The sequence below is a fragment of the Oncorhynchus masou genome, chromosome 30, assembly GCF_036934945.1.
Source record: "Oncorhynchus masou masou isolate Uvic2021 chromosome 30, UVic_Omas_1.1, whole genome shotgun sequence".
NCBI lineage: Eukaryota > Metazoa > Chordata > Actinopteri > Salmoniformes > Salmonidae > Oncorhynchus > Oncorhynchus masou.
Genome location: NC_088241.1, coordinates 25622806 through 26196356, shown reverse-complemented (window position 1 = coordinate 26196356; position 573551 = coordinate 25622806). Strand labels below are relative to the sequence as shown.

The 573551-nt window shown below is 44.1% G+C and overlaps 26 protein-coding genes, 1 long non-coding RNA gene, 1 other non-coding gene and 1 pseudogene across 65 annotated transcripts in view; 12 read left to right on the top strand and 17 right to left on the bottom strand.

Moving 5' to 3' along the window:
• Window positions 1-137534, bottom strand: part of znf407 (zinc finger protein 407) — a 260095-nt gene extending 122561 nt beyond the window's left edge. The window contains exons 1-4 of one of the 2 annotated variants that reach the window (XM_064948722.1): window positions 137459-137534; window positions 131035-134578; window positions 125011-125125; window positions 6666-6740 (exon numbers count right to left, since the gene is read on the bottom strand). In XM_064948722.1, coding sequence (XP_064804794.1) covers window positions 6666-6740; window positions 125011-125125; window positions 131035-134497 — 3653 coding nt within the window. In that variant the 5' untranslated portion in view covers window positions 134498-134578; window positions 137459-137534. Of the gene's footprint in view, window positions 1-6665; window positions 6741-125010; window positions 125126-131034; window positions 134579-137454 lie in introns of both variants that reach the window. The other variant, XM_064948721.1, reaches the window with a different exon arrangement.
• Window positions 137535-159033: 21499 nt separating this feature from the next.
• On the top strand, window positions 159034-160894 carry LOC135522450 (nuclear receptor subfamily 0 group B member 2-like). Its single transcript, XM_064948720.1, has 2 exons — window positions 159034-159793; window positions 160104-160894. Exons 1-2 carry the CDS (start codon window positions 159262-159264, stop codon window positions 160343-160345), a joined length of 774 nt encoding a protein of 257 aa, XP_064804792.1. The 5' UTR covers window positions 159034-159261; the 3' UTR covers window positions 160346-160894.
• Window positions 160895-168360: 7466 nt separating this feature from the next.
• Window positions 168361-175122, bottom strand: LOC135522447 (keratinocyte differentiation factor 1-like). Its single transcript, XM_064948717.1, has 4 exons — window positions 174806-175122; window positions 172943-174060; window positions 172515-172592; window positions 168361-169749 (listed from the first exon to the last, which is right to left on the bottom strand). The coding sequence occupies exons 2-4, from the start codon at window positions 174039-174041 to the stop codon at window positions 169658-169660; spliced, it is 1269 nt and encodes a 422-aa protein (XP_064804789.1). The 5' UTR covers window positions 174042-174060; window positions 174806-175122; the 3' UTR covers window positions 168361-169657.
• Window positions 175123-194248: 19126 nt separating this feature from the next.
• LOC135523130 (trophoblast glycoprotein-like) lies at window positions 194249-196131 on the bottom strand. The gene is made up of 2 exons (XM_064949856.1): window positions 195872-196131; window positions 194249-195263 (listed from the first exon to the last, which is right to left on the bottom strand). Exons 1-2 carry the CDS (start codon window positions 196129-196131, stop codon window positions 194249-194251), a joined length of 1275 nt encoding a protein of 424 aa, XP_064805928.1.
• Window positions 196132-199278: 3147 nt separating this feature from the next.
• On the bottom strand, window positions 199279-202702 carry LOC135523129 (transmembrane protein 222-like). Its single transcript, XM_064949855.1, has 6 exons — window positions 202531-202702; window positions 202175-202259; window positions 202022-202053; window positions 201715-201811; window positions 200776-200906; window positions 199279-199479 (listed from the first exon to the last, which is right to left on the bottom strand). Exons 1-6 carry the CDS (start codon window positions 202650-202652, stop codon window positions 199392-199394), a joined length of 555 nt encoding a protein of 184 aa, XP_064805927.1. The 5' UTR covers window positions 202653-202702; the 3' UTR covers window positions 199279-199391.
• Window positions 202703-203878: 1176 nt separating this feature from the next.
• LOC135522444 (WD and tetratricopeptide repeats protein 1-like) lies at window positions 203879-223173 on the bottom strand. Of its 4 annotated transcripts, none has more exons than XM_064948703.1 (16): window positions 223124-223173; window positions 222213-222349; window positions 221878-221961; window positions 221738-221784; window positions 221525-221636; window positions 221241-221428; window positions 220250-220432; window positions 219818-219912; window positions 219457-219572; window positions 219192-219264; window positions 218684-218777; window positions 218339-218509; window positions 217829-218064; window positions 217414-217582; window positions 206502-206694; window positions 203879-206048 (listed from the first exon to the last, which is right to left on the bottom strand). In XM_064948703.1, exons 2-16 carry the CDS (start codon window positions 222276-222278, stop codon window positions 205845-205847), a joined length of 2031 nt encoding a protein of 676 aa, XP_064804775.1. In that variant the 5' UTR covers window positions 222279-222349; window positions 223124-223173; the 3' UTR covers window positions 203879-205844. The 4 variants fall into 4 exon arrangements, with proteins under 4 accessions (XP_064804775.1, XP_064804776.1, XP_064804777.1 ...); XM_064948704.1 differs by lacking the exon at window positions 223124-223173 and adding an exon at window positions 223036-223114; XM_064948705.1 differs by lacking the exon at window positions 223124-223173 and adding an exon at window positions 222837-223029.
• Window positions 223174-225040: 1867 nt separating this feature from the next.
• Window positions 225041-226764, top strand: LOC135523128 (uncharacterized). Its single transcript, XM_064949854.1, has 5 exons — window positions 225041-225107; window positions 225506-225623; window positions 225706-225760; window positions 225969-226071; window positions 226160-226764. Exons 2-5 carry the CDS (start codon window positions 225514-225516, stop codon window positions 226513-226515), a joined length of 624 nt encoding a protein of 207 aa, XP_064805926.1. The 5' UTR covers window positions 225041-225107; window positions 225506-225513; the 3' UTR covers window positions 226516-226764.
• Window positions 226765-227799: 1035 nt separating this feature from the next.
• LOC135522984 (centrosomal protein of 85 kDa-like) lies at window positions 227800-237072 on the top strand. Its single transcript, XM_064949722.1, has 12 exons — window positions 227800-227839; window positions 230633-231402; window positions 231643-231776; window positions 232262-232373; window positions 232502-232681; window positions 232890-233042; window positions 233243-233397; window positions 235022-235139; window positions 235291-235338; window positions 235456-235566; window positions 235889-236132; window positions 236625-237072. Exons 1-12 carry the CDS (start codon window positions 227800-227802, stop codon window positions 236786-236788), a joined length of 2229 nt encoding a protein of 742 aa, XP_064805794.1. The 3' UTR covers window positions 236789-237072.
• Window positions 237073-237953: 881 nt separating this feature from the next.
• Window positions 237954-251388, bottom strand: LOC135522443 (UBX domain-containing protein 11-like). Of its 4 annotated transcripts, XM_064948700.1 has the most exons (15): window positions 251302-251388; window positions 250894-251023; window positions 250748-250782; window positions 250167-250289; window positions 249684-249784; window positions 247079-247133; window positions 246352-246431; window positions 245897-246020; window positions 245327-245547; window positions 244946-245023; window positions 244599-244746; window positions 244180-244283; window positions 244011-244084; window positions 243716-243865; window positions 240929-241294 (listed from the first exon to the last, which is right to left on the bottom strand). In XM_064948700.1, the coding sequence occupies exons 2-15, from the start codon at window positions 250962-250964 to the stop codon at window positions 241135-241137; spliced, it is 1524 nt and encodes a 507-aa protein (XP_064804772.1). In that variant the 5' UTR covers window positions 250965-251023; window positions 251302-251388; the 3' UTR covers window positions 240929-241134. The 4 variants fall into 4 exon arrangements, with proteins under 4 accessions (XP_064804773.1, XP_064804772.1, XP_064804771.1 ...); XM_064948701.1 differs by lacking the exon at window positions 240929-241294 and adding an exon at window positions 237954-238876 and having other exon boundaries at window positions 250894-251374; XM_064948699.1 differs by having other exon boundaries at window positions 250894-251374.
• A 2368-nt stretch (window positions 251389-253756) lies between these two features.
• si:ch211-154o6.3 (uncharacterized protein LOC563854 homolog) lies at window positions 253757-270331 on the top strand. 3 transcript variants are annotated; one of them, XM_064948696.1, is made up of 14 exons: window positions 255878-256087; window positions 256180-256289; window positions 257502-257620; window positions 258227-258462; window positions 261484-261607; window positions 261880-262001; window positions 262785-262871; window positions 263019-263108; window positions 263640-263728; window positions 266452-266671; window positions 266808-266930; window positions 267355-267520; window positions 269421-269509; window positions 269978-270331. In XM_064948696.1, the coding sequence occupies exons 2-14, from the start codon at window positions 256194-256196 to the stop codon at window positions 270064-270066; spliced, it is 1650 nt and encodes a 549-aa protein (XP_064804768.1). In that variant the 5' UTR covers window positions 255878-256087; window positions 256180-256193; the 3' UTR covers window positions 270067-270331. The 3 variants fall into 3 exon arrangements, with proteins under 3 accessions (XP_064804769.1, XP_064804768.1, XP_064804767.1); XM_064948697.1 differs by lacking the exons at window positions 255878-256087; window positions 256180-256289 and adding an exon at window positions 253757-254060; XM_064948695.1 differs by having other exon boundaries at window positions 255878-256289.
• Window positions 270332-271259: 928 nt separating this feature from the next.
• Window positions 271260-278933, top strand: LOC135522439 (uncharacterized). Of its 2 annotated transcripts, none has more exons than XM_064948691.1 (5): window positions 271260-271337; window positions 271581-271993; window positions 272637-272715; window positions 274771-274911; window positions 275474-278933. In XM_064948691.1, exons 1-5 carry the CDS (start codon window positions 271327-271329, stop codon window positions 275856-275858), a joined length of 1029 nt encoding a protein of 342 aa, XP_064804763.1. In that variant the 5' UTR covers window positions 271260-271326; the 3' UTR covers window positions 275859-278933. The 2 variants fall into 2 exon arrangements, with proteins under 2 accessions (XP_064804763.1, XP_064804764.1); XM_064948692.1 differs by having other exon boundaries at window positions 276596-278932.
• Window positions 278934-279966: 1033 nt separating this feature from the next.
• Window positions 279967-289695, bottom strand: cops7a (COP9 constitutive photomorphogenic homolog subunit 7A). 2 transcript variants are annotated; one of them, XM_064948693.1, is made up of 8 exons: window positions 289590-289695; window positions 288111-288233; window positions 287881-287956; window positions 286779-286867; window positions 284605-284807; window positions 284114-284219; window positions 283151-283320; window positions 279967-280566 (listed from the first exon to the last, which is right to left on the bottom strand). In XM_064948693.1, exons 1-8 carry the CDS (start codon window positions 289686-289688, stop codon window positions 280527-280529), a joined length of 906 nt encoding a protein of 301 aa, XP_064804765.1. In that variant the 5' UTR covers window positions 289689-289695; the 3' UTR covers window positions 279967-280526. The 2 variants fall into 2 exon arrangements, with proteins under 2 accessions (XP_064804765.1, XP_064804766.1); XM_064948694.1 differs by having other exon boundaries at window positions 288111-288274; window positions 289590-289673.
• A 6297-nt stretch (window positions 289696-295992) lies between these two features.
• On the bottom strand, window positions 295993-300629 carry LOC135522448 (C-type lectin domain family 4 member E-like). Its single transcript, XM_064948718.1, has 6 exons — window positions 300276-300629; window positions 299586-299696; window positions 298253-298384; window positions 297485-297636; window positions 297163-297284; window positions 295993-296815 (listed from the first exon to the last, which is right to left on the bottom strand). Exons 1-6 carry the CDS (start codon window positions 300358-300360, stop codon window positions 296653-296655), a joined length of 765 nt encoding a protein of 254 aa, XP_064804790.1. The 5' UTR covers window positions 300361-300629; the 3' UTR covers window positions 295993-296652.
• A 919-nt stretch (window positions 300630-301548) lies between these two features.
• On the top strand, window positions 301549-304236 carry LOC135522449 (CD209 antigen-like protein E). The gene is made up of 5 exons (XM_064948719.1): window positions 301549-301696; window positions 302120-302368; window positions 302884-303041; window positions 303205-303326; window positions 303759-304236. Exons 1-5 carry the CDS (start codon window positions 301672-301674, stop codon window positions 303925-303927), a joined length of 723 nt encoding a protein of 240 aa, XP_064804791.1. The 5' UTR covers window positions 301549-301671; the 3' UTR covers window positions 303928-304236.
• Window positions 304237-304259: 23 nt separating this feature from the next.
• Window positions 304260-334231, bottom strand: LOC135522445 (T-cell surface glycoprotein CD4-like). 8 transcript variants are annotated; one of them, XM_064948711.1, is made up of 12 exons: window positions 334147-334231; window positions 321368-321484; window positions 320918-321036; window positions 313815-313885; window positions 313465-313614; window positions 312937-313092; window positions 312342-312602; window positions 311764-312162; window positions 307512-307769; window positions 306109-306215; window positions 305932-305981; window positions 304260-305737 (listed from the first exon to the last, which is right to left on the bottom strand). In XM_064948711.1, exons 4-12 carry the CDS (start codon window positions 313870-313872, stop codon window positions 305707-305709), a joined length of 1470 nt encoding a protein of 489 aa, XP_064804783.1. In that variant the 5' UTR covers window positions 313873-313885; window positions 320918-321036; window positions 321368-321484; window positions 334147-334231; the 3' UTR covers window positions 304260-305706. The 8 variants fall into 8 exon arrangements, with proteins under 8 accessions (XP_064804783.1, XP_064804786.1, XP_064804780.1 ...); XM_064948714.1 differs by lacking the exon at window positions 321368-321484 and having other exon boundaries at window positions 334147-334219; XM_064948708.1 differs by lacking the exons at window positions 320918-321036; window positions 321368-321484 and having other exon boundaries at window positions 334147-334218.
• Window positions 334232-335803: 1572 nt separating this feature from the next.
• LOC135522438 (uncharacterized) lies at window positions 335804-341156 on the bottom strand. Of its 2 annotated transcripts, none has more exons than XM_064948689.1 (9): window positions 341037-341156; window positions 339697-339738; window positions 338990-339169; window positions 338683-338820; window positions 337947-338198; window positions 337757-337861; window positions 337214-337362; window positions 336735-336802; window positions 335804-336444 (listed from the first exon to the last, which is right to left on the bottom strand). In XM_064948689.1, exons 2-9 carry the CDS (start codon window positions 339731-339733, stop codon window positions 336375-336377), a joined length of 999 nt encoding a protein of 332 aa, XP_064804761.1. In that variant the 5' UTR covers window positions 339734-339738; window positions 341037-341156; the 3' UTR covers window positions 335804-336374. The 2 variants fall into 2 exon arrangements, with proteins under 2 accessions (XP_064804761.1, XP_064804762.1); XM_064948690.1 differs by lacking the exon at window positions 341037-341156 and adding an exon at window positions 340639-340986.
• An 803-nt stretch (window positions 341157-341959) lies between these two features.
• LOC135522437 (ubiquitin carboxyl-terminal hydrolase 5-like) lies at window positions 341960-353512 on the bottom strand. 3 transcript variants are annotated; one of them, XM_064948687.1, is made up of 20 exons: window positions 352998-353512; window positions 352234-352362; window positions 351609-351672; window positions 351147-351274; window positions 350438-350583; window positions 349895-350079; window positions 349536-349630; window positions 349016-349209; window positions 348758-348829; window positions 348030-348120; window positions 347713-347838; window positions 347456-347609; window positions 345522-345696; window positions 345102-345190; window positions 344645-344830; window positions 344144-344287; window positions 343765-343907; window positions 343360-343510; window positions 342952-343036; window positions 341960-342739 (listed from the first exon to the last, which is right to left on the bottom strand). In XM_064948687.1, the coding sequence occupies exons 1-20, from the start codon at window positions 353103-353105 to the stop codon at window positions 342646-342648; spliced, it is 2559 nt and encodes an 852-aa protein (XP_064804759.1). In that variant the 5' UTR covers window positions 353106-353512; the 3' UTR covers window positions 341960-342645. The 3 variants fall into 3 exon arrangements, with proteins under 3 accessions (XP_064804759.1, XP_064804758.1, XP_064804760.1); XM_064948686.1 differs by having other exon boundaries at window positions 351609-351675; window positions 352998-353511; XM_064948688.1 differs by having other exon boundaries at window positions 344702-344830; window positions 351609-351675; window positions 352998-353511.
• A 710-nt stretch (window positions 353513-354222) lies between these two features.
• LOC135521620 (prolyl 3-hydroxylase 3-like) lies at window positions 354223-366398 on the top strand (annotated as a pseudogene).
• A 4011-nt stretch (window positions 366399-370409) lies between these two features.
• LOC135522436 (guanine nucleotide-binding protein G(I)/G(S)/G(T) subunit beta-3-like) lies at window positions 370410-381892 on the top strand. Its single transcript, XM_064948685.1, has 10 exons — window positions 370410-370779; window positions 376634-376756; window positions 378012-378157; window positions 378719-378727; window positions 379246-379309; window positions 379533-379695; window positions 379856-379922; window positions 380409-380610; window positions 380877-381093; window positions 381283-381892. The coding sequence occupies exons 2-10, from the start codon at window positions 376700-376702 to the stop codon at window positions 381387-381389; spliced, it is 1032 nt and encodes a 343-aa protein (XP_064804757.1). The 5' UTR covers window positions 370410-370779; window positions 376634-376699; the 3' UTR covers window positions 381390-381892.
• A 616-nt stretch (window positions 381893-382508) lies between these two features.
• Window positions 382509-394149, bottom strand: LOC135522435 (cell division cycle-associated protein 3-like). The gene is made up of 6 exons (XM_064948683.1): window positions 394052-394149; window positions 393510-393667; window positions 387875-387992; window positions 386084-386986; window positions 385914-385993; window positions 382509-382855 (listed from the first exon to the last, which is right to left on the bottom strand). Exons 2-6 carry the CDS (start codon window positions 393645-393647, stop codon window positions 382763-382765), a joined length of 1332 nt encoding a protein of 443 aa, XP_064804755.1. The 5' UTR covers window positions 393648-393667; window positions 394052-394149; the 3' UTR covers window positions 382509-382762.
• Window positions 394150-402066: 7917 nt separating this feature from the next.
• LOC135522433 (peroxisomal targeting signal 1 receptor-like) lies at window positions 402067-430963 on the bottom strand. Of its 9 annotated transcripts, XM_064948682.1 has the most exons (18): window positions 425547-425960; window positions 424604-424720; window positions 423372-423528; window positions 422110-422148; window positions 421830-421950; window positions 421415-421564; window positions 421172-421256; window positions 420667-420757; window positions 420118-420240; window positions 419249-419362; window positions 418655-418738; window positions 414965-415084; window positions 413766-413909; window positions 413529-413599; window positions 406376-406588; window positions 405332-405497; window positions 403989-404146; window positions 402067-403714 (listed from the first exon to the last, which is right to left on the bottom strand). In XM_064948682.1, exons 3-18 carry the CDS (start codon window positions 423483-423485, stop codon window positions 403474-403476), a joined length of 2034 nt encoding a protein of 677 aa, XP_064804754.1. In that variant the 5' UTR covers window positions 423486-423528; window positions 424604-424720; window positions 425547-425960; the 3' UTR covers window positions 402067-403473. The 9 variants fall into 9 exon arrangements, with proteins under 9 accessions (XP_064804754.1, XP_064804748.1, XP_064804746.1 ...); XM_064948676.1 differs by lacking the exons at window positions 419249-419362; window positions 425547-425960 and adding an exon at window positions 429524-429880; XM_064948674.1 differs by lacking the exon at window positions 419249-419362 and having other exon boundaries at window positions 425547-425957.
• An 18474-nt stretch (window positions 430964-449437) lies between these two features.
• LOC135522432 (calsyntenin-3) lies at window positions 449438-489500 on the bottom strand. 2 transcript variants are annotated; one of them, XM_064948672.1, is made up of 19 exons: window positions 489215-489500; window positions 488104-488170; window positions 484938-485060; window positions 483823-484033; window positions 483383-483591; window positions 481949-482098; window positions 479225-479410; window positions 474460-474759; window positions 468068-468180; window positions 466983-467142; window positions 462710-462769; window positions 462044-462192; window positions 461492-461640; window positions 456956-457182; window positions 453781-453942; window positions 453172-453317; window positions 452787-452922; window positions 451226-451410; window positions 449438-451093 (listed from the first exon to the last, which is right to left on the bottom strand). In XM_064948672.1, exons 2-19 carry the CDS (start codon window positions 488168-488170, stop codon window positions 450944-450946), a joined length of 2883 nt encoding a protein of 960 aa, XP_064804744.1. In that variant the 5' UTR covers window positions 489215-489500; the 3' UTR covers window positions 449438-450943. The 2 variants fall into 2 exon arrangements, with proteins under 2 accessions (XP_064804744.1, XP_064804745.1); XM_064948673.1 differs by having other exon boundaries at window positions 474472-474759.
• Window positions 489501-490834: 1334 nt separating this feature from the next.
• Window positions 490835-509628, bottom strand: LOC135522431 (lysophospholipid acyltransferase 5-like). Of its 3 annotated transcripts, none has more exons than XM_064948668.1 (13): window positions 509485-509628; window positions 505265-505372; window positions 498111-498217; window positions 497641-497734; window positions 497258-497295; window positions 496040-496218; window positions 495831-495939; window positions 495611-495697; window positions 495178-495344; window positions 494690-494837; window positions 493892-494047; window positions 493496-493625; window positions 490835-492223 (listed from the first exon to the last, which is right to left on the bottom strand). In XM_064948668.1, the coding sequence occupies exons 1-12, from the start codon at window positions 509567-509569 to the stop codon at window positions 493506-493508; spliced, it is 1398 nt and encodes a 465-aa protein (XP_064804740.1). In that variant the 5' UTR covers window positions 509570-509628; the 3' UTR covers window positions 490835-492223; window positions 493496-493505. The 3 variants fall into 3 exon arrangements, with proteins under 3 accessions (XP_064804740.1, XP_064804741.1, XP_064804743.1); XM_064948669.1 differs by having other exon boundaries at window positions 493500-493625; XM_064948671.1 differs by lacking the exons at window positions 505265-505372; window positions 509485-509628 and adding an exon at window positions 503208-503320.
• A 1501-nt stretch (window positions 509629-511129) lies between these two features.
• Window positions 511130-511185, bottom strand: LOC135523249 (U7 small nuclear RNA). Its single transcript, XR_010452816.1, has one exon. It is a non-coding gene; the product is annotated as a U7 small nuclear RNA (small nuclear RNA).
• A 641-nt stretch (window positions 511186-511826) lies between these two features.
• LOC135522430 (triosephosphate isomerase B-like) lies at window positions 511827-516658 on the top strand. The gene is made up of 7 exons (XM_064948667.1): window positions 511827-512024; window positions 513986-514109; window positions 514279-514363; window positions 514647-514779; window positions 515319-515404; window positions 515667-515754; window positions 515976-516658. The coding sequence occupies exons 1-7, from the start codon at window positions 511916-511918 to the stop codon at window positions 516092-516094; spliced, it is 744 nt and encodes a 247-aa protein (XP_064804739.1). The 5' UTR covers window positions 511827-511915; the 3' UTR covers window positions 516095-516658.
• A 6726-nt stretch (window positions 516659-523384) lies between these two features.
• LOC135523127 (uncharacterized) lies at window positions 523385-525280 on the top strand. Its single transcript, XR_010452778.1, has 2 exons — window positions 523385-523608; window positions 524062-525280. It is a non-coding gene; the product is annotated as an uncharacterized LOC135523127 (long non-coding RNA).
• A 5550-nt stretch (window positions 525281-530830) lies between these two features.
• Window positions 530831-534567, top strand: LOC135521619 (histone-lysine N-methyltransferase PRDM9-like). The gene is made up of 3 exons (XM_064947327.1): window positions 530831-530930; window positions 531410-532308; window positions 534556-534567. Exons 1-3 carry the CDS (start codon window positions 530831-530833, stop codon window positions 534565-534567), a joined length of 1011 nt encoding a protein of 336 aa, XP_064803399.1.
• A 364-nt stretch (window positions 534568-534931) lies between these two features.
• On the top strand, window positions 534932-543490 carry LOC135522428 (prenylated Rab acceptor protein 1-like). 5 transcript variants are annotated; one of them, XM_064948664.1, is made up of 7 exons: window positions 534932-535044; window positions 535610-535704; window positions 536188-536211; window positions 536333-536578; window positions 536813-536910; window positions 540865-540966; window positions 542363-543490. In XM_064948664.1, the coding sequence occupies exons 2-7, from the start codon at window positions 535631-535633 to the stop codon at window positions 542452-542454; spliced, it is 636 nt and encodes a 211-aa protein (XP_064804736.1). In that variant the 5' UTR covers window positions 534932-535044; window positions 535610-535630; the 3' UTR covers window positions 542455-543490. The 5 variants fall into 5 exon arrangements, with proteins under 5 accessions (XP_064804736.1, XP_064804735.1, XP_064804733.1 ...); XM_064948663.1 differs by having other exon boundaries at window positions 534933-535044; window positions 535554-535704; window positions 536366-536578; XM_064948661.1 differs by having other exon boundaries at window positions 534933-535044; window positions 535554-535704.
• Window positions 543491-546760: 3270 nt separating this feature from the next.
• Window positions 546761-572716, bottom strand: LOC135522427 (sodium/potassium-transporting ATPase subunit alpha-3-like). 2 transcript variants are annotated; one of them, XM_064948659.1, is made up of 22 exons: window positions 572464-572716; window positions 572237-572330; window positions 559461-559580; window positions 558947-559006; window positions 558265-558468; window positions 557794-557907; window positions 557474-557608; window positions 557247-557364; window positions 556440-556708; window positions 555361-555559; window positions 552930-553174; window positions 552579-552771; window positions 551933-552245; window positions 551497-551647; window positions 550832-551000; window positions 550309-550463; window positions 549965-550088; window positions 549475-549620; window positions 549090-549220; window positions 548785-548886; window positions 548407-548498; window positions 546761-548252 (listed from the first exon to the last, which is right to left on the bottom strand). In XM_064948659.1, the coding sequence occupies exons 2-22, from the start codon at window positions 572240-572242 to the stop codon at window positions 548224-548226; spliced, it is 3075 nt and encodes a 1024-aa protein (XP_064804731.1). In that variant the 5' UTR covers window positions 572243-572330; window positions 572464-572716; the 3' UTR covers window positions 546761-548223. The 2 variants fall into 2 exon arrangements, with proteins under 2 accessions (XP_064804731.1, XP_064804732.1); XM_064948660.1 differs by having other exon boundaries at window positions 559461-559541.
• Window positions 572717-573551: the final 835 nt, after the last annotated feature.

Genomic DNA, 573551 nt, shown 5'->3' with positions numbered 1-573551 from the left:
AGTTGAGCCACGGGACAGGGTAAATTAAGCCGCCTACAAATTTCTGTACTGAATAAAATATGACCTCTTTTTAAACCCATGCCTACGTCATTTCCCAACTACAATTCACTTTTCTGTCTTTAATTCATTTTAAGCATCTATTAACACAGGCTTGGCGCCTAAACAAATACACTTTGGTATCTCATATCCCAGTGATAATTCCTTGCATTACACCTGGGAAGAAAACGCTTCAATTTGCCATTGGTTCAACCGTTGGCTCAATTTACCACATGGACTTTGGCTCAACTTACCCCAAGGTAAACATTTTGACTATATTAGCCCACTCGGCTACAGGAACACACTTTCATGCTATGTTTAGGACCTCATTTTGAAGCTTTTAGAGACTCCCAACTGATGTATAGAACCATCTTAAAATGATCTACTTTGGTTTAGACATAAGCATCATGGAACCTCTAACACAATAAATCCATTTGACATGGTGAAAATCTGTTTGTTTTTTTACCTAACTTGCTTACCACTATTCCCATGTGGTTTCCCATGTGGTTTCCCATGTGGTTTCTTCCTTCACAGAGTCCATGAAATGATGACCTCTTCCTAAATCTAGATGGTGATTCATTTTGTGTATGGCTTCCTAGAAACAAGGGCGGGTCAACGTACCCCTTTGGCTTAACTTACCCCACTGTCCCCTGTTTTACCATGGAGCAGGAGCCACGGGCGCAAGTCTATCAACATGCCAGAGTGCCAAGAAAGCCCCCAAATGTGTCTGCTGCAGAGGGACAGGCCAAAGCCATAAGAGTTTTGATCAGTCATATAGTGTTGTTGTTTTTTTGTGTGTTTTTTTTTACATATTTGCAGAAGAGTTGAATATTAGTTTCTAAATGACAAATCTGATTCAAATCAAAAAATGGTGATTTGTGGATCGCCTTATTGGCTAAATACAGTAAGTGGACATGAATGAACATACCCAGCAAAAGTAATGCTTGTTCTGTCGTGGTCAATTTTTCTTTTTCCAATGTTACTGCCCCACATTGATAGTTCTTATGAAAACCTTTTCACCAACTTTATCAGTTAAATAAATAGGACTCACTTGGCTGTCAACACGCCCATTTAATGAGTGAAGAGTGTATTAGTTCAAACAGGTTTATTATTATAAATGGGAAAATGGGGGGTAGTTTTACAATTGCCTAAAAAAACATGGGTACCTTAGACTGGTCAGTCATCTTTGAACACTTTGTTTTTAAATTGCTCAAAATTACGTTCAATTAAGGCGAGGTCACTGCCGTCAATCACAACAGCAAAACTCGTTCAATTGTTGGTTTAGGTGCATTTACATCTTTCAAACCAGCAACACACAAGCCTCTCTCACTCACAGACTCAAACACACACACACACGACACAGATACATGTCACGCACACACGCACGCACGCACGCACGCGCACACACACACACACACACACACACACACACACACACACACACACACACACACACACACACACACACACACACACACACACACACACACACACACACACACACACACACACACACACACACACACACACACACACGACACAGATACATGTCACACACACACGACACAGATACATGTCACACACACACACACGCATGCACGCGCACACACACACACACAAACATTTCTGTATACCCGCAACAACATCTACTAAACAATTGTATGTGAACAATACAATTTGATTTGACACGCATGTTGACCTAGGCCTACTCCACCAAGCTATTGAATTGTAGGTATAGATATTCATTATTGTTTCATTTATCTCACAAATTTCACTCTGTCAAATTGAAGGGATATTTCACCCAAATGACTTATTGGTTTCCTTACCCTGTAAGCAGCCTAAGGGGAAGGTAAGAAAACAACCCATGCCTTGGTTTTGTATCTCTGGCCACTGTCTTCAAACGCTAATGTTGTAGCATTTGTGGCCCAAAACCAAAGCAAGTCACTATACCTGATATTAGCATTTCTCGCACTTCAGCGAGCTACACACATTTTCTTAAGACACTTTTGATGATGATTTGGACATGAAACACGTCTTACATCGGCTCGGGGCCACAAATGCTACACAAAAGTTAGCAAAAACATATAAAATGACAATTGCACAGAACCCCACGCATCAAACCTTGGTTTAGTATATTCATAAATAGCCCAGAGCTTATTAAATCTCTTCTCAGGGACCTGCAACCATCTCATGTAATTTATATATTACCTGGCGGTGGTCTACCTCTTGGTCTTCCTCAAGAACAAGTTTTGTGTATTTGATATAGTCCAGACCTGCACTCCAAACAGCAAACGGTGCCAACACATTTGTAGTCACACGCTTGATGTAATCATTGCATGCTAGGAATATAGGACCAAATACTAGACTTTTGACTACTTCAATAGACATATAAGACTTTTGGTCCCCTAAAATAGGGGGACGACGTACAGAAAGTGACTACTTCAATAGTCATATAAGACTTTTGGTCCCCTGAAATAGGGGGACGACGTACAGAAAGTGACTACTTCAATAGACATATAAGACTTTTGGTCCCCTAAAATAGGGGGACTACGTACAGAAAGTGACTACTTCAATAGACATATAAGACTTTTGGTCCCCTAAAATAGGGGGACTACGTACAGAAAGTGACTACTTCAATAGACATATGACTTTTGGTCCCCTAAAATAGGGGGACGATGTACAGAAAGTGACTACTTCAATAGACATATAAGACTTTTGGTCCCCTAAAATAGGGGGACTACGTACAGAAAGTGACTACTTCAATAGACATATAAGACTAAAATTTTGGTCCCCTAAAATAGGGGGACTATGTACAGAAAGTGACTACTTCAATAGACATATAAGACTTTTGGTCCCCTAAAATAGGGGGACTATGTACAGAAAGTGACTACTTCAATAGACATATAAGACTTTTGGTCCCCTAAAATAGGGGGACGACGTACAGAAAGTGACTACTTCAATAGACATATAAGACTTTTGGTCCCCTAAAATAGGGGGACTATGTACAGAAAGTGACTACTTCAATAGACATATAAGACTTTTGGTCCCCTAAAATAGGGGGACTACGTACAGAAAGTGCTGTAAATTCTAAACGGACCCGATATGGATGAACATACCCCTCAAATTAAAGCTGACAGTCTCATAGTCATTGTATCATTTCACATCCAAAGTGCTGGAGTACAGAGCCAAAACAACAGCAAAAATGTGTTACTGTTCCAATACTTTTGGAGCTCACTGTATATTTGACTACCGAAAGGACAAATCCACAAAGAAATGGTTCATTCATTGTTTGAATTTAAGAGGCCAGTTCATAAGAGCAGATGAAGATATCAAGGATCTGGAAATATTATGTATGGAGGAATGGTCTGAGATCCCTCCCAACGTGGTCTCCAATCTCATAAAACATTATAGAAAAAGACTCAGTGCCATTATCCTCGCAAGGGGAGGGTGGCGGAGTAAACCGGGGTGCCAGGTATTTTGACCACTTTCTTTAAAAAAAAATTATAAATGTTTGTACTAGTTAAACTATATTTCCAAAATATGATAATTTTCCCACAAAATGTTGTGTAATATATATAGGTAACTGCCATAATTGAGGAAACACTAAGATAACGTGCCTTAACTGGGGGTTGCGCCGCCACCACAGCTTCAATGTACCTTGGCATAGATTCTACAAGTGTCTGAACTCTATTGGAGGGATGCGACAGAATTCTTCTACAAGAAACTCCATCATTTGTTGAAGGTGGTGGAAAACTGTCTCAGGCATCGCTCCAGTATCTACCATAAGTGTTCAATTGGGTTTGAAATTTAGTGACACACACACACACACACACACACACACACACACACACACACACACACACACACACACACACACACACACACACACACACACACACACACACACACACACACACACACACACACACACACAGAGAGAGATCTCTTCTAGGTTTGGAAGCCAAAATAATGGGCAACTGGGCATTTTGATACATGCTTAATTAACTCAGGAACCACACCTGTGCGGAAGTACCTGCTCTCAACATACTTTGTAACCCTCATTTACTCAAGTGTTTCTTCTATTTTGGCAGTTACCTATAGCTCAGTGTTTGTATTCTTTATTTGATGCAGTCTTTTTTGCTCATCTTCATCAAGGGTGCCAATCAATATAGACCTGACTGTATATCCACACATAGACAGACACAAAAGTAGGCAGACCTCCAAACTACCCACAGTGCCATACAGTGAAGAATAGTGGTGAATGAAACCGGGACCCAGATGTGTCATATTAGAACAGGCCAGAACTCCTCTCCCTCTCCCTCTCCCTCTCTCTGAACCTGTCATGGAGGCTAGAGTTTGTCATCTTACCTCCGGATCCTGTGCCCATCCTAGCCCAGCCCATTTCTCACCCCCACCCAAAATAACCTGCTTTTCCAGAGCCCAGACAAACCAAGCTAACTGGAGCTGGGCACTACGACTAGTCAGGTCTCTCCCCTCGTTCTCCTCCCATCCCTTCTCCTCTTCTCTTCCTTTGACTAACAGATCTCCCCAGTGTTCTAAAAATACCAGGTGAATAGGGCCGTGGAGATGGTGATGAAACAGCCTCTCTGACACTGTCCTGCTGCAATCCATCTCTCCCCTGCCTCCCCTGCCTGCCAGCCAGCATATGTTTGCAATTGGCTCCCCCACTCCCGCCAGCCCCCGGTCCCTCCCCTACCTCCCTCCCTCTCCCCTTATCCCCTCTCGCCTGGTCCCCAGTTACCACTCCAGTCCTCTCTCCCCTCCTCCCCCTTTCTCCAGTCCCCAGCTACCCCTCGAGTCTCCAAGTCTGGGCTTTTCAAACTGGTGCAGTTATCAATCATTGGGCCAGCACTGTCAAGAGCTGGCTAAAACCACTGCCACTATACACTCTCCACATTCTCCCTTTTCTCTTTTTCTCTCTTCATGTCAGTCTGTCTCCATCACCTCTCCCCCCCCCCTCTCCCTCTCCCTCTCTCTCTCCTCACTTACACTCACCCAAATTTGTTCCACTTAATAAGCCCTCCCCAATGACCTTGTGCTAATTAAGCACTGCTGCGTTGGAAATATGATGGTTAATTAATGATGAGATAAATTCTGTCTCCAGGACTGTCAGAAAAATGATGACACCGTGTTTTACAGGTTTAAATAGAACAAACCTCATGGCCTCTCGCTGTGTGTGTGTGTTTAAGAAAGAGAGAAGCAGTAGAAAATAATGGTACAACGCCGATGTCTGTATGCATACATGCACTTGACTCTCTCACGTGCACATGCGTGCAATATGTTTGTGTGTGTGTATGTGTGATGTAATGGTATTGTATGGCACTGCGGTATGTTTTATGGGGCAGCAGGGTGACTATAGTTAGTTTTGGCAGAGACACACTCTGAGGTAAACGCTATCAGGTAACACAAGCTCCACAAGGCCACTCCATTCATGCCTGTCGCTGGTGTGTGTGTGTGTGTGTTCGCGTTTGTGCACATGCGCGTGCTCTCTCCGACCTTTGCTGTAATGTCACCCTCTAATACCGAGCCAAGGACACAGAGGTCTTTCATTCAGACACAATACACCTACAAACCCCACTGTGATTTCACTCACATTACCAACCAGCATCCTCAAACCACGAAACAAAAAAAGCCCAAATCAACTAAATATGTGGCAATTCATCTTGAAGAACATTCAGGGCGGCAGGTAGACTAGTGGTTAGAGCGTTGGGCCAGTAACCGAAAGGTTGCTAGATCGAATCCCCGAGCTGACAAGGTAAAAATATGTTGTTCTGCCCCTGAACAAGGCAGTAAACCCACTGTTCCCCAGTAGGCCGTCATTGTAAATAAGAATTTGTTCTTAACTGACTTGCCGAGTTAAATAAAGGTACAAATAAAAAAATATGTGGTACAAACATTCCTGTCCTGGACAGTTTAGTTTGTCATGTGCTGTTTTACAAGAATAAAGCAGACAAGTGAAATAGTTGTGGGATATGAGAATTTCTCTCCCAACGAGCAGCTGCCAGTCTGAATCCAGATAATAATGAGTGTGTATTTACAGGGGAGCATATGATGCGCCTACTTTACTAATATCTCAAGCCCCTTGTCATATCTAATACGACATCCAATACGAAAAGTCTCAATTTGAAAGGCGGTTTTCAGATGTAACACAACAAAAAAATGCAAGAAGACTGGTTTCTCTTAGTGGGTCCGTTTGACAGATTGAGGGGTGTTTAACGTCTCATTCTCGCATGCCATGGAGACTTCGCAACTTTGTCTTCATCACACACACACACACACACACATACACACACAGCGCGGGCTGACAGTCGGGCCGCGTCGCTGACAGACAGACAGACAGGGGCGCACTGGGAAAGTTTTACACACAACATCACGGAGAGAGATGGAGACATCACATCTTCCCAATCATACAGAGAGAGAGGGAGAAGAGAGAGGGAGGAGAGAGAGGGAGGAGGGGAACAGATTGACAAAGAGGGTGTGATAGAAATACTGTGAGGGGGGGGGCAAAGGGGGGCGGGACAGAGAGAGAGCGAGAGAGAGAGGGAGAGCGAGCGAGAGAGAGAGAAATACAGAGCGAGACAGAGAGTGGTAAAGGGAGTCAGTCCTACCTCTCTTTGGGCTGGCCCAGTCCATGTTTCCCCAACAGGTGAGTGCTCAGGTGCTTCTTCATCACAAAGGCCCACCTGGTCAGAGAGAGAACACAGGGGGGGGGGGGGGCAAAGGGTTAACAAAGAGGGCCTCTTTACCACAGTCAATGAAAGGGTTAACGGAGGGGGGGGGGGGGCAGACAGGGATGACTTTTTACAATAACTAGTCACGATTAGGGTTGCAAAACTTTCAATAAATTCCCTGCCTTTCCAGAAATCCTGGTTGGAGGATTCCATATTTCCTGTTTATTCCTTCCTGATTCTGGAAAACTTCGTAGTCAGGACAAAGCACACAAGGATGCAGCAGGTTAACTAAGGCAATGGGTTTCAGCAGGTTAACTAAGGCAATGGGTTTCAGCGGGTTAACTAAGGCAATGGGTTTCACCCGTGTTCCTAAGGCCACACTGTAAAAAAAATCATGTTTTAAAACACTTCACAGAGGAAAAAGAAAAATGTTTTCTTATTGGTCTGGTAGTAACTCCCAGTTTTCCTCCGTTGAGTGCCTACTGAACACGGCCTTGTATATCCTGTTATTACAGAGGTTCAAAATCAAAGAGAGTGTGTCAACAATGACCCGGACTCATACACCCTCAAGTGCAAACTCACACAGACAGAAACAGGAAATATTTGAGACACCATTTCAAGACAATGTCCTGACCGTGTTCAAAGCCCTAAGTTTGTTCCATTCCCTAAACAGTTTGTGATGCCCTAATGGCGGGATGACAGGCCTAACTAGTCAGGGATCAGTCCCGTTTCTCTAGCGTGTCATCCTCTGGCCATTTAATTCACTAGTAATCACATCCTGTTACGGTGTGTCCTGCTGTCAGACAATGACCACATCTAAGACGACATGAAAGAGGAACAGGAAAGAAATAAAGAGAGAGAGAGATAGAGAGAGAGAGAGAGAGAGAGAGAGAGAGAGAGAGAGAGAGAGAGAGATAGAGAGAGAGAGAGAGAGAGAGAGAGAGAGAGAGAGAGAGATAGAGAGAGAGAGAGAGAGAGAGAGAGAGAGAGAGAGAGAGAGAGAGAGAGAGAGAGAGAGAGAGAGAGAGAGAGAGAGAGAGAGAGAGAGAGAGAGAGAGAGAGAGAGAGAGAGAGAGAGAGAGAGAGAGAGAGAGAGAGAGAGAGAGAGAGAGAAAGAAAGAAAGAAAGAAAGAAAGAAAGAAAGAAAGAAAGAAAAAGTTGAGCCAGCAGCTGTGTGATTTAGAGTGTTACTGAAGACACCGGTCTTCACTGTGGACTCCTGGACATTCTCTCTCTCTATCTCTGTTACCCTCTCTCTTTCTCTCTCCATTCCTCTATTTACCCAACTCTGGGTTGTTTGTTTCTCGTTCTCTCAAAAAGTCTCCCCCCATCTGCCTCTCTGACTTCCACTCTCTCTATTGGTAATTTTGTTGTAAAGAGCGTATAGCCTAATCCTTTCACCGTTCATTCATATCACAATGTCATCTTCCCCCTACTACTGGACACGCACGCACACGCACACACACACACACGTACGTCCTTCTGCTCTTCTACCATCGCCCCAGAGCCACATCCATCACCCCCCCCGGGGGGGCAGCCCATGCTAACACCCCATATAAATATTCAAACATGTTCTACTGTTTTGTTTTGTTATCATCATTCTCTCCCTCCTCTTTTTTCCTCTTCTTCTCTCTAGCTCCATCTCTCCATCCATCCATCCGTCCAGAATGGCGCCTGGGAGTATAACTAAACCACCCTCCTATCCACTGAAGGAGAATGACAAGATCAAACCCACAGGGGAGGGAGACACTCCGGGTGACTGGAGGCAGTGGCACTGCACTGCACCGCACTGCACTGACTGACTGACTGACTGACTGCTTCAACTAGCTATGAATAAACAAACGCGCTAATTAAGTTAGCATTTTCAAGCTTTTTATAGGTTGTTTAAGTCATTGGGGGGGTGAGAAAAAGAAGTGCTTGCAAACATGTCCGTTAATTATGGATTACAGCTGTCCTTCGTAAACCTAATTACCGAGTGCTGAAAGGCAACGGGGGCGATTTGCATATGTGCATGAAAGACATGAAGACATATGCAGAGATATGATTTAAATTTGCATTCTTTGATAGCGAGGGTTACAAATCAAACTGGCATGTTGTGAGATTCACATCACTCACTCTTACTTCTTTCCCCCCCACACATGTTTATTCTGAGCATGGCAGCAAGCAGTGATGGCACGACTGGCCAGGCCTGATGGAGGCACCTGGCCCGCTGAAGAGACGACAGACAGACACACACACACAGGCACGCACGCACACACACATACACACAAATGAACGCGCGCGTGCATAGAGAGTCACAGACAAGCTTGCATGTACGCGCCACGCAAACGGCAGGTTGAAATGAAGGGCAAGGCTAAGTGGGAAAAGAGCAAATCCATTTGTTGAAACAGGTTTCTAATTCCCTGTTCTCCATAGGTCCTCTCTCAGGTTAGGATCTACCTCCAACAGCTTTGAGGGAGCCGTCCTTTACTCAAACGACTGATTGCCTTGATTATTGCAACAAAGTGGACATTTCACCACGCCATTCATCCCATATTAATATTTCCCCAGAAGAATTTAACTAATAAGGCCTTATTTTAGCCTCGAGGGAGGCTCTCGATTTAAAGGGAGATAAAAAAATAAAAAAACTTGACAAAAATTACAAAATGGAGGAGTTTCACGTTCCACTCCCTTTAGATTAATTGGCGTGCCACACCTCGTTAGCTCTGTGACGCGCCACAGCTTTACCGATAAGCGGCGGGACACGGCTCAATTACCCAAGTTACACTTCTTTCTCTTCCCTCCTCCTGTCTCCATCGCCAGATAAAGAGATAACATGTCAACATGGGATCCAAACAACTTAATTTGCCTAACAGTATTCCTGGATGGTTCGGGGCGGGAATCTCAATCTACAATTCCGGAAGGGATGTTGGGAGATCTAAGGAGAAGCCTCTGGCATCAGCGAGGCGCAAAATGGCCCCATCCTGTGCAGAACATACAAAGCATTCTGGGATACACAGAGAAAATTCTGGGAGAGAGAGAGAGAGAGAGAGTGAAAGATGTATCTTGCTTTACTTAGCCTGTATTCATAAAGAGTCTCATAGTAGGACTACTGATCTGAGATCAGGTCCCTGTGTCCATAAACATATAAATTATTCTGTATATAAAAGGCCAAACTGATCCTAGATCAGCAGTCTGAGATGCTTTATGAATATGGGCCATGGACCTATTCATCAAACAATAATAGCACTTTGCTGCCATCTGTGTCAAAAACAGAAATCATGTAATTTGATTGTGTTATACGTATCAATGTCACCTGTACGATGGCCTTGACAATGGTACACACAGGAAGGTGAACCACGATAAAAACGGAGAGGATATATTTTTGTTACTCGAGTCAAACTAAATTTTTTCTCCTAAATGGTAAGGGCGACCAAGGAGTCATTAGGCAGAATGAGAGAGGTGCCAGATGTGTGAGTCGCTCAACCCTCACCAAACTAAGCAGCGTGCCCAGGAGAGAGAGCTCTAGAGGGGTCTGTGTGTCTGTGTTTCCTACGGAGCTATATGGAGCTACGGCTCAGTTCTCTCGGTGGGGTGAAGCCGCCTGAGACAGCTCTACTAGAGTGGGCCGCTGGGCCCTGTAGAAATGACTAGTGAGGATGCTCATCCTGCCTCGTGTGCCAGTCCTAACGATGGCATCCACCTGCTGTTTTAATGTCACAGCTGGAGTGCCCTCCATCCCTCACTGACTTCAGCATTAGCAGCAGGTATCTCTGCAGAACGCCTCCTCTTCGCCCTCCTCGCCCCCCCCCCCCTTACCTCACCATCCCCTTCTTACACCTCTCTACCTCCCCTCTTCACCAACCCTCCATCTCATTCTTCCACCTTCTCTGCAGCTCCCCCTTGCCACACCCTACTTCCCCCTCCATCTCCCCCTCAGCGCCTCTTCACACCCCATTACTCAGATGAACCCTGGTGAACTGTGAGGTCCTCTGTACTGGAAGCTAGATCCTCACAGTAGGCCCCTGCGCCAGGAGAGAGAGGGAGCGAAAGAGAGAGTGAGAGAGGGAGTGAGAGAGGGAGAGAGCGAGTGAGAGAGAGAGGGAGTGAGAGAGAGATGGAGTGAGAGAGAAAGAGAGGGAGTGAGAGAGAGAGGGAGTGAGAGAGAGTGAGAGAGAGGGAGTGAGAGAGAGAGAGAGGGAGTGTGGGAGAGCGAGTGAGAGAGAGAGAGAGTGGGAGTGAGAGAGTGAGTGAGAGAGGATGGAGTGAGAGAGAGAGGGAGTGAGAGAGGATGGAGTGAGAGAGAGAGAGGGAGTGAGAGAGGGGTGAGAGAGAGAGAGGGAGTGAGAGAGAGAGAGAGAGAGAGAGAGAGAGAGGGAGAGAGAGAGGGAGTGTGAGAGAGCGAGTGAGAGAGAGAGTGAGCGGGAGTGAGAGAGAGGGAGAGAGAGAGGGAGTGAGAGAGAGAAGGAGTGAGAGAGAGGGAGAGAGAGAGGGAGTGAGAGAGAGAGGGAGAGAGAGAGGGAGTGAGAGAGAGAAGGAGTGAGAGAGAGGGAGAGAGAGGGAGTGAGAGAGAGAAGGAGTGAGAGAGAGGGAGAGAGAGAGGGAGTGAGAGAGAGAAGGAGTGAGAGAGAGCGAGAGAGAGAGGGAGTGAGAGAGAGAAGGAGTGAGAGAGAGGGAGAGAGAGAGGGAGTGAGAGAGAGAAGGAGTGAGAGAGAGAAGGAGTGAGAGAGAGGGAGAGAGAGAGGGAGAGAGAGAAGGAGTGAGAGAGAGGGAGAGAGAGAGGGAGTGAGAGAGAAGGAGTGAGAGAGGGAGAGAGAGAGAGCGCATCCCTCTTTCTACCTTTCATTCTTACCATAATCTACTGATTTGAGCATATCTCTGCACAGAAACAACGGGTCAAACAGACTTCCACTATAGGGGCAATACAAAATGTACCCTACACTACACTAAAGCTATAGCCAGACATACACACACATTATACATCCTCATCTCATTCACTCTGTTTCCATAATTATAACCTACTTGGGTAAACATAATCTTGGCCCTTTTCATATAAATGCAGTGTGATGGGGGAAAGAGCAAGGTAAGATGACATGTCTAAACTGACAGCTTGACGGGCGGGTGAACTGACAAAGGATCCTGAAACACAGCCCCCTGACAGGAGCGTGGGGCGTCGAGACGTGAGGAGACGTGATGGCAATAACAGGAGACTTCCACCTCCCCTCCGTCTCCCCTTCATCTCCCTCCCTCCCTCTTTCTCCCTTCTCCACGTCCTCCTCCTCCAACCATTTTCTCCAACTCCCCTTTCCACACCCTAACTAGGGTTTCCGTTTCTGTTACGCCTGCTACATTAGGTTAGGGGTGGAAAAAAACCAGACTGCTGCAACCCGATTGGCTGAACGCGACACACAACATCCGGGATTAGCATTTAGCCACTCGAGCATGTTTCATAAAGAAAGCAGACGTATTTTAACACAAAAATAAATCGGCCTGCTCGCCATTAAATAAAGTTAAGGGGGAAACTCTAAGCCTTTACAGCCTGAATGAAGAATGCTTTAAGTACCAACCGGTTACTGGGGAACACAAGTATATTACCAGCTGGCCACATCAAGCCCAGATCAAATTGGAGATTCATAAAGCCCACTAGTGGCTGCCCAGGCATATCTCTGCACAGAAACAATGGGTCAAATAGACTTCTATTATATGGCCAATACAAAACTAAATAAACAAAAGCTATAGCCACACACAAATTATACAGCATATCTCATTCACTCTATAATTATACCCTACTTGGGTAAACATAATCTTTCCCTTTTCATTTAAATACAGCGTGATGTGTGTGTGTGTGTGTGTGGGGGTGGGGGGGGGAATAGCAAAAGGCCTGTAGCGCGTCTCACAGGTAAGTTGACATGTTTAAACTCGGATGGCTTGACGGGCGGGTGAACTGACAAAGGATCCTGGCACACATCCCCCTGACAGGAGTGTGGAGCGTCGAGACGCGAGGAGACGTGAGAGCAATCACAGGAGACAGATAGACGGAGGATTGAGAAGGGGCATTCTGCAAAGAATGAGCCCAGATTAGTGACTGGGGATCTATAGCTCGTCTAGGTGTTTAATGGAAGCCATAAGCTTGATGGGGAGAAAAGGGCCCCCAAAATGAACAGAAAAATAAATAAATAGGAGGGACAGTACGGAGGCAAATCTTTAAAGGCAGTGGGATACGTCCGTGGAGAGAGAGGGAGAGAGAAAGAAAGAGAGAGAAAGAGAGAGAGAAAGAGAGAAAGAGAGAGAGAGAAAGAGAGAGAAAGAGAGAGAGAGAGAAAGAGAGAGAGAGAGAGAGAGAGAGAGAGAGAACAAAAGAAGTGCAGCGCTGTCACTTCGTTTGACAGGAGGTAGGGTGACTTCACATCGATATTGCTCTGGCTTCTAAGAGATCCGCCTATGGAGATATCCCATAATGTACCAGCCATTAAATTAAATCAATTAAATGTCTGAATTGATTTTTACACCATTGCTGGTGTACTTGATCTTATTCTGAGATTCATTTGAATAAATATAAAATAAGAACTAAAATGATTAGTTGACCATCAAGACGGTGACTAAGACAGACACCTCTCAATTAAAACGGCACAACGCGTGCACACTGTTGTGTGTGTGTGTGTGTGTGTGTGTCTGAGGGAGCCAACATAAAGAGCTCTCCCGCTCTTTCTCTGTGTCTCTGTGTGTGGGTTGCATTGTGGATCAGTTGCCGAGGCAGGTATTGGGGCCCTGACGGATTGATTCAGCAGCCGTCCTCGCCGACAGCGGTAGCGCCCCACAGAGCTCACAGCACCTCGGCACACCGTCCCATTAAAGAACCATTTAGAGGGAGAAAAGTTCCACCTGCACTTTATGCAGAGAAGCCGCCGACCCTAAAGCTCCCCAACGCGAGATGAAACTACTTCGGCGACAGAAATAAAATCTCCTGTCTTCTTCCAGCACAGATCTGGTTTCTTTTTAAGAGAATGCCAATAAGATGTGAAATCATCTATTATTGATCTCATCGTTATGTTGCCAATGGCAGTTTAAACGTGAAAGAGCCCCTGGCTCTGAGCATCGTAGGAGCGCTGTTGGCACAATAGGCGATTCGACTTCATTATGTATTAACCGACTTAATGTGTAAGTAGTAAAAAGAAAGAGAAACTTGAAAATGCTGAACAAGGAGGAAGAAAGAGAATATATTGTATTTGGTTCCAAGATATAAAATATGATAATTATTCATAAGTGGTATCTGAACAGCAGTTTATAAAAAGACTTCTCCACTTCCAAAGAATAAGTGAAGAGAACAGGCCTCTCCACTCCCTAAGAATAAGAGAACAGGCCTCTCCACTCCCTAAGAATAAGAGAACAGGCCTCTCCACTCAATAAGAATAAGAGAACAGGCCTCTCCACTCCCTAAGAATAAGAGAACAGGCCTCTCCACTCCCTAAGAATAAGAGAACAGGCCTCTCCACTCCCTAAGAATAAGAGAACAGGCCTCTCCACTCACAAGAATAAGAGAACAGGCCTCTACACTTCCTAAGAATAAGAGAACAGGCCTCTCCACTCCCTAAGAATAAGAGAACAGGCCTCTCCACTCCCTAAGAATAAGAGAACAGGCCTCTCCACACCCTAAGAATAAGAGAACAGGCCTCTCCACTCCCTAAGAATAAGAGAACAGGCCTCTCCACTCCCTAAGAATAAGAGAACAGGCCTCTCCACTTCCTAAGAATAGGAGGAGAGAACAGGCCTCTCCACATCCTAAGAATAAGAGAAGAGAACAGGCCTCTCCACTCCCTAAGAATAAGAGGAGAGAACAGGCCTCTCCAGTCCCTAAGAATAAGAGAAGAGAACAGGCCTCTCCACTCCCTAAGAATAAGAGAAGAGAACAGGCCTCTCCACTCCCTAAGAACAAGAGGAGAGAACAGGCATCTCCAGTCCGTAAGAATAAGAGAAGAGAACAGGCCTCTCCACTCCCTAAGAATAAGAGAAGAGAACAGGCCTCTCCACTCCCTAAGAATAAGAGAAGAGAGAACAGGCCTCTCCACTCCCTAAGAATAAGAGAAGAGAGAACAGGCCTCTCCACTCCCTAAGAATAAGAGGAGAGAACAGGCCTCTCCACTTCCAAAGGATAAGAGAAGAGAACAGGCCTCTCCACTCCCTAAGAATAAGAGAAGAAAGAACAGGCCTCTCAAGTCCCTAAGAATAAGAGAAGAGAGAACAGGCCTCTCCACTTCCTAAGAATAAGAGAAGAGAGAACAGGCCTCTCCACTCCCTAAGAATAAGAGAAGAGAGAACAGGCCTCTCCAGGCACTAATAAGAAGAGAAGAGAGAACAGGCCTCTCCACTTCCTAAGAATAAGAGAAGAGAGAACAGGCCTCTCCACTCCCTAAGAATAAGAGAAGAGAACAGGCCTCTCCACTCCCTAAGAATAAGAGGAGAGAACAGGCCTCTCCAGTCCCTAAGAATAAGAGAAGAGAACAGGCCTCTCCACTCCCTAAGAATAAGAGAAGAGAACAGGCCTCTCCACTCCCTAAGAATAAGAGAAGAGAACAGGCATCTCCAGTCCGTAAGAATAAGAGAAGACAACAGGCCTCTCCACTCCCTAAGAATAAGAGAAGAGAACAGGCCTCTCCACTCCCTAAGAATAAGAGAAGAGAGAACAGGCCTCTCCACTCCCTAAGAATAAGAGGAGAGAACAGGCCTCTCCACTTCCAAAGGATAAGAGAAGAGAACAGGCCTCTCCACTCCCTAAGAATAAGAGAAGAGAGAACAGGCCTCTCCACTTCCTAAGAATAAGAGAAGAGAGAACAGGCCTCTCCACTCCCTAAGAATAAGAGAAGAGAGAACAGGCCTCTCCAGTCCCTAAGAATAAGAGAAGAGAGAACAGGCCTCTCCACTTCCTAAGAATAAGAGAAGAGAGAACAGGCCTCTCCACTCCCTAAGAATAAGAGAAGAGAGAACAGGCCTCTCCACTCCCTAAGAATAAGAGGAGAGAACAGGCCTCTCCACTTCCAAAGGATAAGAGAAGAGAACAGGCCTCTCCATTCCCTAAGAATAAGAGAAGAGAACAGGCCTCTCCACTTCCAAAGGATAAGAGGAGAGAACAGGCCTCTCCACTACCTAAGAATAAGAGAAGAGAACAGGCCTCTCAACTTCCAAAGGATAAGAGGAGAGAACAGGCCTCTCCACTCCCTAAGAGTAAGAGAAGAGAACAGGCCTCTCCACTTCCGAAGAACGAGAGAAGAGAACAGGCCTCTCCACTGTCTAAGAACGAAAGAAGAGAACAGGCCTCTCCACTCCCTAAGAACAAGAGAAGAGAACAGGCCTCTCCCCTCCCTAAGAACAAGAGAAGAGAACAGGCCTCTCCACTCCCTAAGAATAAGAGAAGAGAACAGGCCTCTCCACTCCCTAAGAATAAGAGAAGAGAGAACAGGCCTCTCCACTCCCTAAGAATAAGAGAAGAGAGAACAGGCCTCTCCACTCCCTAAGAATAAGAGGAGAGAACAGGCCTCTCCACTTCCAAAGGATAAGAGAAGAGAACAGGCCTCTCCACTCCCTAAGAATAAGAGAAGAAAGAACAGGCCTCTCAAGTCCCTAAGAATAAGAGAAGAGAGAACAGGCCTCTCCACTTCCTAAGAATAAGAGAAGAGAGAACAGGCCTCTCCACTCCCTAAGAATAAGAGAAGAGAGAACAGGCCTCTCCAGGCACTAATAAGAAGAGAAGAGAGAACAGGCCTCTCCACTTCCTAAGAATAAGAGAAGAGAGAACAGGCCTCTCCACTCCCTAAGAATAAGAGAAGAGAACAGGCCTCTCCACTCCCTAAGAATAAGAGGAGAGAACAGGCCTCTCCAGTCCCTAAGAATAAGAGAAGAGAACAGGCCTCTCCACTCCCTAAGAATAAGAGAAGAGAGAACAGGCCTCTCCACTCCCTAAGAATAAGAGGAGAGAACAGGCCTCTCCACTTCCAAAGGATAAGAGAAGAGAACAGGCCTCTCCACTCCCTAAGAATAAGAGAAGAGAGAACAGGCCTCTCCACTTCCTAAGAATAAGAGAAGAGAGAACAGGCCTCTCCACTCCCTAAGAATAAGAGAAGAGAGAACAGGCCTCTCCAGTCCCTAAGAATAAGAGAAGAGAGAACAGGCCTCTCCACTTCCTAAGAATAAGAGAAGAGAGAACAGGCCTCTCCACTCCCTAAGAATAAGAGGAGAGAACAGGCCTCTCCACTTCCAAAGGATAAGAGAAGAGAACAGGCCTCTCCATTCCCTAAGAATAAGAGAAGAGAACAGGCCTCTCCACTTCCAAAGGATAAGAGGAGAGAACAGGCCTCTCCACTACCTAAGAATAAGAGAAGAGAACAGGCCTCTCAACTTCCAAAGGATAAGAGGAGAGAACAGGCCTCTCCACTCCCTAAGAATAAGAGAAGAGAACAGGCCTCTCCACTTCCGAAGAACGAGAGAAGAGAACAGGCCTCTCCACTGTCTAAGAACGAAAGAAGAGAACAGGCCTCTCCACTCCCTAAGAACAAGAGAAGAGAAGAGGCCTCTCCACTCCCTAAGAATAAGAGAAGAGAACAGGCCTATCCACTCCCTAAGAACAAGAGAAGAGAACAGGCCTCTCCACTTCCAAAGGATAAGAGGAGAGAACAGGCCTCTCCACTACCTAAGAATAAGAGAAGAGAACAGGCCTCTCAACTTCCAAAGGATAAGAGGAGAGAACAGGCCTCTCCACTCCCTAAGAATAAGAGAAGAGAACAGGCCTCTCCACTTCCTAAGAACGAGAGAAGAGAACAGGCCTCTCCACTGCCTAAGAACGAAAGAAGAGAACAGGCCTCTCCACTGCCTAAGAACGAAAGAAGAGAACAGGCCTCTCCACTCCCTAAGAACAAGAGAAGAGAACAGGCCTCTCCCCTCCCTAAGAACAAGAGAAGAGAACAGGCCTCTCCACTCCCTAAGAATAAGAGAAGAGAACAGGCCTCTCCACTCCCTAAGAATAAGAGAAGAGAGAACAGGCCTCTCCACTCCCTAAGAATAAGAGAAGAGAGAACAGGCCTCTCCACTCCCTAAGAATAAGAGGAGAGAACAGGCCTCTCCACTTCCTAAGGATAAGAGAAGAGAACAGGCCTCTCCACTCCCTAAGAATAAGAGAAGAAAGAACACGCCTCTCAAGTCCCTAAGAATAAGAGAAGAGAGAACAGGCCTCTCCACTTCCTAAGAATAAGAGAAGAGAGAACAGGCCTCTCCACTCCCTAAGAATAAGAGAAGAGAGAACAGGCCTCTCCAGGCACTAAGAATAAGAGAAGAGAGAACAGGCCTCTCCACTTCCTAAGAATAAGAGGAGAGAACAGGCCTCTCCAGTCCCTAAGAATAAAGAGAAGAGAACAGGCCTCTCCACTCCCTAAGAATAAGAGAAGAGAGAACAGGCCTCTCCACTCCCTAAGAATAAGAGGAGAGAACAGGCCTCTCCACTTCCAAAGGATAAGAGAAGAGAACAGGCCTCTCCACTCCCTAAGAATAAGAGAAGAGAGAACAGGCCTCTCCACTTCCTAAGAATAAGAGAAGAGAGAACAGGCCTCTCCACTCCCTAAGAATAAGAGAAGAGAGAACAGGCCTCTCCAGTCCCTAAGAATAAGAGAAGAGAGAACAGGCCTCTCCACTTCCTAAGAATAAGAGAAGAGAGAACAGGCCTCTCCACTCCCTAAGAATAAGAGAAGAGAGAACAGGCCTCTCCACTCCCTAAGAATAAGAGGAGAGAACAGGCCTCTCCACTTCCAAAGGATAAGAGAAGAGAACAGGCCTCTCCATTCCCTAAGAATAAGAGAAGAGAACAGGCCTCTCCACTTCCAAAGGATAAGAGGAGAGAACAGGCCTCTCCACTACCTAAGAATAAGAGAAGAGAACAGGCCTCTCAACTTCCAAAGGATAAGAGGAGAGAACAGGCCTCTCCACTCCCTAAGAATAAGAGAAGAGAACAGGCCTCTCCACTTCCGAAGAACGAGAGAAGAGAACAGGCCTCTCCACTGTCTAAGAACGAAAGAAGAGAACAGGCCTCTCCACTCCCTAAGAACAAGAGAAGAGAACAGGCCTCTCCACTCCCTAAGAATAAGAGAAGAGAACAGGCCTATCCACTCCCTAAGAACAAGAGAAGAGAACAGGCCTCTCCACTTCCAAAGGATAAGAGGAGAGAACAGGCCTCTCCACTACCTAAGAATAAGAGAAGAGAACAGGCCTCTCAACTTCCAAAGGATAAGAGGAGAGAACAGGCCTCTCCACTCCCTAAGAATAAGAGAAGAGAACAGGCCTCTCCACTTCCTAAGAACGAGAGAAGAGAACAGGCCTCTCCACTGCCTAAGAACGAAAGAAGAGAACAGGCCTCTCCACTCCCTAAGAACAAGAGAAGAGAACAGGCCTCTCCCCTCCCTAAGAACAAGAGAAGAGAACAGGCCTCTCCACTCCCTAAGAATAAGAGAAGAGAACAGGCCTCTCCACTCCCTAAGAATAAGAGAAGAGAGAACAGGCCTCTCCACTCCCTAAGAATAAGAGAAGAGAGAACAGGCCTCTCCACTCCCTAAGAATAAGAGGAGAGAACAGGCCTCTCCACTTCCAAAGGATAAGAGAAGAGAACAGGCCTCTCCACTCCCTAAGAATAAGAGAAGAGAGAACAGGCCTCTCAAGTCCCTAAGAATAAGAGAAGAGAGAACAGGCCTCTCCACTTCCTAAGAATAAGAGAAGAGAGAACAGGCCTCTCCACTCCCTAAGAATAAGAGAAGAGAGAACAGGCCTCTCCACTCCCTAAGAATAAGAGAAGAGAGAACAGGCCTCTCCACTCCCTAAGAATAAGAGAAGAGAGAACAGGCCTCTCCACTCCCTAAGAATAAGAGAAGAGAGAACAGGCCTCTCCAGTCCCTAAGAATAAGAGAAGAGAGAACAGGCCTCTCCACTTCCTAAGAATAAGAGAAGAAAGAACAGGCCTCTCCACTCCCTAAGAATAAGAGAAGAGAGAACAGGCCTCTCCACTACCTAAGAATAAGAGAAGAGAACAGGCCTCTCAACTTCCAAAGGATAAGAGGAGAGAACAGGCCTCTCCACTCCCTAAGAATAAGAGAAGAGAACAGGCCTCTCCACTTCCGAAGAACGAGAGAAGAGAACAGGCCTCTCCACTGCCTAAGAACGAAAGAAGAGAACAGGCCTCTCCACTCCCTAAGAACAAGAGAAGAGAACAGGCCTCTCCACTTCCAAAGGATAAGAGGAGAGAACAGGCCTCTCCACTCCCTAAGAATAAGAGAAGAGAACAGGCCTCTCCACTTCCTAAGAACGAGAGAAGAGAACAGGCCTCTCCACTGCCTAAGAACGAAAGAAGAGAACAGGCCTCTCCACTCCCTAAGAACAAGAGAAGAGAACAGGCCTCTCCACTCCCTAAGAACAAGAGAAGAGAACAGGCCTCTCCACTCCCTAAGAATAAGAGAAGAGAACAGGCCTCTCTACTCCCTAAGAACAAGAGAAGAGAACAGGCCTCTCCACTCCCTAAGAACGGGAGAGGAGAACAGGCCTCTCCACTCCCTAAGAATAAGAGAAGAGAACAGGCATCTCCAGTCCGTAAGAATAAGAGAAGAGAACAGGCCTCTCCACTCCCTAAGAATAAGAGAAGAGAACAGGCCTCTCCACTCCCTAAGAATAAGAGAAGAGAGAACAGGCCTCTCCACTCCCTAAGAATAAGAGAAGAGAGGACAGGCCTCTCCACTCCCTAAGAATAAGAGGAGAGAACAGGCCTCTCCACTTCCAAAGGATAAGAGAAGAGAACAGGCCTCTCCACTCCCTAAGAATAAGAGAAGAGAGAACAGGCCTCTCAAGTCCCTAAGAATAAGAGAAGAGAGAACAGGCCTCTCCACTTCCTAAGAATAAGAGAAGAGAGAACAGGCCTCTCCACTCCCTAAGAATAAGAGAAGAGAGAACAGGCCTCTCCACTCCCTAAGAATAAGATAAGAGAGAACAGGCCTCTCCACTCCCTAAGAATAAGAGAAGAGAGAACAGGCCTCTCCACTCCCTAAGAATAAGAGAAGAGAGAACAGGCCTCTCCAGTCCCTAAGAATAAGAGAAGAGAGAACAGGCCTCTCCACTTCCTAAGAATAAGAGAAGAGAGAACAGGCCTCTCCACTCCCTAAGAATAAGAGAAGAGAGAACAGGCCTCTCCAGTCCCTAAGAATAAGAGAAGAGAGAACAGGCCTCTCCACTTCCTAAGAATAAGAGAAGAGAGAACAGGCCTCTCCACTCCCTAAGAATAAGAGAAGAGAGAACAGGCCTCTCCACTCCCTAAGAATAAGAGGAGAGAACAGGCCTCTCCACTTCCAAAGGATAAGAGGAGAGAACAGGCCTCTCCACTACCTAAGAATAAGAGAAGAGAACAGGCCTCTCAACTTCCAAAGGATAAGAGGAGAGAACAGGCCTCTCCACTCCCTAAGAATAGGAGAAGAGAACAGGCCTCTCCACTTCCGAAGAACGAGAGAAGAGAACAGGCCTCTCCACTGCCTAAGAACGAAAGAAGAGAACAGGCCTCTCCACTCCCTAAGAATAAGAGAAGAGAACAGGCCTCTCCACTCCCTAAGAATAAGAGAAGAGAACAGGCCTCTCCACTCCCTAAGAATAAGAGAAGAGAACAGGCCTCTCCACTTCCAAAGGATAAGAGGAGAGAACAGGCCTCTCCACTACCTAAGAATAAGAGAAGAGAACAGGCCTCTCAACTTCCAAAGGATAAGAGGAGAGAACAGGCCTCTCCACTCCCTAAGAATAAGATAAGAGAGAACAGGCCTCTCCACTCCCTAAGAATAAGAGAAGAGAGAACAGGCCTCTCCACTCCCTAAGAATAAGAGAAGAGAGAACAGGCCTCTCCAGTCCCTAAGAATAAGAGAAGAGAACAGGCCTCTCCACTCCCTAAGAATAAGAGAAGAGAACAGGCCTCTCCACTTCCAAAGGATAAGAGGAGAGAACAGGCCTCTCCACTACCTAAGAATAAGAGAAGAGAACAGGCCTCTCAACTTCCAAAGGATAAGAGGAGAGAACAGGCCTCTCCACTCCCTAAGAATAAGATAAGAGAGAACAGGCCTCTCCACTCCCTAAGAATAAGAGAAGAGAGAACAGGCCTCTCCACTCCCTAAGAATAAGAGAAGAGAGAACAGGCCTCTCCAGTCCCTAAGAATAAGAGAAGAGAGAACAGGCCTCTCCACTTCCTAAGAATAAGAGAAGAGAGAACAGGCCTCTCCACTCCCTAAGAATAAGAGAGAGAGAACAGGCCTCTCCAGTCCCTAAGAATAAGAGAAGAGAGAACAGGCCTCTCCACTTCCTAAGAATAAGAGAAGAGAGAACAGGCCTCTCCACTCCCTAAGAATAAGAGAAGAGAGAACAGGCCTCTCCACTCCCTAAGAATAAGAGGAGAGAACAGGCCTCTCCACTTCCAAAGGATAAGAGGAGAGAACAGGCCTCTCCACTACCTAAGAATAAGAGAAGAGAACAGGCCTCTCAACTTCCAAAGGATAAGAGGAGAGAACAGGCCTCTCCACTCCCTAAGAATAGGAGAAGAGAACAGGCCTCTCCACTTCCGAAGAACGAGAGAAGAGAACAGGCCTCTCCACTGCCTAAGAACAAAAGAAGAGAACAGGCCTCTCCACTCCCTAAGAACAAGAGAAGAGAACAGGCCTCTCCACTCCCTAAGAATAAGAGAAGAGAACAGGCCTCTCCACTCCCTAAGAATAAGAGAAGAGAACAGGCCTCTCCACTTCCAAAGGATAAGAGGAGAGAACAGGCCTCTCCACTACCTAAGAATAAGAGAAGAGAACAGGCCTCTCAACTTCCAAAGGATAAGAGGAGAGAACAGGCCTCTCCACTCCCTAAGAATAAGAGAAGAGAACAGGCCTCTCCACTTCCTAAGAACGAGAGAAGAGAACAGGCCTCTCCACTGCCTAAGAACGAAAGAAGAGAACAGTCCTCTCCACTCCCTAAGAACAAGAGAAGAGAACAGGCCTCTCCACTCCCTAAGAATAAGAGAAGAGAACAGGCCTCTCTACTCCATAAGAACAAGAGAAGAGAACAGGCCTCTCCACTCCCTAAGAACGGGAGAAGAGAACAGGCCTCTCCACTCCCTAAGAATAAGAGAAGAGAACAGGCATCTCCAGTCCGTAAGAATAAGAGAAGAGAACAGGCCTCTCCACTCCCTAAGAATAAGAGAAGAGAAAAGGCCTCTCCACTCCCTAAGAATAAGAGAAGAGAGAACAGGCCTCTCCACTCCCTAAGAATAAGAGAAGAGAGGACAGGCCTCTCCACTCCCTAAGAATAAGAGGAGAGAACAGGCTTCTCCACTTCCAAAGGATAAGAGAAGAGAACAGGCCTATCCACTCCCTAAGAATAAGAGAAGAGAGAACAAGCCTCTCAAGTCCCTAAGAATAAGAGAAGAGAGAACAGGCCTCTCCACTTCCTAAGAATAAGAGAAGAGAGAACAGGCCTCTCCACTCCCTAAGAATAAGAGAAGAGAGAACAGGCCTCTCCAGTCCCTAAGAATAAGAGAAGAGAGAACAGGCCTCTCCACTTCCTAAGAATAAGAGAAGAGAGAACAGGCCTCTCCACTCCCTAAGAATAAGAGAAGAGAGAACATGCCTCTCCACTTCCTAAGAATAAGAGAAGAGAGAACATGCCTCTCCACTTCCTAAGAATAAGAGAAGAGAGAACAGGACTCTCCACTCCCTAAGAATAAGAGGAGAGAACAGGCCTCTCCACTTCCAAAGGATAAGAGAAGAGAACAGGACTCTCCACTTCCAAAGGATAAGAGGAGATAACAGGCCTCTCTACTCCCTAAGAATAAGAGAAGAGAACAGGCCTCTCCACTACCTAAGAATAAGAGAAGAGAACAGGCCTCTCCATTCCCTAAGAATAAGAGAAGAGAACAGGCCTCTCCACTTCAAAAGGATAAGAGGAGAGAACAGGCCTCTCCACTACCTAAGAATAAGAGAAGAGAACAGGCCTCTCAACTTCCAAAGGATAAGAGGAGAGAACAGGCCTCTCCACTCCCTAAGAATAAGAGAAGAGAACAGGCCTCTCCACTTCCTAAGAACGAGAGAAGAGAACAGGCCTCTCCACTGCCTAAGAACGAAAGAAGAGAACAGGCCTCTCCACTCCCTAAGAACAAGAGAAGAGAACAGGCCTCTCCACTCCCTAAGAATAAGAGAAGAGAACAGGCCTCTCCACTCCCTAAGAACAAGAGAAGAGAACAGGACTCTCCACTTCCGAAGAACGAGAGAAGAGAACAGGCCTCTCCACTGCCTAAGAACGAAAGAAGAGAACAGGCCTCTCCACTCCCTAAGAACAAGAGAAGAGAACAGGCCTCTCCACTCCCTAAGAATAAGAGAAGAGAACAGGCCTCTCCACTCCCTAAGAACAAGAGAAGAGAACAGGCCTCTCCACTTCCAAAGGATAAGAGGAGAGAACAGGCCTCTCCACTGCCTAAGAACGAAAGAAGAGAACAGGCCTCTCCACTCCCTAAGAACAAGAGAAGAGAACAGGCCTCTCCACTCCCTAAGAACAAGAGAAGAGAACAGGCCTCTCCACTCCCTAAGAATAAGAGAAGAGAACAGGCCTCTCTACTCCCTAAGAATAAGAGAAGAGAGAACATGCCTCTCCACTTCCTAAGAATAAGAGAAGAGAGAACATGCCTCTCCACTTCCTAAGAATAAGAGAAGAGAGAACAGGACTCTCCACTCCCTAAGAATAAGAGGAGAGAACAGGCCTCTCCACTTCCAAAGGATAAGAGAAGAGAACAGGACTCTCCACTTCCAAAGGATAAGAGGAGAGAACAGGCCTCTCTACTCCCTAAGAATAAGAGAAGAGAACAGGCCTCTCCACTTCAAAAGGATAAGAGGAGAGAACAGGCCTCTCCACTACCTAAGAATAAGAGAAGAGAACAGGCCTCTCAACTTCCAAAGGATAAGAGGAGAGAACAGGCCTCTCCACTCCCTAAGAATAAGAGAAGAAAACAGGCCTCTCCACTTCCTAAGAACGAGAGAAGAGAACAGGCCTCTCCACTGCCTAAGAACGAAAGAAGAGAACAGGCCTCTCCACTCCCTAAGAACAAGAGAAGAGAACAGGCCTCTCCACTCCCTAAGAATAAGAGAAAAGAACAGGCCTCTCCACTCCCTAAGAACAAGATAAGAGAACAGGCCTCTCCACTCCCTAAGAACAAGAGAAGAGAACAGGCCTCTCCACTCCCTAAGAATAAGAGAAGAGAACAGGCCTCTCCACTCCCTAAGAACAAGAGAAGAGAACAGGCCTCTCCACTCCCTAAGAACAAGAGAAGAGAACAGGCCTCTCCACTCCCTAAGAACAAGAGAAGAGAACAGGCCTCTCCACTCCCTAAGAATAAGAGAAGAGAACAGGCCTCTCCACTGCCTAAGAACGAAAGAAGAGAACAGGCCTCTCCACTCCCTAAGAACAAGAGAAGAGAACAGGCCTCTCCACTCCCTAAGAATAAGAGAAGAGAACAGGCCTCTCCACTCCCTAAGAACAAGAGAAGAGAACAGGCCTCTCCACTCCCTAAGAACAAGAGAAGAGAACAGGCCTCTCCACTCCCTAAGAACAAGAGAAGAGAACAGGCCTCTCCACTCCCTAAGAATAAGAGAAGAGAACAGGCCTCTCCACTCCCTAAGAATAAGAGAAGAGAACAGGCCTCTCCACTCCCTAAGAATAAGAGAAGAGAACAGGCCTCTCCAGTCCCTAAGAATAAGAGAAGAGAGAACAGGCCTCTCCACTTCCTAAGAATAAGAGAAGAGAGAACAGGCCTCTCCACTCCCTAAGAATAAGAGAAGAGAGAACAGGCCTCTCAAGTCCCTAAGAATAAGAGAAGATAGAACAGGCCTCTCCACTTCCTAAGAATAAGAGAAGAGAGAACAGGCCTCTCCACTCCCTAAGAATAAGAGAAGAGAGAACAGGCCTCTCCACTCCCTAAGAATAAGAGAAGAGAGAACAGGCCTCTCCAATCCCTAAGAACAAGAGAAGAGAACAGGCCTCTCCACTCCCTAAGAACAAGAGAAGAGAACAGGCCTCTCCACTCCTAAGAACAAGAGAAGAGAACAGGCCTCTCCACTCCCTAAGAATAACAGAAGAGAACAGGCCTCTCCACTCCCTAAGAATAAGAGAAGAGAACAGGCCTCTCCACTCCCTAAGAATAAGAGAAGAGAACAGGCCTCTCCACTTCCTAAGAATAAGAGAAGAGAGAACAGGCCTCTCAAGTCCCTAAGAATAAGAGAAGATAGAACAGGCCTCTCCACTTCCTAAGAATAAGAGAAGAGAGAACAGGCCTCTCCACTCCCTAAGAATAAGAGAAGAGAGAACAGGCCTCTCCACTCCCTAAGAATAAGAGAAGAGAGAACAGGCCTCTCCAATCCCTAAGAATAAGAGAAGAGAGAACAGGCCTCTCCACTTCCTAAGAATAAGAGAAGAGAGAACAGGCCTCTCCACTCCCTAAGAATAAGAGAAGAGAGAACAGGCCTCTCCAGTCCCTAAGAATAAGAGAAGAGAGAACAGGCCTCTCCACTTCCTAAGAATAAGAGAAGAGAGAACAGGACTCTCCACTCCCTAAGAATAAGAGGAGAGAACAGGCCTCTCCACTCCCTAAGAATAAGAGGAGAGAACAGGCCTCTCCAGTCCCTAAGAATAAGAGAAGAGAGAACAGGCCTCTCCAGTCCCTAAGAATAAGAGAAGAGAGAACAGGCCTCTCCACTTCCTAAGAATAAGAGAAGAGAGAACAGGACTCTCCACTCCCTAAGAATAAGAGAAGAGAACAGGCCTCTCCACTTCCAAAGGATAAGAGGAGAGAACAGGCCTCTCTACTCCCTAAGAATAAGAGAAGAGAACAGGCCTCTCCACTACCTAAGAATAAGAGAAGAGAACAGGCCTCTCCATTCCCTAAGAATAAGAGAAGAGAACAGGCCTCTCCACTTCAAAAGGATAAGAGGAGAGAACAGGCCTCTCCACTACCTAAGAATAAGAGAAGAGAACAGGCCTCTCAACTTCCAAAGGATAAGAGGAGAGAACAGGCCTCTCCACTCCCTAAGAATAAGAGAAGAGAACAGGCCTCTCCACTCCCTAAGAATAAGAGAAGAGAACAGGCCTCTCCACTCACTAAGAATAAGAGAAGAGAACAGGCCTCTCCACTCCCTAAGAATAAGAGAAGAGAACAGGCCTCTCCACTCCCTAAGAATAAGAGGAGAGAACAGGCCTCTCCACTACCTAAGAATAAGAGAAGAGAACAGGCCTCTCAACTTCCAAAGGATAAGAGGAGAGAACAGGCCTCTCCACTTCCTAAGAACGAGAGAAGAGAACAGGCCTCTCCACTGCCTAAGAACGAAAGAACAGAACAGGCCTCTCCACTCCCTAAGAACAAGAGAAGAGAACAGGCCTCTCCACTCCCTAAGAATAAGAGAAAAGAACAGGCCTCTCCACTCCCTAAGAACAAGAGAAGAGAACAGGCCTCTCCACTCCCTAAGAACAAGAGAAGAGAACAGGCCTCTCCACTCCCTAAGAATAAGAGAAGAGAACAGGCCTCTCCACTCCCTAAGAACAAGAGAAGAGAACAGGCCTCTCCACTCCCTAAGAACAAGAGAAGAGAACAGGCCTCTCCACTCCCTAAGAACAAGAGAAGAGAACAGGCCTCTCCACTCCCTAAGAATAAGAGAAGAGAACAGGCCTCTCCACTCCCTAAGAATAAGAGAAGAGAACAGGCCTCTCCACTCACTAAGAATAAGAGAAGAGAACAGGCCTCTCCACTCCCTAAGAATAAGAGAAGAGAACAGGAATCTCCAGTCCGTAAGAATAAGAGAAGAGAACAGGCCTCTCCACTCCCTAAGAATAAGAGAAGAGAACAGGCATCTCCAGTCCCTAAGAATAAGAGAAGAGAGAACAGGCCTCTCCACTTCCTAAGAATAAGAGAAGAGAGAACAGTCCTCTCCACTCCCTAAGAACAAGAGAAGAGAACAGGCCTCTCCACTCCCTAAGAACAAGAGAAGAGAACAGGCCTCTCCACTCCCTAAGAATAAGAGAGGAGAACAGGCCTCTCCACTCCCTAAGAACAAGAGAAGAGAACAGGCCTCTCCACTCCCTAAGAACAAGAGAAGAGAACAGGCCTCTCCACTCCCTAAGAACAAGAGAAGAGAACAGGCCTCTCCACTCCCTAAGAATAAGAGAAGAGAACAGGCCTCTCCACTCCCTAAGAATAAGAGAAGAGAACAGGCCTCTCCACTCACTAAGAATAAGAGAAGAGAACAGGCCTCTCCACTCCCTAAGAATAAGAGAAGAGAACAGGAATCTCCAGTCCGTAAGAATAAGAGAAGAGAACAGGCCTCTCCACTCCCTAAGAATAAGAGAAGAGAACAGGCATCTCCAGTCCCTAAGAATAAGAGAAGAGAGAACAGGCCTCTCCACTTCCTAAGAATAAGAGAAGAGAGAACAGGCCTCTCCACTCCCTAAGAATAAGAGAAGAGAACAGGCCTCTCCACTCCCTAAGATTAAGAGGAGAGAACAGGCCTCTCCAGTCCCTAAGAATAAGAGAAGAGAGAACAGGCCTCTCCAGTCCTTAAGAATAAGAGAAGAGAGAACAGGCCTCTCCACTCCCTAAGAATAAGAGAAGAGAGAACAGGCCTCTCCACTCCCTAAGAATAAGAGGAGAGAACAGGCCTCTCCACTTCCAAAGGATAAGAGAAGAGAACAGGCCTCTCCACTTCCAAAGGATAAGAGGAGAGAACAGGCCTCTCTACTCCCTAAGAATAAGAGAAGAGAACAGGCCTCTCCACTACCTAAGAATAAGAGAAGAGAACAGGCCTCTCCATTCCCTAAGAATAAGAGAAGAGAACAGGCCTCTCCACTTCAAAAGGATAAGAGGAGAGAACAGGCCTCTCCACTACCTAAGAATAAGAGAAGAGAACAGGCCTCTCAACTTCCAAAGGATAAGAGGAGAGAACAGGCCTCTCCACTCCCTAAGAATAAGAGAAGAGAACAGGCCTCTCCACTCCCTAAGAATAAGAGAAGAGAACAGGCCTCTCCACTCCCTAAGAATAAGAGAAGAGAACAGGCCTCTCCACTCCCTAAGAATAAGAGAAGAGAACAGGCCTCTCCACTCCATAAGAATAAGAGGAGAGAACAGGCCTCTCCACTACCTAAGAATAAGAGAAGAGAACAGGCTTCTCAACTTCCAAAGGATAAGAGGAGAGAACAGGCCTCTCCACTTCCTAAGAACGAGAGAAGAGAACAGGCCTCTCCACTGCCTAAGAACGAAAGAACAGAACAGGCCTCTCCACTCCCTAAGAATAAGAGAAGAGAACAGGCCTCTCCACTCCCTAAGAATAAGAGAAGAGAACAGGAATCTCCAGTCCGTAAGAATAAGAGAAGAGAACAGGCCTCTCCACTCCCTAAGAATAAGAGAAGAGAACAGGCATCTCCAGTCCCTAAGAATAAGAGAAGAGAGAACAGGCCTCTCCACTTCCTAAGAATAAGAGAAGAGAGAACAGGCCTCTCCACTCCCTAAGAATAAGAGAAGAGAACAGGCCTCTCCACTCCCTAAGAATAAGAGGAGAGAACAGGCCTCTCCAGTCCCTAAGAATAAGAGAAGAGAGAACAGGCCTCTCCAGTCCTTAAGAATAAGAGAAGAGAGAACAGGCCTCTCCACTTCCTAAGAATAAGAGAAGAGAGAACAGGACTCTCCACTCCCTAAGAATAAGAGGAGAGAACAGGCCTCTCCACTTCCAAAGGATAAGAGAAGAGAACAGGCCTCTCCACTTCCAAAGGATAAGAGGAGAGAACAGGCCTCTCTACTCCCTAAGAATAAGAGAAGAGAACAGGCCTCTCCACTACCTAAGAATAAGAGAAGAGAACAGGCCTCTCCATTCCCTAAGAATAAGAGAAGAGAACAGGCCTCTCCACTTCAAAAGGATAAGAGGAGAGAACAGGCCTCTCCACTACCTAAGAATAAGAGAAGAGAACAGGCTTCTCAACTTCCAAAGGATAAGAGGAGAGAACAGGCCTCTCCACTTCCTAAGAACGAGAGAAGAGAACAGGCCTCTCCACTGCCTAAGAACGAAAGAACAGAACAGGCCTCTCCACTCCCTAAGAACAAGAGAAGAGAACAGGCCTCTCCACTCCCTAAGAATAAGAGAAGAGAACAGGCCTCTCCACTCCCTAAGAACAAGAGAAGAGAACAGGCCTCTCCACTCCCTAAGAACAAGAGAAGAGAACAGGCCTCTCCACTCCCTAAGAATAAGAGAAGAGAACAGGCCTCTCCACTCCCTAAGAACAAGAGAAGAGAACAGGCCTCTCCACTCCCTAAGAACAAGAGAAGAGAACAGGCCTCTCCACTCCCTAAGAACAAGAGAAGAGAACAGGCATCTCCACTCCCTAAGAATAAGAGAAGAGAACAGGCCTCTCCACTCCCTAAGAATAAGAGAAGAGAACAGGCCTCTCCACTCACTAAGAATAAGAGAAGAGAACAGGCCTCTCCAGTCCGTAAGAATAAGAGAAGAGAACAGGCCTCTTCACTCCCTAACAATAAGAGAAGAGAACAGGCCTCTCCACTCACTAAGAATAAGAGAAGAGAGAACAGGCCTCTCCAGTCCCTAAGAATAAGAGAAGAGAGAACAGGCCTTTCCACTTCCTAAGAATAAGAGAAGAGAGAACAGGCCTCTCCACTCCCTAAGAATAAGAGAAGAGAACAGGCCTCTCCAGTCCCTAAGAATAAGAGAAGAGAACAGGCCTCTCCACTCCCTAAGAATAAGAGAAGAGAACAGGCCTCTCCACTCCCTAAGAATAAGAGAAGAGAACAGGCATCTCCAGTCCGTAAGAATAAGAGAAGAGAACAGGCCTCTCCACTCCCTAACAATAAGAGAAGAGAACAGGCCTCTCCACTCCCTAAGAATAAGAGAAGAGAGAACAGGCCTCTCCACTCCCTAAGAATAAGAGGAGAGAACAGGCCTCTCCACTTCCAAAGGATAAGAGAAGAGAACAGGCCTCTCCACTCACTAAGAATAAGAGAAGAGAGAACAGGCCTCTCAAGTCCCTAAGAATAAGAGAAGAGAGAACAGGCCTCTCCACTCCCTAAGAATAAGAGAAGAGAGAACAGGCCTCTCCACTCCCTAAGAACAAGAGAAGAGAACAGGCCTCTCCACTCCCTAAGAACAAGAGAAGAGAACAGGCCTCTCCACTCCCTAAGAATGAGAGAAGAGAACAGGCCTCTCCACTTCCTAAGAACGAGAGAAGAGAACAGGCCTCTCCACTCCCTAAGAATAAGAGAAGAGAACAGGCCTCTCAACTTCCAAAGGATAAGAGGAGAGAACAGGCCTCTCCACTACCTAAGAATAAGAGAAGAGAACAGGCCTCTCAACTTCCAAAGGATAAGAGGAGAGAACAGGCCTCTCCACTCCCTAAGAACAAGAGAAGAGAACAGGCCTCTCCACTCCCTAAGAATGAGAGAAGAGAACAGGCCTCTCCACTCCCTAAGAATAAGAGAAGAGAACAGGCCTCTCCACTTCAAAAGGATAAGAGGAGAGAACAGGCCTCTCCACTACCTAAGAATAAGAGAAGAGAACAGGCCTCTCAACTTCCAAAGGATAAGAGGAGAGAACAGGCCTCTCCACTCCCTAAGAACAAGAGAAGAGAACAGGCCTCTCCACTCCCTAAGAATGAGAGAAGAGAACAGGCCTCTCCACTTCCTAAGAACGAGAGAAGAGAACAGGCCTCTCCACTGCCTAAGAACGAAAGAAGAGAACAGGCCTCTCCACTCCCTAAGAACAAGAGAAGAGAACAGGCCTCTCCACTCCCTAAGAATAAGAGAAGAGAACAGGCCTCTCCACTCCCTAAGAACAAGAGAAGAGAACAGGCCTCTCCACTCCCTAAGAACGAGAGAAGAGAACAGGCCTCTCCACTCCCTAAGAACAAGAGAAGAGAACAGGCCTCTCCACTCCCTAAGAATAAGAGAAGAGAACAGGCCTCTCCACTCGCTAAGAACAAGAGAAGAGAACAGGCCTCTCCACTCCCTAAGAATAAGAGAAGAGAGAACAGGCCTCTCAAGTCCCTAAGAAAAAGAGAAGAGAGAACAGGCCTCTCCACTTCCTAAGAATAAGAGAAGAGAGAACAGGCCTCTCCACTCCCTAAGAATAAGAGAAGAGAGAACAGGCCTCACCACTCCCTAAGAATAAGAGAAGAGAGAACAGGCCTCTCCACTCCCTAAGAATAAGAGAAGAGAACAGGCCTCTCCACTCCCTAACAATAAGAGAAGAGAGAACAGGCCTCTCCAGTCCCTAAGAATAAGAGAAGAGAGAACAGGCCTCTCCAGTCCCTAAGAATAAGAGAAGAGAGAACAGGCCTCTCCACTTCCTAAGAATAAGAGAAGAGAGAACAGGCCTCTCCACTCCCTAAGAATAAGAGAAGAGAGAACAGGCCTCTCCACTTCCAAAGGATAAGAGAAGAGAACAGGCCTCTCCACTTCCAAAGGATAAGAGGAGAGAACAGGCCTCTCTACTCCCTAAGAATAAGAGAAGAGAACAGGCCTCTCCACTACCTAAGAATAAGAGAAGAGAACAGGCCTCTCCATTCCCTAAGAATAAGAGGAGAGAACAGGCCTCTTCACTACCTAAGAATAAGAGGAGATAACAGGCCTCTTCACTCCCTAAGAACAAGAGGAGAGAACAGACCTCTTCACTACCTAAGAATAAGAGGAGAGAACAGGCCTCTTCACTCCCTAAGAACAAGAGGAGAGAACAGGCCTCTTCACTCCCTAAGAACAAGAGGAGAGAACAGGCCTCTTCACTCCCTAAGAACAAGAGGAGAGAACAGGCCTCTTCACTCCCTAAGAACAAGAGAAGACAACAGGCCTCTCCACTTCCTAAGAATAAGAGGAGAGAACAGGCCTCTCCACTCCCTAAGAATAAGAGAGAAGAGAACAGGCCTCTCCACTTCCTAAGAACGAGAGAAGAGAACAGGCCTCTCCACTCCCTAAGAACGGGAGAAGAGAACAGGCCTCTCCACTCCCTAAGAACAAGAGAAGAGAACAGGCCTCTCCACTCCCTAAGAACGAGAGAAGAGAACAGGCCTCTCCACTCCCTAAGAATAAGAGGAGAGAACAGGCCTCTCTACTCCCTAAGAATAAGAGAAGAGAACAGGCATCTCCACTCCCTAAGAATAAGAGGAGAGAACAGGCCTCTCCACTCCCTAAGAAACAGAGAAGAGAACAGGCCTATCCACTCCCTAAGAATAAGAGAAGGGAACAGGTCTCTCCACTTCCAAAGGATAAGAGGAGAGAACAGGCCTCTCAACTCCCTAAGAACAAGAGGAGAGAACAGGCCTCTCCACTCCCTAAGAACAAGAGGAGAGAACAGGCCTCTCCACTCCCTAAGAACAAGAGAAGAGAACAGGCCTCTCCACTCCCTAAGAATAAGATAAGAGAACAGGCCTCTCCACTCCCTAAGAACAAGAGAAGAGAACAGGCCTCTCCACTCCCTAAGAATAAGAGGAGAGAACAGGCCTCTCCACTCCCTAAGAATAAGAGAAGAGAACAGGCCTCTCCACTCCCTAAGAACAAGAGAAGAGAACAGGCCTCTCCACTCCCTAAGAACAAGAGAAGAGAACAGGCCTCTCCACTCCCTAAGAATAAGAGAAGAGAACAGGCCTCTCCACTCCCTAAGAATAAGAGGAGAGAACAGGCCTCTCCACTCCCTAATAATAAGAGAAGAGAACAGGCATCTCAACTCCCTAATAATAAGAGGAGAGAACAGGCCTCTCCACTCCCTAATAATAAGAGAAGAGAACAGGCCTCTCCACTCCCTAAGAACAAGAGAAGAGAACAGGCCTCTCCACTCCCTAAGAACGAGAGAAGAGAACAGGCCTCTCCACTCCCTAAGAATAAGAGGAGAGAACAGGCCTCTCCACTCCCTAAGAAACAGAGAAGAGAACAGGCCTATCCACTCCCTAAGAATAAGAGGGGAGAACAGGCCTCTCCACTCCCTAATAATAAGAGAAGAGAACAGGCCTCTCCACTCCCTAAGAACAAGAGAAGAGAACAGGCCTCTCCACTCCCTAAGAACGAGAGAAGAGAACAGGCCTCTCCACTCCCTAAGAATAAGAGGAGAGAACAGGCCTCTCCACTCCCTAAGAAACAGAGAAGAGAACAGGCCTATCCACTCCCTAAGAATAAGAGAAGGGAACAGGTCTCTCCACTTCCATAGGATAAGAGGAGAGAACAGGCCTCTCAACTCCCTAAGAACAAGAGGAGAGAACAGGCCTCTCCACTCCCTAAGAACAAGAGGAGAGAACAGGCCACTCAACTCCCTAAGAATAAGAGGAGAGAACAGGCCTCTCCACTTCCAAAGGATAAGAGGAGAGAACAGGCCTCTCAACTCCCTAAGAACAAGAGGAGAGAACAGGCCTCTTCACTCCCTAAGAACAAGAGGAGAGAACAGGCCACTCAACTCCCTAAGAACAAGAGGAGAGAACAGGCCACTCAACTCCCTAAGAATAAGAGGAGAGAACAGGCCTCTCCACTCCCTAAGAACAAGAGGAGAGAACAGGCCACTCAACTCCCTAAGAATAAGAGGAGAGAACAGGCCTCTCCACTCCCTAAGAATAAGAGGAGAGAACAGGCCTCTCAACTCCCTAAGAACAAGAGAACAGGCCTCTCCACTTCCAAAGGATAAGAGGAGAGAACAGGCCTCTTCACTCCCTAAGAATAAGAGGAGAGAACAGGCCTCTCCACTCCCTAAGAATAAGAGGAGGGAACAGGTCTCTCCACTTCCTAAGAATAAGAGGAGAGAACAGGCCTCTCCACTCCCTAAGAATAAGAGAAGAGAACAGGCCTCTCCACTCCCTAAGAATAAGAGGAGAGAACAGGCCTCTCCACTCCCTAAGAATAAGAGGAGAGAACAGGCCTCTCCACTCCCTAAGAACGAGAGAAGAGAACAGGCCTCTCCACTACCTAAGAATGAGAGAAGAGAACAGGCCTCTCCACTTCTTAAGAACGAGAGAAGAGAACAGGCCTCTCCACTTCCTAAGAAAGAGAAGAGAGAACAGGCCTCTCCACTCCCTAAGAATAAGAGGAGAGAACAGGCCTCTACACTTCCAAAGGATAAGAGAAGAGAACAGGCCTCTCCACTCCCTAAGAATAAGAGAAGAGAGAACAGGCCTCTCAAGTCCCTAAGAAAAGAGAAGAGAGAACAGGCCTCTCCACTTCCTAAGAATAAGAGAAGAGAGAACAGGCCTCTCCACTCCCTAAGAATAAGAGAAGAGAGAACAGGCCTCTCCACTCCCTAAGAATAAGAGGAGAGAACAGGCCTCTCCACTCCCTAAGAATAAGAGGAGAGAACAGGCCTCTCCACTCCCTAACAATAAGAGAAGAGAGAACAGGCCTCTCCAGTCCCTAAGAATAAGAGAAGAGAGAACAGGCCTCTCCAGTCCCTAAGAATAAGAGAAGAGAGAACAGGCCTCTCCACTTCCTAAGAATAAGAGAAGAGAGAACAGGCCTCTCCACTCCCTAAGAATAAGAGAAGAGAACAGGCCTCTCCACTCCCTAAGAATAAGAGGAGAGAACAGGCCTCTCCACTTCCAAAGGATAAGAGAAGAGAACAGGCCTCTCCACTTCCAAAGGATAAGAGGAGAGAACAGGCCTCTCTACTCCCTAAGAATAAGAGAAGAGAACAGGCCTCTCCACTACCTAAGAATAAGAGAAGAGAACAGGCCTCTCCATTCCCTAAGAATAAGAGAAGAGAACAGGCCTCTCCACTTCCAAAGGATAAGAGGAGAGAACAGGCCTCTCCACTACCTAAGAATAAGAGAAGAGAACAGGCCTCTCAACTTCCAAAGGATAAGAGGAGAGAACAGGCCTCTCCACTTCCTAAGAATAAGAGAAGAGAGAACAGGCCTCTCCACTCCCTAAGAATAAGAGAAGAGAGAACAGGCCTCTCCAGTCCCTAAGAATAAGAGAAGAGAGAACAGGCCTCTCCACTTCCTAAGAATAAGAGAAGAGAGAACAGGCATCTCCACTCCCTAAGAATAAGAGAAGAGAGAACAGGCCTCTCCACTCCCTAAGAATAAGAGAAGAGAGAACAGGCCTCTCCACTCCCTAAGAATAAGAGGAGAGAACAGGCCTCTCCACTTCCAAAGATAAGAGAAGAGAACAGGCCTCTCCACTCCCTAAGAATAAGAGGAGAGAACAGGCCTCTCTACTCCCTAAGAATAAGAGAAGAGAACAGGCCTCTCCACTACCTAAGAATAAGAGAAGAGAACAGGCCTCTCCACTCACTAAGAATAAGAGAAGAGAACAGGCCTCTCCACTTCCAAAGGATAAGAGGAGAGAACAGGCCTCTCCACTACCTAAGAATAAGAGAAGAGAACAGGCCTCTCAACTTCCAAAGGATAAGAGGAGAGAACAGGCCTCTCCACTCCCTAAGAATAAGAGAAGAGAACAGGCCTCTCCACTTCCTAAGAACGAGAGAAGAGAACAGGCCTCTCCACTCCCTAAGAACAAGAGAAGAGAACAGGCCTCTCCACTCCCTAAGAACAAGAGAAGAGAACAGGCCTCTCCACTCCCTAAGAATAAGAGAAGAGAACAGGCCTCTCCACTCCCTAAGAACAAGAGAAGAGAACAGGCCTCTCCACTCCCTAAGAACAAGAGAAGAGAACAGGCCTCTCCACTCCCTAAGATTAAGAGAAGAGAACAGGCCTCTCCACTCCCTAAGAACAAGAGAAGAGAACAGGCCTCTCCACTCCCTAAGAACAAGAGAAGAGAACAGGCCTCTCCACTCCCTAAGAATAAGAGAAGAGAACAGGCCTCTCCACTTCCTAAGAACGAGAGAAGAGAACAGGCCTCTCCACTCCCTAAGAATAAGAGAGAGAGAACAGGCCTCTCCACTCCCTAAGAACAAGAGAAGAGAACAGGCCTCTCCACTCCCTAAGAACGAGAGAAGAGAACAGGCCTCTCCACTCCCTAAGAATAAGAGGAGAGAACAGGCCTCTCCACTCCCTAAGAATAAGAGAAGAGAACAGGCATCTCCACTCCCTAAGAATAAGAGGAGAGAACAGGCCTCTCCACTCCCTAAGAACAAGAGAAGAGAACAGGCCTCTCCACTCCCTAAGAATAAGAGAGAGAACAGGTCTCTCCACTTCCAAAGATAAGAGGAGAGAACAGGCCTCTCCACTCCCTAAGAACAAGAGGAGAGAACAGGCCACTCAACTCCCTAAGAACAAGAGGAGAGAACAGGCCACTCAACTCCCTAAGAATAAGAGGAGAGAACAGGCCTCTCCACTCCCTAAGAACAAGAGGAGAGAACAGGCCACTCCAACTCCCTAAGAATAAGAGGAGAGAACAGGCCTCTCCACTCCCTAAGAATAAGAGGAGAGAACAGGCCTCTCCACTCCCTAAGAATAAGAGCCTCTTCACTCCCTAAGAATAAGAGAGAACAGGCCTCTCCACTCCCTAAGAACGAGAGAAGAGAACAGGCCTCTTCACTCCCTAAGAACAAGAGGAGAGAACAGGCCTCTTCACTACCTAAGAATAAGAGAAGAGAACAGGCCTCTTCACTCCCTAAGAACAAGAGGAGAGAACAGGCCTCTCCACTTCCTAAGAATAAGAGAAGAGAGAACAGGCCTTTCCACTCCCTAAGAATATGAGAAGAGAGAACAGGCCTCTCCAGTCCCTAAGAATAAGAGAAGAGAGAACAGGCCTCTCCACTTCCTAAGAATAAGAGAAGAGAGAACAGGCCTCTCCACTCCCTAAGAATAAGAGAAGAGAGAACAGGCCTCTCCACTCCCTAAGAATAAGAGAAGAGAGAACAGGCCTCTCCACTCCCTAAGAATAAGAGGAGAGAACAGGCCTCTCCACTTCCAAAGGATAAGAGAAGAGAACAGGCCTCTCCACTTCCAAAGGATAAGAGGAGAGAACAGGCCTCTCTACTCCCTAAGAATAAGAGAAGAGAACAGGCCTCTCCACTACCTAAGAATAAGAGAAGAGAACAGGCCTCTCCATTCCCTAAGAATAAGAGAAGAGAACAGGCCTCTCCACTCCCTAAGAACGAGAGAAGAGAACAGGCCTCTCCACTCCCTAAGAATAAGAGCAGAGAACAGGCCTCTCCACTCCCTAAGAATAAGAGAAGAGAACAGGCATCTCCACTCCCTAAGAATAAGAGAAGAGAACAGGCCTCTCCACTCCCTAAGAAACAGAGAAGAGAACAGGCCTCTCCACTCCCTAAGAATAAGAGAAGGGAACAGGTCTCTCCACTTCCAAAGGATAAGAGGAGAGAACAGGCCTCTCAACTCCCTAAGAACAAGAGGAGAAAACAGGCCTCTTCACTCCCTAAGAACAAGAGGAGAGAACCGGCCTCTTCACTCCCTAAGAACAAGAGAACAGGCCTCTTCACTCCCTAAGAACGAGAGAAGAGAACAGGCCTCTTCACTCCCTAAGAACAAGAGGAGAGAACAGGCCTCTTCACTACCTAAGAATAAGAGGAGATAACAGGCCTCTTCACTCCCTAAGAACAAGAGGAGAGAACAGACCTCTTCACTACCTAAGAATAAGAGGAGAGAACAGGCCTCTTCACTCCCTAAGAACAAGAGGAGAGAACAGACCTCTTCACTACCTAAGAATAAGAGGAGAGAGAACAGGCCTCTCCACTCCCTAAGAATATGAGAAGAGAGAACAGGCCTCTCCAGTCCCTAAGAATAAGAGAAGAGAACAGGCCTCTCCACTGCCTAAGAACGAAAGAAGAGAACAGGCCTCTCCACTTCCTAAGAACGAGAGAAGAGAACAGGCCTCTCCACTCCCTAAGAACAAGAGAAGAGAACAGGCCTCTCCACTCCCTAAGAATAAGAGAAGAGAACAGGCCTCTCCACTCCCTAAGAACAAGAGAAGAGAACAGGCCTCTCCACTCCCTAAGAACAAGAGAAGAGAACAGGCCTCTCCACTCCCTAAGAATAAGAGAAGAGAACAGGCCTCTCCACTCCCTAAGAACAAGAGAAGAGAACAGGCCTCTCCACTCCCTAAGAACAAGAGAAGAGAACAGGCCTCTCCACTCCCTAAGAATAAGAGAAGAGAACAGGCCTCTCCACTTCCTAAGAACGGGAGAAGAGAACAGGCCTCTCCACTCCCTAAGAACGAGAGAAGAGAAAGAGAACAGGCCTCTCCACTCCCTAAGAATAAGAGCAGAGAACAGGCCTCTCCACTCCCTAAGAATAAGAGAAGAGAACAGGCATCTCCACTCCCTAAGAATAAGAGAAGAGAACAGGCCTCTCCACTCCCTAAGAAACAGAGAAGAGAACAGGCCTCTCCACTCCCTAAGAATAAGAGAAGGGAACAGGTCTCTCCACTTCCAAAGGATAAGAGGAGAGAACAGGCCTCTCAACTCCCTAAGAACAAGAGGAGAGAACAGGCCTCTCCACTCCCTAAGAACAAGAGGAGAGAACAGGCCACTCAACTCCCTAAGAATAAGAGGAGAGAACAGGCCTCTCCACTTCCAAAGGATAAGAGGAGAGAACAGGCCTCTCAACTCCCTAAGAACAAGAGGAGAGAACAGGCCTCTTCACTCCCTAAGAACAAGAGGAGAGAACAGGCCTCTCCACTCCCTAAGAACAAGAGGAGAGAACAGGCCTCTTCACTCCCTAAGAACAAGAGAACAGGCCTCTTCACTCCCTAAGAACAAGAGGAGAGAACAGGCCACTCAACTCCCTAAGAACAAGAGGAGAGAACAGGCCACTCAACTCCCTAAGAATAAGAGGAGAGAACAGGCCTCTCCACTCCCTAAGAACAAGAGGAGAGAACAGGCCACTCAACTCCCTAAGAATAAGAGGAGAGAACAGGCCTCTCCACTCCCTAAGAATAAGAGGAGAGAACAGGCCTCTTCACTCCCTAAGAATAAGAGGAGAGAACAGGCCTCTCCACTCCCTAAGAACGAGAGAAGAGAACAGGCCTCTTCACTCCCTAAGAACAAGAGGAGAGAACAGGCCTCTTCACTACCTAAGAATAAGAGGAGATAACAGGCCTCTTCACTCCCTAAGAACAAGAGGAGAGAACAGACCTCTTCACTACCTAAGAACAAGAGGAGAGAACAGGCCTCTCCACTACCTAAGAATAAGAGGAGAGAACAGGCCTCTCCACTCCCTAAGAATAAGAGGAGAGAACAGGCCTCTTCACTCCCTAAGAATAAGAGGAGAGAACAGGCCTCTCCACTCCCTAAGAACAAGAGGAGAGAACAGGCCTCTTCACTACCTAAGAATAAGAGGAGAGAACAGGCCTCTTCACTCCCTAAGAACAAGAGGAGAGAACAGACCTCTTCACTACCTAAGAATAAGAGGAGAGAACAGGCCTCTCCACTTCCAAAGGATAAGAGGAGAGAACAGGCCACTCAACTCCCTAAGAACGAGAGAAGACAACAGGCCTCTCCACTTCCTAAGAATAAGAGAACAGGCCTCTTCACTCCCTAAGAACAAGAGGAGAGAACAGGCCTCTCAACTCCCTAAGAACAAGAGGAGAGAACAGGCCACTCAACTCCCTAAGAACAAGAGGAGAGAACAGGCCACTCAACTCCCTAAGAATAAGAGGAGAGAACAGGCCTCTCCACTCCCTAAGAACAAGAGGAGAGAACAGGCCACTCAACTCCCTAAGAATAAGAGGAGAGAACAGGCCTCTCCACTCCCTAAGAATAAGAGGAGAGAACAGGCCTCTTCACTCCCTAAGAATAAGAGGAGAGAACAGGCCTCTCCACTCCCTAAGAACGAGAGAAGAGAACAGGACTCTTCACTCCCTAAGAACAAGAGGAGAGAACAGGCCACTCAACTCCCTAAGAATAAGAGGAGAGAACAGGCCTCTCCACTCCCTAAGAACAAGAGGAGAGAACAGGCCACTCAACTCCCTAAGAATAAGAGGAGAGAACAGGCCTCTCCACTCCCTAAGAATAAGAGGAGAGAACAGGCCTCTTCACTCCCTAAGAATAAGAGGAGAGAACAGGCCTCTTCACTCCCTAAGAATAAGAGGAGAGAACAGGCCTCTTCACTCCCTAAGAACAAGAGGAGAGAACAGGCCTCTTCACTACCTAAGAATAAGAGGAGAGAACAGGCCTCTCCACTCCCTAAGAACAAGAGGAGAGAACAGGCCTCTCCACTCCCTAAGAATAAGAGAGAGAACAGAACTCCCTAAGAACTCCCTAAGAGGAGAGAACAGGCCTCTCCACTTCCTAAGAATAAGAGGAGAGAACAGGCCTCTCCACTCCCTAAGAATAAGAGAAGAGAACAGGCCTCTCCACTCCCTAAGAATAAGAGGAGAGAACAGGCCTCTCCACTCCCTAAGAATAAGAGAAGAGAACAGGCCTCTCCACTCCCTAAGAACAAGAGAAGAGAACAGGCCTCTCCACTCCCTAAGAATAAGAGAAGAGAACAGGCCTCTCCACTCCCTAAGAATAAGAGGAGAGAACAGGCCTCTCCACTCCCTAAGAATAAGAGAAGAGAACAGGCCTCTCCACTCCCTAAGAATAAGAGAAGAGAACAGGCCTCTCCACTCCTAAGAAAGAGAAGAGAACAGGCCTCTCCACTCCCTAAGAATAAGAGAAGAGAACAGGCCTCTCCACTTCCTAAGAATAAGAGGAGAGAACAGGCCTCTCCACTCCCTAAGAATAAGAGGAGAGAACAGGCCTCTCCACTCCCTAAGAACAAGAGGAGAGAACAGGCCACTCAACTCCCTAAGAATAAGAGGAGAGAACAGGCCTCTCCACTCCCTAAGAATAAGAGAAGAGAACAGGCCTCTCCACTCCCTAAGAACAAGAGGAGAGAACAGGCCTCTCCACTCCCTAAGAACAAGAGGAGAGAACAGGCCTCTAAGAGAGAGAACAGGCCTCTCCACTCCCTAAGAACAAGAGAAGAGAACAGGCCTCTCCACTCCCTAAGAACAAGAGGAGAGAACAGGCCTCTCCACTCCCTAAGAACAAGAGGAGAGAACACTCCACTCCCTAAGAATAAGAGGAGAGAACAGGCCTCTCAACTCCCTAAGAACAAGAGGAGAGAACAGGCCTCTCCACTCCCTAAGAATAAGAGGAGAGAACAGGCCTCTTCACTCCCTAAGAATAAGAGGAGAGAACAGGCCTCTCCACTCCCTAAGAATAAGAGGAGGGAACAGGTCTCTCCACTTCCTAAGAATAAGAGGAGAGAACAGGCCTCTCCACTCCCTAAGAATAAGAGGAGAGAACAGGCCTCTCCACTCCCTAAGAGAAGAGAACAGGCCTCTCCACTCCCTAAGAATAAGAGGAGAGAACTCCCTAAGAATAAGAGGAGAGAACAGGCCTCTCCACTCCCTAAGAATAAGAGGAGAGAACAGGCCTCTCCACTCCCTAAGAATAAGAGGAGAGAACAGGCCTCTCCACTCCCTAAGAATAAGAGGAGAGAACAGGCCTCTCCACTCCCTAAGAATAAAGAGGAGAGAACAGGCCTCTCCACTCCCTAAGAATAAGAGAACAGGCCTCTCCACTCCCTAAGAGAACAGGCCTCTCCACTCCCTAAGAATAAGAGGAGAGAACAGGCCTCTCCACTCCCTAAGAATAAGAGGAGAGAACAGGCCTCTCCACTCCCTAAGAATAAGAGAAGAGAACAGGCCTCTCCACTCCCTAAGAATAAGAGAGAGAGAGAACAGAGAACAGGCCTCTCCACTCCCTAAGAATAAGAGGAGAGAACAGGCCTCTCCACTCCCTAAGAATAAGAGAAGAGAGAACAGGCCTCTCCACTCCCTAAGAATAAGAGGAGAGAACAGGCCTCTCCACTCCCTAAGAATAAGAGAGAGAACAGGCCTCTCCACTCCCTAAGAATAAGAGGAGAGAACAGGCCTCTCCACTCCCTAAGAATAAGAGGAGAGAACAGGCCTCTCCACTCCCTAAGAATAAGAGAAGAGAACAGGCCTCTCCACTTCCTAAGAATAAGAGGAGAGAACAGGCCTCTCCACTCCCTAAGAATAAGAGAAGAGAACAGGCCTCTCCACTCCCTAAGAATAAGAGAAGAGAGAACAGGCCTCTCCACTCCCTAAGAATAAGAGAAGAGAACAGGCCTCTCCACTCCCTAAGAATAAGAGGAGAGAACAGGCCTCTCCACTCCCTAAGAATAAGAGAACAGGCCTCTCCACTCCCTAAGAACAAGAGAAGAGAACAGGCCTCTCCACTCCCTAAGAATAAGAGGAGAGAACAGGCCTCTCCACTCCCTAAGAATAAGAGGAGAGAACAGGCCTCTCCACTCCCTAAGAACAAGAGAAGAGAACAGGCCTCTCCACTTCCTAAGAATAAGAGGAGAGAACAGGCCTCTCCACTCCCTAAGAATAAGAGAAGAGAACAGGCCTCTCCACTCCCTAAGAACAAGAGGAGAGAACAGGCCTCTCCACTTCCTAAGAATAAAGAAGAGAACAGGCCTCTCCACTCCCTAAGAATAAGAGAGAGAACAGGCCTCTCCACTCCCTAAGAATAAGAGGAGAGAACAGGCCTCTCCACTCCCTAAGAATAAGAGGAGAGAACAGGCCTCTCAACTCCCTAAGAATAAGAGGAGAGAACAGGCCTCTCCACTTCCTAAGAATAAGAGGAGAGAACAGGCCTCTCACTCCCTAAGAATAAGAGGAGAGAACAGGCCTCTCCACTCCCTAAGAATAAGAGGAGAGAACAGGCCTCTCCACTCCCTAAGAATAAGAGAATAAGAGAGAACAGGCCTCTCCACTCCCTAAGAACAAGAGGAGAGAACAGGCCTCTCCACTCCCTAAGAATAAGAGGAGAGAACAGGCCTCTTCACTCCCTAAGAATAAGAGGAGAGAACAGGCCTCTCCACTCCCTAAGAATAAGAGGAGGGAACAGGTCTCTCCACTTCCTAAGAATAAGAGGAGAGAACAGGCCTCTCCACTCCCTAAGAACGAGAGAAGAGAACAGGCCTCTCCACTCCCTAAGAACAAGAGAAGAGAACAGGCCTCTCCACTCCCTAAGAATAAGAGGAGAGAACAGGCCTCTCCACTCCCTAAGAATAAGAGAAGAGAACAGGCCTCTCCACTCCCTAAGAACAAGAGGAGAGAACAGGCCTCTCCACTCCCTAAGAATAAGAGGAGAGAACAGGCCTCTCCACTCCCTAAGAATAAGAGGAGAGAACAGGCCTCTCCACTCCCTAAGAATAAGAGGAGAGAACAGGCCTCTCCACTCCCTAAGAATAAGAGGAGAGAACAGGCCTCTCCACTCCCTAAGAATAAGAGGAGAGAACAGGCCTCTCCACTCCCTAAGAATAAGAGGAGAGAACAGGCCTCTCCACTCCCTAAGAATAAGAGGAGAGAACAGGCCTCTCCACTCCCTAAGAATAAGAGGAGAGAAAGCCTCTCCACTCCCTAAGAAAGAGGAGAGAACAGGCCTCTCCACTCCCTAAGAATAAGAGAGAGAGAGAACAGGCCTCTCCACTCCCTAAGAATAAGAGGAGAGAACAACTCCCTAAGAATAAGAGAGAGAGAACAGGCCTCTCCACTCCCTAAGAATAAGAGGAGAGAACAGGCCTCTCCACTCCCTAAGAATAAGAGAAGAGAACAGGCCTCTCCACTCCCTCCAGGCCTCTCCACTCCTAAGAATAAGAGGAGAGAACAGGCCTCTCCACTCCCTAAGAATAAGAGGAGAGAACAGGCCTCTCCACTCCCTAAGAATAAGAGGAGAGAACAGGCCTCTCCACTCCCTAAGAATAAGAGGAGAGAACAGGCCTCTCCACTCCCTAAGAATAAGAGGAGAGAACAGGCCTCTCCACTCCCTAAGAACAGAGAGAGAACAGGCCTCTCCACTTCCTAAGAATAAGAGGAGAGAACAGGCCTCTCCACTCCCTAAGAATAAGAGAGAGAACAGGCCTCTCCACTCCCTAAGAATAAGAGGAGAGAACAGGCCTCTCCACTTCCTAAGAATAAGAGGAGAGAACAGGCCTCTCCACTCCCTAAGAATAAGAGAAGAGAACAGGCCTCTCCACTCCCTAAGAATAAGAGGAGAGAACAGGCCTCTCCACTCCCTAAGAATAAGAGGAGAGAACAGGCCTCTCCACTCCCTAAGAACAAGAGAAGAACAGGCCTCTCAACTCCCTAAGAATAAGAGGAGAGAACAGGCCTCTCCACTCCCTAAGAATAAGAGGAGAGAACAGGCCTCTCCACTCCCTAAGAATAAGAGGAGAGAACAGGCCTCTCCACTCCTAAGAATAAGAGGAAGAACAGGCCTCTCCACTCCCTAAGAATAAGAGGAGAGAACAGGCCTCTCCACTCCCTAAGAATAAGAGGAGAGAACAGGCCTCTCACTCCCTAAGAATAAGAGAGAGAACAGGCCTCTCCACTCCCTAAGAATAAGAGGAGAGAACAGGCCTCTCCACTCCCTAAGAATAAGAGGAGAGAACAGGCCTCTCCACTCCCTAAGAATAAGAGGAGAGAACAGGCCTCTCCACTTCCTAAGAATAAGAGAAGAGAACAGGCCTCTCCACTCCCTAAGAATAAGAGAAGAGAACAGGCCTCTCCACTCCCTAAGAATAAGAGAGAGAGAACAGGCCTCTCCACTCCCTAAGAATAAGAGGAGAGAACAGGCCACTCCCTCGAGAGAAGAGAACACTCCACTCCCTAAGAATAAGAGAAGAGAGAACAGGCCTCTCCACTCCCTAAGAATAAGAGGAGAGAACAGGCCTCTCCACTCCCTAAGAACAAGAGAAGAGAACAGGCCTCTCCACTTCCTAAGAATAAGAGAGAGAACAGGCCTCTCCACTCCCTAAGAATAAGAGAGAGAGAGAACAGGCCTCTCCACTCCCTAAGAACGAGAGAAGAGAACAGGCCTCTCCACTTCCTAAGAATAAGAGAGAAGAGAACAGGCCTCTCCACTCCTAAGAATAAGAGAGAGAACAGGCCTCTCCACTCCCTAAGAATAAGAGGAGAGAACAGGCCTCTCCACTCCCTAAGAACAAGAGAAGAGAACAGGCCTCTCCACTCCCTAAGAATAAGAGAGAAGAGAACAGGCCTCTCCACTCCCTAAGAATAAGAGGAGAGAACAGGCCTCTCCACTTCCTAAGAATAAGAGAGAGAACAGGCCTCTCCACTCCCTAAGAACAAGAGAGAGAACAGGCCTCTCCACTCCCTAAGAATAAGAGAAGAGAGAACAGGCCTCTCCACTCCCTAAGAATAAGAGAAGAGAACAGGCCTCTCACTCCCTAAGAATAAGAGAAGAGAACAGGCCTCTCCACTCCCTAAGAATAAGAGGAGAGAACAGGCCTCTCCACTCCCTAAGAATAAGAGGAGAGAACAGGCCTCTCCACTCCCTAAGAATAAGAGGAGAGAACAGGCCTCTCCACTCCCTAAGAATAAGAGAAGAGAACAGGCCTCTCCACTTCCTAAGAATAAGAGGAGAGAACAGGCCTCTCAACTCCCTAAGAATAAGAGAAGAGAACAGGCCTCTCCACTCCTAAGAATAAGAGGAGAGAACAGGCCTCTCCACTCCTAAGAATAAGAGGAGAGAACAGGCCTCTCCACTCCCTAAGAATAAGAGAAGAGAACAGGCCTCTCCACTTCCTAAGAATAAGAGGAGAGAACAGGCCTCTCCACTCCCTAAGAATAAGAGAAGAGAACAGGCCTCTCCACTCCCTAAGAAGAACAGGCCTCTCCACTCCTAAGAATAAGAGGAGAGAACAGGCCTCTCCACTCCCTAAGAATAAGAGAAGAGAACAGGCCTCTCAACTCCCTAAGAACAAGAATAAGAGGAGAGAACAGGCCTCTCCACTCCCTAAGAACAAGAGGAGAGAACAGGCCTCTCACTCCCTAAGAATAAGAGGAGAGAACAGGCCTCTCCACTCCTAAGAATAAGAGGAGAGAACAGGCCTCTCAACTCCCTAAGAATAAGAGGAGAGAACAGGCCACTCAACTCCCTAAGAATAAGAGGAGAGAACAGGCCTCTCCACTCCCTAAGAACTAAGAACAAGAGGAGAGAACAGGCCTCTTCACTCCCTAAGAACAAGAGGAGAGAACAGGCCTCTCCACTCCCTAAGAACAAGAGGAGAGAACAGGCCTCTCCACTCCCTAAGAACAAGAGGAGAGAACAGGCCTCTCCACTCCCTAAGAATAAGAGGAGAGAACAGGCCTCTCCACTCCCTAAGAATAAGAGGAGAGAACAGGCCTCTTCACTCCCTAAGAATAAGAGGAGAGAACAGGCATCTCCACTCCCTAAGAATAAGAGGAGAGAACAGGCATCTCCACTCCCTAAGAAACAGAGAAGAGAACAGGCCTCTCCACTCCCTAAGAATAAGAGAAGAGAACAGGCCTCTCCACTCCCTAAGAATAAGAGAGAGAACAGGCCTCTCCACTCCCTAAGAATAAGAGGAGAGAACAGGCCTCTCCACTCCCTAAGAATAGAGAACAACTCCCTAAGAATAAGAGAAGAGAACAGGCCTCTCCACTCCCTAAGAATAAGAGAGAGAACAGGCCTCTCCACTCCCTAAGAATAAGAGAAGAGAACAGGCCTCTCCACTCCCTAAGAATAAGAGAAGAGAACAGGCCTCTCCACTCCCTAAGAATAAGAGAAGAGAACAGGCCTCTCCACTCCCTAAGAATAAGAGAAGAGAACAGGCCTCTCCACTCCCTAAGAATAAGAGAAGAGAACAGGCCTCTCCACTCCCTAAGAATAAGAGAAGAGAACAGGCCTCTCCACTCCCTAGAGAACAGGCCTCTCCACTCCCTAAGAAGAGAGAGAGAACAGGCCTCTCCACTCCCTAAGAACAAGAGGAGAGAACAGGCCACTCCACTTCCTAAGAATAAGAGGAGAGAACAGGCCTCTCCACTCCCTAAGAATAAGAGAAGAGAACACTCCACCCTAAGAATAAGAGAAGAGAACAGGCCTCTCCACTCCCTAAGAATAAGAGAAGAGAACAGGCCTCTCCACTCCCTAAGAATAAGAGGAGAGAACAGGCCTCTCCACTCCCTAAGAATAAGAGAAGAGAACAGGCCTCTCCACTTCCTAAGAATAAGAGGAGAGAACAGGCCTCTCCACTCCCTAAGAATAAGAGAAGAGAACAGGCCTCTCCACTCCTAAGAAAAGAGAAGAGAACAGGCCTCTCCACTCCCTAAGAATAAGAATAAGAGAAGAGAACAGGCCTCTCCACTCCCTAAGAACTAAGAGAGAGAGAACAGGCCTCTCCACTCCCTAAGAATAAGAGGAGAGAACAGGCCTCTCCACTCCCTAAGAATAAGAGAAGAGAACAGGCCTCTCCACTCCCTAAGAATAAGAGGAGAGAACAGGCCTCTCCACTCCCTAAGAATAAGAGGAGAGAACAGGCCTCTCCACTCCCTAAGAATAAGAGAAGAGAACAGGCCTCTCCACTCCCTAAGAATAAGAGGAGAGAACAGGCCTCTCCACTCCCTAAGAATAAGAGGAGAGAACAGGCCTCTCCACTCCCTAAGAATAAGAGAAGAGAACAGGCCTCTCCACTCCTAAGAATAAGAACAGGCCTCTCCACTCCCTAAGAATAAGAGAAGAGAACAGGCCTCTCCACTCCCTAAGAATAAGAGGAGAGAACAGGCCTCTCCACTCCCTAAGAATAAGAGGAGAGAACAGGCCTCTCCACTCCCTAAGAATAAAGAAGAGAACAGGCCTCTCCACTCCCTAAGAACAAGAGGAGAGAACAGGCCTCTCCACTCCTAAGAATAAGAGAACAGGCCTCTCCACTTCCTAAGAACAAGAGGAGAGAACAGGCCTCTCCACTCCCTAAGAATAAGAGAAGACAACAGGCCTCTCCACTTCCTAAGAATAAGAGGAGAGAACAGGCCTCTCCACTCCCTAAGAACAAGAGGAGAGAACAGGCCTCTCCACTCCCTAAGAATAAGAGGAGAGAACAGGCCTCTTCACTCCCTAAGAACAAGAGGAGAGAACAGGCCTCTACACTCCCTAAGAACAAGAGGAGAGAACAGGCCTCCACTCCCTAAGAAAGAGAGAACAGGCCTCTCCACTCCCTACAGAACAAGAGGAGAGAACAGGCCTCTCCACTCCCTAAGAACAAGAGGAGAGAACAGGAACTCCCTAAGAATAAGAGGAGAGAACAGGCCTCTCCACTCCCTAAGAATAAGAGGAGAGAACAGGCCTCTCCACTTCCTAAGAATAAGAGGAGAGAACAGGCCTCTCCACTCCCTAAGAATAAGAGGAGAGAACAGGCCTCTCCACTCCCTAAGAATAAGAGGAGAGAACAGGCCTCTCCACTCCCTAAGAATAAGAGAAGAGAACAGGCCTCTCCACTCCCTAAGAATAAGAGAGAGAGAACAGGCCTCTCCACTCCCTAAGAATAAGAGGAGAGAACAGGCCTCTCCACTCCCTAAGAATAAGAGAAGAGAACAGGCCTCTCCACTCCCTAAGAGAGAGAACAGGCCTCTCCACTCCCTAAGAATAAGAGAGAGAACAGGCCTCTCCACTCCCTAAGAATAAGAGGAGAGAACAGGCCTCTCCACTCCCTAAGAATAAGAGAAGAGAACAGGCCTCTCCACTCCCTAAGAATAAGAGAGAGAACAGGCCTCTCCACTCCCTAAGAATAAGAGAAGAGAACAGGCCTCTCCACTCCTAAGAATAAGAGAAGAGAACAGGCCTCTCCACTCCCTAAGAATAAGAGAACAGGCCTCTCCACTCCCTAAGAACGAGAGGAGAACAGGCCTCTCCACTCCTAAGAATAAGAGAGAGAACAGGCCTCTCCACTCCCTAAGAATAAGAGAAGAGAACAGGCCTCTCCACTCCCTAAGAATAAGAGGAGAGAACAGGCCTCTCCACTCCCTAAGAATAAGAGGAGAGAACAGGCCTCTCCACTCCCTAAGAATAAGAGGAGAGAACAACTCCCTAAGAATAAGAGAAGAGAACAGGCCTCTCCACTCCCTAAGAATAAGAGGAAGAGAACAGGCCTCTCCACTCCTAAGAATAAGAGGAGAGAACAGGCCTCTCCACTCCCTAAGAATAAGAGAAGAGAACAGGCATCTCCACTCCCTAAGAATAAGAGGAGAGAACAGGCCTCTCCACTCCCTAAGAATAAGAGGAGAGAACAGGCCTCTCCACTCCCTAAGAAAAAGAGAAGAGAACAGGCCTCTCCACTCCCTAAGAATAAGAGAAGAGAACAGGCCTCTCCACTCCCTAAGAATAAGAAGAGAACAGGCCTCTCCACTCCCTAAGAATAAGAGGAGAGAACAGGCCTCTCCACTCCCTAAGAATAAGAAGAGAACAGGCCTCTCCACTCCCTAAGAATAAGAGAGAGAACAGGCCTCTCCACTCCCTAAGAATAAGAGAAGAGAACAGGCCTCTCCACTTCCTAAGAATAAGAGAAGAGAACAGGCCTCTCCACTCCCTAAGAATAAGAGAAGAGAACAGGCCTCTCCACTCCCTAAGAATAGAGAACAGGCCTCTCCACTCCCTAAGAATAAGAGGAGAGAACAGGCCTCTCCACTTCCTAAGAATAAGAGAGAGAACAGGCCTCTCCACTCCCTAAGAACTCCCTAAGAATAAGAGGAGAGAACAGGCCTCTCCACTCCCTAAGAATAAGAAGAGAACAGGCCTCTCCACTCCCTAAGAATAAGAGGAGAGAACAGGCCACTTCACTCCCTAAGAACAAGAGGAGAGAACAGGCCTCTTCACTCCCTAAGAACAAGACAACAGGCCTCTCCACTTCCTAAGAATAAGAGGAGAGAACAGGCCTCTCAACTCCCTAAGAACAAGAGGAGAGAACAGGCCTCTCCACTCCCTAAGAATAAGAGGAGAGAACAGGCCTCTCCACTCCCTAAGAATAAGAACAGGCCTCTCCACTCCCTAAGAATAAGAGGAGAGAACAGGCCTCTCCACTCCCTAAGAATAAGAGGAGAGAACAGGCCTCTCCACTCCCTAAGAATAAGAGAGAGAACAGGCCTCTCAACTCCCTAAGAACAAGAGGAGAGAACAGGCCTCTCCACTCCCTAAGAATAAGAGGAGAGATCAGGCCTCTTCACTCCCTAAGAATAAGAGGAGAGAACAGGCCTCTCCACTCCCTAAGAATAAGAGGAGAGAACAGGCCTCTCCACTCCCTAAGAACAAGAGGAGAGAACAGGCCTCTCCACTCCCTAAGAACAAGAGGAGAGAACAGGCCTCTCCACTCCCTAAGAGAAGAGGAGAGAACAGGCCTCTCCACTCCCTAAGAACAAGAGAGAACAGGCCTCTCCACTCCCTAAGAACAAGAGAGAACAGGCCTCTCCACTCCCTAAGAACAAGAGGAGAGAACAGGCCTCTCCACTCCCTAAGAATAAGAGGAGAGAACAGGCCTCTCCACTCCCTAAGAATAAGAGGAGAGAACAGGCCTCTCCACTCCCTAAGAATAAGAGGAGGGAACAGGTCTCTCCACTTCCTAAGAATAAGAGGAGAGAACACGCCTCTCCACTCCCTAAGAACGAGAGAAGAGAACAGGCCTCTCCACTCCCTAAGAACAAGAGAAGAGAGAACAGGCCTCTCCACTCCCTAAGAACTCCCTAAGAACGAGAGAAGAGAACAGGCCTCTCCACTCCCTAAGAACAAGAGAAGAGAGAACAGGCCTCTCCACTCCCTAAGAATAAGAGGAGAGAACAGGCCTCTCCACTCCCTAAGAACGAGAGAAGAGAACAGGTCTCTCCACTTCCTAAGAATAAGAGGAGAACAGGCCTCTCCACTCCCTAAGAATAAGAGGAGAGAACAGGCCTCTCCACTCCCTAAGAACGAGAGAAGAGAACAGGCCTCTCCACTCCCTAAGAATGAGAGAAGAGAACAGGCCTCTCCACTTCCTAAGAACGAGAGAAGAGAACAGGCCTCTCCACTTCCTAAGAACGAGAGAAGAGAACAGGCCACTCAACTCCCTAAGAATAAGAGGAGAGAACAGGCCTCTCCACTCCCTAAGAATAAGAGAAGAGAACAGGCCTCTCCACTCCCTAAGAACGAGAGAAGAGAACAGGCCTCTCCACTTCCTAAGAACGAGAGAAGAGAACAGGCCTCTCCACTCCATAAGAACAAGAGGAGAGAACAGGCCACTCCACTTCCTAAGAATAAGAGGAGAGAACAGGCCTCTCCACTCCCTAAGAATAAGAGAAGAGAACAGGCCTCTCCACTCCTAAGAATAAGAGGAGAGAACAGGCCTCTCCACTCCCTAAGAATAAGAGAAGAGAACAGGCCTCTCCACTCCCTAAGAATAAGAGGAGAGAACAGGCCTCTCCACTCCCTAAGAATAAGAGAGAGAACAGGCCTCTCCACTTCCTAAGAATAAGAGGAGAGAACAGGCCTCTCCACTCCCTAAGAATAAGAGAAGAGAACAGGCCTCTCCACTCCTAAGAACGAGAGAAGAGAACAGGCCTCTCCACTTCCTAAGAATAAGAGGAGAGAACAGGCCTCTCCACTCCCTAAGAAAGAAGAAAGCCTCTCCACTTCCTAAGAATAAGAGGAGAGAACAGGCCTCTCCACTCCCTAAGAATAAGAGAAGAGAACAGGCCTCTCCACTCCCTAAGAATAAGAGAAGAGAACAGGCCTCTCCACTCCCTAAGAATAAGAGAAGAGAACAGGCCTCTCCACTTCCTAAGAATAAGAGAAGAGAACAGGCCTCTCCACTCCCTAAGAATAAGAGGAGAGAACAGGCCTCTCCACTCCCTAAGAATAAGAGAAGAGAACAGGCCTCTCCACTCCCTAAGAATAAGAGGAGAGAACAGGCCTCTCCACTCCCTAAGAACAAGAGGAGAGAACAGGCCTCTCCACTCCCTAAGAACAAGAGGAGAGAACAGGCCTCTCCACTCCCTAAGAATAAGAGGAGAGAACAGGCCTCTCCACTCCCTAAGAATAAGAGAAGACAACAGGCCTCTCCACTTCCTAAGAATAAGAGGAGAGAACAGGCCTCTCCACTCTCTAAGAACAAGAGGAGAGAACAGGCCTCTCCACTTCCTAAGAATAAGAGGAGAGAACAGGCCTCTCCACTCCCTAAGAATAAGAGAAGAGAACAGGCCTCTCCACTCCCTAAGAACAAGAGGAGAGAACAGGCCTCTCCACTTCCTAAGAATAAGAGGAGAGAACAGGCCTCTCCACTCCCTAAGAATAAGAGGAGAGAACAGGAACAGGCCTCTCCACTTCCTAAGGATAAGAGGAGAGAAGAGGACTCCCTAAGAACAGGCCTCTCAACTCCCTAAGAATAAGAGGAGAGAACAGGCCTCTCCACTCCCTAAGAACAAGAGAAGAGAACAGGCCTCTCCACTCCCTAAGAACAAGAGAGAGAGAACAGGCCTCTCACTCCCTAAGAATAAGAAGAGAACAGGCCTCTCCACTCCCTAAGAACAAGAGGAGAGAACAGGCCACTCAACTCCCTAAGAATAAGAGGAGAGAACAGGCCTCTCCACTCCCTAAGAATAAGAGGAGAGAACAGGCCTCTCCACTCCCTAAGAATAAGAGGAGAGAACAGGCCTCTCCACTCCCTAAGAATAAGAGGAGAGAACAGGCCTCTCCACTTCCTAAGAATAAGAGGAGAGAACAGGCCTCTCCACTCCCTAAGAATAAGAGGAGAGAACAGGCCTCTCCACTCCCTAAGAATAAGAGAGAGAGAACAGGCCTCTCCACTCCCTAAGAGAAAGAGAAGGAACAGGCCTCTCCACTCCCTAAGAATAAGAGGAAGAACAGGCCTCTCCACTCCCTAAGAATAAGAGAAGAGAACAGGCCTCTCCACTCCCTAAGAACAAGAGGAGAGAACAGGCCTCTCCACTTCCTAAGAATAAGAGGAGAGAACAGGCCTCTCCACTCCCTAAGAATAAGAGAAGAGAACAGGCCTCTCCACTCCCTAAGAATAAGAGGAGAGAACAGGCCTCTCAACTCCCTAAGAATAAGAGAAGAGAACAGGCCTCTCCACTTCCTAGGAATAAGAGGAGAGAACAGGCCTCTCAACTCCCTAAGAATAAGAGAAGAGAACAGGCCTCTCCACTCCCTAAGAACGAGAGAAGACAACAGGCCTCTCCACTTCCTAAGAATAAGAGGAGAGAACAGGCCTCTCCACTCCCTAAGAACAAGAGAAGAGAACAGGCCTCTCCACTTCCTAAGAATAAGAGGAGAGAACAGGCCTCTCCACTCCCTAAGAATAAGAGAAGAGAACAGGCCTCTCCACTCCCTAAGAATAAGAGGAGAGAACAGGCCTCTCAACTCCCTAAGAATAAGAGAAGAGAACAGGCCTCTCCACTTCCTAAGAATAAGAGGAGAGAACAGGCCTCTCAACTCCCTAAGAATAAGAGAAGAGAACAGGCCTCTCCACTCCCTAAGAATGAGAGAAGAGAACAGGCCTCTCCACTTCCTAAGAATAAGAGGAGAGAACAGGCCTCTCCACTTCCTAAGAATAAGAGGCCTCTCCACTCCCTAAGAGAACAGGCCTCTCCACTCCCTAAGAATAAGAGAAGAGAACAGGCCTCTCCACTCCCTAAGAATAAGAGGAGAGAACAGGCCTCTCCACTCCCTAAGAATAAGAGAAGAGAACAGGCCTCTCCACTCCCTAAGAATAAGAGGAGAGAACAGGCCTCTCCACTTCCTAAGAATAAGAGGAGAGAACAGGCCTCTCCACTCCCTAAGAATAAGAGAAGACAACAGGCCTCTCCACTTCCTAAGAATAAGAGGAGAGAACAGGCCTCTCCACTCCCTAAGAACAAGAGGAGAGAACAGGCCTCTCCACTCCCTAAGAACAAGAGGAGAGAACAGGCCTCTCCACTTCCTAAGAATAAGAGGAGAGAACAGGCCTCTCCACTCCCTAAGAATAAGAGAAGAGAACAGGCCTCTCCACTCCTAAGAATAAGAGGAGAGAACAGGCCTCTCCACTCCCTAAGAAAACTAAGAGGAGAGAACAGGCCTCTCCACTCCCTAAGAATAAGAGGAGAGAACAGGCCTCTCCACTCCCTAAGAATAAGAGGAGAGAACAGGCCTCTCCACTCCCTAAGAATAAGAGGAGAGAACAGGCCTCTCCACTCCCTAAGAATAAGAGGAGAGAACAGGCCTCTCCACTCCCTAAGAATAAGAGGAGAGAACAGGCCTCTCCACTTCCTAAGAACAAGAAGAGAACATAAGAGGAGAGAACAGGCCTCTCCACTCCCTAAGAATAAGAGGAGAGAACAGGCCTCTCCACTCCCTAAGAACGAGAGAAGAGAACAGGCCTCTCCACTTCCTAAGAATAAGAGGAGAGAACAGGCCTCTCCACTCCCTAAGAATAAGAGAAGAGAACAGGCCTCTCCACTCCCTAAGAATAAGAGAAGAGAACAGGCCTCTCCACTCCCTAAGAATAAGAGGAGAGAACAGGCCTCTCCACTCCCTAAGAATAAGAGAAGAGAACAGGCCTCTCCACTCCCTAAGAATAAGAGAAGAGAACAGGCCTCTCCACTCCCTAAGAATAAGAGAAGAGAACAGGCCTCTCCACTCCCTAGAGAACAGGCCTCTCCACTCCCTAAGAACAAGAGGAGAGAACAGGCCTCTCCACTCCCTAAGAGAAGAGAACAGGCCTCTCCACTCCCTAAGAATAAGAGGAACAGAGAACAGGCCTCTCCACTCCCTAAGAACGAGAGAAGACAACAGGCCTCTCCACTTCCTAAGAATAAGAGGAGAGAACAGGCCTCTCCACTCCCTAAGAATAAGAGAAGAGAACAGGCCTCTCCACTCCCTAAGAATAAGAGGAGAGAACAGGCCTCTCCACTCCCTAAGAATAAGAGGAGAGAACAGGCCTCTCCACTCCCTAAGAACAAGAGGAGAGAACAGGCCTCTCCACTTCCTAAGAATAAGAGGAGAGAACAGGCCTCTCCACTCCCTAAGAATAAGAGAAGAGAACAGGCCTCTCCACTCCCTAAGAACAAGAGGAGAGAACAGGCCTCTCCACTTCCTAAGAATAAGAGGAGAGAACAGGCCTCTCCACTCCCTAAGAACAAGAGGAGAGAACAGGCCACTCAACTCCCTAAAAATAAGAGGAGAGAACAGGCCTCTCCACTTCCAAAGGATAAGAGGAGAGAAGAGGCCTCTCAACTCCCTAAGAACAGAAAAGGCCACTCAACTCCCTAAGAATAAGAGGAGAGAACAGGCCTCTCCACTCCCTAAGAACGAGAGAAGAGAACAGGCCTCTCCACTCCCTAAGAACAAGAGGAGAGAACAGGCCTCTTCACTCCCTAAGAACAAGAGAACAGGCCTCTCCACTCCCTAAGAACAAGAGGAGAGAACAGGCCTCTCCACTCCCTAAGAACAAGAGGAGAGAACAGGCCTCTCCACTCCCTAAGAATAAGAGGAGAGAACAGGCCTCTTCACTCCCTAAGAATAAGAGGAAGAACAGGCCTCTCCACTCCCTAAGAATAAGAGAAGAGAACAGGCCTCTCCACTCCCTAAGAATAAGAGGAGAGAACAGGCCTCTCCACTCCCTAAGAACAAGAGGAGAGAACAGGCCTCTCCACTTCCTAAGAATAAGAGGAGAGAACAGGCCTCTCCACTCCCTAAGAATAAGAGAAGAGAACAGGCCTCTCAACTCCCTAAGAACAAGAGAGAGAGAACAGGCCTCTCCACTCCCTAAGAATAAGAGGAGAGAACAGGCCTCTCCACTCCCTAAGAATAAGAGAAGAGAACAGGCCTCTCCACTCCTAAGAATAAGAGGAGAACAGGCCTCTCCACTCCCTAAGAATAAGAGGAGAGAACAGGCCTCTCCACTCCCTAAGAATAAGAGAAGAGAACAGGCCTCTCCACTCCTAAGAATAAGAACAGGCCTCTCCACTCCCTAAGAAGAGAGAGAGAACAGGCCTCTCCACTAAGAATAAGAGAAGAGAACAGGCCCTCCACTCCCTAAGAATAAGAGGAGAGAACAGGCCTCTCCACTCCCTAAGAATAAGAGAAGAGAACAGGCCTCTCCACTCCCTAAGAATAAGAGGAGAGAACAGGCCTCTCCACTCCCCTAAGCCTCTCCACTCCCTAAGAATAAGAGAAGAGAACAGGCCTCTTCACTCCCTAAGAACAAGAGGAGAGAACAGGCCTCTCCACTTCCTAAGAATAAGAGGAGAGAACAGGCCTCTCCACTCCCTAAGAATAAGAGAAGAGAACAGGCCTCTCCACTTCCTAAGAATAAGAGGAGAGAACAGGCCTCTCCACTCCCTAAGAATAAGAGAAGAGAACAGGCCTCTCCACTCCCTAAGAATAAGAGGAGAGAACAGGCCTCTCAACTCCCTAAGAATAAGAGAAGAGAACAGGCCTCTCCACTTCCTAAGAATAAGAGGAGAGAACAGGCCTCTCAACTCCCTAAGAATAAGAGAAGACAACAGGCCTCTCCACTTCTTAAGAACGAGAGAAGAGAACAGGCCACTCCACTTCCTAAGAATAAGATGAGAGAACAGGCCTCTCAACTCCCTAAGAACGAGAGAAGACAACAGGCCTCTCCACTTCCTAAGAATAAGAGGAGAGAACAGGCCTCTCCACTCCCTAAGAATAAGAGAAGAGAACAGGCCTCTCCACTCCCTAAGAATAAGAGGAGAGAACAGGCCTCTCAACTCCCTAAGAATAAGAGAAGAGAACAGGCCTCTCCACTTCCTAAGAATAAGAGGAGAGAACAGGCCTCTCCACTCCCTAAGAACGAGAGAAGAGAACAGGCCTCTCCACTTCCTAAGAATAAGAGGAGAACAGGCCTCTCCACTCCCTAAGAATAAGAGAAGAGAACAGGCCTCTCCACTCCCTAAGAATAAGAGGAGAGAACAGGCCTCTCCACTCCCTAAGAATAAGAGAAGAGAACAGGCCTCTCCACTCCCTAAGAATAAGAGGAGAGAACAGGCCTCTCCACTCCTAAGAATAAGAGGAGAGAACAGGCCTCTCCACTCCCTAAGAATAAGAGAAGAGAACAGGCCTCTCCACTCCCTAAGAATAAGAGGAGAGAACAGGCCTCTCCACTCCCTAAGAATAAGAGGAGAGAACAGGCCTCTCCACTCCCTAAGAATAAGAGAAGAGAACAGGCCTCTCCACTTCCTAAGAATAAGAGAGAGAACAGGCCTCTCCACTCCCTAAGAATAAGAGAGAGAACAGGCCTCTCCACTCCCTAAGAATAAGAGAAGAGAACAGGCCTCTCCACTCCCTAAGAATAAGAACAGGCCTCTCCACTCCCTAAGAATAAGAGAGAGAACAGGCCTCTCCACTCCCTAAGAATAAGAGAGAGAACAGGCCTCTCCACTCCCTAAGATAAGAGAAGAGAACAGGCCTCTCCACTCCCTAAGAACAAGAGAAGAGAACAGGCCTCTCCACTCCCTAAGAATAAGAGGAGAGAACAGGCCTCTCCACTCCCTAAGAATAAGAGAAGAGAACAGGCCTCTCCACTCCCTAAGAATAAGAGGAGAGAACAGGCCTCTCCACTCCCTAAGAATAAGAGGAGAGAACAGGCCTCTCCACTCCCTAAGAATAAGAGGAAGAGAACAGGCCTCTCCACTCCCTAAGAATAAGAGAAGAGAACAGGCCTCTCCACTCCCTAAGAATAAGAGAAGAGAACAGGCCTCTCCACTCCCTAAGAATAAGAGGAGAGAACTCCCTAAGAATAAGAGGAGAGAACAGGCCTCTCCACTCCCTAAGAATAAGAGGAGAGAACAGGCCTCTCCACTCCCTAAGAATAAGAGGAGAGAACAGGCCTCTCCACTCCCTAAGAATAAGAGGAGAGAACAGGCCTCTCCACTCCCTAAGAATAAGAGGAGAGAACAGGCCTCTCCACTCCCTAAGAATAAGAGGAGAGAACAGGCCTCTCCACTCCCTAAGAACAAGAGGAGAGAACACTCCACTTCCTAAGAATAAGAGGAGAGAACAGGCCTCTCCACTCCCTAAGAACGAAGAGAGAACAGGCCTCTCCACTCCCTAAGAATAAGAAGAGAACAGGCCTCTCCACTCCCTAAGAATAAGAGAAGAGAACAGGCCTCTCCACTCCCTAAGAATAAGAGAAGAGAACAGGCCTCTCCACTCCCTAAGAACAAGAGGAGAGAACAGGCCTCTCCACTCCTAAGAATAAGAGGAGAGAACAGGCCTCTCCACTCCCTAAGAATAAGAGAAGAGAACAGGCCTCTCCACTCCCTAAGAATAAGAGGAGAGAACAGGCCTCTCCACTCCCTAAGAAGAGAGAAGAGAACAGGCCTCTCCACTCCCTAAGAATAAGAGGAGAGAACAGGCCTCTCCACTCCCTAAGAATAAGAGAAGAGAACAGGCCTCTCCACTCCCTAAGAATAAGAGAAGAGAACAGGCCTCTCCACTCCCTAAGAATAAGAGGAGAGAACAGGCCTCCACTCCACTCCCTAAGAATAAGAGAAGAGAACAGGCCTCTCCACTCCCTAAGAATAAGAGGAGAGAACAGGCCTCTCCACTCCCTAAGAATAAGAGGAGAGAACAGGCCTCTCCACTCCCTAAGAATAAGAGAGAGAACAGGCCTCTCAACTCCCTAAGAACAAGAGGAGAGAACAGGCCTCTCCACTTCCTAAGAATAAGAGGAGAGAACAGGCCTCTCCACTCCCTAAGAAATAAGGAGAGAACAGGCCTCTCCACTCCCTAAGAATAAGAGAGAGAACAGGCCTCTCCACTTCCTAAGAATAAGAGGAGAGAACAGGCCTCTCCACTCCCTAAGAACAAGAGGAGAGAACAGGCCTCTCCACTCCCTAAGAATAAGAGGAGAGAACAGGCCTCTCCACTCCCTAAGAATAAGAAGAACAGGCCTCTCCACTCCCTAAGAACAAGAGAGAGAACAGGCCTCTCACTCCCTAAGAATAAGAGGAGAGAACAGGCCTCTCCACTCCCTAAGAATAAGAGGAGAGAACAGGCCTCTCCACTCCCTAAGAATAAGAGGAGAGAACAGGCCTCTCCACTCCCTAAGAATAAGAGGAGAGAACAGGCCTCTCCACTCCTAAGAATAAGAGGAGAGAACAGGCCTCTCCACTCCTAAGAACAAGAGAGAGAGAACAGGCCTCTCCACTCCCTAAGAATAAGAGGAGAGAACAGGCCTCTCCACTCCCTAAGAACGAGAGAAGAGAACAGGCCTCTCCACTCCTAAGAACAAGAGGAGAGAACAGGCCTCTCCACTCCCTAAGAACAACTCCCTAAGAAGAGAGGAGAGAACAGGCCTCTCCACTCCTAAGAATAAGAGAAGAGAACAGGCCTCTCCACTCCCTAAGAATAAGAGGAGAGAACAGGCCTCTCCACTCCCTAAGAATAAGAGAAGAGAACAGGCCTCTCCACTCCCTAAGAATAAGAGAAGAGAACAGGCCTCTCCACTCCCTAAGAACAAGAGAGAGAGAACAGGCCTCTCCACTTCCTAAGAATAAGAGGAGAGAACAGGCCTCTCCACTCCCTAAGAATAAGAGAAGAGAACAGGCCTCTCCACTCCCTAAGAAAGAGAGAAGAGAACAGGCCTCTCCACTTCCTAAGAATAAGAGAGAAGAGAACAGGCCTCTCCACTCCCTAAGAATAAGAGGAGAGAACAGGCCACTCCACTTCCTAAGAATAAGATGAGAGAACAGGCCTCTCAACTCCCTAAGAACGAGAGAAGACAACAGGCCTCTCCACTTCCTAAGAATAAGAGGAGAGAACAGGCCTCTCCACTCCCTAAGAATAAGAGAAGAGAACAGGCCTCTCCACTCCCTAAGAATAAGAGGAGAGAACAGGCCTCTCAACTCCCTAAGAATAAGAGAAGAGAACAGGCCTCTCCACTTCCTAAGAATAAGAGGAGAGAACAGGCCTCTCAACTCCCTAAGAATAAGAGAAGAGAACAGGCCTCTCCACTCCCTAAGAATAAGAGGAGAGAACAGGCCTCTCAACTCCCTAAGAATAAGAGAAGAGAACAGGCCTCTCCACTTCCTAAGAATAAGAGGAGAGAACAGGCCTCTCAACTCCCTAAGAATAAGAGAAGAGAACAGGCTCTCTCCACTCCCTAAGAATAAGAGAAGAGAACAGGCCTCTCCACTTCCTAAGAATAAGAGGAGAGAACAGGCCTCTCCACTCCCTAAGAATAAGAGGAGAGAACAGAACTCCCTAAGAATAAGAGAGAGAACAGGCCTCTCCACTTCCTAAGAATAAGAGGAGAGAACAGGCCTCTCCACTCCCTAAGAATAAGAGAAGAGAACAGGCCTCTCCACTCCCTAAGAATAAGAGGAGAGAACAGGCCTCTCCACTCCCTAAGAATAAGAGAGAGAACAGGCCTCTCCACTCCCTAAGAATAAGAGGAGAGAACAGGCCTCTCCACTCCCTAAGAATAAGAGGAGAGAACAGGCCTCTCCACTCCCTAAGAATAAGAGAAGAGAACAGGCCTCTCCACTCCCTAAGAATAAGAGGAGAGAACAGGCCTCTCCACTTCCTAAGAATAAGAGGAGAGAACAGGCCTCTCCACTCCCTAAGAACAAGAGGAGAGAACAGGCCACTCAACTCCCTAAGAATAAGAGGAGAGAACAGGCCTCTCCACTTCCAAAGGATAAGAGGAGAGAACAGGCCTCTCAACTCCCTAAGAACAAGAGGAGAGAACAGGCCTCTCAACTCCCTAAGAATAAGAGGAGAGAACAGGCCTCTCCACTCCCTAAGAACGAGAGAAGAGAACAGGCCTCTCCACTCCCTAAGAACAAGAGGAGAGAACAGGCCTCTCCACTCCCTAAGAACAAGAGGAGAGAACAGGCCTCTTCACTCCCTAAGAACAAGAGGAGAGAACAGGCCTCTCCACTCCCTAAGAACAAGAGGAGGGAACAGGCCTCTCCACTCCCTAAGAATAAGAGGAGAGAACAGGCCTCTTCACTCCCTAAGAATAAGAGGAGAGAACAGGCCTCTCCACTCCCTAAGAATAAGAGGAGGGAACAGGCCTCCACTCCACTCCACTCCCTAAGAATAAGAGAAGAGAACAGGCCTCTCCACTCCCTAAGAACAAGAGAGAGAGAACAGGCACTCCCTAAGAATAAGAGGAGAGAACAGGCCTCTCCACTCCCTAAGAATAAGAGAAGAGAACAGGCCTCTCCACTCCCTAAGAATAAGAGGAGAGAACAGGCCTCTCCACTCCCTAAGAATAAGAGAGAGAGAACAGGCCTCTCCACTCCCTAAGAACAAGAGGAGAGAACAGGCCTCTCCACTCCCTAAGAATAAGAGGAGAGAACAGGCCTCTCAACTCCCTAAGAATAAGAGAAGAGAACAGGCCTCTCCACTCCCTAAGAATAAGAGAAGAGAACAGGCCTCTCCACTCCCTAAGAAGAAGAGAACAGGCCTCTCCACTCCCTAAGAATAAGAGAGAGAGAACAGGCCTCTCCACTCCCTAAGAATAAGAGAGAGAACAGGCCTCTCCACTCCCTAAGAATAAGAGGAGAGAACAGGCCTCTCCACTCCCTAAGAACGAGAGAAGAGAACAGGCCTCTCCACTTCCTAAGAATAAGAGAGAGAACAGGCCTCTCCACTCCCTAAGAATAAGAGAAGAGAACAGGCCTCTCCACTCCCTAAGAATAAGAGAAGAGAACAGGCCTCTCCACTCCCTAAGAATAAGAGAGAGAACAGGCCTCTCCACTCCCTAAGAATAAGAGAAGAGAACAGGCCTCTCCACTCCCTAAGAATAAGAGGAGAGAACAGGCCTCTCCACTCCCTAAGAATAAGAGGAGAGAACAGGCCTCTCCACTCCCTAAGAACAAGAGAGAAGAGAACAGGCCTCTCCACTCCCTAAGAATAAGAGAAGAGAACAGGCCTCTCCACTCCCTAAGAATAAGAGAAGAGAACAGGCCTCTCCACTCCCTAAGAATAAGAGGAGAGAACAGGCCTCTCCACTCCTAAGAATAAGAGGAGAGAACAGGCCTCTCCACTCCCTAAGAATAAAGAGAAGAGAACAGGCCTCTCCACTCCCTAAGAATAAGAGGAGAGAACAGGCCTCTCCACTCCCTAAGAATAAGAGGAGAGAACAGGCCTCTCCACTCCCTAAGAATAAGAGGAGAGAACAGGCCTCTCCACTCCTAAGAATAAGAGGAGAGAACAGGCCTCTCCACTCCCTAAGAATAAGAGGAGAGAACAGGCCTCCACTCACTCCCTAAGAATAAGAGGAGAGAACAGGCCTCTCCACTCCCTAAGAATAAGAGGAGAGAACAGGCATCTCCACTCCCTAAGAATAAGAGGAGAGAACAGGCCTCTCCACTCCCTAAGAACAAGAGAAGAGAACAGGCCTCTCCACTCCCTAAGAATAAGAGGAGAGAACAGGCCTCTCCACTCCCTAAGAACAAGAGGAGAGAACAGGCCTCTCCACTCCCTAAGAAACAGAGAAGAGAACAGGCCTCTCCACTCCCTAAGAATAAGAGGAGAGAACAGGCCTCTCCACTCCCTAAGAATAAGAGAAGAGAACAGGCCTCTCCACTCCCTAAGAATAAGAGGAGAGAACAGGCCTCTCCACTCCCTAAGAATAAGAGAAGAGAACAGGCCTCTCCACTCCCTAAGAATAAGAGGAGAGAACAGGCCTCTCCACTCCCTAAGAATAAGAGAAGAGAACAGGCCTCTCCACTCCCTAAGAATAAGAGGAGAGAACAGGCCTCTCCACTTCCTAAGAATAAGAAGAGGCCTCTCAACTCCCTAAGAGAGAAGAACAGGCCTCTCCACTTCCTAAGAATAAGAGAGAGAACAGGCCTCTCCACTCCCTAAGAATAAACAGAGAACAGGCCTCTCCACTCCCTAAGAGGAGAAGGCCTCTCCACTCCCTAAGAATAAGAGAAGAGAACAGGCCTCTCCACTCCCTAAGAATAAGAGGAGAGAACAGGCCTCTCCACTCCCTAAGAATAAGAGAAGAGAACAGGCCTCTCCACTCCCTAAGAATAAGAGGAAGAACAGGCCTCTCCACTCCCTAAGAATAAGAGGAGAGAACAGGCCTCTCCACTCCCTAAGAACAAGAGGAGAGAACTCCCAGGAACAGGCCTCTCCACTCCTAAGAATAAGAGAAGAGAACACTCTCCACCCTAAGAATAAGAGGAGAGAACAGGCCTCTCCACTTCCTAAGAATAAGAGGAGAGAACAGGCCTCTCCACTCCCTAAGAATAAGAGAAGAGAACAGGCCTCTCCACTTCCTAAGAATAAGAGGAGAGAACAGGCCTCTCCACTCCCTAAGAATAAGAGAAGAGAACAGGCCTCTCAACTCCCTAAGAACAAGAGGAGAGAACAGGCCTCTCCACTTCCTAAGAATAAGAGGAGAGAACAGGCCTCTCCACTCCCTAAGAACAAGAGGAGAGAACAGGCCACTCAACTCCCTAAAAATAAGAGGAGAGAACAGGCCTCTCCACTTCCAAAGGATAAGAGGAGAGAAGAGGCCTCTCAACTCCCTAAGAACAAGAGGAGAGAAAAGGCCTCTCCACTCCCTAAGAATAAGAGAGAGAACAGGCCTCTCCACTCCCTAAGAACGAGAGAAGAGAACAGGCCTCTCCACTCCTAAGAACAAGAAGAGAACAGGCCTCTTCACTCCCTAAGAACAAGAGAACAGGCCTCTCCACTCCCTAAGAACAAGAGGAGAGAACAGGCCTCTCCACTCCCTAAGAACAAGAGGAGAGAACAGGCCTCTCCACTCCCTAAGAATAAGAGGAGAGAACAGGCCTCTCCACTCCCTAAGAATAAGAGGAGAGAACAGGCCTCTCCACTCCCTAAGAATAAGAGGAGGGAACAGGTCTCTCCACTTCCTAAGAATAAGAGGAGAGAACACGCCTCTCCACTCCCTAAGAATAAGAGAAGAGAACAGGCCTCTCCACTCCCTAAGAATAAGAGAAGAGAGAACAGGCCTCTCCACTCCCTAAGAATAAGAGGAGAGAACAGGCCTCTCCACTCCCTAAGAACGAGAGAAGAGAACAGGCCTCTCCACTCCCTAAGAATAAGAGGAGAGAACAGGCCTCTCCACTCCCTAAGAATAAGAGGAGAGAACAGGCCTCTCCACTCCCTAAGAACGAGAGAAGAGAACAGGCCTCTCCACTCCCTAAGAATAAGAGGAGAGAACAGGCCTCTCCACTCCCTAAGAATAAGAGAAGAGAACAGGCCTCTCCACTCCCTAAGAATAAGAGGAGAGAACAGGCCTCTCCACTCCCTAAGCCTCTCCACTTCCTAAGAATAAGAGAAGAGAACAGGCCTCTCCACTTCCTAGGAATAAGAGGAGAGAACAGGCCTCTCAACTCCCTAAGAATAAGAGAAGAGAACAGGCCTCTCCACTCCCTAAGAACGAGAGAAGACAACAGGCCTCTCCACTTCCTAAGAATAAGAGGAGAGAACAGGCCTCTCCACTCCCTAAGAACAAGAGGAGAGAACAGGCCTCTCCACTTCCTAAGAATAAGAGGAGAGAACAGGCCTCTCAACTCCCTAAGAATAAGAGAAGACAACAGGCCTCTCCACTTCCTAAGAATAAGAGGAGAGAACAGGCCTCTCCACTCCCTAAGAATAAGAGAAGAGAACAGGCCTCTCCACTCCCTAAGAATAAGAGGAGAGAACAGGCCTCTCCACTCCCTAAGAATAAGAGAAGAGAACAGGCCTCTCCACTCCCTAAGAATAAGAGGAGAGAACAGGCCTCTCCACTCCCTAAGAGAAGAGAACAGGCCTCTCCACTCCCTAAGAATAAGAGGAGAGAACAGGCCTCTCCACTCCCTAAGAATAAGAGAGAGAACAGGCCTCTCCACTCCCTAAGAATAAGAGAAGAGAACAGGCCTCTCCACTTCCTAAGAATAAGAGGAGAGAACAGGCCTCTCCACTCCCTAAGAAACGAGAGAAGAGAACAGGCCTCTCCACTTCCTAAGAATAAGAGGAGAGAACAGGCCTCTCCACTCCCTAAGAATAGAGAACAGGCCTCTCCACTCCCTAAGAATAAGAGGAGAGAACAGGCCTCTCCACTCCCTAAGAATAAGAGAAGAGAACAGGCCTCTCCACTCCCTAAGAATAAGAGGAGAGAACAGGCCTCTCCACTCCCTAAGAATAAGAGAAGAGAACAGGCCTCTCCACTCCCTAAGAATAAGAGAAGAGAACAGGCCTCTCCACTCCCTAAGAATAAGAGGAGAGAACAGGCCTCTCCACTCCCTAAGAACAAGAGGAGAGAACAGGCCACTCAACTCCCTAAGAATAAGAGGAGAGAACAGGCCTCTCCACTTCCTAAGAATAAGAGGAGAGAACAGGCCTCTCCACTCCCTAAGAACGAGAGAAGACAACAGGCCTCTCCACTTCCTAAGAATAAGAGGAGAGAACAGGCCTCTCCACTCCCTAAGAACAAGAGGAGAGAACAGGCCTCTCCACTCCCTAAGAACAAGAGGAGAGAACAGGCCTCTCCACTTCCTAAGAATAAGAGGAGAGAACAGGCCTCTCCACTCCCTAAGAGAAGAGAACAGGCCTCTCAACTCCCTAAGAACAAGAGGAGAGAACAGGCCTCTCCACTTCCTAAGAATAAGAGGAGAGAACAGGCCTCTCCACTCCCTAAGAACAAGAGGAGAGAACAGGCCACTCAACTCCCTAAGAATAAGAGGAGAGAACAGGCCTCTCCACTTCCAAAGAATAAGAGGAGAGAACAGGCCTCTCAACTCCCTAAGAACAAGAGGAGAGAAAAGGCCACTCAACTCCCTAAGAATAAGAGGAGAGAACAGGCCTCTCCACTCCCTAAGAACGAGAGAAGAGAACAGGCCTCTCCACTCCCTAAGAACAAGAGGAGAGAACAGGCCTCTTCACTCCCTAAGAACAAGAGAACAGGCCTCTTCACTCCCTAAGAACAAGAGGAGAGAACAGGCCTCTCCACTCCCTAAGAACAAGAGGAGAGAACAGGCCTCTCACTCCCTAAGAATAAGAGGAGAGAACAGGCCTCTTCACTCCCTAAGAATAAGAGGAGAGAACAGGCCTCTCCACTTCCTAAGAATAAGAGGAGGGAACAGGCCTCTCCTAAGAATAAGAGGAGAGAACACTCCACTCCCTAAGAATAAGAGAAGAGAACAGGCCTCTCCACTCCCTAAGAATAAGAGGAGAGAACAGGCCTCTCCACTCCCTAAGAATAAGAGGAGAGAACAGGCCTCTCCACTCCCTAAGAACGAGAGAAGAGAACAGGCCTCTCCACTCCCTAAGAACAAGAGAAGAGAGAACAGGCCTCTCCACTCCCTAAGAATAAGAGGAGAGAACAGGCCTCTCCACTCCCTAAGAACGAGAGAAGAGAACAGGTCTCTCCACTTCCTAAGAATAAGAGGAGAACAGGCCTCTCCACTCCCTAAGAATAAGAAAGGCCTCTCCACTCCCTAAGAACTAGAGAAGAGAACAGGCCTCTCCACTCCCTAAGAATGAGAGAAGAGAACAGGCCTCTCCACTCCCTAAGAACGAGAGAAGAGAACAGGCCTCTCCACTCCCTAAGAATAAGAGAAGAGAACAGGCCTCTCCACTCCCTAAGAATAAGAGGAGAACAGGCCTCTCCACTCCCTAAGAATAAGAGGAGAGAACAGGCCTCTCCACTCCTAAGAAAAGAGGAAGAGAACAGGCCTCTCCACTTCCTAAGAATAAGAGAGAGAACAGGCCTCTCCACTCCCTAAGAATAAGAGAAGAGAACAGGCCTCTCCACTTCCTAAGAATAAGAGGAGAGAACAGGCCTCTCCACTCCCTAAGAATAAGAGAAGAGAACAGGCCTCTCCACTCCCTAAGAATAAGAGGAGAGAACAGGCCTCTCCACTCCCTAAGAATAAGAGAAGAGAACAGGCCTCTCCACTTCCCTAAGAACAAGAGAAGAGAACAGGCCTCTCCACTCCTAAGAATAAGAGAGAAGAGAACAGGCCTCTCCACTCCCTAAGAATAAGAGGAGAGAACAGGCCTCTCCACTCCCTAAGAACAGGCCTCTCCACTCCCTAAGAATAAGAGAGAGAACAGGCCTCTCCACTCCCTAAGAATAAGAGGAGAGAACAGGCCTCTCCACTCCCTAAGAATAAGAGAAGAGAACAGGCCTCTCCACTCCCTAAGAATAAGAGAAGAGAACAGGCCTCTCCACTTCCTAAGAGAGAGAGAACAGGCCTCTCCACTCCTAAGAACAAGAGAAGAGAACAGGCCTCTCCACTCCCTAAGAACAAGAGGAGAGAACAGGCCTCTCCACTCCCTAAGAACAAAGAGAGAACAGGCCTCCACTCCCTAAGAATAAGAGAAGAGAACAGGCCTCTCCACTCCCTAAGAATAAGAGAAGAGAACAGGCCTCTCCACTTCCTAAGAATAAGAGGAGAGAACAGGCCTCTCCACTCCCTAAGAACAAGAGAAGACAACAGGCCTCTCCACTTCCTAAGAATAAGAGGAGAGAACAGGCCTCCACTCTAAGAATAAGAGAAGAGAACACTCCCTAAGAATAAGAGGAGAGAACAGGCCTCTCCACTCCCTAAGAACAAGAGGAGAGAACAGGCCACTCAACTCCCTAAAAATAAGAGGAGAGAACAGGCCTCTCCACTTCCAAAGGATAAGAGGAGAGAAGAGGCCTCTCAACTCCCTAAGAACAAGAGGAGAGAAAAGGCCACTCAACTCCCTAAGAATAAGAGGAGAGAACAGGCCTCTCCACTCCCTAAGAACGAGAGAAGAGAACAGGCCTCTCCACTCCCTAAGAACAAGAGGAGAGAACAGGCCTCTTCACTCCCTAAGAACAAGAGAACAGGCCTCTTCACTCCCTAAGAACAAGAGGAGAGAACAGGCCTCTCCACTCCCTAAGAACAAGAGGAGAGAACAGGCCTCTCCACTCCCTAAGAACAAGAGGAGAGAACAGGCCACTTCACTCCCTAAGAACAAGAGGAGAGAACAGGAGAACAAGACAACAGGCCTCTCCACTCCCTAAGAATAAGAGGAGAGAACAGGCCTCTCAACTCCCTAAGAATAAGAGGAGAGAACAGGCCTCTCCACTCCCTAAGAATAAGAGGAGAGAACAGGCCTCTCCACTCCCTAAGAATAAGAGGAGAGAACAGGCCTCTCCACTCCCTAAGAATAAGAGAGAACAGAGAATAAAGGAGAGCCTCTCCACTCCCTAAGAACGAGAGAAGAGAACAGGCCTCTCCACTCCCTAAGAACAAGAGAAGAGAACAGCCTCTCCACTCCCTAAGAATAAGAGGAGAGAACACGCCTCTCCACTCCCTAAGAATGAGAGAAGAGAACAGGCCTCTGCACTCCCTAAGAACAAGAGAAGAGAGAACAGGCCTCTCCACTCCCTAAGAATAAGAGGAGAGAACAGGCCTCTCCACTCCCTAAGAAGAATAAGAGAAAGAGAACAGGCCTCTCCACTCCCTAAGAATGAGAGAAGAGAACAGGCCTCTCCACTTCCTAAGAAAGAGAGAAGAGAACAGGCCTCTCCACTCCCTAAGAATAAGAGAAGAGAACAGGCCTCTCCACTCCCTAAGAATAAGAGGAGAGAACAGGCCTCTCCACTCCCTAAGAAACAGAGAAGAGAACAGGCCTCTCCACTCCCTAAGAATAAGAGAGAGAGAACAGGCCTCTCCACTCCCTAAGAATAAGAGAAGAGAACAGGCCTCTCCACTCCCTAAGAACAAGAGAAGAGAACAGGCCTCTCCACTTCCTAAGAGAGAGAGAACAGGCCTCTCCACTCCCTAAGAATAAGAGAAGAGAACAGGCCTCTCCACTCCCTAAGAATAAGAGAAGAGAACAGGCCTCTCCACTCCCTAAGAATAAGAGAAGAGAACAGGCCTCTCCACTCCCTAAGAACAAGAGAGAGAACAGGCCTCTCCACTCCCTAAGAATAAGAGGAGGGAACAGGCCTCTCCACTCCCTAAGAACAAGAGGAGAGAACAGGCCTCTCCACTCCCTAAGAACAAGACAAGAGAACAGGCCTCTCCACTCCCTAAGAATAAGAGGAGAGAACAGGCCTCTCCACTCCCTAAGAATAAGAGAAGAGAACAGGCCTCTCCACTCCCTAAGAATAAGAGGAGAGAACCTAAGAACGAGAGAAGAGAACAGGCCTCTCCACTCCCTAAGAACAAGAGAAGAGAGAACAGGCCTCTCCACTCCCTAAGAATAAGAGGAGAGAACAGGCCTCTCCACTCCCTAAGAACGAGAGAAGAGAACAGGCCTCTCCACTCCCTAAGAATAAGAGAAGAGAGAACAGGCCTCTCCACTCCCTAAGAATAAGAGGAGAGAACAGGCCTCTCCACTCCCTAAGAACGAGAGAAGAGAACAACTCTCCACTCCCTAAGAATGAGAGAAGAGAACAGGCCTCTCCACTCCCTAAGAAATAAGAGAGAAGAGAACAGGCCTCTCCACTCCCTAAGAATAAGAGAAGAGAACAGGCCTCTCCACTCCCTAAGAATAAGAGAGAAGAGAACAGGCCTCTCCACTTCCTAAGAACGAGAGAAGAGAACAGGCCTCTCCACTCCCTAAGAAATACTTCCTAAGAATAAGATGAGAGAACAGGCCTCTCAACTCCCTAAGAACGAGAGAAGACAACAGGCCTCTCCACTTCCTAAGAATAAGAGGAGAGAACAGGAGAACAGGCCTCTCCACTCCCTAAGAATAAGAGGAGAGAACAGGCCTCTCCACTCCCTAAGAAGGCCTCTCCACTTCCTAAAGAGGAGAGAACAGGCCTCCACTCCCTAAGAATAAGAGAAGAGAACAGGCCTCTCCACTTCCTAAGAATAAGAGAAGAGAACAGGCCTCTCCACTTCCTAAGAATAAGAGAAGAGAACAGGCCTCTCCACTTCCTAAGAATAAGAGAAGAGAACAGGCCTCTCCACTTCCTAAGAATAAGAGAGAGAACAGGCCTCTCCACTCCCTAAGAATAAGAGAAGAGAACAGGCCTCTCCACTCCCTAAGAATAAGAGGAGAGAACAGGCCTCTCAACTCCCTAAGAATAAGAGAAGAGAACAGGCCTCTCCACTTCCTAAGAATAAGAGGAGAGAACAGGCCTCTCCACTCCCTAAGAATAAGAGAAGAGAACAGGCTCCACTCCTAAGAATAAGAGGAGAACAGGCCTCTCCACTCCCTAAGAATAAGAGGAGAGAACAGGCCTCTCCACTCCCTAAGAACGAGAGAAGAGAACAGGCCTCTCCACTCCCTAAGAATGAGAGAAGAGAACAGGCCACTCAACTCCCTAAGAATAAGAGGAGAGAACAGGCCTCTCCACTCCCTAAGAATAAGAAAAGAGAACAGGCCTCTCCACTCCCTAAGAACGAGAGAAGAGAACAGGCCTCTCCACTTCCTAAGAATAAGAGGAGAGAACAGGCCTCTCCACTCTCTAAGAACAAGAGGAGAGAACAGGCCACTCAACTCCCTAAGAACAAGAGGAGAGAACAGGCCTCTCCACTTCCTAAGAACAAGAGGAGAGAACAGGCCTCTCCACTTCCTAAGAATAAGAGGAGAGAACAGGCCTCTCCACTCCCTAAGAATAAGAGAAGAGAACAGGCCTCTCCACTCCCTAAGAATAAGAGGAGAGAACAGGCCTCTCCACTTCCCTAAGAATAAGAGGAGAGAACAGGCCTCCCTCCACTCCCTAAGAATAAGAGAAGAGAACAGGCCTCTCCACTCCCTAAGAATAAGAGAAGACAACAGGCCTCTCCACTTCCTAAGAATAAGAGGAGAGAACAGGCCTCTCAACTCCCTAAGAACAAGAGGAGAGAACAGGCCTCTCCACTCCCTAAGAATAAGAGGAGAGAACAGGCCTCTTCACTCCCTAAGAATAAGAGGAGAGAACAGGCCTCTCCACTCCCTAAGAATAAGAGGAGGGAACAGGCCTCTCCACTCCCTAAGAATAAGAGAGAGAGAACAGGCCTCTCCACTCCCTAAGAATAAGAGAAGAGAACAGGCCTCTCCACTCCCTAAGAATAAGAGGAGAGAACAGGCCTCTCCACTCCCTAAGAATAAGAGAAGAGAACAGGCCTCTCCACTTCCTAAGAAGAGAGAAGAGAACAGGCCTCTCCACTCCCTAAGAATAAGAGGAGAGAACAGGCCTCTCCACTCCCTAAGAGAAGAGAACAGGCCTCTCCACTCCCTAAGAACGAGAGAAGAGAACAGGCCTCTCCACTTCCTAAGAACGAGAGAAGAGAACAGGCCTCTCCACTCCCTAAGAACAAGAGGAGAGAACAGGCCACTCCACTTCCTAAGAATAAGAGGAGAGAACAGGCCTCTCCACTCCCTAAGAACGAGAGAAGACAACAGGCCTCTCCACTTCCTAAGAATAAGAGGAGAGAACAGGCCTCTCCACTCCCTAAGAATAAGAGAAGAGAACAGGCCTCTCCACTCCCTAAGAATAAGAGGAGAGAACAGGCCTCTCAACTCCCTAAGAATAAGAGAAGAGAACAGGCCTCTCCACTTCCTAAGAATAAGAGGAGAGAACAGGCCTCTCAACTCCCTAAGAATAAGAGAGAGAGAACAGGCCCTCTCCACTCCCTAAAAATAAGAGGAGAGAACAGGCCTCTCCACTCCCTAAGAATAAGAGGAGAGAACAGGCCTCTCCACTCCCTAAGAACAAGAGGAGAGAACAGGCCTCTCCACTCCCTAAGAATAAGACAAGAGAACAGGCCTCTCCACTCCCTAAGAATAAGAGGAGAGAACAGGCCTCTCCACTCCCTAAGAATAAGAGGAGAGAACAGGCCTCTCCACTTCCCTAAGAATAAGAGGAGAGAACAGGCCTCTCCACTCCCTAAGAATAAGAGAAGAGAACAGGCCTCTCCACTCCCTAAGAAGAAGAGGAGAGAGAGAACAGGCCTCTCCACTCCCTAAGAATAAGAGGAGAGAACAGGCCTCTTCACTCCCTAAGAATAAGAGGAGAGAACAGGCCTCTCCACTCCCTAAGAATAAGAGGAGAGAACAGGCCTCTCCACTCCCTAAGAATAAGAGGAGAGAACAGGCCTCTCCACTCCCTAAGAATAAGAGAAGAGAACAGGCCTCTCCACTCCCTAAGAATAAGAGGAGAGAACAGGCCTCTCCACTCCCTAAGAACGAGAGAAGAGAACAGGCCTCTCCACTCCCTAAGAACAAGAGAAGAGAGAACAGGCCTCTCCACTCCCTAAGAATAAGAGGAGAGAACAGGCCTCTCCACTCCCTAAGAAAGAGAGAAGAGAACAGGCCTCTCCACTCCCTAAGAACAAGAGGAGAGAACAGGCCTCTCCACTCCCTAAGAATAAGAGAATAAGAGAGAGAACAGGCCTCTCCACTCCCTAAGAATAAGAGGAGAGAACAGGCCTCTCCACTCCCTAAGAATAAGAGGAGAGAACAGGCCTCTCCACTCCCTAAGAATAAGAAGAGAACAGGCCTCTCCACTCCCTAAGAAAGAGAGAGAGAACAGGCCTCTCCACTCCCTAAGAATAAGAGGAGAACAGGCCTCTCCACTCCCTAAGAATAAGAGGAGAGAACAGGCCTCTCCACTCCCTAAGAACGAGAGAAGAGAACAGGCCACTCAACTCCCTAAGAATAAGAGGAGAGAACAGGCCTCTCCACTCCCTAAGAATAAGAGAAGAGAACAGGCCTCCCCACTCCCTAAGAACGAGAGAAGAGAACAGGCCTCTCCACTTCCTAAGAACGAGAGAAGAGAACAGGCCTCTCCACTCCCTAAGAACAAGAGGAGAGAACAGGCCTCTCCACTCCCTAAGAACAAGAGGAGAGAACAGGCCTCTCCACTCCCTAAGAACAAGAGGAGAGAACAGGCCACTCAACTCCCTAAGAACAAGAGGAGAGAACAGGCCTCTCCACTTCCTAAGAATAAGAGGAGAGAACAGGCCTCTCCACTCCCTAAGAACGAGAGAAGACAACAGGCCTCTCCACTTCCTAAGAATAAGAGGAGAGAACAGGCCTCTCCACTTCCTAAGAATAAGAGGAGAGAACAGGCCTCTCCACTCCCTAAGAACAAGAGGAGAGAACAGGCCACTCAACTCCCTAAAAATAAGAGGAGAGAACAGGCCTCTCCACTTCCAAAGGATAAGAGGAGAGAAGAGGCCTCTCAACTCCCTAAGAACAAGAGGAGAGAACAGGCCACTCCACTCCCTAAGAATAAGAGGAGAGAACAGGCCTCTCCACTCCCTAAGAACGAGAGAAGAGAACAGGCCTCTCCACTCCCTAAGAACAAGAGGAAGAGGCCTCTTCACTCCCTAAGAACAAGAGAACAGGCCTCTTCACTCCCTAAGAACAAGAGGAGAGAACAGGCCTCTCCACTCCCTAAGAACAAGAGGAGAGAACAGGCCTCTCCACTCCCTAAGAATAAGAGGAGAGAACAGGCCTCTTAAGAACAAGAGAAGAGAACACTCCCTAAGAATAAGAGAAGAGAACAGGCCTCTCCACTCCCTAAGAATAAGAGGAGAGAACAGGCCTCTCCACTCCCTAAGAATAAGAGAGAGAACAGGCCTCTCCACTCCCTAAGAATAAGAGGAGAGAACAGGCCTCTCCACTCCCTAAGAATAAGAGGAGAGAACAGGTCTCTCCACTTCCTAAGAATAAGAGGAGAGAACAGGCCTCTCCACTCCCTAAGAATAAGAGGAGAGAACACGCCTCTCCACTCCCTAAGAACGAGAGAAGAGAACAGGCCTCTCCACTCCCTAAGAACAAGAGAAGAGAGAACAGGCCTCTCCACTCCCTAAGAATAAGAGGAGAGAACAGGCCTCTCCACTCCCTAAGAACGAGAGAAGAGAACAGGCCTCTCCACTCACTAAGAACAAGAGAAGAGAGAACAGGCCTCTCCACACCCTAAGAATAAGAGGAGAGAACAGGCCTCTCCACTCCCTAAGAATAAGAGAAGAGAACAGGCCTCTCCACTCCCTAAGAATAAGAGGAGAGAACAAGAATGAGAGAAGAGAACAGGCCTCTCCACTCCCTAAGAATAAGAGAAGAGAACAGGCCTCTCCACTCCCTAAGAATAAGAGAAGAGAACAGGCCTCTCCACTCCCTAAGAATAAGAGAAGAGAACAGGCCTCTCCACTCCCTAAGAATAGAGAGGAGAGAACAGGCCTCTCCACTCCCTAAGAACAAGAGAAGAGAACAGGCCCTCAACTCCCTAAGAATAAGAGAAGAGAACAGGCCTCTCCACTTCCTAAGAACGAGAGAAGAGAACAGGCCTCTCCACTTCCTAAGAACGAGAGAAGAGAACAGGCCACTCAACTCCCTAAGAATAAGAGAAGAGAACAGGCCTCTCCACTCCCTAAGAACGAGAGAAGAGAACAGGCCTCTCCACTTCCTAAGAACGAGAGAAGAGGCCTCTTCACTCCCTAAGAACAAGAGGAGAGAACAGGCCTCTCCACTCCCTAAGAACAAGAGGAGAGAACAGGCCACTTCACTCCCTAAGAACAAGAGGAGAGAACAGGCCTCTTCACTCCCTAAGAACAAGACAACAGGCCTCTCCACTCCCTAAGAATAAGAGGAGAGAACAGGCCTCTCCACTCCCTAAGAACGAGAGAAGAGAACAGGCCTCTCCACTCCATAAGAACAAGAGAAGAGAGAACAGGCCTCTCCACTCCCTAAGAATAAGAGGAGAGAACAGGCCTCTCCACTCCCTAAGAACAAGAGAAGAGAACAGGCCTCTCCACTCCCTAAGAATAAGAGGAGAGAACAGGCCTCTCCACTCCCTAAGAACGAGAGAAGAGAACAGGTCTCTCCACTTCCTAAGAATAAGAGGAGAACAGGCCTCTCCACTCCCTAAGAATAAGAGGAGAGAACAGGCCTCTCCACTCCCTAAGAACGAGAGAAGAGAACAGGCCTCTCCACTCCCTAAGAATGAGAGAAGAGAACAGGCCTCTCCACTTCCTAAGAACGAGAGAAGAGAACAGGCCTCTCCACTTCCTAAGAACGAGAGAAGAGAACAGGCCTCTCCACTCCCTAAGAACGAGAGAAGAGAACAGGCCTCTCCACTTCCTAAGAACGAGAGAAGAGAACAGGCCTCTCCACTCCATAAGAACAAGAGGAGAGAACAGGCCACTCCACTTCCTAAGAATAAGATGAGAGAACAGGCCTCTCAACTCCCTAAGAACGAGAGAAGACAACAGGCCTCTCCACTTCCTAAGAATAAGAGGAGAGAACAGGCCTCTCCACTCCCTAAGAATAAGAGAAGAGAACAGGCCTCTCCACTCCCTAAGAATAAGAGGAGAGAACAGGCCTCTCAACTCCCTAAAGAGGAGAGAACAGGCCTCTCCACTCCCTAAGAATAAGAGGAGAGAACAGGCCTCTCCACTCCCTAAGAATAAGAGAAGAGAACAGGCCTCTCCACTCCCTAAGAATAAGAGAAGAGAACAGGCCTCTCCACTCCTAAGAACAAGAGGAGAGAACAGGCCTCTCCACTCCCTAAGAACGAGAGAAGAGAACAGGCCTCTCCACTACCTAAGAATAAGAGGAGAGAACAGGCCTCTCCACTCCCTAAGAATAAGAGGAGAGAACAGGCCTCTCCACTCCCTAAGAACGAGAGAAGAGAACAGGCCTCTCCACTCCCTAAGAATGAGAGAAGAGAACAGGCCTCTCCAATTCCTAAGAACGAGAGAAGAGAACAGGCCACTCAACTCCCTAAGAATAAGAGGAGAGAACAGGCCTCTCCACTCCCTAAGAATAAGAGAAGAGAACAGGCCTCTCCACTCCCTAAGAATAAGAGAAGAGAACAGGCCTCTCCACTCCCTAAGAATAAGAGAAGAGAACAGGCCACTCAACTCCCTAAGAATAAGAGGAGAGAACAGGCCTCTCCACTTCCAAAGGATAAGAGGAGAGAACAGGCCACTCAACTCCCTAAGAACGAGAGAAGACAACAGGCCTCTCCACTTCCTAAGAATAAGAGGAGAGAACAGGCCTCTCCACTCCCTAAGAACAAGAGGAGAGAACAGGCCACTCAACTCCCTAAGAACAAGAGGAGAGAACAGGCCTCTCCACTTCCTAAGAACAAGAGGAGAGAACAGGCCTCTCCACTCCCTAAGAACGAGAGAAGACAACAGGCCTCTCCACTTCCTAAGAATAAGAGGAGAGAACAGGCCTCTCCACTCCCTAAGAATAAGAGAAGAGAACAGGCCTCTCCACTTCCTAAGAACAAGAGAAGAGAACAGGCCACTCAACTCCCTAAGAATAAGAGAAGACAACAGGCCTCTCCACTCCCTAAGAACAAGAGGAGAGAACAGGCCTCTTCACTCCCTAAGAACAAGAGGAGAGAACAGGCCACTCAACTCCCTAAGAATAAGAGGAGAGAACAGGCCTCTCCACTCCCTAAGAATAAGAGAAGAGAGAACAGGCCTCTCCACTCCCTAAGAATAAGAGGAGAGAACAGGCCTCTCCACTCCCTAAGAACGAGAGAAGAGAACAGGTCTCTCCACTTCCTAAGAATAAGAGGAGAACAGGCCTCTCCACTCCCTAAGAATAAGAGGAGAGAACAGGCCTCTCCACTCCCTAAGAAAGAGAGAAGAGAACAGGCCTCTCCACTCCCTAAGAATGAGAGAAGAGAACAGGCCTCTCCACTTCCTAAGATAAGAGAGAAGAGAACAGGCCTCTCCACTTCCTAAGAACAGGCCTCTCCACTCCCTAAGAATGAGAGAAGAGAACAGGCCACTCAACTCCCTAAGAATAAGAGGAGAGAACAGGCCTCTCCACTCCCTAAGAATAAGAGAAGAGAACAGGCCTCTCCACTCCCTAAGAATAAGAGAAGAGAACAGGCCACTCAACTCCCTAAGAATAAGAGGAGAGAACAGGCCTCTCCACTTCCAAAGGATAAGAGGAGAGAACAGGCCACTCAACTACCTAAGAACGAGAGAAGACAACAGGCCTCTCCACTTCCTAAGAATAAGAGGAGAGAACAGGCCTCTCCACTCCCTAAGAACGGGAGAAGAGAACAGGCCTCTCCACTCCCTAAGAACAAGAGAAGAGAACAGGCCTCTCCACTCCCTAAGAATGAGAGAAGAGAACAGGCCTCTCCACTCCCTAAGAATAAGAGGAGAGAACAGGCCTCTCTACTCCCTAAGAATAAGAGAAGAGAACAGGCATCTCCACTCCCTAAGAATAAGAGAAGAGAACAGGCCTCTCCACTCCCTAAGAACAAGAGAAGAGAGAACAGGCCTTTCCAATTCCTAAGAACGAGAGAAGAGAACAGGCCTCTCCAATTCCTAAGAACAAGAGAAGAGAACAGGCCTCTCCACTCCCTAAGAACAAGAGAAGAGAGAACAGGCCTCTCCAATTCCTAAGAACGAGACAAGAGAACAGGCCTCTCCACTTCCTAAGAACGAGAGAAGAGAACAGGCCTCTCCACTCCCTAAGAACGAGAGAAGAGAACAGGCCTCTCCACTCCTAAGAACAAGAGAATAGAACAGGCCTCTCCACTTCCGAAGAACGAAAGAAGAGAACAGGCCTCTCCACTCCCTAAGAACAAGAGAAGAGAGAACAGGCCTCTCCACTCCCTAAGAATAAGAGAAGAGAGAACAGGCCTCTCCACTACCTAAGAATAAGAGAAGAGCGAACAGGCCTCTCCAATTCCTAAGAACGAGACAAGAGAACAGGCCTCTCCACTCCCTAAGAACGAGAGAAGAGAACAGGCCTCTCCACTCCCTAAGAACAAGAGAAGAGAGAACAGGCCTCTCCACTCCCTAAGAATAAGAGAAGAGAGAACAGGCCCCTCCACTTCCTAAGAATAAGAGAAGAGCGAACAGGCCTCTCCACTCCCTAAGAACGAGAGAAGAGAACAGGCCTCTCCACTTCCAAAGAATGAGAGAAGAGAACAGGCCTCTCCACTCCCTAAGAACAAGAGAAGAGAGAACAGGCCTCTCCAGTCCCTAAGAATAAGAGAAGAGAGAACAGGCCTCTCCACTTCCTAAGAATAAGAGAAGAGAACAGGCCTCTCCACTCCCTAAGAACGAGAGAAGAGAACAGGCCTCTCAACTCCCGAAGAACAAGAGAAGAGAACAGTCCTCTCCACTCCCTAAGAACGAGAGAAGAGAACAGGCCTCTCCACTCCCGAAGAATAAGAGAAGAGAACAGGCCTCTCCACTCCCTAAGAATAAGAGAAGAGAACAGGCCTCTCCACTCCCTAAGAACAAGAGAAGAGAGAACAGGCCTCTCCACTCCCTAAGAATAAGAGAAGAGAGAACAGGCCTCTCCACTTCCTAAGAACGAGAGAAGAGAACAGGCCTCTCCACTCCCTAAGAATGAGAGAAGAGAGTGCAGGCCTCTTCACTTCCTAAGAACGAGAGAAGAGAACGGGCCTCTCCACTCACTAAGAATAAGAGAAGAGAGAACAGGCCTCTCCACTCCCTAAGAACGAGAGAAGAGAACAGGCCTCTCCACTCCCTAAGAACAAGAGAAGAGAACAGGCCTCTCCACTCCCTAAGAACGAGAGAAGAGAACAGGCCTCTCCACTTCCTAAGAACAAGAGAAGAGAACAGGCCTCTCCACTCCCTAAGAACGAGAGAAGAGAACAGGCCTCTCCACTCCCTAAGAACGAGAGAAGGGAACAGGCCTCTCCACTCCCTAAGAATAAGAGTAGAGAACAGGCCTCTCCACTCCCTAAGAAGGAGAGAAGAGAACAGGCCTCTCCACTCCCTAAGAACGAGAGAAGAGAACAGGCCACTTCACTCTCTAAGAACGAGAGAAGAGAACAGGCCACTCCACTCCCTAAGAACGAGAGAAGAGAACAGGCCTCTCCACTCCCTAAGAACGAGAGAAGAGAACAGGCCTCTCCACTCCCTAAGAATAAGAGGAGAGAACAGGCCTCTCCACTCCCTAAGAACAAGAGGAGAGAACAGGCCTCTCCACTCCCTAAGAACGAGAGAAGAGAACAGGCCTCTCCACTCCCTAAGAACGAGAGAAGAGAACAGGCCTCTCCACTCCCTAAGAACGAGAGAAGAGAACAGGCCTCTCCACTCCCTAAGAACGAGAGAAGAGAACAGGCCTCTTCACTCCCCAAGAATAAGTAACACTAAAGTTCCGCCCCTTATATGAGAATATGTACGAGCCCCATTTTCAAGAAGCAAAGCAGAAATGTATCAAAACTGATGGTTGTTAAAGGTGGATAGCCTTCCCTCGCTCATTTCATGTCTTCTTTATTGTCTCCCTCTTCCTTACCGCGGTGCCGTTAGAGAGATGAAAAATACATGGGCTTTTACTTCCTCTCCTTTCCTCTCCTCCGTCCGTGTTAAATCATTAAACGGGAGCGCTGCTCATTATATTTCTTAACAAAACTTCTCTTATACCAAATAAATCACGAGCAGCTAACAGCCGTGTAGGGATAAATTACGGTGGGCCTCACCGGCAGTATTGGTATTTTAAAAAGCTTGCTGTACCATCTCTATGATGAACCGTAGTTTGTGATGCTGGTCGGTGAACGTTAAGAGGACCTCTCAACAGTATAGGGGGTGAAGGAAAAACGACAGCGCTATTTGCATTGTTTGATTTGTTTTTTCAGCCTATGAATGTTATTTAAAGCCACGTATATTTTTGTATTTTTAATGATCCAAGGGTGTGCATCACCTACACATAGGGCTGCTATATCAACATGTGTGTAGATGTGTAGGCTACTGTGGCTGGATTTCACATACAGTGGCAAGAAATAGTTTGCGAACCCTTTGGAATGACCTGGATTTCTGCATAAATTGGTCATCAAATCAATGCTCAATGAGGTTAAGAAGAATCCTAGAGTGTCAGCTAAAGACTTACAGAAATCTCTGGAACATGCTAACATCTCTGTTGACGAGTCTACGATATGTAAAACACTAAACAACAATGGTGTTCATGGGAGGACACCACGGACGAAGCCACTGCTGTTTGCAAAAGAGCACCGGGATGTTCCATTGCACTACTGGCAAAATATTCTGTGGACAGATGAAACTACAGTTGAGTTGTTTGGCAAGAAGGAACACACAACACTATGTGTGGAGAAAAAAAGGCACAGCACACCAACATCAAAACCTCATCCCAACTGTAAAGTATGGTGGAGGGAGAATCATGGTTTGGGGCTGCTTTGCTGCCTCAGGGCCTGGACAGCCTGCTATCATCAACGGAAAAATGAATTCCCAAGTTTATCAAGACATTTTGCAGGAGAATGTTAGAATGTTTTGCATGAGATCTGTCCGCCAATTGATGCTCAACAGAAGTTGATTGATGGAACAGGACAACAACCCAAAACCCAGAAGTAAATCAACAGCAGAATGGCTTCAACAGAAGAAAATACACCTTCTGGAAGGGCCCAGGGTCTTGAACACAACCCGATTGAGAAGGTGTGGCATGACCTCAAGAGAGTAATTCACACCAGACAGCCCAAGTATATTGCTGAACTGAAACAGTTTTGTAAAGAGAAATGGTCCAAAAATTCCCCCTGACCGTTCTGCAGGTCTGATCCGCAACTACAGGAAACGTTTGGTTGAGGTTATTGCTGCCAAAGGAGGGTCAACCAGTTATTAAATCCAAGGGTTCACATACTTTCTCAGTCTCAGGCAGGCAGTTCTAATTCTGTCCCACAAGGAGCAGTAAGCGGCGGTGATCATGGGTAAGGTGAGAGAGAGAGAGAGAGAGAGAGAGAGAGAGAGAGAGAGAGAGAGAGAGAGAGAGAGAGAGAGAGAGAGAGAGAGAGACAGAGAGAACCACCTCCCTGGCCCCAGAGGGCATTACAAAACCAGGGCTAACAGGGCTGCGGGGGAATGACAGGGTCATGTTCATTAGTGAAACAATTTACAATAGAAAACCATTTATTACGCTTTACAAAACAAAACAAAAAAATGTGTGTTTCTTATTGGACCATTCCAGGTAGTACTTCCATTTTTCTTTCCATTTGGTGCCTAATGAACATGACCCAGGGCTGCCTGGGTCTGGTGCTCAGGTCCGTTTACCCAGACCTCCCCTCTCCCCCTCCTGGGAATTAAAACAAACACAACTCTTGATGAGACCAAGAAAAACAGCCCAAACATGACTTATTTAGTCTGTTTGCTGCTGTTCGCTGTATCTGCAGGTCCTCAAGAGAACAAATGAAATGTATAAAACAGAGAGAGGGGTAAATAAATAATTAAATCCCCATGGTATAGAAGAATTCCGGAAGCCCGGAGAGTTGGGGGGAAAAAGTATATTTTTCCCAGAAGGCTTTGTTCTTACCACACCTTAAGAACAGAACAGAGGCGTGTGGGTTTCACTGAGAGCAGATCAATTTACTACAATATATCAAATCAAGTAAAGGTCTGAAACAACGCTCTACAACGGAATAATCCATGAGAGTTCTCGATGAATCAAAGGATATGAACACGCCACGCTCAATTTGGAAAAGTCAAGAGATCTTGAAAGAGAGATAGAAAAAGGAAGAGAGAGAAAAGACCCTCTAACGTCAGCCTTGTTGTTTCTGAGTGATCTCACACATTAAAACGAATGGAAAGAACATGACAGAGAGAGTTGTGTTTCTCTCACAATAGCTTTCCTAAAGCAGATAATCCATAAAACATAAGGCCTCCATATTGACGTTTACCCCGGCCTGAGTGAAGGGTAATGCACTGATGGCTGGGCTGCCTGCCTGTCTCTGTGTGTGTGTCTCTGTGTGTGTGTGTGTGTGTGTGTGTGTGTGTGTGTGTGTGTGTGTGTGTGTGTGTGTGTGTGTGTGTGTGTGTGTGTGTGTGTGTGTGTGTGTGTGTGTGTGTGTGTGTGTGTGTGTGTGTGTGTGTGTGCATACGCGTGGGTACGTGTGTGTGTGTGTGTGAAATGCTCGCTACCACTCTCATTACTGCCGCGCTGAAGGGCAGCTAAGGTCACTCCCTGGAAGAGGAAAATAAACTATTTCTCTCATCAAATATGCACTTATTCCGTGAGAGAAAGTCTTATCGCATATTGAAAGTCAAGTCTGTATAGCAAAGCCAATGGAGGTCATGCAGTATGTATAGATTTGTAAGGTGAAAGTTCTGTGTTCCTATTGTTTTGACTCTCCAATCTTTTACCTGCAAGTTCAAGAAGTATAAAGATGTCTCCTCTCTTTCACAGAAGAGTGGGATTCTTTAGGCTGATAGTACTGCTTATGATTCTACACAATGTGCTGATGCATCAACATTATGGTGTGGACGATGCCTCCCACTCTACGGTCGCAGTCACATTCACACGTTGCACTACTCACGCCGCCGATGCGGTGTGGATACAAGCTAGCTAGCTAGCAGTCTAGAGCTAGGCTTTGACGCAGCACACAATAAACAACACTATTCTCTTGGGGTAGTGTAAATGTTACCTCATTTATGCCCAACATGGAGAGAAAGAAGTCTGTTCTACCGCCAAACAACGACAGTAGTCTGTTTACATTACTGAGTGGAGAGATGAAGAAAACCTTGAGAGGAACAGCGAGCTCTGCCACCACGGCCATTTAAAAGCCAGTCCCAGCATCGGGGGCCTTAAGGAGAAGTAGGCCCCATTTAAATTGCAAAGGTCCTCCTCAGTCACCGGCTTCACAGAATACAATATGTATCACCGGGTCCTCAAGAGTAAATGAATAAATAAATAAATAAGTAAATAAAGGATGACATGCAAATGAGGGTGACGGAGGCGCGGTCTCCGCCCGTTCGGTGGTGCGCCCGCCATTAATCAACCGGCACATGCAAAGCGTCCGCTCCCGTCCTTTAGCATCTTCGCATATTCTAATGAAGCCGCTGACATGCAAATGAGGACGACCTTTTCATTTGCTTTCCTGCAACTTTTACATGAATACCAGCGAGCGGAGAGGGTTGGCTGTAATGGCTGTTAAAGCCGAGGCTAGCGTGACGTCACGCGGCGGTCACCTGAAACTCTAAGACACTGTAATTAGGCCAATCTAATACCGCACGCCGCGTGTCACACCGCCTCTTTATGGCGTTGTACTTGTCGGACACCGTATTTATTTATTTGGGCTCGTTCTGAGGAATGGCGAGATGGTCGGATTAGTCGGTCGGTGGGATTTAGACCCAGACTAGACGTCCGTCCCCCCATTCGGCCCCCACCTCCCTGGCCCGCGAATGAATCCCACTGCTGGGGTTGGTCTGATGCGGAGACACAGTGGCGGCCGGGTGGGGTTCCTGCCACTGCCGCCGCACCCTGGCGTGACTCTCCCACTCAGGCCCCCTCTCTGTCGCCCCCACGATCTCCCCCTCTCTGAGAGGCCCTAGCCGGGGCAGAGAGAGAGAGACCATCCCTATCACCAAGGAAGCAGGCAGGCAGGGCAGCAGGGTCCAACACTGTCGACGGGGAGGCAGGAGGAGCAAACTGGCAGGGAAGGGGGAAAAAAGTTTAAGCCTCCTTACCATGACTTTGAACTTTCTCGGATGATGCATAAATATTGAAATGAAAGATGCGCTCGGCGCAGAGGGGAGGATGGGGGAGGGAAGGAGGGAGGATAGACGGATGGGAGGAAGAGGAGACAGGAGGCCCACTGAGAGAGGAGACAGGCCCCTCGCCCCTCTGCAAGGAAGCATTCTACTGGGCCGACAGTTATGGATAGGAAACATTACTGGGGCTGGTAATTAAAGCAAAAACTGATACTGTCTCTCGGATGGGGGATTTCAGACGCCGCATCCATTTGTCACTGCTGCGCACTCGCCAAGGCCAGATTGAATTACACATATTTAGTCCCACAGAGTACGCCAGCTTTTATCTCCCGATCTATCTAGATATCTACCGATCTATCTATCTATCTAGACATCTCCCGATCTATCTAGACATCTCCCGATCTATCTAGACATCTCCCGATCTATCTAGACATCTCCCGATCTATCTATCTATCTAGACATCTCCCGATCTATCTAGACATCTCCCGATCTATCTAGACATCTCCCGATCTATCTAGATATCTACCGATCTATCTATCTATCTAGACGTCTACCGATCTATCTAGATATCTACCGATCTATCTAGACATCTCCCGATCTATCTAGATATCTACCGATCTATCTATCTATCTAGACATCTACCGATCTAGACGTCTACCAATCTATCTAGACATCTACCGATCTATCTAGACATCTACCGATCTATCTAGACATCTACCGATCTATCTAGACATCTACCGATCTATCTAGACATCTACCGATCTAGACATCTACCGATCTAGACATCTACCGATCTATCTAGATATCTACCGATCTATCTAGACATCTCCCAATCTATCTAGATATCTACCGATCTATCTATCTATCTAGACATCTCCCGATCTATCTAGACATCTCCCGATCTATCTAGATCTATCTAGATATCTACCGATCTATCTATCTATCTAGACATCTCCCGATCTATCTAGACATCTCCCGATCTATCTAGACATCTCCCGATCTATCTAGATATCTACCGATCTATCTATCTATCTAGACGTCTACCGATCTATCTAGATATCTACCGATCTATCTATCTATCTAGACATCTCCCGATCTATCTAGATATCTACCGATCTATCTATCTATCTATCTAGACATCTACCGATCTAGACGCCTACCAATCTATCTAGACATCTACCGATCTATCTATCTACGATCTAGATCTAGACATCTACTGATCGATCTATCTATCTAGATCTATCTACCGATCTATCTAGACATCTACCGATCTATCTAGACATCTACGATCTATCTAGACATCTACCGATCTATCTAGACATCTACCGATCTATCTAGATATCTACCGATCTATCTAGACATCTATCTAGATATCCGATCTATCTAGACATCTAGATCTATCTAGACATCTACCGATCTATCTAGACATCATCTATCTAGATATCTACCGATCTATCTAGATCTATCTATCTATCTAGATCTACCGATCTATCTAGATATCTACCGATCTATCTATCTATCTAGACGATCTATCTAGATATCTACCGATCTATCTAGACATCTACCGATCTAGATCTATCTAGACATCTACCGATCTATCTAGACATCTACCGATCTAGACATCTACGATCTAGACATCTACCCATCTATCTAGACATCTACCCATCTATCTAGACATCTAGATCTATCTAGACATCTACCGATCTATCTAGACATCTATCTATCTAGACGTCTACCGATCTATCTAGATATCTACCGATCTATCTATCTATCTAGACATCTCCCGATCTATCTAGATATCTACCGATCTATCTAGACATCTACCGATCTATCTAGACATCTACCAATCTAGACATCTACCGATCTAGACATCTACCCATCTATCTAGATATCTACCGATCTATCTAGACATCTCCAAATCTATCTAGATATCTACCGATCTATCTATCTATCTAGACGTCTACCGATCTATCTAGATATCTACCGATCTATCTATCTATCTAGACATCTCCCGATCTATCTAGATATCTACCGATCTATCTATCTATCTATCTATCTAGACGTCTACCGATCTATCTATCTATCTAGACATCTACCCATCTATCTAGACATCTACCGATCTATCTAGACATCTACCGATCTATCTAGACATCTACCGATCTATCTAGACATCTACCGATCTATCTAGACATCTACCGATCTAGACATCTACCGATCTAGACATCTATCGATCTATCTATCTAGACATCTACCGATCTAGACATCTACCCATCTATCTAGATATCTACCGATCTATCTAGATATCTACCGATCTATCTAGAAATCTACCAATCTATCTAGATATCTACCGATCTATCTAGATATCTACCGATCTATCTAGATATCTACCGATCTATCCCATCAGTCAGGTCGTTCAGTTTGACATCAGAGCCACAAGAAGATGTTTCTGGTTTCCTGTCTGTAAACCTTTGTCTCCTGTCCGTTAATAGCTAACTCAATAGCCATTCTGATTACATCACACGACAATGGCTCTGAACATGCAAAAAACATATTGTTCTCTCTGTCCACATTCACTCAAAAGTGAGTGAGTGACTTAGTGAGTGATTCAGCGACGGACTTAGTGAGTGAACTAGTGAATGACTTAGAGACTGAGTTAGTGACTGTGTAAGCTAGTGGATGACTGAATGGCTGCATGGGCGAATGACTGACTACCAGGAGACGGGGAAAGGGCCAGCAGAGGACTAGGAGGATGCCATGTCACCAGGATGGGGGATCAGTGACACTGAGCGTGTCACGGGGTGATGGCTGCACTCTGCTAGGACTAGTTGCCCCTCCGGCGCTGTCACAGGAACCAGCCACTCCCGTTACTGACACTACCCCCTCTGACAGGCCAAACACGACAAACCTCATCTCTGGCTAGCGACAAGCCCTGACGGCACCACAGACAGATGGAGAGAGGGAGAGAGGAGAGGGAAAGGAGTGAGAGAGGATGAGAGATAGAGAAGGATGGAGAGAGAGGGAAGGATGGAGAGAGAGCCGAGAGAGAGAAGGATGGAGAGAGAGCGAGAGAGAGAAGGATGGAGAGAGAGAGAGAGAAGGCTGGAGAGAGTGTGATGTGAGAAAAATATGGGAAAAAATAAGAAAAAGGGAGAGGGTGAGGAGGAGGAGGGGGGGAGACAGAGGAGGTGAAGGGAGAGAGACAGCACGAGAGAAAGTGAAAGGAGATAGAGAGGGTTCAGCGAGCAAAAGAGGGGCGGCGAGGGAGTGGGGAGGAGAGAGGAGCAGAGCGAGCAGCAAGACTGATCGCTGTTGATCTTCACGATAAGCGCTCCCGACAACTTGTGACCAAAGTGGCGCTCCAACACTAATCGGCCGTGAAGGCTGACCCGCAGCTAGGCAGCAGAGTTCAGATCGGATAGGGCCGGCACTCGGGCCCAGACGAGATTGCCCCAGACAGGAGACATCTAGGCATCAAAACTCCATGAGAAATTGTGACATGGCTTCAGTGCACTGTGAGAAGAACATGAAGAAAAAAACTAGCGAGCAGTGATACTCGGCGCTCTTGGCAGTCAGGGCGGACTTATCAGGCTAAGATGAAAAGAGAAGGACAGAGGGAGAGCGGAGAGAGGAAGAGGGGGAGAGGGGAGGAGGGAAGGAGGAATGGAAAATATGAGAGGGAGGAAAAAAATATATACATTTTACTAACAATTATGTTTGAGCAATTTCAAAAGGAGTTGGACCTGTATCTGTCTGAAAGAACAACCTTGAAATGTGTTTGTGTTCACCCTCTAGCCTACTTTGAGCGTAAATGTGTGTGTATGTGTGTGTATATATATATATATACACACACACACACACACACATATACAGGGGAGTGTTATTATTATTAACAAATAAATAACAAAATGAATACAAATTGAGCAAAACATGTCTGAGGACTCTAAATCGTCAAAGTATGACTGAAAAACTTAAAATGGCCTGAAAATATCATCAAATCAAAAGTGTGGGCCACATGTACATAGCCCTAACTCATACCTATCAGTCAATAGATATGAAGTGCTTCACAACCACAATCCAAGCAACAAACAAATCAACTTCCCTCCATAGAAGACACTGGGACAAATTGTCAAACCCGAATCTCCATGTTTCCTTAACAGTGAAAACCAATGGCCTCAAAACTGAACCTTGGGGAGCGCCAAGTAATTAGATACTACCATACTTGACCGAGAAAATACACCGAAAAAACATAATAACTCTACTATAATGAACCAGTAACGACATGTGCAATGAATGACAGCTTCAATCAACTTCACTTTCAATCCCCTCGCAGGGAGAAGACCGGTCACTCGTAACTAGGTTTACTGAAATAATGCCTGAAATCCTTCACTGTCTTTTGACATACAGCCCTTTAAATGAAACAGAAGAACAGACATTTTATAAATTCTTATATAAATATTTTGCTGAGTGGGCGCCTTTATTGCCAAGGCGCTCCGTTGGTAGTCATGAGGAAACATGAAGCCCTATTCTAATACTGCCATGTTTTTACAGTCACTAATGACTACTGGCTCCCACTTAGAGCTCCGCCTGCAAAATGTGTCCATTGTATAAAAATACATATAAAATAATCATATCTGGCACCATAAATCATCATGGGCTAGATCCCTTACGGACAATTTACTGCACAGCGGAACACGAGGCAGAAGGGAGGGAGTTGAGGAAGGGACTGTGTGTGTGCGTCTATAGTGGAGGATGTAACCACTACGGTCCTCATACTGGAATAAGAATTTCACAACGTGTAGTGAGGGTGTCGGTGGATGGTGGTCACCTGGGTCCCTGGGGGGGGGGTATGCAACAAGGGCCAAAGCCAAACACAAAGGCTGTACTCTTTATTACACTCAATCAATTCTGGGGGCACTGAGCAGCACAGAGACTGTTTCAAACACTAAATGCGGTCTATGGTTCCACTGAGTCTGACAATATGCCAATAACTACGGGCTGCTAACCTCAAACCCCCCACCACCACCACACACACACACACACGCACTAACCTCAACCCCCTCGGCACACACAGTTACAGACACACACACCAGTAATGTGAAGCAGAAAGAGAGAGAGACAGTCACCGAACCCCCCCCCCCTCCCCCGACCAAAGCCCCCCGGGCTACAGGGGTCTCAGAGGGTGTGGTGTCAGAGCTGGTGAGGCCTGCCGGTCATCACCCACAAACCCTCACTGTGGAGAGGAGGGGTGGGAGCAATAATACTCTCCCTTATTGATCTGTTGTGGAGAGATGCTCTCTCTTTACACAGGGAGCAGACCACTGGAGCCAGGGCACAGAAACCACACACACACACACACACACACACACACACACACAAAAATATGCTAAGCTACATCAAAAAACACAAACACAAGTGCATACAGAAATATGTGTGCATGTCACGGCTGAGGTTGATTCCAATTAAAGGAGTATGATCCCTATTCAAAGTAAAGAAAGTGTAATACTGATCAATCTCAGAATCACACCCCGGGAGATCTCGAGGCTACAGTGTACATGCAGAATCTACAGAAACATTTGTACGGAACCATACAAACACAAAATAATAAACACCTAAAAACCCAAATATACGGCTTACTTATTTATTGATGAAGTTACTTGCTCATAAAAAAAAAAGTTTTTTTTTTTAAATGTATGCCCATTCTTCCACAAAAACTCCCATCAACATTTCATGTCTGGTCTAAGAGAACACTTTGGGAGGAATAGAACGCTTCTAAAAGCATGCAGAGAACAAGTCACAGACCTCCATTCACATTATCTCATAACAACAGAACAAAATAGTCTCCGGCCAACACTGAAAAATGTGGTATTTGCACCCGGAATCCAGAGGCATCTTTAACACGCCAAAGAAGTGTCTCCGCCACGCAGCACAGCTCTCTTGCCATTAGTTGTGACTGGTTCGGCTAACAATCTCCTCACTTCTCTATCACTTTTCATTACCGGCTGCTGCGGTGAAACCTCACTTCACTCTATCATTGACACAGTAAGGCTAATGGGATCTACCGTCATGTAAATTCAATTGTTTGTTTCGTTTGCTTCCTTCACTCCTGATTGTCAGCGCGACTCGCCAGGGAGCAGCAGCAGGTGTGTTTGTTTGTGTAGGAGGAGTGCACTGGAGGACTGCTTTTGTGTGTGTGTGTGTGTGTGTGTGTGTGTGTGTGTGTGTGTGTGTGTGTGTGTGTGTGTGTGTGTGTGTGTGTGTGTGTACAGGTATATGCAGAGGACGGCGTTGGAGGCAAACCAGATGTTGCACCTGACCCTTGGCTCAGCTGCGAAAATGCAAAATCCTGGTGCCTACTCCATGCTCCCGCCAGCACAGGTACAACCAACTGTCACAAACACTGGAGAATATGCATAACCGTGGGCTCGGGTTACTACAACATGGTCAGAATGTAAATTTGACAACCTTCCGGAGGCGAGTCAACCAGCCAGGTAGGCAGCGCTACAGCAGTGGCTGTTGGGTAATTGACAGCACCTGAAAACAAAACAACGTGCCCCTGTTTATGTGCCACAATATGGAAAGCTGCTATCGAGTCTCATGTGTCAACAGAGAGATATCAAATGACGACGGTGAGGAAATAAACACATCTCTGTGATGACTGATTAAGACGGACAATAATGACACAACACATGTAATTAGACGAGTGAACAACTTAGGCAGCGAGAATAAATATACTTTACATCCATGTAATGCCTGACAGGAGAAAAAAGTACTGTACATAAAATACTGTATGTGAAGAAAACAGATAACTCTTTATTTGAACGGTGGCCTACCTACATTAGGACTTAGCCTACCTACATCAGGACTGATCCTACCTACATCAGGACTTATCCTACCTACATTAGGACTTATCCTACCTACATTAGGACTTATCCTACCTACATTAGGACTTAGCCTACCTACATTAGGACTTATCCTACCTACATCAGGACTTAGTCTACCTACATCAGGACTTAGCCTACCTACATCAGGACTTATCCTACCTACATCAGGACTTAGCCTACCTACATCAGGACTTAGCCTACCTACATCAGGACTTAGCCTACCTACATCAGGACTTATCCTACCTACATCAGGACTTATCCTACCTACATCAGGACTTATCCTACCTACATCAGGACTTAGTCTACCTACATCAGGACTTAGCCTACCTACATCAGGACTTAGCCTACCTACATCAGGACTTAGCCTACCTACATCAGGACTTAGCCTACCTACATTAGGACATTCATAATCCATTCGTAATGCATTCATGTTAAGCCATATTACAACCTGTGTTGTGATAATTGCGTTGTTTGCTCTTTATTAACCTGTTAATGCATATGCCTTGCGACCGTGAGGCCTAAAGGCCCGAGGCAATGAGAAGACAGAGTAGTAGAATAAATTCAACCATTTCAACATCAACATAATCAAATCAACTCTGCTTAGTCTAATACAGTGACAACTAAAAGATACCAAAAACAATTTTGTCCAATCAACGCAAGCTAAATTTGATGTGGCTGTCCATGGTTCTGATTTGTGTGCATGTGTGTTTTGTTGACCTAGGCTACCTGGCTAAAATGTTTGCTCGCTAGGCTAACTTCCATTCTAGGGTTATGTTAAGCTAGTTAACATTAGCCTTCTACATCTGGTTACATATTGAATTTCCATCCTTTCAGGCCAGGGGCACGACAATGTATGAATTAATGGATGGATCAGAATCGGAAAGATGCATTATTATGAATTATTTCAATTAGTTTCTTTTTTTTGTCGATATTTTTGGGAAGCCTGGCTTCCCTTGGCATCCATGAATACACGCCACAGGACCTAACCTAGGTTTTTACCCTGCTGTAAGCGGTACACTGATGTAGATCTCTGGTAGATTTACATTGGAACATCCAGCCAGACTTACTAACAAAATATTCCAAGTTAAAGCCAGAGTACACTAGCCTGATCACAGATCTGTTAAGTGTTGTCTTGCCAAATTGCCAACTATGGTCATTGTCATGACGAACACCATGTTTGTGCCATGCAGCATTAACAGATCGTAAGAACACGCCACCCTTCACTGGAGCTCAGCCTCGTCTTGGGATTAATGAGTCGTTGAAAGCCAGCAGCAGCAGCAGAGACAGTACAGAGAAGAGACAATATTTAGAGGGGAACTCAAAATTGAAAAAAAAAAAAAACCCGACTTCCTCTTTATATCGTGACAACGTACGGTCCAAAAGTCCAACACACGCACCGCGCTCCTTTCCCTCTGCCAAACCTGTCTGTCACAAAACCATTCGCCCTCCGCAACCGGTCCAAACCCATCTTATTTTTGCTTTCTTATTTCCAAACAAAACAACTGAATACATAGCAACGTCAATTTGATCCCGGAGACAGATCTAAAGGAACGCAAACGCGGCTGAAACTTTTACGCAAATGAGGCCTGATAAGTAGACCGCGTCAGTCTCCCGGAATCACTCGGTGCCTGTCTAAAGCAAAGCAGATGCCATCAGAGGGTAGCGTGGAGAGGGGGGGAAACGTCGCACGATTGATGACAAAAACAATAGAGGGGTTTTCACATGGGCAAGCGTCTAGCATTCCGTGGCTGAACCCAGGATATTGTTTGAACAGATTGCGCTCTGTCAGAAACGATGCGATTGAGACGATCCTTTCGATGATCATTCGTTGTGTGTGCGTATTTCGGGTTACCATGGTTCACATGCTGATTATAGACAGGCGCCCTCGGGTTTCATCTGTCCCCGGCCAGGAGAATGGGACATTAATTCTGACACCACTACTAAGTACTGCTAATTTCACTGCTTCTGCTAATAAGACTGGGATTATTACTTCAATTAGTTGATAACAAACCCCATTCCTGCTCCTGATCATCATCATTTCGTGGATCATTTTTCCCATCCACTTTGGTGAGGGTTTACAGACCAGCACGTCTTTCAACCACCTTCACAGAGGCCCTCACAGACGAGCCTGGCCAAAACACACACACACACAGAACAAGAAATCAATGCTAAAAGCAGCGGGAAAGGAAGTGGTTTTGTTTGAGCGAACTGCTGACGCGTAATGCGTGGTGACAATCATGTTCGCCGGAATCCGTTTTCAAAATCGCCATCCTTCGAAAAGGGAGACGCCCGTCTCAGCCTGGGCTTCCAAAGCACTTTTATTTTCTTTCGGGGACGTCGGTTAGAGTTGCACAACGTATCTCAGTCCTGGCCAACAAAAAAAAAACAGTCTGAAGACTGGGGCTAATAACCATGTCACGTCTGCACCAGAGAGAATGGTCAAATAATGAGAGCGGCTTCGAGTTGCTAACTAAATAAGAAAACGGAGAGGGAGGAGGAGGTTGAGAAAGAGAGAGAGTAGGGAGAGGGAAATAGAAAGAATTAAGAGTTGGAAGAGAGACTTCCAAAGTAGAGGGAAAATGTCTTAAAAACAGCATTTAGAGGCTTTCATTAAAAAAAATGGCCTTTCAGTGATGGTGATGGCCGTGTTAGTTTAGCCAGTTAACACATTCCCTGAGCTACTGGTGATAAACAGTGTGGAGGCCCAGTGGTAACTAGAGACTGTTTCATCTATACTTTCCACTGACCCACCAGTTCTCCCAGGACCTGTTCATGCTAATGCCTGGAAAGAGCTCTTTCCGTCTCGCTCTCTTTCGGTCTTTCTGTCTTACTTTCTCGCTCTCTCCCTTGCTCCCCGTCTCTCTCTCTCTCTCTTCCCCCCCTCCTCAGAACTGACATTTACAGGTTTAATGGCGACGTGTAATGCAAAGAGAGAAGGAGAAAAAAAAAAACTCTTAAAATGATAAAGAATACTTTGTTTCAACATTGTTTGGAGAACAAATCCTAAAAACAACACATGTCCACTCAAGCATCCACTCAGAGAATCTTTTCGGTCCTGACTAATAAATAAAAAAAATCATATTCCGTTTTTTTGTTGTTTTTTTAAAGAAAAAAAGATTTATGTAGCGATCGCACTTCTCCATATGTTTGTGTAAGTGTGTAGGCTGTGGCGGGTCGATCCAAATCAAAGGTTTGAGTGGGCAGGTGTAAGTGTAGCTGTGTGGGTTGGTCAAAGCTGCCACCATGCACGCTGGCACAGGAGGAGAGATAGGGGGGAGAGAGAGAACAGCAGGACGGGAGAGTGTGCAATTACACTTTCGCACGCCGGAGAGAAGCAGAACAAACTCTTTTCCCAAACAACATTCACATCATGCCAAGACACCGTTGGACTCTATACAATCTCTCTCTAATCTAATCTTAAACTCATCTTTTCCCAAACCAACTCCTATTTCACCGCCCATACCTTTATATTTTCTATTATCCTGTTGTGGAAAATGGGACCAATGGAGGCGTTATTTGGATATAAAATACGAATCATCTTAAATAAAGATTATCGAGCGGCTCTTTTAATTCTCCTATCGCTGGAGACTTGCACAAGTTAGCCACCGCCTCTCAGGCTTCCCTTCCTTCACCTCTCCCTTTTAAGACCACAAACAGCGTCTTCTCTCCTCCGTCCCTGACACTCCTGTAACCAGAAAAGTCATTTGGTCCATGAACAACACGGGGTTACCCAAAATAAAATCATGGGTTGTTGACCCACCGGGCTGCGTCATATCCGATTTGTGACACCCGGACTCATTCTATATGTAATAATGTACAGCCTTTTGTCTGACTCCAACGTTGCAGCCGTGTAGAACAGGAAGAAAAGCAGGAAACAGGACGCTGTCGGCTCGTACCCACAACATTACATATGAGAGGAGATCCCATCGCACCGGCTCCGTATTTGGTCTGGTGAGTAATCTTTTGTCATTTTTATCACAGGAAATGAAATCATTTGGATGACGGCCTAATGAAAAATGAGGTTTGGAGCCGCGGCCTGGGAGAGTCAGTTCAGTTGGCAAGACAAAAGGAAAAAAAGCTAAGGAGGACAGTAAAGTCGTTAAATCCTAAATGTACAATATAGTTGTGCGTGTAGTGTGCATTTTAAGCATTAATAGTAAGCTTAAAAGACGAGTACCAGATGGATGAGTAGTAGAGGTTAGAACATAATATGTTGTTGTATCATGGAAAGGGCAAGGATATCAAGTAGACTGATAAATTAGATGGATGCATTTTCGGGACATTGGGAAACATCAAGTGAGTCTTGAAATAGTCAATCTACATGAAATTAGGCAATGCGATCTGTTTTCTTGCCATCTTAACGTAATTGCCAAGATGATCTCAAACAACAATAGTCATATATTCTCCTCTTCTGCCACAGGGAAGGTAAGCTAGTGTCATGGTCCTTTCTAGCAGCCAGATATGTTGGCTATTCCATCTTAAAAGTCAACATTTTCTCTAAATTTTGATTCTGTTATTTATTCCTATCCAAACACACACACACACACACACAGACCCCTCCTCCAACAAGAAAAAAGCAATTTTCTATCCACAAACACACTGAGTGTGTTAAGGGTCTTTCATCTCCTTCAATGGGATGTGTGGGGAGAATGTGGTTGTTGAAGTGTGTGTGACAGTCTCTCCTTCCATGCAGCCTGTGTTTAATTAGAGCAAGAGTTGCTCAAACCCAGCCACTGCCACGAAACACAGCACACACACACACACACACACACACACACACACACACACACACACACACACACACACACACACACACACACCTAAATATGCATAATTAACTTAACCCCCATCACTTGACTTTAAAGGGCTTTGGAGGACTGAGCTTTGCAAATGGAGTCTCATGGAGGCTCCGAGAGTGGCCCCTTTTTATGTCTAAAATATTCATTAATGCATTTCAGACATTTTCAGAAATGAGCGTCCTCTGATTTTTGTTTTCTTTTCAAGGGGATAGATTGTTGCTAGGCACCTACGAGGCGGGCGGAAGAACGTGCGAGCGAGAAAAGAAGACGAGCCGGTCACTCTGTGAAACGTAGCCCTGTAGAAACACACGCAGTCTGGGAAGATGTCATGTGATCACTCTGCCTCCGTCTCTGTAATAGGAGACCCAGGGAGAAACAGACAGAGAAAGAAGGAGACAGAGCTAGAGAGAGAGACAGGGAGAGAACGAGAGAGAGAGAGAGAGAGCGAGCGAGAGGGAGAGAGAGCTGTCATGACTCTCCAGCTCGTGAGGGGTAGTGGTTGGTTGGGGAGGTGCAGGGTAGGAGTGACCGGAGGAGAGAAGGGGGTGGGGGGGGGGCGTGACTGGTGACTGGATGAGAAATCTACCCCCCCCAGCCCTGGTCAACAGAGCCCCCCTCACCCCTTTCCCCACCCTGTGCCAGTCCTGACTGCTACCAGCCACGCACTTCACCTCCCATCAGGGTCAGCATGCCGGAGAAAGGTCAGCGCGCCGACAGCTGATTGGCTGAGGTGGGGTCCGGTCCTCCTCCGCTCGCTCGCTAACAGGCCGGTTGACACACCTGATGTGACACGCTCCGCTCCCAGCAGCCGGTACACAACAGGGCGGCTGCCCGCCGGCAACACCAACACCGAGGAGAGGGGGAAACAGAACAAACACACAGCAGCAAGGAAAACAAAGGGGATGGAGAGATGGATGAAGGGGGGATGAAGGAAGGAAGGATGCAGCCAAGGCTCTCTGAACTTGGGCCCACTGTAAAACCAACACAGAATATCATGCTGAATGTTCAAGGCCACACTGCACATCCTCTCTCACATATACCTCGACATCATCAGGAGGAGACTTCCTGAAGGATACAAGACGGCGATAAAGGATGAATTCACATTTCAGCATTTCAAAGTGGAATCTTTAAAAATTGCATATTCATGATTAGCTGATTACTAATTAGCAGCTAATAGCTGTGTGTGTGATGATTTAATGGGTAATTAGCGACAGATAAGGAACTAATAAGTGCCAGTTCCCCCATTATCGAATGATTCTAAATATTTTGGACACAGAAAAACAAAGATTAAAAAAGCTGCCACAGAAAAAGGCACACAGACACACACACACACACACATACACACGTCAGCACAACGCATCAACGCTTACACAGAGACATGGTCACACAGACACACACAAACCGGGCTATAAGAAGTGAATTCCGCTGAATTGCGGGACTGCTGCACGCGCCACCCGGCGGGAACTGTTCATGTGGCTTAGAGTGGAGATGATCAAGGCAGACGCATCATTTTGCGCGTGGGTCACCAGTCGCCCCCTGCCCGGGCCCCAATAACGGAGCACAATAAGAACCAGCTGATCCATCAGGGTCTGATGTGGACAGACAAGAGGAGGAAATGGATTTGGAAACCTCCTCCAGCGCTATGTCACATTCCTTTCTCTCGTAGAGTGTGTGCACTGTGACAAACACACACGCTCACGCACTCTGACAAACACACACGCTCACGCACTCTGACAAACACACACGCCCACGCACGACTCACGCACTCTGACAAACACACACGCTCACGCACTCTGACAAACACACACGCCCACGCACTCTGACAAACACACACGCCCACGCACTCTGACAAGCACACACGCCCACGCACTCTGACAAACACACACGCCCATGCACTCTGACAAACACACACGCTCACGCACTCTGACAAACACACACACACACACACACTCTGACAAACACACACACACTCTGACAAACACACACAGTCAGACACTCTGACAAACACACACAGTGACAAACACACACGCTCACACACTCTGACAAACACTGACAAACAGCCTGGCACACACAGTCAGACACTCTGACAAACACACACGGTCCTCTGACAAACACACACACACCCGCCTGTGAGAGAACACACACAGTCAGACACTCTGACAAACACACACGCTCATGACACTCTGACAAACAGCCTGGCAGCCGGTCGGTCCTCCTTTTCCCCCCCGCCTGAGAGATCTCTCTCACCCTCTCTAGCTCACCCTCTCTAGCTCACCCTCTCTAGCTCACCCTCTCTAGCTCACCCTCTCTCCCTCTTTCGTCTGTGATGTTGCCAGGAGACCGTACACTCAGTAAACAACCACAGGTTTTCTCATGCCAAGCTAGTTTAGTTTATTAGGATCCCCATTAGCTACTGCACACGCAGCAGCTAGTCTTCCTGGGGTCCACATAAAACTAACAAATACAGTACATGACAAAGTACAGAACAGTAATAGACCAAAACAACATAAGACAATACATACACTTCTGTATCCATTTTTTTTAATAAAAAAGAGTTATATATAGGAAAGAAACCAAGCGAAGAAATTATAATACTAGTTACACATTATTCATATATACAGTATATATTCATATTCTTATATACAGCAGAGTTGAATTAGATATTTTGAAAGAGGAGGTGCTGTGGTACAAGCGTAGCTAGGACGACTGAGGAAGTGTGTGTGGGTGGGACTGCATTGGGCAGTGTTGCTTTGCCCTTGAATAAGGCAATCGACCTGAACAGCACATAACCCAGCTGAATAAATGCACCCATGTGTTGACGGTGTGTTAGTAAGCTGCTTTGTTAGTTGTGGGCCTCTGTGTTTGCCAAGTTGGCGGTATAGCAGAGGGTTGCCAGTCTGGAATGTGAACAGTAAACATGCCAGTCTTACATTAAAAGGGGAGCAACCTCTGCCCCCCCCCCTTTCTTTCTCACACATTGTGGCAATCGACGATGGAAATTCATGTTTAAGCATTTACTATATCATGGTAGGGTTCATACAGTATGTCTTGGGCAAGAAGCACCGAGTGCCAGTCTCGTATGGCATCGCAGCATGTCAACCCCCCCCACCCCCGCCACTCCAGCACTGTAAGGCACCGCTAATATTTGCCCGCCTCACTTCTAATACACATCAGCACCACCAGTGTGTTTTCCCTGCTCTGTCGCCGGGCCAGAGAAAATATTTGCTTTTTTGTCTCTCCTCCCCCTCCACCCCTTCCATCCTCCTGCCACCCTGCCATCCCCCTCCTCTCTCCCCACACACACACAGTCTTCCCTTGATAGAGAAATGGCGAGTGGATTTGTTTAGCAAATTGTTACGCCGCCTAAAACGACAAGACTTGTGTGGTAAAGATACATGTAAATAGTTGACAGGGAGTAAATGATTTTTCCGTGATAGTGGGCCATTAGGAGGGGCTCTCCGACACAGAGGCGTGTTATTGGGGGAGTAATCCTACACGGCCCGTATCCCCAAAGACAAGGCTATACAACACGCTGTGGTTCCTTGTCATTAAAATGAGTGGCTAGGTTTAGGCCTCACACACGTGTGATGTGGAGACATCCACACGCCCACGCACACTTAGGCTACACACACACACACACACACACACGCTCAAACAAATGGTATGTTGTATGTCTTATTTTTCCAATGCAATGTGAAATCTCCTGACATACTGGTTCCAGACCCAGTTAGGTAGAGAACTTGTTAGAAAACATTCCAGTATCATCACACCACTTCGAATATCTCCTCCTCTGAAAATATCAAAGCCCAAATTATTCCATTTCAAATTGAACAGAAGATTGTCTCCTACTTTCCAAAAAAGTACAGATTCGGAGGCAATCTCTGAAACCTCTGGAAAAGAATTCTCCCCCCAGTTCGGGAATAAAAAAAGAGAGAAAGAGAGAAAGGGAGAAGGAGAGAAAACTGGGGTCTAATTAGAAGTAATTACGCCTTCTCATTTCCAACATGATGAAATCATTTGATTCTTTTTAAGACGGGGGTCTGGTTTGGCTCAACACAGACAAAGTGCTCCTGCGTTGAGTTAGAGGGTTGCTAGCGGGACAATGGCGCTCGTTCTCAGACTAGGAGCCCAGACGAGAGCCGCGGCCCATAAATCATTGCCAAAGGTACGCCTCAGACAGAGTTATTTGAGTGTTGCCTTGGCTGATGGCCGCCGTACAGGGTGACCCACATTAGCGAGAGAAAATAAATAAATACTGGCGATGACGCGTCGTCGGGCGAGGACTCAAACGGAGAGGCCGTGACATCTGAGATGCGCGTGTGTGTGTGTGTGTGGTCATCGTGACAAACACTATACAACAAAATAGACCTATGGATCTAATATCCATAGGCCCAGGTCTTGTGGTATGTGTGCAGTCTAATATGGTCTGTAGTTGGTGTAAAAAATATATGTTTTTGGTTTCATTTCAAGTTGTTGGATAAGGATGAAAGAGCCAATTTAATTTGATATCCAAACAAATACTTGCACATGTTTTACTCTAAAATGACAATGTATAACAGAGAAGCTAATGAGCAAACTGTCTGCAATGGATGAGAGAGGAAAAGAGAAAGAAGAAGATGGAAGCGGGTCAGAGAGGGAGAAAGGGGGAAGCAAGAGAAAGAGGAAGCAAGAACGAGAGCGAGAGAGAGCGAGAGAGAGAGAGAGAGAGAGAGAGAGAGCAAGAGAGACAGACAGAGACATAGATGATACTGGGGAACAATTACAAGCAAAGAGCTGAGACATTCACATAGAAAATGAGGGCTTCAGTGAGCCTCTCTCCCAGAGGCCACACCATTAAGAGGAGCCAAGGTAGGAGCGTTTATTTAAACTCCTCTTCATCTTCCGAAGGACAAAACCTATTTTAGGTCCCTCCCAGCTTTAAAACAGGGCAATTTAATCAACACAAACTCTTTTATGTTTCAGTCAGAAGAAAGACATCCCTTGCTGCTGTGACAAAAAAACATTTTTTTTTACGGGTTTGGGGCCTCTCTCTTCAACATTTCACACAACATTGGGATGAAAAAGTGATTTTAAAGAATAATAACCTAACACGAACGAACATCTAACACACAACCAGCGTAAGTAAATAATTCCCTCCATCCATCTAGGCTTACATCATTATCCCATGAATGAAAAGTTCCAACGGGAGGAGAGAGTAACCAGGACAGGAGAGGTAACATGGGGCAACCTCTGGCTGAATGAGCCCAGAGAGAGAGGGGCAACCCTGCTCAGTATCAGCAGCCCAGCTTGGAGCAATCTCCAGCACCTCTACCTGTCACTCATCCCCCTGCTCTCTCCTCCGGGGCCAGTAAGGGGCCCAGAGAGGGCCCCCTGTGTCCATGGAGGCCCGCCCCCAACGGAGGTTAAACAGGGATATGAAAAGGCAGCAAAACTAGGATAATGATACCACTCTCTGTCTGCCTGCCTGTCTGTGGTTCTGAGAAGGTGAGAGGGGTGAAGTTGACCAAGTAAACTCAGTCAGGTAAGGTATAAGCCGGAATCCTCTTGTCTTCCGAAATGGCGAGCCGTGTCAACATTGAAAGCAACGGCAATCCTAGAGATCTGGAATTCATGTGACATGATGTTTTGTCTTTCATTTTTTCCCGCCAATACCAGTTCAAATTGTGCATGTGCGTCCGGCGTGCGTACCTACACATGCACATGTACTACTGTATTTATCCAATTCCAAAAGGACCGTCAAATAAAAGCAACAGAGATGATAGGGGTCAGTGCCCTCTTTCATGCTTACAATCACAGCAGAGGCCCCACTGGGAGTGTAAAACTGAGCAGGGCATCCACCTGTCTCTGTCTCTGTCACACACACACACACACACACACACGGTTGTAGTGGCGGAGTGATATAGACGTAACTACCCGAGCGGGGCCTCGCTGCTTCCTGCCTGTCTATCCACCTGGCCGTTTGATGATGCCTCACTCGCTCATGACAACGCATCGATTTTACTTCTGCCCGCCGCGTAAGCCCTTCCGCCTGAAGGGATCCATTAAGGCAAACAGTTCTCGTCCACAGTGAGTGACAGCTGTGACAGGCCCGCACCGCTTCTCTCCACCCCTGCCCACCGCATCCTCCTCTCGCCTCCCAGTCTCTGACTGACAGCTCCACGCTCAAAACAGGCCTTTTTCACAGCTCCTCTAATGGTTTCAAACGCTTACCATTACTGGTGTCAGATGGTCAGGAGGGCTGGTTATGGAGGTGGGCTGGTGATGTGGGGCCTTCAGTCATCCATAATGTAGCCATCTTCCTGGCTAGTACAACCATATCTGTTGTCTCCATAGGACCTAGCCTTTCTATAGCAGCAGCCATCCCCTATCATTTCTATAGCAGCAGCAGATCCCTATCATTTCTATAGCGGCGTGATCCCTATCATTTCTATAGCAGCAGATCCCTATCATTTCTGTATCAGCAGCAGATCCCTATCATTTCTATAGCAGCAGTAGATCCCTATCATTTCTATAGCAGCAGCAGATCCCTATCATTTCTATAGCGACATGATCCCTATCATTTCTATAGCGACGTGATCCCTATCATTTCTATAGCGGCGTGATCCCTATCATTTCTATAGCAGCAGCAGCTCCCTAGCATTTCTATAGCGGCGTGATCCCTATCATTTCTATAGCAGCAGATCCCTATCATTTCTATAGCAGCTGCAGTTTCTAACCATGACCATAGCATCCGGTTCCACCGTATCAAATTGCCTCTCCCATGGCTGCATGGGGTGATATGAATACTTTCCTTTACTATGTCTGTGCATATCAGCCTGTTTGTTATTGAATCCTTAGAGATGTTTGTAGGTGTGTGTGTGTGTGTCTGTGTGCGTGGGTGGGTGTGTGATAAGCTATGTTTTCAACACAGCCAGGGCCACTACGGTAAGCCCACGTCATTTACCCGGTCTAATGCCACGCTGGGGGGGTATAGGTTACATGTTTTTTTTCTCACCCTCTCGCCTCCATGGTGTGTGTGTGTGTGTGTGTGTGGGGGGGGGGGACCTCTCTCAGGGTGTTTGTACAGTGTTTAGACACGGTCCCAGCTGAAGAACAGGAGAGGCTGGCCCCAATGCAGAAACCAAATCCTGCAAGTCCCCCCACCCACACACACACACCAACCACCCTGCCTGTTAAAGAGTGTAATGACTTGACCTGACAGAGAGTGGAGATTTTATAGGACCTTTACTGCTGCGATAATTTACACCAGCAGCTAATATCTAATATCCCTCCAAATCCAAACTCGAGATACCCAGTATATACTGCACTGAAACCTACTGCTCTGTCTGCAATTAAATCATTGTGCCAATTTTGATACATTTTCAGTTCCAAATGATGCCAAGTAAAAAATAAAAGTTTTCATGCAATCAGACTTGTCTTTGTCTTTTCCATCTGAGATGCTTGCTGCTGGCATCACAGTCCTACTTTACCAGAGGCCCTATACGGGCTCCCTTCATCTCAACAGCAGGGTTCAAATACTATTGGGAATCGTTCAAACTATTTTGGCATTTGCTTTAGCCTACCTGGAGCGCCAGATGGGTAACATTTGTACATTTGCAACTATTTTTCTGATTTCCTTTGCGCCAGGCAAGATAAATCAAGTTCAGCTAGAGTATTTGAAATGATTTCCAATACCACTTGAACCCAGATCTGAAAAAAGCATGACCTCACACTGGAATAACCGCGGGAGGAGATCCAAGTGAGGGTGTCAGACAACCAGGAATGTGCCTCCAAAGAAAACACTGAAACAAAGTGCCCTGCGATGAATTAGTTATTAATTAAGTCGCACGCGGGGTAATATGCATTCTTCAATTAATTAAAGTTGGGCCCGCACCGTAAATCAAGCGAAACTGTCAATGTTTCTACAAATTAAATATATGCTGTACTTTTCGGGTATTCGGTGAATAGTAATAAGTGTTGATTGCGTAACTAGAGGGCTCATCAGGAGAGAGTGTGACATGGGCTGTGACAGGCTGTGACTCAGTCCAGTGCCCAAAATACTCAGACAGGGGTCCTCCCCTCCCCCCACTCTTAATGCTGCAGGTCTCCCATATTAACACAGCAGCACACATCATACATCCCTATACGTCATAGGACTGATATAATTAAGGTGCCCCGATATTCATCGAAGCCTTGAAGTAAAGACTATTCATATATTGTATGTAAATACATACGTTGAGCGAGACGCTGTCCGTATTTTATGTGTTAAATGTGCCACTGTCACGTGAGACAAATTTCATATGCAGGTATTCAAAGTTATTGCTGTACCGATCACTGTTTCTAGTGGTTCGTTGCGTGGGAATCCGTACCCCATGTTCATGAATAAAGGAACAATACGTGGAATTGTAATCATTATCCAAAATGTATCGTTTGTCACGGTTACCAAATGAGAGGGTGTGATTTTTCCCCCCCCCCGGATGGTTCAGACATTAATTTGCAGAAACACATTTGTAAAATGACAAACAAACACAAGGGCGCGCACACACACACACACACACACACACTTATTCAAGCTGCTCTCTGACAACAGCCTGATATATAATGAAGCAATGACTGCCATCATTATTCTACACAATGTATTTCTTATCTCGGCGCCGATTATGAAGTGTCTATTTGATGGTTGGTACAGTCTTTTTACCGAAGTGCCTTTATGAAATGCACAGGAACAGGATATGCACACACACACACACACACACACACACACACACACACACACACACACACACACACACACACACACACACACACACACACACACACACACACACACACACACACACACACACACAGTAATCTAGTTGCAATTCATCTTAATTATTAATGAGTGTGTGCGTGTTTGTGAATGTGCATACTGTACGTACATACACACATATGTATCTGTGTGTGTGCATGTGTATGTGTGAGTATACGTGCAAGCGTGTGTGTGTGTGTGTGTGTGTATCTGTGCAAAACAAAATAGTGTTAAATACTTCTCACTAAATACTAACTGCATTGTTTCTCATTCTTTCTTTAGAGTAGTGTCTGAGTTGAGGGAACTTGGTCTTGCCGTAATCACTTTGCCCCCGGCGAGCATACTAATATGGCCCTGGGTGGGAATAAATTATAGCTCAGATTAGCAGGAAGGATGAAGTGGAGGTTTTATTTTTAGAAATTTGAATATTTGTTACATTATTAACGGGGGGGGGGGGGGACATCCTTTGATTCTTCTTATGTCTTGTTTTCCGTTCAGAGTACAGAGCCTAGTCCCCAAACTGCCTACCTGTGTAAAAAAAAAAGAGTACTCTTTAGTGGAACGTGAACATGCCTTCGGACATAAAAGTAGCATGTCTCCCTCCTCTCTCGCTCTCTCTCTCCCTCTCTCTGCTGTAGCTCCGTTCCGTTCTGCACGCTACAGAATCCTTTGGAGTAGCACATTTCTCCCTCACATCCTCCCAAAGCCTTTTCTCTCACTGTATCAAACCTTTTGTTGTATAGGATTATTGTGTTTGTTAATAAGGCAGCCACACGTACTGTACAATACAGGACATACAAACAATACACACATGCACGGCACTCAAACCAATCCAAGCACAAGGCCTCCCTTCAACCTTTTATGTCACTTTGTGAAATTATATTAACGACTAGGCCAGGTACTTAGGAATATTTGTTGTACTCAAACTGCTTCAATTCAGCCTTTCCATTTCCATCTGTATTTAATGTGTTTCCCTTCACAATGGGTTACAAAGTGAGATCTCACCAATATGTCTCTTTAGCCTCCGTTAATGATCATGTTGAAGGCTATTAGCCCAATAATCAGAATAGGGCACTCCGATGGATCACATTGGCAGTATGTTGAGACTGACCACACCACAACACACTAAGTGAGCCTATATGGTCAAACTACAAACTGCACCACCACCACCAAAAAGAAAATTTGCTAATGTTGTTTTTTTAACTGATTTTATGACAAGGGAGCAATAAGGCCTATACAGGATTAGTCCACTGTGTCCAAACCCATTTGGGAAAATTGACCACGCACTGATTTTTTTTCAATCGCAAAAGACAGTTTTAATTATTGGAGTAATTAGTCAAATATATGTGCCTTTACCTCTATTGATCTTTATTGTCTGTCCAGTTAGTAAGCTGGAGTCTGAGTATTGACCCCCCCACACCACCACCTCCCTTCACCCCCCTCCGCCCCTCGGGGCTTGGGTCAGACAAGAAGCTGCACTACTGGTTGATGGGGCCCGGAGAAGACAGATGACCAGCCGAGCAGAAGGAACTGCAGAGCAAAATAGCTCACACGTCTCGGGTGGCGTCAGGGGGAATTGGGCGCTGCGCGAGACTCTGGACCTAAATGTTCTGACGCCTAATTACCAGCCCACCACCCACCACCAAACATCACCCAGTGGCGAAAGCACAGCTCTCTCTCTCTTGTCCTCCTGCTCTCTCTCTCCTCTGGGTCTCTCTCACTTTCTCTCTCCCACTCTCTCTTTCTCCCCATCTCAATCTCTCTCTCTCTCTCTCTCTCTCTCTCCTCAATTCAATTCAAAGGACTTTATTGGCATGGGAAACATATGTTTACATTGCCAAAGCAAATGGAATAGACAATAAACAAAAGGGAAATGAACAAGGGAAACATTAGTAAACATAACACTGACAAAAGTTTTAAAATAATATATACATTTCAAATGTTATATTATTGGCTGTGTACAGTGTTGTAACAATGTGCAAGTAGTTGAAGTATGAAAGGGAAAATAAATAAACAGATATATAAATATTGGTGGTATTTACAATGTTGCCTGCCTGTGCTCCACTGTTTGCCCATTTCTCAGGGCAATGGGCCACAAATCTTGCTGCTATGACTCTGCATACGGAGGTATTTCGCCTCACAGATATGGGATTTTATTCATGTCTGATTTGTTTTCCACTTCTTTGTGGGCCTGTATGATCTGAGGGAAATATGTGCTGATACATTTGGCAGGAGGTTAGGAAGTGTCACTCTCTCTCTCTCGGTCTTGGTCTCTTATCCCTTTCATACACAGACCAAAATCCCACAAATGTACCATGCTTGCTTCTTTTTGCCTGCTTTGTTGTAAATCTGAAAGGGGTAGGTGGTAAAAAAAAAATTAAAAAACACCCAAAGACATTTTCATTTTCACAGATCCCGTAACTAAAATACAGGTATCAGGTCTGTGTGAATGGTTTTCTGCTACGATTGTTAAACACCTCCCTCATTTGAAATGCAAACAGCCCCAATGGTTGAACAGCACCTCCATGCCCCCACACACTGGCATGTATAAAAGAGGTATACCTGCCACAAAGTGGTAAATAAGCAGCTGTCTGAAAGGGACTCATATAAACATTGAAGTATATATATATATATATTTCTTTACAGGTAATATACCATGTATCCTGAAATGGGTCTCTCTCTCCTTTGTACTTCATACACTGTGTGGAAACGTGTGCTGGAGTGGGTGAGAAGAATGCGAGGTCTGTTCTAAGTTACCTCATTTTCACTCCCAAATTGCTTTTCCTGACTCATCAAAAATGTATTAGACATTTTTATCCCAAAGAAAATATTTCCTTTTTCATGTGACATCGTCAAAGTTTCCCTAGACAAAGCACCCCTATATCCCACACTGATACGCTCGGTGATTGAACGTACAGTGCTCAACGAGTCCGTGTGTGGCCACTCCGGCCAATGTGTGTGTGTGCCTCTGTCCTTCATAGGACATCACATACAGTATGCATATGTGCTGTGTAAGCGGTCAGACTAACTGGTCAGTCTGAATCAAACCCGAATGAAGCCTTCTTCGCTCTAAGGAGGGTTCTCTCCCAGTGCAGCCCTATGCCATTAGCTGAACAGCAAATGGGATTACACGGCAGCCATTGAGTCCTTCACCGTGGATTTGCGCTGAAGCGTCCAAGCAGGCTTTAACATAGAGAACAGAGAGGCCCATCAACAACTGGTACGTCTAATTGAGTGCTGGTATGTTTAACACAATCACACATACATGCCCACAACGAGCCTCTGTCCATTGCGGAGGGGTAGGGCCAAGCCTGGTCTTCCACTACGAGCTAATCGGCCTGACAGAAATAAAATAGAGGAGTTGGACTCCGTCAAAACATGTAAAGGGAAAACTCATGCAAAGAGCTAAAGCCGTGTCTTTTCAACTGAGCCTAGATCAGATCAGTGAACAGTCACATTATCTTATAAAACATGGGATTTCTCGGAGTAAGCGTCCTCTTGAGCAACGCGTGAAGTTAAACTGGGAATAGAAGATAAATCGGGTTTGCATATTCGAGGCAGGGCGAGTGTCTGCACAACAACAAGCACTGTCCGTTTCAATCAGGGATATATGGTGCAGTACGCAACGCAACTCAACGCAACTGCAAGCTGTCAGTGTATCTCTGTTACAGAAATTCTAAAAATACAAAAGCAGAGTAAGCCACTTCATCCTCTCTGCTGGTCAATACCTGGCGGCGCCACGAGAAGGGCACTGACACCAACAAACACACAGTGACAGACCCCCCCACCCACCACTCCACACACACACACAGAGCACAGACACAGATCAGACTCTATAGATTTTTAAAAAATGAAATCCTTTAACCACGGAGGTGGTCCTCGGCAGGTTTTTAACATAACACTGAGCCGTGTGTTAATGCACAGAGAGACATCGTGTCCATTGATCCACTGGTGCCTGTGTGTCTTTAAATGGCCTAGGGAAAACAGCACTGGGGTTTTTATGTTTCTGGACCAGTCGCTGCCTCTGTGGATAGAAACACATGTATATGATACGGAAACTTCTATTAGCCCGCTTGCATATTAAATACGGTTCAATTAGATTTATATCTGATCAATTGATCTACAATTACTACTATTATCATCCTCATCTTACAATAACTTTATGATAAAGGATGTACCATCTTTATCTGCCTTGAGACTCTCATACAATGTTGAAGCATTCGATGTAAACTTGGGTGGAAAGCGCTGATGTTCTTCCTACATACAGCAGATACCACAACAACAAACCATATTTGAGATTCAGCACAAAGTTTGGCCAAATGTACCTGCCTGCAACAGAGGGATAGGACAAAGAAACCACTTCACCCTCTGGTGTTGCATATCCTGTGTGCTAATTATTGTAAAAAAAGAAAAGAAAAATAATAATGAATAATACATTAAAGACATGGGAGAAAAATCCCAGCCATAAAACATATGTATTTTTAATATGAATCTCGCTGAATCAATACCCTCAATTAGCAACTGCAACCAAATTGCTAGGCGAAGCGTAATTACTGTAAGGTCACTAGGTATTATTCACAGTCACTTTAGTTTACCACATTAGAACAAGACAGGACGCCAGGCTAAAAATTATAAATTCTGTCCCCATAATCTGTCCTTTTCGGATTTAGATGGATGAAGAATAATTAACTGCTAATTATTCAGATCACTTAAGGCACTTTCTGGATCCACAAAAGCGGATGCAGCCGTGTCTGTCAACCCACTTCGTCTAGCGATCATATATAACAATCCTACTTGACCAGGGATGAGTCTTTAAAATTAAAATAACTGCCTGATTTCCCACCAACCCCGTTCTACCTCAGAGGGTCTTGGGAAGCACACTTCCTTTAAATTCGCCCATATGCAAATTTTGAGACGTGATTTGCATTTTAAAGTATTTAACTCCCCATATTTATTGGGCTCTGAGGCCTTGCTGATCATTGATTTATGTGCTTCCGGCAATCATATTTCCATATTTTGTGTGGTTTTAATGACAGTAATAATTCAAATATGCAAAAAGTTGTTCTTTGAACGATATCTTTAATTATATCCTCAAAGCATCATTCTCTTTTATTTTTTCAAACCAGGATTATCCTGAAAAAGGCAACATTTTTTTTTTTTTTTTTAATTGCAGTGAGGTCTCAGACATTGATGAGCCAAACATATAGGCCTAGTCGGTTACCGTATGTGCATGAAGACAACTTACAACTTCTCATATTTGTCAGTCTAGAAACCCACAAACAGACCGGTTGGGTGACGAGGGATAGTCTGTTGCAGAAAGGACCCACGTGACCTTGTCCCCAAAAACCCTTGATTAATGCTGACATTCTTTCACGACAAATCCAATCTCCGATTCCTGAAATTCATCTCCCTGCTCAAAAAAACAAGGACTCCTTCCCCCTCTGTTTTGCCGGTAAAATAAAACTTTATCCGTCTCGTCTGATTATTAGAGTTGTCATGGTCGCTGTGTGCTCTTATAAAAACCATCATGGTCTAGATGATTAAAAATGGCGGATTCCCGCCAACGTTTGGCCTATCAGCGCCTCGAAGCAGCCGTCAAACGTGTCCACGGTCCTCGCGCTGCCTGAGAGGGTCCTCGCGCGTATTCCCTTTGTCACACTTGCACGCGGCGGAAACTTTTTAGAATAATTGCTCACTCATGTACAAACGCGGGTGACTAATATATTAGATTAGTCGCGTATGGTTGCAAAGGGGGGTATATTTGATTATATTTTCAGTTGGTAGGCTGCATACTGTGACAGTCGACGTAAAAATAAATGAAGAGATAATTTATCTAAAGACTGCAATTGCCTACTATACATAGCAGATTTATGATGTGTCAGATAGTTCAGCAAACAGGCTATCAATAGAATTAACAACATATCATATTGCTCCTCTCCTCTGCATTAATTAAAGGATATTGAATAAATATACATCTCCAAATGATACAGTATATAGATGATACAATTTGAATATATCAGTATTAATTGGCATTTTCAATATGCATATATAGCGATTCCTTTAAAATAAAAATATATGGTATCGTTCTGGATGTCTATATCACATCCTTATCATAGTCAAGATGTCTTGTGTATAACCACATATTTACATTCATTATGTACATCTAGTTATGTATTTATACCCCTAAGACAAAACAGCCTTATTTGTTAAGAAGTTAACTTGTTAAACCAAATACAATAATTTGACATTTAATACTGCCAGCATAAATATTACCATGTTATTAAAATGCATGGGTAAACAAATTAACATAAACTGCACCAACACTATTTTGTATTATTATTATTAATAATTATTATCATCATCATCATTAGTATTATTATAATAATCGATCCACAATATGTGTGCCATTCAGCACCATTTGACCCTGTGTTATACATAGGGCATTCGTGTTTTAACTGGTGAGGACCGCAGTGGCTGAGTTTAAAACAAGCCCAACACATTAACACACAGCCCCTTAGAGGGTACACTTCACCCTAATGTTTAACTATCACTGCTGAGCCTTGCAACTGAGTGCACGCAACATATGTTTCAACCCCCTCTGCCCCTGAGAATGCTGGCCTACCACTCTCTCCAGCTCTCCATGCTCACACTTCCAAATATTTCGAAAAAATCATGCATATTTTTATCACGGAAAAATTCATTAACAAAACTAAATGGCAAAACAATTACGGATAAAATACCCTAGCTACTGCATTAAGGTGTAATTTCAGTTGTGATACTGACGAAGGCCAACATGCATGCCCACATGCAAACTCACACACACATAAGGCATGCGCACACACACTCTTTCGCTCCCTCTCTCTCTCTCACACACACACACACACACACTCTCTTTCGCTCTCTCTCACACACACACACACACACACACCAAGAGAGAAAGGAGTGGCCAGCCAACCCCGGTTAACATGGATGGTAAGGAATCGTCAATTTAACAAAGCAAAGACGGTGACGCCATACAGGTAAACAAACAATATCAACCATCTAAAACATGACATCACCCCCGTGGGTGATGGTCAATGTGGTAATTCTCAGCAAAACGGGGTTTATTTTTCTTTAGAAATCTGAATCTGTTAGAGGCAGTTAAATCTGTTCATGTACTGCACAATGCATCCACTGTGAATCCCACTGAATCAGATTGTAAACTATTCTCCTCTCCTCTCCCAGAAAGGTTATCGCATCGTATCTTATTGCCTTTACCTGGTCCTATTCACTCTGAACATGCAATGATTTGAATAAGCACTGCACCAGCAGCTCGCTTATCTGATCACAGACGTGTGTGTGTGTGTGCAAACACAGCAGTATCAAGTGCATCTCTCTCTACTGCATCTGGGATCTGTTGCCCTGATAACGGACTCTGAACATAATCAGAAACAGGCTGGAAATGCAAAGTGACCAAGAAATGGAGAAGAGCAATGCCTCTCTCTGAAAACGATTCGTTCACGACATTCAAAAACATGATTTTTTTTTATGAGCCAGTATGTGCAATATGTTACACTTATAATTTAGATCAGAAACATGCAGATGGGACTTGTTAGATTTTAAGTGAGAGATCAATATAAAATCCTTGTTAATTAAGTGTGTTCACACATAAAATGCATGTATTTTAAGGTGCAACAATGAGACACATATATTGGCAAATGTAATTCATTGTATCTATTTTTTTTTTTAATGTATTTTCTTTGATTAAGATTTTCTTCTGGCTCCGGTCATGGTGAAATGAGTCCCTAATGATGAGCAGGGTTTGAGTTTAACCCCGGCAATGTTTGGCTTTCCTGTATTATAGGGCATAGATCAGGTTAAGGAGGCAACAGTCAGTGAGGTAGGCCTGAGTGGTAGCAACACCACCTCAGAAAAATTATCCCCAGGATGGTTACACATACACACACGCACACACACACACACACGCACACACAAAATAGACCAATGCTCATTTCCCCACTCCTTGTAGTTGGCTAACCTGCTCTCTGCATTAGGGTGCCGCTGTGGGGACTTATCACTATGTAGTCTTTGTCCTTGCTGTAATTGCCCTCTCGGTACGTCGCCTCCCACCACACCCCTCAACCACCATGCACCCCCGCCACCCACCCAACGTCAGCCCCCTCATGACAGCCCGGCGCGGTGCTCTAGTGGGGGGGGGGCTCTCCTGAGACCTGCTGATCGGCCCCTGAGGTCCGCCAGCGTATAGGAGCTTGTCCTAGTTAAAGCAGTACCAGGAGGGACACCCAGACTGAGACAGATACCACTGCCTGCCTGTGCCCAGCCTCTCTGCCGCTCTCTCTACACTCACTTCTGTATCAGAGTATCAGACAAAGTCCAGGGATTGAGTCCATGAAAAATGTACCATATTGAAAGTAGGCCCCTTGTTAAGTATTAATGTGTGTTTTTTATGCATTTCTTTATGTTTTTGCATTTCATTATCTTGGTTGATGATGTTTTTTTTGCTGAATTCAATTGTGTATGAAAGCATTTTGACATTTTCATGTGGGTGTGATATAAAACAGTATCATAATTATGGTGAAAATATATACAGAAATAAAATTGCACGTAAACCATTCAACTGTACACTTATACTAATTATACTGTTACATTGTACATCTATTTTACTTCAATTGAATGCAAAAACGGAACAAATACAGATATTTTAGTATTCATAAAATTAAGCAAAATAAAGCCGATACGCACAGGCTACCTCTTTAACTTATAGAGGATGCATTACATGTTTACCTTAAGACCTACATGTATCACAGATTATGCATTTAGCACAACTCAGACAATAACATTAGAGGCTCTCTTGACGTTCTAAGAAGTAAAATGGCGCCATCTACTGTCCATTACAGACTGAAAACAACTCATCTACAGCTTCTCTATCCTACTGACTCCCAAGAAAAGGATACTTGAGAACATAAAACTCTCAAAGATCTTTTTTTTGCATTTGTACATGCTGTCTATATCAGGGGCTGGTGAAAGGAGGGAGTTTGGCCACGTGAAACTTGACTTGGAATGCAACCGTATGAGACAAATAATTATTAGTGCTTCACTGTAACACCGACCTCTGTTAGTTGACTGGATAAACTGAATTAATAAATAAATGGTTCTTCACAGAGAGCGTGACCCCCCCCCCCCTGGTCGCCAACCCCGTGCTGCTGTGTTCCTGCTCTGGTAATCGATGTGTCAGCGTTTTCACGGACGGCTGCAGGGTTCAGCACGCAACCCGCTTGGTAAGGGTTAACGTGGCAGGGAAAGAGGAAGACATTATGGCAGACTCTCGCTGTGGCGGGAACTCTGGTAGAATGCGCCACCTCCCTCTGACCCGTGTCTGCCTCTCCCCTACGAGAAGCCAACCAGGTCCGACACTTGTGGATGTCCGAGGGGGAACGTGCGTCTCGGCCACTGTCGCTGACCAGCACCCTCACAGCCTTGACACTTCCCCATGTCCCAAATTTAGCCCTCTCGCCCCTTGTGAGGAGCCGAGGGGCAATCTGATGGCAGTTGTGATGATGGGGAGATTTTAGAGGGAGCCGTAGACATAGCCTGTTGTAACCTCTCAGTGACCAGGGTCCTCCAACCCGCTAAACTCCCACATCAGCCCTCAGGCTAGAGGGGATAAAGCCGGACAACAGGCAGGCAAGTGCACGTATAGGACTAGATTATGCCTTTATCGCAAAACATACAAAAACACACATAGACACGTAGGAAAACAATGTGTGTGAGATATTAGCGATGCGCATACGAGTGTGCACAGAGTACACACATCGCACACGCAGGAATACAAGCACAGACACATAGACTATACAAATACACCCACACACACGCACATGCACACACACACGCGCAGTACAAAAACAGACATCGCACTACTGCATCCACATCTACAAGCCTTGGAGGAGTTTTTCTGGGGGTATTTTAGGTCTCCTGTGGGACCTGGAGCGAGTGAGCTGTAGCTATAGCTCACAGAGGATCCCAGTCAAGGACACGAGCAACATCACTCACCCGCCATTACTTCCTCGTATTTAAAAGATGGAGGCTGTGGGGCTACCTGGGGGGGCCGTATATACCCATCCAGGGAGCCGAGGCTGGCAGGGAGGCCCGGTGATTTCAGGGTCCGAGGGTGTGTTGAGAGAGCTAAAGGAGAGCTGGGCGGTGGGAGAGACGGAGGGCTTTATATGTCAGGCAGTGTTGCCAGGCTTTATGGCGGAATATTTTTGCTGTCAGAGTTGGATAAGGAATCGCCATAAGGAGAGGAGCAGGAATACGAGCCTCGAGGGCCACGCTGTCTGCTGATTGTGTTTACGGTTGACTTTCAATCATTTGCTGTAGGTACAGTAGAAATACAATAAATCTACAACTTTAATGAATCAATTAAGTGGGCAATGGAAAGCACTGGGCTAAGATGCTTGTGTCGTCTACCAGCTCTCACAGTCTCAGGTCAGAATGAGACGTTAATCTGTTTTTCTCAAACGTCAAATATCAAAGTTGTTCCAAACGTTGAATTTCAAAGTGTTTAAGGTTAAGTTTAGCCATTTACTTTGAATTTTTAAGGTTAGGCATTAACTCTGAATGGTTAAGGTTGGGTTAAGGGTTGGGATAGGCTTAAAACAAAAATATTTTAAAAAGGCAAAAAAACTTTCTATTAATGGATTTGAACTTGCAACCGTCGGAATCAGTGGCAAATGCTTATCCCCATCCACCATCCTCATCCACAACCACCTCCGCCATCCTCATCCACAACCACCTCCGCCATCCTCATCCACAGCCACCTCCGCCATCCTCATCCACAACCACCTCCGCCATCCTCATTCACAACCACATCCGCCATCCTCATCCACAACCACCTCCGCCATCCTCATCCACAAGCACCTCCGCCATCCTCATCCACAAGCACCTCCGCCATCCTCATCCACAAGCACCTCCGCCATCCTCATCCACAAGCACCTCCGCCATCCTCATCCACAAGCACCTCCGCCATCCTCATCCACAACCACCTCCACCATCCTCATCCACAACCACCTCCACCATCCTCATCCACCTCCACCATCCTCATCCACAACCACCTCCACCATCCTCATCCACAACCACCTCCGCCATCCTCATCCACAACCACCTCCGCCTTCCTCATCCACAACCAAAACCTACTTGAAGGCAACAGCGTTCACTGTTGCCCCTATTGGCCCTGTTTCCATGTCATCTCCCGACGTCCTCAGATCCAAGTCCAATCCTGACTTGCATCGCGGCTGGCCTGGCTGATTGGTTGTTTGAGCTGGCGTGTAATATCATTTCCAATATGAATCCCATGAATCATTATTGAATATTAACACCTTTTACAAAGAAAATGGTGGATATCGCCAAACAAAACTGAGGATCGGCTGGATTTCTTGAAGGTAAAATATGACCTAAAGCACATGTGTCAAACTCATTCCGCGGAGGGCCAAGTGTCTGCGGGTTTTCGCTCCTCCCTTGTACTTGACTGATGAATTACGGTCACTGATCAGTAAGGAACTCCCCTCACACACTCACCTAAGCAATACCAGCCTAATCCTAACTTGAGAATAGCATGCATAACTCTGACTTTGGAGTGAAATTCATGCAAGGTTCTCAAGTTAGGACACGTAACCCACTGGGCAAGGATGTCAGTTCAACATCTAGTTTTGATTTATATTTGATGAAGTTGTCAATAACATGAATTCAATGTGAAATCAACATACATTTGATCCAAGTCATTGGATTTAGGTTAAAAAATATAAAAAATTCCTTTACACTGATGACTTGTTGCAAATCCAATCAGTTTTCCACGTTGATTCAACGTCATCACAATACATTTTTTGGTTGAAATGACGTAAAAACAACGATTCAACAAGTTTGTACCCAGGGGGATCGGACTCTATCCCATCCTAACCTGGACTACTCACTCTCTCACACACACACACACACACACACACACACACACACACACACACACACACACACACACACACACACACACACACACACACACACACACACACACACACACACACACACACACACACACACACACACGTCCCACTCCTCCACTCCTCTCTCCTGTCAGGGTAGGGCCACCACAGAGCAGGTATATCAGCTCAATTATGATGATGGCAAAGAGTGATTGCATTTTGCCTCTCACCCATTTTAATAAGTCTGGCCCGTCACAGAGGGAGGGAGAGACAGAGGGAGAGGGAGAGAGAGAGAAAGTGAGAGATAAAGACAGGGAGAAAGTGAGAAGGAGAGAGAGATAGGGAGGGGAGTAAGAGACAGGCGACGGATGGGTGGCTCATCTCTAGCCAGCTAACAGCATCCCAGATGCCAGTCAACCGGATGGTATCAAACATCTCCACAGTGAACACACCATGAAATAATCTATACCTACAGGAAGTCAATTAAAAAGAGCCAGGGGAGATTAAGAGCAGCATGACAAGCGTTCCACTGGGCCACGGGTTCGCCTGGTGGCACCACGTTGTGTGTGTGTATACATGTGTGTGTGCGCATGGTGGGGGGACCAACCTCTCTCCAGCATCGCTGAACCCCCTTTTAAAAGCCCCCTCATGCATATTTAAAAGGCCCTCAGCAGCCGGCAGCTCCGACACAAGTTTGCAAACCATGTGCCTGTTTGTACTGAGAGGGGGGCTCACTCCGGATATCAATTAACTCAAACGCTGTCACTCTGATTGCCCGCTCAATGGAGGGACATCCCATTCCCCTCTACACTTCAACTCAGCTTTGTGTCAACCCACACAGTGCCAACCATCTCTCACACTTCCGCTCATCCTCCCCTCCTCTCTCTCTCCTTCTGCCCTCCCTCCTACCGACTCTCACTCCCTCTATCTTTATCAACCCATATCCTTCTTGCCCTCTTTCCCTTCACTCCTACCTCCCTCTCTCTCTCTCGATCTCTCTCTCTCTTTCACTCCCACTCCCACTCCCACTCTCTCCGTCTCTCCGTCTCTCAAGCAGCGATAACTGAATGCATAAATGACTCTCCCCTCCACCTTTAACTCCCACTAAATCTTTCCCCTTTTCCACTTTGCTGAGCCGGGATATTTTATTCCTCCATCAAATATGCATCCCATTAATTAAGTTAAATTACTCCTGACTGCCAAATATCCGCTGCCCCAATGGGTGTCAACACAGAAATGCATGAACGTGAACCTGCAATGACACGGCCGCACACTTAAACATGAGTTACAGCCTTCCTCAGCTTCCATCCGCGGGCATATTACCAGACACTTCAGGAGTGCTGGAATTAAGCACTGTTCTCTCCTTCCTCTCCCGGCTTTTAATAAGTGCACAGTGGATGGCACACACACTTTTGACAAAGAGAGGGACGGATATTTTAATTATACACTTTTTTCTCTCTGTTCTCTACTCTCTCTCTCTCCCTCCTCTTCATCTTTTAATTGCTGTGGTTAATCACTCATTAACTCCCCCCACCCCCATTGGTGCACAACTCCTAAATCTACCTATGACAGGATTAGCTCGATGGAATCAATCGCTTGGATTTTCTCTCTCGAACAAGGGATTTCTTCTTTTTAAACTAGGAGATTTGTTTCTGAGCCACAGCAGAGACTGTTGTTCTTCCTATGCATTAACTGCATGTAAATCTTTGATGGTCGCAATTCAACACGGGTTTCGTTCAACTTACAGACATCCCCATAATACCTAAGGGCGTGTGTTATTGTGTGCCATTTGCTATCCCCTTATACCAACACACAAAGAGAGCAATGCAATACTTTCTCTCCCTCTCCTCATCTTCCTCCATCTCTCTCGCTCTCCACCCTCTTCATCTTCCTTCCTCTCGCTCTCTTTTCTCACCATTCTCACCCCAGACATCCCTATAGGAGACGTTTCGTTGTGTATTAAACTACCTCGAGACATCAGGTCCACTCATTTCGTCTGGTGAGGACGGAGGTCCCTGTGTGTCGTGATTGGGAGTGACGTGTGCCAGACAGGCACCAAGCGGGGGGGACAAACTTACTCACAAGGACATTGAGCCTTTGGAAACTAGCCAAGCTCTCCCTTTCACTCAGAGCGAAGGCCAGAAGAGAATGCCAATCATGGATTGTCCGAATATTTAAGGACTATCTTGAACTGACTTTTCCAAAATGTCTAAGTGAACCAATAAAGCATGCCATTTCAGGGTGGAGAATTTTGCTCTTAACCACACAACAAGGCTGCAATCAGACAACCCCCTTCCATAAATCTCTATCATAATCATAACCCATTACAGCTTTCTACGCAAGTTTTCGTTGCACAACAGGGTACGGTGTAGCAAAGCCAATTGACTCCAACAGACCCATCCATACTCAGCCAGTGACAATGCAGCCTCTTTTGCTGATGTGATGAGCAAACCAGCCCTCCAGAGTGTATGTGCTGAGTTAGCTGCTTTAGCTAAAACACTGATCCTGCCGTTTATGGCGTCCGGCTTTGTTTGATTGTTTTCGTTTGATTAAAAGGGGAATGTTTTGATTATAAAGCCCCTCAGCCCCCATTTCGAAGCCACTAAAGAGCCTGACCGTTAACTGTCTGAGGATCTTATTAAGAGGTAGGCCTTAAAGGGTGGATGAGTTCAGAAAGAGAGCGTACGTATGCTAGATACAAAAGAGATGCTCAGTTGGGCCCATTCAGCCAATACAAAAACATACTCACAAATATGAGACCGACACAACACTTTCCCCCTAAAGTTGTCACAAAGTGTCATTTGTAATCTGGTAGTGGAAAAGAGGTTTGGGGTCGCATTACTAAGAGTAACATTGCTTCGTTTTGATTAACAGGTCTAGGACGGTCCCAGCTCATTAAATTATGATGGCTCTGATTGAATATCTCCTCAATAGCTGCATGCCTTATACCTGCATATAGGTCAGTGGAATATACTGTCAAATCTAACGCAAACTGACTGTGAAATATGTGCAAACTGTGTTACATATCGCATACGACTATTATAGATACTGTGTGTGTGTGTGTGTGTGTGTGTGTGTGTGTGTGTGTGTGTGTGTGTGTGTGTGTGTGTGTGTGTGTGTTTCTTCTGCGAAAACATTAATTTTACCAACATGAGCCCAAGGCTACTAAACACATCCAATCTATTATGGGGGTGCTTTATCGTGTTATGGCGGGCTAACGGGCTGTAAACCTGTCCCGGTCATAAAGAGCGATCGCGGCGCACACAAGAAGTCAGAAACATAACCCTGAGCTCTCCAAGCAGACGCACCCCTCCTCGTTATCATCCAAACAGCTCTGTCACATACTTAACCTTTCCAGACCAGCCTTTCTGCATTCTTTTCCAAATGACCTTTCGCGTTATTTCATTTTCCGATAATGCCGCACTAAATAAAGTGAAGCGAATCAAAGCCAAATGTGTTTCTTTTGGTCGATAAGGATCGCACACGCTAACTGACGTGATAGTGAAGATGGGTAACAAAACAGTAAACATTGATACTTCTTTTAATGTGGATAAACGCCATGTGTGTTTCTGATGGGGGGGGGGGCAATTAGTTGTTTTTCATATACACAGGACAACATGACCTAAAAAGCACACAAAAATATCCAGAGTTGAGTATAGGCGAGGAAAAATGTCTATTCAATCACGATACAAGCTCATTTAGAACTTTTTCTAACGGTTGCAAATGAATTATGCAAACATAACGCGGCTTGTGGTGTCTGGCTTGTTGGGAGTAAATATTCAATGTTTACATCTGTTATGTGATAATGAATTCAGTATTTTTGCATACCATTTCGCTCCGCTTGCACATGGATGGGTGATCCTTTTCGTTCACACGAACCTATATCATTTACTAAGGCAATGAGCTTTCAAATGTCATCTCCTCACATAAGAACAGAGCTATAGCCTGGGTGTTGTACTTTCAGACACAATCCAAAGCCTTAACAGTGAGAGAGAGAGAGCGCTTCACACCAGAGTGGAAATCCGACGAAGTCGCTAATGCACATGATGATTAAGTGTAACTCAAATACCGACTGTGTTGTTCACCGACCTGACAGGCCGTAATTTCCTGTATTATATTCGCCGGTTTTAATTGCACGCCACCAACACCCCTCTGACACGTTATGAAGCGATGATGTACAATTATTTCGGGGGCGGCGGAGAGATCGGGGGAGTGACGTTGTAATCGCTCTCAGAGGGATCCCTTTCTTCATCTGCAACGACCATTAACGTTAAAATGGGGGGAGAGAAAAAGAAACAGAAAAATAGTCAGAGTTAAAAAAACAGATTCTGTTTGAGGATTAAAGAGTATCACGTCAGGGAGGAAGAGGGGTGGGAGTGGTGGTGGAGAACACACAATGGAGGGGCTGAGTTAAGTGACGGCTTTCTCTGGATAAGCATAGCGCTAAGATGCTCCTCTCCTGTCAAAGCCCGGGCACACACACACACACACACACACACACACACACACACACACACACACACACACACACACACACTGGTACAGACCTGGGCATTAAGGCATACTACAGAGGATGAGCCGGGGGAAGGGAGGGGAGGGCGGAACTGAACTGATGGGGCTATTCTGGGACCAGCAGAGACACACTCACAGACGGGGAGACAAAAGCCTGACACGAGCCAACCCTATCCTGTTCCATTCAAATCACATGACACCAACATGAAATTATGACTAAATATACTCACTCCGGACTCGGCTACTAAGTCAACAGAGGGAGAGGGGGGGGGAAACTCTCAGATACCGGAAAGACGGACAACTTTTCTGGGAGATGGAGAGAGAAACCGTTAAAGTTTAAACTAGAGCTAGTAGACGGGTAGTTCCAACTATAGTGGCCGTCTGGCCGATATGATATGATAGAACCAGGTCCAATGGGAGGACCATCCAGGATGTTGTTAATACTTCCAACGCCTTGGCCCCCAGATATTAAACCAATGCTTCACAGCGTTTAGAGTCCTGATGCATAATTTAACACCTACAAACAGCACTGGCCGTCCACGGCATCTTTGGGGAGGTTGAGGCGAGAGCAGTGGGGACATGGGGGGGGGGGGGGGGGTAAAGGATGCTGAAATGCTGAATCCAGGGCCTTTTGGGAGGAGAGAACATGATGGAGGAGAGGAAGGGAGTGCTCATTAAATGGCCCAGGCCCACTGTGGACCGACACACACCACACACCACACACAGAGAAAAGACAAGAAACAGCCTTGTGTGTAAAATTCTTCTTTTTCCAATTAAATACAGTATGAAGAATCTTGCCGTACTGTATGTGCTAGGGGGGGCAATTTGTGTTTTTCTGCTGTTTTTGCAGGTTGTTTTTATGGCCAGTTTAGGACTACATCAATCAGTTAGGAGATGTCATTGCTGCAAGATTCAGTATTTTAATTCTTAAAAGTCTAAGCCGTTTGGAGGGGGGGGGGGGGTTCTGAGCTGAGATATGGAATTGTTATAAGATGGCCATACCATGGATCAATTAGCTATTTGATTTTGTATTTTAGGACCCCTTTATAGTTATCAAAAAATAGATGTAATTTATTTTGTTGAAAATATTTTATTTGGTCTTTACCACTTATAGCCCATAGAAATAAATGCATTATAGGCCATATAAATACATAACATATTCATAAATGGCAAAAAAGACAGTTAAAAAATACATCAGGGGCCTCCTGAGTGGCGCAGCGGTCTAAGGCACTGCGTCGGAGTGCTTGAGGCATTACTACAGACCCGGGTTCGATCCCGGCTGTGTCGCAACCTGCCGTGACCGGGAGACCCATAAAGCGGTGCACAATTGGCTCAGGATCGTCCGCATTAGGGCAGGGTTTGTCCCATTAGGGCAGGATGCCCTTGTCCCATCGCGCTCTAGCGACTCCTTGTGGCGGGCCGGGCGCATGCACGCTGACTTTGGTCGCCAGTTGTACGGTGTTTCCTCCGACACTTTGGTGCGGCTGGCTCCCGGGTTAAGCGAGCGCTGTGTCAAGAAACAGTGTGGCTTGGCAGGTTCATGTTGTGGAGGACGCACGGCTCTCGACCTTTGCCTCTCCCGAGTCCGTACGAGAGTTGCAGCGATGGGACAAGACTAACTACCAATTGGATATCACAAAATTTGGGAGAAAAGTAAAAAAATATATATACAATTAAGAAAAATATACCTCCAAAATGTACTTGCTGTAAAAGGCAGAGGATATCAGCTAAGAGACGTGTCTCTGAAGGACAAGAAAGACACAACAAAAGAAAAAGGAACAGAAACGGAGAAGCGAGTAACTGTTAGCTAAAAAAAGGGAGAGAGAGAGAGGGTGTAAAGGCATGGTGTACACACAACACAGCCTACCTATACGGAACAGCCTTCTCACGTTTGATTGGCAGCTGGGTCAGAGGTGCCTATCTGTCCTGGCCTTGATTTGCATTTGTTAATTAAATGCCACAACAATATGATCTTTAACTATCAACAACTTCCCAGAGTCCTCAGCGGAGACGAGCAGCCCTCCGAGGCTCTCGGCTCAGCTAAAGTGAGGTGGACAGCAGAGGTGCACCGCATCCATTTGGGGGCGTCTCAATCGTTAGCGCACCGTGTCAAAAGCAGGTAATATTCGCAGCCACGGAGCTCACCGGTGGGAGCGCCAATCGATTGGTGCAGGGAGAAAGACCACGCGCGTGTTTGGATCGAGTTAAACAACGCTGCTGCTCCTCAACATTCTAACGAGAGCAGGATGAGCTCACTCTGTGATAGCAATGGGAAGTGAATGAACAGACTACTGGTTAACGTTACATTGGCTTGTCTCACAAAGCAGGGAAGTCATGTAGAACCATAGAAATAGAACTACTGATGAATGTTCCAGTCAAATTGCCATGGTCTGAGGGGCTTGGTACATTCCAGTAATTGTATCTCTGTGTGTAAAAACCACCACATTTTGCTAAACATATGAATTTCAATTTTGTAGTTCCAGAAACTTCAGAAACTTAAATTAACACTTCAGCTATTGTAATCAAGATGATAAATCGTAATAATGAGAAACGATTTCATTAGATAAAGAGGGTTTTGTTTCGCAAAATATCACCTCACCCAGTGTGTGCAACAGAATGCCTAATGGCCAGCCTACATTGTAATCTCACTTTCTAGGTCAGCCCAAACCGAAAAAGGGAAATTGCATTAACTGAGACACGAACAACCATTAGCAACAGCTCTGCATTCAGATTAGCCACATATATGTGGGCCTATATTATCTAATCTGGATACTTTAGGAAGAGAGAGTATGTCTACTTTGGCCTTAATGAGGGTGTTTTTGGTCTGTTCTTTGTTTGCTGCTCTTTAGTCAAGAGGAAAGTTGCCCCGGTGATCAGTCAGTAGTGAGCGCACACACACACACACACACACACACACATGGCCGATTTGTCACCAGTGTCTGGCTCAGGCGGGAGATAGCTCCTCCATCCGCATGATTTGTGAATCCAGAAGCTGTATTTAGTAGACTCATTTAAAGGAAGTCAGGCACATTGGAGAACTGTGTTCGTTCTCTCTGTCTGTCTGTCTGTCTGTCTGTCTGTCTGTCTGTCTGTCTGTCTGTCTGTCTCACACACAGCTAAAGCCTTTTCCCCAAGTGCTATAAATGTGTTAAGGTTTTGACCAAGTGAATGTGCACACACACATACACACATTTGGGCACTTGTGTGTGTATGTGTGTGTGCAGTCTTTTTCCTCATTAGAGGTAGCTGTGCTTAACAACAATCTGTTTTCCCTTCTGTAAAACGTTTGTGAACGGCGGCGACTAAAAAACGCGTTCATTCCACTCGACTGTGGCAGAAGGAAAACGGAGCAGCCGAACTAAACGCGTTCATTCCACTCGACTGTGGCAGAAGGAAAACGGAGCAGCCGAACGAAACGCGTTCATTCCACTCGACTGTGGCAGAAGGAAAACGGAGCAGCCGAACGAAACGCGTTCATTCCACTAGACTGTGGCAGAAGGAAAACGGAGCAGCCAAACTAAACGCGTTCATTCCACTTGACTATGGCAGAAGGAAAACGGAGCAGCCGAACGAAACGCGTTCATTCCACTCGACTGTGGCAGAAGGAAAACGGAGCAGCCGAACTACACGGAAGACATTTAAACAGTTTACACGGAAGCATTGAGGGAGACTAAATAACTACACGCCCTCATCTATGTATCACAGAGGCGCAGAGAGCGTGGTACAAGCTGAAGATCCTGCACATCTAGCACATTCCCAAATGACACAGAAACAGTCCGACATGTCCATGTGAACACAGTAGGATGGTAGGAAGATCAAGGCCTAAATGCAGTACGAAAGAGACGCAGAAGCATTTTACTTTGAGTTTATAGGCCCTGCGCTGTCGCGCTATACATGTTGACTATGGTGAGACGTGACAGATTGTACTGAAACATATCACAATAAGAGAAACAATAATGGTTTGCAGAGCAAGAGGATCTTTTTCTTGTGATCCAACCTAAATGGCAAAAATGACTTAAAAACCCAATAAGACAGTAGCAACGTAAAAGGAAAACAAATGTTTCGTCTTAAGTTCAGATAGTACCTTGCGGTTTCTGACCTTTTTTCTTCAGTTTGGAACTTAATGAACCCAACCCAGGCATCCCCAGTTAAAAAGGTAGAGACGAGTCACGGACTGTGCTACTCACCCACAGATGTGGCACTTGTACTCTCTCATGCCCAGATGTCTCTTCACGTGGTTCCTGGCGTCACCCAGCTGGGCGGTGGCAAAGTTGCAGATTTTGCACTTGAATGGCTTCGATCCTGCAGAACAATAAGTGAAGTCAATTTATCCTACTTTATCAATTGCGGGAAAACACACACAAATTACTATAAACAGTATAATAAAAAGAAAGTAGTGGTTGTAGATGTAGGGGTGAAGGTAGAGTAGAGCCTTGAGGCCAGGGGGGGGGGGGCGACATGGAGGCACATTCTTTAATGGCATTCAAACTGAAAGATCTTTGCACAATTGCAGAGATGGTGAGACTGAACGATGACGTGTTGAATTCTTGTTGTTAGTCAGGTTGTTGAAATTTGGAATATTCTTCACTGCTACTGTGCTATTTTACTGCCCAAGATTGACTGTAAAACAACCAGACACCCTGAGCCCAGGACATACATCAAAACGATGAAATTAGCTAGTTGAGAGAATGCCAAGAGGGTGCAAAGCTGTCATGAAGGCAACGGGTGGCCACTTTGAAGAATGTAAAATATAAAATATTTTTGGAGTTACGACATGTATGATTCCATGTGTGTTATTTCATAGTTTTGTACATTATTCTACATTGTAGAAAATATTCAAAATAAATAAAAACCCTTGAATGAGTAGGTGTGTCCAAACTTTTGACTGGTACTGTATAAAAAACACAAGCTCCTACAGTGAGTACATGGCTTTTCTCTCCTTCAATCTCCTCCTCCATCTTTCCCCATCGCTCTCTCCATCTCTCTCTTCCCTACTCTTCCTTCTTTTGCTTCTGGATGCGTAAATTGGATACCAAAGGTCAGGCAGAACACGTAAATCAATTTTGTGTGCACTCACTACCACGTTCCATCACTAAAAGCACTAATCACTCTGCCTGGCTTTGCAGGGAGGTATCCTTCTAATTATTCTCGTTAATAAAATGGGGAGGGTGGGGTGGCAGTGGCGTTTGAGAGAGTGGCACAGTCTCTGCCCGCCATTTGTCATTTAAGAGCAGCAGAGCGAGTGAGGGGGCTGCTATGGATCGTCAGCGCCCATGATGGCCACACCACCCCCTAGGCTAATAGAACACACTGACTGGGGAAGGCCTGTTCAATCAAACAAGCGCTGCAGCATGCCGCAGAATAGTACTGTAGCATTGTAAATATGCCCCAAAATAATAGTCCAATGCTGTTTCAGTTAGCCTAGTTATAACATTTAAGCATAAGTCAACTCATGATTGCAACAACAGTGCTATTTTTCCTAAATGAATTGAGGTCCCATAAAGACAGACTAGGGCCAGGTCCCATGCAGACAGACTCGGGCCAGGTCCCATGCAGACAGACTAGGGCCAGGTCCCATGCAGACAGACTAGGGCCAGGTCCCATGCAGACAGACTAGGGCCAGGTCCCATGCAGACAGAGTCCTATAGACTAGGGCCAGGTCCCAGGTCCTATGCAGACAGACTGCAGAGGGGCCAGGTCCCATGCAGACAGACTAGGGGCCAGGTCCCATGCAGACAGACTAGGGCCAGGTCCCATGCAGACAGACTAGGACCAGGTCCCATGCAGACAGACTAGGACCAGGTCCCATGCAGACAGACTAGGGCCAGGTCCCATGCAGACAGACTAGGGCCAGGTCCCATGCAGACAGACTAGGGCCAGGTCCCATGCAGACAGACTAGGGCCAGGTCCCATGCAGACAGACTAGGGCCAGGTCCCATGCAGACAGACTAGGGCCAGGTCCCATGCAGACAGACTAGGGGCCAGGTCCCATGCAGAGAGACTAGGGGCCAGGTCCCATGCAGACAGACTAGGACCAGGTCCCATGCAGACAGACTAGGGCCAGGTCCTATGCAGATAGACTATGGGCCATGTCCCATGCAGACAGACTAGGGGGTCCCATGCCACTAGGGGCCAGGTCCTATGCAGATAGACTAGGGCCAGGTCCATGCAGACAGACAGCCAGGTCCCATGCAGACAGACAAGGGCCAGGTATGCAGACAGACTAGGGGCCAGGGCCAGGTCCTATGCAGACCAGGTCCCATGCAGACAGACTAGGGCCAGGTCCCATGCAGACAGACTAGGGCCAGGTCCCATGCAGACATGCAGACAGACTAGGACCAGGTCCCATGCAGACAGACTAGGGCCAGGTCCCATGCAGACAGACTAGGGCCAGGTCCCATGCAGACAGACTAGGGGCCAGGTCCCATGCAGACAGACTAGGGCCAGGTCCCATGCAGACAGACTAGGGCCAGGTCCCATGCAGACAGACTAGGGCCAGGTCCCATGCAGACAGACTAGGGCCAGGTCCCATGCAGACAGACATGCAGACAGACTAGGGCCAGGTCCCATGCAGACAGACAGACATAGGGCCAGGTCCCATGCAGACAGACTAGGGCCAGGTCCCATGCAGACAGACTAGGGCCAGGTCCCATGCAGACAGACTAGGGCCAGGTCCCATGCAGACAGACTAGGGCCAGGTCCCATGCAGACAGTCTCAAGCAGCAGTTCTCCAGTATGACACACTAATCTAACTGGAAACCTTCTATAATATACCCGCTATGCAATCCGCTCTCCCAGTGAATATCCCAAGACTCATTGCAATATTTATTTCAGGGGCAGCCGCTGATTTGATTAAGCACTTTGTGTAGATTACTAATTTGTTCATACACGGTTCACTTGCCGCGAGCTGGAAGTACGACACGTTGAATTCTAAGCTGGTAACGAAGATGGAAAGGCACACGCGTGCTAACAAGGCCTGCAAACAGGCGAGGGAGGGGCGTTAACACATGAGCGCCGGTGAATCGGGCCTCTTCCCTTAGCATCGATACACACCCCTATGATGCGCTCCCCAAAACAAACACACGCCCAAGCCGAGGTGAAGCGAGTGACAGGCGCAGAGGGAGAGGATCTGGCCAGTATGAGACATGGCAGGAGGAGATGGATGCAGCATCCCTCCCTTCTCACGTCTCACCATGTTAATACTCCACCACTCCACTTAAACAGCCTCCATGAAACTTAAATTGACCATCAATGCAGTGTCATGTTAAATTAACATTGCCAACCACATAGGGGCAATGTGGCTCCCTCACATTCCAGATGAGATGGGTAATGACCCGCAATGCTCTCTCTCTCTCTCTCTCTCTTCTCTTTTCCTCCCTCAAAGCCTTACTTGTTAGCCTCATTTTCAGAATGTTCAAGGGATACTTCAGGATTTTGGCAATGCTAGCAGATACCCATAGACTATCAGTCATTGCGTTAACGCTAGTTAGCATTAGCTTTCAAAAACTACCTCTAACTTCCTTCACACTGGACACAGAGACATAAACATGGTGTCCACGAGTTCACCTGACTCTGGGGGAGTAGATAAAGGGCATCATTGTCAAAATCCCGGCAAAATGGCAAACCCGTTTTAAAACATATTTAAAGGGTCCGATTTGTTTTCCAGTGTTGAATTTTCAAATCAAATATTGTGGGAACATAATATCCATGTCTGTCTACCACCCCAGGATAACGTTTTTTATCAAGACAGGCCCGATCAGACCAACACATACAAACCAAGCTCCTGTAACTAGTTTTGTTTATACCTTCAGAAACTCATTTTGTGTGTGTGTGTGTGTGTGTGTGTGTGTGTGTGTGTGTGTGTGTGTGTGTGTGTGTGTGTGTGTGTGTGTGTGTGTGTGTGTGTGTGTGTGTGTGTGTGTGTGTTAGAGAGAAAGAGTGTGTGTGTGCATATTTGGCAAGTGTGTGTGGTGATTATGTGTGTGTGTGCCCATTACTTCAACCCACCCCAGGCCTCAGAAGGTCAGACAGCTCTATCAATTGAAAAAGTGACCAATTTACCTCAAAATGCAAATCCAGTTGCATCCTCATTGGCAAAATGTAAGTGTTTTTTTTTTCAGGGGACAAATTAACAAAAGTGTGTGCAGCCTCCCACCATCTCCTGATTTCACTGATTAATCAAGTAAATAAAAATCTTGGTTTAATTAAAACCATCTGGACGTGCTCCCAGTCCAAACACTGGCGGACCCCACAGTCCTGTTCCACAGCACTGGAGAAGTGTACACGATAAATGACCACATACAAAGAGAGAATAACTCAATGTAATGAGGGAACTTAGCAATAATAATAACTAGCACACGGTGTCAAAATGCTAAGAAATTGGTGCATTCTACAAATAGGCAAAGAAAATTAGCAAAATAAAAGGAGATAATTCAATCGAAAAAGCCACCTTCAAAAGAAATAACGACAATACTCAAATCTAGACCTCCATGTGTGCCCTTGACTTTCATAAACACATCTTCTTAAAGTGTCACTGTTTTCATTTCCTTAAGTAACGCTTTTCCCTCAGCTGGAACCAGAGTAATGGTGTTGTTTACACAGCAATATGAAACACTGTAGTAGGCTCATAAACGGATATTACAAATTCAACAAAACATCACACAAAGGATCAATCAAAATGTTGATCATTTGGCCTCATAATCCCTCTCTCATCGATGTCCCATGTCCTTTCAGACTACTTGACTGTACAACAAACAGAATTTCAATTTCAGTCTTACTGTACCGTATGTGTGAGTCTCCCCGTGCCACGTAACCACAAAGTGTGGTTTTGTTGAGCCACAGAGGCATGAGGGGTAATGCCAAAGCAAAGACAGTTAGTTGCTCTGTTTGTGTTCTTTTATCTTTCTGAATTAAATCAATCGTAGGACGTACCCCAGCAAAACAGACCATATGCCAACCTGAACCGGTTTGCAATGGTGAAACGATGGCGACTCTCCCCCCCATATTAGACGTTGAGAGGTCATCACAAAGAGAAGTAGGCCTAATCATGTCGTCTCAGTGATGGGTAAGGGCACACACTTAGAGAAAGCAGCAGCAGCAGCCTGAGTATCTGAGCATTCTGACCCACATGACCAGACTACCATAGTGCATCGTGGCAGCACTCTCATTGACTCCCCCGTCAACTCTCCGAGACGGTCCAGACATCTAAACCCTCCTCGGCCATTAGTCAGTCACTCCACACACACAGAGAGAGACACAGACACACACACACAACCTCAGACACATAATACACCCAGAACGAGCATAGAGCTCTGCCTGCACTCCAATTAAAGTCCCATTAAAGTTTGGGCTGAAAGGGGGACGGACCGGAGGAAGCAGAGAAGGGCATTTATTGATGGCGCCCTCACTTCTCATTCCTACATTAAGCTGATTTTAAAAGCAATTAATACACATGGTCAAGGAAGAGTAATGGAGCGCCCTCTATTCTTAACCCGCCAGACATACCCCAGTCATAGACCTGACCAGCCGAACCCTGATTTGCATTATAAATGACAAGATAAATCTTAATGGATTGAGGATAATCAGCTCACCATGTAGGCTGACACATACACACACAAGTTACACACACACACACACACACACAAGGGAAATGAAGGGCTTTGAATACGCCTGCATTGATTATTTTACATTATTAGCCCACCTCTCTTTGGGTCTCCAATGCTTTTAGCCAAAGCTTTAACACATTTACAGAGACTTATTGACTATAATTACAAACGAGTCTTGGTAATGGACACATCAATTATGAGTCGCACATGTCTTTGACCAGGCGGTGCACAGGGAATCCCAATCCGCGGTCCATTAGCATCTCCGGCAGCTCAGTCTTTGCCTTCTCCTTTCCTCCAATGCATGGCTTAAGCTCACACCACTGCATGAACCATGCCTCCCCTCTGATACCCGGCCTGGCCTTGATACCGCTATATAGGCTCGACTACAGTATCTCAAAACCTCATGTCCAACACATGTAATGATTGACAACGCCGGCCAATTCTAAGTGGTGTATACACTGTATTATAACACCTATAAATATTAGTGATGCAGCTATCAATGACTTTAAAATAACCCTTTTTTTTTTTTATTGAAAAAGTATGTATCACAAAAAAAAAACAACAGCAGTGAAGGTTTTCAAATAAATGTTTTGTGAGACAACGTACCTGTGTGTGTGCGGATGTGAGCCAGGAAGGCCATGGAGTTGCTGCTCTTGCACACCTTGCCGCAGTGCTTACACACGCTGCCCTGGTTCTCCTCGCGCTCGCGGTTGATCTGCTCCGTGTCCTCCAGGACGTACTTGTTGACCTCGCGCAACAGCTCCTCGTGCTTCTCCTTGATGTGCACGAACAGCTCCTGCTCCGTCTCGAACGGGTCCGTGCACTTCACACACTTGAAGGTGGCGCCGCCCTCCGGAAGCTCCTCGATGCTGGCCTGCTCGTTGCGCAGGTGGGCGGCGCTGGTCAGGTGCTGGTGCAGGTTGCTCTCCGTGTAGAAGGACTTGCCGCACAGCATGCAGTGGAAGTGCTTCTCCTTGGACGGGTGCTTCATGGAGATGTGCACATTGAGGCCGCTCATGCCGTCCGCCACGAAGCCACAGTCCTCGCAGCGGATGCGGGGGTTGGGAGTTAACCCCTTGGACAGACCTGAAGACCCTACAGGTTTGGTTCTTTTGATCTTCTGAAAACTGCCCGCCCCGGCCAGGCCACTTACAGCCATGCCAGAGTGGCCCTCAACAGTGTGAGCCATGCGTTCTTCATGCAGAGCCAGCTCGGCTTCAGTCAAGGACTTGAGAGGTATGATGCAAGCGTCGAACGGCAGTGCCCTGGTGAGCTGTTTCTCTGGGGAAGAGATGTCAGGTTTCTCATCAGCCATCTCAACATCGTCGTCTGAACAGAATAGCTCTGGTTCCGCCTCGGGTTCGGCCCCTTCCTTCTGGCCTTCCTCAGGCGGTGTTATGATGATTTCTGCTGGAGCTTCGTTGCTGGTTTGCTCCGAGTCACCACCGGACGCCTCACCAGCCACCTGGATCTCTGTGTTTTCCTCAACAACAGTGCCACTAACTTCCACTATTGTAGCTGCATGCTCATTGCTCCAAACATCAGAAGTCTGTGTGGGGTTAGTGGTAATATGCTCTGTGTCTGTGGGCTGGTCTGTTGCTGTGTCTGTGGGCGGGTCTGTAGCTGTGGGCTGGTCTGTAGCTGTATCTGTAGGATGGTCTGTAGCTGTGTCTGTGGGCTGATCTGTGGGCTGGTCTGTAGCTGTGTCTGTGGGCTGGTCTGTAGCTGTGTCTGTAGCTGTGTCTGTGGGTTGCTCTGTAGCTGTGTCTGTGGGTTGCTCTGTATCGGTGATAGGGGGCTGGTCTGTGTCTGTGTTGTTGGGCTGCTCTGTATCTGTGGGTTGGTCTGTATCTGTGTATGTGGGTTGTTCTGTAGCGATGATAGGGGGCTGGTCTATGTCTATAATGTTAGGCTGGTCTGTAGTTGTGCCTGTGGGCTGGTCTATGTCTGTGTCAGGGGGCACTAAGGGGGAGGGATCCTCAGAGTGAGCATTGTTGTCAGCATCAGGGTCAGCTCTGTTCCCCAGCTCCATGGTCTCCTCCTCCGGCTGTGCCAGGTCTTCCACCACAAAGCTCTCCAGGTTCTCTAGGTAGACCTCACTCTTCTGCTTATGCTTGTCCGTGGCGGCGTGGCGAGACATCTCTCGACGCGTGACCGCGTAGTAGCTGCACGCCAGGCACACAAACTCAAAGTCCCGGGTGTGTCTCCTCTTCACGTGGAGGTCGAGGGAGGGGATCGAATGAGCTACGAAGCTGCAATGGCTGCAGGAGTTGACCAAGTCGTACTTGCTCTTTTTCGGGCTGCTCACTTGTGCTTTGACGCCGTCTTGTGACAGCTCCCCTGTTTTGTCCGTGGCCCGCTCCTCTCCTTTGGACCCTGCTCTGACTGGACTATTATGATGTATAGCCTCACCTTCGCTGGCCTGAGAGCCTGACTCCTTACTCACGACCTGCACTGATGTATCCAGGTCCACTTGGCCATCACTGCTAGCATCCTCCACGCGTTTAAGGTGCTTCTTTGTGACACAATGTCGGTCCATGTCGCCTTTCGTCACACAGTTGTAAGAACAAAGCCTGCAGGTGAAGCTGTACTGCCGGCTGTGCTTACGACGAATATGCACATTTAGATTGGTACTATTGGAGGCGAGAAGGCCACAGTATTCACATGTAGTTGCAGCGGGCCCCTTTGGCCTGCCTCTTCTCCTCTTGGGGGGGCTTTTCTCGTCCATGTGCTCTTCCATGTTCTCCAACACAACTTTCGCAGCCTCAACAGCTTCCTCGTTAACATCAGGTTGCAGCTCTCCATCGTGTCCGGTGAACCCTACTGCCACGTCATCTGTCAGCATGTCGTCACCGATCGAATCTCTGCTCACCTTCTCAACGCACTCCTCAAAGGAGGACCCTGTGTTTTTCTCCTCAGCCACATGCTGGTGGCTCTCCGAGGACACGTGCGTGTCCATCCACTCGGAGGTAGCGGTGTAGTAGTGGCATACGTTACAGAGGAAGCGATGCTCGCCATGGTGCTTTAGCCGAGCGTGGCTCTCCAGCAAAGCAGAGTTGCTGACCCTGAATTCGCAACTCCCGCACTGCAGCTGGAACCTGGCACCGAGCGCACGCTTGGACGCCCGGGTCTGAGTCGTCGTGGAGGCAAAGATTTGAGCCTGTTCGGCTGTCTTCTTGTCCGTGGGTGACGCGAGGCCAGAGGATTCCCTGCTTTCCGCGACTCGTTTGTTGTGCTTGTTACTAAGGCAGTGCTTTTCGTAGTCGCACTTTGCCACACAGGCGTACAAGCAGAATTCACAGAAGTAATTCATCTCTTTGGTGTGGCGTCTCTTGATGTGTGTATCTAGGCTTGGCTTGTCCCTAAACTCGTGACCACAGTAGCTGCAAGCATGTATAGTCTTGGGCTTGGGGCCCCGTTTACCTACTATCTTCTTACCGGGGGTCTTTTCTTGCTCCTCTTCTGCAGCTATTGTAGTCACCTTCATATCAAAAGTATCTCTCCCTGTCCCTTGTTTCTCAGCAATTTCCTCTTGGGCTATTATTGTAGTCACCTCCCCCTCAGAAACCCCTGGCTCTGTGCCCTGGCTCTGACTCTCTGTGGCATCCTGCTGTCTCTCACTGCTGCTCACTTTCTCCTCAGTGTCTCCACCTGTCGGTGCTGTTGCTCCGGTTGTGGAGCCATCTATTTCAACAAGTACCTCAGCTGAGCTCACACCCTTGGTCTTTCCTCTACCGGTGTGCTTCCTCTTGGAGTGAATCTTCAAGGCGGTTGGAGTTTTGGCTACAAAGCCACAGATGGGACAGGCACAGCCGTAACCTGTCTCCGGGGTAATGTTCACCTCAACCCGAGGGGGCTGGTCTGACTCCTTCCCATCAGCCACCTTACCGCCGGTGTCCTCCTCAATCTCTCCTGTGCTGTCAGCTGTGACATCATCAGGCCTGGGCCTATTTGCTAGGGGAGGAATTCCTCCACTTTCCATTTCCTCTGTGGAGACACGTCCTGTGTCACCATGATGAGGCACCGTGTCCTCATTAATCTCCTTCCCTGACCTTAATTCTCTGTCCATGTTAGACAACTCCTGATGCCTTTACATGAGAAGAGGAAATTGGACTCTGTTCCAGCAATCAATTAAGTTATGATCCTGTTCCTGTAAAGTAAAATTTAAGATGGGCAATCCTCATATAATTGACTGTGAAATTAGCTGAACAAAATAGATATAACTTAACAATACTGTGTTTCATATAACAAAACTGTGTTTCAAATTGTATAGCTAGAGTAGGCTACTCAGAGATCATTCTGCGTGTTCAAAAATGAAGTCGGCCAAATGTAGGTATCGGTCGCCATCTAGTGATTTTAGAATGAAACTGTTCAATGATAAGGTGGTTGACGTTGCATGCATATGATGTTACATTTGATTAAAAAATATATATTTTTAAAACAGGGAAAGGCAGTGAGTGATCAGTAGCATAAATTGAAGTAGGTTACAATTAATTAGGTGTAGATTCTATTTACCTCTCCCCTTTAAATCTATTTAACTTCAAAGACACCTAATTTATAAACATTATACAATAGACTTAGTACAGCTGATGGTTGACACAGATGAGTCTCCTAAGAAGAACTTAGCCGGCTTAGATATTTCACTCTCCCTTCTTGTGACCTGTCTACTGTAGTCTACATTTAGGCACCATCTGTCTGGATGGGGTGCCAATCGCTTGTGAGAATTTTGGTCAAAATCTCATTGCTATGCAATATCTTTTTCAACCTGAAGCCAAAAATATAATCCCCACCGTGACATTAAATGAACTCATTTTGTTCCCCATCGAATTTTATGACTACTCTCCTCAAACATTTCGATAATATGTCAAATGAATTATATGCGTAGTCAAATTTGCTTTAAAAGCTGGCAATGATTTATTTATTTTTAAATCTAAATGAACTAAACTTCACCTGAACCTCTTCCCACCTGCTCCAGTAGCCAATCTAGCCACCCTCTCACATGCCTTGCCAGGACATGTCTTCAAAGTATTGATTTATTTCAAGACAGTGTCCAAATTTTTTTTTTTTTACCTTTATTTTACTAGGCAAGTCAGTTAAGAACAAATTCTTATTTTCAATGACGGCCTAGGAACAGTGGGTTAACTGCCTGTTCAGGGGCAGAACGACAGATTTGTACCTTGTCAGCTCAGAGATTTGAACTTGCAACCTTTCGGTTAATAGTCCAACGCTCTAACCACTAGGCTACCCTGCCGCCCCAAATTGATGAGAGATTACACGGTAATAACAAAAATATAAACGCAAAATGGAACAATTTCAAAGATTTTGCTGAGTTACAGTTCATATAAGGAAATTAGGCCCTAATCTATGGATATTACATGACTGGGCAGGGGGCCTGCCATTGTTGGGCATAGGCCCACCCACTTGGGAGCCAGGCCCAGCAAATCAGAATTTGTTTTTCCCCACAAAAGAGCTATATTACAGACATAAAAACTCCTCTGCACCCGCCCCTCCCACAGGTGAAGAAGCCGGATGTGGAGGTCCTGGGCTGGCGTGGTTACACGTGGTCTGCGATTGTGAAGCCGGTTGGACACGCTACCATATTCTCTAAAACTACATTGGAGGTGGCTTATGGTAGAGACATTAACATGTAATTATCTGGCAACAGCTATGGTGGACATTCCTGCAGTCAGCATGCCAATTGCGCACTCCCTTAAAACTTAAGACATCCGTGGCATTGTTGTGACAAAACTGCTCATTTTAGTGGCCTTTTATTGTCCCGCACAAGGTGCACCTGTGTAATGAGCATGCTGTTTATTCAGCTTGTGATGTGCCACACCTGTCAAATGGATGGATTATCTTGACTAAGGATGAAATGCTCACTAACAGGGATGTAAACAAATGTGTGCACATTTTTTGAGAAATAAGCTTTTTGTGTGTATGGAACATTTCTGGGATCTCTTATGTCAGCTCATGAAACCAGCACTTAACATGTTGCGTTTATGTTTTTGTTCAGTGTAATTCAAAAGATTTGGAAGAAAGTCAGGCGGTTACTGGAGTGAGAAAATACAGTGTGTGACTAAAGTAAAATAATTAGGGAGTACAATTATTTAACGAAGTGTGATAATCACTTGACAGACAATCGGGTACATTTCCAATATAATTGCACGAATTCCAACTTTATTTTCCTGCTTAAAGACTCGTTTTTCAGTCCGTCTCCACGTTGCCCTGGACTGAGCGGAGTGTTTAGCAGAGCTAGGCTCTTGCAACTGGGAGTGGAGGCTTTCTTACCTAGTAACTAGCTTAGCTTTAGCTAGCGTTAGCCAGTTACAGCCACGAGGGTCTAACTAGCTTGCTAGCATGGTTGGTCCGGTGGTTATGCATGTACGAGACAGTTAAGGTCGATGTTCTACATATAAATTGGCAGCAAAATTACTAACGTCAGCTAATTTGAAGACACTGTTGGTCGGCTATCACACTGCCACTGGCTAGTTGCTACCAATGCCAGAGTGCTGCCAAAAGTAGCTAAAGTAACCTTAGGTACGGCGCGCTGCAAAACTTCTCAATGTATGGGTCATCCTTCCAAACTTATTTCTTATAATTTGAGAACAAGGGTGTCAAGTAATATTCGACTGTTGGGAAATTAGCGTCAAGGTCGGTTTGGATGTAGCTATTTCATTCCAACTGGTTCATATTTGTGTCAACCATCATTCCGTTACCAATATGTTCAAAATATTCATGAAAATACACAAGAGACAGACATTTGAGTTACGTGAAGCCAGTCCTATCAGATAAGAGTATTTTCACTGTCGTCCAATGAGTGCGGCATAGAGGTGGGACTTGTTTGCTCTTATGCCCTAAAAACGACGGCAGCACAGAGGCCCAAAAAGGAAGCTAATGTCGACCTTTGAAATACATGTGTTTATAAGCTAAACAGTTGCTGTACATAAATTGTAAATGTCCATAATACTTTAGGAATTACAGACCCGTATTTAAGTAATCAATATGATGGTAGTTTTAACAGCTTACCTACAATTTCCCCAGTATTCTCAATGTCCGCGCTTTTCCCCCTTGGTCACAAGTGGCGTACCGTAGCACGTACCATACGTCACTCTAGCAAGCTAATGCGGTGTTCAGGACAACTCGGAAAGTTCCGATTTAGATGGATGATGGACAGTTCAATTTGAAATTTCATTCGTCGTTATATCTTCTCCCGTTTTGGTGGCTTCAATTGTATGTAAATTCGTAACAATAACTCTGTAGGACTCTCATAAATGTTATCTGTTGTTCATAGAGAAGAATTCTTAGCGTGGTCGTTAATATATAAACAATTTCCCCCCCACATAGGTATTTCATTTGGAACAATATGGATATTTTGTATAGAAACACGTCTTTATTTTTTAAGAACTGGTTTACTAATCATATCCTGCTGTTTTTTGTTATTGACACAATTCCTTTAAAAACAGCTCATACATTTCTTACATCATTTATACACATAAAAACGTTGACAAAGCATAAAACACAGCTTTTGAAGGTTACATTTAAATTTGCTAAAAATTCCATGTTGTTAAAACCAATGAAAACAACCATGAATAAAAGTACTTTCCTTGTAAAAACATCAAATCTGTAAAAGCCATTTAAAATGTGTACTAATGAACTAACAAAGGTGAAACATTTTTAAGACATGAAAAACATGTTAAAAAGCCACTTTGTTAAAAGGCTGTCTTCGGTCCCTTGTACAGGAGCGGGGTGAGTCTTTATCAAGCTCACCTCATCCTGCTCTTCTGAATAGATCATCGTCCCGTCCTTCGGGGCCCAGAGGAGATCCCTCCCCTAGGCGCATCGCCCTAGGCGCCGCAGCGCTGTCAGGCCGTGGCCGCCGGGACCTAGGGTGTTGACCCTTCACCTGGGGTCGAGGCCCCCTTCCTTCCGTACCACCCCAGGGCTTCCGTGGCTACCATGGCCACTGCCTGGGGGGTGGTCTCTACGTTTTTCGCTACCAGCAGGTTACGGGAAGACCACAGTGCTTCCTTCAGGCATGTGAGGGTGGGCCAGAGCTTGGTGAAGGCCTTCGATGGAATGGGCCTTCAGCCCACCCCATACAGCACGAGCTGAGGTGTTAGGTCCTACCCTGCTGGCAGACACGAGGTGATCAGGGTGCCCGCTTCCTTCCACAGGTCCCTGGCGGCTCTGCACTCCCAGAGCATGTGCCTCACCGACTCTTCTTGGCCGCAGCCTGGTCGTGGGCACGCGGATGTCCTCACCATGCCCGTGAGTGCATAACGGCCTTGACCGGGAGGATCTCGTGGGCGACCATCCAGGACAGGTCCCGATGCCGATTCAGGAGAGCAGGATGGGCCACGTTGCGCCAAACCGTTGTGGGCTCACCTACAGCGAGCCCGCGCATTGGAAACACTGGTTCCCGATCCTGCACAAGAGAGAGAAGAGAGCGGTGTTTTGTTAAGACAGTGACTGTTTCTTTTTCCAGTTTAAAATGTCTTAAAAATTTCTGGAGCTGGGCGTAGTGCGGGGGTAGCAGGAAAGAGACCGGGGCTTGCAGGTCGACTGGGATCAGCCTCAGAGTCCTGAGGTAAGATCCCAGCCAGAACCGTGAGAGGGCCTGAGTCTTGTTGTTGGCCGGGGAGGTGGCAAGAGTCAGATGTAACGCTGTGTAGCGGCTGCCCAGGAACAAGTAGAGGTCAGGCAAGCCTTTCCCCCCCTTGGACCTGGGCCTCTTGACCACCTCCCTCCTCAGCCTCTCCCACTTGCCTCCCCACAGGAAGTAAAAAAGCATCCGCTCCAGTTCTAAAATACTCCTTCGAGGGGGATAAAAACAGAACTGATTAATAAAAGCACAGGTAAAATCACAGCTTTAATGATTAAAACCCTGCCCTCAAAAGTCAGCTGTCATAGTCCCCAAAAACCCAGTCTCTGTCTTACTGTCCCCAGGATTCCACTCCAGTTACCGCTCCCTCCTCCCCCCCGGTCAAACTTTACCCCCAGTACCCTTATGTCCGTCAGTTTAACTGTCAGAGGTAGTCTGGTCAAGTCTGGGTCTGCCCACGGTCCGAAGAATTGGGCCTCTGTCTTGTCTCTGTTCAGTCTCGCCCCAGAGGCTTGTCCGTACCAGTCAGTCCTGTCCAGAGTCCTGTCGACGGATAAAAGGTCGGTACATAAAATGTTGACGTTGTCCATGTAAAAGACGCACTTGGCGGTCATCCCCCCACTTCCCGGGATACCCACCCCACTGATCCCTTGGTCCCTTCGCAAGACCTGTGCCAGTGGTTCAATACAGGCCACAAACAGAAGAGGAGATAATGGACAGTCCTGACGGACGCCGCAGTGTTTTCCCACTGCTTTATGACAGATGCCCATTTACAAGGATTTTGCTGGTGATGTCCCCGTACAGCAGTCCCACCCAAGCTAAAAACCTGTCCGGGAAACCCATTTTTTGCAGTACCTTAAAGAGGTAGTGGTGCGAGACCCGATCAAAGGCTTTTTCAAAATCTAAATTTAGGGCTACATGCCGAATGTTTCTGTCTCTCGCATAACAGATGGCATCTCGGATCAGTATCAGGCTGTCCGTGATCTTCCTTCCGGGCAAGGCACAGGTTTGGTCCGGGTGGATCACCTCCCCTAAAACAGAAGACATTCTGAGTGTTAAAACCTTGGTAAAAAGTTTACAATCAAAGTTTAAAAGGGTTATCGGTCTCCAGTTCTTCAGGTCCGTCCTGTCGTTTTTCTTATATAAAAGAGTCACAATCCCCACTCTAAAACTGTTAGGTAGTCTGTCAAGATGTTCAAAGTCGGTAAAAACAGTCAGAAGTTCGTCGGCTAAAACATCCCAAAAGGTCAAATAAAACTCCAAAGGGAGGCCGTCCTCCCCCGGTGATTTACCCCTTTTAAAATGTTTCGGTCCTTGTTCGATTTCTGTCCTCGTCAGGTCTTTTGTCAGGTCGTCTGTATTGGGTAGGGTCTTGTCGATGTATGTTAAAAGGTCCACCATTGTTTCTTCACATAATTATTTTACCCCAAACAGTTCCCCATACAAATCCTTGACTACTTCTTTTATTCCTTTCCTTTAAATGAATCATTAATCTGCCCTTACTAACTATTTTCTTAAAAAAGTACCTTGTGCAATTCTCCCCCTCTTCTAATTCCCTTTCCTTGCTTCTTAAAATAACCCACTTGCTTCTCTGTTCTGCTAAAAATGCCATTTCCTTTTTTACTTCTTTAATGTCTTGGTTAAAATCAAGGCCCTGTTGGCATAGGTTAAAATACCTTTCCAGTCGCTTTTGCAGTCCCACCATGCGTCTATCTTTTTCTCTTCTTTTTTCCTTTCCTATCTCTCTAAAGAAGGTCCTCGTCCTTCCCTTCACCATTTCCCACCACTGTGCTCGTGTGTCAAAGAAGTCCTGTAGCGTCTGCCACTGGCTGAACTGATCTCTGTACTGACTAACTACTCTATCATCTTCTAGTAGGGAGCAGTTCAGTTTCCAGGGCCCTCTTCCCACAGTCACACCCGAAGATAGTGAAAGGGTGCACGTCAGCATTACGTAATCTGAGAAGAAAGCAGGGGTTATTCTAGCATCAGTTGGGGGACAGTCCCGGGTAAACAGATAATCAATGCAAGAGGCTCTGGTGCCGTCACCACTGGTCCAGGTGAAGCCCTCCTCTCCTCTACACATTTAGCACGTTAAAATCCCTCCCCATAAAAGTACAATTGGCTAAAAGAGCACGCCCACCTACCACCACCGTGCTCCCCTTCACCACCACCTGTGGGGTCTTAATTAAAATGGCAACACCGTCGTTCTTGTTAAAATTGGAACCACTCCAAATGGAGGGCCCGTGCTGCCACCTATCCTCCCATTTCCTGTAAGAGGATAAAAAGGGTAGACCAGACTCCTGCAATAAAAACACATCCGAGTTAAACCTTTCTAAAAAGGATAAAACCGACTGTGCTCTTGTTGCTGTTTTTACGCTCCTCACATTTATAGTGGTGATTTTAAAAGCCATAAAAGGGGTGAGTAAAAACAGTGCTAAAAGAAAAGGCATTGAACAGTTAAAAGGGAGTTAGTTTTCAGGGACATTTTCTCTCTCCCTCCGGGGTAAAGGGGTTTGGAAGGGAGAGGAGGTTAAAACAGGACTTAAAAAGGAGACTTGCCAAATGACTTAAATGTAATGTAATGTAAATGATTGGGGGAGTTGGAGGGGAAGGTTCTGGGTTCTTCCTCCCCCTGCGAGCTCTCCCACTCCACCTTTCCCTTTTTCTCCTCACCCTGTTAGGGGTCAGAGAGCTCCTCAGCATTTTTTTTTACGTGGGGGGAGGTGTTCCTCCAGAATCTCCCCCTCCTCCCCCATACCTTCTGACACCGTCTCCATGGTGCTTTCCGACACCGACCCTATAATATCTGACCCACTTGGGGAGCTTTCACTGAAAATCTCTCTGGGGCCGTCTTTCTCGGCACTTTCTCCTTCAGGGGTCACATTAGTCTGGGGCAGGGGGATTGGGGTGGGGAGGGTTTTGTCCTCTCCTCCCACTTCTTCCACCACTGCACCTTCCGCGCCTTCCACTACAGCCACCACCACTGGCTCTACAACTGTCTCCTCCACCACCACTACCGGCTCCACTACTACCTCCTCCTCCACCACCACCGGCTCCTCCACTACTACCTCGGCAACTGCCGTTCCAGCCCTCTGCCGCTCGAAAGCCCGGTCCGCGGCCGCCCACTCCCTCCTTCCAGCCTTGACCCTGTTGGCCCAGGAGGAGGGGCAGTCGCGGATGAGGTGGGACCGCTCGCAACAGAGGTTGCATGACCTTCCGTTCGTGCACTCCTAGTAGCGGTGGCCCACCTCCCGGCACTTCATGCAGACGACCTTCTGACAGGCATCTGCAAGGTGGCCCTGTTCTCTCCGAGGACTATGGTGGATGGGATGGCTTTCAACCCACCATAGCCCCCAGGTGACCCTCCAGGCCCCTGTCGAGATCCCATCGAGGTCTTTTACCTGGATCAGGGGACCTTTCACGTTGCAGTACCTGCCCAGCCATACTGCAACGTCCTCCGGCTGTACGGTTTCATTGTACATACGGATAATAACGGTTTTAATGCTATTATCCGTCAGCTTGGTCACCTCAAACATTGCTGTGAGGGACCCCTGGGTGTTCAGGGCATTCTGGAGTTTCCCCCAGAACCCCCCCAGGAAGCTGGCGTTGGCAAAACTGACATTGAAGCCCTTCCTATAGGGGAGGGCTAAGATGCAGTTTACCTGCGCGGGATGAAAACCGAGGTCTTTCTGGAGGAATTTTCTGGAGAAATCCAATCGGGATAACTCCATTATTTTTCCTCCCTTCTCCTTTAAAAGGAGGCGCACTGCATGGTGCCTCCTCATGCCAGCCTGTGCTGCTGACATGATGGAGGCCCACACCCTTTACAGCCCAACACCAGTGAGAGGGGAGGGGAGGGGGAGGGGAAGGGGAAAGGGAGAGGGAGAGGGGGGGGGTGTAAAACAGCCGAGGAACTAGCAGGCTCAGCTAGGCCGTGCTAAACAGGGCCTACCAGTACCACGGGACATTTTTTTTTTGAAAAGACAAAGACAAAAAAGACAAAAATAAACAAAACACGAACCAAACAAAAACGGGGGGGGGGGGGGCAAACTAGCAAACAAATTAACTTAGGTAAAAGGAAATAAGGGGATAACAAAAAGGGACACTGACCAACAAAAAACCTGCCAAACTTGAGGGCCGAGAGAGCTAGCAAGCCTCACCAGCAGGCCAGGCTACGCTAGCCAGCCAGCAAGCCGACCAGCAAAGGTTCCAGTTGACAACACGAAACAACAAGGAACAGAGAAAAAATACAATTTAGGGGGTAAACTAACAGGCACAAGGTGGATGGGAACAAGGAAAGTATAGTCAGGCAAAACACAACAATGCAATGCCTCTCACGCCTAAAGGGCCAGGAGGCTAGCAGTCCAAACAGCCAGAAAGCCCCTCCGGCGAGCAGGCAACACAAAACTCAAAAACAGTAGGAATAATTGAAGGGGGGAGGGTAGGATACAAGGGGGAGGAGAGGTACAAAACTGGACAAACAAGGGGAAAACTGAGAGTTAAATAAAATAAGAAAGAAAAAGGACCAGAGGGCCTTTAACTCACCCTACAGGTGCTGGTGCACCTGTAGTCCACCACCAGAACCACCACCTAACCCAGGACAAAAAAAACAATAGTGAAACAATATAACAATAATGATTTTAACAAAATAAATAGCACAATTTCCCGGCCGCCCTCCGGCCTGCAATCGCTTCTCTGATCAAGCGCAGCACTGTCAAAGACACTACACTTGATCTTAGCCATATCCTGCTGGTGAGTCAACTTTGTAATGCAGGAGGATTGTTACTCAATTATGATGAATTTTTATCTCGTTACAATATCCCGTTACACCTAGAGAGTTTGCCATGGTTTTTGATGCTATTCCATCAGGAACTCTCATGTTGTTTAGAGGTGTAACCAGACCTCACTTTCTTGAACTACCCTTGCTTAATTCAGTTGACTCTCCAATAGGAATAATGTGTTTCTCCTTGCTCCCTCAGAACAACAGATCTATACGTGCTTTATTTCAAATGGATATTGTATCCATTCCTTATGTCACAACTTACTGGAATACATTTGTCAATAATATCTGTTGGGGAAAAGTCTGGTTATTACCAAACAAATACCTGCTTATTAACAAGGTCAAAGAGGTCTCTTTCAGAATGATCAATAAGTATTATCCTGAAAATCATTACCTGAAGAAACTCAAAAAAGACATTAATATTAACTGTACATTTTGTGTTGAGCATCCAGAAAGAGTTTTGCATTTATTTTGGCATTGTCTACATGTAAAGAAATTATGGCAAGATATTCACAGTTTTATAATTGTTAATATTCTTGATGACTTTTGTTTTTTTTATGGGATAATGTGCTGCTCGGTTTCCTTAACTATAATAAGGATTATTTTTAAACAATTTTACCTCATAAATCTAATTGTGCTAAATAATTTTTTAAAAACACTTCATTTTTTCCTATAAGGAATTCGAGCAGTACATTGAGACCATTCTACGTTCTTCTAATAAGAAAGCTGTTAAAACAATCAATACGTGTGTATATTTTAATCTTTGTATAATCTGTAATTTGTTGTACCCCCTAGCCTAGCATATGTTATCATTGTCTGTTTGTATATGTCTTGTATGTACACTGGTTTTTCTGAGATTAAAAAAAAAACTTTAAAGAGAAGGATGATGGATTTGTGTTTAATGCCGCGTTCAATGCTAGTCGGAACTAGGAAATTCAGAATGTCTGATTTTCTGATTTGTTGAACGCAGCACGAGTATAACTACAACCAGTTAGCAAGTCGGACATTTCAGAGTTTCCTAGTTCCGACTAGCACATGAACGCGCCATTATGGTGGGGACATCCGAAGTATCACAGATAGCACTGACCAAGACTCAAAACAACTGGGAACCCGAAAATCTGTCCCCCAAGACATGATAGCCTGGGTAAAATATGGTTGTTGATTACCAGGCTTTCACTTGTAGACCTACATTCTTTACACATCATTAGAGATGGAAGAAATGAGATTGCAGAAAGGAAACTTGCCTACTTTTTAGACAATTGAGATGTTCAACAACAGGCATCAAATGAGTACACCTGTGAGCAGAGGCTCAATTCCAGCAAGGCGAGGGAGACAGAATCATAATCTAATAGTGTGTAGATTTGGGATGCAAGATGATTTGCAGATCAGTGTTCTGCACAGTCTGACTGCGATGTAGTTGATCTTAAACATACACTATTTACTTATATGCACTGACATTTGTTTTTGCACTGTCCCTGTATTCCATGCTCTATTTCAATGGAAATTGTATACAGCCCACAAGTGGGAGCATCACTCTAGACAGACACACAATGTGTCAGTTAACATTGGTCAGTGATTAATCACCGTAGCCATGTCACATCCCTGTTCGTTGGTGAAGTTTGAAAATGGATTAATGCATGTGCCTTAATTGATACGGTAGTCTATCAGGTCAGGAGATGATAAATGATACCCATGCATTGAGTACACTGTTTACTTTCCCAGTAACTTTGCTTAATTCATCACAGTCAAAATTATATGACATGGATGGTTAGAAACGCAGCCCCCGTCTCCAATTTTTCATTAGGTTCATTAGTCATTTGTACCTAGCTGTCTCTACTGAGAGAGGAAGGGCTGACTATGTTGGACACTTGCTGAAACTCTGCCCGATTTCCTTGCAGGATGCCTCGTCATCATCAATAAATAGATTTCACGCAACAAACCAACATTTGCTCTTTGGTCCTTTGATTAGTTATGTCAAAGAAGCATGATATAATTGCAAGTAGAAATGCAAATGGTTATTGATTTTTAACTGCGACGGCTTGATGTACATTTTGATGTAAACCTATTGCAAGTAATCATTTTAAAAAACACTGCATGAAAGGCTGACCAAGCTTCTCCTAGAAGAACACTAGAGGGTGCTAAAATGTTGTTCCCATAGTTTTTTCATTTTACCTTTATTTAACTAGGCAAGTCAGTTAAGAATAAATTCTTATTTTCAATGACAGCCAAGGAACAGTGGGTTAACTGCCTGTTCAGGGGAAGAATGACAGATTTGTACCTTGTCAGCTCAGGGATTTGAACTTGCAACCTTCCGGTTACTAGTCCAAAGCTCTAACCACTAGGCTACCCTGCCTTCCCAAGTAATACTTGTAATAATACATAACCCATAATACCTGCATTTACAGTGCCTTGCAAAAGTATTCATCCCCCTTTGCATTTTTCACATTTTGTTGTATTACAACCTGCAATTTAAATTGATTTTTATTTGGATTTCATGTAGTGGATATACACAAAATAGTCCAAACTGGTGAAGTGAAATCAGGGTTGGGTTATAAAAAAATATAAAAAACTTTCAACATCCCACAGAGCCCCATTAAATCCATTATTAAAAAAATGAAAAGAATATGGCACCACAACAAACCTGCCAAGAGAGGGCCACCCACCAAAACTCACAGACCAGGCAAGGAGGAGATTAATCAGAGAGGCAACAAAGAGATCAAATATAACCCTGAAGGAGCTGCAAAGCTCCATAGTGGAGGTTGGAGTATCAGTCCATAGGACCACTTTAAGCCGTACACTCCACAGCGCTGGGCTTTCAAATCAAGTCAAAGTTTATTTGTCACGTCCGCCGAATACAACAGGTGTAGACCTTACAGTGAAATGCTTACTTACAGGCTCTAATAGTGAGGAGAAGAAGAAAAGAATGTGTGTGTGTAGGTAAGTAAAGAAATAAAACAACAGTAAAAAGACATTTGAAAATAAGAGTAGCAAGGCTATATACAGACAACGGTTAGTCAGGCCTATTGAGGTAGTGTGTATATGTGGGTATGGTTAAAGTGACTATGCATATATGATGAACAGAGAGTAGCAGTAGCGTAAAAAGAGGGCTTTATGGAAGAGTGGATAGAAAAAAGCCATTGAGTAAAGAACAAAATAAGCAAACACGTTTGGTGTTCGCCAAAAGTGTCACAACTTCCTCCGAAGTTGGTCCCTCTCCTTGTTCGGGCGGCGTTCGGAGGTCGACATCACTGGTTTTCTAGTCGCCACCGATCCATTTTTCATTCTCCATTTGTTTTGTCTTTTTTCTACACACCTGGTTTCCATTCACATAATTATATGTTCCTTATTTAACCCACTGGTTCCCCCATGGACTTGTGTGTGTTTGTTCGTTGTAAATTGGTCTGTATTTGCGAGCTTGATTATTTTCCTTCTTGGAATATTTGTTGTTTTGAGTAAAGTTATGTGAATTACTCATCTCTGTGTCCTGCGCCTGACACCGCCTTACCTGCTACACCTAGACGCCTTACAGAAACACACATCACGAAATGGAGTCAGCAGGTGCACATAGCCCTCCTTTTGCTAGTAGAGGAGCGCGCCCAGCAGCACGCGACCATGTTGCAAAGTCTCGGCACAGCCATGGATCACGTGCTGCAAACAATGGAGCGATGGGAGAGAGGAGGTTGTCCAGCGTCCCCATCATCATCACAACAACACACACCACTGTCCACCCCTTCTTCACCTGGTCCCAGTGGGATTCGGCTCACGCTCCCGAGGGAATATGATGGGACGGCTGCCTTCGGGACGCGAGAGCGTGTCCGCCCTCGTCTCCTGTCTATCCGGGAAAGCCCTTGAGTGGGCCAACGCTGTATGGGGAGACCACTATTTTTATTTTATTTTATTATTATTTCTTTTTTTACCTTTATTTAACTAGGCAAGTCAGTTAAGAACACATTCTTATTTTCAATGACGGCCTAGGAACAGTGGGTTAACTACCTGTTCAGGGGCAGAACGACTATGAGGATTTCACCTGCCGCTTCAGGGCGGTTTTTGACCATCCACCTGAGGGTAGAGCGGTGGGGGAATGCTTGTTTCACCTAAGACAGGGGACGAGGAGCGCACTGGACTGGATGGAATGACAGGGCCCTGATCGACCATTACCAATGCAGTCTGCGTGAGGATGTCCATCGGGAGATGCCCTGCAGGGACATCATCCTTACATTCGGCCAGCTGGTGGACCTGTCCATCCGCCTGGATAACCTGCTGGCCACCCGCGGACGTCCGGATCAGGGTCCGTCAGTTCCATCCCCCAGCAACTCCGCTCCGACACCTATGGAGCTAGGAGGTGCTGCTCTTAGGGTGACCGGAGGGGGGGCCATTCCCTGCACCATCTGTGGCCGCAGAGGGCACACTGCTGGTCGGTGCTGGGGAGGTTCCTCAGGGAGTCGAGGCAGCAGGCAGGGCACTGTCGTGTCACTCCAGGTGAGTAGACACCAGACTCACCCAGAGCCTCCTGTTGCTCACAGGTTTGTGTTTATAGAATGTCCTGAGTTTTCCCAGCATTCCCAGCATAAGGCGCTAGTAGATTCAGGCGCAGCTGGGAACTTCATTGACCGTTCATTTGCCCATAGTTTAGGGATCCCCATTGTTCCTGTTGATATGCCCTTCCCTGTGTATGCCTTAGATAGTCGACCATTAGGGTCAGGGCTGATTAGGGAGGCCACAGCTCCAATATGCATGGTTACGCAGGAGGGTCATGAGGAGAGAATCAGTATCTTCCTTATTGATTCTCCTGCGTTTCCCGTGGTGCTGGGCCTACCCTGCTTGGCCTATCATGACCCCACTATTTTGTGGCAACAGAGGGCTCTCAAGGGATGGTCACGAAAGTGCTCGGGGAGGTGTGTAGGTGTTTCCATCTGTGTGACTACGGTGGAGAGTCCAGACCAGGTCTCCACAGTGCACATCTCCTTAGAATATGCCGATTTGGCTACCACCCCGATTCAACTACCACCCCATCGACGGGGGGATTGTGCGATAACTCTCCTGGTAGACGCAGCACTTCCCAGGAGTCACGTGTGGCAGCTATGGAAACATATGTGTCCGAATCTCTGGGGCAGGGATACATTCGGCCTTCCACTTCACCTGCCTCCTTGAGTTTATTTTTTGTGAAGAAGATGGATGGAGGTCTACGCCTGTGTATTGACTATCGAGGTATCAATCAGATCACTGTGAGGTACAGCTACCACTGCCTCTCATAGCCAGTGCGATCGAGTCAATGCACGGGGCTCGCTTCTTCACAAAATTGCATCTCAGGAGCGCTTACAACCTGGTGCGTATCCGGGAGGGGACGAGTGGAAGACAACATTTAGTACCACCTCTGGGCACTATGAGTACCTTGTCATGCTGTACGGGTTGATGAATGAACCATCAGTCTTCCAGGCATTTTAGACAAGATTTTCCGGGACCTGCACGGGCAGGGTGTAGTGGTGTATATCAAAGACATTCTGATATACTCCGCTACACGCGCCGAGCATGTGTCCCTGGTGCGCACGGTGTTTCGTCGATTGTTGGAGCATGACCTGTACGTTAAGGCTGAGAAATGTGGTTAAGGCTGAGAAATGTCTGTTCTTCCAATAGTCGGTCTCCTTCCTAGGGTACCGCATCTCCACGTCAGGGGTGGAGATGGAGAGTGACCGCTTTTCAGCCGAGGGTAATTGACCGACTCCAACCACGGTAAAGGAAGTGCAGCGGTTCTTATGGTTTGCCAACTACTACCGGAGGTTTATCCAGGGCTTTGGACAGGTAGCGGCTCCCATTACCTCACTGCTGAAGGGGGGACCGGTGCGACTGCAGTGGTCAGCTGAGACGGACAGGGCTTTTGGTCACTGTTACGAGAATTATGTTCTCAAGGTTCATAACCCAATTCAATTATACTACTCAGTCTGCAACCCAGAATTTGTAAGATACTGGTCGAATGAAACAGACGGAGGCCCAGCTAAAATAGTCAAAAAGGTTTATTCACGAGAGTGCTGGTTAGTTGTACAAAACCATTCATTTTATACTGGCTTTTTACGCACACACTTTCACACACAAACAGACTCCTTATGCACATACTTTCACAAACAAACATTAGGTATCCTACACACACACTGTCCTACTACCCAGCTGAAAAAGATTAGGGGAGGCCGTGAGAATCACTCCCCGTTCTCCCTCAAGATAGGGAGACCGTGGGAAGTACTTCCCGTTCTTTGCCCAATCTCTCACAGGCCCTAGCCAGGTCGGCACCGAATTCTGCTAAGACAGTCTGTGTTTAAAATACTATAAAGACATTCTCACGCCCTGAACTTAGAGATCTTTTTTTATGTCTCTGTTTTGGTTAGGTCAGGGCGTGAATTCTATGTTTTTTGTTTCTATGATTTTCTATTTCTATGTTTTGGCCGGGTATGGTTCTCAATCAGGGACAGCGGTCTATCGTTGTCTCTGATTGGGAACCATACTTAGATACCCTTTTTCCCACCTGTGTTTGTGGGAGGTTAACTTTGTTTGATGGCACATAGCCTTAAATGTCACGGTTTGTGTCTGTATTGTTTATTGTTTATATATATATTGTTTATATCATATATATATATATTGTTTATATCATCTATTATGGCTGCTGTCCCTGTACAGGGATCAACATCAGGGAAAATTTCAGAGTGACAACTAATAGTACTCGATAAAACTCAAACTTTCATTAAAACACACATGCAGGGTACTCAATTAAAGCTACATTCGTTGTGAATCTAGCCAACATGTCAGATTTTTAAAATGCTTTTCGGCGAAAGCATGAGAAGCTATTATCTGATAGCATGCAACCCCCCCGAAATACCTGAAGGGGACGAAAACAAAATAATTAGCGTAGCCGGCGCTACACAAAACGCAGAAATAAAATATAAAACATTCATTACCTTTGACGAGCTTCTTTGTTGGCACTCCAATATGTCATATAAACATCACAATTGGGTCTTTTTTTTCGATTAAATCCATCCATGTATACCCAAAATGTCCATTTATGAAGCCCGTCTGATCCAGGAAAAAACAGCTTTCCAAAACGCAACGTATTTTTTTTAAATTAAAAAAGTTGCCTTATAAACTTTGAAAAAACACTTCAAACTACTTTTGTAATCCAACTTTAGGTATTAGTAAACGTTAATAATCGATCAAATTGATCACGGGGCGATCTGTATTCAATAGCAGCAAGTCTTGAAATCATGGTCGATATTCTCTCTTTCATAACTTCCCCTGGTGTACCCGATGACAGGAAGTGCCTATTCCTCATTTCACCAAGGATTAACTTCAACTCAATTCCCAACACTTGCGACATCGTGTGGAAGCTGTAGGAACTGTAAACTGGGCGCTATCTATTTTCCCTTGCCATAGACAATACAGAAAACTGGCGGAGGGATATTTTGTTTTGTTTTTTGTGAACCATTTTCCTTGGGGTTTTGCCTGCTACACACGTTCTGTTATAGTCACAGACATGATTTAACCAGTTTTAGAAACTTCAGAGTGTTTTCTATCCACACAAACTAATAATATGCATATACTATATTCCTGGCATGAGTAGCAGGACGTTGAAATTTTGCGTGATTTTTAATAAAAAGCTGAAAAAATTCACACACTCTTTAAGAAGAAGTATGTATGCTCACCACACTGCACCTTGGTCCTCTTTTTCCAACGGCCGTGACAGAACCTCCCACCAACAAAGGACCAAGCAGCGTGGTAAAGAGGACTCCTGGACATGCAAGGAGATTCTGGATGGTAAGGGAATCTGGAGGTAGGCTGGGGAGTATCGCCATCCACAGGAGGAACTGGAGGCAGCTAAGGCGGAGCAGCAACATTATGAGGGAACACGGCTGGCAAGGAAGCCCGAGAGGCATGGCGAGCATGTGACTGGTCAGACCCCATACGCACTGTGTCGAGGCTGAGCATTCACAGGCCGGTGTGCTCAGTGCCAGCGTTCCGCATTTGCCTGGTGGAAGCGGGCATCCAGCCAGAACGGGTGGTGCCAGCTCTGCGCTTGAGACCACCAGTGCGCCTCCACAGCCCAGTGTATCCGGTGCCTCTGCCAAGGAAGAGGCCTCCTGTATGTCCCCCCAGCCTGGTGAGTCCTGTGCCTGCTCCCAGCCCGGAGCCTCCAGAGACAGCCTCCAGTCCGGAGCCCCAGAGACGACGGCCTCCAGTCTGGAGCCTCCAGAGACGACGGCCTCCAGTCCGGAGCCCCCAGAGACGACGGCCTCCAGTCCGGAGCCCCCAGACACGACGGCCTCCAGTCCGGAGCCCCCAGAGACGACGGCCTCCAGTCCGGAGCCTCCAGAGATGACGGCCTCCAGTCAGGAGCCCCCAGAGACGACGGCCTCCAGACCGGAGCCCCCAGACACGACGGCCTCCAGACCGGAGCCCCCAGACACGACGGCCTCCAGTCCGGAGCCCCCAGCGACGATGGCCTCTAGTCTGGAGTCCCCAGCGACGACGGCCTCCAGTCCGAGTGATGACGGTCGCCAGTCCGGAGCCCCCAGCGACGACGGTTTTGTCTTCACTGTACACACCTGGTTTCCATTCACATAATTATATGTTCCTTATTTAACCCTCTGGTTCCCCCATGGTTTTGTGCGTGTTTGTTGTAAGTTGGTCTTTATTTGTGAGCTTGATTATTTTCCTTCTTGGAATATTTGTTGTTTTGTGTAAAGTTACGTGAATTACTCATCTCTGTGTCCTGCGCCTGACTCCACCTTACCTGCTACACCTACACGCCTTACAAAAAGGCATGTGGGAGTCTCCCCGAACATATGGAAGAATGTACTCTGGTCAGATGAGACTAAAATTGAGCTTTTTGGCCATCAAGGGTAATGCTATGTCTGGCGCAAACCCAACACCTCCCCACAGTGAGGCATGGTGGTGGCAGGGTCATGCTGTGGGGATATTTTTATCTGCAGGGACTGGGAAACTGGTCGGAATTGAAGGAATGATGGACAACGCTAAATACAGGGAAATTATTGAGGGAAACCTCAGTCTTCCAGAGATTTGAGACTGGGACGGAGGTTCACCTTCCAGCAGGACAATGCCCCAAGCATACTGCTAAAGCAACACTCGAGTGGTTTAAGGGGAAACATTTCAATGTCTTGGAATGGCCTAGTCAAAGCCCAGACCTCAATCCAATTGAGAATCTGTGGTATGACTTAAAGATTGTTGTACACCAGCAGAACCCATCCAACTTGAAGGAGCTGGAGCAGTTTTGCCTTGAAGAATGGGCAACAATCCCAGTGGCTAGATGTGCCAAGCTTATAGAGACATACCCCAAGAGACTTGCAGCTGTAATTGCTGCCAAAGGTGGCTCTACAAAGTATTGACTTTGGGGGGGTGAATAGTTATGCATGCTCAATATTTCAATATATTTTTTTGTCTTATTTCTTGTTTGTTTCACAATAAAACATATATTTGCATCTTCAAAGTGGTTAGGCATGTTGTGTAAATCAAATGGTACAAACCCTCCAAGAATCCATTTTAATTCTTGAATGAGATGGTTATATTTTACAGGATTTGTCCCTCCAACGTAGACTTTGAAACAATAGGTTGCTTACTGTATAATAAAACATCTATTACAGATTGGCATATTTCTAATAATCCATAAAGTTATTTGAATCCATGAATTCTAACCTTATTTTCCATAAGGACGCTCTGTGTAAAACATAACAACACATGTCATGCAATGCGGTGAAAACCCATTTTAATTGTGACTAAGTCATAAACTATCAAATGCTTTCTGAGTTCCTTGTTACTACTGTCTTGCCCTAGACACAACTATTGTAGAATACCTGTAGGTTATCACAGTTCAGCAACCTGGAGACAACAAAGAGGAAGGCCTCTCCTTGGCCTTGAACTCTGCTTTTATGGTAGTATTTTTGAATTGGAGACAATAAAACGGGAAATATAGGTGGTTTCTGGGTGCTGACACCAAGTGACACAAAATCCACTTCAGTCTGAAAAGTACAGATAATTGGGCTGATGAAATGTGCTTTTCACAAGGGTCACTCAACTTTGAATTCAACTTCAGAAAGAGTTTAGAATGCAGATCATATTCAAATAGAGTTGGAGAAATAAAATGGTGGCAACAAATGTCTCCAAAACTGCAGCAAACTCGTGAGGAATTGAAACAAATACGTGTATTTTCCCATAAAACTGAATTTATAGGGAAATAAGAAAAAGCAAAAAAGAGTAGTCATCCAATCAGTAAAGCAATGAACATCACATCATTTAGGCAAGTGTCATGATATATGAATAAACATACTGACATTTTTAATTTATTTTTTACTTTAGTTTATTTTGTAAATATTTTCTTAACTATATTTTCTCAAAACTGTATTGTTCGTTAAGGGCTTGTAAGTAAGCATTTCACAGTAAGGTCTACACCTGTTGTATTCTGCGCAAATGACAAATAAAATGTGATTTGATTTGATATGGGCTTACTGTAAGTGATACTGTACACGTTTGAGGGAGCTCCAAGTCCATGGACAAGATCCTTCAGATAACTAGAGAACGTGCCGTTTTGGGAGTTCGACATGCTGTCACGAGGCGGCGATGTCACCGACCGGTTCTGGTGCCCATATGAATGTTGACTCATGTGAACCTTTGTGACATGCACAGTAGATCAAGGCCAATAAGAGTTGTGCCCGTCACACACAGAGTCAGAGAGGATGGTATATCCCACTCTAGAGTTCAATGACCCTGGTAGCAGAGAGGAGAGATGTGGCTGGTTAATATCTATCATTGTGCTTAATAAGTGATATTGTTCAGGGGGAAATGAATATGACAAAGAAATATACCAAGATAATTACAGTTGTATAGTAAGTTCATGACAATAATTTGATTCTTGGTTGAACTATGCAATTAACATCCTCACTAGAAAATGTTCCAGTAGTGATTGCTGTTACTATCAACTGTTTCTGTTTTTCCAACACAGTATAAACAGTGTAAGAAGCTGAAAGTAGAGGCATTAGACATTGGCTGGGGTGTATTAAAAGCAGTGTGAAAGCAATAAAGCATGTCAACAACTTGTTGCAAGGACATTCCTCAGGTGACAGCGATGTGTCACACGTCTCAGAGCAAATGAAGCACCTTCGGGATCTTGTTCTCCAAAAAGACCAAAGAATGCAGCCCTTACGACATTCTGCCGGTGTTTGATTTTTACTATCTCTGTGGTGATAAGCGTCTGTCCTCCGTGCCAGTCTCAGGCTGCTCCTCACCTCAATAAAAAAACAAGCCTTATCAAAGGCATTTACAACTGCCAGCATGCCTCAGGAGTTACAATGCCTGGATGCTTGGCCTGGGAAGTGGAGACCTGCATGTCTGACTATTTCCCTATAGAGAATGTATCTGGCAAAATATCCCCATGTTTTTGTTAAACTAGCTAGTTAGGCCCGTGAGCATACAGATACATTCCAAAAGCCCTAGAAGACACCACAATACCAATCTCACACCTCCCTGTGCAGACTGTAACAGGTTGTTGCCAGAGAAATGTTGTCTATCTTAAATTCAGTTTCCTTTTTAGCCAATTTGTCTCATCATTCCTTACTCAATAAGGACTATGTCTGAAATTATGGATTTCAAGTTAGATGCACACCAATTATGCACACCATTATGCACACCACTTCACCAATGTATTTCTGCAACCACATCTTGCATCAACCACATCTTGCATCAACCACATCTTGCATCAACCACATCTTGCATCAACCACATCTTGCATCAACCACATCTTGCATCAACCACATTTTGCATCAATCACATCTTGCATCAACCACATCTTGCATCAACCACATCTTGCATCAACCACATCTTGCGTGAGCACTGGCCTCCTGCGGAGAGGTTGAGGTGTTTGGCCTTAGTGCGAGTGGTGGAACCAGGGTGGATCCTCTTTGGTAAGGTGGATCCTCTTTCCACACCCTCCTCTAAAATCCTCCCAGCCACGTCCATGGGCCAAATCCCCTCCCCTTCTGAAATTCAGGTCTAGGTGTACCCCGACAAAATCGTGATTCGTCCAGATATTCATTGATGCAAAAACCTAGCACACCGGTAGAATAGTTCTTCATAACCCTCATATCCCACAAACGTAACATGTTGATGTTTTTTCGTCTGTTTGGGTAGACTACTCAAAATACACCAATGGGCACCGTCTCAGGTCAGAATTCTGTGAGTAAAAGTGGAAGTCATGCAAGCATTCAGGTGACTGGCGATACCATCGGCGGCCTGCACCTGCAATCTCTTTATTGCAGTCGCTCAGCTCATGACCTTGACCTTGACTACTTTCAGCAGGAAATCTATGATTTAGACATTTTGATAGCTATGAAACACTATTTGATAGTTGAAACAGTGTATCAGAAATATTTTGATAAAATATTATAAAAAGTATAAAAGATATTGAAGCAATAGTGTTGTGGTAACCAGGGTCCCCCTACTACGCCTCCTTACCCAAACACTTGCAGTGCATTCGGAAAGTATTCAGACCCCTTGACCTTTTTATTTTTTTTACATTATAGCCTTATTCTAAAATGGATTCAATTGTTGACCTACACACAATACTCCATAATGACAAAGCGAAAAAACAGGCTTTTAAAAATGTTTGCTTATTTATTAAAAATTAAAAACAGAAATACCTTATTTACATAAGTATTCAGACCCTTTGCTATGAGACTTGAAATTGAGCTCTTGTGCATCCTGTTTTCGTTGATCATACTTGTTTCTAAAACTTGATTGGAGTCTACCTGTGGTAAATTCAATTGATTGGACATGATTTAGAAAGGAACACACCTGTCTATATAAGGTCCCACGGTTGACAGTGCATGTCTGATCAAAAACCAAGCCTGGTTGTCAAAGGAATTGTCCATAGAGCTCTGAGACAGGATTGTGTCAAGGCACAGATCTGGGGAAGGGTACCAAGAAACGTCTGCCGCATTGAAGGTTCACAACAACACAATGTCCTCCATCATTCTTAAATGGAAGAAGTTTGGAACCACCAAGACTCTTCCTAGAGTTGGCCGCCCAGCAAAACTGAGCAATCGGGGGAGAAAGGCCTTGGTCAGGGAGGTGACCAAGAACCCAGCCGTCTAAGGCAGTCTAAAGAGCTGCGTCATGTCAGGAGGAAACCTGGCACCATCCTTACAGTGAATCATGGTGGTGGCAGCATCATGCCGTGGGGATGTTTTTCAGTGGCAGGGACTGGGAGACTAGTCAGGAACGAGGGAAAGATGAACGGAGCAAAGTACAGAGAGATCCTTGATAAAAACCTGCTCCAAAGCGCTCAAGACCTGAGACTGGGACGAAGGTTCACCTTCCAACTGGACAACAACCCTAAGCAAACAGCCAAGACAACGCAGGAGGGCTTCGGGACAAGTCTCTGAATGTACTTGAGTGGCCCAGCCAAAGCCCGGACGTGAACCCGATCGAACATCTCTGGAGAGACCTGAAAATAGCTGTGCAGCGATGCTCTCCATCCAACCTGACAGAGCTTGAGAGGATCTGTAGAGAAGAATGGGAAAAACTCCCCAAATACAGGTGTGCCAAGCTTGTAGCGTCATACCCAGAAAAACTTGTGGCTGTAATCACTACGAAAGATGCTTCAACAAAGTGCTGAGTAAAGTGTCTGAATACTTATGTAAATGTGATATTTCAGTTAGACTTTTTTAGTACATATGCGAACATTTAAAAAAATCTGTTTTTGCTTTGTCATTGTGGGGTATTGTGTGTAGATTGAGGAGGAAAAAAACATTTAATCACTTTTAGAACGAGGCTGTATCGTAACAAAATGTAGAAAAATTCAAGGGGTCTGAATACTTTCCGAACACACCGTATGACACATGCTCACATCCTGTTAATTTATCAGACTTATAAAGTAATCAGCTTATCTGGTTCAAACCTCTGTACTAGGCACTGCAAAGATAACAAACCACATCCATCAATTTTTCACGTTTGTGTTTTTTCACTATCTAATCAATGGCATGGGGTTGTTCAATGACAGACATGTTTAAAATCTATCAATTGATTATTTAAGTTCAAAGAGGCAAATAATCATGTTTTTTTAGCTTCAAATATAAACTTCAAATATATTTACATACTTTAAATGGTTGAGTTGGTTGAAACCAGAAATGGAATCTTGATCTTGTGGTTTTGGGATCACACAATGCCACATACGATAAATGTGGTCTTGGTCTTGGTCACTGGGTCTGGGTCCCAGCATCAATGTTCAGGTCTAGGTCGGGACCTCAGCTCATGGTCCCAGATCATAGTTAGTCTCTCAACTCGTGTGGTCAAGATATCGCTTGTCAGAGTTATGTGACTAAAAGTAGTGACACAACACAAAAGTGTCAGGGCACCTTGCTTTTTGTGGAAACCGGATGGGACTCCTTCAGATTGGTCTTACTCTTGGTCTCGTTCTGGATCTTGTTAATTCCACATTTTAACTGGTCTTGGGCTTGTCAGGCTCTCGATACACTTGGTCTGGATTTCAGTCTCAAGAGTTTGGTTCTTGGTGTGGGTCTCAAAAGGTTGTGTATTGGTTTGGTCGGGGTCTGCTATTAGTTTGGGTCTGGGTATCGAGAAGTCTGCTGGCCAGATTTTCCCAGAAAACACATCATTGGTGAGACAGGCTTCTGAGTCAGTGTGGAATATACGGTGGGGACACATGACTGGGATCAGAGTTTAGGGCAGAAGGGCTGTAGCTTCCAAATCCACACTAAATTCCATTATGTTTCACTATTATTCCGTCTGTCATTCCTGGCATTGTATAAAACAAATTCGTAAGCTTTTGTCCAATGGAAGATGTAATGTAACGTCCTTTTTAGTCAAGAAATCCATTCGGTTATGCAGGCCAACTGGTTTTGGTATATTTAGCCCTATGTAAGTCTGAACTAAACTAAAGGTTGGGTACATCTCTCAAGGACGTAGCTGACAGGTCAGTGCTCCCTTACCTGCTTATATTGGCCCGTGTTCAACTTAGGTGTGAGCTGGCAATGAGCATAAAGCCATATGCAGTGTGCTTGAGTACTCCCACAGTCCTTGGTAGCTTGGTACAGCCTTGGGTAATGACAGAGTCTCACAGATTAGGTTGACCCCGCCCACTATGGATATGCTCTATCCATTGGTTTTCAATAAGAATACCTTATCTGCTCTTTAGGGGACGCCGTCAGTCGAATTGTCTGCTCTTTAGGGGCTCTTTGTTTTTTCGCCGAGGGAGTATTGACAGGTCAAGGTGCACAAGTTTAGCTCAGTGGGTTGGCCTTATAAGTAGAAGCATGGTGTAAGGCATCCGCACCACCACACACACCACCTCAACAAGAGCCTGTCTTGGTAGGACAAGAGCATTTTAATGTATTTCAGCTTTTCATTTTGTTTTTGAGAGTTTGTTCTGTATCTCATCAAAATGGATAACGTATGTCAATGTACAGATTACAATGTCAGGCAGTCAAATGCTATCCTTTACAACATCCTCAATCAAGAAAATGTCAAGTCAAGCCACAACAACCTGAACTACAACTTGATACCTCATAGATGCAACTGCGAGATGCGACGGACAGTGTGCTTGAAAAGTCCAGCAGACATTTGCCAAGAGGCATCGGGAGTGCTGGTGAAAACAATTCACTTTATGAGGAACTTACCTGCTTTCAACCAACTCCCACCAAATGATCAACTATCGCTCCTCCAAAGTTGCTGGGTGCCACTCTTTATTTTGGGTCTGGCCCAGGAAGGCATGAACTTTGACGTCGTCGACACCCCTGCCGATAGCATGCTGAAAAGAATCCTCTTGAATTCTCAAGAGAGCTCAGAGACGGAAAGAGAGCAGCCCACATTGGCTGGTGTGAACAAACTCAAGTCATGCCTTAAAAAGTTCTGGAGTCTGGATTTAAGTCCAAAGGAGTACGCATACCTCAAGGGCACCATGATATTTAACCCAGGTGAGGTTTGCCTTAAAGCTTCAATATTTCAACCAGTCAATGGAAGTGTTTGTTCGGTAGGGATTTTACCTCCCCACAGTTGCTTGATGATCTAATAAACCTCCCTACATACAGAATTCAAACATTAAATAAGACTTTTTAAGGCTTAACACTCGCAGCAAAACATAAAATACTTTCAATGACTCCAGCTGACCACTAGGTTTACAAAAATCAATTGCAATGTCATATATAGTGGAACAGTACTGTACTGTACCACTGTGTATAAAACATAGCTTGTCCACTCATGATACATTTCTGTCCTCCTCAACAGATGTGAAAGACCTGACGGCAGCTCTATTCGTGGAGGGCTTACAGCAGGAGGCTCAGCATGCTCTGAGGGAGGTGGTCCAACCACTCCACCCTGGGGACCGAAGCCGCTTCGCTCGTATCCTGCTCGCGGCCTCCATGCTCAAGACCATCACACCCAACCTCATCACCGAGCTCTTCTTCCGTCCTGTCATTGGCCAAGCAGATCTACTGGACTTCCTGGTCGATATGCTCTTTTGCAGGTAGCTACTGTAAGGCTGATATACAGAGACCTGATATAATTTCCCGCTGGGACAATAAAGTTGAAGCTTAAGCTTGAGGGGTTTGGGCTCCCACTGTGAGGGATATTGAGCCCCCGGGACTGAGTTGGGGGTGTCTGGTCATGTGGTGAAGAGATTGACAAGTAAGAGCTCGTTATAAGGGGAAACAAAATAAATGTGTATTCTTTATTCGCAGTAATAAATGTCTGACCAAATAGGAAAATATTTTTTTTCTCTGGAAAATATGAGAACAGTTTGCTATTGTTTACATCCAACTATGAATTAGCAACATTTACTGTATATTAGCAACATTTTTGGTAGAAAATTGAGGTCACAATGGCTGGTAGTTATAACAGACATTTTACTGGTTATATCAGACTACACTACGGTCTACAATACACATTCCTTACAATCATGCATATTTTGCAGAATACCGTTTAGATACATTGTTTGTTTTGTGTATGTTTGCATGAATAATGTAAATCATTTCTGGGACACCCTCCAGAATATTTTTTATAAATATATTTTTATACAATTATTGGGTTATGTCTTTATAATTTAGAATATGGTTAGTGAGACAAGAATACAAACACCATTAGCCAAGCCACAGTAGATTAAACGTCTCCTGTTCAAGAGGTCTATATTACAGTTGGCATTGCCATTCAAGGAGCTCTTCAAGCTCAATTTAAACATATCTCTTCTAAAGTAACTACTAATAAGCAGGGCACTGGAATAATATGTGCAGACTTCGAAGCCCAGATTCTCCCTCCTAATCATTGGGTTAGAGGGAATCTGTGTTGGGAATTGGGAATGAGTGGTGTGGAGCATCAGTGATGTTTTCATGCCTAGACAAGGCTATCACAGTAGTGTGAGAGTGCTCCGCAAGTCTCCATCTTCCTGCTCCACTTCCTGTTGATGCATATTGTGTTTGACCCCAAGCTACAGCAAGCTTTTTCTGTATTACCTCACTGGTACAGAGGGCACTTTGGAAGGGGGTTTACCAGCTGGGTGCCCTGTTCCGTCATCTTGCTGCCTCTCTCCTCTCACGAGTGGCTCAACGCAGCAACGACAGACAGCCTCAACGGAACCGCATAGTGACTGTCTCAGCATTCTATAACAGTCACTCTCCTTATCGTACCAATAAGATATGAGGAGGAATAATATTTTCAGTCTAACGAAGCCAAGGTCGGGATTGAACGAAAAATGTCACGGTGTTCTGTATATCTTAAATAAAGAATACAATCTCAACATGTGTCGAGCGTCACACCGTCTAACATTAGGTTGTAATTTAGTTTCCCTAGGTTGGACATTTGAACAAATTTTCACACAAAAAAAATATATATAAGTGAAAATATTGCAAGTACGGTGTTACCGAAAAATAAGTCTCTTACTGCTCTTTGAATACACAGTACAGAGTGTTTATTTACGCTGCGATAAAGACAGATCTATCAGGTCTCAAAGATATATTACACATCATTTTATTCCTTCGTATTCACAAATGAGTATGAACATTTTTACAGAGCAATTCACAGATAGCAAAACCCTATGTCAAAACCAAGAAAAAGGCTTTGGAGCCGAGGGAAGTGTCTCCAGAAAACATCTAAAATATATGTATAATAAATGCATGTTCAAATCTTCCAAACATCATTTAATGTAGCTAACAGTAAAAGTAATAACATCAGTAAAGGACTTAATACAATCAATACATTGACAGTAGAGAATACGGCATCTTTAAGAGAGAACTGAGAGTGAGGAGGAGGAGCAGGACAACAGCCCAAGACTTGGTGCTCTGTCGCCTCCATGCCTGAAAAAAAAACTCTGCTTTTTGGAGGTCCCTCATTTTGGTGTAAACACCAACTATGACAACCATTAAGGGCAGTGTCACACAGAACCCTATGCAACCAATTGACATCACAGAGAGAGGACTTTGGTCTGAGAATGTTGGGGTGAAGTCAAGGAAGGTCGGGAGAGGCTTTAGATCTGCGCTGGTGTCGATGAAGAGATCAAAAGGACAGAGAGATAAACCAGACCACCCCCATATTTTGGGCCATATTCCATAAGCATAATGTTGACCGGTGTAGCGTCCAGCATCCTCAGCTTTGATATTATGAACAACCAGAGCACATCCAAGCCCCACACTCAGCATCTCTACTCTTTCTGTATTTTCAACACTGATCTTCCAATATGAGTCCACTTCAATAACGCTCTGAGATCCAGCTCTGTGGAACAGTCACTTAGTTGAGAAACAATCACCTTTAGGATACAAAGTGGCACATTGCAGGCTGACCTTACCTCCCACACTGGAGAGGAAGGGAGCGATATTGGGTGCTCCACTATATCCAAAGCCCCTCAGTAGCTCCTTCGGAAATACAATATGTGACATTTATCTCTGGCCATGACCTTTCTGTGCACTTTGAGTGTAGTTGTACCACAAGTCTCTCTCTACAGCCCCCTGATGTCTTCTAATTAAAGGTTGGTACGTGAACTTACTCTTTTGCTTTGACCAATGTGAACTAAACTGACTAAACACAAACCACATAAATGCATTGTGCTCTATGGACTTATCACAGCTGTAATTTCAACAGCTCTTGGATGGTGGGCAGTGATATATTTCAAACCTTACTTATTTGAGTCTGATGTTCATGCCATCCATTGTGTGGATCCTTCACAATGCGTTTTGAGGATTTAGGCTTGCAGATTTCTCCTAATGCAAGAGAGGGATCTATTAAACAAATGATATGGACTCAAAGCAACTTTTGACTATTAAAACCTGAGCACAACAAGGTTATGAGGTACTACAAGGTTTTCCACAATATACACTGAACAAACACATAAATGCAACATGCAACAATTTCAAAGAGTTACAGTTCTTTTTAGGAAATCAGTCAATTGAAATAAATTCATTAAGCCCTAATGTATGGATTTCACATGACTGGGAATACAGATATACATCTGTTGGTCACAGATACCTTAAAAAAAGTTCACAACATTGACATCAGCAAACCCCTTGCCCACACGATGCTATACACACTGTCTGCCATCTGCCAGGTACAGTTCAAACCGGGATTCATCCATGAAGAGCACAACTCTCCAGCGTGCCATTGGCCATTGAAGGTGAGCATTTTCCCACTGAAGTCGGTTACGACGCCAAACTGCAGTCAGGTCAAAACCCTGGTGAGGACGACGAGCATGGAGATGAGCTTCCCTGAGAAGGTTTTTGACCGTTTGTGCAGAAATTCTTCAGCTGTGCAAACCCACAGTTTCATCAGGTGTCTGGGTGGCTGGTCTCAGACCATCCAGCAGGTGAAGAAGCGGGATGTGGAGGTCCTGGACTGGCGTGGTTACATGTGGTCTGCGGTTGTGAAGCCTGTTGGACTTACTGCCAGATTCTATAAAACGACGTATGGTAGATAAATTAGCATTAGTTTCTCTGGCAACAGCTCTGGTGGATATTCCTGCAGTCAGCATGCCAATTGCACGCTCCCTCAAAACTTGAGACATCTGTGACATCATGTTGTCTGACAAAACAGCACATTTTAGGGTGGCCTTTTATTGTCCCCAGCACAAGGTGCACCTGTGTAATGATCATGCTGTTTAATCAGCTTCTTGATATGCCACACCTGTCAGGTAGATGGATTATCTTGGCAAAGGAGAAATGCTCCCTAACAGGGATGTAAGCAATTTTCTGCACACAATTTGAGATAAGCTTCTTGTCCGTATGGAAAATTTCTAGGATCTTTTATTTCAGCTCATGAAACATGGGCCCAACACTTTACATGTTGCGTTTATATTTTTGTTCAGTGTAATTTTACACACTGAGGTCCAAATCCTATGATACAAAAGCAAATATTTCATTGACATCAATGTATGATTTTATACAAAGTTACGTTCATGTAGCTTCCTGAGCCATAGACGTAAAATCACTCCAGGCTCAGAAAATACTGTAGCGTCACTGGGTCAGTGGTGTTTCCATGCAATCACACTTGTGGATTTCAAATTCAGATTTCACCCTGAAAAACAGAGCTTGAAATAGCCCATTCCTCCATACATAATCTTTCCAGATCCTTGATATCCTCATCTGCTCTTATGGACTGCCCTCTTCATTTTAAAACTACAGGTTTTCAATGGGGTTCAAGTCTGGGGGCTGAGATGGCTATTGTCAAATGTTGATTTTGTGGTCAATTAATCTTTGTGGATTTTTATATGTGCTTGGGGTTATTTTCTTGCTGGGAGATCCACTTGTTCCAGCCTCCTGCAGAGGCAGAGGCAACCAGATTTCAGCAGAAATGTCCTGGTACTGAGTAAAGTTCATGATGCCGTTGACCATAAAAGGGCCCCAGGAGCAGTGGAAGCAAAATAGCAAAAAAGAACATTGAAGCTCCACCACCATATTTTACAGTAGAGGTATGGGGTCATTTTCTGCATATGCATCTTTCCTTCAATGCCAAATCCACTACTGATGTGCGTGGCCACGGAGCTCTATTTTCATGTCATCTGAGCATAGCACAGGTTCCAATCCAAGTGCCAATGTTGTTTAGCAAACTCCAGGCATTTACATTTATTGTTTAACCTGAAAATAGAGCTCTTTGGCCACGCACACCAGCAATGGGTTTGGCGTCGAAAGAAAGGACGTTATGCAGCCTGCTTAGTGAGTACCACTTCCTCCTGACTCGGCTCATACCCAAGCTCGAACCCAGGACCTCTAACAAAGACCTCACCTCCAGCCTCACTTCTTTTATTTATTTGTTTAGAAGCATTTTTTTGTCACATGTAATTGCAACAGTGCAGGTCAAAAAGAAGTGAACGAAAAAATAATAATAATAATATAGACACTAAGTATACAGTACCAAACATTAGGAACCTTCCTAATATTGAGTTGTCAGATATTAACTAACTGCCATTTGTACTTATTATGGATCTCCATTAGTTCCTGCCAAAGCAGCAGCTACTCTTTCTGGGGTCCATCAAAATTAAGGCAGTTAGATACAACTACAAACATGACATTACATTTCACAGCACATTGGTAATAGAAGTGACTGTGTGTGTATGCGTTCACGGAAACATGTATGGAGCCAGCACATGGAGACTTCCAAGATGATTGGACTGACATACATGTACAGGCGAGACCTGGCATACACATACCCTGTGTATTCTGCACCAGGATCGGGGAACTCCTGTTGTATATGGGATACCACACAGGAAGATATAACTACTCCGACATGTCTGCCAAGACAGCTCCAATTACCACCAGACAAAATTGTCAATAGGCATAATACCTGTATCGGCTGGGAATATCAACGAATGATGCACACTTACATCAGCAGAACACTGCTTCTGTGGAACTATGTCATTTATTCAACATGAACCTGTTAATACATATGAAAGTTATCAAAACACTTAGTTTAGAATTGGTCGACATATTCAGCAATTGCATTCTTCTCATATTACTCTGTATGCTTACTGACCTATCCAAAGCTTCCTCCGGTGTCTCACCATACATCTGCCTGTATTTATTAAACTCAACCTGCTGGAGGTTTTGTTGGTGATTGCGTGAGGAGAAACAGCTGCGGGCAAGGTTCTGACAGATAGGTGTGTCTTGGTGTAGCAAGGGCAGAACCAAGAAACACCCATATCAAACCACACACCCGAGAAACACCCATATCCAACCACACACCCATATCCAACCACACAACCAAGAAACACCCATATCCAACCACACACCCATATCCATCCACACAACCAAGAAACACCCATATCCAACCACACACCCATATCCAACCACACAACCAAGAAACACCCATATCCAACCACACACCCGAGAAACACCCATATCCAACCACACACCCGAGAAACACCCATATCCAACCACACACCCATATCCAACCACACAACCAAGAAACACCCATATCCAACCACACACCCATATCCAACCACACAACCAAGAAACACCCATATCCAACCACACACCCATATCCAACCACACATCATAACCAACTCGCGTTTGGCTTCAGTCACGTCCGCCACCATTTCTTGAGGAGCAAGCCAAAAAACAAGGCCGAAATCAGCAGGTGCATTAGCCCTTTAAACTGGAGCAGGGCAACAATTTTCAGTTATTGTGGTATGCTGCTCCCTCCTGTGGTGGTCATTTAAACTGACACCAGGACAAGCAGGATTCGGATGTAACCTTCATTAGGTTAATGTTTCTAACACAATTCAATTCTTCCAAACATAATCAGGCATACATGAGTCAAGATGATAAACTCAATGACACAAATCCGTTATCCAAGGACAACTTGGGAGTTTTGTATGCTTATTGAAATGTGTCAACGTCCAAGAAAAGATACATTCTCTGTGCCAATCAGTTTAGAGAAGGTATGTATACGGTCATGTGACCTGGCAAGAGGTGTTAGTTGTGAAATAACTATAATTTCATGACACCTCACACAGGTAGAACTGGAATGCAGAGGGGGCAGAGCCAGGAAAAACAGGAACAAACCCCAACAGAGCTTTGCGACTGATTCATTCTCAAAAGCAGGTTCATTTTCTTGATAATGCTCCCCTCTGCGATGAACTACTCAGGACAGACGGTAGGATTTTATATCCTTTTGTCAAAACCAGTCAAACGAGTTTCTCCTTTTTCTCCGAGGGCAGCAATAGGCTGACAACACACTGACGGGGGGGTGGGGGAAATATAGGCCGACAACACACTTACCGTGGGGGGATATAGGCCGACAACACACTGACCGTGGGGGGGATATAGGCCGACAACACACTGACCGTGGGGGGGATATAGGCCGACAACACACTGACCGGGGGGAATATAGGCCGACAACACACTGACCGTGGGGGGGGGGGGATCTAGGCCGACAACACACTGACCGTGGGGGGGGAGGGCCGCCAACACACTGACCGTGGGGGGAATAGGCCGACAACAGACTGAGCGTGGGGGGGGGGGGGGGGGGAATAGGCCGACAACACACTGAGCGTGGGAGGGGAAATAGGCCGACAACACACTGAGCGTGGGAGGGGGGGGGGAAATAGGCCGACAACACACTGAGCGTGGGGGGGGGGGGGGAATAGGCCGACAACACACTGACTGGGGGGTAGGGGGATATAGGCTGACAACACACTGACCGGGTGGGGGGGATAGGATGACAACAATAATTTGAGAGAAAGGGAGAAATAGAGGTGCTGGTAAGGTAGCCCGACAACGTTGCACAGGTATGTTGCTGTGACAGGGTGAGCAGGCAAAACAAGTGTGCAGGAGTAGTTAGTGCTGAAATAATATAAGTTAACACATTACATGGGAAGGAAAAATTGAAAGCTTGACAATAAACAACCAGTACAGGCCTCTTCAAAACGTAAAGCCTAGCTCTTTTTGCCACCTTCTGCTGCATAGGTGACCATTAACATAAATCTGATCAAATGACAGAGAGACTAGCCCAACATCAAAAACACAAAATCCCAAGTCTTCCTCAATAGACATCTGTGCATAACCATAAGCAGCACAGAGCAATTTTCAAGACTCAATGGCCCAAATCCAATATTTGACTTGAGTTAAACACAGGTGTCAATGGAGCTCGATCTCAAGTTAGGATGCAATCCAATGTACATACCGAAACAATAAGCATACTGTATTAGATTTAAGTTAATATAGTTATCATGTGTTAGATATAGGATATAGGCCGACAACACACTGACCGTGGGGGGGGGATATAGGCCGACAACACACTGACCGTGGGGGGGGGGATATAGGCCGACAACACACTGACCGTGGGGGGGGGGAATTAGGCCGACACACTGACCGTGGGGGGGGGGAGTAGGCCGACAACACATTGACCATGGGGGGGGAATAGGCCGACAACACACTGACCGGGGGGAAATAGGCCAACAACACACTGACTGGGAATAGGCTGACAACACACTGACCGGGTGGGGGGGATAGGATGACAACAATAATTTGAGAGACAGGGAGAGATACAGAGGTGCTGGTAGCCCGACAACGTTGCACAGGCATGTTGCTGTGACAGGGTGAGCAGGCAAAACAAGTGTGCAGGAGTAGTTAGTGCTGAAATAATATAAGTTAACACATTACATGGGAAGGAAAAATTGAAAGCTTGACAATAAACAACCAGTACCGGCCTCTTCAAAACATAAAGCCTAGCTCTTTTTGTCCCTTCTGCTGCATAGGTGACCATTAACATAAATCTGATCAAATGACAGAGAGACTAGCCCAACATCAAAAACACAAAATCCCAAGTCTTCCTCAATAGACATCTGTGCATAAACATAAGCAGCACAGAGCAATTTTCAAGACTCAATGGCCTGAATCCAATATTTGACTTGAGTTAAATACAGGTATCAATGGAGCTCGATCTCAAGTTAGGATGCAATCCAATGTACATACCGAAACAATAAGCATACTGTATTAGATTTAAGTTAATATAGTTATCATATGTTAGATAAAAAGTTGAATTAAACAGTAGCAAGTTGGCATAAACAGGCAAGCGGATTAATTCCTTTTATTATTTTTATAAAAATGTACCGACAGATTGACTTTTTTTCTTCTTCTTTTTTTTAAAGTGACCAAATGCCCCATTTACATTTTCAAAGGAGATGTTTACACAAACCACGAAGCAACATTAACTTAAAAAAATGAAGTTTTGTACAAAGTAACTCTGACACTGAAAGTAAAGTATGAAGCGAAACCTGCTACTGGGTCCAAATTTGCCCTAACGCACTGTCACATGCACACTTAAACAGGGATGGTTATGCATTAGGATCAGTCACTTTACTGAGAACGGAGTTAAAATGGCATGGAGTGATTTTAGTGTCTCTGCTTGGAGTGGCAAGGCAACAACATAACTGGTATAAAAACAACTTACAACATAGCATGCAAATACAAAAAAGTCCATAGTTTTCCCATTAAAAAATATATTTTTTTTAAATCCCCTTGTTTTTCAGATGTTCAGATATGTGCCAATTGTGCACCCGTAGAGTGGTGCCACCATCTCTCCCTTCCCCATTGCAAGCAGGCCTCACTCACGGTTCCATGGTTTGGAAGGACATGCTAATTCCACACCAGAGTGAAGAGATGGCTTCAATAGTCGCACACTTAAGATCCTCTCTGTCTCTATAGGTGGCCTTCTACTACAATTCCAGGAAAGCATGACAGTGTTGGAGGAACAATAGGCTGATCAACAAACATTTCCCACCATCACACAACAGCCGGCCCCACTTCGGTTGAGGCCCGTGAGAATGTTGTGCCCTGGACGTTGTGTTGACCTTGTCATGACGTTCAGAGGACGTGCAGCAATGGGGCCCCTGACGAGTCAGTCTCTGTGTCATGCTGGTAGTGAGAGTAGGCTGCAGCTGAGCTGGAGGAGTCATCTAGGAGGGCCAGAATAGAGAGAAACATTTACCAGCCAGCATTGGAATGGACAGAGACTACAAGGTATAGCAATAGTTGAAGTTACCACGTTAAAATGGTTACTGAACCACACGATACCGGTTTCCTGGACACTGATTAAGCCTAGTCCTGGATCTAAAAGCTACATATTCTCCATTGAGCATTTTTATTTCCAGGACTAGCCTTAAAATCTGTGTTCAGCAAACTGGCCCTTCATCAAATAGAAATAGAAAATGACATTCTGACACATGATATCCTGGCACACTCCCACAGATGCATATGGTGTGAAACACCACAATGTCCCTCCATTCAAAAGGCGCTGTAACAAGACTCCCGCCCCTCACCTTCTATTCTCACCACCGTATAACAAAAAAAGCTGTAATCAGGGTTACTCCCCAAATTCCATAATAAACCGTTGACCATTATGTGGCAGGCATTTAATGTCACCTGATACGCTGCCTGAGGGGACGACATACACTACCTACCCTGTGCAAATGGGGGAACTGAGATTGGATGCAAGGGGTGTATAAGGTGGCAGAGGGGGGGAGGTGGTATAAAAGCCAGGAGAAAACAGCACATGGAAAAAGGAGGAATGCGAAGGCTTTTATTCTCCAGGAGTCACGTCAAAGCACGGTATGTCACTGGTGATCAGAGGTGTTAGAAAACGCCTGCAGCTGCACTGGGCACTACATTGTCCATAGACTTACCGGAACAGTCAACCCAGAGGTTAGGTCTACTTCCTCTGCTGCCTGCCGCATAGAACCCAGGGTTGCGTTCATTAGGGCACGCAGCTAGAAACATTTTAAAACCTTTTACAAGGGAAAATGAGCGTTTGTAACAAGTCGAGCTAGTCCTTCCCTGTTCCAGTCCGTTTTCTTCCGTTTGGTACCTAAATGAACACTGCCCAGGACAAGTAAAGATAACCATTCCATGAACCACAACAAGGAAACAATGTGTTATTGTTCTGAAAACATGTATTGGATCAGATATGGGAGATTGTTCTAAACTGGAAATAATTACATTGAAATGCTACAGAACCCACCACACTGTAAATAGATGCTGGCTCAGATTCGAGATATACAGTGCATTCGGAAAGTACTCAGACCCCTTGAATTTTTCCACTTTGTTACATTACAGCCTTATTCAAAAACGGATCAAATAGTTTTTTTTCCTCCCCTCAAATCTACACACAATACTCCATAATGACAACAGGTTTTTAGAAATGTTTGCTAATTCATAAAGAGAAATATCACATTTACAATAAGTATTCAGACCCTTTACTCAGTACTGTGTTGAAGCATATTTGGTAGCAATTACAGCCTCAAGTCTTCTAGGGTATGACACTGCAAGATTGGGAGAAAATCTCAAAATACAGATGTGCCATTCTTCTCTGCAGATCCTCTCAAGCTCTGTCAGGTTGGATGGGGCGCGTAGCTGCACAGCTATTTTCAGGTCACTCCAGAGATGTTCGATCGAGTTCAAGTCTGGACTCTGGCTGAACCACTCAAGGACATTGAGACTTGTCCCGAAGCCACTCCTGCGTTGTCTTGGCTGTGTGCTTCGGGTTGTTGTCCTGTTGGAAGGTGAACCGTTGCCCCAGTCGGAGTTCCTGAGTCCTCTGGAGCAGGTTTTCAACAAGGATCTCTCTGTACCTTGCTCCCTTTATCTTTCCCTCGATCCTGACTAGTCTCTCAGTCCCTGCGCTGAAAAACATAGCATGATGCTGCCACCACCATGCTTCACCGTAGGGATGGTGCCAGGTTTCCTCCAGATGGGAGTCTTGGCATTCAGGCCAAAGAGTTCATTCTTGGTTTCATCAGACCAGAGAATCTTGTTTCTCATGGTCAGTCCTTTAGGTGCCTTTTGGCAAACGCCAAGAAGGGCTGTCATGTGCCTTTTACTCAGGAGTGGCTTCCTACCGACCACTCCACCATAAAAGGCCTGAAAGGTGGAGTATTGCAGAGATGGTTGTCCCTCTGGAGCTCTGTCAGAGTGACCATCGTCTTTTTGGTCACCTTCCTGACCAAGGCCCTTCTCCCGATTACTCCGTTTGGCCGGGCGGCAAGCTCTAGGGAGAGTCCTTACAACTCATGCAGTGGTTTTTGCTCTGACATGCACATTTCAACTGTGGGACCTTATATAGAGGTGTGTGCCTTTCCAAATCATATCCACATGTGGACTACAATCAAGGTGTAGAAACATCTCAGGAATGATCAATGGAAACAGGATGCAACAGAGCTCAAATTAGAGTCAAATAGCAAACGGTCGGAATACTTGTGTCAATAAGGTATCTGTTTTAATACATTTCTAAAAACATGTTTCTGCTTTGTCATTATGGGGTATTGTGTGTAGATTGATGGGGAAAAACATTGTATTTATTCCATAATTGATTAAGGCTGTAATGTAACAAAATGTGGAAAAAGGGAAGGGGTCTGAATAATTTCCAAATGCACTGTATCTTATACAGTACACCATCTATGGTATAGGGAAGTACAGGGTCTTGATATAGTAGTAATCTAAGTACTGTAAAATAAGTGGCAAACAATGTTACCGTACGAGCAGGTTTGGCCTAGACTAGCTAGACTAGGGCACGTTTTCTAAAAGCATCTCAGAGGAGTGCTGATCTAGAGCCAGGTACCCCATGTCCTAGAAATCTCATTCATTATGATGTAAAAAATACTAAACTGACCCTATATCAGCCTACTTACTGTGAGACTTTGAAGAATTCATATCCAGAAGTACTTACTTATTCCACTGTAGTGCCTCATCTTCCTGGCTAGTTCGTCCGACCGTGTCAGCTCCGACACTTTCACCTCAGGCTCCACTGTGGTAAAAATACAATGTAGAGTTACTCAAACATAGATGTATATGAAAGAAAATGGAGACTCAATGATACCGAAGAGATGAGACAACAAACACTAGCGCACCAAAAGCATTTCAGCAGAGTCATCTATGGAGACTATGATTATTAGTTTTGGTTTGCAACAAACATGTGAAGTAAGAATAGGGGAAAAGTGGGTGGTTAAATGGGAAAGTAATTCAAAGAATTCATTATTGGATTTTCTGACTTAAATTGAAAGACAAAACTTTATCACCCTTATTCTCTCAAGACTCTCAATACCTGAAATGCACTAGTTATTTTGAATGTATAGATGAATGTGGTAACCCTCTTACTCTCACTGCTGTTAAAGGTGTACGTCATTGTTTCATTGCCACTGTCAGGAAGGAGGGTCCCTCGGTCGTTCCTCCAGTTTGCTCGCGGCTGCTGGTGCACTGGCTCCTGGGCCTGGGAGTTGGAGTTTTTGTTCTTCTTGCCTTTGCGCGTGCTGATGCGGATGACGCCATGCACCAGCCTGCACTCTGCCTCCTGCTGCTCCAGGTTGTAGTCCTGAGCAATGCTGCAGATCAGCTCGCTGATCTCATTGGTCTTCCTTGAGAACGACGAGTCCGACGTGCACTTGGCCAGTTGGTCGATCTGGTGCAGCGCGTAGAGCTCTAGAAGTTTCTTAGTGATGAGCGAGTCAATGTCTGTGCCGCTGTCGCTCAGGTCGTCCAGATCCAGGTCCTCCCGGGAGTAGATGGTGCTGGTGTTGCTGACGGGACGCTGGCTGTCGCCCTTGCCGCCAGGACGCGTCCGCTTGGGGCCCGACGACGTGGGATAGACCACCGTCTGGCCCCCGATGCGGACATCCTTGTAGCGGAAGCTGTCACTGGGAGGCAGCTTGGAGGGCTGCTTGGCAGGCTTGATGCTGGGCTCCAGGGGGATGCCGCAGGTGGGGTTGGACACGGCCACGCCGTTGGGGGGGTGGGGCTGCTCAGGGTCAGCCTTGCCGGGGTGGTCTGTGGAGCTCTCGTTGTTGACAGGCAGACAGAGATCCCGGCTGCCACAGAAGCCACAGGTGAGGACACAGCAGAGGAGAGCCTTGCAGCCACTCCAGCCCATAGAGGCACAGGAGCCACATGCATTTGTGCTCTGGGGTGAGTCCGCTGAGCCAGGGATGAACCCCAGTGTCTCTGACCCCCGCCCGCTGACGCGTCGTGTTGGGGGGGTTCCCCTGCGGCCTTGCTGGCCCTCAGAGTGACGGGTGTGGTCACCATTATACTGTTCCCGTGTATTGTGGTCGACATGGGGGTCCTTGTAGGGCTCTTGGCTGGCAGTACTGTCTCTAGAGATGGTGCGGCCCTGCTTGTAGCCGTCAGCCCTGGTGCTGTGTCCCCTGTGCTGTTTGTCGTGGCCGGACTTCTGAGGAGCCCCTGTGCTGTGGCCAGGCATGGCTCAAAGCACCCGGGACCTTTCAATATGATGGGAACAATGGAATATAAACACTTTATAGTCATATCTGGGGCAGCAGGGTAGCCTAGTGGTTAGTGTTGGACTAGTAACCTGAAGGTTGCAAGTTCAAATCCCCGAGCTGACAAGGTACAAATCTGTCATTCTGCCCCTGAACAAGGCAGTTAACCCACTGTTCCTAGGCTGTCATTGAAAATAAGAATTTGTTCTTAACTGACCTGCAGAGTTAAATAAATATCTAAACACAGTAATTATTGTGCTTACTAATCATCTCTTTTGCCAGTCACAGTCACATGAATTATTTCCTGTTGCAACAAGTAGACTATTGACGCCAAACATCGAACTAATACTGTATTTTGAGATACAGCCCATGGTTAGTTGTTGTATGCTACTTTGCTGATACATGCTTTAATCATGCAATTGGAGAGCATGCCATAGGAAAAAGTCAAAATTCTGATATATTTCAAGTCAATCTACATCGCGTATCAATTCGGCTTGTGGAATTGTCACAACGACTTTGTTTTGGATACATTTTCCGTGCGTGCACTCGGTCTGTTTTGATCGCGTAGGCTACCTAGGTATGCTACCTTTGTAGGTCAATAAAGAAATTGGAAAGTTTGTTAAATATGACTTTTCAAAAAACAAACACATCATCTATAAGGTCACTTTATGTCGGGCTAGAGTTAAGCTTGTTCGAAATTAGGATAAACTTCTTCATACGGTAAACATTTGAAAAGTCAACTTACCGCATAAATCGCTTGGGTTACTTTTGGCAACTCTTGACGCCAATAAAATGACGGAAGTCCGTAAGGAAAACGTTCTTGCTTTGAGTCGAGTTTGTGTGTATCGGTTTCTCAACTCTCCACCTGCGTTTTCTTCACAACAAAGTCAGCCGATTCCAATACATATAACTCCCTACCAACCATATCCACTGAAGACTAAGCTTCTTTTGGTAAATTCCACAGTGTTCTGTTCCTTCGTCTGCCCGTGTAGGTTATTACCTGCGGCTACAGGTAAATCCAAATTCTACAACACCCACCCAGAGGGAAGACGTGACGATCTGAAATGTTCAAAATAAAAGTCCCCCGCGTAATAGTAGAACATGTCAATAAACTAATAATTGCCTTCACATGAACAATATAAATATTTAAGTGACATTTGCAACACGTGTGTTTTAAAACATGTTCCAAGGCCAAATAACCCCAATGCAAATCACTGTATATGGAATATTATTGGCGTGTAAAACAAACTATTCTAGCTGCCACAGTAAAACAATATTGTAGGGAATACTATGTAGGGTCTGTGGAATGTAGGCTATATATGGTGTCTTTTCATGGGGCTCTGAATAATACAGAGTGTTGCTGGCCTTTTACTCCACCCATTCCATTGGCCACAATAAGAATCACTCCGCCCTCAAACTCAACTCTGGACCTGGAAGCTAGCGCCACTGTTTGTTTTCATTGTCAGGGACCGATTTAGACCTGGCACATCGGGTGGGTGCAATTAGTTATCAAGTAGAACAGAAAACCAGAGCAAAATCTATTTCTAGGTGTCGCAATAAATATATTGTAGGGAATACTCAGTAGGGTCTGTAGAATCCATATATGGTGTCATTTCACGGGGCTCTGAATAATACGGGGTGTTGCTGGACTTTTACTACGGACAATACATTGGCCACAATGCAAATCACTGTATATGCATTACATAAGGGCTCATAGAGAAAAAAGTATAATTTGTGCTGATGTAAAAGTGGAGTGAGGAGTACTCAGTAGGGTCTGTGCAATCTATATGTTGTATCATTTCATGGTGTACTGAATAATATGCCGTTTTGATCTACTTTTACTGTGGGCAAACATTTTAAAATGGGTTGTCTGAACACTATATGGCACAAATGTAGCACTGTACTGGAAAAACGATTATTTGTGCCGATGTTTCATTTTATTTGTGTGTATGTTCCTCAACACTGGTGTATCTACCACTTCTGTTCTGAGCAGCCAAACAGCGGAGGTTGGCATTGGCTATTAATTCCCTGTACACCTTATAGTATTATGAAATTACAATGCAAGTTTCTCCCTCTATGGAGCTATACATTTAAAAAATATAAATATATATATGTCTGAAAATGTATGATGTTGAAAATGTACTACACGGCAAGGATTCTACTCTTGAATCTTTCCTGGAAATAGGCCTACCCATGAGAACGTTTTGAAATACCTACCACTTCTCTCCGAAAGGACCCTCTCCCATTCTTCACGAGTCAATGTAACACGCCATTATTTGGAGTGCCTGAATTTGGAGTGGTATGCCTGAATTTGGAGTGGTATGCCTGAATTTGGAGTGGTATGCCTGCATTTGGAGTGGTATGCCTGAATTTGGAGTGGTATGCCTGCATTTGGAGTGCTATGCCTGAATCCAAAATGTGCCTCATCTGAAAGAACACATTTCAGTGTATCCTCTTATTTCGACATCAACCTCTCCAGTTACATGCTGCTCATGTCATTACATTTTGTCATAGAGCTTCATATTTCCTCATCTGATAAACCTTTACCACAACTTTCTGGTGTGGGTTGCACCAATATGGATTAACTCTTAAACTGGGTTAAATCAAGGTTGATCTATTCATCTTGTTGCACCAAATGTTAAAGCTAGTTTTAAATTAATCCTAGTTAAATTAAATCCTTCCTCTAATCTAAGTTTAGTTTTCACTTTAAACCTAGATATATTCTAAGCCTGTTGCTCAATGAATTAAAAATAATATATCAACTTAGATTGGAGATTAATTCTAAACAGCCACTTGAGGTGTTTAACCTGCTAAAATGGCAGCATATCTACTGTGGAAAGTTCCTCAGAGAATAATTAAAGACAGGTTTAATCCTGTTGAGTTTTATGATAATTAACTCATTATTAGTAGGCTATTTACATGCCCATTTGTACAACAATTGAATTGGAGTTCATGATATGCCCAGACTTGGTACGAATGATGATTTTATGCAACATGCTGTAACGGGCCTGATAACGGTAAGATTGTAGTGAAGTAGCACTAACATTAGTTTTGACATGCATTATACACAGTAAATTTGAAAGTGTTAAATCAACACTTTAAGTGTTAAATTTAACACTGTCGGCGAGTACATATGGTCCCACTCTACACAGAGTACAAAGTACACTGATCAAAGTGTTACATTTCTAGTGTTGATTTAACACTGAGGAGTGCAAAAAGTTAACACTCTACTATACTGGCCGGTGTTGATAAACATTTAACATTAAGAGGTAATCAACACTTTGAGTGTTATAGTGACACTCGCTAGTGTTGATCTACGATGACTCCTATTAGAGTAAAAATGTGTTAATGTATTTACTCTTCCCCTAAGTAAATGGAAATTATATTTTGTAAAAGCACTTGAAATTTCACAATAAATTCAAGCAAAGCTGTTTCAACATTCAAATATGTTTATGACCAAACCATAAGTCTCAGCCCTGGGTTAAACTGTCATAAAGTGACAGTAGAATGTAGTCAAAAGAATCCCATGCTCCATTTGACATGAGAAAATCAATAGGTTTGTTGGAAAATGCTGACGTTTACATTAAAAACAAATATGTTTCTCACAACCTAACCATAAGTATCAACTCTGGTTTAAACTGTTATCAAGTGACAGTAGGGGGCAATGTAGTCCAAAACAAATCCCTTGCTCCATATGACATGAGCAAATTCGTGGTACATGATGTCATTTACATGAAATACCACGCATGGTGGACTTTGCTTCAAAACAACTTTAAATGCATGCAAATGATCATCAAAACATAAAGTTTCAAGAGTTGACCCAACCAAAAAAAACATTTTCCTCTTTCTGAACAATAGCCTTCATTTTGTAAAATACTGGCATTTCGATGACTACTTCACCATATATGACCATTGATTTCTATCTGGAAACAAACACTTAAAAAGCCTATGATGTCCAGCAATTAAGTGCTTCAGATAGATTGTCATGCCCTCTTAGTATAGGAGAAAACACAATATTTACCATTTGTAGTAGTAACAGAAGCAGCTGCCAGTATTTATCATCTTTCTGTACCAGATAACCAAATATCAATGGCAAATTACAGAGCAGACACCAAGACTGAATAGCATTTAGACCCAAGTCATTGCTCCCATCATCCAATTTGAGTGCAGGTGGATGATTCCTCCTCTCTGTGTAGCCATAGTTAAATGAACGAACTCTACCTTACACATCTTCAGCAGTCACGAAGTTGGCTTGTATATACTGTAACACAAGTTTTGACCTTAAATGGTGTACCTCCTAAAATATAATGCATTATATCAACATAAAAATGGTCTGTAATATTGAAGTACTGCAGAGATGTCAGGACCCGGTTACGAACCTGAGTCTCCGGAGTGAGAAACAGTCACTTAACCAACTGAGCCACGAATAGCCAGCAGAACCCAGAAGATGAGGCAGACACAGCAGTACTTAAGACGGTGTATTTAATAAAGTAAAAAGGAGAAGTCCTTAAATACAAAAATGGCAAATCCAAAAGGTGGTAGGAACAGCACAAAAAAGCCTCAAGAGATACTCAAAAACAAAAACAGAATTCCACAAGAGCATCCACCGGAATCGACAAGAATACACAGAACACTAGGGCTGGGTGCTAACATACAAACACAGAGCACAGAACTGAGGGAAACTAAGGGTTTAAATACAATCAGGGGAAACGAGGCACAGGTGCAAATAATAATGGGGAACAAGGGAAAAACATAAGGTCAAAAAGCACAATGGGGGCATCTAGTGACCAAAACCCGGAACAACCCTGGCCAAATCCTGACAGAATCCCCCTAGGAACGGCTCCTGACATTCCTACCAGCTCTCTCAGGGTGGAGGGCCCTGAACTGACGAATGAGGTCAGGGTCCAGGATGTCTTTGGCAGGAACCCAGGAGCGCTCCTCGGGACCGTAGCCTTCCCAGTCCACCAGATACTGCCAGGACCGCTGCACCCGGCGGGAATCCAGTATCCGATGGACGGTATAAGCCGGCTGGCCTCCAATGACACGAGGCGGAGGGGGAGGTCTGTCTGCCGGGACAAGGGGAGAAAAAACAACAGGTTTTAACAATGAAATGTGAAATGTGGGATTAATCTTAAGGGATCTGGGTAAGTGTAGGCGATAAGAAACTGGGTTAACTCTCCTGGCAACCTTGAAGGGACCGATGTATTTTTGGGAGAGCTTGCGAGACTCCACCCGTAGAGGTAAGTCTCTTGTGGAGAGCCAGACTCTCTGGCCGGGGCGCAGGGTAGGCCCGGGACGGCGACGTCTGTTGGCTTGTTGTTGGTACCTCTGTGAGGAACGCATAAGATTAAGACGGGTCTTCCTCCACATAAGCCGACAGCGTCTGACGAACTTCAAGGCTGAAGGCACTCTGACTTCTGCCTCCTGGTCCGGGAACAATGGAGGAGCATAGCCAAACTGACACTCGTGCGGGGACATACCAGTGGAGGAGGAGCGCAAGGTGTTGTGCGCGTATTCGGCCCAAACAATAAAGGATGACCATGTGGACGGGTTGTCACGAGTCATACATCGGAGGGTGGTTTCCAGCTCTTGATTCATCCTCTCTGTTTGGCCGTTGGACTCCGGATGGTACCCTGAAGATAGACTGGCAGAAGCCCCATGAGTTGGCAGAAGGCCTTCCAAAACCTTGAGGCGAACTGGGGACCTCTGTCAGAAACCATATCTTGAGGAATGCCGAAGACTCGGAACACATGATTAATTACCAACTCAGCCGTTTCCTTGGCAGAAGGTAACTTAGTCAGAGGGACGAACCTGGCCGCCTTTGAAAACCTGTCGATTATGACTAGGATAGTAGTATTGCCATGGGATGGAGGAAGTCCAGTAATAAAGTCCAATGAGATATGGGACCAGGGTCTGTGGGGAACAGGTAAAGGGTGAAGGAGTCCTTGAGGGCAGAGGTGAGAAGATTTGCCCTGGCAGCACACGGGACAGGCATTGACGAAAGTGGCAATGTCTTCTCTTATGGTAGGCCACCAGAACTTACGCTGGATGAACTCCAAGGTGCGACCTACGCCCGGATGACAGGTGAGGCGAGAGGAGTGCCCCACAGAAGGACCTGAGTCCTCACTGCCTTGGGGACAAACAACCGATTGGCAGGACCTCCTTTCGGGTCCGGTTCGCTAGCTTGAGCACGTCTCACGGTATCCTCAACTTGCCACGAGATCGGAGCCACAATCTTAGCAGCAGGAAGGACAGGCATGTCCGTGTCATCTCGAATGGCAGGAGCGTAGACTCGGGACAGGGCATCCGGTTTGAGATTCTTCGACCCGGGCCGATAGGTGAGGATAAACTGGAATCGATTGAAGAAAAGAGACCATCTAGCTTGTCTAGAGTTCAACCGCTTCGCCTGCTGGATATACTCCAGATTTTTGTGGTCCGTAAGCACTTGAAACGGGTGAGAAGCCCCCTCGAGCCAGTGTCTCCATTCCTTCAATGCCATCTTAACCGCTAGGAGTTCACGATCCCCCACATCGTAGTTCCTCTCAGTCGGGGTAAGCCGGTGTGAGAAGAAAGCGCACGGATGAAGCTTCTTGTCTTCACCCCTCTGAGACAGGACAGCTCCAACACCAACCTCTGATGCATCTACCTCCACCACAAATGGTTCATCTGTAGTCGGTAGTATCGGGATGGGAGCAGAGAGAACGCGCTGCTTGAGTCCTTGGAAGGCCGTCTCAGCTTCTCTTCCCCACAAAAACCTTGCATTGCCACCCTTGGTTAAAGCTGAGAGAGGGGCTGCCACCAAGCTGAAGTTCTTGATGAACTTGCGGTAAAAGTTTGTGAAGCCCAGGAAACGCTGAACTTCCTTAACGGAGTTGGGGGTGGGCCAATCCGCTACCGCCCCTACCTTCCTGGGGTCCATTTGGACTCGACCGGGTTCCACTACAAATCCCAGGAATTGTACTCGGGATGAATGGAATTCACATTTTTCCGGCTTAACGTACAGATGGCTGTCCAGGAGGCGTTTGAGTACTTGTCTGACATGCTTAGTGTGTTCTTGAAGGGAGCTCGAAAAGATGAGGATGTCATCCAAGTAAACGAACACAAATATGTTAAGCATATCCCTAAGCACATCGTTTATGAGCGCTTGGAACACCGCTGGGGCGTTGGTCAGGCCGAAGGGCATCACCAAGTATTCATAGTGACCAGTAGGCGTGTTGAAAGCGGTCTTCCACTCGTCACCAGGTCTGATCCGCACAAGATGGTATGCGTTCCGCAGGTCAAGCTTAGTGAAAACAACTGCTTCCTGGAGCAGCTCGAAGGCTGTGGCCATAAGGGGTAGCGGGTAACGGTTACGGACGGTTATGGCATTGAGTCCCCGGTAGTCGATGCAAGGACGTAATCCACCGTCTTTCTTGGCCACAAAGAAAAACCCTGCTCCCGCCGGGGAGGTGGATGGACGCATGAGGCCTGCTTCCAGAGCGTCCTTGATGTAGGTATCCATAGCAGCTCGTTCGGGTGGAGATAGGGAAAAGATCCGACCCCTGGGGGGCAAGTGCCCGGAAACAGGTCGATGGGGCAATCGTAAGGTCTATGGGGTGGTAGCATGGTGGCCCTCTGTTTGCTAAACACCAGTTTGAGGTCATGGTAACACTCGGGAACTCGGGTCAGGTCGATGGATTCTAAAGACTCGGGAGTAGAACTCGGGAATTCTGGAAAATACAAGTAGCTTGGCACGTAGGACCCCACTGCTTGATAGTGCCCACAGACCAGTCGATGTGAGGGTTATGGCTGTGAAGCCAGGGGTATCCAAGGACGAGAGGGAACTTGGAACAGGAGATCAAATGAAAGTTCATCAATTCCTGGTGTTGTGAAACTGAAAGTCACAAGGAGGTAGTGACATGAGTGACAAGTCCAGATCCCAAAGGGCTTCCATCCAATGTAGTGACCCTCATGGGTTCACTTAGAGGTTCAGAGGGAACGCCATTCTCCTTCGCCCAGACACCATTCATGAAGTTACCTGCGGCTCCAGAGTCTACCAAGGCTTGAAGGTGAAGCTTGTGGTTGTCCCAGGAGAGGGTGACTGGAATGAGCAGACGGGAGTTGGACGGATGGGAGGAGGTTATGTTTCCCGTTACAGTTCCCCCTGGTCTGTACGGGACAGAGCGTTTCCCTGGAGCCCGGGACACGTGGAACGGAAATGGCCCGGTTTGCCGCAATATAGACAGCGTCGCTCCTCATCCAGCGGTCTCTCTCAGCCTGGGAGATGCGTCCAATCTGCATGGGTTCCGATGGAGCCAGCGAGGATAAAGGTGGGGACTCGGAGCTGGGACTGATAGGGGCTAGAGGTCTACGGTTGAGTTCTCTCTCTCTCAGACGCTGGTCAATGCGTGAGGCCAACTTGATCAGGGACTCGAGATTGTCCGGTGGTTCCCGAGTGGCCAGATCATCTTGGATAGTGTCGGAAAGGCCTTTCAGAAAGCACACCGTGAGCGCCTCGTTGTTCCAGCCACTTGCTGCTGCCACCGTGCGGAACTGGATGGCATAGTCCGTCACGCTGCGCCAACCTTGGTGGAGAGTCAGGAGCTGTTTGGCTGAGTCAGAACCACTGCTTGGGCCTTGAAACACTCGTTTGAATTCCTCAGCAAAGGCAGAGTAGCTGGCACAGCAGGAACTATGGGCATCCCACACAGCAGTAGCCCAGGCCAGGGCTTTTTCCGACAGCAGGGTGATGATATAAGCGATCTTAGACCGGTCGGTGGGAAACGACGAGGGTTGTAGCTCAAAGGAGAGAGAACATTGGGTGAGAAACCCTTTACAAGCACTTGGATCACCTGAGAACCGTTGGGGAGGTGGAAGACGAGGTTCAGCCAGGGGGTTAACTGCCATGGGTACGTGAATCTGAGGTACTGGGACGGGAACTGTTGCCGGGGTAAGACGATCAGATATTTGCTTAATGGAAGTCAGCATCTCCGACAGAAGATGAGAATGTCTAGCCATTAAGGCCTCTTGCTGAACCAGGGCGGCTTCGTGGCGTTGGACAGTCTCCTGGTGGTGGGACAGCATGGCAAAAGGTCCTGGGAACTGGCTGCCTCTGGGTTCATTTTTGGCTCTGTGTTTCTGTCAGGACCCGGTTACGAACCTGGGTCTCCGGAGTGAGAAACAGTCACTTAACCAACTGAGCCACGAATAGTCAGCAGAACCCAGAAGATGAGGCAGACACAGCAGTACTTAAGACGGTGTATTTAATAAAGTAAAAAGGAGAAGTCCTTAAATACAAAAATGGCAAATCCAAAAGGTGGTAGGAACAGCACAAAAAGCCTCAAGAGATACTCAAAAACAAAAACAGAATTCCACAAGAGCATCCACCGGAATCGACAAGAATACACAGAACACTAGGGCTGGGTGCTAACATACAAACACAGAGCACAGAACTGAGGGAATCTAAGGGTTTAAATACAATCAAGGAAAACGAGGCACAGGTGCAAATAATAATGGGGAACAAGGGAAAAAACATAAGGTCAAAAAGCACAATGGGGGCATCTAGTGACCAAAACCCGGAACAACCCTGGCCAAATCCTGACAAGAGAGTTCAATAATCCAGCATGCTTCACACCGTACACATGAGGTAGTGTTACGTTTGACTGAATAGTTTGACAATTTTCTTAATTTTAGATCAGTAAATCTATGATGAACGGTTTTAAACTATGATTAGTGACATGTTGCACCAATATAAGAGGTATTTTGTGAGTTGAAACGGAGTAGCTGGACAATTTGACAAATGAGGCCACACAGTTGCTGTTCCTTGATAAAATATTAACAATGTAAGGCTAGAACTTCTCCAACTCCATCGTGAAATGTTATCAAGGGTTGGCTGATTTGAAATAAAATCTGTTATTTGCCAGAACTAGACAGAAACCTCATTCGTTAGCTAACGTTAGCTACTGTAGCTAGCTAGTTTAAAAACCAAGCTAGACAGTGTAACGTTCGTTGTTGGGAGAAAGAGAGGAGGACCAATGCACAGCGTGGTAAGTGTTCATAGCTTTTAATGATGTACTAGAACACTGAACAAAACAATAAATAACAAACTAACAGTCCCGTAAGATGAAAGACAAAAAACACTAAACAGGAAATAACTATCCACAACTCAAAAGTGAAACCAGGCTACCTAAGTATGGTTCTCAATCAGGGACAACAAATGACAGCTGCCTCTAAATGAGAACCATACCAGGCCAAACACAGAAATCCCAAATCATAGAAAAAAGAACATAGACAACCCACCCAACTCACGCCCTGACCATACTAAAACAAAGACATAACAAAAGAACTAAGGTCAGAACGTGACAGATAGCATCAAATATTATTTATTATTGTCATTACTTAACGTTATTTCTACGTTAGCCACCTGATCATGGCCCTTAAAAAAACGTCACCGTTTCTCAAATCGGATGAAAGCGTGCTGGGAAAAAAATAAGCCAAAAAGGATGCAATAGACCGGAACCGAAGGGTGGTCTCCGTCCAAGTGAATTGATCCTATCACCCATAAGATATCCGAGACTCATCCCCAGCAGTTTGCCCCTCTTCATAACCCCTATGATAACGATGGACAACTCGACCCAACAATATTTATTTAGCAAGCATAAATAGCTGGTAAAGATCAATGGCTATAATAATGCACGTCAAAACTAACGTTAATGCAACTTTACTACAATGTTACCACCATCACGCGTAACAAATCAAAATCAAATCAAATCAAATCAAATTTATTTATATAGCCCTTCGTACATCAGCTGATATCTCAAAGTGCTGTATAGAAACCCAGCCTAAAACCCCAAACAGCAAGCAATGCAGGTGTAGAAGCACGGTGGCTAGGAAAAACTCCCTAGAAAGGCCAAAACCTAGGAAGAAACCTAGAGAGGAACCAGGCTATGTAGGGTGGCCAGTCCTCTTCTGGCTGTGCCGGGTGGAGATTATAACAGAACATGGCCAAGATGTTCAAATGTTCATAAATGACCAGCATGGTCAAATAATAATAAGGCAGAACAGTTGAAACTGGAGCAGCAGCCCAGCCAGGTGGACTGGGGACAAAAAGGAGTCATCATGTCAGGTAGTCCTGGGGCATGGTCCTAGGGCTCAGGTCCTCCGAGAGAGAGAAAGAAAGAGAGAAGGAGAGAGTTAGAGAACGCACACTTAGATTCACACAGGACACCGAATAGGACAGAAGAAGTACTCCAGATATAACAAACTGACCCTAGCCCCCCAACACATAAACTACTGCAACTTCAACCACCAACTTACCATCCTGAGACAAGGCTGAGTATAGCCCACAAAGATCTCCGCCACGGCACAACCCAAGGGGGGGCGCCAACCCAGACAGGATGACCACATCAGTGAATCAACCCACTCAGGTGACACACCCCTTCCAGGGACGGCATGAGAGAGCCCCAGTAAGCCAGTGACTCAGCCCCTGTAATAGGGTTAGAGGCAGAGAATCCCAGTGGAAAGAGGGGAACCGGCCAGGCAGAGACAGCAAGGGCGGTTCGTTGCTCCAGAGCCTTTCCGTTCACCTTCCCACTCCTGGGCCAGACTACACTCAATCATATGACCCACTGAAGAGACGAGTCTTCAGTAAAGACTTAAAGGTTGAGACCGAGTTTGCGTCTCTGACATGCTTAGAAATTCTAGGGACAATTAGGACGCCTGCGTCTTGTGACCGTAGCGTACGTGTAGGTATGTACGGCAGGACCAAATCAGAGAGATAGGTAGGAGCAAGCCCATGTAATGCTTTGTAGGTTAGCAGTAAAACCTTGAAATCAGCCCTTGCTTTGACAGGAAGCCAGTGTAGAGAGGCTTGCACTGGAGGAATGTCATCAAATATTTTGGTTCTAGTCAGGATTCTAGCAGCCGTATTTAGCACTAACTGAAGTTTATTTAGTGCTTTATCCGGGTAGCCGGAAAGTAGAGCATTGCAGTAGTCTAACCTAGAAGTGACAAAAGCATGGATTAATTTTTCTGCATCATATTTGGACAGAAAGTTTCTATATCATACACCCCAATTTAGTTGTTGTACAAAATGGGCACGTAAATAGCCTACTAATATTGAGTTAATTATCATTAAACTCAACAGGATTCAACCTGTCTCTAATTATTCTCTGAGGAACTCTGTCGTTTTGGTCTCTCCACAGTAGATATGCTGCCATTTGGTGCAACAAGATTAATAGATAAACCTTGATTTAACCCAGTTTAAGAGTTGGTTGGTGCAACCCACCATTAATCATAGATTTACTGATCCAGATTTAAAATTAATTTGTGCAAACACATCTCTGATTAATTATAAACCTAGATTTACAAAACCTAGATTAGATCTAATCCTAGATTCGTTTAAATTGTGTTGGTGCAACCCACCCTCTGTCTCTAAGTGATACTATTCATTCCCAATATCTTGCGTGTCTGAGATTTGATTGAGCTGCACCACTGACACTTCCTCATAAGAACTCTTGGCTACATCCGGATGAAAATCAGAAGCAAGTTCTTTATCCTCAAAAGTCTGAACACTTTGCATATTTAGTTGGCAGTCTGAGCGTCTTCTATGAGCAGTTGACATTCCCTCATTTAAACGCTCCACAGGCAATATGTTTTGAACCTGAGCCTCGTTTACATTCTCTGATTGTACTATTTTGTTTAATCTCACCTTGTTGTCACTAGCAACAGAATGTATAAATGTGTCACAGTCATACAGGTATGACAGCCAATCATTGTTGCAGTCTTTGAAGCAGTTGGCTTCTTAACAAATCCCCTGCTAATAATCCATATTTGGCACTACCATTAGCGCAAGGCAAGAGGGCATGAAAGTTGTGTATGGAATGGCAATTCATTTCAACTTGGGTAAGCAACAACAAAAAAGTGTTACGGGTTTTGTTTTTCCAACGGATATTCACAACACAAAAAGAGTCAATTCATTTATTGTTTTGGAATTAATTTAACATGCAGGACTCAATGTAGGCATTACAAGAAAGACAGAGTAATAACCAGCAGGCTGTTTGACACAGCCCCCTGAAAACGGAACATATTTGGTTAGTAGAACCGCAACTGAGTATTTTCCACCCAAGTTTATTTGAGACAGGTAATAACGTGTTCTCTTTACCAGTATGTGGTCTAGCAATGACTAAAATATGAAATCACATTCATATGCTTTTGGGCCACATATTTGGCTGACGGCGACAACATAACATGCTAAAATGGTAGCTGTCCGTGGTGCTGATATGTGTCTCACTGTTCAAATTTCAACATAAAGCTTCCTATGACCTGGCTTTTTGTTCAAACTCACCTGTTTTGTATTTTAGGGACTGTAGTGAGTAGACTGGACCCTGGTTTTATGAACACACAATCAATCATTGTACAGTGCTATATTTGTACTGCACAGTGTCCAGGCAAACCACTTTAAACTGTTTGACCACAGTAAAAGTCCAGCAACACTCCATATTATTCAGAGCCCCATGAAATTACACCCTATAGATTCTATTGACCCTGCTGAGTATTCCCTATAGTACTTTTACTGTGGCACCTAGAATCGTTTTTACTCTATAAGCCAATATGTATTCCATACACAGTGATTCGCATTGTGGTCAATGGAATGGGTAGAGGTAAAATCCAGCCACACTTTCATATTATTCAGTGCCCCATGAAATTACTCCATATATATTTTCTACAGAGCCTACTGATTATTTCTTACAGTACTTTTACTGCGGCACCTAGAATAGTTTCTGCTCTAAAAGCCTATATGTATTCCATATACAGTGATTCACATTGTGGCCAATGGAATGGGTGGAGCAAAAGTCCAGCAACACTCTGTATTTTTCAGAGCCTCATGAAATAACACCATATATAGATTCTACTGAGTACTCCTGACCCCACTTTTACATAAAGACAAAAATAATTGTTTTTCATGTACAGTACTATATATGTACCATATAGTTTCCAGGCACCCCATTTTAAGCTGACCATAGTTCAAACTCATCTGATTTGTATTCTAGGGATTCTGGTTAGTAAGTAGACTGGACCAATCAATAGTTTGTTCTGTACAGTGCAATTTTCTTTTCAATACAAAAACAATACTGTTACTTTTCTTAAACAGAATTGCATTCTTCAACAATAGTACCAGTAAATAAACTCGAATCCTACTATCAAAATAATTATATATTTTTAAAAAATGTAATTGTTGATTTTTTTTTACAAATAGGCTATTAATTTGTTCTTGATATTAATTTACTTAAGCTCCAACCATTTCTCAATGTGCTCCACCTTATAGTTTTCTTTATCTTATATAAAGTAGTAATTCTCTTTAGTTTTCTCTTTAGTTTTCCCCCGTGTAATTATAATTTTAACATTATGCACTATGCAAAGCTGCAAAAAATATTGATTTCGTATCATACACATAGCGTTTTACCGTGGACTTGTATTTTGAAGGCAACATTTGAAAACCGAAAGTCTAAATGCTAAATGCCATGATGCCGATCACAGAGTTTCTAAACCCAGAGGTACTACATCGCGAGACTTCCGGGAACGCCCAAGAAACAGACCAAACAGACCAGGCCGGTGTTTGGGGTTTATAAAGTCAATGAGAGAAGTGGAACGTTCTTCTTAGTTGTTAATTTTCTTGAAATGTAATGGCAAAAACTAGATTCGAGCCAACGTCTGTAGTAGTTGGGCATGTTATTACTCCAACCTCGTGAAAGTGGAAAACTAACAAGTTGTCATTTTTGGCAAAAACTACTTTATAAAGGAGTGCCTTTGATTTGACGGTCTGCACATGCGCAGTTCGATGCCAGACGACCGTTAGACCTGATGATGTGTATCGACACTACCGGTCAAACGTTTTTGAACACCGAATCCCTCAACGGTTTTTCTTTATTTTGACTATTTTCTACATTGTAAAATAATAGTGAAGACATCAAAAATCAAGGCAACGGTAAGAATCTCTGGATTAACTATCTAAGTATAGTAATGAATAAATTGGCGAAATTTCTTAAAAAATTAACAATTCTGTGAACTGTCTTGTGCAAGTTATAAATTAACACAATACCTATTAGCAAAGGTGTCAGTTAGACTTGCAGGAGCTTGCAGGGATTTGTAGTTTTGCATGATGTGTACTTTGATGCTAATTAGCATTTTAGAGTCTGAGAGTAAAGAAAGCTGAAAATATTGATATGTCACCTTGTCCAAGAGAGATTTGCATGGTTATCAAAATATCACGCCAGGGTAAGCCTACACGAATCACACCCTCATTTGAAGCCTTTCAAAATTATTATGTTATTGTGGTCAAATTGCAGTCTCAATCAAATCTTATTTGTCACATGCATCGAACACAACAGTGAAATGCTTACTTACAGGCCCTTAACCATCAATGCAGTTTTAAGAAAAATAAGTGTTAAGTAAAAAAAAAATAGATAAGTAAAGTGACTATGCATAGATAATAAACAGAGAGTAGCAACAGCATAAAAGAGGGGGATGGGGGTAATGCAAATAGGCTGGGTAGCCATTTGATTAGCTGTTCAGGAGTCTTGTGGCTTGAGGATAGAAGCTGTTAAGAAGCCTCTTGGACCTAGACTTGGAGCTCCGGTACTGCTTGCCGTGTGGTAGTTATAAACGTATTTGTAATTATATTCTGCCTGGGAGGGCATAGGTCCATACACTGGGGAGCCAGGCCCAGCCAATCAGAATTAGAATTAGTTTTTCCCCACGAAAGGGCTTTAATACAACAACAAAAAATACTCATCAGCACCCCCCTCCCCACTAACAGGAATGTAAACAAATGTGTGCACAAAATTTTAGATAAATAAGCTTTTTGTGTGTATGGAAGATTTCTGGGATCTTTTATTTCAGCTCATGAAACATGGGACCAACACTTTACATGTTGCGTTTATATTTTTGATCAGTATAGTTTTGTAATTGACTAAAACAAGCAGACAACAAGAAAATGTAGTTTGAAAGAGGTCAAGTTTTTGCTGTGAACCAATAGGGAAACCTAGGTGACCACAGGTTGTTTCCCCCACAGGCGGGAAGGGTCACAATGTTCTATCTAATACCGACTGAGTCTATCCCAGCTGCACTTGGATAGGGAGAAACTCATTAAAAAAACACAAGAACAGACAAACTCTTCTCCTTCCTGCCATTTACCATGCAATGAATTGTAGGTGCATCGACCACTCCATGAATCTAATTCCATAGAGCAAAGTCAAATTTTTCCGCTACTCCATAAATGGCAGGTGCCCTGCTTCGAAAATCAAAGCACGACACATCATATTCATCAGTTCCAGTGAGATCCAACAGACGTTTCAACTGATCAACACATATACAAGAAATCAAAACAAGCCCACGTCTCATCATTTTACTTTACCCATTGCTTTCTTCACCAGTTTCGATATTTTTTATATTTGAGTCATTTAGCAGACACTCTTATCCAAAGCAACGTACAGTAGTGGATGGGTACATTTTTGTCATTTTTCCCCACACTCGTCCCCCATGGGAATCAAGCCTACAATCCTGGCGTTGTGCAAGGGCCATGCTCTACCAACTGAGCCGCACGGGATCACTAAGTTGGGGTCCACACGGATCCACTAAGTTGGCGATATTTCCCCAAAACACATTCCTACTAGATACGATGGGGTATCTGAAGCACTAGACACATTTATCACAACAACTTTCCTCCCCTTTCCATTCTTTTGGACAAAAGTCCGCTCATCCTTTTTTCCACCGCCCTCATATTCAAGCTCCACATCCAGTTCCGCCATTTCGCAGTGTGTCGGCCACCAGGTGGATATCTATTCATATGACATGTTTATCATCCAGTAGTCGGCGCAATTTGTGAAGTATCTGACCAGAGATCTACTGATATGTGTAGCATCAGAGATATGGAACGCCCAGTGTCACTTGAAATATATACATTTCAGTCAAGAAATAATTAAACGTGGAAATTAAATAGAGAAATTGAACATGCAACACAAAAATAAATAAATAAATAGCCTAGACCGAGCAATTGGAAAATAAATTCTGAACTGGAAAATAAATATACAAAAAATAAAATACACAAATAAATAAATACATAAATTGAGGATTATACATGGCGTATGAACAGAGGCCCAAAATACACATCTTTCCAACTTTCCTCATCCAGACAGGTCTGCTCGATCCTGCTCTCTTCCCGCTCCCAAGCTCAGTTAGTCGGGTAAGAGGTTCTCCAAACATGGGTCCAAACCTGGGTATATTAGCATCTCTGATGGTATGGTGAGATCTTTGTCCGGTGGTGGACTGTGTCATTGTCCAGTGTTTGTAGATATTTCTCAGAACTGGCTGCGTGTCTATGTTGATGGGAGGGGTGCTGGCCCATTGCTTCGGGATCAAGGGGGGCATCAGGGTTTTAAACTGCCTAAACATCTGTAAAGCAAAACCCACCCAGATAACAATACTGACAAACTTCATTTCGGAGTCAAACTTCAAAGTAATTTGTCTATAACGAAGTACAAATTGAAAAGCAACCTTCCCTCAGGCGATTTGTGATGTTCATTTCGTTTGATGGGACTCTTGGAATTGGGTTGTTGTGTCGCTGCAATACAGTGTCACAGAAGGGTACATGTCATCCCTTTGTTAGATATGACAATAGAATTAGTGGCCTAATTATATGGTGATTTTTAACAGAGACATAGTGTATAGACTCATGCCAGTAGAGGGCACCCTCATACATTTGACTGATTTGACCCAAACGGGTTAGATTCCTGAAGAGTCCATTTTTTTAACCCTGGCCTAAACTCACTATAGGAGCTAGTCACACAATAATAGCCATGCCTCAGCCTAAAAGTGGCAGAACTTCTGTATATTTTTCACTTGACTGCATTAAATAACTGATGTGAGTGGAGCTTGCTGGTGTAAAACAGCTGCCTGGAAAATGTAGCTGGTGTGGTGAGGTGATTTTATTCCTTGGTAAAAGGGTGAAAAGGAACTGTTTAAACACATTCAATGTCGATATCATAGATTTCTGTTTCCAATTCAAATAAGGGTGCAAGCACCTCCAGTAGCTGAAAAGGCATAGAGCAAAACATGGGCTCATCAGTCACGTAAAACCATTGAAACGCTTCCAGGTCATGTTTGCTTTGAGTTTACAAACCTTTTATCTCCTCTCCTTTATTGTGCAGACTTTCTGTAGGTTATGACCCTCTCTTCCAACAAATAATGAGTGAGCCGGGAGGAATGCGCTGCCTCTTCTGCTCCAAGTGCGTGTAATTAGAGGACTGGCTTTGACCTTACTCAGTGCATGGTGAATATCAGCCCATTTACTGTCTTCAGTAGAGTGCATGTAGACCTTGCTGGGATTATTGATGATAGCCAGCGTTTCCAGGTGTTTTCGAAATCCTGCCAGTGCGCACCACGTCCTCCTTACACCGCCATCATTTTGACAGCAACCGAGGCTGTCACTAGTGTATCAGTGCAATACGTCACTTGCCTTGGGATGACTGAGCATATGTCCTTTTAGCTGAAGATACCACTTTAATAAATGACAAATTTAAAAGATGGACATGACATCCTTGTAGCAAGCAATCAATCTGTAAAACGATTTGCACTTTACATTACTGCAACCACGCATCAGACATCATTGCATGCTATGTCATATAATACGATCACTAAAATATGCTTATTGAATAGATAAACTCACACACACCAGAGCCAGTAGCATTGAGGTGGAGATTAATATATACTGTCAGTGTTGCTTTGGTCAATAGCGATCATTAGTTATAAAAGTCCTGCAACTAAACTCACACGCAGGATAGAGAGATGCGCCGATACCTGCAGAGCCAGCAGGTGCAACTCTGACTAGCATCCTTCATCTTGTCCCACTTTCCCCCTACAGACACACTTAATCATCTCCCTTTCCCCATCTGCGCTAAGCAGGAGAGTCACACTAGCCCTGCACAGAGTAACAGAATGGGGCAATGGAGCAGTGGTCATTCCAACAGCTCCCTGTAGAGTTGTAACGTTACTTTAAGACTAAATGGAAACTTACTACAAATGTGATTTGGATAACATCTTGAAAACATGTTTTTATTCAGCACCACAAAGGGGTTTTACAATTGTTTCATTTCAATTATCTTTACATAACACTGGTAAGTTATGCACGTGAGTTTAAACACCACACTAGATCCTGCTTCATCACTTCAATACCACATCACTTCTGCACTCTGGAGATATGTGCCCATTCTTTCTGTCTTGCCCTGTCACATCTGGTTACAAAGTCAGTTAAGGACGAAGATATGACTTAGTGCAGTGTACAATCATTCAATCTTCCCAAAAGAGTAGACATTCAAGGTTAGTTTTGCAGTCAAGACCCTTCAGATAGGCTATATTGCTTTGGTTCCATCTAGATATGTCAATAAGACCCACAAAGTATAATATAATAATACATACAACACCAAAGACGGATAGCAACTTGGTTAAATCTATGCAAGTTAGTAAAAATGTGGCCACAGCAAGAGAGGCATCAAGGTTATGCAGGTACCACGAGCCCGGCTGTTCACACTTAAAATAGTCTCTCCATTAAATAGTGTAATTCCATCACTTATGTAAGGATAAACTGTGGAACTGTTATACATTTTTATGCTTACATAAGTTATGTAATTATATTCAACATATTGTACAGAAATGTATGATACAGGTAAGTCCCTCACACGTGTGTGCATGGTTGGGCAGAAACTGATGATATGTAATCTGATTACAAAAGAAAAAAATGTACTTTTAATCAGTTATGTTACCAGCCCAAAATATCAGATTACAGATGCTTTTGAAAAACTAGATGATTACTTTCAAATTCATAAAGGATGTCTGCTGTTTTCTCAATGACATTTAATTCAGCATTGATAAAAAAACAGGTTTAAATTAGTTCCACCAGAGCAAGTCTGACCACAAGTCAGAGACCACTATGATGACACACCAAATGTGTGTGTATGGATAATTTTGATCTACTTCTAATAAGGGGAAAGTAAACCGATTTACATTACTGAGTTTGGGTAATCCAAAAGTTACGTTACTGATTACCATTTTGGACAGGTAACTAGTAACTGTAACAGATTACATTTAGAAAGTAACCTACCCACACCTGAATGCAAGTCCACTCCAGTTCAGTTCCATTCCAGGGAATGAGGAATCACAAATCCACCGAGATGGAGCCTGGTTTGAGCTGTGTGTCTGAGGGGATCTGAACTAAACAGGTGTCAGTGGGTAGCTGTGATAAGCGGTTATCTGAGTGAGCCTGTCCAAAACTACCGTTTGTCGGTGGCTTCTCTTCAACTCTGACGTCTTTTGAGAGGTATTCCCGGCGTGGGTCAGTGTCGATTTCATAGCGGTGGTGATACCCCTCCAACACTTCATGGCAGGCATCTCGCGTCTCCACCACCCACTTTTTAATACCTTGCCGGTTGAGGTAGAGCACGAAGAGGAAGACCATGCCCACAAAGCCCAGCACCAGACCCAGGAGGACGTAGGAGGTCTGTAGGGAGAGGTCGCCCACCTCGTCTCTGATTCCGACCAGAGGTGGTGAAATGGCATGGCATCCGACAACTGGGACCCCGAGCGCCCGCAGGGGCCTGTCCTGAAACTCCCAGGGTGAGGCGCAGGTCAGGGCTTCTGCATCCCCCACCTGAGCCTGGGAATTCTTAAGCCACACAGCAAAGTCTTGGATCTCACATGTGCAGACATAGGGGTTGTGGCTCAGCAGGATGCGGGGGGCTTGCCCCAGCCTTTCCAGCTCCCCCAGAGCATCACCTTGGAACGCCCTGAAAGAGTTGCGGGTCAAGTCAAGCAGCTCCAGGCGGCGCAGGCCAAAGAAGGTGCCGTTGTAGACCGATGCTAGGGAGTTGTTACCAAGGAAGAGGTGCTGCAGGCTAGGGAGGTGGGAGAACATCCCTGGGGGTAGGAAGATCAGGCGGTTCCCGGAGAGGTCTAGGCTGAGCAACCCTCCTAGGCCTCCCCAGCGCAGTGCGGTGGTGAGATCTGTCAGTGAGGTGTAGTTATAGAGGGAGCGGCTAAGGTTGAGCTCCTTTAGAGGACTCCCTGGGATGTTGAGGGCTTCAGGGTGGATGAGAGTCAGATGGTTGCAGCTCATGTCCAGGTAGCGCAGGTAGGAAAGGGTAGAGAAGCTGTGGGACGCAACCTCTGTGATCCTGGGAAGAAAGATGGACCATGTTTACAGTCCCCAAACCGCATATTGGACTCAGAATTAATGTTTGCTGAATTATTGTGATGCTCAAATAGGGTATCTAAACATTTCATAAGTTGGTGTGATGGCATTCAGGAGAACATGAAATAATAATTTTATTGTTTTCCTGCTATTTCTCCCCAATTCTGTGATATCCAATTGGTAGTTGTAGTCTTGTCCCATTGCTGAAACTCCCGTATGGACTAGGGAGAGGCAAAGGTCAAGAGCCATGCATGCTCCAAAACACAACCCTGCCAAGCCGCACTGCTTCTTGACACACTGCTTGCTTAACCCGGAAGCCAGCCGCACCAATGTGTCGGAGGAAACATTGTACAACTAGCAACCAGGGTCAGCTTGCAGACGCCCGGACCCCCACAAGGAGTCACTAGAGTGCGTTGGGACAAGGACATCCCGGCCGGCCAAACCCTCCCCTAACCCGGAGAACGCTGGGCCAATTGTGTGCCGCCTCATGGGTCTCCCGGGCACGGCTGGCTGTGACACAGCCTGAGATTGAACCCTGGTCTGTAGTGAAACATCAGAACACAATTCTCTTTGATGAGAATATCTACTCACCTATTGTTGCTCAAAATGATGGTGGTGACATTTTTCAGTTCTTGAAATGTCTCTGATCCAATTCTGAATATATTGTGTCCTGTGATGATCACATTCCTTGTGTATCCTGGAATATCTTGTGGTATGGAGCGAAGGTCCTTGGAAACGCATTTCACTGTGCGCGTCCCAGCAAAGCATTGGCAGCCTGATGGGCACTCCAGGCACTGGTGGGGCGCACAGAGTAGCGCACCAAAAAGTACAAGGATTACCAAATGATGCATAACTCAACAGAAACGTTATAAACTGATAAATACCAGAATATGCAGAAGGAGCAGTTAACGGTGAGTCATATTACGCCGTGTCATGCACATCAAGGAGAAAAAAAAACTCAAGACTCCGGCATAACGGTATAATGAGGTGTTAGCCTTTCTTTAGACGGTGCCAAATGATAGCCCAATGGTTTGTGTCTGCACTGAGTGAGAAGGATGTTTCGTCTGCTGAACAACAGGACCGTCAAGTTGTTAGCTTGACTTGAAATACCGGCGCAGAATCAAGGAGAGGAACAGTGAACGTTTTTTAAAGGCACAGACACGAAAAATATTATACTACACAGAAGAGTAGACCTCTGTGGTGTCTTTGTGTGATATGATTTAACAGTTTATAAACAATGAACAAGTAGGCTATGCATATTAAGTACATTTATTTATTTTTGTTCCAATAAATAACAACACTAAACAGAGGGTAGTGCCCAGGAACCAGTACATATAATAATTTCGCTGGTGCTTATATTTGTCCTGTTACACACAAGTGTGTAATGGAAATGTTTTTTGCGTGGCCAACTGAGGCACCCGCAGGGTTCCGGTATTGTGGTTCCGGTATTCGAACCCAACGTTCGAAATTCGAGGCTACGTGCCGCCCTCACTCGGGCGGAGCTCCCTGTCACCCAAGACCTCAATAACAGGCAGTTAATGACTCCAGCCATCCAAGTCATAGACTGTTCTCTCTGCTACCATACGGCAAGCGGTGCCGATGTACCAAGTCTGGAATCAACAGGACCCTGAACAGTTTCTACCAGCAAGTGGTAAGACTGTTAAATACAGTGCCTTGCGAAAGTATTCGGCCCCCTTGAACTTTGCGACCTTTTGCCACATTTCAGGCTTCAAACATAAAGATATAAAACTGTATTGTTTTGTGAAGAATCAACAAGTGGGACACAATCATGAAGTGGAACGACATTTATTGGATATTTCAAACGTTTTTAACAAATCAAAAACTGAAAAATTGGGCGTGCAAAATTATTCAGCCCCCTTAAGTTAATACTTTGTAGCGCCACCTTTTGCTGCGATTACAGCTGTAAGTCGCTTGGGGTATGTCTCTATCAGTTTTGCACATCGAGAGACTGAAATTTTTTCCCATTCCTCCTTGCAAAACAGCTCGAGCTCAGTGAGGTTGGATGGAGAGCATTTGTGAACAGCAGTTTTCAGTTCTTTCCACAGATTCTCGATTGGATTCAGGTCTGGACTTTGACTTGGCCATTCTAACACCTGGATATGTTTATTTTTGAACCATTCCATTGTAGATTTTGCTTTATGTTTTGGATCATTGTCTTGTTGGAAGACAAATCTCCGTCCCAGTCTCAGGTCTTTTGCAGACTCCATCAGGTTTTCTTCCAGAATGGTCCTGTATTTGGCTCCATCCATCTTCCCATCAATTTTAACCATCTTCCCTGTCCCTGCTGAAGAAAAGCAGGCCCAAACCATGATGCTGCCACCACCATGTTTGACAGTGGGTATGTTGTGTTCAGGGTGATGAGCTGTGTTGCTTTTACGCCAAACATAACGTTTTGCATTGTTGCCAAAAAGTTCAATTTTGGTTTCATCTGACCAGAGCACCTTCTTCCACATGTTTGGTGTGTCTCCCAGGTGGCTTGTGGCAAACTTTAAACGACACATTTTATGGATATCTTTAAGAAATGGCTTTCTTCTTGCCACTCTTCCATAATGGCCAGATTTGTGCAATATACGACTGATTGTTGTCCTATGGACAGAGTCTCCCACCTCAGCTGTAGATCTCTGCAGTTCATCCAGAGTGATCATGGGCCTCTTGGCTGCATCTCTGATCAGTCTTCTCCTTGTATGAGCTGAAAGTTTAGAGGGACGGCCAGGTCTTGGTAGATTTGCAGTGGTCTGATACTCCTTCCATTTCAATATTATCGCTTGCACAGTGCTCCTTGGGATGTTTAAAGCTTGGGAAATCTTTTTGTATCCAAATCCGGCTTTAAACTTCTTCACAACAGTATCTCGGACCTGCCTGGTGTGTTCCTTGTTCTTCATGATGCTCTCTGCGCTTTTAACGGACCTCTGAGACTATCACAGTGCAGGTGCATTTATACGGAGACTTGATAACACACAGGTGGATTGTATTTATCATCATTAGTAATTTAGGTCAACATTGGATCATTCAGAGATCCTCACTGAACTTCTGGAGAGAGTTTGCTGCACTGAAAGTAAAGGGGCTGAATAATTTTGCATACCCATTTTTTCAGTTTTTGATTTGTTAAAAAAGTTTGAAATATCCAATAAATGTCGTTCTACTTCATGATTGTGTCCCACTTGTTGTTGATTCTTCACAAAAGAATACAGTTTTATATCTTATCTGTATTGACCCAATTTTTACACTAACATTTTTGACTCATCACATACGCTGTTGTAACTGTTTATTATCTATCCTATTGCCTAGTCACTTTATCCCTAGTTATATGTACATATCTACCTCAATTACCTCGTACCCCTGCAGATCGACTCTGTACTGCTACCCCACATCAAGGTTAGCGTTAAGCTGTATTTATTATTACTTTTCTATATTTTCTGTCTCTCTGCATTGATGGGAAGCATTTCACTGTTAGTCTACACCTGTTGTTTACGAAGCATGACAAATACAATTTGATTTGATTTTACTAGCCTATGGTATAGCTTATTGCCCATCATTTCTGTAATTCTATCGAATGAGTGGTCATGCATATGGACTACTGTAGAGTATATTAACATTCCCAAGCATGTTGCTTCAGAGAACTTACTGCATGAAAAACGAACACTGTCTGATAAAATATAGTAAACAATTACAAAGTAAAATTATGTTGAGTGGCTATTAGCTGGGGGCATTTAAGAGTGACGGTTAAATGGGGTTTAGGAGTCAGTAAGAGAGACCAATTTGAATTTATGACCATAGACAATATATTTACATTTAAATAATCATCATTTAGCAGATGCTATATCAGTTCTATATATATAGTTATGACTATCCCAAGCCAAACATTCATTTATATGACATTCCTTTCTGAATCTAGTAAAAGGTACTTCAAAACAAGCCAGAACAGCTGGACATAACTGCCCTCATGAGAGTGTGAATGTCAGCACTGCACAAAGAAGTGTCCCATCAAAATGTTTATTCTTCTTCTTTCACTTTTTATGATTACAACGGAGCAGGAAAATCCCTAGAATTATCTCTCCCCTCCGTTTCCCTCTTCGTGTCCCTTGTGTGGTCAGGGCAGGTTGAGCGTTAGGATGAAGGTGACGAGGGCTCCAGTCAACATAAGGAAGGGCAGCCAGGTCTTGAGGAAAGACACACAGCTGGGGAAGGACAGAGGGAGAGAGAGAGCACAGTGAGAGTAGTAATGACAGTCATTAAATCCTCACATTTTGGTTGTTGGTCAAAAACACAATACATTTGTCGTCTATACTGCCCTACAAGGGCAAAACTCAGTAACTACACTTTTTTTTTGTCAAAATTGCGTTAAGACTGAAATCAGGCGTTGTAGTATCTGTTTTGTCTTGTGACATAATCAACTGTTTCAATTATGTTCCAATTCAGAGAAAATTTGAGTTTGAAATTTGCAGTTACTACAAAAACCAAGGAAAACCGCAGTAACTGAAGTTACTGCACTTTGGCTTTGTTCCACCATACAAAGAGCAGTAACTACGCAACAGTGAAACTGAGAAAAAGTGCTTTAAAGTTTATTTGCTTTTCCAGACATATGTTGTAGGTAGATAAGTGATAATGCACTGATGTATTATCTTATTCTGAATTGTTTATGCATATCAACCATGACCACTGATTTGACCTAAGTCAAATATTTTTTTATAGATATAAACATTCTATGTGATGAAACAGTCCTTACCTTATGGCAAAAAAATGTTTGAGGACTGCCTTTGGCTTTTGTAGGGCAGTATATAGAGACCGGTAAGCAAGTGCAGTCGGTTAAATTTCCCAGAAGCCAGGGTAATTTACACAGGCCACTGAGGGCAGACCAACTCTCTAATCTCCCAGAGGTTTACCCCACTCCCTTCACTCTCCTTCCCCGTTCTCCACCCTTGTATCCCCCTCCTCCCGATCCAGCAGTGGGAGCCCCGGCAGAGAGTTGATGTGGTGATGAGGGGGCCACATCTGGCAATGATGAATTACACGGCGCCCCACTGTTTAAGGACGTGGTGCCCTCGGACGATAATGTGTAGGCTGCACAAAGCAGTGACACTAGCTCCCTATGTGGGTCAGGGGAGAATAATGAGGGGGTTTCTCAACAGCATATGTTTCCCCGTGTCTGGAGCTCCTCTGTCCCTCCTGCAGAGCGTTGCCTGCTGGCAGGTGCATGCTTGCTTGTTCAGACTCTGTGCTGTTGCTGTTTTGCATAGTTTGCTTCTGCCCATTTCATCAGCATGTCTGATTCTACTTCCACACCAGTTAGTCAAATGATCCAGAGGGAATGCACATACACATAGAGTGATTGGTCAGTCAGAATGATGCTTTGTGAGTGGCAAGTATTGTTGTACAGAAGGTTCAGTGTTCACGCCTAGGTTAGGACAGGAATGAGCATACTCTGTTACATACAGTAGAGTACCTCTTCATTGCATGATTGCATGGTATCTCACCTGACATGCTTGCCGTGGATAAGGGACCGCAGGCATAGGTTGACCATGTTCCAGGACGTTCTGTTGTCGTAGCGCATGAGGTTAAGGGCCAGGGCCACGTGGGAGTGGCAGTTATCACAGCAGAGGTTGTGCTACAAGAGACAGAGGAAGAAGGCTAGTCAGGTCTAACTCTAGGCGTTTTTTTGTCAATATCACTACAATGGGCCTTTACAATCATTGTACAAAACATGTGCATATAAATACTTTTGCCCCTTACAATAGGCCTTTATTGGAGATGTTCAATAGGCCTTTACTGGAGATGTTCAATAGGCCTTTACTGGAGATGTTCAATAGGCCTTTACTGGAGATGTTCAATAGGCCTTTACTGGAGATGTTCAATAGGCCTTTATTGGAGATGTTCAATAGGCCTTTACTGGAGATGTTCAATAGGCCTTTACTGGAGATGTTCAATAGGCCTTTACTGGAGATGTTCAATAGGCCTTTACTGGAGATGTTCAATAGGCCTTTACTGGAGATGTTCAATAGGCCTTTACTGGAGATGTTCAATAGGCCTTTACTGGAGATGTTCAACAGGCCTTTACTGGAGATGTTCAATAGGACCTTACTGGAGATGTTCAATAGGCCTTTACTGGAGATGATCAATAGGACCTTACTGAAGATGTTCAATAGGCCTTTACTGGAGATGTTCAATAGGCCTTTATTGGAGATGATCAATAGGACCTTACTGAAGATGTTCAATAGGCCTTTACTGGAGATGTTCAATAGGCCTTTACTGAAGATGTTCAATAGGCCTTTACTGGAGATGATCAATAGGACCTTACTGAAGATGTTCAATAGGCCTTTACTGGAGATGTTCAATAGAACCTAGGAAGGAAATATAATTCCACTACTAGACCTGTCTGTCTGTCTGTCTTATTATGACACTGTCAATGTTCATACCGGCCTGCATTTGTACTCCTCCGATGCGTCGTGCACTGCCTTGTCCCAGGCAGCAGAGCCAGTGCCACACACCTTATCAACATCAAGCTTCCAGTACCTGTTAAGAGACAAGCAATGCCGCAGATGCCTTACTACCTAACTGCAATGCCTGCATGTCAATTTTCAGCACAATTTTTATTTTTTATTTTACCTTTATTTTACTAGGCAAGTCAGTTAAGAACAAATTCTTATTTTCAATGACGGCCTAGGAACAGTGGGTTAACTGCCTGTTCAAGCTCCAAGCATTGAACGAACAAAGCCAACTTACTTTGTTGGTCTTCCAAAGGCCATATTATCTTCCTGAATGGAAAGATGGGACATTTTGAGGAACTATCGAAACAGATGGTCCGATAATAACATTAGGCTTATGCACATAAAGCTGTAGGCCTACTGTCATAATGCATGATCTGCATATACTCACAGACACTAAGTACGATCCAGCGAAGTCTCTTATCACACCTGCAGAAGTACAGATCCCCATGTGACCAATGAAGGGGAGCAACCACCTGAACAAAACAGAGGTACGGCACTGTATTGGGGAGTCCTGGGAATAAAGAGTGCGTGTATATTATAGGGCATCTAACGGTATGGGCATTTTAAATCCAGCCCACATAGTATTTGGAAATTCACTAGCTATATTGCAAGCTAGTGATATAAATATCAAAAAGATGTGAAAGCCTACATGACCATTGATGTTTATCAACATGACCACGTAAATAGTGTCTCCATTTCAGATGGTGAGAGCAAAAGAAAACAACCGGAAAAGTGGCTACTCACGACAGTATTGGAATAGGTGTCCAAACGACGCAATAAGGATAACGGCTGTTTTTCCGGTCTATTTTTTCGAAACCCCCGTGATAATTAATCATTATATCTATTTCGTCCGCCTCCTGCGCCATCAGTAATTTTAACACTGTGCCGTAGCCTGTCGCTGCTCAACTGACATCACGAAAATGCGTAGGCGCGTATGGCGGCCGCGTTTGACGGCCTGCAAAGCAGTCATGCAAAAAAATCTCACAAAGCCAGTCTGGATATTAATTAAATGCCCAATGCAGACGTTTTTATATCAATATCAAATAATTTCTTGGTAACAGTTAAGTATCTTAGATTTAAATTAAAATTGGAAAATAGCTTTTTTTAGCAAAAAACTACTTCTCAAAGGTCCAATGTGGTGGTCCTGAGCTGGCACGGTTACACGTGGTCTGCGGTTGTGAGACCGGTTCCAGAATCCAGACACATTTTATAAAATGACTTTGGAGGCTGTTTAATGTAGCGAAATGAAGATTCAATTCCATGGAAACAGCTCTGGTGGATATTCCTGAAGTCTGCATGGCAATTGCATGCTCCCTTGAAATTTTAGACATCTGTGGCATTGTGTTGTGTGACGGAACTGCACATTTTAGAGTGGCATTTTATTGTCCCCAGCACAAGGTGCATCTTGTCATACTTGAGTAAAAGGAAATATTCCTTAATAGAAAATTACAAAAGTCACTGTGTACAATACTACTTGAGTAAAAGTCTAAAAGTATTTGGTTTCAAATATACTTAGGTATTTAAAGTCAATGGAATTTCTAAAATGTTTTTATTAATCAAAAGTACAAGTATAAACCCTTTCAATTTCCTTATATTAAGCAAACCAAATGGAACAATGTTATTTTTTTATTGACACATAGCTACGGGCACACTCCAACACTCAAGACAATTTATATATGAAGCATTTGTGTTTAGTGAGGCCGCCAGATCGGAGGCAGTAGGGTTGACCAGGGATGTTCACTTGATAAGTGAATTGGACCATTTTCCTGTCAAAATTAAAAAAAAATTTTTTTGGGGGAGTCAGGGAAAATGTTTGGAGTAAAAAGTACATTATTTTCTTTAGGAATGTAGTGTAGTAAAAATTGGCTAAATAGTAAAGTACAGGTACCCCAAACTACTTAATTAGTACTTTAAAGCATTTTTACTTAAGTACTTTACACCACTGCTGAGTGGATAGTTGTGGACCTGTGTGTAGCCTATATTTCTGCACCTGGAACAGTGTGCAGGTGGAAAACATTAGTAATACTATCCAAATCGTCATTACCCTGGTTAAATACACGTCGGAGGTGAAACACAAACTCAAGACAAGTGGTTCAACAATATTACACCTCTTTTATTTTTCTCTTGCAGCAAACTTTGTCATTTGATTTTTCCCAAATAAAACAAACAGATAAAAAAATGTCTTAGATTATTTTTTTAACAAAGAAATTATACATGGAAGCCTAGTGTTAGAGGATTCCATCCTTAGGTTTTCTTTGAATAAACGTCATCAGTGAGCTGGAGTTTTGCTGGTCGGCCAGAGGACCGAGAGGCTCATTGTCCAAATTTGTCCTTTACAATGTTACCTTTAGACAAAATCTCATATAACCTCATAAGCAAAACTCCAACTGCAGCAGAGGACTCATGCTGGCTCCAAAGCTACAGGAAGGGAAACATCCCTATCCCATTCTTCCCCCAAAACTTTCTGGGGAAAGCTGAAAGTGCTCGTGTAGGGATCCTGAACCCCAAAAGACACCAAATGGATAGCGTCTATGAAATTGCCTCTATGCCATGCATGAATGATATTAGGACTGGTGGTATTGCCCTAGGATAGTGAAATACCATTCTCTCGTCTTCACTTTCCCTCTCTCTGTTCAGAGCGTCAGTCCAACATAGGTTAACTTTCCCATAATTCCCAGGTTTTCTAGAAATACTGGTTGAAAGATTCACGATTTTGTGCTTATTCCATCCGAATCCCGGTTATCTACCGACCGGGATATCTCGAAAAACTGGGAAACTTGTGGAAATTACCAGAATTTTGCAACCTATAGTACAACAATGTTCGACAGATTTCCTGACCAATCAACACCTGACTATCAATTAAATCAAACCCCTAAACGTAACCCCACAACCATCCTTTAGAATTATCCGTCTCTACATTGTTATCAACAAATGACAGAGGAGCAAATGTCTAAGTGTTGGAGAAAATGTGAGGAGCTACTGCTTCAGTCTGACAGCTTTTACTTAACCTACATAATAAAAGTAAAAGGGAAACATTTTGCATACCTATCAATAAAATAGGCATATAGAGCCACAAGAACTTCTCAACAACAGACAAAGCAAAATGCAACATGGATCATTGGCCATTTTTACTCTCAAAACTTAGAACAAATGCAGAGAAAAACAAAACAAAAATTTGTCAGACCGAGTCTAAAAGAAACAAGGAGCACAATCCTATCAACACATTTAATTTGAGTTGGAGAAACACTTCAAGACTGGGTAACACTTAAAGTCAAGACTTCTTGTGCTCTCTTCCTGTTGACCAATATTCCAACAACTTAAAAAAAGGATTGTAGATCAAAAACTTTATGTAGAGACTTTCAGAGCTGGAGAGGGGCTGAGTGTGATCTCTTATACTCCAATTGAAAAACCCACTAGAGATTAAACAAAGCAACTTCCTGTGGCCTCAAATCTCATCCTCCAATGAGGACACCGACTATCGGGGCCTCGCTTTGACCTCTAACCTCTGAGCCGTCTGTAGGCTACACTACCAGAGGCCGGGGGCTTCTGCTTGTAGTGTTTCCCTCCAACGCGCTCCTCCTTGAAGAGGGTTTAGAAGTGGTTGACTCCTAGCTCATAGTGAGAGATTGGGGAGTGATGGAGTGCTCTCCTCTTCTTTACCGTATAGGCCCAATACCCCCAGCCTCGGAGCAACGGAGGGAGAGACCGAGGTGATGTCATTGGTGTTCTTAAAAAAAGGTGAAAGGTCGTCGTCGTTACACCCGTGGAATTCCCTCGCCAAACTGGTTTCCTCCAATCCTGCCTCGGGTTGTGAAAGAGGAGGGCAGTGCATAGTGCAGAGCTGTGACATGACATTCACTCAATGTTGCTTTCGTTGTAGAGGGGTGAATGAAACATTGACAAACAGAATATCTATGGTGCTTTTTTCCCCTCCTCACAGACACACACACAGACGTACACACACACAGACAGACAGCCTCAGGGTTTGGGAGGGGGTAGGGTAGGAGTGCCTTGCGTCCTGCTGCCTCCATACTGTATGTGGTGTTGGGCCCGCTAGTCTAGCTGGGCCGGCACTGCACCTGGCCGTCTGAGCTGTCCTCATCGTCCGAGCCCTCTGGCCCGCGGCCGCTGAGGCCCGTGATGCGGTAACCCATGTTGAGCAGCATGACCTCCAGGGGGTCGGCATTCATACGCCGCTGGTTGGCTGCAGCGGCGCCCTCCATGTCCTCCACCACGCGCCCGTTCCCACTCTCACTCTCCGTCTGGATGACAGAGGGGAAAGGATGGAGAGAAAGAAAGGTAAGAAAAGGGTTCACTTCTGGTGTATTGTAAAGTCAGCCTTTTATTTTTTATTTTATTATTATTATAATTTTTTTTACATCAGACTACTACAAAAGGAGGCCATAGGAAAAGATAGATCATACTGCAGCCTCAATTGTGACAATCCAATAACCAGATGTACTATTGGTTTCATTTATTGCGTAAACCTTGATAGTTTTTAATGCATTGGCATTTTTGCAACAAATACATTCAACCAAAGAATCAATCATGTTGGTGATTGAATGGATTGCTTCTTAAATGCATCTATTCTATGTATAGTGTCCTTTGTCCTGTTTCTCACTGTATATAGCCTACCATTCCACACAAAAGAAGTTTGCTCATTGGGGAAATTAAGTTATTTGAATTTAATAGAATTGAATAATGTTGATAATGACCTCCGGCCTGGGGTTCCAGAGCCGCACCACAGGGTCGATGCCGCTGGTAGCCAGGAAGCAGTAACTGGGGTGAGGCTGCAGGCAGTTGACTATGGACTCGTCCCCCTGGAGGATCCGCACCAGGTTAGCAGTCTCCTTCTCCCAGATGAAAAAGGAGCCGTCGTCGGAGCCGCTCACAATGTACTGGCCTTTACTGTGGGTGGGGGGATTATATATACACACACTAAACAAAAATAGAAACGCAACAATCTCAAAGATTTTACTGAGTTACAGTTCATGTAAGGAAAATCAGTCAATTTAAATAAATTCATTTGGCCCTAAATCTATAGATTTCTCATGACTGTGAATACAGATATGCATCTGTTTGTCACAGATACCTTTAAAAAACAAAGTAGGGGTGTGGATCAGAAAACCAGTCAGTATCTGGTGTGACCACCATTTGCCTCATGCAACGCGACACATCTCCTTCATCTGGAGTTGATCAGGCTGTTGATTGTGGCCTGTGGAATATTGTCGCACTAGTCCTCAATGATTGTGCGAAGTTGCTGGATATACAGTGGGGCAAAAAAGTATTTAGTCAGCCACCAATTGTGCAAGTTCTCCCACTTAAAAAGATGAGAGGCCTGTAATTTTCATCATAGGTACACTTCAACTATGACAGACAAAATGAGAAATTGTAGGATTTTTTATGAATTTATTTGCAAATTATGGTGGAAAATAAGTATTACAGGCCTCTCTCATCTTTTTAAGTGGGAGAACTTGCACAATTGGAATTGCACAAATACTTTTTTGCCCCACTGTAGGCGGGAACTGGAACAATCTGTCATACACGTCGATCCAGAGCATCCCAAACGTGCTCAACGGGTGACATGTTTGGTGAGTATGCAGGCCACGAAGAACTGGGACATTTCCAGCTTCCAGGAATTGTGTACAGATCCTCGCAACATGTGGCCGTGCATTATCATGCTGAAACATGAGGTGATGCCAGCGAATGAATTGCACAATGGGCCTCAAGACCTGTGTATTCAAACTGCCATAGATAAAATGCAATTGTATTCGTCATCCATAGCTTAAGCCTGTCCATACCATAACCCCACTTCCACTATGGGTACTCTGTTCACAACGTTGACGTCAGCAAACCACTTGCCCACATGACTCCATACACATGGTCTGTGGCTGGGAGGTCAGTTGGACGTACTGCCAAATTCTCAAAAACGAGAGAGCCGTCTTATGGTAGAGAAATTAACATTTCATTATCTGGCAACAGCTTTGGTAGACATTCCTGCAGTCAGCATGCCAATTGCATGCTCCATGCACGTTTTAATGTCCCCAGCACAAGGTGCACTTGTGTAATGATCATGCAGTTTAATCAGCTTCTTGATATGCCACACCTGTCAGATGGATGGACTTTCTTTGCAAAGGAGAAATGCTCACTCAGGGATGTAAATACATTGTGCAATTTTTGGTTGTGGAGAAATACGTACGTATGAAACATTTCTGGAATCTTTATTTCAGCTCATGAAACAGGACCAAAACTTTACATGTTTCTTTTATATTTTTCAAAGGGACTGAGAGTCAATACTAAACCTTGTCATTGTTGGATACTGCACACAGGTGGCAGAGACATTTCCGTAACATTTCATTTGAAGGGTACTTAAATAAGGACTTCATAATGCATTCATAATCAAAAAGTTCATAAGCAGTACATGAGCATTATTTCATTCTTATGTCAACTACCACAATTTGATACCTTATGAACTGCTCATGAACGTGTTATGAAGTTCTTCAGGAGGCACCAACGTTTCTATAGAACAGCATCATGTTTTCTTTAAAAGGTTAAACAAAATGCTGTACATTTATATACAGAGCATGTGAAAAGTATTCAGACACCTTCCCCTTTTCCAGATTTTGTTACATTACAGCCTTATTCTAAAATTGATTTTTTTTTTTTTTAAATCCTCAATCTACACACAATACCCCATAAAGACAAAGCAAAATACCTTATTTACATATGTATTTTGACCCTTTGCTATGAGACTTGAAATTTAGCTCAGGTGCATCCTGTTTCCATTGATCATCCTTGAGATGCTTCTACAACTTGGAGTACACCTGTGATAAATTCTATTGGTTGGGCATGATTTGGAAAGGCACACACATTTTGGGCAATATGCAGAGGTGGAATCTTTCCATTTGGAATATATAGGATTTAACTGAAATATGTGCAAATTAATATTAATACCATTTTTAAATGTAGATGTTTTTTGCATTGGCTATATGATATTTACCATATCATAAGTAGACAATTGGAAATGATTAAACCCTTCCAATAGAAAAATAATAAATTTTAACTTTAATTAAATAAGTTGACTCCACATGGGATGATTTCATGGAACAAAAGTAAGGAAATATTGAACGATCCATCACATCTCTCAAAAACATTTTCAACATACAGTGGGGCAAAAAAAGTATTTAGTCAGCCACCAATTGTGCAAGTTCTCCCACTTAGAAAGATGAGAGGCCTATAATTTAATCATCATAGGTAGACTTCAACTATGACAGATAAAATGTGAAAAAAAATCCAGAAAATCACATTGTAGGATTTTTAATGAATTTATTTGCAAATTATGGTGGAAAATAAGTATTTGGTCAATAACAAAAGTTTCTCAATACTTTGTTATATACCCTTTTTTGGCAATGACAGAGGTCAAACGTTTTCTGTAAGTCTTCACAAGGTTTTCACACACTGTTGCTGGTATTTTGGCCCATTCCTCCATGCAGATCTCCCTGAGAGCAGTGATGTTTTGGGGCTGTTGCTGGGCAACACGGACTTTCAACTCCCTCCAAAGATTTTCTATGGGGTTGAGATCTGAAGACTGGCTCGGCCACTCCAGGACCTTGAAATGCTTCTTACGAAGCCACTCCTTCGTTGCCCGGGCGGTGTGTTTGGGATCATTGTCATGCTGAAAGACCCAGCAGCGTTTCATCTTCAATGCCCTTGCTGATGGAAGGAGGTTTTCACTCAAAATCTCACGATACATGGCCCCATTCATTCTTTCCTTTACATGGAGCAGTCGTCCTGGTCCCTTTGCAGAAAAACAGCCCCAAAGCATGATGTTTCCAACCCCATGCTTCACAGTAGGTATGGTGTTCTTTGGATGCAATTCAGCATTCTTTGTCCTCCAAACACAACGAGTTGAGTTTTTACCAAAAAGTTATATTTTGGTTTCATCTGACCATATGACATTCTCCCAATCTTCTTCTGGATCATCCAAATGCTCTCTAGCAAACTTCAGACGGGCCTGGACATATACTGGCTTAAGCAGGGGGACACGTCTGGCATTGCAGGATTTGAGTCCCTGGCGGCGTAGTGTGTTACTGATGGTAGGCTTTGTTACTCTGGTCCCAGCTCTCTGCAGGTCATTCACGAGGTCCCCCCGTGTGGTTCTGGGATTTTTGCTCACCGTTCTTGTGATCATTTTGACCCCACGGGGTGAGATCTTGCGTGGGGCCCAAGATCGAGGGAGATTATCAGTGGTCTTGTAATGTCTTCCATTTCCTAATAATTGCTCCCACAGTTGATTTCTTCAAACCAAGCTGCTTACCTATTGAAGATTCAGTCTTCCCAGCCTGGTGCAGGTCTACAATTTTGTTTCTGGTGTCCTTTGACAGCTCTTTGGTCTTGGCCATAGTGGAGTTTGGAGTGTGATTGTTTGAGGTTTGGACAGGTGTCTTTTATACTGATAACTTCAAACAGGTGCCATTAATACAGGTAACGAGTGGAGGACAGAGGAGCCTCTTGAAGAAGAAGTTACAGGTCTGTGAGAGCCAGAAATCGTGCTTGTTTGTAGGTGACCAAATACTTATTTTCCACCATAATTTGCAAATAAATTAATAAAAAAATCCTACAATGTGATTTTCTGGATTTTGTTTCTCATTTTGTCTGTCATAGTTGAAGTGTACCTATGATGAAAATTACAGGCCTATCATATTTTTAAGTGGGAGAACTTGCACAATTGGTGGCTGACTAAATACTTTTTTGCCCCACTGTACATCTGTAAAATGACAGTCTAGAAACTAAAGCTTTGGTTGTCTTCCTCTCAGGCTTCCATGTCTTCTCCCTGGACCTCCCCAATGTCCACCTCTTGAACATCAGACTGAGGCCTCATCTTCACTGTCACTTTCCAACCTTGTTGAGGATGGCTTGTTGTCAGGCTCAAAAAGCCTCAAATTTTCCCGGATTGCCACCAATTTTTCAACCCTTGTATTGGTCAGCCTATGGCGTACTTTGGTGTGTGTGTTCCCAAACAAGGACAAGTTGCACTCTGAGGCGACTGATGTTTGTGGGATTTGGAGGATGGTGGAGGCAACAGGGGAACGAGCCTCAGATCTACAAAGTCCCTTCCACGAGGTGGCTGATGAGATATTGGCATGACTGCCATATTACATCTTCATCCCAAAGCCCTTGCTTGGAAGTGTACTTCGCCAGACTGCCAAGAACTTTGCCCTCATGCAGGCCAAGGTGGCGAGACACGGTAGTGACGACACCACAGGCCTTGTAGATCTCTGCACCAGACAGGATGCTCTTGCCAGCATACTTGGTGTCCAACATGTACGCTGCGGCGCGTATGGGCTTTAGGCAGAGGTCTTTACGCTTTCTGATGCATTTCAGAACTGAAGTTTCAACTGCTTGGAGCAACAGTGAAGTGGACAGGGCAGTACGGAATTCTTCTCTTAAATCTGCAAGCAGAGTCTGAACATCAAACAGGATGGCATTGTCTCCCTCAATCTGTGCAATTGCTATCGCTATAGGTTTCAGGCTGCTTACCACTCTCTCCCAAAATACATCATCCAGGAGGATCCTCTTGATAGGGCTGTCCATATGGGAATACTGTGATAGGGACATTTCTTGGAGAGACTTCTTCCCCTCAAGGAGACTGTCAAACATGGCAACACCACCCACTCCACCACCCACTCCTCCACTTTAGACCAAGCAGCCTTCATGTTCGCAGCATTGTCTGTCACCAGTGCAAATACCTTCTGTGGTCCAAGGTCATTGATGACTGCCTTCAGCTCATCTGTAATGTAGAGACCGGTGTGTCTCTTGTCCCTTGTGTCTGTGCTCTTGTAGAATACTGGTTGAGAGGTTGAGATGATGTAGTTAATTATTCCCTGCCCACGAACATTCAACCACCAATCAGAGATGTTTGCAATAAAGTCTGCTTTCTCTATGATGTGCTTGACCTTCACTTGAACTCTGTTGAACTCTGCATCCAGCAAATTAGTAGATAAAGCATTGGAGGGGTGTATGCTGGACAAAGAACATTCAGAAATCTCTTCCAATACCCGTGAGCATCAGAGGTGAACAAGTTGTATACACAGCTCAAGCAAGACATTCATAAACATTTCTCTGACTACGTTCATCCATTGAGTAAAAAAAACTTCTGATTCCTGTTGCTATCGATAAGGTGTCTGATTCATCATTTTCACCTTGAATAGAAGTAGAGGGACTTTTGTCAGAGGTTGCTTGCTGTGAGCGCTGAGGGAACTTTATGCACTTGGCCAGATGATTCTGCATCTTTGTTGCATTTTTCACATATGATTTGGCACAGTATTGGCAAATGTACACAGCTTTTCCTTCTACATTAGCTGCAGTGTAATCTCCACACATCACATAGTGACCCGTGGCATTTTCCTGTAAAGATTAGAAAACAATGAGTAAAAAACAAACAAATACAATTCCATGTACAGAAAAATAGTTAAGCAGTTAGATTAAACAACTCCTTTGTAAGATAAATATTTTTAAATGAAACATATGGAAACAGGTGAATTAACACTCCTCCGTTAGCAGGATCAAGCAAGCTAAAACCCACATGGTAGCAAAAACGAACTAGCAGAAATTGTTAACAAGTTAGAAATTATTTAAAAAACACACTGTTGTAGGCTACTATTTACTAGTTAACAAAAAAACATAGGTCATAAAATATATTCACCCCACCCAGTATTGTAATCAAAACTTACCAGAAAGCATGTAGTCTTTGGCTCAGACAGTGTAGTAGTGTGGGCTCAATAGCATCTCATTAGTGTGCAAGATCTTGAGAATCAGCTGTACACGTGATGGAAGAATGCACTGTGCATGCAGAGGGTTGCAATTCCATTGAATTGTGGATAGTTCAACCAAAATATGCCACAAGACCTAGAATTGCCTTGTGTATCCCACAAAAAAAGGTTCACTGTTGTTATAAGCTAACGTTTTTGATTAATTTAAGCAGAATTCCCCAAATTCACGGGCTTAACTTATCATGGAAAAATTCTGTAAATTTACCAGAATGTTTCTGACCATTCACAACCGTAGACACACCTGTCTATAAGGCCCCGCCGTTGACAGTGCATGTCAGAGCAAAAACCAAGCCATGAGGTTAAAGGAATTGTCCGTAGAGATCAGATACAGGATTGTGTCCTGGCACAGATCTGGGGAAGGTTACCAAAAAATGTCTGCAGCATTGAATGTCTCCAAGAACACAGTGGCCTCCATCATTCTTAAATGGAAGAAGCTTAGAACCATCAAGCAATCGGGGGAGAAGGGCCTTGGTTAGGGAGGTGACCAAAAACCCGATGGTCACTCTGACAGAGCTCCAGAGTTCCTCTGTGGAGATGGGAGAACCTTCCAGAAGGACAACCATCTCCGCAGGACTCCACCAATCAGGCCTTTATGGTAGAGTGGCCAGACGGAAGCCACTCTTCAGTAAAAGGCACATGACAGCCTGCTTGCCAAAAGGCATCTAAACAAGATTCTCTGGTCAGATGAAAACAAGATTGAACTCTTTGGCCTGAATGTCAAGTCTGGTGGAAACCTGGCACCATCCGTACAGCGAAGCATGGTGGTGGAAGCATCAGGGACTGGGAGACTAGTCAGGATTGAGGGAAAGATGAACGGAGCAAACTACAGAGAGATCCTTGATGAAAACCAGCTCCTGAGCACTCATGACCTCAGACTGGGGTGAAGGTTCACTTTCCAACAGGACAACAACTCTTAAGCACACAGCCAAGACAACGCAGGAGTGGCTTCGGGACAAGTCTCTGAAAGTCCTTGAGTGGCCCAGCCAGAGCCCGGACTTGAACCAGATCGAACATCTCTGGAGACGTGAAAATAGCTGTGCAGCTACACTCACCATCCAACTTAACAGATCTTGAGGATCTGCAGAGAATGGGAGAAACTGCCCAAATATAGGGTTGCGAAGATTTTAGCATCATACCTAAGAAGACTTGAGGCTGTAATCGCTGCCAAAGTTGCTTCAACAAAGTACTGAGTGAAGGGTCTGAATACTTATGTAAATGCAATGTTATTTCTATTTATTTTTTACATTTGCAAAAATGTCTAAACCTGTTTTTGATTGGTCATTATGGGGTATTGTGTGTAGATTGATGATGCATTTATTTATGAAAAAAAAACAATTTTTTAGAGTAAAGCTGTAACGTAACAAAATGTCAGCCGCGTCCTCAGAGCATACACAGACCAGCTGGCTGGTGTGTTTACGGAAATATTCAATCATTCCTTATCCCAGTCTGCTGTTCCCACATGCTTCAAGAGGGCCACCATTGTTCCTGTTCCCAAGAAAGCTAAGGTAACTGAGCTCAACGACTACAGCCACGTAGCACTCACTTCTGTCATCATGAAGTGCTTTGAGAAACTAGTCAAGGACCATATCACCTCCACCCTACCTGACACCCTAGACCTACTCCAATTTGCTTACCGTCCCAATTGGTCCACAAACAACGCAATCTCAACCACACTGCCCTAACCCATCTGGACAAGAGGAATACCTATGTGAAAATGCTGTTCATCGACTACAGCTCGGCATTTAACACCACAGTACCCTCCAAACTCGTCATCAAGCTCGAGACCCTGGGTCTCGACCCTGCCCTGTGCAACTGGGTACTGGACTTCCTGACGGGCCACCCCCAGGTGGTGAGGGTAGGTAACAACATCTCCACCCCGCTGATCCTCAACACTGGGGCCCCACAAGGGTGCATTCTGAGCCCTCTCCTGTACTCCCTGTTCACCCATAACTGCGTGGCCATGCACGCCTCCAACTCAATCATCAAGTTTGCAGACGACACTACAGTGGTAGGCTTGATTACCAACAACGATGAGACGGCCTACAGGGGGGAGGTGAGGGCCCTCACACTCAACGTCAACAAAACAAAAAGGAGATGATTGTGGACTTCAGGAAACAGCAGAGGGAGTACCCCCCTATCCACATCGACGGGACAGTAGTGGAGAGGGTAGTAAGTGTTAAGTTCCTCGGCGTACACATCACGGACAAACTGGATAGGTCCACCCACACAGACAGCATTGTGAAGAAGGCACAGCAGCAAAGAAGAAATTCCGCTTCTCACCACAAGCACTCACAACCTTCTACAGACGCACAATCGAGAGCATCCTGTCGGGATGTATCACCGCCTGGTACGGCAACTGCTCTGCCCACAAATGTAAAGCACTCCAGAGGGTACCGAGGTCTGCACAACGCATCACAGGGGGCAAAACTACCTGCCCTCCAGGACACCTACACCACCCGATGTCACAGGAAGGCCATAAAGATCATCAAGGACAACAACCACCCGAGCCACTGCCTGTTCACCCCGCTATCATCCAGAAGGCGAGGTCAGTACAGGGGCATCAAAGTTAGGACCGAGGGACTGAAAAACAGCTTCTATCTCAAGGCCATCAGACTGTTAAACAGCCACCACTAACATCGAGTGGCTCCTGCCAACATACTGACTCAACTCCAGCCACTTTAATAATGGAAATTGGTGGAAAAAATGTATCACTAACCACTTTAAACAATGCCACTTAATATAATGTTTACATACCCTACATTACTCATCTCATATGTACAGTGGGGCAAAAAAGTATTTAGTCAGCCACCAATTGTGCAAGTTCTCCCACAGACAAAATTGGAGAAAAAAATCCTGAAAATCACGTAGGATTTTTTATGAATTTATTTGCAAATTATGGTGGAAAATAAGTATTTGGTCAATAACAAAAGTTTCTCAATACTTTGTTATATACCCTTTGTTGGCAATGACAGAGGTCAAATGTTTTCTGTAAGTCTTCACAAGGTTTTCACACACTGTTGCTGGTATTTTGGCCCATTCCTCCATGCAGATCTCCTCTAGAGCAATGATGTTTTGGCGCTGTTGCTGGGCAACATGGACTTTCAACTCCCTCCAAAGATTTTCTATGGGGTTGAGATCTGGAGACTGGCTAGGCCACTCCAGGACCTTGAAATGCTTCTTACGAAGCCACTCCTTCGTTGCCTGGGCGGTGTGTTTGGGATCATTGGCATGCTGAAAGACCCAGCCACGTTTCATCTTCAATGCCCTTGCTGATGGAAGGAGGTTTTCACTCAAAATCTCACGATACATGGCCCCATTCATTCTTTCCTTTACACGGATCAGTCGTCCTGGTCCCTTTGTAGAAAAACAGCCCCAAAGCATGATGTTTCCTCCCCCATGCTTCACAGTAGGTATGGTGTTCATTGGATGCAATTCAGCATTCTTTGTCCTCCAAACACGACGAGTTGAGTTTTTACCAAAAAGTTCTATTTTGGTTTTATCTGACCATATGACATTCTCCCAATCTTCTTCTGGATCATCCAAATGCTCTCTAGCAAACTTCAGACGGGCCTGGACATGCACTGGCTTAAGCAGGGGGACACGTCTGGCACTGCAGGATTTGAGTCCCTGGCAGCGTAGTGTGTTACTGATGGTAGGCTTTGTTACTCTGGTCCCAGCTCTCTGCAGGTCATTCACGAGGTCCCCCCGTGTGGTTCTGGGATTTTGTGATCATTTTGACCCCACGGGGTGAGATCTTGCGTGGAGCCCCAGATCGAGGGAGATTATCAGTGGTCTTGTATGTCTTCCATTTCCTAATAATTGCTCCCACAGTTGATTTCTTCAAACCAAGCTGCTTACCTATTGCAGATTCAGTCTTCCCAGCCTGGTGCAGGTCTACAATTTTGTTTCTGGTGTCCTTTGACAGCTCTTTGGTCTTGGCCATAGTGGAGTTTGGAGTGTGACTGTTTGAGGTTGTGGACAGGTGTCTTTTATACTGATAACTTCAAACAGGTGCCATTAATACAGGTAACGAGTGGAGGACAGAGGAGCCTCTTAAAGAAGAAGTTACAGGTCTGTGAGAGCCAGAAATCTTGCTTGTTTGTAGGTGACCAAATACTTATTTTCCACCATAATTTGCAAATAAATTAATAAAAAAATCCTACAATGTGATTTTCTGGATTTTTTTTCTCATTTTGTCTGTCATAGTTGAAGTGTACCTATGATGAAAATTACAGGCCTCTCATCTTTTTAAGTGGGAGAACATGCACAATTGGTGGCTGACTAAATACTTTTTTGCCCCACTGTATATACTGTACTCGATACCATCTACTGCATCTAGCCTATGCCGTTCTGTACCATCACTCATTCATATATCTTTATGTACATATTCTTTATCCCTTTACACTTTTGTGTATAAGGAAGTAGTTGTGGTATTGTTAGGTCAGATTACTTGTTGGTTATTACTGCATTGTCGGAACTAGAAGCACAAGCATTTTGCTACACTCGCATTAACATCTGCTAACCATGTGTATGTGACAAATACAATTTTATTTGATTTAAAGTAAAGGGGTCTGAATACTTCCCGAATGCACTGTATCCTCCCAAAAATGTAATGGGGGAACATAACCAATGTTTTAGAATGCAGTGTCTTCTTTAGGGTTGACTATACATTAACCAGCACCTCTACAAAAAAAATGTGCGCCGTCAGCTCATGCTTTTTATTAGGTCAACAACTAATATTAACATAGTGTTTTTAGAATGTATAATATATCAGTGTCTAAAATGCTCCACTGACCTGCCAAAGAAGTTGGCCTCCTTGATGTCTGTGGTGGTGTTACAATGACCACAGTAGCGGTGTTTGTAGTCGTAGCTGCGCTCTCTCAAGACGACCTCGTCTTCCGGGATGGACTCCTTCCTGCTGAACGCGTGGAAGCGGATTGAGCTGTTGGCCTTTTTGTCCTCAGCTACAGACACGACATGGAAATAAACAAAGAAAATATCCGTACTCTAAATAACACTGTATTAATTTGCACAATTGCCCTTGTGGAATACATAAGGTATTTTGAATTGAATCGACATCATATAAAAACACATATTGTAAGTCAATGTGGAAAGGTGATGGGAAAAGTCAGGTCAGCCAAAATCACACTTTATTTGTGGGGGGAAACAGACGATTACCCAACCCAGCATCACCATTAACCCCTTCTCACCAGAGTCCATCTTGGAGAAGAGGGCAGCCTTGATATCCTTATCTAGGGCGTCGCAGGCGCAGCTGTGGGCTTGCTCGGGGAACTTGCCCTTGAAGTCATCCAAGCACTCCAGAGCCTCGGCCACATACTTCAGCTCAAAGAGGCAGCGTGCCAGCCGGAAGTGGGCCTTCAGGTGCCCAGGGTTGAGGGACAGGGCTTTCAGACAATCCCTCAGCGCATCATAGTGGTCACCATCCCTGGGGGAGAGAGAGAACACATCACACACAACAGTAAATACCACACAGTCACACACACACATACCAGCATAGTGGTAAACCGCTTTAAACGTGACGAAACAAGGACGTTATACCTGAACTCAAACGTTGTTTTTTTTTGTTCTTCCGTTGCAAAACATTTTGCTACAGTATGCCCTACTGAACATGACCGTGTTCTGTAATAGGAGAAACACAGAAGGAGAGTAAACACGGCTAATGGGTTAGCTCGGGCTCTAGGTCGAAAAAGCCGCCTTACCACTTGCGCTTCATGTAGGCGGCGGCGCGGTTCCCGTACAGCATGGAGTTGTGGCTGGCCTCGTGGATGCCCAGACTGTAGAACTGGATGGCCTGCGTCCACTGCTGCCGCGCAAACGCGTCGTTGGCCTGCTGCTTTATCCGCTCCAAGTGAAGAGGCAGCTCGCCAGAACTAGGGAAGAAAGATGAGGACGAGATGAGAACGTGATAAGAGAGAAACTAGGGATGTCACCCCCCCCGCCCAATACCGTAGTGTTTCTATAAATACACTGGGGCTAGGCTGTTGCGAAATGTAACATGTGGGTGAAAATGAACGATTAAAATCAAACATGAGAAAAAAGGTTACCCAGAGAAAACTCTGCTTTCTGCGAATCGAAGTCGGCTGGCTGGCAAGTGAATTCCATTTGACACACCGTTGGTTGTCTTTCCATTCTGAACATCTGTTGGGATATCAAGATTTTAGAAATCCCCATACAGTTCTGGGCATTACAAAGTTGTACTGCGGCACAGTAAAGAACATTTGCCGCAAAGTGGATGTAACTGCACTGACAGGAACATTTGTCAAAAATGCATTTCATTACATGGGTTATTGTCAAGTGATTGATAATGACCTTGGTGGTTGATGTCACCCTGCGAGAGAGTAATCTGTCACATAGACAATGTACCTTGATGGAGATTGCTGCTGCAAGGCATTTTGAAGAATTCACTTTTTAATGCCCAAATCTGCATATAAACTATGGGCAGACTTTCAGCGAGCAACTACCCCCTCCATTGGTCATAAATAATACATTCTGTATATGTCATTTTAATGGCCAAATACTGTAGTAAGCTTTGGGCTATTTACATAGTCATACCTGTTAATTGGCACTTTTTGGGAAGCAGATAGGTGTACGGCTTCTGTTTGAACGTCAAGTCAAATAGATACACCTGCAGGCAAGAGAAAACACATTCCCGGCAAAGTTACCCTTTTGAACCAACCACTGGTAATCATCAACTTTAATGATTTGCATAAAGTAGTATGCTTGTTGCAATTCAAACCTGACAATCTGAGAAAGAGATGGTGAGCTGACCTGGAGGTTTAACTTCTAGGACGTTTCCTCTTCTAGGAAGCAGCCTTACCTGTTCTCCTCCCATGTTAACTAGCAGCTCCGTGCCGTCGGGGCTGAAGGTGACGTAGGTGGCCACTAGGACCCTCAGGCGGTTATTGTAGTCAGGAAGCTTCACTGGCAGGTGCCCTGAGGTAACAGATCAAGGAGAAGAAGTTGGGTGAGAGGCATACAGAATCACCTTACCTGTCCCACTAGTTTAGTTCCATATACTGAAAATGACTGCGTTATAACCCATACATTGTCCATGTGTGTTTTTACTGTTATAATACATTGTAGATACTGTATGGGCTTCATAGAACGTGTTCACAGCGTGGGGGGGGTTATTAATACATTTTGTGCAATAAGCCAAACCATACGATCACTACACACACCTGCGACATAATACTGCCCTGCTCCGTCTGGGATGGGCTTCTGCCTGTCGCAGAATGTGTGCACTCCTGCCGATGTGCTCTGACTCGCAGACTTCCTGTGAATGGAAGTGGAGGAGAGAAACATAAATGATTACCAAATCATGCTCCATCTGTGTATATAAGAAGTCTCAAAGCTGAGAAAATAACATTGGTATGACTGATGATAGCCCAGAGTAGTAGGGAAACATATTAGACGTTCTATCCAATAGTCGTGCATATTCCTTACGTGATATAAAATTAAAAACGATTCAATTAAACTCAAATTTGACAGAAAAAGGCAGTGAGAGCTAAATCCTAATTTCAGACTTGAGATGACTTGGACTTTCAGGTCAATGGAAACATGAGTCACATGCATCGATCTCAAGTTAGGATTCAAGCCTGACTACTACACACCTGTGGTTGTGGATCATGCGCATGTCGTAGAGGCGTACAAAGGGCCCGTTGGCCCCCACTGCTAGGTAGTTATTATTTTGCGGGTTGACAGCCAAACACTTGGCCTCCACCAGCTGACCACAGTATTCCGTCAGGTCGATGAGCACTTCTGAACGCTTACTGCTCTCCCTCAGGTCATATTGCCTAAAATAGCAGTAGAAGAAAGCACATCATGAGGACATCAATCATCTCCAGAGAGTCAGAACTAAGCTCTTTAAAATATTGTTTGTTTTGAATTCTAATCAAATACTAGACTTTTGCAAGGTTTAATTGCAAGGTTTAATTAAAACTGCAATTTGTGTCCAAAGCCAGCTTGCTCAAAAAGAAACGACTAACTACTATACTATCTGTACGTGGGAGCCATATTTTGAAGTTGTAGACTACTGGTTAGGTTCGTCAAAAAAAAAAAAAACAAGCCACGATTGCAACATTGGCCAGTTGAGTCATAAGCAGCGGGGGCAGTCAGGCAGTGACGTACTATAGAGAGAGTAAGATACTAAAGCCCCCCCCCGCCTGTGTCTGAGCTTACCCCCTTATGGGAACCATTGCCTGTAGCCAACCACGCATCTGCAGTAGTCCCCAATGCCCACTGCGCACCTGAGCTTTGAAGGGTAGTTAATAGGTATTCTCTGGAGATACATTAACCTCCAAGACAGTGTGTGATGGAAGTGTTGCTGGAGGCATGTGGCCACAGAGACCCAGAGAAAAGTGCCTGGGAGAGCCAAGGAACTGGTAGGGAACAGTTGAGGTAAGAAAGGGGCCCATGGCATAACACTTCCACTCCAACCTTACTGTTTCATGTCATCTTTTCACCTTCAATATTCTACTACAAGCCAGTAGATATAACATGATGCATCTGACAATGTATCTGACACAGTGTCACCTTGACCAATGAACATCTTTGGATGCGACAAGGATGCTCCAATGGTTAGCTTGATACTGGGGCTCTGACCTGATGATGCCGTCCTCCGCAGCACTCCAGAAGGTGTTCGGCCACATGGGGGCCGTAGCAATGCGCTTGACGCGGTTGGTGTGGTCGGAGAACATGTGGATGGTCTCCTTGACCGACACATCGTGCACGTGAACCTTGGTGTCCGCTGCACCCGTCACGAGGATACGGTCACCTGAGTGAGGGAGAAACTGCAAGAGGGCACGGGGGAAAAAGGAGAGGATAAAATAAGAAAGAAGCTTCATTTCTACACAAATAGATTTTCCCATCAAACAGTTTGTTTTTACCTTCACAGAGAAGATGTTTGCTGCATGCCCTGTGTGCATAGTGGTGAGCTTCTTGTGTTTGAAGGGGTCCCAGATGATGCAATGTTGGTCATCTGAGCCCGATGCCAGCAGACTGCATAGAACAAGAGTAAACATTACAGATAGGCCAACATAAATGTAGGAGTGTTAAATATGGTCATTTAAATAGAACCCTGGTTTCAGCTCAGGACTTACTCTCCCTGTTCGTTCCATTCCAGGCAGTTCACACACCCAGTGTGGCCCTGTTGACACAACAGTAACAGGCTGTCAGATTGGCAAAGGAATTCATGTTGTATGTGTGCAGTAACACACACACACACACACACACAAATCACCTGCAACTCTGCCTCCAATCCAAGTCTGCTGATGAAGGGGTCTGTGACATGATACTGCCTTTGGAAGCCCAATGCTCTCTTGTCCTGCAGACATTAAGGCAAAACATCACCTGTCTCTCCCCAAAATCTCCTGTCTCACCCTGTCCAACATAATTAAAGCATTTTGGTGAATACTAGTGTTGATTATTGAATAGTTTGCAATGCAGATTGCATTTCAGAGTTGTTGATTTTGCTCATGTATCCTGAAAAGAAAATATGAAAATGTTAAATTCTGTGGGAATTATTTAGGGCAGTTTGTTTATTTCATAAAAACGGGCTCAAAACATTAGACTCACCCTGATCTGCCTGTGCAGGATATCTCTGGTGATGTTCACAGCAGACATGGCCTCACAGCAAGTCATAGAGCACGGACCAGAGGTGCAGGGTCCGAGGGTCAAAGGTCAGATGGCATCTGGAGTCTCTAAGGAATGGGCTGCAATTTGAGAAATAGAATAGAACGGACATCACACAAAATAACAAGCTTACTTAAATAGGATAAATGTGCAAACATAGATGTTTGTTTCTCTACTAGGTACGTCAGTCAATGGACACTGGAGTAATTTACACCTAAATTGACGAGGGGTTCCCAAGTGTTTGAGGTTTAAATACTGAAACATAACTGTTAGCTAACTAGAACAACAACTGGTTATATCTCAACTAGCCAAGCGGTGGTCTTCAGACAGCTATGTACACAAAATTCCTTCCTAATACTAGCCATTGCGACTGGTGATGTTTACATTAGCCAATTAACGTTAACGGTAGCTAGCTGGATTAGCTGCTGGGAAGCTAGCTACCAATAGCCAATAACAACAAGCCGTATACGCACAGTGACAGCAGTCTAGGTTAGCCTCCCAAGAAATACAGACACAGCTCCGTCATCTTAACTATATATTTCTAGCATTCCCTAAAAAACGTTGTACCTGTGTCGTCTGGGCTTCAACTCGAAATCGTTTTAAAAAATTGCCCAAAATGTCCAGATTACGATAGATCCAGCTATCCAGCCAGTTACTGTCTGAGCTACAATAGCTAGCTAGCTGAGCTAACATGAGATTATTTAGTCAAGGAACAGGGAATTCTCTATGCTCTAGTTCTCTATCTAGCACTTTAGCTACTCCTTACCAATGAAAGACAAACTGTAACAAGAGCGCTTCATATGACATATTTTTGGAAATAATTTACATAGTGTTGACTGTCAATGCTTACTTACATGGGTTTATCAACTGACTGAACACTCCCACTACCCTTACGTAAAATAGCTGACGTGAACTAGCCTTTGGATATGATTTTTAGGGAAAAAATTACGAGTACACCGCTCTGTGAATTGTACCGCTGTTTTTCTTCGTCGCACGACTGTACTGTTGAGTGTCAGGTCAATTCCACAAATGAAAAAGTTTTAAAAATCCTTTGCATATTTTTTTTCTCAAGTGGTGGAAAGTATTTTTTGTAAATACTTTAAAGTACTACTTAAGAATTTTTTTTTTTTTTGGGGGGGGTATCTTTTATAGAAAATGATGTACTTTTTACTCCATACATTTTCCCTGTGAAGCAAAAGTACTTGTTACATTTTGAATGCTTAGCAGGACAGAAAAACCTCCCTGGTTATCCCTACTGCCTCTGATCTGATGGACTGGCTAAACACAAATGCTTAATTTGTAAATTATGTCTAAGTGTCTGTAAATTTAAAAAATCATGAACATTGTACATCTGGTTTGCTTAATATAAGGAATTTGACATTATTTATACTTTTACTTTTGATACTTTAGTATATTTAAAACCAAATACTTTGACTTTTACTCAAGTAGTATTTACTGTGTGACTTTTACTTTTTACTTTTCCTCAAGTATGAAAATTGGATACTTTATCCAGGTCTGGATTTTCTACTTATTAACCTAATGCAACATGAGATCAGCAATGACATTCAGCACTGTTTTCCTGGTGAGATGTATGAAGGAGTGTGGCCTGTGGGACAAAATAATGAATTAATAATAAATTAATCTGGAAATAATTCATAAAATAATAGATATATCCTGATACATATGTAAATCAGGATATATAAATGTATCAAGACAGTCGTGAAGAGGTCACGACAAAGCCTATCCCCCCTCAGGAAACTGAAAAGATTTGGCATGGGTCCTCAGATCCTCAAAAGATTCTACAGCTGCATCATCGAGAGCATCCTGACGGGTTGCATAACTGCTCGGCCTCCGACCGCAAGGCACTACAGAGGGTAGTGCGTACGGCCCAGTACATCACTGGGGCTAAGCTGCCATCCAGGACCTCTACAACAGGCGGTGTCAGAGGAAGGCCCTAAAAATTGTCAACGACCCCAGCCACCCCAGTTATAGAATGTTCTCTCTACTACCGCACGGCAAGTGGTACCAGAGCGCCAAGTCTAGTACCAAAAGACTTCTCAACAGTTTTTACCCCCAAGCCATAAGACTCCTGAACAAGTAATCAAATGGCTACCCAGACTATTTGCTTTGCCCCCCCCCCCACCACCAACCTCTCTTTTATGCTGCTGCTACTCTTTGTTAATCATATATGCATAGTCACTTTAATCATACCTACATGTACATACTACCTCAATTAGCCCGACAAACCGGTGCCTGTATATAGCATCGCTACAGTTATTTTTCACTGTCTTTTTATTGTTGCTTTCATTTCTTTACTTATCTATTGTTCACTTAATACCTTTTTCTTTTACTTACAAATCACACTGTTGATTAGGGTCTGTAAGTAAGCATTTCACTGTAAAGGTCTACACCTGTTGTATTCAGCACACGTGTCAAATAAACTTTGATTTGATTTGAAATGGCATTTCATTACTCTCAATCATGATATTACTGTATGTCTTTGAGACTGGTCCAGTGGCATGGACAATCGTCTCATAAAGTGGAAAGCCCCTGTAGACATTCACCAGTGCTCACCGTTGTATCAACATTATGATATCAGATCAGTGCAGATGAGGAGAGCAAGAGGTTTTCGAGTATTGACTTTTTGAAATAGAGAAGCAGAGAACTTAGCTTCGCGGAAGTCACAGGTGAACCTTGCTGCTGTGCAATTAAAATAACAACCAAAGAGGTAGTGCTGAATTTCCCCAAACTTCTTTGCAGCTTCTATTTATTACAGCTGGTGGTCTGTCTTGGTCAGGCAAAGTGTTCCGTTCACAAGCTGGAAACAGACATCCAAGGGTAAGCACCCATTCTATAGATGTTCAACTTCTTTCTTAAGAGAAATTCTGAATGTGTGATTTAACCCTTGGCAAAGCCTGGCACAGAGGCTTCTTCTACACACTCTGAAGAAGGCATAGCAGCCAAAACACGTACGTATGTGCTTTTAATTATCCTTGTGGACATGACAAGATCATAAAGGCATTAACTTACCTCAAAAATGGGGAGTGACAATGGTATTTCTTCAAATATGAACATTTTATCACGAGTCATCCAAAGACTACCTTCAAAATGTTTTGTACACCTGTTTTTACCCAGGCAGCACCTGCCGCCTCTAATTCTATGATCGATTTGTTGTGCCATAAACTGAAACTTGGAACTAAGTGTGCTTTTCTTCTTCTTCTGTGTATGTGAGGAAGTCAATGCCATGGTTCTGGAGATTGTGTGGAGACTATTGTCACCAGTGCAGTGGAGCCTGTGTCTTCTATCCCTTCTGCTTCCCATGGTATCAATGATATGTGTGATCCGTTCAAAAAGGTAATACTTCTTCCTGTATTATGGCCCTTTATGAGCATTTTTTTTAGGTATTGCTGACATCCTGTCTGCATTCTTCCATTAGTAGAAAGACTTCCAGGTTGTCATTGGCTGAAATGGGACCAATCTCTGGTGAAAGGGTCAGTGTACAAAATACCTGGGAATGTCCCATTCACCTTACCAATTCATTTACATTACCATTAACTGTTGTTTGTGGATGTCCTGCTCCAGAAAATAGTAAATAAATAAAAACTTAATGTAAAGCTGGAATTCAAATGTATGGAATAATCGAACTGACCTGAAACCAATGGCTCCCTCTGCTGATACTTATATGATTGCTCATTGCAGCCCCCAGATTCAACTGAGGCCAAGACCTCAGAACTAAGGAAGAACGTCATTGGACCAGCATCCTCAAAAAGAATTTCAACCCAGTCCCAAAGAGAGCACAGAGGTCAGAGTCAGTTGTTCATCACACTTGGGAGTTGGACATGTTTCCCCACATCACACTCAGCTCACTGTTTATTTTTCTCTCTATGCAGGGTCTTTCCCAGGGCAGGATACCCCATGGCCGGTGAAGAAGGCTTTGAGGCAGTTGCCTCCCTTACCTGAGCTGGAGAAGAGCAGTGTCCGAAGACACAGCAGCTACACTGGGTCCGTAGTGTATGACGTTGTCGCCACAGAGGTTTGTAATCCATGGCCCACTACAGACAACAAGGCTTCTCAACAACAGACAGCAGACGGCAGCAAGCACCTGGAGGAGGTAGATGAAAAGGGGGAAGTTCCGTTCCCTGTCTATGCCAAAGTCAACAAAACCAAAGTTTGCTCGAACTCATCAAGACGTTCACCACTGTATGCCAAAGTGAACAAGACTAGCTCCCGGGCTGTGAAATCTTAACTACTGTTCTGCAGTGACTGATAAGTCAACACTGTGACCGACATGTCCTCCATATGCTAAATAGTCTACTATGCTTTATGCCAAACGTTTATTTGAGATAATTGCTTAACTCGTTTTGTTCTTTCTGAAATGTTTATATGCGTATGTCTTTCTTATGTTGTTTCTCAGGCCCGCAATGCTACAAAGGCACAGAAATGACTTCTGTTGTAATTTACTTGGGTCTCAAGACAATAAATGAAGTTTGTTTGCTCTATGTTAATTAATTCTACTGCACCATATACCAATTCTATCATAATCAGATCGAGACAAATGGAACGTTCCCATTCTATTTTAAAATGGACAGGACTCTGCAGTTGCAAGCAGCTTGTAGTGTTTGAGTCAAAACAGAGACGGTTAGCTAGCTAAACTCTAGAAGAGCAGCTGGCAGAGGAGAACGTATTCTCGACCCGAAATTACACATGTGCTAATCTCGGCACACTCAAGGAGTTCATTTTCAGGTATGGCAGAAAAAGGGTCCATGCTATTCTTCCGCCCTATTGAAGTTAACATTTTAAAATGTTTAAGATAAGGGGTAGGGTTTAGTGTATGCACGTCCCAAGGATCCTGGGTATTACTGACCGTGTTCGTTATGTAACGTTAACGTTATTTAGCTAGCCAATAGACCAATATCTAACTGGCATGAACTATCTAGGTAGATAGAAAGCGAGATCTGTGTGGCGAACTTAATCAGAGCGAGAATCAGCTGTTTTCCAGTCATTTGGACTAACGTCAACTGGAATATGGGATCTTCAGCTGATGTTGACACTGTGTTTCTGATACAACAATTCAGTTTAGACTCTCACACCCCTCCATTAAACCACTCAAACCCCCGTTATGTAATTTCGAGGTGCGTGTTCTTGCCAGCACAGTTGATCTGTCTGCCCAGAAATACTCACTGAAATTCCTGATGTTGCTGTGGCCCTACTTTGTAGCCTCTTGAGCAATTGCTGTGATATATAACAAGGGGAGGGAAGGGCTTGTGTTTTGTTCCTTCCTATACTTTTCTCTCACTGTTCTGCACATCACATTGCTCTAGGGCTAGAACCATTGTCCACTCAAGGAGCAGGTTCAGCAGGACACAACGTTTTGAAACGACCAGATATAAATATGTTATGTAGAACAAACATGCATCTCCAACATGTAGAACAAGGAGTCATGTTGGTTCTATTTATGGCATTTCTATCTGAATGTGGCCCAGAACTTCACACAGATACCCTTTATCACACTCTTTTCTTGACAGGTGGAATGACCACCTCACAGACATACCTGGAATCTAAGCTGACAGGTAAAGCTTCCCAGTCTAAACAGTTTGCGCCTATATTATGACATTTTGGTCTTTGGCAGGTCTTTTTCCGGCTGTTCGTGCACAAGTTTGGTAGCAAAAGTCTGCGCCCCTTCGTTGGTGATTGGTCAACAGTACTTCTCCAAGTGGGAGTGTTTGTCATTCAACCAGAGTACTAGTTTTCATGCAAAAAAAATAACTTGAGAAATACTGCATAACTAAGATGTCCTCGGCAAAAACGTCAAAATTAATGACAGTTTTCTTGATTTATCTTTATCCAACACTCTTAAACGCTAGGGTACCTGACCCCTTCCTACCATATCAATTTCAGAGCAGTCGATGTGAACGAAAAGGAGAAATCCACAGCAGCTTGCTGTTTTCTCTCTGCGACGGTTACGTTTGGAACAAGGGGTCGGAGGTCAGCATCCTCTATGTTGTTGTGTATAGCCTATTTATAGGCAGGGTGATGTGCTCATGATCCTTGGATGCTCAGGGGATTTACAGGGGTAGATTACATGCCTTTACCAGGTTGCTCTGCCAACCTAATTGGGGGTTAGGGGGGTGGAATGCTAGGACTGGATGGCTAAATGGAAACTCTGAACCCTTGCCCCCTTCATATTTGCTGAGTGATACATTTAATGCTTACAGATTAGCTGCATCCAATGGGGTTTATATTAGAACATAATTTGGGAAGTACTAGGACTGGAGGTGTATGTACTGTCCGTATGCCCGAGTGAAGGTGAGACTGGAGTGCTTTATTGGTATGTCTGTGTGTTTGCCTGTGTTAAGCCTATTTGTGAGTCTATAGTTTTTTTTCTAATAATTGGGGTGAGTCCATTAAACTATTGTAATAACGCCATGCCATCTGCATTCACAATTGAACACTAAAAGGAGAATTGCATTTAACGAGACACTTCTATTTGGGCCCAACTGTCAAGCAAGCTAGTGCCGCTGATACACCCGTGCTGTAACTGATAGGTGCTTAGCAACATGAGTCTTGACTCCTTCAACGCCCTTACTCCAGTCTAAACCATCAAAGGAAAGGGTCAGTGTAGTGTCAGAGTTCCAAGGTCACTCTGACAGGTCATCCTTCATAGGCACTGATGTGTTGTTTTTGGGGCCCTGGATGAAGTTGTTTGGTCTTTGAATGCACCTCATTGTATCCTACTTTCCAATTGTGTATTTCAGTGTGTGATATATTTATGTTTTGGTCACAGTTATTCCGGTACTGCTGGGGTAGCATATATTTGCCGAATTAGATTTTGAGTTAGCTTATAAACCATTACCTGCTGGAGAGTTAACTCTCAACTTCAATTCCACATAGGCTTAGTTTGATCTCCCTCTGTTTGGACTTGTCCTTGCCAGACACTCGTGAATCAGTCAAGCCTCGAGGGCACCTGAACATTTTTAATTTGAAGAATGTTTTCCATGTAAGAGCCTCTGTCTTTGCCAGTTCCTTCCCGTTGTGTGCTCACTAATTTGTTATTTCCCCCTGCCTTTTCTAAGCACGGCTCTGTCCGAAATGAGACACGTCATTTTGGGGGGAGTTTTTTTAGCCTCCCTCTCATTGTTTTTAGTCTCGCTTTTGGGGTGTACGCATGTGACGTGCATGGGACGATGGGAGAGGGCTATGTGCTTAAATAAGCAGCCAGCACAGATCACTCTGTAACCTGAGAGTGGGGCTATAAATACCCCTAACCTTTCCTGCCTGTGTCTGTTTGTGTGTGGAGGTTGCTCCGAGCTCTGTACAGGGCAGCCTGGCTTGGTTATTCTCTAGGACAATACTCCCTGCTGAACAAGGCCTTCCTGCCCGCGACATTACACTGCTGTCAGCCTAGAACCTTCGAGCCTCCAGAAAAAAAATGCATTGGAAGGAATTCTGCAACCGTCTATAACATCTTGCTGCTGCAGCTCACCGCTTCCGCTGGGCTGTTAAAAAAATGTCACGTCTAATAACACGTTTCTCCCAGTGCCAGGTGAGCAGTGCTCTGTCGGTTTCTCTTTAAATAGCTGTAATGAAGTAGGGCTTGTGTATGGGGTCTGCTGTTAGCTGTCACACAGGCCTAGTTGTTGTTTTTACTCGTTTTCAGTGCTTTAAATGCGGAGGTTTCTTAATTTGAAAACGGATGTGCCTAACGGTTTCCATTTCAAAATATAGCCATTATGACACAATCAAAATGAGTATCTTTGGTGTGTAGTCTAATGATCTGAGGTTAGGCTATTTGCCTGTCTGTTCTCGCATGTGGTAAGGAGACCGCAATGGGTTTCTTGGTTCGTGAATGAATGGTCTTTTCTGTCTGCAATGAATTCAAGCAAACACAACTGTCTTAAGATTTCTTTGAATTACACTGCCCTTTAAAGAAAGAAAAAAATGCATTGGAAAGGACCAGGGACGAACTCTAAGATGCATGTTCTAGTAACGACCTGTTGCTTTTAAGTTGGGTTGCTTAAGGTCTACTTACCAGGTCAGTCAGTACTAGTGGTGTCAACTGGGCCACACATTGACCCTAGTCACAGTGTGTAGTATGATTCACATCACCATCTGAAAATAGTGTGACTGGTGTTGGGTACGTACACCATACCAACTCCCTGTAAAGGAATATTAAGCCAGAGATTGTTTGGAGAAAGGAAGAGTTGTACTGTTTTCAAGGCCATTCACTGAATTCAATGCCACCTGAGTGACAGTTTTTGTTCACCACTTCCCAGTGAAAGCAAAGTACCTTTTATTGTTACTAAATGAATGCTGCTTCAAATTCGGACCCAACTCTAACGGTTCCTTTCTCTTACCCCACCCAGATTTCTGCAGTTCCAGCAACAGCCCCTCATTCCAGCCCATCGGCAGTCAGATTCCCATCCCCACTGCCCATGTCATGCCTTCCACGGCTGGACCACCGGCCTCCAATACCCAGCCCCGTTCTCAAGAAGATTCCCAGGCTTCTGCCGAGGCACACCGGCCCTCCTCGGGCTCCCGAACCTCCGGTGGAACCTCCAACTCGAAGTCGTCCTCCCTCTCCAAATCAGCCTCTTCGCCCAACCTGGATATGGCACAAGGCGGCGCGGGGCGAGTCGACCCCACCGGGCCCAAGCCGGACTGCCTGAGCCGCTGCCGCAGCCTGGTAAACAGACTAGACCACTCTCTGTTCCCCTCGGGGGACCACTCTTGCATGGATGAGGGCCAGAGGTTCAACATGCCCACAATGAACCAATCTGCTCTGCTGGCGGGCTACTGCCCCGACGTCCGACTCAGGCTCCAGATGACCAGCCTGGGGGAGATTCCAGAGGGAAGCAGGGAGGCCTACAGGGGTGCCATGGAGCACTCTTACAAGGCTCTCCCCGAGACATGGCCGGGGGTCCCCAGAGCTCCAGACCCCTACAGCCAGAGGAGCAGCCAGCCAGGTGGAACTGGGGCTGTGTCAGCAGGTGTGTACCCAAGCTCTCTGTATCTGCTGAGGGAGGCCAAGGCCTATGAACCCATGCTGCAGGAGAGATGCAGCAAGCTGCCCAGCTGGCAACAGCAGCACAAGCAGCAGCTGGAGAGTCTCCGCATGCAAATAGAGCAGATGCAGGTGAGCTGAGCAGTTGGACCAGAAAGCAGAAAGACGGACCCCATTTCACTCTGGATTACACATGTAGTTCTCAACATTAGACCTGCTCAAAATGCCCATGTCGGGACAATGGAATCACTTTTTTATGTGAGGAAAATGGTTGAATGTTGCCAAATTTAAAGAAGATGGCCTCCTCCTTGGTGATAAGGCTGTTCGGTATTCGTTATAGTTGAGTTGGGCATGTCCAATGTGTTTGCGCAGATGATGACTGCTGGGGTGGGCCAGTACCCTACTCTCTACTCCACCCCCCCCATGCCACCAGAGACCAGGAAGTGGGACGAGGTGATCAAAGCCAACGAGAGCATTCTGAAGGAGAAGGCGCTCGCCATAGAGAGGTACACACCTATTACCTCAGATTGAAAAGGTACCCAAACTCACTCCGGCGCTGCTTGAACAAAAGAATCAGGTGCGCGACTGTGCGGTAATCCCAAGAAAGTATTCCTCACCCCATGACACTTCAAGTGGTGACTATCCAGGAATATAAGGGAAAAAGTGCCTGCATAGAGCTGGGTTTTTTGGGGGGACAAACTGACTTATGTTCTGGCGTAGCACGCCTTCATCGGAGCCTTGGGTGTTGGGTAGGCTGAAAATGAGCTCTGATCCATGAAGACGCTCCTTTCAAGTGTCCTGGGGTAAGGGATATCTAATGCCCTACCCAGAAAAGCAAAATATTTTCTATACACTTACAGTGGGCTGTATCAGGGGAAGTGTGTGTGTGTGGTATCTGACCATGTAAGTCGCTCTGGATAAGAGCGTCTGCTAAATGACTTAAATGTAAATGTAATGTCACTGGGGTTTACTCTGGGCTGTGTTGTTGTAGACAGAAGCAGCAGATGTCTCAGCTGGAGCTGCGGGAGAGTGAGCTGCAGGTCCACGGAGCCCTGCTCGGCCGCGGCGCTCCTACTGGCGCCACGTGTCTGCTCCAACTGCAGGTGAGCTGAACACACTCGCACATTCTTTGGCATTTTTCATCTCTCTTATCCAGTGCCACACACATACTTCATGAGCTGATACCACACGGCCACGGATGACCTCGAAGTCTTTCCTGTGTGTCTTCCAGGAGGCTCAGAGGGAGAATGCCTTCCTACGGGCCCAGTTTGCAGAGCGAGGTGACTGCGCCGCCCTGGAGGAGGCAGAGCGCAGCCTCGGTGCCGTGGAGGCGGAGACGCGGCGTCTGAACGATGCGCTGAGGGAGACCAGCGAGAGGCACGCAGAGGAGATGAAGAAGCAGGAGGAGAGGGTGAGAACCTGAGCGCCGGGCCACAACATCACACTGCTACATTGATAGTCCAGTTGCTAATTATATAAGCTGATTCCCTTTTCGAATTACACAACGTGACAGTTATTTCATGTGACTTAATAACTGGGTGTGTGTGGTGTTGCAGTCGGGAAATGTTCTATTTTTTTTTTAAGTGACCGCTATTCCATACTTGACGTTGTGTGTGTAGATTCGCAGCCGGGACAAGCACATCAACAGCCTGAAGAAGAAGTGCCAGAAGGAGGCAGAGCAGAACCGAGAGAAGCAGCAGCGCGTCGAGACTCTGGAGTGCTACCTCGCTGACCTGCCCACAATGGAGGACTACCAGGGCCAGAACAAACAGGTCAAAATTGGCACAGACCGCATTACACACACATACCTTAATCTCACTCAATACAACTGCGTCCTACCTCGTCAAAATGACTGGGTGCTTCTACGGTCACGTCCCAGGTCGTCTTTTTATTGCTAACTGGCGTTCACTGTTTCAGGAATCACATTAATAAGATGTATAAATCTTCTGATATTCGTTGTGTGTGTTTTTAGCTGTCGGAGGTGGAGCAGCGGGCGTTCCAGCTGCAGGGCCGGGTCAGAGAGCTGGAGGTGTGTCTGGAGGAGGCTCCCTCACACACCCGGGAGAGGGACACCCAGCTGGAGGAGAAGAGACGCAGGGAGAGGGAGCTGCTCACCACTGTCATCAGGTACACAGCTATACACTCATTCGGACATGATCACATACCAGGTGTTGCCAAAAGTTGAGAATGACACACACATTAATTTTCACAAAGTCTGCTGCCTCAGTTTGTATGATGGCAATTTGCATAAACTTTTCATAACATTTTGGAGTAATCTGATGAATTGCAATTAATTGCAAAGTTCCTTTTTGCCATGCAAATTAACTGAATCCCCAAACAACATTTCCACTGCATTTCAGCCCTGCCACAAAAGGACCAGCTGACATGTCAGTGATTCTCTCGTTAACATAGGTGTGAGTGTTGACGAGGACAAGGCTGGAGATCACTCTGTCATGCTGATTGAGTTTGAATAACAGACTGGAAGCTTCAAAAGGAGGGTGGTGCTTGGAATCATTGTTCTTCCTCTGTCAACCATGGTTACCTGCAAGGAAACAAGTGCTTTGCACAAAAAGGGCTTCACAGGCAAGGATATTGCTGCCAGTAAGATTGCACCTAAATCAACCATTTATTGGATCATCAAGAACTTCAAGGAGAACGGTTCAATTGTTGTGAAGAAGGCTTCAGGGTGCCCAAGAAAGTCCAGCAAGCGCCAGGACCGTCTCCTAAAGTTGATTCAGCTGCGGGATCGGGGCACCACCAGTGCAGAGCTTTCTCAGGAATGGCAGCAGGCAGGTGTGAGTGCATCTGCACGCCCAGTGAGGCGAAGACTTTTGGAGGATGGCCTGGTGTCAAGAAGGGCAGCAAAGAAGCCACTTCTCTCCAGGAAAAATATCAGGGACATACTGATATTCTGCAAAAGGTACAGGGATTGGACTGCTGAGGACTGGGGTAAATACCTTTTCTCTGATGAATCCCCTTTCTGACTGTTTGGGGCATCCAGAAAAAAGCTTGTTCAGAGAAGACAAGGTGAGCGCTACCATCAGTCCTGTGTCATGCCAACAGTAAAGCATCCTGAGACTATTCATGTGTGGGGTTGTTTCTCAGCCAAGGGAGTGGGTTCACTCACAATTTTGCCTAAGAACACAGCCATGAATAAAGAATGGTACCAACACATCCTCTGAGAGCAACTTCTCCCATCCAAGAACAGTTTGGTGACGAACAATGCCTTTTTCTTGCACAAACAAAACCTCAATAATCAGGGTCCATGGCCATGAAACTCCCCAGACCTTAATCCCATTGAGAACTTGTGGTCAATCCTCAAGAGGCGAGTGGACAAACAAAAACCCACAAATTCGGACTATCTCCAAGTGTTTATTATGCAAGAATGGGCTGCCATCAGTCAGGATGTGGCATAGAAGTTCATTGACAGCATGCCAGGGCGGATTGCACAGGTCTTGAAAAAGAAGGGTCAACACTGCAAATATTGACTTTGCATCAACTTCATGTAATTGTCAATAAAAGCCTTTGACACTTATGAAATGCTTGTAATTATACGTCAGTATTCCATAGTAACATCTGACAGAAATATCTGACACTGAAGCAGCACACTTTGGAAATTAATATTTGTTTCATTCTAAAAACATTTGGCCACGACTGTACACACATACTCATTTTAACATGCATGCATACTCGTATAACCTACATTGTTTGTATAATGACCTGTTTTGGTTATTAGTTTTGTGTGTGTCAGTTTACAAGAGCGGGTGCAGGAGGGCCTGGAGGATGGGGCAAGGTTACCCTCCCTGGATGTGGAGAAACACAGAGGGGAGAACAGGAGCCTACGAGAGGAACAGCAGAGACTTAAAAAGGCCAGTCTTTTCATCTTGTTCCTTCTTTCTTGCCAACTATAGCTTTTACATTTGACATTTCACCGGTACATTACATTCTGGAATGTTGTGCTGCTTTTTGTGGTTGTCGTCTAGTGCTGGTTCTAAAACGTTCCATTCTCTCTTTCTCCAGGTCATAGAGAAGCAGCTGAGGATGACGACGAAACTGGGCACACAGATCGTAGTACGTGATACGAATTGAATCTGTTTACACCTTGGATGATATCTCTATTAGTAACCTATATGGTCTTACAAGCCATGCCTAACCCATATCCAACCGTGTGTGTGTGTGTGTGTGTGGACCCTGGAGGAGCAGGGGTCTCAGGAGGAGAGCGGCTCCCATGCTCTGAGAGAGGAGGTTTGTTCTAAAGAGCAGGGTTTGCTCCAGCTCCGCACAGCCATGAAGGAGGTGAGATGGTAGGACAGGACTACACCACTACTGGAAATAATAATCTGTTCCATGTTCTGAGTGGAATTGTCTTGAGAACCTCCAGAGCTCATGTTCTGTCCTAATGCATAAAATGATGAACTGGAAAACAGGTTAAATTTCAATACTTGTTCATTAAGCATGCACATAAGTATTGACATTGAACTGTCCATTTTTTATTTTACAAGCTGTAAAATAAGCTGTATCTCCAGCACCCAACTATTTTAGGTGTAGGAATAACTTTGAGTTGAATATGTTGCCTATTTCTGTCATTCCTAACGGTGTGTTTTCTGCGTATTCCCAGCTGTCGGCCCAGAACCAGGAACTAACGGAGCAGAACCTGACCCTCCATGAGCGTCTGGAGGACTCGGAAAAGGTGAACCTGGACCGGACGTCGTCCTCGCTGCGGCCGGCCGGGGCCCGCCTCACCCAGCGTCTCCACGGGGAGATGGCCTCATGCCTCTGCGACCTGCGCTCCCTCTGCAACGTCCTGACCCAGCGGTCACAGGGCCGAGACCCCAACCTCTCGCTGCTGCTTGGCGTTTCCTGTGAGTGATGATCACCGCGCCGCGACAGGTTTAGTAGCATTTTAAAGAACGAAAAAGGCTGCCGCTATTTTTCACTTAAACCTGAAACGCTTCTAATCAGTTGTAGCTTGAGCGATGGTACAAGTCAAAGATGAATGTTTGATCAATTTAAGTGTTGCAGCCACAGAATACCTCCAGCTATATACATGTGTAACATGGTTTTTCAAGTGTTGTAATACGTTGTCGTCATACTTCCAGGTCCGGTCACCTAATCCTGAAAATGTTTGGTGATTTAAGGGGTGTGTGTGTGTGTGTGTTATATATTATACACACTTATATTTGTGTTTTTTAGGATGAATTTACACCTGCCACATGCCTTATGTTTTTGTGCTGAAAACCATTTGCGCTACATTTTTGCCAATTGAAGACCGTTCAAAAATGAACCGGCTACATTCTGAGTGAAAAAATAAGTCACTATCATAGTGTGTAGTAACTGTTTCTTCTTCTTCCCAGCTCTCCGGCCCATGGCAGAGCAGGTGGAGGACTGGCTGAGTCCTGAGGTCCTCCAGAGGAAGTTGACTGAAGCCCAGCAGCTGCGTCGTGATGTGGAGGAGCTCCGCACCACAGTCTCAGACCGCTACGCCCAGGACATGGGAGAGAACTGCATTACCCAGTAGCCCCAGCTGCTAGCTTCTCTAAAACAGACTGAACCATCAGCCTAATGGGGTAAGGCTTCCATATTGGCCTTGCTTCTTCTACTCTCTTCATTGAGTATGAACTGGAATCTCATGTTGGCCCTTTGGGGAAGGAATCCTTGATCGGGGTCATGCATTTCAGTCAAAGGGCTTACGGTGGAAGAACTGTTCTCAAACCAGTGTGTTTTTTTTGTTTTTATAAATGTTTTACTGATACGTGTGTCTTTGTTGTCAAAGATGCCCTTCGCTCTTTTTATGACACACATAGATGGGGTTGTTATCTTTTTTCAATAAATAACACTTATTATTTAAATCTTCCCTCTGGGGAAATAATGTTGGATGTGGTTGACAATCAACTGAAAATATTTAATTCTGTTTTTTGAGTGATTCAACAGGGAATGTTACTAACCCACCATGATTTAAAATGGTACATTTGTAGCATTGAAGTCTGGCGTGTGGGTGGCTGTTAACAGTGGTAGGGCTAATACTGAAAAGACATTCTGTCAGCAGTATAACTGAGATATTGTTCAGAGACATCTGTCCCGTCTGTACAATAGCACAGTTAAAAAAAACAAATGTTTGCAGATATCTCTCTCGGGTAGTGGGCTTGCTTTGATGATCAATCTGTAGATCAAAACTGTTAAGGTTCTGCACTTTTGCTGTCGTCACCAGTTTTTTTGCTAGTTTCTTTCTCAAAACTTTACTTATTTTAGTGTTTCAAGCCAACAGAGCAACTCAATACATTCCTGAAACATTTCTTTGTGGGTTGTCCTCTAAGAAGAAGATATCTCACTCACAGCTAGTTTTGGGGATAACGGTCCGTGGCAATGAGGACTGAAGCCATTTTACACACTCCTTAACACTATTTGTGGTACTGGTTTGTTGGTAAGGGTCTATCTTACAGAGCAACATACTGTAATTTAACAGGTGATTCCCTGTGCCTACTTTGTCCTGATACACTGTGTTCACTTTGGTGCCCATATCTGCACTAGCAAAATGTCTCTGCCATCCGTGTTGATAGTATTATTATTTCCATCTAATAGCAAGAAATGTTTTGGTTCCAAGTTAATAACTAACTAATGGATGCCAGTATTTTGCCATGAAAAAAAAAAAGTGTGACATCACTAAACACTAACTTTCATCCAGTTTGTTTGAGTGTTCAAAGATAAAAAAAACAACAGTGGTTTGATTTATTGATGGAACGTCACGTCAAATGCTTTCCTTCAGTTGACGAACATCATGGCACTAAGTTGGGACAGACATTTGGATGTCTAACATTGTCTAGGTGAGACTAATGTGAGTTTTCATTTGAGCTTTAACAAAGTTAGACAAACTTGCCTTATGTCAAATGTTTTTCAAAAATGTAAATGTTTATATTGAATATATTTTTTTTATCCTTAATTGTATTTACACATTTTAGAAATAAAGTTTGTTTTCAATAAGTTGGCTTTGATCTTGTAATTTTCTTTGATTTAAAATCCTTACATTTTAAAGGTAGAGTCAGCGATATGACGTAAATGCATAGTGGGCCAATTTTCCACAACAACTAAGATCATTGGCGCGCCAGGCTAAACGTCTCTGCTGTTTTGGTCCCTAAGAGTATGAAGCGAACCCATGCCCATGTACAAATACTGTGTGTGTGAGAGTCTTGCATCTTGCTCATGCAATGTTATTTCGCTAACTCTACCTTTTTTATTTTATTTTTAAGCAGTCATGGTCCAAGGTGAATTATCTACATCAATAATTATGCAAGTGTCCCTATGGAAATTAGGATTTTCCCATGTCATGATGATCCTGAAAAGGATTGTTCTGTAAGTGTTGGCACCCCCTAGTGTCACATCCCTATCAGATCTGAATATACATGTTTATGAAAGTAAATACAGCATTTTATAACCATGAGGAGAGTGACAGGGTGATTTGTTGCTCTGTCATTGCCGAGGGCCTGGCCTAGTCCTAAGCAGCAGAGCAGCATTGGGAGTGAGCCCACAGGAGAGGAGTGTCTGAGAGTCCTCACTGTACCAGCGCTGTGGGAACGCACTGATGATATCATACGCTGTGGCATCTGTCCATCTGAAATTGTGAGGGAGACAGAGTTGATAGTGATGGAATAGCACAGGACAGGGCTTTCATAACATGTCAAACAGACTGGGATGCAACTTTGTTCTGCCATGCAGATTCTTCGTCACTGATCATTTGGACAAATTGCGATTCCCATTTAGAGGAGTGGATACTTCGCTTGCCTCGTTAGTACATTTTTCAAGCACATCTCCCCCAAGAATTTAATCAAGCATCTGACGCAATTATGCCAGGTGTGTGTGTGTGTGTGTGTGTGTATATATATATATATATATATATATATATATACATACAGTGCCTTGCGAAAGTATTCGGCCCCCTTGAACTTTGCAACCTTTTGCCACATTTCAGGCTTCAAACATAAACATATAAAACTATTTTTTTTGTGAAGAATCAACAACAAGTGGGACACAATCATGAAGTGGAACGACATTTATTGGATATTTCAAATTTTTTTAACAAATCAAAAACTGAAAAATTGGGTGTGCGAAATTATTCAGCCCCTTTACTTTCAGTGCAGCCAGCTCTCTCCAGAAGTTCAGTGAGGATCTCTGAATGATCCAATGTTGACCTAAATGACTAATGATGATAAATACAATCCACCTGTGTGTAATCAAGTCTCCGTATAAATGCACCTGCACTGTGATAGTCTCAGAGGTCTGTTAAAAGCGCAGAGAGCATCATGAAGAACATGGAACACACCAGGCAGGTCCGAGATACTGTTGTGAAGAAGTTTAAAGCCGGATTTGGATACAAAAAGATTTCCCAAGCTTTAAACATCCCAAGGAGCACTGTGCAAGCAATAATATTGAAATGGAAGGAGTATCAGACCACTGCAAATCTACCAAGACCTGGCCGTCCCTCTAAACTTTCAGCTCATACAAGGAGAAGACTGATCAGAGATGCAGCCAAGAGGCCCATGATCACTCTGGATGAACTGCAGAGATCTACAGGTGAGGTTGGAGACTCTGTCCATAGGACAACAATCAGTCGAATTTTGCACAAATCTGTCCTTTATGGAAGAGTGGCAAGAAGAAAGCCATTTCTTAAAGATATCCATAAAAAGTGTAGTTTAAAGTTTGCCACAAACCACCTGGGAGACTCACCAAACATGTGGAAGAAGGTGCTCTGGTCAGATGAAACCAAAATTGAACTTTTTGGCAACAATGCAAAACGTTATGTTTGGCGTAAAAGCAACACAGCTCATCACCCTGACCACACCATACCCACTGTCAAACATGGTGGTGGCAGCATCATGGTTTTTGCCTGCTTTTCTTCAGCAGGGACAGGGAAGATGGTTAAAATTGATGGGAAGATGGATGGAGCCAAATACAGGACCATTCTGGAAGAAAACCTGATGGAGTCTGCAAAAGACCTGAGACTGGGACGGAGATTTGTCTTCCAACAAGACAATGATCCAAAACATAAAGCAAAATCTACAATGGAACGGTTCAAAAATAAACATATCCAGGTGTTAGAATGGCCAAGTCAAAGCCCAGACCTGAATCCAATCGAGAATCTGTGGAAAGAACTGAAAACTGCTGTTCACAAATGCTCTCCATCCAACCTCACTGAGCTCGAGCTGTTTTGCAAGGAGGCATGGGAAAAATGTCAGTCTCTCGATGTGCAAAACTGATAGAGACATACCCCGAGCGACTTACAGCTGTAATCGCAGCAAAAGGTGGCGCTACAAAGTATTAACTTAAGGGGGCTGAATAATTTTGCACGCCCAATTTTTCAGTTTTTGATTTGTTAAAGTTTGAAATATCCAATAAATGTCGTTCCACTTCATGATTGTGTCCCACTTGTTGTTGATTCTTCACAAAAAAAATACAGTTTTATATCTTTATGTTTGAAGCCTGAAATGTGGCAAAAGGTCGCAAAGTTCAAGGGGGCCGAATACTTTCGCAAGGCACTGTAAATGTAGGGGGTGGATCAGCTTTAATATGGCAAATAGATTGATAAAATCCACAATGTAATTTTCTGCATTTCCCCATATTGTTTTAAAGAAATACAGTACCAATCAAAAGTTGACACCTACTCATTCAAGGGTTTTTCTTTATTTTTTACATTGTAGAATAATAGTGAATTCATCTAAACCACGAAATAACACATGGAATCATGTAACCAAAAAAGTGTTAAACATCAAAATATATTTTAAATTCTTTAAAGTACCCTTTGTTTTGACAGCTTTGCGCATACACTTGGCATTCTCTCAACCAGCTTTACCTGGAATACTTTTCCAACAGTCTTCAAGGAGTTCCCACATGCTGAGCACTTGTTGGCTGCTTATCCTTCACTCTGCTGTCCAACTCATCCCAAACCATCTCAATTGGGTTGAGGTCGGGTGATGCATCACTCTCCTTGGTCAAATATCCCTTACACAGCCTGGAGGTGTGTTGGGCCATTGTCCTGTTGAAAAACAAGTCCACTAAGCGCAAACCAGATGGGATGGTGTATTCTTGCAGAATGCTGTGGTAGCCATGATGGTTATGTGTGCCTTGAATTTTAAATAAATCAGACTTATGTATACTCCCCCTACCTTGTCACAACACAATTGATTGGCTCAAATACATTATGAAGGAAAGAAATTCCACAAATTTAACTTTCAACAAGACACACCTGTTAATTTAAATGCATTCCAGGTGACAACCTCATGGTTTAGAGAATGACAAGAGTGCAAATCTGTCAAGGCAGTGTGGCTACTTTGAAGAACCTAAAATATATTTTGATTTGTTTAACACTTTTTTTTGGTTACTACATTTTTCCATGTGTGTTATTTCATAGTTTGATGTCTTCACTATTATTCTACAATGTAGAAAATAGTAAAAATAAAGAAAAACCCTTGAATGAGTAGGTGTCAACTTTTGACTGGTACTGTATATGTTATCCTTTTATTTATACACACATATATATATACTACTGTTAAAGTTTGGGGTCACTTAGACATGTCCTTGTTTTTGAAAGAAAATCATGTTTTTTTGTCCATTTAAAATAACATCAAATTGATCAGAAATACAGTGTAGACATGAATGTTGTAAATTATTTTTGTAGCTGGAAACGGCTGATTTGTTTTAATGGAATATCTATATAGGCATATGGAGGCCCATTATCAGCAACCATCACTCCTGTATCAGCATTTGTGGGTTCAATTACAGGCTCAAAATGGCCAGAAACAAATAACTTTCTTCTGAAACTCGTCAGTCTATTCTTGTTATGAATACTTACGGAAATAAGTATTCAGAAAAAAAATTGACTGACGAGTTTCACAAAGTTCTTTATGAGACTCGAAATTGAGCTCCGGTGCATCCTGTTTCCATTGATCATCCTTGATGTTTCTCCAACTATAATAATAATAAGAGACTTGCTTGACATTAGACCGGTGGAAATCTGTTCTTTGGTCTGGACCCCAAATTGGAGATTTTTGGTTCCAACCACCGTGTCTTTGTGAGATGCTGTGTGGGTGAATGGATGATCCCTGCATGTGTATTTCCCACCGTATCGCATGGAGGAGGAGGTGTTATGGTGTGGTGGTGCTTTACTGGTGACACTGTCTGTGATTTATTTATAATTCAAGGCACACTTAACCAGCATGGCTACCACAGCATTCTGCAGTGATATGCCATCCCATCTGGTTTGAGTCTATCATCTGTTTTTCAACAGGACGATGACCCAACACACCTCCAGGCTGTGAAAGGATTATTTTACCAAGAAGGAGAGTGATGGAGTGCTGCATCAAATGACCTGGCCTCCACAATCACCCGACCTCAACCAAATTGAGATGGTTTGGGATGAGTCGGACTGCAGATTGAAGGAAAAGCAGTCTACAAGTGCTCAGCATATGTGGGAACTCCTTCAAGATGGTTGGAAAATTATTCTAGGTGAAGCTGGTTGAGATTGCCAAGAGTGTGCAAAGCTGTCATCATTGCAAAGAGTGGCTACTTGGAAGAATCTCCAATATATAAAAACATTTTGATTTGTTTAACACTTTTTTTTGGTTACTACATGATTCCATGTGTGTTATTTCATAGTTTCAATGTATTCATTATTATTCTACAATGTAGAAATTAGTTTTTAAAAATTAAGGAAACACTGGAATGAGGAGGTGTTCTAAAACTTTTGACCGGTAGTGTAGACAGGTGTGTGCCTTTCCCAATCATGTCCAATCAAGTTCTAGAAACATCTCAAGGGTGATCAATGGAAACAGGATGCACCTCAGCTCAATTTCGATTCTTATAGCAAAGAGTCTGAATACTTACGTAAATAAGGTATGTTTTTTATTTTTAATACATTTTCAAAAACCTATTTTCGCTTTGTCATTATGGTGTGTAGATTGCAGAGGATTTTTTATTTATTATTCCATGTGGAAAAAGTCAAGGGGTCTGAATACTTTCCGAAGGCACTGTATATAACATTCTATTGTTGCAAGAATTTTGTATAATTTAAATTGAAAAACTTGTACGTTTTGAATCTGGTGTTATTTTGTGTATCAGTTCATAAACCATGTGCCATGGAATTAGTACATCGAAAATCTCTTCCCAATTATTTTGCAATCTGTATGGCACAGCTGTCAATTTTTGGGTCCTTAAATTAAACTGGTATACTTTTTTTTATTTATCACAATTTTCTTTCACCTATTTTTGTCTTTAATGCAGGGTCGACATACAAGTTCCTTACTTTCTCCCCCTTCCATTTGCGGAATGCAAGATTTTAGTTCTGGGGGTCCGAGATTAACATGACCCAAAAGTCACTGTGACTGAGATGAAGTACTGTGAACGTGATGGACTTCCTGGGCAAAATACTCTGCACAGCATTTTGTGGCTCCCAACCCACCTGTGCTTGTCCAGATACTGGCGCAGATGACCTATGGTCTCTGAGAAACGCATCTTCATGATGTAGGTGTGCTCGCCATCCTCTGACTTCACCCTCAGTGTGGTGACATCGCGGACCGAGTTATGGGGATCAGTCTCATGCAACTCCAACCTGAGTTAGAGTAGAGAGAACAGGTTCATAATCCACATTAGCAAATGTGTGTCCCTCTTCCAGGGTCTCCTCTGTCACAAGGTCCCGCAAGGCCCCCTAGTGGTGGAAGTGGAGGTATTGCGAATACTTCTAGACAACTGCATACCTCTCTTTCATAGCCTGTAGCTCTGGTGTGTCTATGAGGGTCACAGCATGGCTGTTTGAAGCATCAGAAGAGCCCTAAACACAAGACACAGGCATTTACTAGCATATAGTATACGCGTGTCCATCATCTACAGGTATATGCTGAAACATGCAACAGATCTCAGTCTCACCTGTAGACTAGCTTTCACGGAGTCCCTGATGTCAATCACTCTACCAGCCTTCACCACCACCTTGGGCAGCCTGTTCAGGAATTGGTCCATTGTCAGTTTTCTGCCTGTGGGAAAGTCAATGTTCAAGTCAGAGCAAAAGAGGCTTGGGGTGAATCTCAAGTGATACACATATAGTTAAACCAACTTCAAATATGAAATTCAATTATTTCATTGATTCCTCGTGTCCTCTCCTCGCCTCCCCAAAGAAGATCCAAGGTTTCTCCCCATCTCATGCATGTTCAGGAGGAGGCGGGGAGAGAGGACTCGAGGAATCCCAAAAAATACAATTGAGATTCTACCCCTGCAGTTGGTTCAACTAGAGTGTAGCAGTGTAGCATTCGTTTTTGGGAACAAATTGAAGCGATACAGAGGGGACCGACCAGGTATCTGGGAGACGGTACAGTAGGCGTGTTCTAAGCTGTCTGTTGATTTCTCCCCCTCTGTGCATCCAACCACAGCCTGCCCCTTCCCAGGGAACTCCGCCCACGGTCGCCTCTCTTGGAACTCCTCCTCTCGCCTGTCGTGAACCTGTGTACACCGAAAGAGGACGTCCCACTACTCACCACAAAACAAACAGGAAATACATTGTCCATGTAGTCCGTTTTCCTACCGTAAGCACATTTGAAATTCACGAATGCACACAAAGCACACACACACACACACACACACACACACACACACACACACACACACACACACACACACACACACACACACACACACACACCTGAAAGGGCACCCCGTCTGCAAACCTGTCCTGTAGCTCAGAAGGGAAGTATCCGTCCATCAGGTCTTGCATGCACTGCTGCAAAGTCATGAGCGGCAGGGTGTCAGACACATTGGACTGAGATACAAACTGAGCTTTCTGTACTTATTCTGTCTGCTACAATCTGAGAGAGTCAAAACATTGAAATCAAAGAATCTTAAGTGAAAATGTATCAAAAATCATGCCTGGTTCAAATATCTAATCTGTTTCATTACCTGGTGTGTGTTGTACTCTCTCGTAATAACCTTAACAGTAGCTGATTTGGTTCTGGGTGCTGAGATTATGTACTGACTAGCCAGTTGGAGGTATAGCGAGTATTCCCTATATAGTCTCTATCTGTACCTGTGTGCTGGCTTCCTGGTAAGAGCGGAAGGGCCCATTGAACATGAAGATGCCATTGCTGTAGAGCCGTAGTGGAATGAGGTGCTGCTGGGCCAGCTGTGCCCCTGTGGACGTGACCCTGACGTAGGACTCTCCCTCCCCAGCCAGGATGTTCAACTGCTGGATGTTCTGGAGCACCAGGTCAAAGTTTATCTGGAAGTTCCTCCTGGCCACAGAGGTCTCTGCAAAAGACAGGCCACCATAATAAGTGAATGCATAATTAAGATTTTCTGTTTGAAAATCATCCAGGCATCACATGAGCACAGCTTGTGAAACTTTAACTGGTGCATTGAAACAATGGCAGCTCCTTTGTACTGTTGGAAGTTACCGTTTGAAGATGTGATTCGATTAGGTTTTACTTGGCTGCCTGTTAAGGAGGGTGTACTGTTAAAGCATGTTCAGATAGAAATGTATCACGGAGAAAGAATATGACTACCTGTCAGATAGAATAGGGAATCTTAGCAGCTCTATTAATTATATTTCTATCTGCAGCATAAGGCTCAGCACTTAATAACTCCCTGGTTCCTTTACCTGGTTGCCACACCCCTCTCTCGGAGCTCTGGGTCTGCTCAGCTTCCTCTACTTCCTGTTGACTGGCTGTGTCACGCTCCTCTCCGCTCCCCACCCAGATCATTCCGTAGTCGTTCAGAAACCGCTGAGTGGGGAAAAACCCACTGTGAGTTTAAAGAAAAGTTTGCAGTGACATCAGTTAAAGAGGTGAACTAAACTATTTAGAACAGACTTAGAGATGACTCAACCACCACAACTCAACTTCTCTGTTATACTGTATGTAGAAAAGTTCAAGTCTAAATTGGACATGCACTGACTTATTAAGATATATTGTAAATCACACAGACACAGGTTAGTGCTTCTATGGCTTTCAATACTGTGTGGTCCATCTATGTCTGTGCAATGTACCAAACTGTTCGCTGAGGACCAAAAAAAAACATTGCTCCGTTGTATTACCATGGCGATGATGATCTTACCTCCATCTCCGATACCTGGCCCTGAAGCCTGTGGCATGTTTTTATGAGATCATCCTCTCTGCTCCTATCACTGTTTTTCTCTAAAAATCACAGAAACAGAATGGTTTTGGTTAACCAAACATAACTTGTTCCATACTCTTAATATCTTTTATTTTCACTTAACAGAGATGAGGGTGGTGACAGAAGTAGAGAACACTGTATAGGCCTACATGGGGCTGTATTTCTATAAATACATGAATACTAGGCCTACATGGGGCTGTATTCCTATAAATACATGAATACTAGGCCTACATGGGGCTGTATTCCTATAAATACATGAATACTAGGCCTACATGGCGCTGTATTCCTATAAATACATGAATACTAGGCCTACATGGGGCTGTATTCCTATAAATACATGAATACTAGGCCTACATGGGGCTGTATTCCTATAAATACATGAATACTAGGCCTACGTGGGGCTGTATTCCTATAAATACATGAATACTAGGCCTACGTGGGGCTGTATTCCTTTAAATACATGAATACTAGGCCAACATGGGGCTGTATTCCTATAAATACATGAATACTAGGCCTACATGGGGCTGTATTCCTATAAATACATGAATACCAGGCCTACATGGGGCTGTATTCCTATAAATACATGCATACTCGGCCTACATGTGTTGTGACTGGAACTCTGTGGTTCCAGAACTGTATGATATATATGGTAGGCTGAAATAACTACCTGTTGACTTCTGAAGAAGCTTCATTTTCTCCTCCAGAGCTGTAATTATTTTTTCCTTCAAATAGAAAATAACAAAATAAACATTGATATGTTGTCAAGTCAAGAGCTTGGTCTGTACATATATCAATATTTGGGCATGTACTTCATGCATAGAATACTAGCCGGATGTGTATAGACTACTACTGTTTTTAGTATCCGTTTTCAGAGTTGGGGAAGCTACTCTGAAAATATAGTTTACCAAGCTACCAATTACTTCACACTGGAAGAAGTTGAGCTACAGTAAAGCTACCCTTAAGAGAAACATAGTTTGTTTAACTGAAGCTACTTTGAAAAAGTAATTCACTACATCAAAATTGCCTTGTAAAAAAGTATTATATCTAAGTCTGAAAAGTCATATAAATGTACTGGGTTGAAGAATATATACAGTGCATTCGGAAAGTATTCAGACCACATGACTTTTTCCACATTTTGTTACGTTACAGCCTTATTATAAAATGTATTAATCAATCTACACACAATACCCCATAAAGACAAAGCAAAATTGTAGCAAATGTATTAAAAACATGTAACTGAAATATCACATTTACATAAGTATTCAGACCCTTTACTCAGTACTTTGTTGAAGCACATTTGGCAGCGATTGCAGCCTTGAGTCTTCTTGCGTATGACGCTACAAACTTGGCACACCTGTTTTTGGAGAGTTTCTCCCATTCTTCTCTGTAGATCCTCTCAAGCTCTGTCAGGTTGGATGGGGAAGGTTGCTGCACAGCTATTTTCAGGTTTCTTCAGAGATGTTCGATTGGGTTCAATTTTGGACTCTGGCTGGGCCACTCAAGGACATTCAGAGACTTGTCCCGAAGCCACTCCTGCGATGTCTTGGCTGTGTGCTTCGGGTGTTTGTCCTGTTAGAAGGTGAACCATTGACCCAGTCTGATGTCCTGAGCCCTCACAGTCCTGAGCGCCCACAGCATGATGCTGCCACCATCATGCTTCACCGTAGGGATGGTGCCAGGTTTCCTCCATACGTGACGCTTGGAATTCAGGCCAAAGAGTTCCATCTTGGATTCATCAGACCAGAGAACCTTGTTTCTCATGGTCTGAGAGTCCTTTAGGTGCCTTTTGGCAAACTTCAAACGGCTGTCATGTGCCTTTGACTGAGGAGTGGCTTCCGTCTGGCCACTCTACTATAAAAGCCTGATTGGTGGAGTGTTGCAGAGATAGTTGTCCTTCTGGAAGGTTCTTCCATCTCCACAGAGGAACTCTGGAGCTCTGTCAGAGTTCTCATCGGGTTCTTGGTCACCTCCCTGACCAATGCCCTTCTCCCCAGATTGCTCAGTTTGGCCGGGTGCCCAGCTCTAGGAAGAGTCTTGATGGTTCCAAACTTCTTCCATTTAAGAATGACGGAGGCCACTGTGTTCTTGGGGACCTTCATTGCTGCAGACATTTCTTGGTACCCTTCCTCAGATCTGTGCCTCGACACAATCCTGTCTCAGAGCTCTATAGACAATTCCTTTGACCTCATGACTTGGTTTTTGCTCTGACATACACTGTCAACTGTGAGACCTTATATAGACAGGTGTGTGCCTTTCCAAATAATGTCCAATCAATTGAATTTACCACAGGTGGACTCCACTCAAGTTGTAGAAACATCTCAAGGATGGTCAATGGAAACAGGATGCACCTGACCTCAACTCATAGCAAAGGGTTTGAATACTTATGCAAACATTTCTATAAAAAAAAACAGTTTTTGCTTTGTCATTATGTAGAGTGATGAGAAAAAACTAAAACAATTGAATCAATTTTAGAATAAGGCTGTAAAGTAACAATGTGGAAAAAGTCAAGGGATCTGAATACTTTTCCGAATGCACTGTACGCTGTATATTCTTTTGGTGAAACATTGAATGGGTAATTGCAGTAGTTAGCTACACTGTTTACAGGGGTGGCTTCCACTGTTATAGAGTGGCGGCAGGTAGCCTAGTGGTTTGAGCGTTGGGCCAGTAACAACTTTGGAAAATATGCTGCTGCTTGAGGAGGTCTCTTATTACCTCATCATACAAACTATAATAAGTATCTTGCCAATCAAAATATGAGAAGCCTCTTATAGCACACACTTATAGTATAAGTATAAGTATAACTATAGTATACGTCTATTGTCATGCAAACTACAACGAACAAAGGTCCAACACAGAATACTGATGCAACATTCACACATTTGGCAGATTTCTTGTTTTTGTTTTTGTTTAGAAAACCTGTATTGGCACCATTTAGCTACTGTTCATACATACTGATACTTGTGTATGTATGTATGATACTTGTGTGACAGGCATCCTGTACGTGCAACTTCATCAGCATTCGGTGGTTGAGCTTTCCTTTAAAATGCATGCTTCTGATTGGTTGTTGCGGAGGATCACAGAGGTTGATGTGGTTGAGGTCCATTTCAGATCTAACCAAAACGCTGTCTCGCTGGAGGTGTTCACAGAAGCGTTGTTACCGTTTTTTTCCATTGATTGCACTGGAAGTCGCTCTGGATAAGTGTGTGCTAAATACCTCAAATGTAATGTACAATGTAATTTCTTTGTCTGAACGTGTGTGGTACTTGGCTCACCTTGTGGTCAATGTCCAGGGCTTGGGTCTTCACCTTGGTCTCCAGCAGGGTCAGCCTCTGCATCATAGAGGACATCAGCTCAAAATCACTAGGGGGTGCACCTGTAGGGTTCAGTCAGAGTTCACTAGATCAAGAAGCGTAATACCTGTATAATAAAGGCTACTGTATGACACTCGGCAGACGTTTTTCCCCCCAAAGTGTCTTAAGGTACAATGACGCATACATGTTTTTACTGATTCTGAGAACACTCTGTTTCAATGTTACTGTACATTATCAGAAACCCAAACGGGCTTTTTGGAAACCCACATTTGTGACCACAGTGCTGTATTAGGAAAATCAGACACATTATTTTGTGGCCAATGCACACCACATACTGATCTAACAACCATACATGAGATTTCCAGTGTTGTCGAAATGTGACGTTGGTTGTGGTTGTGAATATTTCAGCACAGGGCGAGTTGTAAGGACATCAAACAAACATACAACAACTGTTGCTTTTCCTTTGTTTGGCTTTTGATTTGGAAGGACAGACACTATCAGTGGCTTGAGCCTGAGGCGCAGGGTGATTCAAAGCAGATACATCATTCAGCAGAGTAGCTCCATATTCTAAAGGAAAGAAAAGACAAGAACACAACCAGAATGACCCCAGGTTTTTAAAGAGCTGTATTCAGAGGCAGTATATGTTTCAAATAATTGGATATCTCATAGTTAGACTATAGCATGGTTCTCCAACTGACGGCCCGCGTGGGTGATTTTATTTGACCATTCAAGTTTTATGAGCAAAAAATAATACTAACATGATATTTATTTTTAAATGTTTTATTGTTAGTTGTAAAAGACTGTAAAAACACCAGCAAATAATTTTGGAAATCTGTTCCAAAGTATTCCCATGCACAATAGAGAGATACGGTATGTGATCGTGAGGTTTGAAATTATTATGATTTAGTAAAATATTATATCTTCTTGTGGTCAATTTGCAGTCTACAAATTATTTGTAATTATGTTCTGCCTCCTGGCCATCTGCTCAAGAGAAATATCGTATTTGAAAGACCTTAATCCCATACCTGAAAATGGATTCTCCTTGAAAGGCACTCTTCTCCTATTTGAGAGAAATTACCAAACATCAGTAATGCAAATGAACATGTAAATCTATCTAATTTCAATACTTATTGTCTAGGAAAAGATCCACTTTGGTTTCTCTTGAACATACCCTTGCTGGTTCATGGGCCCGGGAAGAGGCACACGTCGGTTTTTCCTCAACATTGAAAGTGGTGAGCTCATCTCCTTACGTTCATAAAACACTTGGGGTCGATAGGGATGCACAAATGGCTAGCAGACTACTGTAGAGGTAATTTTGTGATTCAACAATGAACGTTTTTTCAAAACCACTATATTTATGAGCACCTTGTACTGAACAAGACTGGTTACTCGCATCAATGTCTCTGTCTCGTAATTTAATATTCAAACACCTGGCTGACATTGACATGGTTGACATGCAAGAACATAGCAGCTAAAAACGCTAAAAAATGTCCTGAAAGTGTACACTTGGTTCAATTAATAGGCTTAATAAACAAAATCAACTTTTATTTGTCATGCTAGGAATTTCTGAATTACTTACAAGTGAATGACTCCAGATTCTGTAGGTTGGAATATTGTGCTTGCTCTTCTTTTACATCTTGAGGATTGTTTGGAGTTCGTTGCCATTGGTAACGTGGATCGTGACATTTCATTGGCTCGTTGCTGGTTCCAGAATTAAATACACCCTCCTTCACACCGTGAAGAACCAGCCAAAGTGATACATTGTTATTCAAAGTATGACATTGTGATCATCCATCGACAAAACATTGATATAAATGGAATGATGTACCCAAACACTTGTCTACCTTTGTTTCAAAAGTTGTCACACACCTCGCCCTACTTCAGAACACATGCCATGCATGCTATACAAAACATAACAATACAATGCAATACAATACATGAAATAGGCTATTGGCATAAATGGAAAAAACTGAAGAATACAAAAATACCCACTAGTGCCAAATATCAAAACAATTATTTGTAGGCCCTATTAAAGTTCATTTACACTGCTCATGACTGAAAAACAGATCTCTGTACTTGTGCCCATGCAGTCATGGTGCACACACCCCTTCAGACCCATCCTCTTCTAGCTGAAATAAACACAGATAAACTATTCAGAGACTCAATTCTCTTCAACATTAACGAAGCTCTGGTCTGTGCTGTCTTCATCCTGTTGGTGCTGTCTGTGTTCACAGAGGCCAAGGTGAGGCATCCTTCAACCACAGAGGTCAAGGTAAGAACCAAAATATCAGTATTAGTAAAGTATTAAGTAGAGATTAGCCATATGAATTGTAGAGTTCAGCAATGTAGAGGTCAGAAATTGTATACATGTCATCAATAGCACTTACCTGTGATGATTCGTTTCCAGGTATTGTGTTAACGTTTAAGCAACAGCCTAAATTGTTGTGAAATGTCTAAAATGGTCAAATTTCCTTTGTCTTTCAGGTGAATGGAACCAAAATGCCAGACAAGGCACTGCAATTTTTTTACAAATTGATTGAGCTAATGTGTCTATAGGCCTACCTGCAATAAGGGTTGTTCTTGAATTGCAGTGGCATTTGGGTGTGGCCTTTTGGAAAAAAAATTACTTCATTTTTTTTTTTTTTATGTATTGGGTACATCTTCCCATTCTAAGTGAACTAATATGGCAGCTTAATGCCTTTTAATAATGTTTTACTATTATGATAACATCGTGTCACCAGCAGGAGTAGTTACACCAATGATGGTAACTCCAATGACAACATTTTGGTAATTGAGGATTTTCTTAAATGGAGGACACAGGTGCTTGAATCAAAGGCCATTAACCCTTTTAAAAATAATTTACTAAACTGTTTTTGTGTCATAATTTTGTAATTTCCCTACCTTTAAAAGGTGTAACACAAATTACACTCTTTAGACACACCAAATGATCAATGGAATCCTCAAATGTATGAGACACTAAAAGGGTGTGATGAACTAATAATTGTTTTTAATATAGACCTTCCCAGTGCAATGGTTTGCAACTGGAGGGAATGGAAAGTCCTTGTATATCTATGTAATGGGTGATTTTCAAGGTTGTTACACCAATAGGATAAAACTTAGGGACACATATTATATTTGTAAAAATAATAGTTCTTTTAATAGCCTGTTTTGTTTTTATTGAGCTATACAAGATGTGTAATACTTTTGTTTACTTTATAGAATTCTAAAATAATACATAGATTGATAGCTTTAAATCCCCCCAAAACATGTCACTATACAGTTGTACTGGGTCACTACTGATACAAGCCAATTTGCTTGGACAAAGTACTTTAAACAATGCCTAAACATAACGTTTTGCAGTATAAAGCACTTGCAGTATGTTTTATGACTGATAAACAGTTCATGTATGATGGGTAACTCTTTGTAATTTTGAAGTGTTTTTCGTGGATGTAAATGCCACCGCAATTCAAGAATGACCCATAAAGGGTTCTTCGGCTGTTGTATGATTTTACAGGGATTTTAATGCTTTCACACATACAATGCCTATAGAAAGTCTGTACCCCCTTGAACTTTTGGGGGGGGCATTACAAAGTGGGATTGAATTATATTTAATTGTAATTTTTTGCCATTGATCTACACAAAATACTTCATAATGTCAAAGGGAAAAGGAAATTCTACACATTTGTACAAATGAATAGAAAATGTTTAACTAAACTATAGTTGTCACATAAGTGTTTATCCCCTTCGTTTAGGCAAGACCGGGAGTCCCATAGGGCAGCGCACAATTGGCCCAGCGTTGTCCGGGTTTGGCTGGGGGGGCTTTACTTGGCTCATCGCGCTCTAGCGACTCCTTGTACCGATACAGTGTTTCCTCCGACACATTCTTCCGGGTGTTAAAGGAGCCCGGTTTGGCTGGTCATGTTTCGGAGGACGCATAACCGCACTGCTTCTTAACACAGCGCACATCCCAACCCGGAAGCCAGCCGCACCAATGTGCCGGAGGAAACACCGTGTACCTGGTAACCTTGGTTAGCGCGCACAGCGCCCGTCCCGCCACAGGAGTCGCTGGTGCGCGATGAGACAAGGACATCCCTACCGACCAAGCCCTCCCTAACCCGGACGACGCTAGGCCAAGTGTGCGTCGCCCCACAGACCTCCCGGTCGCTGCCGGTTACGCGAATCCAGAGTCTCTGATGGCACAGCTGGCGCTGCAGTACAGCGCCCTTAACCACTGCGCCACCCGAGAGGCCCGAGGACGCATGACTTGACCTTCGCCTCTCCCGAACCCGTTGGGGAGTTGCAGCGATGAGACAAGATCGTAATTGGATATGATGAAAAGTAAGTAAAATGTAACAAATCACATAATAATTATATTGACTGACTCTGTGTGAAATAATAGGGGTTGACATGATTTTTGAATGACTAACCCTTCCTCTGTCCCCCATACATACAACATCTATGAGGTCCCTCAGTCAAGTATTGAATTTCAAGCACATATTCAGCTAAAAGGACCAGAGGGCTTTTCGAAAGCCTCATCTCACCTCATCTTCTTCCTCATAAAGAAGAGCAGTGATTGGTAGATGGGTAACAATAACAAATCAGACATGAAATATATCTTTAAGCATGGTCCAGTTAATAATTACGCTGTGGATGATGTATTAAACGACTTAGGCACATCAAAGATGCAGTCTTCCTAATGAACTGAGCTGCAGGACAGGAAATAAAATGCTCAGGGAAGTCACTATGAGGCCGTTGGTGATTTTAAAACAGCTTCAGAGTTCAATGGCTGTGATGGTAAAAAAAAACGAGGATGGATCAACAGCGTTGTAGCAACCTAATTTACAGAGTGAAAAGAATAATACAAATATACAGAAAAAAATATTCCAAAACATGCATATGTACGCAGCAAGGCACTAAAGTAATACTGGGGAAAAATACACTGCAAAGGAATAAACACTTTGGCCTAAATGCAAAGCCTTATGTTTGAGGCAAATCCAACACATCACTCCGTAACTGCCTCCTTATTTTCAAGCATGGTGGTGGCTGCATCATGGTATGTGTACGCTTGACATCGACAAAGACTGCAGAGTTTTTCAGGATGAAAATAAATGTGATGGAGCTAAACACAAGCAAACTCCTAGAGAAAAACCTGCTTTACACCAGACTGGGAAATGAATTCACCTTTCAACAGGACATTAACCAACAACACAAAGCCAAATCTACAATGGAGTTGCTTACCAAGAAGACCGTGAATGTTCCTGAGTGGCCAAGTTACAGTTTTGACTTAAATCTGCTTGGCAAGACTTGAAAATGGCTGTCTAGCTATAATCCCCAACACCTTGACAATGCTTGAAGAATTTTGAAAAGAATAATGGGTAAATGTGGCACAATACAGGTATACAAAGCTCTTATGAGACTTACCCAGGAAGACTCACAGCTGTAATCACTGCCAAAGGTGTTTCTAAAATGTATTGACAGAGGGGGTATATACGTATCTAATCAAGGTATAGTAGTGTTTTATTTTTCTTCCACTTTGACATTATAGAGTATTTCATGTAGATAGTTGCCAAAGAGGAGAATTAGTCTAAATCTATTTGAATCCTACTTTGTAACACAATAAAATGTGAAGAAATCCAAGGGGGGTGTAGACTTTTATAGGCACTGTACACAGACGAGACATATACATAATATTTACTATGGATGTTATTACAACTAATTATAACAAATGGTGCATATTGGCGTAATGGTTGAGCACTTATTTGTTATTGAATTAAATAGCTATTTAAATGTTTTATCTCACAAACGGAATTATTGAAGACCAAGTCCTATTCTTATACACTGAATATAAATAATTATTCAGTTATAACACCAAACATTGTTAGGCTATAACAAAAGGCACATATTGGCACAGAAATTAAATCTTATCAAATCAGTCACTATAGGGGAGAAGTGAACGATTGTCGAAATGATTCAGCACATGTAATAAAAATGAAACGCTGCCTTGGTATTTGGATTTTTGTAAATTAAGTTCCTCTCCATTCCACCTTGTGTCACTGTAAACCAGAGCAATGTCGGTAACCGTCCGGGAGACCAGAGAAGAAGTTAATTAAGCGCCTGTGCTTGTTTGAGATCTACTACATTGCAGTCAGACTGCGCAGGATCACTGATCTACATCGATCATCTCCCGGGAAAAACAACTGCTCATTATGTGGTGAAGATTAGCGAATTTGCGCAGATCCTTGCTCAAATGTATCCCCTCAAACACGCTCACACAGGCTTATCCACCATTGTTGTCATCAGCGATGAGACACGTCTATGGGAACGATTGACTGGACAGAGAAAGGACAACAAACTAGTGAAACACGGTAGAAACACTTAAACATGAATGTTGCATGACCCACAAGCCTAGTGAAACATTGTAGACATACTAATCTGGACCAGTTGTTGGTGCTTGTAGAATAAGGGTTTCAGATGGGGGAGGTGAGAAAACTCCAGAAGAAACTGAGACAGATTGAGAATCTGGAGATCAACATTTCTCAATCTCTCACTCCAGAAGAAAGAGTTAAGGTACAGAACACGACTTTCACTTCTCATCTTCAGCCGTAGTTTTAATATCAGTCGTGTCATGAGCGCACCGGCGCTTATTCCACAATCCTGAATAGATTTCCCTTGGTACTAATACTCCCGGATATGACTGTACTCGCTCCCAAGAGAGATCTTGATGTAGCACCTTAATCCTCCAATACAATCTTGCAGGTTACATTTGATATTATTACAGTCTCGGTCGTGAGTGAGTTCAATTGAGGCCAACCTAGCTGGAGCACACCAAGACTGAACAGCTGATCATTAAATCATTTCACCCATGTGAGATAGAGAATAGGCTCGCTTGATCACAATCTTTAGAAATCTAGTGGTAAACAACTTGCGTTCTAATTGGGTTTTGGCCGAGTTTTAGATCAACCTCATCTACACTGGCACTAATTGAACACATCAAATGTAAGCATAACAATGATACCCTGCCTTTCTAATCTTGATTTGATTTGGGGTTTTGGCAATCTGAATCACCTTGTAAACTGTAGGGAGGGGGTTGCGTTTATAAACCTTGGATTGCTGATGCTGTGAGAGGATTTGAACCCACCGGTCGGCCATATTGGCACTCCCTAGCAGGAGACCTCCATAGGAATGAATGGAATTGTTTCTAGGACAAAATTACATGTATTTAAAAAATATATATTGTAGTGGGGACAGTAACATTACTGCTCGCAAAAAAAACAAACTTTGTAGATCTTTATTTTTTTTTCAATGATGTTTACCTCACATAATATAATTTGAAAGTATACATTAAGGTGCCTGTAATATAATAATTGTGTCAAAAATGAACATTAATAAATACATTTCTGTAGCTTCTGAAATATTATTTTACATTTGAGGAGTGCCAAGATTGCTGCGCGGTGGCTTCAATACAGTGCCCCCTGTCAGTCATTCAGGGTTTATACGAATCATTGGGGGGTACATATCAATAGTCTACATTGGTCATTTTGTCTCCTTCCCTTCATCTGCTCTGATCTGGAAACATAGGATCGGAGACAGTACTATAATGGACGGATGTCTACTCACTGTCTTTTATCAGTCCATCTCTTCTCAGATCAGTACAGATGAAGGAGGAGCGACGTTGGACTATTGAGACGTACCCAGGGAGATTTCATGCATGTTATTATTAACCTAAATCATAGGCTCAAACAAATCTAAGCCCCCCCCCCCCCCCCACACTATCTTCAGATCTCCAGGAAGGCGGAGCTCCGCACCAGATTGGCTGAACTTCTGCTGCAGCTTTCTGGCCCCCAGCAAACTCCGGGGATTGTGGGAGGAGGAAAACATGAGAAGATGAAAAGACAAGTGTAAGGAAAGAGAGAGAGGGAGGGAGAGCTAGAGGGAGATAGGGGAGATTAACATCCCTGTTCACAAGCTGTAACATTCACTTTGATGCTTTGATCTGGCTTGAGTCTAGCCGACATAGGTCAAAGTCAGTCAGTCATTCTTTCAAGGCATCCTAATGTATTGGAGTAGTAGAGGGGATAGAACGTTGTGTAGCCATCACTTGGGGATTCCTTCCACAGAGTTACGACTGGGTACTCTCTCGTAGGGCTTTGAAATATCAAGGGAATACCAGGGGAAATGTCATTATCACTAAGTAGTATAAAGACACGATAATGAAAAATGATAGTGATAATCTGTTAATCAAAGACACAACGACAACATCAATCTGTTTTTCCACGCCATGGCGACAACTATATTTATGCACTTTGAGATTATACTTGTATTGAAGTACTATAAAGTACTATGTAATAAAGGATTATCATTATTTGTAAGCTTGCTTGCGTGTCTATGGCTTAGCCTATGCACTGTTCTGTATGTCTGTGCACATAACATTTTCCTGAATGTGACTGCACTGTCAATTCACTCTTGGTGTTTGGTGTGTTTTTTTTGTTGTTGCTCGGGCACAGTGAAGCCACCTCTGAGGCTCTTCCATCACACAGCCCCTCTGCTACCAAGATCCCCAAGGGAGAAGCAGAGCCGACAGGCCGACAGAAGAAGACAGGCAGTCAGAAGGAGACGGTAACAAGGGGAGAGACAGGAAGAAAGGAGGAGACAGGAGGACGGAGAGAGACAGGAGCAGGGAAAGAGCAGTCAGAGCCCTGTCTAGCTGTGACCGACACAAGCCCCAAGGAAAACCAGGAAGGTGGGGTTATCTTTAAACTAGGGTTTGTTAGATTATGTAGACACATTCTCATACTCATTGGTATCTCACGAATGTACTGTGATTGAAGGAAAGAGAATATGGAAACGGCTACGTAGGCTCCCAGAAATTATATTACAAATAGTTAACGTTTCGATCTGTCCTTCCCACCTGGGTTGTGTTCATTAGGGTCCACTGTTGGCACACTGTAGCAAAACGCTTCAGAACGACAAACCAAAACTACCATTTCATGAGTTCAGATCGTACCTACCTGTTTCAGACGGTTTTCTTCAGCTTCTTGCCTACTGAACACAAGCCTGATCTGTTTGTACTGTTTGTTTCCTAGAAACAGAATTAGTTTCATGCTCTAGAGCTGACAAATACGTGTACAGTAGTTATTGATCAACTAAGGTTAGAGAAGTGTTGAGTCAACCATGGCTATTATAGTCTCTCACAATGTCCCTGATCAGGCCGGAGGCCAGGGCCTGTATTCACCAAGTGTCTCAGAATAGGGGCGCTGATCTAGTATTAGTTTAGCCTTTTAGGTCATACTGAATAAGATTGTATAGACAGATTCTAGATCTGCACCTACTCTGAGACGCTTTGTGGATACTTGCCCTGGTCCCTACCTGTCTTATTCTTTATGATCTTAATGGCAAAACAGATCCTAGATCAGTTTTGACTTCATTCCCTCATAATGCCATCCCCTTTATGCGCGATGTAACGATGAATAAGGTCGAGCAACCTGTCGGTTCCAAGTGGAATAGCATCTTTGTTCTTTTTTTCCGTTTGAAATGTCAGTGTTCTCCGAGCAACGTAATTTACAAATTGATAAGAGCTGTTGGTAAGATCCAGGTAAAGTAAGCCGCTTAGATAAGGGGGTTGTAAATATTAATGACAATTGTTTCAGATCTATTTGAACTGATGATCGCTGGAGACAAATGTGAAACCATTCATATGGCAGCAAACTAAAGCATATCGACAGATCAACTTTCCCACAGTGACATTTATAAAATGAAGGCCTTATAACTTTGCTAGAATAACATTTGGAGACCTAAGCTATAGGCTTCTGTAGCCATCCGCAAATGAGAGTATGGCACCAAACCTAGAGTTGATTTCTGTTTTTCTAGAGTGTTTGAATTATATCTACTTTTTTTCCTGTATGTTTTACAATTTGTATCATGTTAAATATTAGCCACTATCGGTAGCCACGGTCAGTTATACCCACACATATTTTTTAACGGTCACTTTAGTGTTTGTTTCCTTACATTTTGCATCATTCCATTACACAGTTAGTTTACCTTTCTTTTCTCTGTCACGTTTGTGTGGTTGTTCCTGAGGATCGCTAGTAATTGTGGATCATATTGGGCGTATTACAAGTTGTGCAGTCATTTGCGACATGTATCCTATTGGAATCATTATGGACTGCAGACCATAAATACAGTACATGCAGCAGTTTAAACTTGGAGACTGGCGCACGGTTGGACTGTTCTCATCACAGTGCCAGCAGCATACCACCCTGCATACCACTGCTGGCTTGCTTCTGAATCTGAGCAGGGTTGGTCCTGGTCAGTCCCTGGATGGGAGACCAGATGCTGCTGGAAATGGTGTTGGAGGGCCAATAGGAGGCAGTCTTTCCTCTGGTGTAAAAAAATATTCCAATGCCACAGGGCAGTGATTGGGGACCGTCTTTCGGATGGGACGTTAAATGGGTGTCCTGACTCTCTGAGGTTATTAAAGATCCCAAGGCACTTATCGTAAGAGTGTCCTGGATAAATTCCCAATCTCTCCCTCAAACCATCACGGTCACCTAATCCTCCCCAGTTTACAACTGGCTCATTCATACCCCTCCTCTCCCCTGTAACTATTCCCCAGGTCGTTGCTGTAAATGAGAACGTGTTCTCAGTCAACTTACCTGGTAAAATAACAGAAAACATTTAGAAAATGAGGGTTATTAGGGTTGATTTATAGGACTACTTTTCAACTCTTATTGTACACTTTTCTCACCTTTCAATATTTCATGGATTGATTAATTGAATGTGGCAACTTTCAGGAGGAATCAAACCACTGTATTTTTAAGGCTCTCCAAACCTGTTTTTTTAATTATTCATAAATGCTTTCCGAACCCTAAAAAGATCAAGAGTATTTTTAAATCGACCAATTGGCGCTGAGAAGGAGACAAATATTTGTGTAATTACATAGCTTTCTTTCATTGATCCCTAATTTTCGGGAACAGTTCTCTCAATATTTTCTAGTGAGTCTGTCAAACTAAATTCTAATTGAAGGTACATCAAATTTAAAGGGATGACTTTATATAAATGTACTAAAACCCCTATTGAATGAAAACTCCGGGGGAAGTCTGTCGGCCATCAAGTGGAAGGGTTTTCAGCGGTTGATTTAAATGTATTCAGGGCATGCAATGGAACCATGCCTGCAAAGCCTGTTACTCACCTGTACAAAGCCTGTTACGCACCTGTACAAAGCCCGTTACGCACCTGTACAAAGCCTGTTACGCACCTGTACAAAGCCCGTTACGCACCTGTACAAAGCCTGTTACGCACCTGTACAAAGCCTGTTACTCACCTGTACAAAGCCTGTTACGCACCTGTACAAAGCCTGTTACTCACCTGTACAAAGCCTGTTACGCACCTGTACAAAGCCTGTTACTCACCTGTACAAAGCCTGTTACGCACCTGTACAAAGCCTGTTACGCACCTGTACAAAGCCTGTTACTCACCTGTACAAAGCCTGTTACGCACCTGTACAAAGCCCGTTACGCACCTGTGCAAAGCCCGTTACGCACCTGTGCAAAGCCCGTTAGGCACCTGCGCAAAGCCCGTTACGCACCTGCGCAAAGCCCGATACGCACCTGCACAAAGCCCGTTACGCACACACATCTGAATACCAACTACTGAGAAGTGCATAAGAAAGGCGTACAAGTCTGAATCTGTCCCTTTGTAAAGAAGTTCACGCAAGACTTGGGTTCTGGGTTCATGGTGATTATGATGGGTCCCTTTTTTTCAGATGCCGAGTTTACATCTCTCAAAGCATCATGGGAGAAAGCCAAGTTTCGCTTGAGGTCGCTGGAGGGTCACAGTGACATCGTCACCTGTGTGGTTGCTGTTGACAACCTGGTGATCTCCGGCAGGTAAGTGAGTCATTCTCCGATTTAATAATAGATCGCATAACTGTGAATAATTCAATTAATTTCTTTCTTTCTCCCTCCTCCTCTCTCTGTAACTCTTAATATGCTAACTTTCTCCTCCTACACTGAGAGCCATTCTCGCCTGAACAGAGTGTTATTGATCTACTTCAAGCTTGTCTGCTCTCACTCTGTCTCTCGCTGTCTCTCTCTCTCTCACACTCATTTCATCTCTCTCCGTTGTTCTCTCCATCTCTCTCTCTATTTCTCTCTCTCAGTCGAGACACAACAGTAAAGGTGTGGCACGTTCCTACGGCAACCGAGCAGCGGAATATGGGAGGTCACACTGGTGGAGTCACCTGTCTATCTGCCCCTCCGCCTGAATACTGTAGGAGACTTGGTAGGGAATGGATGGACACACACACACACACACCTACAGTATGTCTGACTATACTAACCCTAACTCCTAACCCTAAACCTTACCCCTAATTCCAACCCTAAATTTAACCACTAACCCCTAACTCTAAATCTAACCCGAACCCCTAAGCCTAAAATAGCCTGTATACAAGTGAGGACCGGTTTACTATTTGTGTGAGGACTGCTGGTACTCACAAATATAGTAAAACATGTACACACACACACACACACACACACACACACACACACACACACACACACACACACACACACACACACACACACACACACACACTTATATTTCAGGCAGTGTAATTATAGTTTTAGTTCATCAGGTCAAATCCACAGAGAGAACTAGCAGCAGTAGACACTCTGGGTTACTCTCATTCTGACTGAAGGAGGGATCGTGCCACTACTTGAACTTCTCTGCCCTTTCTGTCTCTCCACCCACGCTCCCCCACTCCGTATCTCTATCTCATGCTCTCCAGGTTTTTTCTCTGATTCCATGAGCTGCTTTGGCATAAGTCAGGCTTACATTACCAAGACGAGAACTCAGGAACGCATCATATAAAATCAATAACAACATGGACGATAGTTATATGCATACTGACTATGAACTGTACAATGACAACAAATAAAATTATTATAATTCCTTCCCTCATATATTCTCTCCATCTCTTTCTTCTGTTCAACGCCCCCTTGTCTCTTCCCCTCCCCCCCCTCTCCTCCCTACTGTCAATATTTTTCTCTCCCTATCTCTCTCTAGCCTGGGAACTGTCTCTGGGAGACAAGGAGAGGTTCATCTTGAGTGGTTCAGCGGACTGTTGTGTGAGGATCTGGGCTTTAAGCACTGGTTAGTTCACTTCGTACATACACAGTCTGAGCCCTACAGCTTTGTCTGGGTGAGTGCCCTGTGTGCGTCTGTGTGTGTGTGTTTGCCTACGTAATTCCCTGTGCGTGTTGTGGACAATGAAATCAGTGTTCCCCTCTCTCCATCCAGGCCAGTGTGTAAAGTCCATCTACACCTTTAACTCTGTGACTGCTCTCTGCTTTGTGCCTGAAGGAGATGGCTACATCATCACAGGATCAGGTTTGAGTGGAGGCAGTTTCTGTGGGGGGGGGTGTGTGACTGTCTATGACTGACTCAGTGGATCAGGTGTAGGCAACCCTGTTCCTGGGATGCCACAGGTACTGAAGGATTTTGTTCCAACTAGCTAATTGATCAGTTCAGTGATTGCATAAATTCAACACACCTGGTCTTCCATGTCGGTTAAATAAAAAACATGGAAGTGCCTGCAGCACTCCAGGACCAGGGTTGCCTAACTGACAGAGGCAGACAAGTGAGGTGACTCAAGCTCACAGGTATTTATGCAAGACATCAGTAATGTCTGCCAGCAACTGTCAGGCCTACTTAACCTCTCTTTCTCTCCCTGTCTCTCTCTCTCTCACTCTCTCTTGCTCTTTTCCCATCCCTCCCCTCTCTCTTTTTCCATACTCTCACCCTCCCTCCATCTCTCACTCCATCTCGCTCTCTCTCTCTCCCTTCACCCCCCTCTCTCTCTATCAACCTCTCTCCCTCTCGCTCACTCACTCTTTACCCTCTCCCTCTCTCTGTCTGCAGATGGGGGTAAAGTCCAGGTCTGGAGCTGGCAAAGCATGGACAACTGTCAATCAATCAACGCCCATGAGGAGGCTGTGACCTCCCTACAGGTGGTTGCCATAATCAAGAGCCAATAGTGTCACATTCTAGGCGGTTAACATTTAAGCTATAGTGCTTCTGTAACTATGGTTGTGTTCAAACGGAAGAAAATGGACTGAAACTGGTCCAATAACAAATGCTAATTTTAGCTTTCTGCCCTAAATGAACACAAACTTGTGTTTTCATCAAGGCCTTGCTGAAATTAAAGCAAATATTTCCGTACCGTTGACAGATGTGTGTGCTGTAGCCAACTTAGTTGTTGTCACGCCTAACAAATTGGTTGAGGCAGAAACAAAAATGGCAGCCGAAGGACCAAATATCTTGTTCTCCTTATATGCTGCATACTTGTAGGCAGTGTGGAAATAAATACAAAATAAATTAAGATATATATAGATTCCAAAGAGGTCCAAAAGAGTATTCAGTGCTCTTTTCCTCGTTACTTTCAAAAATTAATACATTATATTTGCGAGGATAGAAGATCAGAAATGGACGACAGTGGCTTGCGAAAGTATTCACCCCCTTGGCATTTTTCCTATTTTGTTGCCTTACAACCTGGAATTAAAATAAATATTTTGGGAGGTTTGTGTCATTTGATTTACACAACATGCCTACCACTTTGAAGATGCAAAATATTTTTTTCTTGTGAAACAAACAGGAAATAAGACACACACAAAAAAATTAACTTGAGTGTGCATAACTATTCACCCCCCCAAAGTCCGTACTTTGTAGAGCCACCTTTTGCAGAAATTACAGTTGCAAGTCTCTTGGGGTATGTCTCTATAAGCTTGGCACATCTAGCCACTGGGATTTTTGCCCATTCTTCAATGCAAAACTGCTCCAGCTCCAGCTCAAGTTGGATGGGTTCTGCTGGTGTACAGCAATCTCCACAGATTCTTAATTGGATTGAGGTCTGGGCTTTGACTAGGCCGTTCCAAGACATTTAAATGTTTCCCCTTAAACCACTTGAGTGTTGCTTGAGCAGTATGCTTAGGGTCATTGTCCTGCTGGAAGGTGAACCTCTGTCCCAGTCTCAAATCTCTGGAAGACTTAAACAGGTTTCCCTCAAGAATTTCCTAGTATTTAGCACCATCCATCATTCCTTCAATTCTGATCAGTTTCTCAGTCCCTGCCAAAGAAAAACATCCCCACAGCGTGATGCTGCCACCACCATGCTTCACTGTGGGGATGGTGTTCTCGGGGGTTGATGAGGTGTTGGGTTTGCGCCAGACATGGCATTTTCCTTGTTGGCCAAAAAGCTAAATTTTAGTCTCATCTGACCAGGGTACCTTCTTCCATATATTTGGTGAGTCTCCCACATGCCTTTTGGCGAACACCAAACGTATTTGCTTACTTTTGTCGTTAAGCAAGGGCTTTTTCTGGCCACTCTTCCGTAAAGCCCAGCTCTGTGGAGTGTACGGCTTAAAGTGGTCCTATGGACAGATACTCCAATCTCCGCTGTGGAGCTTTGCAGCTCCTTCAGGGTTATACTTGGTCTCTTTGTTGCCTATCTGATTAATGCCCTCCTTGCCTGGTCCGTGAGGTTTGGTGGGTGGCCCTCTCTTGTCAGGTTTGTTGTTGTGCCATGTTCTTTCCATTTTTTAATAATGGATTTAATGGTGCCCCGTGGGATGTTGAAAGTTTTTGATATTTTTTTATAACCCAACCCTGATCTGTACTTCTCCAAAACTTTACCCTGACCTGTTTGGAGAGTTCTTGTTTGGTGGTGGTGGTGCTTCTTGGTCTTCATGGTGCTTCTTGGTCTTCGTGGTGCTTCTTGGTCTTCGTGGTGCTTCTTTGTCTTCGTGGTGCCACTTGCTTAGTGGTGTTGCAGACTCTGGGGCCTTTCAGAACAGGTGTACAGGTATATATACTGAGATCATGTGCACGCACCACTTTTCTGTTTTTAATTATTTTTATTTATTTATTTTTTTTTTTCACTTCACCAATTTGGACTATTTTGTGTATATCCATTACATGAAATCCAAATTAAACTTAAATTACAGGTTGTAACGCAACAAAATAGGAAAAACGCCAAGGGGAATGAATACCTTTGCAAGGCACTGTATACAGGTTCCTTGGGGGCGTAAGCTGTTTTAATACATAGTTTAAATGTCCAATGCAGCTGGTTTATCTCAATATCAAATCATTTCTTGGTAACAATTAAGTACCTTACTGTGATTGTTTTCAATTAGCAAAGAGCCAATTCTGTCTGGGAGTGGTCTGAGTGGGGAGGGGAAAACTGAAAACTAGCTGTTATTGGTAGAGAGGTTTGGAACTGTCTTTCTTATTGGTCTATTAACTAATTTGATACCAGACATGCCAAAACGCCATCCCACCAAAACAGGCTGACATTTTCGGCAGCCTTTTCAAAAAGCTCTTACACTAAAAGGGTATTATCATAGTTTTGGCAATGTCACAGTATTGTTCCAACATCATATTGTGGAAATATAAATAAAACACAAGAAAATCACGTTTTTGACTGCTCTGGGCCTTTAAGACTTACATTTATGGAGTGTTATATGCTCAACACATTTAAGCCAAAGCAGTGAAAGCACCATCCCCACCTTTGTTCATAAATTATGCAAAACCATGTGAAACCACGCAGGCATGCACGCACAGACACACACATGCACTCACACACACACACACACACACACACACACCGTATCCATGCATTGTATTCAGCCACTGCATTCAGTCTCCATGACAACTGCCCCCTATCTATCCTCCACAGTCCCAGGGTCCCCTGGTGTTCAGCAGCTCAGCAGAGGGTGGGGTATCTGTGTGGGAGGGGCTCTGCACCAACCGCGACCCCCTGCAGCTGTTACATCATTGGGACGCAACGGTAACGGGCTGCGGGAGTCAGGAAGGTCGTCTGACCCTCAGTCCCCGTGGTGACAGGCTCTTCGTTGCCTACGGCAGAGCCAACCTTAGGATTCTCAACTGGAGGACAGGTGCGAAGCGGTGTGTGTGTGTGTGTGTGTGCATGTGCACACTATATAGAAGAGCCAGCTGAATATGGTACAGTGCTAGACCTTACAGATCTGTGTACTATCTGATGTTTACCGTTCCTCTGTCCAATCATCACAGGGACCGTGTCCAGGCTAACCAATCACAGCAGCATCGCTGGAGTAACAGATTGTGTACATCAGACAGGAGGACTCCTCATTGGCTCATGCTATGATTTGGCGAATGGGGAAAGCACCTTGAACTGTGAGTAAAGCTAACACAACTGGTTCATCCCTGATTGTTATGTTACAATTACCAAACTATAGAGCCACGCTGTTCATAGAATGCATTGTTCCCTAAATCTATTTGGGTTTTCATCAACTTTTTCTATCTACTTTTCTCCTTCTTTCCTTCTCTCTCTCCCTCTCTCTCTCCCTCTCTCTCTCTCTCTCTCTCTTTCTCTTTCTCTTTCTCTCTCGCTCTCTCTCTTTCTTTCTTTCTCTCTTTCTCTCTCTCTCTCTCTTTCTCTCTCTCTCTCTTTCTCTCTCTTTCTCTCTTTCTCTCTTTCTCTCTTTCTCTTTCTCTCTCTTTCTCTCTCTCTCTTTCTCTCTCTCTCTTTCTCTTTCTCTCTCTCTTTCTCTTTCTCTCTTTCTCTCTCTCTCTCCTTTTCTCCTTCGATCTCTCCCAGTGTTCTCTTTACCTCAGTGCAGGTACCTGGCCTCGCTGACCTGGGCGGATGCTCCGAGAATCCTTTGCTTTGCAGCGTGGCTCACGGGCAGTGGGGGTCACCGCTGGGTCACCGGAGGTCGTGCCCTTACGGTGTGGGAGCAGCTCCCCAGCTCCGGGAAGCAGAGGTGGGCTCAACACCTTTCTGTCAGTACTCCTCTAGGTCAATGAATACTGATCTGATGTTTTAAATATTTGCAGTTTAATATAACTCTGAAGTTCTTTATGGGTGCACCTGACAAAAAGTTCACTATTACTCATGTGCCCCTCACCTCACTTCTTTATGTACTTTACACTAAACCAATGTCAGTTGAATAATATTTATTTGTCGTTTTTGTAAAAGAGGACAGTGTAGAATAATGGGGAAGAGAGAAGAGAGTTTCTTCCGAAGTAGTGATGGAACTGGGATTTGATCCCGTGCTTGTAGGCTACTGACATATGAGTACCACAGTGGAAATAACCTTCTGGCTAGAACAGCCTGACACCTTTTAATTATCAAATAAACTACATTTCATATTTGTGCTGAGGGGGTGATGTTAATCACTAGATAACCCCAGGCCACAGTATAACAAGAATAATGGGCTGTCAGTGTCTAATTGAGCAATAAAGCACGGGGGGGTGTGGTATATGGCCAATATACCACGGCTAAGGGCTGTTCTTATGCACGACACAACGCGGAGTGCCATATACAGTGGGGCAAAAAAGTATTTAGTCAGCCACCAATTGTGCAAGTTCTCCCACTTAAAAAGATGAGAGGCCTGTAATTTTCATCATACGTACACTTCAACTATGACAGACAAAATGAGAGAAAAAAAATCCAGAAAATCACATTGTAGGATTTTTAATGAATTTATTTGCAACTTATGGTGGAAAATAAGTATTTGGTCACATACAAACAAGCAAGATTTCTGGCTCTCACAGACCTGTAACTTCTTCTTTAAGAGGCTCCTCTGTCCTCCACTCGTTACCTGTATTAATGGCACCTGTTTGAACTTGTTATCAGTATAAAAGACACCTGTCCACAACCTCAAACAGTCACACTCCAAACTCCACTATGGCCAAGACCAAAGAGCTGTCAAAGGACACCATAAACAAAATTGTAGACCTGCACCAGGCTGGGAAGACTGAATAGGTAAGTAGCTTGGTTTGAAGAAATCAACTGTGGGAGCAATTATTAGGAAATGGAAGACATACAAGACCACTGATAATCTCCCTCGATCTGGGGCTCCACGCATGATCTCACCCCATGGGGTCAAAATGATCACAAGAACGATGAGCAAAAATCCCAGAACCACACGGGGGGACCTTGTGAATGACCTGCAGAGAGCTGAGACCAAAGTAACAAAGCCTACCATCAGCAACACACTACGTCGCCAGGTACTCAAATCTTGCAGTGCCAGACATGTCCCCCTGCATAAGCAAGTACATGTCCAGGCCCGTCTGACGTTTGCTGGAGACCATTTGGATGATCCAGAAGAAGATTGGGAGAATGTCATATGGTCAGATGAAACCAAAATGTAAGTTTTTGGTAAAAACTCAACTCGTCGTGTTTGGAGGACAAAGAATGCTGAGTTGCATCCAAGGAACACGATACCTACTGTGAAGCATGGGGGTGGAAACATCATGCTTTTGGGCTGTTTTTCTGCAAAGGGACCAGGACGACTGATCCGTGTAAAGGAAAGAATGAATGGGGCCATGTATCATGAGATTTTGAGTGAAAACCTTCCAATTTCTTTTCTCATTTTGTCTGTCATAGTTGAAGTGTACCTATGATGAAAATTACAGGCCTCTCTCATCTTTTTAAGTGGGAGAACTTGCACAATTGGTGGCTGACTAAATACTTTTTTGCCACACTGTACCACAAACCCCAGAAGTGCCTTATTTCTGTTATAAACTGGTTACCAACATAATTAGAACAGTAAAAATACATGTTTTTTAATACCTGTGGTACACTGATGTACCACGGCTGTCAGCCAATCAGCATTCAGGGCTCGAACCACCCAGTTTCTAATGGTGATGTTGTCACAGGGGTGATGTCACAACGAAGCGAGACAACCGATTGGACGCCTCCCTGGTAGAATCAGAGGGAGATTCCGAGGACGAGGAGGACAGTGATGGTGAGGAGGGGGGTGACAGCGGGCTGAAACACACACACACAAGTAATATACATAGTTCAGGAAAAACTCAAAGCAACACGTCTCAAAGGGATTCTACTGCAAGAAGCCATAGGTTCAAAGTGTCTCCTTTAGCTTCAGCTGTAGACAAATCTATATAAATCACACCCAAAAAGGTAGCTGTAAGATTATAGCTAAGTAACTTCAAGACTGATCGCTTTGAATAAGATATGGGCTCGATTCAATCCGTAGCGCTGTAGACCTGCGCTACAGAGGGGTAGAAATGTAAAAGAGATGCATTCACAGCAAACGCTGCATACGTCGGGCTCAATCGGAAATGACCTACAGCGAAGATCTTCAGCGCTACAGATTGAATCGAGCCCTGAAGATTGAACATGTCAACTTTTTAAAAGAGCAATGAACTTGAAAAGGATGTAACGCGTTTAACTATGACTCCCCACATTACTGTAGATTACGATGATGACAAAGAAGAGGACTTCACATCCCAAGGTGCACCAGCGTCGGGCTCAACGTCGTGGCTTCGCTGTGTTCTCCAGTGAGAGCAAGTTTCACGCCGCCACCAAGCTCCTCGCAGCATGAAGAGCAACGAAGGCGAGAGGAAGGGAGTGAGGGGGACAGAGGAGTAGGATAGGGGGGGGGGTGAAGTGTGACAGATTGAGAGAGTGGCGGAGGTGGAAAGAGAGCATACGGAGAGGGAGGGAGTGCGAGCGAGAGAGATCATTTTCTATGTAAATGTTGTCGTTTCATGTATGCAATAAAGCTGTCATACTGTGACCTTCCTGCCTCCAAATATTTCTCCTTCATATTGTGTATCCCTGTGGTGGCACCTCGTTTATTACGAACACTAGTTATTCTGTTTATCACCCCACTCAACCTGTCCTTGTGTAAATTAATGTATATTGATTTTCCTCCACCTCTCTGTCTCGCCACTCTCTGGCTTGTATCAGTGTTTTCTGAACATAACAGAATACTTTTTTCCTCTGACCCCCAAAATGAGAATATTAACGTAATTTTCTGTATCTTCATTATTTCCATCCTCAAGTACATTTCTTTTTTTTGCTGTCCTTTTAACTGAGCGAGTTAAAAGCATAATTAGCATTTCAATCTTTCCTACAGTCTCCCTCCGTCCTCCTCCTCGCTCTCTCTCTCTCTGACTCTACATGTCTCTGTCGCTAAGGCAACCAATGCCTTTTCCTACTCGCTCTCTATATCTCCCCCTTTCTCACTGTCTCCCTCATTCCCTCTCTCTTCAGCCAGAGGTAGGCATGTTAACTGATATCTGTCTGAGTGAATGTTGTGTGCGTGCTTGTGTGACAGTGAGTTGTCTGCCGGTGGGTGTGTGAGAGAGAGAGATAGAGTGTGTGTTCCTGTCTGGTTGACTGAGTGACAGTGGTAGTAGATATGAAGTCAATCTTTCTGGAGCTAAAAGTACCACCTTATGGGATATTAGCCCCATGAATGCGTATGATGAATGTTTTGTGCACGGCCGTGTGCTTGCATGTCTGATGTGCGAACTGTATAAGCATGTGGCTAAATGAAGCACTCATTTTGGACAGCCAGGAGTGCCACTGCCCAGGAGAGAGAGAGAGAGAGAGAGACAGGGGTGTGTGTGTGTATTCCTGTACCGCCGTCTATGAGTGTCTGTTTACATTTTCAATATCAGTCAGTGTCAGAAGAGAAGTGAACCCTCCCTCTCTTTCTCTCTCTCTCTTTCGCTCTTCCTCTCTTTTCTTTTTCTTCTCTCCTCCCAGAGAGAGAGATGATCGGAGGAGTTGGGGCTCAGTGAACAGAACGAAGCGATGGAGAGATGGTAAGATGGAGAGAGTGAGCGGATGTTTAGACGGACACAGAGTCAGACCCTCTGGTTGTATGCATGTTGCATGAGGAGTCCAGTTAGACAGTGGACAATGCATTTGTAGTGTTAATCGTGCTCTATTTCTCTTTCTGCCTCCCTGTTTTCTCTCTCCCACCTCTGTCTGCTTCTCTTTATTTCTCCCTCCGTCTTTCTCTTCTTTTCTCCTTCCTTTCTTCTCTCTCTCTCTTTCTCTCTCAGCTCCATCTCTCCTGTCAAACGACTGACCGCCCACCACTGCCTTTTCTTTCTCCTGGTTGCCGCGGTGACGCGACCCTCAACCTGTAACCGTGACGACGAGGGCGAGGGGCAGGTGGAGGCCTTCTCAGCCCAGCTGTCCATCACAGGACAGGTCACACCCACCCCTATTTGGTCCGTGGACTGGGGCCCCACACTAGCCCTGGAGGACGAGACGCATCACTTCCTGTCCAGCCAGGAAGCGGACCTGTACCACCATGGCCACGAAGTCCCCACGACAACCGCTGAGGCCTGGCTGCATCATCAGAGTGCACCGGGCAGCGTTTTACCCCAGGAGCCCCTGGATCTGCTGGAGGCCCCGGACGCAGAGGGAGTGGAGGATGGAGGAAGTGAGGCGGAGAGAGAGCCTGAGGAAGGTGGGCACCATAGAAATCAGTAAAGATTAAAGAAAGAAAGGATTTGTGTTGGTGGGCATGAGAATAGAGTGTTTTGGAACAAAGACATCAGAAGAACTTTGAGGGCATCAGGGAGTAACTTCAATTCCCACTGGGCTGGCTTTGTGTGGATGGATGGCTGTGTCTTGGTGGTGGAGAATGCTTGATAGAGTTTTCTGAACAAAAACACACCAAAAGGAAATGGGTGACATCACACACCAAGCAATGGAATGGATGACTTCATCGGCTCATTCTCCTTTGAGTTTCTTTACTGACAGTATGGGAATTCTCGAAAAGCAGAGTTGTGTTTTTTTCTTACATCATTGCAGTTGACCTGGGTTATATTCATAAGGCACCAAACGGAAGAGAAATGACTGAAACAGGGATGGTCTCCCTGGACTTGTCCAATAAGAAACGCACATTTTTGTTTTTGATTGCAAAACATTTCAAAGCGTTTTCCGTTACATGCTCTAATGCACATGACACTGGTTTTCTTCTATTGTGCTTCTATTGTGCTGATTTCCAACCATGTGAACGGTAACTCCTCTCTGTGTGTGTGTGTGTGTGTGTGTGTGTGTGTGTGTGTGTGTGTGTGTGTGTGTGTGTGTGTGTGTGTGTTCTCCAGTGGACCCTCAGTTTTACGTCACAGTGACCATCTCCTCTCTGCTCATCCTGACTGCTGTCATCATAACAGCCAAACTCTGGTAAGAATCCCCCCCCCCCCTCTTTTTCTTTCTACCCCTTCTCTGATACATAGTTGTTATGTACATCAGGGACCTTCAACAGTGTTATTTGTTTGAACATGGGAATGGTAAAACTCGGATCTACTGTAGATGGCGGATGAAAATACCTTCCCAATGTTTAAAGGCTTTCAGAGGTTGAAGGTGGTGCAATTTCAACCACTTCGGGTTGACGCTGTGTTCTCTTTTGTTTTCATATCATCTTTGATGTACCATTCACCTATAAAATCAGCTGGGTGTGCGTTGTGCATACTCAAACGTGAAATGAAAACTCTGACCTCTGGAATGTGGAGGAGGGCTCGTGCTGTTCGCTTCTGTTGTTTGACAATGGAGGTCTCTTCTTCCAACCTGCTCTCTCACTCTTTCACTCCTCCTATTCTCCCATTTGTCTCTCCATCTCTTCCTCTGTCTTGCCCTCTTTTTGTCTCTTTCCCCTGCTTTATTTTTCTTACCTTCTGTCACTCTTTAATTTCTCTCTCTCCTTCCTGTCTCCACTCTCTCTTTCAACCCCCCCCCCCCCTCTCTCTCTCTCTTTCTCATCCTCATTCTTCATCCTTTACTTTCATTTAGCTTCATCACCTTTCAGTAATACTGGGTTCTGGTTGATCCTTGATCGTCACACAGTATTCTTATCTTCTTCCCCAGTCTCCTATTACTCCCAGCACTGCCCGGGCCGGCTCCAGATCCTCAGATAATCCCTCTGCTCACTGTGTGCCGATACACGATAAGCCCCATCTCTCTCTGTCGCTCCCTCCCTCCCTCTCCCTCTCTCCTTTTTTTTTTCTTTCTCTCTCCCGCTATCTCTCTCTCTCTGTCTCCGCTGTAGGCTGGTTGAAAGTGCGTGTGCTGGAAACAAGCGTTGTTGCCGTGCTTAATTGGAGCAAGAGTATCTCTCTCGCTCTCTCTCTCTCTGTCTTGTGTAAGTGTGGGCTTTTGTTGCAGTTTCAGAATGACTGTGAATGTACATATTGGGTAAATTGTGGTGAGGAATGGAGGGAAGGTTATAGTGGGAATGGAATAGGTGTTTGACGGAGAAAGGTAGGGGATTGAATAGAGACGAGACTGTATAAAATTGAATAGAATTCTGTTGATTGGGATAATGGAAAAGCAATCGATGTTGGAGAACGTTTTACCGTGTGTGTGTGTGTGTGTGTGTGCACACACCCATGCATATGTGAATAGTTTCCATGACTGGAACAACATGTCTGTGATCTACAGTGTGTGGCTGTGAAAAAGTCTTTGTTGTGTGTGTGAGTGCTCCAAAGAGCTGTGTGTATGGTGTACCTGTGACTCTCACTGTGCCAACAACATCATAGCTCAGACACGTGATTGGAATAATGTTTCCCCACATCAGCGCTGTATCCCCTTCTTCTCACGCTCTCGTTTCATCACTCCCCCTTTTGTCCTTTTCATTTCTCCCCCCGATCCCCCTTTTGGGAAGGTAGCCTAGTGGTTAGAGCGGTGGGCCAGTAACCCGAAAGGTTGCTGGATCGAATCCCCGAGCTGACATGGTCAAAGTATGTCGTTCTGCCCCTGAACAAGGCAGTTAACCCACTGTTCCCCGGGCGCCAAAGACGTGGATGTCGATTTAAGGCAGCCCCCCCCGCACCTCCCTGATTCAGAGGGGTTGGGGGTTAAATGCAGAAGACACATTTCAGTTGAATACATTGTTGTACAACTGACTAGGTATCCCCCTTCCCCTTTCTCTTTACCTCTCTCACACCCTCTGTTTCCTTCACCTCTTTACCCTCATTCTCTCTCTCTCTGTACCTCCTATTTCAACCTCGACCACCACACTCTTTCTCTCCCTCCCTCCCTTTCTTGCAACCTCTCTCCTCTTCTCCCTCTCGTCTGACAGCGCTTTAATGAGTCAATGAGTGCATTAACTCTCTCTCAGAGGCGTTGTAATGTGTTCTCCGCTGTTAAATGCCCATGTCATTCCCTCTTTTCCTCTCACTCAGTCTCGCTCTCCGTCTCTCTTTTACTCCGTCTCTCTCTCTCTCTCTCTCTCTCTGCCAGTTACGACCGCAGCTGTTCCCAGCACCCGCCCCCGCTTTCTCGTGGCGTGGCCCCCCCCCTCTCTCTCGCCCTCCCTCGTTCCCTGGCTCTGGAGGACAGCCGGCAGATGCACGGCACCCCCTCCTTTACCGACAGGGAGAGGTAATGAGTCGCCTCACCAGCTCACTGGAGAGAGAGGGAGAGTGTTTGTGTGTATTTGTGTGGAGTTGTTAGTACATTGATTTGTGTGTGTGTGTGTGTGTGTGTGTGTGTGTGTGTGTGTGTGTGTGTGTGTGTGTGTGTGTGTGTGTGTGTGTGTGTGCGCACTTTTGTGTCTGAATCAATTTATGTCTGTGAACGTCTGCATGGATATATGCGTGTGTGTGTTTGTCAGTGAGTGGATGACGTGTCAAGGAGTGCTTGCTCCCTCTCCCCGTGTGGTGTATGAGCATCATAATGGTATATGTGCATAATTAGGCGTCAGTGTTAGTCTCTGTGGAGTACACAGGCCTGAAGTGTTATGGATGTGAGATGTATGTGTGTTTTAGAACTTCCGCTCCTATGAGTCACACAGCTCTGGAAGCAGTGAGCGCACAACCCATGAAATGATGTTTTTATAGCCGGGGATTTAAAGTTAATTTCAATCAGGATAATTGGACTCTACTCCAGTTTTCCTCATTTCTCCTCTCCTTCTTGTCCTTTCTACCCGCCACTCCCGCTCCAGTTCTCCTCGTTTCTCCTCTCCTTCTTGTCCTTTCTACCCCCCACTCCCGCTCCAGTTCTACTTTTCTCTCTTTCTTTCCCCTACTCTAGTTTTCGTACTTTTCTTTCACCTACTCCGAATTCTTCCTACTCTAGTGTTATATAATACTAATAACGTATTATGTTCTAATTCTAGAAGTGCTCTTTTCCCTCTCCTCCCTTTTCCAGTTCTACCCTTCTCCTGTCCCTTAACCCTTTTTCCAGTTCTACCCTTCTCCTGTCCCTTAACCCTTTTTCCAGTTCTACCCTTCTCCTGTCCCTTAACCCTTTTCCCAGTTCTACCCTTCTCCTGTCCCTTAACCCTTTTCCAGTTCTACCCTTCTCCTGTCCCTTCTCCTGTCCCTTAACCCTTTTTCCAGTTCTACCCTTCTCCTGTCCCTTCTCCTGTCCCTTAACCCTTTTCCAGTTCTATCCTTCTCCTGTCCCTTAACCCTTTTTCCAGTTCTACCCTTCTCCTGTCCCTTCTCCTGTCCCTTAACCCTTTTCCAGTTCTACCCTTCTCCTGTCCCTTCACCCTTTTTCCAGTTCTACCCTTCTCCTGTCCCTTCTCCTGTCCCTTAACCCTTTTTCCAGTTCTACCCTTCTCCTGTCCCTTAACCCTTTTTCTAGTTCTATCCTTCTCCTGTCCCTTAACCCTTTTTTCCAGTTCTACCCTTCTCCTGTCCCTTAACTCTTTTTCCAGTTCTACCCTTCTCCTGTCCCTTAACCCTTTTTCCAGTTCTACCCTTCTCCTGTCCCTTAACCCTTTTTTCAGTTCTACCCTTCTCCTGTCCCTTAACCCTTTTTCCAGTTCTACCCTTCTCCTGTCCCTTAACCCTTTTTTCAGTTCTACCCTTCTCCTGTCCCTTAACCCTTTTTTTCAGTTCTACCCTTCTCCTGTCCCTTAATCTTTTTTCCAGTTCTACCCTTCTCCTGTCCCTTAACCTTTTTTCCAGTTCTACCCTTCTCCTGTCCCTTAACCCTTTTTTCAGTTCTACCCTTCTCCTGTCCCTTAACTCTTTTTCCAGTTCTACCCTTCTCCTGTCCCTTAACCCTTTTCCTCTGCCCTCCCCTCTCTCTCTCTCTCTCTCTCTCTCTCCGTCAGGATCCCCGTGGTGAACCTCTGAGGCTTTTCTACGGGATGCGACGGAGAACGTCAACACTGCCGGAGGGTGTGCCCGCCGTGGCCCACCGCGTTCTTCTATTTATCTTTGACTGTGAAAATGAACATCAGGAAACCAGGTATCCAGACATGGCAAAACCTCTTTTTCCCTCCATCCCTTCTTCCTGACGGAGAAAAGCCCGATCTCATCACCTTCCTTCCTGCTGCCATCCTCCTACGCCTCTTTTCTCCACTTTGCTATGGCTCTCTGTCACTGTCGACCGACCGAGCCTTCCGCTCTGTTTTATATTCCGTTGTCTGTACTGCCCCGGGCTGTAGCAGCAACACACGTACAGCTCCCTCCGCTTTATCCGCTTTGACTAATTCACAAGCAAACAGTGTTAGATACCAATAGAACGTTTCATTCCCGCCGGTGACAAAACCGCATAGCTATATGGGGAATATTTTTGGAATATTCATACAGCTATCTTGTGTAGCTGAACCTTGAACTATGATGAAATAGTGGACTTGGTTGTTGAAACTTAGTTGAACGTGAAATATGTGTGTTATCTGAAACTGAAATATAGGTGTTCAGTCAGCTGGTGAAGGGTTAAAACAATCCCTGTTTCCTAGGACTGAAGGGGGTATTTCACAAAGCTGGTTGGCAATGTTTTCGCCAGCAGGCAATGTGCTTAACACGACACGGTCCAAAAATCGCTGTTTACTCCCGCTTCGAAGCTTGGAATGCAAATAGGCCCACTGCAGCTTCCACATTCGCAATGTGTTTTCTGGGTGTTTTTTATTCCCTAAATTATTCTCTTCATTTGTTCCTTTAATTTTCTCGCTTTTTTGCCGGTTCTCTTTGTTGTGCCTTTGTGAGCGTGTTATTTTGTCTCTGGAGCATGGGGATGAGCAGTGTTTATATAGTACTGCTCTATATAGGGTTGTGAAATTCTGTACTTTTCCCAAAACTCCCAGGTTTTCCAGCCAATCTCAGTTGGAAGATTCCTGGAATTAGGAGGCAAGGAAATACAGGAATTTCCCAACTGGGATTTCTGGAAAACCAGGGAACTTGCGGAAAGTTATCCTTGTTGCATATGAAAATAGTGGTGTAAACAATGTGCAATACATGTTTGCATATATTGCAATCAGTACAATCAAACGATACATGTGGTACAATCAATGGTGGTTGCAGGTTAACATAATGGGTATAAATGATTCAGTCCAGAATTAGTGAGTCATATTACCATCATCTGTTGTTTCTATCAAAAATCTTCACTGACTTCAAAGCTTACACTAGTGTTTACTGTAGGTAAACTTAGGGTAATTTACCTGTCCAACTCTTCCACCAGCTTTGAGAAATGACCCTCTGGACTTCCACTACACTAGTACACATAGTGTTGTGACATCATACGTGACCCGTGTCGTTCTGCAGTCTAGTGTTCCTTGGTTCTCAGTAGCATACCTGTAGACGTGTGGTTCCACTGTATGATGGAAAAACAATAAAAACTCAACACTGGTGTTTTACCACGGTATCCGACTGGACTTTACTGGCCAGTGGCTTTGGGTCAAGATAGAATTGACAATGTGCAAGGGCCAGCCTTACAGGAGAGCAATGGATGTATCTCAACTGGCCTGAGTTGCCTCCTTTCCTTCATCCGTCCTAGGTTGAAGATACCCAGGTTACGGCAACCTAATAATTCCACGAGGAGACTTATGAAAAAAAGCAACAGATTCATGGGACAGGTGCTGTTGCTAACTAGCATCCCTGATCCCTTCGTTTAGAATCCTACCTCATTTATGCAAAGACATATGGGATATTACAATTATTGTGTCTTAACCATTATCTCCAACCTAGCATCTGTACTAAACTTTATGATGAGAAGAAGAGAGATTGTCATAAAAGAGACCAGGAAATACACATGGGAGCCATGTGTTCTAATTGTGTCATTCAAATCCATTAACTGCGAGTTCCATTTGGCTTCCAGTGCAGATCAGAGCCATGTATTAAAATATAAATATATGGCACTGGTGCAGTTGTACTTCCTGATCATGACAATCTCTCTTCTCTATTTTATCCTAGGTCAGGTGATGCTTGTCAGGTCTACACTACATCATCCTAAACTAATGTGCTTTCGAATCTGTAATAAGATACAGGAGTGCAAGCCACTTTACACTGTTGAGACATACCCATAGAAAATCCTTCATTTACTGGAAGTATTAGAATCTGCGGTGTGAGAGAGACAGAGGACAGTGTCTGCTGTTGCTTTTTCATTTCCTCTGGGCATTTTAATGATCAATCAAAGTAATTGATTGGCTGAAGTCCACTCCAAAGTTAACTACTGGCTGATTATGAGTCCAACCAGCAGACGCTGTAGAGCTCCGTAGTCTGTGTGTTTAAGGAAGGACACACAGTTAGGTATGCACATGCAGTCACATCTGAAGTTTTACGCACAAAGTATCCCTCTCACAGCCACATAAACACACTTTTTTTTAACGTAACCTTTATTTAACAAGGCAAGTCAGTTAAGAACAAATTCTTATTTACGACGGCCAATTGTGCACCACCCTGTGGGGCTCCCAATCACGTCCAGATGTGATGCAGGATTCGAACCAGGGACTGCAGTGAGGCCTCTTGCAATGAGATGCAGTGCCTTAGACCACTTTGCCACCTAGGTGTACAGCTGCTAGAACTCACAGCTCCCATCTGGTAGGAACCGAGCAAACTGTGAAACAGTAAAGCTCAATCACACTGACTGAAATTAACACGGCTATTTATAGAGAGGGACAGAAAGGGGGAGAAAAAAAGTTGGGAAGTGGAAATGGGGTTAAAACGGATAATTTCCCTGTCTCTCCATCCCCCTTTTCTCTCTCTCTCTCTCTGTGGGTTCCATGGGAGTTAATAGCTACCATTAACGTCATGCAGGATAGGGAGAGAGGGTTTTTAGAGAAAACAGAGGGAGGCTGAGGAGAGAGAAAGAAAGCGAGAGAGAGAGAGACACGGACAGGATGAACGTGAAAAATGAAATTTGGAGCGTGTGATTGGGGGGAGGGAGGGCAGACAATTCCGACAGGCAATTTTGACGGTGAAATAGAAGCTTTGGGCAAAATATACCGATATCAAATATGAATGCCCTATGTGTGTCTGTCTGATGTGTGTATGTGGCAGAGAAAATGAGGCTGAGAAAGTGTGTGTAACCAAGCCGACTGATCACAAGGGTAGTTCCAGCGCTCTAATATATTAGTCTCTTTGGGGATAACCTAATTAAGGGTCTGACCTAACACAGATATCCCCCTTCTGTGAGTTAACATTTAGCTAGTGATGCAACCTCCAGTTGCACTTTGAAGTATGCCAAAAAAACAGACTAAATGAATAGAGGGGGTTCAATTTATTACCAACAATTAATATCCTGATTTTATACTTCTCAACTCAATCCTCAGCAGAAAAAAATACAAACAAGCAAAAAGTGTAACACAGAGTACACACATCAAATACACACATTCAGTTTCACTGCTTGTGGCTCTGCTTCTCCTGATAATACACACAGCAGCGAAGCTCTGCCCAGAGAAGATTATACTCGGTCTGTCTCTGTCTGTCTGTCTCTGTGTACATGTTAGAATGGGTTTGGGTCTGTGTATATACACAGTGCAGATAGTCTGTCTGTCTGGTTATGTGTACACACCTATCAGAATGTGTGTCAGACACTGCAAGTGTGTCTGTCTGACTCAGTGTCTGTATATACATATATACAGACATACACACATACAGTGTGTGTGTGTGTATGCGCGTGCACGGATATGTGTGTAAATCTTAGTGTGTTGTCTGTGCATTGGTCACATTATCAGTCTATGAGTCTGTGTGGGTCTATGTGTCTGTCCATCCATCTGACAGTGGATCAGTGGGGGTGTTCCGGGTCTCTCTGCATCTCTGCCTTCAGTTGGACTTGGACCAGATCTTCCCACTTCCACGGAGCCTGAGACCAAACAAAAACAGACAACAGTTATTACATTACCCTAAAATGACGTCTCCAACAAGCAGCCGTTTCTTCTCAAGTCCGGGTATCTCTTCACGTTGCAGCAGATAAACACCGCTCTCCAATAGACGTAGGCGGGTATCAAAGTGGAATTTCCCCTGAAGGCAGATTGTCGCTCTGCTCCGAGGTCATTTCACACGAGGCACCTCGCGCTAGATCAGTGTTTCCCAAACTCATCAGTAAGCTTTGATTATTTGAATCCGCTGTATAGTGCCAGGGCAAAAAAACTGAATATTCACCCCTTGGGGTTCCCCAGGACCGAGAGACAATACGCTAGAAGATTGATCCCTGCATGTGGGGGGGGGGTCCCCTAAATCACTAAATATTTTTTTTTACAAATATATGAATGACTGCGGCCGGTCTAGCGTGTAAGACCACCGCATGCAGCACACATACACCAACCCAATGTGGGTATGAATCCCGACCCCACCCTCCATCTTCCCCGTATCTTTATCCCCTCTCATTTCATGCAGTCTGAATCAAATCTACAGGTAGGAGCAGACCAGCATATTGTATAACAGGTAGCACATGTTCACAGTCCCCGCTTCAAACGGCTTTTAAAGGCTGATCTCCAATACACGTCTGTCTTCACTAAACAGAAGAGGGGTGTGAGGAAGATGTAAGCTTGACGTCGAAACGTCAGTCACCTGTTCACATCCTGTACAAGAGGGGTAATACTACGATGCAAGCTAGATCTACTCAGCTTCAGTTGACTTCACATTCCAGCTCAGGCCTTTATTCATTTTACGAAGGTGCAAGGTGGATATTGATCGTACACCCGCTGCTTACTCGTGCTGAGCTTGTAACTGCGTGTTCATTTCGAACGGTGAACTCTTTACAAAGACAATACTAACACGTTAATCCATGGGCCAGTCGGTGTCACATTTTCATTTGTGCCCGAAATCATAATGAAAGAAAAGTTATCTTGCAAATTCAGCAGGCTATGGTGGGAAATGGGCTGTTAGAAGTGCCGTTTTTCTTTTATCACGTATCGGTATGTCGTCTTTGGTGTGCTCGTCAAAGAACAAGCGCCTTTTACCCACTAACGTTACTATCGATAACATATGTTGATTAAGTCGTACAAATGTTTTACCGTGCGTGATGTTTCAAATGCATTCTGTCATTACTAAATGTGTAATGTGCTAGGTATTTTAACATTTAAAAAAAATGTACACAAAAAAACATTTGATTAATAAAATATTTAAATGAGTTGTCTTCCTCAAATGAAGAGGATGACGACGCAATCTGATTTCATTGATCCTTAACTCGCGGCTCAGACACTATATTCAAATAAAATGAGTGAGCCCTAGTCTGTCCCAGAGCAGGTTAGTTCTGACGGATTCTTTGCTATAGAAATATAGCCACATTCATGTTACCGGTTATCCCGAGTTGAACCCAGAGTTGACCAAAGTTACCTCACTAATTTCTCAAACAGATGGGGGGGGGGGACTGGCTAACTCATTGAACCTGCTTTGTATGCCAATTTCTCAAATCAAGCAAATAAATTCCTGGCTATTTTAGTTCAAGTTGTATGATAGTTGTAACAACACCATTATGAACAAGGTTTGTTTATGATGGCCTTTGGTTCAACTCATTACGCCACGTATTATTGCAGGGACGTTTCAATTACGATGTTGGTAAACAAATGACTATTACTGTACTACTCCTACCACGAGAAGGTGGTTGACAGTAGATACTGTGAATGCTTTTCATGTGAGGCAATCCAAATCTCCAGTTAATGTTTTCAGTGAATAAAGTCCAATGCCACCAAAAATCTTAAATCATCTCTACATGTTTCTTTCATTGTCAAAATGTCCCCTAGTAAATTAATTATAATCACTCGTTTAACTGGAACAGAAAAACTCATGTAATAAAAAATAAACATTTCCTTTTAACACCTGAAGCTTTTTTTATTTATATATATTTTTTATTCACTTCAGGACAGATAAGGAATTAGTGTTGTAATTGGCCCAGAAGAGAGAGGGCCACTGGTACCACTGTGAGTACCACTACAAAGCACAGCCTCTCAGGCTAATGAAGATACGCTATGCAGACACACACACAGTCACTGTTCCCACTTCCACTGGCAGCTGGCGTTTAAATGGATGTTTGTTGTACAAACAACCAAAATATTACTGTGTTCGAGTTGAAGATGCTGCGAAATGACATGAAATCCAGTGGTTGCATAATCGATTCCGTGCCGTTTGAATTCGTCTGAAGTGATTGGAATGTTTTTGAAAATACACACAAATGTTTATTCTTGCCTCGGCTTGAACCACACCTCTGCCGTGACCCTGGAAGGACGAGGTCATGTTCATAAGACACCTAGGACTGAAACAGGTATTACCTGGACTTATATTTTTTTGTTTGTTGCGAAATGTTTAAAAAATGGTTTCTGTTGCTTGTCCTAAAGAACATGACCCTGAGGATAGCCCACCAACATCAAATGGTAACGCCTATCCGAAAAGAAGACACACAAACAATGAAAATATGGGATTGACCGAAGGAACATCACCTTACTTACCCTTTGACCTTTGAACTCTTCTTGCCCGGTTGCCGTGGTTCCTGAGAGGAGGCGGGGTCTCGTGGCTCGGCCGGCTGGTCTGCATCCTGATTGGATGCAGCTCCAGCGGCGGCAGGGCCGGACGACGGGGAGGCGGAGCTGGCCTTTAGCGTTTTCTGGAGGTTTGACACCTGAGAGAGAGGGAAAGAAAGGTAAACTAATGGAGTTTAGGACAGAGCAGAAGTGCCTGATTCAAACTAAGGCCGACTCGGAATGTACTGGGCTGTCTTGGATATTTTCTTCTCACAAGGTCCTTTCCAGCAGCTATGGTGGATGCGTAACCAGGCCAGCCCAATACAGCTTGGCTTGGCACTGGTTTGGCTCAGTAGTGTGAAAAGCTTAAGGTATTGTTATTATTTCTAATAAGAAGAGGTTGGAGAGTAACTTCTACCTCAAGCTGGAGAAGACTGACTCAGAGGACAGAAAAGTCACCTCTGGCCTACAGCCTAAATAAAGACACTGGACAGAGCTCTAAATTGGACACTGAATTAGGTCATTGAGTAATGAGTATACGTTTTGCTTATGGCTTCACCTCTACCAGAGAGGAAGAAGAGAAGCGAGAGGATTTACTCCAGCCAAAATCTGTCCACGAAAATAAGACAACGAAGTGAGGAATTTTTGCATTGAGATTAATGGGTGTCAAATTTGGTCAATAAAACATTTAATTGCTATTGTAATAGTTAAGTTGTTTACGAATGCAATGATATAAGTGGATGCACGTGCCATTTCAGCAAGTGGCAAACGACTTTATAACGGAGTTGTGCCTAATTAGCTAGAATAGACCCACCAGATCTCGCCGCCTCCTGCCTGCCTTCCATCTTTGAGGAGATGTATTTCCATTGTTAGAGCTGTCACTTGACTATCTTGTCAATATAATAGATGATCTTTGACGGTACCCAGAGAAAAGTGTCTCCTGGTACTAACCTCTGTCTCCACCTGAACTTTGACCTTCAGCTGGCTCTCTCTGTATTGGTTGGCTCTGGTTACCTGCTCCTCGATCCCACACAGGACCGCCTCACATCCTGAACACCTGAGAGAGACAGATAATTATTTAGACACTGATATGACTGATCATACTATCTATTTTTATCCCATTCTATACATAATTTATTGTATCTATCATGTCCACTGTTTTTATTTTATTGTTTTACTATTTTAATTTGTCTCATTTAGAAATCGTATTGGTCATTATTATGCATCCACTGTAAGAAATGTGTTCTATAAATACAGTTTAACCTTGTCCTACACACACACACACACACCTGGGTTGGAGTCTATTCATGAGGTAAACTGAAATTGCACTTCCAATTCCATATTTTTTTGGGGGGGGGGGTTTACTTCCTGAATTGAAATGGAATTGACTCAAAACCCTGGCACATGCACGGCTCTTTCGCACACACATATCACTAACTAACCACTCCTGCAGTGTGTTTGCTATGTTGGGCAGCTCGTTGGGCCCCAGGTCTCGGCCCACGCTGCAGTCCACCTCCACCTGCTGGTTCCTCTGGTCCAGCTTGCCCTGAATGATGTCACAGTAGACCGCCTCAATCAGCAGGTCCTCCAGCTCCCGCACGTTCTTCAGCTCCAGCTGCTGCAGGAGCAGAGAGTAGGGCAGGCACTGGGGGAAGAGGGAGACAGAGAATGTCAAATTCTATTATGTTGGGTCAATAGAAGTGAACAGGCACAGGGAGAGAGAGAGAGAAAGATGTTGAATTTGAGATGCTCTTTATGATGTCAGTGAGGGGGGAGTTGAGTGAGGGTGGTGGGACAGAGGGCAAGAAAGAACGTCAAATTCTACTATGTTGGGTCAACAGAAGTTACCTGGCACAGAGAGAGAAAGATGTTGAATTTGAGATGCTCTTTATTACTTCAGTGAGGAGAGAGAAGAGATGATGTACGAGTGAGGAATGGAAAGGTAAAAGAGAGGGGTAGAGGAAGGGAGGGCTGGTCAATATAAATTTACAAAACCATTACATCAAAATAGCTACCAGAGAGAGGAGGGGAGTTTGGAGTTTTAAAGGGGCAGTACAAGGAAAAATTGGATATAACTTTTATTTATTTATATATTTCCATACTATTTGGTCAGAAATTCAGAAATTGTGAAAATTATGATAATGCACTTTGTGTAAAAACTGTTTGAAAAAAATGCTTGGAATTTCAGCCTGTTCAGGTGGGATGGATCATTTGGCCCACATTATAATGCCACAATGTAATATGATTAAATAGACCAATGACTGTTAAGGGTAAGTGTGTGGGCTCTAGGCCATCCTATCAGCCAATCAGGGCGGTGTATGTAAATATCTTCAAATTTGTTTCCTAATGCCCACACGATCAAACTGAGCATTTCAAGGGCCAAAGGAGGCTCGGGGACATATTTTCTTACAAATATATTTTGTAGTTATTTTCTTTTAATAAACAGTGATTTATTAGACATATAGTGATGATTTAAAAATAAAATGACAAAGACTGCATGGGGGCTTTAGCAAGTCTTTATTCGGCAATTAAAGGATAGATTCACCCATTTGGAATGTTTTTGTGCATCTCTGAGCAATGTTCTGTCGATTCCCGGGGTCATTTCATGTTTTTATGTGTATCTGAGCGATTCACCGTTAAAGCACAGAAATACAGCCGGCCAAATAACTCAGATACACATGAAAACATGAAATGACCCTGGGAACCAATAAAACATCGCCCAGATATAACAATATAACATTTTAATGGGTGAATCTTTGCGTTAAGGTGTGCCCATACAGACATTCAATGTGGCACACTTATACTATGACAATATAAAAAATAAGACGGAAAGAGAAAGACGAGACGAGAAATGGGGAAGGGAGAGTAATAGAGAAAGAGAGAAATGAATCAATAAATTATTTATTAGGGAGAGTGGAGAGAATAGGAGAGATGGGCATAAAGCAAGGTAGAAAGAGAGACGGGGGAGGGAGAAAAAATATGAAATGGGGAGAGGGTTGAAATGAGGTGGTGAGAGAGCCAATCTTAGAGTTAGATGAATAGATAGCAGAGAGCAACAAATACATAGAGACAGAGAGCTCAAAGAAGAAAGGACAGGATACTTAACACAGTATCTCAATGATTTAATTCTCAGCTGCTATCATTCTCATCTATGTGATATAAATAAAGTTAGATCACATCACAGACAGGCTCTTAATAAAGTCCTTCACAACACAGAGTAATTTATCTTGTTAATGTGTCAAAGTTACAAAGCAAGTTGTCTCATAACCACATCATAAAAATCAAAGTTGAGTGAATTACTTGCTATTTTTGGTACTGAAGCTTGCTGAGTATTGTTAGGACTACAATTGTAGGTAGGCTATTGGAGTCCATGGAAAAACTGCACAGAATTATTATTTGACCTGCAATTCTTTAATAACAAAATAAACAGAAAAACTAGACAAGATAAGTCCAGAGAGCGTTACCTTCAGATTAAATGGCAAACGGATGATGGCTATCATTATATTACATATCATTGTCAACTATTTCCATAATTATTATGTGAGTGACCCACATTGAGCGTACTAAAGCTAGCAGAGTAAGGAATTTAAAACCAGATGAATGGGTGGTACTCTACCTTGAGATTGGATGCCAGACTGATGATGGAGAGGTGACGGAGTTTATTCCTCTGAGCTGGGGTCAACTCTGGGAGAGAGGCTGCCCTCTCTGAAAGAATAACATACCACAAACAGACAAAGAAAAGAAACAGACAGTGAGAGAGCAACAGAAAGGGACACATCATGACAGGGACCTTTCATAACAAGGACACATCATTACAAACACAGGGGTACAGGCTCTGTCCAGGCAGAAACTGCTGCTGCCTTTTAAATTCCACAAGGGAATACAATGAAAAATCATTTGAGTGTGTGTTGCCTGCGTATGTGGTTGCTTTAAAAAAAACTTGAGTATTGACAGTTTTTCCTCAGTGCGCCATTTTGCAATTCTAAAAAGCACTATGAAGTGAATACGATGTGTTGACATAAAAATATTTGTATTTCTCTCTTCCGTTTTTGCTTGTCTCTTATTAAGTCTTGTTACTAAATGTGTTGCTAAAGAATGACAAGTCCTTTACATATTCAGGTATTTCAAAGGATATCCAGGATTTAATTTGTCAGTTTGTGACAATGCAACCAATTACCACCAATATGAATGTCTAACAAAATGCCTGAGAGAAGTCTGTCCCTGGTTGAGTCCCAATAATCTCTCCTTCCTCCTGAAGTGTCATTACATCCCACAAATGTACAAGCATTGGATTGGTGTAGGCAGGCTAGAGCAATGGTAGTCAACTGTTTCAGCGGGTACCCCATTTTTTCCAACCAGAATTTCTGGGGACCCCATTTTTTCACCAGGAATGCTAGAGGGAGTTTCCATATACCAGTTATTTAATTCCAAATCCACAAAGGAAAGTGAACAAGTGCATACTTCTAGAGAAATGAGAGGTTATTGGGGACGCAACCTCTGTCGTGCAAAAACATTGTCACTTGGCTCCTCGTATAGGATCAAAATAAAGTATTGTGGTTGACTCTGTAAATTACAGGGGGCTGTGACAACCTACAACAGTGATGAGAAGCTGGCCTGCAGGGCCAATTGGCGGGGAGAGAAATACTGCTAATAATAAAACAGCTCCAGGGATATTAGATGACTTCTTTACACAGCAGCGCTGCCTGCCACTGTCATACCTTTATAGTCACAGTAGGTTCCATAGGCGAAGAGGTTGAGTAGCTGATACACTGGTGCGTGCGGGCCTGTCTCCAGCTTGGGGTAGAGGAGAAGGTGGGTGGTGGGGGACAGATAGAGGGGGCTTGTTATGGTCTCTAGCTATACCACCTCCTGTGAGAGCTGTGCCTTGATAATGGCTGTGACGGTGTGCTTGTTTGTGAGTGTGCTTACATGTGAGTGTGTGTGTTACCTCTCTGACGTTGGGCAGCTCAAGGATGTCTGAGAACACGTAGAGGCCTGGTGTCTCCAGCAGAGAACTTATGGCCTGGGCCAACGCCGGGCCTGAGAGAGAGAGGAGCTGCTCTACCTCCATCTGAGAGAGAGAGAAAGACAGAGTGAGAGTATGTGCAGGAGCTAAAAAGACAGAAGGCAAACAGAAGTGAGTAGGATAAAGACAAAATGAGGATAAGAGAAGTAATGACAGATAATGCAAGAGCATGAGAGAAAGGGGGAAGATAGGAAAGGGAAAAAAAGAGACAGAATGTCTTGAATAAAATAGTTGGCCTTCAATGAACAGTTAATACTGCATATCTTACATTTGAGAGGCTGATCAGCTTCTTTTTTTAATAGCAAGACAATTTTAATACTTTATTAATGTATGCCTGTAGCTCTGTCTAACCAGACAATCATATGAATAGCCCTTGTGGCAAGACTCCAAGTCAGTAATTCAATTTCCACTCTCATAAACTGATGTATAGGCAAGTGTTTTGAAAAACACCCTTCTGGTCAAAGCTAGTCAGAGACGCAGATTATTCTTTTACGTCATTAAATGGGCCTTGCTTAATATGAATATGAAATTGGCCCTACTAAAAGCACTGAGAATGTATTATTTGAGATCTAACCTATTTGTATTTGATATGCTGTGCTATTTGGAGAGAGTATTAGGGAGACACAGCAGTACTTTCAAATAGCCGAGCTAGCTACATAGTACTAACCTTCCTAGGCTGGGCACTAAGACACTCCATGCCATTGTCAGATAATCATGACTTTGGACACTTGGCTACTACTTCACAATGTAGCTATTTAGGTAGCCAATTAACGTTACCCTCAAATAGTCGGCTACTGTATGCTAACCTGGGCACATTCAGTAGGGCAGTATGGAAAATATTCACTGACATGTAAAATAAGGAATCATGTCAGATCAATTCTATCTGCATCGTTCGACCTACTAAACTTGGCCCTAGTGTGGAGTGTTTTGAGTCAAGCTCATTCAATGCTGAGTCCCAGGGCAGGGACCGAATTTCTGACTAATACTAATGATAGCTAGCTAGCGTCACAGTCATGAACAACCGATTGCACGCTAGCTTAGAAGCGAGCTAACGTTAGTTCACTAGCTCTTTATAGCATATTTTCAAGAAAAATGCTACTTAAAAACGGGCCCAAAGGAGCACAAACTAAAAAGATTGCTAAAGTTTGATCCAATTAGGTAGCAAAACTAGCACATAAGAGCTAACTTACTACAGTATGACTATGAAGAGTCATGCTAGCTGCTGCTAAAGTTACCACAACATGACTGTAAAGCGGTAACGTTAGGCCTCTATCCTGTTTTTCGTTATCTACCGACTCAACTCTAACGTAGCTAAGTGGTGCAAGGGCAACCGTGCGATTACCTTTATTAAAAAAAACTAGTTTACAAATATGTTCAAATAAAATAAAAGCAACAAATAACCTTATTGGTAAGCAAACTCAAGTTGATAGCCTGTCCCCCGAATCGCTCAGTTCCGCGGTCAGTGCACGTTTGACAACAAAGGAGAACATCCCTGCTCATTGGACGAAACGTGAAAAGGAGGAGGGTAGTGTTTGTCTTGACCGACAAGGGACTGAGGACAGTCTAGCTCTCGAGACCGGTCGCCACAGACAAACCTGGCTGCCCAGAGAGGACAGGTTGTTCTCACTCTGCTCCAGGGGACAGGTAGAGACAGAGCTGCATTTTCTATTACACTGTGACAAATACTCAGACCGATGAGAATATTTCTTTCCCCAAATTATAATTCAATACAAAGAATTTGAAGCAGTAAAAGATGAAGAAAAAATCTAATATTTATTGGGTGAAAAGCCAAAATGTGCAGTTTTGGCAGACAAATATGTGTCCTCCTGCCACAACCCGAGGGACAGCCAGTGAAAAGTGCAAAGTAATGTCGATAATATTTCCCATCTTGTTTTGTTTTGTCTTTCATACCACGTCATGTCATATATCTCAGTCATGTTGACACAGGTCTACTACCATTGCTTTAATGTATTGTTGTTCTCATGAATATTGTTGTTGTAGTTGTTGTTAATGGTAATCCCATGTCCACTACTACTATTATTATCGCTGTTGATCCCACCATATTTTATATATAAATATATAGTTTTATTTTATTTGTCGATATGTATACTTTGACAATGTAAGTAAGTAATAATGAACTTGACATGCCAATAAAGTCAATCGAATTGAATTGACTGAGCGGACCAGATGGATGCTTTTAAAATAGTGCCATCTGGTGGCAAAATATTATCTTCTTCGATGTGGTTTATCAGCGATTGGCATCCAATTGGTGCATTACCGTCACCTACTGTACTGGAATGTGTGCCAGAGTCAGGGAGAAACTGAATAGATAACCAAATATTTTAGACTAAATCTAATGACGTTCTACTCAATATACTATTTAAACTAATCTTCTGTATCCCTTTTCCTTCACACTACATCTCAGCCTCTCTCTTTCCCTCTGATTCCCTTTCTCTTTCCCTCTGATTCCCTCTCTCTCTTTCCCTCTGATTCACTCTCTCTTTCCCTCTGATTCCCTCTCTCTTTACCTCTGATTCCCTCTCTCTTTCCCTCTGATTCCCTCTCTCTTTCCCTCTGATTCCCTCTCTCTTTCCCTCGGATTCCCTCTCTCTTTCCCTCGGATTCCCTCTCTCTTTCCCTCGGATTCCCTCTCTCTTTCCCTCTCTCTTTCCCTCTGATTCCCTCTCTCTTTCCCTCTGATTCCCTCTCTCTCTTTCCCTCTTATTCCCTCTCTCTTTCCCTCTGATTCCCTCTCTCTTTCCCTCTGATTCCCTCTCTCTTTCCCTCTGATTCACTTTCCCTCTCTCTTTCCCTCTGATTCCCTCTCTTTCCCTCTTTCCTCTCTCTTTCCCTCTGATTCCCCTCTCTTTCTCTGATTCTTTCCCTCTGATTCACTCTCTCTTTCCCTCTGATTCCCTCTCTCTTTCCCTCTGATTCCCTCTCTCTTTCCCTCTGATTCCCTCTCTCTCTTTCCCTCTGATTCCCTCTCTCTTTCCCTCTGATTCCCTCTCTCTTTCCCTCTGATTCCCTCTCTCTTTCCCTCTGATTCCCTCTCTCTTTCCCTCTGACCCACACTGTAGCAAGACATGCTCCACAGTCTCTGTTTCCTGGCAATAATCACATTTTCCTTTTGAATACTTTCCTATCACATTTAAGGTCTTATTCAACCGGCTGTGTCCCACATGTCACGACTTCTGCCGAAGTCGTTGCCTCTCCTTGATCGGGCGGTGCTCGGCGTTCGACGTCACCGGTCTTCTAGCCATCATTGATCCTTTTTTCATTTTCCATTGGTTTTGTCTTGTCTTCCCATACACCTGTTTTCAATCCCATTCATTACCTGTTGTGTATTTAACCCTCTGTTTCCCCTCATGTCTTTGTCAGAGATTGTTTTATTGTCAGTGTAGTGCGATTGTTGTATAGGTGCGCGTCGGGTCCTCGTACCCATGTTTGTTTGTTTATGTACATTTTAGTGTTATGGAGCATACTCCGTGATCTTTATTAAAAGAATCCATTTTACACTCCGTTTGACTCTCCTGCGCCTGACTTCCCTGCCACCTATACACCTATGCCTGACACCACCCTTAATATTGTAGAAAAAAAATTGCCTCCTCTCTCCTGTCCCTTCCTGCCGTCCTCCCCTCCCCGACTTTCCTCTGTACTTGAAATAAATGCCTGCCCTTAGTATCTCTATTCCACTGCTCCTGCCATCTCTGCACCATCCACTGTCCATATAAGGCTTGTTGCCTCTGCTTTTCTCATTGAAACTACAACATCAACATCCCAACTAATAAGTGTTTGTTTAGCCAGTACATCAACTGCCTCGTTCCCTTCCACCGCCACATGGGCTGGGAACCAAGTAAGTCGTATCTGTTTACCCATTTTTCTAATCCTGCCATGGGTTTGTTGTATCTCGTAAAGCAGGTCTTGTCTAGTCTCTCCAACACTTCTAGATCAACTACTGGAGGCGGGAGTAGCCGTGGTGGATTTACAGGAACAGTTACCGTTGGACTAAACTCCCTTCTGTACAGTCCCATCTCCTTTGCCTGGTTATTAGCCACCCAAAGCTCATGTTCTGTATTCGCTCATGTTCCCAGCACGCCTGTGAAATCCCTTTCGCAGGAGGAGACACCCCATGTCCCTGTAGGTTGACCCAATAATTCATTGCCAGCTGCTGTCTCCTAATCTGCAATGGCATGTCCCCCATCTCCACCTGTAGTGCAGCCACTGGGGAGGTCTGAAACGCTCCAATACATATTCTGAGTCCTTGCCCCTGTATGACATCTATCCTTTCCAATGAGGTCTGGGCTGCCGAACCATACGCTATACTCAAATCAAATTTATTGGTCACATACACATACACGTGTTTAGCAGATGTTATTGCAGGTGTAGCGAAATGCTTGTGCTTCCAGCTCCGACAGTGCAGTAATATCTAACAAGTGATATCTAACAGTTTCGTAACATCCACCCAAAATACACATACATCTAAGTAAAGAATGGATCAAGAATATATACATGTCAGAGTGGCATTGGACTAAGATACAGTGGCATAGTATAGAGTACAGTATATACATATGAGATGAGTATCGCAAGATACGGAGACATTATTAAAGTGGCTAGTGTTTAGTTTCCTTAAAGTGGCCAGTGATTCCTAGTCTATGTCTATAGGCAGCAGCCTCTGATGTGCAGGAGATGGCTGTTTAACAGTCAGTGGTGTAGTATAGAATACAATAGGGTATATACTGTACATATGAAATGGGTGATGCAATATGTAAACGCAAGTGCAGTTTATACTGTACATCTGAGATGAGAAATGCTAGATACGGAACATTATTAAAGTGGCTAGTGATCCATTTCTAAAAGTGGCCAGTGATTCCTAATCTATGTCTATAGGCAGCCGCCTCTGATGTGCTAGTTATGGCTGTTTAGCAGTCTGATGGCCTTGAGATAGATGTTTTTCAGTCTCCCGGTCCCAGTTTTGATGCACCTGTACTGACCTCACCTTCTGGATGATAGCGGGGTGAACAGGCTGTAGCTCGGGGGGTTGATGTCCTTGATGATCTTTTTGGCCTTCCTATGGCACCGGGTGCTGTTGGTGTCGAAGAGGGCGGGAACACCCGTCTTAACTTCAACAGTGAAGAGGCGACTCCGGGATGCTGGCCTTCTAGGCAGAGTTCCTCTGTCCAGCGTCTGTGTTCTTTTGCCCATCTTAATATTTTATTTTCATTGGCCAGTCTGAGATGTGTCTTTTTCTTTGCAACTCTGCCTTGAAGGCCAGCATCCCGGAGTCACCTCTTCACTGTTGACGTTGAGACTGGTGTTTTGCGGAGACTATTTAATGAAGCTGCCAGTTGAGGACTAGTGAGGTGTCTGTTTCTCAACCTAACCACCCTAATGTACTTGTCCTCTTGCTCAGGTGTGCACCGGGGACCTCCCACTCCTCTTTCTATTCTGGTTAGAGCCAGTTTGCGCTGTTCTGTGAAGGGAGTAGTGCACAGCGTTGTACAAGATCTTCCGTTTCTTGGCAATTTCTCGCATGGAATAGCCTTCATTTTCAGAAGAAAGTTCCTTGTTTCTGGCCATTTGGAGCCTGTAATCGAAACAACAAATGCTGATGCCCCAGATATTCAACTAGTCTAAAGAGTTTTATTGCTTCTTTAATCAGAACAACAGTTTTCAGCTGTGCTAACATAATTGCAAAAGGGTTTTCTAATGATCAATTAGCCTTTTAAAATTATGAACTTGGATTAGCTGACAAAACGTGCCATTGGAACACAGGAGTGATGGTTGCTGATAAAATGTAGATATTCCATAAAAATTCTGCCGTTTCCAGCTACAATAGTAATTTACAACATTAACTATGTCTACACTGTATTTCTGATCAAGTTAATGTTATTTTAATGGACGAAAAATTGCTTTTCTTTCAAAAACAAGGACATTTTTAATTGACCCCAAACTTCTGAACAGTAGTCTACATGGTCCTCAATGAGGAATGCCCTGCCCCCCACTCCTTCCCCATCAGACAGCGCATCACATTTTGCACCTTCTTACACTTTCACACCACTCTCTCAATGTGTTCTGCCCAGGTTGAGTGTCAAAGTATACCCCAAGGAACCTGAAGACCCCCACCCTCTCCAGGTTTCTCCCATATAACCTCAAGCATATCTTATCTCCCACCTTCCTCTTCGCAAAATGAAACACTGTCTGAGTTTTCTCTACAGAGAACCTGAATCCTCACATTAAAAACTTTTTCAGGATCGGTGGGTCCCCTGCGGGACGGTTGAGCTAACGTAGGCTAATGCGATTAGCGTGAGGTTGTAAGTGACAAGACAATTTCCCAGGACATAGACATATCTGATATTGGCAGAAAGCTTAAATTCTTGTTAATCTAACTGCAATGTCCAATTTACAGTAGCTATTACAGTAAAATAATGCCATGCTATTGTTTGAGGAGAGTGCACAGTTTTGAACATGAAAAGTTATTAATAAACAAATTAGGCACATTTGTGCCGTCCTCATACAACATTTTGAACAGAAATGCAATGGTTCATTGGATCAGTCAAAAACTTTGCAAACTCACTGCTGCCATCTAGTGGCCAAAATCAAAACTGCACCTGGGCTGGACAAATACATTATGGCCTTTCTCTTGCACTTCAAAGATGATGGTACAATTTTTTTTTGAAATGGTTGTTTTCTTATTTGCATAATCTTTTACCAGATCTAATGTGTTGTATTCTCCTACATTCCTTTCACATTTCCACAAACTTCAAAATGTTTCCTTTCAAATGGTACCAAGAATATGGATGTCCTTGCTACAGGCAGTTAGATTTGTGTATGTCGTTTTAGGTGAAAATTGGGGGAAAAAGGGTCCGATCCTACTACCCACCACTCTGCCTCATCAATTTCCTCCTTTACCTTCCTGACTGTTTATGGCACATTTCTCCCCCTCTTTCATAACGCCCCATCATCTCCAAATAACGACCTACCAATATCTGGCCATACCTGAGAGTAAACATCATTCATTTTGATTGAGAACAACAGAGGACTAATCACGTTCCCCTGCGGTGTACCGTTATCCACCAGGATAGAGATTTCCCCACCCGCACCAAACAGAAAATCCTGTATCCAGTTGTATGTTCTTCCTCCTACCCCTATAAATATCAATTTTTATTAAAAAACCCTCCTTTCACAAAAGACAACTACAACAGTCTCCTTGTCCACTTGAGCCTTCCTAACCTCTGCTACTAAGCAGAGCACTGGGTCCATATTTCCCCTACCCTTCCTGAACCCACTCTAATGTGACGATAACAGCCCCCCTGATCTCCAGGAAGTAAGTTAGCCTTTCTGTAATTTTACGTTCCATAATCTTACATACATGTGATGTATGTAGTTGGCCGATAGTTTGTTGGCCTAGTTGGGTCCTTCCCTGGCTTCCGGATTGGTACCACTACTGCCTCCTTCCAGCTGCCTGGTAGTTACCCCTCCTCCCACCCTATGTTGTACAACACCAAGGCAAAATATTATGTAAGAAACAGTGTTGTCTTAAAGAAATTAAAATACGATTTCTGGATTAGAAATACAAAATACAAAATACTTTCAGCAAATAAATATGTTTAAATGTGTTAAATAAAACACATGAAAACACATTCCTTTTGCAGGCTACATCATTGAGCAATAAAACAATGGATGAGCAAAGACACAGGAGAAACCAACAGAGTCAATACAAAATGATATATTCCAGGAAAATGAAACATGCACGGGTAAAAACCCAGACACAAAACAGAAAGAGACATCAGAGGAAGAGTAATTCGTTTGAAAATACAGTTTTATTGATTAATTATTGATTCATTTTCATGGTTAGTGCAGCAATACATAATATTTTGGAGATTTATGTACAGGTCACACACGTATAAAAAAAGCACTCAGATTGCTGAAAAGTATCCCAGCAATCAGTTTGGCAAGCAGCAGAGTTGATTAGAGCATCTACCTCCTTGATTGCATTAACTGATTTACTAAATTGAGTGCATTCATTGAAATTCTCCTTGCAGAAGGTGCCAGATTTGCAAAATGTTTGCATCTATTATTTTGAGTAGGGAATGAACATTTCATGAAACTAGCTATACCACAAAACTATCTTTATCTCCTCTTGTCATTCTATATCTTAGCCCTTAACCTTTTCTGTCCCATTTTGTTTCATGGTTTCTGAAAAATACAAAGTAATACATACACTTGGCAGTGTAGTTGAGTAAATCTGACCCATAACCTAGTTTAGTTTCTAGTTCTGATGCTTCCAGTAAGAATAATCATTTCACTTTTATAGCAATTTTCATTGCACTAAAACATCTCAAATCGCTTGAAAGACATAAAAAGGATAAGCTATTTAAGAAAACTTTGCCATCATTCATGAATGCATGGACAGTAGATCTAGATAATTGGGAAATTCATGGCTTAGTTTAAGTTCTGTGATTCAGTCTAGCCGGATGGCATCCATCTGACAAATGCGTTTGTAGATGTGGTCGCACGGTACGTCAAACCAGGTCTGCGAATGGCTGTCCAGGGTGGCACAGTCCTCCCCGTGTGATCCTCCTGAGTGATGATTGTCAGGCTCAGAGCTATACTCATTCCAATACCTGAAAGAGAGACAGGGAGAGAGGGAAGGTGAGAGAGAGAAAGAGAGAGACAGAGACAGAGAGAGAGAGAGACAGAAGGGTGAAGGCAGAGAAAAGAGAGAGAGAGGGGGTAGGGGAGAGGGAGTAAGAGAGAGGGAGAGAAGTAGAAATGCCAAAAGCAAAAGGAAGGAGTTAGGGAAAGAGGTAGAAAAAAAGGAAACAAGAGAATAGAATGAAAGAAGAGGAAGAAGGAAAATACAAATTGAGAAAGGGAGCAAGGGAATGAGACAGCGTAGAAAAGTAACTATTTGCCTCCCTCTCATTATAACACATGTGATATTGGATTATTTAGGACGGGCTTCACATACTTATTTGTCAGTGTTGTGTTGTCCACCCATCTCCAATCCCCTTCCTTCTCTATATCTGATAGGCCAATCCAGAAGTGGTAGTCAAACCCGCCAATCCTCCGGGCCTCTTTTTCCAGAGCGTCCTACAAGCAAACAGTTGTGATTACAATGAGGGGAATACCCATACACAAACACACACACACACACACACAAATACACACACACACACACACACACACACACACACACACACACACACACACACACACACACACACACACACACACACACACACACACACACACACACACACACACACACACACACACAGACACTATCTTACATGCTGTTCCTTGCTGTGCAGGATGGTAAGGTGGCTGCCCAGGGAAGTACAACTGTCTCTGCTGCTCGGCCAGTCCATCTTGTCATTACTGAAGGAGTAACATTTCTCATCTACATGAATCCAGCCCTCAGGACACTCCCTACACTTACTTACTGTGAGAAGAGGAGAGGAGAAAGAGAAGAGGAGGAGAACAGGAATAGAGAGGGAGAAGAGGAGGATAAGAAGATGAAAAGGACAAAGAGAGACAGATGAGTAAAAATGCATGGGTAATATGTATATTGTACAGTGTACACTTTAAAGTAAGACTGTAAATTATACAGTCATTTGGGGTATTATCAACAGTATGATACTGTGAAACGTTTTACTGCAGCATACTGTGAATTGTGATGCATTGTGGGAACATTTTCTGGGCGGGGAAAGAATTGCTCTATTTTGAATGGTGCTGCATTTCTGTCCCACAGAATACAGTATTATACTGTATTCTTGGAGCACCAAAAACCTTTTGACCACTAGCAGGTGCATGGTATTGTTGTTTCTGGCTCTATTTTTGTTGCACCCTTTAGTGAGAGTGCTGTACCAACTTAACTGTAGTAGTAGTAGTAGTGCAGCATCAAGTTAAAATAAATAGTTGACAGATGCCTGTAAGTAACTGTTAACTTCACGGCAACCCCTTTACAGTGTACCATTTCTTACGTGAAATAATGTAATAGTGAATGACAGTTGTCTAAAGTATCTATCCACTCTGAATAACACTTAGCCACCCTTTACCTGTCTTTGAGCAGCTCTGACCCAGTTTGGAGTAGTCATCACAGAGACGAACATAACGTCCTCGAACTGAGTTCAGCTTCAGGGTCAGAGATGCTGTCTCCAGGGGAACACTAGGTAACGGCCTGCTCAACACTGAGAGAGAGAGAAAGAGAGAGAGAGTGAGAGAGAGAGAGAGAGAGAGAGAGAATGAAAAAGAGGAATAGAGACCAAATTGACAAGTCAGATTGGGACAAATTGGTGTTTCTTTAAAGTCCTGACCCCTCCTGTCTCAGCCTCCAGTATTTATGCTGCAGTAGGGTCAGTTTGGGTCAGTTTGTTATATCTGGAGTATTTATCCTGTCTTATCCGGTGTCCTGTGTCCTGTCCTGTGTTATCCTGTGTCCTCTCTCTAATTCTCTTTCTTTTCTCTCTTTTTCTTTCTTTCTTTCTTTCTTTCTTTCTTTCTTTCTTTCTTTCTTTCTTTCTTTCTTTCGGTCACGCAGAGGACCTGAGCCATAAGACTTCCTGGCCTGATGACTCCTTGCTGTCCCCAGTCCACCTGGCCGTTCTGCTGCTCCAGTTTCAACTGTTTTGACTGCAGCTATGGAACCCTGACCTGTTCACCGGACATGCTACCTGTCCCAGACCTGCTGTTTTCAACTCTCTAGAGACAGCAGGAGCGGCAGAGATACTCTGAATCATCGGCTATGAAAATCCAACTGACATTTCACAGTTCTGGACTTTTGTTCCTTTTGCATTGCACAACTGCCACAACTGTCGTTACCATTCTGCATGCCAAAAAAGGCATGACGAGGAAGAGTGAGAGAGAGGGGTGGTGCTGGGTTGGAGAGAGAGAAAAAGAGACATACAGAGGGGTGGTGCTGGGTTGGAGAGAGAGAAAAAGAGACATACAGAGGGGTGGTGCTGGGTTGGAGAGAGAAAAAGAGACATACAGAGGGGTGGTGCTGGGTTGGAGAGAGAGAAAAAGAGACATACAGAGGGGTGGTGCTGGGTTGGAGAGAGAGAAAAAGAGACATACAGAGGGGTGGTGCTGGGTTGGAGAGAGAGAAAAAGAGACATACAGAGGGGTGGTGCTGGGTTGGAGAGAGAGAAAAAGAGACATACAGAGGGGTGGTGCTGGGTTGGAGAGAGAAAAAAAAGAGACATACAGAGGGGTGGCGAGGAGAGAGAGAAAAAGAGAGAGAGAGAGAGGGTGGTGCTGGGAGAGAGAGAGAGAGAGAGAGAGAGAGAGAGAGAGAGAGAGAGAGAGAGAGAGAGAGAGAGAGAGAGAGAGAGAGAGAGAGAGAGAGAGAGAGAGAGAGAGAGAGAGAGAGAGAGAGAGATGTTTACTCACAGAGCACGCTCAGAGCGATGTTGGCACAGATGGAGGCCAATAGACCAATCAGCACAAAGAGGGCTGTCTGACCTCTGAGACACTCTGACCCCCTCTTCAGCTCCTGGGCACCTGATCGGACAGATTACAGCTCAATGCAAAGAGTGACACATTTTCATTTGCATTTACATTGGAGTCATTTAGCATTTAACTATAGGCACAAAAATAACCACATATAACAGTCATTGCAAGTCAAACCTTCTTCAAAATAGCATTAATCTGTCAAATCAGTACCAGTAAGAAAAGACAAGTGCGAGTGTGACAGGTCATTTTTTTTGTTCACCTGTCATTCACCTGTCATGCTTCAGAAGTGTTTCCTGCCCAGACAAGTACTTTGACTATGAACACTACCACTCTAATCTACCTGTAACTGCCTACAATTGTACAGTGGGCTAACATGGAACCATAGCGTTGTAAAAAGGTGAAAATTACTTCAAAAATATTTCAAATGATTCGTTCTAAAGGATTCCAAAAGAACAGATAATAGCCAATAAACTGAAAGACTATCTGTAAAACTCACACTGACTATTCCCTAAAGAGATACCATGTCCTTAGAGTTATGGTCAATCTCACACACACACACACACACACGCACGCACGCACACACGCACGCACGCACGCACGCACGCACACAATCGCACACACACTTACTGTGGTTGTTTAGGATAGGCTTGTTTCCTCTGGAGGATAGATCCTCAGTAAACTCGTGTAGACTGGTATAGTTCTCTACCTCCATGATTGAAGTTTCAGTTCTTCACCAGCTCTTCTCACCACAATCACTGTTTAACTTACTTATACCAACTATTGCAGAATCTCCCGACTTTGTAACTAACGGTAAATAAAGTCACTGCTGGGAAATAAAGTTTGTAATTCCAAACAGCTGAGATGGGAGTTGATTTCGCAATTCTGTTCCATCAAATAGTTTTCTCAGTATTTATTGTTCTTCCTCCAGAAATTCACTGGCAGTTCTTTTAGTATTGCATCAAACCTGCTTACTCTTGTTCTCTCTCTGGCTCTGGCTCTCTCGCTCTCCTTTTGCTCTCGCTGAATCTGGCCAGAAGGACTGTGTGATAGGGGGATGAGGCAGGAAAGCGTGTGAGTGTCCGTGTGTGTGTGTGTGTGTGTTTGAACAAAAACTCTCAAGAAATTGGAAACTGGAAGGAGGGTCCATCATACTGTGTGTGTTTGTATGGAAAGTAGTGGATTTAGGAAATAACATAATCATGCTGTGAAGTAACGTCTTTGACTCTGTTTCTCTATGTGATTTGGTGTGTTAGAATCTGGCCAAAATGACTCTGTAACGTGCTAGTGAACTGGAGCCTGGGGGGACGATAGCATGCCAAGTTAAACAACTAGACATCTTACGGGAAGAGGTTGGGCAACATGCTGTGTATGTCCTTCTGTGTGTGTGTGTGTGTGTGTGTGTGTGTGTGTGTGTGTGTGTGTGTGTGTGTGTGTGTGTGTGTGTGTGTGTGTGTGTGTGTGTGTGTGTGTGTGTGTGTGTGTGTGTGTGTGTGTGTTTGCATATACACATGGATTTGATGCAGCTGCTCATTTGTGAAAACAAAACAAGTAAGCCCATGCTGTTACAGAGCGTTCGGCTTAAAGTGCAATGTCATGCCTTTGTTGTAAACCTCTCTGTCAACCTCAGGAAAATGCACAGTCATGTTTAGTGACTGTGCATTAGAGAGAACTTTGATCGCTCAGACCATTGGCAAATAATGTTCAAACTCTGTGACAAATCCAGTTAGTTGGGTAGCATTTGTTTGTTCACTGAGACTATTGATCCAACTCTGCATGACCAGCAGGGTTTAATTCCATGACAGATTTTCTGCTATTGCACCAATCTATTGATTCACTTTCCCCATTCATATCTGTCTCAGGTCCAGCAAAACGTTATTTTCACAATTTGTACTTTCCAACCAATTACCTACACTCACAAACACACGCCGCGTCGGTATATAACACCAACTCTGAGTGGAAAGAGAGACCAATTTGATTTATGAACGGTTAACTGACCATGTACCAGTGATATTACACAGGGAACATGAAGAACTACCATTCTAAGCAAGGTAAAATAAACTTTTCGGTCTACACCAGTGTGTGTGTGTGTGTGTGTGTGTGTGTGTGTGTGTGTGTGTGTGTGTGTGTGTGTGTGTGTGTGTGTGTGTGTGTGTGTGTGTGTGTGTGTGTGTGTGTGTGTGTGTGTGTGTGTGTGTGTGTGTGTGTGTGTGTGTGTGTGTGTGTGTGTGTGTGTGTGCGTGCGTGCGTGTGTGCGTGCGTGCGTGTGTGTATCAAATTTGGGCAAGTCACTTTGTTACAATATTTAGGTTAATTTAAAAGACGTTAAAAAAACACATCCTGTATGTAGAACTGTTGCTGGAATACGAATTGTCACCTAAATTCTAGTCAGGTTAAACTGTCCCCTTACTGACATGTACTGTATTCTGTATAATATAAATCTGTTGAGCTCTCTCTTTGATCAATCCAATCAGGTTCCCAGGGGGGGAAGAAGTGGGCAGGACTTCTGACGTGTCAGACCATCCTCCTTGTGCTGATTGGCCTCTTGGTATCCATCAGCACCAATCAGGCAGCTGCAGAGCCCCTGTCAAATGCCACTCAACCTCGGGAAACCCCCGAGGAAGAGTTGGCAGCCCTGAAGTTGGATATGAGTACTGTGCTGCTTCGCTACAGCCACCTACGTGATAACTATGCCAGTCTGGCAAAAAACTGCTCTGCCACAGGTTAGCGCTAGCCAGAAAACTCTATGTACGTGTTTGAGAATAACTCCATTGCCACCAGACGGCACAGAATCACTGATGGACAAATGACTGATCTCCTAAATAACTGCACGTTATGTGATCGTGGTTAGTGCTTCCTGTTTAAACGTATCCCATCAAATATGCTGTATACTGTATGTTCCCAGATGGTTAGGACAGGGCCAGGAGGTCACACGGTCAGGTTCATGTGATTAGTGGCCTTAATAACATTCCCCAATCTATGGCTCTACATTCCCCTACCTCTTTTATCAAGTTCTCTGAATATTTCCATAATGCATTGCAGCAGCATTTTCATAAATCTTGGAACATTCCATCTTTGACACAGGACATGAACCCACAGCTGGGTATAGTAAATACTATTTCTATCATACAGTACAAAGGTAGAATTATATCCAAATATCTTTCTTTCTTTCTTTAATTCTCTCTCCCTCTCCCTCTCTCTCTTTCTTTCTCTCCATCTCTCTCTCTCCGGTTTATAGTGGTGAATTTCACAGGGTGTCCAGAGGGGTGGCTTCATGTACTGGTAAATGAAAAATGTTACTACTTCAGTAATGACAGGATGGACTGGCCGAGCAGCAGAGACAATTGTACATCAATGGGCGGCCACCTTAGCATCCTGCACAGCAAGAGCGCGCATGTAAGAAACTGTGTGTGCTCGTGTGTGTGTGTGTGCGCGCGCATGCGTGTGCGTGTGTGTGCGTGTGCGTGTGCGTGTGCGTGTGCGTGTGCGTGTGCGTGTGTGTGTGTGTGTGTGTGTGTGTGTGTGTGTGTTCTCATCGTAACCATGGGTTTGTTTATAGGAAGCCCTGGAAAAAGAGGCAAGTAGGATTGGTGGGATTAATAGCTACTTCTGGATCGGCCTATCAGACAGAGAGATGGAGGGGGACTGGAGATGGGTGGACAACACAACGCTCACAAATAAGTATGTAGGGTCTGCAAACCCATTCAACAATCTCAACATGACACCTACAACATTGACTCAAAATATCTCAGTTGCATTTTTCTCCACTATTTGTGTCATGTCTTATTATGTCTGTTCCTGTCCTTTCTCTTCACTCTGTCTCTCTCTGCTGGTCTTATTAGGTTACCTTCTCTTTCTCTCCTTCTCCAGCTCTTCCTCATCTCCCCTAACTACCTCGTTCACCCTTTCCCCACCTGTTCCCTTTTTTCCCTCTGATTAGGTCTCTATTTCTCTCTCTGTTCCTGCTACTTTCGGTGTCAGATTCTCGTTTGTGTTTCTCATGCCAGAAGCAAGCTATCGTCTCGTTTGCTTCCTCCTTGTCCTATCCTGTCGGAGTCTGCCTGGCAGGTGCATCCTGTACACTACTAACTGTCTTTCTCCCTTTCCCTATAGCTTCTGGCAACCGTACAGCTTGGAGCCTGATAACAATGTCTCCGGTGGGCTGGAAGGTGAGGACTGTGTGGTCCTGCAGATTAACAGTCATGCCTGGTCCGACGTGCCCTGTGAATTCATCTACCACCGCATCTGTCAAATGGATGCCTTCCCCATTACTTCTCCTTGAATCAGCGGGTGAAAGACACCGCTGACCATGAAATGAACTTAGAGTGGCAGGGATTCAATAGTAGGGTTGCACTGTTGACAATGTGCATTTTAAATGCGATTTTCCCCATGTTTTAGGAATTCAAATTCCGCGTAAACGCAGTGGTAATCAAGTGTAAATTCCGTTTTAAAGTCAAATGCAATGTGCATGGGATTGAATCCCAGTCACGGTAATGTAATCAGTCAAAACAGATGAAGTGACCGTTGGTATCTACTTGTGTTGGTGTCCACCCACCACTGACGGTATTTCAATAAAGCTGCCAATCAGTCACCCCTCAGTCACTGCTTGTTTTTTTTTACTCTTGTTTAATTCAATCATTTCTATACAATCAAACATTTTATTCGACAGTCCTATAACACAACAGCAATAACCCCTGTATTTTCTCTGTTACTAATTCAAACAATTCAACAAAACTTTGGAACGAGCCTGATCAAGCAGCGGTCTGCTCACACCACCTGAAACCCTGAGAAACTATAGTATTAAGACGGTGTTCCATTCTCTTAATAAAATATTCAGTAAATAATGGACTCTAAAACAGTCCTATGCAATATCCACTGAGTATACCAACAATTTGGAACGCCTTCCTAGTATTGAGTTGCACTCCCTCCGAACAGCCTCAACTTGTCGTGCCATGGACTCGGTGTCGAAAAGTGCTCCACACGGATGCTGGCCCATGTTGACTCCAATGATTCCCACAGTTTGGCTGGATGTCCTTTGGGTGGTGGACCATTCTTGATGTGGTCAGTGTGCGGTCGGTGCCGTTTCGACTGGACGGATTTATCCCCGTTTCGTTCTGTTTGCTTCCATTTAAGAAACGTTTTTCAACAGAGTCAACGGAATGAATAGACCCCTGATCACACGCAAACACAGTTCACTTTCATAGCAGCCACATGAAAACAGCATGATCACTCGGCGCGTTGTATAACTCCTTCTCGGGACTATCTACTCGCTCTCCTCCCCTTCGCTTGTGGACTTCAGTGCACAACACATCAGCTGTCTGTGACCAGGCGAGAAAAACAAAGGAAGACAGAAGCTAGCTGTCCTCCGGCTACACGATGGTGCTACCCTACAGAGTGCTGCTGAGGCTACTGTAGACGTTCCTTTCAGAACAGTGTGTTTTAATCAACTATTTGGTGACATGAATATATTTAGTATAGTTTTATCTAAAAAGGATTTAAAAAAATTATGTTTCACTATTTTAATTTTTAGGACATTCACTCAGGAGGATGGTCCTCCACTTCCTCCTCTGAGGAGCCTCCACTGCAATACACACAGGAAACTGTTGACCGTGAAAACCCCAGGAGTGTTGCAGTTCTTGACACAAACCGGTGCGCCTGGCACCTACTACAAGTACCCCATTCAAAGATACTTACATTTTGTGTCTTGCCCATTTAGCATCTGAATGGCACACAACCCATGGTGAATTTAACAAGTGACATAGCTTTCACCTGGATTAACCTGGTCAGTCTATGTCATGGAACAGTAATACAGTGTACAGTAATACAAAAGTGACAGTAGCTATACATATTTATATACAGTATTTGTTCAATTGGAGCTCAATCATAGGTCATAAAGCATGACAATATACACTTGTGAAATCTATGATCAAATATCACATGAAAACATCTTCTTTCTTGCTTCTTTTGTCCTTTTGGTGTTTCTTTGTATCAGAATAGAATAGCTAAGACAAAACAGTAGACACATTGTCCATTGACAGGGATTCCGGTCTGTACAATATCTCTAGTTTCTGTAGAATCCTTTTGGTTTGGGGCTGTAACAGAGGGAAACAGAATGGTTAGCACTGTAAATAACCATTCTCACACAGTATTTCTCAAATATGGGAGGTGAACAGATAGCCCAAGGCAACAAAATGTAGTTGGCAAGAGAGGCAAAAAAGTTTATGCTTTTACCTTGAACGCGCGTGTGTGTGTGTGTGTGTGTGTGTGCGCAGGAAATTACACTCACTCTTGGCAGTTGCAGAATCTGCGTTTGCCACGTCTGGGCATCATCACCCGCTGAAAACCGACAGAAACACACACAGGAAAGCTCAGTAACACTACCAACAAGACACAGCAAAATGTAAGAGATAGTGAGTACATTTTTATGCTAAAATAAATATCTGATTAAATCACCAAACCGTACCTGTCTGTGGCGTCGGATGAGGATGACAGTGAGGATGAGGAGGAGGACGAAGATGACGGCTGCGGCACAGATGGTGACCAACAGCCACACGTCCATGGGGACTCGCTCTGTCCATCAGAACAACATCAAGAGAAACAGAATCAGTATGCAAGTTCTACACTGATAACTTTACATTTACACTGATAACTTTACATTTACCTCAGATTTCTTTAAATGTACCCCAGATAACTATACATTTACCCCAGATAACTATACATTTACCCCAGATCACTTTACATTTACCCCAGATCACTTTACATTTACCCCAGATCACTTTACATTTACCCCAGTTGGGTCGGCAGGGTAGCCTAGTGGTTAGAGAGTTGGACTAGTAACCAGAAGGTTGCAAGTTCAAACCGCCCATGCTGACAAGGTACAAATCTGTCGTTCTGCCCCTGTTCCTAGGCTGTCATTGAAAATAAGAATTTGTTCTTAACTGACTTGCCTAGTTAAATAAAGATATATTTACACTTACCCCAGATAACTTTACATTTACACTGATAACTTTACATTTGCACTGATAACTTTACAGCCTGTATTGGCGTTCTTCGTTTGTCGCAAGAAAGTCGGACCGAAATGCAGCGTGTTGGTTACTCATGTTTTTTAATGAAACAAAATGACGATACAAATACAAAAAAACAACAAAACGGAACGTGAAACCTAATTACAGCCTATCTGGTGAAACTACACAGAGACAGGAACAATCACCCACGAAATACAAAGTGAAACCCAGGATACCTAAATACGGTTCCCAATCAGAGACAACGAGAATCATCTGACTCTGATTGAGAACCGCCTCAGGCAGCCAAACCTACGCAACACCCCTACTCAGCCACAATCCCAATAACTAAAAACCCCCACTACGAAATACAACAAACATAAACCCAGGTCACACCCTGGCCTGACCAACTAATTAACTAAAACACAAAATACTAAGACCAAGGCGTGACACAGCCTATCAAACCAATAAAGAAGTATTAACGTATGACAGTATGTGGTTTTCAAAAATAGTATTATCATTTTTTTAAAGTGATATATTGTATTTCTGGGTAGGCTTTACTGAAATATACCTCTATGCTCATATTTACACACTGAATAGCATACCCGCAAGGTAGGTGTGCAAAGAACACATCAGAGCTTCCTTCTTTACAGGCTTATAGTACTGTCTGCTATAAGTACATTGTACTTAATACTGTAGTAGTACTGTGGTACTATACTGTTTAAAGTGCTGCAGTAAGCATGGCCACTGGCCAGTGAGGCTAATTTCACCCTAACCTCAATAGTCACAACCTAACCTCTACACACACTCACCACACACCCTAACCACATCCTGAACATGTCACTTCCTGTTTCTCCTTTCTCACCGATCTTCAGTGTGATCTCCACTGACGTCAGCTTGGTTTTGTTCCTCCACAATTCACACCTCCACCTCCCACCATTTCCATACGTCGCTTCGGGGATGGTGAGAAGGGTGGGGTGGGGGGAGGAGTCTAAAGGGAGGAGGGAGGAGTGATGTGGTGGGATCCATTTCACTTCCAGGTCAGAGGTCAGAGGCTGGCCCAGGGTACAGGTGAGGTTGACCTCCTGACCTAAAAAGGCCACTGGACCTGGAGAGGTCAACACTGGACAGGAAAGAGAGAGCAAGAGAGAGAGAGAGCATTAGCGAGAGTGAGACAGACAGAGAAAGAAAATTCACCTTTTTGATGTGATAAAAAGGCAGAGACAGACAAAACATTTTTTTTCTTTTTTTTTTTACAAAAACGTGGAGAAACACTTTTTTTTGTTAGTATCCATCCAGCTGGCATATTATCCTGGCAGAGGGAATCCTCATTATACACTATTAAAACAAGTGGAGCCAGACAAGTGTACTATCCAATGAATTAGACACAGGACACAATACACCGGGGACAGACTGTTCCCAATGAACGACAGAAGGAGATGAGAAAACTGTCTGGGTGCAATAAACAGAAGCATAGAAAGAGGGAGTTGCATTGCCATGACGATGGTCTGGCGGGTTTGAATGACAATGATAGCCTTTAGCCGCACCCTCATACTACTCCTTCTCTGTTCTGCTGGTGATGTGGAGGTAAACCCAGGCCCTGCATGTCCCCAGGCACCCTCATTTGTTGACTTCTGTGATCGAAAAAGCCTTGGTTTCATGCATGTCAACATCAGAAGCCTCCTCCCTAAGTTTGTTTTACTCACTGCTTTAGCACACTCTGCTAACCCTGATGTCCTTGCCGTGTCTGAGTCCTGGCTCAGGAAGGCCACCAAAAATTCCGAGATTTCCATACCCAACTATAACATCTTCCGTCAAGATAGAACTGCCAAAGGGGGAGGAGTTGCAGTCTACTGCAGAGATAGCCTGCAAAGTAATGTCATACTTTCCAGGTCCATACCCAAACAGTTCGAACTACTAATTTTGAAAATTACTCTCTCCAGAAATAAGTCTCTCACTGTTGCCGCCTGCTACCGACCCCCCTCAGCTCCCAGCTGTGCCCTGGACACCATTTGTGAATTGATCGCCCCCCATCTAGCTTCAGAGTTTGTTCGTTTAGGTGACCTAAACTGGGATATGCTTAACACCCCGGCAGACCTACAATCTAAGCTAGATGCCCTCAATCTCACACAAATCATCAAGGAACCCACCAGGTACAACCCTAACTCTGTAAACAAGGGCACCCTCATAGACGTCATCCTGACCAACTGGCCCTCCAGATACACCTCCGCTGTCTTCAACCAGGATCTCAGCGATCACTGCCTCATTGCCTGCATCCGCTACGGAGCCGCAGTCAAACGACCACCCCTCATCACTGTCAAACGCTCCCTAAAACACTTCTGTGAGCAGGCCTTCCTAATCGACCTGGCCCGGGTATCCTGGAAGGACATTGACCTCATCCCGTCAGTTGAGGATGCCTGGTCATTCTTTAAAAGTAACTTCCTCACCATTTTAGATAAGCATGCTCCGTTCAAAAAATGCAGAACCAAGAACAGATACAGGCCTTGGTTCACTCCATACCTGACTGCCCTCGACCAGCACAAAAACATCCTGTGGCAGACTGCAATAGCATCGAATAGTCCCCGCGATATGCAACTGTTCAGGGAAGTCAGGAACCAATACACGCAGTCAGTCAGGAAAGCTAAGGCCAGCTTCTTCAGGCAGAAGTTTGCATCCTGTAGCTCCAACTCTAAAAAGTTCTGGGACACTGTGAAGTCCATGGAGAACAAGAGCACCTCCTCCCAGCTGCCCACTGCACTGAGGCTAGGTAACACGGTCACCACCGATAAATCCATGATTATCGAAAACTTCAACAAGCATTTCTCAACGGCTGGCCATGCCTTCCGCCTGGCTACTCCAACCTCGGCCAACAGCTCCGCCCCCACCGCAGCTTCTCGCCCAAGCCCTTCCAGGTTCTCCTTTACCCAAATCCAGATAGCAGATGTTCTGAAAGAGCTGCAAACCCTGGACCCATACAAATCAGCTGGGCTTGACAATCTGGACCCTCTATTTCTGAAACTATCCGCCGCCATTGTCGCAACCCCTATTACCAGCCTGTTCAACCTCTCTTTCATATCGTCTGACATCCCCAAGGATTGGAAAGCTGCCGCAGTCATCCCCCTCTTCAAAGGGGGAGACACCCTGGACCCAAACTGTTACAGACCTATATCCATCCTGCCCTGCCTATCTAAGGTCTTCGAAAGCCAAGTCAACAAACAGGTCACTGACCATCTCGAATCCCACCGTACCTTCTCCGCTGTGCAATCTGGTTTCCGAGCCGGTCACGGGTGCACCTCAGCCACGCTCAAGGTACTAAACGATATCATAACCGCCATCGATAAAAGACAGTACTGTGCAGCTGTCTTCATCGACCTTGCCAAGGCTTTCGACTCTGTCAATCACCATATTCTTATAGGCAGACTCAGTAGCCTCGGTTTTTTGGATGACTGCCTTGCCTGGTTCACCAATTACTTTGCAGACAGAGTTCAGTGTGTCAAATCGGAGGGCATGCTGTCCGGTCCTCTGGCAGTCTCTATGGGGGTGCCACAGGGTTCAATTCTCGGGCCGACTCTTTTCTCTGTATATATCAATGATGTTGCTCTTGCTGCGGGCGATTCCCTGATCCACCTCTACGCAGACGACACCATTCTATATACTTCCGGCCTGTCCTTGGACACTGTGCGATCTAACCTCCAAATGAGCTTCAATGCCATACATCACTCCTTCCGTGGCCTCCAACTGCTCTTAAACGCTAGTAAAACCAAATGCATGCTTTTCAACCGATCGCTGCCTGCACCCGCATGCCCGACGAGCATCACCACCCTGGATGGTTCCGACCTTGAATATGTGGACACCTATAAGTACCTAGGTGTCTGGCTAGACTGTAAACTCTCCTTCCAGACTCATATCAAACATCTCCAATCGAAAATCAAATCAAGAGTCGGCTTTCTATTCCGCACCAAAGCCTCTTTCACTCATGCCGCCAAACTTACCCTAGTAAAACTGACTATCCTACCGATCCTCGACTTCGGCGATGTCATCTACAAAATTGCCTCCAACACTCTACTCAGCAAACTGGATGCAGTTTATCACAGTGCCAACCGTTTTGTCACTAAAGCACCTTATACCACCCACCACTGCGACTTGTATGCTCTAGTCGGCTGGCCCTCGCTACATATCCGTCGCCAGACCCACTGGCTCCAGGTCATCTACAAGTCCATGCTAGGTAAAGCTCCGCCTTATCTCAGTTCACTGGTCACGATGGCAACACCCATCCGCAGCACGCGCTCCAGCAGGTGTATCTCACTGATCATCCCTAAAGCCAACACCTCATTTGGCCGCCTTTCGTTCCAGTACTCTGCTGCCTGTGACTGGAACGAATTGCAAAAATCCCTGAAGTTGGAGACTTTTATCTCCCTCACCAACTTCAGTCATGTGCTATCTGAGCAGCTAACCGATCGCTGCAGCTGTACATAGTCTATTGGTAAATAGCCCACCCATTTTCACCTACCTCATCCCCACACTGTTTTTATTTATTTACTTTTCTGCTCTTTTGCACACCAGTATCTCTACCTGTACATGACCATCTGATCATTTATCACTTCAGTGCTAATCTGCAAAATTGTAATTATTCGCCTACCTCCTCATGCCTTTTGCACACAATGTATATAGACTCCCCTTTTTTTTCTACTGTGTTATTGACTTGTTAATTGTTTACTCCATGTGTAACTCTGTGTTGTCTGTTCACACTGCTATGCTTTATCTTGGCCAGGTCGCAGTTGCAAATGAGAACTTGTTCTCAACTAGCCTACCTGGTTAAATAAAGGTGAAATAAAAATAAATAAATAAATAAAAAGGGAGAAAGAGGGAAAGAGGGATAGAGAGGGAAGACGGGAAGGTTAGAGAGATGTCGGGAGGTACTGATTGTACAATTGAGCGCTGACAAAATCAAAGTGACTTGTCACTCCTCACTTTTGTAGGCCGAAAGAAAGGGGGAAATAAGTAAGGGAAGAGTTAAAAGGAAGGAGGAAGGAAGGTAGCGACAAAGTTAGGAAGTAAAGAAGGTAGGAAGGAAGGAGAAGGACATTTTCTCGGGACTGCCACAAAGCTTGACTTACCCTGTAGCACCTCCACACGCATTTCTCTCTTCAGGGTGTCGTCCCTCTGGAACTCCACAGCGCAGATGTAGTCGCCCCTGTCCCCCTCCGTCACCCCTTTCTTTGACAGGGAGAGGTTTAGATTATTCTTCTGCAGGGCTGAGACATCCAGCCCTCTCTTCTGATTGGCCACCCAGGCTAATGGAGGCCCCGGGGAGAGGTCGACGAGGGTCTGGACGACCCCAGTGAGGGAGCCTGCCACTGGGCTTGGGGTAAAGGTCCAGCGGCCGCCCTGGATGCCCTTCTCCTGGCTGTCTGACCAGGATAGAGGAAGCGGAATGGAAAATAAACATGGCAGATGGAGAAGAGAGAGGGAGGAGACAGAGGTGTAGATAGGCTGTGGATGAGCAGGGGAGAGGTCTGAGAAGGGGAGAGAGATTGAGAGAGTGAGAGAGAGCAAGAGAGAGAGGAGAGAGAGACAGAGATAGGAAAGGGACAGTTTAACCTCAGTCTGAAGATATTTTACCTCTTGATGGGAAATGATTTAATCTAGAAGACCATAAACCATAATCTTGAAGACCATACAATTTAACACTTACCTATTACAGTAACAGGGGTGTTGGCATAGGCTTCCCTGCCCTGGTATGTCACCACACAGGTCCACTCTCCATTGTCTTGGCCAGTGACATTCATTACGGTCAGGCCCCCGTTATTTCCAATCTGGGCACGCTTGTCCTTGTTCAGGTCCTGTTTCTGGGGACTAAGCCATCTTCTCTGTACCCCCTCAAATATTTCCTTTATGTCACACTTCAGATTAAGATTCTTCCCAGCCAACAGGGGAGAGACTGGCTGTACACTCACTGAGAGAGGAGAGATGGAGAGAGAGAGAAATAGAGAGAGACAGAGAGAGAGAGAGAGACACACAGAGAGAGAGAATTAGAGAGAAAGAGAGAGCGCCCAAGAGAAAGAGAGGGAGAGAGAGAGAGCCCAAGAGAAAGAGAGGAGGAGAGAGAGAGAGACCAAGAGAAAGAGAGAGAGGAGGGGTAAACAAAGGTACATTTGTATACATGCGTATGCAGTACTTGTTTCCCCCACATGATGGTGACAGAACACAATGTCCCCATTTCCTTCCTCATCTTTCTCATAACAGACATGAGACATAGAAATCCCTTCTCTCTATCACTCTGCACTTACCACGGGACAGTCTGAATGTGGTGACTGAGGTCATTTGTGTTGGCCTGAAATCTTTCAGTTCACATTTGAAGGATTTGAAGTCCTCCAGTCTGATTTTGTTGATGATCAGGGAGAAGTCCGTCTTGGACAGAGACAGCCTGTCTTTCCACTCTGGATCTGCATGTCAATAATCAAGTGATTAATAGTAGTAGTAGTAGTAGTAGTGTGAATGAGAAATGTGTCTTCTTGCTATCTTATATTATTCCCAACCCACCTGGACACCACACAAACATATGAGAACGTGGAAGTAGCAGAGGGCTACCTGCAGAGCAGTAACCCTGAGCAGGTCAAGGGTTAAGTGCTCAAGAGAACAACAGTAGTAGGCACCTGATATTCTGTTTGCCAGCAACCCTCAAATTGTAAGCTAGTCAAAATCAGGTTAAAAAAAGCCAACTACCAAATACTGTTTAGCTCAATATGTTTCTGGCTCCAAAAAAAAAGGTCACGCTTGATTAAAGCTGGATACCATCCAGCACTAATCTCACTCACCTATTGTCTCTCGACCCTGGGCGTTGCGGAATATCAAAGATTTTTGGTCCATCCCAAAGTACCATTGTACCGTCACCTTTTTTGAACCCCACTTCAATCTGGGGAGTGTGACCGTCCCTCCCACCTGACCATACACCACATCTTCAGCCCCTGAGGGAGAACACAGAAGGCAAGATATATATATATATATATATATATATATATATATATATATATATATATATATATATATATATATATATATATATATATATACTTTACGTCCAATAGTAAGTTACCTTTACAGAAATGTATCTGTTGCTATATAGTATAACATAGAGTATAAACACTCTCAGAAAATTCTCTCTTACCTGTTGAAGAGATGAACAAAGCAATAACGATTGAAAGGAATCCAGAAACATAATTCATGTTGTAGCTTCTCCTGAAAACAAAGAACAACAAACGCTGAATAAGACGACTTACTATAGTCATGTATTTCCTGTCACCCAAGATCAAATACTGTGGAAACAAATCAACAGTTCACATCAAGTAGTAGCGCTTCTTCTTGGAATATAAAAGGTTAAACAATAACATCTAGCTATACATTTTATATCCTACAGTATGACGGTATTTTGATGTCAGCAAAAACTGTAACGGAAGAGACCCAATTTCAGTTCCTCCCTTTTGTCATGTACTGTAAACGCCATCTTTTACCCATTTAAAACACACATATTTAGATAAATTCACTGATTCACATTAAATTGACTTCATTTACTTGACTGAAATTGGAGTACATTAACCCTGACTGATTCCCATTCACATGACAGTGATTCTTGTTGTCAGAGTAAAAAAAAAAAAGAGAGAAAGGATGGGGTTTGTGGTGGTCTCTGATTTAGAGAAGTTGAGAGACAGACAAAAAGAAGAGGAAGAACGAAGAAAGGTGGAGGGAGAGAAGCAGTAGCTTTGTGGTGGGCTTTGGTTGAGAGAGGGATGGGGGAGAAGAGAGAGGGGGCGAATGCCTGAGGCTGTGGTGGACCCTGATTTCACGAAGTGTAGATTCATATCCATATCCTCACCTCCTCTCCTCCCCGCTCACTCACTCACACACCCCCTCCCTTCCTCCTCTATTCCACGAAAGACGGATTTCTCCACACTTGATGGAAGAAAAAAAAGACCACAATGGCAGTCGTACACTGGGAGTGTGGTCTATGGTAGTTGTTTATTCTGTTTTCTGTGTTGTGTGTTCATGCATGTGTGTGTGTGTGTGTGCGCGTGTGTGCGCGTGTGTGCGCGTGTGTGCGTGTGTGTGTGTGTGTGTGTGTGTGTGTGTGTGTGTGTGTGTGTGTGTGTGTGTGTGTGTGTGTGTGTGTGTGTGTGTGTGTGTGTACGTGTGTGTACGTGTGTGTGGTGTGTGGTGTGTGTGTGTGTGTTTTAGTCGTAGGTGTGTTGTGGGTACTGTCACAATTTTTGTCTGAAGCATTCTGCACTATTTTCTCTCTTTTCATCTCAATGCTTTAACCTGTGTGTGAACAGAGTACAGTCAGCTCCTGATGAATGTAACAGTTCGGGCTGTCATGACAGGGATGTGCACTTAAAGGGAGCATAGAGTTGTTAGGAGCAATTTAAAGAACGTAATATAATCACACCCAAAGTGCTCATCAGGTTTCAACTGTATCGTGTGTTGTGTCAACTAGGTTGCAAACAATTTCACATTAGGGGATGATCATGATCTACTGAATGTAAACAATGCAGAATTACTCCACCAAACTACAAATATGTGAATTAATAAAACACAGTTATAACTGCCGTGCGCTGGCATGTTATCCACCGTTACCGTGGAGAAGACAGAAGGGTGTCTACTGGGGAGAACTACACAACAATATACTAGTAGTAGATTGTTATCTTGGGCAAATAAAAATCAAGGATCAAGGTACTCTTTATAGTGTGTTAGAAAATGAACCTGCTATCAGGGTAAGTGCTACCATATGGGCGGCAGGTTGCCTAGCGATAAGAGCATTGGGCCAATAACCGAAAGATTGCTAGATCGAATCCCTGAGTCGACAATGTGAAAAATCTGTCGATGTGGCCTTGAGCCAGGCACCTAACCCTAATTGATCCAGGGTGGCTGTTGACAACGGCAGACCCTGGCCGTGACCCCACTCTCTGAGGGTGTCTCAGGGGAGGTTGGGATACGCAAAAAAAGGAATTCACGCATGTGAAATAGGACTAATATACAGTGCATTCGGAAAGTATTCAGATCCCATGACTTTTTCCACATTTTGTTACGTTACAGCCTTGTTTTAAAAATGATTCCATTGTTTTTTCCCCACATCAATCTACACACAATACCCCATAATGAAAAAGCAAACACAGGTTATTAGACATTTATGCAAAAAACAAAAAAACAAACTAAAACATCACATTTACATAAGTATTCAGACCCTTTACTCAGTACTTTGTTGAAGAAACTTTGGCAGTGATTACAGCCTCGAGTCTTCTTGGGAATTATACTACAAGCTTGGCACGCCTGTACTTGAGGAGTTCAAATCAAATCAAATTTTATTGGTCACATACACATGGTTAGCAGATGTTAATGCGAGTGTAGCGAAATGCTTGTGCTTCTAGTTCCGACAATGCAGTAATAACCAACGAGTAATCAAACTAACGATTCCAAAACTACTACCTTATACACACAAGTGTAAAGGGATAAAGAATATGTACATAAAGATATATGAATGAGTGATGGTACAGAGCGGCATAGGCAAGATGCAGTAGATGGTATCGAGTACAGTATATACATATGAGATGAGTATGTAAACAAAGTGGCATAGTTTAAAGTGGCTAGTGATACATGTATTACATAAAGATGCAGTAGATGATATAGAGTACAGTATATACGTATACATATGAGATGAATAATGCAGGGTATGTAAACATTATATTAAGTAGCATTGTTTAAAGTGGCTAGTGATATATTTTACATCAATTCCCATCAATTCCCATTATTCAAGTGGCTGGAGTTGAGTCAGTGTGTTGGCAGCAGCCACTCGATGTTAGTGGTGGCTGTTTAACAGTCTGATGGCCTTGAGATAGTTTTTCAGTCACTCGGTCCCAGCTTTGATGCACCTGTACTGACCTCGCGTTCTGGATGATAGCGGGGTGAACAGGCAGTGGCTCGGGTGGTTGTTGTCCTTGATGATCTTTATGGTCTTCCTGTGACATCGGGTGGTGTAGGTGTCCTGGAGGGCAGGTAGTTTGCCCCCAGTGATGCGTTGTGCAGACCTCACTACCCTCTGGAGAGCCTTACGGTTGTGGGTGGAGCGGTCGCCGTACCAGGCGGTGATACAGCCCGGCAGGATGCTCTCGATTGTGCATCTGTAGAAGTTTGTGAGTGCTTTTGGTGACAAGCCGAATTTCTTCAGCCTCCTGAGGTTGAAGAGGCACTGCTGCGCCTTCTTCACGATGCTGTCTGTGTGGGTGGACCAATTCAGTTTGTCTGTGATGTGTACGCCGAGGAACTTAAAACTTACTACCCTCTCCACTACTATCCCATCGATGTGGATAGGAGGGTGTTCCCACTGCTGTTTCCACAATCATCTCCTTAGTTTTGTTGATGTTGAGTGTGAGGTTATTTTCCTGACACCACACTCCGAGGGCCCTCACCTCCTCCCTGTAGGCCGTCTCGTCGTTGTTGGTAATCAAGCCTACCACTGTTGTGTCGTCCGCAAACTTGATGATTGAGTTGGAGGCGTGCGTGGCCACAGGGAGTACAGGAGAGGGCTCAGAACGCACCTTTGTGGGGCCCCAGTGTTGAGGATCAGCAGGGTGGAGATGTTGTTTCCTACCCTCACCACCTGGGGGCGGCCCGTCAGCAAGTCCAGTACCCAGTTGCACAGGGCGGGGTCGAAACCCAGGGTCTCGAGCTTGATGACGAGTTTGGAGGGTACTATGGTGTTAAATGCTGAGCTGTAGTCGATGAACAGCATTCTCCCATAGGTATTCCTCTTGTCCAGATGGGTTAGGGCAGTGTGCAGTGTGGTTGAGATTGCATCGTCTGTGGACCTATTTGGGCGGTAAGCAAATTGGAGTGGGTCTAGGGTGTCAGGTAGGGTGGAGGTGATATGGTCCTTGACTAGTCTCTCAAAGCACTTCATGATGACGGAAGTGAGTGCTACGGGGCGATAGTCGTTTAGCTCAGTTACCTTAGCTTTCTTTGGAACGGGAACAATGGTGGCCCTCTTGAAGCATGTGGGAACAGCAGACTGGGTTAAGGATTGATTGAATATGTCCGTAAACACACCAGCCAGCTGGTCTGCGCATGCTCCAGTTTGCAAAGAGTCAAATAAAGTTTCTCCCATTCCTCTCTGCAGATCTGTCAGGTTGGATGGGGAGCGCCGCTGCACAGCTATTTTCAGGCATCTCCAGAGATGTTCGATCGGGTTCAAGTCTGGACTCTAGCTGAAGCCACTCCTGCATTGTCTTGGCTGTGTGCTTAGTGTTGTCCTGTTGGAAGGTGAAGCAGTCTGAGGTCCTGAGTGCTCTGGAGCAGGTTTTCATCAAGGATTTCTCTGTACTTTGCTCTGTCGATCTTTCCCTCGATCTTGACTATTCTCCCAGTCCCTGCCGCTGAAAAACATCCGCATAGCATGATTTTATTTTTACTTTATTTAACTTGGCAAGTCAGTTAAGAACAAATTCTTATTTTCGATGACGGCCTAAGAACAGTGGGTTAACTGCCTTGTTCAGGGGCAGAATGACAGATTTTTACCTTGTCAGCACAGGGATTCGCTCTTGCAACCTTTCGGTTACAAGTCCAACGCTCTAACCACTCGGCTACCTGCTGCCCCTATGATTCTGTAGGGATGGTGCCAGGTTTCCTCCAGACGTGACGTTTGGCATTCAGGCCAAAGAGTTCAATCTTGGTTTCATCAGACCAGAGAATCTTGTCTGAGAGTCCTTCACATCCCTTTTAACAAACTCCAAGCGGGCTGCCTTTTACTGAGGAGTGGCTTCCGTCTGGCCACTCTACCATTGGTGGATTGGTGGAGTGCTGCAGAGATGGTTTTCATTCTGGAAGGTTCTCCCATCTCCATAGAGCAACTCTGGAGCTCTGTCAGAGTGACCACCTGGTTCTTGGTCCCCTCCCTAACCAAGGCCCTTCTCCCCTGATTGCTCAGTTTGGCCAGGCAGCCAGCTCTAGGAAGAATCTTGGTGGTTCCAAACTTCTTCCATTTAATGAATGATGGAGGCCACTGTGTTCTTGGGGACCTTGAATGCTGCAGAACATTTTTGGTACCTTCCCCAGATCTGTGCAACGACACCCTACAGACAACCTCACTGTCAAATGTGGGACCTTATATGGACAGGTGTGCCTTTCCAAATCATGTCCAATTAACTGAATTTACGACAGGTGGACCTCAATCAAGTTGTAGAAACATCTCAAAGATAATCAATGGAAACAGGATTTACCTGAGCTCAATTCTCATAGCAAAGGGTCTGAATACTTATGTAAATAAGTATTTTTTATACATTTGCAAAATGTTCTAAAAACCTGTTTTCACTTTATCATTATAGAGTATTATGTGTAGATTGAGGGGAAATTAATTGAATACATTTTAGAATAAGGCTGCAATGTAACAACATTTGGAAAAAGTGAAGGGGTCTGAATACTTTCCGAATGCAAAGATAAGCACCCAAATAAGTATCAGCAGGTGCATGGGGGAGAATATATATATGCAGTCTTTACGGACCCAGGTGAAGGTTTATTGAAACCGTAAAAATAAAATAGCAATGTGCTGGAGTTTTCCTTTTTATTTATTAGCCTGACTCTTCATAATATGAAAATGCCTTTATTTAAGTGGCATAAAAAGATTCTAAAAAGCTTGGAGGCATTTAGACTTTTCGGCCTTCGTCAAGATGCCGAAACTCATATTGGCCTTCGTCGTTCCGATCTCTTTTCATGACAACCTCACCTCATCATTCTACTTCATCTCCTGCTACTAAAGGACAGGGGAATGTGTCTCCCTTTTGCCTCTCTCTTTATAAAAATTACTTCACATGTTTTTAAGATAAATGTTAGATAGAGATTTCAGGCGGTAGTTTGTGTAACTAAAATGTTATTTAATTCAGGCCAGCTGTTAGGCCTATGTTAATTGTTGTAGTAAAGTACAATACAATATGATGAGATAAAATATGTTTTGAGAAATGTTTTGAAATATCTGTGTAGGTCATTCCTCACCTCGGAACTTTGTAAGACTTATCTGTCCGTTGAGGTTGGTAACGGCAGTAGGATATGAGACAAGTAGTGAGGTTCTGGAAGAAGAGGAAGTATAGAGCTATATAGAAGCGATAGAGGGAGCAAGACAGAGGACAGCAAGACAGAGAGAGAGAGGACGAGTGATAGAGAGAGAGGAAGAGAGAGAGCGAGACAGAGGATAGCAAGACGGAGAGAGAGAGAGGACGAGTGATAGAGAGAGAGGAAGAGAGAGAGAGAGAGAGAGAGAGAGAGAGAGAGATCGCACCTGAACAGTTAACCCAGAAAAGCAGATGATCTTGTCTGTGGTCAGGGCGGAGGTTAAACAGCAAAAAGAGAGAGGGGGATGCGAAGGGGAAGGGAGGGGGAGGGAGGACAGGATCATCTATGTAAAAAGGTGAAGGAATAATCTTACAGAATTGTCTCCCATTTTAAGATAGTGGAACTCTGATCCTGATCCCTGCAATTTGATTGTACACAGTACAAAACATATGATGGAGTGTAAAATCAGACTAAATCATTCTTCCCCACAGAGCTTATCAGTATAAGTAATATGAGTATAATTGTTGAACCGTTATGACTTGTATGTGAGGTGTGTATAGCCATGTCACATCTGTAAACCAGGGGCTTGAATTTCAATGGGACCAGATAGGCCTAGCGCAAAGAGGAGTGTCTTTCGTATGAAAGCATCATCTCAGAGAGAGCGTTTACAGTACATTAAAAAGTCATCATGAAATGTCTGCGAAACGTGGTAAAATATAATGGCAATGAAACCATGAAATGTCTATTTACTGGGGTAGCATGACAGGTAAATACATCGGTGGACAAATGCATTGGGTTGACCGCCATTTTAACATTTATCTGAAATGCACTTGTTACCTCTCTTATTCTAATTTAAGGTTCAGTTAACAGGTTTTACTTTACTGTGAATGCAAAGCGGGCATACGCATATAGAACAGCATGTAACATTTGATGAAAGTGCAATAAATTGTGACAAATATTCTGCATTCACTAATGCAAAAGAAACCCACATATGTTTTCTCTGTAAATATCGTTGTCTGATTTAGACACTCGGTGGTCTACTACAAGCAGTCATAACAATGATTAATAGAGTTATTACATCAATACTTTCACATTGGGATACCACAAATCAATGATCATAGAGCGCTATTATACCATATTACATCTAGCATCTCAGTTAACATCCTTTTCTATACTTACGTTTGGCGGATAGCATCGAGAGTCCCTCGCCAATGATGAAGAGCCAGGCGGAAATGTTGATTTTCAGAGAAACAACTTTGCTTTTATACCCTGTTGCACCTCCCTCACTACTGATTGGTCTAAAAGGAATCAGGAAATGTACAGTTATTGGTCAAGTGCATTAAGACCAAAGCAGTGATATTTTTAATTGGCTGAAGAAAGGGTGGATTATGTTCGCAAAATCTTTCGCTAGCGTTTTAGCGCAGTAACAGTCGGTAATAACAAAATAGGCCACATAAAAGTTATTATTTGAACCATTATTATTATATTCATTGTTGTTATCATCATCATCAATATTATTCTAACCCACATGTCAACAATAGTTAGTCAATTTGATGTACATTTACATTTACATTTAAGTCATTTAGCAGACGCTCTTATCCAGAGCGACTTACAAATTGGTGAATTCACCTTCTGACATCAGTGGAACAGCCACTTTCGCATGTACTTCTGCCAGTCGTTGTTCACCTTATATTGCTTCGCTCGGGCCATAAAATGACAAATGTTTTACTCGGCCACAGGTTTCATCTACATTAGACAGAACATAAATCAGCAGAGAGAAACAAGCAATCTAGAAACACGCACAGTGTGTGTAGCCCTTTCCTGCAGTCAAATTATGTTATTCATATTTTTCATAATTTCACAATTAATACAAATTAATAAATAACCATGTGTGTGATGTGTGTACTTTTGTTTCAAAGTAGATTTGTTCAAGACTACCCAGAAACACTCCGTGTGGCCCTGATTTAGCCCACTGCAGTAAAAGCTTAACTAGGTGTAGCGATTATAGGCCTGAATCAGATTCGTAGGCCTTTGAAATATACAAAGTTTAACAAAGCATCACATTTAAGAGCTTATAATAATGCTCTAATAAAGCTTCATCAAAAAAGCTGACCACTGAAAGACAAATGGACCTGGCCAATTAATCTGTGGTACTGAACCCTTGAAAAAGTTAACACCATACTTAGCAGGATCCATTTTGAAAGCGCATAATCCATCTTTATTCTATTTTTTTATTTTTTTTATTTCACCTTTATTTAACCAGGTAGGCTAGTTGAGAACAAGTTCTCATTTGCAACTGCGACCTGGCCAAGATAAAGCATAGCAGTGTGAACAGACAACACAGAGTTACACATGGAGTAAACAATTAACAAGTCAATAACACAGTAGAAAAAAGGGGAGTCTATATACATTGTGTGCAAAAGGCATGAGGAGGTAGGCGAATAATTACAATTTTGCAGATTCATTTAATGACCACCATCAGACCATTTTTGGTTATGAAATGTAATCATTATCCCACATACACATGCTCAGATTTGTAGCCTACATTTCCACACATGAACAAGTGAATAATTTAAAGAAGAATTCATATTTCATGTGATTTGGTTGGTTGGTTGTTTTTTTGTTGGTAAAAGCAACACGGTAACGTCACAAGATTGGGTACATGAATAAGAGCAGTTGAACGTAGACTATGTAATTAACTGAAATTACCATTGAACAGCAGGAACTATTGTAGATTGCATCTTTAAATGTTCCCGCAGATTTGATGCGACTGTACCAGTATGCTACGTATTTAACATTGACCATATAGTCATGCTATTGTTACTCATAATCAGACATACACATTGAACAATGTATTCAATGATATTCAATTTCCTACCCAGAGTCACAATGTTTACAAGATAATAAAATGAATTCATTCCTCTTCACAATGATTCCAAACTCATGTATATAACTCAAAATTTGTAATTCATAACACACCTTATCCAATTGGTGCCCCGTGTGAGGAGCATCCCTTACACAATTTGTGCCCCGTGTGAGGAGCATCCCTTACACAATTGGTGCCCCTTACACAATTGGTGCCCCGTGTGAGGAGCATCCCTTACACAATTGGTGCCCCGTGTGAGGAGCATCCCTTACCAATTGGTTACACAATGGTGGTGAGGAGCCAATGTGAGGAGCATCCCTTACACAATTGGTGCCCCGTGTGAAGAGCATCCCTTACACAATTGGTGCCCCGTGTGAAGAGCATCCCTTACACAATTGGTGGTGAGCATCCCTTACACAATTGGTGCCCCGTGTGAGGAGCATCCCTTACACAATTGGTGCCCCGTGTGAGGAGCATCAATTACACAATTGGTGCCCCGTGTGAGGAGCATCCCTTACACAATTGGTGCCCCGTGTGAGGAGCATCCCTTACACAATTGGTGCCCCGTGTGAGGACAATCTCCATCAGTATGAACCTCATTCCACATTGAGAATAACAATGATCTATTCTAGTAAATCAATGTCAAGTTCAGTTCATGTATTAAGCTATGTAAAATTCACCACTAGGCAAATTTTGTGGTGCACAATTTCGAAAAGAAAGAGTTGAGATAACTGAAATACCTAAATGACACAAATGGTCAAGTATGATATAACAATAACAAAAATGTTCTTTCAAATACAAAAAAATTGTCATGCATAATCATTCATCGATGCTACCTCAAAGTTGAAAAAATTAAGTTGAAAAAATGTACTAAATGTAATAGAGTGAATAGAAGCTTGATGGCACTTTTCTGTTTCACTCTACAACTATGATTGAATGTTTTACTAAGTTCAATATAAACCCATAGCAATTGCAACACCCTTGAATCTAGTGCGTACCCTATTTGATAACTTTTTTTAAAAGCCTAGCAGTGTCACGCCTTGGTCATTGTATTTTGTGTTTTCGTTATATATTTGGTCAGGCCAGGGTGTGACATGGGTTTATATATTGTATTTTCGTATTGGGGTTTGTAGTATTTGGGATTGCGGCTGAGTAGGGGTGTTGTTTAGGTTTGGCTGCCTGAGGCGGTTCTCAATCAGAGTCAGGTGATTCTCGTTGTCTCTGATTGGGAACCGTATTTAGGTAGCCTGGGTTTCACTTTGTATTTCGTGGGTGATTGTTCCTGTCTCTGTGTTAGTGTTCACCAGACAGGCTGTATAGGTTTTTCACGTTCCGTTTGTTGTTTTTGTTATTTCATGTATCGTCATTTGTTCTATTAAAAACATGAGTAACCAACACGCTGCATTTCGGTCCAACTCTCTTTCGACAAACGAAGAACGCCATTACAGAATCACCCACCACACACGGACCGAGCAGCGTGTTAACAGGCAGCTGGAGCAGCGAAGGGAGGACGTTATGGACAGCAGAGGATTGGAGTATACGACGTGGGAAGAAATAGACAGGTGGGCGGCCGACCCAGAGAGAGTGCCGGAGCCCGCCTGGGATTCGCTGGAGCAGTGCGAAGAGGGCTATAGGAGAATGGAGTCGAAAAGAAAAACACGGCGGCGCAGAGCGAAACCCGAAGATCAGCCCCAAAAATTTCTTGGGGGGGGCTCAGAGGGAGAGTGGCTGAGTCAGGAGACAGACCTGAGCCAACTCTCCCTGTTTATCGTGAGGAGCCAAGGAGGAGACCAGAACCGGTGTTGGAGGTGAGCAAAGCAGAGACTGTGAAGGAGTTAATGGGGAAATTGGAGGAGAGAGTTGCTAGTTTGGTGCTTTAGGTATAAGATTCGTCCGACGGAGCGTGTCAGGGATTTAATGGCACCGGGGTCAGCGCTCCATACTAGTCCTGAGGTGCGTGTTAGTCGGCTGGTGAAAAATGTGCCAGCCTCACGCACTAGGCCTCCTGTGTACCTACCTAGCCCTTCACGTCCTGTGCCAGTCCTGCTCTCAGGCTCTCCAGTACAACTTCACGGTCCAGTCCATCCTGTGCCACCTTCACACACCAGTCCTCCGATGGTAGCTCCCCGTACCAGGCTTCCTGTGCGTGTCCTCGATCCAGTACCACCAGTTCCAGTACCACGCACCAGGCCTTCAGTGCGCCTCGCCTGTTCAGCGCAGCCAGTGCTTTCTCCCTCTCCTGCGCTGTCGGAGTCTCCCGCCTGTTCAGCGTTTCTGGAGCATCCTGCCTGTTCGGAGCAGCCTGAGCTGCCAGTCTGCATGGAGCAGCTAGAGCTGCCAGTCTGCATGGAGCAGCTAGAGCTGCCAGTCTTCATGGAGCAGCTAGAGCTGCCAGTCTGCATGGAGCAGCGAGAGCTGCCAGTCTGCATGGAGCAGCCAGAGCTGCCAGTCTGCATGGAGCAGCTAGAGCTGCCAGTCTGCATGGAGCAGCTAGAGCTGCCAGTCTGCATGGGGCAGCCAGAGCTGTCAGTCTGCTTAGAGCAGCTAGAGCTGCCAGTCTGCATGGAGCAGCTAGAGCTGCCAGTCTGCATGGAGCAGCCAGAGCTGTCAGTCTGCATGGAGCAGCTAGAGATGCCAGTCTGCATGGAGCAGCCAGAGTTGCCAGTCTGCATGGAGCAGCTAGAGCTGCCAGTCTGCATGGGGCAGCCAGAGCTGTCAGTCTGCTTGGAGCAGCCAGAGTTGCCAGTCTGCATGGAGTTGCCAGTCTGCAAGGAGCTGCCAGTCTGCAAGGAGCTGCCAGTTTGCAAGGAGCTGCCAGTCGGCAAGGAGCTGCCAAAGCTGTTAGTCTGCATGGAACAGTCAGAGCTGTCAGTCTGCAAGAAGCCGCCAGAGCTGTCAATCTGCATGGAGCAGCCAGAGCCGCCAGTCAGCATGGAGCAGCCAGAGCCGCCAGTCAGCATGGAGCAGCCAGAGCCGCCAGTCAGCATGGAGCAGCCAGAGCCGCCAGTCAGCATGGAGCAGCCAGAGCCGCCAGTCAGCATGGAGCAGCCAGAGCCGCCAGTCAGCATGGAGCAGCCAGAGCCGCCAGTCAGCATGGAGCAGCCAGAGCCGCCAGTCAGCATGGAGCAGCCAGAGCCGTCAGTCAGCATGAAGCAGCCAAGAGCCGTCAGTCTGCCAGACTCTTCCAGATCTGCCAGTCTCTTCCAGATCTGCCAGTCAGCCAGACTCTTCCAGATCTGCCAGTCAGCCAGACTCTTCCAGATCTGCCAGACAGCCAGACTCTTCCAGATCTGCCAGTCAGCCTGACTCTTCCAGATCTGCCAGTCAGCCAGACTCTTCCAGATCTGCCAGTCAGCCAGACTCTTCCAGATCTGCCAGACTCTTCCAGAGCCAGACAGCCAGACTCTTCCAGATCTGCCAGACAGCCAGACTCTTCCAGATCTGCCAGTCAGCCTGACTCTTCCAGATCTGCCAGTCAGCCAGACTCTTCCAGCAGTCAATCAGACTCTTCCAGATCTGCCAGTCAGCCAGACTCTTCCAGATCTGCCAGATCAGCCAGACTCTTCCAGATCTGCCAGTCAGCCAGACTCTTCCAGATCTGCCAGTCAGCCAGACTCTTCCAGATCTGCTTCCAGATCTGCCAGTCAGCCAGACTCTTCCAGATCTGCCAGTCAGCCAGACTCTTCCAGATCTGCCAGTCAGCCTTCTTCCAGATCTGCCAGTCAGCCAGACTCTTCCAGATCTGCCAGTCAGCCAGACTCTTCCAGATCTGCCAGTCAGCCAGACTCTTCCAGATCTGCCAGTCAGCCAGACTCTTCCAGATCTGCTATTCAGCCAGACTCTTCCAGATCTGCTTCCAGTCAGTCAGCCAGACTCTTCCAGATCTGCCAGTCAGAGCCAGACTCTTCCAGATCTTCCAGACTCTTCCAGATCCAGTCAGCCAGACTCTTCCAGATCTGCCAGTCAGCCAGACTCTTCCAGATCTGCCAGTCAGCCAGACTCTTCCAGATCTGCCAGTGCCAGACTCTCCCAGATCTGCAGTCAGCCAGACTCTTCCAGATCTGCTATTCAGCCAGACTCTTCCAGATCTGCCAGTCAGCCAGACTCTTCCAGATCTGCCAGTCAACCAGACTCTTCCAGATCTGCTGCTATTCAGCCAGACTCTTCCAGATCTGCCAGTCAGCCAGACTCTTCCAGATCTGCCAGTCAGCCAGATCTTCCAGATCTGCCAGTCAGATCTTCCAGATCTGCAGTCAGCCAGACTCTTCCAGATCCGCCAGTCTTCCAGATCTGCCAGGATCTGCCAGTCAGGGGAGGTTCTGCCAGTCACGCCTTGGTCATTGTCCAGATTTTGTGTTTTCCAGATCCGCCAGTCAGCCAGGATATTTGGTCAGGCCAGGGTGTCGGCCAGGACATGGGTTTACGCCTTGGTCATTGTATTTTGTATTTTCGTTATATATTTGGTGGGGTTTGGGTATTGTATTTGGGGGGATTTGGGATTGCTGAGTAGGGGTGTTGTTTAGGTTTGGCTGCCTGAGGCAGTTCTCCATCAGAGTCAGGTGATTCTCGTTGTCTCTGATTGGGAACCGTATTTAGGTAGCCTGGGTTTCACTTTGTATTTCGTGGGTGATTGTTCCTGTCTCTGTGTTAGTGTTCACCAGACAGGCTGTATAGGTTTTTCACGTTCCGTTTGTTGTTTTTGTTATTTCATGTATCGTCATTTGTTCTATTAAAAACATGAGTAACCAACACGCTGCATTTCGGTCCGACTCTCTTTCGACAAACGAAGAACGCCGTTACAAGCAGGTTCTAACCGTTGTCTTGGGTGAAGAAACACCTGTGTTCACTTCACATGTACCTCTCCATGCTGTATATACCCTCCTTAGTACATAGCTTTGCAGAAAGTGGGATCATGTGTGCACTCAAAACTACTGTAGAACCCCAGAACCCCATATACCACCTGTTAATCTATGTGTCCCTAACTACCTGCATTACAAGTTACTGTATATGAAACTAACTCTTAGAGCTGAAGTTTAGAGATAAACTTGAGATGTGCTCGCGTAACTTGTCCACGCAAAGGCATTTCAAGACTTGTCTTGGTGAAGACATGACAGCCTAAACGTCAACAACAAAAAGTATCCAAAGTTCAATCCAATTGTTTTTGATTTTCAATAGTATGTTGGCTTTACTGTGTCTTTATGGGAAAGAGAACATGGGTGGCAGGTAGCCTAGCGATTAAGAGTGTTGGGCCAGTAACTGAAAGATCGCTGGTTCAAATCGCTGAGCCGACTAGGTGAAAATTCTGTCGATGTGCCCTTGAGTAAAAACATTTAGCTCTAATTGCTCCTGTAAGTCACTCTGGATAAGAGAGTCTGCTAAATGACACAAAAAACAGTCTAACCGTTCAGACCATCTTCTAAGGTTAACTCATTGGCAAGGGCAAAAATGTTGATCTGACAAAGGCTCACAATGTGTTTGTACATTTGAGTGTGGGCAAAAATGATCATAGTGATTTCTAACGAGAACCTGTTTTCTATCTAGCACCATGAAATGTGTGTGTTTGACTACAAATTAGGCCATTTTTCAACTGAAGAGTTACCTGTACTAGAGAAACAGTGCTCAGCTGGTTTGGAGACAAGAACCACAACAAGCACCAAACAAACAAGTCAGTCACGTCTCATCTCTCTCTGATGTTTGCATTCTTTCATGCTCTCTTTGTCTGCCGTGCTCTGTTCTGAGATTAACTGAAAAAAGGGTTGAGCACTCCAGGTCTCTGAATTATCACCTACTTGGGTCTTTCGGTAGGACTTTAGAATGCTGCATGTATAAAGGTCTTGATAACGGTTTTACTAACACTCTACGCATCAATACAGAAGTTAGGCGTAGGACCTCTGACGGAAATGTACTGGTTCAAGGACATCATCATCCTCACTCAAAAAATGTGAAAGACTGCAAAACCAGTTCAAAGCTCAAATACAGTAAGATATGTTATGCATTGACCCATAGAAATACACGTTGTCTCAGATTCCCAAATATTCAAAGTTTGTTGTAGTTATATTTGCTGATGCAGCATGGGAATGAGAAAACGTTATAAAAAATTGACCCAAAAATCTCCTGTGGAAAACACCTGAAAGTGAGGACTCCCTCGTTAGTCAGAGACCTAACGATTTGAAGGTGTTGTGCCACACACCACACAAAGTCATTACCGAAAAAGAGAACGAGAGATAGTGTGGGGGGAAGGGATAAAAGAGAGGGTGATTGGTTTTTCGAGACATCCCTGATTCTTCTTATGATGTTCCCCTCTTTCCTATAGATTGGGTCTCTCTCTCTCTCTCTCTCTCTCTCTCTCTCTCTCTCTCTCTCTCTCTCTCTCTCTCTCGCTCTCTCCCTCTTACTCTCACTCTCTCTGGATCTCTCTCTCTCTCTCTTTATCTCATAGGGTGTTTGATGGTCCATTAGACCACTGGATCTCCATATTTGATACGGAAGGCAGTCGAACTGAGACATGAAAAGAGCTGTGACCAAGACAGATGGGGAGGTACCTGGCACGGTTCCCTTTGCTTTCTGTCTCTTTCAATCATACGTACATGAACTCAGTTGTTTTCTTGTGTTTAAAGAAATAACAGTTAAATGTCAGGGGGAAGACAGGCTAAGAATAGCAGATATGTGACATTTTGTGAAATGATTGTGAAAACACCTTTTTTTGCAATACACAATTCATGTCAGGTAAACTTAGTTCCAGGTCTTTTGAATCTCCTGTGTTGTGTAACTGCCTCCGTTAGACCAGAAAGTTTGTTTATCTGTTTCTCTTTTTCTCTTTCTCTGTCTCTACTATCCCCATGGTCCGCATGCTTTGATGTTTTCCTGCCGTAAAATGTTATGATTCATTTTACGTAAGTGTCCTGCTTGAAAACAACTTACCCCAATGTATGTACTTACTCCAACTCGATGTATATACTTACTCCAACTCAATGTATGCACTTACTCCAACTCGATGTATGTACTTACTCCAACTCAATGTATGTACTTACTCCAACTCGATGTATGTACTTACTCCAGCTCGATGTATGTACTTACTCCAACTCAATGTATGTACTTACTCCAACTCAATGTATGTACTTACTCCAACTCAATGTATGTACTTACTCCAACTCAATGTATGTACTTACTCCAACTCAATGTATGTAATTACTCCAACTCAATGTATGTACTTACTCCAACTCAATGTATGTACTTACTCCAACTTAATGTATGTACTTACTCCAACTCGATGTATGTACTTACTCCAACTCAATGTATGTACTTACTCCAACTCGATGTATGTACTTACTCCAACTCAATGTATGTACTTACTCCTACTTGATGTATGTACTTACTCCAACTCAATGTATGTACTTACTCCAACTCAATGTATGTACTTACTCCAACTCAATGTATGTACTTACTCCAACTCGATGTATGTACTTACTCCAACTTGATGTATGTTAAGTGCACAGTAAAGTGTTTAAATCAAGGTAATTCATGTCGAACTGTCTGTATTTGAACATATCCTAGAGAGCTTTTAGCTCTCTGCAGGTGAAGAAGGAAAAGGTCACATGACTGAAACATGACTGAAACATCATAGTAATGAAACAATTGCCAAAATAATTTAGCATGGGGTACTTTTAGCAAACCACATTGAACACTTGTTGTGAATCAGGTGAAATTATATTTTGTCATGAAAACCTTGTCATAAGCTGACGTATGTTTGCTGGAATTAAAAACGACAACCCAAGTGGAAATACAAGAGGGAGGCCCAAATGTCAAACACAAAATCTCAGTCTTGCTTTGAATGGAGAAAACTGATCAACAGAGAGAGAGAGAGAGAGAGAGAGAGAGAAAGAAAGAAAGAAATTAGTCATGTTTATGAAAGTCTGAACGAGGGAATCCTTGTATCTCATTATGAAAAATTATCCCTCGCTTGCACAGTATTGGAAACATGAGATTATTTCTAGAGTGACTTTAACCAAAGGAAGCACCTGCCTCAGCCTGAATGTCTGCTCTCAATTTTTTCAATGCACCTGCAAGAGAGGACCAAATATAGATATATTTCATAACAAAATATGTATGTTAAGACTGTATTCCTTTACTTTTGTGTTCATAGGCATCCACCCATTCCTTTAATAGGCCATAGTTGTCAGTAGTGTTCATCAGTACTCAAGTATACTGTACGTGTCGTAACAGTAAACTACACCAGTAGCTTAAACTACACAAATTTCAAATGACTGAAACCAGTACAGGTTAGTGTTAGTGTAATATACTTCACAAAACTGCAGCTTAGGCCCAAAATAAGATACAAGGAACCCAAACCAATGAAATGCAAGTAAAATATTATAAACAGAATATCTGAATAATATCAGAATATCTGAATGGTGCATAGTGTGGCTTTGTAAAATACTGTGCTGATTAGGCGACGTGTTGGATTAAAATGTGTGGTGAATACTATAGCATTGAATATATTCACAATCAAGTCATACCGTAAATCTATAGAATTATGTACATTTACTCACTACACTGGGTGGTGTGCAGATCCAAGTACAATGTACACCATTTGAAAAATAGTGCTTTATGAAAAGTACATCTCTGTTTTAGTATACTATTTGTGAATGACGTTTTCACAATTACATTTGCTGGGATTTGCAGCCCTGGGGTTAAATGCACCTGGACTGAAGACTGCACCAATTTGATTATTCTAAATATCGTATTCTATCGAAACATTTTATAATAATGAATTTTAAGGTCTGCCTAAATTGCTTATCTTCATTGTTACGCAGTTAGTTGACCATGAAGTAAATACACGTGCATAATTTTCTGTTCTTGATCTACACTGTATCTGACTACAGAAATGTGTAAATATATGTTAAGAAATACATTCATTAGTGACATATCATGATTTACAAACAAGTAATAGTTTATTAGCTATTTAGCGGATCTTTAAATAAAGTGTTACAATAATATATATATATATATAATTACATAATTATAATCCACTGACGTGTTTTGAGCTTGACTAAATATGATCTGTCAGGATTATAGTTATTCAATTGTAGTAGATACTGTGTACGCGTTGCAACTGAATAACTATCATTTTGGCTGCTTTTTAATGTTGTCAGCACATGCTGGGATGTTTCCTGTTGTTCAATGGACATTTAAATGAATGATATACCCATCCAATGAATGCTTCGTTTTCATTTGAGTTTTAGTAAACAATCGTATAAATGTACATCTTGGAAATATCATATCGATCTCAGGGACGGACCTCTCCTGGTATCCATTTGGAACGAAACACACATTTAAGATTGTGACAGTGACATATTGTGATTACCTTGGACAGGCACATGACTATAATGTTGTGTTCGTTCACATGACCATCCTCACGTTCCTTAACATTTAAAACAAACATTTTTAGTGATTGAGTTTGCGGACCGTCTCTAGCAGGCCTAACCATTCTTTTCCAAAGGATAGTGAAAAATACTACCCTTCGGGGTTGGGCTCAATTCCATTTCAATTCAGTCAAATCGGGAAGGAAACTGAAATTCCAATCCAATTCCAATTTTACTTTACTATATGTGACTGAATTCGATTTGAATCCTTGCTACTTGTATCACTGCTACTTGTTTCCCAAATGATATGTAAGGAGGGACCCACTGGTGAACTGTATCCAATTCCTACTTGACCGCAGCTAAAGTCTGTGCTACTGCCAGAAAGAAAATTCAAACAGCTTTAGGTGGGACATGACCCAAAGACATTAATGTATCATGTCTCTCTTACCACAGTTGCTGTTGTTTCCTTGGCCTCGGCCCTCATCAATAGACAGGACTTATAAACGCTCCTCAGCAATACTGAGACATATACATGTGTACATATATGTGTGGGCCTACATTACACCTTACAAATACTTAGAACTTTACAAAACTCCAGTGCCGTTGTAAACTTCATTTCTTGATGGTCTTTATATTAAGCGACTCGCGGTTACAACAGGTCAAGTACTCGATCTTGTATTAGTTCTCTGATCACAAGAACGCAGCCTAGTAAGAGTTACATCAACACCGGCTCTTCTCTTTACCCTCTGGACACACACAGGTAACTTCTGGGAATAATTCAGTTCTTCACAATAAAGGCCTTAAAAGAGGTCAGTAATAATGACTCGATAGTACTATACAAAAACCGAGGCTACACTATTGGTACAGTACAAGTACATGTTTTACCAGATATGTATGGCATACTCAATGCAAATGGTACTACGATCCCATGCTGCTATTGCAAACACACGTGTTATTGTCACAGAGAGCCCAGGCTAGAATACGACCTAATCAGAGTAGATATACAGCAAGTTGACATCACTGCATACACTGTAGGCTGAACAATAGTCACACCCATTAGTGTACTTACTCACACCAAGCACTGACTTCAAAGCAATCATAGAATTTACACCAAATAGCATCTGGCCAGCCATCACCCAATACTATCAACATGCCTGAAAAAGACGATACTCAACATGTTATTACATTACAACTCTGGGAGCATCTAAAGAAGGTGTGAGAATGGTTTAAATCACTATTGTAGGGAATGGCGACAGTGTAAGATCCCTTACGGGTCTCCTAGCATCGTAACAGGCCTACCTAGGCCAGGTTTGTTACACAGTCCCTTCCATTCTGGAGAACGTGTCCCCACACTTCACTATACCAATACCCTCTCTGACGGCCCTCAAGGCAACATCCCACATCACACTAATTTTTGCAAATGGTAACAATGTAATGCCCCTTGTGGGTCTCAAACCTAGGTCTTCCAGCCTGTAGGCAAGACCTGCTAACCACTGTTCCAATAAGAGTTAACCCCTTTTTGAAAGGATTGTAAACACAGTATATTCTACATAACCTGCATGTGTCAATTCTGTTGGATGTAGCCTACATACACTCAACCCGTAATTGTTAATAATCTGTTATATCTTCCGGTACATATATGGTTCCAGCAGTCACGGTCGGGACACAAAGCATACAACTATCTAAGCCCCTGCACTTGAAAACAATATATACATGTACTGTATCTCAGGCAATTGTCCAGGTACAGATGGCAATGTGAGTGGAAAGACCATACACTCCTTTCCAGTTACGTCAGGATCATATTGCGAAATGTTGGCAGGTATTTCACAAGTCCATTTTTGTTTGTTTGTAGCTGTTCTAAAACCTCCCTGCAACACATATGATTCCACCAACATCGTATTATTAGAAGCTGTGTCTTTTTGTCATTGTGTCAATTCTCCAAACTCCATTAGGTGCCACCAGAGAATATACGATTGATAAAAGTTTATATGGCTCTGGGTACCACTCATCCATAGCTATGTATTCTTTTAGTGCAATGTTATTAGAATTATTAGTACTAGCACAGTGAATTAACTATTGTTTTTTTCCCTAGATAACAATTTGCTTCTACATTATCCTCAGTCTGACAAATCCATCTTTATCGTAAGTGTGAAAAACACATATAGTAATGCTGTACTCACCAGTCTGATGCTCCCAGTGCAGATGAGATCACGTCTGACATCACTCAAACTGTACTCACTGTTACACACAGGGAGACAGGAAGCTAGAATGCACTACATGGTCCCCTCTGATCCTCTCACTGGTGCCTTCTGTGTTACATACACGTGTACACGTGTACACACACACCCACACACACACACACACACACACACACACACACACACACACACACACACACACACACACACACACACACACACACACACACACACACACACACACACAGTGGTGTAAAGTACTTAAGTAAAAAATACTTAAGTCGTTTTTTGGGGTATCTGTACTTTACTATTTATATTTTTGACTACTTTTGCTTTTACTTCACTATATTTTCCCTGACACCCAAAAGTACCAGGACAATGGTCCAATTGACGCACTTATTGAGACAACATCCCTGGTCATCTCTATTGCCTCTGATCTGGCGGACTCACTAACCACACACTAACCACGCTTCTTTTGTAAAGGATTGTCTGAGTATTGGAGTGTGCCCCTGGTTATCCCTACATGTAAAAAAACAAGATAATGGTGCCGTCTGGTTCACTTAATATAAGGAATTTGAAATGATTAATACTTTAACTTTTGTTACTTAAGTATATTTTAGCAAATTACGTTTCCTATTTTTATATAAAAAAACTTTTGACACTTAATCCTTAAACACCCGTGCTTCAATCTAAGTAACATTAACATTAAAACAATTAAAAATCTGTCAGTTTAAGCAAGAGATATCAGTTTCTGCAGAGATATTCCGTTTTTGCATGGGCTGCGTCTGCCTATTTCGGCTTTCCACATCTGCGGTAGAAGGTAGCCGAGCTACATCCGTGTTTGTCAGACCAGGAAACATCACAAAAATCGGTCTTCTCACAAAAAACGTGTGTAGCGTCCGAGCAGTCTGGCCTTTAAACACTATTATGGAAAGGGTAGACTAACGAACACGATCGTGTTCTCCGTTTTGCCCTACGACCCCCACAAGTGTCACGAAGTTTGGAGGTAGTTTTGTGCCAAGAAAAATAAGGGGTTAAATATGTGTCCAAAAAAACAAATATATTTATTTTTTGCCATTTATGAATGTGTTATTCAATGCATTTCTATGGGCTATAGTAGTAAAGGCCAAATTCAATATTTTATTAAATAAAACAAATTCTAATAATTTTTGATACCTAAAGGGGTCCTAAAATTCTAAACAATCAATGGTATGACCATCTTAAAACAATTCCATATGTTAGCTTAGACAGCTAACCTTTTAGAGGTTTTAAATATATTTCAAACCTCATACTTTTAGACTTTTACTCAAGTAGTGTTTTACTGGGTGACTTTCACTTTTACTTGAGTCATTTTCAATCAAGTTATCTTTACTTTTACTCAAGTATGACAATTTGGTACTTTTTTTTGTTTACACACAGACACACATACATACTGTTTTTTACTAGACTCGCACTCCCAAGACATAACTCAACATGGTTGGAGTCTACATGGTTACTGGCAGCTGTCTGCACTCTACTGCACCAGTTAAGTGAAACATAACCACGGACAACACCACTAGAATGTATGTAATAGGAGGCTGAAGTAAGTGGTAAAAAAGACTCAAATAAAAAGTATACTCATTAAAAGTGAGACAAAGAATCCAAAAAATATGCTTTATTGGTTATTATGATCTTCATTCCCTTCAACAAGAAAACACATGAACTGAACAGGCATATCAATTCATAACTTAACAAGCAGGTATTTAAAAAAAAAAGTAGCCATAAAGTTGACAAAATTGTAACGTCTGTAAATAGGCCACTATGAACAATATAACAGCAAGAATCATTGCAAAAGCCTTCGAAAACCGTACGGTATACATCTGCGGCTTTGTGTGAAAATGAATAATCATTGAGTATTATCTAAGTACAAAGATGCAATGCATTAGAGGATGGCCGTACAATGCCAGGAAAGACGTCTGATGACATTCAATAACATAGGTAAGAATAACATTGCTTGTTTCTTTCTTCAACACGTGATTTTCAGTTTATATCATTTCATCATTCATATTTTTGAAACAGACATAAGCCCATTTACATTATCTCACCCCCTCTCTCTCTCTCCCTTGGGTCAATCTAACTGTATAAGACTACTTTTCTCTCTCTCTCTCTCATTTTTCCATCCACCCTGTGTCGTCGATCAAGCCTGTTCCAGCCCATAATGCTCCACTCCATCAGCACTGTTTCAGTGGTACAGCCAAAGGCTTCTCTCTCTGTGTCCTCCGAGGTGGACCCACTAGTGTGCTGTGAAATACATGTGTTACAATATTAAACTTGACAATGTATCACTAACTACTTTATATTACACAGTTCTGTGTATTTTAACTATTATTTCCATAGCCGGCAAACCTGATTCAACTTGTAAACTAATCATCAAGCACTTGAATAGGCGAATCAGGTGAGCTAGTTCAGAGCTACAACAAATTGTAAAGGGGGAGGTTTGAAAACCACTGGTCTATGTGACCGTTCAGGAATACACAGTGTGCAGAAATTCCCTTCTATGATTCTACTAGATATAGCAATAGAGTAGCTACCGGTTACACTGGCAGTAGCCGTTGGACTTCAAAGGCTCTCTGATGTTCTTCACCTTCCGGGCTCTTCTCTGAGGGAGGAAAAAAAGTATTGTCTTTCTCTTTCATTTGCTGTTAAGCACTTGCTCCACTTGAATATAACTAAATTAATATTTAATTGAGTTATAGACATAGCTGTGGGAAGTATGGGTGCTGCAGCACCCCCTGAAAAATCAGAATTTAAAAAAGTGATTAATAAAAATATATATTTTCTCTCAAACCAGTAGTGCGTGCACTGGGCCTTTACTAGTCTTGTATTAGCAGACCAATACAGCTTTCTGTAGCACGGACTTAATATATATATATATATATATATATATATAAATATATAAATATTGCTTATATTATAATATATATTATATTGCTTATAGATCACTTTGGGTTATAAGTTTGGCAGTGACATTTTCATTGATCCCTCCCTCCCCTCCTGCCTGTCTCCTTACCTTAATTATTTTGTTCCTGTGGTACAGGAGAACAATAGTCACCAGGAGTAAGACCACGACCAAGCATCCTGCTCCCACTGCCACCCACACCCACAGGCTTAAGCCCAGCATGGACACCCCCTCAACGGGCTGCTGGCTGCCTTTGGTACCTGAGAGACACACGACCAGAGAGCGCCTCAGTGAAGACCTTGAAGTGACACTCACTACAAAATCTCCGTATTGACGTCAATGCCCAGTTAACTCGAAATTTGGCATTTCACACTGGTTTTTCAAGTTAGGATTTGTCCCCTATCTGTCAAATGGTGTGGAGATAGAATGTACCATAGTTTCTTTTGTGAATAATTGATTTTATTGAATCACTTTAGATGAATGAGAAACATTAAAGTATTTTGTTGTTTTTACTTTTTCAACAACCCCTCCTCCCATCCTGAATTGACCAATGTCAAGGAGGGATTGAATCAAGTAGGAGCTTCTAATACCTTTACCATGTTGAAAATTAAACTATGAACCAGTATACAGTGTTCATAAAGTAGTGATACTCACAGTGATTGCAAGTTGTCACAGTTTTTACATCAGAGTTAGGTCCACTGTGCCCCTGCTCATCATCTTGGCCCTCCACCGGCAAGAGGGGCTTAGCAGTCAACAAACCTGTGAGAGAAAAGACAAAAACATTGTTATTTTCATTTTTATCATGATTGTATTGGGGATGCTACCAAAACCACCTTCTACCTACTTTTCACATTGATGGTCTGAGTCTCTTTGTGTATCTTCTCATTCTGAGTAATCTGACAAGTCCATTCTCCTGTGTCTGACAGGGCCACAGAGCTGAAAGAGACATTCCCAAAGCCAGGTCGTACAGGGGCCCCTGCCGCCATTCCACCTGGACTAACCCACTCCACACTGGGCAAGGGATCCACTCCGGTCACCTGGCACTCGAGGATAGCATTGGTGCCTTGGATGAGGACATTGGCAGGGTGGACATTGACTGGTACAGACAGGGGTGGGGGGGGGGTAGAGGGGGAGAGGGGAAATAAAGAGGGAGGGGTAGAGTATGAAAATAAAGAGAGGAGGAAAAGATAGGGAGAGAAGAGACAGAGGGAGTATTGTCTAAATTGAACATGGAAGCTTTCGCCACATGAATTCTTCCATTATAATTTGCCTCTGGTGAAGACCTAGGTTTAAATACTATTTTAAATATTATATTAGCTTTAGCCTGCCTGGGGTGCTAAGTGGATGGGGATTGCACTTTTGAGACGTTTCTATTGGTTCCATTGCAACATGGAAGCTCAATCAAGCACAGATACAGCATTCAAAATTATTTCAAATAGTATTTGAACCCAGATCTGCTTGGGTGGTGCCATTCAAATGTACTAGCAATAATAATATCACTTCATTATCACTGCTATAAAAACTGCTAATTTGCAGGACTGGTGTCCACATTCACTTGTTAAACATGTGTGGAGTGACACCTGTGACAATGTCGAGTCTGTGATCCATCGTTTTCCCGTCCACCATACAGATGTAAATTCCGGCGTCACCACCCTGTAGAGCAGAGATTTCCAGCTTGTCCCCTCTCATTTTCGCCCTTTCAACCATGGGAGCATTTCCTGGCATGGGGGAAAGACAAGGACTATAATGAACACGTACAAAACGCCATGTGTACATTTGTTATACTTCATATGATCTCTGCAGTATTTTAGGAAACACTTATTGTTACTGCTACTTTTTCATGAAATAACCAATTTCCTTCTGTATAATGAGCTCTCTTCTATCCACCTTTTCGCTGGCTGCCAGTCTTCACTTTCATGCCCATGATCGACACAGATTCACTTCCACCCACAGCTTTATGTCTCCACTCTACATCCTTGTAAGAGGTCTTGACTCCACAATCAATATTGACGGGCAGACCAATTCTCTTGTAGATCACCTCACCCACCACATGGAGAATACCCAGGGCTGAGCGGAGAAAGAGAGAGAATAAGAGAGGGAGAGAAAGTACTGCAATCACTTTATTATTATTTAAGTACTTCTGTTACTTGGTATTATTATTTATTATTAACTTTCCATTTCAATAAAGCATACTGAATTGAAATTGAATTCATAGAGAGAGAGAGAGAGAGATATCTGTTCATTTATTTTCCCTTTCATACTATTTGCACATTGTTACAACACTGTACATAGCCAGCAATATAACATTTGAAATGTATATATTATTTTAAAACTTTTGTGAGTGTAATGTTTACTGTTCATTTTGGATGGTTTTAGTTCCCTTGTTTATTTCCCTTTTGTTAATAGTCTATACCACTTGCATTGACAATGTAAACATATGTTTCCCATGCCCATAATGCCCTTTGAATGTAATAGAAAGAGAAAGAAGAGAAAAGGGTGTGTGTATGTGTGTGTGTGTGAAGGGTCAAAGTAAGAGTAAAATGAATACAATAACATTTTAATATTTCATTCATGTAGTGTAGATCTTTACCCACCAAACACAAACCAGGACAAGGTCTTCATATTGGACATTTTATCTGAAATATGGAATACAAATTTAAATTACATTCTTGCAGTCAAAATGCATAGAACATTTTAAGGAGAGATTGACACTTTTGAAACATCTAAAATGTCAAATATATTCTATAACAATTATCTTAAACCTTTGTTTGGCTTAAGTACATTTCTAAGTAGAGTTTAATCTAGACTATGTTCTTATATGTGCTTCTGTTTGAGCGAACTTGTGGTTTCTAACCACAATTTTGAAATTGACAAAAATGCAGTAGCCAAATGATTCTTAGATTCGTATTATCATTGATTAACTCACAAACAGTGATAGGCTACAGACACTTATTGTTTGATATTGTGTAGGCTATTGAGTAGGCGGTTAATCTATGGTTGATTTATTTGCAAAGAAGTAGCCTAACAAATAAAGCATGGTTAAAAACGTAGATGCCTGTTCGATAAAAGCCTATACTACAATATCTAATTGATGTACTATTGATAAAGAGCGATTCATTTGCTATAACTATTATTTTTTACACATATAATTATTCAAGTCAATGAAACATCCTACATTTCCTTGTGTGTTATGGAACATTGTAATAGCCTACTTGATCGTGGTGATTCAACAGTTTTAAGGCCAGGCCCCACAGGCTGAAACGATTTTTTTTTGCATCTACCTATCAGTTTTGACATTTGTTGGTGTTTGTCTGTTAATATTTGTATTTTCAAAAAGTAAAAAAATGCCAAAAAACTTCATGAAAATGTAGATTTTCTTTAGTTAATCATACTACCATCATCAACATTTTAATGAATTTTAAACACTTTAAAATCGGCATATATCAATATTTTCAAAGCTCACGACAATAAATTACAGATAATGTAACTTCCCATTTCATAGAGTGTCACAAACTGGACTATATTTAGTAACTTACTTTGAAGAGATGGTGATTCGGTCTAAATATACGTTTGGTAGTCTAAATTCAGTGTATTAAGTGCCATTTCCCTGAAGTCAGACTCTTCCCACACCCCAACTAAGAAGCATCTGCGTTAATCAAATTTTAGTCTGGTCCGGGAGTGTTTTAACAAAATGAAACCAAAATATTTAGGCTGGCTTCGTCCAGAAAAATGGATTTGTGCAATATAGTTGTGTCTAAATTCAACTGTTAAAGGTTGATTATCCGTTCCCTCTTGCCTTCAGCATTTCCCACGTTAAAAAAATATAAATAAAACTCCTCTCCGGGTAAAAAAAAACATATAGCCCATGTAACTGAACTAGCTCCGACAAAACATACGGAAACATTAATATTACCTGATCTGATTTGTAATTTACCTGAACTGGATTCTCAAAACGTCTTAGGTTACAAAAATCGGAGAAAAAAATCCTTACACGACAATATACTAATGAGTATGCGTTGAGGATAGTGACAGTAGAGCAGAATGAGATCGAAGAAAAAACTTCTGCACTTTGGAAAGATTGTGGGTTTCCGCATGCTACCTGCATGCATCTTTGCAAACCCCTTATTTTTATTCTGTATTTACCTTCCACCACAGTGATCCAACTTCATGGGAAATGGGCTCCTTACTATTAAAGGTGCAATCTACAAAATGCGCTGTATATGGGAAACATTGCTTTTGCTCTGACTGACTGCATACTTTGTGATTATCCTTTATAACGTGAACTTGACCGCGATACCGCCTGAACGTCTAATGTAAATATAGTATGTGCTTTTGCATTATCGATTGTAGCCTACTTTAAAAATCGACCTCATAAAACCACGCTATTAAAGAAAATAAATGTCGGATAGTCTATCATCCAAATAAATCGAATGGCAAAACTGATATTAATCAATGGGATGGCCTTGGGTCTTCCATGCATGTGGCCATGAAGATATACACACCTGAAAGACTACTAAATTAGTTATTTGAAGATCCTAGTAACAGCCAAAGTAAAATGAGTCACAATGCAGTATAGTGTCAGGTATAACTGATAACCAATTAACCCCCCACCAAGACACACAATGATCCCACTCCCACCCTGTGATGAAGACAGGACCTATGATTACACTCACCATGTGTCTGTCATGTAACAAAACTCAAGATGTTGAGCCTGTGGCCTGAAGCCAGTGCAGAGCACCATGACTCACCTGGTGTCCCTGGCTCTTCAGTAAGAGCCTGAATGTAAGGACCTAGCGCAGCAGGGCCACTAGACGACCAGTCACATCCATCTCAACACAATCACACAACAAGCTGGGGCAGCAGAAAGACAACTTTATTTTGTCACAGCAGAAGTAACAAAGTTATTTATTTTAACAAAATAAACAAAACTAAGCCAGATATCACCCTCACCACACTTGAAAGAACAACCAGTTTGGTTTAGTTTTTTGTAATACACATTTTATGACATTTTTTTGTATATTAACTCTCTCTATTACTGTGGACGCCGAACTTATGAAAATGCCATGTCGGAACACAGAAGGGGGAGAGAAGGGAGGCGGTGCTTGGCTTAAGAAGCAATGACAACACAACAGATTCTAGTCAATAAGAGATGAGTGGCATGTTGTTCAGGGAAGTGGGGGGTGGGAACATTGTTGCATTAGACACTGTATAATGATACCAGTATCTATTATGAGTTGACTGGTGTCAGTTGCAAGATGAGTATAGACTTAAGGGGTGAACACACCAGCAGACTTCCACCAACACTACAGTGTTTATTGTAAAAATGAAATAAAAATGGAAAAAAGACAGTTCTCCTTTAAACACCCCATCCATTCCACCTGCCTGTGTCTGCGTACATAGCTGTAGGAAAGGTGTATTTATTTAAACCCTACATTTGTCAGTTCAGAAGCTTGTGTCAGAGCATTCTTAGTAGCTCAGTGTGACAGTGTGTACATGTTAGCGACCCTCTTCCCCTCCCTAAGTGAAACTCTGCCCTCCGCCGTTTACTCGGTGACTCTCCGGTAGAAGTAGAGGTAACCCAGGTCCTTAGGCGGCTTCTCTGAGGCACACACTTTCTGATCGTTAAAGATAACCCACCTGTGAGTGAGAGAAGAGAAAAGGCACAGACAGACATGAGAAGACAAGAAACAGTACTTTAAAGCTTTGTCGAGATTGTTATAGCCACAGAATCTCAATAGCAACACCGTGCGCCACAGCAGTGGGGTATTAAGTAGAACTACAGTCATGTATCAAGTGTGTGTATAAAGGAGTGGATTCTTCTATATGAAATGAAAGAGGATGGCGCTTACTGTTGGTCCTTCTTGATGTGGCAGACGTAGTGGCCGCACATAGTGCTCGTGCCCATGTGACTGATGAAGGCAAACAGCTCATACTCTGGAAGAGAGGGGGAGGGAGAGGAGAAAAAAAACGAGACATGCAAAGCGGAGACATCAGTGACAGTGTGCATCTATACTGCAACTGGACATCAATTTGGAGTCTGTGCGTATTGTCAAAACACATTTAAATAGACTTTCCACAAAGAGTAAGTCAATAACCAATACATGTTGAGGGGGGAAAAAAGGAGTATATTCTTTGTTTTCCGGGAGTGCATACCTGTTCTTATAATAAAGAAATAATTTAAAAAGCTTGAAGAGAATATTAAAATATGTTCAAACACCCAACCTGAACCCACTCCCTTCCTCTCACTGTTGACTTACTGCCAGGTCCGTCTCTGACTTTGGGCCCAGGAGGGGGCTCCCTGGACCCCTCACTCTCGGCGGCCGAGCGACCCCCCTCCGAAACTTCCATGGACTCTAGATCATCCAGGTGGGAGAAGATCCAGTCCACAGCGCGCTCTAGGACGTTACTCTGGAAGAGACGGATAGGAGAGACCACTTGGTTAAAGGTTGGAGACCTGACCAGCAGCACAAATGAGTGTGAACTTCAACCGTGTGCTAGAATAGAGTATATTGTGCCAAAGGTCTAATCATATCAGTAAATGAGCATGTGTGAAATCTCACTGCAGTTTTTGTATTATTTCTTTGAAGCAACATCAAGGAGTGCTGTCACTACAGCAGTGCTAGATGTGAAAGGTAGTAATGTTAAGGGAAACACTGTCTCACCGTGGCCCTCAGTGCTCGCGTGGCCTGGTCTCGGCTGAAGCCCATGGAGACGATGGTTGCTAGGTGCTCCTCAGAAACGCTCTCTGTGGGCGTGGTTCCGGGAGCCGAGCTGGTGCCTGGCAACACCATGGGAGCGGAGAAATCTGCCAATCCACAGATGGGGAGGAAACGTGAATGTAATCGTGAAATTACTATTGTAAAACGTGAGTAACAACATTGCTGGAAATTACTGACTGGTTTTACTTCACGTTCAAACACATGGCAGCCCATACCATCTAATTAAATCACTTACATTTCTCAACAACCACCACCCACTTACAGCCCTACATCCATGACAGACACACGTGTTTGATGGTGTATTTGGCACAACTGATCCCACCTGGGTCGTCCATGTGGCCCATGACCCAGTTCATGGCTGCGTCGATTCCAGTATTCCCAGTATAGTACACAGCCTTCCTGCAGGCCTCCAGTGGGAATCCCATCTCACACAACTGGGACACGGTGGAGTCGTCCAGGACTGGGGCTGAGAGATAGAGAGAGTGAGGAGGGACAGGGTCTAATTATGTGGATGCACTCCACAGACGGCAGCAACAATAAGGATGTCATGAATGGTCCTAACTGCTGAGAAACTGGACATTTGGAGACGGACAACGAAATAAAACCACATGTTGGCAAACCATACTAAACTCATATTCTGGGCAATAAGCGCAAACCAAGTCTCTTTCGCACCACATCACCTCATTGAAAATGCAAAAACAAACTTCAAAAAAGGTTTGAACACAAAAACATGGAGAAAACATAAAAGAGGGAAAGAAGAAAGGAAAAGATGGTGACGGGACGACAGGATGAAGGAAGGGAAGATCAGAAAAGACAGACTGACACAGTAGTGGGGAGTAGAGCGAGTCGTCCTCCTCGTTGCCGTGGGAACCCAGGATACCTTTGACCTCCACATCAGGGGTCATGAGAGGGGGTGGGGCCACCTCTGGCAGAAGCTCCTCCCCCGGCTGCTGGCCGGTCCCACGGAGCGCAGTCAGGTCCAGCGTGTCGGGAACGTCGATGCTTACGTCTGCAGGGATAAACAAACATCTATTTAGTTGACCGGGACTGTGCCACATTAATCCAACGTTTCAGTTCTCCCATTAATGGAAAAGTCATTTCATCTGTGGTTCCTTGGACTTGGCAAGAAACTACAGTGGAATTTCCCACTTGAATTTAACTGATAGCGTCTGTGATAACCCACAGGTGTAGATGTTGCATGCGTATGTAAATTACAATACAATTCAATACAGAAGATCATGTAGACCTTGTTTACACTGTGTGCAGAGCAGACTACTCACCCAGTTTCTTGGGGACCCAGTCCTGTCCAAAAGTGAACTTCTTAACCTGGATAACCATGTGGTCAGGGAAAGAGGCAAAGCGGGTGGTCCTGAAAGAGGGATGAAGAGAGAGAGGGAGACTAATTTTCCCTAGGAAAAAGCATTGATTGATGCATGATTTAATTCAGTGTTTTACAACTCCAGTCCCCCCAACAGCACAGATTTTTGTTGTACCCCCCCAGACAAACTCACCGGATTCAACTCATTGAGGGCTTGATGATCAGTTGACAAGTTGAATCAGGCGTGCCTGTCCGGGGCTATAACAAAAATCTGTGCTGTGGTGGGTACTCGTGGACTGGAGTTGGGAAAGACATTTCATTGACTGGGAAACTGATTGATAGATTGATTGACTGACTGACTGAATCGTGTGCGTTGTCATACTTGGTGGCGGTGGTCTTGGCCTGCGCGGCGGAGCTCCAGAAGTCTGTGAGTGTCTCCGGTTCGCTGAGTGCCGCCATGCACGCTGTGAACGGGATACAGGCGCGCACCGGCGCGGGGGGAGGGGCTCCCGACGAGTCTGCCTCCTCGCGCCGACGCTCAGCCTCCTGCAGCTCCTCTGATAGAGACATCATTTATTTTTTACATTTAAATAAATGTTATTTTATGAAGAATATACACTACCGTTCAAAAGTTTGGGGTCACTTAGAAATGTCCTTGTTTTTGAAAGAAAAGCACATTTTTTTGCCCATTACAATAACATCAAATTGATCAGAAATACAGTGTCGACATTGTTAATGTTGTAAATGGCTATTGTAGCTGGAAACAGCTGATTTTTAATGGAATATCTACATAGGTGTACAAAGGCCCATTATCAGCAACCATCACTCCTGTGTTCCAATGGCACATTGTGTTAGCTAATCCAAGTTTATAATATTAAAAAGGCTAAATGATCATTAGAAAACACTTTTGCAATTATGTTAGCACAGCTGAAAACTGTTGTGCTGATTAAAGGAGCAATAAAACTGGCCTTCTTTAGATGAGTATCTGGAGCATCAGCATTTGTGGGTTTGATTACAGGCTCAAAAATGGCCAGAAACAAGGAACTTTCTTCTGAAACTCGTCAGTCTATTCCTGTTCTGAGAAATGAAGGCAATTCCATGCGAGAAATTGCCAAGAAACTGAAGATCTCGTACAACGCTGTGTAATACTCCCTTCACAGAACAGTGCAAACTGTCTCTAACCAGAATAGAAAGAGGAGTGGGAGGCCACGGTGCACAACTGAGCAAGAGGACAAGTACATCAGTGTGTCTAGTTTGAGAAACAGACGCCTCACAAATCCTCAACTGGCAGCTTCATTAAATAGTACCCGCAAAACACCAGTCAACGTCAAAAGTGAAGAGGTGACTCCGGGATGCTGGCCTTCTTGGTAGAGTTGCAAAGAAAAAGTTCTCAGACTGGCCAATAAAAAGAAATGATTAAGATGGGAAAAAGAACACAGACATAGGAAGATTGGAAAAAAGTGTTATGGACAGACAAATCTAAGTTTGAGGTGTTCTGATCACAAAGAACATTTGTGAGACGCAGAAAAAATGAAGATGCTGGAGGAGTGCTTGACGCCATCTGTCAAGCATGGACAAGGCAATGTGATGGTCTGGGGTGCTTTGGTGATGGTAAAAGTGGGAGATTTGTAAAGGGTAAAAGGGATCTTGAAGGATGAAGGCTATCACTCCATTTTGCAACGCCATGCCATACCCTGTGGACGGCACTTAATTGGAGCCAATTTCCTCCTAAAACAGGACAATGACCCAAAGCACAGCTCCAAACTATGCAATAACTATTTACGGAAGATGCAGTCAGCTGGTATTCTGTCTATAATGGAGTGGCCAGCACAGTCACCAGATCTCAACCCTATTGAGCTGTTGTGGGAGCATCTTGACCGTACGTAAGAAGTGCCCATCAAGCCAACCCAACTTGTGAGAGGTGATTCAGGAAGCATGGGGTGAAATCTCTTCAGATTACCTCACCAAATTGACAACTAGAATGCCAAATGTCTGTATGGCTGTAATTGCTGCAAATGGAGGATTCCTTGACGAAAGCAAAGTTTGAAGGACACAATTATTTCAATTAAAAATCACTATTTACAATTTTGTCAACATCATGACTATATTTCCTATTCATTTTGCAACTCATTTCATGTCCTTGTTTTCCATGAAAACATACATTTCTAAGTGACCCCAAACTTTTGAATGGTAGTGCATGACTTAAAAAAACTTGTTGGTTGACTTATTTAATGAGGCTTCAATAAAAAACAAGGGCAGTTGATGGAGCAGAAGTAGACTCGCTGACACAAACTACATTTCCCTTGAGCCCCTCACCGGTGTTGGTGGCCTGGTCCATGGGCACAGGTAGCTGGAGGATGTAGTCCACCCTCTGCGTGTACTTTGCTTTCTGTGATTGCTGACACACGATCCTCTCCTCTACTAGGAAACGGAAGGCTTCAGACGGGTTCACCCCCGAACGACAGTTTCTCTGAAGTGGAGGTTAATAAAACAAACTAAGAAAATGGGGTACAACAGGAGGGAAAAATCTGATGACAGAAAATGGAAAGGGATGGAGTATGGGGTGACTTTACCTCCACCATATTAATGAAGTGTAATAAGAACTCCTGGGCGTCTTGTTGCCGATTGGTGGAGAACTCTGGGTGGCCCCGCCCAACAAGTGCTTTGAACATGCGTGCCGCTATGCCAACCTGGTCACCCTGGAAACAAAACAATTTTTATTTATTTAGACAATACACATGGAAAGTGAACACACAATCGCTTAATGTAAACAACTGGAAAAATCTTGTCATTTTGGAGGCAGGTGTTTGAGGCGCCAGTGCGCCAGGTTGCTAGCATTCTGACTTAAGAAAAACTTCTGCACAATCTTCGAGTGCTTCCATTCACTTACTCTGGGTTCAGAGCTGGGTTCAGAGCCCTCTCCGGGGTCAGGTGCTGGTTTGGAATACTCGCCCGACAACAGACCATAGCCCAGCTTTGCTCTGAAATAAGGAAGAGATGTTGAACACCAAAACAACATTGGAATAAAGTCCATTTAAAAATGTAGAAATAGAGGATAATGAAAACAGGAATTACTGTTCAATCGCGAGAGATTCTACTTCTGAAAAATCGTATAAATCATTGGGAAGTGTTGAAGGAGATTTGGTCCTAAGCCTGCAGATAGGTTTTTAGCCTGCATTGTTTTTCAAATACTTAAAAATAAGTGCTAACAATTACCATCCCTGTATTTTATCTAATGCTAGCAGTGGCCATAGAAATTGATTGTTTTTGCTCAGATAAGTGAACAGTTAATGACATGTTGTGGAGAAAGGCTGGCCTTTAGACAATGACCTACTGTCCATCCAAAAATAACACATGCCTCTCACAGTGCCAATGACTATGCATGTGTGCCATAACAGTTGTATGCCAGTGTGACTAGCTTTGAATACACATGTGTTATAACCCCGACTCTGTGCTACTTCCAGACGTAGGTGTGTGTAGTCTCAAGGTTGTTGGGAAAGGGCAGGTTTAATTAACCTTATTTATGTTTGAGGTGAAATGGTTAACAACGTTAAGTTTGTGTGTGTGTGTGTATATATGTTACACTATGGGGGGGAGCAGCATTTGGTGGAAACTCACACTTGGGTTTTGAAGTCCTGGGTTGGGTCGCTTGGAGCTTCATCGAAGATCTTGTCAATGTTGGAGACGTACCTGAGGCGGTGTACACACACGACAGAGGGGTTTCGTGAGTATTTTCCAGCACTCTTTTCACAATCCGTCTCAATTTCTCTTTATCTCGGAGCCAATGGGCCCTGGTCAAAAGTAATGCACTAGAAAAGGAATAGCGTTGAATCTGGGACGCAGACTAAGAGGTAGAAGTGATAGACGGTTACTGACTTGCTCTGGAAGTCAGGCACGGTGAAGAGGACTTGCATGACCGAGTTGAGGTAGCAGCTGTTGCCCAGGTTCTTCATGCCAGTGAGGCCGGGGCCCGACAGAGGCCGGAGGGTGGCCCCTGACTCCTGGATCACCTCCCACTCCCCCACACGCTGGTTCACCGCTATCTCCAGCTCTGTCATCGTATGCTCCGTCTGCAGGGGAAGAGAGGTGTCGAGGAGAGAGAGAAGAGAAACGGGGAAGGAACCGGAGAAGGAAAGACAATGACAGATGAACCAGATGGAGAGGACTGATCTCACAATAACACAATAAATATGAGCTATTTAAAATGGGGCCAGGCCAGCTTTGAACATAATTTTGTCATTAAAACACTGGTAAGGCAAGTACGGAAAAGTATAGTCCTTATTCATGAAGGAAAATGTCTGTCACTAAAGAAGAAGAGTCCTTAAACCACAACACTGCAGCAGGAGAGAGCCTGCCCATCAAGACCCTGTATCTTTATTGATTTCGGCAGTCCTACCTTTTCCATGGTCATCATGTCAATGCCAAAGTGGGACAGGTGTTCGGGGAGCTTTGGATCTAGTACCATATCATCCTCGTCATAGGAGTACACATCTGGAAAGGCCACAGAAGCAAGTCAGACATCAAAAGCTCAAAGAATATAGCCTCTTACCCAGTTACAACTGTCTTCGAGTCAGACTGAAGTCTCATTGTCCTTTTCCTTGCCAATGTTTTCTTAATATTCCCTTTTTAAAAATAAGGGTAAGCTTCTCAATAGGGATTCGGTGACTGCTGGAATATTGGGACTAGTGAAAAGCACTTGGTAAATAAAACGGTATTGTGTTGTTTCAAGTGTCCAAGTATTCGTATTGTCATCACCTGCTCCGTCGGGGGTGATGGTTCCCAGTTTGACGGCTAGAGGGTGTCCCGTCTGCTGGAAGTGCAGGAGGGCATGGTTGTTCCCCCCGGAGCCGTCAAAATACCTGCGACCGCAGAACACCCTTCCGTCCGACAGGTTCATCCACAGGTTCTCCTGCAGGTCACACACCTCGCACCGCCAACCACTGGAAGACAGAGATGGAGCGAAAGGGGGGAAAGAGATGGAGGGGTGGGGAGAGCCAGAGACAGAAACATCAAATGGTGGAGTGGAAGATGTAGGGACAATGAGAGATTGATAGAGAATTAACGATCATTCACCGAAACATTTATTTAGGCTACATATTGACATACATTATTTCATCTATTAATTACACTATCAGACCTTGTATAGGGTCCAAGTCTATAATTAAATTAATGGACATTTATGAAGCAAAAAGGAGGAAAATTGTCAACGTGTAAGTTCCTTTAATTAATGCTGGAGTGCTCGTGACATTGTAGCCAATGCCAGCTCAGAACAACAACCTAGCCTAACCAGTCTCTCACCTGGGAGGGATCTTGGTGCCGTTGTCGAGCTGCTTGAGTTCGACGGCGTGCCGGGACTCCGCCCGCACCTCGCCGTCCCACTGCTGCACCTGCAGGGCGTGAGACACTGAGTCTGCAGACATCAGCCCCGCCATGGCTAGAGATACCTATAGGGATATAGAGAAGGTTAAAGGTGGTTACAACAAGAATGCATGGTCAATTTCTATGAAGTGTAATACCTAGAACAGGGGTCGTCAACAGGCTGCCCGTAGGCCAGAACCCTCCGCTATAGTGTTTTTTTTGCCCCTCAAAGTTTTGTAAAAAAAAATAAAAAATAATTGGTGGAGGGTTCCCAAAAAATACTAAATTCAGCCAAAATTAGTTTACTTCAGGAAATCTGTTCCCAAGTATTACCCACAACAACAACAAAAATTAGTGATCGTGTCTCAATTACTTTCAAACACAATCTCTTTTGGGCTTAGCTGTGGTCAATTTGCAGAGAACAAATTATAATTAATTTCCATCTCCCCGACCATTCCCTCTGACACACAAAAAAAAAAGCAGAATCCTGTTAGTTTCCTATGCACACACTGAATGAAGAGATTCAAAACTACATGCCCATGGCAATGATAGGGCCTATTTCTAAACACAGACAAACGCACAACACTCTTAAGAGATAATTAGCACAGTTGAGGCAACACTTGAAGTGTTCACCCACAAAGTGTCTCACCCGCTCTCTCACAAGGTCCGGCATGGTGGTGAGGTCATCGGATGTAACTTCCTGTCTATCAGGGAAGAGGACGACTTTTACTTCCTCCTCATACTGCTCCTGCTCCACGTTGAACCCTCCCTCGATACCTGAGAGAGAGAGGAGGAGGAGTGTCAATAGTCATGATATAAGTTTCATCGATCTATCATGGCAGAGTAATTTCTGAAAGTTTTGGTTCGACTGGATAGAATGGAAAATGTTGGTGTCAGCATCCCTAAAGGCTAGCCTGGGTACCAGTATGTTTAGTTATCATTCCACTCTTTATCATATGCTAAACACATGCTTTTCATGACATGGAATACAAGGATTGGAATGCTCGTAGAAACAGACTGGTACCCAGGCTACCTGAAGGCTGCCTCTGGATTCTTTGCAGCTTCATAGCCCTGTCTGCTGAAAATGTGTTACTGTTAACTCTGCTGTTACCTATGGCTAATCGGGTTGGCTTCTTCTTGGGTGGGTCACCGGATCCAGAGTTCTCCTCATCTTCCTTCTGGGGAAAATGACAGTTCAAATTTAGTGAATCGTGGAATGTCTCCATCCACAAGAAAGGTGGGGTGGCAGGGTAGCCAAGTGGTTAGAGTGTTGGACTAGTAACCGAAAGGTTTTAAGTTCAAATACCCGAGCTGACAAGGTACAAATCTGTCAAATAAGAATTTGTTCTTCTAGAGACTTTGAGCAATCCAAACAGAATTAAAACCTGCTGAACAGGCCTCATTAGATGCTGCCACTTATATTACTTTTGTACCGTCAATACTTTTGATACCAACTGAAATTTGGTATCAATGTGTTTGTGTGGCCGCTATTTTTATTTTACCTTTATTTAACATGGTAAATAGTTAAATAAACAAATTCTTATTTTCAATTAACAGAACGACAGATTTTTACCTTGTCAGCTCTGGGATTCGATCTTGCAACCTTTCCGTTGGGGAATCAAGGGGAATCAAAAGCGCCAACCACTAGGCTACCTGCCGCCCCAAGTGCCTCTACTGCTGGCTCGGCTCAGCCAGAGACTTCAGTAAAAGGTTTGAAGGAACAACGAGTAACTCACCGGAGCTTTGCGGGTCCGGGAGATGTGCAGGTAAGCCCGCTGTCCGCTCCTGGTGTGGTGTCTATCCACATACTGGCTGCCGAACCCAAGGAAACTGTTCATGCACACATATAAGCCTCCTTCACTCTCCTAAAAAAAAAGTTAAAATAAATGCGAGAACATTAAAAAGGGTGAGGCATTACATTGGCTGTCTTGGTAACTGGACAGCTGCTAGTTTACCCAACAACATGGAACCGGACAGTAGTTTAAGTTTCCCACGCGACCAACTCATAACACTGAAGATTATCATGACAATAAATGACAGTGTGGTTTTCTAGCATGCTAACTAGCAAGTTAGTTAGCTAAACAGTTGGAATGACACGTCGAGTGACAGCCATAGTTAGCCAACTGGCTAGCTAGCGTTAAACTTGAAATGTAACGTTGGCTAACTATGTAATGTTACTGCGAGTTCATCGCAAACTAGTTCATGATGATAGTCGGAAATTATTTGACAACCTCTGGTTACGGCAGCTTTCCAACGTTAGCTGAATGGTAAAGATGTTAGCTGGCTAACGTTAACGTTTCTCAATGTAGCTACAGTAACGTTAGCAAACTAGTTAACGCGTTAGCTAGCTAATGTTGTGACTAGCTAACTACCTACTAGCTAGCTGTATAACTGGTAATACACATATAAAAAATAAAACAGCCCCAAAGAAAAGGTGTATATAAAAAAGTCAGGTTTAATACGAAGCTAATAACGTTCGATCAGAAGATGGGTTACTCACCGGAGAAGAAAATGACAAGGCGCATTCGTCTTTGTGGACACGGTCCCCGGGCCTCGGAACCCGAATTGTGGACAGAACCGACATCAAAACCTCGCTTACCTCCGCCATCTCAAACTAACTAATTCTGCCTTCCAGTCGGACACTTGTTCCTGAGTTTGGACCCCAAGCTTTTGATTCCCCAGCTTTGAATATTGTCTGTTTGTATTGCTCTTCCTCCCAATGAATGGCTTGATGCCCCCCTGTTTGTGTGGACTCAAGGCCGAACGCGTATAGCACGCACCCGGTATCGTGGTAATCGTAATATATAGAGTATAAACTACCGCACAATTATGCAATGTTGCGTTTGAGAGAGAAACATGAATTAAGTATGAATTCAGATAGCCAATTAATCAAATATATATTAAAACGTTATTTAACTTCTAACAAAGACATACAATTAAAACGCATAGGCAAAATAGACAACATCTGCTTTATATCAAACGTAACGTTTTCAGTAATTACGGTCATGTTTAAAGGCTCGCCACCTCGACGATGAGAAGGCGAAAATGTCAGGGTTTTAACGCACCAAATGAACTACTGCCACCGCGTGGGTGGAAAGAGAACTTCACACAAACCCCAGATATGGCAATGAAATTGTCTATTCATTGTAATTAATAGACTATGGAAAAAGATACAGGGTTGGATGTGTCATATCAGCTGCCACCTTTAATGCTGATTAACAAATTACTTTGTAGTCAAACAGGGTAAAAATGTTACATGTTGCATGTTCACTGCCACATTTAATGCTGATGAACAAATTACTTTGTAGTCAAACAGGGTAAAAATGTTACATGTTCAGACCTGCCAGGATTGATGTTTGGCCTATATAGCCTAAATAGTATGATTGAAGAAATTCTGCTATGAAAATATAGGAGACTATGAAGACTGACAGTTTTTTGTGTGTGTAGCCTATACAGTGTTATGAATGAGTGTGTGTAGACTGTAGGCATGTACACTAAGCTAGACTATAATATTATTTTAGCATTATTTTAGTGCTTCCAAACACTGTTATTTACTGTGTCAATAAATCTACTTTCAAGTGTACTGCCTCTCTTTTTCTTCACCCATCCCACTCCTTCTCCTCCTCCCCTCATCACTACCTAGCACGCCTTTCCTGCCTTTCCCCACTTTACTGGTCTAGGCCCTGGTCTAGGCCCTGCCCCCCCCCCCCCCTCTCTTTCTCCAAAATAACCACGGCATGCTATGGCGCTTTTCGCAAATCACACCTCTGTCTACGTGGCGCTGCACATCCCTTTTATTCACTATCTTTTCTCATTCTTCGATTTCACCTCTCCTGTTGCAGGCATCGGGGCTTCTGCAGGATCTGCGTCCGGACTCATACCCTCTTACGATGTTTTGTATTATACCGGGGTACGTGCATACTTTAGCGAGGAGTGGGAGAAAGCTGCGGAGCTGCTCGAAAAGTCGATGACGACCCGTGAGGCTCTGTTTCGGACACGACGGCAGTGCCATGAATGTCTGCCAGCGGGACATGACAGGCTCCCAAAACTGGGTGTGTTTGTGTTTACTGTGTTGTATGTGGTCGATTCATAGGGTATGTGTGATATGTCTTTCTGTCTCCACGTGTGTGCTGTGTGCATGCATTAACTATATAAAATTATAAGTTTGCATTCGTGCCTATATATCTCCCGGGAGTCAGTGATGACCCTATCTATCTATGGTCATGAGTGCAAGACAGTCCTGGTATGGTACATTCCAGTAATGTTGCATCTATGTGTGTGTGTGTGTGTCCTCAGACACCGAGAAAGGGAATGTGTGGGATCTATGGGCAGTGGACTGGGTCCAGCGGCGGGCTGAGTGTGTGCGGTTCTGTTTGGGACGGGCTGTCACTCCTGCAGGACAGCTTCCTGTGTCTGCCGTCATCGAGTACGAGTTTAGCACCCGGAACCCCTATAACTTCCTCCAGGTCGTCTACTGGAATGTAACTATTAGCATATTCACCTGCTGTTTCATTATGTTCCTGTGCATATGCGTGGCTAACAGTTGAATTGTAGATCTGAAGTGCTAAGTGCTGCATCATTGCATGCTAAAGCGATAACATTGGTTATTCCACTGGTAGTTAGTTACTCTACTGGTAGTTAGTTACTCTGGTATAAAGCCTATATGACATAATGTGCTGGCTCACTTTACTACATACTGTAGCAACAATACCCTACAACTACAGCTGTGGTCTTCATGCACCCCGGGTCATCTGTACTTAACTTTTCTTGTTCATCGTCTACCTCATCCTCCTGTTATTTTTGCCCTCCTCCCCCCTTTCCCCTCCTCTACCTCGTTCTCGCTCTCTTTCTCCTCCTCTCCTCTGCTCTTCCTCCTTCTCTTCGTCTTTTACCTCATTCTCTATCTCTATCAACTTTTCCTCTCCTCCCTTCTCTTCTTCCTCAGCTAGGGAAAGTGCAGAAGGCGGCGTCAGCAGCCCACACATTCTTTGTGGCCAACCCCAGCCACCTGGAGATGAGGAACAACATTGAGAAGTATAGACGGATGGAGGGAGTAACAGAGGGCGCATTCCAGGATCGAGAGATGGAGACAGAGAAACACTGGGTAATTAAAAAAAAAAAAAGAGTGGGAGGGGGAGGGTTGTGTGTGTCTGAGAAATGGTCAAATACTGTAAATGCTAGATTGGATGCATAAATAAGTATTCATGAATCTCGTTGTAAGAAATATGCTTTGAAGATTCCCACATGTGTCCTGAGGGTTCAAATTCCTCTCTGTGTTTCACCTTAGGTACCTAACCAATCGTAAAATCCCTTTGGGCTCAGTAACGTCTGAGTAACCTTACACAGTAACCTCTGCATGCACCCACAGCCTTCCTGATAACATGTTACTAATGGAGTGTACTATAAATGAGAACACATCATGTGAACTTTACTGGACTTTTGATATCACTAAAGCCTGACAGGAAACAAAAAATGCAGTTCATTTCACTGCTCTGTTTTGTTTGTCTCCTGCAAGTCTTCGTGCTTTCCGTACGTTCTATGCCCATTTGGAGTATAGGCCATCGACGACTCCTCTCCGTCGCACTCTGTTCTTGATGTTTACCAATTATAGCCAACCTTTCAAGTTAACATTCCTCCCTCCTCTTTACCCATAACCTCCATCCCTCTATTAACCACAGGTCCTGTATGACTCCGCCCTCACCTCTGAGGCCTCCTCCGATTGGACGCACGCCGTGGAGAAATGGAGGGAGTGTGTGAACGAGACACTGAGACAGACTGATGAGTGTAGGGCGCAGTGTGAGGTCGCCTCACAGCGGCTCCCTGAGAACAGAGGAGAGGATGGAATGGGCGGGGTGTTTGAGAAGGCTGCAGGTGAGAAAAACATGTTTGTTTGTTTAAAAATTGATATTTTTAAGGGTTTTATATATCCTTATTGAGATAGGACAGTGAAGAGGACTGAAAAGTTGGAGAGATTGTGAGTCAGAAGGGCATGGGTCGGATTTGAACCCATGCTGAGATTGGAAGCTGGGCTGTACACGTGACACTAACCACTGGACCACACAGGTCACAGGAAAAACATGTTTGTGTTCATGAATCTAGTTGTCTATGCAGGGTTATAACTCATTCATTGCTAGTAGGCTGAACCTCTAGTAGGCTGAAAATGTCTGTAAGGTGTTTGTCACTTGTCTGTAAGGTGTTTGTTATCTAGCATTTATAAAGGCCTTATTATAGGGGGAGTGTTACCAAGACAGCTGACTGTAAACAGTATAATGTCACGCAGTGCATATTTGGGTTGGTCCAAAGCAGAGATTGTAATTCTTATTTTTTAATTAAAATAGATTTTTTACCGCTTTTTCTCCTCAATTGGTAGTTACAGTCCTGTCTCATTGCTGCAACTCCCGTACGGACTCGGGAGAGACGAAGGTCGAGAGCTGTGCGTCCTCCCAAACACAACCCAACCAAGCCGCACTGGTTCTTGACACAATTCCCACTTAACCCCGAAGCCAGCCGCACCACACCATATACCTGGCTACCGTGTCAGCGTGCACTGCGCCCGGCCCGCCACAGGAGTCGCTAGTGCGCGATGGGACAAGGACATCCTTGCTGGCCAAACCCTCCCTTAACCCTGACGACGCTGGGCCAATTGTGCGTCGCCCCGTGGGTCTCCCGGTCGCGGCCGGCTGCGGCAGAGCCTGCTTGGACTCGAACCCAGAATCTCTAGAGGCACAGCTAGCACTGCGATGCAGCGACTTAGACCACTACGCCACTCTGGAAGCCTGTAATTAGTTTTACGTGTAGTTGTCCTAGTATTTTATTCGTATGCTATTCTCTACTTTTCTAATCTTTCTCCTTATCATGTGACTTTTATCTCCCGTCCTCCAGCACTCTCCCTCCTGTCCTGCCAGCAGGCCTGTGTGACCCAGGTGGCGACACGATCCTGAAGGATTTCAGCCCAGGAGGACCTCCTACCCAGCATCTACACAGCGCACAGTTCAAAGGTTAGACAGGGGAACGGTCAAATCTGAAGTTACAGTAATGACGCTAACGACAATTATGGCGGTAACTCTGCTTCTACTGCAGCTGATGATACTGGCCAGGATATGGCACCTGAAATAAATGTATTTTTTTAATGGGCTCTGGTGCTTCATACAGGAGTTGACATATCTAGTAAACAACCAAAGTCCATCTCCCTCTCTCTCTCTCACCTATTTCCTGCAGCGGGCGATCTAGGAGGAGCAGTGCATTCTCTGCGGTCTCTCCTCCTGTTCTACCCCTCAGACAAAGACTCCCTCAGTAACTTGGAGCTCTACACAGAGACACTGGGAGCCGACACTGAGGCACATGGGACAAAGCCCTCCCAGGTACTACTGGTGCTCAGCCTCAAATCAACAACCCCTAGCCTGGCCCACTAGGGAGGTTTCATTTTAGAAACAACACTCCTCAAATTTGATAGATACAATAATGTATCTTACTCTAATGTTTATTTTTTAATAAATATATATATATATATATATATATATATATATATATATATATATATATATATATATATATATATATATATATATATATATATATATATATATATTTTATATATATATATATATATATATATATATATATATTTATATATATATATATAAATATATATATATATATATATATATATATTTATATATATATATATATATTTATATATATATATATAAATATATATATATATATATATATTGGTCGCATACATGCTTTAGTTCCTAGCTCCGACAGTGCAGCAGTATCTAACAATACACACAAATCTAAGTAAAAGAATGGAATTAAGAAATATATAAATATTAGGACGAGCAATGCTGGATTGGCATTGACTAGAATACAGTATATACATATGAAATGAGTAAAACAGTATGTAAACATTATTCAAGTGACCAGTGATTCCATGTCTATGTACACAGAGCAGCCTCTAAGGTGCGTCTAAGCCTCTGTCTCTGTCTTTATATTCTCAGGAGATAGCCAGGTATGTGAGCCACTCACTGCAGGAGAAAAAGCTACTCTACTTCGGAATGGAAAACCTCAACTTCAATTTCACCGACCCGGTATGATAAAGTTGTTTATTGATTATCACTGGATCTGGTTTGGCCCAGAGCCATAAAGTAGCTACTGTATATCTAAGCTATATATGGCTCTGATTTGGTCTGTAACGCTTCTCCTCTTTGTCTGAGGAGGAGTAGGAAGGATTGGACCAATATGCAGTGTGGTAAGTGTCCATGTTAATTTATTAGAACTGAACACACAAAACAAAATAACAAAGTGAATGAAAGAAACAAAACAGTCCTGTCAAGTGAAACAACACACTAAACAGAAAATAACTACCCACACCCATAGTGGGAAAACAGGCTGCTTAAGTATGGTTTTCAATCAGAGACAACAATTGCCAGCTGCCTCTGATTGGGAACCATACCAGGCTGAAAACATAGAACACAAAACATAGAATGCCCACCCCAACTCACGCCCTGACCAAACTAAAATAGAGACCTAAAAAAGGAACTAAGGTCAGGACGTGACAGTACCCCCCTCCCAAATGTGCGGACTCCGGCCGCAAAACCTAAACCCATAGGGGAGGGTCTGGGTGGGCATCTGTCCGCGGTAGTCTTGGCCCATCTCTCCACCATAGTCTTGGCCCACTTAAATGGTGCCTTTGGAGCGGCGACCCTTGCCACCGACCTCGGGCTGGGGACCCTTGCAGCGGGCCCCGAATAGACGAGCGGGAGACCCGGCGGCGCCGGAGTGAAGGGCGGCTCCGGCAGCTCCTGACTGACGGGCGGCTCCGGCAGCTCCTGACTGACGGGCGGCTCCGGCAGCTCCTGACTGACGGGCGGCTCCGGCAGCTCCTGACTGGCGGGAGACTCTGGAAGCACCGGACAGGCGGGAGAACCTGGAGGGAGGAGACGGAGAGACAGCCTGGTGCGTGGGGCTGCCACAGGACCCACCAGGCTGGGGAGACCTACAGGAGGCCTGGTGCGTGGAGGAGGCGCCGGATGGACCGGGCTGTGGGGGAGCACTGGAGCTCTGCGCAGCCTTGGCACCACTCCTCCAGACTGGATGACCACTTTAGCCCGGACCCTCCAGAGTGCAGGCACAGGTTGAACCGGGCTGTGGGTGAGCACTGGAGATCTGGTGCATACCACTCGCACCTCTCCCTTTGGCTCAATGCCCATATTCGCACGGCATGGGCGGAGCGCAGGCATAGGGCGAACTGCACCCTCTCAGCGCCCCGGAGACACAGGAGGCGCAGGATACCCTGGGCCGAAACGCCGTACCGGAGACCAAACACGCTGGGCCGGCACAACACGCCCTGGCTGAATGCCCACTCTCGCATGACACTTGCGGGGGGCTGCGATGTAGCGCACTAGGCTATGCATACGCACTGGGGACACCTTGCGCTTCACTGCATAACACGGTGCCTGCCCGGTCGCTCTCTCGCCACGGTAAGCACGGGGAGTTGGCTCAGGTCTCCTACCCGACTTTGCCAATCTCCCCGTGTGCCCCCCCCAAAACATTTTTGGGGCTGCCCCTCGTGCCTGTTGCGCTGCCTTACCTCATGCCGCCGCCGCTCAGCTTTTGCTGCCTCCAGCTCTGCCTTGGGGCGGCAAAATTCCCCAGCCTGTGCCCAGGGTCCCTTGCCGTCCAATATCTCCTCCCAAGTCCAGGAGTCCAGAACCCTCTGCTCCTGGTTACCACGCTGCTTGGTCCGTTTGTGGTGGGTAGTTCTGTAACGCTTCTCCTCTTCATCTGAGGAGGAGTAGGAAGGATCGGACCAATATGCAGCGTGGTAAGTGTCCATGTTAATTTATTAGAACTGAACACACAAAACAAAATAACAAAGTGAATGAAAGAAACGAAACAGTCCTGTCAAGTGAAACAACACACTAAACAGAGAATAACTACCCACACCCATAGTGGGAAAACAGGCTGCCTAAGTATGGTTCTCAATCAGAGACGATTGCCAGCTGCCTCTGATTGGGAACCATACCAGGCCAAACACAAAGAAATAGGAAAAAACAGAACACAAAACATAGAATGCCCACCCCAACTCACGCCCTGACCAAACTAAAATAGAGACCCAAAAAAGGAACTAAGGTCAGGACGTGACATGGTCACTCACATTTACTTTCAAACTGAACGATACAGCAGTTTGTTCCTTTTGTGTTTTTTCCCCTCCCATATAGGATCTCTGGACTCCAGAGGAGGTTGTTCCTAAATTGCTAAGAGACACATGGAGGTAAGAGGAAACGTGAAGGAGAAAGTTACTGCAAAAGAGGACGGGAGTGTGGAGAGAAAGGGCCTTGAAGTGCCACTGGGCGGTTGAAAGCCATTTCCTTTTTGATTTCCAGAGCAGAAAAGGAAGTGCTGAATGAGAAAATGAAGGGGAGAGAGAAAGAGGTGAAGATGGACGATAGTGGATTCTATGCAGGTAAGGGTAAACATTAGTGTTTGGCATGTTACAAGCACACATTGACAGATTGGTAATGACAAAAAAACATAATTGGCTCGGGTCTCTGAGGATTGGGAAACACTAATCTGATAAACATTTATTTGATTTAAATGTTTGTGTGCGTGTGTGTGTGTGTGGACCCTCTTCCTGTGTCTCACTCACACCTCCGTTCTGTTCCCTCCCCAGGGGGTCCCGTACCTCAGGTTGGTGTCACCATCAGCATGGATGACAATTCTTTAAATGGAACTAATCGCGTCATGCTGGACGGAGTTCTAGATCAGAAGGAATGCGATACAGTACTGCGCCTAGCTACCGTAAGCTTGCATATGATTCGCTCAGGAAACAAGACTCCTTCCAACACAGGAAGAGAAGTTCAACAGAGATATGGAATTTGAATGAGCCCTGTCCCTTTGGTGTTTCCCATTGGATTGGAAATAATAACTAAACCTGCAATATAGTGAAAATCACACCGAGCATATCAGGGGCTATATACAGTATATATATACAGTCAAATTTTTGGACACACCTTCTCATTCCAGGGTTTTTCTTTATTTTTACTATTTTCTACATTGTAGAATAATAGTGAAGACATCAAAATTATGAAATAACACATATGGAATCATGTAGTAACCAAAATAGTGTTAAATAAATCAAAATATATTTTATATTTGAGAATCTTCAAAGTAGCCACCCTTTGCCTCGATGACAGCTTTGCACACTCTTGGCATTCTCTCAACCAGCTTCAAGAGAAATGCTTTTCCAAGTCTTAAAGGAGTTCCCACATATGGTGAGCACTTGTTGGCCCCTTTTCCATCACTCTGCGGTCCAACTCATCCCAAATCATCTGATGGTCATCTGATGCAGCACTCCATCATTCTCCTTCTTGGTCAAATAGCCCTTACACAGCCTGGAGGTGTGTTTTGGGTCATTGTCCTGTTGAAAAACAAATGATAGTCCCACTAAACCCAAACCAGATGGGATGGCGTATCACTGCATAATGCTGTGGTAGCCATGCTGGTTGATTGTGCTTTGAATTCTAAATAAATCACTGACAGTGTTACCAGCAAAGCAAAGCAACCCCACACCATCACACCTCTTCTTCCATGCTTCACGGTGGCAACCACACATGCGGAGATCATCTGTTCACCTACTTTGTGTCTCACAAAGACACGGGTTAGAACCAAAAATCTCAAATTTGGACTCGTAAGACCAAAGAACAGATTTCCACCGGTCTAATGTCCATTGCTCATGTTTCTTGGCCCAAGCAAGTATCTTCGTCTTATTGGTGTCCTTTAGTAGTGGTTTATTGCAATTCGGCCATGAAAGCCTGATTCACGCAGTCTCTTCTGAACAGTTGATGATGAGATGTGTCTGTTACTTGAACTCTGTGAAGCATTTATTTGGGCTACAAATTCTGAGGCTGGTAACTCTAATGAACTTGTCCTCTGCAGCAGAGGTAACTCTGGATCTTCCATTCCTGTGACGGTCCTCATGAGAGCCAGTTTCACCATAGCGCTTGATGGTTTTTGCGACAGCACTTAAAAAAAACGTTAAAAGTTCTTGAAATGTTCAGTGTTGATTGACCTTCATGTCTTAAAGTAATGATGGACTGTCGTTTCTCTTTGCATATTTGAGTTGTTTTTGCCATAATATGGACTTGGTCTTTTACCAAATAGGGCTACCTTCTGTATACCAACACTACCTTGTCACAACACCTCATGAAGCTGGTTGAGAGAATGCCAAGAGTGTGCAAAACTGTCATCAAGGCAAAGGGTGGCTACTTTGAAGAATCTCAAATATAAAATATATTTTGATTTGTTTAACACTTTTTTGGTTTTGATTCCATATGTGTTATTTCATAGTTTTGATGTCTTTACTATTATTCTAAAATGTAGAAAATAGCAACAACAAAAAAATAAGAAACACGTTTGAATGAGTAGGTGTGTTCAAACTTTTGACTGTTACCATATATATATATATATATATATACCATATATGTTACCATATATATATATATATTTATACACTTTATGAATTTAGGCCATGATCTTTATGGTTCTTAGGGATATGAGCCAGGGGTGGATTTGGAATTCAGCAATAACAGAAGTATTCAAAAAGGGCTATGAGCTCATATCCTCCATGATGACTTCCTGTGTTGTCCCTGACAGACTCCTGCGTCCGCTGGGGATGGTTACCGGGGGTGACGGTCCCCACACACAACACATGAGAAGTTTGAGGGCCTGACTGTCCTCAGAGCTGTCAAGGTGAGAACGATGGATCTGGAGATGAAATCTATCTATGTCTGTCTTATCTCTCACATGGCCACATAGCTAATGAACAGTTAAACACTTTTCTGCTTTGCAGTTGGCTCAGGACGGCATGGTGAACCAATCAGACGCTAAGCTGCTGCATGAGATGGGGGAGAGGGTGAGAACCCTCCTGCACTCCTACTTCAGGAGCCCCTCAGGACTCCATTTCTCTCCGACACACATCTAGTGTGCCGCAGCGCCATCACAGGTATGGTCCACTCAAGCAATGCCCTCTATTTCTTGAAATGATGGTTCCACATCTTCATATTTCATGTTCATTTCCATCTGTTCTGTTGACTCCATTATGTATTACATTTGTGCGTCTCAATGCAAAACGCTTTTCCCATTTCTAGTGTAACCCAATAGCTAACCCCGGACTTGTATCAGCTGTCTTATCTGCTCTGTGTTATGTCACCCGTTGTGTTACCGGGGTCGTGTTCATTAGGGCATGCAATGGAAAACTGTCTACAACGTTTTGCAACGGAAAACTAAAATGAGTGTTTCTTATTGGACAACTCCAGGATGTCCCTATATTTCAGTCCATTTTCTTCTGCTTGGTGCTGTTAGGTTCTAATTTTCAGAGTAAAAACTCGACTGACACTCTGAAAGCTCAAACCAAGTATATTCTTCCCAGAGGGTCAATACAGCTGCAATAGACAAAGACATGTTTACAATAGTTGTGGTACATGTACCCCACTTTGGGTGGAGTCTCCTCCTTCTCGCTACATTGTATCTTTATTGCTAGGCAGGAAATGTAAGTGATACGGGCCATAAACTTTTCTTTCTTCCTTAACGTGACCTGACCGTGACCCCCTTCATCGCTAATCCATGGCTCTCTCCCCTTATCAATGCCTGCCACATGTGATCATTTTCCCTGCACTCAGCACATTCTAAGCTTAATTGTACACACCATATACCTTCCTCCTAACCATTCACTTCTGGTGTAGACCCTCTGAACCTAAGCACTCGATATTGCATTAGGATACCTGATAATTAACCCTATCCCAAGTTTAGGAATTAGTACCCAGAATCTATCGGTGCCGAATGAACATGGCCCTCATTTTGTGTGTCCTGTCCAGGGGACCAGGAGTTGAGACTGGACCTGTCTCACCCTGTTCATGTGGACAACTGTCTACTGGAACCTGAGACCAGACAGTGCTGGAGAGAACCACCTGGCTTTACACACAGAGACCTGAGGTACACACACACACATTCATACGCACAAGCTGTCAGGACGCAAAAACACACACACGCATACTGGCAAAACTATGCATGCACAGACATGTAATTACACTTAAAAAAAACACACACAAGACTTGGAAATTGAGTTATATAATACCACATACACTCCCGTGTGTATGTAATTGGACAGTGAAGCTAAAATTGTAAATCTGTCTCTATACTCCAGCAGTATGGATTTGAGATCAACGGTTTCATACGAGGCGACAGTACAGAATGTAACTTTTATTTGAGGGTATTTTCATACATATCTGTTTTACCATTTACAAATGGAAACACTTTATGTATTTTGTCGCCAATTGGCAGCTTCATTAAATAGTACCCGCAAAACACCAGTCTCAACGTCAACAGTGAAGAGGCAACTCCGGGATGCTGGCCTTTTCCTCTCTCTCTCTCCCTCTTTTCCTCTCTCTCTCTCCCTCTTTTCCTCTCTCTCTCTCTTTTCTCTCTCTCTCTCTCTCTCTCTTTTCCTCTCTGTCTGTCTGTAGGCCCGGGTGAAGCCCACCTGTGGTCGACTGGTGGGGTTCTCCTCCGGTCCTGTCAACCCCCATGGTGTGACCGCTGTGACCGCCGGCCGCAGATGTGCACTGGCCCTCTGGTTCACCAAGGAGAAGCACCACAGGGATATGGTGAGAACTGTTATTGGATTGGTTGCTCTATATAAGCCTGGCTCAGATCAGATACGTTTGGCATGACAATGACCATAGGAGTTGGCAAGACAGCACAAACAGATGGGGGACCAGGCTAACACTACAGAGTTTTTTTAAGTGTTAGTGTTGCCCCTAACCACTTTTTAAAAATAAATATATTGTATTAATAGTTAGGTAGGCGAAGCTGATCCTAGATCAGCAGTTAAGGTGAACTTCTACCACAAGCGGTGAAGTTACAAAAGGGACTGCAAGGTTATTGTTTATAGCAACATACTGTACATAGCAACAAGATCAGCTGCAGACAAACAAACAGAACGTACATGCAAATGTAATGGTTGTTGCTTTTTCATTTTTCCCCATCTAGCGCTGACATCTCAAAGCTATTTTCCCTATGCTAATTCACTTTTTGTTTACATATCTCTTTTGAACAATAAGTCTACGGCAGTTAGGGTTGGCAGTCAAATAACATAGGCACTTCGATTTGACCGTTGGTCAGTTTATTTGAACATGAGGACAGTTCTGGCACAATTTTCCCTAGATTTGAAAGGAGCACTTCTGCTTCTTACCCAGCTAGCCTGGAATTTGTCTGATCACGGCCGTGGTGTGAATAAGGTCCATTCAACCTCACTTTATCTTACATTACTGTACCTTCTGTGCCTCATGCAGGAGAGGGAGGAGGCCGAGGCCCTGTGGGCTGCGGATGGACAGAGTGTGACGAAAGGAAGAGAAGTAAAAGAGGAGGGAAGAGAGGGCACCGCTTCCCCTGCTCAGAGTGGTAGAAGCTGAAGCCAGTCGTCGAGGAGTAGAGGGAGGGGCAGGGTGACAGGGGGAAAGGACGAGCTGTGATGAGCTGCTGTGATGGATTTAAAGACTGAACCACCCACGCTGAACAACGGGGTAGTCCTGTTCACCTCCCTGTCCTACTTGGTGGACCATCCCGGTCCAGCCACCAGTCCCCTCTCCCAAAAGACCATGAACTCTTCTCTATTTTTACACCAGGCTTTTCAATCCCTACCCACGCTCTTTCGTTCTCTCGCTACCTCTTTCGCTCTCTCTCTGTGAGACCATTTGTGAAAGAAGGTATTTTTTGTGTGTCTTTCCATCCCCTCCATTGACAATCAGTCCATTTGTGTTAGTGTAGGCCTTAGTGTTTGCTGTGTAATAATTGTTACATACCTGCTGGAGAAAAGTAAAAGAAATTGAATAAAAAGTATTCAAAATGGTGGAGAGAGTGGCGAGAGTGGGAATGAAAAAGCCATAGCTGAGGTGCTTCCGAAGTTGCATCTCCCATCTGTCGGGAAAGAGGTATAAGTGGGAGAGAGAGACTTTAGAAATCCCCTTTATTGGGTCAATGCCATACATTGCACGTTAAAACCATGACCTATTAAACATCGACATCCACAAAATCTCTTATACACAACCCTGTCCAAGGTTAAAATATCAACTCCAAACCTCCTGCATGATCAACTGTTTAACCCTTTACACTTATACCCGTTTAGGGGTTGAACATGGCAGATTTAGAACGCAGTGGCTGTACGGTAAAACGCTATCCACGACGTCAGAGCTCTGGCTTTGCACTTCACAGCGCTGTATGGGTTTTGACTGACCGCCGTTTTGGATTTGAGCACCGCGCACGACAAGACGTTGCCCCCATCCCACCTGGTAATTGGGCCACCTTCGCAAATGATGCAGGGTTGCGTTCTAGTTCCTCAACGGCACAGCTGGGAGAGCATTTTCCAGGAATATCTTTTCATAATACTGAATGTATCTCGATGATTTTCTGATTTCGTTGTCAACAAAAGCGGCGAAAAGTACAGTAACTGTCAAATGCACAAACTGAGTGTATTGTTTCGATTCAGTCTTGTGTCAGTTGAACTGTTGCGTACTCACCTTTGGTCCAATAATTCCCCATTATCTACAAAATGTTCCCTTTCAATTGCTACCATGGTTATGCATATGGTTTTCATATTTATTCTGGAAGAAACATTTCAATTTAGCCCTATCCATATAGGCCAATGCCCACGAGTGTAAAGGGTTATAAAACAACAACTGCATGTGACTAGAGAGAGAGACTGAAGGAGAAGTGGGGGGGTTGAGATAATGGGGATAGGTGTGGATTCGTAGAGTCCATTAACTGATTACCTCAGTGCCAGGCTGCCCTTTAACTGTGTGGAGATAAAGACCATGAAACCAAGAGAGGGTTAATGTTTGAGTGTCAGAGATGGAGGAGGGGAAGGGAAGAGAGGAGAGAGGTAGACAGATAAGGAGAAAGAGATATCACACCTGCTCAGGGACTAGACCCTGCAGTTCAGAAACACTGACATAGAAAGGGAGGGGGAGATAGACCAAGCCCTGCAATGCATTAAAAACTGATGCTTACGGGGGGAGAGAGAGGGAGAGGCAGAAAGAGACAGAGAGAGGTATGCAGAAGGGGGGAAGGATAGAAAGAGAGATTACCGTTAATCCCTCATAAATGAGTGCATTTGTTTATGAAGCTTAGGAAACCTCTCCCATTTAGAATATGGAATCATAATCCAACTAGAAATCATTTAATAATTCACATCCAGTCGGACACACTCACATCTTCTCTCCCATTAAAACACTCCCCAATTTATATCTCCCACCCTTCTCCCCCTCCTCGCATTACTGAGTCACGGTCAGTCAAGCACTGTTTACCACCCATATTAACTCTCTCACCACCCCCGCCATCCCGTGTCATAATCCGCGGGTGCTGCAGAATTGGGTCGACTGGCCTGTTAATGGACCTCCTGGTTTTAACCGCTTCCATCCCTTAGGCTACCCTCTCCAGCTGCTGTTTCCCTTAAAGGCCCAGTTCATCTGTGTTTGAGCAGGCATACATCCATGTCATGCATCTCAAGCACCCCACTATCTAGCGTCAAATGATGTGTCTATATGGTGTTTCCTCTAATTGACTAAGGATACACATCCATATTATATACAGTATATACACTTAAGTGTACAAAACATTAGGAAAACCTCTTTCCATGGCACAGGCTGACCAGGTGAAAGCTATGATCCCTTATTGAGGTCAATCGTTAAATGCACTTCAATCAGTGCCGATGAAGGGGAGGAGACAGGATAAAGAAGGATTTTTACACCTTGAGACAATTGAGACGTGGATTGTGTATGTGTGCCATTCAGAGGGTGAATGGGCAAGACAACATATTTAAATGCCTTTGAACGAGGCAAGGTAGTAGGTGCCAAGCACACCGGTTTGTGTGAAGAACTGCAACAGTGCTGGGTTTTTCACGCTCAACACTTTCCGGTGTGTATCAGAATGGTCCACCAGGAGGACATCCAGCCAACTTGACAAAACTGTGTGGGACGCATTGGAGTCAACATGGGCCAGCATCCCTGTGAAACGCCTGACACCTTGTAGCGTCCATGCCCCGACCAATTGAGGCTTTTCCTTCCTCCATGCAACTCAATATTAGGAAGGTGTTCTTAATGTTTTGTACACTCAGGGTATATACATGTCAATATCCATATATCCTTTTCAGTATGTCCTACTAAGATTTAAGCAAACATTAGCCACTGTAAGGCTGGTTTAAATGTACCCTTTTTGATACTTGTATAGTGTCAAGTCGAGTGATCCTGTCATATTAACTAGTTCATGTAGTTGCACGCTTGTAAGTTAGTGCCGTCAGACTATAGAAGCACATAGGTCCAAGGTGACAAAGACAGGCTGATAAAAGTATCACAACAATTGACCAAGACAGGGTTGTTTAGTATTAGGTAGGCTTTCACTTCAGTGTCTTCCCAGGTCGTTTGCCCATGGCGGATTCCTCTGGCAGTGCGATTTGACATTTAACCCCATCCTCCCCTTCCCTCTGTTTAAGACTGGGACAGAGAGACAGTGGGGGCTGCTAATGGCTGTAGTATTATTATTATGTTGTATAGCATCACAGAGCAACAGAAGGCTCAGTGCTCTTTCCTGGCTGTCACATCCCAGCTGCAGCCAAAAGCTGCTCTGCAGGCTCACTGCTGACGCGTGTAACTTAGCCGAATGTGCGAGACCAATAGAGACGACCCACACAAAGCTTAACAGATTATAATTCTCTGCCCCACGCTGGTACGCTCACATTCCCCGCCATACCTCTTGCTCCCCCACTCTCTTCCTATCTCCCTCTCTGTCTGTCTCCTGAATCCAGAGTCGGAGCTGTCAGAAAAAGGGGAGTGTCTGTTCGCTCAATCAAGTCCTGTTGCTATTTGACCATGCGAGAGAGAGGGTGGAAGTACTGGGTAAATACTAACTATCAAAAAAGTGTTCAACTAACTATCCACTAACTTATGATTATTTCACCAGAGATACAGTATTGTTTTGTTGAACGGAATAACCTTTTTGCTAACCAAACACTAACAATCATAGGCTACTGTGTCAGCAGTGTGAAGATAAGTTCAGAAAGTCAAAGGGCAATGTAGTGAAACGTCTCTCTCTTTTTCACTCTGCCTGTCTCGCTTACTCACTGTGTTTGTTTCCTCTCTCTCTCCCTCTCCCTCACCCCCTGAACACTTTCTGTATCTCCTTTTTCCTGTGTCTCACTTTTAGCACATTGCCTTTTTGATGCATATTGTACAGTATAATGTAGCTCATCGAGACAATGAAAAGTTCACATATAAAAGTGCCGTAAATACAGTATTATGGACCACACCTATGAACCACGGTACGAGCCTGAGAAAGAGAATGTCCTTCTCAGAGGACAATAGAATCTATTCTATTCTTACACATTTGCTACAAAGCCACATGGGTATCTTCATCAGGTCATTGTTAGGCAGGTTGAAGTGCTGGCCTTAGAGGTTCATTCATGCAGGTGTACTAGAGGAACCGCTCTCCCCTGGTGGCCTGAGATGTGACGTTGTTAACTCACGCGCACACCACTGTCCCCTCGTCTGGTCCCCATCTCCCTGTCTCTGTCTCTGTCTGTGCTGCTGGCTTTTCTTATATTATACTTTTGTCAAGTTTACAAAACACTGAAGCCCCCTGCCAGTCACAGGCTTTCACACCACACCATAAAAAGCCATGCCCAGGAGTGCATTTTTTACTTCATTTTTTTATTAATGCAGGACCGGTTCCTGTCTTTTGACCCCATGACACGTTTGCCCATGTTGTTTGGTGTGCTTTGCTCGCCTCTCTCTCACTCCCTTTCTCTCCCACTCTCTCTGTTTCTCCTCTCTCTCTCTCTCTCTCCGTTTCTCTTTCCCTCTCTTCCTCTCACTCTGTCTCTCCCTCCCTCTCTTTCTCTCTCTCGCTTTGTCTCTCTCTTTCTCCCTCTCACCCCCCTCACCCTCTCTCTCTCTCTCTGTCCATCGCTGGATTTATCCCTTCATCCCTGATCTCTCTTCATCCGCTCCAATCCTCATCTGTTCCTCACAGGAGAGAGAGTGTGTGTGTGAGAGAGAGAGAGAGACAGAGAGAGCAAGAGGGTGGAATATCCATTCTGTTTGTGACAGGAAAACTGAATAAAAAAACTGAAAGTCTAGTAACAGAAGAGGGGTAAACATATGACAACCAAACGGAGGGACCCTGAAAAGTGAGAACAGGTTAAGAAACCCACTGGAGAACTTCCTTATTTGGTGAGTGGGCAGACATATCATTTTATTTTACACCTCAATTGTTGTTTTTGTTTGTTTGTAGTCTTTGATTGGATATGTGAATAGATGTGTAAGTGAAACACTCTGGTCACAGTAGTGCTGTATGGAGCTCTTGGTTGAAACAGATTTGTACATTTTTGTCATTTAGCAGACACTTATCCAGAGCAACTTACAGGAGCAATTTGGGTTAAGTGCCTTGCTCAAGGGCACGTCGGCATATTTTTTAAACTTATTTGGCTCGGGGATTAAAACCTGTGACCTTTTGGTTACTGGACCAATGCTCTTAACCTTTTACTGCAGTGGGCTAAATCAGGGTCACCCAGAGTGATTCTTGGTAGTCTTAAACCAATCTACTTTGAAACAAAAGCATACATCTCACACACACACACACACACACACACACACACACACACGGTTTAAAAAAAATAAGATACCTGCACCATGTCAGATATAGAGTTGAAATGTATTACATTTAGAGTTGGCATCCCAATATTACATCACAGATGACTGAAACGTAGCAGCACTGTTTGACGTAGAAACACAGGATTGTCATCCATTTTTTGTTGTTGTAACATAATCTTTATTAATGATGAAATTATGAAAAATATGAATAACATTCCACCCATGAGGCCAAAGAGGGCGCTTTTGGTAATTGACTGTAGGAAAGGGCTACCCGCTAGGCTACCAGCTGCCTGCTGGCGCCAGATTAGTTTGGGGGAGTGTAGAGGTACTTTTCATTCTGGATTGAGTGTGTCCTGATTTTCTCATATAATCAAAGTGAGTGGGGTCTGTGGGATAAGTATCCATTTCATTTGATAGCACTATGACGAGGGTGCCGTTTAATGGCGACAAAGAACAAACAGTTAATCAATACTGTAAAAATCGATGAATTTTCTCTTTACAACATGGTAGGGAATTTAATTTAAGAAGTATGGAAGCATGGTCAATTCCTTTGAGATTACATGGAAAAAGAACATTAACTTGGATTGGATATATTTATTGAATGTTTTACATATTATCATAACAAGGATTTGCATATGATGTATATATTATAAGGCATGTAATATTACTATTGCACTACTAATGCCCTACTCTGCTTACAGATAATCTTAAAGGAAAATATTTATTGTATCTCCTAAGTGGATTTTTTCCATTGACAGACCGTTTACACATGCAGCTTAATTCTCATATTTTTTCCACTAATTTGTCTTGACCAATCACATCAGACCTTTTCACCTCAAATTTTTTTCAGGGCTGATGTGATTGGGCAAAAGACCAATTAGTGGGAAAACAAAATCCGAATTGGGCTAACGCAGAAGTCCATTTGAATGATCACATCATTTGTTTAAGTGTTGTTGTTTTTTTACCTGTTATGGCTGCGATCCCCGTACAGGGACCAACATCAGGGGAAATTTCAGAGTGACAACTAAAAATACAATTTCGTAACATTAAAAATTCTTGAAAATGCAAGTGTCTTACACCCTTCAAAAGATTAGAATCTTGGTAATCAAACTACGTTTTCAAATTTAAAATAGCTATTACAGAGAACAAATCCCATGCTTTTGTTTGAGAAGAGCAATCAAGAACAGAAACATTTTCCGCCATGTCAGTTTTTACACATTTACATCTGAAGGTAAAATTATGACTTACATTCTGATATCTTGCTCTTATTTCTCTTCCTGAGTATCCCATTGATCAAACGAAGTGCCGTTTTCTTTGATTTAACCATTTTTTATAGCCTAAATCTAAACATTTTGTAAACTATTTGTGCAGTGAATTCCATCTCTATCAATTTTTTACAGAGCATTCTGCGTGATTTGCCCCTGTAAACAATCGTTTACATAGTCATGGTGGGTTTCAGTGCATTCCACTGGATGTTTGCAACACAGTCATACATCATTGTTTTTTTTGCGGGGAGAATTGACCGAAGTGAGCTGATTTGAAGACAAAGATAAATGACTACCTGACGCACCAATAATTTTAGCAAAGCTTCATTGATTGACTATATTTCTGCCCAATGACCACTGATCTTCTTGAAATCTAGCTGGGTAGATAGCCAATGAGCTGAGGTAAAGGCCAGTATGTAATGGTTTGGGGTTGGACCACAATTCCTTGGTTGTAATCGCGCAGGGAACTCCATTTTCTCCTTGATGATCAGAGGGGTTGCTGTAAGGCTTTTTACTCGCAGCTGTATTTCGGAAAGTTGTAGTTTCAACGATTTCATTGAAGATATCCTGGCGAATACTTCATGTACAGCGAAGTCAAGCTCTAAAGTAAAAGTGAGACAGATTGTTTGTTTGAGGAATCTTGGAGTGTTATGATTCAAGCGAACTGAGGAGCTGTTTCTGCAAGCACAGGACGTACTTCTGGACGGGTAAGTGCTAATGCCGTTTTATGAAATATAAAAATATATATTATATTAAAATAAATATTTTTTATTTTTTTTGCAATGTAATGTGTCGTTTGTTTGGGTGTGTATATATATATATATACACACACACACACACACACACACACACACACAACAATGGCCGGAGTTGAATGGAACAACTTAGTGACTGTTCCCTCTGCTCTATACAATCAATACATATCTGTTTATTTTATGTGATGATAAAAGGCTCATACAAATATTTTTTAATGTTTTCTTTCACAGTGATAGCGACTCCGACTGGGAGGCCCCGGTGCCAAGCTGCCCGCTCTACCTGTGCCCCCAGTGGTGTTCATATGCCACAGTTCATTACTGCAGGCATGACTGTGCCTCAGAGACAAAAGGGCACAGCATGGAGGTGTCGTTGTGTTCTGTGTCGCATGAAATGCACCACTTGTTCAGTTTGCCTCTGCTTTATATCAGAAAGAGACTGCTATGGGACATGGCACAGGCAGCAAAATATTATGACGAGGACTTCCAAGGGGTGTGTACTGTTTGTTTTTTTGGTGTTTTTTTTTCTAATATTTTTTTTAAACATTTTTTTGTGTGTGTGTGTGTGTGTTAGAATTGCTTTTTGATATGTTGTATATGGTTATTTGCACTGCTGTATATAGTTATAGGTCATTTCACCAATTCGGCCACTTGGGTACATTTGGGCAACTTGTGTGGGACACCTGGGTTACTTCATGCTAAATGTCATGTAGTTCACCCATTCCCGAAGTTATCATTCTCAAACTTTGCACACCTACAGTTGCCCTCTTGTGGTATCCATCAAAATTATCTCCAACATCCTATCTGACTGTGTGGCTATTCCAGTACATGTGAAAGATGATACTACAACAATAAAAAACAGAAAACGTATGCTCTTTCTTTCTCTTTTATTCCACCAGATCTACTGTGTTTTATTCTCCTACATTCAATTAACATTTTCACAAACTTCAGAATGTTTCCATTCAAATGATACCAAGAATATGCATATCCTTGCCTCTGGGGCTGAGCTCCAGGCAGTTAGATTTGGGTATGTCTTCAGGTGGAAATTGAGAACAAAGGGTTGCAGCCATAACAGTTAAAGAGCATTTTACAGTGTTTTCTCTGATACATCCATTTTGGAATACATTTGATTATCTGCCAGTGGTATCACTAGTGTTGCGGGTGTCTAGCTGGAATAGGTGCTGAAACTTGGTACTTTGTGTTAGACCCTTTCATAGCACTGAAATACAGTTGAAGGCGTTGTCGTTCAAATCAAAACTGAAGTGTCTTGCTACAAATTGGAAACAGTTCTTCGGTCCCATTCTCAGAAAAGCCTGTTTTAGTGCTAAATTCTCACTAAGGGATGGCCACCGGTCACTTTAACATTTTTCAATCTGCCTAATAGTATGTGACACAATACTAATGGCGTGTCAATAGTGAAAAGGTGAAACATTTACAGCGAGAAAACAAGATCGACTTACATATCCCTACAGTCACTAGCTCTAGTTCATTCCCTATTTAATACAGAAATCACCTCTCTCACCCTATTCTCTCCCTTCTCCTTCCCTCTTATCCACCACCACCAGTTTGCCCCTCCCTCTCTCATCTCTCCATCACGCCCCTCTCTCTCTCCACCTCTTATCCAGATGCAAAGAGCAGTCAGTAATCGGATGAGAGCAGATTTGATTCAAAAGGCTTCCTTTAAAATCTCAGCCACTAGGATTTAAACTCACCCTCTCCTGCGTCGCCTCTACACACAGCCCCACCCCATTCTCTCTCTCTCTTTCTCCCACCCCCTCTCTCTCTGTGTTAATGCACTCCACTCTGCGACAACCTCTAGCAGGCATTTAATCACATGCAACAATGGCAGGCCAGGGTCTCAGGGACAGGATGGCAAAAGGGCAATAGCACAGTTGAAGCACTTTTTTAAAAACGGTCCCGTTTTATTGGGTTAGTACTATTTATAAATGTAATTTTCTCAGGGAACCAAATCTATGGCCTAAATCAGATGAAGGCTAGATAAGGTGACCATTGTGGATACTACTCCCTTTAGGTGAGGGAGCAGGACACCTATGAGCGCAGCTAACTTCAGATGGATGCAATCGCCTTAGGGTTAATTGTTTTAGGCATTTCTATATTTAGATGTACGATTTACAGTGTTTTCATACATGCATGTACCCTACAGTCCTAGACAGATAGGAACAGCAAGGAACAACAGAAAGGGAATATCTTTCTCTCTCTGAGTCACTGCCTCTTCTCTCTCCCTCTACCTTTCTCCTCAAACAAATGAGAGGCAAATTAATTTGGTAATGAGATTTGACAGAGACACTTTAGACAAATAGAGAGAGAGAGAGAGATTGAAGCAAAGAAACAGAAACACATCAAAGCCAGGGATATAAGGCTATTCTTCTCCTGGTAGTTTTCAAGGTAAGATAGAGTACGATCCGAATAATTTAATCTGTCACAAATATTATGACAACATGTTATTAGATGTGTGGATGTTACATGAAATGTTATGTGATTGTCATGTTTAGAGTGTTTTAAAGTAAGGGTAATCTTCTGATTTCATAGAGAATAGTCTGATACCATTGCCAGTTTAAAAGTTCCTTATTTGATAATGTGACAGAGATACTTGAGAAAGTGAATTCCGACTTTTTGTCTTTACTGTATAGTGGGCCTAAACTTAGAATATTTTGGTCTGTGAAAAAACTACTCAGTCCTCATTGATTCAGTCGACATGATTAACTGCATCATTAGAGCGCTGTGAAGTGATATCACTGGAATCACAAAAACACAAGTGCTTTCCGGGCTGACGTAAGATTGGAAAGCTTTCAAAGTCTATGGCACTAAAGTGTATTGAGATAGAAAAGGGCAGAGTAAATACGGTGTTGGCTTAGCTAGTATAAGCATGAGGAGAGATGTCAAACAAGAAAAGTGTGAGCCTTAAGATGACACACCATACAGGTTTGAGTTTACAATCAGGGTGGGAAAGTGTGTTCATGTATATGCCGTGTGTGTCATATTAACTAGTTCATGTAGTTGCACGCTTGTATATATATGTGTGTGTGTGTGTGTGTGTGTGTGTGTGTGTGTGTGTGTGTATATGCATATCTGTGCAAGTGAGCTTGTTTGACTATGGGTGTGGGTTTGTGAGTATATGGGTATTAGTGTGAGTGTATGGGTATTAGTGTGTGTGTGTGTGTGTGTCTGTGTTTGTGAGGGTTTGCAAAGCAGTTGAGGGAGGTTTGAATTGCAAAACAGTAGCTAAACAACAAAGAAAGGGTAGACCTTGATCTAAAAAGCTGGTAATATATATATATATATATATATGTGTGTGTGTTGCTGTGTACAGGTACAAGACATTGACATTACAGTGAGAAGAATGGATAATTAACTGATCAAATACCATTTTCCATTTTTTTTCCCTCTCTTCCCCAGGATTACGTCTACTCACCTGATTTCACTTCCTGTCTCCATCGGTGACAACGCCTACCAACCGTTGCCATGGGCGAAATGGAGGAGCTGCGAAAGGAGGCGGACAACCTCAAAGATCAGATCACTGTCAGTTATCAACCAATAATTAAGATCACATTATTGGTCAATAGCACACAGCATCCAACCAAATTTTGACTTCCTCTTTTAAGTCAACCCCTCCCAAAGACACACATGCAGTACACACACATACAGTACATATACAGGTTTTGGAGAGTTGCGGGCGCTGCCACACTGTGCGCACGGGGAGCTGTTGTTGTGGGGGGCTATGTTCCTTGCCCAAGAGCACCACGGCAGGCAATGGTATTTAGGATTTGATACCAGCAACCCTCTATTTGCCAGCTCACTTCCCACCCATTTTCTTCCCGTCAGACCCAGGATTCGAACTGGCAGCCCTCCGGATGCTGAGTCTCCTTTCTAACCGCTCGGCAATAATCAATCACTAGTGTGAATAGAACGCCTGTCTGTGTTCCTTGGATCTCATATGCTAGTACTTTATTAAACTATTTGCATTTTGCTGAACATTTTATCATGATCATCAACCTTAAACTGAACGAGAATCATCATCCTGTAGACCACCAAAGGCCACGTATAGACCACAAAAACCCTAATTAGAACTGGGCAAAAGAGATTTCACCTCAGGGCAGTGAAGTCCTGGAACCTCTTGCCAAAAAGTTGTAAAAACTTGCCAAATAGTTGTTTGAAGAGATTAATTCATAAAATGTATTGAATGACTAGAGTGGGTCTATGAAGTTCTAGTAATATGTTATGTTGTATTTCAATTCATATGTGGACATGAGGTATGTGGGTAGGGGGAAGGGGCTGGGGGTGTTACTCATAATATGTCTAGGTAATAGGAATGTGGAACTTTGTTTTTGTGCTTTAATTTCAGCTTTTGTTGTTTTTCTAATTTCTACATGTTTAAAAAAAAAAATTCTTAAAGGACTCTTGGAAAACTTTCCCTTGGGCTAAAAGAGATTATAATACAATAATATAACATCCTAACTGTTCTGATTCTCCTTACGGTCCAGAGAGGAATCACTGTCCTTCTCCGTATAGGTGTTCATAACACCACAGTCATATCTATGACAACCGCTATGACCATACATCCCCACCCCTGACCGCTCTGTTCATCCAAAAGGCAGGAGGAGAAGGTGTAAACAGCAGTTTTGTAAAATGCAATACGTTTTCTTCTGAGACCAGGTTGCAGCAGTAGCAGCACACCTTGAAAATTACAATAGTTATGACAGTGGTTTTAGCCATATTTAAGTGGACCATAGTTAGTATAACCATAACTTGACCATACACAACCATCACTCTACAGGAGGCCCGAAAGGTAGTGCAGGACACCACCCTGCAGGAGGCAGTTGCTGGGACGACGCTGGTGGGGCGTGTCCAGCTGAAGACCAGGAAGACGCTGAGGGGTCACCTGGCCAAGATCTATGCCATGCACTGGGGCACTGACACCAAGTAAACACACATACACCCACACACACACACAAACAGGCACACAAACGTACACACACGCATGCATACACACACAAATGGACCACTAGCTCAAAGTGGACAATGACCCTTCACAGGCTTCGAGCCTGCAGTCTTTTCCTGAGGATTTCTGGTCGAGTCATTCAAGTATTCATTTAAGTATTCATTCAATCGTTCAATAATTTATGTTAGCTCTATCATTAGCCATTATAGCAATATATATATTAATCTGCTCATCCGTTCATTCAAACATATTGCTGTGACAAATACTGCCATAGTTTAAAACGGGCGTCACGTGGTGCTCTGCGTTTATTGGATTGGTGTGGCAATCCCATCCCTTGTTTTAATTGGATGAATTAGTGGAGCCAGGATACACTAACTGACTGTCTGGCAACACTTTAAACCAACATTACCCCTGAATCAAATAATTATTGCTGATACTATAACTTGAATGTGCACTAACCAACATTTTACCCTTCATGTTGTCCTCTCTCCTTCTTACCTCTCCCTATATTCTCATTTCATCTTATCTCTTCTCTTTCTCAGTTGTAGCAAGTTAGTAAGCTTATTAGCTTCTCCTGGGTTTACAATACTTGGGGTGTCCTACATTTAGTGGGTCTAAAAGACAGCTTTTACTAACTTAACCAGTGCTGGGCTTAGAGGTTCTGTTACAATGCCTCTCTCGGTCTAAACACAATACAACTTTATTGTCCCTCAAAGGGGAACTTATTTGGCAACTGTGAACACTGAACAGACAACATATTCACACACACACTCCTCCATAGTGGCTAGACATAACTACATCGTACACTATATCATCACCAGCATCATCATCCCCATCATCATTTGTGCCGGGAAACACCTGGCAATAGGAAAAAGTGCGGTAGCATTAGTCAGTTACCATGTCATGGCTTTTTAGATCAGTCATAGTGAAGACATGTTGCCATTGAGACAGAATAGTCTATCTATTATCGATGTGTCTATTTACCTTGAGCTGCTGGATCTTTTACTGTACGCTGTCTTTCTCTCTGTCCGTTTCTGTCGCTCGACCTCTGCCTTGTTCTCTCTACCAGGCTGTGTGTCAGTGCCTCTCAAGATGGAAAGCTGATAGTGTGGGACACCCTGACCACCAATAAGGTATGGCGGACTGCGGCTGGGTTTACAGTCTGGGTCTGGGGAGTTTCGGTCATGGGACAGTGTTTTTGCTTGAATATGGCATGTAATGACAATTTACTGTAATATCAACCATATCCAGTAATATCAACCATATACCGTAATATCAAGTGCTCAGATTGACATATGTGCGTTCACACACATACACACTGGTCCACGTGAGGAATCACTGTGCTTCTCCGCTCAGGTGAACGCCATCCCTCTGAAGTCCTCGTGGGTGATGACGTGTGCCTACGCGCCCTCAGGGAACATGGTGGCGTGTGGCGGTCTCGACAACATGTGCTCCATCTACAACCTCAAGGGCAAGGACGGCAACGTCAAGGTCATGCGTGAGCTGGCCGCACACACAGGTACCACACTCATTAAAGACAGCATTACTGGCAACACGTTTAACGATGAGTCATTTCGATCTAACTCGACCTAAGAACATGAGGTAGTATTTATATAGTCTATCCAATACAGCAATCTCTCATGCGTGTTTATCTGATGGTGTTCTCTCTTATTGCCCAGGTTACCTGTCCTGCTGTCGTTTCCTTAACGACAGTGAGATCATCACCAGCTCTGGCGACTGCACCTGGTAAGATCATAGAGATGGGAGTCTCTATGAGTCTTGTGTGCAATAAGGGAGTACAATGACTGACCAGAGATCAGTCCAATCTGTTAATGTTACCATATCATTCTAATTCTATGGCTTATACTGTACCCTTCATTTGATCTGCACAGTCTTATCTATTACTTTTCTGCAATGGTGTCCTAAACATTGTCCTAAACATTGGGGCGGCAGGTAGCCTAGTGGTTAGAGCGTTGGGCCAGTAACCAAAAGGTTGCTCGATCGAATCCTCGAGCTGACAAGGTAAACATCTGAACAAGGCAGTTAACCCACTGTTCCTAGGCCATCATTGTAAATAAGAATTTGTTCTTAACTGACTTGCCTAGTTAAATTATATATATTTTTAAAATTCTCCCTTCTTTCGCAACTCTCTCTTCTTTCGCCATGTCTCTGCCGTCTTCTTTGCCCACCTCTATATCCACCCTCTCCTCCTATTCCGTCCATACGTTATAGTATTCTATGGGACATTGAGACAGGGACAGAGAAGACCATCTTCGCGGGCCACTTGGGTGACTGCATGTCCCTGGCCGTGTCCCCCGACTTCAAGATGTTCATCTCGGGGGCGTGTGACTTCACAGCCAAGCTGTGGGACATCAGAGAAGCCACCTGCAGACAGACGTTCAGCGGCCACGAGAGTGACATCAACGCCATCGGGGTGAGAAACACCAGCATTTATTTGTTTATTGATAGTTTAGTATTCTGATAGATGCATTGCACCCAGCAGTTCACGTGGAAAAAAACTTCCAAGTTTACATATTTAAGGAATATAATATTTACTTAAAAAAATGAATTTGATGCAACTTTCTTGCTCAAACAGTTGATTCGTTTAATGAGGTGAACAAAAGCCTACTACACCCACTCTGTAGCTCTCCAGACCACCAGAGACCACTGCTTTAACCATGTCCTCTCCACTCTTTCCAGTTCTTCCCCAATGGTAATGCGGTTATAACGGGCTCAGACGATGCCACCTGTAAGCTGTACGACCTGAGGGCAGACCAGGAGCTCATCACCTACCAGGACTCAGGCATCATGTGTGGGGTGACCTCCCTCGCCGCGTCCCTCTCCGGCCGACTTCTCCTGGCCGGATACGATGACTTCAACGTCAACATCTGGGACATGCTTAAAGCCGAGAGAGTGGGTGAGTACGCAGGGGGAAGAGAGGGTGACTGGAGGCAGAAAGAGAGGGAGACAGTGTGGGTAAGTAGAGGGGATGGTGAGAAGAGAAAGGAGAATGCGAGTGGGACAAAGGGAGAAAGAATGTGGATGCAATGTAGGCAAACAATATTTGCATCCATTCTATACTGATGTAATTCTCTTCATGGCTCAGGAGTGCTGGCTGGTCATGACAACAGGGTGAGCTGCATCGGAGTATCCTCGGATGGAATGGCATGCTGCACAGGATCCTGGGACAGTTTCCTGAAGATATGGAACTGAGCCAGTCCTCTAGAGAATGAAAAACTAAGAGGAGATAGAGGAAGGGTATCATGAAAAACTGGTAGATTGAAGAGGGGGGGGGGGGGAAACAAAGGAAGCCATGGGTTAAAGAGGTTATTTTTTATTGTGCCAAGTCTTATTCGATTTGAGAGGATTATGATGAGAAAGGCTCGTCTCGTTCTACTTCTAACTCAAGTTTAGAGTTGGGCGGGTGGGGGACTTATAGAAAAACATGATTGTTGTATCAATGAATGATTTGTCAAGGTTAAAAACGGAATTCTAGCATTATAGGAAATGCAGGAAAATATTAATGTCAAAAGAGCAGTTGCCAAAATGGAAACGGTAGAGACTTGGATGAAATAACAGGATAAGATGAAAAAATAAATGACCACTGATAGACTGTAGGTTTACAATAACTAGGTTACATACTTTTATATTCAAGGAGAGTTAAAATGTTTTGTCAGAGGATGAATGTGTAAACATTAAAATTTGTGTCGAACAGATGTTTGGGTGTTGGTTAGAATTCCCTTGTTAGTTCCGTTCCCCCCCCCCCCCCCTTATATTTTTACGGTCACATTTGAATACATTTTTTAGATTGCAGATTTCTACATTAGTGTGTGTCTGAAAGTTGACGCATGTACGTGTAATAGGATACGTTTACCATGAGTTGGGGTCTAATCTTTTGGCCTACTTCCCAATGGCTGGACAGATGGGATGATAAGAGATCTTATGGTGGACTGACACAAAAAGGAAGCTGTACAAAAACCAATATTTCACACTCGTCAGAGGACTGGAGGAACCTCGCCTGGTTGTGTATATCTAAGTGACAGTAACGGCTACACACGTAGTTTGTTTTACCACCTGTTGTGCAAGCGAAACATAACAGCGACTCTGTACAGCACAATATCTCAATATGAAGTGGCTACATTTCATTCCAATGGCATCACACACAAGTGACAAGTTGGACAGCCTTTCTATACCATGAGAACAGACTGGGCATATAGTAAATCATTCATTTAAATTTGTCAAGCCCTTTTCTGAAGGTGCTAAGTAAAGCCATACCTTATGACTAATAAATATGTACCTCCCCCTATAGGTGTATTCCAGTTAACACAAAAATAGATTTAAAGCAAATTTATTTACATAAAAGGGACAGGATAGCAAATACAATTATACAGACACTTGAAATAAAGAAATCATATCGATGGCACTTCCAAAAACAATGTACACATTATAATTTGTTAGCAGTTTTTAAAAAAGTCAGTTAAAAAGAGACTGTACACTTTAAAAAAGGCTTGTTATTAGACAGAATCTTGCCATTGTTCTATACACTGGCCAGTTAGTGTTTGTGCATGTTCCTCTGCAACATCCATCTATCGGTTCTCCTTGTCCATGGACACAGTCAGGACTCTCCGGTCCATCTGACCCAGCCTCTGTCTGTCTGGGGTGGACACCTTGAGCTTCATCTGATGGGCAGGGAGGGAAGAGAGAGATAGACCAGAGGTCAAATAGAGCAATCCTGTTCCCCTGACCCACCAAATAGAGCAATCCTGTTCCCCTGACCCACCAAATAGAGCAATCCTGTTCCTTAGGCTTTAGTGTGCAGACATGAAAGAATGAGATGGCAAGAGTGAGAGATTCAAGCACATGTGCAGATAGTTCCCTGAGGGAAAAGTGTGTGTACATTAGGGCTGGCACAATTACCGTATAACAGACCGTTATGGATGAAAACAGTCATGAAAATAAAATACATTTCTCTTCAAAAAACATTTGTATTATTTTGAAACGAATAGCTGACTGAAGATGGGACTGCCAGACAGTTGAGTCAGTTTCCGAAGTAACATGGGCTCTTTACAACGTGATGAAACTTTGTTGCTCCTTGCTGAAACAAGCAAGGTCTTGTAGCAGAGAATGGGCTTGCAACCTCTGGTTCAACAGTCAAATTGCTGGGGTCAATTGGTAAATACACAATGGCTGCCTGGTATTGTCATGCAATAATTTCCAAGGCAATATAGAATGATCATTCTAATTATCTTAACAGATGTCACCATTTAGTTAAATGTATTTTTTTGTTATGTCAGTTGATGCAACAAATCACATATTGGTGGATACATTCGCAATGGGGTTCCCACTAGTTGGGCAAGTGGCAAAGTCAAAATGGTTAAAAAAATAAAACATTTTGCTTTTTGGTCTTAAGGCCAGGCACCACAGGCAAACCTTGTCATTTTTTTGCTTCCATCTTTCACATTCTGATTGTGATATTTTGCAACTTCCATAAAATGTACAAAAATCTAAGTATACAAATAAAGTATAATTTTATCCCAACGCCGCCAACTACACCTACCATAAATGTCGTTCTTGACAGCATGTTTCATGTAGAAGTTCAACCACTATTTTTTTTTATTTTATTCAAAAGCTTGTTGTTTTCCAGAGCACATTGTTAGCTATTCCATACATGGCTATATCCTTTGTAGACCCCTTTGTAATTTCCTGACATGCGATTGGTTACTGGCATTTAAAAAAGGCCCTTTCCAGCTACCTGATTAGTTAAAATGTCTCAGCACATTTTCAAACAAAATCTCCTGCAAAGAATCAACGTAAAGCGAGAATCGTAGAATATACCTACAGTATGTGAATAAAAATAGGCAATCTCAGTTAGCCAATGCGAGAAAAGCAGTGAATGAAAGAAAATAATTCTGAGCCGCCGATCGAGGCAGTACAGGTAGAGGAGGTTTCCCACAGCAGCACGTTGAGATGCAAATTAGTTGAGATGAAGATAACTACTGTGGCAGTGATCACCCAGACAGCCAACAGTGGCTTTTATTTCACGTCTCAAATAAACGTGTACATTATTTGATTTGCCCTAAGTGCCTAAACACTGGACTGAAAAATCCAGACTTCAGTCATTATAAAATGTGATCTTGATGCATTTACGCTTCCTCCAGGGGAGATGTGGCATTTGATATAAAATGTGGGGATGGTTCTTCTAGCGGTGTAAAAATAATTTATTTCCTTGCTCCAGAAAATGTATTCCAAGTTAAAAACAGTGTGACAGGAAAACACCTATACAATGGGACAGTCACATAGGCCTATGGCGTCATAGGGCAGTAGACTAATGTGATTAGTGAGAAATTAGCTTTACATAAAGTAAAAGTATGCTGATATTTACATAGGGTAAATACATTGTGTCCTGTAGTTATGTCTACTGTCAACAGACAAGTACCCCCCCCCCCCCCCTTTAGTTGCAGAGGGCTACAGTCAATGGAGAGTGCTGCAAAGATAATTAGAAGAGCATACGCAGATATAGACCCAGGAAGAGTTGCTGAAGGAGGATGCCATCATAGACATTAACGTATTCTTCAATGGCTCAAGAGAGGATTCACTTTCAACTGCAGGATCGGTGTGTGTTTTGGTGCTGGTGCCAGCGAGCTATAGAAAATGGTGAAGAGCCACCCTGTCACAAAAACCTTGAACACACACACATATACAGTTTTTTAAATAGAGCGAGGTTGCACAGAAAATGGTACCTGTATATCATAGGATGTCAAATGAAAACTAGAATGTAGCACGGAGGAACCCAGAACGCAAATTTAAAAGAAAGTGTCTGAACTCTAATATGGTTGCGATGCCCCAAAACTGTCTTTGTGGACAAAAGCCGCATTGACGGTGCAGCAGGTAGCCGCGTTCAATGAGGGCGACACTGCTATAAAAACCATGAACAAACTGTGGCTTGACGGCACTTTGGTGACACTTGAGCAATCAGAGGAGTTGAGAGCTGATGCCGCTTCAATGTGTGCAAAGAGTAGGCACAGGGCCCATGACACAGTCAAGCATCACCAGCAATAACTCAGAGGACCTTACATGTGGCAGGCATAGCTGATAAATAATCTGCACATTGCAACAACCATACAAAATCCTTGTATGTGACAAATTGAGCAAAGTGATGAGAATTTGTCCAGAATATGCTCTATTGCTTGAAACAAAATGTATTGAACATGCTAATGTATTTGTAAAAGGTAAATTTTGATATTTACTGGTCAGTTTAGAAGTGATCTATGAATAAGAGTTTAATGTGACATAAATGGTCATATTTATGGAAAGCACATTTGAACTGCATTAGCAAATATTTATCAGCCATTTTCTTAAAATGACATGTTCCCGGTGCACCAATTAATTTCTGTCTTATACATCTACAGAGGCTTTTTTAATGTGTAAATATATACACAATAATATATTGTATTTATGTTTACTTTCAGCTGGTAAAGTTTGTCTGATGAGCAAAGAAAGAAAATAATCCCTATTAAAACGGTGGTGCCTAGCCTTAAGGTAAGCAGTGTGGTTAAGGTTTGGTTTAAAATAAAAGACCATTTTGAAAACCACTTGCCCAGATAGTGACGATTTCACAACGGCCGCATACAACCATTGTTGGCTTGAATGGGGACTCCCACAATGCTCCTATTCAAATGATTATAACGATCTCAAATACCATGACTGTCACAGCCCTAGTGTACACCAGATATATACCTGTGTCGCTTGCTCCCGTGGGGAGTTGGTCTCCTTGAGCATCTGCAGAGGGGAGCGGCCTTCAGCCACGAGTGCCTTGTCTGCCACACGGGAGAGGAAAAGGAGATATTTTTTTAAAGGGGGGGGGGGGGGAACTTGGCTGAAAATGATCAACAAAGACACCCACGTACCTCTCTGCTTCTGTTTGACCGACTGACCCTTGTTCTCATTGGCTACATTCTTGTTTCCAACCTGGACGGAGAGTGGTGAAGAGGACGAGCCCCCCTTGCCTCCTCTACCTCTGGCCCTCACCCCTGTGGCCCCGAAGCCCTTCCCTAGCCACTGGGGCTTGAACACCACTTGACTGGGGCTCTTGGTGTCGAAGGTGGGGCAGCGGATCCCAGTGGCTTGGGGCTGCTGCTGGCTCACTCTGGGGCCAGTGGTTGTGGATGGTACAACAGGCGACACTGTTACAGGCATCATTGGCTCCTCCACTGGTGTTGGGACCTCCACTTTAAGCATCTCTGTAGCAACCGTGACTTCAGTTAACTCTGTAATGGTGGGGATGGATGGTTCAGCCATGGGAGTCAGAGGTTGTGCGGGGTCAGAGGTGACTGAGGGAAGGGAATACGCGTGGTCAGGTTCCTCCTTGTGGAGTTCAGCAGCAGCGTTTTCAGGGAGAGGAGATGCAGGGCTGTCGTAGTGCACCTCGGCGAATGTCGGCGATGGGGCGACACCATCGTGGCAGGTGATCAAGCTCATACTCAGGCGCTTGTGTAGTGAAGACTCCTTGGCCTCTTCGGCTTCCTCCAGAGTCAAATCTGCTTCGACTTCTATCTGGGCTTCGCCCACGAGAACGAAGGGACTCTGGATGAGAAGCATATGACTAGCCACGCTCTGGGGAGAGGGCTGGATCATGTCACCTGAGACCTGTGATGGCTGAGGGGAGAGAAGGGGCTCGCTGGAGCCTAACTCTCCCTCTACCTCTTCCTCCACATTGAAGTTGGGAAACTTGAAGGGCACAGGGGCAACTCTTTCTACAGAGTCACCGTGGAGGAGCAAGCTGAGGCGGTGGGCGAAGGAGCTAACTGTCACTGGAGAAAAAAGAAAAGAAGTTTAAAATAACTTTGACAAAAGCTTTTTGCAATGCACCAAAAGGGCAATGCTGCATCTACAGTTTTGGTCAGGGGTAGCCTCTGCAGAGTCCAACAACATTCCTGTTTTCAAGGTGTTACGGATACAGTTATCCTGTGTGTATCCTGTGTGTGTGTTTCTTTTCTCTCCTTCTCCCCTCACAGGTGAAAATCATCACTCCCCAATCAGTCAACAATCAATCATCAATCAGAAGACACACCTCCTCATATTTCCTAAACCTATCACAGTTCCTTCCCCATGGTTTAAAAACCCCATCATTTGTTTGTTCTAGAGCTCAGCTCAATCTCTCTGTAAAATGCCATGTCTGTAGGTCTCTGTGTTTCACTCTCGCTTTGTGTCGTAACCTCTCTTTTGTTTAAGCACCTCATAGCACTTTGTCATCACCTGTGAGTATTGTTTTTGGTTATGGTGTTTGATTGCTGGTGGAAAAGGGGGAAACCAAGACAAGTCGCCCATGGGCATACACTACCCGTAGGTGAACTTTGTTAAATACACTAGTTAGAACTGGGCGGACCACCCACTGTATTTTTGGTTAGTTAGTTAGCTGTTGTTAAAGTAGGCTAGTCTAGCTTAGGGGTGTTTTTGAATACTTATTGTTTCTTTCCTTGGGTCCAGCTCAGCCCCTTTTCCTGCTCCCCCCCATTACCGTGTGTTTATAAATAAACCTAGAGTTTGACGGTAGATTTCAGTTGTCGTGCTTATTTCGTTCACACTTTTCCTTTGTCACAATAATAATTTGCATGAGTTATGTTACGAGTCTCATTACCATCCCCCCTAGACTGTCGGGCCAAAAGGGATTCGCTTTGCCACTTGGTTAAGATATTTACCGCTCATGGAGTCCTTCATTGGGGTGCGGGTGACACCGACTGAGGGTGACCGAGGGTCGCTGGCTAGAATGGTGCATTCACTCTCCACAACTGGGACACAGGAGACAGTTCCACCCACCTGAAAGATGAATACATTCTTGTATGTATGCATGCATGCACAAAGCTGTCAAGGCAAAAGGTGGCTACTTCGAAGAAACTCATTTTTTGGGTTACTACATGATTCCATGTGTTTTTTCACAGTTGTCTTCACTATTATTCTACAATGTAGTAAAAAAATTAAGAATAATCCTGGAATGAGTAGGATTGTTCAAACGTTTGACTGGGACAGACATTACATACACACAGTACCAGTTTAATCACATTTTACCATCTGGCAGTCCGATTTACGAATCTGGGTTTGGCGGATGCCAGGAGAACGCTACCGGCCCCAATGCATAGTGCCAACTAGAGTTTGGTGAAGGACAAAATGGTCAGAGGTTGTTTTCATGGTTCGGGCTTGGCCCCTTAGATCCAACGAAGGGAAATCTTAACACTACAGCATACAATGACATTCTAGACAATTCTGTGCTTCCAACTTTGTGGCAACAGTTTGGGAAAGGTCCATTCCTGTTAAACCCAGACCAGAAACAGCTTCAACGTCCTGGAGCCAGAGGTTCCAGCACCATCTTCCGATTAGAGATCGGATCCGGAGGTACCTGCGCTGTCGCCCTCTGTTCCGTCTTCCACTCCAGTGGCTTCTACCTCGGGCTCAGATCAGCGCTACCACCATCAGACAGTGAGTCTGCCCGAGACCAGCCCATTCATCATCTACGATGGATACTACAGCTGGCTTGGCTCCATCGTGCCCCACTGCCGTTCGGTACCCGAGGGGGTTTAAGAAACCACTCGAGGCAAAAGAACAGCCAAACCTCTATAGCCATTGCACCAGCTGTCGTCACCGGCAGCTCGATTGTAAGAAACGTCACGCAGCAAAAACCTTGTACTGGTTCTCCAGGATAGCACAAGACATAAGTCTGCTTCCTACCTAACGACATCAGGAAGGATAACTCGGAAATCCCGAAAAGTGATTTTTTAAATTTAAATAAAAACTTTCAGCACTGTAAGATAAAAAACAAATTATGCAGAGGCAGTCTGCATGTTGGCAATGTCAGCAACCACTGCATGCTGGAGGAGCACATCTCCAAATGGAAATTTCAGCAACATGTAGTCTACTGCAGAAGAAAGAAATATTTCTGACATCTGCATAGGTCTTCAGCTCCAACTTGCCTTGGCCCCCATGTTTAGTCTACAGTAGAAGTACGCTTGTCACCTGACAAGTATTGGCTTTTTAGATGCGGTTCCTAAAGCAAAATAATTTTGAAAACATAAACAAAAAGATCACGTTGACCCAGACTGGAAACTGGCTACACAAAGCTTAAGTAGGCTACCGCAAAGGGAATCTGAACGCTGTTCGCTAGAAGAGCCCGGTGTTTTAGCCTACGTAAAAGGGGCCCATTGTATTTCTTTGCAGCACATAATTGTAAAATGATTTATCAAAATTGAAAAAAAAATACATCTAAAATCTAGCAAAGGCATTTTAGAAGAATTGCCTATATAGCAAATACTGAACACGCAATTCATTCTTCATCACGCAGACTTCTAAACTCCCGACTCCATTTAAATGCCAATATGTTTATATTTAATATACTTTTGTAATGCTTTTTGTTTCAAGGATCATAATTACAGTCTCAGGTTGGATGATCCTCGTAATGTGACGTAGAAAATATCACACAAATGCAACCAGTTATTTTTCATATTGGCATTTAATTTCTTTCACTAGCAAATGAGTGAACTGCTGGCACTTTAGAACCCTCTAACATTAGATTGAAACAATTAGAGTTTAGGGTTTACCTTTCCACAACACAGAGTCGAAGGGATTTGTCTGTGCTTTTATGTACAGCTGACAGACGGCAAACTCAGCATCAAACAGGAGGGGCAGACACGGGGCAGCTACGTCAAATAACGATGTATTAATCTCCATGTCTGTTGACAAACTCCATACATGTCTCTGCTGAAGCTCAATAAAAACGGGATGTTAGATTTGCTCAGTGAACTTGGATTGCAATATATAGAAAAAGAAACCCCTACTCATTTCTGCGTACTTTAAAGTCCGATCTCGTACATGGACAGAAAATCACGTAGTTGGTAGGTCTGATTACCCCAGGGTTGTTGGCAGACAACGTAAGTAACTTAAAAGGTCCCCGTAATTGCCCTGAATACCTCTTGATCCTACAGCTATTGTATGCAGTAATCATGTGCCAATGAACCACAGTTATACTGTTAGCACTGAGGTGGAGTCCCATAGAAGGAAGTCCACTGTGTGCAGCTCCAATATAAATAACATGAGCAAGTCTACTTCTGATAAGCTTCCCAGTAAATTAAAAACAAAGGATCCCATAAGTGCTAATACTAACAAATTAACATACGCATAAGAAACAAGGTTCATAAAGTCAATAACTTGCCAATAGAGGAAATCAATATTCTGACTATTTCTGGAAAAACTCACTTGTATTGCTACTGCTGTATTATCCATGGTTATGACATCTACCCGAAAAGACAAATGGGGGCGATGTTGCGGCCTATATTCAGAACCACATTCCTGTAAAGCTTATAGAGGATCTTCGGTTAAATACTGTTGAAGTAATATAGCCTCAGGTTCCTCTGCCTCACCTAAAGCCCATTCTTGTGGGAAGCTGGTGTAGCCCAAGTGCTAAAAGTCAGTATCTGGATAACATGTGCAAAACGCATGTGATCAACAGAGGTGTACTTTCTGGGTGATTTAAATATTGACTGGCTTTCAAGATGCCCACTCAAGAAAATGCAGGAATGAAATGAGCATGTGATCTAAACATCTTTACTACTGCTGCAGAAATTTGCTTTAAAGCAGTATCGAAATCCATAGGTTGTAGTGATCACAACATAGAAGCCATATCTAGGAAAACCAAAGTTCCAAAGGCTGGGCCTAATATTGTGTAGATGTGATCATACAATAAGTTATGTAGTGATTCTTACACTGGTGTCAATCATATTTGCTGGTCTGGTTTGTAACGAGGAACAACCAGACACTGCACACATTTATGAATTGGTTATTCCAGTTACTAATAAGCCTGCACCCATTCAGAAAATGGCGACAAAAAATGTTCAATTCCTTTGGATTGATAAGAAAAAAAAGTTGTTTTTTTGGGGGGGGGGTTGAGGGACGAGGCAAAAGAAATGGAAAATAAGTCCCTGCTGTACAACCGATTGGCAAATGTACTACAAATTGAGAAATCATGTGACAAAAACATATGTGTGTATATATATATATATATATCTCACAACTTTTTTTATATATATAGAAACAAAAATAAATGATAGTATAAAGTGTTGGAGCACCTTACATGAAATTTTGGGCAAAAAGGCACACATTGAATCAGATGGCAATTTCAGTGGGTTTTGATGAATAAGCCAACTCCATTAATGATTTTTTCATTGGCAAGATTAGCAAAGTTAGGCATGCCTGGCCAGCAACAGAAACTCACTAAACATCAAGTATATCTGACTAAATTACAAAAGACAAGTGCTGTACTAAAGTGAGTGTGGAAGCTAAAATTGTCTATCAACAATGGCAAGCCACCAAGGTCTGACAACTTCAATGGAAAATTACTGAGGTTAATAGCTTGCCACTCATTTTTTCTATATCTTCAATTTAAATCCTACGAGAAAGTGATTGCCCTCAGGCCTGGAGGGAAGAAAAAGTAATTCCACTATCCAAGAATAGTAACCCCCTTTACTGGCTCAAATAGCTGACCAATCAGCTTGTTACCAACCCAGATTGCAGATGGAAAAAAGGATGCGTTATGGCTTTACACCCCCTGCTATATATTGTAGATCGAGTTACTTGTCTAACAGAACACTGAGTGGGTTGTTTAATTGAAGCTTCTCCAACATTATCAGGAATTCCCCACACCATTTGTATTGTGGATATGTTGTGGTGTAATAATGTTATATTATGTACTGTTTCGTGTGTAATGTAAGTGCCTTAATGAGATTGAAATCTAGGAAAAGTAGATGCTGCCTTGGCAGCAGCTAACAGGGATCCCTAACAAATACCCACATGCACAAAGCAAGGTCCATAGAGAAGTGGTTTGTTGAGACCGGTGTGGAAGAACTTGACTGGCCTTCAGAGTCTTGAGCTCAACCCCATTGAAACCCTTCGGGATTAATTGGAATGCCAACTGTGAGCCAGGCTTAAATCGCCTAAGATAGGTGCCAGACCACTAGCTCTTGTGGCTGAATGGAAGCAAGTACCACAGCAATATTCCAACAGCTAGTGAAAAGCCTTCCCAGAAGAGTGGAGGCTGTTAAAGCAGCACCAACACCATATTAATGCCCATGACTTTGGAATGAGAAAGTATCTTCACACTACATTGCCAAAAGTATCTCTGCCCTATCATCTCTAGTAATCTTAGTGTTCAATCTAGTAATGTTGGCACAGATGGGGGGGAAAGAAAAAGTGTATTTGATGTACAATCAATTCAGGATGTGAATCAGAAATCACTTTTATATAGAGCCCCACAGTAATGGTGTCATAATACCCATAAAACCTAGGGGTAAAAATAAAAATTGGTTCCAATCGCTTTTCCACCTACAATTTTCCTCCCCAATGGAGGATTTTAGAAACGCTTTAAAAATTAGGGCTGTGCTTCGTGTAAGCTTACCCGAGTGACATTTTGAAAACAATGTAACTCTCGCATAAGGAAGTTTATCAATAGTCAGCTCTATTTACTCAGATTTTAAAATGCTAATTAGGATCAAAGTGGACATCATGCAAAACTACAAATCCCTACAAGGCATCTAGCTGACACCTTTGCTAATAGGTATTGTAAATGTAAAACTTGCACAAAACACTACACAGAATTGTCCCTTTAAAGAAATGTTGCCAATTTGTTAATTTGCTATTACATAACCAAATTAGATAGTTAATCCAGAAATTATTTCCTTTGCCTAGATTCAGCACACTTTTTTAAACGAGGCAAGTCAGTTAAGACCAAACTCTTATTTTCAATGACGGCCTAGGAACCGTGAGGGCAGAATGACAGATTTGTACCTTGTCAGCCCAGGGATTCAAACTTGCAACCTTGATTACTAGCCCAACGCTCTAACCACTAGGCTACCCTGCAGCTACCCTATTACAGATACTCCAGGCATTTGCATTTCTTTATTGGGGGGGGGGGTTAAATAATTAGATTTTGTCACCTGAGCGTAGAGAGCAAGGTCATCAAAAACATCCCCCCAGGGTAAGCCTACATGAAACAGTCCTTCATTTGAATGGTTTCAAAAAATGAATGATGGGAAAACAATTGGAACCATTTCCCTGGTTTTATAACACCTCCACTGTGGGGCTATATTCGTAAAGTACATTTACCCAGAATTAGACTTGGTGAAATGGTGCTGGCAGTTTATAGACAAAATATACAGCCAGAACAGACAGGAATTTACAGACACAGTAAACAGAACAATTACACATGATAGGAGTGTTCTAATTGAATTCAAATGCATGAGTTAAGAGTAAATAAACCATTTTCAAATGCTGGCCCTTGTCAGTTAACGTTACCTGAATGGGTGTGCGGTCAATGGCGACAGATGGAGACCGTGGGTCGACAAGCTGAGAGAGACGGTCGTGTTTGATCCGATGGCTGGGGTCATGTTTGGGCGTTGAGGCCACAGCAACCTTGCTCTCGCTGGATCCCATGACGATAGATGGTTAATGTCCTGAGACAGAAGTTAGACAAAAGTTTACATTAAATAAATAAAGTTAAAGCGAGTCTGTTGTGCCATTCATTGTCTTCTATCTAGCTAACTATCTTAGCTAAAAACGCGTTATTTTTTCAAGCCAGATATAAAAATAAAAAAATACAAATTTAGTCCATTTACAATTATTGTGGATAGGTTGGTAAAAAGTTAGATTGGGTCGGCAAACTTGCTCAATCTAACAAGTCACCTTAGCTAAACTAAAGCCTTCGGGTGGCTAAACTCTAACAATGTTATATTAAAGCTAGCTGCAAAACATGATTCTTGCTCTTCGATTATTTCTATGTGATTCACATGAATCTGCTAGGTAATAAAGTAGCTTTCAGCAAACAATGACTTACTTACCTTGCACGTTTCGCTAGAAGTAAGTGAGTGAGTGTCCTTCCACTTTTTCGCAGCAAAACATGAGGATTTAAATTGCGAAAATAATGTATTTCGCTATTTTCAAACCAGCCAATCAGTGAAGTTGATACCTCCGCCTTCCCAACAGATATTGGCTGATTGCAACTACGACGTCTAAAATGGGCGTGGTTTGCTACTGAAAACAAATTTAAAACCTACAAACTATGGCCTTGCATTGCCGATTTGAACTTGAGCCTCTTGAATGTTGTGCAACGCAACATTATTTGAAAGCAGCATTCTTATCTCGTGAATGGAAATACGTCTGTGAAGGAGCATGTTTGGTTGTGCTATACCCATGGAAAGAGCCCAGAGCAAAATACTATTTATGTGCAAAACCTATCGATAAGTAAAGTTCAATGATGTATATAAACCAATAACGTTCTATACAAAGTAGTCCTTGCAGCAGATACTAATAACTGAATTTACCATTTGCTGTTTTGTGCTGTAAAAGAATCCATATCCTGGGTATTTTTGTACTATTTGGGTCTACTCTACAGCAACTGGCCAAGAAAAATATTAATTTGGGAAATACTATCAATAACCACGTTTACACCCACAGTTTTTATGTGAGTAGAGTCATACCGAATAAAAAATATCAAGACAGCTGTGATGGAAACAGGAATTTCGATACAATTATAAATGCATTTCCTGCTGACGGAATTTCATAGTTTGACATGATATGGTGGGATCTTGAAATGGTGGTGGAAACGCCTTTATGCGCAAATATTGATATAATAACCATAATATCGAGCCACACGATTATATGTTGTATGGTCCTCACACTATGACGAAGGAAAGCACGCAGTTTATTAGGCTACAGATGAAAAGTTATGATGAATTTCACAGGGTGTTGAAACTGCACGGTGATCTTGATACTCCTTTCCAATAAATGTCGAGGGTCTTATTCTGGTGACATAAGCGATGCTTGACTGCGTTTGACAAACACAAATACTGTCGCTGTTATCCATACTAATCTCATTATGTAACCTATATTGCCTACTCGCACTGCATCTGCAAACTGTTGTCTGGAGTCCACATGCCAAGAGTAAGCACATTTGCTGCTTTTCCCAGAACTCCACATTGTTGACACAGAGGCTGCGTTTCAAACTCACGGGCTCCGATTCAAACTCATAAAAGACAGCCTCCTCCACGTACCCTCGCCTTATAACCTTGGGGGAATCCCCGCGGCCATCTATGGTCCCTAAGCAAGGGAAGTTGACAACGTAAGCCTCTAACCCTTTTTGATCGAGTTTGCCAGTGTACAATTATGTTCACTTCGGGGCTGAAACGTCCCATTATTTAATTCGCGAGGATTGTACATCCGCTAAGAAAAGTACGGCAAAACTTAAAACCACCATTAATATGGTATTATTTAGAGTATTGACATCTAAAACCTCAAGACCTCCTTGTTCTTGGGTATTACTGAGAATATCTGTCCGTGGATAGTGAGGCTCGTCCCTCCAAATAAAACGATAAAGAATCTTATCTAAGTCCCTTCACAATTGTAGGCGGTAAATCAAGTGATAACGAGACATAAACCGATCTGGATAACCCTTCAGTTTTGGACAATAAAACATGACCATATAATTAAATAGCTCTCAGTAACCAGAGGTTCAATTTCTTCTTTGTTTTCTATCTTTCAATTTCTTCTTTGTTTTCTAGGACTGTGTTTTACAGGAAGTATATGGAATCCCAATTAAAGATAAGGTAACTTATCTTGGAATTGTTATATGCAAGGATGAAACAAAGGAGTGAATTCAACTCTAACCCCATTATTGAGAAAACAAAGAAGGCCATCTATCTAGATCATCATGTAATACTGTATTAAAATCTCCGCCCCATATTATTTTGGCCAATGGAAATTTAGACATAATTTTACTTATTTTCCTATCGATGTATCTAAATAAAAGTTACTTGACTTATTATTGGTAGCTTAAGTATTTACAACAATGAAATTAATGTGGTTGACATCCACCAATAACCTAATCCATATCCCTGTATTATCTGCTTCATGACTCAGTATATAACCCTTAAAATTTACTTTTAAAATAACTGCTAACCGATTGGTACCAAATGAAAGCCAAATATCATTCCCCCATTGACACTTCCAAAACGCAGTATCTGGGGAACAGGCATGAGTTTCTTAAATTAAATAAAAGTCTGCACTCTTATCCTTACAATACAAAAATAAAAATTTCCTTTTCAAAATATTACAGATTCCCCTGGCATTAATATAAAAAATAGAAATTGACATTTACTATCACAGTGACTATAAGAACAATTTTAAACTTGTATATGTTCACATGAACCGGGTTCTCACAAAATGAAACATTCTTACTAGGTGCAAATAAAACAGTCCTTTGCACCACGCAGGTGGCAGGCCTAAAGTATATTTTTATACTATTACAAATAACATTGCACCATATAGATTTGTAAAACAAATCGCCATCAAGCTAATATTAAGTGTCAGTGTGAATATACCTGCCATAAAAAAAGAAGCTCACACAAATAATGCTCTTCTTTTCCCCAATAAATAATTGTTTTATCAGTTGCAAAGGGGAGTACCCCAAGGTTCAAACCTAGGCCCCACACTCTTCTCAATTTACATCAACAACATAGCTCACAGGCTGACGACACCGCTCACGTCTTGTGCGCGAGTGTTGCAAAATAAATGTAGAGATCTATATTATTCAATTATTGCACCCACACTGCTCGCTCGCTCGCGCGCGCCAACGAGTGTCTACGTTGCCAAGTGCTAAAATAGAAGTCAGTTCTATTTGTGACGCAGTTCGCGCTGCAAGTCTTGCCTCTTTATAGAAGCAGGTACCCACGTGCCATCTCCTCATTGGTTATACCCACGTGGGTGATTGAAAGACAAACGAGGTCAGTGGCGGTAATGCACCTAATTTATGAAAGTTGCCAATCGCAATATAAAGTCAAGAGAAGAAAAAGCCTGGAAGGAGGAGAGATGACTAGAAACGATTTGGTTGACCGTTTTATGTGTGGATTAATTGTCGGACTAGAGGACCTTGTGCATTTCAGGTAAAATAACAACTCAATGTTTATATCCCAGGACAAATTAGCTAACACCAGCAAGCTAGCTAAATAGGACAAATTAGCTAGCAAGTGCAAGCTAGCTAGCTAAATAGCCATAAATGTTTAATGCTTTTCGACCTGTACCCTCCAGGAGACTGTCAAATATGATGACACCACCACCCCAACGGGTGTTGCTGGGCAGCTTCCATGTGGTGTTCGTATTCTTCTCACTTTGCTTGGTGAGGTAGATTGCTGATATAACTTGATGACCCTTCACATACCTTACAATTTCATTGGCTCTCTTGTAGGGTGTATCCATTGTTTTCAGTGCCATGATATCCTTGAGAAGCAGATTCAATGCATGAGCAACACAGCCAATGGGTGTGCTGTGAGGGTAGATCTCCGCCACTTTAGACCAAGCAGCCTTCATGTTCGCAGCATTGTCTGTCACCAGTGCAAATACCTTCTGTGGTCCAAGGTCATTGATGACTGCCTTCAGCTCATCTGCAATGTATAGACCGGTGTGTCTATTGTCCCTTGTGTCTGTGCTCTTGTAGAATACTGGTTGAAGGTTAGAGATGATGTAGTTAATTATTCCTTGCCTACGAACATTCAATCACCCATCAGAGATGATTGCAATACAGTCTGCTTTCTCTATGATTTGCTTGACCTTCACTTGAACTCTGTTGAACTTTGCATCCATCCAGCAAATGAGTAGATAAAGCATGTCTAGTTGGAGGGGTGTATGCTGGGCAAAGAACATACAGAAATCTCTTCCAATACACATTGCCTGTGAGCATCAGAGGTGAACCAGTTGCATACACAGCTTGAGCAAGATATTCATCAGCATTTCTCTGACTACGTTCCTCCAGTCAAAAAAACTTCTAATTCCAGGAGGACTATGAGCTGTTGCTATTGATAAGGTGTCCAATTCATCATTTTCACCTTGAATAGAAGTATAGGGATTTTGTCAGAGGTTGCTTGGGGTTTGTCAGAGGTTTCTGAGGGAACTTTATGCACTTGGCCAGATGATTCTACATCGTTGTTACATTCTTCACATATGATTTGGCACAGTATTTGCAAATGTGCACAGCTTTTCCTTCTACATTAGCTGCAGTGAAATGTCTCCACACGTGGCATTTTCCTGTAAAGATTAGAAAAATTAATGAAAAACAACCCAAATACAATTCCATGTACAGATAAATAGTTAAGCAGTTAGTTAAAACATTTATCTTACAAAGGAGTTGTTTAAAAATGAAATAATTATGGAAACAGGTGAATTAACTCTCCTCAGTTAGCAGGCACAAGCAAGCTAAAACCCACAAGGTAGCCAAAACGAACTAGCAGAAATTGTTAACAAGTTAGAAATGATTTAAACACACTTTGCTGAATGCTACTATTTACTAGTTAACAAAAAAGTATATATGTCATATAAAATGTATTCACCCCCACAGTATTGTAATCAAAACTTACCAGAAAGCATGTAATCCTTGACTCAGACAGTGTAGAAGTGTGAGCTCAATAGCATCTCATTAGTGTGCGATATCTTGAGAATCAGCTGTACACGTGATAGAAGAATGCACTGTGCATGCAGAGGGTTGCAATTCCATTGAATTGGGGATAGTTTAACCAAAATATGCCACAAGACCTAGAATTGCCTTATGTGTATCCAACAAAAAAGGTTCAGTTATAAGCTAACTTTTTTGATGAATTTAAGCAAAATTCCTGGGCTTAACGTCCCCCATGGAAATTTCCTGAAAATTTCCGGGAAAGTTCAAGACCCTTTGCAACCCAAGTTCCACTTGTTTTTTTGGAGGGCCCACCAAGATTTACATGCTAAAATCGTCACTGGGGATGCCCAAGGACTAATGTGAACTCTGATAAAGGTTCTATAGTGTACTATACTTTAGGCCAATGACACACTAGAATTACCTAATGTGTCAAGTGAAAATGTGCAATGGCATAATATACCAAACATTAAGAACACCCCCCCCCCCCCCTTTCCCTCAGAACAGCCTCAATTCCTTGGGGCATGGACTATACAAGGCGGCGAAAGCGTTCCACAGGGAGTCTGGCCCATGTTGACTCCAATACTTCCCACAGTTGTGTGAAGTTGGCTGGATGTCCTTTGGGGGGTGGACCATACTTCATACACACAGGAAACTGTTGAGCATGAAAAACACAGCAGTTTTGCAGTTCTTGACACAAACCGGTGCGCCTGGCTCCCCGTTATATACCATACCCAGTTCAAAGGTACTTAAATCTTTTGTCTTGCCCATTCACCTACTGAATGGCACACATACAAATTCCATGTCTCAAAATCCTTCTTTAACCCGTCTCTTCCACTTCATCTACACTGATTGAAGTGGATTTAACAAGTGACATCAATAAGAGATCAGAGCATTCGCCTGGAATCACCTGGTCAGTCTATGTCATGGAACGAGCAGGTGTTTCTAATGTTCAGTACACTCAGTGTAGTACATGTAAAGACCTTAAATAGTTTGTTTGGGCATATGCTGGATTTATTCCTGATCGATATGATGTGTAAAATGTCCATATTTTATTGTCCTGTTTTATCTCCTATATCCCTGGTGTATCTCTCTTACCTCCACAGCAGCATTAGCTTGCTGGAAATCTGAACCTACCCACAATTCTACAGACTCCACTGAGATCTGACCAGGAAGGAAGGAAGATGTAGCAATGGCAGACGTGGACACCAAGTTGTCCATAACAACACAAAGTGGGACTAACAGATGTTGAGGTTGTGACTGTAAAGGACGAGCAGAAAAAGGTGGGGAAGAGGGATGAAAGAGGAAGACAAGAAATGAATGGGAAGAAGCAAAACACAGAACTACACCCATTCTCCCACTCCCTTTCTCCCCTACAAACTACACAACTCTGGCGCAGGTCGTCTTTCCTATTTTTCTAAAAGGATTTGCTTTAATCTAAATGCAAGTTGAATCAGCGAAAACGATTTGCTTATGCATACTGTATCTTCCTGGGGTTTGTACAAAGAAACAACAAAAACTACAAGGGAGGGGTGAGAGTTTGAATTTGGTACAAATGAATTGGGGTTGTTAATGGAAGGTGAAAGGCAAGTGTTCACGTTTGGGTCAAAGGGGGAAAAGTAGACAAGTAGATGTCACAGGGCAGCTATGAAAACTCTTATGACTACATAGTCAAGGGTAAACACCAGGTCTGAGGTCTAATTCAAGAAGTAACTTGGAATTCAACTCATGATAATAAAAACAAAACACAAAAAATCCCGATTATATTTCCTCCCCTACCTAAATTGAAATATTATTTGCCCCAACTGTATGACTTCACTTGACAAGGGGAACTGGAAGTCTGATTCAAGAGAACAGCTATGATGATTTTCATTGGCAGATAGAAATCGTAGGCATACATTTGAACTTTTGTTTGATAATTGCCAATGTTGGGCAATGCAACATACACTACATGACCAAAAGTATGTGGACACCTGCTCGTTGAACATCTCATTCCAAAATCATGGACATTAATATGGAGTTGGTCCCCCTTTGTTGCTATAACAGCCTCCACTCTTCTAGGAAGGCTTTCCACTAGATGTTGGAACATTGCTGCAGGGACTCCATTCAGCCACAAGAGCATTAGTGATGTTAGGCAATTAAGCCTGGCTGGCAGTCGGCATTCCAATTCATCCCAAAGGTGTTCGATGGGGTTGAGGTCAGGGCTCTGTGCAGGCCAGATAAGTTATTCCACACCGATCTCAACAAACCATTTCTGTTTGGACCTCGCTTTTTCCACGAGGGCATTGTCATGCTGAAACAGGAAAGGCCCTTCCCCAAACTGTTGCCACAAAGTTGTAAGCACATTGTATGCTGTAGCGTTAAGATTTCCTTTCACTAAGGGTCCTAGCCCAAAACCATGAAAAACAGCTTCAGACCATTGTTCCTCCGACACCAAACTTTACAGTGGGCACTATGCTTTGAGGCAAGTAGCTTTCTCTTGGCATCCATCAAACCCAGATTCATCCGACTGACTGCCAGATGGTGAAGCGTGATTAATCACTCCAGAGAACGCGTTTCCATTGCTCCAGAGTCCAATGGCGGGGAGTTTTACGCCACTCCAGCCGACGCTTGGCCTTGCACATAGTGATCTTAGGCTTGTGTGTGGCTGCTCAGCCATGGAAACCCATTTCATGAAGCTCCCGACGAAGTTATTTTGCTGACCTTGCTTCCAGAGGCCGTTTGGAACACAGTAGTGAGTGTTGCAACCCAGGAGAGACGCGCGCTTCAGCAGTCCCGTTCTGAGCTTGTGTAGCCTACCACCTCCTGGCTGAGACGTTGTTGCTCCTAGACATTTCCACTTCACAATAACAGCACGTACAGCTGAGCAGGGCAGAAACTTGACAAACTGACTTGTTGGAAAGGTGGCATCCTATGACAGTGCCAAATTGAATGTCACTGAGCTCTTCAGTAAGGCTATTCTACTACCAATATTTGTATATGGAGATTGCATGGCTGTGCGCGCAGGTTTTTCACCCGTCAGCAACAAGTGTGGCTTAAATAGCCAAATCCACTACTTTGAAAGGGTGTCCACATACACTGTATATACAAAAGTATTTGAAAGCCAAATACTTACCTTGTGAATACATATGTGAATGTTCATGCCCTGCCCAAACCCCCTTGTACTTACAAGTACTTGTCCACTTGTTGTATGCTACTTACTATTCATAGAAAGAGCTGGATACGTGCAAAACAAAGTATTCCCTGTAGGAGATACTCTTGGCTGAATTAACAAACTGCATTGACCATTTGTTTTTTCGTGCTGTAAAAGCAGCCTAATCCTGGGTCATTTTGGTCTATTTGGGTCTGCAACTGGCCAAGGAAAATACAAATATGGGAAATTACTGCCCTTTCAAACATGAAAAGTAGACCTAATCAATGAGTCAAGAGCTTTATTGCTGAATATCACATTAATCATCATTACAGTATGGTTAACTATTTTGAAAACAGTACAATAATTATAGTACAGACAATATGGCAAAAAAGCATTATTTTACAATTAAGCTAATTATTTTACAACAAGGGCATTTGTTTGAAGAAATAAGGGTTGAGGGAGAGAAGAAGTCCAAAGACACCTCTTTCAGTATACCATCCCCTTTACACTGATGTCATCCTCTGTCCAAAGCTGAGTCATTCATTATTGCACACTGTAGCAACAGAAAATGAAAACAAGCGCTTCTTGTCAGACAAATTCAGGTAGGTCCCTCCCCGTTCGCTTCCATTGGGTGTGAACAACTCATGTCAGCAGTCTTTAATTTCTCTCAAGTACTTCATTGATTGAGGGGGGGGGGGGGGGGACTAAAGACACTGTGGCCCTCAAGGACTGGCGTTCAGCATCCCTGCTCCAAAGCCAGATATCTATATTACTGTAATGATCTCTTTTTTTTAACCTTCAACAATTGATTTCGGAACCAGTAAGCCAGCTTTACAACGTTTGAACATCTTATTTTCAAGGGGGAATAAAACACAAAAAACAAAGGTCCTCCAAATAAACATGATCCTATCTTCTCTATACATTACAGGAACACTCATCTCAACTTGATATTTTGCTCTACCATGTCTGTTTAATTCCCTCTGGAAAACCTAAGGTGCAAACTTTTCACTAGTATCCAATGGATCATAGGGCTGAATGAAACTAAGGGAGTCAAGTGGCTCCTCAGTTTCAACAGGCATGACGATGCCTCTGATTATGAGGGGCACAACAAGAACATCCCTGCGCCAGTTGCTGAGGACAGAGGGGAACAAACCAGACATCGGTGAAATAGTCTGGGTGCCAGTCTGTTTCTGCTTTGTGCCAAACATGATAATGACAAAAGTAGGAACCAACTGGCAACCAGGTGATGTCAGAGTGATCAGGGGAGGAAATAGTATGTATTCAATACACCTGGTGTACACTGAGCATTTCCCTTGGTTACAGAAAGACACATCAAATGTCCTTCTCACCTCTCCTCCCTTTCAGCCTACTCTCCCCTTGTCACAGTTCATCATCCCTCTCTTCCTGAAAGGATTGGATAGGTATCAGGGTTGGAGTCCGTTCCATTTCAATTCAGGAAGTAAACTTATCCCAACCCTGGTAGTTATAAGATGGCAGAAATGCTACGAAAGGAGCTACTTCCATGTTGTTTATACTTATCCAATCATTTCAGGTTTATATGAAGTGCCAATAGGGTTAATGGGTTGTTTGTGGGCAGGACCTCTCTCTTTCTTCCTTTTGTCTCTCTACCTCTCCCAGACACCTTCCTCCCCTAAGTGCGCGCACACACACACTATCAACTCTCTCCTTCATTCCCCCCCCGCCTGACAGAAGTAGGAGAGCAGCGTGTCGAGGTCTCGCCGGTCGGCCGCCACATCTAGCGAGCTCTCTCCCATCATGCTTAAGGCCATGCGCAGGGTGGACCAGATGTTGTCGGACATCATGGTGGCTGCGGTGCTCCCCGGGCCCCGGCTGGCACTGACCTTCTCGCCCTCCCCCGACGCCTGGCGCTGCAGGGACAGGGCTTCCAGGAAGTGCTCCACGGCCTCTCTGTAAACCAGGAAGAGAATAGGGGTCAAATTGAAATTGTCATTCTGGTGCATTCAATAGATTTTTAATAAGGCAAAAATAATTATATTGTGAACAAAGTCAATACATTATATAAAGTCCATTTCTACTCCTGGTATGACCTGAATCTACAACTTAACTTCGACGAACATAAGAAAGTACAGTGTTAAGTGGTTTTGATCAAATATTTTAAAAATAGTGATTTGTTTTTTTACAAAACGGTGCATCTCTGGCCACAAAAGGCTCTCCATCTCACCTGTGGGCTCCTAGGTTGACACAGCTGATTCCCAGGTTGTACCGACTGCGGATGAAGCCTGGCTGCAGTTCAAGAGCCCTCCTATAGGCGGCAACAGCCTCCTCCGAGCGGCTTCCATTGGCCAGCGTGGCGCCCAGTTTATTCCACAGCAGATAGTCCTGAGAGAGAGGGAGACAGAGAGGTCATGAGCTCCTGAATTAGTGTTGGATACATTTGAAGTTTTTCCACATAGACTTATACAGAAAACTACCCTCTGCATTACCTAAACACCAAATTGAAAAATTCTAACTTACAACCTTGATTTTGGACAAAATGACTTACTGCCAAGAATTATCCAGCAAACTTTCTAGCAAACCAACAATCAGCATAAGAACCTCCGGAGAAACCTGAAAACACCACCCAACCTGCAAACTGAGTGAGTAGATGTTCAGTCTGAAGCTACTTCTAAAGCCAAGAAGTAAAATACATTATAGTAATCTCTAGATATATTACTATACAGACTCAGGACAGACGTCCGGCTGCAACAGCATTTGCACACTGTGGTGTGAAATGAAAGGTGTGAAAGCCAACAATGACAGCAGACCATCACAGCTCCCCCCACCCCTGTGCAGTGGCCATCATAAAACAGTACCCCCCCCGAAAATTAAACATGAAACAGAAACAGTACAAACAGAAGCTCCTTAAGGACAATCCAGAGACACTATTTGCTGACTCGTACAAACCGGGGATCATACACTTCTTTTTCCTCACATACTTTGCATGGCACAGTTACCCTTCTGTTAAGAAAGAGGGTACGAGCAAAGGGTGGAAACTAAGAATAATGGACAATGAAGACCCTGACACTGACAAAGGTTATGTCAACCTGTACAGATCTGGAACAGTATTGGTGCACTATTGTTGCAGGGCAGCCTCAAACCGTTTTCAGCAGGACTTCTACAAGATCAAAGAGAGAGCACAGCATAAGAAGCTCATCCTAGGACCACTGGGTTGGGTTATCTATGTATGCATTTCTTTTATCGTTTTTGTACCTGTGACCCACTGTTTCAAAATAAATAAAAAAAGGTTGATCACAATATTTTTTACAATGAGATGGACACAATTGCTTTCAAGTAACCATTTAGCATACAGATCAGAAATTACTTCAAGGAAGCAAGCAAGGAAGGATGCATGTAGTCGAACACATTGGAATTTATCAACTTTATGCTGTTTAAATCAAATTAAGCAAATTATAATCAAGTGTGTTTATTCTCCAAACACACATGAACCACAGATTGTGGATAACCTACTAGTGTACCTGTGGTGTGAGAGAGGGCCGCGGTGAAGTGGAGAACCCGATAGCGTACCTGTGGTGTGACGGAGAGGGCTGCGGTGAAACAGTCCACGGCCTTGTCATACTCCCCGCTCAGATTGAAGAGGACTCCCAGGCCACACTGTAGTTGGGGGTCGACGCAGGCGGGTTCAGAGTTCGCCGCACTGAGGAACAGGGACTGCACCTCGGTAAACAAAGATCTGAGAGTGGGGGAGGAAGGCACAGAGATGGGAAAAAAGAAGGAGGGAGATGATTTAACAATTGTGATATTTTAAGCCAACAGATAGAATCCATGTTTTCGTGACATACAGTGGGGCAAAAAAGTATTTAGTCAGCCACCAATTGTGCAAGTTCTCCCACTTAAAAAGATGAGAGGCCTGTAATTTTCATCATAGGTACACTTCAACTATGACAGGCAAAATGAGAAAAAAAATCTAGAAAATCACATTGTAGGATTTTTAATGAATTTATTTGCAAATTATGGTGGAAAATAAGTATTTGGTCAATAACAAAAGTTTCGTTACTTTGTTATATACCCTTTGTTGGCAATGACAGAGGACAAACGTTTTCTGTAAGTCTTCACAAGGTTTTCACACACTGTTGCTGGTATTTTGGCCCATTCCTCCATGCAGATCTCCTCTAGAGCAGTGATGTTTTGGGGCTGTTGCTGGGCAACACGGACTTTCAACTCCCTCCAAAGATTTTCTATGGGGTTGAGATCTGGAGACTGGCTAGGCCACTCCAGGACCTTGAAATGCTTCTTACAAAGCCACTCCTTCGTTGCCCGGGCGGTGTGTTTGGGATCATTGTCATGCTGAAAGACCAAGCCGTGTTTCATCTTCAATGCCCTTGCTGATGGAAGGAGGTTTTCACTCAAAATATCACGATACATGGCCCCATTCATTCTTTCCTTTACTCGGATCAGTCGTCCTGGTCCCTTTGCAGAAATACAGCCCCAAAGCATGATGTTTCCACCGCCATGCTTCATATTCATATTGTGTTATATTGATTAGCAGTTAAGTATATGCTGAATATACACACACACCACATTTGTACGCAATGAAATAGGTCCACTCACTCGGGCAGCAGTGAGCCAAATCTCTCCCTCTCTCCGGTCCCTCTGTCCTTCTCTCGCTCCCGTTCACTCTGCTCCAGGACTGGCCGGTATGTGGGGTTGTGCCTCAGCCAATCGCGAAGGGTCTCACAGGCCTGCCTGTGCAGCGATTCGTTGGTGAAACTGACAGCCAGAGCCATCAGAGCAGTCAGGTTGTCCTTCTTCAACTCTATGCATCTATCGGTGAGAGAAAAAGAGAGAACGAGACAGAGAAAAAAAGAGGGAGAGAGAAAGGTGAGTGAACCCGAGAAAATGTTGCGTCACAGGCATCATGTAACTTCGAGGACTTCCTATTTCGCACCCAAGTTCCTGCTTATCAGAGCATCTTTGTATTTGAGCCACACATAAAACATTCATGAATCAAATAAGTACATACTTCATGACATACTCTTATTGTCACAAAGGAGCTACGTCCCAAAAGGCACCCAAATTCTCTATATCAGGGGTGTCAAACATACAAGCCAATTCAATGCGGGTCAAGGGTGGTTAAAAAAAGAAAAGAAAAAAAGATATATACACACACACACACACACACACACTACCAGTCAAAAATTTGGACACACCTACTCATTGAAGTATTTTTTAAAACTATTTTCTGCATTGTAGAATAATAGTGAAGACATCAAAACTATGAAAGAAGATATATGGAATCATTTAGTTACCCAAAAAGTATTAAACAAATCAAAATATATATTCCATTTGAACTTCTTCAAAGTAGCCACCCTTTGCCTTGATGACAGCATTGTGCACACACACACACACACACACACACACACACACACACACACACACACAGTTGAAGTCGTAAGTATACATACACTTAGGGTGGAGTGATAAAAAACTCAATTTTCAACCACTCCACAAATTTCTTGTTAACAAACTATAGTTTTGGCATCTACTTTGTGCATGACACAATAATTTTTTCCCAACCATTGTTTACAGACAGATTAATTATCTCATAAGTAACTGTATCACAATTCCAAATGGGTAAGAAGTTTACATACACTAAGTTGACTGCCTTCAAACAGCTTGGAAAATTCCAGAAAATGATATCATCGCTTTAGAAGCTTCTGATAGGCTAATTGACATAATCTGAGTCAATTGGAGGTGTACCTGTGGATGTATTTCATTGGCTGACAACATGGTAACGACTGGACTGGAAACGACTACGAGTAATGAGAGCACAGCACAAGAGAACACCACAGCAACTGTCAGAAGTTCTGCTGCAACAGTGGGCCACAAACAGATGCAGGTATGCTTCTGTGGTTGGAGGAAAGTTACATCACACCATGGGCTGAGGATCCACCAGGGGAAGAAGGGGTGTTTGGGTAAAGAGAGACAGAACTCGCATTGATTACTTTCTGCGAAAGCGATCAAATCAGTCGAATGAAGCACAGCAACTGGACGCAAACCATAGTTTGCAGTGCATCAGTACCACTGTCATGGAGGACGTAAACTCAAGCACCGAAGTAGCAACTGAGGTGGAACCAACAACAGGAGTGGAACTCACCCAGCCTCCCAGACCTGCAGTCGAGAGGAGACTACCAGGGCACAGACCGTATGTGAAGTGGCCTGGCGCCAGTGACAAGAAGTTGTGGGAAACAGTGAATACTGACCTTACCTTGACCCTCGAGAGACTTCGAGGCACAGTGGAGAAGAAGTTGGAGAGGATGGGGGACATCATCTATGAGTACGGGACAGAAAGATTTGGAGTGGAAGAGGCAAAAGGCGGGAGAAAGGTTCCAACCTCACCAGTTTCCAGGAGGCAACAAGAAATCAAGCGCCTCGTTCAAGAAAGGCGGCAGCTTAAGAAACAGTGGAAGAAGGCCTCGGAAGTGTAAAAGGAGGGCATAGAGGCACTTCAGGCTGACATCAAAACCCGGTTGGCTTCCCTCCGTAGAGCAGAGAGCCTACGGAAATGCAGAAGGAAGAAAGAACAAACTAGAACTCGATTCTACAAAGATCCCTTCAAGTTCCTTAAAAGTCTCTTCACAAAGGAAAAAAGTGGAGCTCTAAAAACAACAAAGAAAGACCTAGAGGAGCACCTGAGAACAACAAACTTTGACTCAAAGCGACATGAACATCTGGCCATCCCATCAGATATCCCACCCATTGAACCCCCGGAACATCATATTGAGATCAGCCCTCCGACATGGAAAGAGGTGGAAAACACAGTTCGACGGGCAAGAACAGCATCAGCCCCGGGGCCAAATGGAGTCCCGTACAAAGTGTATAAGAACGCACCAGACGTCCTGAGGTTCCTCTGGAGGCTTATGAGAACAGCTTGGCAGAAGAAGATAATACCCAAAGTGTGGCGTAGGGCAGGCGGGGTCCTGATCCCTAAGGAGAAGGATGCAGTGAACATCAGCCAATTCCGCCCAATCTCCTTACTGAATGTCGAGGGTAAAATCTTCTTTAGGGTCATTGCCCAGAGGATGGCCGAGTACCTGCAAAGGAATGCGTACGTCGATACATCTGTACAGAAGGCAGGAATATCAGGGTTCTCTGGCTGCTTGGAACATTCCAGCATGATCTGGCACCAGATCCAAATGGCCAAGGTGGAGAAAAGGGACCTCCATGAAGTCTTCCTCGACCTCGCCAATGCATTTGGCTCTGTGCCCCATGAACTCCTGTGGTCTGCCTTCAGATTTTTCCACATACCGGACACCATCACAAACCTGGTGAAGTCGTACTTCCAGGATCTGCAGTTCTGCTTCACCACCTCATGGCAGTGCCTGAATGTAGGTATAATGGCAGGATGTACCATTTCTCCGTTGGCATTCACAATGGCAATGGAGGTTATCATCAGATCCTCAAAATGGGTTGCTGGTGGACAGCGAGTCGACTCTGGTTTCCGCCTCCCTCCACTCAGAGCCTACATGGACGACATTACAACATTGACCACCACTGTCCCATGCACCAGGAGACTGCTCAGAAAACTTGAGGAGAACATCAGCTATGCCCGTATGAAGATTAAACCATCCAAGTCACGCAGCATCTCGATTGTGAAGGGAGTACTCTCTGACCTGAAATTCTGCATCGGAGATGACCAAATCCCAACAGTGTCTTAGCAGCCGGTAAAAAGCCTTGGAAGGTGGTATGATGCAAGCCTGAAGGACAAAGACCAGGTGCAACAGCTGCGCAAAGACATCAGTAGTAGCCTACAGTCCATCGACAACACCCAGCTACCTGGAAAGTTAAAGGCCTGGTGTCTGCAGTTTGGTCTCCTACCCCGGGTGCTGTGGCCCTTAGCACTGTATGAGGTTCCAATCTCAACAGTGGAGAAGATGGAAAGAGGAGTCACAGGCTACTTAAAGAAGTGGCTCGGAGTTCCACGATGCCTTACCACCATAGGCCTCTATGGAGATGGTGTCCTCAAGCTGCCCCTCACCAGTCTAACAGAGGAATTCAAGTGTGCAAAAAACAGGCTCCAGATGACACTGAATGAATCTCGAGACCCAGTGGTGAGCAACAACGCGCCGAACTTGGCAACTGGGCGCAAATGGAGGCCAGGAAAAGCAGTCCAGGAGGCAACAGCAGCCCTCAGACATGCTGACATTGTGGGTCATGTTCAGCAAGGGAGAGGAGGCCTTGGGCTAACTAGCCATGCTGCTTGGAGTAAGGCCACTGCACCAGAGCGGCGGAAGATGGTAGTGCAGGAAGTATGCCATCAGGAGGAGGCTGCAAGGAGGGCCAAGGCAGTCTCTCTTGCCAAACAGGGACAGTGGACTCGATGGGACAGTGTGGAGAAGAGGAAGATCAGCTGGAAGGATCTGTGGGCCATGGAAGCGAGACGGTTGAGCTTTTCAATCAGAGCAACATATGACGTCCTTCCAACACCAGTTAATCTTCACCAATGGTATGGTGAAGATCCGGACTGTGCCCTCTGTTCCATGCCAGCCAACCTCAGGCACATTCTCACAGAGTGTAAAACAAGCCTCACCCAAGGACGCTACACTTGGCGTCACAACCAAGTCCTTAAAAACCTTGTGTCCGCCCTGGAGGACAAGCGAGCTGCCACCAACTCCCTACCACCCACAGCAGCATCACACTCCTTACGGACAAACTTTGTCCGCGAAGGGGCTAAACCACCAAAGAGTGGCTCTACACCATTAGAGCGAGACCAGCTGCGCTTGGCTCGCGACTGGAAAAATGCTAGCTGACATTGGCCGGCAACTTGTGTTTCCTCCGGAGATCGCAACCACCACCCTAAGACCTGACATGGTGCTCTGGTCCCGTTCACTCAATAAGGTCTTCATCATTGAGCTCACAGTACCCTGGGAAAACTCAGTAGATGAGGTTTATGAGCGAAAACAACTGCGCTATGCTGATCTAGCTGCCGAAGCACGGCATCATGGCTGGAACACAGAAGTCCGACCAGTGGAGGTGGGCTGCAGAGGTTTTGTGGCAACATCTATAACCAGACTGCTTAGAGACCTGGGAATTAAGGGCCAGAGCCAGCGTTCGGCAATCAAAGCTGTATCAGAGGCGGCAGAAGGCAGCAGTCAGTGGCTCTGGATGAAGAGGAAAGACCCCAGCTGGGCCCCGAAGTGAGAGGGCCAGGAGATATGCGGTCAACAATGCTTGACTCAGGGAGGAGGATGCCCCTGCCATGCATAGTCCCATGGGATGTTGGCTATCAACAACAAGGCAACTCCTATGACTAATTGGAAATGGGACGCAAGCGTAGGATTGATCACCCTGTCGCTGACCGCCTTTGGGGAGGGTGTATAGTGTGAAAGGCCGAAACACCCTAGGAACCAAAGGTACACTACTGACGATGCGCTCCCCAAATTTCACCACACTCACTGTTCATTAACTCTTGGAAGTGCTTGCACAAAGGATAGTAACATCTCATCCTGTGTTCTTGGAATCAAGGCCTACCTTCAAACTCAGTGCCTCTTTGCTTGACATCATGGGAAAATCAAAAGAAATCAGCCAAGATCTCAGAACTTTTAGACCTCCACAAGTCTGGTTCATCATTGGGAGCAATTTCCAAACACCTGAAGGTACCACGTTCATTTGTACAAACAATAGTACGCAAGTATAAACACACTGGGACCACGCAGCCGTCATACCGCTCAGGAAGGAGACGCGTTCTGTCTACTAGAGATGAACGTATTTTGGTGTGAAAAGTGCAAATCAATCCCAGAACAACAGCAAAGGACCCTGTGAAAATGCTGGAGGAAACACGTACAAAAGCATCTATATCCACATTAAAAAGAGTCCACCATAAAAAGCCAGACTATGGTTTGCAACTGCACATGGGGACAAAGATCATACTTTTTGGAGAAATGTCCTCTGGTCTGATGAAACAAAACAGAACTGTTTGGCCATAATGACCATTGTTATGTTTGGAGGAAAAAGGGGGAGGCTTGCAAGCCAAAGAACTCCATCCAAACCGTGAAGCACTGGGGTGGCAGCATCATGTTGTGGGGGTGCTTTGCTGCAGGAGGGACTGGTGCACTTCACAAAATATATGGCATCATGAAGAAGGAAAATTATGTGGATATATTGAAGCAGCATCTCAAGACATCAGTCAGGAAGTTTAAGCTTGGTCGCAAATGGGTCTTCCAAGTGGACAATGACCCCAAGCATACTTGCAAAGTTGTGGCAAAATGGCTTAAAGTAAAGGTATTAGAGTGGCCATCACAAAGCCCTGACCTCAGTCGAATAGAACATTTGTGGGCAGAACTGAAAAAGCATGTGCGAGCAAGGAGGCCTACAAACCTGACTCAATTACGTCAGGAGGAATGGGCCAAAATTCACCCAACTTATTGTGGGAAGCTTGTGGAAGGCTACCTGAAACATTTGACCCAAGTTAAACAATTTAAAGGCAATGCTATAAAATACTAATTGAGTGTATATAAACTTCTGACCTACTGGGAATGTGATGAAAGAAATAAAAGCTGAAATAAATCACTCTCTACTATTTTCTGACATTTCACACTTAAAATAAAGTGGTGATCCTAACTGACCTAAGACGGGGAATTTTTACTAAGATTAAATGTCCGCAATTGTGGTGTATGTAAACTTCCGACTTCAACTGCACATATACTTTAAAATGACTCAAACCAAATCGAAATGGTGTAGAAATTATACAGAACAAAAATAAAAATGCAACATGTAAAGTGTTGGTCCCATGATTAATTTTATACTTTAACTTTTGATAATGAAGAACATATTAGCAATTACATTGATACTTGAGTATATTTAAAACCAAATACTTTTACTCAAGTAGAATTTTACTGGGTGACTCACTTTTACTTGTACTTTTCTATTAAGGTATCTTTACTTTTACTCAAGTATGACAATTGGGTACTTTTTCCACTACTGATCATTACACAGGTGCATGTGCTGGGGACAATAAAAGGCCACTCTAAAATGTTAAGTTTTGTCACACAACACCACAGATGTCTCAAGTTGAGGGAGCATGCAATTGGCATACTGACTGCAGGAATGTCCACCAGAGCTTTTGCCAGATAATTTAATGTTAATTTCTCAACCATGAGCTGCCTCCAATGTTGTTTTAGAGAATTTGGCAGTATGTCCAACCTTCCTCACAACCGCAGATCACGTGTAACCAATCCCAGCCCAGGACCTCCACATCCGGCTTCTTCACCTGTGGGATCTCTGAGACCAGACACCTGGACAACTGATGAAACAGAGTATTTTTTAACAGTAATAAAGCCCTTTTGTGGGGAAAACTAATTCTGATTGGCAGGGCCTGTTGAAATTGTTGCATGTTGCGTTTATATATTTGTTCAGTATATAATGGACCTACATTCATACAGTTTCCTCACTCTGTCCAGCTTGATAACAATCACTGAAAAAAAAGCTAGAATCAGGGAGCATAAAAAAACCTCAAAACGATGAAGAGGAAATGTTTTTGCATATTTTGACAGCAAGGAAATAACACATTTTCAGTGTGGCCCTCCGGACCTTGTTGAAGACAGAATGCGCCCCCCAGGTCAACATGAGTTTGACACCCCTGCTCTATATAGTGCACTACTTCTGGCCAGAGCCCTATGGGTGCCCTATATAGGGAATAGGGTGCCACTTGGGACACACTAGGGACTTCTCTCCAGTCAGTGAGGCTGCTATTCCAACTCTTTACCTGCGGAGGGCACTGATGGCTGCAAACTCTTGTTCATTCTCTGCCTGAGAGGTTCCCAGATATTGCCATGCCTAAAAAAAAGAAGCAGGAAAAAGTGTGAGAGTGCTTAGTTCTCTTTACCCACCTAATGCTAACAGGGTAGGAAAGAACCCCCTTAGTCGCCAGCGCTTGTTAGCCAGAAATAATTTCACCTTGAGATATTATTAAATCAACATGATTAATTACTGAGTGTCTTACCAGCTGGTTGTCTGGTTCTCTCTGTACGGCACTCTCAAACAGACGCACGGCCCCAGGGATGTCCCCTGCCTCCATCCTCTTCACCCCCTCAGCAAGGGGGTCCTGGTGGGACAGGTACGGGTTGTCCTCCTCAAACTGGTACCCCTGGAAGGGGTGAGAGAGTGAGGGAGTGAAAGAGAAAGGGAGGAAGAAATAGAAAGAGAGTTAAATCATGAACAGCAACTTAGCAAACAAGACAAGGCAGTTTTTTTAGCCTGGACAGGTAGGCATGCTGAACATATTCATTGTGATCTAGAAGGCTAAACTTATCCTTAACTAAAAACGAACCCTTATTTTAACCAGGTAAGTTGGCGGAGAACACATTCTCATTTACAGCAACAACCTGGGGAAAGAGTTAGAGGGGAGAGGAGGGGGATGAATGAACCAGTTGGAAGCTGGGGTTGATTAGGTGGCCATGGACACCAGGGTTAACGTAACTACTCTTTATTAAAAAAACAACAACATTTTTTACCCCTTTTTTGTGGTATCCAATTGGTAGTTACAGTCTTGTCTCATCGCTGCAACTCCTGTACGGACTCGGAAGAAGCGAAGGTCGAGAGCCGTGCGTCCTCAAAAACACAACCCAACCATGCCGAACTGCTTCTTGACACAATGCCCACTTAATCCGGAAGCCAGCCGCACCAATGTGTCAGAAGAAATACCGTACACCTGGCGACCGTGTCAGCGTGCACTGCGCCCAGCCCACAACAGGAGTTGCTAGTGCGCGATGGGACAAGGACATCCCTGCTGGCCAAACCCTCCCCCAACCCATACGACACTAGGCCAATTGTGCGCAGCCCCATGGGTCTCCCGGTCGCGGCCGGCTGCGACAGAACCTGAACTCAAACCCAGAATCTCTATTCGCACAGCTATCACTGCGATACAGTGCCTTAGACCACTGTGCCACTCTTAGACCACTGTGCCACTCTGGAGGCCAACATCCCTACTCTTATGATAAGTGCCATGGTATCTTTAGTGACCACAGAGAGTCAGGGCACCTGTTTAACGTCCCATCCAAAAGACCGCATCATACACTGGGCAATGTCCCCAATCACTGACCTGGGGCATTGGGATATTTCTTTTTAGACCAGAGTAAAGAGTGCCTCCTACTGGCCCTCCAACACCACTTCCACAGGTGGATAGGAAGCTATGTCAAGTACCTTGTCGTAGGAGCTACTGAGCATCTGGTCAAAATCGGAGAGCCAGGGGTGACTTTCTGCGTCTCTCTTGGCCATCTCCTCCCACTCCTGCTGCAGCTTCTCCCAGAAGTCCACGTCGCTCTGATACAGAGGAACAATCACAATGTCAAAATCAGGGGTCAAATGATGGGGGTGCTCGGCATCATCATCATACCAGTTGCTGTGGGAATCACCCTAACATTAACATTGGTCCCAAACCACTATTTTTAGGGGATGCCCAAGGGCCAATGTGAACTTTGATAAAGGTTCTAAAAACAGTGTACTTTAAGCCAATGATACATGGTAATTTTATTTATTATTTATTTATTTAACGAGGTAGGCTAGTTGAGAACAAGTTATCATTTGCAACTGTGACCTGGCCAAGATAAAGCAAAGCAGTGTGACACAGACAACAACACAGAGTTACACATGGAGTAAACAATAAACTAGCCAATAACACAAAAAACAAGTCAATGACACAGAAAAAAGAAAGTCTATATACAGTGTGTGCAAAGGGTATGAGGAGGCCATAGGAGCGAATAATTACAATTTAGTAGATTAACACTGGAGTGATAAATGAGCAGATGATGATGTGTAAGTAGAGATACTGGTGTGCAAAAGAGTAGAAAAGTAAATAAAATAAAAACAGTATGGGGATGAGGTAGGTAGATTGGACTATGTACAGCTGCAGCGATCGGTTAGTTGCTCAGATAGTTGATGTTTAAAGTTGGTGAGGGAAATAAAAGTATTCAACTTCAGCGATTTTTGCAATTCGTTCTAGGCACTGGCAGCAGAGAACTGGAAGGAAAGGCGGCCAAATGAGGTGTTGGCTTTGGGGATGATCAGTGAGATATACCTGCTGGAACGTGTGCTACGTGTGGGTGTTGTTATCGTGACCAGTGAACTGAGATAAGGCGGAGCTTTACCTAGCATAGACTTATAGATGACCTGCAGCCAGTGGGTCTGGTGACGAATATGTAGCGAGGGCCAGCCGACTAGAGCATACAGGTCGCAGTGGTGGGTGGTATAACATTTACATTTACATTTAAGTCATTTAGCAGACGCTCTTATCCAGAGCGACTTACAAATTGGTGAATTCACCTTTTGACATCCAGTGGAACAGCCACTTTACAATAGTGCATCTAAATCATTTAAGGGGGTGGGGGGTGAGAAGGATTACTTATCCTATCCTAGGTATTCCTTGAAGAGGTGGGGTTTCAGGTGTCTCCGGAAGGTGGTGATTGACTCCGCTGTCCTGGCGTCGTGAGGGAGTTTGTTCCACCATTGGGGGGCCAGAGCAGCGAACAGGTGATTTGGTAACAAAACGGATGGCACTGTGATAGACTGCATCCAGTTTGCTGAGTAGAGTGATGGAAGCTCTTTTGTAGATGACATCGCCGAAGTCGAGGATCGGTAGGATAGTCAGTTTTACTAGGGTACGTTTGGCGGTGTGAGTGAAGGAGGCTTTGTTGCGAAATAGAAAGCAGATTCTAGATTTGATTTTGGATTGGAGATGTTTAATATGAGTCTGGAAGGAGAGTTTACAGTCTAGCCTGACACCTAGGTATTTATAGTTGTCCACATATTCTAGGTCAGAACCGTCCAGGGTGGTGATGCTAGTCAGGCGGGCGGGTGTGGGCAGCAAACAGTTGAAAAGCATGCATTTGGTTTTACTAGCGTTTAAGAGCAGTTGGAGGCCACGGAAGTAGTGTTGTATGACATTGAAGCTCATTTGGAGGTTAATTAGCAGTGTCCAAGGAAGGGCCAGAAGTATACAGAATGGTGTTGTCTGCGTAGAGGTGGATCAGAGAATGCAGTCATTAGAAAAACCAAGGCTATTGAGTCTGCCGATAAGAATATGGTGATTGACAGAGTCGAAAGCCTTGGCCAGGTCGATGAAGACGGCTGCACAGTACTGTCTTTTATCGATGTCGGTTATGATATCGTTCAGTACCTTGAGCGTGGCTAAGGTGCACCCGTGACCGGCTCGGGAGCCGGATTGCACAGAGGAGAAGGTAGGGTGGGATTTGAAATGGTCAGTGATATGTTTATTAACTTGGCTTTCGAAGACTTTAGCTAGGCAGGGCAGGATGGATATAGGTCTGAAACAGTTTGGGTGTAGGGTGTCACCCCCTTTGAAGAGGGGGATGACCGCAGCAGCTTTCCAATCTTTAGGGATCTAGGAAGATACGAAAGAGAGGTTGAACAGGCTGGTAATAGGGGTTGGTGGATAGTTTCAGAAAGAGAGAGTCCAGATTGTCAAGCCCAGCTGATTTGTATGGGTCCAGGTTTTGCAGCTCTTTCAGAACATGTCTGGATTTGGGTGAAGGAGAAGCTGGGGAGGCTTGGGCGAGTAGCTGCGGAGGCGGCGATGCTGTTGGCCGGGGTTGGAGTAGCCAGGAGGAAGGCATGGCCAGCCGTTGAGAAATGCTTATTGAAATCGATAATCATGGATTTATCAGTGGTGACCGTGTTACCTAGCCTCCGTGCAGTGGGCAGCTGGGAGGAGGTGCTCTTGTTCTCCATGGACTTTACAGTGTCCCAAAACCTTTTGGAGTTAGAGCTACAGGATGTGAATTTCTGCTTGAAAAAGTTAGCCTTTGCTTTCCTGACTGACTGCGTGTATTGGTTCCTGACTTCCCTGAACAGTTGCATATCTTGGGGACTATTCGATGCTATTGCAGTCCGCCACAGGATGTTTTTGTGCTGATCAAGGGCAGTCAGGTCTGGAGGGAACCAAGGGCTATATCAGTTCTTAGTTCTGCATTTTTTGAACGGGGCATGCTTATCTAAGATGGTGAGGAAATTACTTTTAAATAATTACCTGATTTGTGAAGTGAAAATGTACAATGGCATTATTAGTGCAATATAGTACATGGAAAGAGCTTAATATATACTGAACAAAAATATAAACACAACATGTAGTGTTGGTTCCATGTTTCATGAGCTGAAATAAAAGATCCCAGAAACATTCCATATGCACAAAAAGCGTATTTCTTTCAAACGTTGTGCAAAAATGTGTTTACATCCCTGTTAGTGAGCATGTCTCCCTCCTTTGCCAAGAAAATCCATCCACATGACAGGTGTGGCTTATCAAGAAGCTGATTAAACAGCACGATCATTACACAGGTGCACCTTGTGCCGGGGACAATAAAAGGCCACTAAAACGTGCAGTTGTGTCACACAATACAACAGATGTCTCAAGTTGAGGGAGCGGGCAATTGGCATGCTGACTGCAGGAATGTCCACCAGAGCTGTTGCCAGATAATTGAATGTTCATTTCTCCATACCATAAGCCTTCTCTAATGTAATTTTAGAGAATTTGGCAGTGCGTCCAACCGGCCTCACAACCGTAGACCATGTGTACCCACGCCAGGACCTCCACATTCGGCTTCTTCACCAGCAGGATCATCTGAGGGGGTGCTTTGGAGTATTTCTGTTTGTAACAGAAGCCCTTTTGTGGGGAAAAACTCATTTTTATTGGCTGGGTCTGGCTCCTAAGAGGGTGGGCCTATGCCCTCCCAGGCCCACCCATAGCTGCACCCTTGCCCAGTTATGTGAATATTAGGCCATGGGCTGGAATTATTCTTGATAGATACAATTTGGAAGAAGTTTAAAAATACTTATGGTCATTATTCTGTTATCTTTCCTATTGTATCGTATCTCTCTTACCTCCACAGCAGCTTTAGCTTGCTGGAAATCTGGACCTGCTGTGGCGAACTCATCTACCCATGATTCCGCTGACTCCACTGAGACCTGAACAGGAAGGAAGAGGTAGCAATGGTAGATGTGGACACCAAGTTGTCCATAACTCTATAACAACACTTAAAGTGGGATGTTGAGGTTGTGACAGTAAAGGAGAAGTAGAACAAGATGGGGAAGAGGGGTGAAAGAGGAAGACAAGATAAAGGAATGGGAAGAAGCAAAACAAATCAGAGAACCACACCCATTCTCCCACTCCCTTTCTCCCCTACAATCTATACACCTCTAGTGCAGGTCGTCTTTACTACTTTTCTATAAGTAATTGCTATAATCTAAATGCAAGTTTAAATCAGCAAAAACAATGCATCGTCCTTGGGTTTATACAAAGTGCTAAGAAACTACGGGAAAACCTACATGGGGCACAACATTTTGCCACTAAAAACAGCCATCAAACTACCGTAAAAAAAGGCTGATGGAAAATATCATCAGCTCAACGCAACTTTCTTGACAAAAAGCCGGTTGCTGAGCCACTGGGCAGTGTTGCCATGGCGTCAGGGGTCCTACCTGCCTGACGACAGAAGCCCATTGATGTGCCTGTTTAGCCTTAGCTTTGGCAAGCTTCTGATCCCACTCTTGGGTTGTCAAGGGTAAAGTCCCTCCCCCAGTCTCCTCCAGGAACTATGGCAACCAGGGAGCGGAGAACGGGGGGAGGCATGATTGTTTTGTCGCAGGTGTGAGGCGTTGGGGGTGGATTTTTGTTTTGGGAGGGGTGAGGATGGAGGAGTTTTCATTTGGTACAAATGAAGTGGGGGTTGTTAATCGAAGGAGGGGAAAGCCAAGAGTTCACAGCAGGGTCAAAGGGGGAAAAGTAGATGTCACAGTTAATGAGAACTCCTATGACTACATACTCAAGGGTAAACACCAGGGCTGGGGTCTTATTCAGGAAGTGACTTGGAATTCAATTCCTGATGAAGACAATACAAAAATGCCTATTATTATTTTTCAATCCCCTACCTTAATTGAGAAATGATTTGCCCCAACCCTGTTAACATACGACTTCACTTCACAAGGGGAACTGGAAGTCTGATTCAAGACTGGAACAGCTAAGAGGAATTTCGTCGGCAGAAGTTGGCATATAGAAATTGCATGTATAGAAAGGACAATGCTCTCTTTTCCACAATAATATATTTCTACATATACCTAATATATATACCAAATTATACATTGTACAGCCTAGTGCAAGGCTCACATACAGAAAAGTTCATGGCCATAACTTGGTTATGTAGTTAGTAACAGTTGCAGGGGTCTGCACCAAATACTGGGACGTGGGGGGGTCATGAGGCACAAAATTAGGAAGTTTGAGCCAAGATGGCTCCCTGTAGGTGGACAGTTGCACCCTTCCCCTTGTGTCTTCAATGGAAGTTGGCTCCTACCTGGTTGAGGTTGGAGGCCCAGTTCTGAGCCTCCTTGGCCTGAGCTCTATCTGTGTGCTGTTTGCCTGCTCTGTCCTCCACTGTGACACTGCCCTCGCCAATCTGCCTAATGAACTGCAGGAACTACAGTGCAACACAACAACAACAACAACATAACAATGACACAATATCCATTATGGCTATGGCTAATGGCGTATGGACCTAGACTGGTCATTAAATCAGTTTGTGCTTTAGCCAAATCCCAAATAATGACAGGGGCGTTGGATACCACACAAACAGTTCTGAAGACCAGGTTGTAAAGAGTCACTATGCTACTACGGTCCATCACTGCAAAATGCTTTCCCATGAAACATTTTGATGTCTAATTGACTACAAAGAAGTGTGTCTCACTGAACACTTCAAAAGAAATGGCTACAACTACAATGATCCTGTTATTACAAAGCTACATTACTTCGATGGACAAAGAATGGGGAAAGGGTATGGGGATAGATATGTAAAAAAAAAAAAATATGAAACACACGCGACATGGAAACACAAACACACACACACCTCAGTGTTCTGTAACTTGGGGTCATTGACCTTTGCGACCAGCTCATTGGCTGTTTGCTTCAGTTCGTCTCCTGGTAGGTACTCTTTTGTCCTATTGGATTGACAAACATTAACATCAAAGGGTTAATTTGAACAGCTAACTGAGTCTCTAACAGTGATCCTTTTACAGAACAAGTGGGTTAAAGAGACAGTGTACATTTTACATAATCACTCTGTATTCTTGTAAATATATAGTAATTGAAATGCATTGTCTCTTTTCAAAAATAATTTCCAACAAGGATGGAATCAAAAGACACTTTTGAATACCTAATTAAATGACTGCTTGGGTCAACACATTACAACACAAACTAAAAGACTGCTTGCGGGATTAACTGGTTTCCTTTTTTTTCTTGACTAAGAGCTATGTTATGGCCAAAACCTTTATAAAGTGAACGCAATAACACAGAGTTCTGAGAGGATGACATCAAAGATTTTAAGACACTTTTCTCAGTCTCTCCATTATTACCATTCTTGCTCCCTCTCTCCCAGGTCTCCGAGCCATAGCTTCTCCTCTGACTGCTCCAGATACTCCTCTGCCCAACGCCCGGGATCTGAGATAGAGAGAGAAGAGAGAAAAGAGAAAGAGGGGAGAAAGGGAAAGAGAGTAAGACACCAATTATTTCTCTACCTGCTAGAAGTCGTGGCCACAAAGTACATTCAAACAAATGGTTGGCAATTGTGCCTACCATTGACACTCAAAAAAATGTACCTGTGCCATCAATGATGAACTCTCTGGTCCAATCAGCATCAGCCGGGTCTCCAAGTCCCGCCTGCCCTGACGAGGCGGTGGCGGCATCCGCTCCCGACAGAAACTCAGACGTCCAATCACCAGACAGGGCCAACGCGGCCACACCCGGAGCTACAGACAGGACAGAAGGGAAAGGGTGTTGTTTTCTTCACACATTGGCAAAAAAAGTGTGTTTTTCAGTGCAAGTACTTGGATGGAAGGTACAGGAAAACGTAATAAAAGGAGTCTTGAAGTGTCAACATATGTTCTAAAGCCTGCGGGTTAACAATATGGAAGTGCTGCCGGGCAGCTGGGCAGGCACACTGCAAATCTATAATGGTGTTGCTTCTGCTGCGTTGGTGAGTATAATATGGTATTCTATTACTGCTGTGTGCACCTCTCTGTGGAGCCTGTCTGTAGCTCTGCTGATCGATCTGCTGCATTTCCTCCAGTAACTGGCCCATGTCAAAGCTGTGAGGGGGCCGTGGAGGCGCCTGCTGCATGAACTCATTCACCAACTGGAGGACACACATGCAGAACATCAAACGCAAGCCTATTCAATGACGATTAACAAACCTCCCGTGAACGAAAAGTGTTTTCATATTCCTTTTTTAGAATATGCAGACAAAGCACAACAGTTTGAATCAATAGGACTGGGAAGGTAATATGAGACGGACCTCTTCTTCTGTTGCAATTTCAATGGGTGTAGGGGGAATCTAGGAGAAAAAGAGGGATGAAAGTGATACCGTGAGATATATTTGTGAAAGCTATAGTACAACTAAGTAGTATGGTCCAAACAAACTATGATGAATGAACTTGTTCAAGTATGGGTAGATGGTTCCAGGGCTCTAACGTGCGAGAAAGTTTGTGTGCGAGACCAGGAGTTTTATTTTGGGAGCTCTACGCGACAAGGAAAGAAATCTCCAAGATAATAGTTGTGGCAATAAGGCATCGCTGTACTGTTGTTTCTGAGTGGCTAAGAGGGAAAAAAAGCGAGTGCAGATTCGATCATGTCACGGTTGCTCCGTTACAACAGCTTGTTCATAGCCCAACCAAGTCAAAAGATCTGACCCATATTACAGGCACAATATTTTTATCTTCCTGTAGTGAATCGCCGGGACCACATTTTACATTCATAAACCATGTTGTGAGCCGTTCGAAAACTACTTGTTTGTTTACACTTTTTTCCATTCATGTTACCTCATTGGCTAGTTAGCTAACAAACCAGTAGCTTCACCAATATATCCAAATATTTGGGGGCACAGAAAGAAAGGAAAAGGTATGGCTTCTTCAGGAGATCAATGATCATAGAAATCACAAACCTGATGTTTTTAAAGAGAAAGTGTACAATTTTAAATGTAAAGCATCTCAACATGTAAATAGTGCTTTTTCACAATGTAGAAGCCTAATATTCCGCAAATGACTTGGTAATTTCATTTGAACTTTTATAATAAACAAATGTATTTTACTGTGTTACATATTACTTTATAGGGCACAACATGTGCTTAAAGTAGACAGAATTCATATAGACTTTTCTCAATAATTTTTTCATGGTGCTCATAAATTTCATGTCAACTTTTTTTTTAAATTGGGTGCACCAATTTAAAAACTGGAAGGGTCTCACTGTTGACCAGGAAAAATAACTATCAATGCAACATGGCCAATAACATTTACATTACATTTACATTTAAGTCATTTAGCAGACGCTCTTATCCAGAGCGACTTACAAATTGGTGAATTCACCTTCTGACATCAGTGGAACAGCCACTTTACAATAGTGCATCTAAATCATTTAAGGGGGGGGGGGTGAGAAGGATCGCTTTATCCAAACTTTATCCAAACTTGCTTTATAACAAACTAAGAATATAAAAAACAGAACATGGATTAGTGTACATATTCCATAAATTCTGTGTTCTAATTTCTACCGGTGACTACTCACAGTTGGCGTTGACCTGTGCCTCCAAGCACCTCCCTCCTGGGTCATGTGACCCGTCAACTTCATGAGGGGATTGGCTCCCCCGCACTCCCCTTCCACCAGCTCCTGCATCGCCATGGCAACACCGGGCAGCGGTGTATCCAATCAGACCACCTTAGAGCTGAAGAGAGGAAGAAGTGAATAAAAACATTGACTTATCGATTAGACGATGGATGGAATTATTTGAACCTTTAAAACATTTAAAATCTAATTAACTCAGTTTGATAATAGCACATTCAGGATCCTGCCTGTGTGCCAGACTCTTTCTGCATTCATTGAGGGCCTCATAAGACAACAAATGTGTGCTATTAAGCAGAAATAGACCGGCACCAACACATTTCATGGTCCCATGCAAGACAGCTCAGGATAAACCATTTGAATACAAAGACGGTGTACCAGTATCAAGAAAAACATAAGAAAAGAATGTGGATGTCCGCTCACTGTTGGGAAGTCATTTACCTTCCTACTACAGCTAGGCTATCCTTTTCTCCAGCTCCTGTGCTGTGTTTGTGTGGGCGTCATCACTCTCTTTTCAACCTTTTACATCAATCAAAGCAACACGGGAGAGCTGTTTGAGATATGGAGATCTATTTGAGGATGAGAGGGCTAGCCAGGCCAAATTGAAATCTCATCCCGAGTACCCAATGTTCCATAGTCCTCTCCATATCTAACATGCTCTATTTGTTGGCTTTTAACACACACACACACACACACACACACACACACACACACGGCTTCACAACAGGACCGAGTGAGAATATGCTAGAGCTTCACTTTCCCTCTTCCGACTGGCTTTCAGTCTTTAACTCACTCTTGAAATACACACCTGGCCCTTTAAGTGAACGAAAACATTCAAGGGTGACAACCAACAGTCAAAGAAACTCCCTCTACTGCAAAGCTGTAGTAATATTCCCCGATCCACAGTCCTCTCCCTCACAACAGTGTGTCAATGCAATCAAATGTCGGAAAGTGAGACGAACCTGCTGTTCACATAGCTGACCGACTATCTAGGCCAACAACAGACATGCACAGATAGTGGCCTACTCAACTTCACTAAACCTCTCAGACAAATACAGTAATGACAATTTCTATAATGCAGTCAGCCCTGGAGCTGAAAAGTTAAGACATGCCCATTTCCACCATCTTACTACAATACAAAAAGTAACAGCACCAGACACAACTGCAAGTAATCTTACCGAAAATAAGGGGAGACAACACTGTACCCAGTCCACAGGTGGTCCAGTAGCTATACTAGGGTTTAGATTTAAGGATTTCTTTCCGCTGACCCAAACAGATGCTGTACGATTAGGGCCCTGTTAAGAGGATTATATACAGATATTAATAAACACTGTCTCACTGACACACACACACACACTGCAATACCGTGGATAGAAGAGACAGTCTTAATGAATATGCATGGTCCCAAATCGAGTGAATGTGTCTGGGTTTAATTCAGTTAGTAGGTATTCCTAGTGAGGTGTCATACTTTGCACTGTATGACAGCATGCTGTAGCTATATTGGCTCTACAAAAAAAATATAGGTTGGCTTCTCAAGTTGAGACTGACAGCATGAAAATGTTATTTAGGTATGATGCTTTCTCAAGTTGAAACACAAGGTTAGTATTGCAATGCTTTTACCTGAAAACCACCAGTTGAGAATGCAAAGAGCACCATAAAACTAACCACTGCCATCATATAGGCAGTAGGTACTATATACTATACTAACTAGCTACTATACTGCACACATCCTACACATGTCAATAGTTCATGCACAGAAGTTAAGGGTGAGTCATGTCCTAGACAATTTTAGATTTATATGGTCACATTACATAAATTAATGTCCTCCCAATTAGCACTGTAACGTTAAACATTGACTTTACACAATATATGTACTGTATGCTAGCTATCTAGCTAGCTAGCTAACGTATCTAATGTGTAGTGGCTGTAGCTAGCTAATTATGGTTAGTTAGAGAGCGTTGAGCTTGCAAAATACATTCAGTAAAAGATTTAAAGCTAACTAGATACGTTGCTAGCTAGCTACCTGTTTGCCACAATGAATGTTGATGACCAAATGCTAGCAAGTTAGCTACAAAAATGTGAGAGACCATTATTCGATTGATAGCATAATGTTATACTCACCACCACCTACTACTACTACTGACTGTAGACCTTCCTTACTATCCTCTTCTCCTAATTGTCTGCTTACAAGATAATAAATAGCTGACAATTCAAGAACCCAGCGAAGCTACTGAATGCGAAAGTAAATCTTTACCCGTGTTTATTAACGCGTGTCTCTTTATTTACGTCCTGCTCTTTCCCCCATGACCCACAAAAAACCTACACAGACGCACAGTTAATCCTGCAAGTCGTATTCTCAAACAGCATCGACGTAGACGTTGAATGACAGACAATACGGAATGTGCGCAGAACGAGTTTATGCGTGTGTAAACGCTGCAAATCGATTTTGCCATTTATGCCTACGAATATTGTAACATTCTAAAAACGTTCGATGAAATTGCAAACTCTGGCTCCATTTGGTGAAACAATGTAACAATGACCTTGATTGACAGTGGGTGAAGAACGCAAAGGGACAGCAAGGTTTGCGTATTTCATTGCGCAAGGTATGAATGAATTGCAAAGTCCAACAAATGTGTTCTGCTTTGTGGAAACATCATTTTCTGTCTCAAACTCCAACCCCAATCTCAGGAGAGGAACTAAAATATTATCTGGTTATTCCTGATATATGTAGGCTTTTACCAAGGAATTTATGTATTCTCTCAAACCATCTGTTAGAGGAATTCAATTCCTATATGTTTATTACCCAATTCAATTCATAAACTCAGCCCATTTCTAAGGATTTGTAAAATACTTATTTGCATAAAATGGGCGGAGACCAGTCTCATAATCAAGCAACAGCGTTTATTCTCGAGAGTACTGAACATGATACAATTTACAACAGGTTATAAACTGAAAATGACGTCATAGGTTTTAAACTGTCCCGTACCTCCTCCACTCTGATACAATGGCAGTAGAGTTCCCAAGCCTTCCTACATCGTTCCCACCGGTTTAGATACTTTACGACCAGGCCAAGGTCTCCCTGTGTAGATAAGCATTCTCGCCAGCCTGACGATAAGTTCATTCATTTCTACCAATTCTTGATTATAATTACACACATTATATTCAGTACTAGGATTAAAATACAATTCATACATCTATACAGTAACATAATAGTATTCTGATTAGTCAGTCCTGATTGAAATGTATACATAATTAGTCATTAATGATAAAAATATCCATTAACATATCCACCCAATGATTAAATATTATACATCCAATCACACATCTAGTTTTATTAAAATATTAAAAAGCATACCTCTATTTTTATTATAAATATTTATTGTTATCAAAATACCACCTAACATAAACCAATACTTGCATTCACACTGACTGTTTCTAGGCCTACATCAGAATCATAACTCTTCTTATCAGGATTTTCGTTACAGTCTAACATTGAAACAAGATACAACCTAACATCTCTAAATATCAAAATGGTTTAATCAAAACATAAGTTCCTCGCATATGAAGGATCCAGATTCGTCTACTTGTTCTGGGGGCATGCATTCATCATTCCACGGACCAGACCTTGGAATTGGCCCGTATCTCAACATCTGTTGTGTCATCGATTTCTCCATAGTCCATACACACGGAGTTAGACAACAACCACACAAAAACTAAAACCGTCACACAGGTGAAGGTAGCCCACAACACAGTGATCATGACATTTTTCCATTTTCCAAACATACTATCAAACCAATTAGTCAGAAACGTATCCACCCCAGTTTTCTGCCAACTCGTGAGCCAGGGTGGTTAAACCAGCCAGGCCTCGGTCACTGATCCGTCTGGAGCTGTGTCATCGGATAAACAAACCACCTCCATACACTCTCACCCTTTTCAGCCAACAAATATATCCAAGACTATTCTATTCTGCCAAGCAATTCATTACATCTCTGGTATAATTGATGAAGCGCTGTGGATTATCATATATATAATTGATCCAGTTCACATTCTTATTTGAGAGTGGACCACTAGAAAATACTTAACTCTAATCCTGCTAAGATCTGATTTCTTGCTTTAAACTCGTCTGGTATCCCCCGTGGAACCCCAATGTTATCTCTCGTCAAAAGACCCAGATGGAGTACTTCTTTTCTCCCGTTTGGCCAACGTCATGTCATGGTGTTGAATGAGTGTGAAAGGCATTCCCATTTGCCCGAGAGAGCATGGGCCTGTCCAACTTGTAGGTTTTTTTCTATTTTTTTTCTATAATATCATTCCTCCACACAACCACCAGATGTCAGCCCTGTCCCACTTTACCTTATTGAAATCCCAGAGTTCAATCAGCCTGTCATGTCAGACATAATCTGTCAGTGATAACATTCTCTGTCCTATTGCAGGTAACAACTTCCCCTACATATTTCCCATAAGTACTTTACCGGGCCAAACAGTTTCTCATATGTTCTATCTGATTATATCTTTAACTTCTATGCCTACTTGTTAGCTATTTGTTAAAATTATTATTAGTTTATTATCCAATAGGCCACATCCTATCCTAGACCACAATTTACCCATCCCCCTTTGATGTCCTGTCGTGTCCCTTGTCTATATAGTTTTTTAAACATATTTTTCTTTGCATATCTTTTAAAATATTTTGCTAAACCTCAACATTTAAATACTCTCCTGCAACCCGCCTCACCCAATGTAGCGTGGATCTGCTTTTTTCCCCTAAAGTATCTATATTTACTTCGGATCTGGAATCCCTCAACTCAAGCTAGCCAGCTAACTACCAGCTATCAGTCAGCAAACCATTGCCAGCGGTCATCAGCTAACCTTCAACTTGAATAGCTCTCGCCAGTTCGAACAACGTGACTCTAACCAGAGCATAACGGACCTATTATTTTTATCCCCGGATTCCCACCGCAAACTGAACATTTTCATCTGGATCTTCACAACTACTTAACCGCAACCCCGGATGACTACTCCTGGCTAGCGTTTCCATCCAATTAGCTTGAAGCTAGACCAGCCAGAGCTCCTGTGCTACCACCGAAGCATACTCCTGGGCTACAATATCTGGACCCCTTCTACAGCCGGTACGGGGCATGGAACCCCACAGATCCCCTACGACTGGAATACCGACATAATCTGCCTGAGGACTCCAACAGGCCCCTCAGGCGCGATGCCCGCTGAAGGCCTATTATGCTAACCAGCTAGGCCTGCTAGCTACCTAGAGCTACTTGGAACCCTACTAATTCCACGACCGGTCTATCGACGTCACCGCATGAAGAGGCAAAAACAGACCCCATCGCAACGTCCCTCAAAGGCTAACTTTCTAGCCCCTGCTATCTGCTTGCTTGCTAACCCGGCCTGCTAACTGCTAGCCTGCCCCGGTCTACTAACTGCTAGCTTGTATAGCCCCGGTCTGCTAACTGCTAACTTGTTTATCCCCGGCCTACTAACTGTTAGCTTGTTAGCACAGGCCTGCTAACTGTCTGAATTGCCGTGTCCCCAGCTAGCCCAACCACTCACTGGACCCATATTTATTTTCAATCTCTTTTCGTTTTTTAATTCGATTATACCTTCCGGTAACCTGCTTCACCCAATGTGATGCGAAATCGCTATTATTGTTAATTTTAGAATACATTCAATAACCTCCGGAAGCTAACCAGCTAATTAGTTACAAGCTGTTTAGTCATTGTTAGCCACTGCTAGTGGCTTTTACCTTCTGCACAGCCAGCCCTGATTTTAGCCTGGATAATACTCGCCAGTCTACCAGTATCGAACTGTCTCTCCACAACAACGCCGGATTCCTGCCGTAATCCCTGGACCACTACTTCTGATCTTCACAGCTAGCTTGCACCCAGTACCAAAGCTATCCCTGAGGCCCACCTCCCAGCCTACTCAGCTGTTCACCCGAACCCCACTCATACACGGCTAGAGCCCAATACTCCACTGGATCCTTGCTGTAAACTCTGGACCTTGGCTAACGCCACTGCCACGAAGCTAGCACCAGTTAGCCGTGAGCCAGGCATATCTTTCTGCTAGCAAACTAAATTCTACAATACCTCTTTCGCCATCTGGATTGGATTCTCTGTCGACACGGCCCCCCACTGCACCACCACGACTGGTCTGACTGGTCTGTGCCTTCAACCGGCCTCCGTCTGAGCAGACCCCCCCTACCACCCCCGAGCTACTAACTTTAAACGCTGTGTCGCCCGCGTGCTAGTGTAGTGGCGGCTTCCTTGTTCCATCGACTGCTGTCCCCTGGACTCTATGATCACTTGGCTACATAGCTGATGCCTGCTGGACTGTCCATTAATCACGGTACTCCATTCTGTTTATTTATGCTTTATCTGTCGGTCCCAGCCGCAAACTCAGGCTCTGTGTGTAGTTAATCCGACCCTCTCTGCCTAGTCATCGCCATTTTACCCCCCCCCCCGCAGCTACTCACCCATGCCTCCCCAGCTTCTCCTTTACCCAAATCCAGATAGCAGATGTTCTGAAAGAGCTGCAAAACCTGGACCCATACAAATCAGCTGGGCTTGACAATCTGGACCCTCTATTTCTGAAATTGTCCGCCGCCATTGTCGCAACCCCTATTACCAGCCTGTTCAACCTCTCCTTCGCATCATCTGAGATCCCCAAGGATTGGAAAGCTGCCGCGGTTATCCCCCTCTTCAAAGGGGGAGACACCCTGGACCCAAACTGTTACAGACCTATATCCATCCTGCCCTGCCTATCTAAGGTCTTCGAAAGTCAAGTCAACAAACAGATCACTGACCATCTCGAATCCCACCGTACCTTCTCCGCTGTGCAATCCGGTTTCCGAGCCGGTCACGGGTGCACCTCAGCCACGCTCAAGGTACTAAACGATATCTTAACCGGCATCGATAAAAGACAGTACTGTGCAGCCGTCTTCATCGACCTGGCCAAGGCTTTCGACTCTGTCAATCACCATATTCTTATCGGCAGACTCAGTAGCCTCGGTTTTTCTAATGACTGCCTTGCCTGGTTCACCAACTACCTTGCAGACAGAGTTCAGTGTGTCAAATTGGAGGGCATGTTGTCCGGTCCTCTGGAAGTCTCTATGGGGGTACCACAGGGTTCAATTCTCGGGCCAACTCTTTTCTCTGTATATATCAATGATGTTGCTCTTGGCTACATAGCTGATGCCTGCTGGACTGTCCATTAATCACGGTACTCCATTCTGTTTATTTATGTTTTATCTGTCGGTCCCAGCCGCAAACTCAGGCTCTGTGTGTAATTAATCCGACCCTCTCTGCCTAGTCATTGCCATTTTACCTGCTGTTGTTGTGTTTGCTGACTAGCTGTTGTTGTCTCACCTGTTGTTTTAGCAAGCTCTCTCAATCAAGACCTGCAATTACTTTATGCCTTGCTGTATGTCTCTCTCAAATATCAATATGCCCTGTATACTGTTGTTCAGGTTAGTTATCATTGTTTTAGTTTACAATGGAGCCCCTAGTTCCACTCCTCACACTTCTGATACCTCCTTTGTCCCACCTCCCACACAAGTGGTGACCTCACCCATTTATAACCAGCATGTCCAGAGATACAACCTCTCTTATCATCACACAGTGCCTGGGCTTACATCCGCTGTACGCACACCCCACCATACCCCTGTCTGCACATTATGCCCTGAATTTAATCTACCACGCAAAAATTCTGAGATTTCCATACCCAACTATAACACTTTCCATCAAGATAGAACTGCCAAAGGGGGAGGAGTTAGCCTGCAAAGTTCTGTCATACTTTCCAGGTCTATGCCCAAACAGTTCAAACTTCTAATTTTAAAAATTAATCTCTCCAGATATAAGTCTCTCACTGTTGCCGCCTGCTACCGACCCCCCTCAGCTCCCAGCTGTGCCCTGGACACCATCTGTGAATTGATCGCCCCCCATCTAGCTTCAGAGTTTGTTCTGTTAGGTGACCAAAACTGGGATATGCTTAATACCCCGGCAGTCCTACAATGTAAGCTAGATGCTCTCAATCTCACACAAATCATCAAGGAACCCACCAGGTACAACCCTAAATCCGTAAACATGGGCACCCTAATTGACATTATCCTGACCAACTTGCTCTCCAAATACACCTCTGCTGTCTTCAATCAGGATGTCAGCGATCACTGCCTCATTGCCTGTATCCGCTACGGGTCCACGGTCAAACGACCACCCCTCATCACTGTCAAACGCTCCCTAAAACACTTCTGCGAGCAGGCCTTTCTAATCGACCTGGCCCGGATATCCTGGAAGGACATTGACCTCATCCCGTCAGTTGAGGATGCCTGGTCATTCTTTAAAAGTAACTTCCTCGCCATCTTAGACAAGCATGCTCCGTTCAAAAAAATGCAGAACTAAGAACAGATATAGCCCTTGAACAAGAACACCTCCTCCCAGCTGCCCACTGCACTGAGGCTAGGTAACACGGTCACCACTGATAAATCCGTGATAATCGAAAACTTCAACAAGCATTTCCCAACGGCTGGCCATGCCTTCCTCCTGGCTACTCCAACCTCGGCCAGCAGCCCCCCCCCCCTTCCCCCGCAGCTACTCGCTCATGCCTCCCCAGCTTCTCCTTTACCCAAATCCAGATAGCAGATGTTCTGAAAGAGCTGCAAAACCTGGACCCATACAAATCAGCTGGGCTTGACAATCTGGACCCTCTATTTCTGAAACTGTCCGCCGCCATTGTCGCAATCCCTATTACCAGCCTGTTCAACCTCTCCTTCGCATAATCTGAGATCCTCAAGGATTGGAAAGCTGCCGCGGTTATCCCCCTCTTCAAAGGGGGAGACACCCTGGACCCAAACTGTTACAGACCTATATCCATCCTGCCCTGCCTATCTAAGGTCTTCGAAAGTCAAGTCAACAAACAGATCACTGACCATCTCGAATCCCACCTTACCTTCTCCGCTGTGCAATCCGGTTTCCGAGCCGGTCACGGGTGCACCTCAGCCACGCTCAAGGTACTAAACGATATCTTAACCGGCATCGATAAAAGACAGTACTGTGCAGCCGTCTTCATCGACCTGGCCAAAGCTTTCGACTCTGTCAATTACCATATTCTTATCGGCAGACTCAGTAGCCTCGGTTTTTCTAATGACTGCCTTGCCTGGTTCACCAACTACCTTGCAGACAGAGTTCAGTGTGTCAAATTGGAGGGCATGTTGTCCGGTCCTCTGGAAGTCTCTATGGGGGTACCACAGGGTTCAATTCTCGGGCCAACTCTTTTCTCTGTATATATCAATGATGTTGCTCTTGCTGCGGGCGATTCCCTGATCCACCTCTACGCAGACGACACCATTCTGTATACTTCTCGCCCTTCCTTGGACACTGTGCTATCTAACCTCCAAACGAGCTTCAATGCCATGCCATACAACACTCCTTCCGTGGCCTCCAACTGCTCTTAAACGCTAGTAAAACCAAATGCATTCTTTGCAACCGTTCGTTGCCTGCACCCGCCCGCCCGACTAGCATCACCACCCTGGATGGTTCCGACCTAGAATATGTGGACATCTATAAGTACCTAGGTGTCTGGCTAGACTGCAAACTCTCCTTCCAGACTCATATCAAACATCTCCAATCCAAAATCAAATCTAGAATCGGCTTTCTATTTCGCAAACAAAGCCTCCTTCACTCACGCCGCAAAACTTACCCTAGTAAAACTGACTATCCTACCAATCCCCGACCTCTGTGATGTCATCTACAAAATAGCTTCCAATACTCTACTCAGCAAACTGGATGCAGTTTATCACAGTGCCATCCATTTTGTTACTTAAGCACCTTATACCACCACCACTGCGACCTGTATGCTCTAGTCAGCTGGCCCTCGCTACATGTTCGTCGCCAGACCCTAGGCAAAGCTCCGCCTTATCTCAGTTCACTGGTCACGATGGCAACACCCACCCATAGCACGCGCTCCAGCAGGTGTATCTCACTGATCATCCCTAAAGCCAAAACCTCATTTGGCCGCCTTTCCTTCCAGTTCTCTGCTGCCTGCGACTGGAACAAATTGCAAAAATCTCTGAAGTTGGAGACTTTTATCACCCTCACCAACTTTAAATATCTGCTATCTGAGCAGCTAACCGATCGCTGCAGCTGTACATAGTCCATTGTTATATAGCCCACCCAATTTACCTACCTCATCCCCATACTGTTTTTTATTTTATTTACTTTTCTGCTCGTTTGCACACCAGTATCTCTACCTGCACATGTTCATCTGATCATTTATCACTCCAGTGTTAATCTGTTAAATTGTAATTATTCACTTCTATGGCCTATTTATTGCCTACCTCCTCATTCCTTTTACACACAATGTATATAGATTATTTTTTTCAAATATATTATTGACTTGTTTATTGTTTACTCCATGTGTAACTCGGTGTTGTTGTCTGTTCACACTGCTATGCTTTATCTTGGCCAGGTCGCAGTTGCAAATGAGAACTTGTTCTCAACTAGCCTACCTGGTTAAATAAAGGTGAAATAAATAAATAAATATTTTTTTAAAACAGTAACTTAGGTAGGTTAGTCAATTATCTGTATGTTCTGAAATTATCATGTATGAACGCCCCTTTCATTCTCCAACTGTCCAATTATCCCTTGGGCATCCATTCATATATATCCTGTACCAATTATTTGTCAAGTGTCTTATCTACTTTAAGAGGTATCTGTGTTCATTTCCTGGCGCCCCTCCTAAACCTTTTCCTCTCGGCTCTCAAACCTTCAAGGTCTCAGCAGTGCGGGGAGGACTCCTCTGTCTGCCCTTTCGCCTATCTGTCTGTAACAACTATGTGTTGCTTCCAAATTCGAACTAAATGTCTCACTGTTTGGCTTTATCTAAACTAAAACATGTCTATGGTGTCAATATCTAAAGTCCTTATATGGGTTAATTAAGGTTCTCGATCCTATCCCTAATCCTGAATCACGACAGATGTCATATATCCCTGTCAAACTTTAATACTATTTAAATAAAAATATTCTAGTGTTTAAATAAAGCCAAAACGAATGCTAACCTTATCATATCTCTTTTCTGTGTTAATGAAATCTCTCCTTCGGGAATCCACTGTATTTTATCTAAAAATTACATGGGTTAAAAACTTAAAAATCAGTCACATCAATAATTTAATATATGTTGCTGTCAAGCATAGGTGTATAGGTGGCAGGGAAGTCAGGCGCAGGAGAGTCAAACGGAGTGTAAAATGGAGTCTTTTAATAAAGTCCACATAACATGCTCCATAACACTAAAAGGTACATACATAAACAAACATGGTTACGAGGACCCGACGCGCACCTATATGACATAAAACTTCACTGAAAAATAAAACAATCTCTGACAAAGACATGAGGGGAAACAGAGGGTTAAATACACAACAGGTAATGAATGGGATTGAAAACAGGTTTGTGGGAAGACAAGACAAAACCAATGGAAAATTAAAAATGGATCAATGATGGCTAGAAGACCGGTGACATCGAACGCCGAGCACCGCCCGAACAAGGAGAGGCAACGACTTCGGCAGAAGTCGTGACAGTTGCATAGTTTGAGATACCTTATCTACCATCCCTAAGAACTGCAACTTATTTCTTTTCATAAATAATTTTAATGCTTATAAAATCACCTTTTCTGTCATGTATTTTCCTGCCGCTATTGGCTTAAACTGTGTCCTGTCCAAACCTCAAAGGACCATCCTCCCCCATTTATTATCGATGATTAATATGATTTCTGTTCCTGTTGTAGTACTAAATCAATAGTAGCCCATTTGAAACCTTCACAGCCAATGTTTAAAACAGAACCCTGTATCTGGCCCTCTTCCTCACGAGAGTTTGTTCTCCCGCTCCCCATAATTTGTCCTGCCTCAATTCCACTTTCTCCTCTGTGGTTCAAACTATAATTATGTCCAAGAGCTATAAACTCCATTATAATTAATTTACCTATGACCACAAATTCATTATTCAAATGGTCCCCCCTGTGGCTGATCAGACCACCTGGGAAAGCCATGAAAACTGGTCAAAGGTTACACCACCCCTTTACATTCGTGTCCCATACCATATTAGACATATTAAAGAGCCATTTATCTTTAAAAAATTAACTTGTCTAATTAAAACTCAGAAAATAAAACTCCTAATATCCCATATGTGAGTGTACCCCTTTAAGATATCTTGTTTCTGGGGACATGGAAATCCCCTTAACCCAAACGTTTATTACAAAAACAAAACCTAATAATTATGATAATACTCTCAAATCATCCGTTTTAAATTTCCTCGATGTTTCATGTAACTCATTCAGTCTTTCTCCAAATTATCTCCCCAAAATACTTTATACCCTGCCATTACACTCACACAACTGTGATAAACGTGCACTGTCCCTTTAAAATAAAAAACTCCCAGCCAGCACCTATCCTTTCATTGTTCCCCGTAATGAAAACAGATGTTTAGAATACGCTAACTTCTTGTTCGAATTCACTGGTGTTACCTAACCAAAAATCAATACCCGGGAAACAACCACAACTTTTTATGATCCAACTATTCTTACCCTCCTATCTTATAGTCAAATATAGCCCAATGAACGCCTAGCAATTTTGTTGCTAGTTTTTTTGCATCTTTTCGGACTATCCTGACGATAATTCAGCTACTTGAAAAAAAAATGTATTTGGAACTTTTAGCCACTTTTGAAAAGTGACTCAAAGCTATAATGCACACATTTTCCCTCTAAATGACACAACCAATTTTCTGTCATAATTTGAGGAACGTTATTGTGTATTTAACGTAATGACGCAGCAAGTCAACCTGCCTCTAGTCAAAAATATATCCCCTATTCAGATTGAGTTATGCTTTAAATTCTATCGAAAAAGTCAAACCAACCGAACCAACACAACGTTCTATACCCCAAAATATAAACGTACCATGTACTTTTGTCACGCCCTGGTCTTAGTATTTTGTGTTTTCTTTATTACTTTAGTCAGGCCAGGGTGTGACATGGGTTTATTATGTGGTGTGTTTAGTCTTGTTTTGTTTGTAGGTATTGGGTTTGTGGTATAGTGGGGTTATCTAGAAAAGTCTATGGTTGCCTGAAGTGGTTCTCAATCAGAGGCAGGTGTTTATCGTTGTCTCTGATTGGGAACCATATTTAGGCAGCCATATTCTTTGAGTGTTTCGTGGGTGATTGTTCCTGTGTCTGTGTAGTTTCTCCAGATAGGCTCGGTAACTTTGGATTTTCTTTTTTCCTTGTTTTGGAAGAGAAGAGAACGAGCGCCATTCTCCTTGCGGAGATGGTGCTAAATACATCAACACGGTCGGTCCCTGGGATTGGGCTGGCCAACACGATTCGTTTTGCTTGGAAGGAAAAGGAGTTGGAGCCTTTAGGACGGGAATCTTTTGGAAGGATAATATTGATGGGGATTCTAAAGCTGACGGTGAAGGACGTGTTTTGTTTCCAAGGCAACTCGTTGGAGGGAGCATACGACGTGGAGCTATATACAGAAGAAAAACACGATGATATCCTGAGAAGGGCAAGAGCAGTGGGAGGTGAGAGGCCGATGTGCCACTACGAAATAACAAGCCTGGCGAAGAATAACTTTAGGGTTGTAACTGTCAATATTTACAACCCTTACGTTAAGGACGAAGAGGTGAGGGCTTTTCTGGGGAGATACATGGAATAACGTCTCCTCAGCTAGGCACCTCAAAGACTCCCTTGGGTTTTGGAATGGGAGGAGAGGCTTCCAGGCCCTCCTCAGGGAGGACCCAAAGGGACATGGTGGCTACCTCCATCCTCCTGCTATGTTCTCCCTTGGGGCTGACAGGGGGACGTTGTTTTATGCACGTCAGCCCCCATTTTGCAGGCGCTGTATGGCCTACGGACACATTTTTGCCTCGTGCAGCATGAGAAAATGCAGATTTTGTGGATCTGAGGATCACGAGGCGAGGGATTGTGACAAGCCTAAGACATGCCATGGGTGTGGCTCGTCAGCACACCTGTGGCGGGGGTGCCTGGCCCGTCAGAGGTCATATGCGTCTGCGGCTGGGGGGGGAGCAGGAGCGGGGGATGGGGGAAGAAGAGGAGTGGAAGGAAGCACGCCTCATGACAAGAGTACAAGTCCAGAGGGAAAGGCCACAAGGAAGGAAGAGGAGCAAGAAGCGGCGGATGGAAGAGAGAAGGAAACAGAAGGCACGGGAGTAGGAGGACCAGGAAAAGAGACGGAGGAAGGCAACCGAGTGGAGGAGCATGAGAGAGAAGAAAGCGAGGGATGAGTGGTTGAGAAGGAGACGGTGAAAGAGCAAGTGGACTGGGGGGAAAGTGCCCTGGTGGAAGAGATGAGGGGTATGGTGGAGGAGCTGGCGGGGGGAGGGTGGTATCTCTCCACTGCCGCCATCACCAAAGAAGAGAATGAGGAGGAGAGTGCGATTGGCCGACAGTGAGGGGGAGGGGATGGCCAAGAGAGTGATGGGGGTGGGAGAAACCTCTGGGTTGCTGCTGGTTTCCCCAGGCCCTCAATAAAATGGATGAAGAGGGGGGGATGTCGGGAATACGGATGGTGTTCTCACCGGTAGATATGGAGCAGGGGTGCATCGGGTGAGTCTCCTGATTTTGTTTTTTTTCTGTCTGGGTTTAGAATTTGAGTGTATTACAAGTTTTTATTTTTTTTCATGGGGTCTAATTTTACTTTTGTTAGTTTAAATGTAAGGGGTTTAAGGGATTCTGTTAAGAGGAGGGCGGTTTTTAGTTATTTGGAGGGTGTGGGGTTTGATTTTTGTTTTTTACAGGAGGTTCACCTGAGGGATGGAGGGGATGTTAGTAGGTTTAAGAGGGAGTGGGACAAGGGGGAGTCGGTTTGGGGTATTGGGGGGTGCACTCATCGGGGTAGGGATTTTGTGTGGGCACAGGGAGGTAAAAGTGGAGGATTCTTTTGTGGTAATGCAGGGGAAGGTTATAGGGGTGGATGTCACGATAAGGGATTGTAAATTTAGATTAGTGGTGGTGTATGGGCCACAGGTGGTAGCAGACAGGAGGGAGATGGTGGACTGTCTGACGCCCCTGTGTCACAAATAGGAAATTAGTGATAGGGGGGATTTTAATACAGATTTAGGAATAGGGGGGGGGGATAGCAGTGCAGGCACCATTGCCGGGCTAATGGCTTGCCATGGTCTGGTAGATGGTGGTCTGCACACTACTCCGAAAATGGCCGGTCCTACATGGCGCAACTCCAGGGGGGTTGAGCGGAGGCTCGACTATATTTTTGTACCCAGGTCTTGGGTAAGTTGTCTGGGCGGCTGTTGCCTGTTTTCTTTTCGGATCACGACGGGGTGCTCCTGCAGGTGGGGTCGCCAGTCTGCCTCTTTGGTAGGGGGTACTGGAAGTTAGATCGGGATGTGCTGGAGGAGCGCGCTGTTGTTGACGGGTTTTATGGTTTCTTTTGGAGGCTTGAAGGCCTCCGGTCCATGTGCGAGGGGGTGTTAGAGTGGTGGGAATTAGTTAAGTTGAGGATTAGGGCTTTTATAATAGGATATTGCAAGAGGAAAAAAAGGGAGGAGAGGAGGGAGGTGGATCGTATCCAAAGGTTAATTGAACTCGAATACGAGGCAGGCAACCTCGGCGGGTCGTTTGACTGGGAGAGATCTGCAACCCTAAAGGTGCAGCTCAGGGAGTTGCAGGAGCGGAAGGCTCGAGCTTTCGTGGAGCGTGCGCATAGCGGCTTTCTAGAACACAATGAGACTTGTTCTGCTATGTTCTTTAAGTCGGTTAGGGCCAGACAGAGTAGGAAGGTAATGCATGGTGTTAGGGAAGAAAATGGTAGTATAGTTAAAGAACCAGAGGATATGGTCAGGGTGACAACTGATCATTTCCAAGGTTTATTTAAGGAAAGGGAAATAGATTTAGAGCAGGGAAATGTGTTTTTAGAACACTTGTCCAGGCGGTTGCCGGAGGACATTAGAGAAGTGATGGAGGCCCAGATCTCACTAGAAGAGGTTGAGAGCGCTCTTAGGAGGATGGGAAAAGGGAAGGTGCCTGGGATGGATGGGCTGCCGGCTGAGTTTTATCTCAAGTTTTGGGGTATACTTGGACCAGTGGTCCTCGAAGTCTTGAAGGCCATCCTTGAGACGAGGGTCCCGGGGGATCAATGGCTGTTGGTGTGCTGTCGCTTTTATATAAGAAGGGGGAAGTAACAGACCTTGGCAACTGGCGGCCGTTGACCATGCTGTGTGTAGATTACAAGCTACTTGCAAAGGTTTTAGCAGACCGGTTGCGCACAGCCCTTCCCTACGTCGTCCATGAGGATCAGACGTGCGGGGTAGAGGGCCGCTCTATTAGATGGAACCTACAGTTAATCAGGGACTCCATCGCTTGGGTTGAAGATAGAGGACTGCCTTTAATGGTAGCAGCGCTAGATCAGGCGAAAGCCTTTGATCGTGTGAATAGATCCTTTTTATTCAGAGTGTTAGGTCGATTAGGATTTGGGGAGAAGTTCATAGGATGGATTCGTACATTATATGTCGGAGCGGGTGCCGAGTTAGTGTAAATAGTCACTTGGGTGATGTTTTTGACCTCTCGTCTGGGGTCAGGAAGGGGTGCCCACTCTCGGCTCTCCTCTTCGTTCTGTACATGGAGCCTCTGGGGGCTGCCATTAGGGCAGACACAGGGGTGGAAGGCTTGTTGATCCCTGGAAGTGGTGGGCTGCGTGTTAAGATGACGCAGTACGCCGATGACACGTCCTTGCTGCTGTGCAAGGACTCGTGCCTGACAAGGTCCCTTGCCATCTTTGGAGATTTCACCCGAGCGTCGGGAGCGGTTCTGAACCATGCAAAGTCTTCCGTCAAGTTTTTCGGAAGATGGCGCGGTAGAACGGATGTGCCCGGGGGGTTATTTCTCTGTGAGGGGGCCCTGAGGATTCTCGGGGTCCATTTTGAGACCTCCGGCTCAGCGATGCTAAACTGGAACATGCGTATCGCAGTGGTACAGAGGAAGCTAGCAATGTTGAAGGCTAGGTATTTGGCTTTTATGGGCAAAGTCCTGGTCCTTAAGGTGGATGTGTTGCCATCTCTTTTGTATTTGGCGTACATCTACCCATTGCCGGCTTGTCTGAGGAGGCCTCTAGTGAGGCTTGTGTTTCAGTTCATGTGGAGTAGCAGGTGCGAGTGGGTCGCCAGGGCACGCATGCTCTGTCCCATCGGGGAGGGAGGTAGGGGGGTACCACATTTCCCCCTCAAGCTGGATGCAATTTTTGTTTATTTCTTGTTAACGGAGCTTGCTCATCCATGATACACCCGTCCGGTTACCTCCTGCGGGTGTTCTTCTCGTATCAGGCGAGAAGCGTAATGGTGTGGTCTAACACGGGTCCTCGGGCGGAACAGCTGCCGTGGCACTTTGGTCATGCGGCCAAGTGGCTGCGTGCGCACCCTGAGGTTGAAGTAGAGTAGGTTTAGAGTAGGTTTAGATCACAGGCACCTGCACGAGGAGGTCAGAAAGGCAGGGAGTCCGGCGCCTGTAGTGGGCATCTCGGAAGTGGTCTGGGAGGGAGTGCAGGCGCGGGGTCTGGACAACAGGCTCAAGGACCTGAATTGATTGAGCCTCCATAAGTGCTTGCCGGTACGTTCCATCATGTACCGGTATAGTTTGGTGCAATCCCCCACCTGTCCAAGATCCTCTTGTGGCAGGGAGGAGACTGTGCGCCATGTCTTTTGGGACTGTGCCTTTGCCGGAGTAGTATGGGCTAGGGCACGGGTGTTGTTAGGTTTGGTAAGGGGGATTTTGTATTGACATGGGCCAGGTTAGAGAGAGGTGTAGGGAGAGTGAGAGGGACGGATAGGGACAGGTTTCTGCTCTGGCTTCTCATGAGTCTCTTTAAACGGGGGCTGTGGGAAGCCAGGCAGAACATGGTGAAGACAGGGAGAGAATGGGGGGTGGAAGGGATAGTGAGCAGGGTGGAAGGAGATTTGAGGGGCAGGATGAAGAGGGAGGAGAGGAAGTGGGGGCAGCATGCTGCTCGGGAGAGGTGGAGGGGGGGTTTAGGGCTGGGTGTCATTTAGATTTGTAAGGGGATAGATTAGGGACGGGGAGATAGGGAAAGGTATTTTGTAGGGTGACGGGGAGGGAAGATGCTCCCCTGAGGTTTCGTTTGGGGTTTTTGTTTTGTTAAAATTAAAATACCATTATTGGAGTATGTATGAAAATTATGAGTTGTAAAGAAGGAATGGTATTGAAGGTAATAAATTATTTTTTATTAAAAAAAAAAAAAAAAAAATTCACATTATGTTTGTTGGTTTGTATTGTTCGTGTTTATTCGTTTATTAAACATGTGTCAAAATTACCACGCTGCATTTTGGTCCTCCTCTCCTTCAACTCAAGAAAACCGTAACAGATTCACCCACCAAACCAGGACCAAGTGGCGTGGTGACAGGCAGGAGCAGCGAAATCCGGATTTCTGGACATGGGAGGAGATATTGGATGGTAAAGGACCCTGGGCTCAGCCTGGAGAATATCGCCACCCCAAAGAAGAGCTGGAGGCGACGAAGGTGGAGAGGCGCTGGTATGAGGAGGCAGCACGGCGACGCGGATGGAAGCCCGAGAGTCAGCCCCAAAAATGTCTTGGGGAGGCACACAGGGAGTATGTCGATGCCAAGTAGGAGACCTGCGCCAACTTCCTGTGCTTACCGGGGGGCTAGAGAGACCGGGCAGGCACCGTGTTATGCTGTGGAGTGCACGGTGTCTGCAGTGCGGGTGCATAGCCCGGTGCGGTACATACCAGCTCTTCGTATCGGCCGGGCTAGAGTGGGCATCAAGCCAGGTAAGGTTGGGCAGGCTCGGTGTTCAAGAGCTCCAGTGCGCCTGCACTGTCCGGTCTATCCAGTACCACCTCCACGCACCAGCCCTCCGGTGGCAGCTCCCCACACCAGGCTTCCTGTGCATGTCCTCGGCCCAGTACCACCAGTGCCAGCACCACGCATCAGGCCTTCAGTGCGCTTCGCCTGTCCAGTGCTGCCAGAGCCTTCCTCCTCTCCAGCGCTGCCGGAGTCCCCCGCCTGTCTAGCGCTGCCAAAGCCTCCCTCCTCTACAGCGCTGCCAGAGCCTTCCTCCTCTCCAGCGCTGCCGGAGTCTCCCGCCTGTCTAGCGCTGCCAGAGCCTCCCTCCTATACAGCGCTGCTGAAGTCTCCCGCCTGTCCAGCGCAGCCGGAGTCTCCCGCCTGTCCAGCGCAGCCGGAGTCTCCCGCCTGTCCAGCGCAGCCGGAGTCTCCCGCCTGTCCAGCGCAGCCGGAGTCTCCCGCCTGTCCAGCGCAGCCGGAGTCTCCCGCCTGTCCAGCGCAGCCGGAGTCTCCCGCCTGTCCAGCGCAGCCGGAGTCTCCCGCCTGTCCAGCGCAGCCGGAGTCTCCCGCCTGTCCAGCGCAGCCGGAGTCTCCCGCCTGTCCAGCGCAGTCGGAGTCTCCCGCCTGTCCAGCGCAGTCGGAGTCTCCCGCATGTCCAGCGCAGTCGGAGCTGCCAGTCTGCATGGAGCAGCCAGAGCTGCCAGTCTGCATGGAGCAGCCAGAGCTGCCAGTCTGCATGGAGCCTCCAGTCTGCATGGAGCAGCCAGAGCCGCCAGTCAGCATGGAGCAGCCAGAGCCGTCAGTCAGCCAGGATCCGCCAGTCAGCCAGGATCTTCCAGATCCGCCAATCAGCCAGGGTCCGCCAGTCAGCCAGGATCTTCCAGATCCGCCATTCAGCCAGGATCCACCATTCAGCCAGGATCTGCCAGAACCACCAGCCAGCCAGGATCTGCCAGAGCCAACTACCTGCCTGAGCTTCCTCTCAGACCCGAGCTTCCTCTCAGACCCGAGCTTCCTCTCAGACCCGAGCTTCCTCTCAGTCCCGAGCTTCCCCTGAGGCCCGAGCTTCCCCTCAGTCCCGAGCTTCCCCTCAGTCCCGAGCTTCCCCTCAGTCCCGAGCTTCCCCTCAGTCCCGAGCTTCCCCTCAGTCCCGAGCTGCCCCTCAGTCCCGAGCTGCCCCTCAGTCCAGTGGGGCCCTTGGTGAGGGTTACTAGGCCAAGGTCGGCGGCGAGGGTCACCAATCAAAGGACGCGATGCATGCGGACTAAGACTTTGTTGGGGTGGGGTCCACGTCCCGTGCCAGAGCCGCCACCGTGGACAGACGCCCACCCGGACCCTCCCCTATGGATTTTGGTGTGCAGCCGGGAGTCCGCACCTTGGGGGGGTGGGGGGTGGGCGCCCTGGTCTTAGTATTTTGTGTTTTCTTTATTATTTTAGTCAGGCCAGGGTGTGACATGGGTTTATTATGTGGTGTGTTTAGTCTTGTTTTTTTTGTAGGTATTAGATTTGTGGTATAGTGGGGTTATCTAGAAAAGTCTATGGTTGCCTGAAGTGGTTCTCAATCAGAGGCAGGTGTTTATCGTTGTCTCTGATTGGGAACCATATTTAGGCAGCCATATTCTTTGAGTGTTTCGTGGGTGATTGTTCCTGTCTCTGTGTTTGTTTGCACCAGATAGGCAGTTTAGGTTTTCACGTTAATTTTGTTGTTTTGTATTGTTTGTGTTTATTCGTTTATTAAACGTGTCAAAATTACCACGCTGCATTTTGGTCCTCCTCTCCTTCAACTCAAGAAAACCTTAACAACTTTGCTAAATTTATATCGTATGTCAGTCGATTCATAAAAAATAAAAGATCCTGATGGGCATAAAACTTTATCGTATCTCTCCATTATTCCTTAGAATTCATCAGTTTTAGGTAACTTTCTCTTCTATGATACATTTATTTAAATACAACTCCCGTCTCAATATATTATTCCAGCAGATCATTTTGGGCAACACAACGTATTACATCGACATTGCCTCGCCATTATTTTGAATTAATTATTCAAATCAAATGTATTTATATAGCCCTTCGTACATCAGCTGATATCTTAAAGTGCTGTACAGAAACCCAGCCTAAAACCCCAAACAGCAAGTAATGCAGGTGTAGAAGCACGGTGGCTAGGAAAAACTCCCTAGAAAGGCCAAAACCTAGGAAGAAACCTAGAAAGGAACCAGGCTATGTGGGGTGGCCAGTCCTCTTCTGGCTGTGCCGGGTGGAGATTATAACAGAACATGGCCAAGATGTTCAAATGTTCATACATTACCAGCATGGTCAAATAATAATAAGGTAGAACAGTTGAAACTGGAGCAGCAGCACGGCCAGGTGGACTGGGGACAGCAAGGAGTCATCATGTCAGGTAGTCCTGAGGCATGGTCCTAGGGCTCAGGTCCTCCGAGAGAGAGAAAGAGAGAAAGAGAGAATTAGAGAGAGCACACTTAAATTCACACAGGACACCAAATAGAAGAAGTACTCCAGATATAACAAACTGACCCTAGCCCCCCGACACATAAACTACTGCAGCATAAATACTGGAGGCTGAGACAGGAGGGGTCAGGAGACACTGTGGCCCCATCCGAGGACACCCCCGGACAGGGCCAAACAGGAAGGATATAACCCCACCCACTTTGCCAAAGCACAGCCCCCACACCACTAGAGGGATATCTTCAACCACCAACTTACCATCCTGAGACAAGGCCGAGTATAGCCCACAAAGATCTCCGCCACGGCACAACCCAAGGGGGAGCGCCAACCCATTATTATTCTCTCAATTCAACCTAAATAAACTATTCAAAACGTTCAGTTCATATCTTATAAACACTAGCGACCATATTTTTCCAGGCAAAACATACAAATATTTGAATTACAATCTAAAATCAATTTTAGTCTATCGGTGTCAAGGCTGAGATACTACGAACCTCAGTCTCCCGCGTTGTAGGCAGAAACTTTACCGCTGAACCACCAACGCTATTGAAATGATTGAGTTTCCCCGCCAATAACCATATTATTATAATTGTCTGTCGTCGCAAACTCCAGCACCGAGAATTCACAGAAAATAGTCCTAATTTAAACCCTTCCTGACTATTTTAGCAGTATCAGTTTCTATTCAGGGTTCATCATCGTCTTTGTCTGAGTCAGACTTTGGGCGCCATCTTCCTAACCATATCCTAGCTGTATTTAGCCCAGTGGTGGGCCGTCAGGGCCAGCAAGGCCTTCTCTGCTGGTCTAAACATCATCAGAATATATATATATTTTTTTTCAATATATTTTCCCACAAATATGTATTAAATTATTCCCCAGAGTAAGAGTTATACTCTAAATTTCATAGCTTTCCTCTTGGTTGCACTGCTTCCAGCCCTAGGTGTAGATTTGGAGGGCTGGTCTTTATGTTAGATCTTTTATCCAATCATATTCAGCCATCATGTGTTGCCAGGGTCTAAAATCTGCCCACAGGTCTTCAGAATCAACAGTGCGGGCGCTTGTAGCTTAAAGTGAATGGAAATGAAACTTTAGTGTCAACCAATCAGCTTTAGAGTTGGCTATTGTACGTCTGCTGGCTGGCTCCAGTGTTACACAGGAGCCAGCTAGCAGGCGTAGTGCGTGCTCGTCTTTTGATTGGATTACCAATATTGAGAGGCAGGTCCTATGGGCAGGTATATGCAGAACCTTAGAACTAGGAAACTGAATTTGATAAACAAATTAATTTGCGTACTAATAAGCTGTTTTTTCAACCCACAATAGCGGAAGGAGAAGATATCGATTTGGTCGAGGATATAATTATAACGCCATTCTCAAGACGAACTTTTCAAGAAAAGTTAGACATTGTAAGGAGAGGTCGCCCGACGCCGACGCTACAAAGCCTGTCACATGTGGAAAAGAGGTTCGTTCGCCACTTTCAAAGTTCCAACTACGAGCGCTATCAATGGCTCACAGGCTCCGAGAAGCACTGCAAACTGTACTGCTGGGAATGCCTATTATTTGCAAGTGATCGATTTGGTGTTTGGAGCCACACTGGCTTTGCAAACTTGAGTTGTCTAAGCAAGGCAGCAACGAGACACCAAAGTACTGCTGGGCACTACAAGCAATGGTGCTTTAAAAACATTTGGGGACACCCGAGTGGATCTACAGCTCAACGAACAAGCGCGCAGGGCAACGGAGCTGCACAATGAAAAGGTGAAGAAAAATAGGGAAATATTGAAAAGACTCATTGATTGTGTCATGTTTTTGGGTAAACAGGAACTTTCATTTAGGGGACACGATGAAAGTGCTGACTCCACAAACAAAGGGAACTACCGTGGATCTTCTTTCTTTTCTTTCTGAAAGCAACACAGATTTACAATACCACCTGTCCACTAACAAAATGTTCATTGGGACGTCAGGCAAAATACAAAATGACCTAATTTATGCTATTGCTGAAGTGATGGGAGAAGAGATTAAAAAAGCTCCCTTTGTTGCTGTTATGGTGGACGAGACAACAGATGTGGGAAATGCAGCACAGCTCTCACTCGTCCTGTGTTATGTGACGGACACAGGAGTCAAGGAGCGATTTATCCGATTTGAAGATGTGACAAGCGGCAAGCGAGCTGATGACATTGCCGCTCTTATTTTCCGTTTCTTGGAGGAAAATGAATGTAGTCTGGATAAAGTTGTGGCACAGTGTTTTGATGGCGCGGCAGTCATGGCATCTGGACTCAATGGGGTGCAGGCTAAAGTTAAGGAGAGTGCACCGATGGCCTTATTCATTCACTGTTATGCACATCGACTAAATTTAGTACTGACTCAAGGAGCCTCAAAGCTTAAAGAATGCAAGGTCTTCTTTGCCAACCTCAATGGCCTTGCAGCATTTTTCTCACGATCCCCTAAGCGCACGCAACTGCTGGATGACATCTGCAAGCGTCGTCTTCCTAAGGTTGCACTAATGAGGTGGCAATATACATCTAGATTGGTCAATGCAGTCTTTGAAAAGAGAGTTGCCCGAAAGGAGCTGTTTAACCACTTACTGGAACATCATGATGACCATGACGGGGATACTGTGCTTATGGCTGATGGATTTAATACACGTTTGGATGATTTTGAGTTTTGTCTTTTGCTTGAAACATTCAATGGGATTTTTAATTATTCGGATGTGCTTTTTGGAATTCTACAGAAACAAACTTTGGATGTGCAATTCTGCCTGACAAGGGTGAACGAGTTTTGTGACACAATTGAGCGAGAGAGGCGCAGGTTCAGTCAAATCTACGATGACACAGCGCGCATCTCAAGTTCACCCAGCGCATGCAGAGGCCCAGCACAAGGAGACCCTCGCACATACTACCAACAACTCCACAGCAATATTCTGGACAACATTCTTTGCCAGATACGAAACAGGTTTCAAGACCACGAAAAATTAATGTTTCTCTCCCTCCTGGACCCCTAGCACTTTCAGACCTACCGGAAAAAATTCCCGCAAACAGCCTTCTCCAGCTTAACAGAGAGTCACGGAACACTGTTCGACCTATCCAAGCTAAAAACAGAACTGACTGTAATGTATGCTATGACTGATTTTGAAGGGAAAAGTCCCTCTGATCTCCTTGATTTCCTTAAGCAGAAAAATCTGAATGAGGACATGGGTCAACTTTACACATTGGCATGTGTGACAGTGACCATCCCTGTGTCCACGGCTTCTGTCGAGCGGTCATTCTCGGCCTTAAAGCGAATCAAAACGTATTCCAGAAATGCTACTGGACAGACTCGGCTTTCAGCATTAGCCTCCATGTCGATAGAAAATGACTTATTGGTGGAACTAAAACGCACAGATAGACTGTACAACAGAGTCATTGAAGTCTTCTTGGGGAAAGAAAGGAGGAAGGATTTTGTGTTCAAATAATCAGTCTTTGATGAGTAGGCATACAATGCATTTTTATTAAATGTGTATGTATGTTTTGCATTTTATTTCGTTAATATTAAATAGACTATATATTAACAAAATAAGATGGCAAATAGCCTATGTTGCAAATTATTTGTTTTCTTTCTTTTATTTTCAGTGAATAGTTATCTTTATCATCACGGTGAAACTGCTTTGGGTGCGACAATGCGCTGTTTAGTGAACACATTGTATTTTTTGGGGGGGGGGACAAAAAGCTCAAAGTTTGTGGACCAGAAATGGATAGAAGAAGAATATTAATATAACTCTGTTGCACTCGACTATGTTCTTGCCTATTAGTTGAACTGTACTGTATTGTACTCTTCCCCTGCAATTCTCTGAATAAAAATGTCAATTTCAAGGTGACGCAACGCCTGGTTGTACTGCGTTTCTGTCTAAATGTATAGTGTCTAGAGCCATGGTATCATAATGATGGTAATAAGAGGTGGATTAATTCGGGTGAGACTGTGTAGGACTTCACTGAAGGCCCAGGCCCCAGAACCAAGGCACGCTACTGATTTAGCCCCTCTGCCCATTGTTTATCTGCCTTGTCTCCACTAACCCTATTTATTTGTTTTATCATTGAATCTAGTTTTTCTTTATTTAAACATCCATCAAATTTGTACTTACTCCTCCATGTCTGGCTAATATAGGTGTTCCTCTTATCTTTTTCCTGCATATATTTCTCATCTCCCGTTAATTTCGGGATCTCCTCTGAGGATTTACTACCCATGTTCAATAAATCCTTGCCGCTCCTAGTAGCAATGTTCGTAATAAAATTCATACATCTATACAGTAACATAGTATTCTGATTAGTCAGTCCTGATTGAAATGTATACAAAAGTGCTCAGAAGATGGTGATAGTGAAATATTTTCAAATTGATTATTTACTTTAAAAAAAACAGGCAGCATTTAGACGTCATCAGTGTTTTATTATGAACTTTGAAATGTTTTCAGACAGTTATCAATAACAATAATCTTCATAATCCATGTTATCATTGTATCAATAATTACAGTTAATGTCCCAATAGTAACCATAGTAATAATATAAGTAATTAATGAAATTTGTATTCCATTTTTAATATTACACTGAAAAACAACAGGCTTTATTTACTGACAGGTTTATCACTGCACATTGAAACACAGACAGACAGCAATAAACACAAAGGGAGGATGTGAGGGAGGATGATGGGAGGGAGGAGGTTACATTCAATAGACCAAAGAGATGATGGGGACTGGCATGAAAAGAAAACGACGAGGGGGAAGAGAGAGGAGATTTGAGAATATTCTAAAGGAGGTGTGAAAGAAGGAAGGAGTGAGAGCGAGAGGGGAGACAGAGTAGCTATTTATCACAATGTCCCCTCCATTTACTGTAATTCAGATATTAACAAGATTTTAAATTACAACAATTCAACACACGAATGAATACACTCCTCAAGCCAGGAATCATCATCCTTATTACTACTACTATTATTACTCTGTATTCTGATGGTGTAACCTTTAAAAATATACAACAGCTGGTCAAATGATAAAACAATGTAATTGGTAATAAATATGTATATGCAGCTCCCTCTTTAAAAAGAGTACAGACAGAGCAAGCGTTGACTGCAATAATAATAACAATGTTATGTACAGAAAATGTAATACAATCAAAACTGCCCGAGCTGAGCTGACATTCTGGATACAGCGGGTGTTGTGGTGTGTGTCGTTGTTGTAGTGAGGTTGTCACGAGAACGGTGGGTGGTGAAAGTGCAATGGGCTGGGGGTCGCTCAGTCGAGTCACTGGGGTTATGGTAAGGGTCAGAGGTTACTCTATGCCCGTATCGGCAGCCTGTTTGGTTGACTTGCAAAAACATACAATGAAAGGGTTCTACCAACCAATACAATTTAACAGTTAAAATTCTAACCTGACAAAAGGAAAGTTCTGAAAATGTACACTTTTGCATGGACAATTTATTTGATCTAATTTAGCACATCACGTACAGTATGTGAAGCACATCGTACATAGTATGTAAAAGTCTGTTAGAACCCTATAATTGTATGTTTTTGTATATTAGGGTTACTATAAATGTGGATCTGATCTGGAGTCAGATCTGGTGGGGAGAGGGTTTGTGTTTTTGGAAGTTGAGGAATGTATAGAGAGAGAAAGAGAGAGAGAGAGATTGTGCAGCAAAAAGACGACTAGATTAAATCTAGAGGTGTGTGGGATAGCGTCAGGATCAGGGCTTGTGTCTATGTGTGAGGGGCCGACACGAGGCTTTGTGTGAATCGATTGCTTCAATATTCATTTTGTGTGGTAGGCAAAGGTGTCTGGAGTGTGATATAGAGATAATAAAACATATACATTCTTAACTTTACACCTAAGTTATGTAGCCTCGGTCCGGCCTGTGTCACACAGTTTCCCAGGACAATGTCAATTCCCTGTGAGTTAGGAATTAGTGCACCACAAACAATTTTTGTTGGTTGTTTTGGTCAGGCGGTTAGAGTATACTGTATATATTGTGCCGTAGAACATTTACGTGGTGAAACATTCAATGCACTGTTATTGGCTATAGATCATTAATGGTGCTGTGATGTTGCAGTAATACAGTGTTTTGTTGTTGTACGTTTACATTCCATAGACTAGAGGTGTCAGGAGTCTTCAATATTTAAACGCGTTGAGAAGAGTGTGTGAGTGGCGAGCCGTTTTGTGGTTTCCATAGAAATGGGTGCGTCCAGAGAGAGAGACGATTGGCTTAGTAGCGACGGGGGTTGCCATCTCTGCCCTCTTTCTTGATGATGATTCGCTGGTCGTCGTTGGCGTTGTCAGGCGACTCCACCACTTCCTCGTCCTCCTCCCCCTCACCTTCAGTGTCAGCTGATATGCCCATACGAGACTCATAGGACTGAGAGAGAGAAAGAAGTGATCAAATAATCATTCAAATCCTCTTTACTTTTAAATCAAACTCAAAACTTCCACACTGAAATGAATAAATAAAAATCTATTCTATTCCGCAAAAACAGAGTTAGATCTTTACCTCCATGGGGTTGACGATGATGGTGAGAGCAGAGTCATCCCATTGGCCGCTGTCCTCCTTAGACCCTCCCCTGGCGCCCTCGCCACGGCGGTGGATGGAGCGAATTCGAAACACTCCCATGATCACCATGACAACCAGGAAGCCCACGCACACCATAATGATGACTGTGGCCGCTCCTGGCACCACTGTCAGAAGAAAGTTTTATATGAACCTTTCAGCCACCATCCTGTCATTAAAACCTGTTGGTACTAGGGGGCAGTATTTTCATTTTTGGAAAAATAACGTTCCCAAATGAAATGGGATATTTTGTCAGGACAAGATGCTAGAATATGCATATAATTGACAGCTTAGGATAGAAAACACTCTAAAGTTTCCAAAACTGTAAAAATAGTCTGTGAGTATAACAGAACTGATGTTACAGGCGAAAGCCTGAGAAAAATCCAATCCGGAAGTGACTCATCTTTTGAAAACCCTGCGTTCCGATGCGTCCCTATTGAGCTGTGAATGCCCTATCAACCAGATTACGCTTTCTACGTATTCCCAAAGGTGTCTACAGCATTGTGACGTAGTTTTATGCATTTATGTTCAAGAATACCCGTAGGCGGCTTCATTGCGCAAGTGGTCACCTGATGCTCCCAGAGAAATTCTCGCGTAAAATACAGAGGTAGCCATTATTCCAATCGCTTCTACTGAGAAACCAATTGTCCCGGTTGATATATTATCGAATAGATATTTGAAAAACACCTTGAGGATTGATTATAAACAACGTTTGCCATGTTTCTGTCGATATTATGGAGCTAATTTGGAATATTTTTTGGTGTTGTCGTGACCGCAATTTCCGGTCGATTTCTCAGCCAAACGTGAAGAACAAACGGAGCTATTTTGCCTACAAAAATAATATTTTGGGAAAAAATGAACTTTGGCTATCTACCTGGGAGTCTCGTGAGTGAAAACATTCGAAGTTCATCAAAGGTAAACGATTTAATTTGATTGCTTTTCTGATTTTCGTGACAAGGTAGCCTGCTGCTAGCAAGGCATAATGCTATGCTAGACTATCGATAAACTTAGACAAATGCTTGTCTAGCTTTGGCTGTAAAGCATATTTTGAAAATCTGAGATGACAGGGTGATTAACAAAAGGCTAAGCTGTTGACCAATATATTTCACTTGTGATTTTCATGAATAGGAATATTTTCTAGGAAGATTTATGTCCGTTGCGTTATGCTAATTAGTGTCAGATGATGACAACGGTCCCGTTCACGGGATGGAGTGTCACTAGAGGTTAATGTCAGTGACACTGACATCTTGTGGTGAAAATGAACCTGCGATTTGTTTTTGTATTTTGAATCTCTATTTTGAGAGTGGATAGGGGATTTCCCAATAGAAACAAAAGGGGATGGTATAGAGATAACGCAATCTCATCTATCTGTTTTTATGTGTCTGGATTTATCAATGAGACAAAAGGTATGCACTCAGGAATATAGAGCATAGTTATCCTGTAAAAAGTAAATCAAGTGAAAAAGGTCGACATTAATACTGAAGTAAATGAAGTGTGTATAAACCTGAGTTGCGGTGGGGGTTAGGCAGGGTGTGTCCGCTCAGCTCCCCAGAGTGATGAGACGGGTGAAGGAACTGCTGCTGGGAGGCCAGGAGGTGCGACGGGTGGTACAGACTGTCCAGGGAGTGCAGGAAGTTCACCTGAGAGCAAGGATGGGATGAATATTTGGATGGACAGGCCAAGATGGAGTAAAAGAGAGGTAAAAAAGAAAAAGAAGCCTCATCACAGAACCTCTTACTAACTGAACTAATGTGGTGCTCTCTCTCTACCCATTAAATGCTAGTTTAAAAACACTTAGCTAGTGCCCTGGTATTGTACACCCCCTTGAACCTTATTTGCTAACCCATTTTGGGTTAATTACAGCCTCTATGGTCAGTTAGACTAGTTACCTCCAGTGTGAGCTCGTTGCTGGTGTATCTGCCATTCATCTCGGAGCAGGACAGACGGAACCGCCTCTCAAAGCGGGCTGATCCTTTAGCCAGCCGGTAACGTACGGACCGAAGGACATCCTCATACACGGAGATGGACTCAGCTCCTAACACAGAGAGAGAGAGAAAGAAAGAGATGAGGTGGAGAGTAGGAAGTTTAGGGACAGTTCAACACTGAGGAAACAGTAAGACAATAAGATAATGCTACAGTTTGTGAACGTGAAACAGAGGTGCGATGCAATATGCAACATAGCCCAACTAATCGCACCATGCTGAATGTCACTGTGGGCAGTAAATGAAGCGCTTCAGCACACAGACTATCCCTCTGGTGCAGTTTTCCCAAACTTCTGTTTTTGAGAGATTTTCTTAGTTTTTGTTGGAATTAAAGACCCACACCAGCCTCACCAGCATGGAATTTATCAAAAGGTGCATTTCCATAGCTGGGGCAGGGTTCCTCATTACATGTCACAATTGGGGGGGGGCTTTCCTTTTTAGTCCTCTATTGCACCCATCAGACCAGCTCCTTGATTTTTGTTTTGTTTTTACCCTTTAAGGGGAAATGAGCGGTACCTGTGATGGCGATGTAAGCAGTGGTGTTGATTATCTCCAGACCCCTCTCTCTCAGGGCATCCATGTCCACCAGGAGCTCCTCCCTCTCTGGGTTTAGCTCCTCCCCCAGGGGCTGGACCTCACAGCCGTCCAGAGTGTGGGCCACGGCGTCTGACATCAGAGCTGGGGGTCCAGGGGTAAGAGAGATGAATGGAGGAGAGAATGAGGTGAGAGAGGGAGAGCAAAAGATGGAAAGAGGGGAAAGGCAGAGTGCAAAGCAGAGTAAAAAGGATGGGAGAGCGACAGGAAGCAGACAGTTGAAAGGAACAATTTTGTGAAGACAGAATGAAGTACAGTTGAAGTCAGAAGTTTACATACACCTTAGCAAAATACATTTAAAAACTCAGTTTTTCACAATTCCTGACATTTAATCAGAGTAAAAATTCCCTGTCTAAGGTCAGTTAGGATCACCACTTTATTTTAAGAAGGTGAAATGTCAGAGTATTAGAAGAGGAATGATTTATTTCAGCTTTTATTTCTTTCATCACATTCCCAGTGAGGAATGAAGTTTACATACACTCAATTAGTATTTGGTAGCATTGCCTTTAAATTGTTTAACTTGGGTCAAACGTTTTGAGTAGTCTTCCACAAGCTTCCCACAATAAATTGGGTGAATTTTGGCCCATTCCTCCTGACAGAGCTGGTGTAACTGAGTCAGGTTTGTGGGCCTCCTTGCTCGCACACGCTTTTTCATTTCTGCCCACAAATTTTCTATAGGATTGAGGTCAGGGCTTTGTGATGGCCACTCCAATACCTTGACTTTGTTGTCCTTAAGCCATTTTGCCACAACTTCGGAAGTATGCTTGGGGTCATTGTCCATTTGGAAGACCCATTTGTGACCAAGCTTTAACTTCCTGACTGATGTCTTGAGATGTTGCTTCAATATATCCACAAAATTGTCCTTCAACATGATGCCATCTATATTGTGAAGTGCACGAGTCTCTCCTGCAGCAAAGCACACCCACAACATGATGCTGCCACCCCCGTGCTTCACGGTTGGGATGGTGTTCTTCGGCTTGCAAGCCTCCCCCTTTTTCCTCCAAACATAACGATGGTCATTATGACCAAACAGTTCTATTTTTGTTTCATCAGACATTTCTTCAAAAAGTACAAACGTTGTCCCCATGTGCAGTTGCAAACCGTAGTCTGGCTTTTTTGGAGTAGTGGCTTCTACCTTGCTGAGTGGCTTTTCAGGTTATGGATATATATACTTTTGTACCTGTTTCCTCCAGCATCTTCACAAGGTCCTTTGCTGTTGTTCTGGGATTGATTTGCACTTTTTGCACCAAAGTACGTTCATCTCTAGGAGACAGAATGCTTCTCCTTCCTGAGCGGTATGACGGCTGCATGGTCCCATTGTGTTTATACTTTCCTATTATTGTTTGTACAGATGAACGTGGTACCTTCAGGTGTTTGGAAATTGCTCCCAAGGATAAACCAGACTTTTGGAGGTCTACAATTTTTTTTCTGAGGTCGTGGCTGATTTCTTTTGATTTTCCCATGATGTCAAGCAAAGAGGCACAGAGTTTGAAGGTAGGCCTTGAAATACATCCACAGGTACACCTCCAATTGACTCAAATGATGTCAATTAGCCTATCAGAAGTTTCTAAAGCCATGACATAATTTTCCGGAATTTTCCAAGTTGTTTAAAGGCACAGTCATCTTAGTGTATGTAAACTTCTGACCCATTGGAATTGTGATACAGTGAATTAATTATAAGTGAAATAATCAGTCTGTAAGCAATTGTTGGAACAATTACTTGGGTCATGCAAAGTAGATGTCCTAACCGACTTGCCAAAACTATAGTTTGTTCACAAGAAATTTGTGGAGTGGTTGAAAAACGAGTTTTAATGACTCCAGCCTAAATGTATGTGAACTTCTGACTTCAACTGTACATAATAGATTAGGTAGTGAGCCACAGATAAAGCATTGGCAGAGACTATTTTCTCTGTTGCTACACAGCTTTATCAACTATGTCCTGACCTGAACAGACCCCATGCAGGAATAGGCTCTTGTCCATAACCATCATCATAACAGATACACTCATAACGGATGACAAACATAACCATCATCATCCTCATAACGGATGAAAAACACAGATATGGTGTGCTTCCTCTCCTCTCCTCTCCATTGCACACATACATAGGATTCTCACTTGGAGATGCACAAGGCACATCTAATAATAGTACTGGGTTTGTGTGGTCCTAATTAGTCTTCAAGCACACAATCATTGGGGAAAGTTGATGGGTGGACGGGGGTTGGGTCAGTGACAAATATATGTATAGATGGACTAGCTGAGGATGTGCACGATTCAATGGGGCTGAAGTCCGTGAGTGGTTGTGATTCTGGACGGCCAGATATCTACCAACAATGACAAGAAACTGCCTTGTGTGGAATCGTGACTCTTGTTCTTGATGTCTTGTTTTGAGGTGTTTTGAGTGATTTCATGTCAATGCTAATACGGCAAAAACCTGCTAGCTAGCTAACCAACAACTGTAACGACATATATGAGAGACAACAAGTGCTCATTGGGCAAATGTATTTATGTATTCAATAAACACTGGAGACGGAATATAGTTTACATGTTGTCACGATCTAAGTCAACCCAGTCTGCTCGTGCGTCGGTGTTGTTGCCAAACAAACAACCCAACTATAGGACTGGGAACATACTTTCTCAGGGGTAGGAAACATGCACCCCAATTCAAAATCTGATTTAGAAGAAAGACAGATCTTACTTCACATTCTTTGTCCGCCAACATATAATTAAGTAGCACTGCTACTAAGTGGAAATGGAGGCAGGTGTATGGAAAATAAGTGACTTATAAGTTTGAGATCCAGGCCTCAGCCCTGTATGACAATTAAAAACAGGCTGAGATCAGGGGTAGAATCTAAGTAAAATATGCACAGTTTGATTGATGATTTAATGTGTTCCGACACACTGATCACACAAAGACCAGACAATGGTCCATATGTAATCAGTCATGCTCACATGGTTATTTTTAGAAGCATCAATCCGTGTACAGTAGGTTTCCTTCCTACATAAAATGCTCTCAAAATGATTAGATTGATGTGATTGGAATGCACTAGTCTCTACCCCGCATTGTAGTATTCATGGAAGGGCTCTTTGCTGGCTCACCTCCTCCTTCCATGCCCTGAGCGGCTGTGTTAACAGCATGAGACAGGGAGCACACGATCCTCAGCTCTGGGAAGAGGGGTACACCACGGGGGCCCTCGAATTCAGGCGCGGGGCGGGCCAGGTGGGGGCCGACCCCAGACAGGGAGATCTGAGGGGCGTCAGGCTGAAGCACCACCAGGTAGCCCTCCAACTGCCTGAGCGTAAGACAACTCTCCTCATTGAAACACCTAGAGGGAAGAGAGGATAGAGAGAGAGAGAATGGGGGGGTCAAATAGGGCACCAGTTATTTCTCTATAAATAAACAGTTTTATTTAGGACTTGATGATTAGGCAAATCAGGTGTGTTAATGTTGGTCTAGGACAAAAGCCTGCACACACTGTGGATTTTCAGGATTGAAAAACCCTTGACTATAATGATACTGTATGTATTGTCTGATACTGATTAGTAGCTGATACTAATTGTGCCACTTTTCAGAAGCACTTTGAAATTGTGTTATTATTTGGCGATTCAGTACTTGATTTATGATTGAAGTGGTGCTTTGAGTTATTTAGTGTGTGAATGTTGGAACTATCTAGGTCTCATAATACTGTCTCTCTCTCGCTCTCTTTCAGTGAGCAGCTGCTATATCTGACTCTCCACAAGGGCCTGCTGTTCAGCCATCTGGAAGAACTGCTGACCTCAAATTAGTCTTATCTTTAAACACTATTAAAAAAACATGCCCTCCAACTACTAACTGATAAATCGGACTGAAGAACACACTCGAAAAGCAAATAACCTCCTGACCTGGAATCAGACTAATCTTAAAAACACAAACAAAGAAACAGATCTCAAAACGAGCGTAAAAACATAACATCACTGTTGTCCCTTAAATCCGGGTCATCTAAAAACACTACGATAAGCGCAGCCACTTCAAAAAAAAACTCTACAGGGTTAGATAATGAGGACTTCCTGTTGTTGCATCACTTCCTTCGATGGGTCAGATGGAACAGATGCCAAAATACATAGATAGGTAAGACCAACGTGCACTTCAAAGTACATAAATATTTAAATCAACAAAGTGGATAAAAAAGGACCCGTGTAGGCCTATGCAGTGCATTAACCCAAAAATAAAACATATTTTTCTGGTCATCCATGAACTTAATATAATGTGCGATACACTGTGGCATAAAAAAAATGATATGCTTAAACCGTGCTTCCTCTTACCCAAGGCTAGATTACCTAGTTGAGCAAAAGCCGGGACTCCTATATCGGCTGCAAATCAAGCTCCACACCTTGCACAGGGATGCTATCATTCAACATAACAGTAAAATCCTTGTGCTCTGATACCTTTGCAAAGTAAAGGTTTCACATGCACAAGTACGGTAAAATGCCTTTCTTGCTAACTCAAAACCCAACAATGCAATAATCAATAACAATGTCTTACTAGAAAAAACACAAGAAATAAGAATAGGAAACATGAAACACACAATAAAGTAAGTACTGTAAGTAAGTATACTATATGCAGGAAATATTTAAAAAGTAAGATCCAATACCATATTTATATGTGCAGGGAAACTGCAGTGATGGAGGTATATACAGCTGTAGTCGGAAGTTTACATACACCTTAGCCAAATAAATGTTACAATTCCTGACATTTAATCCAGGTACAAATTTCCTGGTTTAGGTCAGTTAGGATCACCACTTTATTTTAAGAGGGTGAAATGTCAGAATAATTTTAGAGAGAATGATTTATTTCAGCTTTTATTTGATATAGGACTCATTTTACTGTGGATAGATACTTTGTACCCGTTTCCTCCAGCATCTTCCACAAGGTCCTTTGCTGGGACCATACACTCAATTAGTATTTAGTAGCATTGCCTTTAAATGCTTAACTTGGGTCAAACGTTTTGAGTAGTCTTGCTTCATCATGGCGGTTTTGAGCAGTGGCTTCTTCCTTGCTGAGTGGCCTTTCAGGTTATGTTGATATAGGACTCATTTTACTGTGGATATAGATACTTTTGTACCCGTTTCCTCCAGCATCTTCACAAGGTCCTTTGCTGTTGTTCTGGGATTGATTGGCACTTTTCGCACCAAAGTACGTTCATCTCTAGTAGACAGAACGCATTTCCTTCCTGAGCGGTATGACGGCTGCGTGGTCCCATGGTGTTTATACTTGCGTACTATTGTTTGTACAGATGAACTGAATGTCAAGCAAAGAGGCACTGAGTTTGAAGGTAGGCCTTGAAATACATCCACAGGTACACCTCCAATTGACTCAAATTATGTCAATTAGCCTATCAGAAGTTTCTAAAGCCAAGACATCATTTTCTGGAATTTTCCAAGCTGTTTAAATGCTAAGTCAACTTAGTGTATGTAAACTTCTGACACACTGGAATTGTGATACAGTGAAATATAATTGAAATAATCTGTCTGTAAACAATTGTTGGAAGAATGACTTGTGTCATGCACAAAGTAGATGTCCTAACCGACTTGCCAAAACTATAGTTTGTTAATAATACATTTGTTGAGTGGTTGAAAAACGAGTTTTAATGACTCCAACCTAAGTGTATGTAAACTTCCGACTTCAACTGCATGTATAGGGGTAAGGGGACTAGGCAGCAGGATATAAGATAAACAGATTAGCAGCAGCTTGCATGTGAGTGTGTGTGTAGAGTTAGCATAAATGTACGTGCATATTATGTATCAGTGAGCAAATGATGGAGTGAATGTTGTGTGTGTTGGAGTGACAGTGTGTGTGTGTGTGTGCTCGTGCATGGAGACTATGAGGGGTAAAAGGTCAATAAAAAGATGTCTACATGTTCTACCCCCAAGTTCTATAAGAATCTTTGAATTAATTAATGAACACATTATTTCATCCATCATCAGCCTGGGTACCTGACAACCTTCAATGATGTTATGTTGTTAAACAATGGATAGACAATGAAAAATATCCAAAACAAACAGGCACCCAGGCTACATCACAGCTCTCAACCCAACAATGCAGTAATCAATACCAATGTCGTACTAAAAATAACATAAGGTAGAACAAAAACACACGAGAAATAGAAATAAGAAGTAAGTAAGTAAACTATATACATGGTCCGGTCCAGTACCATATTTACAATGTGCAGGGATACTGTAATGATAGAGGTAGATATGTATGTAAGGTGACAAGGCATCAGGATATATGATAAACAGAGTAGAAGCAGCGTATATGATGACGGTATGTGAGTGTGTAGTCAGTATAAATGTGTGTGTATGTTATGTGTGTGAGCAAATGAAGTTAGTCTATGTGTGTGTGTGTGTGTTGGAGTGTCAGTGAGCGTGTGTAGAGTCTTGTGAGTGTACAGAGAGACAGTGCAAAAAAAGGCTCAACTCAGATAGTCCGTGTTGCCATTTTGTTAGCTATTGGGGATAGAAGCTGTTCAGGAGCCTGTTGGTGTCAGACTTGATGCACCGGTACTGTTGCCTTCCTTTCACACGGCCTGATATAGAGGTCCTGGATGGCAAGGTGCTCGGCTCCAATGATACACTGGGGTTTGAGGGCCCATGCCAAACATTTTCAACCTCCTGAGGGGGAAGAGGCGCTGTCGCGTTCTTCAAGAATGTGTTTGAATCATTTTAAGTCCTTAGTGACTTGGACACACTGGAATTTGAAGCTCTCGACCCGCTCCACTGCAGCCCTGTCGATGTGGAAAGGTCCACAATCAGCTCCTTGGTCTTACTGACGTTGAGGGAGAGGTTGTTGTCCCGGCACCACAATGCTCGGCCACTGACCTCCTCCCTGTAGGCTTTCTCATCGTAGTCGATGATCAGGCCTACCACCGTTATGTTGTTAGCAAACTTGATAATGGTGTTTGAGTTGTACAGGAGGGGACTAAGCACGCACCCCTGAGGGGCCCCTGTGTTGTGGGTCAGTGTGGCGGAGGTGATGTTGCCTACCCTCACCACCTGGGGTCAGCCCGTCAGGAAATCCAGGATCCAGTTGCAGAAGGAGGCGTTCAGTCCCAGGGTCCTAAGATTGGTTTCGAGCTTGGAGAGGAAAATGGTGTTGAATGCTGAGCTGTAGTCAATGAGCAGCATTCTCACGTAGGCATTCCTCTTAAGTGGGTCAGAGCAGTGTGGATTGAAAATGAGATTGCGTCGTCTTCGGATCTGTTGGGGCGGTATGCAAATTGGAGTGTCTGGGATGATGTTCATGTGTGCCATAACTAGCCTTTCAAAGCCCTTCACGATTACAGATGTGAGTGCTACAGGGTGGTAGACATTGTGGCTTAAAGCCTCAGAGTTTCTTGGGAACAGGGATGATGGTGATCATCTTAAAACATGTGGGGATTACAGACTGGGACAAGGAGAGGTTAAAAATGACAGTGAATATGCCTGCCATTTGTTCTGCGCCTGGTCTGAGAACACGCTGTGGAACTGTCCAGCCCCGCGGCCTTACGAGTGTTGACCTGATTAAAGACCTTACTCACTTCGGCCTCGGAGAGCGAGATCACTTAGTCCTCTCTGTGTGTGTGTTGGTGTGTGTGTGTGTGCGTACATGCAAGCGTGTACCTGAGAGAGGTGGTCAGTTTGAGTGGCCTGACTCCAGGGGTGGCGAAGCGGAGAGAATTCCTGTAGGTGACCTGTTGCACGGCCCTGTTGAAGCTCTCAATGTCATCACCCTCCAGAACCAGCACAGACTGACTTGGGTTCACATGCACCTAAAAAGGTCAAAGGTCAAGAGTTCATGCCCCGAGGTCGCACACCCCTCATAGTCACACACATAGTTAATTCTGGCTATGTATTCTCTTTATATATATATATATTATTTATTTTTTTCATCAGTACCACTTTTTTGGGACTTCAGTTTTGATTGACTGTATGTTGCATGTGCACAGAAAAATATTATGCAGTAGACTCCATATCCATCAGGGGGAAATTAAACCTTTTGAACACAACAATCTGAGTAGGACATATAGCAGAGGTTACAAAAACGTTGGGTGCCATGACCTATCAAACCCTGTAGATGAAGAAAAAAATAATTCTGGTCGTCAAAGCCCACTCTAATCCTTAGTCAAGTGAGGCAGTGATCAATAGGACTCCTCTACAGTAGGGCGAGGTTACCTTCATGCCTGAGCCCAAGGTCTCCAGGTCCCCAAAGTCCAGCCCCTCTCTGCAGGCGTACAGACACTCCACCACACTGTGGGGCTCCACACTCCCTGGACGCACCGTCACCCCTGACAACAGGCCACGGTAACCACCTACATACTTCCCTAAGAACCAGAAACAAAATGAACACAGTCAAAAAAGATGAACACCCACACACATACAGTGCCTTGCGAAAGTATTCGGCCCCCTTGAACTTTGCGACTTTTTGCCACATTTCAGGCTTCAAACATAAAGATATAAAACTGTATTTTTTTGTGAAGAATCAACAACAAGTGGGACACAATCATGAAGTGGAACGACATTTATTGGATATTTCAAACTTTTTTAACAAATCAAAAACTGAAAAATTGGGCGTGCAAAATGAATCACTTGTTGTTGATTCTTCACAAAAAAATACAGTTTTATATCTTTATGTGTGAAGCCTGAAATGTGGCAAAAGGTCGCAAAGTTCAAGGGGGCCGAATACTTTTGCAAGGCACTGTATATGCACGGATACACGCGCACACACACACACACACACACACACACACACACACACACACACACACACACACACACACACACACACACACACACACACACACACACACACACACACTTGTAAAAACAAAATGAAGTCACCTGTGTCTTTCCCTTCAGGGATGGTGTTGTTAAGGATGTCCTTCTGTTTATCTTCTGTCTCTGTGGGGAGAAGAAAGGTTAAAGGCAGTTGTTTTTATATAAAATAATTTATGGGTAACATTTAGATATAGATTTCCATTAAAATGAGGAAAAAATGTTTTTCTCAAGAATTTTGGTAGGACTGTCTGGGAGTGGTCTGAGTGGGGAGGGAAAACCAGCTGTTGGCAGAGAGGTTTGGAACTCTTTATTATTGGTCTATTAACCAATTTACCCCATGCAAACCTTCTGATTAGAAGGTCCTGTTTAGATTGTATTTTCAACCAGCAACTATCAGGAAATAAACACTGATAAAAAAAAAACATGTTTACAGTGTTAGTTTCATCAGCTGTTGTAAAATATTATTTATACAACAGGTGGGTCCAATCCTGAATGCTGATTGGTTAAAACCGCATTCCAGCCGGTGTCTATTCCAAAACTTACCACCAGCTAAATCTGATGTTAAAATGCCTATTTACTCTGTTCCATCTGACTGTTCCATCTGACTGCGCAATCAGCCCAGCCAAACAATTTATAAACTTGATATCCACTATAAAAAGCATCGAGACATTTATTTTAAGATAACATTTAGTTTTCAACAGAGGAGATTTGTATAAACCTTGCTACCTGTCTCTCCCACATTTGCAACATTGTTTCAATATTCAAATTCGTTCTCTAGCTGTCCCCTGGTAATGAACGTGTCGGGAGTCTGGATGAGACATACAGGCAGGCAGCTTTTCTCAGCCAGTCGAAATCATGAATCAGCTGGCACCATTTTTATGGATATATACAAAGAAATGTCAATTGAAAAAAAGTACGAAGTGAAGTGCAGCTAATTTGCCGTCTTTCCAGCTTCAGTTTGAAGTGATCGTGTTTGATGTGTTGTTGGCAAGCTCCTCTGAACAAGTGTCCTGACGAGTGAGCACATTTTCTATGCCAGGTGAAATAGCGCCTCATTAGCTAATTTCTATGGATGTATGTAAATAAATGCCACTAGAAAAAAGCTTAAACAAATGCAAATGCTGTTTAATAACTTTGCTGTTATTCTGGCTGCACTTTTTGACGTGACTGAGTTAGCCGTAGTTGGCTAGCTAGCAAGCAAGGGATAAGAACGTTGCCAGCAGTATGGCAATAGAACATTTAGAACAAACGTCCATAGATGCAGAACAAAAAGACAATGACTGGGTCGCGTTCCTAGCAACCGAACCGATAGAACGAACGACCAGCTGGCTTGGGTAGCAATCCTAGACTTGTGTTGGGACTATATATTGTGGAAGGATGAAATAGTATGAATATTTAATAAAAATATGTCAATAATTATTTGACTATGTTGGTATACCCGTTGTATAAAAGTGTTTGGAGGATAAATAACACCCGTGCCAATATATCCTCCAAACACCGTCTTCTGGGGGTATTATCGCTTCAATAAAGCACAGGAAAACAGAATTTTGACTGCACTGGCAGAGAAGGGGTAGATGATGACAGAAAGAAGTGAGAAAAACAGAGGTGTCAGAGGGGAAATAAAAGGATAGTAAAAGCAAGAGAGCAGTGGAAAAAGAAAATGAGAGAGAAGAGTGAAAAAATACAGAATAAGATAGAAAATAAACGTGCAAATCTGACAAAGGCGTGTCATACCCTTCATTATCTCCCAGCAGCTGACTGCCTGCCACACAGGCAAGTAGCCATTAATGTGTGTGTGACTGTATTTCCAGTGCTAATTGGCAGACAGTGTGTCCCATTTTAGCGATTAGCGCTGGTTTAACTGGTAGGCTAACCGTCTGGCCTGCCAGTTGTTCTGTTAGCCTAAATAATTGATAAGTCAGTGATATTAATAGAGTATGGAGAGGCAGTCAGAGCATCTCACACATATAATTAGGTGAATGAGGAGGGAAATGCCATGCTTTTCTGTGTCAGATGACGTATGTGTATGTACAATGCCTTGCAAAAGTATTCAGACCCCTTGGATTTTGTCACATTTAATTGTGCTATAAAGTGGGAATAAAATGAATTGTAATTTTTCATCTACAATCTACACAAAATAACCTAATGTGAAAGAGGAAGAAATGTATTTATATTTTTTTAGATATGCATTTTTTAAATTTAACTAAAATACAGTTGTTGCATAATTATTCAGACCCTTAGCTGAATTAGTTAAAGGAGTAAAACGTGGCTTAACAAATCATATAATACGTTACATGGACTGTGAAATAATAGGGTTTGACATGATTTCTGAATGACTAACCCTTCCTCTGTCCCTAGCACCCACCCAACTACCTACCTACCTACCTACCCACCCACCCACCCACCCACCCACTGGCTTTTTTATGGCGGTTTTGGAGCAGTGGCTTCTTCCTTGCTGAGCGGCCTTTCAGGTTCTGTCGATATAGGACTCGTTTTACTGTGGATATAGATACTTTTGTAACCATTTCCTCTAGCATCTTCACAAGGTCCTTTGCTGTTGTTCTGGGATTGATTTGCACTTTTTGCACCAAAGTACGCTCATCTCTCCTTGCTCCCAAGGATGAACCAGACTTGTGGAGGTCTACAATTTTTTTTCTGAGGTCTTGGTTGATTTCTTTTGATTTCCCCATGATGTCAAGCAAAGAGGCACTGAGTTTGAAGGTAGGCCTTGAAATACATCCACCTCCAATTGACTCAAATTATGTCAATTAGCCTATCAGAAGATTCTAAAGCTATGACGACATTTTCTGGAATTGTCCAAGCTGTTTAAAGGCACAGTCAACTTAGTGTATGTAAACTTCTGACCAACTGGATTTGTGATACAGTGAATTATAAGTGAAATAATCTGTCTGTAAATAATTGTGGAAAAATGACTTGTGTCATGCACAAAGTAGATGTCCTAACCGACTTGCCAAAACTATAGTTTGTTAACAAGAAATTTGTGGAGTGGTTGAAAAATGAGTTTTAATGACTCCAACCTAAGTGTATGTAAACTTCCGAATTCAACTGTACATCTGTATGGTCCCTCAGCCAAGTATTGACTTTCAAACACAGATTCAACTACAAAGACCAGGGAGCTTTCAAAAGCCTCAAAGAATGGCAGTGATTGGTATCAAACATTGAATATCTCTTTAAGCATGGTCAAGTTAATAATTATGCTATGGTTTATACACTGATTATACCAAACATTAGGTACTCAGGGAGCTGAATACTTATGCAACAACTATATATTTAAAATATTTTCAAATTTTTCTTCCTCTTTAACATTACAATATTTTGTGTAGACTGTTGACATGACAATTACAAACATTTGAATTCCACTTTGTAGCACAATACAATTTGAAGAAATCCAAGGGGTCTGAATACTTTTCTGCAAGGCACTGTATAAGTGTATGTGTGTGTGTGTGTGTGTGTGTGTTGCTTTCATTGGTGTGCTGGAACATTTGGTTCTATGAACTGTTTCAGTAGCAGAAGAATGTGAACTGTGACAACTCTCAAAAATATATTTTTGGGGCAGGCGTTGCTCTTTTCTAATCTTGTAACCTATTCTAGAAATGTATTGCCAGATAAATATATTCTATTGTGGTATATTATTGTCATATTTTCCTTGCCATGTTCTCATCAACTACGACTCATTAGCAATACTTTACATAGCCATCATTCCAGGGTATCTATATGTGTATGTAATTAAAAGTCACATTTTTAATTCATTCTTGTTAACTAGCTTGTTATAGAAAAATATGTTATTAGTTATTCAACTGGTAGTTACACTAATATAGGACCTCTGCAATGTAAAGTGTGACCCACTTAGGCATCCTTCATTTGCTGACAGGGGTTCTATGCAGTAAAGTTGAACCGCTCTACGTGGTGTAAGGTTTAACCACAGAGTTTCTAAACCCAGAGGCTTAACACCGCGACACTTCTGGTAACTCTTGCGAAACAGACCAGGCCGGGGTTAGGGAAGTCAAAAATTATTCCTTAGTTGTTTATTTTCTCGGAATCTAAAGGCACAACCTAGATTCGAGTCAACATCTTATTACTCCAACCTTGTTAAAGTGACAAACTGAAACTGTAGAATTTTTGTGAAAAACAATTTCATATCGAAGAAGTGCCTTTCATTTGCGCAGTTCGGAGCCAGACGACTGTTAGACACCATATCGTGTTTCTACGCATGAGCTTAGCTAGCCAATGTCGCCATGACATCGCCTATAAGTGTGATTGGGGATTTCTATTGGAGAAGCAGTTTTAGCCTGTCTTTGGTTTAACCAATCGTTACCCCAGCAGGCGCCAATGACCAGTCGCTGTCGTGGGGCAGGGTTGGGTATGACTCCGTTGTCGTGGATGAGGGCGGGGTCGAAGGTGACTCCATCCACATACAGTGTCACAGAGGGGAACTGGACACTGAGGGACAGGTGATGCCACTCGCTGTCACACACCTAGAGAGGAAAGAAGGACATGGAGACACGATGGGTCAGAGGTCAAGAAACAGCTGAACACAGCAGATACAACAGGAGAACAAACAAAAAATCTACTAGATGTGCTACATGAACTTATCCCATATAATATCAGAATGTTTCTAAATGTTTTATCCCTTTTGTTTCTACTGAACACTACCCATGACACCAGACTGAGCACTGTAACAGTTCTTGTCGCAGAAGAGAGACAGATAAAGAAGTAAAGAGAGACAGAGGGATTTGCCAAATGTTATCTGTATCAGCTTGGCCCCTATAATCCTACCCATTTTAAGCGGTCTGCGACCAGTAAACCGAGCAAAAACCACTTAGTCCCCCCTCCAACCTCCCAAAACCGCACAACCACAGCATCCCCTTATCCCCCCCCCTGCCTCTCATCCAAATCCTATTCTTCCCAATCCCCCTGCTTCTTGTCCATATCTACAAACTCCCCCAAGGAACATATCCTAGCCTAGCGGTTAGAGCATTGCGACAGAAACCAAAAGGTTGCTTGTTTGAATCCCCAAGCCGGCAAGGTGGAAAAAATTTGCCGTTCTGCCCTTGAGCAAAGCGGTTAACCCCCACAACAACTGCTCCCCGGGTGTCGATGATGTCGATTAAGGTAGCGCCCCGCACCGCTCTTATTCAGAGGTGTAGGGTTAAATGCGGAAGACACATTTTGGTTGAATGCATTCAGTTGCGCAACTGACTAGGTCTTCCCTTTCCCTTGTAGCTAGCGAGTCTGCCTTGGGATCTGGCTGTAACCCTACTTAATGCAGTCGTCTTAAAAATAAATCAATACAATTGCAACTGGCAGTAAGTGAGCATTGGCCATTTTGAATGGCTCTTTCACTCATAGCGCTCCAACTAGCAACTGTTCCACCCTCATCCAGCAGCATTCCCATAGTACCTGCTCCAGTTTCCAGAGGAATTTCACGGGCCGCGTAGCGGAGACGTCGGGCCAGTAGAAAAGAGAGAGACGGCAGCCGTGAACGGAGAGAGAGTAGTGGGAGAAGGAGTCGTCTGAGGAACAGAGAGAGGAGATTGGCAGTCAGTAGACAGAAAACAGCATTTGAGACCAAACTTGCAGAAGGAATATGAGACACAAGCAGTGCATCTCATAACAAAAGGATTTTCATATTTCCTCGCCATATACTTCATAGTATACATAGCTGTGGGAAGAAGGGGTAGTGAGGATGCGATAGCACCCTTGGAAAAAAGGGGGGGGGGAATAAATATATATATATATACACACAGTACCAGTCAAAAGTTTGGACACACCTACTCATTCCAGGGTTTTTCTTTATTTGTACTATTTTCTACGTTGTAGAATAATAGTGAAGACATCAAAAACTATGACAAATAACACATATGGAATCATGTAGTAACCAAAAATGTGATTATTCAAAAAAGCCACCCGTTGCCTTAATGACAGCTTTGCATTCTCTCAACCAGCTTCATGAGGTCGTCACTTGGAATAATTTCTTAAGGATAGGGGGCAGCATTTCCACTTTTGGATAAATAGCGTGCACAATTTCAACTTCCTGCTACTCATGCCAGGAATATATTATATGCACATGATTAGTAGGTGTGGATAGAAAACACTCTGAAGGTTCTAAAACTGGTTCAATCATGTCTGTGACTATAACAGAACTTATGTAGCAGGCAAAACCCTGAGGAGAAATTGTTCAGAATTTTTATTTTATTTTTGCCTCTGACCGTTCCCTCAGTTGTATTTGCCAAGGGATATTTGATAACGACCATTTTACAGTTCCTACGACTTCCACAGGATGTCACCAGTCTTTGGAATTGGGTTGAAGTTAATCATTGGTGCAACGAAGAAGAAGGACATCCTGGAACAACGTTACACTGTTGAAAGTTACGCAAGAGGAAAAATGGTGCATGTTTTGTTTACTTGCTCTATTGAATACAGATTATGCCGTCTACAATTTGATCGATTATTAACGTTTAAAAATACCTAAAGTTGTATTACAAAAGTAGTTTGAAATATTTTGGCAAAGTTTTGGCAACTTTTTAAATGTTTTGTAGTGACGTTGTGTTTTGGCAAGCTGTTTTTGTCCGGATCAAACCTGCTTTATAAATGGACATTTTGGGTATACATGGACGGAATTAATCGAAGAAAAGGACCAATTGTGATGTTTATGGGACATATTGGAGTGCCAACAAAGAAGCTCGTCAAAGGTAATGCATGTTTTATATTTTATTTCAGCGTTTTGTGTAGCGCCTGCTACGCTAGTTCTTTTGATGACAACTGGTTCAGGTGGGTGCATGCTATCAGATAATAGCTTCTCATGCTTTCGCCGAAAAGCATTTTTAAAATCTGACATGTTGGCTGGATTCACAACGAGTGTAGCTTTAATTGAGTATCCTACATGTGTGATTTAATGAAAGTTTGAGTTTTATAGCGTTTTATTTGAATTTGGCGCTCTGCATTTCCCGAGGCTATTGGCCACTGGAGACGCTAGCGTCTCCCCTATCCATAAGAGGTTTTTAACAGGTGTGGCTTGTTAAAAGTTAATTTCCTTCTTAACACGTTTGAGCCAATCAGTTGTGTTGTGACAAGGTAGGGGTGGTATACAGAAGATCGCCCTATTTGGTAAAAGACCTAGTCCATGTTATGGCAAGAACAGCTCAAATAAGGAAAGAGAAACGACAGGCCATTATTGCTTTTAGACTTGAAGGTCAGTCAATTTGGGAACTTTGAAGAACTTTTCAAGTTTCTTCAAGTGCAGTCGCAAAAAACCATCAAGCGCTATAATGAAACTGGCTCTCTTGAGGTCCGCCACAGGAAAGGAAGACCCAGAGTTACCTCTGCTGCAGAGGATAAGTTCATTACAGTTACCAGCCTCAGAAACTACAGCCCAAATAAATACTTCAGAGTTCAAGCAAACAGACACATCTCATAGGAGACTGCGTGAATCAGGCTTTCATGGTCGAATTGCTGCAAAGAAACCACTATTAAAGGACACCAATAAGAAGAAGAGGAATATGAATTAGACCGGTGGAAATCTGCTTGGGCCAAGAAACACGAGCAATGGACATTAGACCGGTGGAAATCTGTCCTTTGGTCTGATGAGTCCAAATTTTAGATTTTTGGTTCCAACTGCCGTGTCTTTGTGAGAGGCAGAGTAGGTGAACGAATGATCTCTGCATGTGTGGTTCCCACCGTGAAGCATGGAGGAGGAGGTGTGATGGTGCTATGCTGGTGATACTGTCTGTGATGTATTTAGAATTCAAGGCACGCTTAACCAGCATGACTACCACAGCATAATGCAGCGATAACCCATCCCATCTGGTTTGGGCTTAGTGGGATTATCATTCGTTTTTCAACAGGACAATGACCCAAAACACACTTTCAGGCTGTGAAAGGGCTATTTGACCAAGGAGAGTGATGGAGTGCTGCATCAGATGACCTGGCCTCCACAATCACCTGACCTTAACCCAATTGAGATGGTTTGGTATGAGTTGGAACGCAGAGTGAAGGAAATTGAAGGAACTTCTAGAAATTCACCTTTCCGGAAGCAGGTCTCTCACTGTTGCCGCTTGCTGTGGACCTCCCTCTGCCCCCAGCTGTGCCCTCGATACCATGTGTTGGTTGATTGCCCCCCATCTATCTTCTGAGCTCGTGCTGCTGGGTGACCTAGACTGGGACATGCTTAACACCCCGGCCATCCTGCGGACTGGGCTTGATGCCCTCAATCTCACACGGATTGTCGATGAGCCTACCAGGTACAACCCTCATAGATGTCATCCTAACTAATTCGCCCTCCAAATGCACCTCTGCTCAATCACGATCTCGGCGATCACTGCCTCATTGCCTGCATCCGTAATGGGTCTGCGACCAAACGACCACCCCTCATCACTGAAACACTTCTGCGAGCAGGCCTTTCTAATCGACCTGGCCGGGGTATCCTGGAATGACATTGACCTCATCCCGTCAGTAGATGATGCCTGGCTATTCTTTAAAAGTGCCTTCCTCGCCATCTTAAATAAGCATGCCCTCTCAGAAATGTAGAACTAGGAATAGATATAGTCCTTGGTTCACTCCAGACCCGTCTGCCCTTGACCAGCACAAAAACATCCTGTGGCATTCTGCATTGGCATCGAATAGCCCCCGTGAAATGCAACTTTTCAGGGAAATTAGGAACAAATATACACAGGCAGTTAGAAAAGCCAAAGGCAAGATTTTTCAAACAGAAATTTTCATCCTGTAGTACTAACTCAAAAACGTTCTGGGACACTGTAAAGTCCATGGAGAATAAGAGCACCTCCTCCCAGCTGCCCACTGCTCTGAGGCTAGGAAACACTGTCACCACCGATAAATCCACTATAATTGAGAATTTCAATGGGCATTTCTCTATGGCTGGCCATGCTTTCCACATGGCTGCCCCTACCCCGGTCAACTGCCCGGCACCCTCCACAGCAACCCGCCAAAGCCCCCACCATTTCTCATTTACCCAAATCAAGATATCTGATGTTCTGAAAGAGCTACAGAATCTGGATCCCTACAAATCAGCCGGGCTAGACAATCTAGACCCTCTCTTTCTAAAATGATCTGCCGAAATCGTTGCAACCCCTATTACTGGCCTGTTCGGCCTCTCTTTCGTGTCGTCTGAGATTCCCAAAGATTGGAAAGCTGCCGCGGTCATCCCCCTCTTCAGAGGGGGTGACTCTCTGGACCCAAGCTGCTGCAGACCTGTGTCTGTCCTACCCTGTCTTTCTAGGGTCTTCGAGGGCCAAGTTAACGAGCAGATTGCTGACCATTTCGGGTCCCACCATGCCTTCTCCGCTGTGCGGTCTGGTTTCGGAGCTGGTCGTGGGTGCACCTCAGCCACGCTCAAGGTTCTGAATGGCGTCGTAGCCACCATCGGTGGGAGACATTACTGTGCAGCCGTATTCATCGACCTGGCCAAGACTTTCGACTATGTCAATCACAACATTCTTATTGGCAGACTCGACAGCCTTGGTTTCTCAAATGATTGCCTCGCCTGGTTTACCAGCTACTTCTCTGGTGGGGTTCGGTGTGTCAGATCGGAGGGCCTGTTAGCCGGACCTCTGGCAGTCTCTGTGGGTGTGCCACAGGGTTCAATTCTCGGGCCGACTCTCTTTTCTGTGTGCATCAGTGGTGTTGCTCTTGCTGCTGGTGATTCTCTGGTCCACCTCTGCGCAGACGACGCCATTCTGTATGCTTCTGGCCCCTCCTTGGACACTGTGTTAACTAACCTCCGGACGAGGTTCGATGCCATGCAGCTCTCCTTCCGTGGCCTCCAACTGCTCTTGAACGCAGGTGAAACTGGATGCATGCTATTCAATCGATCACTGCCCGCACCTGCTCGCCCGTCCAGCATCGCTACTCTGGACGGCTCTGACTTAGAATACGTGGACAACTACGAATGTAATGTCTGGTTGGACTGTGTCTGGTTGGACTGTGGGCTCTCCTTCCAGACTCACATTAAGCATCTCCAATCCAAAATTTTAATCTTGAGTCGACTTCCTATATCGCAACGGGGTGTCCTTCACCCATGCTGCCAAGCATGCCCTTGTGGGACTGACCATCCTACTGATCCTCGACTTTGGTGATGTCATCTGTAAAATGTCCTCCAGCACTCTGCTCAACAGACTGGATGCGGTCTATCACAGTGCCATCCATTTTGTCACCGGGGCCCCATGCACTACCCACCATTGCGACCTGTGCGCTCTCGTTGGTTGGCCCTCGCTTCATACTCGTCGCCAAGCCCACTGGCTACAGGTTATCTACAAGTCTGTTAGGTAAAGCCCCGCCTTGTATCGGCTCACTGGTCACCGGCGGGTGTATCTCGCTGGTCGCCCCCCAGGTCCAATTCCTCCTTTGGTTGTCTTTCCTTCCAGTTCTCTGCTGCCCATGACTGGAGCGAATTGCAGAAATCTCTGAAGCTGGAGACTCACATCTCCCTCACTGGCTTTGGGCACCAGTTGTCAGAGCAGCTTACGGGTCGCTGCACCTGTACATAGCCCATCTGTAAACAGCTCATCTATCTCCCTACCTCATCCCCATACTGGTATTTGTTTGTTTGTTTTGCACCCCAGTATCTCTTCCTGCACATTCATCTTCTGCCAATCTACCATTCCAGTGTTTAATTGCTCTGTTGTAATTATTTCACCACCATGGCCTATTTATTTCCTTAACTGACCTCATTTGCTCTCACTGTATATAGACTTTTTGTTTTCTTTTGTTCTACTGTATTATTGACTGTATGTTTTGTTTATTCCATGTTTAACTCTGTGTTGTTGTATGTGTTGAATTGCTACACTTTATCTTGGCCAGGTCGCAGTTGCAAATGAGAACTTGTTCTCAACTAGGCTACCTGGTTAAATAAAGGTGAAAAAAATATATACATATAAAAAAAGCAGCCAACAAGTGCTCAGCATTGGTGGGGACTCCTTCAAGACGGTTGGAAAAGCATTCCTCATGAAGCTGGTTGAGAGAATGCCAAGAGTGTGCAAAGCTGTCATCAAGGCAAAGGGTGGCTACTTTGAAGAATCTCAAATATATATGTTGATTTGTTTAACAATTTTGGGGGGCTACTACATGATTCCATATGTGTTATTTCAGAGTTTTGATGTCTTCACTACTATTCTACAATGTAGAAAATAGTAAAACATAAAGAAAAACCCTTGAATGAGTAGGTGTGTCCAAACTTCTGACCGGTACATAGCGGTGGAAAAAGTACCCAATTGTCATACTTGAGTAATAGTAAAGATACCTTAATAGAAAATGACTAAAGTAAAAGTGAGTCACCCAGTAAAATACTACTTGAGTAAATGTCTTAAAGTATTTGATTTTAAATATACTTAAGTATCAAAAGGAAATATAATTCCAAATATATACTTAAGTATCAAAAGTAAAAGTATAAATCATTTCAGATTGCTTATATTAAACGGCACAATTTTAGTGTTTTTTTTTTACGGATAGCCAGGGGCGCAAGCCAACACTCAGACATAATTTGCAAATGAAGCATGTGTTTAGTCAGTCCACCAGATCAGAGGCAGTAGGAATGAGCAGAGATGTTCTCTTGATAAGTGTGTGAATTGGGCCATTTTCCTGCCCTGCTAAGCATAAAAAATGTAATGAATACTTTTGGGTGTCAGGAAAAATGTATGGAGTAAAAATACATTATTTTCTTTAGGAACGTAGTGAAGTAAAAGTACAAGTAGTAAAAAATATAAATTAAAACAAAAAGCAAAAAACTACTTAAGTAGTGCTTTCAAGTATTTTTACTTTAACTGACAGTTGTGACTGACCATTTGACTGACCATTCTTGACGGTACTGCAGACGATAGTCTCCTCCTCCCTGCGGTTTCCTCTGGCCTGATTAGTCGGAGGCTGGGTGTTGATCCCACCCCTTCGCATCCACAGCTGGAGGGTGAAATGGTCTCCGGATACGGCCGCGGCAACGGAGTCGGGTACCACAGCAACATGGGTGGAGCCATTGAAGGAGAACACCAGGGACGAATCAGAAGAAGGGAGGGTGGGCAAGGCTGAGGTCCAATTGGCTGCTGGGGACGGGGGCGGGAGTAAGTCCACTTCACCTCTCACAGCACCTGGTGAGACAGGAGACAGGAGTGAAATCACGAATGACATACTGTACAACCCTAGACTTGGTAAAGGCCTTAGAAGCATTAACTCTTTTGGGACTGTCTGTGGTTAATGTGCTTGTTTCAGGTTGGGAGTTCAAAACCGCTTTTGACTCACTCCAATCTTGCTGCATTACTCTGCTTACTTACTCTAAACATGTTAATGCCTTAACAAGCTGACTTTTAGACTCATTAAATGTAAGCTTGGCTCTCTGGATTGTATTTTCTGACTTCAACTGAACAGAACAAATCCCTAAGAAATCTCCATGTGTCATTACGAAAAGAAACTGGAAGCGGTTTGATATTCAAGGTTTTTTACATGATGTAGCATTGAATGGAATAGAATGGAATTAATCCCTGATGTTGAACTAGCCTTTTCTTACTTCCACAATGCATTCCAGGATGTATGCAATAGGCATGCCTCTTTAAAAAAATCAGGACTAAGGGCAGAGAGAACCCTTGGTTTGCTAAGGAATTTACTAAATAAGAGAATGAAATGCTATGTGGGCTAAAGCAAGAGGGACTGGTTTGGCAGATGATTGGATGGCTTTTAAACGTCTTTGAAATATGGGTGTGGCTATGATCCGTAAATTGGAAGCAGACCACTACCTGAAATCTACTTCACATATTTTAAATGATCCATCCAGCAAGTAAGGTTTGGAGTGCAAAAAAGATACACAGCTTCCCAAACAATTGTTGGTAGACACAGATTGTAACAGAGAACCTTCATTCTGAATGCCTTGAATCAGCATTTTATTTCTTCAGATGCAGGCTGTTTATTTGAAAAGGTCAAAGGTGTAATTGAGCCCCCTATGAATGTACCTTACACCCCTGTATACTCCTTCACTGGGTTCTCCTTTTCATCCTTCTCTGTTTAAGAGGTGTGTAAAGCCCTGAAAGAAATTGATGGGAAAAAATCCCCTGGCCCTGATGAACTAGACCCCCCCCTTCCTTCACCTAGCTGCAGATATCATTGCTCCCCCTTAACTTGTATTTTTAACCTCACGCTTGATGTTAAGGAAATCCCCAAGTTATAGAAATCTGCTTTTGTACTGCCTCTCCTGAAAGGTGGAGATCCTTCGCTACTTGACAACTATTGACCCATATCAAAATTGTCTATACCATCAAAGGTACTGGAGTCCTTAGTTAGTAGGCAGCTAAAGGCCTACTTCCAAGAAAACAACATCATAAATGGAATGCAATCAGGTTTTAGGTCTGGCCACAGCACTGTTTCGGCAACATTAAAGGTTTTAAATGACATCCACTGTGCTCTTGATAAGAAGTAACATTGTGTGTCTGTCTTTATTGATTTGTCGAAGGCTTTTGACACTGTGGACCATGCTGTGTTCGTGCAAAGGTTAAAATGTTGTGGGATTACTGGTCATGCTCTAGATTGGTTTATAAATTACCTATCAAATCGTACACAATGTGTAATGGTGGATAGTTGTAAATCTGAGTCCATAGAGGTGTGCTCAGGTGTTCCACAAGGTTCTATTTTGGGCCCACTGTTGTTCATTTTGTACATCAACAACATTGGTGATCTTATTGAGTCACTGGTGCGCGATGAGACAAGGACATCCCTACCGACCAAGCCCTCTCTAACCCGGACGACGCTAGGCCAATTGTGCGTCGCCCCACGGACCTCCCGGTCGCGGCCGGTTACGACAGAGCCTGGGCGCGAACCCAGAGTCTCTGATGGCACAGCTGGCGCTGCAGTACAGCGCCCTTAACCACTGCGCCACCCGGGAGGCCACTGTAGAGCAAGTTAAAGTGTACAGACATTTGGGTGTGTGAGTTGATGATAAGCTGAGCTTCACAGTGCATGTAAAGAACTTGAGAAGGTTTTCATTACCGGCATAAGGCTTGTTTTTCTTTGGAGGGCAGGAAGGAGCTGGTACGATGTACATTACTGGCGGTTTTAGATTTTAGTGATGTTATACAGTTGAAGTCAGAAGTTTACATACAATTAGGTTGGAGTCATTAAAACTTGTTTTAGAACCACTGAACAAATTTCTTGTTAACAAACTATAGTTTTGGCAAGTTTGTCAGTATGTCTACTTTGTGCATGACAAGTAATTTTTCCAACAATTGTTTACAGACAGATTATTTCACTTATAATTCACTTAATCACAATGCCAGTGGGTCAGAAGTTTACAGTGCCTTTAAACACCTTGGGAAATTCCACAAAATGATGTCATGGCTTTAGAAGCTTCTGATAGGCTAATTGACTTAATTTGAGTCAATTAGAGGTGTACCTGTGGATGTATTTCAAGGCCTACCTTCAAACTCAGAACCTCTTTGCTTGACATCATGGGAAAATCAAAATAAATCAGCCAAGACCCCATAAAAAAAATTGTAGACCTCCACAAGTCTGCTTCATCCTTGGGAGCAATTTGCAAACACCTGTCTCCTGGAGATGAACGTACTTTGGTGTGAAAAGAGAAAATCAATCCCAGAACAACAGCAAAGGACCTTGTGAAGATTCTGGAGGAAACAGGTACAAAAGTATCTATATCCACAGTAAAACAAGTCCTATATCGACATAACCTGAAAGGCCGCTCAGCAAGGAAGAAGCCACTGCTCCAAAACCGCCATAAAAAAGCCAGATTACGGTTTACAACTGCACATGGGGGCGGGACAAAGATCATACTTTTTGGAGAAATGTCCTCTGGTCTGATGAAACAAAAATATAACTGTTTGGCCATAATGACCATAGTTATGTTTGGAGGAAAAAGGGGGAGGCTTGCAAGACAAACAATACAATCCCGTGAAGCACGGGGGTGGCAGCATCATGTTGTGGGGGTGCTTTGCTGCAGGAGGGACTGGTGCACTTCACAAAATGGATGGCATCACGAGGAAGGAAAATTATGTGGATATATTGAAGCAACATCTCAAAACATCAGTCAGGAAGTTAAAGCTTGGTCACAAGTGTGTCTTCCAAATGGACAATGACCCCACGCATACCTCCAAAGTTGTGGCAAAATGGCTTAAGGACAACAAAGTCAAGGTATTGGAGTGGCCATCACAAAGCCCCGACCTCAATCATATAGAAAATTTGTGGGCAGAGCTGAAAAAGCTTGTGCGAGCAAGGAGGCCCACAAACCTGACTCAGTTACACCAGCTATGTCAGGAGGAATGGGCCAAAATTCACCCAACTTATTGTGGGAAGCTTGTGGAAGACTACCCGAAACATTTGACCCAGGTTAAACAATTTAAAGGCAATGCTACCAAATACTAATTGAGTTTATGTAAACTTCTGACCCACTGGGAATGTGATGAAAGAAATAAAAGCTGAAATAAATAATTCTCTCTACTATTATTCTAACATTTCACATTCTTAAAATAAAGTGGCGATCCTAACTGACCTAAGACAGGGCATTTTTACTAGGATTAAATGCCAGGAATTGTGAAAAACGGAGTTTAAATGTATTTGGCTAAGGTGTATGTAAACTTCCGACTTAGACTGTATATATGCAGGCCTCAACCACTACCCTGAGAGATCTTGATTCAGTGTATCATAGAGCCCTCGGGTTCATTACAAATCAAAAACGTCTAATACATCATTGCGATCTCTACAGAGCTGTTGGCTGGTAGTCATTTACCTTGCGTAGGCTTAAACACTGGTATACACTGATTTATAAGGCCATATTGGGTAAAATGCCATTTTATCTCTTTTCTTTTTTAGTCAGGTCGGTAAATAAATATCAATTACGGTCTCATTCTCATTTGCTTCTAACAGTACCAAAAACTAGAACAGGTCATGGTAGAAATAGTTTTAGTTACTTAGCTCCGTGGTCCTGGAATTCCCTCCTAAACATTAAAAAATTTGATGATCTCGGTTCGTTGGTGGAGTTTAAACACTTGATCGATGTATATATCATAGAAGAGTGTAATTGTCTTTAGGACAGCTGTTTTTAGTTAAGACTTCCGTGTTTTTAACGTAAAATGTCATTGTTGTACTGTATGTGTGTTTATAGTTTTGTTTAATGTTGTGTTAGTGTATGTAAGTTGTTTTGTCTGAAACGTTGTTCCCCCTGCTGCTATTGGACTAAGTCTCTCTTGGAAAAGAGATGTTCTCAATGAGAAAAACCTGTTTAAGTAAAGGTAAAATAAAAAAATATATAAAATAAAAAGCTGATATTGTGAGCTCAATGAATATCAGGGCCTCTACACTCCTGAAATGCATATATGATTCAAAGAACACAGGATGAGATGTTACTATCCTTTGTGCAAGCACTTCCAAGAGTTCACTGCATTACTTCGTTTAATTTATGCACACACCACAAAGGCAAGGTCTTTTTATGCTTTTGTGGCAAATAGGGCTAAAACCTATGTGGCTTGAGCATGCTCCATTTCAATCTTCGGATAGTCACAAATTATTATCCCAAAGATTGAATCCATCATGAATAGCCCAAACTCAAGCAGCACTCACCACAGAGTCTGCGCACTGATCGGTCTGAGTAGCTGTCCCTGTCACAGCCCTTCCCAATATGGCCAGTCTGCAGCTCTACGGTGGCCTGGATGTTCCACACAGTCTCTTCGCAGGTCTCCAGGTGCAAACTGGGGAACAGGGGAATGCTGCCTGACCCGGGGGTATACTCCACCCGCTTCGACCAACCTGAAAATCAACAAAGAAAATAAACCCATCAAAATACAGTGCATTCAGAAAGTATTCAGGCCCCTTGACCTTTTCCACACTTTGAGTAAGGCAACTCCAAAATGCAGGTGTTTCAGACGAGCTCAGTGCTTTCTCTGGTGGTGGTGCAGCCAGCGGAAAAGTACAGAGCGTAGGGGTTGGTAATTTTTTCTAGTTGCGCCGTGATTGGCTCAGTGTTCTGTCACTCATGGGGGACACTACGTCACCACAAAATCTATGGCAGAGCTTGACAATTCAAGCCGTTTGGGTGCTGCTAATAGATTTACATTAGAAGTGTCCATCCAAGAAGGCACAAGGTCATTGGCCACAGATGTCAAATCATGTTATATCTACCGTAGCTTTGATTGGACTGATCATGTTAACATCATACTTTCAAAATCTTAGCTAGCAATCTAGACAAGCAGTCATCGTCCTGAATCAAGTCGACAATCTACAGGCAAATTCTTTTCAAACCTTGTCATATGAAGAGAAATTATAGATAAAACATATCGGTGCTCATCTGTCATTGGAAGTAAACATAACTTGGAAATTGCAAATTCAACAATGAGTGGTTTGGAAGGAATCAGTGGCTAACTGCAAGCGTTGCAAAGCAATCACTAGCCTGCTATTCAGTGGAAAGGGTGTGTGGTCCAAGTCTGGGTTTAACGGTCTCTTTTCCAAGCTTAAAAGGATAAACATTCACATGCAACACCATGGGCCAGAAAAGGTTGAATACATTGGCCATGCTGTCAATCAAAACATCTGAAAACTCTGAAATCTTCAGTGAGTTCAAAACAACTGGGATCTCTTGAAAAAAACTAGCTCCGACTGGGAAAATACATTTTGAACGGTCAATCAACTCAGAATTTGCAAGTCGGGCATTCGGGCCTTTTTCTAGAGCTCGGACCTGAAAATCACTGACATCATGATTCGACCTTCTTTTTCCCCCAGAGTTTCCCGTTGTCTTGAAAGCACCATAAATCCAGAGAATGCCAGACTTTGATGACAAAGTTTGATGACAGAATTTTCCAACCAGAAGGACTGCTGCGCCACCTTCCTGTTCAAGTGAGCACAGAAGGCCAGCATCCTGGAGTTACCTTTTCAATGTTGATGTTGAGACTGGTGTTTTGCGGGTACTATTTAATGAAGCTGCCAGTTGAAGACTTGTGAGTCGTCTGTTTCTCAAACTAGACACTCTAATGTACTTGTCCTCTTGCTCATTTGTGCACCGGGGTCCTCTTTCTATTCTGGTTAGAGCCAGTTTGCGCTGTTCTGTGAAGGGAGTAGTACACAGTGTTGTACGAGATCTTCAGTTTCTTGGCAATTTCTCACATGGAATAGCCTTCATTTCTCAGAACAAGAATAGACTGACAAGTTTCAGAAGAAAGGTCTTTGTTTCTGGCCATTTTGAGCCTGTAATCGAACTCGCAAATGCTGATGCTCCAGATACTCAACTAGTCTAAAGGCCAGTTTTATTGCTTCTTTAATCAGAATAACAGTTTTCAGCTGTGCTAACAAAATTGCAAAAGGGTTTTCTAATGATAAATTAGCTTTATAAAATGATAAACTTGGATTATCTAACACAACATGCCTTTTGAAAACATGAGTGATGGTTGCTGATAATGGGCATCTGTACACCTATGTAGATATTCCATTAAAAATCATCAGTTTCCAGCTACAATAGTCATTTACAACATTAACAATGTCTACACTGTATTTCTGATCAATTTGAAGTTGTTTTAATGGACAGAAAAATGTGTTTTTCTTTCAAAAACATTTCTAAGTGACACCAAACTTTTGAACGGTAGTGTATGCCCCCTTCATTTAAACCATTTTGGGGGAGTTTGCCACACCAAGATTTACATGCTAAAATCGCCACTGCTAAGAAGACTCCAGACTGTAATTGCTTCCAAAGGTGCTTCAATAAAGTACTGAGTAAAGGGTCTGAATACTTAAACGTAACTGTGATATTTCAGTTTATAAAAAAAATTTCAACTGTTTTTGCTATGTCATTATGGGGTATTGTGTGTAGATTGATGTGGGAAAAAACTATTTAATCCATTTTAGAATAAGGGTGTAACGTAACAATGTGGAAAAAGTTAAGGGGTCTGAATTCTTTCTGAAAGCACTGTACAAAAATGATGTGTTAAGTCATTCATGTTATGATAATTATGCTCTAAAGGCAAAGGTAAGTTGTGTCCCTCGGCCATTCACACCAATTGGGATATCACGTAGCATTATCATCTTTCGTAATCACCATTTTCTCAATTGAAGTCTGCAAAATACAAACCATCAACGTCCATTCTATATGCTACAGTATCATTTCAGACACTAATGTAGTCCCAAATTACACCCTATTCTCTATATACTGTAGTGCATTACTTTTGACCACGGGCCAAACGGTTCTGTCCAAAAGTAGTGCACTATATAGGGAATAGGTCCATTCCACACTACCACTGAGGAGGTAGATGAAGAAGTCATGAATAATGAGGGGGGTGATGGGTTTAGTGTATTGATTACCGATCCAGCCGGGTTTGCAGGACGGTTTGACCGTAATGACGACCTGGGCGTCGGCCTGAGCACGGTTCTTGCCACAGTCAAACGCTGTCACCCAGAAGGTGTGGACACGCTGGCGCTTCGAATCCAATGGCTCGGTGTTCTTAATGTTACCTAGGAGATGGGAGGAGAGGGAAGGAGAGAGAGTTATGTACAGTACAATACAAACAGTAATTCACTCACTTACTCAAAAGCACAGCATGAAAACTACGCACTCTTGTACACACACTCTCAGACACACCAAAATTGTTCAGTGGAGTATATTCAAATGGAAAAGGCAACGACAGGGGAGGGAGAGAGAAGAGAAAACGATATGAATGAATAAAGACAGTTTCTTCTTACAGTATATCGATAGTCGAAGAGAGAATGTCACAAAGATATGGTTGGCGGAACCTGCACGACAGGCGCCAGACAATGAGAGACAGGGGAGAAAGAAAGACGGGGCAAAAGGGAGGGATGAAAGAGAGAGAGAGAGAGCGAGAGAGAAGGGGGGAGAGAGTGAGAGAGACCGTGACAATACTAGGGCATATAAACCGCCAGGGCTGAAACAAAAAGTCTCTGTGCTTCATCTGGGCCCAGCAGCCTGACCCATATATTAAAGGAACTTCTCATCCCCTGGAACCTCCTCCCCAGTCACTGCCAATTGTGCAAAGTCACGGAAAAAACCTGACTCCTGAGAAAATCTGCCTCCCCCAATGCCGTTGTCATATTACAAAATGCCCGCTATCGATCTCCCACCAGTAGCCCGTCAATGGGAGTCTTGCAGACTGAAATCAAAGCCTTCTCCTCAGAGGAATCATGCCTACAAGATCAACAGAAACACTAGACTAAGACCTAATCCCCCGGAACCGATTGTCCTCTGGGCTCTGTTCAAAGAAACCTACCCTAGCAGTGTTGATGCGGTAGCTTTGCTTACACATGAATGTTCTTCTGAAAGCTAGGACTATCTACCTGTGAAGGCGGGAGTCAACCGGGGTTTCTTACAGCAAAAACACGCTGCAAATCTATTCATTGCAGTACAAAAGGAATGCTATGGCATATAAACTGCAATGTGGGTGAGCAAGATACTTGGAAATGGCTTAGATCATTCTCTAGCAATGTACATAGCAACAAGACCAGCTGGAGACAGCCGAAACAGAACAGGGAAATGAACTCGTATTTTTACAGATTGGTAGTCATCACCATGCTAACTGTTGTTTTCATTGGGGACAAGATGTCAACTCACACATTATATTCACTTTTATAGTATATGAATCAAATAAAGATATTTTAAAGACCAGAGCCATATATTTAGATAAACATTTTCTAAATGGCTCTGGTAAAGACGAGGCAGACCCTCATTTATTTGTGGAAAACTAATGTAAAGCCCAGCTGAATTGTCATAGCTGTAGTTCTCACCATCGTTATCGATGACAAAGGGAACGCTGGGGGTGATGATGTCGTAGAAGCAGATCTGGCTGTACTGCGGGGAGCAGTCTGCGTCGAGGGCCTCGACGCGCACGATGCGGTCGAACAGACGGCCTTCTGGGACGGAGGCCTCATAGCGACGCTCCACGAACACTGGGGAGAACTCGTTTACGTCATTCACACGTACATGCACCGTGGCCCTGAAAGAGAGAGAGAAATAGGAGAAAAGGTAAAGAGCATGATAAATATGAAGGAAGAGAGGTCAATACATACATAACTGCATTGTAATATAGTAATGTATTGATCAAGCATAGCATTGACAAATACCCAAGGGTTAATCATTCTCCAAACTACCAAAACCAGCATAACCTCTTACAACAACCCTATCCATTAAACCTATTTGTCCTTCAGGGTAATGTAGTGTATCTCACTTGTGGGACTTCTTGCTGTTCGCTCCATCGGGGCCCTCTCCACAGTCATAGGCCTGGATGGTGAAGCTGTGCTCCCGCTGGCTCTCACAGTCCAGGGGCTCTTTAGAGCGGACCAGGCCCTCCCCTGTCGAGCGGTCCAGAACCACCGCCTCAAACTGTACCGAACTGGATCCCGTGGGCCCATTGTGCACCCGGAAGCCACAGATCTCACCTGGAGGAGAGAGAGAGGGGGAAGGAGAGAGAAAGTCATTTTAGTGACAATTTAACTTCTAGTGACTCTCTGTGCATCTCAAGGACCCAGTAGGCTTACATTTTGATGATTTACATTGACGGATTTACTCAAATAGAGTCTTCAATGGCTAAGAAAATAACAAATCAAATTCAGTGATCTATTTCAATGAACCCCATGTGATGTTACATGATCCAATCAATCACTTTATTGTCCCAGTTGGGAAATGTGTACCATAATGATTTCTGTGAGCACAGGGCATATAATGTTCCCAATGAATACAAATAATTGAATTTCACTTGGCTGTGGAGGACCAGTGTAGCACCCAGGAATAGATTTACACAGACTATTGGGGCGGCCCTAAAAATAGAGGACTGGACAGACATGATTATTTTCCATGTTAATATTTGTTATGCTTATGGGAGTGCCCAGCAAAATCCTTTGGGTAGCGCTTTATTTACCTGGAATTTACTTAACTTTCTGGCACAAATGATGGCGCTTCATTGGTTATTATTGTGTAATTACCATTTGTCCATTCTAATTGTAGGGCGGCATAACATAAGAAACATGTCTAACAATTCCCCCTCTACAAAATGCTTACTCACTGTAGGGGTATTGTGGGACTCGGTTTTCAATAGCCCAGTGAGATAGTGAACTAACCGTGGCCATTGTAATCAATAGCAAATATGTTCCAAATGGCAACATGTTTTGTGTTTATACTCTGTGTTAATTAGTAAACACCCCGGTAATATTTGTCCCGTAAAATACATTGCTACCATACTTTCAATGCTAATATTTTATAATGCTTATTGTTATATGGGGGAGTCCTGATTTGTTAGAGGACTGCCAAGTGCCCCCGATCATTCTAACCATGCCTGTACTGTACCTGCATAGTGCAGTGGAGCATCTTTATCCAGGGCGAACAGAGGTGGGTTGAGAAGAACGGTGTTGTCATTCTCCATGACGATACCCTGGTACTCCGTCTCGATCCATGGCTTGTGCTTATTGGCTGAACGGCAACACAGGAGACAAAAGGAGGCTTGGGTTAAATGGAGCAATCAGAAGGAGGGAAAAACATGGGTATTTGTAACACCCCATTATATGGGAGGACATGTGTGTGTGTGTGTGTGTGTGTGTGTGTGTGTGTGTGTGTGTGTGTGTGTGTGTGTGTGTGTGTGTGTGTGTGTGTGTGTATCCGCTGATACACATACAGACAAATAAAGACACACACACACACACAGAAATGCACACACTCAAAACCCACCCCTGCCCCCTAACACACCCGTCAAGTGTCACTCCACACCTTGCGTCAGTTGGCAACATAATTACACCTAGGCCGATTTCACCTTATCACACAGGGAGAGGTATATTGCACATATCAATCAGAACAGCCCAAGCAGCCTGCCCACAGGCACACTTCACTCACTGGCAAACATGGACGTCCAAATTAAACAGGGAAAGTTTGCTGTGAATCCATCCTCTAATTGCTAATTAATATTTCATTTCTCTCCAGAATGTTCACCCATATCAATCAAAGGCTGAGCTAACAAGCTGGAACGGTGACGATTTTACACTCAAATAATCAAAGACCAAAACAAAAGCCCGGGGGCTTTTATTTTAGACATGTCTCCCTCACTAGACCCTGAAATTATGATGTTAGACTCAGACAGCAATGACAGAGCCACAGGACATGTTGTGTAGCAACCGCTCTGCCGTTTCAACATTAAAAACACTCTGGCAAATTATAACAATTAAAATGGCAGTCTGGTCTGAATCAACGTGAGTTAAGAGTTCTACAGAGGAGTGGCTTCTGTCTGGCCACTCTACCATAAAGGCCTGATTGGTGGAGGGCTGCAGGGACGGTTGTCGTTCTGGAAGGTTCTCTCATCTCCACAGAGCAACTCTGGAGCTCTGTCAGAGTGACCACCGGGTTCTTGATCACCTCCCTGACCAAGGCCCTTCTCCCCCGATTGCTCAGTTTGGCCGGGCAGCCAGCTCTAGGAAGAGTCTTGGTGTTTCCAATCTTCTTCTATTTAAGAATGATGGAGGCCACTGTGTTCTTGGGGACCTTCAATGCTTGACACAATCCTGTCTCTGAGCTCTACGGACAATTCCTTCAACCTCATGGCTTGGTTTTTGCTCTGACATGCAGAGTCAACTGTGTGACCTTGTATAGACAGGTGTGTGTCTTTCCAAATCATGTCTAATCAATTGAATTAACCACAAGTTGACTCCACTCAAGTTGTAAAAACATCTCAAGGATGATCAATGGAAACAGTATGCACCTGAGCTCAATTTCAAGTCTCATAGCAAAGGGTCTGAATACTTATGTAAATAAGGTATTTCTGTTTTTTATTTTTAATAAATTAGCAAAAATGTCTAAAAACCTGTTTTCGCTTTGTCATTATGAGGTATCGTGAGTAGATTGATGCGGAAAAAATATGAAATACATTTTTGAATAAGGCCGTAACGAATCAAAATGTGGAAAAAGTCAAGGGGTCTGATTACTTTCCGAATGCACTGTAGATATCCCACTGGGCATAGACATCAGCTCACAGTCTAGTTTTTATGTACATTATGTACATTTATGTACATTAATTCAATGTGAAATAAACCAAACATTTCACCATATCATTGGATTTAGGTTAAAAATTTGATTTAAAAAATGGGAAATTCCCTTACGTTGATTACTTTTTCCCTAATCCAATCAGTTTTGCCACCTTTTTTTGTTGTTGAAATGACATGGAAACAACGTTGATTCATCCAGTTTTTTCCCCAGTGGGATGTATGTTTGGTTGTTGAGTCAATTAGACCATGCCCATTTCAAGCTTATCTTTCTAAAAATGAAAAAGTTTTTTCTGAATATTCAGCCAAGTTAACACCTTCATCTTGCTTTGTAGTATACCCCTTTGGTCGTGTGACCAGGCTGGTGAGTCATGCCCAGGCTAGTGAGTGATGCCCAGGCTAGTATTCACCATCCTCAATGGTTAATCTGATACGAACACCACCTGTCCTCAAACTTCTGCTCTGTCCCTCTTTTTGTCATTCATCTCTAACCCTCTCTCCCTGCCTGTCTCTCTTTCCCATCCCCTCCTTCCCTATTTCTCTCTCTCTGCAATACAGCATTAAATCTGAACATCAGGGTCATGGATTACACCCAGGATTACAGATTGAGAGACATCTCTTTCCATCTCTGGCACTCTTCCTCTCTCTGTCACTTTCTCTCTCTCTCCACACAACATCCCCTCGTTCTCTGCCCTTCTCTCACACACTTCTACCGCTCTCACTCTTTATTTCACGCCTTCACTTGATTCCACATGCCATCTCTCTCTCTTCCTCTCCCCACCCACCCTTCCTAACTATCTGTCGGTTCCTCTCTCACACACGCGGTGTCTCTGTGTCCCTTCCCTTGGAGCGACTCCTTTTTGCTCCCCTTCTCTCCTCTCCACTTGTGTCTCCCTGTCTTTCAGCGTCACTCCCTTCTCTCCACTTGTGTCTTCCTGTCTTTCAGTGTCACTCCCTTCTCTCCACTTGTGTCTTCCTGTTTTTCAACGTCACACCCTTCCTCCTCTCCTCCCTCGCCCTCTCTGACGTTCTTCGCCCCACTCGGACCATTCCAGTTTCACTTCAAGTCTCCAGCATGATAATCATTGGAACAACGTTGGTAAATCAAGAGCCATGGCTATCCGCGGTGCTCTATCTGAGAGAAGAAGATTGATCCTCCTTTGAAAGTCATGCTATCAATTACACAAGGAATCACATACACATATAGCATCATCACCACATTGATCAAAATACAGGCTCCATGAAGGACAACACTCTATAATGGTGATGTGTATGCAATCATAAATTACAGACATATCATTTAATATATTATGACTTGGAGCACAGTGAGTGGGTATATGATTGAATTCCCTCCAGAGTTCAGGAGACAGCGACAAAAGGGCCCTGGCCTTGAGCGTGACTACAGGTATGTGTGCTCCCATGGCAATGGAAAGAAAAAAACTTATTTCAGCTGCACAATTAAACAGTCAAAAGGAAACGAAACTGACCTTTGTTGCCATTGGCAACTGAAGTCAAGCAAAGGAGGAGGAAGGATAGAAAACTCATTCTGTCCATCTGAGGGAAGAAAGGAAAGGTAGAAGGGAGGAGGGAAGAGGAATACAGTACATGCATTAAACCAGGGGTGTCAAACTCATTCCATGGAGGGCCGAGTGTGCTGGTTTTTGGTTTCTCCTTTCAATTTGTGTCCAATAAAGACCTACACCACCAGGTGATGCGAGTTGCTAACTAATCAGTGACCTTAATTAACCAACTAAGTACAAGGGAGGAGTGAAAACCTGCAGACACTCGGCCAGCCTCAGAATGAGCTTGACACATTCAACCGATCAGCACTGGAAGATGGACTGAGGTGTAGAGAACATAGACAGGACAGGCAAACACACATCAGTAAATATCCTAATACATTAAGCCAACGGAATCTTCCGGTGCTATACTTTCACCTCATACAGAATATAGAGGAATAATGCATAATAACAAAAGCACAGTAAAACGACAGCACATGGGCTCAGGTCATGGTAGAGTTGAAGTGAACTGCAATAAATAGCCTAGTAGTGTCCAGTTATGCTGCATTCATTTTGAGATGGTAAATGACACAGTGATGTTATAGGTTATACAGGCCAATATGCTGACTATGCACACACACCTATTCACTTGCCTGTGTGGATGTGTTAAGGGTTTGGTGTCCGTGCCAGTTAATTGACAACAGTATTCAGAATGATTCCATGGGGTATTTGAGCCGTTATTGGCATCACGATACCACACAGTCTACCATTCACTGCCATGCGTAAAATCGAAGCCTATCTAGGCCTATGCCTATATATTCAATCAAAACAAAAAACTTGAACGAGACTGTGTAGAGGGCCGTACAATATATTTTCTGCTCAAAATTAATAGGTAGCACAGGTTGTTCCAAGGCTACACAGAGGTGATGCAGACATGCGACAATAACTAATCGATTGTATAGCCCATATCGATGGATAGGTGCATCAATTGGCACCATACGCCAGCAGATCTATATTTGGACCCTTAAACATATTGGATTAGACATAGATGCTGGTTACAATCAAAAACAGAAGAAAGCCGCTGTCAATTTCACATTACCGTGCTGAGTGTGAGGTGCTGTGGTACCCAACGCTACCCTCGTAGCATCCGCGCCTCTGCAGCTCAGCTATCCCCCTCCGACGCAAAAATATCTAAAGCGCAGGTAACGGAATTTCCTACACAGATCTATTGAATATGCTCAAATGTGCACGCTTCAGTTTGATGCAAGACTGATACGAACGGATAGTATCTCAATTCCGATGTCCTTGTTTTCGGCAGATGTCGCATGAAGGGGCAAAAACGATGGGAATGTAACGCTGACGTCCCCTCCCTCTGTGTTTCTTATCCCGCCCACACTGCGTCCTCTCTCTCTCAGCTCCAATTCTCCCTGCCAAATTGCGTTGTTCTCTCTGTTTATTGAATTCTCTGAGTGTGTCTGGGACAACGCGTGACATTACTCATTTCGGCGCAACAATTATTATTTTGTCTGACAAAGCTGGGGGCACGCTTTCTTATTAACAGTCACTACCTTTCCCCACTGACTGCAAAATGACGTCATAGCACCCAGTCTACCAGACAGCGTGTACACAAGTGGTGGAAAAAGTACCCAATTGTCATAGAGTAAAAGTAGATACCTTAATAGAAAGTTACTCAAGTTAAAGTCACCCAGTAAAATACTGGAGTAAAAGTAGAAAAGTATTTGGTTCTAAATACAAGTATCAAAAGTAAATGCACTGCTAAAATATACTTAAGCATCAAAAGTACAAATAATTTAAAATTCCCTAATATAAAGCAAACCAGACACCATTTTCTTGTTTTTAAAAATGTAGACAGGCAGGGGTACACACTAACACTCAGACAATGTACAGTGTGTTTAGTGAGTCTGCCAAATCAGAGGCAATAGGGATTCCCATGTGTGTTCTCTTGATAAGTGTGTAAATTGGACCATTTCTGTGCTGCTTAGCACTCAACATGTAATGAGTACTTTTGGGTGTCAGGGAAAATGTATGGAGTAAAAAGTATATTATTTTCTTTAGGAATGTAGTGAAGTAAAAGTAGTCAAATATAAATAGTAAAGTACATACACCCCCAAAAACTACTTAAGTAAAAATACTTTAAAGTACTACACACCACTGACACACAGACCTCTTTGGTTTTTAAAATCCAGCATTTTAATGAACATTACAAAAAGTTTATTTAAAATTATTTTTTTTCCCATTTCTCTTTTCCTTTGTACATTTGGTAGCAATAAGGCAAAAAAGTAGTCTCTGGAATAACAATTAATTCACATTAATTATTACCACAAGTATAAATATTATTAAAATCTGGGTTGTTGCTACAGTGAGTCACTGCTCTCCCAATGTGTCTCTGCGTTGGAAAAGGATCGTGGTAGAAGTTGCCTCTTAACACAGATGTAGGAACAGAGTATCTGACAGGTCAAACATTCTAGATCTGACCTTGCGCCAGTGGTTAGGGAGATTTTTTTTACCAAGTCTTAAGAAAGATAGAGGACGGTGCTAGATCTCACTGGAGACCACGGGTGATGCTGTTGACATTGGTATGGTGATGTCACTCAATGTAAAAGTGGTGGTTTTGGTTACCTGTTGTTTTAGTTGTGAGTTTGTTTTCCAGTTTGTTCAGAGACAGCCAGGAAGGGTGTGTGGTGACAATGGAGTGATAGGAGGATGGTGAATGGCAGACAAAGCCACGAGGAGAGGGGGGTGGGGGAGGAGGAAAAAGTAATGAGGAGAAGGAGATGGGGAAGAGGAAAGCATTGAAATCCCTTCATGGAATCTTATCCAAAGCTACAAAATGGTCTATCATAAAACCCTCCTAAAATAGCTATAAAATCTAGTCTCATCACGAAATAACGGAAACAAAATCTGAATTGAAACCAGAATAAACGTAAAAACATTCGTTGATAATACAAGGCCATTCTTGAATCACATGTTAGTGTGTACAGTGTTTTACAGTGCTTCTTGTGAGTGTTGGCCAACGGATCAATGAAAACACTCCTCAAAAATATATAATTCCAGTCAGAGCAGCAATCCTTGTTTTTTTTGTTCTCTCAACAAAATGCATGTTAAAATAAAATCTGAAAGTGCCAAATACATTTCTGTTGAGCCTGAACCATAGCCATGTCTGTGCAGGTTTTTTCTACACCGAGTTGAGAATACATTAAGAATACCTGCTCTTTCCATGACAGACTGACAAGGTGAATCAGGCGAAGCTCAGATCCCTTATTTATGTCACTTGTTAAATCCACTTCAAAAATCAGTGTAGATAAAGGGGAGGAGACAGAACAAAGAATGATTTTTAAGCCTTGAGACAATTGAGACATGGATTGTGTATGTGTGCCATTCAGACATTGAATGGGCAAGACAAAATATTCAAGTGCCTTTGAACGGGGTATGGTAGTAGGTGCCAGGCGCACCGGCTTGTGAAGAACTGCAACACTGCTGGGTTTTTCAACGCGCAACAGTTTCGCGTGTGTATCAAGAATGGTCCACCACCCAAAGGACATCCAGTCAACTTGACAACTGTGGGAAGCACTGGAGTCAACATGGGCCAGCATCCCTGTGGAACGCTTTCAACACCTTGTAGAGTCCATGCCCGACGAATTGAGGCTGTGTGGGGGGAGGGGGGGGGGGGGTGCGCAACTCAATATTAGGATGTTTTGTATGCTCCGTCTAGATGGACTTGAGGGGAGGGTTGAAACAGGAAGAGAGATCATAAAAACAGAGCAGTCTACGGACCCAGAGCCCGTGAGTGGCGAGTGCAATATTCTGTGTATACAAGACGTCAGTCTCAAGTTCTCTAAAATCAAGAAAACACCCTGCGATTGGCTCACAATTGTGGCGCAAAGGTTATTTCCTGTACCCTCATCACCTGTACCCTCATCTCCCTGGTCCCAAAAAACGTGCGTCCTTTCCAAAACACTAAAATAAATAGAAAAACAACGTGTACACACAAATAATATTAAAGGCTTTAAAATATTTTCTGATCTGCTCCTAGTTAAAAGTCACAGTTCCCTTCAGTCACATCCTGGGTGGAGATTCAGCCAGAGACCTGAGAGAGAAGAGAGGTGAGAGATTAATTGAGGTGACTTTCCCCCTTACAAAAAGCACTTTGAGCATGTGGTGGAAAAGACCAATAGAAATCCAATCCGTCATCCTAAATATTATCATATATCCACAAGTAACATAAGCTACAATGACATTTCTACCTCTGTTTCTGTCTATTCATAAAGATGTTGTGAAGATCCCTCTATATGCATTAGGAGAACTTTGTAAGCCTAAACCTCTAACAAATTGGAAAAATTGGCAGCATTTGCTTTGGATCAGAATCTTTCCCATTCATTTTAGATCTGCATATTTTGAATTCATACCATTTATGAAGTATGAAAACATCTGTCAAAAGTCAATTCTGGGGTGAACTATGCCTTTAAGTTGAATTAATTATCTGGAAACTACCTTTTGCCAATATGGAGACCATAATGAATAACCGAAACTTAGGGAATGTTTTGACAAGGACATAATTAAACTAGGGCGGGGACTAAAATCGTATAAAATCGAGAATTATGAATAATAATAGTTAATACATTTCTTTTAGGTCTTTCAACTTCATTTTAAGTAGATCGTTTACCCAATAGCATTTTTTCATTTTTACATGAAGAGGGTAAAGTTGGTAATGTCTCAACGAGGGCAGAAACCATTGTACGGGCAGTACAGCACTGTTGGGAGGGGACGCTTCATTTCCTAAAGTTCCAAGTAGTCAAAGTCATACATTTCTGAGATGTATACAACACAGCTTTGGTGACACCTACATTAGACATGTCGCATTATGAAACGTTACAAGTTCAGTTTTTTTCTCTCAGATAAAAAATATAATTGTCAGTTTTAGGGCTAGTTCACCCAAGTTACAAAATGGCATATTGGTTTCCTTATCCTGTAAGCAGTCTTTGGACAAAGTATGAAAGCAACCAATGCTTTAGTTTTGTTTACCTGGCCACGGTTTCAAATGCTTTTCATCTATAAGTAACTTACATTTTTTTTAATATATGTTATGTTGATTTGGACATGAAGTGCAAAAAATGCTAATACAGCTACCATTGAATGTGTGCCACAAATGCTAAAACGTTAGCATTTGAAATAAGAGGCCAGGTAAACAAAACCAAAGCATGGATTTATGTCATACCTTGTCCATAGCCAGCTTACAGGGTAAGGAAACCATTGTAATTTTGTACTATCCCTTTAATTATTATCCAAAATTCCATAAATCGCCACAGCCTTACTGTAAACACAGAAAAGTCTGGGAGAAGTATACAGAAGCTTGCATTACCTACATAGTTCTAGTCCTCCTTTTTCTCGCTCCGTTCTTTTCTAGGTACCAGAACCTTGCGGAGATATGGGATGACTAGATACAATGTGAAGAAGAATATGTGGCCACAGAAATAAATGGATGAATACACCTGCAAAACAGAAAGACAAACCGAGCACATTAAATCCTCATCCAGACATCCATTTCCCCAACCCAAGTCAAGAGTTTAAACATATGCCAGACAACTGCATTTAGCACACAATAATCTGAGTTCTAACATGTTTGTGGCATTACAAACTGCTAGCTACCTTTAGCCACTTTAAATAAAGTAAATAAAGAGTCAGAACATTTATAGTGTTGCGATGTGCTTATGACAACATTCCGAAGGCTTATTATGCTTTCTAAGCTGTTTATTACCCTGAGCCACTTGTCGTAGGTGAAGAGGCAGAAGGGCACCAAAGGATAGCCCATGAAGAGCCAGTGGATGAACTGCTGGACCAGGTAGATGAGGGGGTAGAGAGGACTGTTGGCCAGGCGGGTCAGCAGGGGACTGTCCCTCACCAGCGCTTGGGCCTGAGACAAATAGGGATCCGCATACAGCATAAAGATATAGTTATGGACACGGACGCACACACAGTAAACCAGTAACGCGTACAGGGCAGAGAGTTTGAGAATCCTCCAATAGCTTAAATGGAGATCTTGACCCTTTGTTGTAGACCCGCTTGAAAATAGATTAGCACCGACAGGTTCTCCTCGAGGCTTAAAATTCACAGGTCCAGAGTTTGGAAAATATCACAAAGAGAAAGATGAAATGCCAAGCACACGGTTTACATGCTCCCAATGTTTGACGCAACTATGTTGACTACTGAGGGTCAGGTTGCCCTCGCAAAATAGGTTTCTTAACCTTACCTGCTTAAATGTAAAAAAAGGTTTAAATAAATACAGTACATTCCCACCGTGGTCAAGACATTGCCGTGCACAACTTTGAAAGCATCCAAAATAAGTGAGGCGGCATTTTCCTGGCTCCTCAGGATTCTCTCTCAATCTCTGGTGCTTGTTTCCATAGAAATATAATTACTAGAACAGACATTCCTAATCAAGTCACTGTTCTGTGATAGGTGGACATATTGAGTGTACCCATAGGAGTAAAGCAGGAAGTTCAGTATTCAAGTAGTGCTTTATTAGAATTCTAATCATTCCAATATTTACTCATACCTGTCTCTCCACATTTACGATGATGAACTCCATGGAGAAGCAGAGGAGGTATCCGGAGTGCGTGCCATGCCAGATGGCCAGGAACGCGAGCGCGGTCACCTGAGACAGGAGCTTATTGCCCAGGAACTTCAACCGCTTAAACACGTGCCTGGAGGAATGTTACAAACCACAAAATATTGTTAGATATACCAGTACAATTTTTTTTATTAAACCTTTATTTATACAGCTTAGTCTCAGTAAGATACAATCTATTTTCAAAGGGACCTTTAGCAACTTTAGTTTCAATCAGGCACTAACCTGGCCATGCATGATTTTAGTCAGGTACTAACCTAGCCATGCATAGTTTTAATCAGGCACTAAGGTCCTTGCTATCCAAGATCCCTGGGACATCCTTAACCAATTAAGGTGGAATTTAAAATGGTTACAGTAAGGATCCCAGAAAGAACTAACCTGGCCATAAATAGTTTGAGTTTTAGTCAGGCACTAACCTGGCCACCCAGGCGTTGGTGTTTATGTTGAAGGAGGCGATGGTGCCTGTGAAAAGGGGTGTGGTCTCAAACGTCCACACCTTCATATTTGCACAGGCGTCCCATTGGTGCTCGCCATTCTGACCCAGCCCATTATAGCCGAGCCCAGAGAGTATACAGACGCCCTCCTGAGTCACACACACACACAAAAAAAAAAGCATTTTACAAACACTTAAATAACTTCTTCCTGAAAAACCTAAATATAGGGTACCGTTGATATACTGGGCTCCCAGACCAGTTTCTTCTCACCTGATCTGACGTAGGTGTGCCCCAGTGGAACTATTCTGGGTGACAATGACAGGTATGTGGAGACAGGTGTGTCTGTAAAGGTTTAATTTCCAGGCTGCACCCGCTTCCAAATGAGACATTTTACATACCAAGTGCTGCTACTCACCGCTATGACCCAGCAGCTCACATATTTGTACAGGATGACTTTGGCCCAAAGGAGGATGAAGACACAGCGGTACCAGAACGGCTGCGCCTGGAGAGACACGCATTTGACTAAGGACGGTGACATTTGTCCAACAGAACAACAGATGGAAATGTGGCTTTGGCTTCAAATCAGTGATGGTAAAAGCGTCAGGAATGCTGGTGCAAAAGCAAGGCTTTCTTACGTCATACTCATCTGTTAGGTAATAGCTATCTGGGTAGTGCGGACTAAATATTGCGTAGATCACCAGGCAGAGGAGGCCGAGGGAGAACCTCTTCATAGCAGGTATAACACTGAGAAAAATAAAAAGATTGTTAAATAAACCCATGTATCCATCCCCTTCCTCTCTCTGCGCGCCCCCCCCAACGCCCTTCCCTCCATCCATTCCTCTACCTGTTAGGTGGCTGTCCGGGGCAGTCGGTGAGCTCCCCTTTGACTAGCCTCTGGTAGCTGCGCAGTGTGAACTGGGGTCCCACCAGAAAGCCTCCGTAGAAGTAGGAGAAGCCGATAACCTCCAGCAGAGAGGGAACATTGGCCAGGGCTGACCTCTTCTGCTCCTCATTCAACTTGGACTGGTGGGGTGGAGCGAGAGGGAGGAGAGTGAAAATAGTGGTTGGGAGCCAGGGAGAGGGAGAAAGGGGAGGGTTAGTAGGATTTAGAGTAAAAGGGGAAAGGTTGGGTAAAAGACAAAAAGGGAGAACAGAGAAAGGGAAAGCAAAGAGGGGAAAAGGGTAGAAGGAATGTGAAAGAAAGGTCAGGAAATAGAGAAGCATTTTTAACAGTGCACAAAGTCACTGGCTGAGAAAGAATAAGCTCCCTGCATATCCAGTTACCCAGAGTTCTTATTGAAAGCTGCTAACGGTTGGACCGCAAACTCAATTTAACCAAATAGGACTACTTAACAGGCATTTAACTAGGGGGCATAAAACTGCTGGGTTTCCAAGTGCAAACCCATGGCATGTTTCCAAAACACTACAAAAGACAATAGTCCAACAGTCAACAGTCAGCAACAACAACCACCCAAGGTATTCGGACTCAGAATGGTAAATAAAAATACAGAAACATTGTGCAACAAATGACAGAGACGAGGGTGATGATATTTGTAGACATACAACAGGACCTCATGCCTGCCTTTTGTGGGGCTTTTTGACGAGGCAAAACAAGACACAGTACAGTAACCAGACTACGGGGGCATCCCAAATCGCGCACTATTCCCTACATACTGCTCTACTTTCATCCAGAGCCCTATAGGCGGTGGTCGGAAGTTGTGCCATTTGGGAGGCCCCCCTACATAAACAAACAGAACAGGTGAGCAGCAACTGTAACAGAATAACAGTGTAATGAATGATGACCACTAGACATTTGCCTGTTTGTAAATAGACAACTTCCTCAATGCAAACACACGCTACCTCAACTCATCTGACTGGATGTGTGGACAAAGTCTCACTCAAACTGCCTCACTCACACACACATGGAGGAGAACTTGGAAGAGATTGAAGCACAAATAGACAAGTACACAAAGAGCAAAATAACAAATACAACAGAAGAAAAAAAACACAGATTTGACCAATAATCAAATGGCAATAGAGAGAGAGAGATCAATAAACTCACTGGTTCCTGGCCACCGTCATAGTAATCAAATGACAAACCTGAAATCAAAGAGAATGCAATTGGCATCAGTCACTATGTTACGAAAGCTGCTAGGATTGCCACGATCATTGGAGAAAATACTTTGACTGTAGATGTTCCTCAGCTGCAGAGACGTAAAGCCATGACGGAGTTTAGTAGGATTGTTAGTACACTACGCAAAATATGAGCCATGTTATCTCTGAGGCTAATGAACAACTACAACACAAGTTGTCAATAAGAAAAGAAAAAGGATATGGGACAAATAATCATTCAGCAACAGGTGTTATACACAAGATAAGTGGGAAACAAAACGAGAGGTTGTACAGAGCAGTGGAGAGAGTGTGTTCGTGATGAGGTGACCATACCGATAAGTTTGAGTGCAAGGACACATTGGGGCATGGTCCATTTGATATCGTATTCTTCTGTAGCTGTGTAGTAGTAGCCTGACAGCAGGTATGCCTACAGAGAGAGAAGGGGATAAAGAAACAGAAGGGGGAGGGGGGAGGTGACAATTGTTTTGATCAAGTCTCACACTCAAGAGGGAGGGAGAGAGCATTACGTCATAAAGTGGCAGTGCTCTACCGTGCTTCAGTACTCCAGTGAAAACAAAAAGGACAGAGGAAGAGGATATCCTAACATGAACAGCAGAAATTACACACACACACACAGACAGTGCAGCTCTTCAACTACTGTAGCAAGGGAAGGGCAACAAGAAAGAGAGAGCGAGAGAAGCTGCCTCTACCACCCGACCCTGCATCACAACAGAACACAGGAAGAGATTGAGAGAAAAGGAGAAAAAAATGAAGCGCGAGAAAGATTGAGAGAGAAATCTCACCATTTGAAAAATAAAGCTGGACAGGACGGTTGTTATCGTCCTTCCCATAAGCCTCATCATCAGGAACTGGACAAGGACGCATAATGCAGAGTGATAGAGCTGTGTGCCTGAAAGAGACAGAAAGGTGGAATGATAGTGGGACAGAGGGAGGAAGGGAAAGGGGCAGAGAGACAGATTTTAGCACAGAGAAACAGAGGAAGAGTGCATTCTTGCAAGTTGAAGATGAGCAAGTCACAGGTTATGTGAAGAGGATTATTTTTTTTTTAAATGATAGATTCCACAAAGACAGGGAAAGTGCAACAGACCTGCTGTAAAATCCAAGTGCAGCAGAGAAGGGGGGGAAAGGTTGTGTTATTAATCCCCTACCATTATGTAAACTTCAAACCATCCATCACTCTCTAGACTCCCTCAGTCAGTCAAACTCTTTACTTCTTCACAATTACTCATGACTTGGTGGAAACTGGTTAGGTTAGCTATAGCGTACAAATTGAACAATAGACCTTGAGCTAATCCAGGCGTGTCAAACATATGGCCCCTGGGGAGTTTTGAGCAAAATACACACACACACACATATTTCAGGGGGAATTAGCTCAAGGTTGCAAAGGGTCAGAAACTTTGAGAAATTTTACATGGGAAGTTAAGCCCGGGAAATCTGTGCATTTTGCTTAAATTCGTTTGAAAAAAAGTTAGCTTATTAACAGTGAAGCTTTTTTTGTGGGATACACATAAGGCAATTCTAGGTCTTGTGGCATATTTTGGTTAAGCTATCCACAATTCAATGGAATTGCAACCCTCTGCATGCACAGTGCATTCTTACATCACATGTGCAGTATACTTTCCATCACATGTACAGCTGATTCTCAAGATCTCTCAAACTAATGACATGCTATTGAGCCCACACTACTACACTGTCTACACTACTACATGCTTTCTGGTAAGTTGATTACAATACCGGGTGGGGTGAATATATTTTGACATACAGTTGAAGTCCGAAGTCTACATAAACTAGTTTTAATGACTCCAACCTAAGTGTTTCAACCACTCCACAAATTTCTTGTTAACAAACTATAGTTTTGGCAAGTCGGTTAGGACATCTACTTTGTGCATAAGTCATTTTTACAACAATTGTTTACAGACAGATTTAACTTAATCACAATTCCAATGGGTCATAAGTCTACATACACTAAGTTGACTGTGCCTTTAAAACATCTTTGAAAATTCCAGAATATGTCGTCATGGCTTTAGATGCTTCTGATAGGCTAATTGAGATCATTTGAGTCAATTGGAAGTGTACCTGTGGATGTATTTCAAGGCCAACCTTCAAACTCAGTGCCACTTTGCTTGACATCATGAAAACAATAAAAAAAAATATTAAAAAGAGACCTCCACAAGTCTGGTTCATCATTGGGAGCAATTTCCAAACGCCTAAAAAAAGTACCACGTTCATCTGTACAAACAATAGTGCGCAAGTATAAACACCATGGGACCACGCAGCCTTCATACCACTCAGGAATAAGACGCGTCTCCTCGAGATGAATGTAATTTGGTGCGAAAAGTGCAAATCAATCCCAGAACAGCAAAGGACCTTGTGAAGATGCTGGAGGAAACAGGTACAAAGGTATCGATATCCACAGTAAAACGAGTCCTATAATCGACAACCTGAAAGGCCGCTCAGCAAAGAAGCCACTGCTCCAAAAATCGCCATAAAAAGCCAGACTACAGTTTGCAACTGCACATGGGGACAAAGATCGTACTTTGAGAAATGTCCTCTGGTCTGATGAAACAAAAATAGAACTGTTTGGCCGTAATGACCATCATTATGTTTGGAGGAAAAAGGGGGAGGCTTGCAAGCCAAAGAACACCATCCCAACCATGAAGCACAGGGGTGGCAGCATCATGTTGTGGGGGGGGATTTGCTGCAGGAGAGACCGGTGCACTTCACAAAATAGATGGCATCATGAGGAAAATTATGTGGACATACTGAAGCAACATCAAGACATCAGTCAGGAAGTTAAAGCTTGGTCGCAAATGGGTCTTCCAAATGGACAATGACCCCAAGCATACTTCCAACGTTGTGGCAAAATGGCTTGTGGGCAGAGCTGAAAGATTGTGTGTGAGCAAGGAGGCCTACAAACCTAACTCAGTTACACCAGCTCTGTCAGGAAGAATGGGACAAAATTCACCCAACTTATTGCGGGAAGCTTGTGGAAGACTACCCAAAACATTTGACCCAAGTTAAATAATTTAAAAAGGCAATAAACTCAATTAGTATTTGGTAGCATGTAAACTTCTGACCCACTGGGAATGTGATGAAAGAAATAAAATAAAAAAACAGAATCATCTGGCCAAGTGCATAAAGTTAAGCAACCCCTAACAAAAGTCCCTCTACTTCTATTTAAGGTGGAAATTATGAACCAGACACCTTATCGATAGCAACAGCTCATGGTCTTCCTGGAATCAAAAGTTGTTTTTTTACTCAGTGGAGGAACATAGTCAAAGAAATGCTGATGAATATCTTGCTCAAGCGGTGTATGCAACGGTTTCACCTCTGATGCTCACAGGTATTGGAAGAGAGTTCTGAATGTTTGTCGCCCAGCATAAATCCCCTCCCCCCCCAACCAGACATACTTTATCTACTCATTGACTGGATGCAGAGTTCAAGTGAAGGTCAAGCAAATCATAGAGAAAGCAGACTGTATTGCAATCATCTCTGAATGGTGGTTGAATGTTCATGGGCAAGGAATAATTAACTACATCACCACCACCCCTCAACCAGTATTCTACAAGAGCACAGGCACACCGGTCTACATTGCAGAAGGGCTGAAGGCAGTCATTAAGTTATAGCAGCAATCTACCTCACCAAGCAGTGAGAAGAATAAGAACACCACATTGAAGCTGCCCAGCAACACCCATTGGGGTGGTGTTGTCATCATGTTTGGCAGTCTCCTGGAGGGGAAGGAGTCTCTCCAAGAAATGGCCCTATCACAGTATGCTGATATGGATAGCCCAATCAAGAGGATCCTCCTGGATGATGTATTTTGGGAGAGAGTGGTAAGCAGCCTGAAACCTATAGTAATAGCCATTGCATAGATTGAGGGAGACAATGCCATCCTGTCTGATGTTCAGACTCTGCTTGCAGTTTTAAGAGAAGAAATCCATACTGCCCTGCCCACTTCACTGTTGCTCCAAGCAGAGGGAACTGCAGTTCTGAAATACATAAAAAACCGTGAAGACTTCTACCTGAAGCCCATACACACCGCAGTGTATATGTTGGACCCCAAGTATGCTGGCAAGAGCATCCTGTCTGGTGCAGAGTTCCACAATGCCTATGGTATCATCACTATCGTGTCTCGCCACCTTGGCCTGGATGAGTGCAAGGTTCTTGGCAGTCTGGCGATGTACAGCCGTGGCCAAAAGTTGAGAATGACAAATATTAATTTTCAAAGTCTGCCGCCTCAGTTTGTATGATGGCAATTTGCATATACCCCAGAATGTTATGAAGAGGGATCAGATGAATTGCAAAGTCCCTCTTTGCCATGCAAATGAACTGAATTCCCCAAAAACATTTCCACTGCATTTCAACCCTGCCACAAAAGGAACAGCTGACATGTCAGTGATTCTCTCGTTAACACAGGTGTGAGTGTTGATGAGGACAAGGCTGGAGATCACTCTGTCATGCTGATTGAGTTCAAATAACAGACTGGAAGCTTCAAAAGGAGGGTGGTGCTTGGAATCATTGTTCTTCCTCTGTCAACCATGCTTACCTTCAAGGAAACACATGCCGTCATCATTGCTCACAGGCAAGGATATTGCTGCCAGTAAGATTGCACCTAAATCAACCATTTATTGGATCATCAAGAACTTCAAGGAGAGCGGTTCAACTTTTGTGAAGGCTTCAGGGCCACAGGACCGTCCCCTAAAGTTGATTCAGCTGCAGGATCGGGACAACACCAGTACAGAGCTTTCTCAGGAATGGCAGCAGGCAGGTGTGAGTGCATCTGCACGCACAGTGAGGCGAAGACTTTCGGAGGATGGCCTGGTGTCAAGCAGGGCAGCAAAGAAGCCACTTCTCTCCAGGAAAAACATCAGGGACAGACTGATATTCTCCAAAAGGTACAGGGATTGGACTGCTGAGGACTGGTGTAGTCATTTTCTCTGATGAATCCCCTTTCCGATCGTTTGGGGCATCTGGAAAAAAGCTTGTCCGGAGAAGACAAGGTGAGCGCTACCATCCGTCCTGTGTCATGCCAACAGTAAAGCATCCTGAGACTATTCATGTGTGGGGTTGCTTCTCAGCCAAGGGAGTGGGCTCACTCACAATTTTGCCTAAGAACACAGCCATGAATAAAGAATGATACCAACACATCCTCTGAGAGCAACTTCTCCCAACCATCCAAGAACAGTTTGGTGACAAACAATGCTTTTCCAGCATGATGGAGCTCCTTGCCATAAGGCAAAAGTGATAACAAAGTGGCTCGGGGAACAAAACATCGATGTCTTGTGTCCATGGCCAGGAAACTCCCGGACATTAATCCAATTGAGAACTTGTGGTCAATCCTCAAGAGACGGGTGGACAAACAAAATCCCACAAATTCTGACAAACTCCAAGTGTTTATTATGCAAGAATGGGCTGCCATCAGACAGGATGTGGCCCAGAAGTTAATTGACAGCATGCCAGGGCAGATTGCAGAGGTCTTGAAAAAGATGGGTTAGCACTGCAAATATTGACTCTTTGCATCAACTTCATGTAATTGTCAATAAAAGCCTTTGACGCTTGTAATTATAATTTAGTATTCCATAGTAACATATGTCAAAAATATCTAGACACTGAAGCAGCATACTTTGTGGAAATTAATATTTGTGTCATTCTCAACTTTTGGCCACAACTGTACACTTCCAAGGGCTTTGGGATGGAGATGCAATATGGCAGCCGTGCCAACATATCTCATCAGCCACCTGGTGGAAGGGACTTTGTGGATCTGAGGCTCTTTCCACTGTTGCCTCCATCATCCTCCAAATCCCACCAACATCAGCCGCCTCAGAGCGCAACTGGTCCTTGTTTGGGAACACACACACCAAAGCACACAACAGGCTTACCAATACAAGGGTTGATAAATTGTTGGCCATCCGGGCAAATGTGAGGCTTTTTTAGCCTGACAATGAGCCATCCTCAACAAGGTTGGAAAGTAACAGTGAAGATGAGGCCTCAAAGACTGATGTTCAAGAGGTGGACATTGAGGAGGTCCGGGGAGAAGACATGGAAGCCTGAGAGGAAGACAACCAAAGCTTTAGTTTCTAGACTATCATTTTACAGATGTATGTTGAAAATGTTTTTGGGAGCTGCGATGGATCATTGGGGATCATTCAATATTCCCTTGTGTTGTTCAGTGAAATTATCCCACGTGAAGAGCCAACTCATTTAAAGATAAATTCGTAACTAAATTGTTTTTTTTTACATTTCTATTGGAAGGATGTAATCATTTACAATTATGTCTACTTATGATAAGGTAAAAGGTTTGTTTGTCTCCATATATTGTAAATATATCCAATGCAAAAAACATCTACATTTAAAATTGTATTAATATTAATTTGCATACATTTCTGTTCATTCCCATGGAAAGTTTCCACCTCTGATTATTCCCCAAAATATGCAACCCAAAGTTCAACCAAATCAAAACTGTAGAAATTATAAAAGGACCTACAATTATAGTCTCTTCACTTTGTCCAGCTTTCTAACAATCAGTGAAACGAAAGCTAGAAAGTCAGGGAGCATGGAAAACTCCAAAAACTATGGATAGAGGACTGTATTTTGGTCATTTTGACGGTGAGGAAATATAACAAATTGTGTGTGTGCAGCCATCCGGACCTCGGTGAAGACTGAATCAGGCTCACGGGTCAAAATGAGTTTGACATCACTGAGCTATACAGATCCCACCCTTAAGATACTGTCCTGTTCTAGGCCCAGTTCCCTTGCAGCGTTACACACTAGGGTTTTTTCTTAGTATGGCATGGAAGGCCCTGAAGCAATAATCAAAGCTACAAAACACCAACATATTTCATTTGAAACAAATAGAGACCACATTTCTTTGGGGTGGGTGGTGGGGGGGAGAATCAGCGCTGGGGAGGGGGGATGCTTCTACATAGGGTCGCAAAAATATTTCAAGAAATTCCCTGGTTTCCCCCAGAAATCCCAGTTGGAGAGAAGTCAGAATCAGGAAGGAACGAGGATTTCTGGAAGACCAGGGAATTTATTGAAAGTTTCCAGATTTTTCCAGTCCTACTCCCACTGCCGCAAAGTAATGGTGAGGCAAACACTGTTTTCAGAAATAAGCCACTTTACCCTGTCAATATCCTCCCCCTCTCTGGAGTTAAACACCAAGAAAATAGGTCCACATCCCAACTCCGCAACAGTTTCCCTGCCAACATCACCACCATAAGGAAATCATTACCCATTCCCCACTACTCATTCCCCAGCCACTTGGCTGAACTTACACAAGACTCCTGAACAGCTAATCAAATGGCTACCAAGACTATTTGCATTGCTCCCCACACTGCTGCTACTCTATTATCTATGCATTGCCACTTAAATAACTCTACCTACATGTACATAATTACCTCGATACCGGTGCCCCCCCCCCACATTGACACATTGTGCCGGTACCCCCTGTATATATCCCTGCTATTGTTATTTACTGCTGCTCTTTAATTATTTGCTAATCTTATCTCTTAATGTTTTAGGGATAGTCTTAAAACTCCATTGTTGGTTAAGGGCTTGTAAGTAAGCATTTCACTCTAAGGCCTGTTGTATTCGGCGCATATGACAAATACAATTTTATTGTTGTTTTCTCAACAACCCACCTGCTCTCTCACCTCCCCTTCACCTGAAGTTCTGATGTTCCAATATTGTTAAAAGTTATTGATGACTCTATTTAGCTATTTCATGTAGCACTGCTCAAAAACAAGCTCCTGGTCATAGCAAACTTCTTAATCCTTTTAACGCATTACAAATGTATAAGCGTGAGCTGAAATACCTACCAACTTCCACCTTCATTCATTTCCTCTCTCCATCCCCCAAACCACTTCCCCACCTCCTTTCTGCCTCCCTCCTCTATTTGCCTCCCTCCGTCCCCTCCCTCCGTCCCTTTGCGTCTCACCAAAGTTGAAAGCTGCCAGAGACAGTCCGGAGATGGCGTGGTATAAGTGAATGACAGTGGGTGGCTGGTGGAAGAAGAATTGCCGGTACAGCAGGGCACAGGGGTACCCTGAAGGAACGACAGAAAGAGAGAAAGGAGGAGACAGTTAACATGTGAATCATTCTAGACAAGAGCCCTTAGTGCTGACAGCAAAATGATGACCTTGTAGTTCAGTGCTACAACCTTAAGATAATACGGAGACATTTATCAGTGCACACTCAGGGATGCAATTGGTCTGGTGCCCGCCGAGGTTCTGTACCTTAGACACAATTCATACCACAAGATCTAATGAATTTTATTTTTTATACCGTGTCTCCCACCCAACGTAGTCAATGCATACGAGACTCTGCATGCACTTTTGACTGCTCGCACAGGCTGCGCAACTACATAAAATTGTTGCCCACACACCCCCAAAAAATGTTTAACACGGAAAAATGCCTCTGCCGAGACGCACTCTGAAGATGCTGCTGTCCACATGTACTTTTCCTCAGCCAACACCACGAGTAGCCTAAGAAACACCAAAATCAGACAACCCCATAGTTGAATATGGGAACCTTTTCAATTGGCTTGTCACATTCTATGCAAGAAAATAATACTTTCAAATTGTGTGTACCAGGGAGAAAAACATGGTGTACAGGGAGAAAAACATGGTGCATTTACCTAGCTACTGCACCATCACAACACACATTTGAAAGGGGTTAATGGCCACTTAAAAAGAGGAGGATGCCAGCTTTCCATTACTACTCCATTTATTATTTCTCAACTCCTAAAAATGTGTGAACTGAACCATTTTCAAACCGGAGTATGAGCAAAATGGTTTTGGCGCTTTTAGCACTTGCTGTTCACGAGAGGAGATAAGGGCATAGAGGAGATAAAGGGCCAAATGTAACATGGGTCAGGAGTAACAGGTTAAACAAACTAAAACAAAATTATATAGTCTGTTGCTTTTACGGTAACTTACTGGCAGCCAGTTACCGTCGGAGGTTTACATACGCCTTAGCCAAATACATTTAAACTCAGTTTCACAATTCCTGACATTTAATCCTAGTAAACATTCCCTTATGTCAGTTAGGATCACCACTATTATAAGAAGGTGAAATGTCAGAATAGAGAGACTGATTTCAGCTTTTATTTCTTTCATTACATTCCCAGTGGGTCAGAAGTTTACATACCAAATACTAATTGGGGGTAGCATTGCCTTTAAAATTGTTTAACTTGGGTCAAACGGTTTGGGTAGCCTTCCACAGGCCTCCCACAATAAGTTGGGTGAATTTTGACCCGTTCCTCCTGAGAGCTGGTGTAACAGAGTCAGGTTTGTGAGCCTCCTTGCTCACACACGCTTTCAGTTCTGCCCACAAATTGTCTATAGGATTGAGGTCATGGCTTTGCGATGGCCACTCCAATACCTTGACTTTATTGTCCTTAAGCCATTTTGCCACAACTTTGGAAGTATTCTTGGGGTCATTGTCCATCTGGAAAACCCATTTGCAACCAAGCTTTAACTTCCTGAATGATGTCTAAAGATGTTGCCACAATATAGCCACAATTTTCCTCCCTCATTGATGCCATCTATTTTGTGAAGTGCACCAGTCCCTCCTGCAGCAAAGCACCCCCACAACATAATGCTGCCACCCCCCTGCTTCACGGTTGGGATGGTGTTCTTTGGCTTGCAAGCTTCCCCCTCTTTCCTCCAAACATAACGATGGTCATTATGGCCAAACAGTTCTATTTTTGTTTCAGACCAGAGGACATTTCTCCAAAAAGTACAATGTCCCCATGTGCAGTTGCAAACCGTAGTCTGGCTTTTGGATCAGTGGCTTCTTCCTTGCTGAGCAGCCTTTCAGGTTATGTCGATATAGGACTCGTTTTACTGTGGATATAGATACTTTTGTACCTGTTTCCTCCAGCATCTTCACAAGGTCCTTCGCTGTTGTTCTGGGATTGATTTGCACTTTTCGCACCAAATGACATTCATCTCTAGGAGACAGAACGCGTCTCCTTCCTGAGCGGTATGACGGCTGCGTGGTCCCATGGTGTTTATACTTGCGTACTATTGTTTGTACAGATGAACGTGGTACCTTTTTAGGTGTTTGGAAATAGCTCTCAAGGATGAACCAGGCACTGAGTTTGAAGGTAGGCCTTGAAATATATCCACAGGTACACCTCCAATTGACTCAAATTATGTCAATTAGCTTATCGGTAGCTTCTAAAGCTATGACATCATATTCTGGAATTTTTCAAGCTTTTTTAATGGCACAGTCAACTTAGTGTATGTAGACTTCTGACCCATTGGAATTGTGATTAAGTGAAATAATCTGTCTGTAAATAATTGTGGAAAAATGACTTGTGTCATGCACAAAGAAGATCTAACCGACTTGCCAAAACGATAGTTTTTAACAAGAAATTTGTGGAGTGTTTGAAAAACGGGTTTTAATGACTCAAACCTAAGTGTATGTAAACTTCTAACTGTACCTTCTAAATAAACAGGTTTAACAATACATTGCTGTAAAATGTACTGTAATGGAATACTGCTAAACATAACATTATTTTGAATTTACAGTAACTTAGTTTACAGTTTATTTTTGGGACATTCAAGTCATCAATATGATGCTAACTAGCAACAAGATCATTTTTAGAGTTTGCAATGTAGCTAATTCTTAGCCCAATGGGGTAAATGCAGATGTAAACCCCATTCTTCAGCCCATTTATTAGCCACCATGATGCATCAGTTGGGCTACAGCCAGGTGATAGTCTAATGCTTTTAGCTAAATAGCGCACCTGCCAGATCATGATATGGACTAATATGTTTTGGGCTGGAGGGGCAAATTATATTTTAGATGGTGTTAGCATCATTTTATTCCATTTATATTGTAGTGGAATGTCTTTAAAAAAGTCACCAGAACTGACCTTCTCACAGTCATTCTACAAAAATGTTAAATGTCCATCTGTGACCTTTGCCACCACAGCTTTAAAAAAAATAATAACAATCTGGAAACACTGACCAATCATTGATGTTTTGGATCCCTGGACACTTCAAATTAATTGAGAGCTTCAGCTCAATTTGTATGCCTAAAGCAGAGTGACTTTTCATGTTTGAATATGACAAGTCATGCCACTGGAATGTCATTATCTGAGCATTACACAGAAATCACATGCTATTTGGTTGTGAAGAAATGGGGTTAACAAATGCCAATGACAGCAGTTTGCTAACTAAGAGCCTGTAGTTTTGCAGTCATGTGCTTTTGGTGCATATTGTTTAGGTTAGTGCATTATAGAAAAAAATAGGAGAAAAAAAAACTCCCACACGCAGTTTTCTGGTGTGTGTGTTTATGTGTGAGTAACTGACAACGGTAGACATTGGCAGTAGAATGAACAGCTGGTAATCACATTTAATTTACTTCCATAAAGTATAGAGGTGGGGAGGTCTTGCAATCTGATACCTTCAGTGTGTCACAATCACAATGACTGGTAAAGGTAGTATAGTAGTTTATATAAATTCTAAACATTTACAAGATTGTAAACATGGGGCCTACTGTGATACAACATGAGCCAAAGGCAAGAGATGTACAATTATAGGCTACAGCAAGAATAAACAATATCAGGGTATCAGAAGCTGAAAAGCAAACAGCAATTCATTTAAGACAATGATACTGAAATACTGCACTATTTGTTAGTCAATCCCTGCAAATGTGACATCAGAAGAAAATAATGTTCAGAGATGACAGACACCCAGCTACCTGGTATACACTGACCATGTAAAGTAAACCTGTCTGTACTGTATGTTACAACCGCTTGTAGTGACCTCTTCTACCATAATCGCTAGCTAACGTTAGCTAAAATATGAAATAATGTGTTTTCTGGGAATCAGCAGAGCAGAGAATGCGCTCTGCTTAGTCTTGTGCCCGCTCAACCTTGCAGCCCGTCTGGTCAGCTTGTCAAAACAAGGCTAGCTAAGTGCATTTAGCTATTGTATTATCGTTCGGCTTGCCAGCGGGTCTACTCGCTGGCTAGCTAACGTTAGTCTGGCTAGTCACTGCAGCTGGGCAAGAGACATCAACGTTACCTGGTTTAGCAGTGTGTGTTGCTGCACTGTTTTAAAGCTGTAAATCAATATTACATTGGCACATGGTTATGTCAAATAATCTACTGAAAGATGTCAGAGATGACTGAGTTGAACTCACCGACTAAAACGGACAGAATCAGGCGAACCGCAGGTTCTGGAGAACCTAATGATTCCGACAATTTCTCCATCAAGGGAGCCGCCATCTTTCGTGTGGGCGGAAGTGGCTCTTGTGATTCCGTAAATGTGTACCTTGGCGAGCGTTCCACTCTCTCCTTTATATGCCCTTGTCATTTAGCGCTCTCCACCCCTTTCCCCTCCTCTTTCTTGAATGTTCATTATTCGACTTTCTCACCACATCGACTTTCAATCTCTTTTGCCCCCAAATTTCGCAACATCTGTTCAATCTACTGCAACCTCTCTCACTTAAGTAAAATAATATACAGTCTACTGGTGTTGTAATATAGTGCATGTTGATCTTAAATTGTTACGAAAATAATACAACTTTTTTTTAGTGGGCAAAAATACATTAGGTTCTATCTACACACCTCCATCAATACAGTAGACAAGCTTTTCCTCCATCCACTGCCTAATATCATATTACATTCTGTTGTCAGTGCTGCTCAACAGTGGTGTAAAATCCCCCCCGTGTGGCATTAGTTGGGAATTACGTGTTTGCCGAGGTAAGTACATGCACCACCAGGTTTGTTTCCCCCAATGCTTAAAGGCCCACTCTTTAATTCGAAAAACAACAAAACGTTATCCCGCCACATGGTTTTATATATAGGCCTAAACTGAGGGATAGGGCTGGACACTTAAATTCATAGATTGAGCAATGTATGGTACTGACAGCCCCATGACATGAGGTCAACAACATGGCAGTTTTGACTTGAATTTGAAGCTGTAGTTTGAGGCATTTATAATTGATATTCTTCAAGAATTAGTAGCCATTATAATTATAGATTAACACCACAGCTGTGTCAGAAGTGGGATAGGGATGACCTGTAAGGGCCATCGAAAGCACGGACGGGCGTGCTTGGGCCCTGAAAGATGGCGAAGCACAAGGACTTGCTTCCCGTTCAGTTGAGGTAGGTAACCAATCTGACCTTTCTAAAAACCGATTAACGCTCCCCGAACTTAACCCAATAATAGCAATCTCGTCAAGGGGTTCTGATCTCTTGGCGTAACTAATAGTTAAAGTATTGGATTGACATCACTGAGTGTTCAAACCTACATCAGGATTACTACCCCATGATTTAAAAAATTGTATTTAAACTTTATTTAACTAGGCAAGTCAGTTAATAAGAACAAATTATTATTTACAATGGCCTAACCATCCAAACCCTCCCCTAACGACGCCGGAGAAATTGTGCCCGCCCTATGGGACTCCTGATCACGGCCAGTTGTGATTTTACAACCCTGGATCGAAACCGGGCCTGTAGTGACGCATCTAGCATGGCGATGCAGTGCCTTAGACAGCTGCATAAACCTGGTGGATCGAGCCCTGAATGCTGAGTGGCTGACAGCCTTGGCACGGTATATCAGACGAATACCAGGGGTATGACAACATTTAGTTGTACTACTCTAATTACGTTGGTAACCAGTTTCTAATAGCAATAAGGCACCTCTGAGGTTTGTTGTATATGGCCACTTTCCCACAACCCCTCGGGTCTTATTGCGTAAATCTACACTCTCTGTGTACAATACACTCCCTATACAATCTGTAACAGAAGAGACAAATGTTCCATTAACTTTCTACAGAGTTAGGGGGCTTCTTCAATTGAAGACGCCTACTTGACAAATACTAAAAGAGCAAGTTTTCCATAATTTCTTAACAGTCACAAGCGCTCTTGTAAATTTACAGTGAGTGTTTGTGTCAGAGTTAGCTCCTATCAGGCGTACAAAAAAATATGTTTCAGTTACTAACATATTATGTGATAAATATGTCGTAATGTTACTCAATATGGCTTGCTTTGTTGTGTAAAAAAAGTTATTTTAAGTCAGATTGCGGGAAATATAAGGCGAAATGCATTTTGGGTATGCAAAGTAAAGATAGAAATGCTAGCCAATCAAAGCGCTGAATTCTCTCAGCTTTCTTGCGTGAGAATGGATTCGTTCGTTTTAGCAGGCCCCGCTCGCCGTCTGATCGGAATGGCCATTTTATTTGAGATAGCCGGACATTTTTTCAGTGGGTGCTCTGTGGGAATGTTCGACATGTTTTCAATGTATTTCATCCCCATGTACTGAAACATGAATATTATTTTCACGCTTAAAACAAAGATAGCCTAATTTGAAGAACATCCATTTTTTTTGAAAATGTTGGCTGTACTCTTTATTTTACTGAAATAAAAGGCTGACATTGTACATAAGGAAACGCTATTCTGGGCGTGTCTCTGTAAACCAATAGAACAAACTGAGAGGTTGGGTTACGTGGCCCATGATGATAAATACAGTGACTTGCGCCGGGGTCGTTGCTCTTCTCCCCGAAGTAGGTCCGCCTGATAAGAATCCAGCTCAGTTCTAAGGCCGAGAAACAACCTTATACTGCAAATATGTCCAGAAAATTCTTCGTTGGTGGTAACTGGAAGATGAATGGCGACAAGGCAAGCCTTGGCGAACTCATCAAAACCCTGAACTCTGCCAAGCTCGACCCCAACACCGGTGCGTGGTTCTGTGTGGCTTCTGTGCTTTTAATGTCTGACTCGTGTAGTAGGCTTGAGTTGATCTTTGAAATGGTGTAACTTGTCGCATTGGGTTCCTGGTGTAGCCTATCCAGTCGCACCGCACACTTGCATTGTGAAATTAGACTTTTGTAAGGTAAATTGTTTTAGCTCTCCATCAAGAGAAGGGGGGGAAAAGCGTGAAACTAAGGTTAGGGAAGGTCATTTTTTTGGTATCAGTGCACGAATCAATGGGTGGCAAGCCAAGCTGTACTCCGGTAGGTCCCATTTCATTGCCATTTTCACAATGGTTTTAAATTATAGGATACCCTGACACTAATGTTTACATAATTATGATGCGATCTATGCGATGGTGACAATTTGTGGAGAATACATAGGCATATGCCTATTTTGGTACTGAAGCCCCCTATAATCATTTGTAACCGGTGAACTCCATTGTCAAGGGATTTTTAACCAGTATTTTAAACTGAACTAGGATAGAAGAACATGACTTGCTAAATGGATTTTCGTTGACAGTGGGCGTACGTTCCGAACAGCACGTAGCCACAACAGTCTGGCGCAAGCGAGGGGCGGAATGTCTGTTTTGTTCTTTAATGCATTATAATGATCCATTCGATCGCGAGCCCTGTTTTAATAACTACCAGGAGGACCAAGAGTGGATATCATTGCACCATCACAATACTGTAATTTAGAAATGCATATTCTACCGTTAGACCCGAATTCATTTATGCGCAACATACTAATTGTGTTAACCAATAAGAGTTCCCCACTCCGCCAGAGAGAATGGCGGAAACACCAAGATCGTGCATTTCCAAACTGCCACAGAGGCGTATGCCCTGATTGCATGTTTGCATTTGAACACACACGTTCAAGAACAGGCTACAAGTACTTAGTCTGGTTTTGTGTCGTTTTTGTAGGATACATGGGCGTTATCTGCTGCACCTCGGAGTGCGCCGAAGGACACGTTATGTCCGCGTAGTAACCTACATCTGTCTACAGCCTCGGACTTTACCCCACAGAAAGAGCCACCCCTCACAACTCTAGCTAATCTACATAGTACAACTTTACTGACGCGTGAAAGCAGACGACTGAAGCTCGCGTATTGCTTTTCCCACGTCTCTTTCTATAAATGTAAAGTCAATGGCAAGTCACTTCTTCCCTAGGCCATTTGTATGAACCTGCAGAGTATTAAAAAAATGTATCCTGTGGTTGACCTTTAAATTTAAGGTCCAGTTCGACCCCAGCAGAATTTTACCACATGAGTGACCTTTGTGAGCTGAGTTCTAGTGACCTTTTGGAGGTTGAACTAGGACCTTTTTGCAGTGGGGGACTGAATCTTGGCAGGGATAAATTACCTTTGCAGAGGGAATAGTGAATGTGTGGGTTTAATATAGACACACTTAACCCCAAGATATAGTTACAGTGCTAATATCAGTGTCTGGCCTACTGTACCCCACAACACTGGGGATATCCCACTTGTACAGTGTGTACTAATGCTGCAAACTCTGGTATTGGACTGTATAACCAACACGGGCTCAAATAGGCCTAATCATTCTGATTGATAGTCCTTGTTCTGTACACTTAAGTGAATAGTAGAGTGAGCCACTACATGGAGTTGTCACCACTCGAAGGAACGCCTTTCCCACGGACACTAGATGTCACCGACAATCGCTGTGTGCACTTCCTATTTCAGTGTCTAAAGAAATATGACTGTTTCATGGGTGTCCATGGAAGCATCAAGGGGCAAATCTTAACTTCCACTTAGAATTTTCACTTAGTCTCACACATTGACATCATTGCATGACTAAGTAAAAAAATTCAACTGAAGTGGAATTTAGGATTTCAACTCTAAGAATATTAACTGGTCGGTCTGTTATTCCAACCCTGAGAATAGTGGTCAGTGCATGACCGTGTTGGTTCTCTCTCTCTCTCTGCTTGCAGAGGTGGTCTGCGGCGCCCCGTCAATCTACCTTGAGTTCGCCAGGGCCAAGCTGGACCCTAAGATCGGAGTGGCCGCTCAGAACTGCTACAAGGTCAAGGGGGGTGCCTTCACCGGGGAGATCAGGTAATGGACCTGCCCTGTAACTGCGGATGCTAGTGTCTTCAGGACACTATTGCTTTACTGAACCAACCCTGCAGGCGGACTGTACTTTGTGTGCTAATCTCTTTTACTCACATGCTCTTTCTTTTTCCGTTCTCTCACTTCCTTTATGGCCCCTCTCTCTCCTACTCAGCCCTGCGATGATCAAGGACGTTGGCGTGCACTGGGTGATCCTGGGCCACTCTGAGAGGCGCTGGGTCTTTGGAGAGACTGATGAGGTAAATGGCTTATTTGGTCGAGTGCTGGTGTTTATGAATGTGTAGTCTCGGGAGGTGGCAGCAGACTATCACAAGAACAGGGCCATGACACAGTATTGGATTATGTCTCTTTCAACAGTGAATTGACCTTGAAAAGAACAATTTGAGGAGCAGTGACAAATCTATGCGTCATAATTTTAATCTCCATTTTACACTCAAGGTGGTCCTCAAGTAGAGGAAATGTGTAAAATATGACAATAAATGAACAACCTGTCTGATCGGATAACTGTTTGTGTCCTGACAGCTTATTGGTCAGAAGTGCGCCCACGCCCTGGAGAATGGCCTGGGTGTCATTGCCTGCATCGGTGAGAAGCTGGACGAGAGGGAAGCTGGCATCACAGAGAAGGTCATCAACGCACAGACGAAGCACTTCGCAGGTATTGTCACTGAAATCACTGCTTCATAATGAGTGTGTTACACAAAACCACAGATTCTCCTCAGGCGTACACATATTATCAGAGCCTGTAATCCGTGTGTTAGAGTGCTGATCTAGCATCAGTTTTGCATTTTATATATTTGAAAATGGGCCCTGAACTTTACAATGCACAGAGAAGAGTTAAACATGTCAAGAACCATGACAATAATATATAACAATCGTATAACCTGCAAAGGCCTCTTTGTATCTGGAAAGTAAGCAATAAATTCCAAATACTGTATGTACCCTGTATTACTTTGTAGCGATTCTAACATCGTTGAATGTAGTAATACTACTGCTGCGTGAATACATCCTATTGGTAAAGGGATAGTGTGCCCGCCACAGACATGATTGGGACTTTCAGTGTGATTAATTAGTTTTCCTTTTTGTTAACAACTTGGTTACATCCAGCGTGTCCATGATGGCACTGTCCATTTTGAGTTCTCCTTTTTGATTAATGTGAATGCAGTACTGTATTCATTATGTCAATTCTGTTTGCAGACAACATTAAGGACTGGTCCAAGGTTGTTCTGGCCTATGAGCCCGTGTGGGCCATCGGCACCGGCAAGACCGCATCCCCCGCCCAGGTAAGTGTTTCTTCTATTGTCATCATTACTATTGTATGACCGCAATGGAAAGAACCTGGGACGGATGGGGACGTGTGATTAAAAGCCTGAATCTCTTTATACTGCATATATTCAGTCTGGACTAGAGCAGAATGTGTTGTCCATTTGAGATGCATCACTAAATTGAAGGCTAAAGTCAGAGCTTACTGGACTTTGGAACCCATATTCATGGTTTTATATCAATCTCTTTTTTTCCTTATCTTTTCTTATCTTTGTCTCTCAGGCCCAGGACGTTCATGACAAACTGAGGCAGTGGGTCAAGGCCCATGTGTCTGAGGCAGTGGCCAACTCTGTCAGGATAATCTATGGAGGTGAGACCCAACTCCTATGCTTCACACACTTTAAACACACTTACGCTGTTCACGCCACAACCACAAATGGGGATTAATAGGTTTTGTCATTGCATAGCTAATCTAATTCAAGTCATGGGCATGCAGTGGTAGGGGCATACAGTGGTCTCTTCACCCCCCCCCCCCACTCTGTCCCTCATCACTCCATTCCTCACTCATATCTGTCTGTTCTCTCTCCTCAGGTTCCGTGACAGGTGGCACCTGCAAGGAGCTGGGAGGCATGAAGGATGTGGACGGTTTCCTGGTTGGCGGCGCTGCACTCAAGCCAGAGTTCGTTGACATCATCAACGCCAAGCAATAAAAACCCTGAAGTGGCCAGACCATATTTGTCCATATTTGAGGCCAACTCCATTCAGACGAAACCTGAGCCATTATCCTCAAAACTCAGCACTTAGAACCCCCTTCCCTTAGCCTTTTTTAAAAATTATATATATTTGTGTGATGTCTTTACCTCTTTCTTTTTTTTGGTTTAATGTTTCAAAGAAAAGGAACAGTTTGACACGCATACTATACAGCAGTGAAAGGTGTTAGTTCCACTGAGTTCTTTTTGTACTACCCTCCACTACTGTTTTTTAAAGGGACTGTGCTTGACCACACCATCCTGGATGGAACAACAACCCATGCCTTTACTTGAAAGTTTACAAACTTTTATGTATACAGTGTCAAAACTAGCAATCAGATTCACTTGTCTTTGTACTACAGATGACTCTTTGTGTAATTTATGTTTTGGGTCTTATCCCTTCCCATAGAACACATGATCCGCTCTCTCATTGGCTACTCGGTCAAGAGGGAGGTGTCCATTACATGTCCACCATGTTTTGTTAGGGGGGGCTGACTGTTGTTGTAATAAAAGGTTTAGAGACTAGTTGTGTCCTGTTTTTATTGTGTTATTGACACACAGCACATGATCTTGAATACTAGCAGGCTGCATTCCTACCTTTGTGTAAAGCCAGTCAGTACTTCGGTAATGTGATGCCAAATTCCTGAGAGTTCATGTAGATAATGGTGCAATTCATATCATGTCCACTAGGCCATGCCCAATCACCAACATCATCAAACAAAATTGATTTTCTCTTCTGTAGCATTCTTTGGCAGTGGAGATGTTTCAAAAGGTCAAGTGCTATCCTCTTTTCCTATGTGGCTTCTTCTCTCCTTACATTGAACTGTGAAGCTGTCAAGTGAGGTTTAAGTCACAGGGTAAGGAAAAAAGCAACGAATAGGAACACAGCCTTCTTCAGCATTCCCTACACAATGCTGAACTCCTTATGACAATCCCACCATGTACAAATCTGGCAACAGAGGCATGAATGAATCTACTTAATAAATATTGATGATTTGATTAGTGGGAAGTAAGGTTAGGAGACAGAGCAGCATAGGAGGCTGCTGAGGGGAGGCTCATAATGGCTGCAATAGAGCAAAAGGGAATGGCATCAAACACTTACAAACCATGTATTTGATACCATTCCACACCAGTCATTACCGAGAGCCCCTTCTCCCAAATTAAGGTGCCACCAACCTCCTGTCCCTTACAACAGATATGCTCAACAGTTCTGCGCTGCTCCATGAAGCACAAGAAGTATGAATGCCCTGACTTCTGCAGAGGCTGTATTACAGTAAATGTTGTATGTTTCACATGTTGCCTGGATTGACGCATGCTGTAATGCAACTTGTATGATAAAATGAGACGTTTGCTTTGCGTTGAACCCAGCCATGCATGCGGTAATACAAAGTGATAGGGACACGTATCGGACTCAATGCCTGCCTGATGAGTGCCTCACATTGTGACACATAAAAATATATAATAATGGATTTTTTTCCACCACTATATGCAATGCGTGTAATTGGAAACTCGCCAACTAATGTAGCTATTGATAGCTATGGTAAAAGGACCATTTTCCTGAGATGATGGCCAATTGATTGCCACATAACATATGAGGTGTAGGCAAAGCATGGCCAATGATTTAGTTGCTGCAGGGTGAGGGTGGAATTATACCTAGTGTGGCTGCTGTGGTTGCAGCTCTAGTTCATATTACTTGAGAAAAGAGGAGAAATGAAACAGAAAAGGGTTGATCCAAATTATAGTAATTTTTTGAACAGACGTTTAAAACAACATGCACACACAGGAGGAAATCAAAATCCAAAACCACACCATAAAAAAGCATCTCTGTATATAAAAAATATATTTTTTATATAATAGTATGGTATTATACAACACATACAGAACTCACATTTTATTAATTCAGTCTGAGCAGCACATCTGTCCAGTGAGGAAAAAATGAGGAGCAGAGCTTTCTGTGGTGGGAAAATACGGAATGTAGGAGTTGGTAATGTTCTCCAGTTGCACCGTAATTGGCTCAGTGTTCTGTCACTCATGGGGACACGACATCACTGCAAAATCTACGGGAGAGCTAAAAAATTCAAGTCCATTGGGTGCTGCCATAGAGTTACATTAGAAGGTCATTGGCCACAGATAAAATTACGTCAAATCACGTTATATCTACAATAGCTTTGATTGGACTGATCATGTCAACTTCATACTTTCAACATTTTTGCTAGCAATCTAGCAGTTATCATCATGAATCAAGTCAACTATCTAATGGCAAATCCTTTTCATATGAAGAGAAATGATAGATAAAACATATCGGTGCTCATTGGCCATTGGACATAGACATTACACAACAAGTTATAAATCGCAAATTCAACAATGAGTGGTTTGGAAGTTCAAGAGAACTGGGAATTCGGGAAAAAAAGCGAGATCCGATTGGGAAAATACATTTTGAACGGTGATTCAAATTGTAATTCCGTGTCTGGAACTCAGGCCTCTTTCTAGAGCTCTGACCTGAAGATCACTAATATCATGATGCAACTTTGTTTTTTTTCCAGGGTTCCCAGTTGTCTTGAAAGCACCATAAATCCAGAGAATGCCAGACTTTGATGAAAAAGTTTGATGACAAAATTTTCCCATTTAGGACCCAGCCGCGCCACCTTCCTGTTCAAAGTGAGCACAACACAATAAGGAGAGTCCAAAAATGTCCTGTATGCTGCTGCATAAATGATGCAATATGCCAGGGAGATAGTATTACTTTCATAGCTACAGTATACATAAGTGTATGTTGTGTAGTAAGCTGTTAGTAGCCCATGTGCCTCACCGTAATAATTTGGTACCTTTTACCCCCATAATTTAGCATACTGTTCTGACTTGGTGGTGCACATGTAGCCTATAGCCTGTTTTAGAGAAATGTCATCATTGAATATTGTAAGAGCTTTCATTGTCTGTTTATATGCCCCCTTTATCTATCCTACGGTTCTGACTTGGTGTACGGGGAGAATACTGTAAGAATGGCACATGTTCTGAATTCTGTCGCTGTACATTTCAAATGTGCTGAACAAATAGTTACATTGATTGTGTCAGTCCTAGCTCGCTCATGAATGTCTTAATCTAAATTACGGATTGCCTCTTGTCCGCTCGTTGTCCCCTTATGCCATAATTACATCTCAATTGTCAGTAGAAACCACATTTGTTTAAGCAAATCAGCCATATCAGCTATGTTTTTTTTTAAGTTGGTAAATGAGGTTGAATGAACTGTTTCGCAGTGGAAGGTGTTGGGACCGCTTTATGTAGGCCCTAACAGTTTGTGGGCACCGTTTGTCACCGTTATAGTCCAATTAATGTATTGTTTAGTGTTGTGTAGTGGCTAAACAATTTTTTTGAGAATGCTAAATCAAGATTTCCAGTTGAAGTCGCAAGTTTACATACACCTTAGCCAAATACATTTAAACTCAGTTTTTCACAATTCCTGACATTTAATCCTAGTTAAAAGTCCCTGTCTTAGGTCAGTTAGGATCACCACTTTATTTTAAGAATGTGAAATGTCAGAATAATAGTAGAGAGAATGATTTATTTCAGCGTTTATTTCTTTCATCACATTCCCAGTGGGTCAGAAGTTTACCTATACTCAATTAGTATTTGGTAGCATTGCCTTTAAAATGTTTAACTTGGGTCAAACTTTTCGGGTAGCTTTCCACAAGCTTCCCACAATAATTTGGGTGAATTTTGGCCCATTCCTCCTGACAGAGCTGGTGTAACAGAGTCGCACTCACTTTTTCAGTTCTGCCCACAAATTTTCCCCTTTTTACTCCAAACATAGCGATGGCCATTATGGCCAAACAGTTCTATTTTTGTTTCATCAGACCAGAGGACATTTCTCCAAAAAGTATGACATTTGTCCTCATGTGCAGTTGCAAACCGTAGCCTGGCTTTTTTTATGGCGGTTTTGGAGCAGTGGCTTCTTCCTTGCTGAGCGGTCTTTCAGGTTATGTCGATATAGGACTCGTTTTACTGTGGATATAAATACTTTTGTACCTGTTTTCTCCAGCATCTTCACAAGGTCCTTTGATGTTGTTCTGGGATTGATTTGCACTTTTCGCACCAAATAACGCATCTCCTCCTGAGTGGTGTGAAGGCTGCGTGGTCCCATGGTGTTTATATTTGCATACTATTGTTTGTACAGATGAACGTGGTATTTGGAAATTCAGGCATTTGGAAATTGCTTCCAAGGATGAACCAGACTTGTGGAGGTCTACAAGTTAGTTTGTTAACAAGAAATTTGTGGAGTGGTTGAAAAACGAGTTTTAATGACTCCAACCTAAGTGAATGTAAACTTCCGACTTCAACGGTACATGCTAAAATCGTTACTGATTATAATCAATGTGGGATGGCGCAAATCTTAGAGATGTAATTATGAAGCGCTCTTCTCCAGAGGGGAAACATGGAGCGGGGAACATGAAAATTCCGGAAAACGATAAATGTTACCACAAACTTTGCGATGGAAAAGATATGCTGTTTCCTGGGAACAGAGGTTTTAAATACATTTTTTGTATATCTTCACAAGCCATGACCCTCCAGTCAAACTCGTGGGAGGGCAGCAAGATGCTGACGTCTTTCCCTTGAAGGATCTTGGTCTTCAGGCAGTTAGATAATATGGATCACCCCTCATAACGAGCCGTGCATCAACAGAGCTCAAGGTGCCAAGGAGGGACTGGATAGCCGCCAACACTGGGTCGCGTATCGGCAACAGGAGCCCGGTGTAGACGGTGGACGTAGGCGGAGCGGCGGTGTTGCAGCGGAGGAACAAGGACCAGCCGATTGTGTAGAATTGCAGGAAATAAACTTTAAACCTGCTAAATGGTCCCTCCACCAACAAGAGGGGTGTGAATAGTTTGGGTCATGAACAGTGCTTGCGCAGGATGTTCCCCAATGCTGGATGGGTGACCTGAGTGAAAAAGTTTGGGAATCCCTGCTATATCGCACAGTAATAGGCTACCCATACTGTCAAATATTTGACATAAGCTACCAGTCTATTTACTGTGTTCTGTAATCATTTGCAGTAATTATGTTACCGGCAAAGGACTGTGTCCGTTTCTGAAAGAGAAAATAATGGCAAATGGTTGTGCACCTGTTAGTGAATGTTTCAATTCAACATTGGGGGCTTTCCCCCAATCTAAATATGATGGAGTGCCCGTGAATTCTTAAACATTGTCCAGGGCAAACTACAACAAAAATTTACTTACTGTACTTACAGTAGCATACATAGAGGCCTACTTCAATGTAAAACATAAACTGTTCACCTTTTAAATTCGAATGTATATTGTGCCATTGGCTTCCCTGAAAACAGGTACTGACAGGAGGAGCAATATGATTCTGTTAGGGGTGGTCACACTGGATGGGGATGGTGATGGTGATGGTGATGGAAGCTTTGGTGGTCCACACAATGAAGAAGCAGGTGTCCCTTCCAGTGATGTGGTGCTGACCTTGCACCTGGTGCCAGCAAGACCCTCCCTCCCTGATATAGAAATCCTTCGACTTCACGGCCTCTTCAATGGTAAGGTCCCTTGCACCATAGGGACACTTGACCTCCACCACTACTGTGACCCCCCGGTGTGGCACCCAGGATCCCAGACCTAAAGGAACCTGTGACCTAAAGCCCTGACTTCTGCATATCCATCCCTGTAGTCATTTGAATGCCTTGATGCCCTCCTCTTCATTATCTGTGGCCCACCTTACAGACAACAGCCCATCCAACGACTGATCTGAGGACCTTTTTTAGCAGCAACGGAGTTAAGCGCTTGGCTCTAACCACTGCTCCATAATTGCTGGCCGTCAACCTCCCTCTCCTCATAGTGTGCCAGTTGGGGTTGGTGCGCTGTCCAACTGTTGCCTGCCGTATAGCCTCCTACTGCTTCGCTGTGTAACGGCTGTCATCGGTGGAAGAAGAAGAGGACCAAGGTGCAGCGTGTTATGTGTCCATATCTTTTAATCAAGAACTTGAACACAGAACAAAAAACAATACACCGAAAACAGTTCTGGCTGGTGCAGACACACAACAGAAAACAGAAAACAATCACCCACGAAACACAATAGAAAACAGGCTACCTAAATATTGTTCTCAATCAGGAACAACAATTGACAGCTGCCTCTGATTGAGAACCATACCAGGCCAAACACAGAAATAGCAAATTATAGAAAAACTAACATAGACAACCCACCCAACTTACGCCCTGACCATACTAAAACAAAGACATAACAAAAGAACTAAGGTCAGAACGTGACACGCTGACAGCGCCATGCCAGCAAGGGTGCCTGCATGCCCCAGGTGCCCTTGTTTTTTTAACAATGTCCGGTACAGACAGGTTGACAGGGAGGGAAGCTGTTGTTCTGGCTCAGGTTCCAGGAGACATGTTGTCCCACTGAACCTGCCCCGGAGACGGTTCCTTGGCCACTGAAGATCCTCCTGTGAGCTCTCGCGACAGAGGGTTGTTGTCTTCAACCGGGTTACAGATCTTCCACTGACTGCACCTGGTTGGGCACAGCTGTCTTCCTCAACACGCATTCCACATCCATATGGCCGTTATTGTGAACCACTAAAATATGCTGTATGGCTAGGGCTGTTGCGGTGACCATATTACTGCCACACTGGCGGTCACGAGTCATGAAGGCAGTCAAATTCCATGTGACAATTTAGTCAGGGTAATTAGGATTCTCAAAGCTCTGATGCTGCTGATGATCATTATTAGCCTACCAAACAAATTTAACCAATCTACACTCTTACATTATTCTTCTGTAATGTATTATTTTTTATTTAACTCGGCAGGTCAGTTAAGAACAAATTCTTATTTACAATGACGGCCTACCCCGGCCAAACTCTAACCCACCTGTGCACCACCCTATGGGACTCCCAATCACGGCCAGTTGGGATACAGCCTGTAATCAAACCAGGGTCTGTCGTGACGCCTCTAGCACTGAGATGCTGTGCCTTAGACCGCTGCGCCAATCTATCAATAGATTATAGATTTTCTCAAAATATGTTAAATAGCATAGTCTATATAGTTATAAACATGTATAGTTATATAGTTATTAAATAGTTTTGTCTTTCTCTTAATTTTTTTCTGGGAGCATGAATTATTACTCAATCCAATTTCAATTTAATAATACAATTTTCATATCTTATTTCAGTTTATCCCATTTCAGAGTGCTCGACGGGACTTTTATTTAGAAAATCGTGAGAGAGAAACACGTGACCGGAAGTAAGAACCTCACTGTTTTGTTTATGTTACTTGGGGTAGCTACTCGACTAGCATTCCTCAAAATGTCAAAAATAGAGTTGCTGAGATTGTTTCTCAACGAAAGATTGACAGCTGCTGCTGATGAGATATTTGGGACAATTGAAAAGACAATTATAGAGTACCAGGAAGAAGTTTCCCGCACGAAAGAGGAGAACAGCCGTCTACGGGGGATGCTAAGGTTACAAAAAACAGGTTTGTGACTTTTTACAACGTTTATGGGCACTAGATACTTAGTTTATACAGCTTTGATAGTACTGCATCTAGCTACTACAGATTGGTGTGAAGCTCATTAATATTTGCCATTCTGACTCAAATTGCAATCCCAGCATTGCCCCTTGGATTCTCAAGAACTAATTCAACTAGCTACCTGCATTCTACATGTTTTGTCAGACCCCCAAAAGATGCAGGTTTGCCTGGCCTGCTTCAACTCGGCATGCTCACTATGCTGTAGGTTTTACAAAAGTAAGAATCAAAAGACAATCTTGTGCATGGGGTGGGAGGACGCATAAGCCATGAGTGGCAGGTGCTCGAATCCCGGCTGTGGTTTGAATCCAGACTTGGTGTGTCTTTGTTTTCTACTTATTACTGCTTATATGTATTGCTTTCATCATGTAATTTGATATTTTTTGATCCATTCTCCCTCAGACCCCCAGCCGCTGACTGTCTCTGACGAGGATCTTCCCCCTGAGCAGCAACACTGTGAGCAGCAGTGGAGCCCTAGTCTGGAACCGGATGGTCCGGAGGCCACACAGATTAAAAAGGAGCAGGAGGAACTCCGGACCAGTCGGAGGGAAGAGCAACTTCAATGGCTAGAGTCTGGTACCAAAGACTTCACATTCAGTCCTTCCTGTTTGAAAAGTAACTATGATCCGATTCAGAACCCAACTCATTCATCACATCTTCACCAAGTACAAAGTGAGGAAAGCCGAGAGAACCCAACTCATTCATCACATCTTGACCAAATACAAAGTGAGACAAACAGTGAGAACCCAAGTCAGTCCTCATACCTTCACCAAATAGAAAGCGAGGAAGACGGAGAGAACCCAGCAGCTCAGTCCTCATATCTTTACCAAATACAAAGTCAGGAAAACCGAGAGAAACCATGGCAATGCCGTGTTTGTGACAAATGTTTCAGCAATATTCATCATCTGAAAGCGCATGTGAGGAGTCACACAGGGGAGAGACCATATAAGTGTCCTATATGTAGAAAATGCTTTATGACAACAAGCGCATTGAATAGGCATCAGACAATTCACACTGACGGAAAACCGTTTAGGTGTAATTATTGTGGCAAATCCTTCAAATGGATGAACTCCCTTGGAAGGCACATAAGGATTACCCACGAGAGGGAGAATATATGACAGCACTTTGTGTGGGGAAAGGGCAACTGTTGTTATGAAAAAGTTACATCCTGATGCTTTTTATTCTATTGCCATATAATATTATAATATGCCATATGCTATTGCCATATAATTACACTATAACAAAATAGAACACTATGTTATGTTTAATTATAGGATATCTATGGCTATTTTGTGTGTGTTGTCTTTTACATGTTTGTAACCACTTTCCCATCGACTGCAGATGGAAATATGTCTTGATCAATGTGCGTTGTCTTTGTCAAATAAATCAAATAAGGTCAAGATTTAGAGGCGTATCTTGCACCTGTCTGTGCATAAAGATTGTTTTTGTCATGTTCCTATGGTGTAATGTCATGTCATATCTGTTTTGACCATTTCCTCCAGTGATCACAAGATCCAAGACATTTTCCATATGCCTACATTACTGTCCTTTTTTTTATACCTCAGTGATCTTTCTAATGTGCACACCTGATGGCAAAAAAATAAATAATCAACACACCAAATCTGTTGCCATACTCTTATCCCTACTTAGCTATTTGATGCCATTGAAAAAACATGTTCAATAATTAAAGCATGTAAATAATTCAGTCCGAGAACTCAGGAGATGTCACATAACTTAGATTTGAGACTGATGATTTGAAATGATCTGGCCAGGTTTTGTAACGTTTGTTACTGCCTATTCATTTTGTGGCACTGTCTCTATCGCACTTCCAAAAAACTGATTGGCTAGTGAAACGCATACTCGACCCTCTGGTTGGACCAGAAAACTGTCATTCAACATGGATCTAGTGCGCTACAAATACGTATGGGGTGAAGTTGGAACATATTCTGGCGAATTAATTACGATTTTTGCCGAACTACATTGGACACCTTTCTCTAAATATATCTGGTTAACGTTAGCTCTATTCAGTCTGGGGGTGCGTGTGATTTATCAAAAGTGTAGTGGAATATCCCCCCAGCTTTTGTTATCCTTATTAGTCCATTAACTAAATTAATTAATCAACAGCAGGCACAGACTGATCTTTTTCCCTGCAGGGTATTAATAATGTTATGTTTTATTTTAATTTTCTTCAGATTGTGTGGTTAGTTTGCTAGCATTATTCAGGGGGATGGTCGTGGCATTTTCCGCGTGAGTTAAATTTTCCTCGTGCTTTGCTATTCTTTCAGAAGTTTTCCGTATCCAACCATTAATTATGCAATGTTAAATTAGTGATATCTGAAACATCAGGCACGGACTGATATTTTATTTAGCCTTGTAGTCTATTTTTTCTTGAGATTGTGTGGTTGGCATGAACTGCATGGTAAAGTATAGCTTGATAGCTCTTGGCGTGTTCATGCAATTTCGTGGCTGGTGTTGTGTAATTTTCATATTGCAGGCTGGCTGGTAGCTGGAATTAGCTTTATTGGAAATGTACAGGTGTAAATCCTGCAATTTCTGTTTTCTAAATATTAAAGCATTCATTACTCATGCAAAAAAAAAAACATAGAAATGTGGCGAACTACAGCTTTGCTTGTGGAGTAGAGTGCCCTTGCACCAAAGCATCACTACTTGTTACACTACCCCGACCTCATCCTGCAATTTGGGCGACTCATTCGTCATTACTTGTTACACTACCCCGACCTCATTCTGCAATTTGGGCGACTCATTCATTTGTGGACACTGAGGTTTGAGAGCCAGCCCTCCTACTTGTCTGAGAAGCACCAGTCTTACTTACGCAGCGGCCAATTGTTTCCGCATTGCATTGAAGTTGTTGGTGTCATGAATGAATTTGAGAAGCAGTTATATAACAACGCCATTCAGGGAGTTGTACAGTCAAACGGGTTCACAAAGCAAAGCATTGCAGAGGTGTTTAAAATCGTATACAAAGTAAAAGCATACACTAAAGGCATTGTGGTAATGGGAGAAAATGATGACGATACAAATTTGGAAAGATCTCATTGATTCTGGTCACAGAATCCCAGGTCCATTTAATTGTTGGAGTGTATCAGTCTGTGTCACTGGTCGATCTCGGATTCGTTTTATACCATATTCTCTGATTAATTATGTGTGTGCTAATGCAGATAGTCTGAGTGTGTTTTCCGTAAAACCAGTGTAGGCATGGAGGGTCTTCAAGATGCAATTAAACACTAATTGCCCACCTTGGAGGCCGAGACGATGAGATCTTTGTCAGAGCATCTGAGGGCAAATGTTGGACTGAATATTAAACACCTTAAATACATTCAGCCGGAGGCCATAAAATACCATTTGATGCCAATATAGTGCCGGGAATTGCTTCAGTCCTTCATCCAAAGAGGTGAGATCTTCACTGATAAATGTAACATATTTATGTAATTGTTATGAATGGATATTTGGCTGTCCCCATAGGAGAATCCTTTGAATATCCATTTTTGATCCCAGGTACAAGTATTACCATTTTAGTTCCAGGTAGAACTCTTCTGGGTTCCATGTAGAACCCTTTCCACAGAGAGTTCTACATGGAACCAAAAAGGGTTCTCCTATGGGGACAGCCAAAGAACCCTTTTGGAACCCTTGTTTCTAAGAGTGTACACACACACAAGGTTAAAAAGGTTCTGTAAATAGTTAATTTGTTTGCCCTCATAATAAATGGCTTATGCAATGAGGAAGCAAGGCACATGCAATAAAAGGGACAGAAATAACAAAAATACATAAAAGTACAAAATATACATATGTTTCTGTAAATTGTTTGTTTGTCCTCTTGTGCTGGTATGGAGTGCAGCGCATAGCCTAACTGTTTTTTTCTTTGTATTTTTTAAAAGAAAAATGAAGAATGGATAGTATCTGTCACAATGGATAGGACACTAGTCCTCCTCCAATCATCAGTGGCCTTTCCTTTTCACCAAGTTATGGCTCAGCAACCACTTCAATACCCTCACTGGCATCGTGATTGACAGTTGCCTGACTCAAGCTCTCCTGAACAAGGGTAAGAGAATTGTTAACTTTTTTGAAAGCCAAAAGACCAAGTTGAGGAGAGAGATCCAGTGCCTGAAGAATTAAATTGACAGTTACATCAGAGGCAATGACGATCTAAAAGCCACTGCCGCCATTCTTTTGTTGATGACCCACTTCAAAGAGAAGGACGAATCTCTGTTCCTCTTGGCAGATGTAAGGAATAGTGCTTTTACACTTCTAAAGTTCATATGATTAATGGTGTTTATACTGTACTATTACACATTATTTGAATATTTTTTATATGTACAGTTGAAGTCGGAAGTTTATATACAGTGGGGAGAACAAGTATTTGATGCACTGCCAATTTTGCAGGTTTTCCTACTTACAAAGCATGTAGAGGTCTGTAATTTTTATCATAAGGTACACTTCAACTGTGAGAGACGGAATCTAAAACAAAAATCCAGAAAATCACATTGTATGATTTTTTTCATATCCCCGAGCTGACAAGGTACAAATCTGTCGTTCTGCCCCTGAACAGGCAGCTAACCCACTGTTCCTAGGCCGTCATTGAAAATAAGAATTTGTTCTTAACTGACTTGACTAGTTAAATAAAGGTTAAATAAAAGACTCCAACCTCTCCACAATGGCCAAAACCAGAGAGCTGTGTAAGGACATCAGGGATTGTAGACCTGCACAAGGCTGGGATGGGCTACAGGACAATAGGCAAGCAGCTTGGTAAGAAGGCAACAACTGTTGGCGCTATTATTACAAAATGGAAGAAGTTCAAGATGACGGTCAGTCACCCTTGGTCTGGGGCTCCATGCAAGATCTCACCTCGTGGGGCATCAATGATTGAGGAAGGTGAGGGATCAGCCCAGAACTACACGGCAGGACCTGGTCAATGACCTGAAGAGAGCTGGGACCACAGTCTCAAAGAAAACCATTAGTAAGACACTACGCCATCATAGATTAAAATCCTGCAGCGCACGCAAGGTCCCCCTGCTCAAGCCAGCGCATGTCCAGGCCCGTCTGAAGTTTGCCAATGACCATCTGGATGATCCAGAGGAGGAATTGGAGAAGGTCATGTGGTCTGATGAGACAAAAATAGAGCTTTTTGGTCTAAACTCCACTCGCCGTGTTTGAAGGAAGAAGAAGGATGAGTACAACCCCAAGAAGACCATCCCAACCATGAAGCATGGAAACATCATTCTTTGGGGATGCTTTTCTGCAAAGGGGACAGGATGACTGCACCGTATTGAGTGGAGGACAACTTCCTTCCCTCAGTAAGAGCATTGAAGATGGGTCGTGGCTGGGTCTTCCAGCATGACAACGACCCAAAACACACAGCCAGGGCAACTAAGGAGTGGCTCCCTCCAAATCTTTGGAGGGAGCTGCAAGTCCATATTGCCCATCGACAACCCCGAAACCTGAAGGATCTGGAGAAGGTCTGTATGGAGGAGTGGGCCAAAATCCCTGCTGCAGTGTGTGCAAACCTGGTCAAGATCTCTGTAATTGCAAACAAAGGTTTCTGTACCAAATATTAAGTTCTGCTTTTCTGATGCATCAAATACTTATGTCATGCAATAAAATGCAAATTAATTACTTAAAAATCATACAATGTGATTTTCTGGAGTTTTGTTTTAGATTCCGTCTCTCACAGTTGAAGTGTACCCATGATAAAAATGACAGACCTTTACATGATTTGTAAGTAGGAAAACCTGCAAAATCGGCAGTGTATCAAATATTGTTCTCCTCACTGTACACATAGGTTGGAGTCATTAAAACTTGCTTTTCAACCCCTCCACAAGTTTCTTGTTAAGAAACTATAGATTTGGCAAGTCGGTTAGGACATCTACTTCGTACATGACACAAGTAATTTTTCCAACAGTTGTTTAGACAGATTATTTCACTTGTAATTCACTGTATCACAATTCCAGTGGATCAGAAGTTTACATACACTAAGTTGACTGTGTTGACTGTGCCTTTAAACAGCTTGGAAAATTCCATAAAATGATGTCATGGCTTTAGAAGCTTCTGATAGGCTAATTGACATCATCTGAGTCAATTGGAGGTGTACCTGTGGATGTATTTCAAGGCCTACCTTCAAACTCAGTGCCTCTTTGCTTGACATCATGTGAAAATCAAAAGAAATCAACCAAGGCCTCAGGAAAAAAATTGTAGACTTCCACAAATCTGGTTCATCCTTGGGAGCAATTTCCAAATGCCCGAAGGTATCAAGTTCATCTATACAAACAATAGTACGCAAGTATAAACACCATGGGACCACGCAGCCATCATACCGCTGAGGAAGGAGACGCGTTCTGTCTCCTAGAGATGAATGTACTTTGGTGTGAAAAGTGCAAATCAATTCCAGAACAATAGCAAAGAACCTTGTGAAGATGCTGGAGGAAACAGGTACAAAAGTATCTATATCCACAGTAAAATGAGTCCTATATCAACATAACCTGAATGGCCACTCAGCAAGGAAGAAGCCACTGCTCCAAAACTGTCCTAAAAAAGCCAGACTACAGTTTGCAACTGCACACGGGGACAAAGATCAGACTTTTTGGAGAAATGTCCTCTGGTCTGATGAAACAAAAATAGAACTGTTTGGCCACTGCTGTTAAGCAAAATTACAGTATTAAACTGGCCTCTGTGGTGCCAGTATAATGCTGTAAATTTACAGGGAAAAGTTTTACAATGTACCTTTTATTAAAGAAAATGCCAAAAAGTGCAGGCCTACCCATGGTTAGTTTAAGATTTTGAAGAAAATAAAACGGATCCAATTATTTAAAGTGACGCTAGAAACAAGCTGTAAAATACCCTGGAAAGGCATGACTCCGATGCACGTGCGACATCATTGTTTAGTTTCTTTGACATTGAGGCTCAGATAAAACCGATAGACTAGGAGACTGCTTGGGTTAATCCATAGAAGAAGAGTAGCCAGACTAGCCAGGGCGTCCACGCCACTCCTGTAGGTAGCGACATTACACAATGCGTTAAACCGTGGTGCACACACTACGCAGGCTTTTGGCACAGCTGATAAATATCTATCATTGATGAACGGAATTGTTGTCAACGAAGAGCGTTGTCACTGATTGTTAGCTAGCTAGCACTAGCATATTAAATGTCTAAAATACAGATGTTGAGAGTGTTTCTCAACCAGCGGTTAACTGTGGCTGCTGAGGAGATATTCGGGGCAGTTGAAAAAACGATAGCGGAGTACCAGGAAGAGGTTTCTGGTTCGAAAGAGGAGAACGACCGTCTACAGAATATACTTGACATCGTTATTAAACGAAGATAAAGTTACAAAGAGCAGGTTTGTGCCATTTATTATACAACCTACATTTCATACAAATTGACAATGTTGGTTATTTCATTTGAGAGTCAGTGTCCACAGAAGTAACATTATATCTCGACATTATTGAAGAAGCAACGCGCACGCTCACCCTCAGGATTCCTCCCGTTCCAGCCATTATTTTTCTGTTTTTATAGGGTGTAAATTCACTTGCCACATAGCCCAATTGTTTTTTTTTCCCCGTTTTAGATTTTTTGTATATGTCATATAATTCAGTCAATATTTGATGGATTTGTATATCTAAAAGCGTCGGGTATGTTACTCCATTATGCAGCTGTTAAATTTACCAGAACTGTATTTTTGACCTTTTATCAATGTTGATTTCTGTTGTATTGTAATGTTAGTAGACATCTCTCCCTCCAGACCTCCAGCAGCTCAGTGTATTGGAAGAGGAGGTTCACCCTGAGCAGCAGCCGTGTGAGCAGGATTGGAGCCGTAGTCTTGGACAGGAGGACAGCGAGCCCATATGGATAAAAAAGGAGCAGGAGGAACTCAAAAAGCAACTTCAGTGGCTGGAGTCTGACACCAGAGAGTTCATACTTGATCCTTTCTGTGTAAGTGATTATGATCAGGACCCAACTCAGTCCGTGCAAATCCAAAGTGAGGAAAATAGGGAGAGAGACTCTCAACCAAACATTGTAACTGGACAGATAAAAACAGAATCTGATGGAGAGAACTACAGAATATCAGAACCAACCTGTTCTTCAGCTCAGAGTAAAAATAGTGAACATGTCAATGGGATGGAAAGCAAAAGAGCGCAGTCTGTTTTAAAGTCACACAAACCAAAGACCAGAAGAAAACAAAAAAGGAAACAAACTTATAGCAGTGCAAATGGCATGAAATGTACTCTATGTTCTTGTAAGGTTTGTGGGAGGTCTTTTCGGTACAAGCGTCCCTTTTTTAATCATGTGCAAAGTCATGCACATATAGAGGATAAAGAACATCTCTGTGGTGTGTGTGGAAAGCACCTAGATTCTAAAGAGAGTATGAAGGATCACCTCCAAACTCACGTCGTAGCTGAGCCTGAGTTTTGTCATGTATGTGGTAAAATGTTCACCACGAAGCTTAGGCTGATAAAGCATATGAGGGTTCACACAGGAGAGAAACCATATCGCTGCGATGATTGTGGCAGGTGTTTCAGTGATGCTGCCAATTTGATCGGACACAAAAGGACTCACACCGGTGAGAAACCATATCGCTGTTGGCTGGGCTCCCTGCCTGTGCCATTAAACCCCTACAACTCATCCAGAACGCCGCAGCCCGTCTGGTGTTCAACCTTCCCAAGTTCTCTCACGTCACCCCGCTCCTCCGCTCTCTCCACTGGCTTCCAGTTGAAGCTCGCATCCGCTACAAGACCATGGTGCTTGCCTACGGAGCTGTGAGGGGAACGGCACCGCAGTACCTCCAGGCTCTGATCAGGCCCTACACCCAAACAAGGACACTGCGTTCATCCACCTCTGGCCTGCTCGCCTCCCTACCATTGAGGAAGTACAGTTCCCGCTCAGCCCAGTCAAAACTGTTCGCTGCTCTGGCCCCCCAATGGTGGAACAAACTCCCTCACGACGCCAGGACAGCGGAGTCAATCACCACCTTCCGGAGACACCTGAAACCCCACCTCTTCAAGGAATACCTAGGATAGGATAAGTAATCCTTCTCACCCCCCCTTAATGATTTAGATGCACTATTGTAAAGTGGCTGCTCCACTGGATGTCAGAAGGTGAATTCACCAATTTGTAAGTCGCTCTGGATAAGAGCGTCTGCTAAATGACTTAAATGTAAATGTAAATGAATGTGGCCAAGGATTCACTCAAAGTGGACAGGAGGAGACATACTGGGGAGAAGCCATATCACTGTTCTGTTTGTGGCAAAAGTTTCAGCACCAGATCAAATTATACAGGACACATGAGAATTCACACAGGGGAGAAATCGTACAGCTGCCATGATTGTAGCAAATGTTTCAGCAATACTGCTAATCTGAGCGTGCACAGGAGGATTCATACAGGGGAGAAATCATATTGTTGTGATTATTGTGGCAAAGGATTTGCTCAGAATGGAAATCTTAAAATGCACATGAAGACACACAGGAAATAAATCATATAGGCTAATTGCTGTGTTTGTGAGAAATATCTCAGCACTGACCCCTTGAGAACTTGAGAATCCAAACAGGAGAGAAATACATCTCTTTCGTGATTGTGGCAAAGCCTTTCTTTGCACAGTGGAAATTTAGCAAGGCATAATGAGAATGCACAAAATATCAGAATTCAGCATGCACAACAAAATTTCAACAGTTTGTTTACACTGGAGAGAATTGTGATCTGGCTCATCTGAAGATGCTTATGAGTTTTCACACACAGTTGTGAGAGACTATACAAGTGTCCAAAAGAAAATGCTTTATCACAAGTGCATTAACTAGGCTTCAAACAAGTCACATTGAGGAACAATTTGTAGGCCTACATGCAATCCCTGCTGCAAGTGCTTCAAATAGACTCACTAGGAAGGCACATTCACAACAGGGAGAAAACATGGCAGGGCCTTCGGGGAAAGGGCATCAGACAGTGGAATGAGAGGCATATTCTCACTTCCACCAGTAAGAGGAGAAGGGGTATAGTACATACACACACGATCCCGGCTCTTGGATCAACAACATATGACTGAACTAGCTTGAACTTACAGAACATTGTTAGAAGTCCACATTAATATTGCACATCAGATTGCTGAGAAGTAGGAGTCCCTGCTCATTAGTTTGACACGGGACACACATTTGAGCTGCTGTCCTGTATCTTGAAAACAAAACTTTGCATTTTTTGTCTTGAAAGTCAAATGCCTTCTCCAGTAATACATAATGTCTGTTTTTAACACTGTTGTGATGTTGTCTTACTTTTCAAAGTATTTGTTACTTCATGCCTTTCATACCAAAACTATTGTCATACCTCTGAGTTTGATGTCAATTTGCTCACAAAGAAAATAAATACTTGTCTATTTCAATGTATATGTATTGACAGGTATAAATAATTAGCATGCTATGTTCCAGGTGAACTATTAAATGTGCATGGGCTACCATCTGAAATGTGTGCTTCTTATTTTAACCAGAAACTTAAATATGATAAAATATGAAAATGTATGATCATTTTTACATCATACATTTTCCAGACATCCAGAAAGTGGCACAGAATAAATAACAGCTATGCAGTAAAGGGAAGTTATTTGGCCAATTATTTCCCTGTATTTGATTTACTGTTGATATGTAATAAACATAATTGTGTGTGGAGACACAGACTGATGCACTTCCATGGGTAACCTATCTATATTTAATTAAGTCGCTTTGCGCCTGTTAGTATAAATTGATCTATTGTAACTAACTATTGATTATATATATATTTTTTACCTGTTTAACTGCCAGTATCAATTGTCTGCCAGTGTTGATTGTTATGGTTAAAGTTTGACGCAATACTGGATTTGGATTTGAGGACACATTGATAATGTATCTGTGACACTGTGTGATTATGTAGCAGCTGATGTGACTTCCTACCATCCTCTGGCTGGTGTTTACAGAACATTCAGTGCCGTGTCATTAATATATAAGGACCGTTAGACATGGTATATGCTTCTGTTCTGTAGGTGTTTCCTGTAGTACTGTATTAAACCGGATTGATTTGATTGGACTTCATCAACGACTACTCTCCTTTTTGTTCACCTGGACATTCCTGTTACATAATGTTCATTGATAACTCTTAATTCATAAATAGCTACTCCAGTTAAATGGATAATATTTTCCAGTAATAAATTAATAAAAAGTCATGGTCTTGATCAAGTTCACATTAAAAAATATTCTATCCTATTTTTGACTTTTAATTTGAAATCCATTATTTATTTCTTTACCGGAAGTTAGACCCAGCGTCCAATTTCGTTCCACGGCACATCCGCTGAACAGCACAGCAGAAGTACTTGTTTGTGGTTTTTTGTATTTCTGAGCACAGCAGTAAACATTTTAAACTACTGTGAGTATGCCTTCAAAAATATGATTTATGTAACTATTTTGTTTGTAGCTATTCGTTTTCATATGCAATGATAGAATAGTGGCTAAACGTAGCAATAATTGACATGAAGGAATGGTGATGTGGCTGTTGTTAAGGCTTCTTCGGCAGGAATCGTTATTTACTATTTAAAAAATGTAAAAAAGGGAGATATTCAAGGTTTTGAGTAATGACAGTGAACAACGTGTGTGTTAGCTAGTTTCTGTGATTGTTATTTATATTCGAACGTTAGCTAACTAAACGATGTGGCAATTGAACTGTCTGTGGGCAAGCCCATCAACGATGACAAACATTTTCCATTCCGTAACCCCAGACTCTCCCTACAGTCTCTAGGTTTTTCACTGTGCATTATTCATTGGTTACAACAATTGAAAGTGTAGTTTTGCATTGTGTGAGAGGATTTGTTATCACTTGTGAAACAGTGCCATTAACCCTTTCTGTCTATTTTCTGTCACTGCCGTGTTGTATTTTAGCCTACATCTTTCCTACATCGGCATCAGTTACTCTAATGACATCTGGTGTCCCAAAGGGTGAGAACTGCCTTGTAGACATGGACTCCAAGGCAGGGGATCTCTTCAGCGCTGAGCCAGCCGACGCTGCTGGATCCGGAGGTGTCATGGGAAAGTGTGTGCTGCTGTTTTTCTAGCTCTATCTGTTAGTTCATCTGTCTAGTACATGGCTTGCCAATCCTGTTCCTGGAGAGCTACCCCCTCCCCCCTGCATGTTTTTGCTCAAACCCCAGTCGTATCTAACCTGATTCAGCTTGTCAACCAGCTAAATATTAGAATCCGGTGAGCTAGATTAGGGTTGGAGTGAACCTACAGGACGGCTCTCCATGAACAGATTTGGAGAGCCCTGCTCTGGTGCCAGCGGTCTGTAAACCTGGTCCTGGAGAGCTACAGGGTGTGCAGGCTTTTTGTTCCAGCCCAGCACTACCACATCCTGAATCAACTTGATGAGTTGTAGCACTATGTATCTCTCTGGGATCATGGTTGGTGACGGGTTCCGGTCCAAATACATTTTATTTACTGTCATTCTTCTGTGGCTATTATTGTGTCTGTAGGACAATTGTGATCTGAATTTGTCTCATATTCTTTCTTAATCTAGCCTACCACTAAAGGAACTAGATGGGTCAGTTTGTCCTTTCCTTGTATTATGCCTGGCTATGATGTGTTGTTGTTCATTCTGTCCACCATCAGTCTCTTGAATTGATGCTATAAAATTATTCCATCTCCCCATACCTCCTGTTTAGTTTACCACCCTGGCTTTCTGCCTTGCCTCACAGGCTGTGGCTGCCCAAAGGCCTCTCGGCCAGTGTGGCCAAGGAGTGGTTTGATCGTCGCCGTGCGTCAATCCGTCCCTGGGCTGGTTTCGTGGATCATAGGAAGTTCACCAAGCCCCGCAACTTTGGTGAACTGTGCCAGAGGGTGGTGCGCAATTTTGACACCTACAACAGCAACTACACCTTCATCTTCCTCGGCCTCATCCTCTACTGCATGTAAGAGCTGCTGGACAGGAGTTTAAAGACACTGTGGTATTCAGTGAATATAAAAACACAGTAACTTACATATTGCATCTAGACAGACTGCTGTCAGCAGCCTATTTTATTTTCAAATTCAAAATCTCAGTGGTTCGAATAGGCTGAGATCTATGCTGGATTGAGTTTATTTAGAATCTGGGATTATCAAAGAATAACTCTTTCCCTCTTCCAATCTCCCCCTCTTTTCCTCAGTATCAGCTCTCCCATGCTGTTGATTGCTTTGGCAGTGTTTGTTGGTGCCTTCTACATCATCCACCTCAAGTCCCTGGAGTCTAAACTGGTCGTCTTTGGTGAGTAAAGCAGTCATGATTTGTGAGATGATTGATATGGAGCAATTTCAGTGCCAACAGAGATTGTAGTTGAATTCCATAATTTTGAATTTGTATTAGGATATTGAGTTTGAATGTAATATTTTTGAATATGTAATGCACAAATGTAATAATTGTATTCTTGTATTTCATGATTTGACACTGAATTCAATGAGTATTGCGTTGTTTTATTGAATTGAACTTTCAAATTCAATATTTATATATTCAGTTTCAATATGGCCGATATTGCATTCATTGTCTATGCATCTAGTTCAAACTATCAAGTTGATCAAAGTTTCATATATTCAACTTCTCAGATGCATTCAGATTCAGTTCAGTAAATTCAGATTCAAAAACAGAGACCAACATCCTGGTACTTTGCCAGCCAGGAAAGGTAGAGGAAAGAATCAAATGCTCTCTGTGGTAAACAGAAACTTCTGCCGGTTTCTGAAGCCAATGTGGCATGTTGAATTTATTTTCCTCCTCTGAATTTGGCTCTAGCATCTGAACCGTTTTAGCTGTAACCTATTAGGACCTCATTCCTGAAAGGTTAGGCTCTCTGAAACATGGGAACAGAAGGCACGTGTTTTGGTTACACAAAGCCATGTCCATCAATACATAAAAATTGTGCATGTTAGAGTGCCACTATTGGGTAAAATATATGATAATTCCCTTTCAGTAAAAAATAAATGACGACATGTATTGTCAGCCTGTTGTCATGCAAATGACTGCCGGTCTCAATGTAACGGACCGTTAATGAACAGAAACACGCTGAGCATCTCCAGGCCTCCATGCATACAAGCCGCTGAGGTGCGCCTTTGGAACATCTACATTTTTAAAGTCAAATAAATACATTTTAATATACACCATCACAATAAATCCATTATTTATTTCAGTCAGGTCTTAAGAAACATTACAACACGTTTCTTCTGAAGAAGAACAGAATGTGAGTTGGCCTACTCTGTCATCTGGCCATGCTCCATGCCATAGTAAGAAGAATATAATGAGAATATAGTTGAACTCAGCTGAATAAAATAGACAGGGTATTTTTCCCATTCCAGAGCGAGTGCGCGTGAGAAGTGGCTATGTTGAGCATAAAAGTGAACCTTTGAAAAAGGGTTTCGGTCTATGTTTAGAGTTATTTGGCAACTTTAGTTGTGACCGATACAAACCTTGGAATGTCTTAGAAATCACAACACATATGGGCTCCATGATGCGACTATAGGCTATTGATGTTTCGAGAAAGTCACAAAGAAAGCTTGTGCTCTGTTCCTTGCCTCAGGCTGCCACAGCTGTTCTGTATCTGTAATCTGTATGTACTCGAATAGCGAATGGATGCTGCGTGCTTTCCTACCGGTCCGTTTTTCAGTGATGCCTGGTAGGCTACTTCGGTTTTATAGCGGAGCTGTGCTTCATATGAACTGCAGAGAAATAAATATAGGAACACCTTTTACGCATCAACCACTGTTTGAGAAGCATGCTCTCGTTGCGCGACAGATGCTATTCCTCCCGAACTCTGTATGTCATGGGCTCTCCAACCTTGTTACTGCAACTACCCAGTGCTTAATTTGGGAAACCAAGTGAAATCTGTTTGGGAACATCGATAATAACATGTTTTCGCAATGGAACATGTATTTCACAAAACTGTTGACAGCCCCTCTGCACCCTCGAGAAATAAAGGAGAGAGGAGATGGAAGCACACGGTGGTGAAATATTCTGTAGCTTAAGGTAATGTGCCGACCCAATTATTTATGAAAATATCAAATAAATCCCTATTACTAGGCTTTTCAAAATCCAATACAAATGAACTATAATTGCCATCTACCGGTATGCCTCCTGTACAGTTGATGAACCAACATAATCTCCTAGGGCTATACATTCTCTCCCAGACTCATGGATAGACATTTTGGAGCGTAGCACTCAAAGGCTTGAACAATTACAGTTGAAGTCAGAAGTTTACATACACAATTCCTGACATTTTAATCCTAGTAAAAAATTCCCTGTCTTAAGTCAGTTAGTATCACCACTTTATTTTAAGAATGTGAAATATCAGAATAATAGTAGAGATATACATTTCAGCTTTTATTTCTTTCATCACATTCCTAGTAGGTCAGACGTTTACATGCACTCAATTAGTATTTGGTAGCATTGCCTTTAAATTGTTTTTAACTTGGGTCAAACATTTTGGGTTGCCTTCCACAAGCTTCCCACAATAAGTTGGCTGAATTTTGGCCTATTCCTCCTGACAGAGCTGGTGTAACTGAGTCAGATTTGTTGGCCTCCTTGCCCACACATGCTTTTTCAGTTCTAACGATGGTCATTATGGCCATACAGTTCTATTTTTGTTTCATCAGACCAGAGGACATTTCTCCAAAAGTATGATCTTTGTCCCCATGTGCAGCTGCAAACCGTAGTCTGGCTTTTTTATGGTGGTTTTGGAGCAGTGGCTTCTTCCTTGCTGAGCGGCCTTTCAGGTTATGTCGATAAAGGACTATTTTTAATGTGGATATAGATACTTTTGTACCAGTTTCCTCCAGCATCTTCACAAGGTCCTTTGCTGTTGTTCTGGGATTGATTTGCACTTTTCGCACCAAAGTACATTCAGCTCTAGAAGACAGAACGCGTCACCTTCCTGAGCGGTATGATGGCTGCGTGGTCCCATGGTGTTTATACTTGCGTGGTACCTTTAGGCATTTGGAAATTGCTCCCAAGGATGAACCAGACTTGTGGAGGTTTTTTTCTGAGGTCTTGGCTGATTTCTTTTGATTTTCCTATGATTTCAAGCAAAGAGGCACTGAGTTTGAAGGTAAGCCTTGAAATACATCCACGGGTACACCTCCAATTGACTGAAATGATGTCTATTAGCCTATCAGAAGTTTCTAAAGCCATGACATCATTTTCTGGAGTTTTCCAAGCTGTTTAAAGGCACAGTCAACTTAGTGTATGTAATCTTCTGACCCACTGTAATTGTGATGCAGTGAATTATAAGTGAAATAATCTGTTTGTAAACAATTGTTGGAAAAATTACTTGTGTCATGCACAAAGTAGATGTACACACTGACTTGCTAAAACTATAGTTTGTTAAAAAGAAATTTGTGTTGTTGCTGTAAAACGAGTTTTAATGACTTCAACCTAAGTGTATGTAACATTTACATTTACATTTAAGTCATTTGGCAGACGCTCTTATCCAGAGCGACTTACAAATTATGGACATAACCTGAAAGGCCGCTCAGCAAGGAAGAAGCCACTGCTCCAAGACATCTTAAATCAGTTTTGTTTGATGTTTTTTAGCCATGTGTAATATGCAGTAGGCTATGTATTGTATAAGCCACAATCATAATTTGAATTCATTTTTAATTTTTAATTTAATTTTATTTTTTAACGTGTTTGGGCTCATAAGCCTATGCATAAGCTCTAATATGCATATGGGTGTTTTGAATTAATCATCGCTTTAGAAAGCGCTGTCCAATTTGTTGTGTTAGTCTTTGAAACATCATCCACAATGACCATCTTTTACACTCAGTTTCAACCTGCTGTTAGTTTTTATAATACCTTATAGCCAAAACGGTTCAAACGCTAGTGCTAAATTCATAGAAAGGAAATAAATTCCACATGCCGCAATGGCTTCTGTTTACCACAGAGATATACAGACAATGAATGCAATATCTACCATATTGAAACTTAATATTTAAATATTGAATTTCAATATTCAATTAAATTGAAACATAATTTTAAAACCGAATGCAATGTTTATTCAATTCAGTTTATTTTAAACAAATTACAAATTGAAAAATCAAGAATTCAAATTCAGTATCCTAATACAAATTCAACATTTATGTAATTTAAATGTAATTTCTGTTGGCACTGAAATCAATCCATCATTTGGGTGTAGGGTGACTAGTATTTGAAATCTGAGTGATTTTATTTTGCCCACAGGAAAAGAGGTGACCGGACCTCACCAATTGGGTCTGGCTGGGGCGGTCTCTTTACCTGTGTTCTGGTTGGCTGGTGCAGGAGCTGCAGTGTTTTGGGTCCTGGGTAAGTTACAACCCCATCTCACTCTTTACTTTGCACATCAGACCTGGGATAAATGTAGGCATAGTTCTAGATATGCATTATGGAATGTATTTAAAATGAATCTTTCTTTGAAGGAGACAAATTATTAGGGATGTAACATTCACGGATTTGTTTGGCAGCTCAAACCGATCCTAATGTAGCTTACATCAGTCAAAAAGAGTCACTAACATGTTTTGCTCATATTACATACTTTCTACCTTCCGAAGGTACCTCATATTTTGTGACAAATGACACATCCTCTCCTTCATTGTCGGACTAAGCATGTAACTGTCTCATGTAATGGCTGGAACGGAGCAAGTGGAATGGCATCAAACTCTTTGAAACCATGTGTTTGGTGTATTTGATACCATTCCGCTCCAGCCGTTACCATGAACCCGTCCTCCCCAATTAAGGATGCCACCAACCTCCTGTGGTTGACAGTCATTGATTTTACAAGTAGTTTTGTATGCAAACAACACCAAGAATTCTCAGTAGCCTAGTCAAACTGCGCACTGTGCCCAGCTTTTGTTTGCTGACCAACGGGAGGTAGGCGGTCTGTACCTGTTCTTGCTCATCTGCGGGCATCTTCAGTATTCAAATACTAAAATGGCTTGCGTGATATTAGGCTTTATATCAGTTGAGTGACAACCTCTGTAATTTGCTAGATTGTTATCTTTACGCTTTTGAAAATGTTTTTTTTTACCGGAATAAAAGTAAGCTACCAGAGACGCAACTCTCGTCTGTCTTTACCTGCTGAACGGAGCTTACAATAGATTTGACTTTGATTGTTCACGTTCACCATCAGCAATAGTTTTGGTAGTTTTGCTTTAAACAGTCTGTGTATATGGTCATTTTTTACATGTATAGGGTAAAGTTGATCATTTCATAACGAGGAATCACTTTTGCGAGGCACACTGCGGAGAAAAGAAGAATGAATGCCTTCCAAACGGTCAAAACCATTTGACTTTGAGATGGGGGTGATATCCAAAGTTGTGCGTATACACTGAGTATACAAAACATTAAGAACAGCTGCTCTTTCCATGAATTAGACTGATCAGGGGAATCCAGGGGAAGGCTATGATCCCTTATTGATGTCATTTGTTAAATCCACTTCAATCAGTGTAGATGGGTTAAAGAAGGATTTTTGAGCCTTGCGACAATTGAGGCATGGATATTACTTTTTACGACACCACTAGAATTTGCATTCTTAAATTCCCGACGTGGAAAATGGTAAAATGATAGCGATATAGTGCTACGATTAACCGTTGTTTGGCTTCTCAAAATGGAGCCCTAAATGTGTGACCTAGGCTTCTACTCTCCTTTTCCCTCAGCCTCTCCTATCTCTTCCATTTGATTGACTGTCTCTCATCTCACTCAGGAGCGACGATGTTTGTGATTGGCTCTCACGCTGCCTTCCGAGAGCTGGAGGGAGGATCGGAAATGGAGGAGCTCTTCATGGAGCCTGTATGAAGGCATAGCGATAGAGGAATCTTTATATCTGTGCCATTATAGCATCTGTGAGCATTGGCAGTGCCATTGAGGCTACAACCCATAGGGAATCCCCACACGGGTGATTACTTTAAAATGGCAGAAGCATGGTGGAAGCCCTCAATGGTGCTGCCCATGCTAAAGCAGCCTTTTGGCCACTAGAGGCCTCTATCTTTCTCTGTGTGAACCCTTTGACCTTTCATTATATAACACAGAATGCACCTCTTGCCTCTAAAGTGATTTGCTGTTACTGACCCTCTACAACTCTTTTAAAACCACAATAATACTCCATTTAGACATATATTGGGATTGACTGTCATACAACACAGAGTGACTGAGATGTACATATACCTCAGCACCTACTTCATACTGTATGTCTTTTCCAAATGTGACTGATACCTCTCGATTTGTGTTTAATACACATTTCTTCCCGTGAAGTATCAGTCAGCCCTTTGTTTAATGCCTCTGTACCTTCTGTTTCATGTTACATTGTGGATATTTAATAATAAAAAATGTCAACTCAAGACCTGAAATGTTAAAAAGAGCTTCAACATCGCCACAGTAATAATTCAGATTAAAAAAAAAAAATCCTATATAGCTGATGTTGAATTAGTCCACAGTAAGAACATGGGCAACTGGATGAGGCAAGTGGCATCAAATCGCCAACGCTTTTCTGACTGGGTAAGAAGTGCCATTTGCAGCTTTACAATGTATTTATCCAACTAGAAGAAATGGTTCTTTTAGATTAATTGCATTTACTTTAAAGCAATGCTTAGTGGATATTCCAGATACCTAATGGTGATAAAGCATGATGTTTAAATCTTACTGTTAGTTGTATGCAGGCATGTGGTGCAGTGTTGTTGGGTAATTTTTCATAATTTATTAGATCTGCTTTATTACTTTGAGAATTTAAATGTCAATATTATTTTTTTTAAATATATTTCATACTTGTCATGCTATCTTTTTGCTATTTTTTTTAATGACAATTGGGAAGTGCAATAAACTATCCTACCTGTAAGATATTGTGTTGCGTCTGATTGTGGGTGTGTTTGTGTGAGGACTCAAGTCCAAGCATGAATTCTAAAATATTTGGGTCCCTTTTGCACATAATATTTATTTGTGGTGATTTAAAACATTACATTAAAGGGTATTAAATGTTATATTCTGTATATACAGTGGGGCAAAAAAGTATTTAGTCAGCTACCAATTGTGCAAGTTCTCCCACTTAAAAAGATGAGAGAGGCCTGTAATTTCATCAAAGGTACACTTCAACTATGACAGACAAAATGAGAAAAAAAATCCAGAAAATCACATTGTAGGATTTTTAATGAATGTGTTTGCAAATTTTGGTGGAAAACAAGTATTTGGTCACCTACAAACAAGCAAGACTTCTGGCTCTCACAGACCTGTAACTTCTTCTTTAAGAGGCTCCTCTGTCCTCCACTCGTTACCTGTATTAATGGCACCTGTTTGAACTTGTTATCGGTATAAAAGACACCTGTCCACAACCTCAAACAGTCACACTCCAAACTCCACTATGGTCAAGACCAAAGAGCTGTCGAAGGAGACCAGAAACAAAATTGTAGACCTGCACCAGGCTGGGAAGACTGAATTTGCAATAGGTAAGCAGCTTGGTTTGAAGAAATCAACTGTGGGAGCAATTATTAGGAAATGGAAGACATACAAGACCACTGATAATCTCCCTCGATCTGGGGACCCACACAAGATCTCACCCCGTGGGGTCAAAATGATCACAAGAACGGTGAGCAAAAATCCCAGAACCACACGGGGGATGTAGTGAATGACCTGCAGAGAGCTGGGACCAAAGTAACAAAGCCTACCATCAGTAACACACTATGCCGCCAGGGACTCAAATCCTGCAGTGCCAGATGTGTCCTCCTGCTTAAGCCAGTACATGTCCATGCCCGTCTGAAGTTAGCTAGAGAGCATTTGGATGATCCAGAAGAAGATTGGGAGAATGTCATGTGGTCAGATGAAACCAAAATATAAGTGTTTGGTAAAAACTCAACTTGTTGTGTTTGGAGAACAAAGAATGCTGAGTTGCATCCAAGGAACACCATACCTACTGTGAAGCATGGGGTGGAAACATCATGCTTTGGGGCTGTTTTTCTGCAAAGGGACCAGGACGACTGATCCATGTAAAGGAAAGAATGAATAGGGCCATGTAGCGTGAGATTTTGAGTGAAAACCACCTTCCACCAGTAAGAGCATTGAAGATGAAACATGGCTGGGTCTTTCAGCATGACAATGATCCCAAACACACCGCCCGGCCAACGAAGGAGTGGCTTCATAAGAAGCATTTCAAGGTCCTGGAGTAGCCTAGCCAGTCTCCAGATCTCAACCCCATAGAACATCTTTGGAGGGAGTTGAAAGTCCATGTTGCCCAGCAACAGCCCCAAAACACCACTGTTCTAGAGATCTGCATGGAGGAATGGGCCAAAATACCAGCAACAGTGTGTGAAAAACTTGTGAAGACTTACAGAAAACGTTTGACCTTTGTCATTGCCAACAAAGGGTATATAACAAAGTATTGAGATAAACTTTTGTTATTGACCAAATACTTATTTTCCACCATAATTTGCAAATAAATTCATTAAAAATCCTACAATGTGATTTTCTGGATTTTTTTTCTTCTCATTTTGTCTGTCATAGTTGAAGTGTACCTACGATGAAAATTACAGGCCTCTCTCATCTTTTTAAGTGGGAGAACTTGCACAATTGGTGGCTGACTAAATACTTTTTTGCCCCACTGTATGTGCCAATATTGCAATACTTTGTAGGCCCTTTTGTGTCCTGGATGTGCCGCCCCACAATAGGGTGTAGTTTTCCCTACTTTTCCCTTTCTCTCCATGTCCTCCCTGTCCTTCCCTCCCTTTGTGTGACACTTCAGATACCGCAGTGCTCACCACCTCCCCTTTTCCCCCCTTTATACATGACCCCTGTCCATTGCTCATCAAGACAACACCATGCACAGGTTGCCATGGAGATGACCTTGGAGGTTCACCCATCCACACACACACACTTCCCTCACTGGCATACAGCACACTGCGGCAAAGCCGGGCGATCGATATTCTATTATGCGGAGGGGGAGATGGAGGAGCCACACTGCAGTGAGCTCACTGCATGGACATGTGGGAATTTAGGAGGAGGGCTGTGTGAGAGAGAGCGAGTGTCAGTGATGTAGAGTGTCAACGCAGTTTATACACCTTTTGTGAGTAGCATTTACCCACCCATTACGCATACCTCGTCATCTCGGTCAATGCCAAGAGTTTACTCACATTTCTCCCACCCTACTACAATCCCTGTTGTGGAAATCTGCATCACAAATGGCAACTACTGTATTCCCTGTAGTGCACTGTATAGGGAATAGGGTGCCATTACGGACAAACCCTAAATGTGTGAGGAACAGAGGGAGTGTGTTTAAAACCATAGGTGCAGGTACAGGCTCTGTCATACCCCCATGACAGGTTTATTTGACCTACAGTAATAACTATAGCAGATTTTAGCCACTGAACACATCTATTTAGCCCAGATTAATCTTACTCCAGGATTAAACATGTTTTGGGGAGAACGAAAGTGCTTTTTTTAGTCCAGGATTAGGCTTAATCTCAGTCTGGGAAACTGGCCCGTACTGTATCTGTACTCCTGTTACCAGTAGGTACCGACCACAAGGCAAGACTAACAAAGCTTCAGAAATGTAAAGAAGATGACTTGATATTCTTTACTCGCAGACAATTGTATAAATCTGTTTTGCTAATGTGGAATATCAGTTGTCTGGGAAGGACTACTGCCTTTCTTCTGTTTTGTAGTTTTGTTTTTGGTTTTAACATCAACGCCAAAAGATTTACTTGATTTGGTCGTTTGGTGCATTACCCTGGGCTCTTGCCAACTCACAGTCTTCTATCAGCTGTACATGTTGCAGTGTAACCTGATGTGATTCTCATCATTAGATGGCATCCTAGCGCTCTGCCAATATGTACCTCAACACTATAGATACAACACGGGAACACAGTAAAACACCAGATACAGCAGCAATCACTTATTCTCTTACAGGTATTTCATTGTGTATACACAACCCCAGATGTTGTCCAGGTGAAGACAAAAATATCAATTACTGATCATCCTACAACATTTCATCGATTCAGGCCTACATTTAGCATTTAAACCATGTAGCATCAGACTGACAATGAGAAAAGAGGGGGAAAGGAAGCTGAAAGTCAGTGTAGCGAGTCGAAGGCAGGGAGAGACAAAGACACACAGACAGTGCTAGGTTGTATTAAATGTTCTAGATGTTTTATTGGTGTTGGTTTCATATTCTTTCACACACATGTTCTACGACTGTTTTTTTGACTTCCTCTGTGGTCTCAACCCCCTACAGCCCTCTGAGTAAGACCCAGCCTGAAATGGTTGTTCCTCTGCTGGTCTCCAATGCAGACCTTCACACGGAACTCAATACCTGGACTGTGTCACCTAGACTGGACCGGACTCCAGGAACATGGACTCATCATCTCACACCAAATAATCACGCCACATTGCTCCGGCACGTCAGAAGTGGTAGCAGGAATATGGACGCCATAGTTTCTGTCTCGCATGTTTTAATAATAAAACACAACCTTGTCGCTGTTGTTTTTTGTGGGGGGTTTTTTGTTACATTTTTGCATCGGCTTTCTGAAAACCCGGCGAAAAAAAGATTGGAAACCATACAAAGAAAGGAAACAGAGTGATCTTTCCTCTTTTCCCATAACACGCTCAACAATGTCGCCGATGTTCTTTTTCATTGAATGTATATCTTGAGATGTTTTATTTTCAACATATCATTTTTATTTCTTTAAATCGGTATAGAATTATATAGTTTTCCTAGAACACACAGAAAGATTGAGTTGTATTTTCCAACTGGGTTGTGTACTGTAGTATTTAACAAGGACAATGGTTCACACAGTGCACACAAACGTAGACAAACAGGGAGTAGAGGGGAGAGGAGGGTGTGAGAGACAGAAAGGGGGACCGGGGACGCCATGGCGGGGTGTGCTTTGTTATGCCTAAATGAGGGAAAGCAGCTCTCACACACTCCCCTCCCTTTATATAAATAAAAAAACAAGTAAAACCATTGAACCCCCACCCCATATTATAAAAAAAAACAACAATACTGTTGAAGAAAAAGGTAAATGGTCGGAGTGAGAAAGACATCCGCTCTTCCTCCTGGAGAAAGGAGAGGGCGAGAGGGGACGGCTCGATTGGTGTCAGCTGTGGGATCTCGCTCGTGATCTGTATGTCTGTGTGTGACCGGAGGACAAGCAAAGGGTCGCAGGAGGAGGGAGAGAGGGAGGAACAGAGGTATAGAGATAGAGGGGGAGGGAAGGGAGGAAGGAGTGGTATGGCCCTTTTTTTGCCGAGCGTCGACACTCCCTTTAAGATCATAGCTCATTCAAATCTACATACACAATATGCAGCTGCCGTTTGGTAGATATATTGGTTTATGTACACAGCAGTGAGAGAACACATGCAAAGAGTATCATAGGAGATGGAGAGGGGGGGGGGGTTGATGTAGAAAGTCGTAAAGGTGCTTTGCTGTTTTTAATCTTTGGGGCAGTTGTGATGAAAATTGCTTTGAAGCGGTCGTTGTCTTTTACGGGGTGGGGCATCTGAAGACGTGTCTTGCCAGGGATGGAATGAAGGGGGGGAGAAACAAATGGAAAATGTAGGGGTATGAGTAAAGACGGTTTCCATCGCTCAATAGTATGTCTCCCTTTCCACCCAACCTGTAGGAGGAGCGGGGAGGGGAAGAGAAAGAGAGGCGTCAGAGAGTTTTCATGTTTTTGTGTCAGTTAAAGATTGGCGTGAAGTTACAAATGCAAATCTCATGTTAGGATTTGGGCCTAAATGTTATACGTAGAGAAAGAGACAGCCATTTACCTCCTGGGTTCCTACGGATGAGCAGTTTTCGGATCTCATCATACACAAAAATGAGGACACTGTAGGGGACCGCACAGAACCACCAGCTGGGCCTGGAGGAAGGAAGGAAGGAGAGAGAGAAAGAGAGAGAGAGAGCAGACGTTAAGAAACACACAACATGGCAGATAGGAGTTCAATAAAAGGACCCGACAAGTTGTCAGTGGAGGTGTGTGTACAGTATGTGTGTATGTGTATCTGTTTGGTTTGTGAAGGTATACGTCTATGTCTACCTGTTCGTGTAGATGTATGTCTATCGGTTTGTGTAGAAGTATGTCTACAGTATGTCTATTTGTATGTGTAGATGTATTTCTGTATATTTCTAGGGTTTACTCTACTCACTTTAGGGGGAACATCCTGAGTGCCACATCCATGCCTGGGGTGTAGGATAGGAAGGCAGCCAGAGCTGTCTCCTCAAACAGGCCAAATATCAGGATCTTGTTCCTAAGAGGAGAGTAGTGCAGAGGAGAGACATGAGAATGAGAATACATATAAGAGGGTGAGAGAGACTAATAGACATAGAGACCAAGCATACTGTATATTAACAAACGGACGGACAGACAGACAGACACAGAAACAAGACAGACAGACAGACAGGCAGACAGAGAGGGAAAGAGAGACAGAAACAGACAGGCAGACAGACTTACTTCATGCCCTGCTGGAAGACAGAGTTACGCCTGGTCTTGCAGACAATGACATCAGCCCACTGTACCACCACGATACTGACGAAGAAGGCTGTGTGACACGTGAACTCCACGATCTTCCTCTGTTCATATGTCTACACACAGAGAGGAGAAAGGGAGTGAGACACAGTATTTGAATCACAGAATGAAATAGAACAATAGAATGGACATTGGCATCCCGGCGATGTGACTAAAAGGACAGCCATCTTGGTCAGGGAATATTTATTTATAGAATCTGATCAAATATGGTGAAATAGTGTAAACAATGAATTTGCAGATATACTTGTAATATACTGTATTGCTATGTTTTGAATACTTATTTTGCCCCGGAATTGTAGCCTGTACCTACCCATTGCTGGCCATAGCTGTCTTCCAGGTCATTGCAAGCGCGGTCGTCCCAGTTGAGCCTGATACCCACAAGAATTGAGGGTAGGAAGCCATTCTCAGCCAAGATGACAAAGTAGGAGAAGAAGCCTCCCAGAGCCTGGATCATACCTTCACACACAGACATAGACACAACGCGTTAACGCCTGTTCACTCTGGAAATGATGTTACCGGATCCCACAAGGAGAAGCCATTGACTTGTCATATAGACTCGTGAACTATAATCCACTAGCCATAGATTTAGGATCTATAAGCATCAAAGCACTCATCAGTCTGTCAGATTCTACCACAGGGTGGTCGAAGACTAATCAATCATACTGTCCACAGAGTATTACTCAAGGACCTTATGGGGAAGTATTGACCATCGGTCTGGCTGTGGGTTATGATAACATGTCCAGCTACATATGTACTGTCTTTATGGCCCCAACCAGGTAGAGGAGCTAATGGGGACCCACCGATTTGTCCGTAGGCGATGCTGATGAGCCTCTCGTTCACCAGCTTGTCTCTGGTGGGGTTCCTGGGCTGACGCTTCATGATGTCACTCTCGGCTGCCTCATAGGCCAGGGAGATGGCGGGCACCTGGGGGAGGGGGGGTCACAGGTCACAGATGTGAGTTTGTATGAGAAACAAATATTTTGAATGATTGCTCCACTGTGAGATAGGGCATATCAAGTTTATGTGTGACATTTTTGTCAACGATGCACATTTTTGAATTTTCGGAGTGTGTGTGGGTGCCATGTGTGTGTGTGTGTGTGTGTGGGTGCCGCATGTGTGTGTTATGTGTGTGTGTGTGCCTTACCATGTCAGTTCCCAGGTCGATACAGAGGATGGTGATGGTTCCCAGTGGTAGGGGGATGTTGACGATGATGAAGAGGAGGAAGGGTGTGATCTCAGGGATGTTACTGGTCAGGGTGTAGGCAATGGACTTCTTCAGGTTATCAAAGATCAGACGACCTGCAGGGAGATAGGAGGACACACACAGAGGTCACACACTGAACTCTGACCTCTAACCTATGTAGAATTGAGCAAAAGGTCACTTAAGGTTGGATCAGGGTCTGCCCTATTCATAAAGTGTCTCAGAGTAAGAGGGCTGATTGAGGATCAGGCCCCTCTTGTCCATGTGATCTTATTCACTCGGATCTAAAAAGTCCAAACTGATTTGCGATCAGCACTTACTCTGAGATGCTTTGAAAATACAGGCTCATATTACCCGTCCCTCCTCTCTTCTCCTTTTCTGGCCTCTTTTACCTTTTGTCCACTTCTCCCTCTCACATGCCCTTCTACTCTTTCCATCATTTCTCCTCTCTCTCCCTATTTCTCACCCTCTTCCACTCCGGTGACGATGGAGGCAAAGTTGTCGTCCAGCAGGATCATGTCAGCGGCCTGCTTGGATACGTCAGAGCCGGAGATTCCCATGGCAACGCCGATGTCAGCCTTCTTCAGGGCAGGAGAGTCATTTACACCGTCACCTGTCACAGCCACAATGGCACCCTGGGAGGGACAGAAGAGTTAGCTTGTGTCCCAAATAGCACCCTATTCCCTTTATAGTGCACTTTAGTAGTGCTTTTGACCATGGCCCATAGAAAGTCACTATTGTACCAAAACTAGGGGGGAAGTGATGGGGTCAATTCCCTGTTCAATTCAATCAATTCATTTTCAAATGCATGAATAGAATGTCAACAATCTCTCTGAACTGAAAATGGAATGAACCCCAACCCTGTTTCCAGACTTATATTAGTGTAGTATTAGTGTAGTTGTGGAAAGCACGTTCACTTTTATTGATCGGGTGATGGATTCAGGTGGTGTGTGTCTTTCTGTTTGTGTGTGTGTGTGTGTGTGTGTGTGTGTGTGTGTGTGTGTGTGTGTGTGTGTGTGTGTGTGTGTGTGTGTGTGTGTGTGTGTGTGTGTGTGTGTGTGTGTGTGTGTGTGTGTGTGTGTGTGTGTGTGTGTGTGTGTGTGTGTGCGTGCGTGCGTGTGTGTGTCTCACCAGTCGCTGGCAGCCCTCTACGATGATGAGTTTCTGCTGGGGGGAGGTCCTGGCAAACACAATCTCAGTGTGGTTTCTAAGGATGTCGTCCATCTGATCCTGAGACAATTCCTTCAGGTCTGTACCATGGATCACACAAGCCTTGGCATCCCTGGAGACACACACACATTAGAATAGCTAGCTTGGATCCACAGAGGCAGGGCGAAAGTGACATGAGGTTGAAAATGAACAAGAGCAATGAATTAGCCTCACCGTCATTGTGAAATGATGTACTGTGTGTGTGTGTGTGTGTGTGTGTGTGTGTGTGTGTGTGTGTGTGTGTGTGTGTGTGTGTGTGTGTGTGTGTGTGTGTGTGTGTGTGTGTGTGTGTGTGTATGGGTGCGTGTGCGTGTGTGTGTGGGTGCGTGTGCATGTGTGTGTGTCTCATGTTTCTCACCTTGGGTTGACCTGGCTGACAGGGATATTGAGGCGAGAGGCGATGTCCTCCACTGTCTCGTTGCCCTCTGAGATGATGCCCACGCCTTTAGCAATGGCCTTGGCAGTGATTGGATGATCACCTGTCACCATGATGACTTTGATGCCAGCTGAACGGCATTTGCCCACAGCGTCGGGCACAGCGGCACGGGGAGGGTCAATCATGGACATGAGGCCCACGAAGCACAGGCCCTCTGTGGTGAAGTTAACGTCATCACAGTCGAAGGCAAAGCCCTTGGGGTACTGGTCCTCTGGCATTAGCAGGTGGCAGAAACCTGGGGAATGACAGGAGGTGCTAGCTTTATTTACCTGTTCTACTCATTCTCTACTAAATCAGTCAATCCTTCAGCTCTCACTTCTATTCATCATTGGATACGGTACATTTGACTCATTCTCCATGAACCAACATCCTGACCTTCCCCCTTCCCTCCTCCTCCTGCCTCTTCCTCTCTCTCTCCCCCTCCCTCTAACAACCCTCCCCACTCCTCTTATTCATTTTGGAAGGCCCATTTCTTTCTCTTCCTTCTTCACATCCTTTCCCTCCACATCCACTACCTCTCTCACACCCCCCCCCCACCACCACATCTTTCTCACTCTCCCTGTCTCACCGAGTACTCTCTCTCCCAGTCCTCCAAGCTCCATGTAGGCGTTCTGGAAGGATTCCTTCATCTCCTCGTCCATGGGCTGCTCCTTGCCCTGGATGATGATGGTGGTGCAGCGGTCCAGGATCCTCTCTGGGGCTCCCTTCATCACCAGCAGGTAGCGGTTGTCATTGGGATCCTCTGTCTCGTGAACTGAGAGCTGTGGGGTTGGTTGAGCATGGTAGGGGAGAGAGAGAGAAAAAGGTGGGAAGAAGGGGGAGAGGTGAGATCGGACACGGTCACGGTGTTAGAAACCAATCCATTTGAGTGTTGTGTTGTGTTTGTGCGTGTGCATATGTACACATGTGTGTTACGTACCTGGTACTTGTTGGTGGAGTTGAATGGGATCTCGGCCACCTTCTTGTTCTTCTCCCTTATTTGTTTGACAGAGCCACAGGACAGCTCGATACACTTGAGCAGGGCAGACTCGGAGGCATCACCAGCGGTGTCCCTCTTCAGAATGGGCAGTTGGTCCTGGCCGGCTTTGAACACGGCGCGGTTGCAGAGAGCTGCGACGCGAGCCAAGGCAGCCCATGAGGCTGAGGTCTTGTCGAAGGAGGCACCTGGAGAGAGAGGTGGCCGATTAGAGATGATACATCAATTCCTAGCCTGTAATTAAACTGTACTTGTCTGTATAACTACCATGTGAATACATAGGTTAATGAACTACTTAAAATCAAGAGGGATTCCTATACTTAAAATTGTCTCTAACGTGACTGTGATCCAAACTTTAACCCTAACACCAACATCCAGCCCAAACTCCAGCTCTAACACTAACTCCAACCAAAACACTAAATCTAATACCAACTCTAACATGAACTCTAACATTAACTCTAAAATTAACTTTAAAACTAACTCCAACCAAAACACTAAATCTAATACTAACTCTAACATGAACTCTAACATGAACTCTAAAACTAACTCCCAACAAAACACAAACTCTAATGCTAACTCTAACATTAACTCTAACATTAACTCTAACACTAACTCTAACACTAACTCTAAAACTAACTCTAACATTAACTCCAACTCTAGCATTAACTCTAACACTAACTCGAACACTAACTCGAACACTAACTCTAACACTAACTCGAACATTAACTCTAACATTAACTCGAACACTAACTCGAACACTAACTCTAACACTAACTCTAACATTAACTTTAAAACTAACTCCAACCAAAAAGCAAACTATAATGCTAACACTAACTCTAATATTAACTCTATATATTAACTCTATATTAACATTCACTCTAACTCTAACATTAACTCTAACATTAACTCTAACACTAACTCTGACACTAACTCTGACACTAACTCTGACTCTAACTCTAACACTAACTCTAACATTAACTTTAAAACTAACTCCAACCAAAATGCAAACTCTAATGCTAACTCTAACACTAACACTAACTCTAACACTAACTCTAACATTAACTCGAACACTAACTCGAACACTAACTTTAAGACTAACACTAACTCTAACATTAACTCCAACATTAACTCCAACATTAACTCTAACACTAACTCTAACACTAACTCTAACATTAACTTTAAAACTAACTCCAACCAAAAAGCAAACTCTAATGCTAACACTAACTCTAATATTAACCCTATATATTAACTCTATATTAACATTCACTCTAACACTAACATTAACTCTAACATTAACTCTAACACTAACTCTAACACTAACATTAACTCTAAAACTAACTCTAACACTAACTCTAACATTAACTCTAACTCTAACTCTAACTCTAGCATTAACTCTAACACTAACTAACATTAACTCTAAAACTAACTCTAACACTAACGCTAACACTAACTCTAACACTAACACTAACTCTTACATTAACTCTAACATGAACTCTGACACTAACTCTGACACTAACTCTGACACTAACTCTAACATTAACTTTAAAACTAACTCCAACCAAAATGCAAACTCTAATGCTAACTCTAACACTAACACTAACTCTAACTCTAACATTAACTCAAACACTAACTCGAACACTAACTTTAAGACTAACACTAACTCTAACATTAACTCCAACATTAACTCTAACACTAACTCTAACATTAACTTTAAAACTAACTCCAACCAAAAAGCAAACTCTAATGCTAACACTAACTCTAATATTAACTCTATATATTAACTCTATATTAACATTTACTCTAACTCTAACATTAACTCTAACATTTACTCTAACTCTAACACTAACTCTAACATTAACTCTAACATGAACTCTGACACTAACTCTGACACTAACTCTGACTCTAACTCTCACACTAACTCTAACATTAACTTTAAAACTAACTCCAACCAAAATGCAAGCTCTAATGCTAACTCTAACACTAACACTAACTCTAACACTAACTCTAACATTAACTCTAACATTAACTCTAACTCTAGCATTAACTCTAACACTAACTAACATTAACTCTAAAACTAACTCTAACACTAACTCTAACACTAACTCTTACATTAACTCTTACATTAACTCTAACATTAACTCCAACCCAAACTCTAAATGCTAGCGCACATCACACTGAATGTGGATCTAGCATTCGCCAGCCAATCTTTCAGTGCGCCAACATTTTTCACCCTTGGTTCTACTTGTAAAATAATTTCACAAATTACGTTCAGAGGTGCTAAGTACTCTTGGCCAGAAAACGCTATTGGTGTGTCTGGGCCCTAACATTATATCTAACACTAACTCCAACCCTAACCCTCCTGATCTCCTCTTACCAGACTGGTCCTCTGTGGTGTCAGCCTCGTGGATCTGGTTGTCGAACCACATGTGGGCCACAGTCATCCTGTTCTGGGTCAGTGTGCCAGTCTTGTCGGAGCAGATGGTGGAGGTGGAGCCTAGGGTCTCCACAGCTTCCAGATTCTTGACCAGGCAGTTCTTCTTAGCCATACGCTTGGCAGTCAGAGTCAGACACACCTACAGCACAGAGACAGGGGAAAGACAGGGGTTATTTTTTTTAATTTTACCTTGATTTAACCAGGCAAGTCAGTTAAGAACATATTCTTATTTTCAATGACGGCCTGGGAACAATGGGTTAACTGCCTGTTCAGGGGCAGAACGACAGATTTGTACCTTGTCAGTTCGGGGGTTTGAACTCGCAACCTTCCGGTTACTAGTCCAACACTCTAACCACTAGGCTACCCTGCCGCCCCGGAGCCAGAATGAAGGAGCGTACTGGTACGAACAAACTCGAAAGGGTACCTATTCTGGAGAAAATTAGTGTGCTTGCTTCAGCTGTCTAGTTGGTCTAGAGATCTATAATGTATTTCTGCAGAGCTATCATTGGTCTGGATCTAGTCTCAATCAATGTCTTATTAAATTAATTGTGTAGTTCGCTGTCGCGTTGGTCTAAATCTACAGTCTAGTTGATCTAGAATGAATCTCATTTACAGTATGCAAATGTGACATTTCAGTCCTTTATTTTTTATATATTTGCAAAAAAATCTAAAAACCTGCTTTTGCTTTGTCATTGTGGGTTATTGTGTGTAGTTTGATGAGGGGAAAAAGGTAAAGGGGTCTGAATACTTTCTGAATGCACCGTGTATAATACATGATATTTAGCAGATGCTTTTATCCAAAGCGACTTACAGCCATGAGCGCATAGATGTTACGTACGGCTGTCCCTGGGAGTCAAACCCACTATCTTTGCGTTGCAAGCGCCGTGCTCTACCAACTAAACTGAGGAGGACCACTAGAATCTGAAGTCTAGAGGTCAGGTATGAGGTTCAGTCGAGTTTCAGAGAGAAACTGCCATAGAGGGGAAGGGTCAGATGGAGAGGGGACCATGGTCACTCACAGTGACAGTAGCCAGTAAGCCCTCAGGGACATTGGCCACAATGATGCCGATGAGGAAGATGACGGCCTCCAGCCAGGTGTATCCCAGGCAGACGGCCAGGATGAAGAAGGTGATGCCCAGGAACACGGCCACGCCTGTGATCAGGTGGATGAAGTGCTCAATTTCCTTGGCGATGGGGGTCTTGCCCGACTCCAGACCAGAGGTGAGAGTGGCAATACGGCCCATGACGGTACGGTCGCCGGTACACACCACGATGCCACGCGCCGTACCTGGGAGAGAGAGAGAGAGAGAGAGAGAGAGAGAGAGAGAGAGAGAGAGAGAGAGAGAGAGAGAGAGAGAGAGAGAGAGAGAGAGAGAGAGAGAGAGAGAGAGAGAGAGAGAGAGAGAGAGAGAGAGAGAGAGAGAGAGAGAGAGAGAGAGAGAGAGAGAGAGAGAGAGAGAGAGAGAGAGAGAGAGAGAGAGAGAGAGAGAGAGAGAGAATATTAATTCAGGAAAATAGAGGTTGAAATGAGAGAAGGGAAATAAGGCGGGAACTCTTGTACGCTTATGTGGGTAACTTCTGTGTCAACACCAGCTCTATGGTATAATATTACGTTTGAATCAGCTTAGCTGAACCAGTCATAAGCTTAGCAAGCCTTAGTGCTGCTGGGGTGCAGCATCCAATACTGCAGTAGGACCCTGTTGACTGAAGTTGATAGGCTGAGTCTGACACGCAGGAATAGAGAAAAGAGGATAGGAGAATTGTCAGGGACAGAACAGCTGATGTGTCTGTCTGTTTGTCTGTGAGTTCGCCGTTTCTATGGTTACCTTCAACGCAGTTGGTAGAGAAGAAAGCGACATTGCGGGTCTCCAGGGGGTTGTCATGGGTACAGTCAGGTGACCTGCTCTGGGGTTCTGATTCGCCAGTCAGGGAGGAGTTATCCACCTATAGGAGAAGGACAAAACCCAGAAGGACAAAAAATGTTATGTAAAATGTGTAGCTGTTGAGTGTGTAATATATGAACTATGTATGTGTGTGTGTGTGTGATTGGTACCTTGCAGCCGTGAGCAGAGACGACTCTGAGGTCGGCGGGGATCCTGTCTCCTCCCTTCACCTCCACCAGGTCTCCTGCCACCACCTCCTCAGCGTTGATTGTCATCTTCTCGCCCTCACGGATCACCAGCGCTTGCTACAGGGAGAACACAGAGGGAGGGTTAGATAGTCCATACATGCATTCATTTATTCACACACACGTCACTGGGGGAATTAGACTGCCATTGTGTGACTTTGTAGCATAGGGTCTACATTTCACACACACACACACACACACACACACACGCACGCACCCACACATACACACACACACGTATTCACCTGGGGCACCATGTTCTTGAAGGACTCCATGATTTTGGAGCTCTTGGCCTCCTGGAAGTAGGAGAAGCATCCGGTGACCACGACGACAACAGAGAGCACGATACCCAGATACAACTGAGGAGAGAGAGAGAGACAGGAAATCCCATTGTTACACTGTGTACACTGCAGGTCAATGCATTGCAGGAGTATTTTGCTTCAAACTGAACACAGACCACCGCGGTAATAGTCACTAGACTAGATGATCATGCAAAAATTGAAAAAAGTGCCATGACCAAGTAGATTAGCCATTTGGGTGTATATTAGAATTAAGGCTAGGGACTGGCGCTGCTGGCAGTGTGTGTGAGGTTTGGTCAACTTAGGTGTTTGTGATTCAGCTGTGTGTGGCTCAAACTGTCCCTTATTCTGTGGCTGTGTTACGTTTAGTGTTTGGGTGCATGCGTGTGTGCGTGGGTGTGCTTGTGTGTGACTCACGTTGTCTCCTGCCGGCTCGTCCTCGGTGGCGGCCTGGATGGCGTAGGCCAGGAAACAAAGGATGGCGCCGGTCCACAGCAGGATGGAGAAGCCACCGAATAGCTGGCGACAGAACTTGATCCACTCGGGGGTGGTCGGGGGAGGGGTGAGGCAATTGGGACCGTCCCTGATCAGAAACTCAGCCGCCTTGGCGTTGGTCAGACCCTGGGTGGGGAGAGAGTGGGGTGGGTTAAACCTAGAACTGAATGTGTTGAAATTAGGGGTGACGCCATAAAAATCCTATTAAATCTAATATGTAATTATAAGCCTGCAGGTCGAATGCTTTGTGACTACGTATAAGCACGTCTTTACAATATTATAATGAGGCTTAAAACGTGTTGTGTATTTTACGTAGAACGTTTTCAACTGACTCAAAAAAGGCTGTAACTTAATAAGGATCATTATACGATTAGAATTGAGACGTTATAAGGGGGCTTGAGATGTCTCAGAATGCATTCAAACGTTGCTCAAACTGATCCCCTCAAATACACCGACCGTGTGGCATGAGTGAATGTAAAATACCACCATCTAGTGGCCTAGTAGCAGCTCTGTTAGTGACGCAGCAGGACTCGGTGATGACTCTAGTATCTCTGTGGTACTACATAGATAGACCTCTATGGTACAGTGCAGGAGGAGGACTCACCTGGACAATGTCGGTGTTGAACTTCCTGCAACACTCCTCTATGGACATCTTGTGTTCCGTCTGAAAGGTAGAGAGGGAGGGGGGGAAGAGAGAGAGAGAGAGAGAGAGAGAGAGAGACAGATAAAGAGGGAGAGAGAGAGAGCATAGGGAGGAAGAGAGAGAGAGAGAGAGAGAGAGAGAGAGAGAGGAGAAGAGAGAGAGCGAGAGAGAGAGTGTGTGTAGGTGTATTTGTGTGGGAGAGAGACACAGAGAAAAATTGAGAATATGCCACAAATATCACAACAATGAATTTAAAACAAACTAGGAGAATTTGGTTTAAAGTTTTTCTCCAAACTATTTAGAGTTTGTGCGTTCCAGTTACACATTGACTCCTGGGGGGTACCCTGAAATGGTTAGATATTCATACTCTAACTTATGGAGAGGCATATGTTAGTATTTCAATAATAGTTATGGGGGTGCCCAGCACACCCCTTGTGCAGGGCAGAGTGTGCGCCACTGTGTGCCAGTCACTTACAATCGGTACTTCTTTCTTGAGTTCATCCATGTCCTTCCCCTTCTTGTTCTTCTTGCTGGGAGAAGATTTGCCATCTTTATCCTGCGTGGTAGCAACGCGGTAACTGTCCGACCGCCCATACTGGGCGGGGGGGGACAGTAAGAGAGGGGGGAAGGGATTAGGGGGGGGGATACTTTCATTATTATTTAAATAGAAACATGATTAAAGCACCAGACACAACAGACGGGGAGAGGGACTTCATTATTTTTTCTCTGATACCCATTTGATCTTCACAGAGATCACAGACAGAAGGATCAAACAACCACCTGGCTTTACTGCAGTGTCTGTCTCCTCTTGGAACCCGCTCTCACAGTTTGTATCCACTGGCCACCTGCTTCATTTGTCATTTATGTGAACTGTCACCAGACTACTGTATGTTCTCCACACACACACACACTAGCTGGTGGGGCACAGAGGCCCTGAAAGAGAAACAGAGTGCATTATCTCATTCCTCACAACCCCTCTAATTATTTATTTGATTTAACTAGGCAAATTATTATTTACAATGACGGTCTACACCGGCCAAACCCGGGTGACGCTGGGCCAATTGTATGCCGCTCTATGGGACTCCCAATCACAGCCGGTTGTGATACAGCCTGGAATCGAACCAGAGTGTCTGTGGTTACGCCTCTAGCACTGAAATGCAGTGCCTTAGACCGCTGCACCACTCGGGAGCCCCTAGATTAGATTCATATCAATTCAGTTAGATTGGATACATCAATGTGACTGTGATGTGTTGAATATGAAACAGTTTTGCGGACACACACGCACACACACACACACACACACACACGTCTCTCTTCTAGGGAGCTCAAAGTGTTGCATTAGCTCAATTTCCGATTTACACTAACTGATGCTCAAATCAAATCAATACAGAAGCCCCTGACCAGAGTCCCTCGGTTGACAGAATGAGAGAGAGAGATAGACAAAATGGCTTCCAGGAGGGTTCTATGGGTCCTAGTGGAAAAGCCGCTCATTGACACAGCCAACTCATCAAGGAAACTGACCTTGCTGCAGGATCAATACAATCAGTGATGTAATAAAAGACCAGAAGGGTGAAAGGACCACAGAGTCCAAACGGTGGGAGGGAAGCCCCCTGGTGGCTAATGTCAACATTTCATGCTCAGTCTACAGCTCATTTTTTCTTTAACTAGGAAACTCAGTTTCCAGGAAACTAGGACACTCAGAACAAATTCTTATTTACAATGACAGCCTATGGACGACACTGGGCCAATTGTGCACTACCCTATGGGACTCCAAATCCCGACCGGATGTGACGCAGCCTGGATTCAAACCAGGGACCGCAGTGTCGCCTCTTGCACTGAGGTCAAGTGCCTTAGACCCCTGCGACACTTGCCACTCGCCACATACTGCTTTGGTTCGACTGGGTTTCAACTGTGTTACTGCTTGATTGGAACAAAAGCCTGCACCTACACTGGCCCCCTTTGGATATGATGGCCCCCACCCTGTTAATTTATTCTGAATAATAAAGGGTAAATACACATTCAAGTCAAGTTTTTATTTTTGCTCCGGTCCATCACAAACCAAATAAATGGCCTATTTTCCAAGCTAAAAACATTACCGAGGCTCCCACACCCTGATAAATACACATTACCTAGGCTCCCACGCCCTGATAAACACATATTACCTAGGCTCCCACGCCCTGATAAACACACATTACCTAGGCTCCCACACCCTGATAAACACACATTACCTAGGCTCCCACACCCTGATAAACACACATTACCTAGGCTCCCACACCCTGATAAACACACATTACCTAGGCTCCCACACCCTGATAAACACACATTACCTAGGCTCCCACACCCTGATAAACACACATTACCTAGGCTCCCACACCCTGATAAACACACATTACCTAAGCTCCCACACCCTGATAAACACACATTACCTAGGCTCCCACACCCTGATAAAACACACATTACCTAGGCTCCCAGGCTCCCACACCCTGATAAACACACATTACCTAGGCTCCCACACCCTGATAAACACACATTACCTAGGCTCCCACACCCTGATAACATTACCTAGGCTCCCACACCTGATAAACACACATTACCTAGGCTCCCACACCCTGATAAACACACATTACCTAGGCTCCCACACCCTGATAAACACACATTACCTAGGCTCCCACACCCTGATAAACACACATTACCTAGGCTCCCACACCCTGATAAACACACTTGACTGACTAAGTACAACGCCATGAATGGGTGAGGAAACTTGCCACTGAAAGTCCCAGTGCTTAATGCGAGTTGAGTTGAGAAATTTCGGTCTTGAATCTTCCACTTGTAAAAGAGACCAGTCTTAAGCGGTTCATTGTGGTCCGAAAGGTTTGAGGAGGATTTATAGTGAGCACTGCAGCTCTCCACTCTGCCCCTGATTTACAGAAGTAATACTGGAAGACACGAGAGTCTCCCTTGAACACAAACTAACCCTGAAAAGATTGGTTCAAACATTCGACCAAACACAACAACATACAATATGACTACAAAATGTACAAAATCAGCCTTCCCACGTGCGCATGTGGATGTCATTATCCGAGAATGTGAGTGAACTCTTGCTGCAACAAGACCAGACAGGCCTCGCGAGCCGAATGCAGAACAAAGGAGAGACCGATAGAAAACTACTGCTACTCAAACCCTTTGAGATTGGCCTGCCCGTGTGTGTGTGTGTGTGTGTGAGTGTGTGTGCGTGCGTGTGTACTTCAATACAACATGCAAATGAAATACTCTGGTTGGCATCAATATAAGCATCTTCTGAGAAACAGTGTAGGGGTAGATGTTATAGATAAGCTAACAGGTCTGCGTTATTCACACACAGGTGTGGAGTTTCTAGCTAGGCAGGCTTTTTCGATGGCTAACACTGAGTGGGCCATAGAAACACATTTACAGTACATTGTTAGGTCCGACAGCACACCTGCTCATCACACACACACTTATACAATTTAGTGCTAATACAAACACTGGAAGAGCGCAGACGGGTGAAACAGGCATTACAGGAGAGGGATGGACAGAGAGAGATTAATGAAAAAAAGAGAAAGGCCGTGAGGGGGGCAGATGGAAAGAGAGACAGCAATGGGAGGTGAGAGAGAGAAGAGCTCTTCTCTCACACCACTAATTAGATATTGACCACTATTCTTTGGCTGTTGACTCAGACTGTGTATATCAGTGAGTGACAGCGTGACTGGGATCCCACTCTTAACAGATTGTTCTATAACACTGTAAAACAAACAACCCCACCGGCAGGGTCGCGACCTTACAACCTGTGGACCCAGAGAGTGGGTGTTGGCCCCTTACCGTGCGTGTGTATGTGTGGTAGGGGTGTTAACGTGCATGCAGGCACGTGTGTGTGGGCTAATGCCACTCAAACTTTCCAGACACGCATGGGACAACCCAAGCTGCTCCTTTTGCCCACAAGATTTCTTCATTGTGGTGACGAGGTCACGACTATCGCCGAGGTTACAAGGCAAAACATTTAGAGAGCGTGGTTTTGTTCCTCATCGTTCAATGCAACATGGTATATGTCATCTATCTGTCCCTCTGTCTATCTGTCTGTCCGCTTGCATGTCTGTTTCTAAGCATTTGTAGTGGAGGTGAAATGTAAAGCAGAGACCGCAGGCTGAAATTACAACCACTAGCTCTCACACAGACAGACACAGACTGGAGGAACTGGTGTCGGTGACTTACAAACAGATAGACACCACAGTATAGAGCACCGCATCTCCTCCGCACATTGTCATCTTTTCAAGTAGAAGACAGACTGTCTGGAACAAGGAAGACAGGCACATTCACTTTGGAGCCGAAAGCTAAGGCTACTAGCGTGCTAATCTACCAGAGGAAAGTCAAACATCCTTGGGTGTGTACACCGTGTTTGAAAAAAAAAAAAAAAAAACGAGCCAGAGTTCATCGGGTTCTACTGATGTCATGCTGCTGTGGTTTGTCTGGTTCTAATGTTCTGTTCTGGTCACATTACCAGGGAGGTTGGCATGGTGACCGAGGCTTAGTGGTGGGCGGTGGCCTAGTTCTGTAGGATCCCCTGATCTGATCGCTCAGTAATAATTTATGTCTAGGTAACTGGACATTGTCGGAAATAGCCAACACGTACTGTATGTGTGTGTGTATCTTTATAAGAAAGAAAGAGATACTTCCTCATATGCGCAAGCTATAAGCCTGCCAACAGCTAGGCAGAGGTGAGTCATTGTCGAGGTGGCTACAGTCTGTCTGCGCAGCGAGAACACGCACTGCGGCAGACAGAGAGGGCGAGTGAGAGGGGGCGGTGGGGGGGGGGGGGCAGAAAATTATAGGAACAGAGAAGGGAAAGGGTATGAGAAGAGGGTGAGAAGGGAAGAATAGGAGACTAGGAGAGATATTAGAACAGACAATGGCCTATATGTAATGGTTTCTCTGTTATTAATCAGACTCATTCGTTCTGAAGTGAACACGGGGCATGTTTCATATGTTGAACCCTTCCACCCTTTCAGTGAACTCCAGTAGCCAATACCATCCCTCAGGAGCATGTCAGTGTGTCTGTCTAGGGCACACAGGCTTGGGCATGCCCAATAATGGTGATGGACCTGCGTGGGCATAAGGTGTGGCTTCCCAGCCTCTCCTACTGGTACGCACGAGAGGTGAGGGGTTTCACAAGAGGCGGGAAGAAGTTGCAACGTTTGGGTTTCCGTTTTAGGGAACCTACAAAGGGGAAATAGTAACTATTGCAGGAAAACAGTTTGTGTGAAAAGCTTGCATTGACTAAGATGTTAGATAGATGGCTCCATACTACACACATCCTGAAAGAAGTGACATAAACATCATTACCTTGACTGGTTCCCAAATGACACCCTATTCCCTATGTAGTGCAATACTTTAGACCCATACTTTTCCCAATGGAGTGCAGTACTTTTGATAGTGCACTATGTATGGAATAGGGTGCCATTGGAGGCGAATCCTCACGTACTGTGCCCTGTGTGTGGTGAATAACAACACTTTGTAAAATTGACAGTATCTATAACCATGGCTGTACAGCAACCTTCTCCCAATATAGTTTGATTATCTCTTGTAAGCCTATCAGGCCAGCCTGTGACACTACTAGTTGATAGGCTGCTGTGAAGGGATCCTAGCCACTGGGGAAGGTTTGGGGGCGGAGGATAGTGATGATGACAGTTAAATGTCGATTCCGTCCTGCTGTGCCTTCTGGCAAGCTTGCATGTGGGGGTGCGTCAGAGGAGGCTGGTGGGGGGAGCTTCAGGAGGACGGGCTCATTGTAATGGCTGGATGGGAATTAATGGAACGGAGTCAAACGTGTTTTTCATAGGTTTGATTTGTTTAACACCGTTCCATTCAATCCATTACAATAAGTCTGTCCTCCTATAGCTCCTACCACCAGTGTGTCTGTGCGTGTGTTGTTCGCATGTGCTTACGTGTGTGCTTGCCTGTTTGTGTGCGTGCCTGTGCTTATTTGCATCTTTGTCTATGCCAGTTTTCTTCAAAGTAGGGGTCGCGACCCTTAGTGCTGTAGCGGGGAAACTGTAGTGGGATCGCCAAAATTATTATTATTATTATTTTATTTTTTAACAATTGGAACAAACAATTAAGAGTACAGTTTATTATATGGGACAATATACAAATGTTCTTGAGAAAGATCATTTGAAAAATAAGATTGAATTGAGTGTGTCTACTTATTGGTTTTGATAAGAGATGAAAAGGCACTGTATTAAATGGGATTTGTTGATGTAAAATTGAAATTGACAGATTTTAAGGTTGTGTTATTAGAGTTGGGATGGGGTGGGGTCATAACAAATTCTTGGTGGAAAAAAATGTGATCCCTGCTGAAAGAGTTTGAATATGACTGCTCTCGGCCTTAGTGTGAACCGTATATAATTATGTGTGCACAACATTGGTGGGGATAAACTGCATTGTTGGTTAAGGGCTTGTAAGTAAGCATTTCACTGTAAGGTCTACACCTGTTGTATTCGGCGCACGTGACAAATACAATTGGATTTGATTTGATTGCATAGGGACATTTGGTTCCAACAGCCCTTGGGTATAGGGCTAGGTAGCCACAGTGGGCATGGCCTAGGGGTAGGTTGGGCTGGTCTGGGTAGGTGGCTGGGCCTGGAGGCTCATGCTAATAGGATTAGCTAGACTGATTGCTCTTGTCTTGATTAGCCTACTATATTGTACACCAAATACAGTAACTCTACCTAGCTAACTTCCAGTAGAGAGTTTCTTCTCCATATTAAAGAGTAACTAATGAAATGGGGAATCACTGCAAAAGACCTTCAGGAAAATCAAATCAAATGTTATTAGTCACATACACGTATTCAGCATATGTTATTGTGGGTGTAGAGAAATGGTTTAGTTCCTAGCTCCAACAGTGCAGCAGTATCTAACAATTCACAACAATACACACACATATAAAAGTAAAAGAATGGAATTAAGAAATATATAAATATTAGATGGAGTAATGTTGGAGTGACGTTGACTAGAATACAGTAGAATAGAATACAGTATATACATATGAGATGAGTAAAGCAGTATGTAAACATTATTTAAACATGATTAAAGTGCCTAATGTTAGATTATTAAAGTGGCCAGTGATTCCAAGTCTATGCATATAGGGCAGCAGCCTCTAAGGTGCATATCTAAAAATGGTCTCATATCAAGACACGTCTTGGTTGTAAAATATTTGGTGTTGCTTTTTGTCACAATGACAGTTAGTTTAATTTCTGGATTCTCAACTTCTTCTCAAATGGTGATTTTCTTAATTTAATAAATATATAAACTGTGGTGGAATACAACCCAATTGGACTGTAGTGAAGTAAATGTAAAGTTGTCAAAAATTTAAATATACTGAACAAAAATATAAACGCAACATGCAAAGTGTTGGTCCCATGTGTCATGAGCTGAAATAAAAGATCCCAGAAATTTTCCATTCGCACAAAAAGCTTATGTCTGTCAACTTTTGTGCACAAATTTGTTTACATCCCTGTTAGTGCGCATTTCTCCTTTGCCAAGATATTCCATCCACCTGACAGCTGTGACATATCAAGAAGCTGATTAAACGGCATGATCATTACACAGGTGCACCTTGTGACCACTCTAAAATGTGCAGTTTTGTCACACAACACAATGCCACAGATGTCTCAAGTTTTGAGGGAGTGTGCAATTGGTATGCTGACTGCAGGAATGTCCACCTGTTGCCAGGGAATGTAATGTTTATTTCTCTAGCATAAACCGTCTCAAATGTTGTTTTAGAAAATTTGGCAGTACCTCCAACCGGCCTCACAACCGCAGACAATGTGTAACCACGCCAGCCTAGGACCTTCACATCCGGCTTCTTCACCTGCGGGATCATCTGAGACCTGCCACCCGGACAGCTGATGAAACTGAAGAGTATCTGTCTATAATAAAGCCCTTTTGTAAGTAAAAACTCCTTCTGATTGGCTGGGCCTGGTCCAACCAATAATTTATTTATTTAACTTGACTGATTTCCTTATATGAACTGTAACTCATTAAAATAGTTGAAATCGTTGAAATTGTTGCATGTTGCATTTATATTTTTGTTCGGTATAGTAATGTACAGATACTCCAAAAAATGACTTAAGTAGTACTTTAAAGTATTTTTTCTTAAGTACTTTACACCACTGTAAATAAATAAAGTTATATTAAATTCTAATTGTTTTGATGTTCAGAGGTATGGAATTCCAGCCAGACCCTGAGGTCATGACCTCTTATAGCAGAAATGATACACTGTGTATCTATTTGCATGTGAACACACACACACACAACCACACCAAACATTCTGTATCCTAATTTAGCTCTCGTGGACAAATCATTTGTGTTCCCTTCCAAAAAAACAAACAAAACCAAAACAAAATCCCATCTTATGGCATTACCCCTCCTGTCCTACCCTCATCCCTTCATCCTTCCCCCATGGCCATCTGTCCTACCCTCATCCCGTCATCCTTCCCCCCATGGCCATCTGTCCAGCCCCTGATCTGTTCATCCTGGCAGGGAGCTGTGCTCCAGTTTAGAGTCTGCATGTGTCCTTGTCTCTTGTCTCGCCCATTGTGAGTGTATGTCAGAGTTTTCTTTTGGAAAATGTGACACAGGACATAGACTGTTGCCTATATGCACTTGAATGACGAATGGGAAGAGCGCTTCAATTACCAGTTGAGAAGTAAAAAATAGTAGTTATTTTTAATCGTGGCCATCGAAACTGTTTTTAACACGCAATTGCATTTAGAATTGTTATGCAATGATTGGGCTCATAAAAGCACGTTTCACTCCAGCAGCAACGAATGAGCTGTTTGAGAATCTGTAGCAGCAGCTCTCGCACTGTCTGACAGATAACGACTAACGAAAATACACCAATTTAATTCCACTAAATTATGCAAATGAACCTATAGACCAATAAGCATGACGGTATTGATGAATAGGCTAAAAAGCATTATCGGCCAAAAGTCGGCTATTACCGGCTAACGGAAACCCTGGTATATATGTGTGTGGATGTGAGTATGTGTGTGTGTGTGTGTGTGTGTGTGTGTGTGTGTGTGTGTGTGTGTGTGTGTGTGTGTGTGTGTGTGTGTGTGTGTGTGTGTGTGTGTGTGTGTGTGTGTGTGTGTGTGTGTGTGTGTGTGTGTGTGTGTGTGTGTGTGTGTGTGTGTGCTCCTCAGTGAGAATGGTGTTGTCTAGATTGGTATGGTAAATTCTCTCTGTCTTTCTCCTATGAGGGGTTTCCTGAGGACATTCTGTGTGAATGCAGATGATCTCGGTGACAGAGGACACATAGCAACTCCTGCTCTGTGTCCTGTCTGGTCTTATAAAGTCTTCTGGCCTCTGACGTACCGTGCTACCTGTGACACGGGTCTGGGAAAGGAAACGTAATTTGGGCAGAATGGAGATAAATAAACACATTTAAGCTTTTCTGTATATTTTCAACTGAGACCTATTCAATGTACGTAGTTGATAATGAAAGGGGGAAGAAAACATACGCACACACACACGCGCAAGTGCACACAACACACACTAACAAGCTGGGAGTACATTCTGAATTAGTAATGACTGTGTTGGCAGGGAACCCAACTCTCCTCTGTTTCTCACTCTCTGCAACCCCCCACTTAACATTTCCCGGGCATTGCAGCAACGTTAACCAACCAGGCTGCCCTATCTTACATTACAATCGATTAAATGTTTAATGTTATTTGACTAACTCATGACCTTAGTACGGAATCCAATCTGCTTTGAAGGGTAAGGGAGTCATCAAAACTCAAATAAAACCATAATGCAACATTTCCCAAAAAGTTCCCAAATACTTACATAATACCCTACCATATTACCCTACCCTTAAAGTAGGTCCTTCTAGCTAAGCTAGAAAACGGACATTCAAAACCATGTCCTTCCAAATGACTCTTTAAGGACAGAACCCTCATGAATATCCCACTAGTATATTGATTATGGACTATCAGTAGGATGCCCAGGACGGCTCGGTGGATGTACAGTGCACTGCACAAACCCTCCAGACTCAGCAGCAGGACACGAATGACTGCAGATGCAGTGAGGAGGGGAGTGAACTAGCACTCTGCACCAAACTCTGGGCTGGGCCACAGCTATATCTACACTATTAGAAAAAAAGGGGCTATCTAGAACCTAAAGGGGTTCCTTGGCTGTCCCCATAAGGATAATCTTTTAAAGAACCCTTTTTGGTTCCAGGTAGAACCCTTTTGGGTTCCATGTAGTACCCTTTCCGCAGAGGGTCCGACATGGAACTCAAAATGGTTCTACCTGAAAACAAAAAGGGATCTCCTATAGGGACTGTCGAAGAACCCTTTTTGGAACCTTTTTTTCTAAGAGTGTACCTTGTCCCATCATGACCAAACAAGCCTTGCCTAAATACCTACACCCTTACCCTTTCCTATACCCGTCCTGTACACACCTGGCCAGTCTAAGGAGATCGCCAAGCGTACAGCTCTCTCCCTCTGTGCCACTGCAATGATTTATCCCCACACCACCTACACCAATATGCCCTTCCTTTATGCTATATATCCCTTCCATTTCTTCCCTTCAATGAGAGAGGTGATGGGGGATATCAGGGGGAGCAACCCTATGCTCCTCAGTCCCTGTCCAGTGAACTCTCCCTGATATCCCCCATCACCTCTCTCTGCATCCCATCGGATGAATACCTATACCTCCCCCTGTCCTGTCATCCCATCTGCCTCCTGTCTCTGTGGTAACCAATCCCCTCTGCAAGCTGGGGAAACAGGAGCCATGGCCATGTGAGCTCAGGTCATTCTCCCGCAACAGGGTACAGCCCTCCCCCTCTCTCTCTGCACCTACAGATCAGTCACAACTGATCTTATCCCCCTCCCTTCTTCACCCTGCACCCACCCACCCTCCATCTCCTTTTCTCTCTTGCTCACGTCTGAAGGTGAAATGTCTGCAACCATCTTCACTTGCTCTCCTCTCCCATTTCTCTAACTCACTCCCTCTCTCTTTCTCCCCCCCCCCTCTCTCAGCATCATTAGGTTACCCCATCCCTGACTGCACCAGAGCAACTATACACACATCAGCAACCTCAATTGCTCACAACTGGTGTGTCAAATTAAATAGTGCCCCTGACACTAGGCCTCAGTGTTTGCTTGCTAAATCATCCCTTTCTGCGTAACTCGCCGAGTCTGCCAATCACAGCTTTTTAAAGGGAATTTCCACTCAACAGGCACCGCCCCCATTTTGACGCCGCAGCCCGGCGGCCTTGGGGATGGACAGTTGGCAGTGTCATGGCATAGCGCGTCAAGCGCCAGATCGACTTGGCAGAATGTTTTGTATGTTGTCAAAGAATCATAGGTGTGAGATGGGTTAAGGTAAAGGACATATTCCTTCCAATTATATGAAAACGCAATTATTATCAGAGGTCACACACATATTTTATTTGCGCCCCGGATGAGGACCCCCACCCCCTGTCTCATTCACACATAGATCAGACAGTGTAGCCTAACTTTGCCACGGAAGTGGTTCGTGCGTAAGCACTTTTTTCACTCCATCCCATTTGACGCAGTGCTACAGATGATTCTCGCATCCTCATGAATAGCCTATCACCAACGACTGCTTCATTTCTCGCCGCTCCACACCAGACTTCGACCGAGAGAAATGCCCCCAAGGCCCACCCAGGTCATAGATGGAGATAGCTGATATCATTCGTGCCTGCTCTGTCGGTGTCTCTTCAATAACGTTCGGTAACCGTGGGCGATCCAGCTTCATCAGCCACTGGGATTTTGTGGCATCGTGTCATCAAATTATTTCAACACCTAGAACCGAGTCGGGGATTACATTTTAAACTGTCATACAATCAAGATAAATGATGAGACAGAAATTGCGCAACAGTCCATAGCGATAGTCGCAGCATCACCTCAAAATGTTCCTACAGAACTATTCATAGTCAAATTATTATTGGCTTTACAAAACAGTGAAAATATTGGTGTTATTATGAACAATCCATATTTTTATTGAGACGTGATGTTTTTCAAAAATATCAGCCAGGGCCGGGCCGCATCCACCATTTGACGCAGTGAGGGATTCAGAACTTCGTGTTCACTTACAAATCCAGACCCAAATGTATCATCACCCAGCATTCACAGGGCATCTTTTTCAATCTATCGTGTGTTTTCACTGTCAACGATTATCGAGTCCCTATTGTCACAAATTAAAGGGGAAATAAGCTGGTGAAGCGCTTATTCCTGGTAACCGCATTATGACGCATGGGTAACGGAAGCTGCAGTGCGCTCAGGCATTGCATACCATACCGACATACGCAATCTCCTCAGTAGCCGGGTAGACTAGGGTAGGTTTTCCAGGTAACTACTTCTTCGTCAAATGCTGCGAAGAAGAAGTTACATGCGCCATCGAAGATTTAAAGCAGTAGACAATTGGGTCGCGGTGATGCGAGGATAATTTACATGGGCAATAGGGTGAATGGGGGTACTGTAATCACGCACCCATTCGAATACACAGCCACGTATTCTAAAGTCATCAAATACAGGCTCATAATAACGGATGTGAATAACAGAACATTGTGTCCCATTGAAATCCCTCAGTGACGTGCCAAGTGAAGCCGATACGCAGTGGTCTCTCTCGCTAACTCAATCTCTCTCTCTCCCCCTCTCTCTATCGCTCCCTCGCTCACGATAGCCGGCTGTCAGAATAAACCGATTACCATGGCAAGGTTATAGACAACGTGTCACGATATGCCTAATATAGCCTATAGTCTATATTAATGCATATGACAAACCCCTGAATTAGACAATTCAATCATATTGTTATCACTAACTTGTTCGTTCCATATCGTATGAGAAGCAAAAGAAACAGCAGCAAATGACAGTAAATGACATTAAATCATTCCATCAGCAGATTCTAACCAATTCATTGTCAAATTGTAACCTTACAATTGCAGTAGAAATTACAGAGAGCTGTTTTGTGCCTGCTCTAGCCTACTCGTCACATCAATTTGTCGCAGTCTATGAGACCGTAGACTATATAGCCTAAAAAAATCCGCATTGGAGTCAATGTCACTCAAATATTTCCAGAGGAGAAAAAAACATCACACTGCAGTATGGTGCCCTTCCCCGTCAGCATCTGGGGTTTTAAACAGTTTTCAAGGCATTTTATAACTTTCATGTATCATAAGGCAGTTATAAAGTTGGTAGACGCCGGGCTTACCCCCATGTTGGCGCAGTCAGGCTTCTCTCCTCAGGTGATGCAAAGCTTGAGAGGTGTCAGCCCCTCAGATGGAATTATATCAAAATGGTATTGCCTTTTAAAAACGTAAGACAGATTTGTATTCAGTTATTCAGGTAAAAACGAAAGGAAGCGACAAAGACGTCAGTCAAGCACATTTCTATAAAACAAATTGGGTTAAATTATTAAATAAACGGATTGTCTCTAACCTCCAAAAAAGGTTACAGTCTTTTCCCCCTCCACCTAAACGTCTTTCAAATGAAATGTTGCGGTCTCAAGCAGAGCATCACGCGAGGATGCGGGTACTTCTCTTGCTCTCTGATAGTTGCGGTAAAAGACCGGTGAAACTCAGAAGCCACACTGCTCCGGTTTTTTAGGATTTGATCTCCCTCCGCGGCTCTGTTGGCTGCCGCAGTACTCTCTTCTCTACACACTACCACTCCGCCTATGGAAGAAGCGCCAGTGGGTGTGAGCGATCGCAGCGCCCCATTGTAGCAAAGCTGGTAAACCATGGACCTGGTAAACCCGCCCAAGGACCACTTAATTGACCAATAGGAATTACGAGCAACTATTTGATGACAGGAAATCTAGCCAATCATCACAAGTACGTAACACTGGCCAATAGAAGACACAATCAGCCCCTCCTTCTTTACTGCAGAATTCCAAGGCCGTGAGCCATCAGCATCCTGAGCCCCTAGGCCCAAATTTTGTGTAAATGGACATACAAGGTGAGATACTATTGTCGTGGTTGTCTTGTATTCATGTAACTTATTTATGTTTTATAGATGGTTGGTATTGTGTGCTGTATTGCATGTGATTTTCACCCCTGTCTTTCTGGCCGTGTTGGTCACTGTGCACTTCAATGCCTCCACTAGGTCTGCAATTACATAGCAGAGGATTGAGAGAATAGGCTACACTGATAGAATATAATAGATCTAGGTCCAACAATTATGATTCTTATTGGACAGTAGACTAGAATATCAATCAATCAATCAATCAATCAAATGTATTTATAAAGCCCTTTTTACATCAGCAGATCTCACAAAGGGCTTATACAGAAACCTAGCCTGAAACCCCAAAGAGCAAGCAATGCTGATGTAGATGCACGGTGGCTAGGAAAAACACCCTAGAAAGGCAGGAAACAAGGAAGAAACCTATAGAGGAACCAGGCCAGTCCTCTTCTCGCTGTGCCGGGTAGCATAGAATAGAATAGATTACAGAATAATATTCCGATATCAGACAGTAAGCATGGACAGGCTATGACTGTTCTCACACCCATTGCACAGACAAGCAGATT

What these genes read in the sequence shown, in the direction of transcription:
- si:ch211-154o6.3 (XM_064948696.1), top strand. Translation starts at nt 256,194, where the DNA reads ATGGGGGAGGTGAGAAAACTCCAGAAGAAACTGAGACAGATTGAGAAT. An exon ending in AACCTGGTGATCTCCGGCAG is followed by an intron (nt 261,608 to 261,879) that starts GTAAGTGAGTCA and finishes TCTCTCTCTCAG; the next exon opens with TCGAGACACAACAGTAAAGG. An exon ending in GATCTGGGCTTTAAGCACTG is followed by an intron (nt 262,872 to 263,018) that starts GTTAGTTCACTT and finishes CTCTCCATCCAG; the next exon opens with GCCAGTGTGTAAAGTCCATC.
- LOC135522448 (XM_064948718.1), bottom strand. Translation starts at nt 300,360, where the DNA reads ATGGAGGTAGAGAACTATACCAGTCTACACGAGTTTACTGAGGATCTA. An exon ending in CATCGCTCTGAGCGTGCTCT is followed by an intron (nt 298,385 to 299,585) that starts GTGAGTAAACAT and finishes TCTCTCTCTCAG; the next exon opens with TGTTGAGCAGGCCGTTACCT. An exon ending in AACACAACACTGACAAATAA is followed by an intron (nt 296,816 to 297,162) that starts GTATGTGAAGCC and finishes TCTCTCTTTCAG; the next exon opens with GTATTGGAATGAGTATAGCT.
- LOC135522432 (XM_064948672.1), bottom strand. Translation starts at nt 488,170, where the DNA reads ATGGACAGAATGAGTTTTCTATCCTTCCTCCTCCTTTGCTTGACTTCA. An exon ending in TGCTCCACTGCACTATGCAG is followed by an intron (nt 484,034 to 484,937) that starts GTACAGTACAGG and finishes TCTCTCCTCCAG; the next exon opens with GTGAGATCTGTGGCTTCCGG. An exon ending in CCCTGAAGGGAAAGACACAG is followed by an intron (nt 462,193 to 462,709) that starts GTGACTTCATTT and finishes TCTGGTTCTTAG; the next exon opens with GGAAGTATGTAGGTGGTTAC.
- cops7a (XM_064948693.1), bottom strand. Translation starts at nt 289,688, where the DNA reads ATGAGCAGGGATGTTCTCCTTTGTTGTCAAACGTGCACTGACCGCGGA. An exon ending in TGAGTTTGCTTACCAATAAG is followed by an intron (nt 288,234 to 289,589) that starts GTTATTTGTTGC and finishes TCTCTCTCTCAG; the next exon opens with ATGGAGGTAGAGCAGCTCCT. An exon ending in AAGAGTTCAAAGGTCAAAGG is followed by an intron (nt 280,567 to 283,150) that starts GTAAGTAAGGTG and finishes GTTTGGTCTCAG; the next exon opens with GCTCCGTGGAAGTGGGAAGA.
- LOC135522428 (XM_064948661.1), top strand. Translation starts at nt 535,589, where the DNA reads ATGACATCTGGTGTCCCAAAGGGTGAGAACTGCCTTGTAGACATGGAC. An exon ending in CCACTAAAGGAACTAGATGG is followed by an intron (nt 536,212 to 536,332) that starts GTCAGTTTGTCC and finishes CCTCCTGTTTAG; the next exon opens with TTTACCACCCTGGCTTTCTG. An exon ending in TGCAGTGTTTTGGGTCCTGG is followed by an intron (nt 540,967 to 542,362) that starts GTAAGTTACAAC and finishes CATCTCACTCAG; the next exon opens with GAGCGACGATGTTTGTGATT.
- LOC135522450 (XM_064948720.1), top strand. Translation starts at nt 159,262, where the DNA reads ATGGATAACGTATGTCAATGTACAGATTACAATGTCAGGCAGTCAAAT. An exon ending in CACCATGATATTTAACCCAG is followed by an intron (nt 159,794 to 160,103) that starts GTGAGGTTTGCC and finishes CCTCCTCAACAG; the next exon opens with ATGTGAAAGACCTGACGGCA.
- LOC135522430 (XM_064948667.1), top strand. Translation starts at nt 511,916, where the DNA reads ATGTCCAGAAAATTCTTCGTTGGTGGTAACTGGAAGATGAATGGCGAC. An exon ending in TCTTTGGAGAGACTGATGAG is followed by an intron (nt 514,364 to 514,646) that starts GTAAATGGCTTA and finishes GTGTCCTGACAG; the next exon opens with CTTATTGGTCAGAAGTGCGC. An exon ending in AGACCGCATCCCCCGCCCAG is followed by an intron (nt 515,405 to 515,666) that starts GTAAGTGTTTCT and finishes TTTGTCTCTCAG; the next exon opens with GCCCAGGACGTTCATGACAA.
- LOC135522447 (XM_064948717.1), bottom strand. Translation starts at nt 174,041, where the DNA reads ATGCCTGGCCACAGCACAGGGGCTCCTCAGAAGTCCGGCCACGACAAA. An exon ending in CACCTTTAACAGCAGTGAGA is followed by an intron (nt 172,593 to 172,942) that starts GTAAGAGGGTTA and finishes TTTTTACCACAG; the next exon opens with TGGAGCCTGAGGTGAAAGTG. An exon ending in GAGGCACTACAGTGGAATAA is followed by an intron (nt 169,750 to 172,514) that starts GTAAGTACTTCT and finishes TGGCCCTCCTAG; the next exon opens with ATGACTCCTCCAGCTCAGCT.
- LOC135523128 (XM_064949854.1), top strand. Translation starts at nt 225,514, where the DNA reads ATGGTTCTGGAGATTGTGTGGAGACTATTGTCACCAGTGCAGTGGAGC. An exon ending in TGTGTGATCCGTTCAAAAAG is followed by an intron (nt 225,624 to 225,705) that starts GTAATACTTCTT and finishes TTCTTCCATTAG; the next exon opens with TAGAAAGACTTCCAGGTTGT. An exon ending in GTCCCAAAGAGAGCACAGAG is followed by an intron (nt 226,072 to 226,159) that starts GTCAGAGTCAGT and finishes CTCTCTATGCAG; the next exon opens with GGTCTTTCCCAGGGCAGGAT.
- LOC135522984 (XM_064949722.1), top strand. Translation starts at nt 227,800, where the DNA reads ATGACCACCTCACAGACATACCTGGAATCTAAGCTGACAG. An exon ending in CGTGTCTGCTCCAACTGCAG is followed by an intron (nt 232,374 to 232,501) that starts GTGAGCTGAACA and finishes TGTGTCTTCCAG; the next exon opens with GAGGCTCAGAGGGAGAATGC. An exon ending in CGAAACTGGGCACACAGATC is followed by an intron (nt 235,339 to 235,455) that starts GTAGTACGTGAT and finishes TGTGTGTGTGTG; the next exon opens with TGGACCCTGGAGGAGCAGGG.
- LOC135522427 (XM_064948659.1), bottom strand. An exon ending in CACCACAGAGGACCAGTCTG is followed by an intron (nt 553,175 to 555,360) that starts GTAAGAGGAGAT and finishes CTCTCTCTCCAG; the next exon opens with GTGCCTCCTTCGACAAGACC. An exon ending in CTCAGGATGTTCCCCCTAAA is followed by an intron (nt 548,499 to 548,784) that starts GTGAGTAGAGTA and finishes TCCTTCCTCCAG; the next exon opens with GCCCAGCTGGTGGTTCTGTG.
- LOC135522445 (XM_064948707.1), bottom strand. Translation starts at nt 313,935, where the DNA reads ATGACTATAGTAAGTCGTCTTATTCAGCGTTTGTTGTTCTTTGTTTTC. An exon ending in CACCCCTGTTACTGTAATAG is followed by an intron (nt 312,163 to 312,341) that starts GTAAGTGTTAAA and finishes TCCCCTTCTCAG; the next exon opens with ACCTCTCCCCTGCTCATCCA. An exon ending in GGAGATCACACTGAAGATCG is followed by an intron (nt 306,216 to 307,511) that starts GTGAGAAAGGAG and finishes TCTGATGGACAG; the next exon opens with AGCGAGTCCCCATGGACGTG.
- LOC135522438 (XM_064948689.1), bottom strand. Translation starts at nt 339,733, where the DNA reads ATGTCCAATATGAAGACCTTGTCCTGGTTTGTGTTTG. An exon ending in GACTGGCAGCCAGCGAAAAG is followed by an intron (nt 338,821 to 338,989) that starts GTGGATAGAAGA and finishes CCCCCATGCCAG; the next exon opens with GAAATGCTCCCATGGTTGAA. An exon ending in TGTGACAACTTGCAATCACT is followed by an intron (nt 337,363 to 337,756) that starts GTGAGTATCACT and finishes TGTGTCTCTCAG; the next exon opens with GTACCAAAGGCAGCCAGCAG.
- LOC135523129 (XM_064949855.1), bottom strand. Translation starts at nt 202,652, where the DNA reads ATGGCGCAGGAGGCGGACGAAATAGATATAATGATTAATTATCACGGG. An exon ending in CTGGATCGTACTTAGTGTCT is followed by an intron (nt 202,054 to 202,174) that starts GTGAGTATATGC and finishes CTTTCCATTCAG; the next exon opens with GAAGATAATATGGCCTTTGG. An exon ending in ATCCACGGCAAGCATGTCAG is followed by an intron (nt 199,480 to 200,775) that starts GTGAGATACCAT and finishes GTCCTTCCCCAG; the next exon opens with CTGTGTGTCTTTCCTCAAGA.
- LOC135522435 (XM_064948683.1), bottom strand. Translation starts at nt 393,647, where the DNA reads ATGGGATCCAGCGAGAGCAAGGTTGCTGTGGCCTCAACGCCCAAACAT. An exon ending in AATGAAGGACTCCATGAGCG is followed by an intron (nt 386,987 to 387,874) that starts GTAAATATCTTA and finishes TTTTTTCTCCAG; the next exon opens with TGACAGTTAGCTCCTTCGCC. An exon ending in CACGGGAGCAAGCGACACAG is followed by an intron (nt 382,856 to 385,913) that starts GTATATATCTGG and finishes CCTGCCCATCAG; the next exon opens with ATGAAGCTCAAGGTGTCCAC.
- LOC135522431 (XM_064948668.1), bottom strand. Translation starts at nt 509,569, where the DNA reads ATGGCGGCTCCCTTGATGGAGAAATTGTCGGAATCATTAGGTTCTCCA. An exon ending in TCTGGCAGCTTTCAACTTTG is followed by an intron (nt 498,218 to 505,264) that starts GTGAGACGCAAA and finishes TGTCTCTTTCAG; the next exon opens with GCACACAGCTCTATCACTCT. An exon ending in CCTACGACAAGTGGCTCAGG is followed by an intron (nt 493,626 to 493,891) that starts GTAATAAACAGC and finishes TCTGTTTTGCAG; the next exon opens with GTGTATTCATCCATTTATTT.
- LOC135522449 (XM_064948719.1), top strand. Translation starts at nt 301,672, where the DNA reads ATGAAGAACTACCATTCTAAGCAAG. An exon ending in AAAAAACTGCTCTGCCACAG is followed by an intron (nt 302,369 to 302,883) that starts GTTAGCGCTAGC and finishes TCCGGTTTATAG; the next exon opens with TGGTGAATTTCACAGGGTGT. An exon ending in AACACAACGCTCACAAATAA is followed by an intron (nt 303,327 to 303,758) that starts GTATGTAGGGTC and finishes CTTTCCCTATAG; the next exon opens with CTTCTGGCAACCGTACAGCT.
- LOC135522436 (XM_064948685.1), top strand. Translation starts at nt 376,700, where the DNA reads ATGGGCGAAATGGAGGAGCTGCGAAAGGAGGCGGACAACCTCAAAGAT. An exon ending in ACACCCTGACCACCAATAAG is followed by an intron (nt 379,310 to 379,532) that starts GTATGGCGGACT and finishes TTCTCCGCTCAG; the next exon opens with GTGAACGCCATCCCTCTGAA. An exon ending in AGCTCTGGCGACTGCACCTG is followed by an intron (nt 379,923 to 380,408) that starts GTAAGATCATAG and finishes CATACGTTATAG; the next exon opens with TATTCTATGGGACATTGAGA.
- LOC135522437 (XM_064948686.1), bottom strand. Translation starts at nt 353,105, where the DNA reads ATGGCGGAGGTAAGCGAGGTTTTGATGTCGGTTCTGTCCACAATTCGG. An exon ending in GCCAACCCGATTAGCCATAG is followed by an intron (nt 351,275 to 351,608) that starts GTAACAGCAGAG and finishes TCTCTCTCTCAG; the next exon opens with GTATCGAGGGAGGGTTCAAC. An exon ending in GGACCAGGCCACCAACACCG is followed by an intron (nt 345,697 to 347,455) that starts GTGAGGGGCTCA and finishes TGTCTCTATCAG; the next exon opens with AGGAGCTGCAGGAGGCTGAG.
- LOC135521619 (XM_064947327.1), top strand. Translation starts at nt 530,831, where the DNA reads ATGTTGAGAGTGTTTCTCAACCAGCGGTTAACTGTGGCTGCTGAGGAG. An exon ending in GTACCAGGAAGAGGTTTCTG is followed by an intron (nt 530,931 to 531,409) that starts GTTCGAAAGAGG and finishes CTCTCCCTCCAG; the next exon opens with ACCTCCAGCAGCTCAGTGTA.
- LOC135522444 (XM_064948703.1), bottom strand. Translation starts at nt 222,278, where the DNA reads ATGACTTGCTGTGAGGCCATGTCTGCTGTGAACATCACCAGAGATATC. An exon ending in AGGGCAGTATTATGTCGCAG is followed by an intron (nt 219,573 to 219,817) that starts GTGTGTGTAGTG and finishes CTGTTACCTCAG; the next exon opens with GGCACCTGCCAGTGAAGCTT. An exon ending in GAAAGCAGAGTTTTCTCTGG is followed by an intron (nt 218,510 to 218,683) that starts GTAACCTTTTTT and finishes TTTCTTCCCTAG; the next exon opens with TTCTGGCGAGCTGCCTCTTC.
- LOC135522433 (XM_064948682.1), bottom strand. Translation starts at nt 423,485, where the DNA reads ATGGCGATGCAGGAGCTGGTGGAAGGGGAGTGCGGGGGAGCCAATCCC. An exon ending in GTTCATCATTGATGGCACAG is followed by an intron (nt 421,257 to 421,414) that starts GTACATTTTTTT and finishes TCTCTATCTCAG; the next exon opens with ATCCCGGGCGTTGGGCAGAG. An exon ending in CCCTCTCCGTCACACCACAG is followed by an intron (nt 404,147 to 405,331) that starts GTACGCTATCGG and finishes CCTCTCTCTCAG; the next exon opens with GACTATCTGCTGTGGAATAA.
- LOC135523130 (XM_064949856.1), bottom strand. Translation starts at nt 196,131, where the DNA reads ATGCATCATTTGGTAATCCTTGTACTTTTTGGTGCGCTACTCTGTGCG. An exon ending in ATCATTTTGAGCAACAATAG is followed by an intron (nt 195,264 to 195,871) that starts GTGAGTAGATAT and finishes CTTTCTTCCCAG; the next exon opens with GATCACAGAGGTTGCGTCCC.
- LOC135522443 (XM_064948700.1), bottom strand. Translation starts at nt 250,964, where the DNA reads ATGAGCTCACCACTTTCAATGTTGAGGAAAAACCGACGTGTGCCTCTT. An exon ending in TACCGTCTCCCAGATACCTG is followed by an intron (nt 244,284 to 244,598) that starts GTCGGTCCCCTC and finishes ACTTTCCCACAG; the next exon opens with GCAGAAAACTGACAATGGAC. An exon ending in CTACAGGCTATGAAAGAGAG is followed by an intron (nt 243,866 to 244,010) that starts GTATGCAGTTGT and finishes ACTCTAACTCAG; the next exon opens with GTTGGAGTTGCATGAGACTG.
- LOC135522439 (XM_064948691.1), top strand. An exon ending in GGAGAGAGAGCCTGAGGAAG is followed by an intron (nt 271,994 to 272,636) that starts GTGGGCACCATA and finishes TGTGTTCTCCAG; the next exon opens with TGGACCCTCAGTTTTACGTC. An exon ending in ATCATAACAGCCAAACTCTG is followed by an intron (nt 272,716 to 274,770) that starts GTAAGAATCCCC and finishes TCTCTCTGCCAG; the next exon opens with TTACGACCGCAGCTGTTCCC.